Source organism: Hakea prostrata, chromosome 2 (genome assembly GCF_041222555.1).
Source record: "Hakea prostrata isolate BN-2017 chromosome 2, UWA_Hpros_2, whole genome shotgun sequence".
In the NCBI taxonomy this organism is placed as follows: domain Eukaryota; kingdom Viridiplantae; phylum Streptophyta; class Magnoliopsida; order Proteales; family Proteaceae; genus Hakea; species Hakea prostrata.
In genome coordinates this window covers 55033315-55610030 of record NC_142601.1, presented here as the reverse complement: position 1 = coordinate 55610030, position 576716 = coordinate 55033315, and the positions used below count along the sequence as shown (strand labels likewise).

The window sequence follows — 576716 nt, the reverse complement described above, 5'->3', positions numbered from 1 at the left end:
ACAGGCTTCTATTTAGGATGAGGACAAATAGCAGAGCAGGATTCGGGTGCAGCTTGCTTTATAGGAGCTGTTCTTTCTAGGTCTGGTTTCAAGGAGTTTAGATGGCTGGGAGGGGTTTGTAACTTTGTAGTGTGCCTTGAGGCGCTTTATTCTACATTCATTTTCTTTTGAACTTTGCCTGTATCTTCTTCACTATATTAATGATTTCAGTCTATCTGTTGCCAAACCAAAGAGAGGGGGGGGGCTTTTAAAACAGCAAGCTTTACAGAACAATGCATGGAAATTGGTCATACTGCAAAACTTGAGGGAGCATCGAATATTTGGAAAGTCAAATCCTTCACATTAAGCTGTCCGTGAAGATTAGGAAATGTCTCTCCCCTTGACATGCATATGTGAACCTGTGATGAGGAAGGAAAATAAAATTCAGAAAAATAATTTCAATAATCCAATCTAACCAATATATGTCCCATACAGAAATGTTATTTCTAAGCTGATAGTCAACACAATTAACAAAGTAACAAACCAATAAAGAACTGATAAATTCAAGGAGCAACTTTGTGTCTATGTATAAACAGCCTTTGACACTACCATATAGTCGAATTTTCTCAGCCTTCATTTGATATTTTTGTTCAACTACTTTGATTAATTGCATTACAACCATGCAAGGATAACTGGTATCTTTTAAGATTCGTAAGGATATAAATGACATAAGAAATCATTCAATGGTCAAGATTACCAACAATACACAACATAAATAGAAGCATATAACCCCAGTAACAACATACTTATGGACCAAGAATCCAGGATATATAACTATATAGTTATAAATTTTAGAGCAAATTGCACTGACACCCCACTTTATGTTTGAAAAACACAGACACCCCATTCATTAAACACAGTAGTCCATTCTGTTAGTGAAACCATTAATCCACCATTTATTTATTTTTTAATTCCAAAAATGCCCTTACCAATATCTGAGGAGAAAAAAATAGGCCATTAGATGGTTAACACATGTTCTATTTTCTCCTCTGCTTCACCCTCTCCACCTTCGGCTCCAATTATCTCCGCCATCTCCGCCGCTATTCTTCTCCTCCTTACCGTCCTTCCTTTCTCACTCCTGCTTCGGTCGATAATGCCACCTCCTTTGGTCACCATCATATCCTCCTCACACCTCTGTAAGACTTTCTTTTTGCTCTTGTTTCTTCCCTTTCTAACAGTTTTTGCTTCATTTAATTACCCCTAATTTACTCTTTTTCTCCTTTCTTGTGTTTTTCAAACAGTGATGAAATCGAAGTGAAGGAGAATGCAAGTGCGAATGGAGTTTTCCGTGTTCCAATTAGGTTTCTGCAACTATTCTGTTCGGATATTTTCTTATTTCATTTTTGCTTAATTTGATTTTTTCTTTTTCTTTTTCATTGTAGAGGGAGTGAGGGAGGGAATTTAGGACGTGATATATGGGCTTCCACCCTCCCCACCTTTCACAAATTCTTCTTTCTCCTCGTAGTACACAGTTGGGTGGAGGAACTAGTGACCCACCAACAGCACTAGCATGTCCATCTGACCCAGTTCCAACGCCCATCATTCATCCACGGTGCCCAAGTAGAGCTTGTTGTGATCAAAGCCATTCTCAGATTTCTCGATCCCCCTGAGGAACGGAGACCAATAGACTAAGATGTTGACGTTGTGAGAAGGGAAATGCTAGCGCCGGAACTTGTTGTCTTCGCCGCTGCCACACACAAGATCCGGGGAGAAAGCCGAAGAGACAAGGCACATGAGAGACTCCAACTGGTTCCTAGCCATGGAGTCACCGAAGGCAACATGTTTGTTCCGAACAAGGGAGAGGAAGATGGAAGGTTCGAACTTGGGCAACTTGCATTGCTTGGGTTTCCACCTCCAAAATAGATAGTCCTAATTGTCTGGGCGACCTTGGTTGAGGCAATTTTGGCCATCCTTGATGGTCCTACAACTGCTGCCCCAAAGGTGGAGAGGGTGAAGTAGCCGAGTGAGGAAAGAGAATAGATTGGGGATGAAAGCTTGGCTTTAGTGTAGGAAGAATAATGAGCATAGGATTAGAATAGAACACGTGTCAACAATCTAATGGCCCTTTTTTTTCTCCTCAGATTTTGGTAAGGGTATTTTTGGAATTTTAAAAAAAAAACAGTGGATTAATGGTTTCACTAACAAAATGGACTAGGACTACTGTGTTTAATGAATGGGGTGTTTGTGTTTTTCAAACATAAAGTGGGGTGTCAGTGCTTTAAAGCCTCCATTTTGGAGTGCCAATGCAATTTGCTTCTAAATTTTATAACATTATGCATGGATTTTATATATATATATATATATATATAAATTTTAAATAAATAAAAAATAATAAAATTAAAATTAAAAAAAAAAAATTATGCATTGATACAAGTGCATAAAAAAGAGTAAATTAAGAAGAAAACACACACATAAAGGAAGGGAATCATCAAAATACTTGGATGAGTTGAAAATTTGGAAGCACAAAACTGTATTTAATCATCAGCACATAGTTAAGTGAACTTTACAAAATTTCACTTTACAGAGTAAAATTAGATCATTTTTCCTCTTCCAAATAAGGCATGTTCAATGGTAAAAAGTGAAACAGTAAAGGTAGTTATTTTATGTAGTGATAGCTAGTTTATGCCATACCATGTTATTACATTCATCCCAACCATTAAGTACAAAACAAGCTATTTTAAAAGCATTTCCATTTCAAAAAATTAAGAAAACTGATATTTTAATATCAAAAAGATGTATGCCATATGATCCATTTGCCTCTTGCCTTACATAGCTGATTGTGAGAGGCTGGATCACCTACCCCTGTCCCCCCCCCCCCCCCCAAAAAAAAAAAACCATAAGAGGAAAGTGGGGGAGGGGGAAGAAGAAAATAAAAAACTAGGTGTGAATGATTTGGATATTTCACCAAAAGAAATACAGTAATAACTTATATTCTTTTTCTTTCTTTGTATTTTTGGTTGTGCATGTGTTGGGGGTTTTTTCCCCATTCTTTTGCCCCCCTTTTTTTTTTTTTTTTTTTTGGGGGGGGGGGGGGGGGGGGGAGAGAGAAAAAAAAGCAAAAAAGAATCAGATTGAAGTTAGAAAGCACCTCACCACTGGCTCTCCCTTGAGTCCACATGATAGGTATTTCTAAAATCCTTTCAAAGAGCTGCATGGGAAAGAGAAATGAAGTTGAACTGTCTATTAGATGAAAGAAGAGAAGTGGTAATACCTTGAATTCTTCAACTTTGTTTTTTATATATTTATGACAAAAAATTTGACTAAATACGTACCGGCACAAAGAGGTTTATAATCTTTAAATTAGCATGCCACTTCTGCTCAATGATGTCAACAAACACATCTGCGGATAACGAGCCACCATCTTCAGGTTCTGTATTTGTTCTCCAGGTCTTACAGGCCCCACTTAGTTGTACATGCACACGGCCATAGTGATTTTGAAATTTTACGTGTCCAGAGACATTGTCCATCTCTCTATAAGAGTGCATAAAACACATGAAAATAAAATAAAAATTTATCCTTAGTGTAAAATTCCATCCATCATGCAAAAATCAACAATTATGCATTAGTAGGATGCTTTCCATAAAAAATAAATCAAACACAACCAATATATTAAAAATATTCTTCCCAAAATCTAAGGCTAGAAGAAGCACTGGAACATTCACAAAAGCCTTTTTTTATATAAATTCATAGACTAATAAAGGAGAATAGATTATAACTCACAAGCAACTGTTACAGGATAAAAGACCATATTGAAGGAATAAAGCAGCAGCTTATCAAAGAGGCACTAGATACTTGAAATGAATAAAACAGCTTTGTATGAGGGATCAACTGGAGTATTGTTTGCTGGATTTTACCTTTTGAACAATTGCAACACCGGATTAATAATAAATGAATTATTCTAGAACAGTAAGCACATGCACAAGAACAGGGCAATCAATTCATTTTTTTATATTGAAAAGAAAGTCAGGGATTTCATCCAGTCATTAAGAAATAATTTCTGATGTTGAACACAGGCAGATTGGAACAAGGACCAAATCAAACCAGAATTGAAGGCCTGCCCAAACCAGCCAGCTAGCCCAACTAGAAGGTCCCCCTGCCACAGCTATCCTGAACAATCAAATTGGACTGCTGCAATAACACAAAGCATGTACAAAAGATGCAAAAATACTGTTCACCAGAGCAATGCCACAGCCTCATATTTGATTTAGTTGGAATATTCCCAGAAGATCTATGCATGAAGGGGCGGGCCTTGGCACAACGGTTGGTGGACCACAGTTGTAGCCTGAGGTCAAGGTATCTAAACAGCCTCCCAGCAAAAATTGTTGGGGTATGACTGCAGGGAAAATTGCCTCCCCCCCCCCCCCCAAAAAAAAAAAAAAACTCTGCTTGTGCGAAAGCCTTTGGCACAAGGTTTCCCCTTCTTTAATTTGCATTGGTGGTTGATCTATAAAGCCTAGTTTCTCAATTCAGTTTAGCTTCTAAATTAGATAGTTCGTACTTAGTTCCTGCATATTTGTTGAGAAGATCCATTCCTCACCAAAGCAGTCTTTAATTTTCAGAATAGGTAGTTTCTACTTTGTAAGGCTTTGGCCCAGCTATAAAAAGCCCTTTAAATGGATAGAAATTAACACTTTGGGACCATATTGCCATTGCTTACAGAGTAAATCAAAGTTCAACAGCTGAGACAACTGTGGGTGAGAGACCCAGGATTGAGAGAGCCCACCTCCTTACCCCCTCTCTCTTCTCTCTCCTCTCTTCTCTTTCAAACCACTTGAATTCCAACTATTGCTGCCAGTGTGAAGCTTTAATTTCTTACTGCTAATACAACCTTTGAAGATCTAAATCATCGTATCGCAAGGGTTGTTGCTGTGCACAGTTTTCCAGCAACTTCAAGCCACAAGACCTCTGCAACCTCAACTCTGTTTTAACTGAATCCTGGAGGACATAACTTAGACATCAAGGCCTCTCTTGATCCCAATGTTGGCCTGTTCTGCTAGCTGGATTGTTCCACAGCCATCTATTGTCATATCTTCAATCCTGCCCATCAGGCTCTCCATATTTGCTGCATATTATCATCTCCAGAGGGCATACACTTGATCCTTGTTTGGAATCCCAACTGGCATTTGTTTGCAAGATCTCATCTAACCTTCTAGTTTGATTTGCTTCTATTATTGATGACCTGCTGCAACAACTAACGATCCTACCACAGCATCGTGCTTAGCTAAAACTCTTGAACATTAATTTCATCACAAGGAGGAAGTTTCTATCCTGCTCTGTGAGAATATAAGTTGACCATGATGAAAAAGAAAGTCAAGGATGTAAGTTGAGCACGATCAAAAAGAAAGTGAGGGATTTTAGTAAAGGACAGAATATGAGGATATGCAGGGGTGGGGAGGGAAGATTCACCTAGCATCTCCTTTCGAGAACTAAGCGAACTTGTCTGGAAAATAGGGAATAAGCAAAGGCCTTTCTTTTGGACATCGGATTGTAATACAAAAGCACATGGTATTCTACGAGGGACAGTCTTTCATTTTATTTTATTTTCCCTACACTGAAGAGTCTAATTGATTCAAACATAACCATTCAAATATGATGTAGCATCAATTCAAAAAGGGCCAAATAAACCAAGATATTTAATGAAACTACCTCAATGGGACATAAGGGTTATGCTTAGGATAATTGGCTATGGTGTATAGAATGCTTAGTGTAAATTTGTTATGGTGGGCAATATGATTGAAATCAGAGCCAAAAGTGAAATGTGGCAGATCTAAGAATGTGCTGATCCAAAGGTTGTCTAAACCAGGCCTTCCAAATGGTTCAAAATGGTGGACCATGAAAGGGCTCGTTTGGCCAAGGACTGCCTGTTTCTGTATGTTCCCAACTTCCCATATCCATTGTGCATTCTTCATGATGACAGGACAAATAGTTATAACTTTACCTTCCAGATAGAGGCACACTAAATAAGAATATGGAATGCCAGTTTCCCAAGCACCAGTTCCCGTCTTTTTGGAGAAACAGTTCAACTACACCCCTAGGAAGGCTCTGGGCACTAAATTCAAGATTCACTTTCATACCCATCTAATAATAAAGGGCAAAATAAAAGCACCCCACAGCAAAACCAGATTAATGTGATTCAACCGCTTGCTCTGCCCAATTTATAGCCACTGTTAGTTTTGGTGTCATATATGTTGTAGACTTATGATGTGTTTGGGGTTCAAACCCTCTCTACAAAGGCAAAAAGTAAGTTAAAAATAAACAAATACAGGAGATTAGTTGACCAAAGATTGACCAAAGGCTTATGAATCATGATCAAACATTTTTTGATTGAGTCACCAACTTCATCAACAATATTTTGATCAAATTCTGTCAATAGCCGTCAGACCCGTTAGTGCTTTGACTTTTTTTTGGATGAATAAAGTGCTTTGGCTTGCAGGAAAGGCAAATTAGAATCAATCTTAAAATCAAAAAAACATCAACTTTATGCACCTTAAGGTTATAAACATAACAGAATCTCACCTGGGCTCCTGGTCACCATATGCTAACAACATCAATGATCCCTGTGTAAAATAAACAGAATCCAATGTAACCGGAAGCATCTTCTCAACACCTTCTGTCTGTACTTCATCTACCCCTTCAGTGAGTTCAGCAACAAGATCTTCAACCTTTAGACCAATGCCTGACCTCAGTTTCTGAACAGGACTGACCAAATAATCAGATAACAGTTCTCCAACAGCTCTAGAGAAAGATGGTAAACCTGATTTCAAGCCCAAGTACCAGATGGGAATTGAATGATTAATAGCCACCGATGGATCAAGTTTTTTGAGACTTGCACCTTCGGATGTATGATCTATGCTGCGGCCCAGGGATTCTTCTTGAAAAGACTCCATCGTCTGGTTCTGTAATCTACTGGAACTGACTCTGGAATTGAAGTGACTATCCTGATCATGAATTCCATCTAATTTCTCAATGTTTACATTGCCCTTGTCGGTTTGCTTCTTCCCATTCAGCGGAATTTTTTCAAAAGGTGCACTTACTGTACTGAGATTCCCCCCATTCATAAGGAAAGGTAGTCGCGCAAAACTGAAGCCACTATCATTTTTGACACCACTCTGTTTGTTCACTTTAAGATGCCGAAATCCTGAATTACCTTCATATCCAAAGCTATTAGTCATGTTCTCTACTAATTCCCCCTTCACACTGCCTGTGGAGAATCCAGATGCATTTTGTGAGGTTTCATGCCTGGCAATCTTCTCCTCTCCACAATCAGGTTTGGCATAATGATCATCATATCCCCTATATTTGGCATTACTAGCCTTGGTTGCATCATGAGTATACTCACCTTCCACAACAAGAGACTTGACTGAAGGTCGCACTACTTGCGAAGGCTCACTGAACTTCCCACCACCTCGACCTTCGAAATATGCAAGCGCAGCTACTGCACTTCGCTCAAGATTTCTCCTTTTGATAGCATTACCAGCTTCAGAGATATCTCTGCCACGAGCCTTTCTTTTGAATCTGTCTTTTATAGGTGATATCATTCTAGACCAGAACTTTAGGCTGGTACTATGATTTTCCACACCAAATGATTTTTCTAGATCTGCATGCTTCAAACCAAACTCAATACCTGCGTCCATGCAATGGTGATCCCTCCAGTGCATTCGCTCATCCGTGCAAACAAAGGACTCGGGGGTGGCCATATCATTAAGATGGTCTGGATCCTCCTTGGGAAAATCAACTTCTGAGGAACTAGACCATTGCCGCGGAACGATGTAGCCAGTCTCTGCAGCTTTTCTTGCTGCCTCATCCCTTTCTCTGGACCAGCGAGCTGCAGCTTCCTCTCTAGCAAGCCTCCGGGTTTTCATACGAAAATCAATCCCTTCTTCAGTTGAGGAATGCCTCTGCAAAGCACCTTCGGCTGAAGGAATACCTAACCAAGAGAAATCCTCTTTTTGCACAATAAGAATATTTGGCTGAGATAAAACTGCATCTATCACAATCTTTCCCCTCTTCAAGCTAGCAAAAGGACGGACACGAAGTTTCATAGAGGGGACCTCACCACAGGAGAACTCTTCATGATGAGGCCCAATTAAGCATGAATCTAAGGTAATGCCCAAAGGTGAAATGCTGCGAACCTTACCGAAAACAAGCTCACGCTGCAAATATTCACTGAGTACTGAACAAACAGATGGCAGAAACCTGGCTTCAATAAGACTCCTCGCTTTCACCTGTCCATACCAAACCAATAGCCCTAATGCAGATATTACAGCAAAGAAAACCGAGCACCTAATAAAAAGCAAGCCCTCCTTCCACAAAGGATCCAAAGATCTAATCATAGCCTTACTTTGGCAGAAAATGTCGCAATTGAAGTTCAGCTTCAACCCATTTTTCAATCCAAAGTTGCTTGACAAAAACCCAGTTTGTTTCCCACTAAAATCAGGAAACCAAAACCCTCGGTGCCCACCATAACTCTGCTTTGCACAATAGAACTTGGGAAAAGCATGTGTCCGCAACCTCCTTCTATCCACATAAGTGAAACTAACATTGTTTTTCTGATTTGGGACATTTCGGAGTGGGAAGCCGATAAATGGGCTATGGAGATGTTCAATGCTCATTGTATTGTTCCACTGCTTTCTGACTCCGGAATGCACGCATCTGCCAGGGACCAAGAAGCAGCTCTCAGTCCCTTAAAATTCCAGTATATCACTGGAAGTCTGGACATTCAAAACCTGTTCACCATGAGAGGCGTATACCAATTTCAAATGTCCATATTTTAATGAAATTAGGTACTACAATCAGAAATAAAGAAATGAAACAGGAGGGGAACAAAAACATCGGCCATTCAGAAATTCTTCGTGCGTATACGACAAATTAACTGTCCTACCAAACTACTGAAACCCCACTAACTGGACGGAATTCCGAACAATTTCAAAATAATTTGACAAAACCTGCTACAAAGGTCACCATATAATCCAATAGAACTCATAAAGAATAAACAAGACTAACAGGAATTCCTTTCCAATTATAGTTGAAACCCAGAAGACGTGGATTCTAAAGTTATCTGAGTACGAATTCCGGAATACATACATAAACGTCTAAAATCTCTGTTAGAATAGAGATATGCAAGCATGAAAGCGACATGGAATCGTTTTGCTCGATGGTAGAGAAAAGGAAGAAAATGAAGATTCGGAGTTTCGAATCCAAGATTTCAACTAACCTTTTCGATCGAGTACCTTGAAAGAAAAAGAGTATCGGTGAGCAAATTTTCCTTTCGAACAAATGAAACGTCCGAGTTTATAGCTAGCTTCAGTCCCTGAACGCCATCTTCCATAAACTCGTTTGCTGAATGGACAAACGCAGGAAAAAGCTGATGAGCCTTGAAAGGGATTCTTGCTTCTTCATCTCATAGAATTTGGTCCGAATCAGCAAAAGAGAATCAGAGAACTGAGGAAGCGCGAAATAAATTACGCCTTTATCGGAATGACTAAAATACCCTTGGCCCCACTGAATCTGTGGAGAGCTTTTTTTTTTTTACTATTTATTTTTTACGTGAACTCCCTCCGTTCCAATTGGAAACTCAATACACCAACTCAAACCCAGAGAGGTGGTTCAGTTGGCAAAGTCCAATGCTTCCACATGGAAGAGTTCAAATCCCGTCGGGCAAAACCCTGCTTATATTAATTATATGAAAAGTGCCTTGAATTTTCTCTATCTAGTGTTTAAATGTCTCAAACAATTTAAATCTTACAGAGCCTTTCCATGTTTGAACTGAGTTTTAATTAAAATCGTAGGAAAATAAATTATATGACCCCTCCATTTCAATTGGAAAAAGGAAAACATTTCTTGTGCATATTTTTGTCTATCTAGTGTTTAAATTCATTTAGTGACCAATTGTTTAATGAAAATGTCGAGGTTAAAAAAATTTAATGGAAAAAATTTTAAAAAAAAATTTATATGTGGTTCATATGGGGCTCAACTGTGCACAGCAGCAGGACATTTTCGTACCTAAATGAGTTTTATATATTAAAGCCGTTAATTTTAAAATTTTAAAAATTCAATACCTCCCTTGGGATATTTTGTTCTTCTCAACCGATCATTTGGATATTTATATATATATATGTATTTATTTTGTTTTCTCAATCAATCATTTGGTATATATATGCACTATTGTGCACAGCATAAACTTGTGCACAATAGATGATATTTTCTCGAAAAAAATATACAATTTTCATAAATAAAAAAAAATATCAAGTTGTAGGGTTTAATGGTTAAGAGAATGAGTAAATAATATTTCTTAAATTTAAGAGTATGTCTTCTGATGTGGCACCCCTTTATTAAGCTACTCATATCATTTTAAGTGAGATTTTGCTAAGAAAACTTAAACTATGGTTGTGGGACTTAAATAGATTATATGTTTTTTTTTTTTTTTCTTTCTTTCCTTCTTTCATTTAGCATAGTTCCTACATTTTTAACTTACCCTTCTTTCTCGTAAAATAAATGATTTATTAAAAATCAAATATTGACATATATGCGACACCAACAATGCACTTATATGCCAAATAAATGGCTAAAAAACTTAAAAATTAAAAAAATATTGAGAATTTTTTTTTTAATTCAAAATTAAATCTTTAATCACGGCCTTCTACATTGAATAAAAGTATTCCGTTGTGCACAACAGAGAGATGTATATTTCAAATAATCTAACTTTATAACCATGTACGGATGTACCAACCCTTATATCTGTATAACCAAAATCCACAAATCTATAGGCTGCGTTTGTTTGCAAAGGTGGGGTGGGAAAAAAAACATGTGGGTCCCATGTGTAGTGGGGTGAGGGAGAAGTAAAGGAACTGAAAGAATTTTGTGGAAAAGTGATAGGGTGGATCCCACTTTTTAGTTTTCCCAACTTTTCCACAAAGTCTCACCAAATATGTGAGGTTTTAAAATGGCATGGGATGGGAAAGTTTGGCTGCCACATTAGCAGACGAAGTCTCCCACTTTCCCACCCCAAGCAACCAAACAATCTACCATTTTGGGATTTAAAGGAAAAGTAAAAAATCTACATTTTTTTCAAGAATTTTCCCACCCCACCTTTATTCCAGCAAACAAACGCAGCCATAGGGTTTGGCTTAATTGGCAGAAAACCAACACAAAAGATGTTTACTCATCACTTAACCCCATTATTCCGACCCGGGGGTCAATGCGTTGGTTGAGTCAAGCTTGTTTTGGTTCTGAAAGCACCCCCCTCCTTTTGGGGGTTTTGGGGGGGGGGGGGGGGGGGGGGGTGGGCGGGGGCCCGGGGGGGGGGGGGGGGGGGGGGGGGGGGGGGGGGGGGGGGGGGGGGGGGGGGGGGTTCCCACTCCCCCTTGTGGGTTTTGGGGGGGGGGTGGCGGGGTTGGGTTCCCCCCCCCCCCCCCCCCCCTTTTCTTTTTTTTTTGGGGGTTTTTTTTTTTTTTTTTTTTTCTCTTTTTTCCCCCCCCACTTTTTTCCAATCCAAACACGAACTCTTAGCAAAGTTTTTGGTTTAAGCTCAAGACAAATTTAATTAGCTTGATCATGTTTGTTTTCTGTTTGGACCAATGCTTTGGGTTCAGATTAAAGAGGTTTTGAGACCATTAAGAACCCATCTCAGCCCATTTCAAAATAAATTACATTTTGGGCTTGTGCCTTGGGCTTTGGGCCATAATATACAAAACAAAAATGTCCATGTATAATTAAAAAGACTAATTTACTCACTCAACATGTATTGGAATTAAGATCTCTAATTACTCTATTTATTTCAGTTTTTTTTCTTTTCTTGGGGGGGGGAAACCGCACATTCACAAAAATCACGTGTCGAAAGTTTTTTGGGATGAATCCACAAATTTCATTCCACAACCAAACATTTAATTTTAAAAATCAGACCCATAGATTAAAATCCAGAGGATTGGAATTAAGATCTCTAATTACTCTATTTATTTCAGTTTTTTTTTTTTGAACTAAGGTTCATTCGAGCCAGCTTTTACGCACTTGACTATATCCTTAGAGGGGGAGACACCGACACCGTCCTCAAGGGTCGAGTCCACGACGTTTCCACTGAGATGCACGAAAATCGAAGGTGCATATAAAAACTCATTTATATATTTATTTAATTTAAAATGAACAATAATACATGCAAATAGAGGCTATTAATAACCCATTAAGGACACGGTCATTATCAGAATCCTTATCTAGATTTGAGAACGTCAGAATGGAGTCTCTTTCAAGTTTCTAGTGCTTATGGTCAACAAGAACAAAACATCACTCATCTTAATCAGAAAAAGACATATTATTAATTAATTAATTAAATGAATATCAACATCTATGATGTCGTCCTCACTCCTCAAGCTCTTAATTAAACCCTAGAAGGTTTCCTAGAAGGTCTTAGATCTTTAGTGCCTGAGGAACAAAACACCACTTAACACTTAACCAATGACTTTAGGCTCTCAATTGTTCTACTTGCTTAAGAAAATGACAAAGCTTGACAGAAAACCACAATATATATATATAATATAAAATTGTTATATCATCGATTAATTAACAAAGTTAAAATACCATTCATGGTGTTTATAGAAGAAAAAATGTTTAAAAAATTTTTGTTTGGATTTCTAAACAAAAATGTTTGTCATAGCTTCCATAAACAAGGCTTCCAAAGCAAAGTGAGCCTGTGCTTAAGTGAGGCTGAGATGGGTATTCCGTTTTTGAAGCACAAGAAACGTTGCTACTGTGGTGGCTTCAAGGGCAATTATCAATGCCTAAAACCTAAACAATCGTGTGTGTGATTTCAAGAGAACACTTGGTAGGTTATAAAATGGGTCCTAAGTTATACAAAGGGGTTCAACAATTATAATATCACACTACTATATACAAACTAAAATTTTGGTATACTCTGTCATTGGGCTAAAACCGGTTTTGCTTTGGTCCTACGCTCATCGGATGGTTGCTGTGTGGTCAAATTTAAAATCCCGACCATTGTTTACGCAAACAAGTGGTCAGGACTTTAAACTCAATTACTTGGCCACCATCCAACGACCGCAGGACAGTCCTGCACATTAATTATGCAAGACTTAAGCAATTCCTGAATAAAACACCCCACTTAACCTAAAAAAATGCATCTTTCTACTCGATTTCCTTCGAAAAATTACATTTCTTACAAAATACTCCTTAACAGGTATACCTCCACTAGTATTGTCTTCATATTATTCGGTTACGTGACCTTTGTTTATCATATATTGCCCTCCTATGACCTAGGCGCTCCGTATTATAAAAATTATTACTATATGTTTGTATTACATTGTGTTATCATATCCAGTATGTTCTCACGCTTCTATTGAATGAACTTTGATTCTCATGCATTCCTACGTTCTTATGATCTAGTTGGGTTTGTATTATACATATTTATCTCACGTTATTATTTTGTGGGTTTCTCTATTAGTCTACAAAATTGAACTTCACCTGAGAAAGGGGAAGGGAATACATAAAAAATGTATTGTTTTTTTTGTCTTCTTTTTATTGTTCAAACTTCTGATATAATTAAACTTGCTAAAATAAGAAACTGATTAGAACTGAAAAAAGACAATAATAATTCATAAAGAATAAAACTTGACTAAGCTATAATACAAAAAGACAACAATACTTATTTATAACAAATTATTTCCTCTCCAAATGAAATTGACATGAGCTAGTATATTGAATTGTTAGAAAATGATACATTTTATAGTTCTATCAGATTAAAGAACTCTTTCAGTTATGAATATAAACAAAGTAATCAATTGGTTAGATACTTGTTGAATTTAAGAAGTAAAGCCAATGAATGATTAAGGCTCTTTTTGGTATCAATTCACATTCTCTATTATGCCTATTTAAAATAAATAAGTACAAGAATTCATTTTTGGTCAAGAATGAAAAATGGTTTGGTGAATTTTATCGAAAATAAATTATGAAATGGAAAATAAGTTTGGTGTCAAGATAAAAAATTGTTAAAAATGATAGTAAACAAGTGAGAAAAGAAGGAAAAAGTATGGTTGTTATAAAAGAATGTGTATTGACTTTTTACCCTCATCTTACTTATAGAACTTTGTAAACTTACACAAATGAGATAATGTTCTCATCATAATCCATAATGGCAAAGTTCATTTGGATTTTGGGGTTTTTCTATTATTTTAAATAAAAATAAAATTCAGAATAGATGCCAAATAATTTAAAATAATGAAAATTTCTGATAATTGACAATGATAATTGATACCAAAAATAGCCTAAACTAATTACACTGATTAAGAGACAGATTCTAATATTTTGAAATGAATAAATTTCATTTTATTTTTTTATTCTTAAGATCCTAGATCCCTCATGTACAATTTTTTCCTATATGTAGGTCCTACATGCTTTCGAAGAAGTTGATAAATTCAAGCCCATCACTTCCAGCATTACAGTTTGTCCTTACTTCAAAGGTCAGAAGTCAAAAAAAAAGAGAATTATTTTATCATGTCATTTCAATAGATGAGACATCAACCATATCTTCTTCCTATCTTTCTATCCTAATGCATGATGGAAGTTAAAACTTAAATTACTTCTAGCATATACTTTTTCGTTTTTGGTTGCTTATTATATGAGGAGAAGAAGACAGCAAGCTCACATTTTGCTTTTTATTTTAATTCCTACATATTCTCACTGTCAATTTACTGTATAGTTAAGAAGAAAGAGTTGAAATCTTTTGTCTATCAAGATAAGTGTATATGTTATTTTCATATCTTTCACTATATATTAAGAATAAAATTATTTTTAAATCATGATAATGTAAGAATATTTCTATCCAATATCGCATAGATAGACTAAAAACACCTTAATATGATAATGATACAAGATGATGATGAACATATTTTATAGGATTCATTATAGACAAAGCGCAGCGGAATATCTTCTTTATGTCTCTCATTATGAACGAATTTGAGGTGGAAGTTGATTCTATGATCAACTTAATGTTGGATTTTATCCTCTAAACTCCTCCCTGTTGACTGGCTTGATGGTATATCTCTTTTGACTAAGCAGATGCCAACTGTAAGAATATTTCTATCCAATATCGCATAAATCGACTAAAAACATCTTAATATGATAATGACACAAAATGATAATGAACATACATTTATAGGATTCATTGGAGACAAAGCGCAGCGGAATATCTTCTTTATGTCTCCCACTAGAAACGAACTTGAGGTGGAAGTTGATTCTATGATCAACTTGATGTTGGATCTTCTCCTCTAAACTCATCCCTATTCACTGGCTTGATGGTATATCTTTTCTGACTAAACAGATGTGATTATAATTAAGGTTAGAGGAGGGACCTAGCATCATTTATATAGGCAAATCCATTAGATCTACCATTAAGATCTAACGGTCTCTATTAGCCCACGCTAGCCACTCCATATAAGAATTTTAGTAACCATATATTATCCATATCAAACCAATAAGAAACCAAATTAAAGTGTAACACAATCGATAAAGCCCTTCTTATACGGAATATTTAATTAATATCCTAACAAATAATACAAATCAAAAGCAAAACCACTTATTGGGCCCTTTTTTAATGTTATAGTAAACAAAAAATTAGTATGATAGATATTTTTATCCGTTGAGATAAAAGACCAACTCGATTACGCAAAGCAAAACCTGTATACAAGTCTATATGTCATAAACAAAACCCACTTGCAAATTTCTTTTAGTTTTTTATTTATTTATAGCATGAGTGTGCTAGAGAACATTCAAGTCAAAGTTGAAACCCATTTTGTTATTTCATATGACCTTTCCCTCCTTAAAAAACTAATTCACATCCCATAGTTAAAATTAATGTTAATCATGATAAAGACTAGTCAAGGTATCAATAATTATAACAAAATACAAAATAGACACGATATAGCCAACTTTAGCCGTCTTTGAACACCCTTTAATATGAAGGATACAATAATAATTTCATAAAGAATACAATTTGATTAGAATCACGTTATAGTACATAAAAGCAACGATAATTATTCATATTGAACATGAATTCCTCTACAAAGAAGACTGGTGGACATAGGATAAATTTATTATTTTAAACTTATATATTAAATTGTTAAAGAATAATACATTCTATAATTTTATTAGAGTAGATAACTCTTTTAGTGTAAATATACAAGTCGTGATTCCCAATGTAATCAATTGATTATACTTGTTGAATTTAAGAAGTAAAGCCAATAACATTATATTATATTATAAAAAAAGGCAAGAAAAAATTCCATAATTTGAAAGAAGGAAAAACCCTTTTGTTTTATTTTTAATGAAAATAAATGATCTTTTCCTATATGTAGGTCCTACATGCTGCTTTCCAAGATGATAAATTTAAAAAGCCTATCTCTTCAAGCATTATACTTTGTTCTTACTTTCAAAGTTAGAAAAAAAATAAAAAAATTAGCATATCATTTCAATATGTGAGTCATCGTCCAAATCTTTTCCTACCTTTCTTATCCTATAAGTGAAATTTTAAATTAATTTTTTATTAATAAGGGTACATTTTTCCGATTAAGTTGGAAGTCTCACCTTATATTTATATTATATATAAAAAAATCTACATCTGATGATGTAGTCAAAAGTGCGTAAAAAAAAAAGAGTACTAATTGTATTTTTAAATAAAAAAAAGTACTAATTGTATTTTTCTTACTCATGAGGAGAAGATTTTTTAATTTATTTATATTTAATCAGTATATACTAAGAAGATAACCCGCTTCTGAATTATAATAAGTAATATTAGAGGTGAATCACGACCTTTTTCTTAATGCGTGGTGAAAAATGTAAGAAGAGTGCATATCTCCATCCGTCAAGATAGAAAATTAGAGTCGGTTACAAAAAGCAAAATCATAAACGATTCCAAAAGTCATAAAGCCCATTGTAATTTTTTATTTTTCGACATTAGTGTGCTAGAAAATATCGCAACAAATCATAAACAATTCCAGAAGTCATAAACAAAACCCACTGCAAATTCCTATTAATTTTTTATTTTTGGAATGAGTGTACTAGAGAAAACCACAGCTCAAACCTGAAACCCCTTTTTGTTATTTCTTATGTTCTTCCCTCGTAAAACTGTTTCTCATTCTATAATTTAAAATTAATATTAGCCAAATCAAATCTAAATAAATAAATATTACAATATGTTGCATAGAATTTATTTTGAGCGAGCACGCATCAACAATTTGACCTCAATCACGTAGACTTCTTCTAGCCGTCCGTTACGAATCTAACCTGACGACTTATAAAGTCTTCACCATAGATCTGATCAATTCCGATCAAAGCATACGCCGGAACACATCACCTTATCTTATGAGTTTTGAACAAGTCATCATCCACGTGGCAATGAAAAAAAATCCAAAAATAGATGGCCACGTCATGAGAAGCATGCGGATCTCGTCACCGTAACACGTGAGTCAAGATACGTGTGCAGTGACAGCATGACCGATTTGGTTCTCAAAGCCATATTCTTATCTGACACTGGACGATTTGACCCTCTTTATCCGTGATTTTACCCCCAAATCAAGGCAGATTATGAGAAAACTGTCTTTTTTGGAGACCGTCGGATGGGAATCTCTTTATTTTTTTTTCTAAATTAAAGACAGAACAGCCGCCGATATCCCTATTAGCCCACCGCCTTCTAGAACCTTTTTCATATTCCCATAGCTTTCTTCTCCACAGGGCTATTAATTCGTCCTTTTCTACAATTAATGGATGCTGAGATTTATAAATTTGAGTGAAACCCTTTATCGATCATATTAAATTTCTTTCTTCTACATTTGCATTCTCGCTTGCTTACTTTCAATTCTGTGCGTTCTTCTGGTGACTAAACGTAACGATGGAGTTAATTCCTTGTCTTCCCGACGAAATCGTTCGCGAGTGTTTAATCAGAGTTCCTTACAGAGGATTCTCTAGGGTTTCAGCCGTTTGCAAAGGTTGGAAAGAAGAGATCGAATCCCTACAGTTTCAGCAGCAGAGGAAAGCAAATGGCTTGAATCAACCGATCGTTGTGTTCACGCAAGCTGAATCAACTGGAGAAGATTACGGAGGAGCTAACAAGTATTCTATCCCACCTTCTTATCGGTTCACGCTCTATGAACCGTTTTCAACTACCTGGACTAAGCTACGGCCGCTACCTGATTTTTCCGACGGTTTGCCGTTTTTCTGTCAGTTCGCCGGTGTCGGCCGGAAATTAGTGGTGGTCGGCGGATGGAATACCCAAACTTGGGTGGTTTCCAAAGCTGTTTTCGTTTACGATTTCGTCTCCGGCAGATGGCACCGAGGTGCGGAGATGCCAGGTTCACCACGTTCGTTCTTTGCATGTGCATCCGATTCCGATCGAACGGTTTTCGTTGCCGGTGGCCATGATGACGGAAAGAATGCCTTGAGGTCTGCAATGGCGTATGACGTGGCTAAAGACGAGTGGGTCCAACTCCCCGATATGGCACAACAGAGAGACGAATGTAAGGGAGTTTTCCACGGTGGCAAGTTCCACGTCATCGGTGGGTATTCGACGGAAATGCAAGGTCGGTTTATGAAGAGTGCAGAGGCATTCGATGTTGTCACGTTGCAGTGGGACCAGGTGCAGGAGGACATGCTGGAAGCCGGAACCTGCCCGAGGATCTGTACGGCATCTGACGTGGACAAATTCTACTGCTGTCATGATGGGCATGTCAAGGTTTCACAAGGAAATGGTTCGTGGCAAGCAGTGGCGGAGCTGCCACCAGATGTACGTGTCAGCCCATACCTGGTGACGTGGCCGGGAAAGTTATTGGTGTTGGGATCGGCTTTCCATTGTGGGCGCTACGTGGCGTATGTGTTGGACTTGCAACGTTACACGTGGACACCAGTGGAAGCTCCTCAGGAATATACGGGTCCTGTTCAGGGAGGATGTTGCTTGGAGATCTGAGAGGAGGAGAGAATTGCAATTCTGAAAGTTCAAAAGAGCCTAATGTTAATTTTCTTCTTCTTCTTTTTCTTCCTCTCATTATTAATGTTTTTTGAATTTTGATGTTTCAAAGGCAAACGAGAGTGTAGATATTAACTTCTTAATATTTTTCTTATAAAAGAAAAAAATATTACATCATAAGATAAGATTTATATTATCTTATATTTTTCATTTGAGACCTAGATGATTTATTTCATCCCCTGTACATTCCTCAATAGAAAGCTTTCCTTTATTTTTCCCTGTATCTATAAAGTGTAAGAGAGAGGATTCAAGAGACTTCTTCATGAAGTATGTCTCTTCTTTTCATGAAGAATGTCTCTGCTTTAGAAGAAAATGATTCAAATTCAAATTGAGTGCAAGAATCATTTATCTATTTTATTTTTAATTAGGCATCATCAACACAAGAGTTGATGTGTTGAAGGCATCAACTGTTAACGGAAACAAACCATATTGGGATAATATACTACATGACGAAGATTTACAGTATGAACATAAAACATAACATAATCAAAGGACAAGCATAAAAATAAAATATTCATATTCAAACATATTCAAAGTTATAATAATCAAATTATCAATAATGATTATAGTCAACAAAGAATTTAAAGTTAAATCATCATCAAACATTTATCAAGTCTGATTTGGCCAAAATCACCCTGAGCCCTGTCAATCCATTTGAATCAACCTGAATCAGAATCGGATCAGCTGATTCAAATCCGATTGTACAATCCAAGTTGGATTCCTCAAACCATGGTTCCCTCCCTTCCCATGATTTTATTTCCTTGGGGTGGGGTGGGGTCGTCATGGAGGGTTGAGATATGATGATGGTTGGCAAGAATTCTATGCAAAATTTCCTTGGTCCTTAGTCTTGATTGTAACATTCACTATAGTTTGGTTGGCAGCGATAGACTTGGAAGGGTTATGGCTTTTCGATTATCACTGTTGAAAATTGACCATGGGTCTCACTAACTTGACATGCCTTCTCAACTACTAACCTAGATTTTGTTTGTATAACATCCCCACGGAAAAGGTGCATATCTTCATGAGTTTAAAATATCCTCTGTTTTCTTATAAAAAAAAGTTATATATCCTTTGTTTTTTTTTTTGGTAAGAAACAGATTCATTAAAATAAACAAAAGGACAAACAACACCTAGACAACTTGATTACAAAAATCAAGAAGCCAGGGAGAGGAAATAGGCCAAACCGTCTTGTTTGCCAAAGACACGGCCATCCTGGCTAGGGAATGAGCACCTGAGTTAGCTTCCCTAGAAATAGATTTAACCACAAAATCCATCCGAAGAGAGCAAATGTATTGAATGTCTTCAATGAGTGGGCCCACTTTCAGAAGTGGGAGGATTTCCTGATTAACCATGCGAGCAAGAGACAAACTGTCTGTCTCAACAATCACCTCGCTAAAGCCACATTCCATCACAGCTAACAAACCTTCTAAAACAGCGGTGGCTTCGCCCACCAAAACTGAATGAGACTGACATGGGATTGACAGAGCTAGCAGAGGGGCACCTGTAGAATCACGAACAATGCAACCACAACCCCCACGAGATTCTTTGGAAAGCCAAGAAAAATCACAGTTCAATTTCAGCAGAGGGAAGGTTCAGTGCTGACATCTTAGTCTACTTGCAGAAGGCACTAGCGAATAGTTGATTTGAGCATTAGTAAACTCTGTATGAGCCTTCAGAGCTTTTTCCACAACTATACTTGGGTCCCAATTATTTCCCCTAAAAAACAATTCATTGCGTGCAAGTCAGATGGACCAACAAACCATAAATGCCAAACCCAACAAATCATCCTCTACCGAACGATTAGAGAGAGTAATTAACCGCCACCCATTAAGTATGGCTGGTAAGCTTGCTAGTTGATTGCCCCTAATAACTGCATCCAAATTACATCCAAACCAGATAGCTCTCACATATGGACAATCAAAAAGCATATGATCAGTTGTTTCACTCTCACACCCACATCTTTTACACCCAGGGTCCACCATGATTTGTCGCCTAAGGAGATTATCTGCAGTAGGGATACCTTGATTTGCTGCTTTCCAAATGAAAGTTTTAACCTTTGGTAGGCATTTACTTTTCCATATGGTCATCCATCCCTGAGAATTAATTTGTGTCCAAGAATGCTGTCTGGATGATGATGCTTCAAGACTCATTTGGTCATCCCTTTGATTGGTCAAAAGATGATAAGAACTTTTAACTGAGAAATGACTATTCTTTGATCCACCCCATATTAATTTATCTCTAGAAAAGAATCTCCTTAATCTGATATTCAAAATCGCTTGCACTTCTCTTGGAGAGAATAATTGATTAAGTAGACCATGATTCCAGGTAGGTTCTCCAGTAATTATCAGATCTTAGACCCTAGATACCTCCACTCCAAAAGGCTTTTGAGATTGAATTTTAAAGCCAGGTAAGCTAGGAATCCATCTAAACTTCCATATATCAATATTAGCATTTATTTGTATATAAGAAATGAAAAAGTACATCAAAAGAATACTGTTACAAAATCTGCCGATAGCTAGAAAACCTATAAGAAACGCTTATGGGGGTTTGTTTTTTGTCAAACATTGTGTAACCATTACCATTTACCACCAATCCATTCAAAGATCATGCTCATCAAAAAGATGAGAAAAAAGTTCAATTACTTGATTCCCACGAATCCTAAAAAGGGTTTGAACCATTTCATCAATAGACTTTTCTCCTATATATGATGCTTAACAAGTCATCAAAAACTTAGATATGATATTGTATGGTAAAAGTATATCAAACGACCAAGCCAAGAGGTATAGACTTTTCTCCTAAGCATGCTGGAGAAGCATGACCCTCTACCTGGAAACCTAACTCATACCATAACGTCTTATCGTTCTCTACCACTACCATATGATATCCATTACAAAGAGTTGACATAGGAAAGTCTTGAAAGAGAGCGAAATTGAGGAACCCATAAATACATTAATTTTTTTTTTTTTTTTATTTTTAGTTACAAAACTGGGTCAAAAGACCCAAAAAACAATACAAATCAAACTAGAGCACAACTCTTGAGACAATCCTCTCTAAGGATGTCTATCATTTCCTGCGGGGGATCATTGAAAAAGACCAGATCATCTCTTCTAATTAGCCACCTCTTAGACAACCAATCAGCAGCCTTGTTATTTTGACGCCTCACATGACTAAATCTAACATGGCCTCGAGAAGCATATAGGCTTCGAATTTCAACAATTAATCTTCCCATCGATCCTTGCTCGTTAACTTCTGGTTCCAGTAACCTTATGGCATTCAGCGAGTCTGATTCTATTTGGAGTGGCCATGCTCCCATATCCAACGCTATCTTTACCCCTTCTTTGATTGCGCGCAGTTCCGCCTCTACTACATTAATTGATTGATAGATACTACTACTAATAAACATATTATGACTTAATACTTTGAGTTTAAAGACTATGACAATTCTAAGTCGGAAACTGTGTCTTGTAATTAAAAGCGTTTACATACGTTCAGGAAATTCCAGAGTATTGAAAATGAGGGCTGCCCTTTTGTGGATAGGCTTACACAAGTGAGAGGTGGAGATGATGCTGAGTCTCAATCTATCAAATTCAGGTTCAAAGTCAATCTACAACGTTACACACGCCCATTTTGTTCTTATAGAGCACTTCTTCAGAGATCATGTGTGTGAATAGGTGATCAACAAAAAAACGAAAATATTTTCTGACTTGTACTAGCACATTCTAATTTCAGGAATTCAGTAGAAGTTCATCTATCCAAACGAATGCTTTTGAATTTAAAATTTGTGTAGATAATTTCTTCGCAGCTCAATTCGTTAGCCCTGGGTTTGGTTCGTGGGATGAAAAAGACAGCAAAAACTATATAGGTGAAACCTACTAATAGCAAAAAGTCTGAATCACCACCACATATGAGAACTCTTAAGTTTAAAAAGTATGTTTTCACACTTTTTCGAAACGGACGATCGCTATCAAGATCTCGACCACCGTTCGCAGCACAATGCTACGCAGCATTGAAGTCGAACTCCATTCTCTCCTAATGCCTCTCAACTACACAACTGGGGTGGTATTCACGTGAAACACATTGGGGTCCAACTTTAGTCCGCATCCAAAAGTAGGTCCTACCACTATTATGTGGTTGAAAGATGTTAGCCCCTAACAAGAAGGTGATCAAGACACAAGAAACCAGAAAGACAGCGGGGGCAAAAATTGTGAAAAATATTTGAAAATTTAATCCCACTTTTAAAATTTCCCTATATTTCCTACAAAATCCAATTAAAAATGTAAGATATAGGACAAGGATAAAAAAAACAGTGTCACATCAGCAATTTTCCTATTGCTATTAAACCAAATTTTGTTGAAAATTTTACTTTTCCCTCCCCAGTAAAGATTCTTCAAACCACAGTACCAACCTCTGCTTCATCCAGTCAAGAGCTCTGCACCAATCCGGACCATGAGAGATAACTGACACTGGTGAATCATGGCATTGGCAACACATAGAGGAAGAGGAATTTTTCTTTCCCACATTTTAAAACGCGCCTTCTACCTAGAAGAAGTGCTTTTATCCAAGAAATAAAACCGCAAATACTAAGGCTGCATTTGTTTGCAAAGGTGAGGTGGAAAAAAAATGTGGGTCCCATGTGTAGTGGAGTGAGGGAAAAAAAATAAAAGAATTTTGTGAAAAAAGTGATGGTGGTGGGTCCCACTTTTTACTTTTTCCAACTTTCCCACAAAGTCCCACCAAATATGTGAGGTTTTAAAATGGCTTGGGGTGGGAAAGTTGAGCTGCCACATCAGCATACAAGTTCACACTTTCCCACCCCAAGCAACCAAGCCTAACTAAACATGCTAGGAATTGTGTATATATACTACATTACTACTCTTTGGATGAAAAACCACACAGTACCCAGATGACAGCAATTCAGCAAGCTACAGCTTCAAGATATTTATTGCTACACATTTCTAGGTTTCAAAAATATCCAACCCTTATCAGAGAAATAAGTTTTAACGGGCACGAAAAGAATACAAGAATTAGAATAAATCAGAAGAGAACATCCTAATTGTCAAATTAAAGTAACATCCAAAAAAAAGATGTTTAATAAAGAAAAATGTCTGAATCAATGTCACATAACCCCTGGGTGTTGGCAAGATCTAAAAAGCCAAAACGGATGCTTTCCATGTAATACCAATTTGCTATACTGTCAAGCTATCTGATGTTTATTGAGCATTCAGCGAATGAACCAAGGCAAACATACCCATGCTTACCGCACTGGCTGTTGGTTGTAGTGACTCTTTTCCTTCTTCTTTGCTGCAGCAAGCTTTGCACTCCTGGCAGCAGCCTCAATTGCGGCAGCCCTGCCTGCAGCATCCATCTCTTTGTTAGATTTTTTCTTCTTAGCAGACACTACCTTCTTTAGACGCTCTTTTACATCAATGGCCGACGCATCCTCTTCTGCATTTTTGGTCTTAGCAGTTTCTTCTGCCATACCATTCTCTGAACCATTAGGCTGGTCCCGTTGTTCTTTGACCTCCTTGGAGGACTTATCCTTCTTTTTCTTCTTCTTCGCATTCTTGCTCTCTGAAGGAGCACCCTCCTTTTTCTCAACATGTCCATTGAGTTCCTCAGTTTTCTTCTCATGCATGTTACCTGCATATGCACATAACACAATATCTCTTCACTGTTGAACGAACATGAAGTCTAGGACATGCAACATAAGTAAATTTGGAATGATCACTTTTCCAATTGTAACTCTCTCTGAATGCATCAGAGTAGACATGATAATGATGAATCCTATACTTGTTTTGGCACCAAAAATACTCACAGAATAGGTCCATCTCAAGAAAGTACTAGTTTATGATTTACTAAGCAACTAAGCAAGCAAATCATGCACACATAGGGTACAAGATCAGAATTACCATGGGATTCATCTACCAAAGTGGTCCCTTTGTTGGTCACTGCAAACTCAGCCAAGACAGCTTCCAGTTCTGCAAGCTCCTTTTTCTTGAGTTCCTTCTTTGACAGTTGCCTTTCTGTATCCTTTGGTGGCAAAGAAGCCTGAGAGGGCTTCTTCAGAAATGGCTCCGGTGGCACTGGAACTTCAGGTTCATGTTCATGCTCTTCCTCAATTTCATCATCACCTTCATCAAGACCATCCTCTTCACTTTCACTTTCCTGGAAACATGAAAAAATACCAGTTCAATCATCTGTAAATTACCAAGCAGAATTCTCAAGAGGAGGGGGGGGGGGGAATCTTTCCAAATTTATTTTAAAAGCATTACGACCATTTTAGAGAAGCGAAGACTAAGCTTAAAAACATTACTCCATGAGAAAAACTCCACTGAATTTGGGCACCAACCAAAATGCCACATGCCCCATGGATGCAAAAAAAACCTTCTTAGGTAAAGGGTGCCAGATCTGAGCACACCATGTAGTAAGGTAATCGATATAATATTGCATCAGAAGGGACAATAAAGAAGAATAAATAAAGCCAACATATCAGTTGGGCTACATCAATGATCACCTCTAAAGCCCATATTTATTTGCATTTATGATGGGTGATTTAACCAAAGACATTCAAGATGAAGTTCCTCAGAAACTGCCCAAGAAAAAAGACTCTTATAAACAGTCCACGGGCTCTACACTATATCTCAACGTCTCAACCATTCCATTCTATCCAAACTATCTCCAATAGTGGAGAATTATATCATCTATAAAGAGAAATAAAGGACTCCTATAAATAAGACAATTCTCTAACTAGGAAACTACTTCAAACAAGGAAACTAAATATCCTAAATAATAGCTTCAGAAACAAAGAGAGCGGGCGGGCGGTGGGGGGGGGGGGGCTGTGGAAGAAAAAAGATATTATTTCCCAAATAACATAAATTCCTAGAATCCTACAAAACTCTAAAATTAAAATCAGGAACTGGCTTATCTCCATCTTAATACGCAAACAGGTTTGGGTTGACCCAAGGTAGGTACCTGCACCAATCCTCCTAGTGCTGAAGAAACTTGACCTAAAGTTTTGTCAACACAACAATTTTGATGGAGCATTGCACAATGCATCTCACAATCAACTGTCACGATCTTTGATGGCATTAAACAAAAACTCTTTAATGGGAATCTTATCAGCAATTTCACAACTGAAATCAGAGAGTCAATCAATCCTTCCACTACCATTCACTTTAAGTTGATTATCATTTTCATTGTCGATCTCTGATCTGCGATTTGAAGCACCTATCATGCTTGACATCTCATCATCAAAGCTGGTATTATAGTTGGCAAGCTCCCAACAAAAATGTCTTCAAAAGTAAAAAATTTAAAACTTCCATCTCTAATGTTAAGGAGTAAATCTTATTAACCAACCTCCATGATGTAGCGGGTTTATGATAACACAATGGCAGAACCGTAACGCATGAACTGCAAACTAAAGAAAATAAAAGAAGTCAAGTATAACGTATTGGTAACGTATTGGTGGTGAGGACTAAACTTGGAAGATAGTAAGAAGAAAGACATTAGAAGATGAATATAGGGAAGGGAAATTTAAGATTAAAAAGAGAATCCCATAAAAAATGAAGTAGGAAGAGAGAGGTGAAAGTTGGGAAAGAGGAGAAGAGACCTCTTCAGTTGGACACAGAGCCAGCAAAAGGAAAAAGAATTTGCAAGTCACAACATGGCAAAAGTGGAGTTCAATTTCAAACAAGACTTCAACTCCTACAAGGGGTTACAAAATGCAAGAAGTTGAAGCAGCTTCGACTAAGATATGCAATTTTTATTTATTTTTCTTTTTGGAGGGGGGTGGACTGTTCGACCGGTTTACAGGGTGATGATGAAAGCAGTCGGGAGAGTTGTTGCTGGGGTTAAAGGAAGCAGTCGGGTTGGGATTTGGTGTGTATCACAAGGGTGGATCAAGTTTTCACTGGAGGAATGCAGCAGGTGCTGTGGTAACCACAAGGATTGGGAGTTATGTGGAATCAAAGGGTACATGGTGTTCAATTAAGAATCAAAGTGGGACCATCTTTTGGGATGGCAAAACCCTGGAAGAAAGGTTCAAACAACATCACTGTGTGAAAAGGGATGGGAGTTGAGAGGACAGTGAGGTTGTGATTGGGGCTGCTGTCAGAACTGATTGGGTTAGGGAGAAACCCTGAACCCCTTCCCCCCCCCCCCCCCCCAAAAAAAAAAAAAAGAAAAGGGAGAAAAAGGTCACTGCTGTTGGTTGTACACAAAGGAGTCACGGTAATGAACAAGAACAAGGTGAGGTAAAATGATAGAGAAGGAAATAGAGATGCTAATGGGGTAATGGGGGAAGAGATGGACTTTTCATGTCTGATACCAAATTGGGGGAGCGGAAATCGCTGCAAAAATTGCACAATCAGAAAAAGCATGCAGGCATCCAGGAGGGTGGGGAGAGAAGACTTGCACCCAGCCCACTACTCATACCACAAAAACTGTTCCATTCTATTCAATCCATCGGACCATCGCCAATGATGGGGATTTACATCATCTACAAAGCTTCATAAGAGACTCCCATAAAAGAAATACTATTATTAGGAAACTAAATATCCTAGTAGCAAACTTCTAAAATACACACAATAAGACGAAGCAAAACAACATTTTCGCAAATAAAATAAATTCTTAATATCCAACTAGGAGCTTATACCTAATGCACAATGCTCCATCCATTGTGTGTCAGGAGACAGGGTCATCATGTACACAGCCTTGCCGCTGCTGTAGGAAAGAGGCTGTTCCCAGATAAATTGAGCATGCAACCACTTCACCACAACAGAGCAACCTTACCATCACACCAAGGCCAGCAACATAAATTCTTAAATTCCAAAAAACCGGTACATCTAATCTATATACTCAAGGCAATGTTCCCACATCAATTCCTCACCATGTCATGCAAAATGAGCAGTTTTTTTTTCTTAATAAAAGAAGATTCACTCTTCAACAATTTTGTTAAAATAATTATGCATTAATTAATCAAGATTAACAGACAAGAGTCCAACTGCAAAGGAAACACAACTGCCAAAATGGGGTGCCTTTTTAAGGCATATAGGGCAATCTGACATGCATAGAACTGGTATAGACCTGTTTGAAGGGTTCAAAAGTAGGGTATATTTGAGGGTGAAGTTCAGGTTCAGGAAGTGCCCTTGTTAAATGTTAGAAACAGAGGATGGTGGTTGATGGTATGAACTTGATATAGGCAAATGAAGTTAGATATGTGGATACACATCAACAAGGGCCGAGCTTTTGAAGATCCACCAAGACCACCACTTTGGATATGAAGGCTGAATCCACATCCCACCTGAGTAAACAGGGTATGCCCTTCAAGAGAAGATATCCTACTATTAAAATTCTGGCATGAGCTCCAGATAGATCATGGTCTGTATTAACGAATTATATAGCGATATGATGGAGGCTGAATGCCTCATGAGTCATGGCTACAAGAAAATTTAATTTAATTGAGCTTTGGACTCCCAACACCTAGAAACTCAACCCAGTAAACATTATAGGCATAAGAAATAAACCTTAAAAAAAATAAAAAAGAGAGGTACCAATAAGTCAATAACTATAGCCTAGGAACATGAAAAGTCACATGAAAGTTTCCTATGAAGAATTTAAGAGGACCTAGCGCTAAAAACTGAAATAATTGATACTATTCTAGTGCCATCAAGCAGGGCTAATAATTAACCGGAAAGCCGCAACTCCACATCATCAATTCTTGTAGCTTAATCATCTAATGTGCATTTTCCCCTAACCTCTGTTTTTTAAGTTGGACAACGATACTAATGCTAGCACCTTTAATGTCCAAGGTTGAGTTATTCCTAACCATGTTTAAGTAAAATCAGTAGCCTCTTAACAATAAAAGAAAATTTACTTTACAATGATTCAGCATGGATTCGTTAACCCTAATCCTCCTGTGCAGCCATTTTCCCCAAAGCTCATTTTTCCTTTTAGTTTTGAATGACAACCAAAAAGGAAAGGGGGGGGGGGCTTAATTTTACTATGTTGTATATCATTTCACAGCTTCTGTAGACTTTTAGCTGCTCCAAATTCTGATATCACCGTAGGAGGCAGTCAATGGATCAAGCCTAACATCCATAAAACAGATTTAGCAACCATGAGATAGGTAGCAGCACCATTAAGGAACAATGTGGATAGAACATTTCAAGAATTGAAAAAGCAATGAGGGAACAAGAGTACATCTCAGACGGACCACAGACAATGTCAGCGCCTTTTTCAAGTAGACCAAATAAGGATCGTTTGATGTCCAGGAGCTTTCATGAATGGAAATTCAAATTGGTTATAAAAAAAACGTCTCCACTACAGTTCATCCACCTTCAGATAGGTTTTTATAATTTATCATTTCTAAAATGTGCGAAGCAAGGCCACCAGGTTAAGTCAAACAAAATAAAGAGTTAATAAGAAAGTCAATGAGAAAAAAACTTTTTGCAATAAAAAAATGGCATTTCTTACCTACATCCATATAGATGTTAATTGATTTAATTCTAATTGCAGTAAACGCACTTGTATAAATTAACTTAAAGACGAAGACGATCACATCCTTTTGCAACCATAACGGTTACTCTACCACCATAAACTTCAACAAAAGAAAAAGGAGCAAGAGAAAAAGAAGACAAACTAGCATAAAAATCACCTGTAGTCATCTAATGTTAATCAGGGAAAAAGATTTCAAAGCCAACCTAGCTTCCGACCAGCCAGAAATCGAAATTTGGAGAAACCTGGTATTCTTAGGGTAAAACTGGACATGTGATGGGCAGTTCAAAAGACTCAAAACTGGTCAAAGATACTGAAACTAGGTTGGTTGAAAATGGGTAATTGGTCAAAACTTGCTTTCTTTTTAGGTCGAAACTAATAAAATTTCTAAGATATTGTCCACCCTTGAGGAATCCAGTAGAAACTTGGCAGTACTTGAACTCCCGTAAGTTTAAACTGCGTATTGTTTCCAAGATGTCAATTAATTAAAGATTTTCTTACGTGAACCACTAATTGTTCTGAACCAGCAATACACAGAAGAAATCCAAGAGGACAGTGAGCCAAAAAAAATTTATTTGGGTTTTTTGACTCCGAGGTCTAATTGAAGTTCAACTTCATGAGTGCGACTCCTCCCGTTCTCCCTGTAACTAACAAGGATAAAAGAAATCTGAGAGAGAGAAAAGTTCTACCAAGTATGACTTGAATTAGAATGATAACAAATAAATGGTAATAATCAAAGAAATCAGGTGGAAAATACGAAATATCGTCGGAATTGTTAAATATGGAAGGCAGTGATAAAATGCCACAGTTCTAGTCAAGTGCCCTGAGTACTTTTGAGTACCATATATACAAAGATCATGCACCATTTATGACTACTGCATTCATCATTACAGACACAGGATTAGACTTCCCTCAAATTGGACCACAGACAATATCACAATGTATAAAAAGAAGAAAGAATGAAATTTCGCGTGAAAACCTACTCATCTATGTTTGCAGTAACATGCGTAAACCAAAGAGAAAATACAAAGGTACCACATTGTAAGCAATATGATATAAAGTCCAGATCAACAAGTAGGACTTAATAATAACAATAAATATAAATAAATAAGGAAGAAGAAGAAGAATACACTGGCAACAATTTTAACAAAAATATAAACTACTTACTGAATGAAGAAAAAATGAATACATTATAAAGGAAACAACAGAACATCAAAACCTCTACGCAACCAATGCACCCCTCCGGAACAAAAAAGAGATGCAAATCTTTAAAGCATAAGTAAAATAAAATTATTAAAACATACTTCTAATAGGGTAGAACTCTCCTTATTCTGCGATTGCTCCGACGTGCCCCAGACAGTTTGAGGTGGAGCAGTTGTTGCATAATAATCGTCGTCGTCGTCGTCATCAACGTCAGCCCAGGATTTCACGGTAAGCGGAGTGGGCTGCCAGAAAACCTGTTGCTCCGGTTCCTTAGCTTGGCCTTTTGAAGATCCCTTGCTCTTTGACGATCCATGCTCCTTCTCTGATTTCTTCTTTCTACGTAAGGTATCGAGAGCGGCAAAAACATTAGTATTGTTTCCTCCAACGTGGCCATCGTCCCTTCTGCTTCCACCTCCAAACATTTCTATCGAGATCTCAGATAAGCCACAGTTGTGAACAATGGTATCGGCAAACTAAGGTGTCCAAACGCCGCAGTTTCAGCCGAAGATAGGAGAACTCAAATTGCAGCGTCAAAAATTAGTTACTCGAAACTGAACGAGAAGACGAAAAACTCGTCGAGAGATTAAATTTCTCTGAAAAATATCAGGGTTTGAAAAAAAGAAAGAAAAAAAATTAAGATCAACAGTCAAATACTCGAAGCTGCTTCTAATTTGCCGAATAAAATTTTTTTTTAAATGACTAGATTAGGATAAACTAGGTCTCTATAGTTTCAACGAAAAATAAAAAGGGGAAAAACAATAGTTTACTAAAGATTAGGCTTCCAGATCAGTACACGGGACAATATAAAGATATAGATTAATGAAACTCGCAATCTCTCTAACTGTTCAGTGATTTCGCGAATAAATCAGAGTTCTAAGACCGTTCCAAAGTTCATAGTAAGTTAATTCGAGAAAATTGTGAGAAAAGTATGGTTGGTTTATGGACAAAAGAAAATCGAAGGAGAACAGGGGAAGGAAAAAAAAATGTGGGTAGAACGGAGAGATCAATTCAAGATGATGTGAAGAAAAGTGAAAACTCATACAGAAACAGTGCCAATGCTTTTGAATGAGTAGAGTTCTGGAAGAAAACAACGCCCCAGGTATCGATTTAGGGTTTGGAAACGTCCGAGATTGAGAAGGGGTCCTCGTTTTTCGTCACTGAAGAGGATTATAAGGCCATTAGATAACGCAGGTGACGAACACGAAATAGGTGTTTTATACCCACGCTCTGGGGCGTGGGGAGAGTTATAATGAAACTGACGAAATCACCTCTTGTGTTTCTTCCCCTCCCTCGCTCACACAATAATTTACTTTATCGATGAAATTTAACGAGTTTTTTCGGGTTTAAGAATCCTTGTCAAGGCAACCTGAATCTTCAGATGGATAGGGTCCAACCTTGGTGGGCCGGGTTTAAAATCTCTAGAAATATGGAAAAACCAAAACTAGCCTAGGGTATTCATAATGGAGGCCATTTTGTTGAGTTTTTTTTTTTTTTTTTGAAATATGACTTTATTCAGATAACTAAAGAAAGTACAGACACAACTGCATGAACACACAAGTTCGAACCGAACCAAGGAGAGGAAAGTGACCAAACTGTCGTACATGCAATAGACAAGGTCATCCAGGCTAAGGGTTGGGTCAAGCTCAAAGAACCCTTAGAAGAAAGACGATAACAACTACAGCAGTAAAAAAATACAACACGCCTCAAGGGCGGACATACAACACCCTCATAGAGGGACATACAACATGCCTCAAGGGCGGACACTCAACGTGTGTTCTTTAGGTCATTGGATTAATTACAATTCAACAGTGTAATAGACCTTTATAGGAGAGTACAATTAACTATAGAACTTACTTGAGGTATTGGAGTCATTACCCAAATATGGTTTGGATATTTGAGTTATACTCAACGTATGTTATTTAGGTCATTGAATTAACTACGATCCAACGGTGTAATAGACATTTATAAGATAGTACAATTAACTATAGAATTTAGTGTTGTTCTATAAATATTAGCTTAGTGGGTTTCTGCGTCTCGATTTGTTTGCTATGCTTACCTTTTTTTTGTCATTTCTTAAGGCTGCGTTTGTTTGCAAAGTGAGGTGGAAAGATATGGGTGGGAGAAAGAAAAAAAACATGTGAGCCCTATGTGTAATGGGGTGAGGAAAAATGAAAAGAAATAAAAGGAAAGTTCAAAAAAATATTAATTGTAGGTCCCACATTTTCTCTCCCACACTTTTCACCAAATCCGATATATTTTGTGGGGTTTTGAAAATGTTTGGGATGAAAAAGTTGGATTGCCAACTTATCACAAGTTTCTTTAATTTAAGAAAATTTGTCTTTAACTTTTCCACCATACAAACAATTAAATATAATTTTAGGATTTAAAGAATAAGTAAGAAAATTTTATTTTTTTAAATAATTTTCCACCCTTACCTAAGATGCTACTTTGATAACCTTACCCGCGATTGAAATTGCCTCGAAATCCAACGGCCAACATGAAAGCATTGACCGATTGTCGCAAGATTTGGTCTAGATTTCAAAGTCAAGATCAAAATTTCACAAATTCTCATCGGCTGCTATGCAAAGCATGACCGTGAATCAAGGTTATCTGGAGAATCAATAAATCTCTCATGGCTGCGAGCAACAGACCCTTGTAGAGAGCTAATAATTCAGCTACAAGAACTTAAACAATGGCCGATGCATTTGGCAAAACCCCTTTATAAATCCCTACGTGATCTCAAACTAATCCTTCAATTTGGGCATTGCTTCAATTAGCATTCAGAGCTGCATGCATCAACATTCACCTTCACGACCCCAATAGAAGGAGGCCTCCCTCCACCTTACTTTTCCTTTACCAGCAAAGGATTTAGCGACCACAATCCTATCAGAAGACCGTGCCTCCATTAATACAATAATTAAATTCTTCTCTACCCTCAAATTCACCGGTTCGACTCGTAATTAATCATTTTGGCTCGACTCCCAATTATATTATTATTAATCAAAATAGCAATCATTGGATTAGATTACCTCACATCTACAATTCTCACATAAGAAGGTGACCTGTCCTCTAGATTCGTCACTGATACGTTATTGATCATGACGATGGAAGGTTAGGAAACTAGGAAAGAGACCAAAAATATTCTGGAGGCGGTGAGTCACTGATTTTGTATGGTTGGCTAAACGAGTCAATTAATATCCATTCTTTTGGTCATTCCACTTTGAGGCTTGAGCATTACAGTACAAAAAAGAGATCTCCAGAGGCAACGACAACTCCAGAAGGTTCAGAACTACCTAGATTTTTTTGCCCATAAAGGCAGTGGGGGCGTTCCTTTATGGGCGTCTGGGCCAGAAGATCAAACACGTTCGTTCCTTATTCATGGTTTGTGGTATCTATGTAGTGTAAATCATATATTGCAAAGTCATGGATGAACATAGATTGATAGACTCTTAGTGCTGCACAATTAAGGTTAAAATTTGACCACTTTACCTGTAAAAAAAAGGTATATATATATATATATATACAAAATAAGTGATCGAGATTTCAACCTCAAATATTTAGTTCATTTGTGGCCTACGAAGTACTGAAGTTAAATCCCATGGATAATGTGGCACCTAACCGTTCAGGTAAAGGGAAAGCTGGTTGATGTGGTGTTAAATATTAAAGGGTAGACGGTAAAACTAAGAAATTTGTTATTCGTAAAGTATTATTGTTTTAGGTACGGTTGTCTTCCATTTTACAAGTAGCAATGAAAACCCTAATCACCTCCAACATCCAACTTTCACAAAAATATGGCTATTTTCCTCCACAATATAGCGCTATCTCTATCCCTATAAGGTCAAAGTTCTCGTTTCAATGGCATGTTTCTTATGTCTATATGATACAATTATTCTCCTTAACCGCATGATTTATTTTTCTTTTACTTGGTAGGTCCTCACACAACACTTTTTTTTTTTTTTGTAACGTCACAACACAACCTTGTGAGTCATTACTTTAAATATGCCATGGAGAGTTTATTTTGGCATTATTTTTTTCCTTGTACTTGGTAGGTCCTCACTCTTCACACAATCTCCATGATTCACAACTTTCAATGTGTTATGGAGAGTGTATTTTCAGTGCTTTTGTAATTGTTCCACTACCATTTCCTTAATCATCGCCAACTTGAACCACGTGTCGGACTACAGCTAGTGAGAATAAAAATGCATCTTAGTCAACTTGAATCAACCTTTTTCCATTAGTTTGTCATTTGTGCACATAATTTTTCACTCATCATTGCTCAATACTTGAATAAAAATTAAGGGATGTAAAGATTGCATGGTAAGTATTTAATGAAATTACTAAAAGTAATATTATTTTGTGTTATTTAGTGTTTTATATTTTGACCTTTTCCACTCTATGTAGAAGTAAAGAAAGGTGTTCCACAAATGACTGAGATAAGCCAATGCATAATTGTTCTAGTGTGAAACTAACATTTTTTAGTAAAGAGTTTATTTGCTAGGCATATTAATATTTCCATCCCACTTAAACCCCTTTATAATAAAAAAATAAATAATAATAAATAAAAAAAATGAAAAATGAAAAGACAAGACTGAGATAAAATCATTTTTGTTGTCGACTTGTTATTATTTTATCAAATTAATAATTTTTTTTATTTGTTATTTTCCATTGCTACGACGTCAGTGAAACTTGAAGAGGGAGGAAGGGAAGGTTTTTCATCCAAAGAGAAAGAGGAGGAGAAAAAAAAAAAGACGAAGAGGGAAGAAGGGGGGCTGAGGAGACCCTCGTGCACACCAGGAAAACAATTTAAGGGATCGGTGAGGCGAATCGAGCTTAGAAGAAGAATTAAAGCCAAAGGCAGATCAATTTCAAGAGGAACAATCAAAGTTCAATTTTGGTCCCGATACTCACCCGATCAGGGGAAGCCGGAGGGAAAATCGGAGATTTAGAGATGTCGATCACTTTATCTTCATCGTCAAGAAGAAGAAACATTAAATTGCAGAAGGACAAACTTATGTACAGAAACCATGATTCTTTTCTTTGTTTCGTCTTCCTTCTGTTTTTTTATCCCCGAACATCAACCATAACTGCTTATGATATCAAACAAAATTGAGTATTTTTCGAATTACACTTTACCCTAGGTATTTCGCCAATCAACTTGTTTTCCTTTCTGTATGTACGAACAAATGAAGGAGGATGGATGATATATCATCAAGAGATCGGTCACCGTAATCATAATGCTCGTACTAGCGTATAAAAGACTTGAATTGAGTAACTGCTCCACAACCAATCAATTTCGAAAGCTTTTGAATTTTCAACTCAGATTTCTGCGCTATTCGATGATTTGAATTGCTTTCATCTCAAATCGAGCTCTTCTATGACCTCGATCGCCGATGGATCAATCTCGGTCTCCTTCAATTGAACTGGCGGATCGACAAAAAGGAAGTTATAGATCGAAAACCCAAAATCAATCATCGGATAGAGAGTGGGCGCGCCAACACAAGAGCATACAGACGCAACGCCGCAGAATATAAAGTCGTGTCTTCTGCCGCTTCACCATCGTAAGACATCGTTTCCTGAAACCTGTTTCCTTGCAGCAACACTCACGCTTAGCCTGTAGCGGCTGACGATTTGAAGAAGAAGAAGAAGAAGAAGAAGGGATGTAACAGGGGGCCTTGACCATGGCCATGGCCATGACACTTTGACAGAAATGAGTGATTAAATTTCCTTTTGTTTTGTCTACAACCAGAAGATTGCTGCAATTTGATGGAGAAATCAATCCTTTTATACACAAGTCTTGTCCGTTGAAGAATGAACTGGTTTATTGTTGATTCACAATGGAAAGGAATGGTGGTGGTCCCTTCTTTGACAAATTATGCCTTTCTGGTTTTAATGAAGGTTATTTAAGTCAATTGACATTTACTCGGAGAATCTCTTCTTGTGACACTTGTCGCTCTCTGGCACAGTGTTATGAGAATACTCGGAACAGCCAAATTTTTTTCATTTGGTAGAAGGAATAGTCAAAGTGGTTAGTCTGATGACAGCCATTTTCTACTGTTTTATTTAGTTCTCTTTACTACCGTTTAAATTTATGATAATTTGATTTATAAATAAATGTTTTGACATCATTTAGGATTTTTTTTATTAAATAAATTGGTTTAAATGTAAATTAGTATTAATAAATAAATCAAGGGTTTTCTTTTATAATTTAACATTAATGGACATGTGTATATTTACTATTTAATTGGATATAAAATGGTAAGATTATTAAAAATTATAATTAAACCTCAGGAAAAGTATGAATTTACGATTTCTTTATTAAGAGGTGTTAATCATTACCAACTGAACAATCTTCTGATGTTAATTATAATAAAACCTTACGTTTTTCCTTTTCCAATCTCTACATCACTCTCATTTCTATTTGAATAACATCTTATGGATACATAAAAAGGTAATCCAAATGAATAAAGGTATATCGTTGAACTTATTTATTGTTATAAGTTATAATATGTATAGTAGTAATCAAACAATTTTTTTTTTTGTGTATGATGGCTGTTCGGGCTACTCTTTTTTCTTTCTTGGTGTGGGTAGGATAAAAACAACTGTTTATATCAACTCTTCCCTGTATATATTTACTCTATATTTCTTGATGAGTCTTTTACAAACCACTGGTGGTGGTGGTCTCGAAAGTTTGGTAATTTTATGTTTTAGTACAAAATTTCCATTATCCTTTGTATTTTTAGTAAGGCTATGCTAACGGGGCTAGTGCTTGCGCTTGTAGTTCACTAGAGATCTTGTTTCTTAACTCCCATATTGAAACCGCAAACATGAAACCACCAGTAGTAAGTAGATGAACAAAATCAGAACACACGATCAAAGCTCGCATCAACCACAGTTTCTTTTTTCCTTTTTTATTTTTTTTTTTTTATTTTTAACCATAAGCTGCAAACAGTGAAACAGAGAAAATAGATGGAAAAGAGAGAAGCAATGAGGACAATGTAAAGGAAAACACAGATAGTGAAAGGAGAGAAAAATAGAGGTGGAGAGAGGCAGATAGCCTCAAGGCGAAGGGAGGCGGAAGAGAAAGAGAGAGAGGCGGAGAGCCTCAGTTTGAGGTGAAAATGCGGCGGAAAAGACGAGGAGAGAAGGAGAAAAGCGGAGAAAAGAGGCTAAGATTGAAAACTGGATGGAGAGGGCTCTCCACCTCCTGAAATGGCGCTAGGGCTTTAGGGCTTTTTCACTTCAACTAGAGAGAAGCAGAAGAGAGAGAGATATGTATATCATACTCATTATGCTTTTCTAATTTTGTGGTTGTCACAACCAGTATTTTAATGGTTTATTGGGCTCTACCCATCTCTTAGTTTTTTTTTTTATTTTTTCATTTTGTTTGGTGTTTTTGTTTGTATTTCCTCTCAAGCTTATAAATGAAATGTTGAATTTTTTACCCAAAAAAAATGCATACGTAGGTTGAACTTGAATTTTTTTTCTTTTTCCCCCAAGGAGTTGTTACATGTGTGGGGGAGGGGCGAATATTACTTATATATGCTACCAGCTGGGGTTTGAACCCGGATAAAGTGGAATGTGAAGTTCTTAACTATTCCACTAACCTTCCATTTTCTGAATTCAAAAGTTCAAATATTGTGTAACAGAAAGTGCTTCCTAGCAACAAAAAGGAAAATTATATAGATTCTCTTTTCTATTCTTTTTTTACCAAACTTTATGATGATGATGTATATATATATATATATATATATTTTATAGAAAATTGAATCTTGTATGAAAGAAAAACACAAACGTATGAAACTTTTTAAATGGTCAAAGTAGTGATGTACAGAGGCCAAGAAAAGAAAAGAAGGGGGATAAGAAGAAATAAAATAACAGTGATTGGCGGTAGCAAATGAGAGTCCGGATCAGTGATCCCGACCGAGAGCACTTTGTGCTCCTCAAAGCTTCCTGACCACAAAAACCAGTGGGGCCCACGGTAAAAAACACTTTTTAAAAAAAATAATAATAAAAAAACTTTTTCACAATAGGACCCACTGATTTTTGTGGTCGGAAGCCATGGGGGAACACTCTCCCCCGACGGGGAGAAGATTCGGATTCAGCAAATGACACTAGCTAATCTGCCACAAAGTTTTTTTTTTTCTTCTAAAGGTATGATGGAAAACGACTTAGTTAAACTTTAGCATCAATGTGCTGTTATCACTTAATGGTATTGGAGATCCCTCACTTAATGGTATTTGAGATCCTCCACGGAGCCACTTTACTCATCTATATTATTTAATAATAATATAATGAAATCTGCGTTTCTGGGTTTCGGTTTTGGGATAAATTCTAAGCATTTCTAGGTTTTGTGGGTTAAAAAGTGCAACCCATGCCTAAAATATGTTAAAATAGCGCAACATTGCCACGTAGCTCCTCATGTCAAGATCCTATGTTCTGTTCCCACGTTTTTTTGATTTTTGATTTTTCTTTGGCCGACCTCTCAGGTTTGAGATAAGGCCACCCCATGAGTCATGAGCGCCACCAAGAGAATCCAATTCCTATCAAGTCTTGTCTTTGCTCTTTGGTTCTCTTCAGTTTCAAAGTTTTCCACTTGCATGTCAAATGGTTGGTTCCATTTTTTTTTAGCCTATAGTGATCAATGTGATATTATTTCTATCTACAAAATTAATATGATATTATTATTAGAAAAAAAGCTCTTTTTTTTTTTTTTCCTTTTAAGTGTATCAATTTGCGATTCCAACCATTAAAATCTAAATAAACTGGTCCATTACAACTCGAATGAGTTCTAATCAAATGTTAATGGATTGTATTTGGGCTGAAGGGGACAAAGTTGAAACGATTTGGGCTAGTTCGGATTAACTTGTATGCGATTTGTGAGCCCATTAGGTCTAGTTATATTAAATCCGCTAATTTTATATATTTATTTATTTATTTATTTTGGAGTGGTCTTAGTTTTCTACTAAGATATAATTTTAAATGTATGTTTTTTTTTATTCAATAGCATCCACAAATATGAAACACCCATATGTTCAATTTTGAGCTTTAGTTCTCTAATATATTTTAAATTTAACTTACGCCAAATGCCATCAAAATGCCTTTTGCTTCAAATGTTTTATATTTTCTATTCAAAATTTATTGTTGAGAATGAATAACAATATTTTACGATTATTTCAAAATTGTCTCAACCTGAATCCAAAATTGTTGGCCAACCATACTGATGAACACATTTATGTGTGAAATCTTAGGGCATAAAGCATGCATTTTATACACTTATAGTGGAGTTACCTTGGGTTTTATGTTGTTTTTGAAGATTTTAGGAATTTTCAAGATTTAAGCAAATATTTAGGATTTTGGGCTTGAATCATGCTATTTTACACGTCAAGAAGTCCATTCAAATTCTCTAATGCGAAAATGGGCCTAATCTTGAGCATGATGGGCTAGAGATGTGTGATTATGGGCCAACTCTTAAATATTGATGAGATAAAGAAGGTAAATTTGATCTACGGTTGCGATTTTAAATCAAATCTACAGAGATATTATTGAGAGAGTCCAAATGGAAAAGAGTCCTTGCATACCTCAATATCGTATCTCCTATCTTGGATTTAATTAAAGAAAGAAAAAGAGGAAAAATAATTATATTCAGAAAGAAAAAGAGGAAAAATCTCGTGTTTGAATGCCTCTGTCCAGTTTTTTTTTTTTTGAAGGGGCTTGATTAAATAAAGAAAAAAAGAAAAATTCTTCGATAATTTCTTATCATTAGCATCATCCCGAACAAAAGCAGAAAAAGCTAACGGAAAAGCATCTGCAGCTAGATGGATTTATTGGGAGGAGAGCTTCACGACTACTTAAACCTCAAATCCAACGGTGGAATTATGTATATGATCTCTCTAAGTCGGCGCAATTACTACGTCAAAACCCTAATTGGCTGAGTCAAATAGAAACCTTGAGTTTTATTCAAATTCAGCCGTGCTTCATATCTCATATAAACTCTATAAAAGGATAGCATATTCCATAAAAAAGAGAGTGTCTTAGAGCTTAGTATAAGCATTATTTCTTCTCTCGTTAGTTTATTTAGGTTTTCTCTAGTTTTCTTTGCTTGCATTAGTGAGATTTAAATTTCTAGATTCAATGTTTAGGTTTAATATTTTTATGTAATGCAATTCAAGTTCAAGCTTCAAGCTTCAAGTTTCAATTTTTTTAAATTCGTTTTTCTCTGGGTCTAGCAATTGCAGATTTATATCATTCTAGATCTATATCTGGTTGTTAGGGTTGGTTGAGATTTGAATCGTTTGTTCAATTCTCAAGTAAGTAATATTCTTTATTAATTTTTTCTCCTCCCTCCATTCCCGCTTCTATCTACCCCTCCATATTCTTAATTTAAGATTTACTTTCAGCATTATTTATTGTTCTCCCTTCCCCTGGATCCATGATCAGAGATACTTACAGTCGTGCCTCTCTTTGGTTATGGTTTCATTTTCCTTTTATTGTTTTGTTATCTACTTTCTGCCTATTCATTCATCATCTCGGACCACATAACCGGAGCAAGCCTACAGTCCTGCCTCTGCTTCTGGTGATGGGTGGTGTTGCATCTGCATTAAGCTATGAACTAAATTTTACTGATTGCTTTAACATACTAATTGGTTTTATTTTTTTTCCTTTTTATTTTGATTGTTCACATTTTTTTTTCTGTATTTTATTTATGCATTTATTGTGTTTAATTTATTTTTTGTTTCAATTCGATTACATTAGACGTATAGATTAGGATCGTTTATTTTAATTAATTAGTTAACAAAAATTGAATCATTCCATTATCGCATTACTATTAAGAAGTTGAATTATAAGTGGCATATCTCCTTGAGATCGACTCGTTAGCTACACGATACCGTGCACTTGCGGTTACTTTTAAATTTCACAGACACATATCAAATTAAAATCAAATCAAAATTGTTATTTTGCAAATGAGCTGTGTTTGTGTTTGGTGGTTTTTCAATTTGAAACCATTAAGCCCAAACCAAAACTGCCCTAAATTGCACCGTTGAACAGTTAATTAAATACAAAATACTATATAAGGTCCAATGTAGAATATGTGGATATAGTTACATTAATGCCCCCATGCTATATAAGGGAGCTCAAAGGTTGAGAGGCATTCGATAGGGGTCGTATTGACATTTTTGTTGGTAAGAAAACCTTTTTATTTATGGCATCCCCTAGTAATAGCATGTAATGATAAGTTGACAACAACAGAGAAGAACCATTGTTTATCCTTGTGGAAAGAGAAAGGTCACTTGAAAATTGAGGTACAAAATTGCAGTGCAAAATTAAATGAAGTAGTAGTAGCGAATCCTAGTCTCATAGGCCCCGTATTCCAAATACGAGCCACCCATGGAAAAGCAAAAAATTTGAGATGCCATTTGGTTTCTCATAATCATTGCAAAAGGACAAAAATATTTTTTTTCTAAAGATAAAATATATAAAAAATTAAGTTTTTTCTTTTGAAATTAATAATTATTGAAGATAGTAAGAGAGAGACAATTTGAGTGTGAGTATGAAAGAATACAGAAAATAATAATCACATTAATTTATAAGAATTAATAAATAGCTTTATATAGAAACATAGTCATTCTTCATAGTATTCTTAGAGTTCTTCTCTGTATGGTTCTCAGAGTATTGTGGTTGTGGTGTTAGGACTCTAGTATTTTAGATTACGTAAAATATTGATTAGGAGTTTGTACCAATTAGTATCTCTTTTGGGTTACCTAGTGTATTTGTGAATACAAATTGTAAAGTTATTCTTATATGTAATAACTGGTGTTTGATTAGTCGTGAGACTTCTAACATCAGTAGAACTCTTTGAAGTTTGATCAGCTGTGGAATTTTTAACAGCAATAGAACTCTTGAAAATTTGATCATCTGTGAAACTTCTAACAGCAGTGAAACTCTTTGAAGTAACCCTAACCACATATGCTTGAGATAAAGTGATTGCTAGGATGTTAGTTGATTTTTAAGATATGTCCTTAATATTTTTATAGTTATACATTGTCCTAATATTCGTGTCATTTGTCGAGTCTAATTTCAATAACAAATGTTTGATTTGTTGGGATTTAAAAGTATAAATTTCCATAGCTTTGGTATGTGATGAGATCTCTGCCAAGTTTGGTTATAATTTCCTCCAGATATGGAATTGGTAGTTTGTTTATCAAACCAGATAGCTTGCAAGTTGACTTCAGAGTCTTCAGTTGTCTTGATTCCTTAAATGATACACATCACCTGTGCTTCTAGTAGAGTTCTATTTTGTAAGTGTCATTTGGTAAGAGTCTGGAATTTATACTCCATAAAAGTTTCATCCTCCATTTGATGCAATTCATAAATTCATTGTGTATCCTTGTACACATTAAAGTTGGTAAGCACAAGTATTTAGAGATGAGATGTTGACAAATATGATGCTCATTTTATTCGTGGTTGATCCTCCATATTGTTGGTTATTGATGGTGGATGTAGTTTCAAATCCCGTATCCATTTATTTATGACTATAGGATTTGGTTCCTTCTTGTTATGGATTGTAGAATTCCTTCCAATCTATATGGAGTTGCAAGTTATCACGAAGATAGAGAAAAACCATATCTTAGATTCTTTATCCAAACAATTATTACTTAGTAAAGAGCTGCATAATTCCAAGGCTGAATCATGAGAAAGATATTATGTCCTTTGCTCAAGTGGTCTTGCTGTCTAGATTCTCTTCCTCTAATTATACGGAAGGAATAGGTGCGATGTTGATTCATCATCGTTACAACATAGCTGACATGGTGCTTCATGTTGTCCATTTGGAACAAACCATATCGACTCCTGTATTTAGTAGACACAAAAAAAAAGTGTTTAAACTTGGGAATAATTGGGATATATTGGTAATTTCCACCAATGCGCTAGGTTATTTGTAGATTAATGGTTTTGTAATTTGAGCAAGAAGAAGATCGAATATTATACCAAGATGATACAAAAGTCACTATAAGACTAACACTTATTAGTCAAAATGTCGTGGGTATGAATATGATTCTACCTAACGGTATGGTATGTAATAACCCCCATCCCCAATACAAATCGCTTTCCAAAAAAAAAAAGGAGAGGCGGGGGGGGGGAGACAGAAGTTGAAGAAAGGTGATACAAAAGCTCGAACATATACCCTAGTTTTTTTTGTTGTGTCAAATATACACTAGTATTTAGAAGTCTCTAGAAGAGCATTTTATATTTGAGTAGGGTTTTTAATTTTCAAAATAAAGTAAATTTCTTTCATGGCGTCTGCTTTGAGCTTAAAAGGTCAAAGTAAGGCCTTATTTAGGATTGCAGTTCTTATAAATTCTAGGTCCTGTTGAAGTGGGTTGACAGGAATTCCTCTTATTAGTTCAGAGTTGGGCTAGAAAATTCTTAGATATCCCTGTTTAAGAATTTAGAAAGAAATAACATTGAACTTATTGCAAATACACCTTTGAACGACAAACAAGGACATGAAGTAGATGGTCAAGATCGCAAAGGACATAAATAGACTATTGGAAAGTCTTTAAGTGAGGTTTTGGAAGGAATAAGAAGAGTACCTAGATATTGCTTGCATAAATGGATCAATAACATAAATTGTTTATAAAACAAATTATATCTCTTGAAACATACAATACAAATGATAGATGCAATATACCATATATTTTTGTGTATTCAAACACATCCACACATATATATTTGAGATGATAGACTATTTTATATTTTCTAAATCTTCAAATATTAAAATTACAAAATAATTATGAAAAAATTTTAGCAATAGAGTTTTATCGGAGAAGAAAGTCAACTCTATTTATTTTGTAAATTTCCTATATTCTTAGGAAAATTAAACTGTTCTAGGGCAGTATTTCCCTGAAAAGATAACACCTGTATTACTTTAATAAGTTTTTTTTTTTTTTTTTTTGGAAATTTTTATGTTGGTAAATTGAAAATAATAATACTATTCCATACTAAAATGTGTTTCGTTCCGTTCAGGCTTCGGGAACTACCAAGAGAATTTGCGAATTGTTGATAAATAATTATTTATGGGAAGACGATCCGTTACCTTAATGAAGAAGGTAACGAGTTCGTTGTTGATACACGAATTACAGTTTTCGGTGATTCAGATTTCCCCGCCATGGATCTTGATTTGGGGATCATATAACAAGAGTCTCTGACGATGACGAAGAACATGAGCAACAGACCTCCAAAGGAGTTGCTCGACCTCGATTCGCTTCTCCAGGCCAGCAGCGATGATGAAGGCAATGACCTCCATCTTCGAACAGTCGATGAAATTCTTAACGATTCTGATTCTTCGTCTTCTACTTCTTCCCCTTCATCTCCATCTTCCTTCAACAGTGCTGTTCTTCGACGCAGGCTTTTCTCTGATATTTCCTCCGAGAAGAATTCAATTTCTATCGCTAAAGACGACAAGCCTTCTCACGAGGAAGACGACGTTTCGGTAAGTAGTCATGAAGCTGATACCTTATCGGTTTCGAGAAATTCCACTGTGCAGCAAGTCCCAAAATCTCCAGAATCGGAAACCGTTAGGTCAGTGGAGGTACCTAAGATCACCCCTCTGGGTAGGAGGAAGCCTGGGGAATTACTTGCTAATTCCTCCTCAGGGCGTAATAGTAATGGTAGTGCAACTCGCCCCTTCCCTTCATTGTTCGGAGGAGTCAAATCCAACCCCAAGCCCGGAGCTGCTCTTGCAGCTGCTGCTGCGGCTTCACGCTCCATCCCAACTCCTCATGCTGCTGCTATCAAGTCGAGAAGAGCTAGCAGTGGCATTCTCGAGACGGTTCTACAGACGGAACCCCAACAATTGGATCTTCCTGGTGGTGATTCCGGGATGGGATTAGATGAAAGTCTCGATTTTGACATGTCAGCTCATTCAATGTACGATGTTTCAAATGGTGATGGATCTGGAGCTGCACAGTTGGATGAAAAATTCATTCAGCGAGGTGAGGGAGTTGAAGGGTTTCAGTCTTCTATGGAAGAAACGGTGACTGCAGAAGGAGAGGTTGTAGAAACCTCGCATGGGATCGATGAAGCTTGTCCTGTTGGAGAGACGCCAGTGGAGTTGCAGCATGATGCTGAAGAAAATTTATCTAATTCAAATTCATCGAGTTTTACTGCCTCTTTTGAACCCCGGATCACTTCTTCCCCTGGGGAGGTCGAAGCTTCTAAACTTGAAGAGGAGCCTACTTCTGGTCCTGTAAATGTTAACCAACTAAACATTACATATGCTGAAGAGGGTAGTGCTCATACTCTGGAGGTTGATGTTGGTCCTTCATCTTATTATACTGAGAAAGATATTCCTTCTTCCCCAAGGTACAAAGTAAGCAAACTTCAGGAAGATGTGATGTATTCAGAATTCGAGATTGAGAAGAACATATCAGCTTACACTAAACATAGAGAAGTAGTTATGGCTGCGGAGGAAACCAGCTCCAGAAGTGACATGACTGAGTTTGTTGAAGACGGAGATTTTCACTTCGAGAACAAGAAGGGGACCAAAAGGACTGGAAAGAAATCACGGTCATCTAAGAAGCCACTGGAATTGGCTGAAGAACTTGAGAATAAACATGCATCTTCTGGTTTGCACTGGGAAGAGGGTGCTGCTGCGCAGCCAATGAGACTTGAAGGCATCCGAAGGGGTCCACCTGCTGTTGGATATTTGCAAATTGACCTCAATAATGCAATTACCCGAGCCATTCAATCACAAGTATTCAAGCGTGAACATGGTTCCCCACAAGTCCTGGCTGTTCATGCCAACTTCATTGCAGTGGGCATGTCAAAGGGGTTCGTCATTGTTGTGCCTAGTAAATATTCTCCTCATACTACAGATAATATGGATGCTAAGGTTACCCTTTGTTCCCTTATATTTCCTCTTTTTTTTTACTGGTAATTCATACTGCATTGTTGTTTAAAATCTTTGCAGTTATTCTCTTTGATGAATATATGATATTGTTGACATTAAAAATAAAAGACTCGTTGTTGTGAGAGAAGTGTAAAGAGTTATGTAGCGGTCAGACATAAAGCTTCCCAACTCCTAAAACAAAAAGGCTACCAGGAAAAACCCAAATACTAACTCCCAAAGAGGATCTCAACCTCCAAATACAATACTAGGCTCGAGGTGGTTTGCCATTGGAACTGCCAATCTCTCCATTGGAATGAGATATTCTCTGAAAAACCCGAGGGATTAAATCTCATACGGTGAGAGGAAGTAACTCCCCATGGCTCCTAATCCAATTGCCCGAACTCCCTCTACTCTGTGTGTGTTTTTTTTTTTTTTTATTTTTTATATAAATTTATTTTTTAAGGATGGAGACCTCCAAACACAATAGAAAATATGTATGTTTCTTTAATATAATTTTTATTTTTATTTTATGTATATCTCGTGATCATCATAGCAGACCTTGAAGATGTGTTTTATCATCATCAAAGCCATACGGAAGCTCTTTGGAGTTGGCTGCCTGTATAAATTTTGGTTATCAGTTTCTAACTTCCTATCGAAAGTTGCTGTTAAAGCATACTGCTGTGACTGTGACATTTGTTTGTCGTTGTTACTGTGGTGGGGAGTGTCCATGTTTAGTTGCATGATAGTTTCTGGTCATATTTTGGTTTCCTTGGAATCTGGCTTACACTCTTAGTACGTTTCCTACTAATAGTCAAATCCCTTCATTTTATAAATATTGGGGATGGTTGCTACAAATGGGAGAATCCGAATCCTGTCCTTATTCGTTGTTTCTTATTCTCCTATTGTTTCTCTTTCTCTCTCTCATGGTTGTCTTCTTCTTCTTCTTCTTCACATGTTCTAGTTATTGAGGTTTTGCCACAGAAAAAAGAAAGACATACACCCTTACAAACTATTGGACGGTGTTAGAAAACAAGCATTAAATAATCAAAACAGCAGCTGAACTTGAACAAAGAAAAGATGTAGAATAAGGTACCATTAGTAAATATCCCAAGTGTATATACTTCAACAGACGGAACATAGCATCTTGTCATTAAATTTATAGAACTCAAGCATCATGCTGAGGACAACAGTGTTTTATTAAATGAAAGTTCATTAACAGTGTAGGTCTACTTAACTGATGAAAGCACAAAGATTGTTGAATGATATTAAGTGTCTGATACTCATGTGCTAGCAATCCAGCAGTCGTATGAAGTGGCATCATAGGTGTGACAGAAGATGCACCATTCAAAAAGAATAACCCCCCAATAAGCCTCTATTGACTTGGGCAGACTCGTTTGCTGCTTATTCTCATATCGTCTCCCTGAACCTCAAGGGAGTGCTCCTTGCATAACAAAGTCAAATGGTAGAAGAAGATTGTTTTTTTGGGGGAGGGGGGAATGAATAAGAATTTCATTACCAAAAGACCCCAAGAAGGGGAGAAGGAAGAATGTACAAGAAGAGAAGAAAAAGCAAAGGCAACAACACCACCTGAACGTACGAGGGACCAAAACTGGGCTATTACTGACTAGCCAGTAATAAAGGAGAAATAACACTCAACCTATTCCTTGGGGTATCTAATACTGGCAGATGGGGGAGCATTTGGAGTTTAACAGAAACATTGAAGCAGATGGCTTTCTAAGTAGGGAGCTGGAGTTGGAGATCCATCTCCTAGGGTTCCGTCCCCACCAAATGTGAGAAGTTGTAGCACCAACCACCAACTTACTAACCAAATCACAAATAGATGTCCTTGGGAGGGATCTCAAAAGCCAAGACCATTTTCTATTAAACCCAAAGGAGTGTCTAGGCTGCCAAATGGAAGCTGTGGCTTTTCCCCAAATAGAGCGGAAGAATGGGTAGGAAAAAAAAGATGGTTAACATCTTCGGGGATATTAAGGATGCATTTGGAGTTGACAAAGAGATACTTGTGGATGAGAAAGGATTGGGTAGGGAGGCAAAGGTTAAAAGTTTGCCACACAGTGAGATAATGGTGAGTTATGTGGCCCTTGAACCAAACCAGAGGGTTCCAGATAACGGTGAGAATCTCAGCCCTGTGTCTGGGTAGCCTACATAATTGGGACCCCATAGAGTAAATGGATGACTGTTGAATTGCCCAAAAAAAATAATTTTCAGCTTTCATGGTGTTAGCCAAGAGTGAAAATAAGTGGCAGATGGACAGGGGAGTGGCTGGAAGGGTTTTTGAATTGATGCCTAGTGAGCCACTTATGATAATGATTTCTACAGTCTGTCAGTAATGACTCAGTATACCTCTAGAATATCTCACACATTTTCATATTATTTGCTTCCCATGTTGTCCAGTATACTATTTTTATCAAGTTCTTCTATATGAATTTATGAACTACAGGTTCTTTCCTCTCCTATGATAGGGATAAACACCAAATGTCTTATGTACTCACACATGTGCCCATACATGGGAGATTTGAAAAAAAAAGCTATTGTTTTATCCTTTTGTCTGTTATTGGCTGGTTGAAAATTAATGTTGTACTTTAATTGCTACCACTTACCTGGCTGGTTTCTCTTAAACATATTTTTATATTCTCCAGATGTTGATATTTGGTTCTCAAGGTGACAAGTCTCTTTCTCCGGTAACTTCCATGTGCTTTAATCATTTGGGAGACCTGCTTTTAGTAGGATATGGTGATGGCCATGTGGCAGTTTGGGATGTCCAAAGGGAAGTGGCAATGAAAGTAATTAGCGGTGTGCATTCAGCACCAGTGGTCCATACTTTCTTTCTAGGGCAAGATTCTCAAGTTACACGGCAGTTCAAAATAGTTACTGGTGATTCTAAAGGGCTTCTTCAGTTGCATGCTTTTTCAGTGGTACCCTTGATTAATAGGGTTACCATCAAAACACAGGTTTAGAACCTTATCTTGAGTAATTCTATGTCAGATCACTACTTGTTTTGCAGTTACCAACTTGTTTTCTCATGATATGATGATTTTTTGTTTTGTCGCTTGGAAAAGTGTATTCTTGATGGGCAAAAAACAGATATTGTACTTGCTGCTTCTCCTCTTCTGATTGATGATTCTTTTGGGGGTTCTGTGACATCTTCTTCTGGAAATGCTGTGGCTTCAAGCAATGGTATTGGTAGCATGGTGGGTGGTGTCGTTGGAGGTGTTGTTGGAGGAGATGCTGGCTGGAAACTCTTTAGTGAAGGGTCTTCTTTGGTTGATGAAGGTGTGGTCGTATTTGTCACACATCAAAAGGCTCTGGTGGTAAGGATTACTTAGAGGATTGTGCAAAATAAAGATTGGGATAAGGTTGTACATGCTGCAGTGTTTAAACTGCTCTTACACTCTCACCTCCTTGACCATGTGAGACCCCTTGTATATGAATTGTGAGGCACCCTCTCCTGTGCACCCACTGGGTTGGCATGGAATTTATTGGGAGATCGCATGTAGATCCCTCCCATGAAGATATATCCCTTTATCTTGTTATTTTCTGTCCGTTCTTCATTTTAGTAAGTTGACGATGCCTCTTTGCCTTTAATATAGGTTAGACTTAGTCCTGCTTTGTACGTCTATGCACAGTTGTATAGACCTGATGGTGTCCGAGAAGGTTCCATGCCTTACACTGCATGGAAATACATGAAACAGCCCCGTGCTTCATCTCCTGGTAAGATAAAGTTACTTAATGCCCCAAAAGAGTACTTTCTTTGTAATGATATGATCTTGTGGCAGAAGATGTTCCTGGAGAGATATTGGAAAGAGCTTCGTTGCTTGCGATTGCATGGGATAGGAAAATCCAAATATGGAAGCTGGTTAAGTCAGAGATGAAAGTATACAAGGAATGGACTCTTGATAGTACTGCAATTGGTGTGCAGTGGTTGGATGATCAGGTGCCAGATGAATTTTGCTCTTCATTTTCTTCTTTACCTAGATTGTTGTTGCTTGTAGTTGGTATTTTGTTGTTCCACTTACTATTGCAATTTATCGAAGCATGAAAAGCTGCTGCCACCCCTGTATGCAAAAACTGATGATCATCGTGTAAAATTATTTCAGATGTTGGTAGTTCTCACGTTGAGAGGGCAACTCTGTTTGTTTGCAAAGGAAGGGACTGAGCTTCACCGAACGAGTTTTGCTGTAGATGATTCTAGAGGAGATGATCTTGTAACATATCATACTTGCTTTACAAATGTCTTTGGGAACCCTGAGAAGGCTTATCATAATTGTGTATCTGTACGAGGTGCTTCAATATACATTCTTGGGCCTATGCGTCTTGTGGTTTCTCGTCTTCTCCCATGGAAGGAGCGTATTCAGGTTTTGCGCAGGGCAGGTGACTGGATGGGTGCGCTGGACATGGCAATGAGGCTCTATGATGGTCAAGCACATGGTGTTATTGATCTCCCTCGAACCCCAGATGCGATACGAGAAATCATAATGCCTTACTTGGTAGAATTGCTTTTATCCTATGTTGATGAAGTTTTTTCTTATATTTCTGTTGCATTCTGCAACCAACTTGGAAAGGTTGAAGAAGTGGATGAAACAGACAGTAAAAGTGGTTCTGTCCATTCAGAGATGGATGAGCAATTTGCCCGCGTTGGTGGAGTTGCAGTAGAATTTTGTGTCCATATCAAAAGGACTGACATCCTATTTGATGACATTTTCTCCAAATTTGTGGCTGTTCAACATGGAGGTATTTTCTTTTGTTAGTGTGGACTTGTAATTTCTGCGTCTGATATGCAGTATAACCATAATAGATGTATAGAAGCCTTAGTGTCATTTGGATAATACTTGCAGTTGGTGTTTATATATCTTCGTATGTTTGTCCTTTCTGTTACTGGAAAAAAGAAGACAGTAGAAGGAAAAAAGGAGGATAAGTTCTGAGTCTTTTGAACTTTTATCACATCATGTTTGGCACTGATCTGACCTATTCTGGATAGTCTGGTTGATTCTAGAGCTGAGTTTCTAGCCAAAGACAGCTTGGAGGGTGTTTTTTTTTTTTTTTGGGGGGGGGGGGGGTTGCAGATCCTTTTATAATCTCATTCTCTCTCTTATTTTTGAATCTTTGATAAGGTAAAGCAAAGCACAAAGGCCTGAACCAGGGAAAAAAATGAGGAGAGGGACAAGTTAGTTTTTTTTTTTTTTTTGTTCTTCTTCTTCTTCCTAGAAGGCACAATGTCCACTATGAAATCATCACCAAGATGGTTGAGCCCTTTGGTAGTGTGAGAACTTCTTTTGCTGTGAAGAGGGGGTGAAGGAGTTTCTGAATCAGACGTGTTACCAAAATAGCCAGCAACCGGGGCTGCATCCGAGGTGGGGGAGATAGTGGTAGAATCAGGCATAGAAGAGGGGCAGGGGGTCTGGACCAAAGGAGGGGAGAGAGGAGAAGGGATTGAAGAGGAAAGAGAAGGGAGAGAAGGGCGAGTGACATGAGGAGGAATGGGAGGGACGGAGTAAGTGGGAGGGGGTTGGGCTGGGGGGGGGGGGGATGAGGCCTGGAGATGGGCTGGGCTAGAGGAGGAGGGACGATGGGAAATTGGGGGGGGGGATTAGGCCAAGAGGAGAGAGGGTCGGATCTCCACCATTTTGCCCTGTAAAGTATAATAAATTTCAAACTAACATTTTCTGTTTCATTGTTTAATTCTTCTGAAAATTCTATTGCAGTAGTATTACAAATACTTTGGGAACAACCTTTTTTGTCACCAGGTACATTCTTGGAGCTTTTGGAGCCATACATATTGAAGGATATGCTTGGGTTTCTGCCCCCTGAGGTACTTTCTGATGAGTCATGAATTTGGTTTTCTTGTTGAACTTGATATTCGTAACATAGTTTCCTTCTACCTAGTTTTTTAATGATTTCTCTAATAGATAATGCAAGCTCTGGTAGAGCATTACAGCAGCAAAGGATGGTTGCAACGTGTTGAGCAGTGCGTGCTTCACATGGACATTTCTTCCTTGGATTTCAATCAGGTTGTTTTTGTCATGTAGCTTTATGTTCTTGGTCTATAATGCACATGAACAGTCCTTAATGAATTTGGTGAATACTAATTTCTAGGAATTGCATACTGGTGGTATTTATCTGATGTATATGGTCCTATAATTTTGATTAAATTTGTAGGTGGTCAAGCTGTGCCGGGAGCATGGGTTATATGGTGCCCTTATATATCTTTTCAACAGAGGTTTAGATGATTTTCGGGCACCTTTAGAGGAACTCTTGATGGTTGTGAGAAATAGCCAGATGGATAGTGCGGTTGCTATAGGGTATGCTGCTTTAACCTACAGCATAGATGCTGCAAATAAAGATTATTGTGATTTATTTATCTATCTGCCCTTTTTTCAGTTGGGGGTGGGGTGGGGTGGGGTGGGGAGGGGGAGAGCTGGTGTTTCTGGTATTCTGTGAATAATGGTAAAATGTTGTATGATGTATTTATCATTGATTTTTAAAATAGTAGTGCAAGTGCCTGAGTGATGCAGATCTAGCACAAAAAACAGCCTATTTTCCTTTTGAAAATCAACCTAAGATTGATAGAGATGGGTGTTAGACCTTTGTTTAATATGTTTGTGTGGTCATGGGCCTATCCTATGGGCCCAAAAGTTCAGCATCCAGGTCAAGCACGAAAATAGGTTAGTTTATTAGTGTTTTTTGGGTGTATAGTTTAGTTTATTAGTTTAATTGGTTTAATTAATTTAAATCCTGCCCAACTTAAATTATTAGGGCAGAATAGTCTTTTTCTTATCTTATATTTCAGCTTTAAGAGTCTAAGTCAGTCAGTTTCTGTTTCCCTAATTTAAATTAGTTTCCAAGTCCTAATTTCAATAGGACTTTGTATATAAGACTATAAATGACCCCCGATTAGATTAGAGAACAGCTTTTCTATGAATGAAAATGAGCATCATCCCTTTGAGCATTTTTGTGTCAATTAGAGTGAGGAAACAAGCATTAAGAATTCTGGTTCTGTCAATTAGCTTGAAGATCCAGACCTTGGGAAGGTTCTAGGTGAAATCAAGCCTAGACACCTGTGACTAGTTGAGGATTGGAGTTCAACCTTCAACTGAGTATTCCATCCACAAGGCTCCATCCAGGTATTTAGCTGCTTTCACTCCATTCTCCTTCTCATATCCATGGTGGGAGATCTCGCCACTCAAAAAAAGCGAGATCTCGGTCGAGATCTACCAAAATTTTGGCGTAATCTCGGTGGGTTTTAGGGTCTCGTTTGGGCTGAAACTTGGTATTTAGCCTATTTAAGGCCTTTTGAACACATTTGTGGCCTTAGATTTGTGAGAAAATAACCCTAAGTATGTCTTCTAAGTCGACTAAGTATGTCTTCTAAGTCGACCCCCTATGTGTAAAATCGAAATTCTGTGAAATGCAAGGTTAGACAACATGTAATGTAAAGATATCAAGTAATTCAAGTTATCAACTATCAAGTATCAAATACATTAACATTACACATCAAGTATTCAAGTGATCAAACTATTAAAGAACTTAAATGTCTTCAAAATTACGACCATAGGAAGTTTTAGACTTTTAGTAAGTCATAAATCATAATCCATAAGTTTACAATCACAACTCACAAGTCATAAGACTGACAAGAGTACAAGAGTAACAAGATTACAACTTACAAAATTACAACTTACAACTTACAAGACTCCAAGACAATAAGACTATAAGAGTATCACTCAACATTTTGCATCAACTGATTCCGAACGTTGACCACATGACTCCCAAGTCAACCCATCACTGTAGTATGTCCCTTATCGGTTTATATGGAACTGATATGTCTCAATGTCAGAATACTGGAGAAATAGCACTCTGGGATAACCGTCAATCGTGGATGGGTGAAAGTGCCATTTATGTTGTTGTTCATATTGCTATTGAGTATGTGGGTAGGGGTTTCTAAACCACTTAGTTAACAACCCACCTTCACTCTCATATGTGTACTCTCCAGGTGCATGGTCTTGAGGAATAGCATGATCTCCATAAGAAGAATACCCAGTGTAATCTAACCCGGTGCTTTGATCCTCGTATAGGTACCCCAATGACTGCCAACTGTTCAAACTTTGTTGTTGTGAATCACTGTGACCATGATTTAGGCTCATGCTTCCCATGTTCAATTCAAGATCCTGCATGCTCGCATCATCATTTGTTTGCCCCTGGTTTGATCTGCTCTTCCTACTCCTAGTATAAGTCCGAGAGATAGGGGAACTGTGGCTCGCATTTGTCGGATGACTCGGACCTGGTGGAGGTGACTCCCTTTGTTGACCCTGACTTCCACCAGCAACACCACCAGCCTGACTGCCTCCATGACACGATGGCTGACTTGGGCCACTTGGCCCTTTGGTATCATCGGCATCATCTGAACTCCCACTACTAGATGTCACCGCAGTTGTTTCAAGTTGACCAGGTGGCTCCACAAATGGTACAGTTGGTCCTTTTGTTGCTACAGCAGCCGAACCCTCATCAGAAGACATGTGCTCAACCACAACATTTGGGCCCATAGCAGCAGCAATGGTAGGATCCGGCTGCCCTCTTGGCCCATCCAGCATTGGCCCACCTCGATCCCTAACCCACTGATATATGACATCATCTTCCTCATCTTCTGCGGGGGGTTCGTGGAATATATCAGTCAACTCAATTGGTTTGCGATTTTCGTCAGCTATATCATCTTGTATGTGCCCTACTCTTAATCTCATGTTGTAATACACATACACTAAGTCCTCGAGCCTCTTACTCCCTAATCTATTTCGTACCTTACTATGGATGAGCGAGAAGGTGCTCCAGTTCCTCTTGCAACCAAAGGATGAGCAAGTCTGTGAGAGTATTTTAATTGCTAAGTCCCTGAGATTTGGCGCACTAGTTCCATATAGCACCCACTAGTTAGCTGCATAACAAAAAATAAGAATGCATTAGGCAAGTAAATCTTAATATTTATATAACTTATCAGTTATCATTTACAGATGTTGAAGTATATACACTTGGGCTATTTACTGTTCACGACACTATTCACGTGAACAGTAACTTTGTTTGTACTGTTTACGTGAACAGTGTTATGCTATTGATGTTATTATACTTTCAATTTCTAATGTTGGAGTCTTGCTACATAAGTTTTGGGAGTTTTTAGAAAGCATAGTTTCTATTTTCAGAACTTTCTATTTTAGGAGCTAGGAAGTTACTAAAGTTGTAATTTTTTTTTTTCCTTTTTCTAGAGGACAATTACTTGTCTCTCAAGTTGTATTAGATTCATTAGAAGCTATAAATAAAAGGGCTCTGTGATTCTAGACTCTTAAGCAAGAATCACAGGCCTCTTCTACTGGTTTTTCATCTCTCTTCTCTCTTTTCTTTGTTCTAGTTCAGCTGTTGTTTTGATTATTTAATGCTTGTTTTCTAACAACAGAGTTATAGACTTAATGACTTATAGTAATGGACTATTTACCAGGATCATTTTTTTGCCTAGTTGCAACCGCATAGGGCTTTCCAAAACTCCCAGAGGCATCCCTGAACTCCCTGATCCGTACACCAATTCTTCAATTATTGTATTATGTATATGCTTAATGCACTAATGCAAGAAGTTGAAGAAACAATTGAATAAATTCTCACCTCTCCATTAATTGTCCCCTGCATGACGGGATTTGACACAAGCTTCTCCATCACATCTTGCACCGCACTCATCAACCTTACATTAAGCCCCAGATCATTCTTGTAATGATACTTTGGGTTGAGGTAGTAAGCTTGCATTGTGGAAATAAAAAATTTGGTTAGTGATTTGGTTGTTTACTTGTTTATAAATTATAAGTTATAACTTATAACAAATTAAGAATGTAAATTAAAGTATACAACAAAAACTTAAAAGACTTAAAAAGTGACTCACCAGCCAAGTGCAAAGGATGCATCAAGTGCATCTCCCATCTATCATCAATGATCCTCTCGTAGGATTTGAAGGAGCTAGGGGCAACAGCTCTAACCAACTCTTTCATTTGCTGGAGGGCAGCATATATGTGGGGCATTGTGGACTTCTTCTCTGAATCCACCATCCTTAAAACAAAACAAACACAATAGGCTCTATAATGCCCACTATCCTATTCAACTACCTCCAAAAGGAATCATCATCAATGGTTTTTTGGACTAGTACTGCATCAGGATGGCTAGATCTACTCCAATTAAACCACTCCTCACTTGCAAATGTGTGCCGTAGACCCGCCACTTTCTTCTGGAAGCTTTTCAGAGCTACATAGTTGGTGGCGAATATAGTCAATCCAGGTCTGACTAGATCACCCTTACAGTGCTTCCTCATCATCTTCAGCACATAACCATGGTTATAAATAAAATTACTTACCCTTCTAACCTTGTCAACCACAACATTGATCGACTTTCTTTTCCCCAAGTCCTTCAACATAAAATTAATCAAATGCGCTGCACATGGTGTCCAAAAGAGGTGGATCTTGCTGCTCTTCTTCTTCATCAACATTTCACCAACTTTTTTGAAGTTAGCACCGTTATGTGTGACAATTTGGATAACATTCTTTGGCCCTACCTCGATGACCACCTCCCTAAGAAGCTTGTAAAGGTAGTCAGCATCTTTGATTTTATCTAAGGCATCCACTGACTTAAGAAAGGATGTCTTTCCATTGTAGCTCAACATGAAATTAATGATGGGCTGTTTAGTAGAACCAGTCCATCCATCAGCCATCATAGTAACACCATATGTACTCCATTTTTCCTTTAATGGACCAATATATTCCTCCACCTCCTGCTTTACCTTTGGTAAATATTTATTCATTACTTCCCAAGCTGTTGGGCCTTTAACCCCTACACCTGCCCTAGCAACTGCATTGATCATCCCCTGATAGTATGATGTTTTGGCTACATTGGCTGCAATGTTGTTGTAGAGCATGAATTTGCTGATTACCAACCTAGCTTCCTCCTCCCTACTGCCTTCTTTACCTCCAACAAACATATATGGAATGCTTCTTTGATAGATGTCTTGATGCTTGAAAAGAGAGGGGTCTTGGTCAAATGTGGCATCATAATGTCTAGTCTTCCTCCTCCTTTCGGTCCTCTCACTTCCATGAAAACCATGTCTAGGTGGCATGGATGCCCCTAACCCCGAACCACCTGCTCCTCTTGTCTGTTCATATTGCCTCAAATTCTCAAAATGTGTGGACTGACTACTAGCTTCCATTGCAGCCTTCATCTGTCTCCACTCGGCCTGTGACTCACTCCCATAACCCTCCTCCTCTCCTCATCGTCATCTAACTCCTCATCAACATCAACAAAAGGTCTAGCCAGCACTGTATCCTCAAATTCCCTTTGCTTTTGTGCCATGTCCTCCTTTTTTTGTCTCCCTCCCTTTAAAGTTGCTACAATTGCTTTTTGCACTTCATAAGGAACCTTGGGACACTTGGAAACATCTTTGTAGCCACCAGCCAAATGTTGCTTTAACTTTGGTTGAACCACTAGAATTCAAGGTCTTGAGGCAATACTTGCATCAGGATTTTTTCTTGTTGGTAGTCAGTGGATCTCCATGTTGCCAAACAATGTCTTGAGTCTCACTACCAGTGCTGCCACTCCCACTAGTTGCCATTTAAGATACAAGTATACAACACTGAAATACATACATGAATGTTCCCAAATAATCACTTGAATAATTTTTAGATAAATAAAAACATGTAAAAACAATTTATAAAACAACAAAACACACACACTTTGTTCTAAGATAACATATATACAATGCTCAAATAAACATGTTTGTATTTTTAGAATAAACTACATAATATGAGCATCATTTAAAAAAAAAGATAAAATTTTTAATAAAATATTATTTTTTATAAAACCAATTTATAAATCAACAAAACACACTTTGTTCTAGGATAACATATATACAATGCTCAAACAGACATGTTTGTATTTTAAAAATAAACTACATAATATAAGCGTCATTAAAAAAAAAAGATAAAATTTTAATAAAATATTATTTTTCATAATTATTTTATTTAAATAAAAAATAAATACAGCAAGCATGATAAATCAAATATGAATACATGGGATTGTAGCCCTCTCAATGTAGTTTAACATAAGTGATAATCACATTCATATCATAAGTATTTTTTTATAATTTACAAATTTTTAGATAATATATTTTTTAAATACAAAAATTTTTAAAAAAATTAATAACAACAAATTAAATTTGTTTCCATGAAAGTGTAGATCAAAGCTTGATCATCAACATATATTTATACTACACTCACACACCCATTGTAGAACCTTCTATTTGAAAAAAATTCAAAGTTGGGGGAAAATCTTACCTTTGTTGAAGATCACTTGAAATAGGCTTGAATGATGATAATCTGCTGTTGTAGATGTGTTGATGATATTTAGAAGTTGAATCCTCAACAAATTCCGGTCAAAATCGACTTTTCCAACGAAAAATACACTTGCAGCGAGAGCGAGGCTTGAGAGAGGCGAGATATGCCTCTCTCGAGCAAGACAGGGGGTTTTAGAACCCCCTAAAGAGGTGGTCCAACCACCTTTGGTGAGATCTTGCCGAGATATTGGCGAGATCTCGCCATCATGTCGAGATCTCCCATCTCTCCACTCTCGTCTTTCTATCTAAGGATAGCGAGATATCTCGAGAGATCTCCCACCTTGCATATCACCTTTTTTATTTTTTTTCCTTTATTATTTTGAATTTTTGGAGTTCAGAACACCCATCAAGGTCAGGTCTATGCCAATCTAATCGTTAGATCTATTCTATGCTTTAGTTAAAACATCCCCCCAATTATAGTGCCCTAGGTCCCAGCATGGTCCCATTTTGACCATCCAATTTCAAGATATCAATATTTATTTTTGTACTTCCCAAACCCCCTCCCAAAACAAGAACCTTCATATCTTCTAATTTAACCATCCAAATCCAACAAAACTCGGAAAATCGTATCCCTTTGTTACCTACATGCCCTCCAAGTTTCAATCCATTCTGGTATCTATATGCTCTGGTTCCCCATCTGAAGAAATTTACCCCATAAATCCCATGGGATGGGCTATGTATCCTTCAGGTCATAAATATCATTTAAGAGAATTTGATTTTTAATCATGAAGCCCTAACTTAACATCCCCCCCCCCCGGTAGAAATCATCCTATCACAGCCCATATCACAAAGAACCCCCCAGTATCCCATACCCAAAATTTCGAGAAGCCGTTTCCTGGTCCAATATGAGTTGATACGCTTAGAAGATCTTGGAAGAAGTAGCCGTCATTATATTGGAAGAAATAGGCTTTTATTTGCTTCCCTTTTACCGACTGTTTTTTGGGTCCAAATAATTTACCAAAGAAAATATGTCATGGATTTTTATCCTGGTCCGAATGGCTCCAAATTTTCTTCATTATGTTGCATTTTAAAGGCTTTGTCATGCATACAGTGAAAACATCTTGTTTGTTGTTTCTTCATACTGAAATTTTTTGGTTTGCTGTGGATTTTGGAAACAGATATCGGATGCTTGTTTATCTGAAGTATTGCTTTTCGGGACTTGCTTTTCCTCCAGGTATGTGCTAGGTTGTTGTTGGAACTTATGCAGCGAGGTAATTATAAATTATTATGTTTGTCTTGATATTAACTTTCCGAATATCAAATGAAATATGACATCACTGGATCCTTTTAACATGGCTACTGTTATTTTATCAATCTTAATATTAAGTTACTGGATGAGGAATGAAGTATGAGGGCACTGGATTCCTTTTAAGTACACCTGATCTACTGTACTAGCAAGTAGCAACATCTTCATACACCTAATTTATTGTTTCCGATTTGATGGGGTACGCCTTTTAAGTGTTTGACCTCATTATTACAGGCTTATGGCGTAGGCTGGCCATATGATATAGTTCCACTTGATGCAGAAGTCCCTATCCGACAATTGGCATCACATTGTCCCCTCATTAATTGTATCAGATCCAGCTGCAGTAAGCCACCATGATGAGCTTAGCTCCTCAACCCTGTACATGTGCAAGTTGTGCTCCACAGTCCATGCTAGGAGGATCTAGGCCATCCAAAAGTTTGGTGGATTATCAGCTGGCTTGGCAGAATGTTGGTCTCTGATAAATCATCTAGCATAGAGATTCTGCCCGTGCAGAATTCAAGATTTACAAATTAGATTGACTTAATGGAAAGCTCACTTGCTCACAAGTCACAACCTCTGCGGCAGTTGAGTGATCCATTAGTGGGAGGAGATCTGACTCCATGCAAACAACCCGAGGCACTTGACCTTGGATTGTCAACTTTGGATGAGTTCCCCCCCCCCCCCCCCCCCAAAAAAAAAAAAAAACTAAAACCAATAGCAAGGGCAGGTCCCACTTAGCCACGTGTGACCCCTATTGAGAATCCCTTCAGACTTTGGCAATGATTTGTCACCACCTTGCCTGTGTTTAATACAGAATTAATATGCCTCTCTCTCTCTCTCTATATATATATATATGTGTGTGTGTGTGTGTGTGTGTATATTGGGGGTGATATGTAGTCTTGTATATAAGTCTTGTGCAGAGAACAGCAAAGTCAATTTCTGCCACTAGAGATGCTTCCTTACCATTCGTATAATCTGAGATCTCACCGTGTCCCCTAAATTGGTGCATTAGGAAAATTACTGGCCTTCTGTTATTAAGTGGTAATTGATTTCTGAACACAGTCCATGATGAGTTCTGCAAATTCTCAAAGGTCACTTGCTAAATGGTTATATGAGCTGATATTCCACAATACCTCTTCCTGATGTAGTTGGATGAGATGAGATGATATGAAACTAGAATTAAATCGTTTAATGCCCCCTTAATTTCCCTGTTTTTCTTTTTTAGATTAAACATCTTAGAACTTTCTCTTTGCCGCATTCTTCATTCATGGAAGCATCTTAGAACTCTTTAGAAGTACTTAACCATCATTTGTCTTGCAGGTCACGGCACCATTCCTTCTACCCGTTTAACTTCACTTAGGGTAGAACTTGTGCAGTTTCTGCTAGAGGATGCTAATACCCCCAATTTACAAGTTTCATCTACCATCAAATCATCCCCTGGAGGCTTTCCAAACCTGTACCATCTCTTATTGTTGGATACTGAAGCTACTTTGGAAGTACTGAGTTGTGCATTTCTGCAACAAGAAATTCAGAAATCTGACCATTCGTTGCATGGCTTGGTGAATAGTGATGCAAATGATGGCATCAAGGATAATGAGGACATCAATGGCGAGATGGAAAATCCAAATATGATGGTCCAGAATATCATAAGCACCCTTGTTTGTATTCTTGATCTGGAAAAATCTGAGGTGGGAAGGTTCTCTAGCATAGATGATACTGTGTCCCAAGAAATATGGCCTTCAAAGAAAGACACGGGCTATTTACTAGAGTTTATTGCTTATTTTGTAGCTTGTAAAAGAGCTACTGTGTCAAAAAATGTACTGAATCATATTTTTGAGTACTTGACCTTTGATGATAATAGCTCACCAGGTGTTCCTGGTCAAAAAACTGAAATTTCCAAAAGAAGAGAAAAGCAGGTGCTTGCCCTTCTAAAAGTGCTACCAGAAACAGACTGGAGTTCATTGTTTGTGTTACATCTCTGTGAGAAGGCCCAATTTTACCAGGTAACTTTTGCAATGTGGTTGTTTTTCCCATTCCTTCTACAGTCTCTGAAAGCTTGAATTTTACTTTTTGTTGAAGGCCTTTGTGCTCTTTAGGTTTTTGGTGCATGAAATTTCTCTACAATCACTAGCATCTATTGATTATATGTACCAATCTACAGGTTTGTGGCTTAATACATGCTAGCAGGGGTCAGTATCTTGCAGCCTTAGATAGCTATATGAAAGATGTAGATGAACCTGTCCATGCCTTCTCCTTTCTCAATTCCACATTGCTACAGTTGGGGGAAACTGAATCTGCTGATTTCCGGTCAGCAGTCATTTCTCGAATTCCTGAGCTGGTTAACTTAAGCAGGTGAAGCTGTAAATGATTTATAAGTTACTACAGTTCTTTTTTTTTTTGGTTAAATTGTTCCAACAATCGTTTACTCTATCTTGACTTTGTTTTGATAGCTAAACACTTTTATTATATCCATTTGTAGAGAGGCCACTTTCTTTTTGGTCATTGACCATTTCAACAAAGAAAGCCATCAAATCCTTTCTGGACTCCGCTCTCACCCGAAAAGCCTTTTCCTTTATTTAAAGACAACTGTTGATGTTCATTTGTCTGGCACACTTGATTTTTCTTCTTTGGAGAAAGTTGGTCATCTGGATCTCCCAAATGGAAGAAGGATGAAGGATCAGTCAAGTGAAGTTGAGGCATATTTCGCGAGGATCTCCGAATTCCCAAAGCTTCTACGCCAAGATCCTATTAATGTAACTGATGAAATTATTGAACTTTATCTTGAGGTGAGCACTTCCACCATTGGGGCATATTATCCACACTATTGTAGAATCACTTGTTTCTTTCAAAGGGTTCCCTTCTTTTTCTTTCCCGTTGTCATTATTTGTTATTTTTTTCACTTCCCTAGTACTTGTCTGTGGCTTCCAGCTTGTTTTTAATTGGACTCCTTATGCTATTGCTGCTGCTCTTTTTTTTTTTTGGGGGGGGGGGGGGGGGTGTATAACTTCAAAGTTAATGATTTTTTGAACTTATTTTTAATATAAGTCCTTAGTCCACTTGCTTATTAAAATGTCTCTTTGATTACCTGCCTGCTTCAACATTTTGTTGTAGGATTGAGGTATCCTGACCTACTTGAGGTAATAGTTGATATGCCAATTCTAATGGAAATCTTATCAAATATGTGATGGACAGATTGATGGCAAATTTTCTTTGATATATATATAAGTAGGGGTTCTCTTAAGTTTATAGGTGAAAACAATTGCTGTATCTTGTGCTTGGGAACATGTATTGGATGTAAGTTGGAGAAGAAACAAATAGAGAAAGAAATTTATTGAGATATAGATGACTAGGTGTAGTGACACTGGAGAATTAGGGAAGGTGAAGGATTGCAAGATAGAGTTGAATACGGATAATATAAGTTGAATCAAGAAAGAAAGCAGAAAAGAATGATAAGAGAAGAATATGTGGTCAAGTTCAATTTTAATGGTTTTTCTTCAGGAAATTCAGGTATTGCAGGGTAGGGTGAGTAATAAGATCTTCCAAGGGGGTCTATTCTGTGGACTTAATAGGGGTGAGGGATTCATCAAGGTTTGATATCCTATCTTTGTTTGGGTTGAAGTTTTCCATTTGTTCTATTTGGGGAATGTGAAATACTGAATAGAAAGTACGAGGTAAATTTTTTCATATCATTTAGTGTATTAGACTTTCACTAGTGAATTCCTTCCTTCCATTGGGAACCCAGGATGGCAAATGATTGGCAAGTCTTATGGCTTCACAGGGGTTTTGAGGGTGAGATGGTGTAATGGGACTTCCTTTGCTTAAATGACAGCCTAGAGGATTGCTGACAGTGTAGCTTTTCTTTTTCTTTTCCCCCTTTTTTCCAGCTAATTGGATTTGGGGCCATTTAGTGGACATGCCGTGGCACAATGGTAAAACCGTAAAAGTTGTGCTATTGCAACCTGTTGATTGTTGGTTCAAACTTTGCAGCAGCCTCTCCATCAAAGCAGGGGGAATGGCCGTGTACATTTGCCTTTTCCACACCCCGCAGCTGTGGGGCCTTATTTACTGGGCTGCTCTTTGCATTTGGGGCCATTCGGTCAGTCATTCGAATTAGTAGTTTTTTCTAAAGAAAAACAAGTGAAAGACAGGAAAGAGAAAAAAGAAGAGGAGGTATGCTATCTTCGTGTTGTCTTATTACACTACGGAGATGGTGTTATTGTAGTTATAATTGTATTGTGGATTCTAGTGGTCTTCCGGAAATGTTGAATATTGTCAAGCAATTCATGTAACCAGGCCTAAACAGCCCCCCAAAAGGCCCAAGCCCATCCGAGAGCAAGAGGCAACTCCGCAGGGGGTGGGGTTTGAATCTGACCAGGGTAGAATGGTCATTTTCCACCCCTGGATCGAGTCTTACATAGTGGGTCTAGTCCAATTTTATTTTGGGAAATTAATTCTGTTTTTAATTCTATTTTTGAAGTCCCAGTTAGTGAGTTTAATTAGGTATTTGATTGTTAGTGGGTGAGGATAGGGTTCCCTAATTTTAGGAACCTTATCTTAATAGTATTTTTATGTAAGGCAAGTCCTATTTTAGTAAGTATCTGGATCCCAATTAGGTAGGGATTCATTATTTGAGTCTAGTGAAGTTTAGGGGGCTATAAATAGCCTAGTTTTCACTGGAAGCTTTCAGTTTTGATCACTGAATAAAGAGAATTTGAGAATTGGCTTTGGTAAAGTCGTGTGATCCCCTTGGGTACCCTGCGGCTGGTTTGTGTGGCTTTGTTCTTCAAGTTTGAGATCTCCATTGTCATCTTCAAGCTTCCTTCTGCAAATTCCAGCAGGTTCTCTCACACATAAGTTAATAAGCTTTCTAGCCCTTCCCCTGCAGTTTCAGTCCATCCCTACCCTGTTCCTCACCACCGTGACCTTCACCCCCTTCCCCCTTTCCCCGTATTACAGCAAGCTTCCCTCCCCATTCGACCTTCATTCCTAGCCCCTTTGAACCCTATTTTTCCTTCCCTAGTGTCGTGCTAACCCTTAAGAGAACATCCCTAGCAGCTACTGCCCAATCTGCCTAACTTTACAGTTTTCTGAAAATCTGCAATTCATCCTCCCCAATTGAGTGCTGCAAAATTTTACCTAACCCTAGCTCAACCTAGTTCAGACCTAAAACCCCATTGCCAGCCTTCGTTTGGATCCCAAATCCACCCTGAAACCCTGCAGCTTGATCAAATTTCCTTGCTGGACTTTCCTGGGCTAACCCTAATTTTGGGGGATTACCTAGAAACCCTAACCTTGGACCTCGGGTTTCATCAAGAAGTTACATAGTGGTGCAATGACTACATTGCTCAATGTCAAATGGCTTAATTGTTGATTTATGAGGCCATGACTTTTGTTAAGTCGCTGTTTACGTGAGGTTTCTGCACAGATAAAACTTTGTCAATAATTCAGAAATTTTTTGGTTTTTAGGGATCGATTATCTTGAATCTAGATCAATATAAAAATGATTCTTGCCTCTTGGCTTGGCTATTTATTCAGGTAACATATAGTTCAGCTTGGAAATGTGAAATCTTTCAAAATCTCAGCAAGAAATACAAAAAACCCCAAATCGGCAAAAATTTAAAATTCAAACCACCTACTTTTAAATACTTGAATTACTCTTGACTGATTTTTGTCCATTTTGTTGAACAATTTAAAGAAATTTGAATCCCAAATCGGAGTCATCTGCTGGCTGGTTGTCTTGGAGATAATAGTGGTCCATCATATAATCATGCCATACATAATGGATATATGAGACATCGAGATTGTCGAGGAGATGATTTTGTTTCCATGCATCTTCTATGCCGATCAAGCAATCTGGAATGCTATTGAGATTAGTGTTGTTGAATTTGGCCATACTGAACTGTAATTGGAGCCATTCTTCATGTTCATCTACCCAAGAGAGATAGAGATCGTAGTCCATTGTTGCATAAACAAAATGGCTAGCATGATAGGCGAAGTAATGATTTGTGTCAGGTTGGACATGTTCAACAAAATGAGGATGAATATGGTCGGGGTCACGATGAAATACAATAATTGCATATTCATTGGTTTGGGATTGAAAGAAAGTGAGCCATTGTTTGAGAGGCTGGAATTCAGCAAGAAGCCGGGCTAGGTATCTTTGACGAGGAGTAGGAGGATGAAACCAATGAGGAGTGATTATAATGAAGAATATTAGGAGGTCGGTTGCAATGATCAATATAGTGGACAATGGCCTGGGTAGGGAAACAAAGGGCTATTTTATGGACAACAAAAAGGTTCTTGAAGAACACATAATATTCTTTTTTAGAAGTCCAGAACTGGTCAATGATGAATAGGGTAAGGTATGAATAGGATGGATGGCATTTAAACCATGTGTAGGCCATACCATACTTAGAGACCATGATTGCCAGGGTATCCTAGTAAGTGGTTCTGCACCGATTGATAATGGTGTGACAAGAGATGCCACTGTAAATTGGTGGGGGTAGATTTGAGAGGTGTTGTGGATCAATATTCTCTTCAGAGTCTGGATCACCAGGTGGAGGATCCTGAGGTGGTCTTGAGGAGAAAGCTCTTGGGGTAAATGGGAAACAAAGAGGAAGGATGGTCTAGATTTTTTTTTTTTTTTGGGGTGGGGGGGGGGTGTTGCAAAGGCCTGGATAAAAAGTCTGCTAGCACAACTTTGATATGCTTGACTATGAATGACCACTTTGCTAAACCATCTTGCCCATCGAAGTAGTTGTGAATCAAGAAGCATTTTGGGCTTGAATTGAAGCATGCTGGGGAAAGCCGTCATATCCATTTCGATCTGGAATGTCTGGTCAATGAGATGAATTGAAACTTTTCTTTATGGCTGAGACTGGTGAGGAATTGTGAGGAATGTCTGAAGTAGTTGTTTGCTTTTTGTTTTGAGGGAAGTGTTGGTGTTTTGAATGTTTAGTATTGTAGATTTGGGTGGTTTGATTCTTGATCTCTCTTGTTTTAGATAGACATCTAGATGAGAGAGATCCTGTCACAGATGGCATCCTGTGAATAAATTACCCATAATTATTGTAAACCAACTCGGGATCACCAAATCTTTCTGAGTATGCAAGAAGGTTGGGTTTCACAAAACAGATGTCCTTTCAATCAATTCACCTTAATTTCCTAAATCCACTCTGGATCGCCATAAACCTTCGTTCCACTGAAATTAACTTGGGAGTTTTCAAAAGATGTCAAATTTATGCAGAAGGAAAAATGTTTTGGAGTGTTAAAAAAATGACTCTCAAGAAAATAATATAAATAAATCTGTTCCTACTGATTCATGGTGCTCATAACATCTGAACTACTGCTCGAGGATGCAATTTCAGCTAGCTAGGGCCTAGGCTAACCTGAAGGAAGAGAGAGACTGCTGGGGAGAAGCAACTGCTCTAGAACCAGAAAACAGAAAGCCAAGGTATATTCTGCAAAATTGCTTTAAAAACTGACAAAGTAAGAAGAGAAGCAGCCGTAGTCTCTATCATCAAATCGATGCTACTAGTTTTTTATGAGGGGCAAAGCAAGGTTTCTACATAGGATGGTTAAATAGTCTTTTCAAGGCTTATCATCCAGTTAAAGTATGAAAAAGGCTGTCCAATTAATGTAATTGTATACAAGCTGCAAATCCGTACCACTTCACTCTATTGTTGTCAGCATAGAACAAAATTTGGTCAAAACTTTTTTCCCATTTTGGGAACCTCGAAACAAAAAACTAGGGGACTGAAAAAAATCCCAAGTTTCGATTGAAACCGACTAAATTTCGTCGAAACCTAGTCAACCCTGCCGAACCAACTGGTTCATGAGAACAAAAATTCCAAAATTTTGTGGGAAACATGGAAAATTTCATGGAAACTTGGGACTTTTTCCTGCAAGTTTCATAGCTTTCCCAAATTTAATTATTATTATATTTTTATTTCTTTCATGTTTCCCCAAATACTATGACAAATACCCCTTCCATCAGGACTTTCCCAACCAATTTGCGTATTCCCTTAGACTAGTTGTCTTAGGCATGTTGATGACCAGACTTATAATTTTGCAGTTGTTGATTACCTTGACAACCATAGCCATAAAATGTCATGGGATGTCTATGTTCTTTGGTTAGAGGAGAGGATGTTACATGCATAGTACTACTCAGCTCATACAGGATGGATCCACCGAGGCACTCCTCTTGGCACTAAGTTGTACTTTCCTTTTATTGTCAGTTACTTTGTATTTGATGTTTTGAAGTTATGTATATTGAATGACATATCTACATTGATATTTTTAGCAAAATGCAGCCAATGTGTTCTTTATACTCCAATTAGCTTAAATGCAGAGTCCCACCCTAAAATACTCCCTAAAACCTATCGAAACTTGCACAAAAAACTCCTAGTTTCCTCAAAATTTTCCAATTTCCCACCTAGGTTTCCCATTTTCACTTGGTCGAAACTTGAGTTTCCTTGGAATTTTTTTTCTATACTTGTCTTGCACGAGCAAATCAGAAGGTTGTCTTAGGATGAATGTGGTCCCTTAGCATTCCTCAATAATTAACTTGTCTGGACTCTTAAAATTAAACCTTAACCTGCCAAATTTTATTTTTTTAGTAAAAATGCTGAAGATCTTTTCGGATTCTCTTTTGCATGACATTTGCATATTTCGTTGCTACTGGAAAAATACCAATATAACTAATGTGTCCTGAGGATACTGTTAAAGCTTGCCCATGCAAAAAACTGTGTTCCTGTAGTAACTTTAACATATTTAATCTATACTTCTGCTGAGGTGTGGTGTAACAAACTATTGTATCTGACTTGTCATTGACAGCTGCTGTGCCAGTATGAGCGCAATTCAGTTCTCAAGTTCTTGGAAACTTTTGAAAGCTATAGAGTGGAGCATTGTCTACGCTTATGCCAGGAATATGGTGTTATAGACGCAGCTGCCTTCTTGTTGGAAAGAGTGGGTGATGTTGGTAATGCTTTGTCGCTTACTTTGTCTGGCATCAATGAAAAATTCATCATGCTTAATGCTGCTGTTGAAAGGATATTATCCGATGTACCTTCAAGTGGCTTTACTGAGGTGGAGCTTCTCCACTCATTTAGAAGGGTGAAGGAGGTATGTCTTATGCTTCTACACATATTACATCTATATTTGGTAGTCATCTGAATTCGTATGGACCTTCCTGTTTTGCAGGTGGATGTTATACTTGATATATTGCGTTCGTCTATCGGATTATGCCAGCGGAACACCCATCGCTTAGACATTGAAGAGTCAGAATCCCTCTGGTTCCAGCTTCTTGACTCGTAAGTTTGGTATCCATTTGAATTTTGTTTTCAATTGGCAATGCCATGGTAATGTAACTGATTTCCGTCCCAGCACAGCTCAGCCTCTAAGCATTCTCATCTGTGGCATGCGGGAGGTTTCTTAGTAGTTTGAAGGCACAGCCTGTTAGGAACCCCACTACAGCAAGGTTTAACTTCCTCTAAGGCTTGCTCTCAGTTAGTATTGGAAAGGAATTGATCAGTCCAGAACAAAGCAAAACGGAAACTACAAATTAAAGTGTAACAGAAACCAAGTTAACCACCCTGGCTATAAGAGGCCAGTACTCTCCTGCAAGTCTCCTTGCCTAAACCCAATACAATACTTCGATATCCTCCCTCATCCTCTCTCCTGACAATAAAACACTCACCAATGACTAACCCCTAACTGATTCTGCAACTGAATGAATATTTAATCTTAACTGCCCCTGTTTCGCTTCTCCTAGAGTAGACTTGAGTAACTGGGGGCCTAACACAGCCATACAGGATTTACAATTTACCTACATTATTTTGACAAATCATTTTGTTCCTATAATTGCATACAAATGGTGGATCTCCTCACCCTTTTAATTATATCATGATGCTTCCCAGAGCCATTGGCTTCTCAGACTAGAGCAAGTTGTAGAATTGATTGGTTGCTGAGAAATTTTAGGTACATCCTTACAACTCATGATTGGGGCAGTTGAGGGTCCATTCTGAACTACAATAGTAGAGACCAGATACTTGTCTCTATCCCTGTACAAATGGCTCAAGCTATACGATGATTCTGTAAAAGATCCATTAAATACGGAGGCTGATATAGTGTATCAGTTTTATGAAATGGAGCCAAAAGAAGAGCAGAGAACCAGAGATGAAGGAGCAAGAGTGAAGAAGAGAAGGAAGAGGGGGAGTTATATGAGGTGCAGCTCTCCTCATGCAGCTGCTTTATAGGAGACCCAGATTTAAGAAACTTCCTAAACCTGGTTACATGCAAAGTAGAAACTAGTCATATTGCTTGATACTCAAGCTACAAAGTTTTTTTTTTTGTTATAAATAAAAAAAAAAGAAGCAAAGACAAAAAAAGGAAAGATCTTGGAGAGGTGTCCCACGGTACACAAAGATTTTGTACCCTTCTTTACATAGCATCGTTAACACTCCCCTCAAGCTAAAGTATACAAATCTCCCATGCCCAGCTTGCAACAACCAAGCTGCTCTTAAAGGTGGGGCCGAACAAGGGCTTGATAAAGAGATCACCAAGCTGCTCTCCAGATGGAACAAAATGAGTGACAATCTTCTTTTTGAGGTCAACGTCTCTAACAAAATGGCAATCAACCTCGATGTGCCTGGTACGCTCATGAAACACGGGATTACTAGCAATGTTTCCATAGTTGGGTTGTAGGAAACCCTAGCTCAAGAAGAAAAAGATAGCACCAACATTAACTCAGTAGTGGTGTGAGCTATCGCTCAATATTCAGCTTCAGTGCTTGGCTGAGCAATAGTAGTTTGTTTCTTGCTCCACAAAGTGACAAGATTACCTCCAACAAAAGTACTATCCCAGTATGAGAACTTTCACCGTCGTCCTCAGTCCAGCCAGCATTGGAGTATTTCCTACTATGTCAACATGTTGGTGGGGACTGGGGACAATGGAGACCTGTCACCATCAGCCTCAGTCTAGTCAGCATTGGAGTGTATCCTTTTCTAATGTCAACATGTTGGTGGAGATGATAAATCAGTCCCTTGCCAAGAGCTCCTTTGAGATGCTGGCATACTGCAATATATGACAAACTGCTTTCCGACGAACTTTCTTGGGAGAGTGCATAAGTTGACTCACTGCTCTAACAGAAGGAGAGAAGGTTTTTGTAACACTAAGGTAAATAAGGTTGCCAACTAAGCTTCTGTAGCAGTGAGGATCATTGGAATCTTTAGTTTAAACGGAGCTGAAACTTTTGGCAAGGATCCTAGGTGTGTCAATACGTTTAGGAGTAAGAAGACTTGTTCCAATTAAGAGATCCAGCATACACCCTTTCTTTGAGACAAGTTAATCCCTGTGTTGCTGTGGAGTACCTCAATGCCAAGAAATTACCTGAGATGACTCAAGTCCATTTAGAATTGTCAATGAAGGTAGCGTTTTACTGTAGCAACTCCAGTAGAATCATTTCAAAAGATAATGATGTCATCAACGAACACTTTTTGCAAGTATGACCACCTTGGAGCCTTGATGGTGAGTAGCATTAAGAGAAACCACAGCAGGTGACAATGGAGCTAAACTTGCCAAACCATTCAACTACAGACTATTTCAACTGATAAATAGCTTTATGAAGTTTCCATACCTTACTAGATGTTCCCCCTTGAGCAACAAACCCCGGAGGTTGCTCCATATAAACCTCCTCTTGAAGATCACTGTAGAGCAGGGCATGTTTGACATCTAGTAAACAAGTGGCCAATCCAGATTGATGGCTAAAGATATAAAAACTCGAACAGGATTCGGCCATGCAACAGGGGAGGAAGTCTCAAAGTAGTCAATACCCAATGCTTGAGTATAACCCTTAGCAACCAGATGTGCCTCAAGATGTTCAACAGATCCATCTGGAAGATATTTAACAGCTCCTACACCCAACAGCAGTGAACCAGATCCTTGTCAGGAGTCAAATTGACAATGGACCGTGTATTACAGGATAACAAAGCATCCTCTGAACCCAAGTTTCGGTGAGGTTGGATGCTTTTTCTTCTTCTTTCTCTTTCCTCCTTTATCCCCAAAACTGGACTTCTTGACCGGAGATTTCGTTCGGCAGAGCAATTTTGCGCCCAGGGTGAGAGAGGGCCCAATGATGGGATTTAGGGGCAGCAATGGCAGACAATGAGGAATAAAAAAGAGTGATGTAAAGATGGGATATGCATATCAATATATAATTACTAATAGGATATTGAGGTGAAGGCTTTAGGGTGCGTTAGTGTGTACCTTTTCGAATGGCAATCAGTAAGGAGGATCTGAACAATCAGTAGGCAGATCAGCAGGATCCCTGTCAGGAGCTGGCTGGGTTGTCACTGCCTTCATTGGCACACCCTTACAGGTGCAGGAGGTGCCAGTGGCGAACTGCTAGAGGGATTTTTTTTTTGGGGGTATCTTTAGAGATGGTGACATCAACACTGACAAGTGACAATCAGAAACAGGTAATGGGGTAAAAACATTGGTGACCCAAGAAAAATACACTCAACAACCCTAAGTGAAAGTTTGTGATGTAAGCACGAAATTCCCCATGGCCGAAACCCTAATTTGGGTCCCAAGGCCCAACCCAAGTGGCGCAACCAGGGGCTGGCTGAAACCCCTTTGGGGCAATTTGGTCATTTCCCTTCATATTTAGTTAATTTTTTTTATTAACTTTGTGAGTCAAATCTGTTTTTAATTCCTTGTTTGAGTCAGTTAAGTGAAGTCTAGTTAGAGTGGGAGTGCCATTAGGAATCTATTTTAAATTGTGTTGCCTTGTGGATAATTAGGTATTTTATTGCAAAATTAAGTTTCGTTTATTTGTGGGTGATGTTTAATTAGTTGTAAGAGGGATCCTAGTCTATAAAGGTTTCCCCAATTGAGTCAGTCTTTATTTCCCAGTTAGAGTCTTGGTCCTGCCCCTCCATCTAAAAGGTATAAATAGCCTACCCCATTCATTGTAAACTTAAGCTGAATTGAATAAAGAATCTGAATTTGAGGGAAAAGGATTGTGGCCTTCTTGGGGAGCGCCACTGTTGAGTTTTGAGAGTGTATTCTAATTCCAGCATCTTCCTTCCAATCTCCAGTATCAATTTAACAGTCCAGCACATCCACTAGCCCCCACCCCCTTTCCTGCTCTCTCACTCGCAGTCATCCCCAACCACTTCCCAACCCTGTGATACCCCCAGCAGCCCCTCCCACCTCTCTGAACTCCTCCCTCACCCCTGCGGCAACCCCTCTCCCTTCTTTCTCCCATTCAGCCCCTCCCCCTTTCCCTTCTTTCTTGCGGCATATTTGAATACAGAAAAAGAAAAGGAAAGCAAATAGAAAAGAAAAAGGAAAGAGAGAAGAAAATAAAGAAAGGAGAAAGATCAAGAAAGATTGCACAAGTACTCTACCCAAGAATCCCAGTTACCTCAAACCCTTCCAGTAGGGATTTGTTAAAACCCTGACTACCCCATATCAATCCATTTACTTCTGTTAAACCAATCTTACCCAAACCCCTCCCAAGAGCTCCAAGAAAACTACTCAAGATCAACCCAAATCTTCCCTAATCCGTCCCCTACCCAATCACTGACTTCCTAGGTCTCTCTAAACACACCCCATAATTCTCTGTTACAACCTGTAGGATTTGTTAAAACCTTAACATCCCAAAACCTATCCATAACAAAACTTGCCCGTCTCTAGCTATCTCTAAGTAAACGCTTATTGATCCCATATCCATCCCATCTTGATATGATAATTACTTTGCAGGTTCTCAAGAGGATTAATTCTGGGCTAACCGGCTAACCTCAATTCTAGGGAAAACAGTCAAAAAAACTCCAACCCTAGAATTTGGTTGCACCAATTTGTCAAGTCAGGTGTAAAACATGAACAAAGCAAGCCCACCCAAACACACAAGGAGTGACAGAAAACAAAGTAAGTGTTAGGATGTAGGACAGCAAAGGGACTTGATTATCTAGTACAAAGGCGAGTATATGATTAATGAGAAAACATGCAGTCAAAATGGCATCACATAAAAAAAGTTTTTGAACATGTGTATGTAACATAATAATAGATATAGTGATACCTACAAGATGCCTATTTTTACATTCAGCCACCCCATTTTGTTGATGGGTGTATGAACAACTTGTCTGATGCAAAATATCTGTGGAAAGACAGAAGGCGGAGATCTTCTGTGTCTGAACATATTCAAGTGCATTATCAAAGCAAGAAACCTTAATAGAAGCATTAAATTGGGTTTTTATTTCATTTTTATAATTCTGAAAAATGGAAACAAACTCTGGCTGATCCTTCAACAAATATGCCCAAGTCATACGAGAATGGTCATCAATGAAGCTAACAAAGTAATTAAAACCAAATAATTTTCTTGCACAAGGACCCTAAAGGCCACTGATGAAAAAAGAGATGAACTACACGAATTAATATGAGCATGAAACAAAGACCTGTGATGTTTTCCCAGTTCACATGCTTCACATTGCAAGATGGAGATGGACCGGCAGCTTGGAACAATGAGTTGAAGCTTGTCCAAGGAAGGGTGTCCAAGGCAATAGTGCCACTGCAATGGAGTCATAACAGTAGAGGCAGCAGTTACAGTAGATGGACCAGCCCCATTTAAGTAATACAATCTTGACTATTCAAGCCCTCATCAATCGTCCTATCGAGCTGCAGATCCTGGGAAACACAGAAGGAAAAAAATGGTAATTGACCAATGAAGTTTTTTGGTAAGTTGACTATCTGATAACAAGCTCAAGGGAAGTTTAGGAACATAATGAACAGGAAACAGATGCATGGAGTTAGTAGGAAATACCACACTCTGACTTGTAGTGTTGGTAGAAGAACCATTGGCAAGAATAGCTGGAGATGAATTAGAAAACTAGATAGAATGGAAAACAAATTAGACTTACCTAGGGTTATATGGTACTGGTAGGATGCACCAGAGTTACTAATCAAAGGAGTGGAGGTGGTTGTAGTGAAGGCAGAGTTACCTGTGTGGGTTACGGTTGTATAGGAGGATGAGTGTATGGTGGCTTCAAGCTGTTGGAGGTGTTTCAAAGGACATGCATAGTCATCATGAGAGGCATGAGACCCAATGGACGTACCTCTTGATGGAGAGTAGTGGTGTCAACTGAAGTAGAGTCACTGATAGGATCAATAAAGCTAATATTGACCAACTCATGAGCCCAATCTGGTTTTCCATGTTTCGTCCCACGTGTCTACAGTGGGATTTGGTCTGCTGCAAAATGTGTTTTGACAAGCAGATCTATCAAAAGTTTGTTGTCATCAGAGTTAAAACCAATGTCCCACACCCACTACCATGAGTTTGTCCACGACCTCTATTAAACCCTCTACCATGATCAACTATAAATGCTGAAGTTTCCTTGGAGACACCTATAATGGGCTCTTTTGGCTACAAGCAACCAAATGATTCAGCCTGGAAGAGGGACTGTTTCTCTAGTAAGTAACTGGCTTTTAAAATCAGGTTTAGGAGGATCATCTTTAATATTTTAATTTCTATTTGGCATGAATGTAGGCCTTAACAACTTGAGACTATAGAAGATAGTTCAAAGTTCCTTTTAACTTAATAGTGGCACTCTGCTAATCTGAACGTTAGTGTATCACCAGGGGGCTTAGTTTCAGCCTGAGCACACAGGAAAAAGAAGCAGAAGCAGCAAACCACTAACAGTAGCAAGCAGTTCGAAAACATCAGTAGCAATAATAACAAGCAGCAATGGCATACCAGTCCAACAAACAGAGAAGAAAGCAGGGGTACAAGTTGTATCAATATAGTGTATTAGATTCCCAATATGTGAGGGAAAACAAATAAGGAAAGATGTGAAGTGGAGAGGAATCAACAGTACTCTAAAAAAGCCACAAAACAAAGAATAGCCAACTCCATATGATGATTTTACAGAAGAAGATCAAGCCATCACCTAGGCACTAAATCTGGATTAAAGGCTGCATCTGATGTGAGAAATATGTTAACAAATTTCGGCTTCATCTAATGAACTAATCGGCTACAACTTGGCATTGAAAATTCTGAAGATTCACAACCCAGAATGGGTACAACTGACCATCATAAGTAAGAAACGGATGTAGATTAGACTTGGAAGACTTTGTGCTTTACAATCACTTTTCTGAGCACAATCAGGTAAGTGGAAGGGCAGCAACCTGCTGCTGTAGGTAAGGGGGAGGGGGGGGGATTTTTTTAGAGAGACTCTCAAAACAGCAGCCAAGGGAGATTGAGTCTTTTAATGGTGATCTTTAATGCTCTGAACCATGTCAATTTTATAAAACCAGAGCCCAAAGAAGAGCAAAGAAACAGACTGGTGAGTGAAGACGAGGAGGGAGAGTTGCCTGGAATGCAGCCTTCCCTGTCATGCTGCTTGCTTTATTAATAGAGGAGATCCAGATTTAGGAAGTTGGTTACATGCAAAATAGAAACTAATAGTATTGCTTGGTACTCATGTTACAAAGTTAAAAGAAGAGAATGAAAAAGAAAGACATTGGAGATATCCAACGATACAGAACTGTGTACCCTTCTTTACATAGTCATCATTAACATTGTCAATTAAGTGTTTTCAATTTGATCCATCTTGGGTCTTCATAAAAGAATAAAAAATAGGAAAAAATCTTAGTTGTAGCAAACCAGCCATCCCCACGTCCCCCATAATAAATCTACTTTTCTTTGGACATATCCAAATACATATATAAACATATCTACCTGCCTGTGGCAAAAGGACAAGGTGGAAGGCATTAAGATACTGGGAGAGGATGTTATCATAAAGTGTAGGTGTCGTCCATTGCATAAATTTTGACAAATTAAAGCAATTGAAGTTGTTTTTATTCTCAAGGCATGTTTTATACTTTTACTAGGCTGAACCTCCTAATGTAATGAATGCAGTCTCGTGTGTTAGTTCATTACCTAGCATCCACATCAATATCATCTACATGGCCACACATTTGCTTCTATTCCTCAATACTTCCATGTCTATGTTAATTCATAGTCCCACACTCTTGTAATAATAATAATCTAATTGCTGCACAGGTTTTGTGGTCCTTTAAAAGATTCTTGTGATGATAAAATAGTTCCTGAAGGAATTCCTACTGGCATGTTAGCACCACCGCTGATTGGCATGCAAGAGGATAAAGAGGTTTCGAACAATTGGAAGATCTCAAAATCCAAAAGGAGTGCTCATATTTTACGAAGAGTGTTTTCTCAGTTCATCAGGATGATTGTTGATGGAATGATTGGATATGTGCGTCTTCCAAGAATCATGGCTAAACTCCTTTCAGATAATGGTAGCCAGGAGTTTGGTGATTTTAAACTGACAATTTTGGGAATGCTGGGCACATACAATTTTGAGAGGAGAATTCTGGTATTTCTCTTCTTTTCTTTTCATTTGTATGGTTGATTCAACTTATGCATTCTAAACTCTGCTTATAGGTCTCCTTAAGTTTTGGCACGTAACTGCGTCATATTTTATTAGTGCAGCCATAAATGATTCTCATATTTCAGGTTTATGTAGATATTGCTGTGATCTCCTTTTCTTTTAAGGATGAATGAAGCCCATAACTGTCTTGATATTACTCGTGGACTGACTTGGATTGTCTTTTTGTTTTACAAAGTTTATTTTAAGGATTTTTGTTTTGCACTATGTTTGCCATTTATACATCCAGAAAGTTGAGGAGCAAAATGTGCTCTGGTTACCTTACTTGTCCCTTCGTCTTCGCATTTTTGTCTACTATAATTGTTCAGTAGCTAGTAGGAAGTTTGGACACAATAATGATTGGTGAATCTGTATGGACATGGCTAAATGGTGTTGTCATCATAATAATGATTTGTGCACTTTGTTGTGTCAGGACACAGCCAAATCCTTGATTGAGGATGATTCATTCTATACCATGAGTCTGCTTAAAAAAGCGGCGTCCCATGGATATGCCCCGCTCAGTCTCATTTGCTGTATGTGCAGTGGCCTTCTTACCAAGGAAAAATGTGATTCAAGCATTCGAGTTTTCAGTTGTGGTCATGCAAGCCACCTCCATTGTGAAATTCAGGGAAACAGTGCATTGAATAGGGGTTCCTTGGTTGGGTGCCCTGTTTGTACACCAGAGAAGAAGATCGAGAGATCCAGAAGTAAATCAGTCCTTTCAGATAGTGGGCTTGTTGGTAATCATTTATTGAGGAATCAGCAAGTACAAAAGACTCACACACACAACTCACACGAGCCTGAGGGATTGGAGAAGCCTTATGGGCTTCAGCAAATTTCTCGGGTATGTTAGTTTCTGGTGTACTTTCTTCCCGATAGTTCACTAGTATGTGTATACATTTTTTTCTAATTACTTCTGAACTTTGATGCTGCAGTTTGAAATTTTGAGTAATCTTCAGACAGCCCAGAAGTCTCTCCAAATAGAAAACCTGCCTCCGTTGAAACTTGCACCACCTGCTATCTATCATGAGAAGGTACCAAAGGGAACTCATGTTTTGACTGGAGAAACTAGTAGCACTCCAGCAAAAGGTGAAAAACCAAGAAAGAATAAGCAACCGAGAGAGCTGAAGCCAAAAGGATCATCAATTCGGTTCCCCTTGAAATCTAGTATATTTGGTGAGTGATTATCCTTCCTAAATCAAAATGTTTTGTTGGTCTGAAGATCAACCCTGACATATTTGGTATGCTTTTTTTTACAGGTAACGAGAAGACGAGAAAGTTTTAACACAGGTGTAAAGATTTGACCACTATACTTGAATAATTAATGGGGCTTGTATCTCCATGCCAATTCCTTTTATTCTTCCTTTTCTTTCTTGTAGGGGGCTGGGTTTACATAAATTAGTTGTTAGTTATAGCTGTCCTATAATTATGCTGTACAAAATTGAGAGCAAACGGAGTTGTAGAAAGATGAGAATCGAGTAGTTGTATCAAATGAATTTTCTTTACACAGTTTTGTAAAACAGTTTTCTCATATATGAATGGTACTTCTGTGTCATGATTTTAAAATCTCGTGTAAGCACTAATTGAAAGCTAAAACGAGTACTGGAGAATCACCATAATTATACAGTAATTTTAAGATGCAACTAGAATTTTCACAGGGTTAACTCAAATTGGCATTCAGTTTATCAAACAATTCCCAAAACGGTACACCTTTTCCCTCTTCTAATAGTTGACATTTTGCCAAAACGGTACACCTTTTCCCAAAGGGTTACTTGTAGTGGGTAATGACCGGCACCTCTTATCGTGGGTACACCTTTATGTTTTGGTAAAAATCTCTCTTGTGCCACCCCCTATAATTCCTATCAAGAATTGTGACACGTGACAATTAATTATCCAAGGGACAAAATTAGACCCAATTAGGAACTGAATCTTATAAATTCCTAAAATGCCAATAGAGGGTTACTAAAATGGTTAGTAATCTGATTTCTCAGTAGATAGGTTGTAGGTAACTTGATTTCTCAGTAGAGAGGTTGTAGGTTCAACCCTTTCTGCTCTATCCCCAATTTCTTTGTATGAAAAAGTGTCTTTGTACCCAAAAAGATTTTTCCTAAAATTAGGAGAAATTTAGGAATTCATTAGATTCACTTGGGAGAAAATTCCTAAAGAAAAGAGGATTAACAAAATTGGGAAAAAATTTAGGAATTTATTATATTCAATTCTTAGTTGAGTTAACTATCACATGTCACAATTAACTACCACATGGATTCACATGTCACAATCCTAGATAGGAATTACAGGAATTATTATAGGGGGTGGGAATTGTAGAGGGTGTGACCCATTGTATTCCTATCAAGTACAGTCCTGTTCTCTCCAAGCTTCCCCAAACCTTTTCGCTTGGGTTCATAGTTGTCAAGGCGTCGCCTCGGCGTTTGGGCTCCTTCGGAGCGCCTCAAATTGGCATCGCCTTATTTTTAAGCAATAAGGCGTCCGCTTTTTTTTCTTTCTTTTTTAAATCACGAGAAAGATGCCTAATCGAAGACATATCGAAATGCTTATTAGATTCCGATTGTAAAGTATCTATTGTTTGAACCTATATGCACATGTATAATGACGCTACATGTGATCAAATGTTAAAATAAAAATAAAAACAAACAAAATTGAAAGAGAATAAGTTCTTGACTCAAGTCTCACACTCTCACTCTCACTCTAATACCTAATCTCTTTCTCTCTTCCTCTCTTCTTCTCTTCCATTCCCGGAGCGATACTCCGGCAAGCAGTGGCCAGTGACAAGCAACTTCTTCTCTTCCTTTCTTCTTGCGACTTTTTATTTAGGACCTATTATGCGTGGTTTGTAGTATGTTGGATGACTTGAGGTAGTCTGATATTAATTTTTTTATTGTATAAGATATGATAGATTTAGAGTGAATGAGATGTACACTAAAAATTTCACTTAAAACGCCTCAACCGCCTCAAAAGCGCCTCGGAGGGCGCCTCGTCAACTCATCGCCTCAATTAGCTTAAACCACCTTGCATCGCCTCATCGCCGTGACAACTATGCTTGGGTTTTGGCTGCTCTTGAAAATCATAAAAACTAGAGTTGCAATCTCCCTTGGATCTGGAATTTGGATCTGTTTCAACTCAATTAACAATTGATTCAAATAGCTCAGTTGCATGACTCTGAATCCATGAATCTTTTCGGAAGAAAACCAACACAAAAATCTTCAGTATTAGATTCAATCTATTCCAACATCCAAGTGTTCTGTAAATATGGGTCATTTTCTTCAACAATGGATCAGGGATCATTTTTCCAACATCCAAGTGTTCTGTGAATATGGGTCATTTTCTTCAACAATGGATCAGGGATCATTCTTCCAACATCCAAAATCTTTTCTCGAGTGAAATCAGGGGTACTGTCAATGTTGATCACTCCTCCACACAAAACCAACCCCAAACACTCAAGAATTTCGAGCTTTTACAGGATAAGAACCTGATGGCTCTGCCAACTAGTGTGGGTGGATCACCTCACAGAGAGAGAAGTCAGGAATAAGAGCCTACATTGAATTAGTCAATTCTTGTTCAGGCTTCTCAGATGAACCCACTGCCGTTGAGTTCAAAGACTCAAACGCTTCTTAAAGGACAACCTGCATCCTAGCTCATAAAGGTGACAAAGGTTAATAAACTAGGTTGATAAGATGACAAAGAAGTAGTCCAGCCAAGCACACGATAGGATATCATTATTTCTTGTATGTTGTAAGCAGCCAAAAACCAACCACCACCAAGCCTTCTTGCTGCTTAGAAGCCACTTTTTATTCCAGCCACTGAAGATAGAGATTCTCCAACAGAGCTTCATCACAACATTTCCCTATGTTGTGGCAGCATGTAAGAGGCTTAAGCCCTCTTATTATAACGTCAACCAACAGTTAAGAACCATCTTAAGGGTATCTTCCATATAGATTCAGTAATGATGATGTGATAGATGTCACAGAGAGTTGAGAGGAATCTTTTCATGTACTTTCATTATCCCTGACACTCCTTCCTCCTAAAACATGGTGGACCATCCACCAATTAAACCTGTTTTTGGTACCTCTCCTCATAGTCTGTAATCAGCTTTGGACTTGATCTAGTATTGTAATTGAAAGACTCAAAGAACAGCAGTTAAAACAAAATTCAAATCAAAGAATAATTCAGGATAGACGTAGGACAAAGGGTATTCAGATCGGGGGAGAGATTTCAAAACAGCAATAGGAGAAAACAACTTATACCAAATCAGGTATGAAATTTGATGCAGATTCTCAAATAGGCATGAAACAGAACCAGAAATCAACAAGTAAACAGTAACCTAGATAAGGGGTGAAACACAACCAGAAATCAACTAGTAAACAGTAACCTAGATCCGGGGTTAAACAATCATTAACCAGGTAATTTTGCAAACAGAAAATTAGGTTTAAAACAGACATTTAACTCAATTAGTATTTAAGTGAAAGGAATAAAAGAGAATTGGTTCAAGCATGAATCAGAATGTCAATGAAGAAAAGTGTAGAATCAGAGAGCTATAATAAATCGATATCAGCAATTCAGAATATGCTGAAATTCAAATTGAGTTCATGAATTGTTCCAGAATATTAGGCCTTAACATGCGATGATTCTAACTGTTGGATTGCTTAATCTCAAAAAACATGTAACGAGAAAATTCAAGTATGAATAAGAATTCGCAGAAAACTCAAGGTCTGAACTGAACTTGTTAATGGAAGAAACAAAAAACAATTATACAATAAATCAAATGGAATAAAAGCAGCCAAAGAAGATGAACATGAGGATGACCCACCCGGGCTTTTCACTGCAAAGTGTCAATAGGATCAAACATCTTTCCTAGATACATAAGGAATTTCTTGATCAAACATAAGATCTTCAATGAAAAGAAAAGAAGCAGCAGCAGCAGCAGCTGTATTTACCAATTTCATGTACAATACTGGCATCCCTTGACCATAGTTTGAGGTCTCAGTGAGATCTTACTAAATATTTTGATATTTAAACTAATAAATTGAAACCAGCCACACGAGCCACGACGGTGTCCCGCCGCCGTCAGCCCCCCACCCCGGCCCCCGCGGGGGCGGGGGCGCCCCCCCCCCCCTTTGCCCCTCCTTTGAACAGGAATTGTTTTTAATTTACCAGAATAAATGACAAAATCAGAAATTTCTTGAGTATATTTCACATTGCTTTTCAACCCACTTCTCATAATCTTGGAGTAGTTGATCAATAAGAAGTGGAACAAGTTTATCCACCATATCATTGCAACTGAATGATGTCCATGTGGTGAAACTAATAAAACCAGTAACATAAGCTCTATAGAAACCCATCCATAAAATAGAAGCACACTTATCTTCAGTTCAGGACAGTTTTGGATATATGATATAGCACAATGAAAACTCAGACAGCTATAATTTAATATCAATATCCTTGCTTCAGATTAAAAAAACCCCAATAGCAGGTCATGGAATACGAATGATGGTTTTACTACAGAAATTCTACAAACAGATACAACTGTAAGCCTCTATGGTAAAAGTATTATCTTTCCATAGAGAAAAAAGGGGAAAGGAAATACCAGAAACTAGGCCAGCAGAAAAATTGCAGATTTCATGAAACCTAACAACTAAATTCCCATTCCTATTTTAAATGTAAATAGTATAAGTTACATCAAATTTCCAGCATTCTCAATTAGAGATATTGGAATCGACATAAATAAGCTGTTATATTTTGGTGGATAGAAGAGCAAGATGTACAAGTTTGTTCACCAAAATCTTAGGTGGACTGTTCTCTCTCAGTTGGAGCAGAAGATCACCCATACGGTTGAAGCAAAGTACGATCAATCATATTAAGCTTACCCTAGAGGTCAGCATGAGTATCATTCTGATTGGTTATGGATGGTTTTTATTATTATCAAAATTTCAAGTGTAATAGTCTGACTAAAATGGAGGTGAAATTAAAGTAACAAGTGCGTATCTCCACAGTTATATTTCACCAAAATTAGTTAAGTTTCAGGCCCCAAAAAAAAAAAAGAATATTGTTTATATGAAAAGATGCAAGACTTTTTACAAATATCAACATTATCCACCTCTAAACACCCAAAACATGCAAAAAGGAACCATTCTGGAAAATTATACTCCAAAAAATTCAAAGGGTCCTTCCAAAATTCTGTGAGAACTTAAATGTTTCACCATATTTCAGCTTCTAACATCAGTAACAAAATGAAGCAAGGTATTTATGCATCAAAGTCGAAGAGATTTGTGGTTTTCCTTTTTTTTTTTAATTCAAAGAATCATGTTAAAAACATCAATAACTGCTGGAACTATTTATGATTCTGAGTATATTCATAGACCAAAAGAGGGAAATTTTTGGAAACCCAAAGTCCTCCCCCCCCCCCGGGGCCCCAAGAAAGAAAAGAAACAAACACTCACATTTTGGTATCTTGAATTATAAGTACATTATCTACTTTTAGTTTCTCAAAAAGATCATTAAATTTTAATAAACTAAAAGAATTCAGAACATTAGAGTTTAATATTGGTCGGCAGTAAACTAAAAGATAATACAAATTTAATTATTTTCTCTACCACATATGTCCATGCAGTAAAGGAAAACATTTAATGGTTCCATAATTATAATGACAATCCTACTCGGGCATGTAAGCTAAATTTATATTGACAACCACTTTCTCCAAGACAGACAAGATTGATGGATATCCTCCTGCCGATGAATCTTCTATCTACTATCTTCTAACATCCACCATGTCATTATTTAAAAATATATCCACTAAGGTATCCACTTTTGTTATAGTTATCCAACTCTTCAGCTTTTATACCCTACCATCTAGTCTTTTGAATGCAAGCTATGTTAACTGTACTTCTCCTCATAATATCTATCAATTCTAGACTTCTACCTGTTAAGATTCGATAGTCCAAGATGTTAGTATAATCCTATGTTTTTGGATAAGGTTTTCTACCCACACTCGTCCATGGAATCCTTGTATACTTGTCATTGCAACCAAACACCATTTCTTGTGTTTATATTGTACTGAAATTCTTTAATTACAATTGGCTTCAGTGCACATGTTCAATCCACACTATAGAACACATTAATGGTGTAGATAGAGGAACTAAAAATGTATCTACAAATGCAACCTATTTCAACTACAGGTTAGCTCACACATGGCACAAACTAGAAAGGAATTTGAAAAGCACAGTCCTCTCCTTTAAGTAATGCCAATTAGAATGTGCATATGTACAGTTTTCAACAGTCTAAATACCAATAAGGTCACCACATTCTGGAAGATACTCTGGTGAAACCCTCCTCCAGCCCCTCGCCCAACCTTTAATGTAATTATTTATTGCCAGAAGGAAAATGGATAACAATGCCTCAATTAAGAGAATGGTCTCAAACTATACACCCAAATAATGATAACACCTGCAGAGTAACAGGAAAAGGCACCATGCCTGGTCAAAAGGGTCATCCAAAAAATCAGACAGCTTAACACTAGGGCTATAACCAGAAGTTAACATTATGAGTTCATCAATACATCTTTACATCAACAAAATGCATTTTGAATTCTAACAGTTAAAAAACTATGAGACAATGTTTTCACTATAAATGAATGTGCACACACTATACAGTTGCAAGTATCGAAAAATATAAACCAAAATATAGATCAGAGAAGTTAACAGAATCACAACAAATCAATGAAGGTTTGACAAAGCAAAATTAATCAAGCAAGCAATGTTATCTTCTTTAATAAAATTATGTTCCATCTATATATTACTTTTCTTTTTCAATTTCTTCCAATAAAATTTCTGTGCATTAATAGTTTCGATTGAAGACATTGTAACATGTAAACTGATGAAACAGTTCCAATTGAGATAAGTCAGTAACTATAACTTTCAGTACCTGATTAAACAGAAAAATATTACAACAACAGGAGTTTGTAGTTGAATTTTCTCAGAGCGATAGGACAATATTCCATTCTCAAGCAGCATGTGGGAAAAAAACAATGGAGCTGGATCTTCTTCCACCAAAGCCTAATCCTAGTTCATGGAAGTCACATGAGGAGCTAGTGGTTATCCATTTGCTCCAACTGGCATTGTTTGATAACTGGAGTTTCACTCTTCTATCTTATTTCCTTCTTAAAGCCATACTCTTCCTCTTCTGACTCAAAGCAAAACGCCTTGCCATAGCAGTGTTGTAGAATCTCCTCATGTGCTCTGATAGTCTATGAATAGCTTGGAGATCACCAACCAGTGAAAGCTGCTTCATAAACAAGTCAAACTTCTGATATGGCAATTTCATTCCCTTGTTCACCACTTCCTCCAAGAGAGAGCAGGCATCTTCACTTCTCCCACAACCAAACAGGCCTTCAATCATCACACAGTATGTATCAGTATTCTGTAAGCAGCCTCTCTTATCCATCTCCTGCCAAGTCTCAAATACTCCATCTGTGTCACTGATCTCAAAAAACATCGTGATCAGCATATTGAAAGTATGCACACTAGGCACACACCCTACTTCAATCATTCTTCTATAAAGTACGAGTGCCTCATCTGCTTTCCTAAGGTCACAAAGGACTTTGAGGAAGCAATTGTAAGTAACAATATCAGGTGGATAGCCTTTCTGTCCCATCTCTTCCAAGACTCTGTAGGTTTCCTCTATTTTTCCCACCGAACACATCCCTTCTATCAGATCTTTGTAGGTTGTAACATCTGGAAGGGAACCACTATCCCACATGTCCGCTAGAAGTTTAAAGCATTCCTCAATCCTGTCACTCTGAGCAAGGGCCACAATCATGATGATGTAAGTCTTTGCAGTGGGAGAAGACATGGTTGAACCTTTTGTTCTCATGAAATCAAATAAAGCAGCTGCCTCTGACACCATTCCAGCTTTGCAGAATGTATCAATGGCAGTGGTATAAGTAAAATTATCTGGAGTAAGCCCAAGATCAATCATTTCCTCTAATACCCTCATTCCTCTTGTTGGGTTTCTCACTCTGCACCATCCAAAAAACAGAATATTGTATGTGTTCGCATCTGGCCTAACCTTGCTCTTAATTTTCATAAACATGGCTTCGGCTTCCTCAACCAGACTACACTTGCACAATGCATCCAATAACAAGTTGAAGGCATTAGTTTCTGGTTGAGTCTTCACTCTTATCCTCTTCTTCTTTGTAAATTTCTGAAGATGAGTCAGATGTTTTTCTGTGTAATTTCTTAAGATGGTGAGAAGAGCTTCAATAGGGACCGAATTCCTCTCCTTTCTCTTCATGTAATCCAGCATATCACAAACGATTCTGAACTGTTTTACCTTGTATTTCGTACTGGAAAGTATATCAAAAATCTCATTGTATGTTTGAGGTTGATGAAAATAGTCTTCTTGATGGCCTGCCCACATAAAGAATCTGAATGCTATCTTCTCCTCAAAATGAAGCCTGCGGAGGATCTCATCAACCAGTGCAGTTGTAAGTTTTACGCCCGACTGGTCAAGAGCCTTCTCCATGCTTCTATCAACACTAGAATTCTCTATTATAATATTGTACAATATATGAGAATCACGGGCTATCCTTTCATCCTGAATATTAGTCCTACAACCACTAATGCTTTGATCTACTGAGAGAACCTCTGAACAAAATGAGCACGAACCAACCTGGAAAACAGTAAGTGGATTTGATAGGGATGCAAGTAAACCAAGATTTCTACCAGACCTGCAACTCGAAAACGACAATGAAGGTCCTGGAAGAGGTGAATGAGGAAAAGCCCCGATTGCAGGAATCACTGGAGACTGGTAATATTGCAGCGAAGGTACATATACAAACCCATAAGAAGAACAAAATCGATATGTAGACATTAAAAGATGCGATTTTGAACATTGAAGAACACCAAAATTTAGAGCTTGAGTCGACCGATGCGGTGACACAGAAGCAGTTGAATTTCTTACGGAAGTGTAACAGCAAATCCATGAATGCCATACATGAAGATTCGAACACAAAGATTTCCTCACAGCAGGAACAATCAGAACAAGAGCCATGGGCATACCGGAATTCCAGGGGATCCCAAAACGATTAAAAGATATCCGTTCGGAAGCTCATCAGAAGCATAGCAACTCTTCACTAGGCATTGACAAAGAATAGGGTGTTCTTGAAATTCTACTAAAATTACAATAATACAAAAATTCGGTTCTTTCGGGTAACGAAAAACCTTCGAGGAAAGAGTGAGTTCGAGAAGAAGGCTTTGATAATGGAAAACTAAACCAAAAGAAACTCTTTCCTTTAAATTCTCCAGAGCTCACTCCGGCTGTATTCCGCCCAACTGCAGGATGAGAAAATCAAAATGAAAATAGAAAGAAATTATAAAATTAAAAAAAAAAATTCGTTTAATGGTTAAAATTTGTCAAAACAACTAGGATTAGTAATTTAGAGACAGTAATAATAAGTAACCTTTTATAACTAATAAAATTATTTATTTTTAATTTTTGTTATTTAAGTCTTTAATTAAGATTAATTATAGGTGAAGCCTCTGCAGCAGATGACCATAGAGTACAGAAGCATACCAATGAAGGTTGGCAAAATATAATGGTACATGTTTCTCTTTTGGGTAAAAAAAAAAAGAAGGGAAAAATGAAATTTTGAGCCTCAATGGATCAGGTTTTTTCACCAGGTGGTTGCTTTTACACGTTCCTTGCATGGATAAGAATTTAGGATATAATGAAGCTAAAGAAAGATCCACATGAGGATAGTGTATAAATTATTTCACCTCCACCACCCTATGATCAGGAGGTCTTAACCTTTGCCAGCTTTGAGATATAACGTTTCACTTGATCATATTGTGGAGAGAATGATGATGATTTTTAATGGTAAATGATCGTATAGTGGAGAGAATGAAGATGACTTTTAATGTTACCTTCAACGGAAGGGTGTTTGGATTCAATGACATTAATGTGTAATTCTCAGCTGCAAATGGTGAGGATCAAAACTTGTGGTCGAGTTTCTATCTCGACCACTTGTTTTGCATTTTTTTGTTCACTTTTTGAACTACACCAATTATAACAAAAAAATTGCAAAACGGATGGTCGAGATTAACCACAACTTTGAATCCCCACCATAGGCAGCTCAGTGCTACGCATTGATTACGCTAGTACTGAACCACGACCCCAAGGAAAGGTTGGATTCTAAAGAGAGGTATTGCTTTGCTATGAATTAGAACTACCTGATTACCACACAAAAAAAAAAAAAAAACCTACCTTGTGACTTCACCGAGCACCTTGATGCACTTGCTGGAGTCATCATTCATGAAATTCTTTTGCCGTTGCACTTTGATAATACATGCAGAAATATCAGTCCAGATGATCTTGACTACTTGAAGCTTCTACAGAAGTTGAGGAATGGAAATTGTTTCTGAATGGATTGATGTTGACCGATATGGTCTTGGATACCCTCACCTGATGAATCAGTTGTCAAGGACATGTTCTCCAGAGTTCATCTGATACACAAATTCCTCCATGAGAGAGGCTTGGTGACTCACAATGGAAACCTAGGAGCTATTTTAATGCAGCAACAAGAGCCATCCATGCAATGACTCGCTTTCCTTAAAACGTAATTCGCCCTCACACCAAGGTGCTATGAGGTATTGCGAACCGTCTCCCAGGATACAAAGAAACCCAACTTCGAGTTGAATCTCTTGAGTTTTGCTGAGCACTCGCAAAACTTAAGAACAGAGAAGACTTCAGGATTTTCTCTCTTGTACAGCTGTTGTGAAGCTAGATGTATATATAGGCATTGAGGTGCCTCTACTGAACAGTTCATGACTCTGTTCATATAGATGCACCTCTCTGTAGGGATACGAATGCTGACGTTCAGATATGAGCCGTCGGATCGTTCGGCCGCACGATCTAACGGTCCATATTGAACCATCAAAACAATATTTATGGATCTACTTCCATCGCCCTAGATCTACCGTCCTCACTCATACACTGCACACACACTGGCGTGTCTCATTATTATAAGTTAGAGTTAATAGGTGGTACCTATTAATTAACCTGGATTCTGACACCTCGGTTTCCAATATGGGACTATATAATAATACACTTTCCTAAAATAATTAAAGGAAAGTTTTCCGCACTTACAGATCCAATAAAATGAAACATATTTTATTATATTAAAAATAATACAACAATGACCATACCTTTCTCCCATCTTTTTCTGATTGAGTGCAAGCTATTCACGTTTCTTCTCTGGTGTTCTTTGTTGGCCTTACCCAAACAGCAACTAATGTAGCTCACCGTCTGACCAGGAAGCTACCACCATGGATAGTGACAGTGGCCAAAATCTAAAACTTGGCTTCTTACCATGTCAGGTGGGATGTTTCATGACATGACCTCCGAATTCCAACAATTAAAATTTTCTACCAGACACAATGGCACAAGTCGAATAAACATACATAAAACAAAATTTTAAAATAATAAAGGGAAAACCGAACCAAATGACCCTCTTTTATCTTTGGGTTCATGTGTCCTCCCTCTACTCTAGTGAGTGAGGTTGGGGGCAGTGGGTTGATGGATGTACTGCTCCATCAATGTGAAAGTCTTAATCAAACCAAACTCGAATTTTATTTATTTCTCTTGATAGAAATCTCTTCAGACTGTTTTATTGGTATAAACACAGTACAAACGTAGAACAAAATTCAGTGACGACTTGGTCCACTATGAAATCACACACTCAGTTCCTCAACTTGCGGGCTCAACGGCTCAAATATAGCATCTACTTCCTTTGGGTTCACTTCCTCCAAACTTGATGGGTTCCACTTTGGATTCTGCAAAGGCAATAAACAACATCAAGGAAATCTGTCCCTGCCACTGGGGCAAGAATGGAAAATGTGTAATCCATACACCTAAAGCAGATGACTCGAAGAATAATATTAAGAAAAAGGCTAATTCATGCACATAATGTCAGTAGTCAACCATCAATATCCTCACACATAACAAAATAAAATTTTGATGCATCCAACTGTACAGTTTAGATTGTTGACAAGCACAAGGCAGTCACAATATATGCTACATATTCCTGTCCAGTTCAAAGTTAGACTTGCACTGACAACAGCAACTTTTGAGCACAATACTAACATGAATCCAACTTGGACCACATCCCATGCAAAACTATATAGGTGATGTATAAGCAAAAGACCCCATGCCCCCCCCCCCCCCCCCCAAAAAAAAAAAACTCGTGCCTCCTCTCTTCTGGTACCCACCTTATAAGAAAAAAAAATTTGGGGGGGGGGGGGGGGAGGGGGAGGAGGGTAGGGGGGGAAGGGGGCATGATAAAAAAGGAAAAATAGGAAAAACATTTTAAAATCCAGATTGAAAGCTAAGAAGTTTTCCTGTATAAGGACTCAACCAAATCTACTTCGTCTCAATGATTTAATATCTAGGTTTTATCCTCCTCCGTTTTGGAATTCTGTCCACTACATGAAGACCCCTCAGTCATTCAACCTATTTATTGTACAGATCAAGCACATGCACTACTTGAATACACGGGATCAACTAGTTTCCTCTGTGTAGAAGTGCCCTTGTCCTGGTTGGAGATATTCTTGTACCAGATAGTCATACTGTTGCTGCATTTGGGGCTTCTAGGATCTCTGCAGTCTGCACCACCCTAGGATTCCTCAGAACTAATACCAAACATGGAGTCACCCTTTCCTATTCCAGTTTATGATTTTGTATGCTTCCTACATAGTTTCAAATTCATGTCCACCAATGGCCAGAAACACCTGAGATTTTTCCTCTTCCAGCTGTACCCTCAAGTTTCAGATGCTGAAATGCATGTCCATACTGCCAGGCACTATGAGTCAACTGCTTCTGTGTTCCAATAGCAACAATTTTTAGATGCTGATGATGTGATTCTTAAACTAACAGAGAGTTGGATCAGTTGTGCAAGCCAACCAGAATCAGTTATAAATGTCAAAGGGAATACATTGTATACAGAATTTGTGCTACTAATCAAATAATTGAAAGTTTGGTACATATGGCAAAAGTTCATGATTTAACTGGCTTCCAAAGCCTCTACTACCAGAACTTTTAGATATTAAAGTAGGCACAGTAATGGATTCATAGTCAGACAGGTTTAAGTCAGTAAATTAGATCTTTGACATCCTTATGATAAATCACAAAAAGGGAGAAAAATAAAGTAAGTAAACCTGGTCCTTGTCAACCAAAACTGCCCGAACACCTTCAGCAAAATCATCTCGAAGTGCAGACCTTAAAGCAATACGGTATTCAGCTTTCATCACCCCACTTAACTGGAGAGGACAAATTGCAGAGGGAACATAAGGGTGCAAGTCTCAAATACATATGACTTGAAAATGAACCCATCAATAAATTGTAGTGAAGTCAAAGCAGAAAAAGAGGAACTCACGTTGCACAATTCATTGTCCTTTCTCCCGTATGCAGATGCAACTGTAGAAAAATGCTTCTGCGTTAAACAAAGAGAAAAAGGAGCTCCTTTTCGAAGCCCTAAAAGTGCTTCATTAGCCCATTCTGCCACTGCAAAAAAGGACAGAAAATGAATGGGATGACAGTAAATCAGCATGAAGGATGCATGGTGTAACAATTGCCAAACCAGGAACCACAATTTTCACCGTCACCTAAAATCCAAAAAATTATGATAAAATCAAACATTAAAATGTCAAGGCATAAACTAAAACACTTATACATGGTGGTGGTGAGACATTCTGAACATCCCCCCACCCCCATCTTCTTTCTTTCAATCAGTGTTCCACATCAGCCTTTCAACAGCAATTTCTAATTGCTTAGACCTCCATTAAAAGGATTGAAGAAGATATAAACTCTGTCCATTCTCCCTCCCTCGTAAGATAATGCTATGGTGCAATCGAGATTCTTATCCTTTGAAAAGCAAAGGATATTTAATTTAATTAATTAATAAACAATTTTTCAGCCATAATTGACAAAGAATATAGAAAACCCAACAGGTAAGTGATGCATAAGAAACCAAATTTACACAACTCTAGCAATTTCTGATGAAGAAATCAGAAACAATTTTCCATAACAGAACCTCAGTAACTTAGTAGCTAATGAGGTGTGCCATGAATGAGCAGGTCGCGTACCCATAGGTTCCGTACTCTGTCGATGTTTCTCAAGCTCCTCAATTATCTGAATTACTGACTTATCTGCAGCAAATGAAGAAACTATCTGTGGTAACAGCGACTTCAATTGGGCCTCTGAATCAGGCTCCTTGCTGTATTTGGGCAGAAGTGCCTTGACATCTTTGTCGGGATCATCAGAGCTGTGTGCAGAACAGATATTTGATCAACAAAAATTAAATGACAGTAACTAATAGGATATATTAGACCATTATATTAGTAAGATTTTTTTTAAGAATGTTGAGCCATGCAAGTAGGAGAGCCCAACATTAAGTTGTGCTATTGCAAGCTGCAACCTTCAGGTTATGGGTTTGAAACATTGAAACAGCCTCTGCAGAAAGCAGGAGTGCTGAGTACATTTGTCCTTCCTAGACCCTGCTGTAGTCAGAACCTTGTGCACTGGATGCTCTCTTTTCTAAGGCCATGCAAATAATTCATTACAGAAGTACAAAGGGACTACAACGCACAGATTTTACTACCACAAAAATGGGCCACATGATTGAGAATTACAAGGTTAATGCAAGAAGATCCTCCTTCAGAGAACCCAAACTTCCAGATGGCACATAATGAGTACCAAGACCTATGTATATTGCATCAGCAGGAGAAGAAATCCTTTTTCCAGTCAACCCAAGATAAGCACCTGCGACAGAATCAACATATCAAAGTCAAGTAACACAATGAAAATAAATAAACAAAATAAAATGATGGGGAAATATAAGATCCTCATAGAGGAAGACATAACTGATAGGCCCTCAGAAACAAAAAATACAAGCAAAAATTGAAAAGGCATACCAACTGATCCTCCTCCTGGACTCTGTGCAGCTATGTATGCAAATCCAACATCTGGGAACAAGCCAATTCCATTTTCTGGCATGGCAAGAAGTGTCCTCTAAAGCAAATCCACCAAAATATAATAATAAATGCAAGGTCCAGATTCCAGTAAAATTTGAGTCATCAGACAAGATAATTCACAACAGTACCATTTGAATGATCACTGCATGGAAAGCAAATATACCTCAGTAACAATACGGTAGCAACCATGGCCAGATAAACCAATTCCGAAACCCATAGTTACACCATCCATGAAGGAAATATATGGCTTCTTGTACCCAGCAATTTTGCATATGAGAGAATATTCTGCAGTAAATACCTGCCAGGTAACTCAATCACTCGGTCAACAGTATAAACTTCAGTACATATGAAGACAACATAATGTGAATGTTTGAAGCTACAATATGCACAACTGCATATAAAACAAAAATAAAATTAAAGCAATGCATATTATCCAAGCTGTATGACAACATTGTCAGTCATAAGCCTGAACAGAGTATCCACCACACATTAAATAAGTGCTGTAAAATGAAAATAATTTCTGATGTTAATATTCCCATACTAGTTATATAGTAAATGCCAGTTCCATAACTGGTATTTGGTTCAGTTCCCGGGAGATGCTCGTGATCCGAACTTAACCGAATCCTGCCTCAATTTTGAAATTTGGTGCTCAAACCAAGCATGTTTGATTCCATTTTGGTTCATGCATAGCTCTCTCTTTTTTTCCCTTATTTTTCCTCTCTTCTTTTTTTTTTTTTTTTTTTTTTTTTGGGGGGGGGGGGAGTGGCTGGGTTTCAGTTCAAAGTGTCAGTACCAGTTCTGGAATCAGAACATAAACAAAGGCACCCCAGAGTTAGACTTGCATTGGTCAAATTAGTCCACTCTGCTAGCGTTTTCCATTAATCACCATTTGAGTTATTTTAATATCAAAACTACCCCTGATTATAGATGAGATGACCATATGACCCCTACCCTACTCTGTGTTGTCTTCTTCCTCTCCATTCATTATGTAAAAACCTGATCTGCCACTGAAAGCCAAAACAACCCTAGCTGTGAAATACAGTAGCTGAGTCGCTCCATTTGTTTGATGTGTATATTTCTGATTTTTTTGGTCCTGGTTCCACAAAACCTTAATCTTTCTACCTCTCACAATTTGAGGGCGTCGCTACTGCATCAAGAGATAATCTAATGGATTGTCTCGGTTTCACTCACCAGAAATACGAAAAAGTAAAATGTTCTTTGGTTCATCACTCAAGCAGAGAAATTCAGAATTGGGAGGGAGAAACTTAAACCCAAAGCAATAGTGGAACAAGATTCCTTATGGAAAAGGAGAGAGTAGAAAAGACAATGTGGGTTGAGACATCAGTCGAATTCTAACCAAAACGAATCGTAATGGTAACTCAGGAAAAGAAATCCTATGATTTATTGCTGAAGGTTCTGATTTTTGTTTCCCTCTGTTTCTTTTCTTGCTGTATCATCTTCTTCAAGATTCAGAGAAGTAAATCATTATTTTTTTTTCTTTGCTGTATGATCTTCTTCAAGTGTCCAGAAAATTGAAAACCACTTTGCAGAAAATTTTAAGAACTAATGATACAATAGAAAAATAGACGAGTTAATCTCTTTTCTAAGTTTGCTTTCTTTGCAACCCGCAAAATAATGTGTTGTTGAATCCTAAGAGATTAGATTCCCCAATATGGATTTGCATTCATTTTGGTTTAGATTATTCATTCCACATGGTGTCAGGGGTTTTAGTTTGTTGAAAGAAACGATTGTGGTAGAATGGCTTCTTGATCCATGATCTCAAGCCCTCTATTTATAATTAAGTGAAAAGTAGACTATTACAAGGAATAGAAATTTACATGAATGCAAACTCTAATTTAACTCCTATACAAACTCTTATTAGACTCCTAATAGAATCCAACACTCCCCCTCAAGTTGAGGCATAGATATTAGTCATGCCCAACTTGCCTACAATAGGAAAAAAATCTCTTTCTTTCAAACCCTTAGTGAAAACATCTGCTACTTGGTCTCCAGATCTTACAAAAGGCATGCAGATAAGCCCTTGTTCCAACTTTCCTTTGACAAAAAACCTGTCAATTTCAATGTGCTTAGTTTGATCATGTTGCACTGGATTATTAGCAATACTAATAGCAGACTTGTTGTCACAGTATAACATCATAGGGTTTGGAACTTGGACTCCAATATCTTGAGCAAGCCTTTCAACCATAGTAGCTCACAAACTCCACGAACCATAGCTCTATATTCAGCTTCGGTACTAGATAAAGCTACCACATTCTGTTTCTTACTTCTCCAAGTAACTAGATTACCTCCAACAAAGGTACAGTAACCTGAAATTGACTTCCTGTCTGGAGATCCAGCCCAGTCTGCATCAGTGTATGCTTCTACTTTTAGATTATCGGTGGGTGATAGAAGTATTCCTTTTCCAGGAGTTCCCTTCAAATATTGTAGTATTCTGGTAACAGCATTCATATGAGCTAAATATGAATCATGCATGAATTGGCTCACTATCCCTACAGCATAAGCGATGTCTGGCCTGGTGTGGGACAAGTAAATAAGCTTCCCTACCAGCCTTTGGTATCTTCCTTTGTCCACTGGTTCTCCCTCTTTTTCTTTAAGTTTAGCTCCAGCTTCAATAGGGGTATCAACTGGTTTACACCCCAACATTCCCACTTCTGATAATAGATCTAGGACATACTTTCTTTGGGATAGGAATATACCTTTATTTGATCGAGCCACCTCAATCCCTAAGAAATACTGTAACTTCCCTAGATCTTTAATTTCAAACTCTCTGCCAAGAAAGTCTTTCAACTTTTGAATTTCTTCACCATCATTCCCTGTGATGACAATATCGTCTACATAAACAATGAGAAGTGTGATGTTAGTACCTGACTTCTTGACAAATAGTGTATGATCAGCATTGCTTTGCTTGTACCAAATAGAAGTCATTGCCTTCAGAAGGCGTCCAAACCAGCATTTAGGAGACTGTTTTAACCCATATATTGACCTCTTCAACCGACAGACTTTCCCTGCAGTATTGTCATCGGAAAAACCATGTGGGATTTCCATATAGACCTCTTCTGCTAAATCTCCATGTAAGAAGGCATTCTTTACGTCTAGTTGGTGCAAGTTCCAGTGTTTGTTCACAGCTACAGACAACAAAACTCTTACAGTATTTAGTTTCGCAACAGGGGCAAAGGTCTCCTGATAATCAATCCCATAGGTTTGGGTAAACCCCTTTGCAACTAGTCTAGCTTTCAACTTGTTGACTGATCCATCCATATTTTGTTTAACCACAAATACCCATTTGCAGCCCACTGGTTTTTTTCCTGGAGGAAGTGTAATCAGCTCCCAAGTGTCATTTTTCTTCATTGCCTGCAGCTCCTCTACCATAGCTTCCTTCCATTTCTTATTAGCATAGGCTTCTTGCAAACTTTTAGGAACAGATACAGATGACAAAGAGGATATAAAAGCATGGTAGGAGTCAGACAAAGAGTTATAAGAAACATATTTAGCTATGGGATGTTGAGTACAAGATCTGACCCCTTTTCTAACAGCAATAGGAAGATTGGAAGAAGATACCTCGGTAGAATCCGATTCGGAGTAGGAGACTGAAGTGGTAACGTATCACCTTTCTCCACCTGCTTTAGCCAGTTGTATTTCTTCCTCTGATAAGTTTTCACCTCCTTATTCTGGTCAATCTGGTTTTGAAAGACCCCAACAGTGTTTCTCACAGGAGTGGTCTCCCCCTGGCTAGGTTCTTCACATGGTTCAGAAAACGAAGGGGGTGGATTAGAGTCATCAGTTATACTGGCCGAAGTCTCCCCCTGGTCAGGAAACTCTTCTGGGACTCTAAAGTTGTGTTGGTCTATGACAGGAAGATCTAGAGTCGGAAAGAACACCTCTCCTCTAGGACTCTCCCCCTGGAGAGGTGTATAGTAAGGGCAAAACTCATGAAAAATTACATCCATGGATACAATGGTTTTCCTGGAAGGAGAATAACATTTGTACCCTTTCTGAGTAGCAGAATACCCCAAAAATATGCAACGTAGGCCGCGGGGAGCCAGCTTACTCTGGTGGGCTGTGATTCTGGCATAGCACACGCATCCAAAAACCTTTGGGGGAACAACAAAAGAAGAGGCTCCCTGAAGAATCTCATTAGGACATTTAAAACCAAGTATCCTACTGGGCATCCTATTCAGAAGGTAAGAAGCAGTGACTATAGCATCACTCCAGTACTGGTCAGGTACATTCATAGCAATCATAATAGAACGGGCTATCTCTAAGAGATGTCGATTCTTCCTTTAGGCCACTCCATTTTGGGCAGCCGTATCAACGCAACTGGTCTGATGTATTATGCCAGAGTCAGAGAGATATCTTTGAAATTCACCATCAATATACTCGGTGCCATTGTCACTGCGAAGGATCTTTACAGTGGCATTGAACTGAGTTTTAATCATCTTATGAAAATCACGAAAACATCGGAAACCTCATTTTTTTGTTTTAAAAGATAAATCCATGTAGAATGAGAGTGACAATCAATAAAAGTAACAAAGTACCTATGGCCAGTAATAGATACACGTCGGCAGGGACCCCACACATTAGTATGAATTAGCATAAAAGGAATAGGCCTTCTATTATGAAGAGAAGGTAAATAAGTAGAACGAGTCTGCTTTGCAAAAATGCAGGCTTCGCAAAAAAAATTATCCTCATTATAAGAAGAAACCAAATCAGGAAATATTTTCTTAAGAGTTCCTAAAGGGGGGTGACCTAGCCTACGGTGCCACTGATGAAGGTCTGATTTTACCGAATGGACCGGATTAGAAGATGTAGTCAAAGCAGACGCAGATTCTCCAATCGGCTCAAGCAAATAAAGTCCATTGTCTAGTTTACCACGTCCAATCTCCTTCCCCGTGACCAGATCCTGGAGGACACAGTAAGATGGGAAAAAAGTCACTTTACAATTCAAGTCATGTGTAAGACTACTGATAGAGAGCAAGTTACTAGAGAAAGAGGGACATGTAAAACTTTAGACAAAGAAAGTGATGGAGAATGCTGAACGGTTCCTTTTCCAGCAATAGAAGAATATGAGCCATCAGCGATTCGAACTTTATCCTTTCCAGAAGTTGGAGAATATTGTAAGAAAGAAGAAGATAAACCTGTCATATGATCTGTGGCTCCTATATCAATGATCCAAGGAGTAGAAACTGAAGAAGTTTGAAAGCTTGTAAAAGTTTTACCTGATATAGCAAGGCAGGAGTTGGTATGGGTAGTAGAGGAAGCAGTGGTCGAGGCTGTACCGTCAATAGTTATCATGTTGACAAAATTATCTGCAGTTCTTCAGTCTTCAACATTTCGAAGTAACTGAAATGTCGCAGAATAGAATAGCCAAACCACCCAAATGATAGAATTCAAAAAATACTTATAAAGAATACCATTTTTTTTCTTTTCTGATTCTGATTCTGATTCTGATTCTGATTTTGATGCTGATTCTGATTCTGATTCTGATTCTGAGGATATGGAAAATCACAAACAAGTCCCTGAAAGTTTGTAAATATACAAACCTAACCCTCAAACATAGTAGTTACGTTTTATGTTTTTCTTTTTATTTTGGTTGGGCTGATTGAAACAGAAACCATAAATACAGCAGTAGTCTTCACTCTTCAGGAGTCTCTTTCAGCGGAAGTTGCAGAAGCTCCGGCAGTAGAAGTAGCAATAGCAAGAGCAACGGCAGCGGAAGTTGCAGAAGAAGCAGCGGTAACCGATTATAATCTATGATTCTTATCGCAAAAAGCAGCAGCAGCAACAGGAATTCTTGTCGCGAGAAGCAACAGGAAGCGTGGTTCTTCTTCTCTTCTTCTTTCCTTTTTTTTTTTTTTTTTTTCTGATCTTCGAGGTGGAACTGAAACGATAGTGCAGCGGTGCAATGGGTTCGAAAAGGGAAAAAAATTCTGCCAAACGATGGTTGCAGAATTATGGTTTGAAGAATTGATTTCTGCGATGGTTGCAGAATTAGGTTGTAGAAGAACAAGAAAAAACTGCGAAGGGTTTTGGTGAAAAAATATAATCTGCTATGGGGTTTATGGGTTTGAAGAAAGAAAAAAATAGAAGAAGATCATAATCGAACTTAGGCTCTGATGCCATGTTGAAAGAAACGATTGTGGTAGAATGGCTTCTTGATCCATGATCTCAAGCCCTCTATTTATAATTAAGTGAAAAGTAGACTATTACAAGGAATAGAAGTTTATTGAATGCAAACTCTAATTTAACTCCTATACAAACTCTTATTAGACTCCTAATAGAATCCAACATAGTCTTAGAAATCAAAAATGGCAACTGGGGAGGGGAAAGAAGGAGAGAAAAAAAAGATGAAAAGGAGGAAGATGGCTGCCAAGAACTGGAATCAAACCCCTCTTTCATCAATCCCTTTCTTTTCATTTTATAAATCTAGATATAACTTTTACTTCCTTTAAGTCTTTTCATCTTTAGTCCTCACCCCTATAGAAGGGTATAGTGGTCTTTTAAAACTCTAGTACTAACAGAAAAGGGGTCAGCTGTCTATTAAAACAGGTTGTCAATACATCAAGGCTTCTGTTATCGGGTGTCATTGCAATTTGCTCTCTAAGAAGGGCAAACCCGTTGCCGGAGGCTTCCACACAAGTCGAGTCCCGCCCTGGGGAGGAAGGGGGCAGGTTTTTTATGCAGCCTTACCCCAGCAATTTGCTCTATACAAATAATAATTAAATTGGAAAGAGTAAGTAGCACAATGAGCTGCTGGTTGCGTATCTCAATAATGATTGAATTAATAAAATGCTCTGGAGAAAGAAATAAGACTTCCTCCAGAAGCATGATGCCTCCTCCCTCTCCGATTTCTAGGCCTGTAAACGGATCGGATTCGGCTCGGATACACCACTATCCGAATGTGAATCCGATAAGGAAATCTGATATCCGAATTCGATCCGATAACCGGCGGATATTTTTTAAGGGTATCCGAATTCGAATCCGTGACTCTATCGGATATCCGTTTATTATCCGATCCGCAAAACTATCCGATTGTTGTGCCATTTTATGAGTTCCGGTGACTGCGATTGGAGAACCTGAGTTTCGGTAAAGTGGTGAAGATCATCCGCTTTGAGGGCTGACCCATCAAGCACAGCCAGACTATCGTCGGCCATTTTCGATGTGTTCAAAGAGCATCTAACAGAAGGAAGATCGCCGGCTTTGAGATCACCCAACAAACACAGTCAGACCACCACCGTCGGCCATTTAAGATGATTCAAAGACAGCCACAGCCAAGTTCTCACCGGCGCCGTAAGATGCACAAGAGCCCATGAAACGGGAGAACAGTAAGGGTTTGATTAGAATCACCAATATAGGAACCTGAAGATGCAAAGCCAAGTTCTTACCGCTGCCGTAAGCAGGTAAGCTGGTTGCTGTTACTTGCCGGCTGCTCCTGGTTGACGGGAAGAGCTGAAACATGAGGTTTAACCATTTTGATTTTTTGAGCAACGCCGTCTAGATTGTTCCCAAGCCAAAAAAGCTAAAAGGAGAAGAAAAGAGAGACGGCAAGTCTGCAGCCCACACAAGTCTCCTTAAACAGCGTTTCTGGCTTTCTGCTAGTGGTTATCTTGAAACTTTATTTTTTAAAACTTTTTAAAATTCAGCCATTGATGCTCGTGAAGTCACTCGAGATTATCCAAAAATATCAATTTTTTAATTTAAGTTATTTATTGATGTGACAAGTGATTGTCGGTAATGGTTATGATGAATATTTGTTTTTAAAAACACAGCCCTTAGATGCTCATGAAGTCAGTCGACCTTATCGAAAAATATTAATTTTTAAATTTAAGTCATTTAATGATGTGAAAAGTGATTGTATACAAAACTTTTAAAATGCGTGAAGAAATTGGTAGGAACTTTTCGCAATTCAAAATCATCTTTATTAATTAAACTCATCAAAATACATTTTTTATTATAAACGGATAATATACTATCCGGATAATATCCGGTCCGTTTAGTAAATATCCGAATCCGAATCCGTTTAGTAATCGGACGGATACGGATATTTTCCGGTAAGAAAAAATTCGGATTCGGACACTCTTAAACGAATACGAACACAAATTCAGAGGCGGATTTCGGTTATCCATTTACAGGTCTAGGCGATTTCCGCCCTATCTCTCTTTGTAGTCTCCTCTACAAGTTCATCTCTAAAGTCCTAGTGAATAGGCTCAAAAAGGTTATGCCTTATCTTGTGAGTTCGAATCAATCTGCTTTTATCTTTGGTCGTAGCATTGCGGACAATATCCTCCTTTGTGCGGAAATTGTCCATGGATTAGATAGATCCTCCCATTCTCCGGCCACCATTCTCAAGGTTGATCTCCATAAAGCCTTTGACTCTATTCGCTGGGACTTTATCAGTAATATTCTCTCCTCCATGGGCTTCCCTTGTCCCTTCATCCACTGGATAGAGATTTGTATCTCCACTCCCCGTTTCTCCATTATCACTAATGGGTCCCCGGTCGGATTTTTTCTTCTCGTGTTGGCATCCTTCAATGCAGCCCTCTCTCCCCCTACCTCTTCTCGTTGGCTTTGGAGGCTCTCTCTTATAGTCTCCAAACCAATACTGATCAGCTCCTCATCTCTCCCATTCCCAAACGTAAATCCCTAAATCTTACCCATCTCGTTTTTGCTAATGATCTTATGATCTTCTCAAAAGCTGATCACTTGTCCATCTCTTCCATCCTCTCGGCCCTCCTCCTCTTTGAATCTCTCTCAGGGCTTCGGGTAAACCTTGATAAATCTACCCTCTTTCTCTCGAGAGTCTCTGACCATTTGTGAGCCTCTCTTCTTCAGCTCTCGGGGTTCAAGCCTAGCTCCTTTCCCATCACCTACCTTGGCCTTCCTCTCATTCCTGGTAGGCTAACTCACCATCATTGTCTCCCCATGCTTGATCATATCCGTAAAAAACTCCAACTTTGGAAAGGCAAGCTCCTCTCCTTTGCCGGTAGAGTGGTGCTCATGCGCTCAGTCCTTTAATCCTCCTATCTCTACTGGCGCGGTATCTTCTCTATTTCAAAATCCATGGTCCAAGCTATGGAATCCCTTTTCTCTATTTTCCTCTGGAAAGGTTCATTCACTCTATTGGTTGGTCGACCATCTGTCGTCCTACCTCTGAAGGTGGCCTTGGAATTTGTCGGATCTCTGATGTTAACATGGCCTACCTTCTTAAGCTTATTTGGAAAATTGCTTCAAAGCAAGACTCCATCAGGGTCAACTAGGTCTACTCTCATCTTCTCCAATCAGATTCCATTTGGACTGTCCCCATGCCCTCCAACCCTTCATGGGTGTGGAGGAAAAATCCCTTATTGTGTGCCCGGCGCTCCCTCAGCTATCTCAATCTCTGTCTCCAATGGTTCTTCAACATCCTTTTGGCTCGACCCATGGCATCCGATGGGTGTTCTCTTTTCCCTTTTTGACCCTTGCTTTGTTTATGACACCTGCATCCCCAAGTCCACCCTTTGTCCGCCTTCATTTCTGATGGTTTTTGGTCCCCTGCTCCCCTCCCCATTCTCACACAGGTATGGGACTCGCTCCCCCCACTCCAGCCCTCCCCGTGACATTACCATTTGGCTTCCTTTGCCTACCAAAACCTTCTCCACCTCTTCATTTTGGAACCTCCTCCGTGATCACAACCCCAAACCCCCTTGCCCCCCCCCCTAGTTTGGTTCAAAGGGCACATCCTCCATCATTCCCTTACTCTTTGGAAGGCTCTTAACCTTGCCCTCCCCACCCAATCCTTCCTCATTGGCCATCATATCCCTGTTAACCCAAACTTAATCCATTGTTGGAATGGTTCAGAAGACATTGATCACCTTTCCTTTTCTTGCCATTTCTCGAGATCTATCTGGGAAAAGGCCCTATCTTCCATCTGGCCCATCCGAGGCATTCTTTTGGCTTCCCTAGTGTTTGGTCTTAGATTCTGAGAAACTTTTCCGGTTCTTCCATTAGAAACGTAAGATTTCTTCATTGTCTCCTTTCCCAAAACCAAGAAACCAAACTCAAGTTTGTTGGTATTTGAATTTCAGTAATATTCCACCACCCAAAACATCATTCAACCTCCACTATGACCCCTACACTCACTTGACATAACCCAGCATCAACTTAAGGTTCTACTAAACCCTAACCTTAGCTTTTGACCTAATCTAACTTACAAGTTTATAGCAGATACCGGTTACTAACTTCTAGTTAGACACATCCAATCTAGGGCTACAATATTTAGCTACTAAAAATAACACTACTCCAATACACGGCAAAGTAGTAGACACCCAATAACAACTTCAAGCAGTCATACAACCGTGTAATAGAGAACACATATATAAAACAGGATGCTATGAGAAGACCTTCTGCACAAGAGGAGTAGTTTTATCCTTCTGAATTTCGGCAGCGACCCCCTTTATATCCATTCCTGCATTGATCATGAAGAAGTCACCTTCAAACTTCAACAACTACCCAAAAAGACAAATCCTATTAATACAATACAGTTTGAAAGGAAAATAAATGAACAAGTAATGGGGAAATGAAAGAAATGATTAAAGAAGCCAGTAGTCGCGAAAATTAGCTGATTGCTTTTTTTTATGTTACCTGCAGAAAATGCACGCGATGAACTGCCCTCCACCAGTACACACTTGACTTTAGGATCGGCTTCCCATTCTTCCAGGTAATTTTTGTACTTCACATCCATATCTGCGGAAGGAATTCAGCAACACGTCAACATAACCACACCAGTAATCACTAAATGAAAGTATATTATAACTAACAATGACACATCTGACATTATAGCTCCGTAAAATACTCGCTGCAATATCTACTTCATAGTCCATACACAAATTTCCACCGTTTCTCTTTAAAAGTTTCAGTTTATAACGTATAAAAGCTAAATAACAAAAACAAGGAGAACCAGAATTTTAGCGAAATAGATGCGGGAAAAAATTGTCAACTGTCTGATATCATTTACTAAATTTCATGAATCCTGACAAGGACAAAAACATCAGAGCATTTGTAAACCGTCTTGAAAAGGGAGAACAATTTTAAGTTCAGGTGAATCAAGTTTAGAGTAACCATAACATCTATGTTTAACTTCCATGAATAAAACTTCAATTACATCTACTGCAACTCACATTTAAAGGGAACACACAAAAATAATAATAACGAATGAAAGAAATCGAGAGGTGTCAGGATATACCTAAATTCATGGCATTGAGAGCTTTGGGACGGTCGAGGGTGATGACTGCGACTCCATTATTGAAAACGTTTCCCTTCACGAATTCTTCACCACCAGCCATGATCGCAAAGGTTCGTCGAGAATCGGTGGCTTTAATTCTATTTAAGAGATTCGAATTGCACACGCACTGAGCTTGTGATAGAGGATTTGATCTGGTAATCGGACTAGCTGACCAGATATAAGATTTCGATATTCTGAGAAGTGTGGAGTGAGAGAGTGTAATCCGCATGTTAAATGCTGCCACAGAGAGCGAGAGAGTCCGAACAATTTTAATCGAAAAGTCAAAATAACACTTGCCTTTCCCCTTATCTTGCAACCGCTGCGCTCCATTTTACTAAGAAAAAAAAGGCTACCCTTCTTTTATTTATTACTTTTTCTTTTTCCTTTGACGGTGAACCAGGTGATTATTTGATGAAACGAATGACTTGGGGAGTTCATCATGAGTCCGGATCCTCGTCCCGTCGGGGGAGTACAGACTGCTCCCCGACCGCTTCAACCACACAAATACGTGGGGTCCACAGGTGAAAAACACTTTTTTGAAGAAAAAAATTAAAAAATTCTAATTTTTACCTGCGGGCCCCACGTGTTTGTGTGGTTGGGAAGCCGTTTGGGAGCAGTCTGTGCTCCCCCAAAAGGATGAGGATCCAGACTCGTTCATCACGGGCTCAACTTCAGTGCTAGTGTGCAGCACACCAACACGATGCTATAAACAATCGAGATTTCGACTATTGATTTTCAAAAAACGTTAAAGTATATTTTTTGAAAATGAACGTTCGTTGCTGTAGGTATCATGTAGCATCCAAGCAAAATCCCGTTCATCACAAGGTCCATTATACCTTACCTAAGGTGGATGTTGTCCCTCCATCTCCATTGCCTTGCCTAAAATGTTATAACATGTAGAATGTTTTTTTTGCCGCAATAGATATATTCTTTATGTCCCAAATGATGTACTCTTTATAACCCATCGAAGATTTTACTAGACCAAAAAGCATCAGTAAAAACTTAGTAGTTGTACCGACAAGGGTGAGGAGAGTTAGGGTGAGAATATCTACTTATTGACTGTTAGTAAAAATTTAGTTACCATTCATCTTATTTTTTGTACTAATATAGCTTTATTCATAGGGCAAAACAGACACATAAGTGTTACAAAGAGGGAAATTGCTTGGGTGCTGCGTAATTAATGAACTGCACCTGCAGCAAAAGGGAAATTGCTTGGGTGCTGCGTAATTAATGAACTGCACCTGCAGCAAAAGTCGAGATTTCAATCTCGACCGTCTATTTTCAAAAAGTATGTTTTCATACTTTTGATAAACGGACGGTCCAGATTGAAATCTCGGTCGATATATCGACATCGACAAATCACAGCATAGTGCTACATTAATTACACACCACTGATTGTCAATGCAGGGTTGGTAGAGTGGTAAGATCCATACTTCTCAGTGGATAGGTCATGGGTTCGACTCTTGCGGACGACAAGCATCCCCTTGAGGATGTAATCAAGGTGCGCGCAAGCTGGCCAGAATGAACCTCAGATACCAAAAAGAAAATTACACATCAGCACTGAAGTCGAACGCCACAAAGAGCCACTACCTATAGAGTGGGTCAGCACTGAAGTTGAGCGCCACAAAGAGCCACTATCTATAGAGTGGGAGAAGGCCAACTCGTTGAGCACCCTCATTAACAAGCCTTTCCTAGCTAGACTCTTGGCGATTGCGTTAATAGTTATGTACATATGCTGCATCACAGTAGAATAAAAAATTACTCTATTTTTTTTGGTAGAAACCATCACAATGTTGTTGGGTATGTATACAATTGGCGATTGCGTTAATAGTTATGTACATATGCTGCATCACAGTAGAATAAAAAATTACTCTTTTTTTTTTGGTAGAAACCATCACAATGTTGTTAGGTATGTATACAAGGGGTGAACTTGATATCTTCTATCACAGGTAAAATAAATGTGGGGGGTAGGAGAGACTCAGATAAATAATTCACAAGTAGTTGGCAATCTGTTTCTACCTCCGCAAACTCATAGTCATTTGCTATAGCTTCAAGCATCCTTGCACGCATGGCCTCGGCTTCCCCCTCAATCACAGAAGATAAAGATTTGGGAATGGATGATGCCACAAGTGGTTTTCCTTCCCAGTTTCTAATGATGATTCCTAACACCAACTGAGGTAATGCATCTGGCACTAAAAGCTCACTCTAAATTTTGGTTGGCAACCAACATGGAAAAATCCAAGGCCTACAACCAAAGCTAGTACCGAAATAGAGGTAAGACCGGAGTGGAAGACACCAATTCACCATTTCATCAAGGTGAACACATATGCATCTTGGCAACAAAAAACAAGAAAGGGTGGACATAATCATGGTATTATAGAACTCATGGAAGCTCGCCTGCATCACAATGAATATGACTAGTCACCCATTTACTCAAAACCTTCAATTCGTCAATAAATGACATTCCAACTTGTAATTTGATTCATAAGTATAATAAATATTAATATTAATAACATTAATTGAAATGTAATAATTACTATTAATTTATTATATTACCAAAATCTTGATACATTTATACTTACCAATAATAAAAACACAACACAAAAAATACGGTTATATTACCGTTCCCTTAAATACCCTTAGCTGTTCAATCAATTAGACCTTTAAATCACTAAACATTAATAAATGACCTCCCAAATTGTAATCTTTCAGTCATAACTATAATAATAATTAGTATTAATGGTCAAACATTAATTAAAATGTAATAGTTCAATCCACACGACTTTTAAATCATTAATATTCATAAATGATATCCCAAAAAGTAATTATCCATTAATACATGTAATTTATATTAATGGATAACATTAATTGAAATGTAATAATGACTATTAATATGATCATATTACCTTTTTAGGCCTGTTTGGTTACATGAATCCAGAGATTTGACTGAGAATTATACCCGTTTGGTTGTAAAAATCTCTAGATTCATGAAATCTAGAGATTCACCTTTTTACACTAAAAACGTGAATCTGTAGATTTATGGGTAAGAGGTGAAATCCAAAGATTTAAAAAAAAGCTATACATTTCCACATTCACAAACACGCCGATCAAATAGTTTTTTAGGATGAATCCACAGATTTCATTCCACAACCAAACATCTAATTTTCAAAATTATAACTCCATAGATTTGAAATCTCTAGATATTTGAAATCTCCAGACTCATGTAACCAAACAGGCCAGTATTCTCAAATATTTGTAATAATGATGTCATTAATATTAGGGTAATTTCATTTGCATGATTGCATCCCTTGACATTTGATCAAATTCATTTTTAGTTTAAAAAATAAAAATAAATAAATACTTTACATTTGTCTCTCGGATGATATCTATGAAAATTAATTAAGACATATCATATTTTTATGATCAAAATACTCTAGTAATTTTTTATTTCATTCTATTCTTCTACTACCATTTGATGCTTACATGCATTAACAAGTAGATCCAACGGTAGATATTAAAAAAGCATGATAATTATATAAAAATATCTCCTGAGGATATAATCGTGGTACGCCCAAGCTGGCCCAGATGAACCTCATATCCAAAAAAAAGAAAAAGTTAATATTAATAACATTATTAAAATATAATAATTACTATTAATTGATCATCGAAATCATGATTTATTGAAATGTAATAATTATTATTAATTGATCATATTACCAAAATCGTGATATATTTATATTTAATAATAATAAAAGCACAAACTCAAAGAGCATGGTTATATTACCATTCCCTTAATTTGTTCAATTAATTAAACTTTTAAGTCACTAAATCTTAATTAATGACGTCCCAAATTGTAATCTTTTGGTCATAAATACAATAATAATTAGTATTAATGATAACATTAATTGAAATGTAATAATTCCCATTAATATGATCAGAATTCCTAAAATACACTCAAATATTTATAATAATTATTTCATTATTATTAAGGTAATTTCATTTGGATCCTTTAAGATTAGGTCAAAGTCATTTTTAGTACCAAAAAAATTAAAAAAAATTATACTTTACGTTTGCATCCCCGGTGATATCAAGGACATATACCCCCACAATTTTTTAGCTTCATTCTATTCAATTGCTACCATTAGATGCTTAAATGTATCTAAATATATATTTTTTTACATTTTTAGATTTTAGTTTTGAATTTATAATTTCAACTCCCTCACCGAAATCTCTTTAAATGCATACCCTGGTTTTTTAACCCTTATCATTGAATCCTCTTAGTGATATATTGCAAGCATCTAATAGCAACACTTGAATAAATTAAATAAATAAATTATAAAGGTAATTTGGTCATAAAAATAATAATATATCTTTAATTTTTTTTTTTTTTTTTTGATAAAAAAAGGAGGCAAATGTAAAGTTTCATTTTTGTTGGACTGAAAGTTATTTTGACCAGAGCTCAAGGGTTCGAATGAAAAATAAGGTTTCTCGTGAATCTCAACATGGTTTTGTTGGGATTTAGGGCAAACCAACACAAGCTTGGACTAAGGGTATCAATTGCGTACCAAAACTGTTTAACCGTATCGAACCGCACAGTCTAATATCGCACGGTTCAAAATTCAGTGAGGTACGGTACTGGTTTCATGTACTCATACTGTTGATATGTACCGAATTGGTATTGTACCAAATTAAATGATATAAATGTAATTGTACAATTAAACTACTTTACCTTTACTTTATCCTTATTTCCCTGTTCCAGTCTTTAATTTCGTCCTTCATTCGTCTTCTTTGACTCTGCGAGAGTAATGAGAGGCAGAGTGCCAGAGCCAAAAGAGAGAGTTTTACTTACAACTTACTTCTCATTTTTCTTGCCATCTAAATCTACACAGAAGATTTGCAGTCAACTAATAGATTTCTTCTTCTCTGTTGACGTCTTGACGAGTTCGATCGTCAATGGTTACAGGTAAACGATCGTTCATTTTGTATTAAGTTTTCAATCATTAATTAAATTCACATGGGATAGTTTGTTTTGTTGCTTACCACTTCATGTCAATCTTAAGCATGATAAAGGAATAATCAGCCTACGCGATCGTTCTTCTTTCAATGCTTCTATCAGAACTTGGAGAGATTTACATTTATAAGTTTTTGTTAATTAGGTTTACTTGATTTGTCTTTGATAATTATATTGTTTTTTAATTTTTAATTTTAATCTTTGATAATATCATATTTATCGATTGTTTGATCGCAATTTCATTAGGATCTTAATGAAATAATAATAAAAGTGGCATTGATTCGTTCGTATTAAAATTGTACCGTACTAGATATCGTGTTTAAACGTTTTCTTGCACCGATTTAATACCAAAACCATACCGTTTTTGCAAATACAAAATTGTACGTGTAATTTTTGTACGATACTGTTCTTTTTTTTTGTATTCAAAGTTGGTATTGTACCGATTGACACCCTTAGCTTAGACTAACAAAGCCAAACCCCCTCCCCATCATATATGCTTGCATTTATATTGATGTGGTGCATGAAAAAAAAAACCATACCTTTTCTGATTTGTCTAGACACATGCTTAGGATGACTATAGTATAATCCTATGATTCTTGATAGATCAAATGTAACAATTTGTTTACAAAAGAGATTTAAAATTTGTGCTTGTATGCGTAATTTAGTATAAAGTGTATATAATTAATATAATTTATTTTAAGGTTGTTGGATAAACTAAAAATAATAATTAAGTTATAATATAAGAAACAACAGTTATTATCACTGGATTTATTTTTATTCGTCTGGTATTATTTATTTATAAAAGCCGGTTTCATGAAATGTTTATAAGGGATATCTGATGTTTCATTTTTCGACAATATATAGATCCCTGTATTTGTAATCAATTATATATAATACCGTTGAAAAAAAACCAGTAACAAATGCATGTTAAGTAATGCGGCATTTGTAAATGATATTTTTAGGAATAGTAAATATAATTGATTGCAAATACATGAAATCTATACATTTATATATTCTTTAAGGAGTTATCAGTTGTTTCACTTGAAAAGTTATTGGGCTTGTTTGGTTACTTGAGTCTGGATATTTCAAATTTATGGAGGTATGGTTCTTAAATTTAAGTGTTTGGTTAGTCTGATATTGAATTTTGTAAGGGCTTGTTTGGTTACATGAGTCTGGAAATTTCAAATATCTAGAGATTTCAAATCTATGGACTCATAATTTATAAAATTAAATGTTTGGTTGTGGAATGAAATTTGTGGATTCATCTTAAAAAACTATTTGATCGACGTGATTTTTGTGAATGTGCAAATGTATAGCTTTTTTGAAATCTCTAGATTTCACCTGAAATCTACAAATTGTTTTTGACAACCAAACGGGTATAATTTTTTACAACCAACGGGTATTCATGAATCATGAATCTAGAATTTGAAATCTCTGGATTCAAGTAACCAAACAGGCCCTAAATTCATCTTGAAAAAACATCTATGGAGGCATGGTTCAAATGTTAACGTTTTTATAGTAGATGTGAAATCTCTGGTTTCACCTTAGAGTCTTAGACCCATAAATCGACTTATTTATGTTTTTAGTGTAAAAAAGTGAATTCCATAGGTTTCATGAATCTAAGAATTCATACAACCAAACGGGTTTAAATCTCCATTTATGAATCTAGAGATTTCAAATCTCTGGATTCATGTAACCAAACATGCTCTTAAGGTGACTAGGACCCCAAAGCAAATAGTGAAATACTATAATATCCCTCTTTCCCGCTGATCTGTTGTTTGCTGTAACTACTTGCAGTTTCACATACACGTGGCCTTGGCGCGTCTCGGCGGTTCGTGCTTTTTTTCAAAATCAAGAAGGTTTATTCGAAAATTAGAATAGACAGTAGGGCCTTTACGTAACTTCAGAGATGGAAAATGCGTTCAGACATATTTTTGGTATTTCACAGTGGCTTGTCAGGTCGCAAAACTAGGCCTCGTCTTAGTATTACATTTGAATCTCTACCGTCCATCTTATCCACTTTAATATGTTTGCCGTACAGATCGTCATTGTTTGGCCCAAATGTTTTGAAATCTATTGATGCAGTTATGTTGTCCGTGGTGATAATAGAATCTGAACCGTTAGAAATGAATCTCATAGTTTTAAATATCTCCGTAGTTGTTGTACTAGAGATTTTTGTTTTATTATTATTTTTTTAATTTTTTCCCGTTTGATTTTCAGTTTTTTCCCCCTTTCTAACTGCTAGCTCCGAAACCCTAAAATCGAAGAAACCCTAACTCGTCGCTTCTCTCACGGTGAAAAAGAAATTCAGGAAAGAAGACGGATCATGCCGATTTGTAATATAGAAAAGGTAGGACTCAGAGAGGGGATCTTTGATATCTGTAAACGTATTTCTCGATCGGAGTTGCAGATTTTGTTTTATTTCGCTTTTGGTTCAGGTACGGGTGCCGTTGGCTCTACAGGGCACGGATTAATTTCGTTGCACTTCCTGTTCAGATTTTGCTAGAAGTCGAATTTCAATCTATTTACACGCTTTTAGGATTTCATTTTGGTGTTAATCTGATATATTGTGTTATAATTCCATTTCCAGATCTGATGCTAGGGTTCGGAACAATGAAACATGTATGATGGAAGATGAAAATTGGGGGTTTCAGTTTCCCCTATTGTCAATTGAGTGTTTGTAGATGGAAAACAGCTTAGCAGAAACTGATGTCTCCGAGATTTCAAAAAAACCGAGATCTTTGGATCTTCAAAGCCTATATGTTGACAAGTCCAGGAACTCATTGGAAGAGGCCGAAGATAGGGTCCTAAAGAGGAAAAGGAAGTCTTCATCAGAAACTAAGGAGTTAAACCTGGGACGTGGGAAGAGGAAAAGGAAGAGTAGGAAGGAGGTATCTCTTCGTAGTTTTGAACCTGCTGACAAGAAGAGTAGAAAGAGTTCAAATGCAGTAAATGGCAGTGGTTTGAGTTTGGGATCACCCGCGTTTCAGAAATCGCCACTGAAGTTAAGTCAGTTTGTTTTACATAAAAAATATCAGGGGAAGCAAAAGAATGATCATTCCCCTAGAGGCGGGAATCTACAAAATTTGAGTGATTTTAGCTTTATTTCTGCCAGTTTGGATGATAAAATCCCAAAGCGTCCTAGAGGTTTGTCAAGGCGAAAGAAGTTTCAGAGTAAGCATGTATCAGAGCAGGTGGGAACTTCCATTAACAAAGTTAGCTCTGATGCTGGGATAGTTAAGTTTATTAGTGATCCTGTCACCAAACAAAAGAAGGCTTCTGATGATTTCAAGGAGAATAGTTATTGTAGGAATAAATTAACTAGACGATTGAAGCCTAAAGATGAAGGCTCAGGCAGGCATAAAGATGATTCAACCTCAAAAACTGTTCATAGGAACCAAAGAAAGAGGCGAAAATCAGCATCCAGGAAGCAAAATTATGCTGATGAGACTGAGATGTTAGTTAGCCTCAAAGATATGCAAGAAGATGATGAGGAGAATCTTGAACAAAATGCTGCAAGGATGCTCTCATCTAGATTTGATCCTAGCTGTACTGGTTTTACTGGAATTGACAATGCCTTGTCCGCTTCTCACTCTAACAAGGGTTCGTATCTTTCCCCATCATTTCATCTCAAACTTGTGATTCCTTCGATGTATAATATAACTGGTATTGCTTCCACTTCTTCTGATGCTGCAGGTAGAGTTTTGCGACCTAGGAGACAACACAAGGAAAAGGGTTTTGTGAGGAAAAGGCGCCACTTCTATGAGATATTTTCCACAGATTTGGATGCCTACTGGGTTCTTAACCGGAGGATCAAAGTATTTTGGCCTTTGGATCAGAGTTGGTATTTTGGCCTTCTTACTGATTATGATCCTGAAAGGAAGTTGCATCATGTTAAATATGATGACCGGGATGAAGAATGGATTAATCTCCAAAATGAAAGATTCAAACTCTTGCTACTTACCAGTGAAGTTCCTGGTAAGTCTGGCTCAGAAATATCACAGCAGGGTGGTAAAAACACCGAAGACCTTGATGAAGATGTTGACGTTGAGGATGATAACTGTACAGGTAGTTTTATGGACTCGGAACCCCTCATCTCATGGTTTGCGCGATCTACTCATCGAGTAAAGTCTTCAACACTTGATAGTATGAAAAAGCAGAAAGCATCATCTCAGGTTAAAAAATCTGTGCCACAAACGTTTTTTGATGATCATCCTCCACGAAGATGTTTGGGAGTAGATTCATCTAGATCAGATGCAGATAAATCACATGGTAAATCTGTGCTGGAAGATAGTTCTCCTCAAGGTGAGGTTTTGGAAAAGTTGACGATGGCAAGCCCTGCATGCCTCAGCTATAGAAAACCACCGTTTGTTTATTTCAGGAGGCGTTTTTGCAAAAGAGGGCAGAGATTGGGTAATTATCTTCAGGAGAGTTCAGGTTGCAGGAGTTTAACTGTTTCTGTTCCATTTCTTGCCTCAGTTGTTGACCAGGTAGGGGGTTTGGAAGTGTCCAATGTTACTCTTGAAAGGTCTGGTCAGAAAGCATTCACAGACTTGGACAGGGAGACTTCATTGTGGTTTGGTGAGAGTGGCTTGTTGAAATCAACGTTTCAGCTGATCAGATCATCACAAGGGAAATTGAAGATCAACTTTCCACATCATCGTTGTTTCCATAATCATGTATTCAGTGCTGAATCTTCTTGGCTTTATCCTGCTCTGCTGCTCCTTCACTTTGGTACGGTGGTGCTTTTGTGGCCCAATATTCAGCTGGAGATGCTTTTTGTTGATAATGTTGTTGGGTTGAGATTTATGTTGTTTGAGGGATGCTTGATTCAGGCAGTAGCTTTTATTTGTTTGGTTCTCAGTGTGTTCCACCAGCCTGATGAACATGGAAGGTTGGTGGATCTACAGTTACCAGTTACTTCAATCAGGTTTAAACTCTCAGGATTTCACAATGTTGGAAAGAAGTTTGTCTTCATGGTTTTCAACTTCTTGGAGGTAAAAAATTCGAAGTGGTTGTACCTAGATTGTAAGCTGAAGGAGCACTGTTCAGTCACCAAGCAGCTACCTCTTGTTGAATGCACATACGATAATGTTAAGGTCTTTCAAAGTGGCTATGGTAGATTAGTTCCTCTTGTTCTTGAGGAGCCCATCTTGCACGAGGTACCTTTTTGTTCCTACTATTTTACATTGTTTTTTGATAAGTGATCCTTAAGACTATCTTTTTGTTCCTTCGCTGTTCTATTAACTTTAAATTTATGTAATCTTATTTGATAATTTCATCTTCCTCAAGAAGATAATATTGTTTGAGGTCTTTCATTCTCCCAAAGTATAAAACCAAGAAACAAAGTGTTTTTGAATTTTTTTGAGTGCCCCTATTTAATATTCTCCTATTGTCAATCTTTATCAATGAGTACTAACCACAAAACTTTCCCTTTATCAAGTAGGGCAAACTTTAGAGGCTAACATTGCAGAAAGGGTTTCATTTAGTGCTCAATCTTCTTCTTTATCCTCGCCCCCCCCCCCCCCCGGCGCGGGCGCACGGGGAATTGAAAGAGTAGAAAGCCTTAAAGTTGGGGGTTGTGATAGAGAGCTGGTTAGGATGGAAAGGAAAGCCTTCAAGCATTTAGAGTTGAGTTGCAGGGGAGGAGGAGAACACATAAGAAGGAAAGAAGAAGGGTGCACACAGCCACAAAGTTTTTTCAGGTCATGACTTAATCCATCAATTCAATAAGTGCATGATGATGGGGGATTATATCATATATAAACCAAACTAAAAGACTCCTGGAATAAGAGTAGCTTTCTTAGTAGGAGGACACTTTTAAATATGGAAATTAATAGAATTAGAAACCAAATATCATGCACTCTTAATTTCTAAAGTAAATGGAATAAAATGAAACAAATACATTGTTTAGGTTACTAGTGCTAGTGCCACTTTCAAAATGCATGACCCATAAGTAGAGGCACATATGTGTCATGTGCACTAGTTGGGTTTGTTTTGCCTATGTGTTTATTTTCTTTTGCTTAAATACTAGTTAATTTAGGCTAAGATTAGTATGGTTTTCTTTTATTATCTTTTCCTTTGTTGACGTAACTTGTTTTGGAAAGTCTCCATCCTTTAGGCTGTAAGGTTATTTCCTATTTATATGAATAGTGGGAGGCAGAGACTCCTTATGGGTATTACTTTTTCTTCTTCCTCTTCTCTTGCATGCTATGTCTAGTTTACTAAGTACAACTTTTTCACATGGTATTAAGGCACTGCAAACTAGTAATTGATCCAACCTTTTAAAACTGTCTTGAGAGTGTTCCCCAAGGAAGATCTGTAGCTTTGCAGCAGTTTTGTTCTGCCTATTCTTTGATCGTTTGTGATCCTCTTATGAGTTAGACATCATATCAAGGTATGACAGATTATCATAAAGTCCATGTATCTACAGAACAATGCTTTCGTATTGTTTTTTGGGCAGTCCTTCCAGAATTTTGAAAATCAAGCTATCTGTGATGGGTGTCGGATCCACCAAAGATAATCCTTCTCTCAACTGAATTTGTAATAGCAGTGAGTAGGGTCGAATCAGCAGAGATTGGTGAAGATTTATTCCTTGATAAAAATTGGGGGGTTTTGAATCAAGAAACTAAATAATGAATAAAACGAATAAATGAATGCAGTAGTTAACAAGAAAATCAGAATAATAAAAACTTTCAATCAAGATTTAATTTAAGTATTGATTCTCTCAATTGATCATTGACTTAAAAATAAAATCTTTAATTTTGGGTAGATTGGTTATGGTCATTGAGGATCAGTTCTCTAACAACCAATCTTTCCCTACTTTCTTGATAACCTTCGGATCCGTCCTTTGAGTTATTCCCTAATTAATATACATAACATTCGGATTTGTCCTTTGAGTTATGTCTATTAATTGCATTAAATATAAAAGACCCAATCTCTAGTCAGTAAACCCGAAAAAGCCTTGTTAATTTAAAATAGGACATACATTCTCATAGCAAACTCTCTAGGGCATTGATTACCCATTCAAGGATGCTATTTGTCACTTATATGAGAATAATAAATAATTATTTTAATTGACTAAGTATTGTATTAATCATCAAACAATAGATCTCTTGTCTAAGGATTAATCCAATAACAAAATAAACATGGAAAATGCATAAATACCTGAAAATCAAAGAAAACTAATTACCCGAAGTCTCACAATTGTCGAAAATCAAACTTCTATTAATCTTGATCGAAAGATGGAATTAGCTAGACATGGAAAAGAAGAATAAAGAAACAAAAATAGAAAACATTGTGCCGTTCTTCCTCAGAATTGTAGCTTCCTCTTGTTGTAGCTTGTGATTCAATCTCTGAAAATGTGTTCCTTCTTATAGAGGATTCCTACCAATTTTGCATTCTTTCCAATTTTGTCATTTCCATTGTTCGCTTTAGCAATGCAATTCTTCCCAATTCAGTTGTTTCCTTTCTTTCTCCTTGCCCATTTGATTGTTTCCATTTTCCTCCTTGCCAATGCAATAGTTTCTAATTTAGTCACTTTCCAATTCAGCTTCTTCCTTAGATGTCCGATTGCAAGAGAGAACGAAATCTTTGAATTAAGATAGTACATGAAAATCCTTTTGATTTGGACAAAATCAAATCTCTAGCTTTGAACATAATCAAATCCTCCATCTTTATTTATTTGGGCTGGTTCTTTGATTTGATTTAAAAATGTGACGATATGGTTTTAACCATTATTTTTATGGATTTAATATCCAAACGCTATAATCTGTCCATATCCAAATAAAACAACCAATTAGTCTCATTAAAATACAAAGGATTTGATATAATATTAATGCAATTAAGTGACCTATCAATCTGCTACCCAATCTGATGTCTCTTATTTTTTGAGGAACATTTGTATCGCTGGAGGGAGACCCGATTCAAATTTTGCTTTGGTTTGGTGGCTTGATTAATTACTTCTGGTTTTCTCCACACATTTAGGTTTTTTGAAACCTATAGCTGGCTTCACAGTGACTAGTCTGATTATTTGCTCAGCTTGTTCTTTTGGGGTCCCATCCACCCTCTAGATACTAGCTTTGCTTGCCTTATCAGACCCTTCCAGCCTACTGTTTTTAAGTTCTGCAAAATCACGTATTTAGTGCTGCAAGGTCTTTATTTTGAGTTTTCTCTACATCTACTTTAGTATTCTTTGCCCAAGAAAGATGTAGCATTCTTTGTTGGTGACTGTTGATATTTCATCTCTTGTTATTCTGGTTGACCATTAGTTGGGTTGACCAGGACAGGAGATTGCAAATGAAATCCCAAAGTTTCATGGGGTTTGGATTCATGAGAAAGTCCCAACTGGGTATCATATTTCTGGTTCTGCTCCTGGCTTTGTTCCTATGATTAATATCTCGGTTTTGAAACTGGTTTTGGCCAGCCAGAAACCAAGATATGGCTGAGATAAGTTGAAATCAGAGAATTTTTGGGTTAAAACTCAGAATGTAATGGGCTTGCAAAACTGGTAGGAGCCATTGAAACTGGTTGGAAACTACCCAAACTTGTTGAAACTGTTGAAATCAGGTTGGTTAGAATTGATCATAACTTGACATTTATTGGTCAAAATAAAAAAATATTGGTCAAAACTACCAATATTTTTGAGGTATTATTGAACTTGTTGAGACCTTGGACATTTATAATAACCCATGGTCTCATCTTGGTTTCTTGGGGAATTGATATTTAACCGAAATTTTGGCCAATCTCAGTTGAAACTTGAACCATGCTTTACACCCTTTTGGAGTCATGATTATGAAGAACACCTCAAGGCCTTGAATTTGCTTTTGAGGTCAGCTTCCCAGTTACGAAAAAAATCCATAACCTTTTAACTTTCCTTTTGTCTTTGATCCATCTGCCTTAATTCCTGAATATTTATCCTCTTGCAAGTCGCCTTCACCCATGTCTGGTTTTGTTTTTGTTATTTGAGTTGCATTAAATTGCCTAATTTGCCATTCCCTTATTTATCTACACAATAGCCCCTTGGAAATTTTGGTTAGTTACCACATTGGCATTACTTCCTTCTGCTTATGTTTTACCTTTCTTGGATGAATCTTTAATTGTTTCCAATTTTGGGACTACAAGGGGATTGATGGGTTAATTATAAATTTGCCATTATCTTGATTTGGGATCTTATTTGTTATTGATGTGGAGTTGGTTGAAGATAAATCTATTGGGGTCTTATATGCTGATGCTTTTGCTTATGAGATTTGTTTAGTGTTTGTTGTTTGAGATGCTGATTATTTTTTAACATTTGTTCCTGCGTGATGTTGCATGTGAGGTCAATATTGAAGATTTATTCTCTTTAACTACTCGAGACTATTATTTGCAGATGATCTACACCAACGATATCTACCTATTTGGTTTGCAGTAACCATATTGCCTATTTAGTCTGCAACAACTTCCAATTTGGTCTACAGTCACCCATGTTTGTAGTGACTAGTAACCCGTATTAGCTTTTTGGTCTAGAGGAACAACTATTGATTTGGTCAAGAATAACTCATGCTGCCTATTTGGTTTGCAGTACCTATACTTCCTATTCATTTGGAGGATTTAGTATGAGGCTCTATCTTTGCCTTTGGTTGAGCAGAATCTACCTGCATTAGGAAGAGCTTACATGTGGTGTTGTGGACATCGGAGCTATGCTTTTATCTTTCATTGTGGAGATTACGGAGTACTACCAGCCTCTCATGATGTGCGTGGATCTCAATGAGGAACCGGAAACCAAATACTCCATCTGGATCCAGACTAAATAATCTGATGAAAATAAATATGATTTAAGTTGTAGATCTGAAATTGGCTTTGTAATTCGGTTTGGGTCGGATTTGGATCTAGCCATAGAACTAATGGTGCCAACTAAATACTTTTAGTGGATTTGGATCAGCCAAAATAAGCCAAACGAAATAAATGTGGTTTAAGTCCTGGATCTGAAATTGGGTTTATAGTTTGGTATGGATTGAATTTGGATCTAGCTATAGAACTGATATTTCTAACCAATTTGCTGCTTTAATATATTGAATTTTGTGGTTTCAGGACCATTTTGGGTGGTTTCTTATGGAAAAGCAAACAAAGACGTGGAAAAGCATTGTCTTCTACTTGAAGTAGTTGCTTGATTGAAAAAATTCAAATTTTCGTTAATTGATTATTATGATCTCAAAATTTTGTTGTGGGCTTGAGAGTTGAGAGTTGAGACCCATCAAATATGAATCATGCTTCGGAGCATTTATCTTGTCTCTTAGAGTATAATAACCGAATGAAAACCAAGCAGTGTAATCGTGACCCCCTTTGGCCCTGCTCTGGGCGCTCCTATTGGTTCACTTGAGATTGGCAATGGATCTTGAGATCCTTCTTTGGCTCCCCTATTTGTGATCTTGTTGGTAAGTTGGTTTTTTGAGTGATCATTCATCACCTTTGGCAGGAATGAAATTCCGAGAGATGGACCTCCAACTCTAGGCCTTTGGACTCAATTTGGCAAGACATCTACTTTGATATCTCCTCCAATTTTCAGTTGATCCCTACTCCTTGGTTGTTGATTCCCCGAGGATCAGGCTCATTGTTGTTACCTGGGTCTAGCTTCTTCTTTCAACGTACTTCTTAAAGGCTGTTCTCCCCTTCCCTCCTTCCCCTTTTGTACAGTCTCTCTTTTCTGCCCTTCGGGGTTTTTTCATAATGATATTTTATTTATAAAAAATAAAAAAAAAACCTGCACAATAATTGAATTCAAACTAGATAGTGTAACCAAATAAGAACCGAATACAAGACTCGTATTGTAACCAGATCCTCACCAAACTGACACCAGGAATGGGTAGGATGTTCCATTCTAGAATTGATTTAGTACATGATTTGGATCTGGATCCCACTTCAACTGCATGGAACTGAACCAGCTTTGAACTGGATACCCGGTTTTTGGAACCATTGGACACCCATCTTACTATTTAAGTGATGTAGCTCTTGGAGATGATGCGCTTTTCTGGAAATGACTACTTATTGCTTCTGCCATTCAGATATTGCTGTTACTGCTATCTTGTGGCTAAGCTTCTCGCACTAGCTCCTGTCAGTTGTCAATCGGCTTGTTCGTTATATAGATTGTTTGCTGAAGTTGTAGATGATTATCGCTTCCCTGAAATTCTCTCAGTGTTTTAGTGGCATTTGTTATTGCCACTTATGCTCAAGATTGATGTGATTATTAATATTCGTTCTTGTTGTTCCATGCTAGAAGTGTTGACATCATACTCCAGCTTTAGGGTGAATGTTAAGCTTGTTGTGGTACTTACCACCTTAGGGATACATGAGCATTTGTACCGTGAGAGTGAATGTGTGTCGTAACTATTTAAGTAGTTCTCTTTCTGTGTTTATTTCCTTTTACTCAAGGACTAGTTACCATAGCTAGATTAGTGTGATTTTCTTTTTATTAATATAATGACTTTGAGAAGTCTCCACTTCCTTTATGATGCCAGATTGCCTATGTACTGTGAGAGGCTGAGACTTCTTAAATGGAATAACATCTTGCTCTCCAAGTGATTTTTAATTTATTTAGTGCAATTTTGTCTAAGATTATTATTTTCTCAAATAGCCTAAATCCCTGAAATTCTGCTAGACCCATGAGTCTGATTGCACTTGATTCATTTTGTTCTGGATACCTGGTGGCCGACCTATCTGCATCAACTCTCCCAGTTTTGAGAAAAAGTTGGCCACGAGTTTTGTAAAATGGGAGTATTAACACCATTCAATTGGAATCCACAACATTGAATTTTGATCCAATGACAATCCAATCTCTCAGGGTCAACTATCACGATTTGCTGATGGTCCTTAGCAAAGGACTTCTCTCCAATTGGCATTTGAGCATGTGATTGTGCCACTGAAATCGAACCATTGATTGATTCTTCATTTGCCATTTTGGTCGGACAATGCACATCAGCTTGGTTATTGCTTATATTCACAATTCATTCTACATCTTATTCATTTTCTGACAATTGCATCATGCTTGACATGGTATTCTGCACATTGTGAATATTGTCAAGCTGCTAGAATTGTTTTCAAATTAGAAAGTTTTGTTTGCATCTTACGGAACCTATCACTAATCAAAAGAAGTAAACCATATTGATCATTATCCAATATGTAGTGAGTGTACGATAACAATGACATAATTGTAAGTAAAAATGGACATATTGAGGATTGCAAAAGCTGTACTATCGGTATTCAAATAGAATGAGAAAGAGTTGAGTGATTGGTAAAACGTATGTGAGGGGGAAAACTTGGTAACAAGTGGAAAAAATTTTAGATGGGGAATAAAATAGAAGGGAGAGACAGTTTTGGAAAGGAAGAGAACTGAATAGGTATCATTGGATAGGGTTCACGATAAATGAGACTAGGAAGGAGATCTAGGTATAAAAATAAAGGAAGTAGCCTATAAAGGGATAATACTTGGGGAGGGTATAATAGGATAATGTGTTTTCCAAAAAGAAATTTGACCTTGTTGGTAGAAATTGGGTTGTATTTGACTAGAGTAGGCAAGAATGGTGATGGAAGACTTGTACTCCTGCAGCGAATTCCTTGTCAACAACAGTGTGAAGGGGATAAAAAGCAGCAGTGGGAACCATGGTTTGAGGTCTTGTGAGATCTTGATGAGATCTTGGTTTTTCGAGGCCTCGAGTCGAGATTAGGTGTGAAACCACAGAAATACCAAAACTCGACTGAGATCTTGGTTGAGTTGAGATCTTGGTCCCAAAACATGCCTTTTATGCACAATCTCGTCGAGTCTAGATGAGATTCCTTATCTTGTCCCGATTCTTCTCGGTGCTTCCAGTCTCCTCTCGGCACAACTGTTTCCTCTATCAGTTTTTGCCAGATTTTTGGCTGGAAACTTCCTTGTGACGCTTCTAAGGAAGTCCTTAGCTCATCTACAGCACTTCCCTTGATTGATTTCATTTCACCTTGTTCTTATGTTGCTTCTATTGTATTATTGAGACTGCTGATGTTGTATTGTTCTATTGAGTATTGAACTATTGTTATGGATGGAGCTCTGATCAATTTAAGTAATTTGATGTATCTTATCACTTGGTTTTCATTTATATTAATTAATGGTTATGTATTTCATGTTTCTTAAGATTGCTTGTTCATTCCTTCAGCATTTCAGTTTCGAACTTAGGGTTGAGTTGGAACTTGTATGTAGGCTTCTTTTCTCACAAATCTAGGACCACCAGTGTGTTTGGATGGCGTGAAAATGGTTGAGTGATAGCTTCTAGTCCAACATTACCCTTAATACCCCTCTAGATGGGCCCTCTAGTTCACTTGAGTTGGCCCCAATTTTTTACCATATCTCGGCCAAATCTCATGAGATCTCGATTTTCTGGCTGACTAAGATCAGCCTTGAGCCTGAGATCTCTTACCATGGTGTGGACCTGTTGCTGAAATGAACAGTGGGATCTTTCTAAAAAAGAAACTGCTTTAGTGTTCTGCTTAGGAAACTGAGATGGATGGGATAGAGGGGTTTGTAGGTGGGAGTCAGGATGGTGGGGATGGGTCTCTCTCTTTTTTAATTTATTTTTGCTTTTATTTTCTTCCTTTTTTAGATTTGGGCAGGGTTCACAAAAGGCAAACAATGGGAAGGGTTGGGAGGACCCCATGAAGGGAAGTATACTATAACTTAGGAGAGGCTGGTTGCGCTTTTTTCAGCAGATGGATAGGGGCGTGTGGTGACGTCATTTTTTCCCTTCTTTTTTTCACTGCTGCCTATTGTATGACAGTAGTAGAATATGGAAGAGAAAATGGGGAAGAGAATAAAAGGAATTGATGGTGAGGAGATGGATCCTTCCGCTTGATGCCAAGTTGATGGAGGCTGTTTGGGTGGGAGCAAAGCCTTGTAGAAATCAGAGTTGCAGGAGAGGAAAAGAATGCATAAGAAGGTGGGAAATATGGGTGCTAACGTGCACACGCAGACACTGCCATGTAGGCTTTCAGACCATAAATTCAATTCATTCTACTCAATTCATTCTACTCAACATGTGTCTAATGATGTGGGAATGCATTGTATCTAAATGAAATTAAGAGACTCCTAGAAAAAGATTTACTCTCTAACTAGGATGCTAACTCAAAATACGAAACTTAAAAAGGATTTGAAACGAAATATCCTACACAGCTGATATCTAAAATAAATAGAATAGAGTAAAACAAATATATCTTCCCAACTAGGAGTTGCACGTGCACCAATCCAAGACAAGCTCCATGAGAACTGCTTGAGGTGGTCATGTCTAACGTAGTACCATGGATGCATTGGATAGGAAGAATGACTAGATTCAGTTCGGTTGTGCTAACAATCAGGGCAGACCAAAAATGACTATTGGCGTCGTGGTAAGCATAGTTGTCAAAGCATTTGCCTAGGTGACTAAACTGCCTTGTTTTGAACCACTTAATTGATGTGCTTTTTTTTTACTGCTTTGTCGCCTTGTGCGCCTTATTGCCGCCTAGACGTTGGAAGCAACCACTTTTTTGACATTTTGTACATAATATTTTTTAAATCAAAATCTATAAATATAAATTCAATAGTTAGTCATTTAGGAATGGAGGCCCAACCTACAAAGGAACTCCGAGGCCCAAAGTAACACAGGACCTCTACAGGCTCCAAGGAGCGGGACCCTGTGTCTGTCAACAACAAAATGTGAAGCATGAGCCATACTCAACATCGTGAATCAATGAATTATTAAATGGAGAATGACTTGGACCGGAATAATGAGATTTATTTTTTTGGAATGTGATTATTGAATGTTTATTTAGCTTATTGTAGAAAATAGTTGTATTGAAAAATTTTCACCTAATTGCTTTGATCGCCTTATAGCTGCCTAGGTGCTGCTTTGTCAACTAATCTCCTAGGCGGAGCTCCAATGGCGCCTTGCTGACTTGACAACCATGGTGGTAAGAAACGATATGCTCATGGTAGGGCTTGATCCTAGTATGACCATGTTGTCTAGAGGACAAATACCTGTTTAGCCTACAGATTGTGTAGGGGCGTGTTGGATGCTGATTTGACTATTATTTTTTTATCTGCTTGTACTTTTTCTCTTACCTTTTTCTTTCTTTTACCTCCCTTTTTATAGATCCATGTAGCCGGCCTCATTTAGTTGGTAGTAAGGTTATGTTTGTTGTATTATTTGCCCAAATAACATAAATTTCTAAAATTCTCTAGAGCTATGGCTCAAACCGGACTGGGTTCATCTTGGTCAGTACCTGGTTGGTTTGGGCCCAAGGCAGCATATATTCATAACTTTTTGGATGGATGGAATAATAAAGTAGGAGTGAATAAATCATAAAACATCATCATTTCTTTGCAATTTGAACTCTTATAGTTTGCCTGCATTAAATCAAAATTATTATCCTCTTTTTTTTTTTTTTTTTTTAATTAAGTTGCAACATTGTGTTTTTAACTTTTGTTTTGGCAATCCAAGCAGGGTTCACACAGAAAATCTGGGCAGGAAATTATGCACATGGGACTGTCCAAGGAATCAGTTTGTATTAATACGAGTTGTCCATCTTCAGATTTTAATGAGAGGCACTGGAAACTTCCTCCTTTTGTTCTTTCTTTTTCTGCTGCACCTTCATTCTTTCTTAGCCTTCATCTGAAGCTGCTTATGGATAAAAGTGTAGCTTCTATGAGTTTCCAGAGCCACAATTCAATGTCCTTACTAGAGGGTCCAGAAAATGGTAGTGGAGTGGGTAATGATTGCTGTTCTGTTGAGGATTTATCTGAACAAGTTCAAGAAGCTACCCTTGAAAATGATGTTGCTGTGAGTGATGCAGCTGGTTCAACATGGTTGTCTTGTGATAATCCCAAGGTAGCGACTGATGCCCTCTGTATGAGCAATGTAGATGGAACTTCTGTAGGCCCACAAGGTTCAGGCAGGGAAATTGATGGCATTGTGCTACTGCAAAGTTGTCCACCCCAACATTCAGTTTCTCAGCATTCAATAGAGAAATCATGGCCTTCTGTTTCTGGAAATCATACTTCTCCAGACAGGTCTGATTCTGGCTACTTTTCTCGTTTGAATGGTGTCAGTGTTCAGGTTCAACCTCATAGTCAAATTGATAGTCAGGCATGCAATGAGGGGACACCAAATGGCCAACATCCTTCATGTGATTTACCCTGTAACATGAATGATATTGGCAACTCAGAAAATACTGTGCCCAGAAGTGTGTGGCAGCGGAATAGACATCTTCTGGGTTCTTGGTCATATGATCGCCCAAAGATCTGGTTCGAAGAAGGCTCAGATTTTGTCTGTAATGGCTTTGGGAGTGGTTCTAGAAAACCGAGAACTCAGGTCTCATATGTATCACCTCTTGGGGGCTATGACTTAAAGCCTAGAACCCAGCTCCGGAGAGGGCGTCCTCACAAAAGAATTAGGAATGGTAATGAAAAGATGGCAACGGATGGTTCTAGAAGTCCTCAGCGACACACAGAGTTATCATGTGAAGCAAATCTTCTGATTACCGCGGCGGACAGGGGTTGGAGAGAATGTGGGGCACGTATTGTGCTAGAGTTTGTTGATCACAAGGACTGGAGGCTCCTGGTAAAAGTTTCTGGTGTTACGAAGTACTCATTTAAGGCACACCAGTTTCTTCAGCCTGGAACCACAAATCGCTACACACATGTCATGATGTGGAAAGGAGGAAAGGATTGGACATTGGAATTTCCTGACAGGAGTCAGTGGACCCTTTTTAGGGGGATACATGAAGAGTGTTACAATCGGAACATTCGAGCTGCTACTGTTAAAAATATACCAATCCCTGGGGTTCGTGTAATTGAGGGCGATGAGGATCTTTCAGTGCAAACACCATTTGTTCGCAGTTTGCCAAAGTATTTTCGGCAGGTTGAGAATGATGTGGAAATGGCCCTGAATCCATCACGGATTCTGTATGATATGGATAGTGATGATGAGGACTGGATTTCAAGATATAATGCTGCTTCTGGTATTGATGGGACATAACGTGCTGGGTATTTCTGAAGAGATGTTTGAGAGGATGATGGACATGTTTGAGAAAGCTGCACATTCTCTGCAACATGACGACTTCACAACGGGCGAAATGGAGGAGCTAATGGTTGGATTTGGCCCGAGTAGTGTAATTGAAGCAATTCATGAACATTGGCTGCAGAAAAGACGAAGGAAGGGGATGCCTTTGATCCGACAATTCCAGGTAATTTCTACTGACCTGTTTGGCATCATAATTCCTTTTCTTTTGATATTATGATTATGATTGCTTGCTCCATTCTCAAATTGTACTTGCTTTGTTTCATTGTGTTCTGTTCTGAGTATTTCTGAGGCTAGTGAGAAGACTCAGAACAGCTTGCTTGACTCCAAATCTTCAATAAGATGCATAAGACTATTGGTTTCCTTGGCATGTATAGTGGAAATATTTGTAGTTCAGTCCATGTAGATTATTGTATAACTGCATAATACGAAATGCCCATAGAGATTCATTACCCATTAGCTTTTAGTGTGAAAGGTTGAACTATTTACTATTCTAAGACCACTCTGGTGTTTGTTCATTATGTTGGGCTAGAAAATGTTTGTAAGGTTCTGATGTTGAGATATCCGTTATTTCAACTAAAGGAAATTATTGTAGTTTGATGTCAATGGATTTTAACAAGTTTCCCCCCCTGCCCAGAGGGGCTCTGGTAGACCTGAAAACCTGTAGAAGCAGCTTTTGCTTCTGTTTCCATTTCCTAATTTGTTTTTGCAATCCATATCTTTTTTTTTTTGTTAATGTTTTTGCAATTCATATCAGATATACTATCATGTCAATTATGTCAAAAGGTAGAAATATGTTTTTTCAAAATTACATCATGCATCTTTAAATTGTTTGAAGATGGATTGAGCAATTTGACTGGTAGCTGCTGCAGTCAAAATTTTAATTATTTGATCATTACCTTGTGATTTAATGAGTAGCTATAGCCAAAACTTTAATTTTGCTCATTACCTTATTTGTGGATATATTTTATACTGAAAGATAAACCAATAACCAGTTGAAACACAATGCTTCTAGATAAATTCTATCAGTGACTCAGTGTACCTCTTTTTTTGTGTTTGTTGTTTTTTTTTTTGGGTTCTGGGGGGGGGGGGGGGGGAACAGCTAGCATTAGGGTTAAGTAGGAGTCCTAATAAGGATGCATGCACCTAGCTATAGCCAAAATTTTAATTTTGCTCATTACCTTATTCGTCGATATATTTTATAATGAAAGATAAACCAATTACCAGTTGAAACACAATGCTTCTAGATAAATTCTATCAGTGTACCTCTTTTTTTGTTTTTTTTTTTGGGGTGTTTTTTTTTTTTGGGAGGGGGGTTGGAACAGCTGGCATTAGGGTTAAGTAGGAGTCCTACTAAGGATGAACACACCTAGACTGCTAATACTAATTACAAACTCACAGTGCCCCCCAGAAAAGAAAAAATTGACTCTAGTCAAGCTGGAGTATACTAATCACCAATTTGGAGCTTGAAACAACACTTGAAAAAGCAAGTTTGAACAGAGGCCTGGTAAACATGTACCTGCAGACAAAACAAATAGAATATCAATCATCTTTCTACTGACATTGCATTCCTCACAAAATGACACTCACCTTCTGTCTGATCCTTTCTTAATGCATTGGGTTACTAGAAAATTCAATTGGATTCAACTACTTAATGACCACAAATAAAGAATCTTCTAAACTAATAACTAATTGCCAACTAAATTGCCTAGGACCACAAGAAAATAACAAAGTAAAAACAAGAATTATCTAGAAGGAATCTTGCAACTTGATTTCAACTAAGACTTCCACCAAGACTATGACTCTTAATTATAACTCATAGAATACTAATCCAAATTGAAAAAAAAGGGGATAGATCCATGACCCTTGGATCAAGGGGTTCCAATTAGACCCCTTTAGAGCGCTAAAAGGGCTTGGAAAATGACTGAAATACCCCTTGATATTTGGCCAGCTTTGGATTGTGCCTTTGGTGTCTGGGTTTTGGGCCCGATTATAGGGGGCGCGTAACCCTGGTAACATCAACCCTAATCCCCCTTCTTCCCCCTTAATTTCTATTTTTTTTTAAATACCTACATTACAGGTCCATTTGAAACACTTCCAGCAGCAAAAATTGATTAAATTGGTTACTGTTTCACCCATTTATTCCCCTCTAAACAGCACCCTTGCTCGAATCTTCCTTTTTGACCTTCTCCACCAAAACGCTGACCTCCTGTCCATAACCTCCATTAAGCCTGCAATTTTTGTTTTATAAATTATGTCCATCAGAATAACTCCCAACATAAAGGGATTTACCCCCATCAATCGGCGCTTCATTCACTCAATTGTTCAGCTCAAAGTAGTGTCTATAAACCGTTGATGCTTGATGCCTAAAATCTCTAGACTGCCTAAATTTTAGGGTTCACATACCCACCATCTGAATTGATCCAAATTGGATCTAAATCACATTCCAACAATCATCCATCCTAAGGTCCTTAACCAGAACAAACCCCCCCTCTTTAGTCAACAAAACGATGTTTTGCTGGTTCTATTTTGAGATCATGGAAGAAGTTTTTGTCAGTTGATTCTAATGAACTGAGGCCATATCAGCCAGACTTTTGGTGTGGATCCAAAAGGATATCAACTACTTTAGAAGAAAGCATATTAGTTTTACTGAAATGCTAAAAAGATACAAGAGGACACCTAAGTCCATCTGAAAATGTTGATGTAAATAAGATTTGACCTTTATAATCCCAGAGTGGTATAGAGTAATGGATGAATCACTCATGAAAGCCTTTAATGGTATGTTCCAGAAGCTTTCTAATGATAGGCGTGACAAGCTTTAGAGAAGCTCTGGCTGACATTGCAGAGATGATGCCATGGATGGAAGCAGAGAAAAAGGTAGGGATGTTGGAATTGAATGAGCAATTGCAATCCCTTGTGGACCCTAATCCCACTAAGGTTAGCAATGTGGCCCCTGAGCAGAACCAATACCAGGTTGATTCCCAGATTTTTGTTCCAACTGTGAATGGCAATGGAAACAACAAATATAGGAATGCTAATAATGTTAGGGATGCATATGATGGTGATGATCATGATAGAGGTGAACCTAGAGGTGGCAATGACTGAGAGGACAGGAATGCCCAGGGTACAAAAGTCAGATATGACAATTCTATTGCAGAACAAATACAGAGACAGGTAAGCAAGAACTTGAACTAGGACTCTTACAAACCAACAAATTCTTGAGGCATACATGAAGTCCTCTATCACTGGAGATAACGACAAGTTGGCAACTAGCCAAGGTGATCAGATTTGGCACCTTTTTGGGCTTATCTTCCTCAGTATATGTCTAGGGTTTTATTGTATAGGTTATGGGCTTTGATCCCATAGGCTTAAGTTGTAATGGGCCTCTTTGAATGGCCCAAATAGGGGCAATAATTTAAGTAAGTGGCACAGGAATTATAGGCTAATTAGTTGGTTTATTTCATACTTCAGAGTTTGAACTTGTTCAGTGTTGGTTCAAATTGAGTGAGTTATTGGGTAAATTTAAGTTCGTTATAATAGCCTTTTTAGATTGTAATTAAGGTCCCTTATACACTCCCACACAAATAGCTGAAGTTCTGTTATGTTTTAAATAGAGTTGGTTTTTCCTTGTATACTCCCACACATATATCATATTGTTATAATGTGAAGAATTGCTTAGAAAAGTATCTGATTCATAGACCCCTATAGGGTATATAGTTACAACCTAGTTAAGTCCTATATTAAGTCCTATATTAAGTAGGAAAAGGAGATGTAAAATGAATACAAATAAAAAACTAACTCTAGACTTATTAGGAAACATAATCATATTCTAATTAGAAAATCTCAGTCCATGTTTTCAACACTCCCCCTCAAGTTTGAGCATAGATATTTATCATGCCTAACTTACTCATAATGTAATTGAATACCTCCATGCTCAAGTTCTTTGTGAGCACATCAGCCCGCTGTTTGTTTGAAGTAACAAAGTTGAGGATTACCCCAGCCTCAACCTAATCTTTAATGAAATGTTTGTCAATCTCCACATGCTTAGTCCTACCATGTTGTACTGGGTTATGAGCTATGCTGATCGTTGACTTACTAAGTATAACTGTATAAGGAACCTCCAAATCTGTCACAATCTCCTGAAGCAGCCTTTTAAGCCATAGTACCTCACAAATGCCTTGAGCAATCGCCCTAAACTCAGCCGTGGCACGTGATCGTGCAACCACATCTTGTTTCTTGCTTCTTCAAGTCACAAGATTACCTCTTATATACACACAATACCCTGAGGTAGACCTCATATCATCTAGACATCCTGCCCAGTCTACATCTGTATATGCCTCAATCCTCAAATGTTCATGAGCTAAAATTAAAATCCCTTTTCCTAGAGTAGCCTTCAAGTATCTCAAGATCCGATATATTGCATCAGGGATTATGCATATACTGGCTAACAAGACTAATTGCAAATATGATGTCGGGTCTAGTGTGAGATAGATCAACTTTCCCACTAATTTTTTATACCTTATCTTGTCAAATGGTTCTCCTTCCTTTGCCTTCAAGTGTAGGTTAGGCTCAATAGGAGTCTCAATAGGCTTACATCCTAGCATCCTAGTTTCCTCAAAAAGATCTAATGTATACTTCCTCTGGGATAGAGATACACTGCTAGTAGAATATGCCAACTCTAAACCTAGGAAATATGAGATTTCCGATGTCTTTGATCTCAAAATTGATTCCCAAAAAAGTTTTCAATGCTGAAATCTCATCCTCACTACTGCCTGTGATCAATATCATCCACATATACTAAAAGTATAGTAGTGTGGAAACCGTCTCTTTTAATAAACAAAGTGTGGTCTGCATTGCTTTGCATATAGCCATTAGATATCTTTGCCTTATGGAACCTTCCAAACCACACTCTTGGAGATTGTTTCAACCCATATAAAGCCCTCTTTAACTTGCACACTTTCCTATAAGCCTCGGTAGTAGAATACCCAGTTGGTACATCCATATATACCTCTTCTTAGAGTTCTCCATGCAAAAAGGCATTCTTCACATCTAACTGTTGTAAACTCCACCCTTTATTAATTGCATATGAAATAATAGTATGAACTGTGTTAATCTTGACAACAGGGGCAAATGTCTCCTGATAGTCAACGCCATAAGTCTGAGTGAAGCCTTTGGTCCGGCCTCATCTACATTGTGCTTGATCACAAACACCCATTTGCACTCGATAGTTTGCTTTCCTGTGGGCAAAGTCACCAAGTCCCACGTTTTGTTTTTCTCCAGAGCTTGCATTTCTTCATCCATAGCTTCCTTCTAGTTTGAGTGAGATAATGCCTCCTGTTAAGTGTTAGGAACAGAAGTAGAGGACAAAGAGGAAATAAAACTTTGAAATTCTGGGGATAGGGACTGATATGAAACATAATTGGAAATAGGATGTTTGGTGCAAGCTCGAGGCTGCTTTCTTAATGCAATTGGTAAGTCCAAAGTAGGATTAGAAGAAGGGTCAAAGACAGACTCCACCAGCTGTTCTTGTCCGGTCACTCCATCTTCCAAAGGAGGATCATCTGCAGGAATATAAGGAGAAATATCAAAAGGAGGAATCAACACTGGAACCTCTTCACTGAAACTCTCCCCCTGAAGAGGTGTAGGGGAAAATAAGGAATCTGTTCCTGGAACACAACATCCATAGAGATCTAACTTTCCATGAACATGGTGGTTTCGGACAAAGGCAACATATCCAAAAACCTTAAATGGTACTGTAAAGGCTGCTGTCCCTAAAAGAACCTCAAGGGGAGAGCGTTGGTCTAAGACTTGGGAAGACATTCGTTTAATTAGATATGTCGTAGCAAAAACGATGTTACCCCAAAACCAAAGAGGCACATGCATAGTAAACATGAGGGAACATGTTGCCTCAAGTAGATGTCAATTCTTGCGTTCGGCGACCCCATTTTGAGGTGAAGTGCCGACACAACTAATTTGGTGTATGATGCCATGGTTTGCTAAGTAGGAAGAGAATGCTTCACCAAAGTACTTAGTTCCTTTATCCGTACGAAGGATTTTGACTGTCGCCCCAAAATGAGTCTTAATCATATTATGAAAATTTTGAAAACACGAGAAAACGTAACTTTTTTTGTGAAGTAAGTAAACCTATGTGGTCTTAGTGCAACAATCAATAAAGGTAACAAACCATATATGATCATATATAGATACGGTCCGAGGACCCCACACATCGAGTGAATGACTTGAAAAAGAGATTTTACTACGATTATCTGAAATAGGGTAAACATGTCTGGTTTGTTTGGCCACAATACATGCCTCACAATAAAAATCATTTAAATTACATCTTTTAATTAGATCAGGAAATAACTTGGACAAAATAGGTAAAGGAACGTGCCAAGACGACTATGCCACTGTAATAAGGTAAAAAGTGCAAGAGAGGTGGAACTAGAAACCGTAGAAATAGCTGATGGGGAGCCATCCATTAAGTAGAGCCCCCCTTTCTGTCTACTACTGCCAATCGTAAGCCCTGCTTCCAGGTCTTAAAACACATAATGAGAAGGAAAAAAAATTATTTTGCAGTTCATATCACAAGTGAGGCTATTAATAGATAAGAGATTATCTGAAAATTTAGGAACATGTAAGACATTAGATAAGGTAAGAAAGACGAACATATAATAGATCATTTCCTAGAGATAGGGGAGAGAGACCCATCAGCCGTTCGAATATCCTGAACTAAAGGAACAGATGAATAAGTATGAAACAAATTAGATGAGCCTATCATATGGTTGGTTGCCCCAGAGTCGATTACCCAGGAGGGATAAGTCAAATTGACATTGTGACAACCGAAAATACTTGTAGGGTATTGTGGATCAACAGATGGAACAATGACAGAGGCTATACTTGCATTGGAAGTCGGTACTAGAGAAGATGAGTCAAGCAAGGTTATTAAAGTGGCAAAGCGATTGAGGCTCTGCCTTGGCGATTAAGCGACCAAGCGGCGCTTAGGCGGCAATAAAGCAACCAAAGCGGTTTAGTCAATATTTTTAATATAACTATTTTTTAATACAAATGCTTTTTATAATAAACTAAAGGACTAAACAAACATTCAACAATCACATTCATAAAATTAAAAATAAAAAAAATTCAAGAATCACAATTATGAAAAATTATCCAAAAAAAGATTAAAAACATAACTTTATCTCATCAAACATCATAAGATTCATAACAATAATTATGTAGTATGTACTATATTAGTAATTAATGTGAAAAATGAAAATGAAAGTAGTAATTTTACATTCTTACTTACATCTATGATAGTGTGACGCCAAATAAGTGTCTTTACTCTTGTGCATAGATCAGTAATCAAAATTGATGTATCCATTTTTCCCTTTTTTTAACCAAATAGTGCCGACATGATAAATTAATAGATCTCATTATTCCGATTTCCAAGTCATTGTTTATTTAATGATTCATTGATTATCAATGTTGAATATAGCTCATGCTTCACATTCTGTTGACAGCACTTTGGGCCTTGGAGTTCATTTGTAAATTGGTCCTCGATTCCAAAATGGCTCACTGATTTAAATTTATATACGGCATTGTATAATTAATTATGATTAAAAAAAGAAAAAATAATATGCACAAATTACAAAATGTAAAAAAAGCGGTTACTTTAGCATTTAGGCGGCAATATGGTGCAAAAGGCGGCAAAACGGTAGTGTCTAAAAAAAAAGCGGCAAGAAATCAGCCCGTTAGTTAAGCGGCAACAATTTAAGCGGTTCAAAAACCGCTTTGCTGCCTAGGCGGCCACTTAGGCGCACCTAGGCCGACGCTTTGATAACAATGGAGTCAAGTCTGGACATCAACTGGCGAAGTTGCTGGAGCTCATTTTTTTGTGAGGAAAGAGGTGTTGGAGTACCCAGGGTGTCAGAATTGGCTTGATTTGCAGATGCTTGATTGCTGCCCTTGGTTCCATTCCTACCTCCTCCATGGGAATTTGGTAGACGTCTATGCAACTTCAAACATTTGTCCTTTGTATGATGCTCTTTTCCACAATACTCGCACTTTACTGGAGGGTGAAAATCATTAGAACTAGATTTATTATTGCCATAACCAACCACTAATGCATATCTATCAGATGTGTGAATGTGTACCATAGCTGTCCTTCGACTGTCCTCTGTATCTTCCATGGCATAGGCTTGGGCTAGTGAAGGGAAATGCTCCTTTGAAAGGATCTGTGCGTGAATTTTATCAAATTCTATATTTATCTTGCCAAAAAATCATAAACTCTCTGTTTATCTTCCTATTGTTGATAGACAATAGCATCTTCAACATTCTTTGGTGTAAATTTCTGATAGAAATCTAGTCTCTAGTAATATCCCTGAAGTGTGTTATAGTACTGAGAAAGAGTAAGGTCCTTCTGCTGTAACTGGTTGATTTTTCGTCTAATTCCAAAGCACTTTGCATCATTGCCTACTCTGGAGTATGTATCTTTAGCAACTTTCCAAATAGTTGCTGCATCAGCAAGGAGGAGATAACTCTTTGATGTGCTTGATTCAATGGAGTTGATGAGAAAACCCATGACCGAACATTCATCTGTATATCACTTGGAAAGTTGCAGACCAGGTTTGGGAGGTTTGGTAGAAATTCCATCAAGATGGCCAGTAAGACCATGAGCACCAACAACAAGGAAATTCAACAAGACCATCTAAGATAATTTGTCCCATTAAGTTTTACAATGGTCATCTGAAGCGGAGAAAACTCACGATCCCTATGAATGGAAGGCATGGGAGACTCTTCAGATGTACCAGACAAGGGAGATATGGGATCAGCCATCGCAAGAAGAAATCACTCAAATTGACTGTGACTATTTGAATTTACATAAAGCTCCCTAAAAGTTTTAGAATTTACCCAAAGGCCCCTGAAAGTTTTTGAAATTATGAAAAAAAATCCTTGGAATTATTCGAATTTGCGAAAGAATTTGCAAAACAGCCCTAGAACTATTCGAATTTACAAAAGACAGCCCCCTGTGAACCGAAGGAAATTAAATTCCAGAATGTTTGCTGCATGTGTTATAAAGGTTCAGAAACCGCCTCATACACTCTTCAGCTCACGTGGTTTCAAGTTTTGGCTTCTTGTCAGGAGGAGAAGATGCCACTGATTTCAAAAAAATGCAGAAGTTTCGCCTTGAGAAGTGTCGCCTAAAAACTCAGGTGGCTGACCTTAAACTAGAGGAGAAACTCTTTATTGATAGAGAAAGGCAAACTAGGGGCGGAGATCATTAGCAATAGTCATGAGACACAATACTTGAGGAAAGAAAAACAGAGAGGCTGCTGGAATGGGTCCAGGGAGCTGCAGCAGCTGCAGTGGGGAATCAAGAGAAAGAAGGTTTCTCTAGTTCCCTCTTTCTTCCGTAATCGAAATTAGGCTCTTGATACCATGTTGTAATGTGAAGAATTGTTCAGAAAAGTATCTGATTCATAGACCCTGATAGGGGATTATATAGTTACAACCTAGTTAAGTTTTATACCAAGTAGGAAAAGGAAATGTAAAAGAAATAGAAATAGAAAACTAACTCGAGACTTATTAGGAAATAGAATCCTATTCTAATTAGAAAACCTCAGTCCATGTTTTCAACACATATAGAATTCTAGGTGAGTCATCTCCTAGTGCTAAATCCTAGCCTTGTAGGAGCCTAGGAGGTACATTCAGATTAGCTATCTTTTCTTTCCTGTTATAGTTTTATTTTTGTTTTTGGAGACCCTTATTTATATGGATTCAGCCATACCATTCAAATCCATCCCACACCCTTTGCACATGGTGACCTTGTTCTTGACAAGAGCACGCATCAATTTACTGTCCAAGTCGAAATTTTTTACTCTGTTGAATTTTTGCATCCCCAAGAAACCCAACTTTCAAAGTTAGATTGTCGTCAATCTAAACATCAGCTTTGCCTATAATTGGTAGTAATTTGTTTCAGGTCAGTCAGACCACAACATAGTTGTCTAGGCGTTGTGCGTTCAAAAGGTGTTAAAGAGCTTCTGCTAAGTAGTGCCTAAGCGTTTTAAAGTGACTTTCATTAGAAAAACAAGTAATAATTGAAAAACAACTGAAATGAAAACAATGATGCCAAATTATAAACACATGCCAACAATGATTTCCAAATTTCCCCTTCTTCTTTCAACCAAAAAAGAAGGGTTGGGGAAGAGGGATTTTTATTTGCAGCAGCTGCTGCTGGCAACTGTGGACGGCTCTGATCACGCCACATCAGTTGAAAATCAAAGGCCGGGGGGGGCATACTTGTAAAATACTAATTTTTTCACATTTTAAGGGTTTAAAGTTTCCTAATTTACAAGACGAGGTCCCTCATATACCCACTACCAAAATCCCTCTCTCATTCTTCTCAAGCTCTTCTTTTTGTCCGGAAACAGAAAAGACCGAACGGCCGTAATCAATTTTTGCAGATTACTTCCCAAAAACGATGTATTTGCCGCTCTTCTTCTTCTAATGCTTCAAGCCTCGATTGAACATAGTGAAGTCCAACTGGATTTAGCTTCATAACTAAGGTTCCTTCAAGTATGGACCAGCTTGTTTCTCCATAAACTTCATCAGAAACTCCAGGTATCAATCTCCTGTTACAATAGCCATTCCTATCTTCATTAATGTCACCTGCATCTAACAATGGGCAGCTTTTGAGAGAAGAAGAGGAACTTCAACTCAGTTCCTCAATGATGGAGAATCAAGATCGAACTCTGAAGAGAATATTTCCTCTGCTTAGTTTAATGGGTTTTCGTTTCAATCCATGAATTATTACTTATTTATTTGAAAAGCAAAGTATTTGATCTTTCTCTACCTGCCGATGCTATCCAAGCCACTGATGTTATCAAACTAATCCCCATCTATGATTTAAATATTGAACAGTTTATAGAAGGTACATACTATGCTCCTTATATTGCTTTTATTCAGTTCTTTCTTGAATCGGTTCTCTAATCATTGGTTTAGCCGGAAATACATCATTTTTGGGGAGTAATCTGCAGAAATTGATCATTGCTGATTTCTTCTGTTTCCGGACAAAGAAGAAGAGAATGAGAGAGGGATTTGGGTATATGAGGGACCTCGTTTTGTAAATTAGGAAACTTTAAACCCTTAAAATGCAAAAAGAAAAATTGGTATTTACAGAAATTGATCAGTGCCGTCCGCAGCTGCTGCTGCAAATTAAAATCCGGGGAAGAGGTGAAGATGACATGAGGTATCCAAAAAAGGAACAAAAATAAGTAAATGGGAAAGGAAAATTCTTTTTTTTTGGCCGGGGTGTGGGGGGGGGGGGGGGAAGTGCAGCAGTGGGAAAAGTAAGATAAAAAACATAAGCCTATTTAAAGGCATTATTAGAAGGATAGCAGCAGGACATCGCAGCATGGGAAGCATGTCACCCCTCCCGGGGGGGGGGGGGCACTAAAAACAAAGAAGAAAAGAGAATGGACCAAGGAACCACTGTCGGTAGTAGATAAAAAAGAAAAAATAGTAATTAGCAACTTTATTACTTTACTAGAGCCCCTAAGTATCTAGGGGAAGAGAAACACTAGAAAAGAAGTCAGAAAGTTCGTGGGAGCCAGAATAAGCCTGTTGTCACTGCTGCAACTCCCAGGTCTCAGTTTCTCCTTCTCTTGGTGACCTGACTCTTGATTTCTTTTCTGATTTTTTATTAATTTAATCCGTTGACTTGAATTTGGTTTAGGAAATATAGGATTGGTCCTGTGTTTCTCAGCATTAAAACTTCTCATAAACCTACTGACAGAAAGTAAATTAATGGTACACTTAGAAATTAAAAAAACTAAAACAAACGACAAATAGATTTTAAAAACAAAGTGGACTGCTTTGGCCCTAGGCATACCAAGGCAATGACTTACTAAATAAAGCACATGCTTTCCTTTTTTTTTTTTTGTCAAAAAAGAAAAAGAAAAAGTGTACCACTGCTTTCTCCATCTTATTCTGCTTTACCGCCTAGGTGGCCTCAATAACCCTGTTTCTTGGCTACCACATCAAGTTGGGAATTCTCCTCTAAATTTCTGTGAGTTCAAGAAACCAATTTGTACCTGACCAGCTGGCTTCAAAGTCAATAAAAGATTGTCTTATTTCTTCTACATACATCCCATAATTCTTGGGTTTTATCTGACCACCAGTATCCTCATGTGAGATATACCTCCATCTCTACAACAACAACAACAACAACAACAATAAGCCTTGTCCTAACTAAATGGGGTCGGCTACATGGATTCTTGTCCTCCAATCAGTTCTGTTCAAGGCCATGCTAGATACAAGGCCTAAGCTATACATATCCTTTCTCACCACTTCTCCTAAGGTTATCTTAGGTCTACCCCTAGCTCTTCTAATTCCTTCAATATGGATTATATCACTTCTCCGAACAGGAGCATTTATAGGTCTCCGTTGAATGTGGCCGTGCCACCTCAAACGACTTTCTCTAAGCTTATCACTTATGGGAGCAACTCCCAAACCAACTCTAATATGATCGTTTCTTATCTTATCCATCCTAGTTTTGCCACTCATCCATCTTAGCATTCTCATTTCTGCTACACTGAGTTTATCTATATGATTCTTTTTAACAGCCCAACACTCTGCACCGTACATCAGAGCTGGTCGAACAACGGTAATATAAAATTTTCCTTTAAGCTTTAATGGAATACGTTGATCACATAAGACCCCGGACGCACCTCTCCACTTCATCCACCCTATTTTAATTCTTTGGGAAACCCCATCCTCTAAATCACCTCTTTTACTTATTATGAACCTAGGTACCTAAAACAATCACTCTGAGGAATCTCTTTATCGTCAAGTATACCACCTCATCATCTGCCCGATCATGACTAAAGTTACAAACTAGATATTCTGTCTTCGATCTATTAAGTTTAAAGCCTTTTGATTCCAAAGCTACTCTCCATGATTCTAATTTGGTATTAATCCCCACTTAGGTCTCATCAATCAACACAATATCATCCGCAAAAAGCATACACCAGGGGACCTCATCTTGAATGTCTTTGGTTAATTCATCCATTACCAGTGCAAATAGATATGGGCTTAAAGTTGACCCTTGATTTAGCCCAACTGTTATCGGGAATTCATTACTTTGTCCCCCCACTATTCTAACACTAGTCACCGAACTATCATACATATCCTTAACTATATCTACATATTTATTTGCAACATTTCTTTTCTCTAGTACTTGCCAAATTAACGCTCTAGGGACTCTATCATAAGCTTTTTCTAGGTCAATAAATACCATATGAAGGTCTTTCCTACATTCTCTATACCTTTCTATAAGTCTCCTAATTAAGTAAATAGCCTCCGTTGTAGATCTTCCCGGCATAAACCCAAATTGGTTCTCCGTAACTGTAGTTAAGTGTCTCAAACGGGTTTCAATTATTCTCTCCCATAATTTCATCGTATGACTCATCAATTTAATGCCTCTATAGTTATTACAACTTTGAATATCTCCTTTATTTTTGTAAATTGGAACCACAACACTTCTCCTCCAATCATCTGGCATTTTCCCTGTGCTCATAATCTTATTAAACAACTTAGTCAACCAAACTAGTCCATGGGCTCCTAAGCTCTTCCATACTTCAATTGGGATTTCATCAGGACCTTGTGTCTTGCCGAGTTTCATCCTCCTTAAAGTTTCTTTTACTTCGGACATCGAAATTCTACGAATATAAGTTCGGACACTGGTGCCTTGGTGAAAAGTGTAATCGTCCGAAACATAAGTGCTTGAAGAATGCTCATTTAGTAAACTAGAGAAATATGTTTCCCATTTTTTCTTAATATCCTCCTCACAAACTAATACTTTACCATCTCCATTTTTAATACATCTAACATGGTCAAGATCTCTACTCTTCCTATCCCTCATCTTAGTTATAAATAGATTTTCCCCCTTCCTTTGTGTCCAACTTATTGTATAACTCTTCATACTTCCTTTCCCTTGCTTTTTCCTGCAATTTTCTTAGCTTCATTTCTATCCAACTTATACCTTTGAAGATCCTCAACATCCTTAGTTCTTTGCCATGTCTTAAAACTAGATTTTTTATTCCTAATGGCAACTTGAACCTCACTATCCCACCACCACGTCTCTCTATAAGAATGGATCTTTCCTTTTGATTCACCTAGAACATCTTCAGCCACCTTCTTAATACACATAGCCATCTCATTCCACATTGCATTGGCATCCCCTTTTAAAATCCCATTTTCCTTGTTTGACTACTTCATTAACGAAGGATTTTGAGTACTCTCCTTTCAAATTCCACCATCTTATTCTGGGATAGTTTACCTTGGACATTTTATGTGTTCTTGGGACTAAGCACATATCCAAGACCACAAGTCTATATTGTGCAGTTAAGCTTTCCCCCGGTATCACCTTGCAATCCTTGCATAACAATCTATCATTCCTTCTAGTTAGGAAGAAATCTATTTGGCTTCTATGCTGTCCACTTTTGAAAGTAATTGAATGTTCCTCTCTCTTTTTGAAGTAAGTATTTATAATAGATAGATCAAAAGCAGTAGCAAAATCCAAAATTGAAATCCCCTCCTCATTCCTTTCTCCAAAACCATATCCTCCATGAACACTCTCATATCCTCTTTGATCTTTTCCAATATGTCCATTTAAATCACCTCCTATGATAATCTTTTCTCCTTGACGAATTCCTTGCATTAATCCATCTATATTTTCCCAAAATTCTAGCTTTAGACTTTCATCTAATCTTACTTGAGGTGCATATGCACAAATTATATTTACGAACTCTTTCTCCATTACAAGCTTGATAGCAATAATCCTATCACCCACTCTTTTAACATCCACTACATCATTTTTTAAATCTTTATCCACTATTATACCCACTCCATTTTTATTTGTTTTATCCCAGTATACCAAAGTTTAAAGTCATGCAACTCTTTGGCTTTTTTACCCCTCCATCTAGTCTTTTGAATGCAGGCTACATTAATCCTTCTTCTCCTCATAACATCTATCAATTCTAAGCTCTTACCAGTTAGAGATCCTATGTTCCAAGATGCCAATCTAATCCTACGCTTATGGACTAGCTTCTTTACCCGCACCCGTCCACGGCGCGAGAACCCTTGCCTACTTATCACCGCATCCGGGCGCCGATGCGACGCGTCGCTTATAGGGGACGCCCTAGCTAACCCTTGCCCACTTATCACTACACCCGGGCCATAGTGTAGCGGGTCGCTTCTTTTGTTGGGGAACGCCCTAGCATAGCTTTTATCATATAAGGTCGAATCCATGAAAAAAGGTTTGGCTAGATTTTTTCCGGTGCCGGCTGCTGACCTGACGCACCAACCATCCCACTTTACCCGGGCTTGGGACCGGCAGCAAAACACTGGCGGAGTTAGATATACCCCATCTCTACCCTGCAAAAATGATGGAGTCTTACACAACAACCATCAACAGGCCAGGGGCCTAACACAGCTATCTGATTTAATTAAAGGCATCTTAGTATCTCATCCTGTGGTCCCACTCCATCACATATTGGTTTTATATCAACCACCCCAAATGAGAATGAACAAGATTCATATCCAAACATCCTAGATTGAAACCGACCCTTTTTCCACCCAATTTGAGTTGGTTCTGGTTAGAGATCTTGGCATTGATCCTCAATCCAATTGAGGCTAATGTCATGCTGATCTGGGGATGGCCATTGTCTCCCTATTCTGCCCCTATTTTCTAGATTTAGCATCATACATGAATACTAAATGGAACTATTATTTCTGAATCTCAACCTACCTTAAGAACAGAACTTTACCTGAGTTCCTTCCAATCTGACCATCAGATTTTTCTCAGTGAGATTTCTTCTTATTCTGGGATTCAGAAATCTGATTGTCATTGGTATTGTTTAGCTAACTAAACCATTATTAATTTAATACCTTAGTGTTCTTGCCAGGATTCCCCATTTCTCAATTCTTATTTGTACTCTGCACAAATCTGGATGATCTTGCTGAAAGATTCCAGTGGTGCTGCTTCGGTTCATTTAATGAGGATGTGAACAGCTAGATGATTGGACTTTTCTGATTCACATTTTTTCCGTGAAATGAAACATTTTTTGATATTGATTTGGAGGCATCAGCATCATGTTGACTTTTCTTGGCTAAAGAGACCAATTTATTGGTAGAAGGTGCTCTGGACAAGTGGAATAGAGGAACCCATGAATGAGGCATGATGGAACTCTTCCATACATAGGTCATTGTGTGTGAGAGTCCTATTCTCCGCTTATGTTTTCCTAAACTGAATAATAGCTGCTACTCACCAGAATATTCTCGTCTTGATATTGATATTATTGTTTTGCTTTCTATTCTTCCCCCTATCTTTGTTCCCCTTTCTATGCTGAGTGATCGTCATGTAAACCTTCTTGGCCTTTGATTTTGCTGCAGCCTCCTTTGTGGGAAAGGTACCAGCAGCAAATGAAAGATTGGGAATTGGGAGTTAACAAAGGCAACAACTTCCCCAGTGGATGCAAGGATAAGGCTATGGTTGAGAAGCCACCCATGTTTGCATTTTGTTTGAGACCACGGGGCTTGGAAGTACCTAACAAGGGTCCTAAACATAGGTCACAGAGGAAGTTCACCACGAGTTGGTGGCACAGCAATGCTTTCTCAAGAGATCAGGATGGTGTCCAGGTTTTTGGTAAATTCCTTTTCCGTTGCCCATATATTTTTTAAATATATCTGATATAATCTCTTATCTGTATTTTGTTAATCTGTACCAGGAAGAAAAGTAAATCGGTACATGTCTGGGGAGGACACATCTCTTGTTGCTGGTCATAACCAGGAACCAGCTGATGCTTCCACCTGGCTTCGGACATCTACAAGGGTATTATCACCACGAGATGCAGTTAGCACGAGTTATCTTTCAGTGAATGGTGATGGTGCTGAGAGGAATCAGTATTCAAAATTGAATGGTAAGAACTCGAAGAAAGTTGGAACATTTTTATTCCCCAATGATTCACAGGTGCCAGCTGTCCCGTCCAACCAGAGAGTTTCAAGCAGGAGAAATGAGGCATGCCGGTGGAACATGGGCTTACCTGGGTGGCCTAGCCAGAGACAGTGCCAACCAGAAAGTTCCCAGAGGCAGAGAGTTGAACTGTTAGGTGGTTCAGGTCTTGATGAGTTTAGGCTGAGGGATGCATCAGGTGCAGCTACACATGCATCCAACATGGCTAAGCTAAAGTGGGAAAAAGCTCAGAGATTGGTTTACAAGGCGGATCTTGCCATTCAGAAGGCTGTGGCTGCCCTAATGACTGCCGAGGCTATAAAAGCAGCTGAGGAAGAATCTGTTAAAGATGGGTAGAAGTCCCCAATCGAAATTCGAAGCTGCAATGATGGGTTCAGAAAGCCAATTGAGGCATATCAGCTGTTCAAAGCTGGAGGCTTGTTATCCAATGAGATTGGCATTGACCATGAAGGCTACTATCTTGCAGGTTCTAAGACTGCTGTTGAATCTAGAAGTTTGAGGTGGTGACTGCTGGATAGAGGTCACCACTAGGAAGAAGTTTTAAGGTGGTTGACTGATGGAGAGGGGTCACCATTAGGACAGTTTTGATGATCTTTAACTGGTTCACCTTCGAAGCGTTTGGCGAAGGGATAGAAGGGGGTTTTGGGGGGGGGGGGGGTTGTAGAGTTTTGGTTGCTTATCCTTTGTACAGAATTTTTGACCTTTTTGCTTGCATATCCTCTCAATTCCTCATCTTAGTCTGGTATTTGCCTGTGATGCAGCGACTGGCCTAAATATTACCATGCTGTTGGATTTACAAAACAGTTTTTTAAGTGTGGTGTGGTGCCGGTCGTGCTCCTGTTGTGCATCAATTTATATTATATACACCGGAGTAGGTTATTTGTCAGAAACTGAGCAACTGATTTGTTCAGAATTAGAAAAAGAAGCTGTAAGTGTTCACCTGTATAACATGTTTCCAGTGATTGTAGATCATATATATCATTCTTATGCCTTTTCGGCATTTGATTTTTATCTTTGTAATTCCATTTGGGGTAAAAGAGCAGTTTGCATCTCTTACAAGCTCAGAGCTTGCCAGGTCACTCTCTTATGTTGAAACAGATGTACATCAATCAAGAAAGCTTCTTCTTGTTTACCCTTGTTATTTTCTTATGCTGGTATGGTTTTCATGACCAATTCAGAATTGGTCACTCATGGACAATTAATTGACTGTACACTCGTGGTAACCAGCCTCGTTGGCTTACCTCCAAGAAAAGACGAGAACTTCAGCTCCTATTTGATTTCCATGCACTTGAAAAAGGCATCTGCAAGTTTCTTATACATTTGTTGCTTCATGTACATCTTCCCTGCCTTCTTTCTCCCATTAATTCCCATCTGTTCCCTCATTGTTGAGTTTTCAAGCAACAATTGGATATTCTGAGCAAGGACTTGAGGGCCTTGATCCCCGATAGGATGTAGAAGACCTGTTACCTTGTGATCCACAATCTCTTTTGTACCCCCAGCATCAGTTCCAAGAACCTGCTCGCAGAGAAAAGAATATTAATGATCAATGTGGATACCATTTGAAAATGAATAGCTCAGATAGAATCCAATTCCGGTCGCTAAATCCTATTTTTAGCTTTTTAGAATCTTGAATGGGTAGATCTGATTGATTGATAAAGACAACTGAAAATTATGTCAACCATTATCGGTTCCATACAATAATGAGTTCTTGACTTAATATCAACTCAGTGATTAATGAAAGGAAAATTCTGTCTCCTACTACAAGATGAGGTTCTTTCTACTGACAGATTTTGTTATGGCTTCCCTTAATTGGAGCGTTTTCTGATGAATCATCTTATGCTCAGCACAACTTTCTTACAACCGCGGCAAATGAATGACATTCCTATTCTCAGTGGGTTAAGAATGAGCTAAATTACTTAAGAAAAAATAGACAAGCTTATAGGATAGAAATACCGGAAGGCCAAATGCCATTGCTTCAATTGTCACTCTTCCAAAGGTCTCTCCAAGCCCCTGTACACAAGTTGACGAACACCTGAATATTTACTCAGACGAACTTATAAGAACTGAGGATATTAAAAATCATGGAAGAGGACAATGGGACATGGAACATAGATAAATACCTTAAGATTTTATATTCCGTTCAACCAAACTATATATACTTTCGCTTTAAAATTTAACATTTCCTCCTCTCACAGAGCTGCAAAATTTATTTTCAGTTTTCGAAAATTAACAAGAAAAATCTACAGACATTGCAGGACGGTATATGACATGTCCCCAGTATGCTCTTCTCAAAATAATTTGGAAGTGCACTGTCAGTTAGTTATTATTAAAATAAACACATTTCAAGTAGATATGTGAGACTACAGGATTTACCCTCATTGAAAAAAAGGTGCTACCCAAAAGGAAAGTAAGTAAGCTTATGGTCATTTTCCCCCTCACCAGCCTCAGTTCCAACAATGTTTTCCCTCCAGATAAAAGATCAATCTACCTTTTATGAAGTTAGATTTGCATTATCCATGTTTTATCTAATCTTAGTTAATATATCTCTAAGGTTGGATATCATTAGTTATTTAACTACACCCTTCAATCTGAAACAAAAACCGATGATGATTATGAAAACAACAATGCATCTCATGTACTCAAGATAAGAAAGGATTTTCGAACTCGCTATATATATATATATACACACACACACACCAAGTGAGCAGAGACTGAAGAAGACATGATCACCTGGGAGTTTATAACGTAAACATCTGCTGCAGCATAGAGAGAGGCAATGCGTGTAGTTGCTGGAGTCCATAGCACTGACTTTGACAGGTTTGCGTGTTGAGACAGGAATTTGAGCATACCTTTAACATAAGGCACTTTGTTACTCTTGGCTCCAACAGAACCAAACAAAACTTTAAGATTCTGCTTTTTAGTTTTCACTGCCTTGGACAAAAGTTTCCTCGTGTCTTTCTGCCCAGTTTCCTTTAAAATTGGAGTTGATTTGCCAGAGCTGAATAATCCATTTGAGTATTTGCTACTCTGATGCTTATTTTGAAATAAAGCCCTTGAACGTTTCTTTATAGGCAAGGAAGAATTGTTTTGGCCCATTTTGATCGTGTATCAGTGTGTCCTGGCTGTACCAGAGAAAGGCCTACTCCAACCACCAATCTGACTGATTCAAGGAGCAAGAGTTGGCCCTTTCCAGGATGGATGCTACTAAGAGACATCACGAGCATATCATTATCTGTTAATCCCATCCCCTTTCTAACCGCATTTCTTAGCAGCTGCCTTTTCTCCACCATCTTGTCAAACCCAAATGATGGTGTGTTCAGGGAGCAAGGAAGGCCTGCCACAAAGGCTAGTTCATCATTTACAGAAAGTGGAACCAAAGCAAGCTGAGACTTCAGTTTAATGGCTTCTTCCTCACACCATGCTTGCCATTGTCTAGACTGTGATTCAGAAAGAAAAATCAACATTTTTACTTGATTGAGCATTAGCTTTGAAAGGTCAAAGTACTCCCTCCGATTCTCCATGATCCACCAAACAACTTGATTTGATCCAGCAGGAAATTGTGTGAGGTATTGCTCTGAAACAAAATGTGAGATTTAAGTTCAGGTTAAATCAGAATAAACCAGACAAAAGAATAAGGATATCATCTTACTCTTTGGTTCCATCTGATTGGATGTATAATTTTACTTGAACAGAATATTCTAAGAAGAGAACACCGATTGCAGTACAGAAAAAAAAACTTTGTACAAACACAGGCAATTGAATTCCAGACTTCTGCTTCCAACATGAAGTATAAATTGTTACGAGAAATAAAGTCTCAAGTATGGTTTTGATTACTTTACCTGAAAAAAATGTATGGTTTTGATTACTAAGGACTTAAAAAGATTCATGCTCTTTGCATGCTTCAAAGACTGTAAACTACGGTATCTAACTGAATCAATATAAACACCCTGTGGGGGGGGGGGGGAAGGAAGGGGATCACATTTGAAGCAGATCAAATGCTTACTATAAAGAAAAACAGAAGGATAGACCCAGCAACAACCTTGATAGATAGAAAAAACCATAATCAAGATTTTGGAAATTGGAATGCAACTATAGCTACTTAATAATGAGCCATAAGAAATATTAGCATCTGTACATGTGAATAACCAAGGCTTAACATTGTGATGTGGGATATCATGATATCGCATCAAGGTTTGGAGAGCCATATAGGACAATACCATTCAGCAGCAGGCACGCCTTCCATGATGAAGAACAAGATGAAGATGATATATGCTAACCAACAAATTAAAGGCAGCAATTTAAGAATGAGCTGCATCACAAAGTATAGTCAAAGTGTTGAGGATGTCAGTCTAGGGATTGTATAGAGCATAAGATCCACAACTAGTTATGCAAACAGTAAGGCATTGTGATATAAGAAAGTGATAGTAAGTGTTCTGGGGGTTTAAGAATAGCTTCTTCTACACAAATTCTTTTTAAAATCTGAAATTGGTTGATAGCAGTCATATCAACTTGCCCCTTCCATGACTTGATAGATAAATTTCCAGGGCAAGAAAATGTTAATCATGGGGTCATCATAAAATTTAGATTCCCATTCAATTTGGTACTGCAAATAGCATCGCATATCAACAAAGTAATTTTGGTATCAAGAATGGAGATTACAGAGAAACACATTGCAACATGTAATTTAAGTAAAGGTGAGAAACGGTGGTTAGAAAGGGATTTCTCACTGATCCACACCGCACAGACAGCAGATCCTGCAATGATAAGATCCGCTCTCATAGCAGTTTTGTAGCTCAACTCTGCTTTGTCCTCAAGCACTCTGATCCTTCGCTTAGCAAGCTCTGCCATCAATCCACCTTTCTTATTAAGAACCACACAAGACACCGTAGCTCCACAGCTCATAAGCTCCGTGGCCAATTCCATCATTGTAAGTGGAGCTCCTGTCATCGAAAGCTCATGGAATATCAACACAAATTTTTTAGACCAGACGAGCTGTATCAATGATCCCTTCCGATCACAGGTACTTCTTCGCTTTTCAGGGCTCCATTTCAATATCCTATCCTCTGTCAACTCAAAAGGACCAACTAACAAACCGTAAGAAGTACTTCTTCTAGGAATTTCCACTTCCCACTCTTCCAAGCTGCTGTTTCGTCTTTCTATAACACCCTTTTGTCTTCCTCGTGTCTTACTTTTCCTTCTTTGGGACGGAAGCTGATCTCCATTTTTGACCAAAGATAAATCCAATCTTTTAAGCTGTGATACATTTTCTACTTCTTTATTCTCAGTAGAAGCATTTTCAACTGCAGGGGAATCTCTGTTTGTAATCAATTGTGTTTGATGATTATCTTCATTTTTGCCACCATGAGCCCATCCGGACTGAATACGAAACCCTAGATAAGCCCAGAGAGCTATTAAGAATAAACAAAACAACAATTGGTTACTTGAGACCCGCCGCAAACACCTTCCACTGCTTCGAGCTTCTTTTCGAGGGGTTCGACTTGAATGCGATCTTCTAAACGAAGGAGAACCCTTAGGAGTTGTTCTCCCTGAAAACGTAGATTTCAAGTTACCGCTTTGACGCAGAGATTTCTGCCTAACGACATTTCCTTGAAAATCTTTGTAGTCACTACTTTCTTCCATTTGCTATTTGCACTTATAAAAAGAAGAAATCTGAATAACCAAAATCTTATCCAATTCAAAAAATTCTGAATAAGTAACAAAGAATTGAATTGTTGCAGACCAAAGCAAAAATTTTGGATTACAGTTTACAGACATATCTGAATCATGAAATCAAGCAATCTTTCACATCCTTGAATACAGGAACACATCAAATTCAAGAAAGAACAACGAATTCACTGCAAAGCACAAAGATCTAAGAAGTATTCCTGAGCTGAGTTGACAATTGACGAATCCAACAGTAACGGAAAAGTCAACCAGAGCTACTCACTCTAAGTTTCTTCACGATCAGTTACACAACCAGAGCTTTTCTTTCATCCTGATTGAAGAAAACTGAAGAGATTATAGAAATCCTAACAACAATTAAGTAGACGATGATGCGAGAAAACTAAGCTCTCTCGGACACACATTGAAATTCAGAGAGAGTTTTCTTGTTCGAGTCAGGAAGGAACGAGGCCTTCTTTGAACGGATAAACAAGCAACGAGTTTTCAAGATTTTAAAAAATGGCCTCGCACGTACGACTAACTGCCCCAGGGGATTTGTTTCCGTGTTCATTCGATTGGAACACCGGACTTCAAATCGAAATGAATCTACTTTGATACCGATCGGACGGTGGCAAGAGCAGCACTTCTATTTAAAAAGAGGTAGGATTGTCACTCCTAACGGAAACACTCTGTGCTTCCTTGACGGCTGTTGACTACAAATTACTCGGGTCCACAGGATTAGGTGATGGGATTTTTTTAAAACTTTTTTTATTATTTTTTACTTGTGAGCTTGTTGTTAAGTCGTCAAAGAACATAGAGTGCTACCTATCAAGGGAAATGATAGACACTCAACCACTACTTGATTCTCTAAATTGTGGTGGCAACACGAATATCCTTTAAATTCCTCCTTTAAAAGCTAATTAAGTGGTGCAAAATACCCAATGGGCAAGTTGGGTCACATGAATTTGGATTCACCAACCTTGGGAAGGGAGTGGAAAAGGGTAATGCCCAATGTAGATTCAACAATCTTAAGGGTGGCTTAGTTGGTAAAACACCAACACTTCCGAGTAAGAGATCAGAGTTTGAATCTCCATAAGGTGGCTTATATTTTTTTTTGGTAAATTGGGTGGCTTATATTATGTAATAAATAATACCCCATCCCCAATATATAAAATTGTTTATTAAAATAATACATAAATAAATAAATGTGGGTAATTTTTGTTAGTCAAGTAACTAATATACCTTGAACAAGTAAAATGACTAAAATACCCTCATATCAGTTTCCTTCCATTTGCTGTGTCTTCAGTAAAAAACTTCTTCTTCTCCTCATTGGAAACCCCACCACCGTCGGGTTAATGGTTTTTTGGGCTTACAGGGTTTAGAGTGTATTAAGGTTCATATGGGTTGTAGTGGCGAGGGAGAGTGGGGGTTACATGCAGAGGATACATGCAGGGGTTTTAATAGCTATCGCCAGAGTTGGAGGAGGAGGAAGCTATAGTGGATGTTGTTTGTAGAAGGTTCTCTTCATATAGTGGTGGTCGCCGGTGATGGTGGGGTTTCCGGTGAAGAGAAGAAGAAGTTGTGGAGAAGAAGCTTGTGTGCAAACACAACAAATGGGAGGGAAACTAATATGAGGGCATTTTAGTCATTTTATTCATACATGTGTATATTGGTCACTTGACCAATAAAAGTAATGATCAAACCTTTGACCACTTACAGTAAGTAACGTGGACTTACACAAAAACCTAAAGGTAAGCGCCATATAATTTTGTCCACCTAAGTGAGCAATCAAGAATTATAGGTGAATGGTAATAGATTGTAGATGGAGGTGAATCTTCTCAACATAAAGATGCTGTTGGTGAGGAGTTGGGACTCACTAATACAGTTCGGGGGTAGTTGTTACAAAAATCCAATACAGTTCACTGATGTGATTGCTGGGAAGCAATTGCAATTCGAGGGGGATTACTAGAGGCAGCTACAAAATGGGGAGTCCGGATCAGCGACCCGTACGTGGAGCACAAAGTGCTCCCCCCACGCTTCCTGACCACACACATCAGTGGGGCCCACGATGAAAAACACTTTTTGAAAAAAATAAAAAAAAGTTTTTTTTTCACCACTGGGACCCACTGATGTTTGTGGTCAGGAAGCCATGGGGGAGCATAGAGTGCTCCCTCGACGGGGAAAAGATCCGGATTCCAAAATGGGTACGTATCCAATGTTCAAATTAAATTTCATACGTTTCCAATTTTGATCTCTGTTTCTTAGATCAAGGGTGTAACCGAGTCTTTTACCTTATTAAATTTCATACGTTTCCACCCAAAAACAGAAAAAAAGTATTGTACGATAGATGAGGGATTGACAAGAGTTCACACTTAAAAATGATGCACAAATATGACAGATTGAGCTAAAACAGAGACTATTTTTTTTTTTTTTTTTTTGGTAAACAAAAGAGGGAATGTAGTAGCGGTGACCAAGCACCCCCCGCTACGCAATGTTCGGACTTTTTATTGAGTGTGACTTATGCAAGCATTAGGTTTGTGCATTACCAACGCAAGCACTGGGTCCGTCAGCGAAGCCCCACCAAAGGCCTAATAATAGTCCATAGAAGCCGGTAGCACTCATGTCCAGGCCAAAGAGCACACAACTGTCCAATGTAAGAAATAGAGGAGCAGAGGGGATTCGAACCTGGGACATGAGGTTTACCAAACCACTTGGGAATGAGCTTAAGATCACTAGACCACCACCCCCGGTGGTAAAACAGGTACCATTCTGCTACTGATTGCTTCTAGATATTTTGTTCTGATGACTCGTATGTTTAGTGGGCTACATTTTTTTGGACCTTAGAAAATATGGCATCAAAATCCATTCTTCAGGCCATATTCCTAGCGATGACTGAAATTACTCCAAATTATCATGGATACCTATATCATATTTTGAATTACTCAAAAAAAAAAAAAAAAAACAAAACCAAACTTCTATCATATTTGATACACGATTGAAGGATTTCACCCTTCTGAGTGAAACAAAGTAGAACAGAACCATACTTAGGACAATCGAAACCATGATATCTAAGGCAAACCCTAACAAAACCCTACACAACCAACGAATTCCAGCCCTGACACAAGCCTACCATACTATCTATCTCTCTACTGTGTTTTCACTTGTGCCATTACAGGTTTTGAGGTTTTTAACATCAGAATCCAACCACAAGACCCTATCAAGAACATCTAGGAACAGCTGATGGGCTGTAAGATGAGGGAAATGGCCATCGACTTCCATGATTTCCAAGGTCGTCTCCCCTTTTATCTTCTTCTGCATGTAGTGTGCAACAGAGACAGGAACAATAACATCGTTGCTGGTCTGAATAATGGTGCATGGAACGACAACTTTCTCAAGAACGTCTCTCTGGTCACTGAAGAAGATGGTTTTGGCTACTGATACTGCCACTTCAGGCTTCATTCTTCCCAACAATCTTCCAAACTTGTCCACAGATGCACTGTCTCTTGCATCCACCGCAAGCCCAGCGAAGCTTGATGCCCAGGTTTCGAAGTTGGATTCCATGCTTAATATTAGTTGCTCCACATCTGATTTCTCAAACCCTCCTTCATAGCCTTCTGCGTTCAAGTACCTGCAAATTATATCCACACAACTTTGTTCAAGTAAGAAATCAAAGCCGTCCAGATTGATCCCGATGGAACAAACACCAACAAATCACGAATAGAAACAAATCCAAGATGACAAGAACACAGATTTAACGTGGTGGTCCAGACACTAATGTGCTTTTCCCTTCATTCTTCCCAAAGCCCCGAAGCCAAAAATCCTGAGTCTCACATGTATACGTATATAGATTTCAATAGGTAAACAAGTTGGGTCAATCCCTTTGCTTCCATTATAGATCTCCTAAATTGAGTCATTTTGAGCACTTATCAAAATATGTTGGTATAGGTCCATCTTCGAAGTTGAACACAAAAATTTCGGTCACATGCTGGCCATTTGGTCCCAATTTTCTGCTGCTCTGCTTAGCTGGTTTCAACTCGGAACAGGGACCACACCAGCAATGGCACTTGACCGACAGGCCAAATACAAGTACCAAAACTAGAGTCCGACGCTTTGGGCTAGGGAGGGTGTTTCTAGCTACATGTAACCAAGGTTCGACATGTCGGCCCGTGTCGGACCCTGGCGACACGGCTACTCGAGCGACATGTCGCCAAAATCGGGCGATATAGACACGAGCAATGATGCATGTAACTCGGCAGATTAAACAAACCAGTTATGTATTGTACCTTTCAAGGTCGAACTAAACGAACCAGTACTGAAAGCGAGACGTACAGTTCTCCGGCTGAACCGATCGGACCGGCTAGACGCTCTTAGGAATATGTATTGATTTACTTTTGCATGTCTTAAATCTAATGCATCCCTGGACAAAAGATTGCTCGTATCCTGAGGGTTGACAAGTGATGGCTGACAAAACAGGTTCAGCCGTTCAGGTTCGTACGGTAACATATATGATGTGATGATACCTAAAAGCCTCTCAAGCCTGAATCGCCCTAGCTAGAAATACCTGGTGGTCCGATGATCTAGATCAGATCTGATGGCTCATATGATGGTCAAAGCAAAACCAATCTACGTACACCGTCCATTTAACATACACAAGAAAATCTTGATAACCGACAAGAAGAAGAAGAAGATGGAGAGAATATACCTGGGAGAAGCTACGAGGAGGATAAGCTTCTTGAAGAGATCTGATCTTTTAATGGAGGCAATGCATCCGATCATACCGGACATGGAATGACCAATAAACACAGAAGAAGTGAGGTTCATCTCGTCCATGAGAGAAATGAGGTCGTTGGCGAAAGCATCAAACGAAGAATACTTTTCAGGATCGAAGAGGGTCAAATCATTCACAGAACCTGCAAAGCTCCAATCGAAGACCAACACACGATAACGCTGAGCCAAGTTTGTAAGGATTTTATCCCAAACTGACTGATCTCCTCCATACCCATGAGCTAGAACCACAGATTCCTTCCCTGAACCAAATATTTTTGCGTTCATGGAAGCTGAGAGACTCATCTTCTTCTCCACCATGATCACTGCTATCTTGAACAGAATAAGAACACCAACGGTGAGAAAACAGCAGACCTCAGAACTTTTCCTTCTTTCTGTTTTGGTAACACCTTCAGAAGTTCTCCCGCAAGTGTTATTCTGCTCGGTTCATCAACCAGCTTAATTTCCTATATATATAGGAGAAGAATATGGACCATTAGAGCTTCCATAAATTGTCAGTTAAGACAGTCTCAATGTCTCACGCTTCATGGTGAGATTACCACAATTACCCTTTTGTGGAAATAACTTTACAATTTGTAAGTGGAGCAATTTTATGTTTTTTTGGGTAAGAATCACAGCACGAGTACAGGCCTCAACCATGGGATGAGAATTGGTCAATCTGTCAATGGCAAAATTGACAAGATCTTTCAAATCCTTGCCTGTTGGGAATCCAAATTCTTTGCGTTCAAGATAGAAAGTCCATCTGCTGGATGCCCTGTCCATGCTATCAAGACGGACATCCAATGTTATTTTGGTGTTCAACAGGTATTTTTTTTGGATTTCCACAATTCAATGCTTCAATTGTATTTTGAATATTATGCAGAAACATGAATCTTACAGTTGAATGACTTTAATAGTACAATATGTAGTATTTTTAAGTACTTTCAGCATTAACTTCGTTTTAATCTAAGTTTATTCTCATAAAAAAAAATACGAACACCCTCAAAATGCAGAAAATCTCTCAATTCATCTACTAGACTATTAAATACTATTAAAATATATTTAAAACAAACAAATTTAAGTAAAGAAAATAAATGTAAAACATCATCTAAGAGGGAGGAGTATTGGCTTCACACCCCCATAGTTACTTGAGATATTTTCAGTCCTCAACTTTTTATTGTCTTTTTCAGCCATTTTCTTGCTAGTTTGACTAAATAACCCTAAATTACACCTTGGCTTCCGAAATTAGTGGAAAGCTCTTTTGCATTATCCTCCTGGACTTCTTTACATGAAGGTCTAACCCTAGAAAAGCCTTTCCTAACCTTTTTGGGTATTCATTGAATTGACATTTTTAATCATTGCATTGGTAGATTTAGAACTCGCTCACAGAAGCTAAGGATCCCCACTAAGGGTACTTTAGTCAATAGAGTTAAAAGCGAAGTCATCCATGCGAGAGCTATTAAGGAAGGGGTAAAATTGGAAATATCATGGGGGAGGAAAGGGGGTTTATGACATGTGTCATGTCGTTTATTGGACAGAGTTAATTAAGCACACAAAGGTAGTAGGGACGCTTATGTCCTTATAACGAAGATAAGTCCAAGAACCACCTTTTTCTCCTCATTTAATTGTTGTGGGTCCCACCACGTTGTCTCTATAAAACGACAGGTTGCTCATGTCAATATCCTCCTTATACCCCAGATACGAGTTATAATGATAGAAAGCTTTAGTGGGTGAGGTGGTATATGAGCGTTTAGAAAAGATAATCAAATGATTAATCAAAATCACATTTAAGATTAAAGGTTTTTTCCTTTTCTTTTTTCTTTTATGGTCATAAACAAATTTATTCAGAAAGGTTGCTTTACATATACATGCCATGGATTAGTCAATGCAGGATAAGTAAAGTGGTAAGATTCATACTTTTCAATGAATAAATCATGGGTTCGACCTTTGAGGACGACAAAGCTCGATTTGAGGATGTAATCAAAGTGCGCCCAAGTTAGCCCAGATGAACTTCAGACACCAAAAAAAAAAACCCATAGGTTATTAATTGGTGAAACAAATGAGAATTCCACACAAGGAATTGTTTATCATTAGCATTCCCTTAAATACAAAGGAAAGGCTAAATCCTCAGTTAGGTAAGATTAGGTCAAGATAAATGCATAACCCTAATCTTAATTCAATGCGTTTTAAATTCGAGTCATCCTTTGGGCCATAATTGTGTGTTTAGGCCGTATTTCGGCTTAGTTAGAGTGGTTAATTTGAGTATAGACTGTCAATGCCAAACTTGTATTCAAGTTAGATTTATGTTTATTCAATGAAAGCAACATCCGAGTCTCATTTGACTTAAAAAATTTATGCATAAACCTTTTTCGTTTTTCGTTTTTCTTTTTATGGTTGAACGTTTTCTACAACATTATTAGTAAGTTTCCCAAAAAGTTAACTCAACATAAACAATTGGTCGAGATCAAAACCTATCTTTCCCAATTATGATGCATACTTGCATGTAAACACAATTGGGTGTGAATGACCTGCATATGGAGACAATTGTATACCTTGACTCCTCTCCTTGGACAGATCTCTACGTGATTGAATCTTATAACTCATTGAAAACTCATTTGAAGATCTATTTAAAAGAGGAGCAAAATATACAGAGCTCGTACCTTGTCTGTAATAAATTTAAAAAGTTGAAGATCAATGACTAGCAGCAAAGATAAGGATGGTGGTCCAGAAAAGCTAGTAAGGCCCCTTCAATTAAACCATGACCAACAGGAAACCATAGAATAACTAAAAACAACACCATAATAAATTCCTAAATCTTCTGGTTTTGTAAAAAACGCGTCACAGAGACCATTCTAAATTTTGTTGTTGGTAATGTTTCAAGCGTACCCATCAATTCTAACATGATTCTTCAGAACCCAGAAAGGTCACAGAAGCTAATGGATGAGCTAGCTCTTCGTCCCAACTAATATCAAGCAATGAAACCACCAAAGGAGTTGAGGTCCCCCCAAGATTCAAACCTTACATCTGAAACACAAAACACCTTTATAATAAGAAGACGAAAAGAAAGCTGCAATCTAGCCTGTTAGGTTTGCAGCTTTTGGTAATTATGAATGGGCCAGCAGCAATTCAATTCCTTGAAGGAAAAAAGTTCCCAGCTTAGCACGCTACCACGAAATACAAATACAGCCTTTTCATACATGCTATTGATAAGGACTTGTTCTTGCTTCAAACACTCTTTTTTGCTTTTTTGCTTTAAATGTTGCAAGTATCTAGAGAGTCTCCATGCAGTGAATCTATCACTTCATTAAGATTCAATGAGAACCAGCGGAAACTGATGAAAACATAAAGAGTGGCCCAAGCCAAGTTGTTAAGTTGTATCTTGGCATTTATTCGTACTGCTCATTTTCAACAGCTAGAAAAGGATGTCGTCAATCTTGATGGATCATGAGGGACACAACTCTATGGGCGAGACTTAAATGTTGTGCATTAAATGCGCAGCATCAGCTCTCAAAAGTCAAGATTGAAATCTCGACCGTACGTCTTGCAGGAAATTGAAAGTAAGACGGACAGTTGAGATTTCGATCTCGATAGTTAACAACTCAGTTCTACGTAATTAATGCACAACATTGAAGTTGAACAACAACTCTATCCCCAATAAAGGACTAAAAAAAATGAGAAGTTTATTCATATTTTGTTAACCTTTGTCACATGGTATGATAACTAATTGGTAGAGTATTAACTATATATGTATTAGCCCGACAACTATACATACTAGAATCAGGGTAGAAAGCTTAGGGGAATGAAGGGTGGGGGTTGTGGGGGGAGAATGGTGTGGAGGGACACAGGCGCAGAGTTACCTAGGGCCAGGGTAGTGTGGTGCCCCTCCCCCTTCTCAATATTTCCAAAGAATCCCTATGACCCTCTTTTCATAGGTGGAGTATAAACATTCCCCCTCCCCTCGCCTTAGAAAATGTTGATGATTAAGATAATGGATAGAAAGTTTATCGTGTTGTTCTTGTTTCTAGATGTAAAATATTGTTCTGTCCCTAGAAAAACAAGAAAACTGAGACCTCCTCGGTGTTATTATTCTTACATAAAGAAACTACTATCACCTTGCTAGACTACATACACAAAATCATTCTACTTTCACACACACCCAAAAAAAAAATTTGAAGAACGTTTAGCATGAAAAGCTGAAGTTAGGATTTATCCTTTAACCAAAAAAAAAAAAAATTAGGATTTATCCGTGGGTCCAGAATTCCACAGACGAAGAAATCCTTTAAAAAGAATTGGACCAATTGGTCCAAAAAGGCGGTTTGCCGGAAGTCGGTCGGAAGAGCCGTGCTGATTTGTAATTAGAGGTGTGAGAGTGATTTATTTAAACGGAAGGACAAAATGGACTTTTGACTTCGTAAAGTCACTCACGACTCTTGGATTGGATTGGAACCTTTCAAGTTTCACCAAACCATAAACAGAGAGATACAAGAAAGACAAAAGAGATTCGGTATCTGTCAGCGACAGAAGATTCTGATCTAACGGCTTTGTCTTTGAATGGTCGGGTAGTTGGTTATCAAGAAAAGCCAACTTTTGGCATTTTTGTACACAAAGTCATAAGATGTACTAAACAACTAGGCAATTTGCTTAAAGATACTAATTATTACCAATAAAACTGAGATTGAATTCGACTGAAACCAATTCAAACCAAACTTCAGGCTTGATGGTTAGGTGTTAGGTTTGGATTTGAAGCAATAGTAGATTGAAATAAAAAATAAAAAAATAGAGAGATAACACTAGGGTTGCAAGTTTCGCCCCTGATTTGCCCTAAACCTGCTTTGAGCCCATATAGAGCTTGGGCTCAAGATTTTGGCCCTGAGGGCAGATTAGGGTATTCTGACCCTGACTAGGGCCAAAGGCGAGACTGAGATTACTTTTTGAACTGTCGGGCCTATTCCAATTCGTCCTTCATTTTTTGCATTTACACTAGTCCTGATTTAGCCTTGATCCTAATCCTAATTTTGACCCTGATGTTTGATCTCAATGAATTAGGAACAGAGGGTAAAGATAAGACCAATTAAGGATATAGGGACAAGGCCAAGTATAGGGTCAATTAGGGTTAGGGTTGGGGATAGGGCCAATCAAGGTAAGGGACCGGACCAATCAAAGCGGGAATGGGCTTAGCTTGGCCTTTTAGGGCTTAGGGTCAAGGATAATAATCTTTAGCCTTGAATTAAGATCAAGGCAAAAATTGGCTTAGGTTATAGTATATATGGCTGGGCTTGGGATTGCTTTTCAAAAGCCCAGCCCAGCTTGATCCTGTTGCAGCCCTAATAACACATTCACCTTGAAGATTGCATAATTAGAAATCAAACTAGCTAAATGGAGTAAATTTTTCGTTTACATTTTTGTTACGAACAATGTGGGGGAAATGTAAATAGGACAGACTTGAATACTGCGCATTCCTATTGCAATACAATGTGCAGTAGTGAAGTTGAACTCAAGGTAACTGGGCTTGAATACCCTCTTTCTTGACCACCCCACCCCCACCCAAAAAGGGCAAAAAAAAGGCAACTCTTTGTCCGACCTTTTATTGTGTTCCTTTATTATGGCCACCTATATTTCACCTAAGATTTCGGCACATTTATTGGATGAAAAGTTATAAAAAGAGAAAGATATGTAAATCTCTCTCTCTCTCTAACATTATCCTGAGGATTAAAAAGTGACGTGCTGTTCTTGCTTTTTTTAAAGGTACTGTTGGTTTTTTTTGACAAAAAAGAGAAAAAAGAGGTACTGCTGGTTTGAAGGATTTTTAATAAGGTGGGGTAAAAAAAAATTAGAAAATGTAATTTTTGGTTCAATGGAACGTTATTTCTCAAATTAATAATGTGACATTCTATTTTTTTTTTTTTACCCTATGTTTTGCCACACATATTTTTTACTAAGATTTTGTGAAAAATAAAAAATAATTAATAAAAATGGGATCTACATTTTCAACTGATCTGCTATCCCCTATAATTCCCTTACTTCTACTTAGACCTGTAAATGGATAGTCGAAATCCGCCTCCGAATTCGCATTCGTTTTCGTTTAAGGGTATCTGTATCCGAAAAATATCCGTATCCGTCCGCTAAGCAACCGGATTCGGATTCGGATAATTGCTTATCGGATCGAATAATATCCAGATAATTTTTTATCCGGATAGAGTAAAGTATTTAACATTTTACCTTTAAAAATAGATGATAATCATATTCGGATACCGGTAATAGGATTAGGATACCGGTATTCAGTAATCGGAAATTAAAAATTTATAAATAATGTATGTAAAAAATGTGACAATTATCAATTAATAATCGGATATTTTATCGGATCGGATTATTATCTGATATCCGATAAAGTTTTGGATTCGGATGCCTTCTCTAAATTTTTGCCGGATTCGGATAGCAGATTTGCTATTCGGATTCATATACTGGTGTATCCGAGCCAAATCCGGTCCGTTTACAGGCCTACTTCTACTGCATATCAAAGCGTGCTCTCTCTTGCTATTGCAAGCGCTTGAGAAAGCTTGGTATAGCCGAAGCCAATTTTGCATAAGTGGGGCTTTTCTAGCTTAGGTAGGTTTAAGGTTATGACCATGAGGCCCAAATAGGTCCAACTCAGATTTGGTTGAAGGCTCTAGTCCAGGTTCAGTTGTTTGTGTCCATATATATGATGATGAGATCAACTTTAAAGAGTAGGTGTATTCACATCAATTGCGCCCTTGAACTTTCATTTCTTTATATGCTTAAGGGCATGTTTGGTTACGTGAGTCTGGAGATTTCAAATATCTAGAGATTTCAAATTTATAAATTTCAAATCTATGGAGTCATAATTTATAAAATTAACTGTTTGGTTACCCGAATATGTGGAATGAAATTTGTGGATTCATCTATGATTTTTGTCAATGTGCAAAATGTTTAGTGTTTTATAGTAGGGATGAAATCTTCTCAATTTCACCTCATACCCATAAATCTACATATTCACGTTTTTAGTGTAAAAAGATGAATCTCTAGATTTCATGTATAAATTTTGCATTCATGAACCCAGAGATTTCAAATCATACATATAATCAAACTGGCCCTAAACGCATTATTAAATTGGTGTGCATGAAAAAAAATCCTTGAATAAGAGAAGTATAAGGAACAACAATAACAACTATGCCCTTGCGAACCATTTCTTTATATTAAAGAGCCGGTAGACTTCATTCATCCTAGGGTTGCAATAGCCATATATCAATGCATTGTACGTGATTAAAATGGGCTCCACACCCTTCTAAATCATTAAACAAAAGACCTCGTGAGCTTCTTCTTTACAAAGAGCAGCAACCAATGTATTTAAGGCAACCGCATCCGGTGAAATTTCTTCTTCCAACATCTGATGGAACAATTGGTTGGCCTCCTTCCATTGGCTTGAAACGCATAGACCATGAATTAGACTATATTTGTAATTAGATCAGGGTTTTAGGACAATTACTTTTATGGAGATAAAATTGTAATTATATGGGGATTAGAGTTATAGGTTCTTTATAAATAATCTCTAGTGGAATAACCTAGTTGAATGGATCAATTCTTGCAAGGGATTACAGAACACATCCCGGTGATAGGGATTAGGACAAGCAAAGGGGTAAAACTTTGTGAGATATGAGAATAGTGTGAGGTTTTCTAGAAATAATGAAACTTATTTTCCCTCTAGTGTGAAATTTCTTGAAAATAGTCAAACTTCTTTTCCCTCTAGTGGACGTAGGCAGGATTTTACTTTAAATTTCTCGTGTGTGTTTTACTTGCGTTCTTTTTCGTTCTTGTTTGCGCATCCGTATACCCAACATCGAGGTATTGCAAGTGAAGTGATTTGGCACCACATCTTCTCGAAGCATTATATTGAACAGGGCATGTGCTTCCTCTAATCTCACTCCTTTGCAGAGACCATCTATCAGTTAAGGTTAACATCTGATTCTAGGATTCGTCATTTCATCAAATAGGGTTGCAGTTTCTTTTCATAGCCCAAGATCACGAAGAACATCAAACAATTAGGTGAGATTCCTTTGCCCTCCATTTCTATGATGAGGTTCAAGGCCTTGTTTACCAACCCCTCTTTTATTTTTTTTTTTTCTTTTTTTTGTGGGAAATAAAGACTTTATGTATTTAACTGAAATCCTCGCGGGATCTTACACATTAAAGAGTCAAAAGAGAAAAATCCAAGATAAAAATGGGGTGGGGAGAAGTGGTACATGAAGCAATCCTGTGAAAGGGTTGTTGCTTTTGCAAGTTCATCGGCTACAAAATTTGCTTCACGAGGTATGTAGTAAAAGGAACATTTTGTAAAGGACGCGACGAGCCTGAAGATATCTAAAATTAGGTGAGAGACTTTCTAGCTGGTACAGGATGTTGGATACATAAGAGATAGAACAAGCGATTGGTTGTCACTTTCCACTTGGATATGGGAGATCTGGAAGTCGATGATGAGGCTGAGGCCTCATTGAATTGCTTGTGCATCAGCTATAAGAGAGTCTTGACAGCCTATGCCTTGCCCAAAAGCAAATACCACCTGATGAGATGAGTCATGTGCGAGTCCACCAATTCCTAAGTGTGTTGGATTAGTGGTGTAGTTTTACTAGAGAGATGAAGAGGGAGGGAGGGGCGAACTCATGGATCGCTTGTTGTAAATGCATGACATTCTGATGCTTTAGGGGCTGGGAAGAGTGGGTCACCGAAATATAATATCACTAAAGAGCCCAAAGGGCAATAAGGGTGCAAAAGGTCTGTTGTCTATGAGGGGAAGAGCAAGTGGATTAGGGTGACAAAGACTTGAAGTTAGAGGTCGAAAGGACGTGTGGGGATGAGGGGATCCCATCAATAAAGATTAAGAGAATGCCATAGGTGGTTGGAAAAAAGAAAAAGGGCATAGGGTAAAGAGATGATGTGCCGAAAAAATGTCATGTCCCCAAAGTCTACAATGGGATGGGACATTACAGCCTCTTGCAAGGAACAGATCTGCCGTTTAGCAATAAAGTAAGCCAATGAGGAGGACATTAATTTATGAGGATGTGTTTCTAGTTGTCATGAATGCACTAGCCTTGCCAACAAATAGGAGAAGACCCCCTCTATGATCTTGAAGACTCCATCATCACTCCTCTAATAAAGCATAAATGGTTTTTTCTTTTTTCTTTTTTTTTAGGGAAAAAAAAATCAAGTGTTCGTGCCTCTAAAATCTCTGGTAGAAGTTTTACTGGGCTAATCTGATAAAGAAAGATGGGCTTGGATCATGAGACAAAATTATAGCTGGAAGTCATCTAATTCAGTAACTGGAGACCAATATTCATAGAGCTAAATAATGTTAAAAAAACTGTAATTTTTCTTGGCCAAAAAAAAAAAAACTTAATTTGTTTTCCCCCTAAAAATCTGGGTTAGAGGAAAGTAACAACCACGAGACTCTGACACAAAGCCAAGGGCTTAATACACCACAGCCTCACGAATTGTGCTAGGCATCTGTTATATACAAGGAGTGGGGAAAACTAAAACTGATCTCACCGTTCCACCTTGACTGACTCCCTAGACGATGTCACTGTTCTTTCTTGACTACTCAATCTTGATATTCATGACCTGTATTTCAAAGCAATTATTTATGGCACAAATAACTGACAAGAAGAATGCAGAACTCACTAGCACTAGCCCACCTGACCTGATATCTTGTTGCCAATCTGATGTTGTAAATACCAGTTCAAATCTGATGAGATCTATGGGGAAGAAACCATATGCAAAGGGACGACACCAATCCCTAACTCCATAAAAGAAATTCTGCTCAAAAGGGTGACTCACTCTCTCTCTCTCTCCTCACATTGGGATGGTAGAGGATTATGCTCCCCTCACACTCCTTCACACACCCCCCCCCCCCCCCCAAAGAAAACACACAAAAAATATGGAAAGACATTTCTACCTCTATATTTTGTGTAGGAGAGGGACTGACACATGAAAACAATAGTATAGGTCACTGCTGGAAAGAGAGCCACTTGCCAAACAAGGAAAGGAGAAAGCTTCTGACAAAACCAAATGTACCATATGCCTTCTAACATGAATTTCTTTTCCCCTCTCCCACCATCCCTGATGATGTTGGCTTCATGTGGCTGATCTCATTTCCAACATTGCTATTGAAATAGCATGAGAGATTTACCCCCACCCCTTCTCCATATTGGTAGATCATGGAATCCCTCACATTAAAAGACCACCCCATTCCACTGCCACTCTGGAATGCTAAAACAAAATCAGAGATGCTCTACACGAATTATATAATACTTCCATAAGATAGAAATTTGTTGCATAACTAAGAACAAATTAGAAAAACAAGCAAGGTTACAGTACAGTCTATTATTTATGTAGCACACATAATCTTCTAAGTACCTTTGTTTATACATAGAGTTGCTGCTTGGTCTTATCAATAAACATAAGAAATGGAGGCTCTGCAAAAAATAAAAGAAAGTAAAGGTCATCAAGACTCTGCAAGTTGTGTGCAGACTAATTCCTAGGATGCAAAATAAAGAAACTGGTCTTTAGACTAAAACTTAAATTATATTTATAGGTAATTTGTAGGCTATACAAGTACCTAATAACTAATACAGAGGATAAAAGATAAGTCATGCATATACAAACTTCATCAGAAATGGAAGATTTTAATCCTCATCTTTATACAAATAAATCAACTGGATTGAGCAAATATGGTCAAGCAATAAGCAGAGATATGATCTGACACTAATTTTTTTGAAAGAAACTGCAATAAAATAATGCCACCACCTAGATATTTCCATCTGGTAAAAGAATAAACAGCTTTGATGTTTAACTTTAAGGCAACACAAGTCCAAAGAATGAATAACTCTAGGATTGAGCAGAAACATGGACAAAGCATGGTTGATTGTAACAAATCTAAGATGGGGTATGACTGATTATAATAAATGGACACTAGTTGTAGGACCAATTTAATCCAGAAATAAAGGTTTCGTTTGTATTTGGGGTGTAAAATGATTAATTGAATGTCAAGTCTTCTACAACTACTTTTATTTATTACAAATATGATCAAGCCTGCTATGTACCTCTAATTGGTTTCGGAGCACCACTTAAACATAGATAGAACTTCCAGTGACAAACTGAATGCATCCTATCTACATGTTAAGTATATTAATGATTTAACAAGCTATAACCCAAAAACAAAAAAGTTGAATTCATAACAAAACTCAGTTCCTTTTATTCCTCTTTTATGCATTTCCTCTATTCTCCCACCTTGAAAATAGAAAATAAAAAGTGGAAGAGAATGTATAAGCCTCCATCTCTAAATTTGGAAATAGAAAACAGTAAATGGAAGAGAAGTTCCTTGTTTAGCTTTATACACCTCTATCATTAAATTCAACCGTTATAGGACACTCTCATCAACCTGATTGTAATTTGCGTCTGAGTCCTGTATGCCTAATAACATAATATGCTTCATCAACAAGATGCCTTTGGTGGATATGTTTACCAAAAATAAAGAAATTTTGACAACGAGAGAGGAAGAGAAGGGGGTGGATCGGGAAATAAAAAATAGGTAAATACACACATACATGTCATTTCTTCCCATTGCAAGAAATAATACAGGTGGTTGATGGTTAAAAAACACATAACTAAACTAATCCACACATGTTTAAAAAACATACAATCAGTGAATAACTATAAAGACAGAGTGTAAAATTAGTAAAACAGAACATAAGAATTGAGGAAACATGATGCCATCATATAAATTACTAAACATAAAGCCACAAACTAATCCAAATTCATCAAGTGACTTCAAGAACCCACATCACAAAACCTCTTCTAAGATATAGAAAATACAAAGAGTACGATTTAATCAAGCAACTTATAACCAGAATGAAATCTGAAATAACATTTAAGGAAAAAGATCGGGCATTAAAGTTAAGGAAAAACGATGAACATAAAAAACATCATGTAACGATAAAGCATAAAAAAGAAAAGGATCAAACAAGAATGATAGTTCATCAACATGTTAGTAACAAGATCACAATTATTTTAGTCAACAATTAGTAACACAGGCATCAAATCAAAAGGGAAAGGGAAAAAATAAATTATACAAATCGATGGAAAGGACTTACGATTCAAGACGACGAACGCTGACCCTCACAGGCAGGGCTCTCGTCAAAATTCTTGGAAGGGTACTTAGCAGTGACCATTCCAACTTCGAATACCAAGTTCTCACCACTGGAACGAATTCCTGTAATAGACCACCACTTAAAGAAAGCACGAACACTGATCCCGTCAAGCTCTGCGATCCGACCTTCAAGGAGCTTCCCAGTGATCCTCTTCGAGTAAGTAGCGAGGTAGTTATCCGGAGGGAGAGTAACTTGACAGTGATCGCCAAGTTTCACGGTGAAATCACCGGAAGTTTGGTTGAGTGAGTAATCGAAGACGTTCGTTGGAAGCAGTCCAACTGGGAACCCATACCTCGTCAGTTGCTCGTGTGCCGCCGACAACGTTGGTTTAGGGTTAGGGTTTTGAGATGCGTTTGCAGTCGCTAGAACAAACAGAATTCCGATCGAAACGAAGAAAAGAGAAGTAGCTGCCATTTTTCCCCTTCTGGTTCCTGGTTTGGGTTTCTTCTGAAGAATCTCTCTTTCCAATTATTGTGACCCGAGAAAGTGTGAGTCGTCGTTTACAAGCATCTTGGTGAGTTTGATCCTTTATTCCTTTTCTTGCTAAAACAACGATTAGCGATAACAGAAACGAAATTTTAAATCTGATTGGCCACGAATCCGAAATGCATGGTTATAGTTTGACCTAACTTTTGATTATACCTGTCAAAATTAAATTGTGGTTTTTAAAGATACCTAAAAAGGAAAAAGTATATGAGAAAATTAGACCCAATCGTATGGTTTGAGATTTAGGTCAAGAATTCAAAGTTAGAACCAATCCAATCCTAGTACAACCCTAGTTATATTTTTATTATAAAACCACGTGTGTTCACTTTATTTCCTTCAACGTATATTCAAGTTTGAAATGGAAGTCAAGATTTCAATCTCAACCATTCATTTTGTAAAAAAAAATTTATTTTTTTATTTTTATATTTTAAGGATACAAGGTTCATCCGAGCCAGTTTGTGCACACCACGACTACATCCTTAGGAAACTTTTATATAATTAATATAGAAGACAAGGTTTAAAGTATCGGTATCGAGTATCGTATCGGTCAAATGATTTTAAGAGATGTATCATCCTATATCGAGTATTGTATCACTCTGGCTAATGTATTTTAGTATAATTCAATGGAAAGACGTATCGAGATGTATCGTATTAGTTGGGTCAAATATGGATATGTATCAACTAGTATCGTAGGGTATCATGAGATACTTTAAACCTTGATAGAAGGGGTTTCGCCCCTAGCCCCAAGAAGATTCGAACTCTGACCTCCTATGTAGAAGTGTTGGTATTTTATACTCATATGAAACGAGCAGAAATTGAATTCTCGATGTTAATTTCGATTTTGACCATATACTATGCAGTACTACACATTAATTACGCAACACCCACGCAAGACCCAAAAACATAACTTTTTCCTTTAACAATGTTGTCCCTTCAAATGAAATAACATCTGTTTAAACTTTAGAATAACCCATTTGATAATCAAAGTGGATTCCAACTCCAAAGCAACTAGTGGGAAATGGGTTAATTGGAGAGGTGGAATTTCATTGTAAATGCAATATAGTATAGCACTATTAGCAGTGACCCATGCACCCTTGAGTCTGCTGCACCACACCATCCAATGCAATTTCAAACCAGATAAACTATTTTATCACAGAGATGATCAGCCACTATAATCACATAAAAATAAGAAAATGTAAATGGTTAGTAGATTATAGACAAGTACAGACAGAAAAGAGAAAATGGAAGACCATGGATTTATGGATTTGTTCATTAAATTCCTACAGCCATGTCGCCCATTTACATGTCATGAGCATCAAAAGAAGAGAAAACAAATTCACAATGGAAAATCAGAAACCACTTCATTTGTTTTTTTCTTGTTTGATTGTGTTTTCTGGCTCAAAAGATGTCCATAGCTCTGCAGTTTTCACCTTTGAAACACTCTCCAAAACTTCAAATGGAAGAATATCACCTATCACTACCACCTTCTTGCTTTCCAAGTCTATTTGAAAAGAAGTAACTCCTGTGGAGTTACACAGACAGGTTAGCCACGTCACTACATATACACCAAGGAATGAAATTGTTGAATACTCCAAAGAGGGAGAGAAAAATTTATAACAAGCAAAATTTTCTGATTGTTGGCATTAGATTTCAGAGAAGGGTTCATAATTTACAGGTGAAGAGAAATATGTGATAAGGATTAAACATGAGCATATGCTATATTTCACATACCCTCCATCTTGGAGATGTGTTTCTGAACTTTTCTTGCACAACCATTGCAATGCATTGAAACCCTTAATACAACTGTCTGCAGCAATCCACCAAAAGAAAGTTAGAAGGATCACTCATCAGTACAGGACATGTAGCTGTCTCAAAACATATAGATAGTCACATACCTTGGGCTTCAAGTGAAAAGCCAAAGACTGATTCCGATTAACGAAATCCTTCAGTTGCACAACCTGTTTTTCACTTGGAATGAGTGAGCTTCTCTCAGAATCATCTTCACTGTCCAAGGAGTTTATACAAAAGCAGGATGAGTTTGAGCCAGGAGAGACACAGAGACAATCCAAAAACCACCCCAATCTCTGCTTCCCCATCTGTCTGCTAATGGCTTATCCACAAATTGTCCACACTTAAAAACCCACAACTAGCAAAAAACCAGCTTCTATGATTTCTCTGTGTTGTCTCTGACAGAGGGAGAGGGAGAGAGAGAGAGAGGGAAGGGTGCTAGAAGTCAAATTAAATTATTGGGAAATCTGAAAGCAGAACAGCAACCAATATGACTATAGAAGACTTGAGAGCCTTGGAGCAGGTTGGTTGATGAAAAGAATTCAAAGCTCAATTCTCGAGGAGATCAACCACTCAAGGTGGAACAAAAAAAAGGCACTGTAAAATAGTTATAGATGTGACAATCCAATTGGGTAACCAAACCAGAGACTGCCAAAAACAGAGCAACTCAAACATCAAACCTGGTCAGACCCCTTTAGAAAAGATGACGAAGATCTACTGGGTTTGCAAGTTCAGTGCAAAAGGATATCTCTGAGGCCCATTTGAGCACCAACATTCAAAACGTAAGAACCACACAGATACCAGAAATTCCAGAGATATCTTAATCACCGAAGAATATAGGTCTTAAGCTTTTAGGAAGTGGGAGATATTTATTATATAGAAGGTGTATGGGACTTTTTTTTTTGGTAACCCCTATAATGACTTAGCTGATAGCAACATTAGATTGTCTGGTTTTAAAAAATGCAAAGAAATTAGATGACCACCCATAAGCACTATTTTAAGGTTGGGTTCTGTAGTATCTAATCCAAATGAACTTTTTTGGGTAGAAAAATCCAAATGAACCTTACAATAAGGAATCTAGAAACATGGAGTGAATTTAAAGAAATTGGGTATGTGCTAATGATCAATAATGCATGTCTTGTATTTCGTCATTTGTATTAGTGGGTTGATTAAGAATTCATACGGTCCCAAAACTCTTTTGAAAAATTAATTTTTTGCTACTAATTTATAGGGAGGTATAAGTACAAGTACAAACAATGGGAATCTTATTCTCCATTGATGATCAAATAAATCTCACCAACACATCATTGTTCATTTGGATTTTCACTATTTCTTCCATCATTCTAAGTTCTCAAATTTTCAAGATTTTGTTTTTGAAGGTTCATTTGCAGATAAGGTCTTGGAAGATAATGGAGAGTAGAAGCAACATTGTTTTCACAGGACTTGTCGTTTTGCCTTGATTTAATGGTTGAGGTATTGGGTAATTCTTAAATAATTGAGGCTATTAGGTGTTGATGGGAGCTTCTTTTATATCAATCAACAGAGAAAAGAAGAAAAAAGAAACAAGAAACAAGAGAAAAAGAGAAGAATCATTGAGAGATTGAAAATTTTCATTTTTCTTTTCAGGTTGGTCCACGTGTGAACAGTGAAAGAAGTAATATATGGTGCTCTTTCATGTTAGGCACGTGTGAGTCACATGATTATTGCCAACGAATAACACGTGTAGTAGGGTTGGAAGTGTTTGAGAAGCGCTGAGTTGGTCCCGACCAAGCAAGCTAAACCAGGCTTGCAAACCATACCTTAGAATGGATACATATGACATTATAACGTGCAATCCATTAGGTTCTATCAAAAAGACACTGAAACATTTAAATTTTGCTTGGTTTTGAACATCACTAGTTCCATTTTTGTCTAATAATTATTTTATAGGGGTGGGGGGCTGAAGTTGTTTTTTTTTATACAATGGTAAGTCTCTTGATTGCTTAATTTTCATGAGGGTAAATTAGACGTTGCGTATTCCTTACGGCTATAACATATTATGAGGAGGGGTCTCAATCAAACTAACACTCTTAGTCATAAAAGAACCAAAATGTCTTTCTGATTATTTAAATATAAATATAAACCATACAATTAATGTTGAATGACCAATTATCTCTTTTTAAACCATGTATTAACACACTATATTAAATAACTTAATAGGCACTTTCTCTTTGCTTTTGAATGATATAAATAACTTGGGAGGCAGTTTAGTCTAGCATCCACACGTAATATATTAAATTAAGAAGACCCAACATTAGTTTATGATCCACTAAAGAAACCCGCACGTAAAAAAAACTCTATTTTATATAGCTAATCAGATATTTTAAGATGAATTATTGTTGTGATAAAGATCTGTTGTTAACAATAAACTAATCTACTTATAAAATAAATCCTCTTTCACATGATTATAGAAATCATCCGAATGCTAACGTGACAATTCCATATATATATATATGATACTGATACAATCACCTTTTAAGGAAAAGAATTGAGAAAGCAATGGAACAACCTTAAGGGTTGCTTTGACACATGAAATGAGAAGGATCCGTAGTCACATTCATTATGGAAATCCTGCACTTCAAAATTATTAACCACCATCGGGTGTGGTGAACTTCAGTGTTTCGGGTTCAATCCCAAATGGTTTGGTAAACCTCATGGTCTCAGTTTTGTGTGCTCTTTGGCATGGGCATGAGTGCTACCGGCTTCTGTGGACTATACTAGGCCTCCGGTGGGGCTCCGCTGACGGGGCCAGTACTTGCGCTGGTAGTGCACAGGGCTAATGCTTGCATAGGTCGCACTCGATAAAAAGTCCGAACATTGCGTAGCGGGGGGCGCTAGGTCGCCGCTGCTGCATCCCCTCTTTTGTTTACCCCAAAAAAAAAAAAAATTTTATTAACCCAATCTCACATTCATTAATCCATCAGGATCATCTTTAATCCTGTAAGGTATTATATCTGAATCCACCATAATATAATTTGATATGAATATGGTTGTACCACCATCCGATTGAGAAGAATCGATCAAAATAAATTAAGTAGGTCAATCTGAAGTCCAGACCAGTACGAACAAATGAACGGCATCAATCAAAACAGATTAAAAACACCAGATAAATCTAAACCAACACCACTCAATTAATGCAATAACTCTGATTCAACACCTTTACTCAATCTGGTTCAACATTGCAAGTTGCAACTGCCATTCAAACAAAACAGCAACCATAAATTGCGTTTGGCAAAGAGCCTTATTTAGTTTACATTCTGGATTGTATCGGTTGCTTCACAAATCCCAGCACAACAGCATAGGACAATTTTAAATAAAAATATGTGTTTCAACGGTCACATATGAAGAGTGGTCAACAATATCAAGTGGAGAAAAGGACGAATGTAAAACATATCCAACAATGGTTAATCTCCATGGATCAACAAGAATCACAAAAGCTTGACGGGAAAGCCTAATAATTTCATAATTTCACCGAGCAACAACTGCAATCCCTTTTCTTTTCCTTTTTGGTCTTTTTCACTCCCTTTATATCAGTCTTGAAGAAGCTCACTATCATTTCTCACAAGCTTCACACACACAAAATGAAAACCAAGAAGCCAAAGAACCTGGGGAAAAAACCAGTGGAACCAGCAAGGAATATGGTTAACCATGTCCGAATTTCACTACAAGGATATATGCTAATTAAGGCTTGTCACACATCTTACCGCACATTTCAACAACAAATACTACCCGTCAAGCTGCAATGCTCTTCTGAAATCAACCGCAGCATGAACAGGCGTTAATAACTGCAAAAAGGAAAAGACAGAAAAGTTAGTTTTTGCACTACATGGGTACTAAAGCAGATGGGTCATTAACAAATCCCCATAAAATGTATAAGAAACCTCGACTTCTAAGAAGCCAGATAATTTAAGTAAAAATGAGATTGAAAATTTTAAGGATTTACCTAGCCTACTAATGTATGATGTATCAATCAAAATGAGAAGCGCTTGGCCATGGGTATTCACGAGGATTCCAAAATAGACCCCATGATCAGAACGCTAATAGTGGTAGGTAATAGATTCTCCAGAGGAAGCAAAAACGAACACACACACACACACCCACCCCCCCCCCCCCAAAAAAAAAAATAATAATAATAATAATGGTCCTCAACTCAGTAATTTTAATGTAAAACTATTATATATAATCACGTCATTCTCACCTCTTTTTAGACAAACGTCACAAACCCAATAGCCTAAATATCAAGATAATGCATTTGAGAACTGAAAGAAATGGATATTTGGACACTAACCTACAAAATCACTGCATTAGTGAACCATCAGGCAAAAAGCATCACTGCATCAAATAGGCTACTTAAAAAATCAAATCAAGTAGGAAGCATGTCGGAGAGATGAACTTGAGCAGAGAGAACTTTCCGGAGGAGCATCTGAAGAGGAGATGGATCAAATTCAGAGGAGTAATAAGAAGATCAAGCGAGGGAGACAAAAGAGGAAAGGAGTTCAGCCGAAGGCGACCATGCCATGAAGATCCTACGCCGACATGGTGTCTAGGGGACCGGACGCAAGATCTCTTGACCAGGCATCATTGGATGAAGAGGAGGATAGTTTTGATATTGAAGGCTTCTATTTGGGAGGCTCTTCAGACTGGGAGACTGATGATGAAGAGGAGGAAGAAAGATCTGACTGATGATGATGAGTTCTGTCCCACCATCAATGTCTCTCGGAGGCAGAGAGACTAAGAAGACCATGGAGGCGATCACTGATCATCAAATTCGTCAGAAAATCTATTGGATTTAAGTTATTGTCCAGGAGACTTCAGCAACTTCACAAACCGAGCAGGACTCTTGGCATTGATAGATATTGGCTGCGATTATTACATAGCAAAATTAGGTTTACTGCTAATCTGACTACAGAAAGGTGATTACGGAGGGGCCCTGGATAATTGTTGGTCTCTATCATTCAGTCCATAAGTGGGAACCTGACTTTCATCCCATGAGCGGTGAATTGAGGAAGTTGATGGTCTCAGTGAGGTTCCCAGGAGTGTCCATTGAAAATTTTGACGGAAGATTCCTCACTAATCTGGGAGGAAGCATAGGCAGAGTCAGAAAGGTGGATTCCACAACAGAGCATGCGACAAGGGGCAGGTGTCGCAAAGGGGTGTGTGGAGATTGACTTTAAAAAATACCTTTGGTGTCCAAATCCCTGCATCTTCTTTGTTATGGATGTGGTTGGTTTGCAATCAAAAAGAGAACTGTTGATGTGAAAACAGATTGATCCCCCTGGTAGAAACCTAAAATAGACCCCAAGCCCATGCAAGCAAGCTGGCTGAACCCTGGTTTTTTTTTACAGCGGTATTTATTTTTGGCATTTTTAGCCCTATTTCATTGCTGAATCTAATTCCAAAATTCTGGTAGAGTTATTTTAAATTCCTCATTTGAGTTGTGATTATGTTGGTTTCCTAAGTTAAGTTGTGGATAAGATTAGACTCTTTTTACAAGAAGAGTTCCAATCTTTTAGGAGTTTGTTTTTTATTGGAATTTGTCTTTATCAGTGGCTGTGATTCACTTAGCTAATGAGTCTTTTCTTTAAAGAGGACTCTTATAGATAAGTTAGTCTTTTATCTCAAGAAGAATTTTCTAATTTAGGTGGGTGTTAATTAATTATAAAAGGGTATCTTAACTTATAAAGGAAACCCTAGTTAAGTTGGTCTCTAAGTCTTAGTTGAGTCAAGATAGTCTCTCCCAGTTTGAATTATATTCTTTCTTTTAAACCCTAGTTAAGTTGGTCTCTAAATCTTAGTTGAGTCAAGAGAGCCTCTCCCAGATTGAGTTATGTTCTTTCTTTTTTATGTAAGGCTATAAATAAGCCAGCCTATGATTGTCTACATTGAATAAAGAGTGAATATTGCTTGTGGGAAGCAAGTCATGATTCTCTTCAAGAGGGCCTAGGCGGATTTGTAGCTTCTTTATTCAAGTGCAGCAACCTCTCTTCAACAAATCAGCAGCTCTCTCAAATCTCCAGCAGTTAAACAAGTATACACAGCCCAGCGCCTTCCCCTGCATCCTACCTCCATCACACCCCTTCCCCACCTTCCCTACACCCCTCACAAGTCACCGTGCCCTTCCGGTGTTCTGCACAAGAACTCCCACCCCCTTCCCCTGCGGCTGCCATCCCAGTCCCCTCTCCCCCCCCCCACGACCTTTCTAGCACTCTCCCCACCCCTTGAGATAGCCCCCACCACCCTCTCTCGGACTCTCTTTCCCTCCCCTCTCTGACTTGTGGCAACATTAGAGCAGAAAAAAGAAAAGAAAACAGAAAGAAAAGAAAGAGAAAAAGAAGAGAAGTTGCCCAAGATCTTCAATTCCTTGAATTGATTTCCCACTAAAGTCTTCCTAATTTTCCCCTTCAACCCATGTCCAACATAAAAGCCCTTCTCAAACCCAATTTCCCTTCCATCCAATAATATTTTGGATATCCCAAAATTCATTCCTTAGAGATTTTTGTTAGACCTTAACAAACCTTAGGATCCCAATTGTGTTTATTCACCTTCCTTCCCATTCCCATCTGCCCATAGGTTCCCCAAAAATTATTAGATTATTTGTTGGAAGATTCTAGGCAAATCCTTAATTCTAGGGAATATTTCCAAGAAACCTTAACCCTAAAATCGGATTCACACCAACTGTACTTTGTACAAGGAGCCTAATTCAGATGAATCATTACCACCTGCAACTGAAAATCCATTACAAAGGGAGGAAACAACAAGGAACAGCAGTGAGAGGTGGCGCCAGCAGATGCCTACTGTCTATGGATGATCACACGAAAACCAAAATATCAGAAAGATCCTCACCATGGACCCGTGAGTGGTGCTGGCAGGGCAAATACGCAGATGGATGGAGGAAATTTGCTTCATGACGGAAATGGAAATCAAGAATCCCTACAGTTTCAGCCTCTCGACTTGATGTGCTGAGAATGGAAAATAATGAAGAGGATAGGGTAGTGGGGAGGGAGGGAAAATTCATAGCAGTCAAATGGAAGCAAGTCACCCTTTCCATGCTAGTCAGATGGATTTAAATGCTAGAAATCCAAGGGAGGAGGATTTTATGGAAGTTGGAGGCAATAACGAGCCAATTGTGGAATTTTCATGAATGCTCAATCTTTGGGATTGCCAATGAGGATGCTTTCCACTATGCTGGATGACGTGGAACACGCCAAGAGTGCAATAGATGCTTTGGGAAACAACAGTAATCAACGGATACAACTTTATGTGAATCCTATTTCAGGTGAAGAAAATATTAACCCATATCTAATGATGGAAGATTCCTTTTTATTGGACTTAGAAAAGAGGTTTAACGAAGACGAGTATCATAGGAGAAGCAGAGCCACCCAATTCGAATACCCCAGATCGGAATTGAATGGAAGCTGAGACGCTGGGGAATGGTAGGCAAAATCGTCCCTTGTGGGGACATTATGGAGATGGATGAAGACTGTTAATGCTCTTCTTCTGTGTTTTTATAAGGTTTTTTGCTGGAATTGTAAGGGTGCTAGCAGTAAAGCCTTTTCTGCCACCCTAAAGCACTAAAAAAAGGAGTACATGCCAGTTTGCTTTATTATTTTGGAGCCTGGAATCAGTGATCATAAGGCGGACAGAGTGATCAAGTAAATTAAAGGTGCGGCTTATTTGAAAAGCGATGCTTCTGGGATGGTGGGTGGTATTTGGTGCATTTTTCTGAATGAAAGTTGGTAACTGCTGTCTTCTTCAAACTCATAGTCAATTCCTGCTTCTTGACTCAAAGGATACCCTTGGCAACAACTGGATTCCGGTGGCAGTGTATGCGAGCCCTCAGAAGACCAATCAAAAGGTGCTTTGGGAGGGGATTTGCATGAGGCTGGGGGTTACTTCCATGGGATGTGGCTCCTAGTTGGAGATCTTAATGTATTGCAGATGGCTCTGTAGCTCACAGAGGAGCTCTAGTCTCTGTCAGAAAAGGCATGAATTTCAGAGATAATGTCGATCAGTGCAATCTGATGGACTTGGGTTTTAATTGGTCCCAATTTTCTTGGGAGTGGTCCATTATGGAACGGTTACAGTCGTATTTTCAGGAGACTGGACCATGGCCTTTGCTCTGTGGATTGGTGGATTCTTTTCCCAATTGCTTTGGTGAGTGTCATCCCTAGATTAAAATCTGACCATCCTCCTCTACTGGTTGAGTTGTGCCCTTGTCGAGTTCCTTTCCAGCAGCGACCTTTTAGAATGGAAGCAATGTGGTTGACATATAGATTTCCATAAAGTGACCAAGGAGAACTTGGATAAAATTTGAAGCTTCCTGATGCTTTGCATAACCTGACAGAGTGGAATAAAAAGTGCTTTGTCCGGATAGAAGCTTCTAAAAAAGGATTAAATGCTAGATTGGGTGGGATTCAGCATAAGTTGGCCATCTAGATTGACCTTGAGAAGGCCTATGATAGATTGAGGTGGGATTTCATTGAGAATTCTCTTCAGGCAGCTGGAGTTCCTTCTAGATTGGTGGAAGTTATCATGCTTCATATTACTTCCCCCAAGTTGAGTGCTCTTTGGAATGGTGAAGTTACAGAAAGTTTTAATTCGTCTAGGGGACCCCTTCTCCACTTACATCTTTGTTTTATGCAAGGTAAGGTTCACCCATTTTGTGCAGGATGAAGTGTACAATGGTGCTTGGAAGCCTATCAAGATGGGTAAAAGAGGACCAAATATTTCTCACTTGATGTTCAATGACAACGTTATCCTCATCGCCGAAGCCTCTTCTTCTCAAATGGAAGTCACCCTTAACTACTTGAGGAAGTTTTGTGATGCTTCGGGAGCAAGGTTAATGTGGAAAAATCCAGAATTTATTTTCAGAAAATGTGAATAGATCTCAAGTGAACTGATGATTTTGGCAATTATTTGGGAGTCCTTTTTGGGGAAGAAGATCAAAGTAGAGGGAAATACCATTACATCATCTCTCAAGTCAAGGAATGGCCGTCGCAGTGGAAAGTTAATTCTTTGTCCCTCAAGTGAAGAATAACACTAGCCAAGTCAGTAGTTATGTCTATGCCTTACTACTCTATGCAAACCAGCCTTTTACCTAAGGGAATCTTAAATGAAGTGGAAATATTAGCTCGGTCTTTCATTTACGGGGATTCTCCCACTCAAAAGAAGATGCACCTAGTTAACCGGAAATGTTTTTTGCCATTCTAAAAGGGAGGAGGAATGGGTTTCAGGAATCTATCGTTAATAAATGAAGCTTTTTTGATGAAGTTGGTCTAAAGATTCATGTATCAAGACTCCCTATGGGCAAAGTTGCCTATTGCCAAATATGTTTCGGTCCGCAAGGGAGCTCCTTTTCAGTGGGTGGTATGGAATCTCCATTATGGAAAGAAATGTGTAAGGTAACCCCCAAGGTCTTGGAGAACTGCAAGGTTATTATTGGTCATGGAAGATTTGCAATGTTTCAATGGGATCATTGGCTTGAACCGAACTTGGCAATTGATGAACTCGACAATACACCAAAGCCTAAAAGTATGGCTCTAGATTCTTTGAGAAGTTATGTGAATAGCAATGGAGAATGAGATTCGCCTAAGGTTGGTGGATTTTTAAACCACAATGCGATGAGGAAGCTAGAGGCTATACATCCTCCTCGGCTGAATGATGGGAGGGATTTGATCATTTGGTCTCATTCACTTAATGGTATTTTCTCCATCAAATCCGCTTATAAGTCTCTTCTTGGCACTGTATCAAATCCTTCAAAGGCAAGTTCAATGGAAGATATTGGACCTTGGTTTGGAGGCGTAAAGTCCCCCTACATATCTGCAACTTTCTATAGTTGGTTAGCTTGAACAGAACTTTAACGAAAATTCAAGATGGAGCTGCAGGATAATAAGTTGTGCACTTGTCTGTTTAAACAAAAGGGAGGACACACTTCATGTTCTTTGAGACTGTTGATACACCCAACGTAGAAGATCTCGCTCGCTCGCCACCTTGAAAAACCGAGATCTCGACCATCTCGGAGAGATCTCGATCGATATATACAATTTTTTGCGTCAACTCGGTGGCCCATCTCGATGGGTTTTAGGGTCCTAATTGGGTTAAAACTTGGTATTTAGCCTATTTAAGGCCTTTGAACACATTGGTGGCCTTGGATTTGTCAGAAAACAACCCTAAGTACGACTTTTAAGTACCCATAGTGTGAAACCGAAATGTGGTAGGATTAGGGAATGCAAGGTTATACAACATGTAGTATAGAACCTTTAAGGCATATAAATGAAAAGCAAGTGTATCAAATGCATCAAATAACCTAAATGTCATCAAAATTCCATTCATATGAGTATCACAATCTCAATTTTCAAGAATTGAATAATAAATTATACAACCATCAGAAGTTCTATATAAGTCATTAAATCATAAGTTCATAAGACATGCAGAGAGAATGATTGATCTTCCTTTGATGTTGTTGATGTGCCAAGAGTAGTTGCAAGTAAAAATCCAGCCGAAATCCACCAAAAAAAGGCAAAAATTGAGAGTTCCAGCGAGATCCAGGGTGAGATATGGTGAGATATGGCCAGATATGGCGAGATGTAGCGAGATATGGCGAGATATGGCAAGATATAGCAAGATATGGTGAGATATGGCGAGATATAGCGAGATATGGCGAGATCTCGAGCAATCCCAACTCTCTGCTCTCGACCTCCATCTTGTCTCGCTTCTTTGAAAAAGCAAGATATCTCACGAGATCTCCCACCATGGATACACCAAGTGTATTTGGTGGCAGTTAGTTCCAATGGAGAGTCAATGTAGGTTTATAATTGCTTTGGAGATGAATGGCTAGCCTCTAAGATCTGTGGGGATTCGAACTAGCCAAAGAGATTCTCTTGTGTTCTTTATTTGCTTTGAAGTTGACGAAACCAAGAAACCCAAGAAGAAGACTTCCCTCACCTTGGCAAAGGGAGAGTTCTAATTGATGATTATTGCTCTATGGTCGCTGAGGCTTCGGATCCTTGCAGGCTGATTCCGTCAAGGAAGAAGAATTTTGGTGGCTTGGACAAATGGAAACCTCCACGGGAAGTGGAGTTCAATGTAATGTTGATGCCTCATTTGGTGGAAGGGGAGGCACCTAGGTGGGGAAGTAGTTTGGGATAGGGAAGGTACTTATGGTGGTGGCTTCGCCAAATGAGTTCAGGCTCGGTAGGTACTCGAAGCTGAACTTCTAGCAATTAAGGAGCTAGGCTGGCCATGGATTCTAGGACTTGGCCGTTGCAGATTGAATCTGATTTATCGAAGGCTGTGCCCCTGTTGGAGCCCAGTCCTCGTGCTTAACAAACAGTGGTGAATCTCATGGAGGACACATGCACCCTTGAAGGAGTTGGTGGGCACATAAGATTCAACCTTGTGGGCAGAGAAGCAACTAACGCTGCTGACTGAATGTTGACTGTTGAGGGTGAAGTTTAATGCTGAGATTCCCTCAGTGTTCTTTCCGGATCTCCCTCTTGATTTGAAGGAGATCCTCCAGGCAAGATTTGGTGTCCTCTTCTGAGTAGCTTTTTGGTTTTGCAGTCTTTTAACCCTGTTAATGTAAACACCCCCCCCCCCCTTCCCAAAAAAAAAATTCAAATCGAGTTGCTAAAGATCCACACTTCTGGAAATCTCAAGGCTCAAGGTGTACATAGAAATGAGAAAGATTTAACTCCTTTTGGAAAATTTTCACTTCAAAATTCTAAGCCCACAAGGGTACAAGAAGACCATCTGGTGAACTTGAATACCATATTTGCAGTTTAAAGCACAGAAACACAGTCCTCCTTTTCTTTTCTTTTCAATAGAAATTTGAACAAATAACAAACTAGGTTTTTCTTTTGTATGCATCATTCACAGTAATTTCCTGTCCACAGTTCACAATTTCCTAAAAATTTTAGTCAACATAAATAAAAGCACCTCAGCAGCAGTATACCCCTCCCCTTCTTACCTACTCTAGCAGATCTCGGGTTTGCGCTTCCTATCATACATGCATTTAGGCAACCCTCTCCCTCGATGCCCCTAAATCCCTAATGGCCCTCAACAGGATTGCATATACATATGTCTAATAAACAAAAGCAGGAGAATGGTGGTAGAAGCTTAAAACTGTCACCTACCTAGCATATCTGACAACAAATAGCTCCCCAAATTGCTCGGAGCAAAAGCTGGAGATCACAAAAGGCCAGGATAAGGCCTGAAACACCAAAATGTTAAAATTAACTGAAGGTCATTACCAAATTCATGCAACTAATTTTTCCCGAAAAGAGTAGCAACTGCTGACCTTAGGTGTTATTCAAATAAACTCAATCTTATGTATATACTTCACTGGCCAAAGTTCATCTCCGAGTATCTGCAGATTGCAACCATATTATTCAGAATCAGAAATGAGATCAAATTGAATAAAAGTTCAAAAAGAAAGAAAAAAAAAAATTCAAAAAAAAAATCATTAGTTAATTCTAGATGTTTAAAGGATAAAAGTGTCTGTATTTCTTTAAGAGGTAAAGCATTTCAATATACCTACGAGGCTTGTTTTGACGTTGCCCAAACTCATCATTTACAAGTTCTGCGAGAGAAAAAGCATTTAGTCAAAATCAAAAAACCATGCCCCAAAAGGAAAAGAAAAAATTAGAGCTCCATCAAAAGCAAGGCAACTTGAATGTCCAAATGCGTTACCGGGTCCTTGAGGATTCTTCCACGCAGTATTAGGCTTATCTGGACCTGCCTCTTTGCTGCACAGAATTTAACAATAAGGAAAATTCCCAAATTTTGCAAAATAGAACAATAGACAAGCCAGATAGTTCAAGGCAGAAAATGAAATGATGAAGGGATGGGGAGGAAGCTATCAGAAGAAAGACCAGCTGAAAGACAGAAAATAAAAGAGCATACTACAACAAAGACCATAAATAGTTAAATACTATAAAAATTTGTAGAAAAAATAATTAGACCAAAGAACAGAATCCTAAGAGGCTCTTAGTCAAGAACCAGTACAAACACCTTGCACAGTTCTTTATTCCTGGGCAATGGTTGACACATTGTTCTGATATATTTTCTTTTAACATTCGTAATTTAGTCAACTCAGAGCTATTCTAGTAGACATCTAGTGCCACATTATCTGTTATCAAGTTTTCAAAGACAAAACATGTTAAATTGAAAAATACAAGAAACCTGAAATTTGAGTGATGGTTGAAACTTGAAAGTAAAGGAACTGATACTAACCCAGACGGACCCAACGAAGATGTCTGCCCTGATGGACGAGCACAATAACCACCATCAAGAGCAAAATAAGGAGAACAATATGTAGCTCCCAAAGCTCCTGCAGCACCAGCCAAGACCGGCATCCTGGATAAAAAGACATAGAAGTCCATTACCTTCAGCATTATAAAATGAAAATGTTATTAAACTTGCAAGAAAAATAGCATATTTAGCCTACAGGAAACAAAATACATTAGTTACCAATAGTCATCTATTAAAACAGCAGCAAGAATATATGCTTTCTGATCAGAAACAAAACTATGTTAACCTAAACTATGAGGATGATCTTCTTCTTCTATAGAACATTCATAGTGACACACACCAGGGTGGAGTGGTAGAGAGAGAGAGAGAGAGAGAGAGTTATTTACATACCATGTCATCTCAGAATTCCCAAACCCAAGTTGTGGCTGAGCAACATATCCAGGAAGTGCCATACCAACAGCAGGGACTCCAAGGCCACCAGGATGCTGACTTCCAAATTGCATAACTGCATAACCAACATCTAAGTGTTAATAACAACAGAATTACATTTGATTAACTCAGATAAAACACAGTGACATTCAACAGTTAATCAACTCATGATACATGCTATAGAAACACATAAAAAGGTCACAAAAACACTTGCTGCGCAATGCTCATATTTATGCAGGACCTATCAACAGGTGCAACCCATTGTGAGCATAAGCTACACCCACCAAGAGTTGGACATGAAAAATCAAATTTATGGAAAAATTACCAGGCAAAAGTGCTGCAGTGCCAGGGAATCTTTGATCACCTTGAACAACGCCCATTGCCCCAGTGGTTCCAATAACCTGAGCACCATTGTACATAAAAGACCCTCTTCCACTGCCTTGGACATTGCCTTTCTCTTTTCCAACTAAAGCAGTTTTGGACTTGCTTGGGCCTGAAGGAGACTCTGATTCTCCAAGTTCAGGAGAATTCCTGGATGAAGTTTTAGGTGGAGAAGGGGTTTGAAGTCCACTACTTGGACATTGACCCAGCTGCTGAGAAGCTAGCAAAGGTTGGACTGGAATTTGAACAGGCCTTGGCTGAACAGAAGAGGGTTGTGCAGAGACCCCATTAACTTGGTTAAGAGATGTGGTTGGATGATAACTAATCTGCGCTGGGATAGCTACACCCCTTCCCTGGGCCCTGGGCTGAAGAGACTGAGCCATAATAATGGGCGAGGTTCCAGAAGCCTGCTGCAGGTTGCTAGATGGCTTCCCAGTTACTGTACAAACTGACTCATCAATATAAAGCCTGCCAAAACCAATAGGATCTGCCACATTTTTCCCTCGGAGCAATGGATTGGAGTGGGGTTTAGAATACTTATCCTCCATTCCAGAAGGAGAAAGGATCCTACTGGCATTTCCAGATGGTAAATCGCTTTTCTGTGGGACAGAGATGTCGTGACTGGACGAGCCAGATGGATAAAATGGAGGAGAAGCAGAATTCAAGCTTGAGGCAAAAACATTTTTCCTGGGAGGAACTGTATCTGATTGTACATTTGATGTGTTTGCTGGTACTCTCCCTGAACTAGCATCTGAAGTTGTCTCAACTGCTTTCCCAGATCTTTTAAAAAAAAAAAAACAAAAAAATAAATGTCAAGACATGATCTGAGGAAGAGAGGACATCTAGAGATGGAGTAACAAAGCATTAGTAGTTTGAAGTTTTGACTCACTGTTTGTTTTGATTCATTGGAGGTTCCATGTTGCTCTTTGCAGGAGGTTCATACTTTCTGGGCCCTCTCCCTCTTACCGTCTTAGAAGTACGGTTTTGATTGCTACTGTTGTCATAACTTCTAGACTTGCTCCCTCTACCAAATCCCTGGTCCATACCTCGGTGCTTCCCACGACCTCGGAAGTGGCCTTTAGGTTTTCCCCTCACCTAAACATACAAAACAAGTGAGGAATAATTGCCACAAAACTAAACAGCCAAATAAAAGTCCAATGCAGTATGTAAACTACTTAAGTGAAAAACTATTTGATTCTGATCAAAATTGAAACAAAATAATAGCAGTGGGAAGGATGGAAGACCTCAGCAAAATTAGTGGGTTCAGAAGGCAAAAACATGGCTGCAATTTAGAGGAGTTGGCTTAGAATGTTTATCATTTCTGATGAGAAAAGCAGAGTGGGGGGAGGAATGCCTCTCAGCCTCCAATAAATTAAGCCTTGAATGTTCCTAACCAACTATCCTGGTTGGATCCACTTTTTTGCTTTAGAAAACTGACTTTTGGAAGCCTATAAGTCAGGATCCAATAAGCTTACCCGATAAAATGTGATCTTACAATTCCATCAAATTTAGGAAACCAAGATCTGTTTCATGCGGGATAATAATGCACTTTCCCAGCCCCCCCCAACCAGAAAAAGATTAGGTCGGAAACAAAGAGCCATCACTTATAGACAGTGTCAATGAAAATACTGACATGTTCAGAGCGTGTTTCTTGCGAAGTCATCTCTTCGAACTTATCATGCCCCCACTTCTGATCATCTTTTGATTCCCACAACTTCCGTCCACCAGGAGCACGCCTGAATGCAATAAAAGAAATAAATTAAGAGATCATGCATTCCCTCCCTTCAGTTAAAGAAGCATTTTACACAGAAAGCCAAAAGTTAGGTCCTCTTTGGTTACAAATATAATGATATGAAATACAGTATCTAAGTGGTAGTCATTACCAAAATATGCATTTCATTTTTGTTTAAGTTTTCTTCACTTTGTTTCACTCTTATCCAAACAACACCTAAGTTTGGGAAACCTCCGAACTCATAAGTGAGCGGATAAAATCATACTACTACTATAAAAGCATGAAGTCGAAAATGGCTATGTTTCTATTTCCTTAAAAGTCCTTAATCATTTGATTTGCATACAAAAATAAATAATACCCAAAACTGTAACTTTATTTCACAATATAATAACAACCAATATTAATTGCAATTCCATTTTCAAAAATACATAATCTCTTGATAATCATTTTCTTTCTTCTATGTAAATTAATTTTTGTACTACTTAATGTTTTTTCATTTCTTATCATTTTGTTTAGTTTAACTAGTTAGTTACTCTCTCCCCTCCTCTCAAATTATAGGAGATAAGTTACTATGCACACTACTACAAAGAAGAAACAATAAATATCTAATTTTTTAATCAAAATTAGAATATCAATAAACACTAAAAAGTCTATTTATGAGATTAACCTAATACCACATCAATTCCAGTGCAACTTTACTTCACAATTGCAAAATTGTAACTTTTATTCAGCTAATTCGGATATAACAACACTTCAAAACTTATAGTTCATAATAAAATGAACATGTCAAGAACCACTTAATATGTGTACATTGAAATATATAAAATTTTATAATTGAAGGTTTTGGATAATCATTCAACTCAACATGTCAAGAACCACTTAATATGTACATTGAAATATATGAAATTTTATAATTGAAGGTTTTGGATAATCATTCAACTCATTAAAAATAAATAGTCTTAAAATAAATAGTCTTAAGTTAGTTCATATTGTTATGAAATTAGAAATCAAATTACCTGAGATTTTCTTCTTATATGTTAGCAATATTTCAATTGCCTCCAGCTAGTAGTATTTCAATTGTCTCTAGTATCTCAAACTTATTCTAAAAATGATTGGATAATTATTCAACTCATTAAAAATAAATAGTCTTAAGTTAGTTCATATTGTTATGAATTTAGAAAACAAAATTTACCTGAGATTTTCTTCTTATATGTTAGTAGTATTTCAATTGCCTCCAGTTAGTAGTATTTCAATTGCCTCTAGTATATCAAACTTATTCTTTAAAAAAAGATAAATATAAAATCATTGTATCAAAATATAACTAAACACATAGAATAACTAGAGATAGCCACAAAAATTCCAATTATCCATGCGGATTTTGTTTATTAGCCTTAATCATGCATATTGCATTTCTAAATAAAAATGAGTAAATTTAAAGACACCCCACGACAATTGGAAAAAAGCATTGACACCCCCAAAAATATATCAAATTAGCAGTGACATCCTAGAATGCCTCTTAAATTTTCACAATGGTAACCTCTGTTAGCAAATGCCGTTAAGTCATGGTTAGATAATTTCACAATTCCTATATCACCCTTACTCTGTTGTGACTTTACAATGTTAACCCTGAAAAATATTGACTCCTAATTTTCATATTATTTCTTCCTCCATAAATTCCTTCTTCTTCCTCAATTTTCCATTCTATAGTATAAAATATACAATAATACAACTAACGGTGTATTCGTCATCTTTTTAACTAATTATCCTTCTAACGGAAAAGGAGGTGATTGTCAATTTGACATACTTTTGGGGTATCTACGCTTTTTGCAAATTATCTTGGGGTGTCCCTGAAATTTTTCCAACAAAAAAGAATGCATAATGTAAAACAAAATAGTTCTAAATCACGAGGAAAAAATAAATGAAGTAATCTTAAAATGCTTCACTCAATTAGTATTTATAATAAACATCACAATTTTAAACACCTCTTTGTGTTCGCTTGATTCACTTGTTTCACTACTTCACATTACATAGTTTGAAATATTATTTGCTTTCATAATACATCCAACAAATAGAGTATTATGAGATCTATTAGTAATTTTCAACATAAATGTAAAAACTAATTAATTACCATGTCTTTTCTATAGAATTTAATTTCCATGCCATATATGTGAGATATATTACTCCCCAACTTTGTTTGATCTTTTTTCTATACCCTCATATTTGGTTACTCGTGCATCTGCACGTGGAAGTTTACTGTTATCAACATATATGTTTTCAAAGCCTAAAAAAAGCATCGAATCTATACCAAAAGTTTGAGAAATCTTTGCTCCTCTGATACGATAAATGCAAGTTATAGCACAGTGCATTATTGTCGGAAGTTTATTAGTAGTTCCCTCTCCATCTCTCTTCAATGTTATTGATTCATTCGGATTTAACCCTTTAAAGAAATCCATTCTACACTACCCCTCCTGTTGGGTTAACAACAATTCTCATATATAACATTAGATTGGGCATGCCATCATTCTTATAAAATTATGGTCTAATGGATATAGAATTGATTCAAATGCTTCTATCAATTGCCCATTAAAAGGCTTTTTCATGCTATGCCCCAAACACGCTAAGATAATCAATTATTTCTCATTAGTCTATCTTACAAGAAAACTTTTGCTCCACATCATTCAACTAATGATGAAATTGTTGATAAGTAATTCAAACTAGAATACTGAGGGTGGAGCTTTGAATAACAATTAAATTGCTTCATTGTGACCAAATGTGAGTCAACTGATTCATAAACCTCTCCATGAATCAGCAGTTAAGGCTGTGTACATTATGACCATTCTCAGACATTACAATATACTTTTCTTTTACGTTTAAGATGATACATTGCTGTTCAGAACCTCGTAATCCAAAAAAATATGAAAAGGACAAATATGTCATATAAAAAAAAAAGATATGCATAAGACATTAATTCAGAATTCAAGAATCACTAATAGATGACTGGATTGGTTTGGTTCAAATAAAAGCTCAAACCATAACTCGGTCCAAAAGATATTTCAGATGAGGTCTCATGAACAAGACAAATCTTATACAATGATACTTGGGACCCAATCTGAAGTTCCTACATATCTTGCAATTCCATGGAGTCCAGACTTCCTGCAAAGTGGGGCTTAGTTGGAGTCTCATCTTTTTTGTCATTAAAGTGATGTAATTGGCTTTGATTAATGACTCTATCAGTCCAGTCAAGATTTCAGTAGTTTTCTTTTATCTTATTTAGTTTCACTGTCTACCTGAGATACACATAGATATGTATGGAGAGTTCGAGCTGCTATTAGTCATCATTGACTTTAGGATGTTTAAGTCAATAACTTCTAGTTTATTTTTTCATCTTCATATGAGGTTAGTTAATTCTTCTAACTACATGTAATGCTTAACAGCCCCCACGATTTGATGGATGGATTGGTTTTTCCTTAGTTTGGACGTTGGATTGAGATGGCACCCTCCTCCCATGTTTCTCTGTATTCCTTCTCTCTCCACTCAATCTTCTCCTCATCCTCGCAATTCCATTTCTTATCATTACAATTCCTAGCTCCCTTTCATTCTATCTCAAAAGAAAACCAACCAAAACGGATCAGTGATTTGATATACATCAATCACACTCTAAATTTCAGGGAACACCATTTATTTTTATCAATGTGTGGCCTACTTCATACAGAAACTATCAAATCTTGTATTCACTCTCCCCTTCAGATGCTTAAAATGATCCCCATTCGTCCACTGAACTGCTTAGGGTAATATATTCATCTTCAAAAAAAAAAAAAAAAAGATAATGTTGCCAATAATGATTGTCAAACTGTAGTGATCGACTTGTAGTTGTGACATCTCTCCCTCAAAACCATAAAGCGTTATTTTATTTTATTTTTATATAAAGAAGAATCCGAGTATACAATGAATACCTGTGTCGACCGCCGCCATTGTCTCTGAAACGGTCATCGTGCATGTAAAAAGCACCAGCAGTCGGCACAGCGAATGGCTCGTTCTCCTTCTTCTCCTCTTCCGCCTGATTATGATTGTTATCGTGATACTCGCTTGGCTCACGGTATGTAACACCACCAGAACCCGGCGCTGCGACTTGAACGTCGAAATCGCCTCCATCGACATCAGCTCTCCCCTCGAATTCCCTTTCTTCCTCCTCTGCTTCTTCTTCTTCTTCTTCTTCTTCTTCTTCTTCCTCTTCCACATCCTCCTCCTCCTCCTCCTCCGCATTTTCCTCTTCTTCTACCTCATATTCTTCTTCATCATCATACGCAGGTGCTCCGCCTTCATCCTCCGATTCACCATCCGAACCGATACCAGGCATTGTGTCCTTCCTCAGAGGCTTCTTACTCTCATCTTCATCTTCTTCCTCGTCATCGCTAGCTTCCCTCCTACGTATAGCCAAGGTCCGCATCACCTCTTCTGGATCGCTCTCATAATCCCCTTCTTCCTCACCTTCGATCGCCATCAACTCTTCAATTAACCAAAAGAAAATCTCAAATCCAATCGAACAGAACAATACCCCTACAAAATATACGAACCCTATACAAACTCACTGCTTGAAAGAATCCAATCTGAAGAGACTGAGAACAAATTTAAAAACCTAAACCGATCGGAATCCAATTTGAAGATGGATTTCAATGCGATTCGGCTTTCGCTTTTCCCTTCAACCAAAACCCTTAGAACAAAACAAGCCTTGTTCAACGAATAATTTGGCGAGTTAAGATTTTTTTTTGCTCTTTCATCATCAAACGGAAATAAGTTTTTTGTCCACGTGGAATCGAACTTCCATGAAAAGTAACGCAGAGTCTATGGATGGATTATCACTAAATATAGGGGTAGTTACGGAATTTGCCAGAAACACCGGGAAAGTGGGAAACCAAGCGCAGGACGGAAATGATAGCCTTCCTGAGTTGTTGCTGAATCATTCACTGACACGTGGGCTTTTGTCTTTGAAATTAAGACGTGGGCTTAGTGCGAGCAGTGCTTCAGGCGGGCTTTAGTAATGAGAGGTGAAGCCTACCTAATGTTTAAATAATAAAGCGTAAAGATGTAATAAAAGGCGCCAACGCAAAGGTGGAAAAGTGTAAGGATGCGAACCCTTTAACCGTATCGAATCGCGCAGTCTAAAACCGCACTGTATCATACCGTTCAAAATTTGGTACGTACCGTAATCGACACCAAATTTCTTCAGTACAGTTCGATTTTAGGTGCTCATACCGTCGATACGTACCGAAACCGTACCGAATTGGTATCGTACAAAATTAAGAGATATAAATTGTAATTTTACAATTAAAACACTTGACATTTTCCCTATCCCTAATTCCCTATTTTAGTTTTTCGTTTCATCATTCAATTCTCTTCTTAGATTTACTTGTTTTGTCTCTATTAATTAGATTTATTTGTTTTATCTATGTTAATTTAATATTATATCATTGATTGATCACAATTTCATTAGGATCTTAATAAACTAATAACAAAAGTGGTATAACTGTATAAGTCATTTGTACAAAAATTGTACAGTACTAAATACCGTGTTTAAACCGTTTTCCCGTACTGATTTAATACCGAAATCATACCAAACCATTTTTGTAAATACCGATTCTGTACCGTACCGTTTAAATTCAGTACGGTACGGTGCTGATTTTCAGTATTCAAAGTTGGTACAGCACCGAAACCGTACCGATTGACACCCTTGACTCTAGTGGTTGAAACCAACACTAACATGAAGAGGTTCCAAAATATCCTAATTTTGTCAGCTTAATATAACCGCTTTGTATCCAACAAAATAAATAAATAAATAAAAGTAGTAAAAGGTTCCAAAAAATAAGAAAATTGAAATTTAAGAAAAAACAGACTTATAAAACGTTCGCAGTTTTATCTAATTATGTTTTTACTTCAAAAAATGTAGCCCTAAGTGCTTCTTTTCTTTTCTTTTTTTGCTTTGCCTCATAGGGTTTGGTGCTACTTGAGTCCTTCAATTGGAATACTCGACCGATGTCCATCCAAAGGAAGCAAGGGTCATGCTTTCATGGCGTGTGGTAAGATACATGATTTAGTTATATATGAGAAAGTTTTTTTTCCCTTTTGGAGCTGAGGTGTTTTCAATATATAAACTTATACATAGAGCCAATGATGACTTAATAAAGCGTTTAAAGGCCCAACCTCCATAGAATAGATCTTGGGTTCGCACCCATTCGGCAGCATTAATGCTTCCTTGAGGATTTAATCGTGGTAAGCACAAATTGGCCCAATCTTAAGGAAATTCAAATTTTTAGTCTTTTACTTATGAGGTATTAGTTTTTCTTTAAATTTATTGCATGAAAAGTGTTGATTAAGTTGATGTTGGAATCAATATATGATTTAGTTATAAATGAGAAAATGGATTGAGTTGGGGTTGCAGTCAATAGTCATGTTGAACGAGAGCTTTAGACGTTCAATAATGGAGAAGTGGGGACAGCTCCATGCCATTCATATAGTAGAGGTCCCACCTAAGTATTATGCATGGTAAGGATGATTTTTCATCCCATTTCTAATTGCCTTCCATTTGAATTGTTTTCACTTGATCTCCTCCTTGCATTTTATCACTCTCCTAGTTTGACTTTTTTGATTTTTGTAATTTGCAATCTTTTCTATGTTTTATTTGTATACGTTGTACCTTTTATTTTTCCATTTGTGGTAGTTTTTTTTTTTTTTTTCATAATGTGGGATGTAGGCTGAAAATTCTCTTATGTAAAATCACCCAATTATTTCCCTCTAATAATTTAGATAGTCGTGGACCCTTGGAGGTGAGACCCCACCACATTAATGTTGTAGAGATGTTCGCCTCCCTCCTTCAAGGTCAGTGGAATCAAACTTGGGGGTATATTTGTCAATGCAGGGTTGGTAGGGTGGTAAGATCTATACTTCTTAATGGAGAGGTTATGGGTTCGACCCTTGCGACGACAAGCATCCCCCCTGAAGATGTAATAAAGGTGCGTGCAAGCTGGTCCAGATGAACCTCAAATAGCAAAAAATTAAAAAAATATATTTTGAGGGTATTTTGGCAATGTTTCCGTTATGAGATATCAATTTGTATGCAAAACTATTTTTTAATATTTTTGTGCTAAAATACAATTATTTGCTTAGAAATGCATGTCTGGAATTATATTATGAAAATATTAAAATAAGTTGGTGTTTGATGAACTCGTTAAAAGGTTTCAATCTTAACCAAATTTATCACTTTCGTTTATGTTATTTGATAAAAAAAAAAAATTAATATTACGCAAAAGATGTTATTCAAACCACTTTTCTAACTGATCCGTTTTTAAATAACAAAAAAACAAATCATTTTAACAAACGCCTCTAACCAGTTATTCCGTTCCCAAAAAACAGAAGAATGCCAAAAACATTTTCTAATAACGTTACCAAACGCACCTCAATAGAGCAAGTTCAATGGGCTCAGTACGTGGGCCAAGTCTTTTATGTTATGGGGCCCTTTTGGATATCAATTTCATCATGCATTTGGCTTTGGGCTTTAATTCTAAAATAGTGACGGATTGACATTTTTCCCTAATGTAATTAGGATTTAGGGTTTAGGGTTTAATCAACGCCTTATCCAAAAAAGTTTCCCAACCATGTGTTTTCTTGTTTAAATTAATATTATTTTGAAATTATAGTTGAAAAACATAAATCGAACGAGGGTAGGCACTCAAATGAAGTCAACATTTTAAATAAGGGGGGTGTTAAGATTGAATCATAAAACATCATTGTCAAATAGACCTGGGGTGTTTATACACGAGTCATGATAGACTCAACTAGCTTAATTACTTTTAACAACATTGCAAGATCAATTTACTCGGTAGTTAAATCGAAAAAAAAAGAAAATCATATTACGAAACAATAAAAGTCATAGACAAAATCTCTCAACTCCTTGATGTTGTTTCTCCAAATGTATTGTTGTGTGTTATTTATTTTAAAATTGAAACCATTTTTTGTATTTATTTTTTTATTATATAGATATTTATTGTATTATTTAAATAAATAAAAAATAATGAGAAGATATACATGAACTTGCATTTGCAACGTAGTAGCTCGACGGTTTGGCCGCTTTCCACTCCGTGGCTGACATCTTCAGCCTTAGCTTCAGCTCTGTCTTAATAAAATTTGTTTACCAAAAAAAAAAAAAAGTTTGATATGCATGTGAAGTGAAGGTCTATTGTTAATAAATACGAACAATACACTGTGCTAAGAGTCTCTTGTTTGCTATTTTATTTTTTTTGTTTGGAGTAGAACTAAGAGCCTCGTGTCATACAACTGACATTTGCAATAAAATCAATTGATTTCTTTTTTTTTTTAACATTATTTTTTCATCAATTTTATAGTCAACCAAATGACTTGACAACAATAATTTCACTTTACCCCATTTGCAATCAATCAAATAACATAAAAGAAAAAATAGAATCAATTTCACTTTCACTCACTTCCCTTTCTCATTTCTTCTGCAATAAATCAATGGATCAATTGTATTTCCTATAAATGCATCCACAACTTTATATTTTTGAATTATAAAAACAAATATAAATAAATTCCAATAAATGAGGAATCACCTTTATTATTTATATAGATCCTTACACAATCACAGGTTTAGAATTTATCATAATGAAAAAGAGGACTACGTTGCATGCGTTGTCAACCAAATAGATAGATGTAATGTTCTTTGCCACTAAAGGTGAAGAAAGAATCTCTTTATTAAAGTGACTTGATATTATAATAAAATGATGCTAAGAACAATTTGAGTGTGATGGATGAATTTTAGATTTTAGGGCTTCTGTTTGGCAATTGGTGAACTGTACAATTTTGCTTTGGAAAGTACTATAGCAAATAAAGGAATTTGAAAGGCTTTAATGGGTTTTGAACCAAAATCAATAACCTAATTGCAATTCTTTAAAAAATGACAAATACATCCAAGAACGAAAATGACCTTCCCATGATCACAAAATTTGTTTTTAATGCAAAAATAAATAGCAGATTGAAAAACATCCTCTATATATAGACACCAAGTTTCATTTTGTTAGAATCATTTCTACTCATAATTTATTGTGGTCCCATAGTCTTACACCATTCCATGAGGACATTATGATGGTTGAGATATCAATATGTTGGGCGGTCCAACTTTACTTGGTTTTGGGCTCAACACAAGGGACCCACCCATCCAGTTAGATCGAAGCTTTCATTATGACAATTTCTGTTTACCATCGTATAAGTATTTCCAAGATTTAACAACTTTGATTTTACTAATTTTATAATCATAATCGTTGGATCTTGAAAAAATTATATATTTCATTAAAAATCATATAGTTATCTCCTACGTGACTACCAACACAAACTCAAATGTGGGACTCAAATTGGATAATAATTTTTATTTTGATATTTTTGTATAAATAATAAACTTAACATTGATATCAAAGTCAATTGATACCTATAAAATTAATTTGTTTATGTTTTTGTCTTGTTGGGGTTTAAATGTGTCCAAGTTTGTAAAAAAAAAAAAAACCCAAGTTTAATTAAGAAAAAAAACCAAATTAATTAGTTCTTGTCGTTCTATTTATGGTGGCTTTATTTTTAAGCATCCAATAACTTCGGAACTACTTAACTATCAAAATTATATGATAATTTATTCTTCTTCTTCTTATTATTTTTTAATTAATATTTTGAACGTGTAAGATCAGTGGTCGAAGTAAGAATTGACCCTCCAGTAAAATAATGTGATTAAATGATTGTTCGATGGATTTAAGAACTTGAACCGGTCTTGGTTTGGTTAGGGTTGAATCAAATTCCATCAAAATCCTTCAGACAAAACCAAATCATTAAAGAACATCCGATCCGGTTTGAAATTCGGTCCTCTTTCTTACCCGACCGAACCGGAACAATGCAAATGCAAACCTTGTTAAATGTAAAACCGCATCAAAATCGGGAGACAAATTAAGAGCAAACTTATGTAGTTAATACGTCATTAATTACGCAAAAAAGTCACGATTAAATGGAGGTTAGACAAAAAGCATATGCGATAATGATACGTGGAACGTGGGACCCATGTACGGGTCCTAAACCTGTCATGTGTTTTTTCGATGTTAATAATATAGTATTGCAATTTTCAATTATTCTCTTTTTTTGGTTGGGTAAAATAATTTGCAATTGTTCTCACTGCCCATAAAAACTGAATAAATTCCAATGGGCCCACCAAGAGGTTTGTTCGATAGATCTAATCTGAGAATTGGGTCCCAAGACCACTTACTTCGCCGGCCCATTACCACCGTCCATTACAGTTGGGTTACTCATTTAATTTAATTCAAATTACGTGTTTAATAAGAGGTGGACACGTGGGTGATAAGTAGCTGATGGGTATTACAGTCAATTCGTTCTAGAATGTCGGCGAACGAGAGGTTGAGTTTCTGACGGCGAACAGGATTTGAATTTCTCTTGGTACGGTTTGGTACTGCAATGATTGGTCAAGATTCAATAAGAGCCTTACATCTTACAGATGCTCTTATCTACCGTCAGATTGGCATGTCTCTACACGATGAATACATGAATCCAAACTGATTCTTTGCTAACGTCGAAAGATGCCCACTTACGCGGAGCGTCTTTTATTTTATCAACGAACGACTGCAGGCTTTTTCGGTTAAATATAAATAAATAAAGTAATGTAAATCTTACTTGGGGTACTTATGTAATTTAGGTAGTCAATTATTCCTGATTTTCCTTCATCTCCTTCTCCGGACAGGCAAAAGCCGGTATTGTAACCGGTAAAACCGGCGAAGTTTTCGCGGTGAGTCGCGAAGAAATGAGTGTTTCCTCTCACTGCTGCGTCGTTTTCCTTCGTTCTCTCTCCTCCGTTTAGGAAAATAGAATATAGATTTTCTGTATAGACCATCGATCTCAAACCCTAAAAAATCTCAAAAATACCTGTAATTCATGCATTTGGTGGATCTTCGTTGCTGTTCGTCATTTCTTTTGGAGGATTTCTTCAGCTTCAGCTAGATATCAGGGGTTGAATTGCTTACGAATCAGGTCTCAGCTGAGTCTTTTTCTACCCTATGACTTCATTAATTTAATTCGTCGCTTCTGGTATCTACGCGCTATATCTTCGGATCGGCCCTTAAATCTATGAGTTCGATGTGGATTTGCACTTTTGAGTTGAATTTTCGTCTAAACTACTAAAATCCGTGTTAATTTTGTTGTTTTTGTTGATGTTGTGGATTTTGATATCCAAAGAGGCATGTTCATTTGAAGATTCTTCTTGTTTCGCTTATTCTCTGCTCATTTTTTGGGGGCTTTAAATATTATCAGGTAGAATTTGAGGAATCTCTGGAAAAATGGCAAGTCGGTTGAAGGAAGACGAGAAAAATGAGAAGATCATACGGGGTCTCCTGAAACTTCCTGCGAATAGGAGATGTATCAACTGTAACAGTTTGGTATGCATTATCAATATCTGCTTCTTTCTTTTGTTGTTCCTTATATTCTTTTCTTAATTCTTAATTTTGGTTTTCGGGAAAGAGATCTACAGTCAAAGTGAAGCCTACATGCAATGTATTACAAATTCCGTTGGTATTTTATGTATTAAATTTAACTTAACGAATTAAGAAGGAGAAGGTGAGGTAATCAGGAGTCGGGACAGCAAGAATATCGGAGCTTTTGAAATACGGAAAGTTTCTGTAATCAATAATACCTTTACCCTCCTCAGGCATTTGACACTAATTGTGACGATGGTCAAATTTTGGTTGGTTTGGTGTTCTTTTGTTGGGTGGGGAAGGAAGAAGACATTTCTGCAACTTATAAAGGCTGGAGAGAACGATTACCTCGATGTTTTCCTGTTACTTCTGTTTATGGTGGCATACTTGATTTCGAGGGTCAATGTTTAAGCAGTCCTGGGTTCAGTATTCAGTTGAAGAATTATTTAGCTAGTGCTCATCATAACTTGAAAAGCCACCTTGGGGTGTAGTACTCTTGCTTTAATAATTCTTTTAATTTTTTGCTACTCAGGGACCTCAATATGTTTGCACCAACTTCTGGACATTTGTTTGTACAACCTGTGGTGGAATACAGTAAGTGCTTTAATCATCTGTATGCAACAAAGCGTTGGTTATTATCTTTCTCTTTCTGTTATATTTTCAACATTTTTCGTAATGTAATTGGGCATCTAGTGTGTTATGAGTAATGACATTCTGTTCGAGATTGTAAGCATGAGAAATTATTGCTGTTCAGGGGCAGAAAATCTTGATAAATAGGGCAACTACATTCAATTATTAATTTTAAGGAGAACCTGGTCTGAAGCAGTAGGCCACAAAATAGATAATCTCCCCGTATAAGATAAAGTTGGCAAACTACCCTAAAGTGATGAATTATGTCCTTTCTGACATGCCCCTGCACTACTGTTGCCTGTCTGACCAGAAAATCCTTTCTGTAGTTTTGATTTCCTATTTACGAATGGTTGTTGTGCTGACTAACTTTTATTATCTGTGTTGGAAAACAATTACAGTCGGGAATTCACGCACCGTGTAAAATCAGTATCAATGGCTAAATTTACTTCACAAGAAGTTAGTGCTCTTCAAGGAGGGGGAAATGAGGTACAGTAGAGAACATATTGAAAGATTGATTTGGTTCCCCCTGCCCCTTCTTTTGGATTGCTAATCCTAAATATGACAGGATGTTGATCCTTAAGTAATTATCCGTATCTCTCGTTTTCTGAATTTAATTTCTTTTGGGGGTTCTCACAGTGTGCTAGGGAAATTTACTTCAAAGAATGGGATTCTCAGCGTCATTCCCAACCAGATGGCAGGTTATTACGTTGTCATTATTTTTATTATTTTTGCATTGTCAGCAATAGATGAAATTCTGATTTGAAGTTTCACTTCCAGTAATGTTGAGAGACTCAGGGACTTCATTAAGCATGTTTATGTGGATAGAAGATATACTGGTGATCGAAATATTGACAAGCCTCCTAGGGTGAAAATGGTAAGCCGAGTTCAGCCTCTCCTTTTCCGTAAATAATGTAAACAGACAACTTTAAGTAAAGTACATGAATGATGAGTATGTTATGAGCCTTCCCAAAGCCCACAGTGGTGGTAGACTTGTTCATTGTGATTGCACCTCCTTTCCCCCCACCAAAAGAAGAAAAAAAGAGAGAGGATGGAACCAACTCCATTTTTGTACTTCTGTTTGTAAGTTTGAGCTCATGGTTGAGGCTTTTTCCCCTACCTGTTTGGTCTGAAACTTGTGAGGTTCTACTGCATGGACTCACCAGTGTTTACTTGTGACAAATTGTGGTGGATACCAACTGTCATGAAGAATTATTATGAATACCTTAAAGTTTTATTTATAAGATGTCCTTAGTATATTATTGGCTTGGTCATTCTGATGATAACCCAGAAAATGGTCTTGATTGGCTGCTATATCCAACAAATTTAGTGTTTCTGGTAATTAATGTGGTCATGATGTAAGCAGTTGAAACTTCTGAACTTTTCATTCATCAACTGTTGCTTTGTGCAATCAGCAGGGTGATAGGGAGGATTCTATTGAAAACAGAAGGTTTGACACATATCGTGGGGGTTCTCGTAGTCCACCTTATGAGGATGCTTATGAGCGTCGAAATGAAAGACATGCTTCTGGTGGTAGAAGTGATGACAGAAACTTCAGATACAGTAATGATGAAAGGAGAAGTCCTGGATATGATCAGCAAAGTCAAAGGCAAGCCAAGAGAAGTCCTGCTCGTTTTGAAGTGGTTGATGATAGGTTTCGAGATGATAGGCCTCCAAATGGCCGGCGATTTGAAGACCGCAGGTCCTCTGATGGAGATTCCAGGCTGGAGAGCAAGTCACCGAACCATCAAAAGGACTTAGATGCATCCAGTCCTCCAATGGTACGTCCTGTCAGAGATATCTTGGGGGAGGATGTTCCTCCTCTTCGGGTTGGTGAACCTCCTAAAGAAAATAATAAGAAGGCTGTGGATGGCTCAGCACATACGCAGGTGAAGTTCTTCTGAATGTGAAATTTGACTTGTTGCTGCTACCATTTCCTTGGCCAGAAAAAACACAGTTTGACACAAATAATATAGTTGGATGTTCTTCACCAGTTCTATTGTTCTTGTAGTAAATATTGGTTTTCATGAAAGTGCAGATGCATAAAATTCAGGGATACTGAGATAGTGTGCCTTTGCATGAAGTCCACATTTCGTTTTGTCTTTTAGATAAGATGGCTACTGTTGTAATTTCTTGTTGTGTTTGCATAAAATCTAGCTTTCCTCATAATCATGATAATCTGAGACCCTAGTTGCTTATCCATTTAGCTTGATCTGAGGTCTCTTTAAAAGTTTGCATTATGTGAAAATCACGAATAATCTGATCTTAAGCATAATGGGCTGGTTCGGCAAGGTCTGTGTGCCAACACCCCCCCTTCCTGTTTCGCTTTGGAGTTTATTGATTCTGAGATATTTTGTGAATAACTAAATAGACTCCTCTTTTGTTATTCAACTTGCTTAGACTATTAGACTTGATTAAGCAGTGAGACCCTGATTTTTGCACAGTTAAAACTGCCTGGTGGTGTGTATTGATAGTGGCAATGTTTTCACATTTGACAGACATATGACCTAGGTGTATTCTTAATTGGTATTGACTAGCCTGATTTTGGTTTATGATTAGCTTGCTGGATTTATTTTCTCTAGAAGTTTTGAAATAAATGTCACAGACTTGGGTACATGCTTTCCTTCTCATGATCAAGTTTTCCTTTGCTGGAAGGCGAGATTCAGTTGCTTAGTTTTTCTATGTTTTTGAAATTTAAAAGCTGTGTTCTGCTCTTGTTTCAATCTCCAGTCTTGTTTCAGAAACAGTAAACTGTGGATGTTCTCCAAAGATTGGTATGATAATTTACCTGAAATGAATAACATGACACGGCAATTTTTTCACCAGTAAAAGTGAAGGAGAAATGATATAAAATGCATAGAGTATGCAATGAATTTTTCGATTCCCTAATGGTCTTGTGGAGTATTTAAACCAGTTCTTTTTCAGTTAATCTAATGTATCATTAACTTTTTGGGCCAAAAGAAATTGTTGCATGCTAGGCACCCCCCTAGTATTCAGTAGGCAACTTGATTCTCTGTGAAGGACGAATTGTAAACCACCCTCCGTTTACACTGTTTGCTGGAGGACAGATTGGATTCGTCCGTCACTTGACATTGCAAGAATAAAGAAAGGCAGATAGAAGACAGATGAAAGATGTGATTGGTGATTTGCAGGCTGGTTGATCTACATTTTGGCCTTATGGGAGATCCCTAAGCTCCTAAATCGGGGTGGTAGCAAAGGTTTCAATAGTAGAAAAAGGGTTGAAGAGGTTGCTCTTTAGCTGAACAAGGTGTGTGGGGCTTTATCCCTCTGGCTTTGAAGTGTCATGCAGGAAAGCCTTGTAGTATTTTAACCAATTAGTCTTTGAGGTGTATGATTCATTGGTTGAGGGGAGGGTTCTGTGGAATGTGTTTATTTTCAGGTTTTGTTTGGGATTTTGAATGAGATGTTTTGGCAACTACCATGGGCTTGCTTGCAGTATCTCTTAGTTCCTACACTAATGCCATTTTACTGGTCACTGGATTTGAACTGATTGTAAATCTTCTTCCTGCTCTAACTCTCTATGTATCTCACCATTCTTGTTGCATCTTCTTTTTCTCTTTTGCTTCTTTAGAAGAATGAGATTTTTTGGCAACTACCATGGGCCTGCTTGCAGGATCTCTTAGTTCCTACACCAATGCCAATTTACTGGTCACTGGATTGAACTGATTGTAAATCTTCTTCCTGTTCTAATGCTCTATGTATCACACCATTCTTGTTGCATCTTCTTTTTCTCTTTTGCTTCTTTTACTTTGTTCCCTGGAAATTGTGGGCTGAGCTATTCAGATAGTCAAACTCCAACAGCAATAGAAGCTATCCTGGAGTCCTTTGTAGCACCTCTTTTCTGCTTACAAGGAAACCGTTAAACCTGCCTGTATTTATTGTTCAGGTCCTAGGGAAACCCCGGTTACATGTGGCCCCCACATGTATTTTGTAATGCCTCCCTTGGGTGGACTTGAATGTAGGACCCCGTGAATGAGGCAAATCATCCTAAACCAAGAAAGCAAACCCACCGGGGGAGGGGTTGTTATTTTATGTACCACTTAGGAGTTGCCTGGTTATCCTGGATCTTGTGGGCTGAAATTATTGTATGCTTAATCTGAGAATTTGATTTTCTTGGGCTTTATTTTTGAATTGAAAGTTTATTTAACCTTCTAAGGGTTCTTATTGCTGAGAACTGCATCTTCCAGCAGCTTGGTGTCCCTTGATGGAAAACCTGTGGAATCCCAAAATTTATATTCTATAGCACCTCTTTGCTGCTTACGAGGAAACTGCTAAACCTGCGTGGATTTATGGTTCAGGTCCCATGGAAACCCGGGTTACATGAGGCCCCCCCACATGTTTTGTAATGCCTCACTTGGGTGGACATGAACCTAGGACCCTGTGATCGAAACAAATCATTTAAACCAGGAAAGCAAACTACCCGGGGGGGGGGGGGTGTTATTTTATGTACCACTTAGGAGTTGCCTGGTTATCCTAGATCTTGTGGGCTGAAATTATTGTATGCTCGATCTGAGAATTTGATTTTCTTGGGCTTTATTATTGTGTTGAAAATTTATTTAACCTTCTAAGGGTTCTTACTGCAGAGAACTGCATCTTCCAGTAGCTTGGGGTCCCTTGATGGAAATCCTGTGGAACCCAAAATTTATATTCTGTAGCACCTCTTTTCTGCCTACAAGGAAACCGTTAAACCTGCCTAGACTTATGGTTCAGGTCCTAGGGAAACCGTGGTTACATGAGGCCCCCCACAGATGTTTTGTAAGGGTGGACCTGATCCTAGGACCCTGTGATCAAAGCAAATCATCCTAAACCAGGAAAGCAAACCCACTAGGGGGGGGGGTTAGTTTATGTACCGCTTAGGAGTTGCCTGGTTATCCTGGATCTTGTGGGCTGAAATTATTGTATGCTGGATCTAAGATTTTTGTGTTTCTTGGGCTTTATTATTGAATTGAAAGTTTAATTAACCCTTAAAGGGTTCTTACCGCAGAGAACTGCATCTTCCAGTAGCTTGGGGTCCCTTGATGGAAATCCGGTGGAACCCAAAAAGGAGATTTCTGGAAGCTTGATTGACTTCGATGCTGATCCTGCACCCCCTGTGGTTTCTGATGCACCACAAGCACAACCAACGCCAGCACCTGCAATTCAGTCAGCTCCACAGTCTGCAACCAGTTCATACCCTGACAACAACAATTGGGCTTCTTTTGCTTTTGGTACACAAGAAAAGGTATCTCAGGGTCCTTCAAATGTGAACACACTGGAATCTGTATTATCACAGTTGTCAGCTCCAGCAGCACCGCCTGTAAGCAATATGTCATCATTGCCTGTTAGTACTGGTTTTCCAGCAGCTGTACCTGTAAGCAATATCTCAATGTCCCCACCTAGTGTGGGTCTCACAGCTGCTACTCTAGGCATCTCATCATCACATGGTCATGGTGCTCCAGTGGTTGCACCAGCAGGTAACATATCAGTGTTTCCTGTCAGTGGCAGTGCTCCAATGGCTGCACATGGAGGCATGACATTCAATAGTGGTGATACCCTTGTAAAGGCTTCTGATGGGGGCATATGGGCAAATGGGCAGCAGCTTCAGCATTCTTTATTTACAAGCTCTGAAAGTCAATCTGCTGCACATCAGGCCAGTCGCCCAGCTGGCGGGTTTCTAAATAATCAAGTAAGAATGTTGCTTCTTTCTAATGTTATAGTAACCATCATGTCTTCTACAATAACATTAGTTTTATAAGTGGGGAAAGGGTTTTCTTTATGGATCACATGGAAGGCTGATGTGGCCATTCATGCTGCTGTATTGATAGGAGATGGTAGGATATTTGATGACTTGATGACTGTTCTGCCAAAACTTTAATTGGATCTTTCCTCTTGGATTGTTCATTCCCGAGAAATCTATTTCAATTTTGTTAATTTTTTTTGGGGCAACTTCTATTAATGTGGCAAGCCTTAATTGGGCTAAAAAGATGCGGGGCTATCTGTGTCCAAAATTCAACCACCGAGTGAGTTGCCTCGTAGCATTTCTCTGACCCAGATAGAGAGGCTTTCCCTAGGTGACCACTTGCAGAATCTGTGCTACTATTGATGTTGTTCCAGTTTGTGGTGTAAGTTGTTGGCTGAAACACATTTTTGCCTCCCTGCAGCTTACTTCAGCTAATGGAGCTCCAAATAACCAAGTAAGACATGTGCCAACTAGGTTTTTTTTCTTAGTTTATTTATTTTAAATTCTTCTCTCTGTTGTTATTTGTTACTATAGTGTCTTTTGGTCATAGATCTTGTATAAGCTGTATGCTGATGTAGTTTTATGCTGCAGCTCACTCCTTCAGTCAGTGGAAATCCAACTCAGGTAAGACTCATGACGTTGCCTTTTCTATTATTGTTGCTTGTTTTGTACCATTGGAGGTTGCTGAGTAACTTCATTCATTATGGGTATATCCATGCTGCAGCTCACTCCTTCAGTCAGTGAAGCTTCAAATAATCAAGTAAGAAACTTGACATGATTTGGTCTTTTTCGATTTTTATTGCTGTCATTATTGTGGTGGTTGTAATTTAAACTGTTGGTTTTGACAACCCCCCCCCCCCCCCCAAAACCCCCTTTTTAATAGCAATTGGGATATGCCATTGCACAAAATGTGCCTGGAACTGTGAGTACTCCAACACCTCAACCAACTCAATCAAAGCCTGTCCAAGATGCCAGTTCTGGAGTTCCATTACAACCTGCTCCTGTGGAAGCAAAACCTACTGGAAGAAAAGAGCTGCCACAGGTAGAGAGTTATCTTTTATGTTCTTTGGTTTTTGTTAGTCATAATTTTCTTTAAATTTGATATAATGACGCTAATTTCTTGCAGGACCTTTTCACTTCAACCTATTCATCAATCCCTACACTTCAAGGCTGGCAAACTCGTCCACATCATGGAATGGGATTTGGCATGCAATACCCTACTGCTATGGTATTTGATATTCAGATTGATTATTGTGTAAATAGTTGATTTTGTGTGATATCTGCACAACGATATTGTTTAGTTACTAATTTGAAATGTGGAATAATCTTTGACAGCCGATAGCAGCCTTTCCCAATTCAGCAAAATCAAGTAACCCGTTTGACCTCAGTACCGAGCCAAGTTTAGGTCAAGCTTCAGTGGTATGTCTTCAATGGTGTTCTGGGAATTTCTTTACTTGTTTGGAAAATGAACTAAGTTTTGTAGGCTGTTAATTTGATTGTGTTTGAAGGCGTGAATCAAGAAATCTTGTACAGATCTTTTGATAGGTTTTTTGTATTTTCACTTTATGATGCTTTTTAATTTTCCTGTCATAGGTTTTAGGATGCCATATAACAATTATATATATTTTTTAAGTGGAATGTCATATTAGCTTTGGAAAACCCTGACTAGCTGCCTACCATCATTGGAAAGGAAACAATGCTTAATAAGGCATTCAGATCAGTGGACTGTGTTCTGTAGAATCTCAGCCATCATAGAAATTCATTCATTATTTGAAGTCTTGGGGCTTCTCTAGGACCTTGGATATGATTAAAGAAGTCTGGATTTTATTTACCTTTCATGAACCACTGAGACAGGTCTCTCACCATTAGTTTCAAGTCCTTTTAGAAGGAAAATAAAATGGAGATAAGAACTAGAGAAGTGAGCAAAGACACTCATAGATTAGGACTGGTATCAAGTATGGGTTTGAATAGAGTTGAGTCATATGTGCCTGAGGCCCCGAAGCCCTTGTACTTGGATTTGTACGGTCTGACCCCTCATGTCCATGTCAAAGTTTTTGGTGTCCAACACTCACACCCTAATAACATAGAGCATCAGCTTGTGGGGTAGCTCTCAGCTGGTTGCTTTTCCAGTTTTGTCTATATAAATTTATGCACTTTTAATTGATCAGGGGAAGTTGAAAATTATATTTGGTGGAATTATTTGATGCATTTAAGCCCCTTAATCCTGAATATATTTTGAGGAAGAGAAATTATTTAGGTTTTCATATTATCTTTTACTTCTGTAGTTTCCTTCGATGGCATCAATGCAAGGAGCACTTCCAAACATGGTGAGACCTACAAACTTATTGCGTACTGCCAGTGTCGGTAATGTACCAGCACAATGGATGCATCCACAATCCCCATCTTATGCTTCAACTGTTCAACCGCAATCACCATCTTATGCGTCAGCCCTGCAACCTCAGTCACCGTCTTATGCGTCAGCCCTGCAACCTCAGTCACCGTCTTATGCATCTGCCTTGCGTCCTCAGTCACAATCTTATGCCTCTGCCCTGCCTCCAAGTAAAATGCCAACTCCTGTCTTTCTATTTTGTTTAACCCCACCCCATCTCTTTTTGTTCTTTTCATTTTTTTCCAATTCTCCTCCCGTGACACTTTTCCTTGCATTTGGTTTAATAATGACAGGTGCATACATGGGTCAACAGGCATCCAGCAATATGCTTCCCTTTGGGTATTTTCTTCAGCATTGTTATTCTATTTCCATAAATAAAATGATAAATTTCGCTAATAATGTTACCTTCAAGGCTTAACAATTCTTTGAATGATAATTGAGCTTCTTGCATGCAAAATGAAATGTTGTATATGCTTCTTGAAACATGAACATGCTAATGCTTGTGAGTACATGTGTGCATAGACATGTGCACCTGCCGAAGCAAATAGGGACTGCCCAAGATAATAATAGAATGGTTAAAGATACAGGGAGGGGCTAAAAGATTTTGGAACAAGGACTGTCGAGGGCTTCTTATTCAAGGGATGGATAAGGTAGAAATGTTGGTGGAGCTGGGTGAATTCCTTAGGTTTCACGTGGTCAAAATAATTTCATCCATTAAGGATAGAAGATAAAAAGCAAACGCAGAAAAGGTGATGCAGGAAAAGAACATGTTTATCACCAACTCTGATGAAACTCGCTGCTGATGTGTGGGGATCTCATTTTAGTTTTTGGGTAGGACTGGAGTTTTTTGAATAATTGTCGTTTTATGATAGAATTGAATGGGAGAGGAAAGTGGGAGCTGCCTATTTCCTCTTCTTTTGGGTGTTTTTTCTTGTCTGTTAATTACAGAGGCAAGTATGAAGTTTTAAGATGTATATGCTTAAGAAAATGTGGATTTGAAGAGAAAGAAAGGTATGAACTCAAGTCGGGGAACAGCCTCTTTGCTAACCGCTGGGGGGGTGGGGTATGGCTACATAAATTTTGATCTCTCCTGGAACCCAAAGGTATTGGGAGCCCTGTGGACTAGGTATGCCATTTTCTATACATATATAGCCTCTCAAGTTAACTATGGATCCTTTTCCTCTTTTCCCACTCCCAGGGATGCAGATACACACTGGATAAATCTCACTTTAATACTGACATTCTTTGAACACCTGATCTCTGCATTATAGGTGTAAGTGAAGCGCACCATTGTAGTTCAGAAAACCTTTTTGCCTAGATAAAAATCAATTTCCTGTTTGATAAAAAAACAACAGTTTACTGAAACCCGTGCTTTCTGCGAGGTCATAGTAACAGGTAATGGCAAATAAAATGTAAGAGTGGTGTGGTTAAACTTTCCTGCATTTTTTCTTATGTGATGTCCAACTTCAAGTAAGATCTGAAAATGATCACCTCACTGCCGTCACCTGCAAGTGATTCATCTGATAAATTTCTTGAGCCCAAGAAGTGGCTGAGGGTTGGTTTGCAAGGTGAATTACCACTTATATATTAGCCATCAGACTTTTTTCCCTTGTGAGTTGGTCAGTGTGTTCACTTACTTGCCCATGGGAGAAGCAACTGTTGAGTTGAGCTAGCTGGCTCACCCAAGGTTGATGTAATCACTATGGTTAGTTTTTAGGAATGACGGATACTGATTTTATACTTTAGAAGAAAAAAAGTTGATTATTAATGAGTAGTCTTTCCATGCGATCCCCATATAAAATTTATTCTTTCTGTTTGTTGTTGCAGTCACCAAGGAGCTGGGGGTGCTGGTAATGACGGAGCTGCTTTTGGGAACTTGAGTATGGATCAGCACCTTGCTGGCAGATATTCACTGCCTGCAACACCAAATTCTTTTTCTTCTGTTGGAGGAAATCCATTTGGATAGACATAAAAGACAGAGGGTTCTTGATGCCATTTAGAAAGCAGCATCTTGCTGTTGCAACCTTATTCACTTGGAAAGTTTTGATTTGTTCTGATTGAAGAACAACTTAAATGTTTGAGAATGGGAGTGGTATTGTCATGCATCTCTGAACAGTAAAAGGTTTAATATTTAGCAAGGCCACGCATTAAGATGAAGGTGAAGAATAGAAGAGCAGAGAAGAGAGGGAAAGATTGTCCAGAAAAGCAATGTGGTGGTTGGCATTTCTATGTGGGGACACCAGTTTACTATTATTTTTTTTAGTTTGTGTTTTATGTAAATCTAGTTATTATTTGATAATACGTTCCGTCAGGTGTTTGTATGTTTGCCGCTATGGCGATTGTATTTTATTTGCTTATTGCCCGTCAGGTTTTGTACTTCACAATCCCAATTTTTCTCTCCCCAGGCTTCCAAGAAATATGGAAAAATTAGGCCGGTTTCGCCATTTCTTCCGCAGTCACCCCTGTAACATTGTGTTCTTTGAGTCCTGTAAGATTTTTGGTAGTGTTTTGGAGTTTCCATTGCTGATGAAACAAATCTACAAATATGGTTTTGATGTTTGTTGGTGATTGTAGTGTTTCTGGCCTGTGTGCATCAAATGAAATTATGTCTTCCATTAGAACTGGCTGTAATTTGAATAATGAAGAAACTCATTGTGCCATTTATTCATTTTATTTATTTATTTTTTGGGGTGGCATGAAATTGAGTTGTATCTGCAGTAATTTACACGGCTGGATGATATTGTTGGCAAGAGTAATGTCAACTGCAAGTGTTGGCTATAAAAGAAAAAAAACTGTCTTAAATTGTATTTCATCTGAATGCTTCATGTTTTGGTGTTTCTCTTCGATGTATATTATTATGAGCCACCGCATAATTGTTCAGTATATGTGAGGGAAAAAAATCTCTCATGGTTCAGTAGACGTAGGGTGATGGAAAAAAGAAAAAGAAGAAAAAAAACCCTCATCAAAACACGACGCTTTGAAGCCATTTCCAAGTGAGCCATTTCCAAGTCATCACTAAACATACCGGACCAAGCAGAATAAATCTTCATAGAGAAATAACATAACCAGGAGAACAGTCCATGGAATATGAAAACTAAGGGAAAAGAGGATATTAAAAATGGTCAAAAAAAAAAAAAAACCCATTGATGAGATCTGAAACCCAATAAACCAAATGGATTGTGGATGCAAAAAATTTCTGTTGAGAAACTCACCCACCACAGCCAGGTGTGCGATCCGGGTTGAACACCGGATTAGTCAAGGCAAAGCCTTGGAAACCGGATTTGGCATCCAAATAAAAAATAAAAAAATAAACCAAATGGATTGTTGTACAAGTCCACTCAGGAACTAAATAAGCATATTCCAATTCCTAGCGTTTTTCTGCTGGTGCACTTTTTAAGTCACAGTGATGTACCCTCCATTTCTGGAGAATATATCACAATGCAGCAAATATAATTAGATGAAATCAAAATGGAAAGGAAGAAAAAGCTCATTTAGGTCCCAAACTCATGGAGATTGTAAGGATGTCAGAACTCCATTAGTTGCCTTCGTCTTCTTGGGCATTTTGAAGGGCTTAGGTAAGTCTTCTTTGCTTCCATGGTGGCTTTGTTTTGTGCAGTACCTGACTAATATGACCGTTTCAAGTATCTTTATGAACTAGTTTATTTGCCAAAATGTTCTTGTGCCAAGTAAAACTTCCTCCGAAGATATAATCCAATTACCAGCTATCTGATAGAACGTGGTTCTTCCAATGCCTGTGTGATTGCATTGCATGCTCAACACATGTTTTCACTTAGTAACCCACTGACAATCTAATAATATATGGAATAGTTTTCTTTCACTCTGCTGTTTTATATAAATTCAAAATGAGTCATGCATACATTTACAGACTTCACACTTATTACCAGTACCATTCCTGAATCTCAGGAAAACAACTGAGATCAGTTTTCTACCATGACCTGCTAGTAGCACTCAGAAACGGGTGGACAAAGCAAATAAACGCAAGAATATTAAGAAAGAAAAGTCATGAAAAGAGAAACATAAACAGGAAAAGAAAAAAAAGGAGGAGAGATTTAAGTGAGAAGGGGCATGAGAAATAACCTGAGAAAAGGATAAAATCTATGAGTGGAGCAGATAATGAAAGGTAACAGTCACACAATAAACAGAGATTCGTACACCTTTATTAATAGACCACAACAGAGGTTTAGACAGTAGAATCCAGAAAGGAGCAGAAAATGAAAGGAACAGTCACAATAGAGAGAAAAATTTGTGAACCTTTATTAATAGACCACAAATGAGGTTTAGACAGCTTCGGTTTCGAATTTGGGTCAAGTCAGTTCCACCACAGACACAATGGCATCAACCAGAGTCCCCTCACAGTTGATTGCATCTAAAAAAATGTTTGATTAGTTCAGTAGTGAACACTAGCTCACTGCATATCCATGTCAATATCTCAATTAGTTGTCATAGGTTACAGTGCACTGAATCAACAATACGTGACTTAGAAACACTCACAGGAAGTTTGGGCCTCAACTTCCTTATGAAAACCAACATAGGACTATAAGGAATCTAACCCACTTATGTACAATAAAGGCGGAGAGAGGAATCTATCATGCATTAGGATCATAGAAAATTCTCAAGTGTATAACAGATAAGATTCCCAACTCAAGTAACTTGGCAGAATCTGTAAACATCAATTTCAGCATCAATAACTAGTCACGTGTAAGCACAAATTAACTTCTGTTGAGCCGGCCAGAGTCTGGTGCAAGCATCTGGTTCTTTACAGGTACAAGAAGGTGGGAGGCATTTCTTGACAGCCTCGAGGAATTGAGTATAGGTGCTTATTTGATTTGACTTTTCTGTACATCAGATAAATCTGTGTGAAGAAATAAAGAATTATAATGACATATTTTCTTACAATTCAAGTGTTTTCCATTGTCCGTCTGTTCTTCCATATCAGTGGGGCAACCAGCATCCATACTGCAGAAGATCAGATCTTTTTTTAGTTAGAATATTGGGTTCCACAATAATAACATCTGCAATTAATTGTCTTGATAAAATGGGCGTCGAATAAAAAGATATGAGTTTCAAATTTTAACATGAACCATGGAGACATATGGGGATGTAAATGACTAGAGAAAATTTGTCCTTAACAGAGTTCATGTGGATTTTCATAGAAGTGGCTAGGCAACCCATTTAACTAATTCTACCTAGTGGCATTGGGCAGACATAGGTAGACCTCAGCATGTCCTACCTGAATGTCAAGTTTCAAACTGAAATGGGTAAGAGATGCTGAGGTCTACCTATACACAGAATCCATGGATATGCATGGGAATGTAAGAGATCAAATTTTAAGTCTGAAATTGATCTAGACCAATCCCACCATAGCCAATTGATCTAGACCAATCCCACCACAGCCAATTGTCAGGATTTCCATGTGGCACGTCTAGATGACTTCCAGCAATTGTTTAAGTGATATCTAGTATTCAATAAAATGAAATTCAGATTTGAGCTTGGATCACGGGTTGCGGTATGACTAAGCTGACAGGAGTTCAGCAGTATATATTTGGTTTGATTGAGTTCCTTCACAATTCCTATGCATGGTGATCTCTAGGAAAATCATGTTTGAAAAGTTGTCATGTGCTTACAGTAAACACAAACTGCTAGCCATTCATTGACAATTCTGACCCATGTACTGGTCCAACCTACATCAATCGTCCACCTGCAAAATTTAAAAATTGTTCAGTATGTTTCAAATGGGGGGAAGGTCTATCTTGGAATTTTTATATATGGGGATCATTAAAGCAAACATTGTAAAAGTTCAAAAGTTGTATGTGGAAGGAAATGCCTAACATGGTGGATCCAAGATCTAAAGGATCTAACACCAATGTTATAGGTTACAGTCAGCTGATAAAGTATATTTAGATTGTTCAAAGTTGGTTAAAAACATCCCCTGTGTCTTAGAGGTCAATGACAAATCTGGACACGGTTTTAACCCATACTTATTGTTACAATTATGTAATGGTATGAGCCGTTCCTTATTTCTGGGACCCACCAAAGTCTGATTGATGTTAGCACTGCAAGGTTCATGAACAAGATCCTTTGGTTTAATATATTTTGAGCTCATAAGATGTGAAATGGTAGAAGAATGACAACAGAATAGGCTATTCAATCCTATTTGGCTCATGCCAATGTTTCTGCATCTGTCCCATTCCCACCTCATTGAGACACCACTATGCTGTAAGCAGAGGTTTAAAGAAATTTGATACGTGAGATATGCTCACTCATGATGAATACTCCAGGTAAATTCAGTCCTCATTCAACCAACAACCCTCCTTACCTTGCTATTGTATTTGGATTAAAATCAAGTTTTGAAACTTTGAGATGATCTAATAAACTGGAAACAAAACAATGGTATCACAAAGCATTCAACTTTCAGTAAATAACACATTAGAAGCAGCTACAACTGGATGAGAAATTAACTGAAATATGGATGCTTACTTTTTCATGGTGTGATGAGCATTCCAACTAATCAACAACATAGCAAAATACATGGCTCCCGTTGCAAAAACAAAATGGAAGAATGCGTAGCCATATGGAACATCGTCTTCAGCTTCTGTTTCATCCTTCCTGAACTGCACCCATTTTTTGTAAGACACAGTTTGGGTGGAATTTGTTATCAGCTAAAAAGTAGTTCAATGGGCGGGATTAACCTGGAAAGATTTTGAATCTATGCCTGTTGAAAATGTTGCTATTACCATTGCAATTAGAGCAATAATAAAACTCTGCACAGTATGGAATTCAATTATCAGACTATGACAGCAAGGAAAAATGCATGGCTGGACCTTGAAAAATGTGAATGAAGGCTCATGCAACTATGAAATTGGCCTGCACAGTCAAGGCCTTTGCCCTGTGAAGCAAGTAAGCTATAGTTTCTGACTCTAATTGATGGATCATGAGTATCTTTTCCAGTTCCCAACTATTTGGGATTGGCTACCCACATCCATTTCTAGCAGTCCAATTAAATCAGTCATGAGAATTGACTGTGATAACTATAGAAGAGGAATTCCTTTAACTGAAAAGGCCTGGAAGAGAAAGATGCTTTTTGTTCTATTAATTTTCTTTTATGCAGAAAATACCACCAATCACTTTAAAAGATCTAACATATTAATTTGTTTAAAACATTTGAGCAGATTGAAATATTACTATGATTGTAAGCCAGTCAGCCCTTGTTGCTACTTCTGAACTCTTGTTGCAATTCTCTGTGGGCGGTTCACTGTTGACAGGGCAAGAACTAGAGATTAAAACTGAATTACAGCTAACACAACAGAGAAATAATAAAAAAAATTGTGCGAAATATTTCTACCTGTTAATATCACCATAAAACTAAAAGCTCATGAATAAGATGCCATGCAGGAATCTGAATGGAAATCTTTTTGAAGAAAGACAAAGTGAAAAAGCATGGAGAAACTCAACTATTGGACGTTTTCTTGTATCAGGATTCCAGTTCTCTCTCTATTCCAACCCTCCCCCCCCCCCCCCCCAAAAAAAAACACACACACACACGTGCACATAATATGAAATTATTTCAGAAATTGTTTAATAATACCTCCTAATGGCACACCAGCAAATGAAGACAACGTAAAGCCCCATAAGGCCAGGAGTCAAGAAGCCAGCATTTACCTGTTCTAACAAGAAGCTAGCAATTGTTTAAAACAATGTGAGACAAAAAAAAATAGGTGGAAACTAATATATTAAATGGAATACTCTAACTTACTTTTGGATGGATAGAGACACAGGTCATCAGTTGCAGCAGTATGAGTGTCCAAGTGATGAAGAAGATGTTAGCTAGGCAAGATAGCTGACTTGCATACCATATGTACATCAGGATGATCCCCACGAAGCAAAAAACATAAGCAGCACTTGACAGCAATATCACATGGATGCGGCTGCAGTTGATTTTTCAAGTGGATTAGTATTGATTAGAGATGTGTAACAAAAGATTGATCTTCATTGTCATTTTCTCTGGGGTGTCTAAATGCATTTTGGACACCGATATGGGTTAATACTGTTGGACTCTTCATGGATTTTGGTAGGACCTACTGGATATTGATTACCTACTGGAATCTAATCATCATGGATAAATGGCTATCTCTGCACGTCAAGTCTTCAGGATTACAAACAGAAATATGTCCATGCCTTTGTTATGAAGCATCAAGTTTCTGTTGAATTGCAAGTTAAATATCTTAATGCCAGGAAAAAAACATGTGACTTTTTTTCTTTTTTTGGGTCAATGCTACCCATTTGCCAAATGGGATTTCAACTACCAAATACAAGAGATTTCTAACCCCTATTGAGGGATGGGAGGGGAAGTGAGGGGGTGCCTAATGGCACAAATGTGAAACAATGGTGTTTCTTCCACAACCTCACTGGGGAAATGCACTCAAGTGGCATGCCAACAACCGCGCAGCTGTTCTCAAAGAACTCAGATAACACCGAAACGTTTCTAAGATTTCATTTCTATACAAGTCTATAAAAGGCATATATTTCAAAGATTGCTATTCATGGGCAGAATTACTGGGTCTCCATTGGTCGCAAGTAAAAGAGAAGAAAATTAGACCAATTCTGAAAAACAAGATGAACTTTTGTAAGTATGATGTAAAGCTGCCTTTAACTCTTACTAAATATGACAATCATACTCTCAACCGAAATTTTTATTCTAGTTCCATGCTAATATTTGGTGTTGAAAGAACATTACCATCTGTCTGCATTTTTCTCTGAGTGGCAGCAGTCAGTCAGCCATTTTATGAAACTGATCACACTAATGAGTTGAATCAGGAGGAAGACCCTAATAATAATTTGAGAAAAATTAGAAGAACTGCCTAACAATAAATTTTATGAAATTTCTTCAGTTTCCATGAGAGTTGGTTTTCTAGACCTTTTTTTTTTTTTTTTTTTTGGGGGGGGGGGGGGGGTAGTAGTGGGCATGGGCGTGGGTGGGGAACAAGAGTTATTGGATTTGGAAGAATAGAAGCAAGAACAAGAGGAAAGTCTGCATTTACCCGGCGCCAAAATGTGCAATCTCACCTGCAAGAGAACTATTGCTTTAGCAATTGCTATAGACTAACCCGTTAACAGGGGAAATATAAACACAACAACAGATATAGGATGATGGACAGGCATAATTACACTAACCATAGAGCTCAATAAATGATGAGGGAACAAAAAATGGAAGCACTAGCAATGCAATCCACATAACAATCTTGGCAGACCACCAACTAGAATGCCATGTATCTCTACGCTCATTCAACTTGGATGCGCCAGCTGTTGAAAGACACATTATGAAATAGAACGTCTGCTCAAAAACTTAAGGATCACTCAGAGAAACAGAATTGAAGAAATCACCAACAAGCAAGGGGATTAGTTGTAGAAAAGCTGTAATTTTCAGTTTGGACTGAAACACTTGCTGTCTTACAAATACAGACAAGGGTAAGCTGGTCAACAAAATTGGATGGGGGGAAAGAGCCACAGGACATTAGGGTCCAATAAGTGAGTAAATTTAGTCTCCAATACATTGTTGCATGACTGTTTTACTTTGTTGTCGAGGCATCTTACAGTTCAAGGTTGACTAAATAGAACGGTTTTGAAGCTCAGATTCATTCTCCCCTGAGATGGAGTTACAGTCCAGTCAAAAGAATGGTCCTCACCAGGCCAAGTCCAGTACTCAACAATTGTAACTCCCAAACTAAAAACTCTTGCAATTGTCTGATGATACTCTATTGTACTTGAAAGGTTCAAAGCAAAAGAAATCTTAAGTAACTTAATTAGAAGCCTTTCAGTTGATACTGAAAAAGGTTTCTTCAGTACTCATTTTCAGTTCTGTAAACTAAGCGCATTTAAATATCGGCTTCAAACCGACAAAAATGGCTGATCCAGGTCTGGGAGAGAACCTTTTTTTCAAATTTTTGTAGTTTTCTGGGAAAAAAACAGGGTGTGGGAACTCGACCTCCAAATTTACTTCTAGTGGCATTTTGCAGATTTGGAATTTCTGTCAAATATAGTGGTACTTGACATGTTTTCCATATTGAATTTTCATAACGGCTTACGAATCTTTCCTACTTCATTGAGAGGATACAAAACAGCCCATGCTAATCCGCAGAACACCTTCGGTACCCAAGCAGAAGCGACCACCTTGGCATCCTTTTAGTCCTGCACGCAGACAAAACCATACGGGTTCAATAATCAAGGCTCCAGTTACTGCACTGGTTTGATGTTCCAGATAGTCCAAAGATTGCGCGAGAAACTTCTTGCAAAGACAAGGAATAAAGAAAGAAATTATTGATTTCTTACTCTCCATCTCCGTCAAGACGCTTTGACCGTAATCTCTTATCCCCCATGCCAGCAAGTTCGTGAGCAGAAAAATTAGACCATATACATACCGGGCCATCCAAGGATTGGGTCCCATGCAGAATTGGCTGCAACAAGAGTCCTCGATGAACTCATTGAACCTCTCGCTAGTACTACTGCTGCTTCTGCTGTCCATTTCGTTTATTTGTTTCTTCCTCTCGTCCTCTGTACTGGTAATGCTGTTTTATAAAGAGCCATGAACAGAACTAATATCTCATTCTAACTTTAACCCAAGAGTACTTTTATCTGCAACTGAGTATAAGAGGAAAAACTAGAAGTTGTTACAAATTTCACACGTTCCATATGAATTCACACAACCGTTTATTCTAAGGCAATAACCAATTGCAGAAATTTCAGTAATCTCTAATAATAGAAGAACCAGAGAAAGCATTTAGAGATCACACCATTCAAGAAATCATCCAACACAACGTCGAGATCCGTGCGATGCACGACAACATCAGAGAGCCATCACAGAACATGTGTGCAGCCTATACGTGTAAAACCGAACGATTTAGACGGTTTAAGTTGCATCTCAATCGATTGATGGGTCCGACAAGTTGAATCAAGGGATATGAAAGATACAATTTTTAAATCATGGCCCTACCCAGGAGATCGCTTTTATTGAACCTGATACCTAACTGCATATACTGATTGACATACGGATCAAGTATTTAACTACTACCAGGTGGTAGAGTACGTGAAGAATGGGAAAAGAGAGCTTTTCAGATCCTTGTGGAAGGGTACAAGCATCAGGAGTAGAAGAGTACAAGCATCAGGATTAGAAACTCACCAATGAGTAAAGCGATGAGAAGGTCTTGCTTGCTTCACCTTCAAGCCCCCACCCAGACTCCTTTCTCTCCCTTCAAGATATTTAAACTTTATTTTTCTTTAAGTGACTGAAGTACCCCTCCCATTGTAGTTTCTACGCTAAAACTCCAATTGAGCGAGATGCAGGAACATTAGTGGTCATTGATTCTCGGCTATTTGCTTACTGATTTTGCTTTTTCTGTTAACACTCACTTTATTCTAGCCAGTTCAATCCTAACCTCAAATCCAGCCCGTGAAGTTGATGTGATCTCGAGTAATGCTTATCTGAATCTTACAAATTTGAAATATGATGAACCAAAAATCTAAGGCAAAGCTCTTACTTCGCTTCCAAAATCTAAACAAGAAAAAGAATAATTATTCGCAGAGAACTCTAAGGGATTCAACATCTATCTAAAGTCCATTTCCTTATACTAGAGCTCCAGATACAGAGAAACTAAATGCTGAACAAGCAAAAGAAGAAAAAGAGAAGGCTAGACATCGATTTAAACTCGAAATAGTAATGGAAAATGCAATTAAAGAATATGGAAGACTCTTCCTGTAGAGACGTACCTGCAAGTGGTTAGCTTGAACGCTTCAATCTTCAGATCTATAAATGAACAGAGACTGATTCATCGCAAAGTTCTTCGATGATCTATAATGGCAAAACCTGAAGCTGAAATAGACAGAAAAGAGAATAGATAGATTGTTTAGAACGACTTTTCTATCCCTTTCTTTTTCTCTTGATTTGATTTCTATAACGAAACAACCACTTTTGGAAAATATTTATATATTTTTCTTCTCTTCTCTTTTCCCGCCGTTAGCTTTTCGGTTCCGCTCCAACTTCAAGAACTTGGACTAATGTCTAATGGAGTAAATGGAAATTGATCTTCTTCTTCTGGGAGCATCTTTATTACCGTATCGTGAAAGGAATAAAAACCAATTGCTTTTAATCTCCTGAAATCATCATCGCTTGTACGCTTTTAAGTTACAAAAATACCCCTCATCCAAGCAAAAGACAAAGATAACCCAAAAATGGTATTACTTTATCACATCATCACCGTCTGATCTTATCTTGATAAAGCTAGGGTGGGATTCATCTGGTGGGACCGGATACCGGCTATGATGGTGTAACGGTTGTTTCACAACAAAGTCAAATATCTAATCATTGTGTTAAAGTCTTAAGTAGCATAATTATTTCCTTTCGCCCTATTGTTCATAAACTAATTATGCGATTAATTATGGAGGCCTCATGCGGTTAGAGACACTTAAGACAGTTAATTTTGTAGCTCCTGAAATTGACAGCTGAATTAATTTAACCTTTGAAGCTCAGTAACCAAAGGAAAATGGGCCGTGGATCTGTTATTATAGTGTATTTATTACAGTTACAAGCCCAGAAAAAAGGTTATAATTAAAAGGCCCATTCTTTTTATATGAATCACTAGGCTATGGCCCACTTTAATATTTTCTTTTAATTATACGGGCCCACATGTGAGCCTATGTGGAAGTGAAGAATCTAGAGTGGAAAAGCTATAAGTGGAGGTGTGAAGCACTACATGGCTCATGGTAGTGTGCTTCAGTTTGAGCTTGTATGTGCGCTAGTGCAGTGGCACTAACAGATCTAACAGTGGGTGTTTCTTCTTTAGAAAATGGTTAGTATCTTATAGACGTACCTTAGGGTCTATTAAGTATTACCATTTTGCTGATAGAGTCAGAGCACGTAGTGGGGCCCTTGGAGGATGTTTTGTGACTCAGCATAGGACAGGCAACAACACTCATCATTCTTTTTTTTTTTTTTTTTTTTTTTTTTTTTTGGGTAATCAGCATATTTATTGAGGTGACAACACTAAGAGAATGAATTAGAAAGATTCACCGCTTCAATCAAAGGGTTCAACTTCAATGCATGCTGCGTGTTTAATGCACAACATTTAAGTCTGTCCCTCAATCTAGAGAGTTGAGATAGTAAATGTATAGCATTCAAGTTTACCCCGCAATCTAAGGAGTGGAGATGGGTTGTTCAATCATTTCTACACTAAACTGAACCCTCCAGATTAGGTGGTCAACCACCACCGGGGGTGGTGGTCTAGTGGTCACAAGCTCACTCTCAAGTGGTTTGATAAACCTCATGTTCCATGTTCAAATCCCCTCTGCTACTTTGTTTCTCTGCATTGGACAGTTGTGTGTTCTTTGGCCTAGGCATGAGTCATACCGGCTTCTATGGACTATACTAGGCCTCCGGTGGGGCTCCGTTATTACATCCCCTCTTTTATTTACAAAAAAAAAAAAGATTAGGTGGTCAGCCACATGGTGAGATTTCTTCGCCTCATCCATAGGGCATTTTATAGCAAATAGACATGTTATGATAATGAGATATACATACCTCACAATATGTAGTGAGCCCTAGACATCTTTGATTTATTCTGCTCAATCAAAGCTCTGCATATGTCTAGAGCCTTCTTAGTGCTGTGCACATACTGACTTGTCTGTCGGAGGTGGCCTCCCAAGCACTCATTTTCTACTGCTTTTGCTTTGCAAGCCCTTAATGGCTTGTAGGTGATTTAGTCATATTCAAAATCAACAGATCAATACATTTAATATTGTACCAAATTCATACTCATACCATGAATGACTACTGGATGGAAATGGGAAAAGAGTTTATAATTGGTAGTACAGATCTAAGAATACAATGATTAATCAACTTTAAAGTTGGGATTATATGCCTTAACTTGTCTTGTTGTGAATTTTAAGATATTTTTCTCTTGGAGACTTTCGTGGACATCTTTTGAAGCATTGGAGTGATTAGCGTGAGATAAGAGGTTACATTTCACTTTGGTCTATTTAAAGTTAAGCATGTTATCAAGCAAGTAACATGCTTGTTTTATTAATAATTGGATGTTGGAACTTGAAGGTATAGTTTAGCGAAAAGTGAAGGGGTGAACAAAAGATAAAAAAGCGTGTGAAACAATGCTCTTTCGTTCTTTGGTAGATTGTAACTGTGCTTGATAATCAAATATCCTAAAGTGCAAGTCATAATCACATTTCACTTTAGAAAATATGAGGTGTGCTTTTTGACTATAATCCACTTTAAAAGTGTTAATCCCTAGTTACCTACTCTTCAAATGAAAAATGGACAAGGATTAATATGTTAAATAGAATATAATTGTTGTCTACATCTCATTGTTATGGTCATTATCAATGTCATCAATCATCCAAGCATGTTAAATAATCGGGATCCGTTATTCATCGGGAGGGATCGGGGTAAAAGGGTAAATTCTCTCCGTATATTTGGGATCCTTTACCTGCAAGGTTGCAAAGTAGAAGATTTTACTTCTCTCACACCCCTTCAGGATGGGGTCCACTCATAATTTATCTTTTGCAATAGAAATATGTGAAGGGAACACAATCCTCTACCCACAAAGGTAACGATCCTAACTCTAGATTTATACCCTCCACTCTTTCATGGATAGAAGATTTGAACTTGCATATTAAGGCCTTTCAATAGGCTCTTACAAGCCCAAAAGGGATGGAACACAAATATATCATGGAATGGGAACAGGAATTTTATCAGGTTCACTCAATTCCCTTTCATGAAGGATTGTGCCATGTGGCATTAAGTCCCAATGGTTATCCAACAGATTGAGAGTTGAAATTAAATTCAAATTTATGGGTGAGTAATAATAATACATAATTTAGTTTTAAATTGGATTACCAACCTGGATAACCATTGGATTACTTAAATGCCACATGTGTAAAACCATTAGTTTATTCGTGGGCCAGAAAACACTTGAGGCCCAACTTGAGAGTTCATTTCCCCGATGAGGACTGTCCATTAGTCCCATCCAAAGATTGAGGTTACATTAGCCCAGTAATAAATGCTCTTCAGTAGGTCCTCAATTTTTGGATGTGACTAATGGACAAGTGTAAAGTCTAGTTTATTCGTGGGCCAGAAAACACTTGAGGCCCAACTTGAGATTTTGATGACTTGGGCTCATCCAAAATTTACAACCCAGTAAGCTCTTCAGTAGCCTCGGGTTTGAAGTTGGAACATGTGAATTTGTTCATGGGCCGGAAAACAATTGAGGCCCAACTTGTGAGTTGGGCTTATCCAAAATTCAACAGTAAAATGTCCCCAAGCCTCACCAAGAAAGAAATTCAGTACTGGGTTAAGGTTCTGCACCTATAAAAGCAAGCCTCAAAGGGTTCATAAGATCAAACACATTGACCTGAGAGCTATAGGAAATAGAAATCAGGAGAGGTTGAGATGGAGAGAAGAAACAGTGGAAAGGCAGTTCTAGTGCTGATGATGGTGATGGTTTTGGGGTTCCTGACAACAGAGACCTCAGCAGGTTTCAGCAGTTGCTATGGCCCATGTTTTATTATGTGTATGTTGAACCCAAATGAGACTGTTTGCACTTGTACCTTACGTTGCCTGAAGGACTGCTTGATCCCTTCTACTTCTTCAATGGCTTCATCCCTTCACAATGTTACTTCCTCTTCTCCACTCACTGAGCAATACTGTAACCTTGGTTGTGCTCTATCTTCCTGTGCCTCTCTCAGCACCAGAAAGAACCCAGGTAATATATATGTATCTCTATCTCTCTGTCTCTATATCTCTCTGCATAAACTGAAATGTATGGAATTCATTTGCAGGTGTGAAAGAAGTGGGAAGTTGTGTAAGCTCTTGCTCCCAGATTTGCACCAAGAAAAACTAGGACCCAAGTGGCTATTTTTCTTTCTTGCTTTCATTCCACTGCAACTGTATCTGATTTGTTCTGTGTTTTCTGATAAAGATGGTATCTGAATGTAATCTGCCTCGTTCAAATAATTGCATTTACATTTTCTACAGCACTGTATCAGTAAGCCGGCTTTAACAGACACTCCATTAAAATGTTCCATTAACGAGTGTGATGTGATGATCGAGTGCTTCAAAAGAGAGAGAGAGATCACGGGTAGCTAACATTAAAGTGGGACCACCATTAACATGATTTTCCTAGTAGTTCACGAGTCAATAGACGACAACCCGTGAGTGAAGTACCAGCTCAAGTTGACCAGAGGAATTATTAGTAAATGTGGAATGGCTGTAACGCTGTTATTTTATTCCATATTTGAAAAGATTGGAGTGAGTCAGGAATCGTTGGACAGGCACATGTGTGCTTTAATTCTCAGTTATAAGTTGTTGCCCAGAATGATGTCTTTCATAAGAATTCAGTTTCTCCAGGCACCATTCCGACACTGAACCATCAAAGATTAGGAAGTTTCGCGTTGTACTATTCCACCATGAATTCATCCATCTTGAACTTCAAAGAAAGATGTAGAGAGCATTTCCCTAGTAACTTATGCAAGTAAACCTCATACATCATGTATGGGAAATAGACTTGCATTCAATTTGAGATCTCAGTTTCCTTATCCTTTCACTCTCAATCAACAAACAGGAATAATCACAATATCAGCAGCCAAAACAGATATCTCACTCTGTTCCCATTTCCAATAGCCAAATTCAGCAAGGGCGAGCAGCTTCTGTTGCTCTTAATGCCCTTGCAGAGATCAAGACAGATGGACTCACAGCTTCAGAGTTACAATATTAAAGGAATGATTTTCTCCTCTCTTTTTTTGGGTAAACCAGATTCTTATTGAACGTAAGAAACTCTCAGGATCCAAGTTTCGGAGAAATGCCAATCTGTTACATGCCAGGGACAGACAGGGCTTTACAAGATGAGTATTCGCGACCGGATTCGCATCTCTACAAATACCACAGAAAGAAAGGTTTAAGAACAATCTTTCCAGTGCCAAATATACTCCAGAATGCTGAGAATTTCAAGGGAGAGTCTACCAAAATGAAGCAATGATACAATCATCAAAACATGGTTTCATATTCTTAATCCTAAACAAACTCCCAGAATCCTAACCAAGCCAACTGTGGGGACGATTACAGTCAATATGATGCTTAAAAGACTGCTATTGACATTTCACATCTCTGGTTATGTAAATGATGTTTTAAGATGCATAAACGAGTGACAAATAACTTGCTCATAGTATAGCTGTTACCACTCAGCATTCTCAGCTTTGAGCATAATAAAAGCCGTTTTTGGAATATGTTCACCTCAGAAATTGTTCACTTGGCTTATGATCTTTAGCCTTTAGAAAGCTTTGAGGATGACAATTCTGTACATAAAAAGCAATAGCTAGAAAATGAGGTTCAGGATAATTTAGCCAACCAGGAAGAACCTGCAGGACACATTTTACCAATTTCTGTGTTCTTTCTCCTCCATTTTTTCCACTGCATTGAGTGAAAAGAATAATCAGGGAACCCCCTCTGTCGCCATGATATAGCTAATGGGTTTCTAGAAGTTTAAAGGGATGGGGTTTCAGAAATCTGGATATTCACCAAAACCACAGTAAAATTAAAACCAGAATGAAGTAGAAATCCAAGAATCAGCATGGATGACCATTCTAAACATTCTAGTTGAAGGTCAGAACACCACTGAAGAATAACCCCCCAAAATCTGGATCAATTCTAGTGGACATCTGATGATATACCATATGCTGGTACAGAGAAGAGTAATCAAGACCAGTGTATTCAGTTAACTTCAGGAAGTAATAGAGAACTGATTGATAAACATCAAAGTAACAGTCAATAGAAATATAATAAATAAAAAATGCGAAACGGAGGAATTCAGAAAATTTCACTCTGAGATGATTCCAAGAAATCAGTATAGAAACCAGATTAAAGACTTCAGTTTACTGATCAACACACATCAGATTAGGAAAGATGCATCAAAGCAGGAACATGGTTCAATCCAATTCAATGATAAAATATTAACAGAAAATAAAAGCTTCAAAAAATTAACATGGACCAATTGATGAACAAGGATGAAGAAGGGTGTACAGGATTTAAACCAAGCTTCTCATTTGTATTTAGAATGGAATACCATTGCCTTTCCTAAGCATCTCACTAAGGGTTGTGCAGCATCTCAAAGAAGTTATTGCAAATCACATAGAACAGATGGCAGAGAGCCAATCATATTCAATTAGTAAAGTTGCCAAGAGGCGGTCAGGGATTGGGGGTTTATTGAGCTTTAATGTTAATATAGAGTTGCTTATGACTAACAAGAATGGACACAGAAAAGCTCAAGGCCAAATTAGAACCAATCCTATGCTACATAATAAGAAGAAACCAAGATAGAACATAAGAAGGTCCTCTTAGTTACGGAGAACTTCTATACTAAAACTTCACAAAATCAGAAAAACATATAACTAGAATGTATAACCGTTGTAACAACCATTACAAGGAAACTAATTTATAAACAATAAACCCCTATTGACCCCACGATGGGTGAACCAGTGCTACTTAGTTTGTACCAGAAAATCTGGCCTCCACCAGAACCTCTGATCCACATCAGAAGGCTGTAACCTAGACATAATTGTCAACTACAAAGCCAGCTTCAATTCTCAACCACAAGATCTAGACTGAAATTACTAGGCTTCTGGAAAATCCTCTCCTGCCTCAAATGCTAACTTCTTGAGAGACCGCCGGGGGGGGGGGGTGAATTTAAAAAAAAATCAAATCTGTTATCATTAGCACTCATAAAAAATCTCTCTATATGCTAAATTGCATTTGACCATGAAATAGCATCCTCGTCTCCTATCACTTTGGACAAAGGACTAGCTTGCTTCTTCTTAGCAAGGCCTTGCTCTTCACAAGGCACAAGAACATTCTTCTTTGAGAGCAGGCAAGCTAAGGCATCCAAAACCTGTAAAAATCATACATACAAGTTCAAAGAGTAGAAAAAGCTTTATATGCATCAACAACTGGACTACAAGAAGACTATCTTTTAGTGTCAAGTAAACGAATAACTTGACCTAAGTTCTTTTCTAATCCGGGAAAAAATAAATAAATAAATAATTTGACCTTGAAACTTCCAGAAAGGCTCCCAGAGACTCCGCTCACAAACTAATAATGTCACTTTGATTAACTTTGTCTAAGCGTGTCAAATGTTAAAAACATTTTTAAAATCCCTGCAGTTACTCAAATAAGGACACTTCTAATGCATCAAAACTTAACGATGTTGATAAATTCAAAACCAAATTGTATCTGACTATTAAGCATTCTCATATAATATGAAACTTCCCCCAATATCTGACGACCATCTGATGAACACTGAAGCTGCCTAAAGAACACATAGCCGTAGCAGCAACCATGACATGTTTCATTCTACATATTTGGAGCCACACAAATTATAAAGCATCTATCTCGAACATGAACTAGAATCAAGAGAATCCTAGTAGTACCGACATCTAGCATAAAACCATCAAACAGAAAATTCTCAAGAATAAAGAAGCACAAGCTAGAAAACTCCACCAAGCTTTTACAGACTGAATGACATTAATGCAATCTAAAAATCCAGATGGATCTCAGTCAGTCAATGATCAAAATATGTGACAAGATATGAAGTAATGGAAATAACTGAGCTGTCAGGGAAAAGAATCAGATTGATGGAACGAAAAAGGACAAAGAATGTGATTGATTGTCTTAGGAAGAGGAAATGAGAAAAGATGTGGAAGAGGAGATGAGAAAATAACAGAACAGAGGAGTAGGAAAGAAAAAGGTTCAAAATACCAATTTTGTATGACAACTCAGCAACCAAGCCATATTTATTTGCTCAAAGCATCTTTAATTGATGGATAGTGTATCAAATATATATGACATTTTTAAGATTCCTAAACTGACTCAAATAAATTATAATACACTTATACACTCAATAATGTAAATAAATTAAAAACCAAAAACTCTATCTGAGTACTAAGTATTCTAATATAAATCAAAGACTATTCCCCTACCAACTTCATTTCTACATTAATGAATTATATTCATCAAATGACATCTTCCCCCCCCCCCCCCAAAAAAAAAAAAAAAAAAAAAAGAAGCCCAGATATAAGTGTCCAAAGCTTAACTTCAGTCCTTGGACTGCCACCAGCACTTTACAGGCCTCCATGCAAGATTAATGTTGAGTCCAACTCAATCAATTCCCTCACTGTTGAGAAAACCTTGCTCTTGAGTTTCGTAACAGTGGGAATAAAAACACTTAAGCCAGCTCTTTCAACCTGTTGCCTGTAATCCAAACAAACTCCAGAATATGGAACATCAATGCCTCATCTATGTATTAAAACATGTGGAGAATAACAAATTCCACACGTAGAACATCGATCACTGCAGTGAGTCTGCCATTGCTTCTCCTACAATAATTATCATGTGCTTCTTTACTAGTTCTTGTTATTGCATCAGAGCGGTGTTCATCCTATGCTGCCTCTTTCAACTCCTCTTATGTGTATTCCTAGTTGTCCCGACTCATTTGGGTTTTGAGCATACTTTGTCATATAGTCCTCGTAAATGAAACTTTTGCAGCAGATGGGAAACCTTTGGCAACAAATTTACAATCTATCCCCAATAACTGCTCAGGCATCGACTAGAGAAGAATCAATTCTAGGTTTATTGATAATCTATCAACTTCCTTTCATAGTACCCTACCCCAGAAACCGAATCCCTGCTGCCTCCTCAGAAGAGAGATGCCCTAAACCATAGTTCGAAGGTGGCATACCTGCCTGACTTACATCATACTATGCTAATCTCATAATCATACTATTAACAGTTTTTGGAATTGTCAATGTCCAACACAGGATACAGAAACTCATGTCAAGGTCAAACACACTTTGTGCTTCCAAAAACTTGCCGTCCATTCTAAAAGTGCATTCAAATGAATCAAGCATTTGCAATACGCATCATCCCAATATTGAGAAATTGTCACTTCAGCAATAACATCATCCTATGACACAAATGACCTCATTGTTATTTGATAACACACCACAGACCACAAGCTGAATTGCCACTATGCTCGTCGTCTATGAATGAACTAGCAGCCTTTTTTTCTGAGGTTGGGGGCAAACAGACTATGGTCTTGAAAACAAATGTATCCATGTCTAGGTCTCTGATACCAACTAATGCAATCTTAAAATTCAGATTACAGATCTATATGCAGGCAGACCCAATGATATAATACCGATCAGATCTGAGACTGAGAAACAAATCATGTTATGCTGTTAGGGAAGAAATCAGCATGAAGGAAAGGAAAAGGAAGAGAAGAGGAGAGAAGACATCAGGTTTGGAATACCAACCCCATACTCAATGTTCAACAGCACCAAACTCTTAAAACAACTCATACTGTTGACACAAATCTTCTCTAATTGATGGGCCATATATTACAAAAGTAAAGACCTAAAATTCTTAATTGACTTGTAATAATCAACTAAAACTAAACAGTAACTACCAACGATTCTGATCTAACTCAAACACTCAACTACTGAGTACTAACTTTATCCTGACTTAATGGACTTAGAAATTAGGCCCATAGCCCATTACCATTGAATATAATTACCTAAAGGATAACTTCAGCACCTTGGTCAGCCACAAAAAAGTTTAAGGCCTTTCAGGCTTATGGGATTAATGTCTAATGCAAATGCATAACATCTACCCATTGGCCTTCATTGCATTTATCCAAACTTTTCAACTAACTACCGCGGCTGTCAGACCTGAATACCAAGTTGCCAAACATCTGTTACCGCTCTCTTATTTCCATTCCATGGAGAAGCTTCAACCTGTGAAATTCCCTCTTACCACATACAATAAAGCAAATCTGATTTTCAGTGACATTTTTTACACCTATCAATTTCCAACTTCCCATTTTAGACTGAAGTCTGCAAGGCATTATCCAATCTTCTTCTCCTATGTCCAGACATTATTGGTTGAGTTGGAGCAAACCTTGTCCAGTAGTTCTATTTATTTACATTATATGTGGGCATGCCATCAACGCAATTAGGAAATACACTAGTCATAAACATTTATCAAATTACAAAAAAGGCTTGGAAAGCCAACCCTGCATCTTGCTTTCATCAGCAATGCTGCAGACTACCCACTCACCGTGCACAACATATTGTCCTTCCTGAAGATGCTAATGTTGGTCAAAAACCCAATACTCAAGGAAGCAACCAGAATTAACCACAAGTTTAGTTTTTTTAACTGAAAAGAAAGCAGAAGAAACGAGATTATAGATGTGTCTAACAGACCAAGGTCTTTAGGGGTACTTTGCACCAACTCCAACATGCAAAACAACCAAAATGGTCACTTGCACAAGTGGAAGGTAGTATGCAGGCATGGCGGTTAATAAGAAAATGTGAATTTCTTACTAATATTGAAGGCTCTTTATGTTATCCACAAATAGGCAATACAGAGTTCTGAATTGTTTTGATTACTCAAGAGCACGTGAGGTCCCTGATTCTCCTCACTTGCTCCTGCAACAATTCCACATGACACAGAAATAGTGTCACTTAAAAAGAATGTTCTCAAGATTAGAGATACACCAACCCAAGGAAATGCAGGCGCCAAGCAGCAATATCTAATATCAAGTCCAAGAATGAATATCGACAATCCACAATCTATCCTCATGATCCAACAGTGGTTTGGACATAAGACGAACAGCTGAAACAATTCTAGGCACACTATTCTCTTTATAAATGGTATATAGGAAGCAGGAAAACCATCAATCATTTGAATGGATATGCAGTAAGCTGCACTGGACCACTTAAGCCAAAACAATATCCTCCATACCTAACTTGTAAAAAAGTTATATGATATATCAAAAAATTCACATAACTCCTCCATCTTTGCTGCCTAATGAATCAATGCCCCATCAATGGGAAATCTTGGTTTTAGCACTCATTCTAATTTGAACTTGACCTAACTCACCAATCTTGGAATTTCCAAATGAAGTCCTCATACCATCACTAAACAGCCATGAATAGACTGATCAATTAACAGCACTAGTAGTGAAACAGGAAACCCTATCTCCCACAAAAAGCAACCAGTTGATAATTGGTATAATTAATAAAGTATTTCTTAATTCAACACTGCACATTTGGCGGCATCAGAACTTCCAAAACAAGTGATCTCCCTTAATCTCCTTGATGTGGACTGTGGAGATCATCTTTTCAACATGGTTGTTTATGGTCACATGGACATCCCTTAAGTTTTCTAACTTAAAATTTGAACTAAACAGGCTAGGCCCATTCAAAGTTTATGATCATTGATAAAATATTTCATTCAACAGGCCTGACTACCTATGTGAGGACTGCCCCATAAATGCATAAAATCAATTTAAAAATTTAAAAGAGAACAGAACGATATTAAGACGGGGGTGCTGAAATTACAGCAAAGCTCACGTTTCGTAAGATAAAAAAAATCATCTGCCAATCCATAACCTGAAACAACTTCGAAGTAAGCACAAGCCTAATGCTTGCCGCTACACTGCAGCATCACACTGTAGTAGTTTCTGGTAAGGAAAAAGACACGTCTTCTATAAAAATAATTTCAAGCATTAAAATTAAGTAGTCAACATTTTGAAGCCGCAACTTACACAGTTCAACTACAAATGTAAATCAACAAAAGATGGAACATTCTGACCAATCTGATGGAAGATTTTGACCAAGACTTAACTGCAGCCAAAGGACAACCAGTTTGAATAGGACTCTATAAATTCTTAACTGCATAAGACCTGATAAACTACTAATACATAAACAAAAAGTAAGAGGATTTCCGCAGCTATTACCCAGATTGCGGTTTTACACAATAACTCAACTTTCTCTGAGCATTACATCAGCACTTAATCATCCGAAGCCTTAGGAGAATTCTCTGGTGTCTTCAGGACTGAAGTCTTCTTACATGTGCGCACCATAACTACTCCACGGAACTCTTCCAAAATGGAACCATCCTTGAACTTCAATGCAAATGTAGAAAGCCCTTCCTTGCATTCTCCTGTGCTATTTATGCAAGCAAAAGTGATGCCCTTCTTGTCCATATTTGTGAATTTCATGTCAGGGTAGAGACTTGCATTCAAGATCAACCTCAAGTTTCCCCTAGCTCGCATAACAAGTCTGGACTTTTCAGTTCCAGTTGTTGAGACATTAACTTTGAGTTCTCCTTTTCCTCGTTCCTTCCACCCTCCATCAAGATACTCAAACAACACAGCATCAGCAGAAAAAACAGCCTTCTCATTCTCTTCCCCCGTCTCAACCTGCACCTCCGGCAAGGAAGGACCACCTCCCTCACTCTTAGCAACACCGGATTCACCTCCAGTTGTAAAGACAGAAGAGCTCCCATTGTTAGAGCTACCAAAACTGAAGGATGTGTAAGGAGATGGTTTGTCATTCTTAAGCCCAAATAGAGGCCCAGAATGAGAGCCAAAACCAACTCCAGGGCCATCTTTTGGAATTGAGCCGAAGGAGAACGACGAACTGGAAAATCCAGTACCAACAATACCTGTAAAGGCGTTTTGGTTACTTGACAGTTGTTGAAATGAATTCAGAGAAGAAGCTGTATTTGGTTGGCCATTCTCTTCCTTGGGTACCTCCTCAGTTTCATCAACAACTTCCTTCTCCTCACCACTCTCATGTTTACTTACTTCATCAACAGGTTTACTTGCTTCCTCATCTGAACCACTTTTCTTCTCATCAGTATCAGATTTGGCCTTTGGCTCATCAATCCTGTTCTCTGACTGTTTATCATTCTGATCCTGTTTTGGCTCAGTTATTTCAAGTCCCTTTTCAGTTACTGTACCCACATCACTTATTCCCTCGGATCCTTCTGAAACTTTTTGCTCAACAGGATGTGCTTCGGGGATAACCTCAGTTGGCTTTGTACCAGATTCTGTAGAAGGAACTAACTGGATAGCAGCAAAAGGGTTGGAAGAGGCAGGAGCTGGATGTTGTTGACGGCGAACCTTCACAATTCTTCTGGCTGCCAACACTTCATCACTGGCCCTCTTGAATGTTCCAGACTCTAGCTCAGGCGACTCGTCCTCATCATCAAGACCAGGATTATCTCGAGAGAGCTCTCTCCCAGCAACCCTCTTTTTTGAAGGAGGCATTGCATTTTCTGAGTCACCCATTGATAATTGAATACTAAAACCAAAGCAAGAGCAGTTTCTTTATCAATCAATCCCAAGAAAAGTTACCACCTGGAAGGAAAATCCATACTTCAGCTGTCATTACTGACCAAATTTAATGAGAACAAATTCAAAAACAATCAAATGTTTGTTTGCCTAATTTGCAATCCAGCTTGTTGATAGCCCAGTCCTTGAAACCGACGACCATCATCAAAGATAGGAATGAAAAGACTAATTTAAATGTGATATGGTGATTGAGCACTACAGAACTGAGTCAATTGGCTGCGGTTCCCTTACAGTGAAGAGACATCTGTGCACAGTAATCTCATTCAAAATTACTGACTTACAAATTATAAATTTATTCTTAACACATCAAGACTCTTCCCATGTCATTTTTCATTCCCATGTCCTTTTACAATGACATCAAGAAACTCCAGGAACTAACCACATAGAATCCCATGCTACCCATAGTGGAGTGGATCACACACGATTGGTTTCTGGAGAGTGTTGGACGTTCGAGGACATGATCTAGATTCAAGAAAAATAGCATCCTAACATTCCAAAACGAAGCATATTTGTCGAACCTGAATTTCCAAATAAGACTAAAATAAAATACCTTAAAATGATTTTCAGCTAGGGTTTTGTGTCGAAGAACGTGGGGGGAGGGGTGGGAAAACTTTCAAACCAAAGAGTACCAAACTTCGGACAATAAAGCAGGAAATCTGAGTTTACACAAAGAACTCTAAAATGACAAGACAGATTTATGACTGCTCACTTGTTCACTGGAGTTCGAATCGAGAAAATTTAATAAATAACAACTGAGTTCTTGACCATGAACTTAAAACACCTCAATACACAATCAACAAATAGAAAGAAAAAAAAACAAAGCGGGAAGGGAGCCAATAAATTACAATAGATGCAAGAAACCGAAATAAGTCCAACACTGATAAAACCTGATAAAAGAGTTGCAGCGGCAGCAGAACCACAAGAAACAGTTTCACACAAATGGTTATCTTTTTCTGGTTGATGTAAGTGGTGAAGAATAGTTGGGCAAAAAAAAAAAAAGTAGTGAAGAATAGAAGTGCAGAAAACCAAACCCAGAAAAGAGAAAATAAAAATTTAAAAAAAAAAATCAAAATCAAAATCAAGACAGAGCAAAACAATTAAGAGAAACTGCTCTTTCAGACGAGAAATATCATATTGGCTTAAGCATGCGTCTTTGGTCTCCCCAGTTCATAATTAAGACCGCTAATAAACCCTTCGAGAGGAATATGCTCAAAGCTTCAACTATTTTTCATTAGTTCCAACACAATTCCTGAAGTTTGCAGAGTTATTGGTTTTAGCCTTTGGAATTTATTAAAGAACATTGCGTAGGAGAACGAGCTTACCTGTGATTCTTCTTTTCTTCTACCTTCGAGCTTTTCCTTTCTGGAAAATTTTGGAATTAGCTGAGCTACTGCATTCGTCTCTCGTTCTGGTAAAGTGAACCCTAGGGTTTCGTTGAGGTTGACTGGAGTGGGCTGGACTGGAGTGGGGTGGGTTGGGCTGGGCTTTTAAAATCAAGAGTGGTTACGCTTGTTGGAAGTGTTCGATTGATGAATCGATCGGGATCCGTTTGAAAATGGGTCAATCCTACGGTCAACTTTGGTACTGCCGTACATGGTCTAACATTGAAAAAAATCGATCAACATCGGTTGAATCTCATAACTACCGGACGATTCCAGCCGATTCTAACCTAGTGATAGTTTGATGCACTTTTTTTTTTTTTTTAATAAAAGAAAAGTAACATTAGAAATGATTACTGAGAGCACTTACAACTAGGAACTTTATATCGATTTTGCCAAAATTCGGTGATATCAATAAGGGGCTAACCGAAAAGGGCCCCGAAATGGATATCTCGCCTTTTCTCGCCGAACTGGCGATATCTCGCCGAAATGTTGGCGATATTTCTCCATATCTCTATAACCGATGAAGAGGAAAACCCAACAATCAGTTTCCATTGTCTGGTTTTAGAAGATCAAACTGCTCAGCCAAGGAACGGTGGGCAAGGTAGAAATCTTCAACCATGGATATCAGCTCCGGTCGCTTCTTGTAGTATATTTCCGCTCTTTGTGTAAAGGAGTCTGCGTCTTCCTCGATCAATTCAAGCATCGCCTCCGTCTTATGGTGACAAATATAGATATTGATCAATGATACTAGATACTGTTCTATTACAGTCATCCGGCTGATTAGCTGCTATATTTGCATACTTTTTAAAATAAGTCTACCTAGGTATATTTCCTATGAGTATGGATTACATCCCTGATGTCTGGGTTGGGAAGGGGAACAATATCTTCCCTTCACGCTTCGCAACCACATAATAGTAACGGGACTCACTTGTAAATAATGTGGAGTTGAATAATGAAACCACACAAAAAAATGGTCAAATGTTTTTTTTTTTTTTTATAATAAATAAAATGACTAATATTACTTGACAGCAACAAATACGTAGACTACTAGTGTCTAATACAGTTAATCATTTATTGTGTTCTACAAATGATTTAGATGCTAGATAGGTGGACCATTGTTGGAGTGTGGTATATCTATACCCACAGAGTTTAATAACATTGATACAAGTAGTTAGTTGTCCAAAAATGAGACAAAGACTAATGGCCAACTTGTGTGTTTCGGCGGCAAAACTATATCAAACACTTTATCTTCGTTGCACCAAATCTCATATAGTTGAATGTTCGAAAGTTGGGCTTGATCTATTATGTCGCATAAACCAAACAAAAACTCATAATGAGATCTCCCTTCCCTAATCCTCCTGTGCTAACATAATTTAATTGTCCTTCTCAAAATGTTCCACACCCCATCATGTGCTATTTAATTATGAGTTATGTACCCGTGCACACATCATAACTCGTAAGTGACTCAAATTAGTCATAGTTTTACAAAAGCAAGTATGTGGTTTATAACTCCTTACTTGTGTCATGTTGTGTGTGATTTATGATGTTTCTTGTGTTTTGAGTTTTAGATCTTTGATCCAATTTGAAATGTTATTTAAAACTCGTGTGGGGTTTGAGGATTGCTTATTATAAAATTTATTGTTCCGTTTTTTCCAAACAAAATAACATGTAATTATAAGGACAAACATTAGCCATTGTTTGGATGGTTTGTTAATACCAAGATATGGGATGAAAGATTGACAAAGATCATTGATAGATATATGCGTGAGTCCTTCCATTTAAAGTCATAGGAGGTCGACTGCCCAAATCCTCTTAGTTCATTCACAATAAATAAGTATTATATGCCAAAGGGACTCCGTACAAATTTCACAAAGCTCGCGTGTTGAGGGTATAGATGTCCATAGAGCGAGTACTACCTTGACTGTCCTGCATTTATAAGACACTAAAAGAAAATATTAAATTTGGAGTGTAAGGGTAAATTCCAAAAATACCCCCACCATGTGGTGGGAGTATAATATTTAACACATGAAAAGATGGCCAAATGGATCTCAATGATTGGACAAAAATATGAGACCTCTTGGGATGCTTCATCTGGGAATGAGTGAGATAACAATTTCGTTTAGACTCGAGAGCATGTGCCACATATTAAAGAAGTGTTGCACCTTGTGGGTGAGATCAAATTCAATAGTCTCCCAATATTTTTGAAAAAATCGAATCATGGAGGTAATCGATACCGAGAGCCTTGGTGCCTTTTTATTTAGAAAACGGTGTTTATAATTTATTCAACAAAGAAGGGGGAGCAAAAAGTAAAATTATTTGAAACTGATATGCAAGGAGGAGTATTAGAGAGATACTCATCAGGGGAGATGGGGGACGATGAAGAGAACAGAGTAGAAAAATGAGAACATATCTCATAATGAATTTAGGGTTCCTCAATCAACCAATTTCCGACTCTATCTTTGAGTTTGATAATGATATTTTCCCATTTCCTTTGAGTGGTGGAAGCATGAAAATCTAGGTGTTTATGATCTCCATCTTAAAACCAAAGGACCATAGATCTCTAATACCAAATTTTTTTCTTTAGCTAAAAAAGTTTTGTCAATTTATTTCCTAAGGAGGTTTATGTTTTTTGTTGACATTCCTCGAAGAATTGGGAAAATCTGGCAATTTCCATATAAGCATGTAATTTAGCCCTTGTGTTTTGATCTAATAATAGTAGGTGTCATATAAAAAATTATTTATAAAATTTACTAGAGCTTGGATGAAAGAAAAATAAAATTGCAACAGCAGATCTGAATTGACACGTGGAAGTCCGATGCAGTGGCAATTACGTAAATAAATCAAAATCTTGAACATTTTCGTAGCTACATTGCAAATTGTGAACGGACCAATTTTCCGCAACATTTTCTCCGTTTCATCATTCACAGTTTATATTTCTACAAAAACAAAAAAATTCCTACCCAGTTTCACTTGTTCGTCGCATAAGCATTTTACAAACGGGGAGGTCTCCTCAATACGGAAGCGAAGCCTCTCGCTGGCTGTCTCGCTCTCTTCTTAATCTCTACTTGTTGTGAGCATTATTAGCGAAGGCTTATCAATTGCAGTTCTATAATCTGATCTCTTCACCATCGATATTTCCTGGATCTGTAGGGCTGGTGGTTCTCGATCTCTGATTGCCGTAGCTAATTTTCGGTTAAAGATCTCTTATCGTTGTTTCAGCCGCAATAATGGTAGCATTCGTCGCTCTCATTGTCTTTTTACTTGTTATAGTTGGATATTGCTTAGATCTGGAGAAAATTTAAATCGATCTGTCGTAGGCAATTCAGTTGATGCTTAGGTGCTTGCATGATTTACGTGCTTGTTGGAATTGATATGAATTGGATTTTTATTGTTTTCATGCTGGACTTGGCATCAGCTTGGGTTATAAATCTTCTTCCTAAAAGATCTGTTTTTTAAATGAGAACTGATAACTTTTCCTCTTCGTTTATTTTAATTGCTTGCGTGCTGTGTTGCTGCTGCAGCCTCTGAGACTCGAAATTAAGGTATTGAATTTTCGCTGCTTCTTGATTGTCGCATAAATATTTTTATTAATTTTTGCTCATTTATTTGCTGAATATACTGCTGACGATGAACTCTGCATCAGAGGAAACTTGCGCAAAGATCAGAAAGAGTAAAATCCGTGGATCTACATCCAACTGAACCATGGTAAAAATAATTATCGTGTGAAATATTATCACATTATCTTTATATCTGGATTTATTCAAGCCCGTCACTAGTTTTGAGTGAGGGTATAGTATAAACTTCTGTCGGAATTTGGTTTGCTAAAGTATAACCTGCATTGAATTATTTCCCCAGGATTCTCACAAGTCTTTATTCGGGATCTGTATGCATCTGGAATTATCAGACCCAGGTAAGGAACTTATCTTCTATGCAATTTCTCCTCTCTATGTTTGAACATACAGTTAGTTAGTCCCAGATGCTGCTTAAACTTATACATGGTTTATAGCATTCAACATTTGGAGTTTTTCCAGTGTGCTTAAATCCAGTACTCACCGTAGCCTCAGTATGCTTGATGCACTGAGGCCATTCTCTGAATCAGCTCCCATTTAGAAGTATAGATAGCAAGCCAGGTAGATGACATACCCGGGGGGGGGTCTACAATGGTTATTCAGAACAGTCATTGGATATAGAATGAGTGAGGACACACAGGATCCAATCCCAATTTGTTTGTAGGGAATTTAATGGCATATTTTTCACATTACTCCGATATATAAGAGGGGTGCAACTTGCAAGTGAGGGAGCCATTGTGATATACATATACTATTGTCTAAACAAACTCAATGCATATTTTATTTTGTGGAATCCTCTGGATTAAGTTGTTTTAGACTTTTGGTATTGTTAGTATATTTTATGGAAAAGACTTATATTGGTAAAGGGCAAATCCATGATCATGGACCATCTGTCAGCCCCACACTTAGATGTGTATGTTTGATCGGTCCGTTTGCCTTGTGACTTGCCAATGGTTGTCAAAGTTTCTTGGCCCAAGGCAGAATTTGGCTTTCATATTTAAAAACTCTTCCAAGACTATTTTATGGTGATGCAGTATTCAGTTGGCAGTTAGTAGAGAAGAAGAGAATTTGCCAGCCATTTGGTCTAGTCCAGATTTGAACTGGTTCAAAGGTCCTCTGTGGACCCTGCAATTCAGTTCTGGTTCACCCTAGGAATCAGCAACATGGGGTCCATTTAGGAGTGTAACTTCTTAATTTGATATTAGGTTTCCAGGCTTTGCTTATTCGTTTGGACTTGATCTGCTGATTTCTGGATATCAAGGATAAGAGTTTGATGGGACCTGTCATCAACATTTAAGTAGGCTGGAATCCAGTCCTATTTTCAGACTTCTTTGACATAAAATAATTTAAGTTTCTTGGTGAGTTCATGTTTCTATGTCAGTTCAGGATTGGTTTGGGCTTCTTCTTTTTTAAGTCCTTTTATATAAGGGGCTGCATATATGCCCAGGAGTTTATGGAGGTAGAGAGACCGTGGTCTCATGCTTACCCTTGGGTATTCCATAGTGTTGTTTCTGCTGATTCAGGAATGGAATGTTGTGAATAGTTTTTTTACTCAGGGTTTGCCTGGTCAAGAAGATTTCTAATTATAATAGTTCTCGTGGAAAAGGTCAGAATTTTGTAACATGTGATTCTGTAGTCTGTTTTGTTGCTATTTCTATTCAGAAATTTAGTAGGAATATTGATTTCCAATCCGGTTGAATTAATCTCTATTGATTTTTCCCTTGAATGCCGTGTTCAGACTCTGTTTAAAGTTCAACATTTCGCAATTGATATTAGAATTCTGGTTCAATTCTATTTTCCCAAATCTGGTTTCTGAATCTACTTTCTATTTCTGTTTTCAATTTTAGCTTTAGTATCTAACTATTGTACTTCCTAAGTTTCCTGGTTTCTAAATCTGAGTCACTTAGCCTTGCACTTAAGAATATTGGCAGCTACTGGTTCTGGTTTCTAGTTTCTATTTTTCTGTCTGGGTTCTTGTACCCTGCTAAAAGTAGGATTGTTTACTACATGTAAATCTGGCAATTGGAATACTGTCCAACTTGGTATGGTATTAGTAATCTCAATTGCTTCTGATTGCAAGCTTCAAAGCTGATAAATTTGTTGTTTGGGGTGACTGGTACATCTTTTCCAATCCCTTAATAAGTTGTTCTCTGTTCCCAGATTTGAATTCCGTGAGCCCTTTAGCTAAACTAGGGCTCCATTCTTTCTCCTTGATGAATTAATGACTTGCCCCATGTTTCAACCCCCTCCAATCAGTCTTTGTTAAGCTATTTAATCTCTCCCATCCTGATCTAATGGTTTCTTCTCCGTCTGATTCTGGCTGAGTTGAGGTTTTATAGACCCTAATATTAGTTGATCCAGAATAACCCAGTATATGGTCAGTATACGGGAAGATCATTGTCTTGAGTCTGAATTCTCTTAAGGGAGGTGTGATAAATTCCAATAAGATGTTATGAGATTGCAGGTTTTGTAGTTCTGATTATGTAGGATTTTCACAATACTTTCTTTCTCGCAGAGTGGATTTTGAAGGTGGTTTTCTTAAATTCTAAATTGAGAATGGGGTCTTGGACTCTTGGTGATGTTTATGTGGATATTGAGGGCTTCATTGGTGGAATTCTTTTTCTTTCTTTCTGATTACGTTTCTATGTTGCTGGTAGCTAGATATGGGCCTGTTGGGTAAAGTTTTGTCTGCATTGATCATCCTGTGCAACTCAGGTTCATGTAAATTGTTCCAAGATTCAACTTCAATATAGGGTTTCCCTTGGTTTTTCAGCAGAATTAGCTTGCATAGAAGATGTCACATGTTAGTCACCTGCATTTTTGAAAGTTGGGCATGTGGTTTGAAGTTCTCTGTAAAATTCACTGCTTGCCAATATCCCGTCTTGGATTAAAAATTGTTAATAGCTTTCCTAGGTTATATTTTATGGTGAGGAAAAGTGGACATCCCAGAAGTAGGATGGACAAGTAGACTTCAGGAACCGATAAATGAGCCAAAGCCTTTTGAAAGAAGATTTCTAAAGGTTGCTTTCCTTAAAACGTCCTTCTTTTATGATAAGACAGGCATTTAAATAACTTGATATGTGCTAGCGCTAAGGAAATAATTGAATGGTAGTTGAGAAACCTAAACATCAATACTGCATAGAAGATTGAGAAAGCCCCAGAAAAAAAATTGATTGGATTATTTCTCTGGCTAATTTTGTACTGTCAATACTGTCAATGGATGCCTATACCACCCCAAACTGTAATAGAAATCTAGCGATGGAAATACTAATTGGAGATTTTGCCCTTGCCATATTAAATGACTAGAATATAAAGCCACTAAGCCAGAACGTAAAGTAATCCCAGATTATTGTCGCTTAGATACCCTTGAATTTGAAATGTCAGTTTGTCGGGATTTTGATCAACCTTTATGTAAGTTAAGTAGTCTGAATAAAGGCCATAAGATACCAAATTTAATACTTGCAGGCTGCAGACATGGATTATTAACATTCTAAAAGAAGTAGACATTTCCATTTATGCACTTCTGAAACCCATCCATAATGTCACCTGATGCATTGCCTTTTTTTTCCTAATCATATCATTTTGACCAAGTGTTGCTTGGCTGTTAGGATAACATATTCTTTTTACTGTACTAATATAAAACTTGCCAATTCTTATCCAGACTATGGCAAAATCTTTTGAGGTCACTGAGTTGCCGGGTAACTTATTCATTTCATACTTCCTCTCTTTATTTCTTCTTTCCTTATTCTTGCAGTTGCTTATTTCCTCTTACATAAAATCATACATTTGCAGTTCGATCGGCAAAATTTATAGCACGCAAGCAGTGGGTTGTTGTAGGAGCCGATGACATGTTCATTCGTGTATATAATTATAATACAATGGACAAGGTCAGAGTGTTTGAAGCACACACGGATTATATCAGGTGTGTTGCAGTCCATCCAACGCTTCCCTATGTGTTATCATCATCTGATGACATGCTTATAAAGCTCTGGGATTGGGAGAAAGGCTGGATGTGCACTCAAATTTTTGAGGGCCACTCTCATTATGTGATGCAAGTGACATTTAATCCCAAAGATACCAACACTTTTGCTAGTGCTTCCCTTGATCGGACTATAAAGGTTTGGCTTGGACTTTCTTGTGAACGTCTTATGTTAATTTTTTTTTTCCACCTATCAATTTCTGTCATTCCATGTTGTATGATAATCTCATTTTGTGTTCAGATATGGAATATAGGCTCCCCTGACCCAAATTTTACATTGGATGCCCATTTGAAAGGAGTAAATTGCGTTGATTACTTCACTGGTGGTGACAAGCCATATCTGATTACTGGTTCTGATGATCATACTGCTAAGGTTGGAAAGCCAATTATTCTTTTCAAATAATGTCTCTCTCTCTCTCTCGCTGTCTCTTTAAATGCTTGAATCCAGTTTTGACAATTCCTGCCATCAATTTTATTGAAACAGGTATGGGACTACCAAACTAAAAGTTGTGTCCAAACACTAGAAGGTCATACACACAATGTTTCTTCCGTTTGTTTCCATCCCGAACTTCCCATAATAATTACAGGCTCTGAGGATGGCACTGTTCGTATATGGCATGCTACCACTTATAGGTACATTCGTTAATATTGGCAATGTGTAATCCTGATGCTATGATTGATTATGTGGAAGTTTTGCATCTCCTTAACTGTCTCATATGTGTTAAGTTTTTTATGCTAGCTTGTTTGTTATTCTAAGTTCAGTAGATCTTCTGTATCTGAAAATTTTCTAGTTTTTGAATTGTTAAAGCTGGATGGTTCAGGTTCATCCAACCTTCTTATTTTCTCTTTTTTGTTTGTTTGTTTTGGGTGACATTAGCTCATTCCATTATATAACTTGTTAAGACCTGCCTTCCATATTCTTGTATGCTTTTTTAATTTGCTGAAATTTACGTCATGTGTTCCCTTCTCTTATATTTGTGTAGTTTTGGCTTTCATCTTCTTTCACTGTAACTTATTCAGTTCTAGCATTGGCTCTCAGGCACTGCAGGCCTCATCAAATGAGGTCTGATGCCCTGCCTTGGAGATACATGCAGAGTACTGACCTAATAGGGTCTATCGTATCATTTCTTCAATTGGTGGACATAATTCTAACTTTTGTCTCTCTCCCCCTCCCCTTCCCCTTTGGATGACTTTGGTTCTTGATGAGCTTAAGTCTCCAATAGGGATTTAATGGCCTCGTAGCTGCATTAGCTGAGGCTCCTGTCTTTGTCTTTTCACCCCTGTACACTGTACAGTTCTGCCATCTGGCTGTCTGAAGTTTAGGCTATAAAATGTTTTGCCATGTGGAAGGACTCCCAAATCTGAACTGATTTACTGATGATGACTTTTAAATCACAGGCTTGAGAACACATTGAATTATGGTCTTGAGCGAGTATGGGCTGTAGGATACTTGAAAAGTTCACGTCGGTGAGTGTTTTTAATCTGTCCAATTTTTGTTATGTATATATATTTCAAAGTCTAAATGTGAATAGCAGTATGTTTAGCTCACTGAAACTTTGTTTGTGCCCGAAGTATGGACCCATTTTCTGGAATTTATTTAGGTTTCATGTTTCCCTACAGTTTAGTAACATTTCTTGTCACCACTGCCTCACTTAATATCTACAGGGTTGTGATTGGATATGACGAAGGAACTATTATGATAAAAATTGGTCGAGAAGAGCCAGTTGCAAGTATGGATAGTGGTGGTAAAATTATTTGGGCTAAGCATAATGAGATCCAGACTGTGAACATTAAGAGTGTTGGTGCAGATTTTGAGGTTTGAACTCTTGCATCCACTATTCTCCTTGTTGTGTAACTTGAGATCGAAAGTTGGAGGAACTTTCTCCTTTCTTGATGGATGATTACATCAACGTGTTTTGTATTTTTCAGGTGACAGATGGTGAACGGTTGCCTTTGGCTGTGAAGGAGTTGGGGACCTGTGATATGTACCCTCAGGTATGTTGGGGCTATCCCTGCCTAATGCAATTTGTAACTGAAACACCACTATTTCTTGATCTCCTTTCCTAGCAGTGTAGAAACCCCCTCAACCCTCAGCCAAAAAAGCTAAAAAAGGAGTTCCTGGTTTTTCTTTTTGTGGGAACTGAACTATCATGGAGTGTTCCATTGGTTTGATTTTGGCTTTGCAAATCCTTTTAAAGAGTACAGTATTCTAGTGCTTAAGAGTCTTTTTGCAGATCTACTCTTTTGTCAATGCAGTGTGTCAATAACTGGAATACACCAGTTGACAAATGTCAGTTAAGTTGGCATTTCTTTATTGGGTCACTGATGTCACTATCACCTGCGAACAGTGACATTTAAAATTGTGTTCACTTGTGATGTGTAAGAATGGATGGATCCGCATCATATAGGATCCTTATTCTTCATTCATCAATATTTAACTCCAACAACCAGGTGAATGTGCCTTTAAGTGAATCCGAAGTGTCAAAAGTTACAGAAATGCAACTAGATTCCGTTTTCCATAACAGTGAAATTGCATTTCTGTAATTTTGAGATACTTATACCAGCTTTTAAACTGCTTCCCACTCTTTTTCAGACTGAAATTTGGCTGGTGAGTTGGTTTAGGTCCTTGTCAAATGGACCCACCCACATCTGTCCATGTGTGCCACATGGTAAGTGGGTGCCAAATGTTAGATTTCTCATCTTCTTTTTGGAGTTGTTTTCCCACCCTTTCTCTGTAGACAACTCTCTTCTGTGTAATTGGTCTTGTTCCAGATTCCCAATCTTCAATAGTAGTTTAACTTGTCATAAAAAGAGCCTTCCATCAATATATGCAATCAATAGTGCAAAATAAGTATTACTAAGAAATTCTTACTTGAAACTTGGGATTTTTAGTTTTAATTATGGAAGGAGCCTCTCTGTGAAAGCAGGGGTAAGGCTACATACATCATGATATGCCCAGATCCCACATTGGTGGAAGGCTGGAAGCATTGTGCACTGGATGCAGCCCCCTTTTTACATGATGAAATACTTGAGTGCAAAAATCAAGTTGACACTTTTGCAGATTGTCACTGGGGCAATGTTGTGTCTTATGATAAGTTCAAGTGCTTATCTTTTGGCACTTTTGCAGTGTCCTTAGTGTTGAGATAAACTTATTAAATGTTAAAGCAGGTTGACATTTTTTTGATAAAAAAATTTCTAATCCATTTTCTTTTGTATTGCAATTTTGCATTCAGAGCTTAAAGCACAATCCAAATGGGAGGTTCGTTGTTGTTTGTGGTGATGGCGAGTATATCATTTATACTGCTCTTGCCTGGAGAAATAGATCATTTGGATCAGCTCTGGAATTTGTTTGGTCATCAGAAGGGGAATATGCTGTTAGAGAGAGTACATCAAAGATTAAGATATTTAGTAAAAATTTCCAGGTTTGAATCTTACTTTAGCCTTCAATTTCTTGAACGTTATTCAAAATTCTGTGCAAGCAGCTGGCTGTTCATTTCTTACTTTTGGAATCTGCACAGAGGACACACTTTTCTTTTCTTGCATTGTCAAGATGTGCTTGATGTGGATTCTGTTTATGCTGCTGAATACTTCATGTTATTATCTAGAGAAAGAGAAGACTGCAGCATAAGCTGAATCTCATATTTTGGCCTGGATACTATACTGAGAAAATATCAACCTCGCCTGTGTTGGTTTATTGAGGCTGATGTGTCAGAGACTGGTGCATGTTCATGGCCTTGATGTGCATGGTAGAATGCACTGTCTAACATCTCCCACTATTATTTTGGTTATACAAAACTTTGTACCAGTTGACAAAGCAAGTTCATTGGGCAAATCAACAAGTTTGGCCAGCATGAGGCTTGACCTGGCCATTTTAGATGCCAGGTCTGTCTGCTGGGTCTCATAACATTGTATCTATCTGACTTGACTTTCATTGTTGTTATTTGGTGTTAATACTTGGTACTTTATTTTTAGTTTAGGAGCTATGATTTTTTTAATTAATTAATTAATTAATTATTTTTGGTCTAAGTGTAGCAAAAATGAGGATGCTAAGATGGATGAGTGGCAAAATTAGGAAGAAAAAGTTAAGGAAACCATCATACTAGAGCTGATCTCGGAGTAGCTGTGAGCTTGTGATAAATGATAAGCTACAAGAAAGTTGACTGAAGTGGCATGGTCACGTTTAGAGGAGGCCCTTAAATGCCTCTATACGGAGAACTGATTTTGTCTATATTGAAGGAACTAGAAATAGGGGCAGACCCTAAGATAGCCTTAGAAGAATTGGTGAGAAATGATATGCATAGCTTAGGCCTTGTATCTAGTGAGACCTCAAACAGAGTTGATTGGAAGGCAAGAATCCATGTAGCTAGCCCCATTTAGTTGGGACAAGGCTTGTTGTTGTTGTCACATTATGTTTTGGGCTGTGTTTGGTAACACTAATGGAGCTTCTTCTTCTTCTTTTTTATTTTGTTCCCTGGAAAAATAAAAAAATAAAAGAATAAAAAATTGATAAATGCAACAGCCACAATTGACTTGCAAGTCAACCTCAGAATATTGACTGATAGAATTTATCAATTTTGTGGTTGTTGCAAGTCAACTTCTTTTTTATTTTGTTCCCTAGATTATGTACTATGTTTTTTTTTTTTTTGGATGAATAAATAATATATTAAAGCAACAGGCAGATCAACAGGAGAAATACAATGCGGGAATGAGAAAGAGGGAGGGGGGGGGGAAGAGCAAGGAGCTCAAGAAGAGGGGGAGAGAGTGCAACTGAGGCCCCAAAAACTAACAATTAACCTATTTATGGGGTTGTCGGCAACAGGGGAATGGGGAAGGGAGAGCAATCTAGAAGAAACATCAACGAAGATGGCTTTCCAAATCAAATCTAAGGAGCGAGATTTGGGAGACCATCTTTGTAGGTTGCGCTCCCACCAAATGTGATGGATGGCGGCACTGAAGACTAACTTGCCAAGGCGATCGCAAATGGAGTTACCAGCAAAGTTCCTAGAGATCCAAGACCAATCACGAACAAACCCGTATGAGCGTCTCGAGCGGGGCCAAATGGATGCAAGACTCTATCCCAAAGGGGGCCGGGAGAAGGGGCGGGAGAAGAAAAGGTGGTCAATGTCCTCAGAATCACTCCAGCAAAGGGTACAACTAGGGTTGGTGGGGATGTGACGGCTAATGAGGAAAGATTGGGTAGGGAGGGCAAGGTTAATAGCTCTCCAAAGGGTGAGAGAATGGCGTGGGATGTGACCTTTGAACCAAACCAAATCGAAGTCTCTTTGATTATGTACTATGGTTATTTCTCCATATCCATTCAATTCAGTTCATGGCTTGCTGTCCCCACCCCACCCAACCCCAACCCAAAAAGGAAAAAAAGAAAAAAGTAAAACCAAAACTTACTGGGTTATTTCCTGACTTATCATAGGTTTCCTGCCTAAACTCTGAAACACTTGGCATGGGTTGTCTCTTTTACTATTTTTTCCACCTTCTCAGAGATCGATAATGAGCCTTGGGATTCCGTTTAATGAATTGGTTTTCTCTTTTAGATAGTTGTATGTATTGACTGAGTGATGTGTTAAACCCCACTAGTCATGGACTCACGGGTGAGTTTGGGGATGATTCAGCCATGACTATTGGTTCAAGCCACTGTGGCGGCAGCCAAATTGCAAATGGGGCTGTTACAACTGTGTCATGCCTGGAATCCATGTCTAGAAAGTTTTTGTTCGCATGACTGTGTGAGAGCACGATTCCCATTGTACCTTTCTGTTCTTATCCAAATTTCAAGTGGAATTTGGAAGAATTGCCTGAAAGGCTGTGACCGACTGATGCTTCTCCAAATTCTGAATCATGATTCGGTTCTGTTCACAGGAAGGAATTTGGGGAAGAGACAATTTCTTCATGTACCACTTGCACAAAATGTGACACTTGATAATTTTGGACCATTTAAGAGACAATTTCTTCATGTACCACTCGCACTAAATGTGACACTGGATAATTTTGGACCATTTTTGTAAATACTAGTCTGATATTGGCATACCAAACTATATCTCATTCTATACTCTATTATGTATAATGCCTAACAAATGATGTTTAGTTTTTGAAAATGGCTTTCATTAATGACTTTTGTCAAATTAAGAGACCATCAAGATCCAGTGTCCAGGATCTGCGATAAACTGCTAATCTTGTGTAGGTCAAATTAGGGGTTTTTGGTCAAATCTAGGGTTATGCTTGGCATAGTGGTTGATGGTGGGGTTAGGATATGTTGATGTAGGGGTGTCTATTAATGAAGGTTTAAAGTGTCATCGAAATTGTTAAATTTGAAAAAACAACAAATTAGGGTTTTGTTCCATGGTTTCTGAAAAGAGAATCCAGGAGGAATCTAGGGTTTCTTAGGTCAGATTAGGCCACAGTTAAAATCGAACTTCCCAATGGATGTGTGGAAGATGCGACCCAAGTATGAAGGTAAACTGATGGTTGGTTCAGGCTGCAAGGCAACCGGGCTTTCCTTATGGGCAGGGCTTATGTTGTCAAAGTTCGAGGTTTCATGGATGGCTAGAAGTAAAGTTATGATGGGTTCACAGTGTTAGAAGGTAGGAGAAAGTATAGGGTTTCAGACAAACCAGGCGCCAAGGTGTGACTTGGAATGAGTAGAGAAGATGAAGGCTGTTGGCTGTATTCCAAATAAGATTCAGTAGCTTGAAGTTGCAGCCTAGAAGTTGCAACTGCAGAAACTTGAAGAAAGGGAGTTCAAGATCCAATTTAGAAAACCCAAATTATCTGGCAAATTGTGATTTTGATTCTTCATCCACCAAGAATTGATTGATTTTCTTGAACAGGAGAATTAGTCTTTAGATATGTTAGTAATGATCTTGAACCAACTGAGAGGATAGTCTTCTAGGGATTGAGTAGGTCTGATGGGAAAGCATGAAGAGTTTGATAGAGGGGATGGTGAAGCTGAATACCTCTTAGGCTCTTACAAGGCTAAGCAATACTCAAGAATCCAATCTTATACATCTTTGTTAGGCTCAACTGAGCAATATATATAATGGCCGACATAGCTTTCAAATTCAAACTAGGATTCAGTAGAGCAGGAACTAGGACCCATACTTGAACTGGGATCACTGACTGGACTTACTGTCAAGTGTCAAGTCCTAGCCAGATTAGGGCTGTGAAAATAGAACTTTGAGCAAAGACTAAGTAAGATCGTGAAGAGCCTAACCTATGCCAATGATTTTGGCTTACATTGAATGGTGCTGGTGTTGGGAGGAATCCCTACACCTGAGGTTGTTCTTAGGCAGCAAAATGCATCACAATTTCATCATTAATTCCCAACCCCTATTGCTTTAGTTGAAAAACCCAATTCACAACCTTTTAGTAAAAGTTTAAAAACCCTTTGTCCTTCTAATCAAAGGGTCAGATCTCCTTGCTGAGATTGTCTTGTCATATTGGTGAAGAAAGACTTTCTCCTTATTTGTGGACTTCTATGAAAAAAATAATAATAAAGAAGAGAAGCTTCTTATTTCTTTGTAGCTTGCTGTCCATTGGAATCACTGACCTTGTGGACCAGCCTACCTAGCAAGGGCTGGGGGTTATTACTTCTAACTTGGTTCATTTATGATATTCAATTGGTGACAGCTGTTGGTCATTCAAATTGAGAATAATCTATTGATTAGAAAGCGTTGTAAACTTGTACATAACATGATAGTCCTATTCAGTCTGGCTCCAAATCATGTGTCTTTGTGAGAAAAAGGAGGATGTGAAAAATTATTTGAAGATGGGGACGTGTCTGAAAACAAACCTCAAACGTACAAATCTCGATGCTATGCCAAGCCATGGCTCTTTGACCAAAGTACCCTGGTTTCACATATCTTAGGCAAAATTGATCTTTGTTTAGTTATGTACATATCATAGAATATGAGTTGGTTGCATATCTCATTGTGATTTTGCTAATTCCAGTTTGTCGGTACTAGCTTCATTTTATTCTACTAGTAATGATACACATGCATATGCACGTGTAGTGCGTCCAGGATTGATTTTTTTTTTTTGTTGTAAAATTTAAAATTTCTATGCTTTTTTTCTTTGAGTTGAATTCAAGTCTAAAACCTATATGTTTTCATAGCAATGACGCAAATAATTTTCTATTAAAAAAAACTACACAAATAGTTTATTCAATCTTATAACTCTCGTTTGTTTTTGGCTTACATTTTTGGATATTATTTTTGATGACTTAAGGTTTAGTAGTTTTAGAAGGTGGGGTGTTTTGGGAGTGAATGTATCTTTGTGGGTGTTTTACTACTTTTGTGGGTGTGTCCGTGTATATGTTAATTTACGATTATAGAATTTCAACTATCAATGGAAATTTAAATCTCGTTTAGAATTTCAACTATCAATTTTATTATATCTAATCATAATCATTTAATTTTATTTTTAATCCCTAAACTTTCAATCAGTTTCCATTCTTATTATAGCATTTTAATTTTAGTTTTATTAGTTGGATGTTTAAATATGTTTAAATTTTTGCCATTAATATTATTATTTCTAATCATGTCATTGATTTTTTAAATTAATTTATGATAAATCACGATTTGGGGTTTTGTCGCCGTTTGTTACTGTTTGGAAATTTAATCTCGTTTAGTTATTTGGCATTACATTTTTGGATATTCTTTTGGATGCTTAATGTTTAGTGTTTTAGAGGGTGGGGTGTTTTGGGGTGATGTATCTGCTTTAGTGGGTGTTTTAACTACTTTTAGTGGGTAGTGTACGTAGTATTGTTAATTTACAATTATAGGTTTCAACTATCATGGAAATTTATCTCGTTTGATTTCAACTATCAATTTTATTATATCTAATCATAATCATTTTATTTTATTTTTGAATCCCTAAACTTTCTCATAAAGTTTCCATTCCTATTAATAGCAATTTTAATTTTAAGTTTTATTAGTTGAATGTTTAAATATGTTTAAATTTTTGCCATTAATGTTATTATTTATAATCATGATCATTGATTTTTTTAAATTAATTTATGATAAATCACGATTTGGGGTTTTGTCAGCACATTTAGTTAACTGTTTGGAAATTTAAATCTCGTTTATTTATTTGGCAAATTACATTTTTGGATATTCTTTTTTGATGACTTTTAAGGTTTAGTAGTTTTAGAAGGTAAGGGTGTTTTGGGAAGTGATGTGCCATCCTCCTCGTTCGTGCTTTATATGTGTTGATATTCAAATTAGCATATCAAATTTATTACTTGTATATTTGGTTTCCTGGATTCAGTTTAACTTTGGTGATATTTTCAGGAAAAGAAAAGTATACGTCCGACATTTTCTGCTGAGCGTATTTTTGGGGGAACTTTACTAGCGATGTGCTCCAATGACTTTATCTGCTTTTATGATTGGGCTGAATGTAGGCTGCTTCGTAGAATCGATGTGAATGTCAAAGTGAGAATCAATGTTGCTGAGATTGCCCACTTAGTTTATCATTGGTTTTTCTATAATGGAATTGATGTTTTTCTTCTTTTGTTCTTCTGATAATTCCAGAATCTATATTGGGCTGATAGTGGAGATCTAGTGGCAATTGCCAGTGATACTTCATTTTATATCCTTAAGTACAATGTAAGAATGCCAGAGATACTTCATTTAACATTACCAAGTTCTGATTTTTCTTAGCACTTCCACTCCCCACCCCCCACCTTTAATTCCCCCAGACAGAGAAAAAGGGAATAGAAAAGAAAAGGAGGATGGATATATTTTCTTCTCTACTAAGGTTTCTCTTCTGTGATTAATGTTGTGATGGGGTTGGATCTCTTTTCATGAATTTATGTAGAATTGGTCTTTCACTTTGGGGTTTGTAACCTGTATTTTCTTTACTGAATTCTGTTACTTAATGTGGCAGCGAGATATTGTGTCATCTTATTTAGATGGTGGGAGAGCAGTAGATGAGCAGGGTGTTGAAGATGCTTTTGAGCTTCTCCATGAAACAAATGAGCGTGTCAGGACAGGAATATGGGTTGGGGACTGTTTCATTTACAACAATTCTTCTTGGCGGCTTAATTACTGTGTTGGTGGCGAGGTATACTGTGTACATGGACTTTGTATTTGCAAAGACCTTTTTGCTAAGTCTTCTTTCAGTTTGTTTAATAAAGATTTTGTAATTTTTTATTTCATGAGTAGCTTGCTGTTGTCTTGATACTTATTTATGATGATTCAGGTTACAACCATGTTTCACTTGGATCGACCCATGTACTTGTTGGGCTATCTTGCTAGTCAAAGTCGGGTGTATCTTATAGATAAAGAATTCAAGTGAGTCTGCTGGGTTGCTGGTCTTCTTCCATTGCTAACTATTGTTATGTTTGTTTCTTCTCTTATCATTTATGTTCTCGACATGTAGTGTTATGGGATACACCTTGCTTCTTAGTATGATTGAGTACAAGACTCTTGTGATGCGTGGAGACCTGGAACGGGCAAATGAGGTCCTGCCCTCTATTCCGAAGGAGCACTATAATAGGTATAATTCATACCCTATTAGTTTATTGTTTATTTTTGTTGTAAAAAATGTTGAAAGACTAAAGTTGTCATCATTTCCTTCATATAATATGTACATCTTTTCTATGAAGTATTTGTGACAGTGCTCAAGAGGATGTGGGAAAAATCATTTTCTTCATTTTTTTTTATTGCAACATGTTTGTTTCTTATCCCTCCATCAAGAAAAATATTTATTTCCTTTCATGAATCAAGGATCCTTAAACTTTTCTGGTGCCTTAGACCTGAAAAGAGTTGCTTTTGATGCAGTGTGGCTCGTTTCTTGGAATCACGAGGTATGCTAGAGGAGGCACTAGAAGTAGCTACAGATCCTAATTACAGATTTGATCTGGCCATCCAACTTGGAAGACTAGAAGATGCAAAGGTATGGTTCTGTTTATGGTATGTAACTGGCAGATAGGCCATTATTAGAGTTCAAAAGTTGTTCAGGCAATTCTCTTCTTTCACCAAAATACCTTCTTGTAATCATTCCTTTTTGTTTTTTGAAGACAAATTTATTCTTTTGCAGGCAATTGCCACAGAAGTACAGAGTGAATCCAAATGGAAGCAGTTGGGAGAATTAGCAATGTCTAGTGGAAAGGTATTATAAACCCAAGGATAGTTCCTAGGCAATTTTATCTCACTGACACTACCTTCATAGTTCAGAGAGAAGTATTCATATTTGTGTAAACAAGCCCAAGTTTTCTGGAAAGTTAAGTTTAAAATTGATATCCAATGTTGCTCTGTGGTAACTGTTAAATGGCCGAGTGATGTGTTCTCTGAAACTACAGAAATTCTCTTTCCTTCTGTGGGTTTGAATGTTCTCCCCTCCCTATCAAAGGCTGTATCAGATAGGAAGGAAGGGCAGGTAGCCGTGGCCATGGCCTTTAAAACTATCCAGTTTATGAATAAGATAGTTCTGTTGGAAGAGTGTGTTTTAACCATTATGGATTCATTCAACCTCGTTCTTATCTTGCTTCTCTTGCTTTCTAAAATGTAATAGCCCCTTCTACAGATTGTATTGCATCCAATGTGGGTGTACAATTAAAGGGAATAGTTTTGAATGTTTGTTAATTGTTGGCTTCCTTGCTGCAGTTAGAAATGGCAGAAGAATGCTTGCAGCGTGCAATGGATTTGAGTGGGTTGCTGCTTCTCTACTCTGCTCTTGGAGATGCTGAAGGAATCTCAAAGCTTGCGTCTCTTGCTAAAGAACAAGGAAAGAATAATGTTTCATTTCTCTGTTTATTTATGTTAGGAAAATTGGAAGAGTGCCTCCAACTATTAATAGAGAGGTAAAGTCAGTGAACCCTTCATATATGTCTGGAGTCGTGATCTTCCATAGTTGACACTCTTCCGGGCATTCTCTTTGGCAGCAACCGGATACCTGAAGCTGCTTTGATGGCCCGTTCTTACCTACCAAGCAAGGTCTCAGATATTGTTGCAATTTGGAGAAATGACCTCAACAAGGTAAATTTCTTTTGTTTCATTTATTTTCTCTTTATTATGGTTCAATCTGATTACCTTGCCAAAGGTGGTCTTACATTTGAATTCTGCTCCATTGATGCAATTATTTTGCCTGTTGTACAGATTAACCAAAAAGCTGCAGAGTCTTTGGCAGATCCCCAAGAGTACCCTAATCTATTTGAGGACTGGCAGGTTGCTCTTGCCGTCGAATCTAAGGTTGCAGAGGGAAGGTAGAATCACTCAACTTTGTGATGGGGAATGTAGCTCAATGATATCAACTTTGGCTGTTTGTCACTTTAAGATGATAATTGAATAACGTTGAAGAGAGTGAAGTGGCTTTAGTTTTCTTGCTACTACGTTGTGTCTCATTTTTGTTTATTTTGTTGCATTTCAATATTACCATTCTATTAGCGGCATTTACCCTCCTGCGGAAGAATACTTGAGCTACGCCGAGAAATCAAATGCCAATCTTGTGGAAGCTTTCAAAAGCATGCAAATTGATAGAGAGGAAGAGGTACCATTGGAAAATGGAGACACTGATGCTGGTCATGAGGTATAGTATGCTCACATAATCCTTATAATCACTTTCACAGCAGCTAATATTCATTTTATATTGTGTTTTTAGGTGGATGTACCTGTTTAAGTTATATCTCAATTGTGGAACTTTTTAATTTTCTGTTTAAAGTCAGTTTATGCATATTGGCTAAAATTATTTTGATTGGTTTTCGCAGTAGTAGTCAAAACTTGACATATTTCCATCCTTCCCTGTCACTGAATGCTGCTAGGTAAATTCTGCTGCTGTGCTTTTTCCCTAGTAATCAGAAGTGGCCTAGCTGAAACTAATACCCTTCTAAGCATTCCTAATTTGTGATGTTGACCATATTTTGTGCTCCATGAGAACCTCAAGTATAAAATTCCTTTGTCAGCAATATCCATACCCAGGTCTTGGTTGCTGTGAAGAGTTCTAAGCTGGTAGAAGCCCTTGTGGAAGGAAATTGGTTAAGCCTTTTTTGACTGGAGAAACTGGAGTTCAAATGGTCAGACAATAAATTTAGGCCATTTGGCTGTGGATTTGTGTGCAATCTCACAAATTGGTTTTCACAAACACTCAGAAATCTCAAAGTTAACTCTAGGTCAATAAAAGGTCAACCTTTTCAGATGAAGGTTAAACTTTGTTAAATCCTTTTGATCAATAATAGCATCCGCAGAATATGAAGAGTTAATGGTCAATTAAATTGAGGATGACTAAGAAATTTCAACTCAGAGTGGGAAGCTGGGGAGAACTGTGAACAGTAACGATCTGAAATTAAATCAAACCAGACCAATAGTATTGCCTCAACACCATCAAGGTTCTACCCTTAGTAGGTGCTATTAAAGCCCCTAATAGAGTTCCAAGCTAGTGGTTGGATCAGAACTAACATTGGATTAAGAACTCGAACTCAAGGCCCAACTTGTTGAGCTCCTGCCCACTGCCCAGTAATGGTTGAGGTCTGGAATATGTGCATTTGTATGTAGCACCTGCTTTTTGTTGGCTACTTCATTTTATGAAATGCTTTTGTGTGTTTCTTCTTTTTTTCCCCCTCCTGTCGTTGGATTTGTTATGTAATTACTTTTCAGTTACCTACATTCATTGTTCATTTCAGGTGGAAGAAGAGAATGGAGAAAATGGCCAAGAAGAGGCCATCGAAGTGGATGCAGATTCGACAGATGGAGCTGTCCTTGTTAATGGAAACGAGGCTGACGAAGAGTGGGGTAGGAATAATGAAGGAACTCCGTCAGCCTAAAAGCAATTGGTTGGGCAAGTGTGAAAATCCAATTTTTGTTCTGGTGATTAATTGTTTTTTCTCCCTATAATGTGCCCTTTGATATGGATCCTATTTCCACCCATCATTATCATTATATTTATTATAATTATTATAATTATAAATCTTTATCTTTTAATTTTTAATAGCTGCTATTTTATTTTTTGGGGCTTGTGTACAATGGGTTGCTCCCATCTATTCTTGTGGCGTCCACCCTTTCGAGAAGAAAATCCGTGGCCTCTTTGTGTACTCTCTAATATCATCACCACCTATGCTACTATGTTTACCAAAAAAAAAAAAACCCTATGCTACTATGCCTAATATTTATTTTAGAAATATTTCTGTACAGTTTAGAAACCATCAGATGTACCTTGAGCTGAATGCCATGGTGAAATTTCTGGTCTATTTAAATCGCTATTTTTATTATTATTATTATTTTATTTAATTTTTTGTGGGGGGGGGGGGGGTCTGGAGGTGCTGGGTTTTGTTGGACAGAGGTCATGTGTCCAATATATCTGGGAAGAAACTTTAGGCTCAAATTATCAAGCTGAATCCCATGGTGAAATTTCTGCTCTTTCTAGATCTTTAATTCCTTTTTCCTTTTTTTTTTTTTTGGGGGGGGGGAGTTTTGTGAGAAGGCATATGCCCAATCTATCTGGGCAGAAACTTTAGCTCAAATTTTCTTCTCCTTTTTTTTTTTTTTAAATAAAAAATATTGTCGAGCTGGATTTATTTCCCATGTTTTGTTTGGGCAGCTGTCCCCAGCTTTAGCTATCAATGGATTAGAAGATGAATTCCTTCACCCTGAGTTACATGTGCAATTGTAGTTTCTATGTGCTTCATGTTACTCTCTATTAGTGGATCATGGTTCATTGAAGGTATTCCTTGAGCTATTTGTCTTTGATTAAAATACACAGTGTGTTAAAATTTCCATTTCTGCAGTTAATTTTGCTGCTATAGAGTCCCTGCATCAGATCCTGACTTGTGGTGTCATTATGATTTATGCCTTCCCTCTTAATGTTTGCACAAGGAATTTAAAAGGAGTGGGCTTCAAGGGGTAGGAGGATTTTAGAATTCATGTCCATTGGACCTTTTCTATCGGAAGTCCAATGAATTTATTATCAATATTTGATGGTTATCACATTTATTGTGCTTCAAGTAGGAGAATTTTAGAATTCATTTCTTACTTGGTGACTCTTTAGGCTTACTAATTCAGATGATCTTTGATGATAAACTTACTTTAATTGATTTTAACCATATCACTCTTTGGTGTTTTTCTTTTCCTTAAGAACTATTTTGGACTTGTTGATGGTGCTTTCTGATTTTCTCATGAAAAGAAGTCTTATGATATGATAGTTTCATTGGTGCTGATGGACCTGATTGGTTGTTCTTTTGATTACATGGCAGTGCTTACGCCACGTCACTAGGTCCAATGAAGACAGCCGGTTCCAGCTCTTATACACCCTATTTTGAAGGTAAAGGAAGGTTCCAGTCCACTGATTGACTTCATTTTCAGTTATATTTCATAAGTTATTTACAGTCTTTGGTTATCAGTGCAGTGGAAGAGTTTTTAGTTCCTGTGTATCATTTTGAGCTTGTTTGGTGCTTAGGCTTTACCTCATTATTCATCTGTGGAAATTTCTAGCTCAAAATATTTCCTGTTTTATTAATCCCTGAGATAAGATCGTATTCCCAGTATTCTGGTTAAATAAAGAGCAGTTTTTGTTGGGGGTGTTTTAAGGAGGTGGTGGTTCTATGATCTGATCTCCTGGGCATATTGATTTCCTAGGTTAAGGGCGGCCATTATTGCTTGTTCCTGAGAGATCCTATAGTCTTAGAAAATATTCAGCTGCCTATAGTCTTAGAAAATATTCAGCTGTGATATTGGAATTGTTGCAGCTACTGACACATGGAGACTGTGATGGAATTGACCTACCATATTTCACGATTCCCCAGAGTCTTATTTTTCATTTCATTTGTACGGCTTTATTCTTGTTGAACTGATATTTGGTTCAGAATGTACAATTTCTTCTTCCTCATTACAGGATCTCAAGGAGATTCTGGAAACAGAAATCCCTAAGGGCCTGTTTGGTTACATGAGTCTGGAGATTTCAAATATCTAGAGATTTGAAATCTATAGATTTCAAATCTATGGAGTTATAATTTATAAAATTAGATGTTTGGTTGTGGAATGAAATCTGTGGATTCATCCTTAAAAATTATTTGATCGACGTGATTTTTGTGAATGTGCAAATGTATAGCTTTTTGAAATCTCTGGATTTCACCCTTACAAAAATCTGCGATTCCGTTTTGTGTGGGATCTCAGATTTCATGATCTAGAATTTTACCCAAACGGGTATTTTCAGATTCATGAATCTAGAGATTTCAAATCTCTGGATTCATGTAACCAAACAGGCCCTAAACAAATTATGTTTCAATTCACTAATTATTGAGAAAATTTTAAGCACTGGATTGAGTTTCAGTGATACAACTGATCACTCATCTGGTAAAGGTAAAAGGCCCCTTCCTCATGGCAGAAAATGGAACCCTAGGTGGCACGATATATTCATAAACACAGTAAATATTTTGGAAGACAGAATTAAGAGAATTTAGAATAAAAACAGAATTAGACATTGATTTGTTATTTATATTGCTAGATATTAGTAATAATTAATAAAACATTAGTTTGTTGTTCTTTTCAGTGCCTGGTGAAGTACAGAGCTTCAATATTTGCCAGCAGTACTTGGGTCAGTCTATTTAATAGAAGACCTATATTCATCCCAATGACCAAACTTTAGTCCAAAGTATTTGATTCAATTGTTTAGTAAGATTGCCAAAATGGCATCAATGGACTTGAATATAGAGTAAGAATGGCAGCTTTTGTACTAACGAGATGCTTACCTGGTTGTCTTATCACGTGGACTGGCCACATGTACTGCCATGTTGCAGATAACGAACCCTTAAAGGATCCATGAATGAAAGACGTTCTAACTCTTTTGTGTCATGGAACTTACAGTGCCATTGTTAAAACTGATAGCATGCCGTTATACTAGATATTTTGCTGAGGTTTATTGTGAATGAATCTGATTCTTAGTTCTTCCTGATCCTCCTTCAGGACCATCAACTATTTGTATCATTTTCATGGGAACCTCTAATTTTTGTTCTCTTTTTTTTTTTGGGGGGGGGTGGGGGTGGGGTGGTTATAGCTAAACTATTTGAATTAATTGTAAACTGTTTGCTTGAATTTCTGGGTCCTATTCTGAGGTTAATTTGAAGATTGCCATCTGATTTTGGGTGGTATCCTACTGGGGCATTGCTTTTGATTCTTCTGCTTGAGCTAGTAGTGGGTTCCCCCTCAACATGAGAGAACTTTTTCAAGTGGGGGTTGTTGGAAGAATGGAACTCTGGGCGATTATGTGCTGGAATGTACCTGATCTAACGTTTCCCACTTGGTGTGCGTCGGTGGAGTAATTTGCTTCCTTCTGTCGTACCAAATCACCTTTGAGATGGCTGTTGACTGGTGATGTCTCCAAGGAGGTCTATGTTGGTTGGCTGTAAAAGAAAGAGAATCACTAAAAGAGAAAGCACGATGGGTTGTCATCTTCTTCTAAAGGAAAAGCTTTGAGGAGCCCTGTTAAGCATGAAAAGTGTTTTTGAGTTGGTGGCAAAAGATGTCTTTCTGACTCCATTCATTGTTCTATTTCCTTCTTATTCTTAATTGCAATATGATATAAAGGTGTTTTCTAGTTGCAGCTATTTGACATGAAAATGTTCTTATCTCAGCATCTTGTTACCTTTGCAGGTATTACCCTCAGCAGAGAGGCCGGGAACTGGTTGTTTTCGGGTTTTGGCGTAGAGTGGTGTGGTGTATTTGTGGAGCCCATGGAATTTTTCGTCATAGCCAAATACAGATTGTTATGTAATCGGTTTCCCAACTTCAATTGGTTTAGTGGCATATGTTACTTGGAAGCTTTCCTTAATGTACCATTGTGAGTTACAGTAGAAGAGTTGTGTTAGAAATGATTTCTTCAGGTTCCACCCTTCTTCCCCATAATATATTTTTTCTCTTAATGTCATTCTTCTCTTTCTCATCATGCCAATCAGTTAGATCATTTCCAAATACAAGAGCAGGCAGGATTTTTGCTGAAAGAAGAAAGAAGAATGAGAAATGGCTAAATGGAGAAGTTGGGAAAATTATTAAATATGAACTTGGGTTGTTAAAACTTTGGGTATGACATATGACAAAATGTCTACCAAAAAAAAAACATATGACAAAATGAGCTGGCTTTCTCAGTGTAGGGTTTGGTTGAGTAATGGTGTAATGGTTATGAGATTCAAGGCTGAGCATTGGATCTCTTTCACTCTCTCCCTTTTTTTTTTTTTTCAATTAAATTTCTGCAGGGATTCTTCAATACTGTGGGGGCAGGAGTTGGAGATAGGGTCTGGGTTCAAACTTCCAATGATTTACAGAACTGTTCTCACTTGCCGACAATTGATTCAAATAAAAGATAAAACTAGTGCTACCCTTTCATATAGGTAATCATATGATTTGGAGTTTGATTATGTGGGCACCAAAACTAACATAACATCTGGTGTCATTTGATCCATGTGGTCCCTTCTCCCAGATCATTCATCTTTTGTGACTTCTGAAAAGCAAAACAGTTTTGTCTGGTCGCCAGTGAAGTGATTGCACAGCACCCATTCCCCCTCACACATGAATGGTCTTATTGCTCTGTTGATGTTACTTTCTGTAATTTTTTTTTTCGTTTAAAGAATCGTTTTTAAGTCTATTTCGTGACCTAGAGAAAAGCTATGAGCCAAAAAAAAAAAAAAAAAAAAAAAACTCTATGCACAAGCATTATAATTGGCTTTAAATGGAGTGGTATGTCATGCGAAGGAAAGTGACTATAGCACCAGCAGGTTTACAAACAACGCTTTCTCCCCTTTTCCATTTTAATCTTGTTGTCTTCTAACCACATTGTTTTGTTGGTTTCTTTTGTGCTGGACTTGTTTTAAGTTATAAGTTAGATTCTATTATGAATGCTGAAATGAGCCCATAATGTATGTAACTTTCAAACCTTCTGATAGGGACAACTCAAACAAAGGGCTTTAATTGTATGTGTGGCTCACGTCTCTGAAAATCCTTAATTTCTTCTTTCACTACAGAACACTGGGAAATCCAAAACCCTCAGAAAAGTTCAACCATTGAAGTCTTCCCATCACTATTTATTACTACCACTACCACTATTACTTTCTCCACTTAAAAACAAAAAGGTTACTTTCTATCAAGTCATGAAAAATCTCACCAGTCACCAATCCAAACTGTCCTCCTTAGTTGCTGGTCACTTTTGGTTATAGTGAAGCATCAAGCACTACTTTCACTTTATCAAAAATTTAAAAAGAAAACAAAAAAAATTCCCTACCTGTTTGAAATTAGAAAAAAGGAGTTTTAAGTGGCAAGGGGAGAACAAGATGAGTAACAAGACATCATGGTGTTTTGGTGATCATGTACTCTCATGACCATGGCTAAATGGAATGGCTTTATGGATAGGTGATACCTATGGAAGGACAGTTAGGTTCTTCAAATGGTGAGTTGAATAAGAACACAGCTATGGGACAGGTAGAAATTTAATGTTCATTGCTTATATGTGAAGTATAATCCGGTTCCAAGGGTGATACGTGATAACTTTAAGATTCAATAACTGTGATTAAAAGGGTAGGAGAGATTACATTCGATTGCAACGTGTCATCATGCGAGAACCACGAGAAAAATACTTACATGACAGTAAGAAATAACAAAATACTTACATGGTAAGTATAACCTTTAACAGATATATTCATAGTCCATAGACAACAAAAAGCTGAGAATTAGTACTTAGCTTAGCTTGTTTGAGGTGGGTTTGTAGTTGTGCATAATCTCTTTATTTCGAGTTTGAAGTTTCTTAGTACTCTTCTAGTAGTAGTATTCTATGATCCTCTAACCACAAACCTCTTAAGAAAAAAAGAAGAAAATTACTATGGAGTGTGTGTTAGGTTAATACATATTGATATGCAGCAAGTAAATGATTGAATTTGAAGTATGAATTTAAATTGTGATGATAAAACAATGTCATCTATGAATATTTATTTGGAATTGGTTGCCAACTTTTCATGTTGAATAAACCATGTTGATCCATTATATATATATACATTTCTTAAGTGAGATTTAGAATTATAAGAACTCATAATTATTACCGGTCAACCTACATTAAAATGTCATCAAACTCCAACTACTACAGAGAGATGGGGGGGGGTTGGGATGCACATTTTTCTTTTATTTTGCGAACTTTTGAGAAGTTATAATAATTATGACAATATCATTATTGTTACTTTTGGTCAACCTGCATTATATATCCACATGAAATTTTTATGTGGGACAAAGTAATGTGGAAAGAAAGAAGGGGGTTAGAGCATTTTGTGAAGATGCTCTAGGATGTTTCCTCTGTGATTTTATTAAAGACTTAATTTGCACAATGTGTCGATGATGATGATGAGGATCACCCAATGTATTTGCAGTATAATTATTGTTGTGGAGGATATGTAATCCGAGAATCTCCCTCGGGAGGAAACACACACCCACTTGGGTAGGTGGATATCACCCCCTTGGGAGGAGTTGAAGAACTCCCTTGGGAGGAAACACACACCCACTTAGGTAGATGGATATCAACTCCTCGGGAGGAGTTGAAGAACCCCTTGGGAGGAAACACACACCCACTCGGGTAGTTGGATAACACATTCCCCAAGGGATCCATCCATACTTGAGATAGGCTTGTGAAGTAAGAGGATGCTCAATGCTAAGTCCAAGAGTAACGTTTTCAATGACCAAATCAAAAGGGCCAGTTAGAGATAACCACTCATTATGCCCACTCTGAAATGTGGGGAAGTGGATAATTGAGTAACGGCTCCATTAATCCCACTAAGAGAAGAACGTGCTTCTTAAGGCAACTCGCTCACTCTTCAACTAAATAGGCGAAATTGATAGAAATGCCGCCTCCAGGTAACCCCTATATAACCTCCGTCCTAAGATGGACAAGATATGAGATTCATCTTACTATTAGTCTCTATGCTTTGAGAACCTTCCCAAGGCCTTCTATTGTTGTCTAGACTAACTTGCGCATTAGAGGCGGTCTCCTGACCAATACAAGGTCGGGCCGCTCTAATTTTCTTTGTGAGTGCAGGCATCACACTTAACCCTAGATCCTCCGATGCTCGGACTAAGCTCTTCCCAATGAGATTTAACCAATTTCTTTTTGGCTAACATAAAGAAGGTCTAGATACAACAATTATCATGGAGTCGAATTCTCAAATCCTAGATCTTATGATGCTCGGACTCATACTGTCGTCACTGCAATGAATTTAACCTATGTTTTACTTGTACATAATATCAAGATTTTTAAGTTTTATCAAGTATACCATATAAAAAACTTTTATACACAAACTGGACATGATTCCGTTTCCGACAATATACAAAAGCAATCATTTACATGGCTTTTGCCATACTTTGAATAGAAACTTTCAAACAAAGCATACATTTGATGCCTTCAAATATTCTCCAGCACAGAATGAAGGAAAGCTAACAGTTTAAAGCTGCATTATTTGTTTGTTGATGACAACAAGTTTTTGCAACTAATAAAACTTAAAAAAGAGAAGTGTGGTTATGAGGTTTTGAATATCAATCAATATAAGGTTGGTCAAGCAAAGCATCTTTTCTCAATTATTCAATGGTATTATTTTGTTTGTAACTTTTTTTTTGGTTACATTCACACATTATAGTGCAATATATTTGAAGCTTGTGATTTTTTTCTTAAAGGAGTAGCGTATTCTTCATAAAAGCGCAATATATTTATAGTAAGAATCATTTGAGCCGAACCAAATGGAACCCGAATCCAAATCCGAACACGAGCCTAAGGCAATTGCATACTGAAACGCCCCTGCAACGAGCGCAATCTAGTCCACACAGTAGTCACTTCTGAGATTTAGTAATGACAATTAGAAATATGTTTAGATTTAATATTTTCTTTATAATAAAGAGGTCGTAGTTTCGACTCTTGCTAATGTATATTAATATTCCTTCCCCGGCTTAATAAGCCCCGTTGTACCTTAAAAAAAACGCGTAAAAAAAAACGCGTTTAGGTTTAATATTATCTTTATAATAATATTCCATCGATGGAAAATACTAAAATACCCTTTTGTGGTGACGCGGCGAGGAAGTTTGTCGTGGTCACGGGAACGCTCTGTGTATGTATCACAAAATCCCTTTGGCACCGACGATCCAGCCGTGCAGGACATGACTCCCTGGGCCCCACTCACATGCTCCCTCGGCTGTCGCTTTCTCTACCTAGCTAGTATGGGATTATTTATTTTATACACAGAGAGACAGCCACGTGGGACCCACTTTTTCAAATTAATTCTCTCAACAACATTATTATATCACCATCATGCATCACATCATCAGCATTCCATGCATGTCGTGACAACCCATCCATACACATCAAGACAAACCGTTACAAAGTACGGTTAGGAAAAGATGGGTATGAAGTTAATCCAGGAGTCGAACACTTAACGGTTAGTTACCAAAAAGTATACTTCTCTAATTACCAAAACACCCTTCTCTCGAAAACCCAGACGAATTTCCGCCGGTTCTGGATTTTGAAAATTTAAAATTCGTTAAAAAGATTTGAAATCCAGGTAAGGGTAGAATGGTAAAACAACTAGAAGTTAGTGGCGCTGCACCTACTTGTCAAAGTCGTGGGAACTGATCTCTTCCCTCGCGATACCAACGCGACAAATAGCCGCCGGAATCCACTCCCTGGTCCCGACCACCGCCGCCGACTATTTTTATGCCCTAAAAACGTGTGGGGTTGGAAGGAGTTTTTATTCCAAACCAATAAAATAAATAAAAACTAATAAATAATAATAATAAATAATAAAATCGACTTCAAGAAAGAGAGAGAGAATAAGAGGCGACCAAAGAGGAGCAGCTGAAGAAGGAAGAATCTTGTGGTTCTTAGCTGTGATTTAGCTGTACGTTGATAGCTTCATCACTTTCCAAAATGTGTCTCGCTTAGAAAAAACCCGTCTCTGCTCTCTCTGCTCTCTCCATTACTTGTACTGTTTTGATCTCATTCTTTGCATTTGCAATCTGGAGGTGAAGAACAGTTCTAAGAACGCGAAGAAACCTTCAGATGTTCAGTAGTGTGAGATGAAGAAGAAGAGTAGTCATCTCTACTTGCATCTGCATTTGTGTTCTTCGCTGTTCTTCCTTTTGTTTGCTGCTTCTTACTCTTTAGCTGAACCAGATGCGTTCATTTCTAGCAATGGCGGCCTTACGGACGCCGAAGCTATGTATATCAGGCAGAGGCAGCTCTTGTATTACAGGGATGAGTTTGGTGACAGAGGAGAGAAGGTAACTGTGGATCCTTCTCTCGCTTTTGAGAATCCCAGACTCAGGAACGCTTACATTGCCTTGCAAGCTTGGAAGGAAGCTATACTCTCCGATCCTCAGAATCTGACTGCAGATTGGGTTGGATCTAATGTTTGCAACTATACTGGTGTTTACTGTTCTCAAGCGCTTGATAATCCACGGATCCGAACGGTAGCTGGCATTGATCTCAACCACGGTGATATTGCTGGTTACCTTCCGGAGGAGCTAGGGTTGCTCACAGATCTGGCATTGTTCCATATCAACTCCAATCGGTTTTGTGGGACTGTGCCTCACAAGTTCATAAACCTGAAGCTTCTTTACGAGCTGGATCTGAGTAACAATCGGTTCGCCGGCAAGTTTCCCCAGGTAGTTCTAAGATTGCCGTCGCTCAAGTATCTCGATCTGAGATTTAATGAGTTCGAAGGTGGAGTCCCTAGTGAGCTCTTTGATAAAGATTTTGATGCCATTTTTCTCAATGACAACCGCTTCCATTTCAATCTGCCGGATAATTTTGGTAACTCTCCGGTTTCTGTGATTGTTCTTGCAAACAATAATTTCCACGGCTGTCTTCCTGCCAGCTTGGGAAATATGACCAACCTGAATGAGATTATTTTGCTGAATAATGGATTAAATTCGTGTGTGCCTTCGGAGATCGGGTTGTTGAAGAATTTGACAGTGTTTGATGTGAGCTTCAATAAGCTCATGGGGCCATTGCCTGATGCAATTGGGAACATGGTGAGTTTGGAACAACTCGATGTGGCACACAACATGCTTTCGGGAACGATTCCTACGAGTATCTGTTCGCTTCCCAATTTACAGAACTTCACATACTCGTATAACTTTTTCACAGGCGAGTCTCCATCTTGTTTAACTCTTCCTCACTTTGACGACCGAAGGAATTGTTTACCGGCAAGGCCGAACCAGAGGTCGGCGGCGCAATGTAAGATGTTCTTGTCTCGTCAGGTGCATTGTAGTGCTTTCAGATGTACCCGTTTCAGGCCTTCTAAGCCTTCACCTTCACCTTCACCTCCCCTACCCGTGCCATCCCCACCTGTTGTGACGTTACCCCCCGGTTTTCTCCCCTCCGCCGGTTTTCACGCCTCCGTCGCGCTCGCTACCACCGCCACCTGTATTCTCTTCACCTCCACCACCTGTTATATCCTCGCCCCCTCCACCGCCGCCGGTTTTCTTTCCACCAGCACCAGTTCAATCTTCTCCGCCCCCACCTATATATTCTCCACCGTCCCCACCTCCACCACCTCCTCCATCCCCACTACTACCGTCCCAATCCCCACCACCACCGTCCCCATCGCCTCCCCCCCCCATCCCCACCACCACCGTCTCCATCGCCACCTCCACCATCCCTAACACCATCTTCCCCGTCACCACCTCCACCATCCCTAACACCAACTTCCCCGTCCCCTCCTCCACCATCTCTAACACCACCGTCCCCGTCACCACCTCCACCATCCCTAACGCCCCCGTCCCCGTCCCCGTCCCCTCCTCCACCATCTCTAACACCACCGTCCCCGTCACCACCTCCACCATCCCTAACGCCCCCGTCCCCGTCCCCGTCACCACCTCCCCCGTCTCTAACTCCCTCACCACCTTACTGTGTTCGATCACCACCTCCACCACCGCCACCTCCAGTTTACTGTGCTCGTTCTCCACCGCCGCCATGTGTTCGGTCTCCGCCTCCTCCACCTCCCAATTCCCCACCACCGCCACCGGTTTCTTCTTCTTCGCCACCACCTCCCCCGCCAAATTCACCACCTCCACCATCTTCGCCACCTCCTCCACCACCTTCGCCGCCCCCTCCCCCTTCACTACCACCACCACCTGTATATTCACCTCCGCCAAACTCACCCCCTCCACCACCTCCCTCATATTACTATTCCTCGCCGCCGCCGCCTCCGCCACAAGCACCCCCGCCATGCATAGAACCGCCGCCGCCTCCGCCTCCGCCACAATCGCCCCCGCCATGCATAGAACCGCCGCCGCCTCCGCCACAAGCACCCCCGCCATGCATAGAACCGCCGCCGCCTCCGCCACAATCACCACCGCCATGCATAGAGCCACCGCTCCCCCCACCACCTCCATGCATAGAACCACCTCCTCCGTCTTGTGAAGAGGATGAACCACCGGCACCCTCGCCGTCTCCAATTTACTAATCACCGCCACCCACTGTTTATGCAAGCTCGCCAACTCCGACGCCGGTACCCATCGTTGAGATTTGATGTTCTTTCTCCTCTGTCACCTCCTTTCTATTCATTCTTTTGAAAAATTTCCTCTCCTTGAAAGAAAGAAAAGCAATGTTTCAGTCTTCTTGGCTGTTATTAGATTCTTCATCTTTTACTTGTTCTCTGCACCCATTTGCTATTGCTGTTTCGGGAAAAAAATGAAGAACAGAATTCCTGCAATCATGGATGAGTTCTGGCAACATTTGCAATGTATTGAAGAAATTACATTTGTTGGGAAGAAGAGAACACGAGATTGAGAAGCGGGAAAAAGGAGGAAGTCTCTCCGTATATTTGATTGTTATGGGCTCTGCATTGTGAATAAATTGCAAGGGAGAGATTTAGGTTTCAGGGAAATGTATGTATAGGGTTGAGATTCGTGAAAGAAAAGGATAAACAGGGTCCGGAAGGCAGTAGTGCTTCTGCTCCTCTGCTGCTGCTTCGTGGGGTTTTTTCATGGTCGTCTTTCTTTTTTCCTTCTTTCTTGGGTTCTTTTCTTAATTTTATTACACTCATTTATTTTCGATTTTGAAATTTATAGTATAATGAACATTTTCAGTTACTGATATTCAATTTAAACCATTACCTGTATTTCCAGTTTTTTCTTCGATCTTGTGTTCGTTCAACAGAGTTGAGATTGGAAAAAGGGATCCATCAGTTATACCTTCTTTCGTGTTTTTGTTATCGTTCTACTCTGTGAACAGTTCCATGTGAAATAACACTGCACAACTCGGTTCTTCTGAAATAAAAGGCGGAAGTGGGAGAGGAGCGTGAAGCATTGAACCACCCCCCAAGTTTCTGATGAAACTGTTCTGGAAGAGAAGAATCTGTGGTGGGAAAAGGTTCCGAAGATATGGTAAGAGAGTCTCAAAAGCTGAAAAGTTTCCAGGATTTCCAGCAAGTTCCTATTGGACCAGCCGACCAGGTCCCTAAAAGTTGAGCGGAGCAATGTGATCCTGTAATCATGGATCAATGTTTTCCTGCTTGTTCACTGGTGAGAGAACGCACCACTCAGGTAGAATTCCCCGCTAAGTTTTCCTCGATATGAGATTCTCTTCAGTTTTTCAGTACTGAAGCTTCTGGGTAGACTCATTTCCTTCCCCCATTTTGGTCCGCATGAAATAAACTCTGACCCTTCTCGCTCAGTGCCGGCCATGGAAAGCTTCTTCTCTTCCAGCTTTCCTTGTCTGCTTTTCCTTTATTGAAGGAATTGGTCAACCCACTAAACCTCGGCAGATTTTTCCTTTTTCCCCTCATGCTATGCTATGCTTTGCTTTCTAGACCTTAATTCCTCTGACCAACCTCATTGATTGTGATTGAGGAGGAACCCACGTTCCTGTCCACTTCTTTACAAGGAGGTGCTGATAATGCTGCCATGGGCCATTATTCATCCATTCCGTTTGAGGATTGGAGACAACAGCGTGCACCATAATAAATACGATCTATTGTATCCCACTCCATCTTTTCAGTTTTGGTAGATGCAATGCGAGAAATAAATAAAAGCGACAAATTAATCCATCTCTTAATGTTTCACGTTTTTTTCTCTCTTTCGTTTTTTGGTTAATGTAACCTGAAACTAAGGCTGCGTTTGTTTGCAAAGAAGGGTCGGAAAAAAAAAATGTGGGTCCCATGTATAGTGGGATGAGGGAGAAGAAAATGAAAGAAAAGAATTTTGTGGAAAAGTGATAATGGTGAATCCTCACTTTTTACTTTTCCCAACTTTTTGGGACAGAGTCCCACATGTGGGGCTTTTAAAATAACTTGGGGTGGAAAAGTTGAACTGCCACATTAGCAGACATTTCCTTGTAATCAAGGAAATTTGTCTTTCACTTTCCCACCCCAACAACCAAATAATTTACCATTTTGGGATTTAAAGGAAAAGTAAGAAATCTGCACTCTTTTCAAGAATTTTTCCACCCCTTTTTCCACCCTACCTTTATTCCAGCAAACAAACGCAGCCTAGATTTGATTTCTGTTAAGTCATTCGCGTCCGTGTTCAATGTATTTAACCCTCGAAACCCTCCTGTAGTTAGAGGGTTGTTGCCAATTTTGCCAACTGTTTTATCTGATCCAACACAGAATGTATATTGGAACTTGGAACCAAACAAGCCCTTTCATCCCAATTCCCCAATATAAATAACCTGATCAGATCAAGAGATAAGTTTATCTAATCTGATGAATCTTGAGCACATGAGATTTTGTTGAGCCCGAAAGAAGCGAACATAGGGATCTCTCCTCGACGCACCAACCAAGAGCCAAAGTCATCAGCGTCTATGCTTTGATTCCTCAATTCATCTTAATGTCATATGGACAATTATTATTATTTTTTCTTTTTGTGAGCTCTCAACATCTAATGCCTTCCTTGATAGAAGATCTGCTACAATATTGGATCACCTAGACATATGCTGAATTCTACACTCAAGAAATTGTAAACTCAATTCTTGATCTCAATAATTGAATATCGAGGATGATAGGCAAAATGAAAATGGGGTGGGGGGGGGGGGGGGGTTGAGCGATCCTCTGTATGTAACACATCAACCCTAAATGCCAATGCCTCAGCCTCCATTGCAGATGAACACAAGACATGTATGGATTTGGCCAATCTAGGCATGCCGTCCAGACTCCAAATAGTTATACCCAATCCTCCTAACTTCACTTTTCGTCCCGAATAGGTCATCTGGACACCTAAGGAAATGCAAACCATGGATGTAAGCCGATTAATCAAACTCAAATCAACTATAATAGAATGCTAGTTGATTGTGTGCAAGAAATAAGGATCAATTCAGATTTCTGAAGTATAGACTGATTGTTCGAAATCATGTATTTTTTTTATGTACCATAAAGGTGGACTTTCTTCTTAAATATTCGACCAAAGAATCAAAGGAGAGCACAATCCTCCACATGTAGGGGTAGAGGATCCCAACCAAGAAGTTTACTCTTTCATTTCATGCCATACCAATGGTAGTGTGTGAAATGGTATAATCCATATATAGCCCATACAACAACAACAACAACAATAAGCCTTTTCCCAACTAAATGGGGTCGGCTACATGGATTCTTGCCCTCCAATCAGTTCTGTTCAAGGCCATGCTAGATACAGGCCTAAGCTATACATATCCTTTCTCACCACTTCGGTCCTAAGGTCTTTCTCTTTGCGGTCCTCGGACGGTGCCGTTATCAATACAATAGAATGCTAGTTGATTGTGTGCAAAAAATAAGGATCAATTCGATTTCTTAAGAATAGACTGATTGTTTGAAATCACGTATTTTTTTTTATGTACCATAAAGGTGGACTTCCTTCTTAAATATGTGACCAAAGAATCTAAGGAGAGCCCAATCCTCCACATGTAGGGGTAGAGGATCCCAACCAAGGGAGGCACACCGAGCGTTACTCTTCCAGTTCCTGCCATACCAATGGTATTATATCACTTCTCCGAACAATCCATATATAGCCCATAACCTACATAAATAGGATTAAAGCATTCGTGGGAGCAGAATAGTACATCTGTCACCACTGTATCTCTGAGGCCTCCTTTGGCCTCCATCAAAGGACCACCATGTAAAGACCCCAGCGTGCAAAGATCAGTTTACCTGAAATTTACTCATCAAAGCAAGCTTTCCTATTAAATTTTCTTTCTTGATTTGGGTAATCTCGTGAACACAAGGAGTCACTGTTGCGAAAAGGTATTTCTGCTAAATTATACATTTAATGATCCTCTTACTGATATAAACTTGTCCTTGTCTACTTGCCTTCTTTAATGAAACTTTTATGGATGGATTGGTGCTAGGAAATGGACCCTTCACCAGTAAACACTCACATGGGCTGTTAGAGTGTCCTTATCATCACAGATTTCAGATTTTAGTGTAGCCAAGTTGACTTGATTAACTTAGTTTAGTGACAGTTGATCAAAGCAAAAGCATTTGTAAGTATTAAATGTGAGATTGATATCATCAAGATACCATATAAGAACAAACAAATCCCTACCAAATCCTCAATCATATGTAAGCTCTCTCGTCTCTTCACATTGGTGCTTCATCGTAGACACAATTAAACAATGGCTGTCTGGTGAAGATTTTGTTCCTTTTTTTAACTCTAGCAAGAAAAGATTGTTTTATGGGCTTCTTTACCTTACATTCACGCAAACCATCGAAATCTTTTGCTCAATCTGTCATTCCTATGCATAGCTTCGAGAATCAGGATCCCATCGCCAATCAAATTTGCAGTCAATTTCTCACCCACCTCTGAATCAGATTCCAGAACAAGATCCATTCATCCCAGTTCCAGGTTCTTTAAAACCTGTTCTCATAAACCTCCAACGTCACAATGATTGAGCTGATCATCTGCCTTGAAAAAACTTCAATTTCTACAGGTGGATTTTGTAGGCCACTCCAATAATGAGAAACTTGTAATTTGCTTCACAAATAATGCGTATGAGCACCCTCACATCACATGGCCAGCGATGGAGAGGATCTTATTTAGCATTGCTGGATTTGTGCCAGTGATCTACTAAGCATCTTCCGTAGAGGATCTTGCCTGTACCAGAAGACGAAAACACTCCAAAGTGTAGAAGAACACCTTTTAAACATGATCAGATCTCTAACTTCTCTTTTGAAGATCAATGGAGCATTCTGACTACCTGTGAAAACAATCCCAGGTGTTAAAGCCTCGGTGCTCAGCCATAACCTGTCAGCTAGATATCTGAAAAGAATTTAAATATGGAGTTATCCACCTAGATAAAAGGTTTTCTTCACCCTTGAAGAGAATTAAGCCATTGAGTGTGTCATGTACCCATTCCCATTGCTGTACAAAATTCAAAATGTCCTTCACATTATTTCAGGAGTCGCAAAAACAACCAGAATCCATGTATTAAGAGATTACCCCTTCAACATGGACGAATGAAAATTCAATCCTTGAAACATTCAACACTATCTCAGGACATCAATCAAAACCCAATAGAATCTCTTACGTGGAAAATCCTCTCTCAAGCAACATAACTCAGTTGCAGTACAGCAATTAGTAGTAACTAACAATCGAATCAGTTTCTTTTAAGATCACAAGAATTGGTTAATGCCAGCTTCGACAACTCTTCACTCAAATTACATATTCCTCATTAACATGGTTCATCAAATACCTGCAAAGAGCAATAAAATGCATAACAAGGAAATATTCAGTAAACGAAACCGCCAAAATGATTCTCCCATGGCTCAGTCACAACTCGTCAGGCATCCATGTGAACTCACTGCAAACACACCATTTAAGCTGCCAGTCAATAGTGAAGTTTCACAGCTCAGGCATGAGACATCATGATCCATGCTTTCCATTACGCCTCCTATGTCTTCGCAAGTCAAGGAAGCACTGATATGCTCATGCAATGAATGAGCCATCTAATTCTGTTACTACAGGTTATCCTTGTTAAATAAATGAGGAGCATATTTGCACACTCAGGCATGGGCATAGGTTCTCATGTTTTCATACTTTCCGTCAAGCCTCCAAAGCCAATTGGCAAGAAGTTGAGGAAGCACTGATATATTCATGCCAAACTGCAACCAACAAACCAATCTCATCACTCTGTTAATAATACAGCTAATCCTTGAGAAATACATATGGAGAATGAGCATATGCAGACAGACTGACAGAGATCACATGTTGCAAGCCCTGAGCATATCTAAGAAGAAATTTCAAGAGTAATATACCTTGAAGACAAATGGGACAAGAGATGATTCTTCACATAAATGACTGAAATTTTGACTCCATCTCAGCAATACTAGTTGGTCATAATTTTCCACATTTCTGCACCACAAGCTCTTCCTGTAAGACCTTGGGGGATTTTGGGAGGTCAATACTGGAGAAGATGGATTTGAAACCAAGTTCTGAAGTACCAAAATGAACCAACTCAGTCATATAGTTGATTTCTGCACCACAAGCTCTTTCAGTACGAACTTGGGATTTTTGGGAGGTCAATGCTGGTGAAGATGGACTTCAAAGTTCTGAGTTAACAAAATGAACCAGCTCAGTCCCTACTTGGTTAACTTATATTCAGCAGAAAGCCCAGTAAATGGCCATTATTTGGATTCTTATATGATTATCTGCCACTATCGGATCACCCCTTTCAAGTAGAGCCTCGGTACTGTAACAGAAACAGAAATAGATGTAATCAGGACTTGGAGGTGACACCACTGTTGGATGAAAGATACCAGGTGTAATCTAATAAAACCTTACTTACTAAGTGCGAAATCTAGGCATTCAACAAATCAACTCTTTTCTCATTGAACCGGGTGTCAGTTTGGTCCCGACACTGCATTCAGATTCCTGCATAACAGTTTAGATGGAATATCATCCAGAGACAATTCAGTAATTTCATTGAGAATCAAACAGAAATTCCAGAAGCAGTTAATACCTATTGCTTCCACAGCCAGCAACAGAACGGCTATTCTTTAAAATGGTTTATTCAAAACCTCAGACATCCAAGTAGCAGTCATACCAATTCACTGGAGACGTGGTGTAGGCAAGAGATTGTCAGCAATCTGAATATTTGGATCAAGAAGAGGTAAAGGCTGGAGCAAGCCACTATTTGACAAGTCTTCCAATCCTTTAATGTCCTGCTGCAGGCGTGTCGCATGTAAAATGGCATGATCAAGAACTATAGGGTCATCCGGAGGATTCTGCAGAAGTGTCAACAGTGCCTGCCGATAAGTCTGGGCAGCCAATGATGGCCTTGCAACCTGGCGATTTCTACACAGGATGCCTACCTTGATTACATGCTTACACATATTCCCCAACCTCGACCATTGGCAATCACACATGGCAAATTCTGAACCTGGATTCCAGATTGTATACGCCAGAGTCCTGTCTGACTGAGAAATTACCTTCACAAGGCGTAAGTCTTCCACATCCAATATCACATCAATATCTTGAATATTCAATGCCCGATACCAGGAATTATTAGAGAAGAACTCCTCCTTCAGGTTTCTGAAACACCCAGTTTCTTCAGAATATTGACCAAACCAATACAAGGAGTGGATTTCAGTTGTCAAAAGGTGGACCAGCCAATCAACTCTATGCCAGGTGCCACCATGTAAATCATTGAACAGGTTGGACTTTAACCTCAAGTGATAAGCCTCAATGGCAGCACATGGCTCTTGATTTGCCACAGGGAGAGTCCTCACACTATTCACCCACAAATCTGCAGGCAAAGTAGCAGATGTTAACATATGTACCACTTTGTATAGCGGTGGTACAAATTATTTGTGTCACAGTAGTATGTGCATGGGATTTTAGCTCAATTCAGTAGATTGGTTATAACTAGGATTAGGAAGTTTCTGCTTGTTTCTATTTTTATCTAATACCTTATATAACTGACTGGTTATCTCTATGTAATTGATGCTTGGGACTGCCAAAGTACGATTTTCTCTGCTTGTATTTGTCAGTCTCGGTTTCTCTCTGATAGGACCCTCTCAAGCTTGTCCTGAGTCCTACCGAAACCTTACTGACAGCAATGGATATTATCATTCATGGCAACAGATTCAATACAGACAGCAACAAAATATAACCCTGTTCATTTATCCTTTACTTCTAACAGACAAACAGGAGATAACACCAGAAAGCTATGAACTCAGATTGACATATCAGCAGGATAATATTGAAGTAACAATTGATTTCATTAAGCAACTCTGATATAGATATAGCTGCTGAATACAGACTATGATTCTAATAACTGATAAAGACTACTGAAATTAAACAAACCAAATCGAAACTCAGATAAACAAAAGCAACACCATGGCTAGGCCATTCCCCAGAGGTTTCCCTCTCCTCAAGCACTTGCTTGCCTCTTTCCTCTCCTCCCCTCAGCAAGCTCCTCCCCCCTTCTCTTAATCCTGCTCTCTCTAACAAACTTCCACTGTCCCCCAATCTTTCACTGCCACCTGGCAGCTCCTCAGCCAGCTTTCGGTTATGGGTGTTGCCCAATAGAATCATGCCACATGTCCCCTGCTGATAGGTCTGCCTCTCTGCTCTTTGCTGCTGCTGATCCCCTGCTTCTCTTCTTATTCTTCCTTTGGTAGCCGTGGATATTAGGGGCTTATCACTCTCCATCTTCTTCCTTGCATTCAATTTCCTAATTTTATTGGTTATTTAACTCTTTCAGCAGGCATTAGAATATATAACATTTAATTGTTATTCAAAAAGTGCAGCATGCTGATTATTAAAAAAATATTTGGTTGGGCAATATGACACTACATTTCCAACATGCCAGGTTTAATTCTCCACATTATTTTGTTTTTCTCCACATGTGAAGTTATCACAACTATGGTAGAGGATCTCGCTCGAGAGCGAGATCTCACCACCTTGAAAAACCGAGATCTTGACCATCTCGGCAAGATCTCAGTCGAGATAAACAATTTTTTGGTGTCAACTCGGTGGCCCATTTTTGTGGGTTTTAGGATTCCAATTGGGTTGAAACTTGGTATTTAGTCTATTTAAGGTATTTTAAACACGTTGATGGCCTTGAATTTGTCAGAAAACAACCCTAAGTATGATTTCTAAGTTTACCCATAGTGTGAAACTGAAATGTTGTAGGATTAGAGAATCCAAGGTTATACAACATGTAATATAGAACCTTTAAGGCATATAAATGAAAAGCAAGTGTATTAAATGCATCAAATAACCTAAATGTTATCAAAATTCCATCCATATGAGTATTACAATCTCAATTTTCAAGAATAGAATAATAAAATTATATAACCACAAGCAAAGAATGATTGATCATCCTTCGATGTTGTAGATGTGCTTAGAGTCAAGTGAAAATTCAGCCGAAATCCACAAAAAATTGTGAAAATTGAAAGTTCCAATGAGATCTAGGGCAAGATAAGGAGAGATCTCAAGCGAGATATCCCAACTCTCTACTCTCAACCTCCATCTCATCTCACTTCTTTGAAAAAGCGAAATCTCGCCAAGATTTCCCACCATGATCACAATTCAATTATGCTTCCAAAACAACCATTTATGTTATAAACACTTATGCAAACAAGTCACCCATAACTTTATTGGCAAGTCAATGCAAAGGAATTATTATTTCAGTTATCTAATATCAAAAGAATGAAGCTTGGTATATTCTTTCATTATGCATAACCATGGTCTCACATTCCCTATCATCATCCCCAGCACTATTCAAACTCTAAGGTAAGCAATATGGACACTAATCTCCCAATTTATCTAGTGAACTTAATATACCATTGGGCTGTGTTTATTTGCTAGAATAAAGGTGGGGAGGGAAAATTCTTGAAAAAGTAAACTTTTCCTTTAAATCCTAAAAATGTAGTTTGTTTGGTTGCTTGGGGTGGGAAAGTCAGAGACAAGTTTTCTTAAATTAAGGAAACTTGTTTGGTGAGGTGGTAAGCCAACTTTCCCACCCCAAGCCTTTTCAAAACCCCACAAAATGTGAAAAGTAGGACCCACAATTAACATTTTTCCACAAAATCCCTTCCTTTCCTTCTCCCTCACCCCACTACACATGGGGCCCACATGTTCTTTTTTCCCACCCCACCTTTGCAAACAAACGCAGCCTTATAGCTCTTTGGAAATTAGTTGATCCATGTCCAACGTAAAACATCAGCTTCTGCACAGTGCCATGAGTGTGTACATATATTCCTTAAGGTTACATAGTCATTAGTAAAGCATTCTAAGTAGGGACCAGCATCATATATGAAAAGACAAAGTAGAAGAAAACTGAATAATTACCCATCCTTGGTAGCCATCGGTCTTTAAAATAGTCCATAAAAGCACTTTGGTCAACAAAAACTTGCATAAATTCTTCTATTGCTTCCACAACACTTGGCCCATTCCTTGTGGAATATAAAATCCGGCCTAGGTGCTTAAACATCTCCCTTTGCACATCAAAGTGGAAGCATTTCTTCAGAAGGCTTCTCATCCAAGCTCTACGAACATGCCAGATACATAATAGGACCCGGCACTGGAAAGCATCTCTGGGTGCAGGAAGTATGTGCTAGCATTTTTAGTCTATTAGAATCAAAAGCAGGCCCAAGATTGAACCAAAGAACATGCTGAATAAGTACCTTATTATAGAAATATCAAGAGATGGATCATCCATCAGAAAAGCACTGGGGTTCCATCTGTGGTCCTTGGTTCGTACTCTTTCAACAATAGGCCCCATCCATCGATGGATATCTTGACTGTCAGAACTAGAACTAATGACCCATGCAACCGGAATAGCATTTTGGCATGAGTCAAAAACTAGTAAAGTACACAATGGGTACTGTTTACAGGACAACAAGAGGGGGAACAGGAAAGCACATATAGTTAGTTCACAATCGGGCCATCACTATCAAAATTATAGATGGGGAAGGAGGGAAAAAAAAAAAAAGAGGAAGAAGAAGAAGAAGAAAAGATAAAAACCTCGGGATGAACTTCATTCTTCCTTAACCCAAAAAAAAAAAAATTCCTATTCCAAAAGAGCAGCCCAAAGGCAATGGCCTACTGGGTGGTTAAACTGGCTACAAAGTTAAACAATACACAAGTTGTGCTATTAAGAGCTGCACAGAGAGTCTTGTGAAGACATTGATTTCAACTAGGATTTTTTTCCTTTTTCCTCTTTTTTTTTTTTTTGGGGGGGGGGGGGGGGGGGGGAGGGGATGAATATTTCAACTAGGACGTCAATAGGATAAGGAAGCCTGAAACTTAAACATGTGAAAGAAATAAAACTACCAAAAAGTGAGTCCATATACCCTGAGCCTTTTCAAGCCAAAATTTGAGTCACAGGCCACATAACTGTTATGACCATAATGGATCATCTGCTGCAACTGCCACTCAGACTGAATCCCTAAAATGAATGATTCTGTAGGAGAGAGCTCTTGGAAGAGGAAAACAAGCTTTTGGTGGCGTTGCACCCACATGCGTACACTAGATAGGTCATTTGCATGTAATTCATAAGTTGAATGCCGAATCACCCTTTCAATGTTGCGAACATCATTTCGAGTTAGAAAATCATCACGGCTGCAAGGCCCACCATGCTTTTCTACTTCCTCCGTGTGATGCTGGATGATGTCATCCAAAGATATTCCAACATAAATCATAGACATGATTTTCTGACGTAATTCCTCTGAAATCCGAGGAGCATACATAGCTCGAGTCCCCACAGCATCCGTGTCAAGTATTCCATGACAAGGAGCACCTGTCTTATCAACATGGTTTCGCTGATTGTAAATGATGAGGGCAAGGAGAGGGCGAGTATACAAGCGCTTCACAGTGAAGTGGCAGAGGCAGCCTCTCATCATATGACGCCTTCCAGGCCTGCTGCCTTTCCCTGATGCTGGCTTATTGTTTGAGCTATCGCAAATACCAGACTCACTATCTCTGTAATCTTCAGGACCATAAGAACACCAGTATCTACAGAATATCATCAAAAGTAACAGTCACCAAGATGTACCTGGAAAACAAATCACACTGAAAGATCAATCACTTGTGAAGCATACAGTGTGTATTCAAGATAGCCATCAACCCTTGGCTTGCTAACACTCCCTTCAGATCGCTTTCTTCTTGACTCTATGCGAAAACTTGCAGGGCATTCAGCATTAGTTGATTCACCTTTGACGAAGTCATCAACTCTAGCAAAAGGGATCAAGGCAATATCATCGCCACCTTGACGACCACCTTCTATTTTTACCCAGTTTATTTGAGCAGCAGAGAACTCCGCATAAGGTGGATCTTGCACTGGAAGGTTAAGAATGTCCCCCATTCTTGGCATCTGATAAGAAAGCAATAACACAAATATGTGAAAATCCATATAAAATAAAAATAAAAAAATCAAAGAAAGCAAATTAACATGGTTCAGGTCAGTTGCTCTAACTAATGCAGGACTGGTTTGGGTTGGTTCAGTTCAGATCTGAGTTTTTTTTATTCAAAATGCGGTCCCATCAATTAGCTGATGAGGTTCAATGAGCCAGTCTTATCTAGTCAAATGGTGATTTAGGGATTTATTTTCTTTCTTCTTATTTATTCATCAATTATCAGGAAAAGATCGGTAAGTTATTGACCCACATATGCAGGAGTTTCCCCTTTTATCATGCTCATTATTTTTTCTTTGTCATCCTAATACAACAGGCTCGAAAATAGGGACTTCCCAAACTAGATAAGATTTTTTCCTTCTTTTTTTGTTTTTTTTTTAATTATTACTAGAATAGTTAAGGATGTTTAGGAACGCTCCTAAATAGCTTTCACATGATGATGTTTTAGTTTAAATTAACCTTTTTTTTAAAACCCCTATTAGCACATTGTAAAGGCTGACAGTTCCCACAGTTTTTTAATAATGAAATGAATTAGTTTATCTTGGTTAGGGAGGTTGTTGTCTCCTTTTCTTCTTTCTTCTTACTGTTCATGGATGCTTCTCCACTTCCTGCAAGAGCCCCCTTATCTTCTTTCTTCTTCTCTTTCATAAGCCCACCATAGGAGGTCCTTCTTTTGATCCACATCAACTTGTGAAGCTACTTCATGGAGGTTGTTCAACCAATCCATCTCGTCTATTATCATTATAATCCACACAATTCAAAAAAATCTGCAAACAGGACTTCATGGTCTCCAAAGAAGGCTTCTTGATCTCATGACAACTTGTCAAAAGACTGTTGAAAATATTGACTTTTTCTGTGATGAAATGTCAAGCATGATGAAAGGCTTCAGAGCACAAAAACTAAATGATGATCAAGATGAAGTAAACAGTTCAATCAAGATTGAAGCTGAGGACATCCTTTTGGCTCGACCCTTGGCATCCGATGGGCATTCTCTTTAACCACTTTGGTCCCCATACGGTCTATAACTCCCGAATCCCCAAATCCACCCCCCTTGTCGGCCTTCATCTCAAATGGCTCCTGGAACCCTAACCCCCTGCCCATTCTCACACAGGTTTGGGAATCTCTCCCTCCCCTTTCTCACTCCCCTCTGCGACCTCACCATTTGGCTACCTTCCCCCACCAAAATCTTTTCCACCTCCTCGGCCTGGAACCTTGTTAGACCCCATAGCCCAAAACCCCCCTGGCCCCCTTGGTTTGGTTCAAATGCCACATTCCCTATCACTCCCTTACCCTTTGGAGAGCCATAAACCTTGCCCTACCCACCCAATCCTTCCTCTCTAGCCACCACATCCCTATTAACCAAAATTGCATCCTCTGTTGGTCTGGTTTGGAAACCCTTGAGCACCTTTTCTTTTTTTGTCCTTTCTCCAGATCTATCTGGGGAAAAGCCCTTTCCTCTATAAGGCCCCGTTCAAGACGCTCATTTGGATTTGGGCGAGACTGGTCTTGAATTTTGAGAAACTTTTCAAGATCTCCCATTTGAGACCGGATCGATAAGCTAGTGTTCTGTGCATTGGTCCACCACCTTTGGTGGGAGCATAATACTAGGAGATGGACTTCCAAATTCCGCTCTGTAGACAGGATTTGGAATGCCATCTATTTTGAGGTTTCTTCCAGGCTGGTAGCAATTCCCCACCCCCTGTCAATGATACCCCAAGGAACAGGCTCTTTGTTGTCTCCTGGGGACTTAGTTCTACTTTTCGATCTTCTGCTTAAAGACCTTGTACTTGTTCCCTTTCTTTAATATATTTCTATATTCATCCAGAAAAGAAAAAAAAGAAGATTGAAGCTGAGGAATTTATTGACAAAAGATTGAAGATGAGAAGCCCCTTGATGAGATTTCAATTGAACAAATATCATTTGCATTGTTTGTCAAGGGGTCATAATGGTTAATCATGAGATGAACAAAAATGATCACCCCATCAAAGCCAATGACTGTGGATGTCGATCAAGGGGCACTGATCCTCTACTGCTACAAAACTCAAGTGCAAGTTTTTACTTTTCTAACAATGAAAATTGCAAGACTAGTTTACTGGTTAAATGAACCAGCATTATCTAGTATAATCATGAAATGAATGGATATGTATATAGGACATTTTTTTTTTCTTTTATGGAGAAACAATGGTGTCAGACTGCGTATGTAAGCTAGCAGCCTAGCTCCTCCTTCTGAATGTCTCTCTATCATTCTGCAATAGGAGGCAGACATGTCATTTCATAGGATGAAGAAGAGAAACACACAGGGGTACCTACGTATGATAAGCAGTGGACCATGAGCTTAAACCCATCTTTTTATTTATCATTCAATGTTATAATAAGTTTAGTAAGTTACTGGCAATTAGGAAGCTTCCCCTAGTGAATGTTGTAAGTTCCCTTTTTGCATTGATATTTATGTTTTCTTTTATAGTATAATGTAATTGGCTGGAAGATAGGGATTTAATTTCCATACAAGACAAGAGTTGTTTTCTAATAGAATGCTTAGAACACTCCTACACAGCCTGCATCTGGAGGTGCTTAATTTTAAAGTATACTCTTATAACCTCCCCTCACTAACATTTTTTAAAGGAAAAACAAAGAGAGAAGCTCTCTTTCCAGCCTTAAGGGCTGTAACAACCCTCTGGAGACAGCCACAACCCAAACTACAGAATACAAGATACCGACCTTCAACAAAATATTCTAAAACTATGTGCTAATCATCAACCACCATAATAAATTGTTCCTAGACCATGTCTAAATTCTCAGTAGCCGCACTCATTAACATGTATATTGGAATATACCTCCTCAACTACATTCAACTTTTTAGTACTCAAATTCCTCTAACCACAACAGCTGGTGCAACCACACCAAAAAAAAAAGAAAAGAAGAAGGAAGTTTCACACAACGTATTTCAATAGATCCACCTAACCAGTTAAAAGTGTAATTCAAGTAAATTTGAATTTTTGGCAAGTGCACTGTTCAAAAAAATTAGCTTAAAAGTTCAGTACAGTACTCACCCTCGCTTTATTAGCTTCAAATCAACAACCTTCAGTTGATAACCAAAATCGGATATCACTTTTCTTTTCAGTGAAAGGGAAATTTTCATCCATTGTTAACAACAAAATGCACATATAGAGAACCAACTAAATAACAAAGTGAGCAAGCATACATACAAAACTAATTAACCCAATACGAGACTGCTGCAATCACAAATTTTAAACAGGCGAAGAGTACCTTTGTTTCATTGGTCTTCATGCTTCCTTTACTTGAAGAGACTTTATCCCAGATGTATGAGTAACACAAAAAATCGAATCAAAGATCTGTTCAACAGAAGAAGAAAAAAGGGAATTGAAAACATGAAAAAGAAAACTTATAGCGAACCCTAGGTTACACTGATCAATTAACCACACTTTCTGTAGGGAAAGAACATCAAAATGCAAAGGAAGAAAAATTGAAGTAAAGCAGTAATTCAAGAAATTCGATAAAAGCATGGATAGGTATATTTACTACCCTGGATCGAGGGTTTCGAACCTGCCTTCAGTAGAGTTTCACCACTTCTCCGGTGAACGAAACAGGGTTCCCTTCCCAGGATTTTACGTTACAACCGATTCAATCGTTGAAATACCCTCTGGGTCCATTAACTAAAGTTTCGGCCCAATTTCTTCGGTTTAATTGGGCCTACAAAAATTTAAAGCCCACTATTGAAGCTAAGTGGTTGAGCCAATTGCTGTTTGGGCTTTCATGTTCTCTTTGCGTTCTTCTTTTTTTTTTTTTTTGGAAAGGTAGCTTAGCTTATTACTATGGGGTGGGAACTAAATTACTTAATGTACACCGCCGAGTGGGTACGACCCCAGGACCTCCCCATAGGAGGGCTGGTCTTTAACCGCTTTACTAACCCATCATTGGCAATTTGTGTTCTCTTCTTTCTTTTATGAGAAATTCAATGCCACCCCGAGTTAGTTATTCAATTTATCAAACTGCCTTATTATAACATCGTTAGCTTCATTTAATTTTTACTTATTTATTTTTAATATTACCTCCAATTCCTAATTTTGAAAAATACTATCCATGACAAATATCTCTCAAAATTTTATAAAAATTTATGGGAAGGTGGTGGCTAGACGGCCGTGTAAATTGCTTGGCTGAACTGTTCTAGAAATCCTATCATTAAATTTGGTAGGACTATATCGTCCATCATAAATGATTCATATTTAATTCAATACATTTAATGGTAGGTTTTATTTACAAAGCCATTCAACCATATTTTATGCCAAAATTTATAATTGGAAGAGCAAGAAGTCGTTTGAAAAAACAAGTTGAACATGGAATTTTCGTTCAAGGTTATTCTTTTTCTTTTAAAATATTTAACTTGTTTACATCAGCACTTATGTATGATTTTTTATTAGATTAATAGGCTTGGTTCTACCATGTAACAACTATGAAGATTGTTGGGAAATGCCATGTCAGCATTTGTCACATCGGCCTTCAATCAGTTTTGATGATGACAAACACAATATATTAAGATTCCCTTAAGTTGTGTATTATCAAGCTCATCACTTAAGGATACTCAATCTCAAGTCAAGTCAAGCTATCTTGGACTAAGAACCAAAGTCAAGATGAGTATTAAGATCGTTGCACATAATCAAGTCAAAGTCAAAGTCAAAGATCAAAACTTAGGTTGAATTCAAGCTTAGGACACTCTCGCATACACGCATATGTAAATTCATGTCACTAGACTGACCTAGGACATGTTAGTAAGGTGTAAGAGGCTTAGGGTTGACCAAAAAGTCCAAGAATCCAAGCCAAGTCCAAGCCCCAAATGTAATTCAGCAATTGTGCACCAGACGGTCGACCGTCTAGTTTCATCTTACTGTGTTTTAATCACAGTAGGCCAGACGGAATTCCATCTGGGCTACTTAAGCCAAACGGTCAACCGTCTAGCCCTGACTTAATTTAAACGGCTAATTTTGTCGAGACGGACGACCGTCTGACAGACAAAAGACCGTCCAGAGTAAAATTTCACTGAAATTTTACATCCGTTGGGAGGTTGGGACAAACAATTGTGGGACTTCTTTATAAGCCCAACCACCCCCATTTGAGGGGTTTAACCTTGTCAACAAAGCTATTACTCCCTCTTAAGTAAAAAAGCAACTACACAAGTGATCTTGCATTGATTACTAGTTTTTCAACTCCACCCAACTTTGAAGATCATTCAAAAGTTATTAAACAAACTTCTTGAAGTCAAACTTGGAGTTATTGAAGGCTATGGGGACTTCTCATTGATGCATTGCCTTTATTGAAATATCCATTCTTTGCATCACACTCACACAAGGGGTAAAGTGTTAAACTCCTTGTTAGGTAATATCCATCACTTCTCATACTTGTATTGATTGTTAAATTCTAATCTAGATTGATTAGGATTTGCATTGGGTGCTCTTGCCCTATTTGATTAACAAAGATTGTAAAAGGTAATCTTGCCCCAGGACAAAGAGTGTAAGGGTTTGATTCTCTACCCATTGTATTGAAAGAGATTCATTAATGGAATACTCTCTTGAGGCCAAGAGAGGAGTGGACGTAGACTTATAAAGTCGAACCACTATAAATTATTGTATTGTAATTGCTTGATAGTATCCAATTTCATTTAAATTTTCAATTTACTTTGAAATTGCAATTAAATCGATAATTTGGGATAATCTGCTAGATACAACCTAATCACCCCCTCTAGGTTGTATTAACAAAGACTATATCTATATTTTAAGGTTACTACAGGGTTAGGTTGTTTTGATTAGATTAATCGATCTTTGACCTTGATCTTGAACTTGATATCTAGCAACAGAACAATAAACAAATCCATACAATTAACCTATAATTGACAAATGCAAATAGGCTCTTTCCCTAATGTTATGATTAGCAACACGAACAATATGACCATTGAATATGAATTTCAATAGGATTGGATGAATATTCCAACATTAGGCTCTTCATACCATTTTTATTTTTTTGGGTTGGGTACTAGATGTATTACATGCATCGAGATGACATTGTAATTACATGTGTTTCCTAGTATAAGATAAGATGTCAAAACCTAGCCCCAACCGTCAATGTCAACACAAAATAGTTGAATTCAACCAAAACAATCCTTATCATATTAGTTTGGATTAGTCGATACTAGAATTAGCCGAAAACGAGACCATACAAAACCAATAAGATATAACTTTAATCTGTTTGAATATAATTGGATGCGGCAGATATAGCTCTTCAGTCCAACAATCACCACCATGCAAAGAGACTCTTCCCCTAACATCATGGATGGCAATATGAACAACATCTTTCTTGAATTTCAACAAGATTAGATGAATACATTAACTTTAGGCTTTTCCCCTAATTTTATGTCTTCTTTGTGTTGGGCTTTGCATGTAATTACATGTACCCTGATAACAATATAATTGTGTGTATGTATTATTTGTAGAGAGAATAGTCATACGTCAAGGAAGACATAGACCAAGAAGCTCAAAGCCAATATGAATTGGTGATAATGGGCTAGCTTATGTGTTCCACAAGCTACCAGATGTGCTAGACACTTCTTTTCCCTTTTTACAATCAACAACTAATCTTCTTTGCTCAAATCATGACATAAACACTTCACTGCAAAAAAAAAAAAAATATATATATATATAAATAAAAATATATATATATATATATATATATATATATATATATATATATATTTGAGAGTTGCAGGGTGTCCACCTAAGTGGATCTATAATTCCTAGCTACCCACTTAAATAGCCTAAACTGCATGGCGCACACTTTGCACTTTTTATAAAATTGCTAGTTACCCGCCCTTAATTTTGTTGTTAGTTTGAAACTAAAATGACTAATTTTCCCATAATGTATTGGCAGTATAATTTTTGTTTTTTTTTTTATATTTAAGGATTTTAAGTTTCTAAATTTACAGAAAGAAGCCCTTGACTCCTCGATTTCAAAGGTTCGGTGAGGGAACGAAGGGACAAGAAGTCGAGAACTCTACCAGCCGGGTAAGGTGGCCGTCGATCGATGAATTGAGAAAGATAGGACCCAGGATTCCATTTCATTTTTTGGTAAAAATGGGACAGGAACAAATGGGAAGTGTGTCCCCGTTCTATTCTTTTTTTTGTTCAGATGAAACGGTAGTGAGCAATCGATAAGAGAGTAAGGGATGTTAGCACTCTGATCCTAGTATTCCTCGCTTCAGTTGGTTCAGGAAGCTTTGGCATCGGGAAGCATTTAGCAAGAGCAAAGCGATAGCTTTGCGTTGTCTTTTTTGGAAGACCTACTTTCTCCCACGTGCCATTGTCGGAAATTGTTGCCCCTCAATGCTGAAAAAGTAAAGCGGGCGCCCCGCAATTTTTTTTTATCAATGATTGTTTGATTATTTTGATAGGCAAAGTGAATTGAAGTGCTTTTGTCAAATATATATTCTTTTTGTAACAATTGATTTTATACATTGAGGATTGGAGTATTACATAATATAAGGTGGAACTTCGCCCCTACCGTGAACATATTCGAACTCTGACCTCTAACTTGGATAAACAAGTCTTTCCAAGTTACAAAAATGATTCAAACCCAAAATCAATTGATAAAAACTACAAAAACAATTCCCAATAAATACAGTAGGTTGCTAATACATCTTTTTCCCTAGCTGCTAACCAAAATAAAATTTTCATTGACTAAACCTATGCTTCCTCCCTTAATTATCATGCAATCTTAGGATCATCAACTTCTATAAATCAACATCATCATCCTCAGTTATATAACTCTTGCTATCCACACCAGTTGACTCCTTAAGCATGAACTTGGATGCCTCAGTTGCTGCCTCAACTGTTAGAAACACAGATTCCTTCCCAATGGTATCAATGAATTTGGATACTATTAACTTGTCCATCACTGCTAGCCTAGGGTTTACCAGTACCAACTACACACCAAACAAAAGAAGGGGGAACAAAATTTCCCTGTTAATTAATTAAAGAACTTTTATAGATCGCAACCAATTTAGAAACCAGAGAGAGATAACTTACTGTGATTCCTTTCTTTGCAATTTCCCTTGTTACTTCAGTTAACATTTCAATGCCAGTCATGTCAATAGCTGTGACTCCTATAGATTATGTAACCACAAGAAGTAACTCAGAATTACCAATTTAATTAGGGATAAACAAACAACAAAATGAGCTAGCTAATAAGTTATAAGCTTAATTTATTACCTCCAATATCTAGTATAAGACGCTCAAGAGCATGGCTTCCTTCTGCGTTATTTACTTGAAGTTCATCTTCAATCCACATTGTGATCCTAGTTAAAGCACTTAAAATTGTCACTAAAAACTTAAAAAGGAATTTTATTAACCTAATGCATCAAATAATGAATTAAATTTCCTAGCTAGAAGTTAACTAAAAACTTACTTTTCTCTGATATAAGAAGAATTGGCAAAGTAAATAGGAGATCCCACTTGTAGAATTATAGTGCCAGGGATCCCAACTGCAATAGGGTATTGCTCTATATCTCGAAAGATAGTTGAGCTTGGAATCTTCCCAAGCTTAGCTGTACCAGGTCTGGCTACATATAGAAGTGCTCTAACTATTGCAATTGCTACCTGCAATAAAGTGAAGAACAGTTTTTATCATCGAGAGATATTATTAGAAAACCCTAATTAATAGTAGGAGAAGATAGATCCTCACAGATAACATGAGGCCAACATCCATGCTGATGAAGGTAACACCTAAGAAGGCGGCCATACAGATGCAGAAATCGAATTTGTCAACCTTCAAAAGGCGATAAACAGTTTTGTACTTAATGAGCCCGAACATTGCAGACATGATGATAGCGGAGAGAGCCACGAGAGGGGTGTAGCTAAAGAGAGGAGCCAAGAATAATAGAGTAAGCATCATACACAGAGACATCACCACATTTGACATTTGAGTCCTACATCCTGCATTGTAATTGACCGCAGTTTTCGAAAATGGCCCTGCAAATTAGAAGATCATAACATGTAAGAGACCATGAATACTATGTTATGTGTCAAATAGGGCCTAATTTAGTGTATTAGCATTAGATGAGCCAACCTAAACCTAGTACGGGATATGTTAAAGGGCTTGACTTAACATGTTTCATTAGCTTTGGTGCTTTTGGTACATTAATAACAAGTATCTAAGATAGTTAGAAAGCAAGTGAATTAATTGATGAAGCCTAATACCTGTGGTCAAGTAGCAAGAAGTGAGAGAACCAACAATGTTCATGATCCCAAAAGCTATCATCTCTTTGTTTCCATCTATTTGGTAGCTCTTCATTACGGCAAAACTCCTTCCTATCGCTATACCTTCCTGTGTGGAAGAAAATGAAGGTGTCGAGGAAAAATATAGATCCGATTGATTAGAAATTAAATATTAAAGATGCATGCAAGAATCTAATCATTCTTAGGAGTCTTACCGACATAGCCACAATGCCTGTGATAATCCCAGCTTTCAAAACTGTAGGAAGATACTTAGAATTGAAGTTTAATTGTTGAAGAGATACAGGATTTAATCCTTTACTCAACTCACCCACCTGCCAGACACCAACGCGTAGAACCATTATTCCAGTCATCATAATTAGAACCATTTCTACATAGAATGCTATTATCGTCAACTCATGCGCAACATCATAGTTTTTAATTTTAGGCCCCTTTAATTTCCCCTAAAAAAATAAACTTTTATCCTTTCTTATCTCTTGAAATTTCCCAAATTGTTCTTGATTCTATCTCTTTAATAGGTTATCTCGATTTTTATTTTTCTTTCTTCCTATCTTATGGAATCCTACTTTATCTTTATGAAAAGCATGGAGTTTTCACTTTTAAATTTCCCTCCAAATCTCTTTCTTGTCAGGATTCATAATGTCCTATAATTTTTATATGTAAGGTCAAAATTAGAATTCAATTAAGAATTGAATCTAATAAATTTCTAAAATTAATTTTTAAATTCTTATTTTGTTTCAATTACTGTTATATTTCTTCTAAATCTGGATCTTTTCAGTTTGGCATTGTCTTTCGTGATCGTCCGATCAAAGGCTGAAAGAGAATCAGTCTGTTTAGAAATCATTGAAACGAAATCAACTGTTTCTAAATGGCATGATTCCTTTCCATTCAACAATTATAATTAAATCAAATCCGCAGATAGTACGAGAAAACAATGCTAGACTGAAAAGATCTGAACCCAGTTCTTCTTGGAGTTTGCTTTTTGTAACCGTGATTGGTAAGTTTTAGTCGCTTTCAATCTAATATGAATTGGGAGGGAGAAAAAAAGTATCAAAAGTTAACCGTTTGAATGCCATGTCCACGAACGAAGTAAGCGAACACACAGCCCACAACTATCACCACCATTGGAGATATTGCTGATACCCAGAACAGTTGTGGTTTCCTCTTCGCCTGCAAAAATCAATTATTCTACTTCTCAGAAAAAAATGATTGAAATTATGGAATCATCATATAAAACTGATTAAGAGAAAAGCTCACCATTTTCTTGGTAACTAGGAGAAATAGAAGAAAACAGATTCCAATAACCGAACTCTCCCATCTCCACTGCAAAGAAATATAGAACTGAGTTCATCAATACAGATGGTTCAAATTTTGATTTTTATGGTTGTTATTATTATAGAATTGAGAGAACCACGGACCTGCTTCGTTTGGCTGAAGACTGATTTCATAACAGAGATTACATCGGTTTTAGTCGTGAAATGCTTCAAACCAAGTATTCCCTTGAATTGTTGCATAATTATGAGTACTGCCGTTCCTCCCATAAATCCGACAATGGTTGAATGGGACATGAAATCAACCAGAATTCCTAATCTGCAAAATCAAAAACGGTTCGACGGAAGCAGTTAGAGCGAATTACAGAAATTTAAAACTTCCATATATATAGTCTCTGTTGTTTTTGAAGAGAGTCCGAACCTGAAAATCCCTAAAGCCAACTCAAAAACTCCGGTGACAAAAGCAGCCGTAAATATCAATCCAAGGTACAATGCAGGTTCTTTCGTAGGAGAAGCCACCTCTCCAAGAGTTGCAGCCAGGATCAACGACGAAGCAGCAACGGTTCCTACAGCCAAATCCTTTGAACTACCGAAAAAGGCATAGATCAAAGGAGGCACGAAACTCGAATCTACAACCAAAACAAAATCGTAACCGATCATCGGTAAATGCTTCCGATCGAGATCTGGAGAAGAAGAAGAAGAGTAAGTGTAACTTACAGAGGCCAATAACAGGAGGAATTTCAGCGAGTTTAGCATAGCTGATTCCTTGAGGAATGGCAAGACTGGCAATGGTGATTCCGGCAAGAATATCGTAACGAAGGAGTCCGAGGTTGTACTTCGGAAGCCATTGGAAGACAGGAATGAAGTATTGGATCGCTAACTTCACTCGACGATACGTGCGAGATTCGTTTTTGAATTGCCGGAAGGGATCGTCAGGGAAGAACGTCTCCTTCAGATCAGATTTGAATGCAGAGAAAAAGTTTCTTGGCGTTTCGAAGTTCACCCTTTGGGTCACAACTTCGTCATTCTGGTCACGAGATTGGGTCATGGATAAAGATCGAGAAACTGAGAAAATCAGAAAGAAATTAGAAAGAGGTTTGTAATTCACTCGTGGTGGAGAGTCATTATATAGAGCACAGCCACACTTGAATCCATGATTCAATCTCTTCACTAAGAGGTGTCAAGATTATCATCAATAGAACAACCTTCAATGGTGATCTGTACCTATTATCCAACTCACACAATTAAAACTACTTGTGGAGAAATTTTAGGAACTTTGTTGAACATTAAAAGAAAACTTTTTCAAAAAAAGTAAAAAAGAAGAAGCCAAGTGTCACAATCTTAACTTTGTATTACAGAAAATTACAGAAAAGGCAATTTGATCAAACGGTACTTAACAGCGAGATCTTGCTAGGGTAGTGTCTTGGATGGTAGCTATGTGAATTTTGTTAAATTTTAGTCGCTCAAAATACCATCTGCATTGCGACCATTCGACAGTGGACACTACAGGTAGGGGTGTAAACAGACCGGATTCAGATCGGATAGTGGTATATCCATATCTGCATCCTATTATATTCGGACGGTTCGGATATTCCTTCGGTTCTCGACCGATCGTTCGGATGATATCGGTTTTTTTCTTGTAGATTCTTCTAATGGGCCGACTTGATTGATCGTTTTCACTCCGTTGCATCATTACCTTTTTATTTGTGGGACTTGTTTGATTTGATTTGCATTTTGGTAGATATTTTGTGAATCTGAAAATAGTCCTATCATAGATAAATTTATAAAAATAAGAATAATATTTATGTAACTTATCGGATAATTTTATGGACGGATAATATCGGTAGAGGGGTATCCTTCCGCATCCTATTTTCGGCGGTTCGGATCCCCTCGGATGCGGATGCGATTCACGTTTCGGTTTCCATTTCCCCCTCTCGGCCCCTCGGTGCCCATCTCCGTCTACATTGCGACCATCCGCTTGGACACTACAGGCACAACCACATCAGCAGCACCATCATACCATCTACATTGCAACCATTCGACAGTGGACATTACAGGCACAACCACATTAGTAGCACCATCGTAATAAAGAAAATCTACATGTAAAGATTTAGGTTGACACGTTAAACATATCACTAATAAAAGAAAATTCTAGTCAAACACTCTGAGTTGACATTTCTATCTATTAGACCTTTGCTGACATCAACATTCTTGGACATGGCATTTTCCTATATTAATTAGATAAAAAGCGCCTGAGGATGTAGGGGGTGGAGGGCCGGTGGGCGCGTGAAACCAAAAAAAAAAGAGACGAAAAAATTTTAGTGGTCAAAATTGTATAATTTTTTTTTAAAGAATACTATTATTTATTTTCATGCTTGGAGACCATTCTTTATTTGAAAATAAGTAATAAATTCATTTTTAAAATATTTCTTAATTGAACTTATAATCTGAAAATTGTTATAAATAATATTGATTATGAATATCTATCATTTATAAGAAATAATATCAAAATATATAATTTCTAATTAAAGACTTCATCCACTTCAACATACAATCTTAGTGATTTACATTTTCATTCTATGCACCTTTCAATCTTTCATCATGGACATAAATGTATCATTCCATACCAAATGCATCCTATTGTGTGAAATAATCAATTTTAATATTACATATTGTATGTTCTTGTATGATTGATATTTCTATATTAGAGAAAATGCATACAACTCAATCGAAGAATTCGATTCATCTTGTCCTAATTTTCTTTCTTGATTTTAATATTTTTTTTTAATTTTATAACAAATATTTCATTTGCAAGCAATGACACAAGGTAGGAGAGCAAGGTAGAGAAGGTTTGCAATTAAGGGTGGGGGTGGAGGAGGTTTTCACCAGGACCAGATAGAACATGTTCTTCACAAAAGTCGTTTCACTTTTCTCACTGGCTCGTTCTTCATTTTAACAAACACATACCATCCGTTCTTCTGTTTTTCAAGAATAAAAGAGCACTAAAACTGTGTACCAGAAAAGAAGAAGAAAAGAAGAAAAAAAGAAGAAGCGACAACTATTTTCTGCATTCTCAGTGTTCTGTTACAAACGGAATTCTTGTTTGTGGGTATTCATCAATTAGTCTCATAGAAGGCTTACTTTTAGTATGCTGTGGGTTTTAATCTAGTAAGCTTATCTCTAACTTGACAAAATACCCAAAAAAGAAAGAAGAAAAAAAAAAGAAGTAGTGATTGTTAGTTGGATTGAAGAGTGGCAATACTATATATAATTGTATTTGGATGGATTATGGTAATATCTTATCAGTTTTCAAACAGTTCAATTAGAACCGAATTATTTAAATAGTTCACTTTATGGAGAGATATACATTTGATGAAGACTGAGTTCTAAAATTTGGCATACGATGAATCCGATATGACTCGAAGTAATGTGATCCCAATTCTTTACTCGAATAATCTCATCTAACAATGGTGATGTGATACCATAAATGAACTTTTTGCATGGATTGTTCATTTTTTGGTAAAAAATATGTGATAAAAGCTCTATCTTTACCATGTGTTGAGAAAGCTCTAATTAAGTAATTTTAACAGCTAAAGTTTGAATTTTCCTTTTTCCTTTTCAGCACTAGGTTGGTCTTGAAAAATATCCTTGACAAACTAGTTGAAAACAATCCCCCAATTTAGGGGTTTCAAAACCTAACATGAATTGACAAAAATTATAGAAACCAGACCAAACGAATTGATTTCCATTGAAATGACTTTGGATTGGGGAATACATGCTTGAAACCAAACCAAAACTAACTTAACCTAAAGCTATAACAAGTAAAAAATCGGATTAAATTCAAAATCAAACTTGATATGAATGTAACTAATTTAAACCTCATTAAAAATCCTCTTTTTTTTTAATTGGAAGAATAATTTATCCATTGCACTCCTAGGACTTGCATGTTTCTCCAATTATCATTTGTACCTTTGGTTCTTCAATTATAGCTTGAGGGTTAAGAGTATTGAAATAATCTCTCAACAATTATTGGGGTAAAATTGCACGGAAAAATTGCCTTCTCAAACTCTACTTGCACAGAAACCTTTGGCACCATAATCGTACAAATTTGACTCAAACATCTCTTTCTTTTTTTCTTTTTTTTTGGTTCAAAGGGGCTTTATTAAGCCGGGTGATGGGAAATTAATATGTCTCAAAGTGAGTCGAACCCATGACCTCTTCACTAAGAGGTGTTGGTTTCAAACATTAGAACAGTTCTGCGTTGGTTGACTTAAACATCTAGAGAAGCTCAAGTTTGACAAAGAGATACTAAACCCCCCCCCCCCCACCACCAAACCCCCAACCCAAAAAAAAAAAAAAAGTTTGACAAAGAGATGGATCACCTTAGCCCATCAAGGCCCACACTAATAACTCAGTCAATACAAAAGTAGTAGGCCCAGAGTCCGAAGAGCTTAATATTTCTCATTGATCCGACTAGCCCAGACCACTTAGCTTTCTCCCAAACTTGGCCCAATTATAAACACTGAAACGACTATTGTCAGATTAGGGTGACGTCAGACTTGGACTTAGTTAAGAGAACTTATCATTGTGATCAGGGGCGGAATAAGGATTTAGCATGAGGGGGGTCAAATAGTGGTGAATTTTACGTCTTAATTTCTACGAATTTGTCAAATACCCTAAAAGCTAACTATTGACAATGACCTTTCTACTCATTGTTTTTACTATTAAAGATTTTCTTCCCTTAGGAGAGGGGAGGGGGCAAGTGCTGATATTTCACATATAAAAAGAAGGCCAACAGATAATCACAAAGAATTGTAATAAATTGAGTGGGGCCATGGCCCGTGGTGCTAGGGAAAGCTCCCACCCCGACTGTCATATCATTTTAAATAGCCCCTTTGGGTTGCCACCCTATCTTTTATGGCCAAAACAAAAAAACAACGATGATGACAACTTTTTGTTACTTGTCGTACATGTATCTATTGTGCAACATCCAAAAGATAACATGCGGATCCATATGGATCCAATGGTTGTGATCTTCCTGCCCTTTTAATCAAAGTCGTTGAATCCATATATATAAAAGTCACACAAAAAGTACCCATCAACAACAAACAAAAGACTCAACAACGACAATAGTTCAATTTTCCCCAAATCATATCAGCTTGGAAAATGGCATTCTCTTAGAAAAGAAAAACTCATGTTTCTTCCACTTTGAAAGCATTCTACACGTTGTTGTTGAGAAGAAAAATGGTTCTTTATCATAAATTCATGATTATATATTCTCTAGCCAGTAATTTCTAAGGTCAATGGCCCTCTTGTACTTGTGGGTCTGCAAAACTTTGAGCTCTAAATATATCCATTAACCCAGCATGTCAACTTCCCTTAGTGCTGGCCTTTCAGATGTTCAGTTCACCATATGTATATACTTCATCATCCACCACGTGGCAGACCATGGATAGGTCCAAGTCATCATCTTCCTCAAAAGTGCATTTGCCTTCCAACCATTTCCTTGGGGTTTGACTTGGGTGGAATTCCACTTCAATGGGATATACACCAAGGTAGCTCAATTTCACTGTGGCTCAATAGGCTCAGACACTGGTTTTTGGCCATCAAGACCCATAATGGGCCTAGCTGCTACTTAGCTATGCCCACTAAGTACTCTTAGCTTCGAGCTTTGAAAGAGACCTCCAATATTTGGGTGGATTCAGTAACAAAATCAATTATCGATAAAATATTTTTGATACACGGTCATCATGAGACCAGGCATTGAGGGCCTATAGGCACAAGAGATGGGAAGAAAGAGAAGACATGAAGAGAGAGTTTCAAACCTAACAAATTTCCACAAAAGGGTGACGAAATGTATAATTACTTGTACAAATCTTTCCATTTTCCAATTCGATCTGATCCATTCGTTCATAGAGCTATTTGCTTCGATCGCAGACATTTATGGAACACCCCTAATAAATGTGCAAATAGTCAATTTTGAAAGAACTCATTGTCAACCCAGATATGAATCTATCTGATTCAAAAGAGAAGAAGCAAAGAACTTGCATCAATATCTCAATTTCAATTCAAATATGAGTTTGATTCATACAAAAATACATATCAAGGAGGATAAAAACATTCCTTTCTTCTATTGAAAAAGCAAGAGATCATCACCATGTAGCTTTTGCATCAATGTGGGAATTATCTATCACCCTTCCTTGGCTTGGTAAACTAATTAATTAATAATAATAATATAGGAACTTAAACTGGGTTTACCGTTTACCTTAAAATTGGTCTGGTTCCATTAAGCCTTATCATAACAAAACAAAACAAACCAACCAGGTGGCACTCCTCTCAATGAGATGAGATGAGCAACGAGGATGGTGTCACTTTGCTGTTCGTTTGTTTCCAAGGAAAGTGTAAATCGAACCCACCCAACGACCCAAGCAAGTAAGAAAGAAACTTGAGTTTGGGTAAAGAATGATTTCCATTTGAAGAAGCACTTGTATCCAATCACTCCATCTCTTCCAAGAACGAAAGAAAGAAAGGACACGTGGACGTGGTTGCTCCGAATAGAGCTGGTCAACAATTAATCGCCGTTCGTCCCAAGGGAAAGAATTGTGCTGGAATATCCATATTTTTTTAGTAAAAAGAAAATAGAGAAAATAGAAAAGGAAAGGTAGGCGTGGACGAGGTCCAAAGTGGGTCCCAGAGAAAGCAAGTAGTGGATGAATCTGGACCATCCAATGTGGGTACGACGACGTTGGTCTCTTTTTAACTGCTTTAACTCCTTAGAATAGGCATTTGGACGGTGATGTAAGAAGCATCTTCCACTCGCCGCGTATAGAGACGGAGAGATCTTCTTCTTCTGGGAAAAAGAATTAAAGAAGGATAAGGACTTGCCTCAGGCGTCCAACCACAGTCAATCAGATTCTCTCTCTCCCGCCTTCTTCCATTGGGCCCCACCAATACCTTCTTATTCATCTCGCGAGAATTTCAATTAAAAGGAATTTCTTTTTCATTGGTATGTACGGCCAATGAGATTAGACATAACAGTATCAAAATTTGTATAGTAAAAAAGATAAACTTTTATTTGTGGGGAGGACATGCGATTGAAATAGTGATGACCTAACTTTATCTCTCACACCCTTATTTAATATAGACATTTTAGGTTAACATGTTATCAAGTGAATTGTGAAACAAAAATTTGGATGCAGAGTGCACTCGAGTGGAGAGGATCTAGACTCCCTATGTAAATGAGTAAATTCAAACCCTGCATATCCTCTCCACCCAACTGCCCATTCTCCTATACCTCCATCTTCACAGTTGGGCCTGCTCGTGTGCAATGAACAGGGTTATGTCAGCCCAATTGTGAGCAGGGGAGACTGGGCAGACAATCTGCTCGAATGGAGAGGATGTACCTAATAAACTTATGTTAGCCCAACTATGAGTATGTTAGTCATTGGCGGGTTAATAAAGCGATTAAAGGCCCAACCTCCCACAAGGAGGTCTTGGGTTTGCACCCATTCGGCAATATTAATATTCTCATTCCCATCCCAATATATTAGAAGTTTTTAATCCGAGAAAAAAAAAAAAACTATGAGTGTGGGAGGATGTACCCTAATAAATGCATATAAGTGTGGGAGGATGAGTAATCAGTCTACCTGAGTGGAGAAGATCTATAATCAAATCCAAAGTCGTCTTATCCCCCGCCCCATTCTCATTCCCTACGCTTATTATTGGTCCTAATCCTTATGATTCTTTTGATACTGATAAAAATAATAAATTCATTAATTCATTAATTCATTATAAATAAAAAAAACACTTTTACTTGTAAGAACATGGGATTTTTTTGTTTTTTTTTCAAAAAATTTTATTTCATCTCCTTTAGGCCATGATGAAGGTATATATAAATAACAATCCCACCCTACCTATGAAGTTACATTTCAAGAAAAAAAAAAATTGGGTATATACTCACGTTTGTCTCAAGTACATCATTTGGGGTAGAGTTTGGATTCGTACCTCAAAGAAAAAGGAGAAACAACTCCACACCACACATAAGGTAGAAGCTCATCTAAGTTTGAGTGATTATGATCCCTTATGGCATCGGACGACATGACTTTGCCCTTGTTAAGTACTGATATGTATAACTATGATTATGCATATCGTTAAGCAATTTCACTCGACTTAAACTGGTCTTGTTTCTTCTTTGACTTTTTACGATGAATGATATTGAAACCAAGGAACAATATATCCGCGAATTTCACCGAAATTTCAGCAAAATTCGCCCAGTTCGCCAACGGGCGAAATAAAAAATCCATCGAAATCAATATTTTCAAAATTTCACCGGAAAATCGACCCGGTGAAATTCAAAACCCCTTTTCTTTTTCTTTTTTTCTTTTTTCTTTTGTTGACGATCTTCTTAGCTTTACTCTCCTGTGCTCTGAGAGTCTGAGGTGGGTTGCGAGGACCGTAGGAGTCCTATTTATTTTCTTCAAAACCCCTTTTATCTTCATCACTGTCGGATCGTTGAAGGAAAAGACAAACAATAGAAGCCGTTGCTATTTTCGCCGGAAAGAAAGAGAAAGAAAAAAAAACAAAAGATGAGCAGTACCAGCCGTTGCTATTTTCATCGGAAAGGAAAAGAAGAAGAAGAAAGAAAGAGAAAGAAAGAAAAGAAAAAAAAACAGAAGACGAGCATACCAGCTGCTTGACACAGCCCAATTTATCATAGGCCCAATGGTATAAATCATGGCCACCATGCACCCACTAGAAACCTTGGGCTCCTTCCCCTCTGGGCGACTCTCCTGTTCTTTCTCTGATTCCCTGTTCTGCCCACTTTTCTTCCTTGTTCTGCCTTGTCATCCCCTTCTTGTTCCTCCTCCCTTTGGGGTTCTTTTCCTCGTGTGTCTCTTCTCTCGTTCTCTTGGCTCTCTTTCTTTTCTCTCTCTCCTGGTTTTGGCTCTTGTGCGTGTGCTGTCCCCGTTCTTGTCTCTGCCGTGCTTTGTTTCCTTCGTTGGGTGTTCGCTGTGGCCTCCGTCCCTTCTGGTCGGCTTGGGGGCCCCCCCCGTGCGCGGGCGGTCGTTTCCTTGGGCCCGTCTCGCGGTGTTCTCGGGCCGCCTTGCTTGGGCCCGTCTCTCCGTGCGCTCGGTTCCTTTGGGTGCTCTCCCCTGGCCCCCCGCTTGTGCTCTTCCCCGTGTGGTCCCGGTGGCTCGTGTCGGTTGTGGTCCGTCGCCCGTGGGGTGTGTGCGTGCCCGGGTGGGTGCCGCCTGGCTTCGGGCTGCTCGGGGTTGCCTTCCTTGGCCTGGCGGTTTTGGGCTCGTCGTGGGCGTCTCCGTCCCGTGCAACTCTCCTCCCGCCGCGCTCTTGGTGGAGCGTCCGACTCGTCGTGCCCTCCTGGGCTTTGGGCTTCTTTTATCCGGAGTCTGCTTCTTGGCCCGGCATCGGGCTCCCGGGTCTTCGGACTCGTGGGTTCTCCACTCTGTTGGGGTCCGTTGCCGGGGCTTCTCTTCGCTTCTGGTGGGCTCTTGGGCCTCGCGCTCCGTCGGGTGTCGTCTTGCTCGGCTTGCGGCTGGGTCCTTTGGTTTCGGCGTCTGGCCGGGCTTCGGTGGGGGGGGTCGGCCCCCCGGGCCCTTCTCTTCCGGGGGGTGCGCTTCCGCCCGCGTGCTTCCTTTGTGTGGACCACTTGGGCTGGGTTGCCCCGGGGCCCTGTGCCTCTTGGTTGGTGGGGGCGCCTGGGTCGTTGCGCGGCTTGGTGCCTTGGCCGGACGCTCCTCTTGCCGGGGTTGTGTCGTGGGTGCGTATCCGGCTGGCGGGCCTGGTTGTCGGGGCCCCCTTTGTCTCCGGGGGCGCGTTTGGGGCTCCGGCGGGGGGCCTTCTCCTCGGCCGCCCTTCGGGGTTGCCGGGTCGGTGCTTGGGCTTGGGCCCGTGGCTTGTCGGTCGTGCTGGCGCTCGCTTGGTGCTTGGCTGGTTCTTGCCGGGTCGGTCGTCCTTGCCTTCTTACGGTGTGCTTTGGGGGGAGCCCTTGTTGGTCCCCGTCGGGACTGGGGGCCGCTTCTTTCGGCCATGCTTGGGGGCCGGGGCGTCCCTTTGGCGCCTCTTGGGCGGGGTGTCCCGGCGCCGGCCGGGGGTCGGACTCTGGGGTTCGGCGTGTGCCCCCGGTTGCCGCCTCCCGGCGGGGTTGGTGTGGCTGTCTCTTGCGCCCGGTGGGTGGCCCGGTGCCCCCCTTTGCGGGGTTGGTCTGGTGGTTCTCCCCCTTCGTCCTTGCGGGTGCCGGCTGTCCGTCGGTTGGGCCCGTTCGTCTGGGGTGGGTGTTTCTTCCCTGCCTCCCACCGCTTATCCTCCTGTCTTCCATGCGTTGTTGAGCCTTCCGGGTGCGGAGGTCCTAGTCGTGGGTTTCTCGGGCACCTACAGCTCCTCCTTGCGGGGCGGCTTTGGCGGTCGTTGCCCGTGGGGTGCCTCCGTCGGGTTTTGGTGGTGGGGGTTGCCGGCGGCGTTGGGCCGCGCTTGTGGCGTTCTGACTTGGGGTTCCCGTGCACGCGGGCTCCGGTGGTGGGGGTGCCGCCCTTTATCATAGGCCCTGGTTTTTCATGGGCCCCTGGGCTGCCCCTTGTCCTTGGGCTCCTTGCCCCTTCTGGGGGAGATTCTGGTCTCATCCTGTTCTTGTCTCTGTTCCCTGTTCTGCCCCTGTTTCTTACCTTGTTCTGCCTTGTCTCCCCTTCTTGTTCCTCCTCCCTTATGGGGGGTTCTTGTCGCTCGTGTGTCTCGTTCTCTCGGTTCTCTTGGCTCTGCTTTCTTTCTCTCTCTCCTGGTTTTGGCTGCTTGTGCGTGTGCTGTGCCGCCGTTGGCTGTCTCTGGCCGTGTTTCGCCGGAAAGGAAAAGAAGAAGAAGAAGAGAGAGAGAGAGAGAGAGAGAGAGAGAGAGAGAGAGAGAGAGAGAGAGAAAAAAACAAGGTGATGCACGCAACCCCAAAGAGAAGATAGGGTTGCGTGAATGGCTGGATGAAGACTGAAGAGTATTACTGTATTAGTGTATATTGTGTATTACTATGCAAGGCATTAATTGAGGGTTTTGGCTGTATTAATGTATATTGTGTATTACTATGCAAGGCATTAATTGAGGGTTTTGGGCTGCGTGAAATCTGATGTAAATGAGATTAGTGTTCACGTGCATAGAGAAAAGTTTTACCTTTTCTATTATCCGATATTTCAACGAAAAATTTCATGGGATGTCTATGTTCGTTGGTTGGAGGAGAAAATGTTACAGGCATAGTACTACTTGGCTCACAAGATAGATCCACCGAGGCATTCCGTTTGGCATTAAGTTGTACTTTCCTTTTATTGTTAGTTACTTTGTATTTGATGTTTTGAAATTATACATTATATATTGAATGTTATGTACTTAAGTAGATAAGTTTATTGTGTACTTCTCGAACAATTCTACATTGATGTTATGTAATTTAAATGACATATCTACATCAATTTTTTTAGCAAAATACAGTTAATGTGTTCTTTATATTCTAATTAGCTTATATGCAAAGTCTCACCCTGAAATGCTCCCTAAAACCTGTAGAAACTTTATATCAAAACCTGCACAAAAAAATCCTAAGTTTCCTCGAAAATTTTCAGTTTCCCACCTAGGCTTTCCATTTTCACCTAGTTGAAACTTGAGTTTTCCTCGAATTTTTTTCTATGATTCTCAATAATGGGTGCTGATAGGACAGAAAAGAGTCTTATACATTGAAAATAATGCATCATATGATCAAGGTTTAAAGTATCTCACGATACCATACGATACTAGCCGATACGTATCTTTATTTGACCCAACCTATACGATACATCTCGATACGTCTCTCCATTAAATTACACTAAAATATATTAGCCAGAGCGATACAATACTTGATACAGGACGATACGTCTCTTAAAATCACCTGACCGATGCGATACTCGATACCGATACTTTAAACCTTGCATATGATAAGGAGTTAGACACAAAATAGACTATATTCCCTTTATTTATAAGATTGGATTTTCATGGTAAATCAAAATATAAAAATGGAGATATAATTATCAAGTAATCGATCATGTGGCATCAACATGGAATTATATAAAGAAATTGATAATCCTAAAAGCAACCCTAATTATATTATCATCAAGTACATTGTTGAAAGTCTCCTACCAAATTATAGCACTAATCGTTTGATTATTGTTAGAGATAAACTTAGGATATCTTTATTATTATTGGTTAGCAATTAACAATAGAAGAAAAGATGCTAAAGCTAGCAAAGGTTGAGAGAGTTCATAGACCATGCAATGATACAAATAACAAATCCAATCTACTCTATTTATATCTTACCTAAGTAAATTGATTTGTCTGTTTTTTTTTTCAATATCGTTCTTTCAAATAAGCTTTAGGTTGTTTTCTTAATTGTGTTCACTTCTCTAATTAATTTATCCTGATGATTTTTCAACCACAAATGACTACCTAACCACCTAGGTGCTATGAAGTTAACCTGATCAAACAACTCCAATGTTTGTCTATTTATTGCAAGTTTATGCTTTTTATGAGATCCAAATAGAGATTTCTGCAAGTTGAACTTAAATGACTAAGTACTGCTTTAATTTAAATAGACATACTAACTAAATGGGAAATGGCTTTCCTCTAGAAATATTGGGTCTCCATTGAATGCATGAAAATGATGGATCTATTTCATCTCAAGAACTGGTTTCAGGTAATTTGATTCACTCCAAAACTCTGATCTATCTAATCTATTTCATCTCAAGAACTGGTTTCAGGTAATTTGATTCACTCCAAAACTAGGGTTTGAGGCATGTTTGGACTGATTTTTTATTTTTTTTGTTCTCCTCCTCTAAACTCATGAAATTTACAAGCAGACAACAAGAACTCCAATACAACAAGATCCAGGGTTAAGGCATGTTTGGGCTGATTCTGACCGATTTGAGTTCCAGGGCTTTGATTAAATTCTGACCCATTTTGAAGGATCCCGTATTGTTATGGGATTACTATACATACACCATTAATCACCAATAAACATCAAAATTAACAACCACAAAGTAGCTAGAATGAAACACAGCAGTTTCTGGATCGATGCATGCAGTTTCATTCCATCTTGGTTGCTGAGAGAAAAATAAAATAAAAATAGAAGAAGAGGTAATTAAGCTTGGATCAGATCAGAGATCAGTATTAGTCATCATCCACCTAAGGAGAGAGTATAGTGGAAAATGATGCTCAAACCATTATTAGAACCCCTTTCATGAATATTGATTTCAGAATCTATATGCTTATTTAGTGGAAGTGCACTCCACCTAGCTAGGGACCCAGGTATTAGCAAGACTAAACCATTTTATCCCACCAAAAAGTTCTCTTCTTAAGCTATTCTTTTTCTCATTCTCTTCCCATTTGCCCACTTCTACAGCCTTTGGATCTTTTTAAACAAATTATTGGCAAGAAGTATCTAATCTGGGTTTTTCTTTTTCTATCTATTATTGGTCTCCAAACTGAGAGAGAGAGATAGAGAAGCAGAGAACCTGTACCTACCCATTAAGAGATATATAAGGCAGTAGCTAGCAGACAGTCCAACATTAATTTTGTTGCTTGAGGGTCTGGATTAGCCAGCTGAAGTAGGTTTTATATGACCAACCCTAGTTTAGCTAGTTTGGTTCAATGGAAATAGCATCAGCAAGAAGGCTGGTCAAACCTGGTAGATATATAGAACAATCAAAATATATTTTAATGGCTTCATTTTGGTATAAAGAAGAAACCAATGGCTATTGTGTTGTATCATCAACATGAAACATCTTCCCTTCTATCCTTCTATACTTGACTGATTCAAAACCACAGAGAGAGAGAGAGAGAGACCTGTACCTACCAGGAACCTTGGAATGTTTAATGCATGCACAAAATGAGTGGAAACAATTATCAAGGTTGATGAGTTCGAATCTTGGGAATCGCGAACTGATTGGAACTGGTCTTTCAAGTTTTTCTATCAAGGTTGGAACTTCTTTAGACAAATTAAATTTGAACCCCTTACTGAACAATCAGTCTAATATATTGCAGTGAGAAAGTTTTACCACCCTTTAATCTATTTAGCATCAGAATCTGATAGAATCTTGGGAAATTTAATTCTAACCACTCAAACATGGCACTAAAATGACATTTAACAACAAAAAAACTCCCTCTTGCATGTAAAGATTTTTTTTCTTTTCCATTTTCTAATCCAAATCCTATGGGCTATGTATGTTTAAGATTGAGTTTCTCAAGGGTATGTATCTTGAATTAGGTATTTGAAACTTAAGAAGATGAGAATTATGGCTCGATAGAGATTTGGTTCGGTTCAATCCGAATTGGACCAGTGAGTTTTAAATGGTTCAGGTTAATAAGAATTTAATTTCATCTTTTTCCTTCACTCTTTGTATTGGTTTTACCTGCAAAACAATTACCCTAAAAGCTTGCATTCTGTCCCTCACTCAAAAATCTGAAATAGAAATCTGATTGGATGGAAGGAATCTTTTTGTTCATGTAATGCAAGCAAAAGAGCACACGCTAATATAAAATGATTGGTCCTGATTGATTCCCACCACATTTCCAGATATGAAGGCAGTGAAATTCAACCCTTCAAATAAAACCAAGGATTTTATTCTGTTTAGGGTCTCAAACCCTTAAAAAAAACACCTTCAAGTCCTCGTTCTTCTCATACATTGCAACTAGAATGATCAAGAAACATTTAATCAGTGCATTCTCAAAACATTCTGTTAGATCAGATGGCTAGAATTAATACAACAGTAGAAATCAGAGAATCTCTCTAAGTGTGTTTTGTAGGGCCCATAGGAATGAATATTGTTCTTTTTCTATTAATTAAAAATGTTTCGTATCTTAAGCTCCAACTGGAAAAGTGTCTTCACATCCAACATTGCTCGATCTTTACTCGTCTCTCTGGTCCTGAGACTATTGACTTCTTATGGTAATTTCAATTTCTCATTCTCCGATAAATCTTTTAGAAACGTTCATACAGTCATGAAAAAGGTGGACTTTCTTTCTCTGCTCCTCTTTGTGTCTCTGTGTGTGTGTGAGAGTCTATAAATATGAACCACTTTGTATTTTGATCTTCGAATCTCCCCCTTTGAAGCTCTAAACTACTCTAGTTTCTTTGGGTTTCCAAACCAGTCTCTGAACCACCTAAGTTGTTTCTTCAACAAGTTTGGGTGGCTCTGAGAGAGAGAAATGGGTGTCAACTCCAATAGAGTTGCAGGGCAGGAAACCACTTTGAAAATCCAGACTGATTCTTTGCCACCATTAGAAGTACACAGAGTGTGTTTGCCACCCAACACTTCTGGTTGTGAAAGGCTTAGACATAGGCTTTCGGAGATTTTCTTCCCAGATGATCCTCTTTATAGGCTCAAAAACCAGAGTCGCTTGAGGAAATTCATTCTGTCTCTTCAGTATCTCTTTCCCATATTTCAGTGGGGACCAACTTACAATCTCAGCCTTCTTAAGTCTGATGTTATCTCTGGACTCACCATTGCCAGTTTGGCAATTCCACAGGTAACCATGAAAGCTGAAACCTTCTGCTCTGTTTATCTCATGTTCTTGGTTTCAGTAACAGAGTCTGGTTTTTTGGTTCTGGAATTTGAACTAAAAGGAAATGTTTGAGGAAAATTTTCTCATGGGTCTGTTTTCTAAGAAAATGGGGGAAAAGAAGAAGCAGGATTTCTTAGGGGAGCTGAATTTGTTTTATCTTTCATGTAGGGAATTAGTTATGCAAAGCTTGCAAATTTGCCTCCCATAATCGGGCTTTGTAAGTTCTCTGTTCTGATTCAACAATGGATAACAAATACTCAATAAACTTATTTAATCCTTTCTTCTCATCTTCCCTTAATGGATTTTTTTTTTTTGCAGACTCCAGCTTTGTTCCACCATTGATCTATGCTATCCTTGGGAGTTCCAAACATCTTGCTGTAGGACCAGTGTCAATAGCATCCCTTGTCATGGGCTCAATGCTTGAAGAGGCAGTTGCTCATGCTGCAGATCCAGTTCTCTATCTTCAGCTGGCCTTCACTGCCACCTTCTTTGCTGGACTATTTCAGGCTTCTCTTGGACTGCTTAGGTATGAACTATTCATACTCTTCTTCTCTTTCCAGACCACCTAAACATGAATCATGTGCCTCCTTGCTTTGATTAATTACAGGTTAGGTTTCATTGTCGATTTCCTCTCCAAAGCTACCCTGATTGGGTTCATGGCTGGGGCAGCAATTATAGTATCCCTGCAACAACTGAAAGGGTTGCTTGGAATCGCTCACTTCACAAGCAAGATGCAAATTGTTCCTGTGATATCATCTGTTCTACATCACAGACAAGAGGTAAGCAATAAAACCCAAAATCTCACACAAACATACACAATAAAGAAAGTTCCACCTTCAGTGAATCAATTACTTTAATTTGCAGTGGTCATGGCAAACCATAGTGATGGGCATGTGTTTCTTGATCTTTCTATTGGCAACAAGACATATTGTGAGTTTTTACTATCACCTTTCAAGTAAAGATGTTTCCTATTTTCCATATATTTCAAAGTTCCTCGGTTTTGTTAACAAAATTTTATGATTTTTGTTTCCTCTCCCTTTGGTTAAATATCAGAGCTTGAGGAATCCCAAGCTTTTCTGGGTCTCTGCAGCAGCTCCGTTAACGTCGGTTATTGTGTCAACTGTTTTGGTTTTCGTCATCAGAGAGAAAGTTATTGATCACATCGCCATAGTAAGAAATTTCTTTCTATTTTACTTAACAGGAGAAAGCTTTTCTCAGAGAATTATATGGTAGCCAGTTGATTCTCACTTTCTGGCTTCTGCTTATCTCCCAGATTGGACATTTACCGGAAGGTCTAAACCCACCTTCAGCAAACATGCTCTACTTTAATGGACCTTTCCTTTCTGTTGCTATTAAAACAGGGATCATAACTGGAATCTTATCCCTCACTGTGAGTTCTACAAACCAGATCTCTTTTTGTTTTGAAGTAATGATTTCCACTTATTTGCCTTTCTAACTTAAGTTTTCATCTATATATATTGTCATTTCATAGGAGGGAATTGCAGTCGGAAGGACCTTTGCTTCCCTAAAAAATTACCAAGTTGATGGGAATAAAGAAATGATGGCAATTGGCATGATGAACATGGCTGGTTCTTGCTCCTCATGCTATGTTACTAGTGGTGAGTTACTCATCTGGATTACTTGATTCATTCAATGAAAAAACTACTGACATGATTCATAACTCTTATTTGCTTGAATGTCCATCAGGATCCTTCTCTCGCTCTGCTGTAAATTATAATGCTGGAGCCCAAACAGTAGTTTCAAACTTAATAATGGCGGCAACCGTGCTAGTGACACTACTGTTCCTGATGCCTCTGTTCAAGTATACTCCGAATCTAGTGTTGGCAGCGATAATTATAACAGCCGTTATCGGGTTAATCGACTACCGAAGTGCATTCAAATTGTGGAAGGTTGACAAGCTTGATTTCTTGTCTTGTCTCTGTGCTTTCTTTGGTGTTCTCTTCCTCTCTGTCCAGACTGGTCTAGCCATTGCTGTAAGCTTCTTTTCCTTCTCTTGGTCATGCATTCACCCCTTCATAATAGCATCTATTCCCCCCTCTTGACCTGCATGAAGTGCTCTATGTAACACATCTCTTTAGCATGTCTTACCAATGACACTCACACACATAGGCAACATCAATGGAAGGTTTAACATGAAAGATGTTTTTTTCATTGTTGGGTACTTAGATCAATGTGCCAAAAGCTCTGAAACTGATGGAACGTGTGTAAGTCAAGTCCTTTAACTTATTTCATATCAAGCTAGCCCAATCTATAGTGTATGTACAGCAGAGTGGAGCCCATTGGGCAAAAAAAAAATATTCACCCATAAAGCATGCCTGAAAAAAGGTGCTAAAATTATTAAATTGGCCCGTTTGGCCCAGTACTTAAAAGGCCCCTTTAAAAGATTCTATTCGCACTCCAAAGTCAAACTGGGCCAACCCATAGGAGATGGTGGGGAATACTGATGACCTGGTTTTTTAGTATGAAAAAAAAATTTGATGGGTTCGATCGGAATCTAACAAAATGGCCGGAAAATTTCAGATCGGAATATCAATCTTCAAGATTTTGTTGCATGTGACGAGGCCAAACACAGTTCTTTTGGGGAACATTCCGGGGACACAAATCTACCAAAATCTAAGCCGTTATGGAGAAGCTAAGAGAGTTCCTTGCTTCCTCATCCTTGGAATCGAATCGCCCATCTACTTTGCAAATTCTAATTACCTCCAAGAAAGGTTTGTTTTCGCATTTTAAGATTTATATTCACAAGGACCAAAGAGCAAACTCGGCCATTGACTGGGTGACTCAGTGATCCAAACTGGGTCTCACACCCCCAGAATAAAGATCCGGATCAGGCTTGGCTAATTCTTATCTGGGTTAGAATCAGTCTTGAATCGGCATCAAATTACCTTAACCCAGGTTTTGGTCAAGTATAGGCTGAAATCGGGACTTGTCTTGACCGATTCCAATCCAGAGTTTGCTGATCTCAAATATATAACCATGGTGTCATGGAAAGTCTTTCTTTGGTTAATATTTTGCCCTGAATTCAGCTTATTTGTTGTTTGGCAGAATATTAAGATGGATTAGAGAAGAGGAAGAAAGAATCCAGGCAAACAACGATTACTCTATCAAGTACTTAATTTTGGACATGACCGGTAAGTTGGGTTCATTTATTTATTTACTCTCTATATATCATCTAAAGGTTTTACATCGCTAACACAAAACCGTTATCTGTTGCTCAGCTGTGACAGCCATTGATACAAGTGGTATTGATGCACTGAGTGAACTCAAAAAGATGCTGGAGAAACGGTCAATTAAGGTAGAGTTGTCTATCTAATGCATGTATAGAAGCCCAAGAAAAAGAATTACTTCAAAATCTCATTACCAGTTTCTTTACTGACTTTGAATTTCTGGGCTCCTCTTGTAGCTTGTGTTGGCAAATCCTGTTGCAGAAGTAATGGAAAAGCTCCACAAATCTACCAGCATAGAGTCATTTGGAATGGACGCGCTGTATCTGACTGTTGGGGAAGCTGTTTCTGCCATATCTCTGTCGCTGTTTAAGGGTCAGCCATGAATGCCTAGCAGCCTCTCACCATGAACACTATAATTATTTGTCAAATGTTGGAGACCTTATATAACTAGTGTAGAATTATATGCTATCCTAAAAGAGGAATTTACTTTTTTTTAGTTTTTCCCCCACTTTTCCCCCTAAATATGGGATAAAAATGTATTAATAAAATTAAGAATCCCGTTGAGCTCTTATAACAAGAGGTTTTGATGTATTTGGAGCCCAGATTAATCTTTATTACTGTTACCGTGTTATTACAGAGAATACTCAGCTAGTCTTACCGTAACCCTCCCTGTTTATATTAACAGAAGATAAGAATACAAACTACGGAATCCTTATTGTATTGGCACTATATTACATGTAGGTTCTTAACAGCTTAAGTCATAATCAAGAAATCAAGCAAAAGAAATAAAACAAACCATACCTACAATAGACAAAAATATTGGTCAAGAACTGGCAACTTTAACACTTCCCTCAAGTTAGAGCATATCTACTCCCACTCATGCCCAAAACTTAGGGCATCATCGAGGAAACACTCTTCTGAATCAAATTTTTGACAAGCAAATAAGTGAATAACCCAGCTTGAAAGTCAATAAAAAGAGTAGAAACTGAATTCTCCACGCTTCATCATGCTTAAAACAACAATCAGCATCATATACTTGGTTTGCTACATTGCAAATTTAACTACAAGCAATGTATGTATATATATATATATATAGACTTACTAATTGGAAAACCAAGCTCCTGAGATAAAGCCTTTATTACCAAACTCAGTTTCATTATGAGCTGTGACCCTATGTTTAGCACTACACCAAGCTACTGTTGCATTTTTGTTGCTTTGCCAGGTAATAATGATCCCACCGGTTAATGTACACTATCCAATAGTGGATCTCCGCAAAACCATCAACACCAACCCAGTCAGCATCAGAATAACCAATTATATAGTGAAGACCATGACGATGACAAGACCAACTGACATTTGGATCACCCTTAAGATACATCAGGATACAGTATGCTACCTTCCAACGGGTTTGCTTAGGCTTTTCCATAAAACAAGGGTTGCCAGATTTAGTAGTATAACAGAACTATCCAAAGAATTCTCTTCATCACAAGCCTCAACCTCCAAATGAGGATCCATGGTAATATCAATAGATTTACAGCCAAGTGTAACAATCTCAAATAAAAAGACCGAAAATATATTTCCTCTGAGACATATAACACCCTACAGTAACAAATTACATCAGCGCTCAGAAAATATCGGAGAACTCCCAAGTCCTCCATTTGGAATGTCATAGCAGATAAGCTCACAAGGTTTAAACACCAAATAAATCATTACCTGAATAATGATGTCATCAATGAAATCACTCTAAAACCCCAAGAATGGAAAAGCACACAATGGACAAATAGCCTTAGGAAACTCACAAGTCACAACTAGAAACAACCTCACTAAATTCATCAAACAAACAAGGTTGTTGCAGACCACAAATCAGCATTGCTTGAAAGGGACCTCAAAGGACAATAGACCTCAAGGAAGGAAACCCTAGTTTACGTTCATATTTGAACAGATCTCAAAACACATTATGCAACACAGGGTGTTGAGACCACAAACCAGCATACTTGAAAGGGAGCTCAGAGGACAACCACTGGTTAGTCCCGCTCTGAAACCATGTAAAGGAAGCAAAGATGGGAAGAACAGCAAGCTGTGTATAAGAAGTCGAAAAGATGAAGGATAAGAATAAGAATTTGAGGCTGTACGAGACAGTTAGGAGTTTTAAGGAGTTTATTTATACTTACAGAAGCACATTAGCTAATGAAGGACCACTTATGTGTATGAAGATGTTAAGTGTAAAACAACTCAAGTTCTATAGTGGGCCACAAGAAAGAAATGTAATAAATTCATACTGTTACAGTGTACACAGCCTTACCCCTGCTTTTTCAGAGAGGTTGTATCCAGACTTGAGACTGTGACACTTGGTCACAATGGAGAAACCTTCACCATTGCCCTCTTTTCAAAAGCTGTCACTGTCCATGTGAATGACAAGGTTATCCTGCAGTATATCACTTTGGGAAAAAGACAGCAAGCAAAAAAGTGAGGTCACAATATATTTCACCTACTCAGTGACAACAAGATGCAAACATATTAGTATGCATTTTAGCTTTATATGATGTAAATTGAAGACAAACTTGGATTGCAGGTACCGCCTTTTATCAATGAGAAAAGTTTATGACTCAAAACAGTCCCAACAAATTACAACTATAAGGAACACCAAATTGTGAGTGACTTGACCCCTTCTACTTCACCAAAAATAATAAACATCACAAGGTATGGTGAAGTGTCACCAAGTTGCTCAATAACACCACACATAAGTAATTGCCTTAACATCAAGGCATTGAAAAGCAGCTGGGTGGATGGAACAATAAAAGAAGAATTTCACTACACATTCCATCCCAATCAGTAATGGATCAGGTACCGTTGATAGGCAACATAAAAGTAGCTGCAAACCAACAATAGGCAATAATCTTGGTCTATAACCAGCAACTTTAACAGTAACAACACAAAAATTATATATATATATATAAAGAGCACTGCAACAGTGAGTGATCATTGGTGAACACAAAAAAATACCAAATGCCTACCCCTAATTGAGCTCAAAAGCTGTTCCAGCTAAACAATGTGCCACCAATTATCTGTACTACATCTTCAGACGACTATAAATGATTTCTTCATTCATTTGGTAAATAAAACCCACCATTCTCAAATTAGATAAGCTTGTCCCAGTCTGGTATTAGAATGGGGCAAAAAGGGGAAAGGCAGTCTGAATACAAATTAATTGTTACTTGAAAAGCAAATTACCATTACAAATTTCGTATTTCCCTATTTCAGAAAGCCTCTTCCACAAAGCGGTTCTGTTTTCCCATATTGTTTGACTTGTATTCTCATATCACTGACCAGCATGGTCAATGGAACATAAAGCTCATCTCTAAGCATGCTTTGGAAGTTGATGCAACCATGGCTATTCTAGAAATCTAGTTCTCCATGGACAATCAACCAGAAAAAGGTAAACATTCACTCACTTGAATGATATCGCGTAATGGGAATTTGCTCACGTTTTATACACAGCCGTTCACCAAGCAAGGCCATTACTGCAAGACCAGTACCACTTACAACCCACCAAGTAATTGAGTATGGCCAACCTCCATAAAGTATGCAAACAAAGAGATGGACAATATAGAGAGTGGCAGCAAAATCTATGCACTTTTTAGCTCTCTCAACCAAATGAAACAAATAAAACGCCCTGTCCAGAACAAAACTGCAAGTTAGTAGGTACCAGAAATTATGGCACAAAATAAAGCAATAAAATAAGAAAGGAGAGATAAGCAGCATCAAGTTAAAGTCCCTTGCATCCAACGGAGGAAGAAGGCAGCAGCAGCAGCAGCAGCAACTTGCAAACAATTACATTAATTATATTGAATTCAATAGATGCCCACTTGCCCCTATTAAGACCTTATATAAAAGACTCAAAATAGACTCCTGAACTCCAATACAGAAAAAACGAAAGGCCTAATCCAATCCTTAACCTATTAGGAAAAATGTATGTACTATAAAACTTAAATAGACTCAAAACGAACTCTTAATCCAGCCACGGTAAAAACTTAAACAAAGACAACAGAAAAAGAATACTCCCTAAGCCTACAAGAGAATATCTTAAAATAACTTATTCGGACCACTGATTAAAACAGAAGAGGATCTACTCTTTCAATATTAAAATATAAAGATAAACTAAATATATGAGCTAGTTCTGTACTCAACCAAATCAACCCTACTTCAGCCCTTAAAAGTGATCTATTGCATGGGAAACTGATAGGCCCCTAATAACCTAGGTGTAAAAACGTAGAAATAAGCAGGGCAAGACAGCAGTAGCAGCAGCTGGTGTAGGGGAGAATACAGCAACACTCGCAACAAGGGAAAGGGAGAGGACAAATGGCAATCCCTTATTGAACAGTAACCACCACTCTGCTATGGGCAGAGGAGCAGAAACCACAGTCCAGGTGGCAGAGGAACATTGGATAGGAGCATAACAGTTTGTTAGAGTTTGTTACGGAGGCTGAAGAGAGGGGGGAAGATATAAGCAGGAGAGAGAGGGATGAAGGGGGGAGGGAGAAAAGAAGGAAGCAAGCGAGTGCTTGGGGAGAGGGAAACCTCTGGGGAATGGCATAGCTATGGTGCTGTTCTTGTTTTTTTGAGTTTTTATTAATCTCAGCAGTCCTTATCAGTTAGTAGAATTACAGTTTGTATTCAGGAGTTATATCCGATCAGTGTTGTTTAATGAAGATGACTGTTAAGTCAATATTGTCCTGCTGATATATGTTTCTGAGTTCAGTAGCTTGCTAGTGATAATTCCTATTTGTTTGTTAGAAGTAAAGGATCAATGGGGGTTTAGTGAGGGTCTTATCAGAAACCCATAGGATCAGAGGCCTAACATGCTAGAACCTAACCTAGACTTATTCCCGAAGGAAGAAGCCCAATCTGGTGATGAATCTGCATCACATGTGACATCACCTGCGTGCTGCTGCATTCATGATGGAACAGAAAATCTCTTCACACCAATCAGTACTGCTGTTGCTCATCAGGGACAAGGAAGGCCCTCTATACACATGCAGCTGTAGCTGCAGCTGTTTCTATTACCCTGCAAAGTGCTATCACCATTGAAGGACTTAAAGTCAACCACCTCCCCCCTCCCAACCCCACAACAAAAAATCAACAGTGATATTTGGAGGGTTGATTAAATCCTCCAAGAGCCCAATCGATCCAACTGGATTAAACTGCAGCACTTACCTTACAATTCGAGGTCAGCCTTCTGTTTTGTTGTTTACCATCAACTTCTAATTTACTTATGTTATTGATGATGTATGGCAAGTTGGCAACTATTAACGATCCTAATGTACACTGGTTCTTTGTGAGCTACTTCTGAATTAAGTTAGGGTTTTGAAACCAAAAACACTGATCCTAAGGATTATATTATGTATTTCACTATTTCTCTGGTTCGCTCGTGCTTATTAATTTGAGATGTCATCATTCTCTTCTATCTAATTTGAGTTCCATTGATCTATTTGGGATTTTATTTATGTCTTTCTTGTTCTTTGAATATTTAAATTTGAACCTGAAGGGGCTTTAGACCTATTCTGGTTCTTGTCTAACAGTGTAGGCAAACTTTTTACCAGTTTATTAGCCTCTTCAGCTGGTTGGTTCTTTAGTTATTGTGTTCAGTATTTCTGTCTTATTGTTCTCTAAATCAAGGTCAATGCAATTTAGCCAACATGTTAGTCAAATGTATTAGGACTGATATTGCTTGTGCATCACGCACAAAATCAACATATCTAAGGACTTCAATAGGTGCATGTTGAAGTGAGGTTCAATATTAGATGGGGGAAATTAAAGAAAAGGAAATACCCAGACATGGATAAAAAGGGCAATATACACCTAAACCAATCAAGTATCCAACAAAAGGAAATCAACATATATAGAAATCAAGCAGGCTCTAGCATATTACAAGTTAGGTGGTACCAAGAACCCACATCTCACTCTACTTCATGAAAGTTGAAGCCCAAAAACAATATGTTGCATGGAGAAATAAGCCCCTCAGCCCAATTCAGATGCGTATAAAAAACAAAACAAACCCAAAAAAAATCAACTTACGAGGATGGTGGAACTAGGACAACATGCATCATTTAGTCCAAGGATCAAATGGTAATTAGAAGAAAAAAAACCTCTGCCAATTCAGATGCGTATAAAACCAAGACAAAACCAAAATAAAAGGAAAAAAATCAACTTATAAGGGCAGTGGAACTAGGACAACGTGGATCGTTCAGTCCAAAATGATCAACTGGAAATTAGAACGTTGGAACTGGACAACCAAACCACTAATTAATGCAATCTCAAAATTCAGATTATGCATCTTAAATGTAAACAGGCCCAATAATCGGTGGTAAAATTTGAATTACAGAAGCAACTCTGTTGTTAAGGGAAGAAATCAGATGAATGGAAAAGAACCAAAAAGAGAAAAGATCAATTTGCATTTTTAAGGAAACAATTTGCCTGCACAACTCTACAGCATCAAAACTCTTAGAAAATTCTACCCCCCCCCCCCCCCAAAAAAAAGGCTCATTTATTCTACGCAAATCATCTCTAATCGATGAGGGTTTGTATGGCACATATAAATACCTTCTAATTGACTCATAAAAAATATCCCTGATCATTCTAATACACTCAATAAAGCAAGTAAACTCAAGATAGAACTCTAACAAACTATTAAAATCTTAATCTAACTCAGCCACTAAACCACTAAGCCCATGTGTTAAGTATCCTCATTTTATGAGTTCACAAATTAGGTTCACCATGCAACAAAAGTTCCCAGCCTATAATATAACTAGTCGAAGTCAATCTCAGCCCATCGGACTGCCACCAGAACCTTAGGGGTCTCCCACGCTTGGATATATACCTCCATACAGGATTAATGTCTAATGCAACTGCACTATCAAATATCAATCCCAAATCATTGGTGATGAACAATGCCGTATTCCTTTCTTCAAATTCTATAGGAGGCACTACAACTGGCAAGTCTTCTTTTTCTTTTTTTTGTATTTCAGTATTGTATTGCTTGCTGATTTTTGGATTGGGTTTCTACTATGATAGGATTGCTCCTTCCTCTACATCAACTACACTAACATTTTAAATTTTTAACAGAAACCCGCAAAGTTTGCCTATCAAATTCAGCTACAGTCAACAATCAAGAAGCCAAGTTCCATCAAGTTTAAAATTACGGGAAATGGTACAAAATGAATAATCCGCAAAATTTTAAGATCAGTAAGAAAAGCACCATATACTTGAGCATTAGCACTTATTGTAGCTGCAAAAATCTAGAGCAATTTCTACCCACAATAATGATGACAACACAAAAAATGATTGAGTAAAATTAACAAATAACGACATCAAATTTAAAACCCTCCCCCACCCCCTTAAGAAAAATGCAACTTGTACAATATTTCCAATTCTTATGTGCTTTACATCGACACCTAATGTAACATCTCACCATCCTATTGACTCTATACAACTCCTAATGTTACTTGACTCAGAAACATAAACAGTGGCTCTTAGTTAAACAGTAGATCCCTCAAAAGCCAACAGCCACAGGTGCTACAGTTGAGCCCAAAATCCAATTCCTAATTCTAACAGTCAGCAATAGATAGAAGTCATATTCAGGTGTGATTACCCAAGCATCTAACTCAATTTCATTTAGAAAAAAAAATTCAACTCAAGTTAGTAACTTGCTGAACGTGCTCACTAACACTTGACTCTACAATACCCACGATGGTATGCACACGAGTAAACATGATCAAGTGAAATCCCATGGAAAAGAAAAAAAAAAAACAAAAATGGTATCACTTTGACGAAGAAACTGCATGCACCAAAATAATCGTTGCTATATTAAAATGAGATGGAATTCAGCAAAACAAAACCATTTGTATATGAAAAAACAAATAAAAGAAAAACATATACCAAAAGAAGTAAGAGATCCTTACCCGGCAAACGCGCTGAGTAGAAACGAAAAAATGATACACCAACCAGTTACCGTGGAAATGGTGAGAGTAGAGTAATCAAAGAAATAAATAAGGCTCATCCGTGATACCCGAGTCCCAACAAGAAGGAAAATGAATAGTCCCAAAGTGACATAATACAAACATTGAAGGCACACAATCTGGGAAAGAATAAGCCAGGGATCCCATACAGTCGCCCCATAGAACATGACTTTATCTCCTTTCGATTACAGAATTCGTCAAACAAACATCCAAGCCCTCACAGCTCCAGAAATGTTTCGATCTGAAACCTGAGGTCAGTCTCAAATCCCTTCACGCCTTATAATCGGTATAAAACCTAAACGCAAAGCGTAGCTCGACTATTCAACGAATGCAACAACTCAAAATCAATCAGCGCCTAACCTCTTACTGAAACCTCAGTTCAAAATCGACATTGTTTTCTGATCTTTGTCCACAAGAATCCGGTTTCAAATTCAACCTAATTTGCCTACCATTATTATCAATAATCTGAATTCAAACTCTCAAAAACGCAACATTCACCTGTGTATCGAAACGACGAACGAATGAACAAAATCCAACAAATCAGCAACTACCCACTGCATTTCATCAAACCAAGAGGAGGATCCATCAGCGTAACTGGCAACAGAACCTCCACAAATCTAGAGTCTCAGATCTGCCATATCCAAGTTGAACCCAATTTTGGGAATCACAGTCAACAAATCTTCACAGTTGGACCCTTCAAGCCTTCTTGCTTTTTAGGTTCCAGGTATTCCATTCATCTAACCCAATCTAAGATAAAAATTTAAAAAAAAAAAAAAGCTTAAACAGATACCGAATGCGGAGGTAGAAATACTGAAATAGAGCTGCACATTTTCCAGTGGGAACTTCGAAGGAAATATTCTCAAAATAAAGCGGTTAAAGCCTCGATCTCGCACGGAAAGTCTTGAGGTGGCACCATTCCGCGGCATTTTCTTTGTCAGTGACGGAAACACCCTTCCTTAGTTCCGTAATGCCTGGATAACCCCAACACCTTTATTTTCAGATCAGACATCAAAATCGGAATCGGTATCGCGATTCGCGCGGCAGGGATCAAAGGATGATTGCAGGCGCCACGCGATCTTAAAGCCGGGTTGATTTGCGAGTCAGTTTAGTCGAGTAAGAAATAATGGGGAAAATTAGGTGATTAATTACTTTTAGATTTTATTACCAATTTACCACGACCCCAAAAAAAAAAAAAAACTACTTTAGGTTCCGTACTTCCATCATACTATCCTATCATCATACTATCATCATACTATCTTATCATATCATACTACTATATAAAAGGAAAACCTCCAACACTTGTGGCACATATTTTTTTAGATCAAAATACCCCTCCTAAATAGACATCAACCTTCTCAAAAAACCCGGTATCAAACAACCGCACCCCTTAAAAATCATACATTCTCTAACAGTCACATACCTTTTCGACAGCACCCCTTAAAAATCATACCTTCTCTAACAGTCACATACATTTTCGACATTAATCGTATCTTTCCAAACCCCCATGCACCCGTTCCTGCTTAACGAACAGGCTAAGCAGCCCAAACGTTGCCTCCAAAACTACCACAAGGAACCCCACGTAGGAAGCCCAAGCGACACCCCCACAGAAGGCTTTGGTGGAGAGCCCAACGTGCCAACTACGCAAGAGTTGATCATAGGGCGCCTTCTAGCCAAGAGAAGAATAGAATCATAGGGCGCCCATTCTATGTGCTTGAGACTACAAAATTCATCTTGGTTTGGAGTACATGAGAAGACAGTGAGAATTATAGTCTTTTAATGGGATACACACATGCTTCGTGCGTTAGTTTCAGTCCATCTCTGTCACTGTGTTCTTATAGTAGAGGCAATGAACTTAGTTATCGCTCTTCATGCACAGGATTTCGTCACCATTTTTCTTCAAAGATTTCTTTTACCAGTAGAGGTTTCATGGAATTTCGCCGTAGAAAGATTCTCTACTCTCTGGAGGAGCATATGGGAAGCAACAAATTAATTGGGCTTCGGGCTTCAAGCGAGCAAATGCATTCGTCTCCCGATAACCAAAGAATTATTGTTGCCTCTGCGGTAACGGTGGTTTTAGCTATTGCGAACTGCGTTCTTTACAAGCTTGCCCTGGTTCCTTGAAGCAGTATCTTTTCTTCCTCGCTCAGGTCACGACTTTTGGGTAATTGGATTGATTCTTACTCTTTTTTGGATTGATTCTTATTTATGTTTCGTTCAATATTGCTTGCTTTATTGGTGGGTTTTGTAATGTAAATTCACAGGTATGTGGCAACTTATTTCTCTATCCTCTTAGCAAGATATCGTGCTGGGAATGTGACTGATGAAATGCTAGCAGTCCCCAAGAGCCGTTTCATGGCCACTGGAATTTTAGAAGCACTTGGAGTTACTGCTGGGATGTCTTCCGGAGGTATGTTCAACTTGTTATCTTATTACTCTTCCATTAATGTGCTCGGTGGCCATTCTAAAGGGAAATCACAACAAAATAAATTAAGAATTGTGCAGATACAAACATCCGAAAGTATGTCAGTGGGTTCTTTTATTTGATTCTCATAATCCCTTGTAACATTCGTTAAAAGTTTTTCAGTCTAGGTTTTGATAATTATTCCATTAACGTGAATTTTAGGCCATATATTAGAATCAGTTCCATATTCATCCATGATGAGGTTCTTTATTTGTCTCCCCATGTTTACGCTGCTTCAGATTTCAGTATAGATGTTGCTAACTGTTTATGCTTATTGGGACCTGAAAATCAATCCCAATTTCCTTCCCAAGAAGCTGTTCTTTGCGAAGAAGGTTAAGACTGAACATTATGACTGTCCTTCCCCAGTCCTGCGCAGGGTACAACCTTTGTTGCGCATAAGCACACGACTAACTGATATGTGCAAATATTTTGCCTTTCTTACAGGCTTGAATTGAGTTCCAGAAATCCAGAATTTTTTTAATAGGAAACAGAGCATGGTGTATTTATGACAAAGAAAGTAGCCATAAACTACATTTTATTCTGAAGGACCTGAACTGTCCTAAACTCTTTATTGCAGCAATGCTTCCAGGACCCGCTATTCCTATTTTAAATCAGGTAATCTCATCAGTAAAATTAAGTGCAAGTCAGCAAAGGTTTCAATTTGTTTATGGCTATTTATTAGCCTTATATATTATGCCTGATCAATTCTTTTCAAAAACTTATTGTTTATCACATGCCATTGAATAAGTGATCTGTTGCTTGTGGGCCGTGACTTGTAGGGATCTTGATTTCCATTAAAGCATTAAATTAAATATGGGAACTTATTTTATCTAATTGCAGCCATCGGTTTAGCTTGTAAGTCTTAGATTTAACTGAGTCATGATGGGGTTAGGGAGCGTGGCCATGCATCTTTATGACAAGCTCTACAATGAACAGGCTAAGCAGCCCAAACGTCGCCTCCAAAACTCCCAAAACGAACCCCACGTAGGAAGCCCAAGCGACACCCCTACAGAAGGCTTTTTAGGTTTTATATGGTGACTTAGGTGGGTTTAAACATGATGATTGTGAACTCACTTTTTATTCTTGCTAATCCTTCTTTTTCTAGACTAGCGACTCCAATCTTTAGCTTCATGTGATTGATTTTTTAGCCTAAAACAAAAGCATGACAAGGAATATTTGGAATTTGTGGAATTATTTCTCATCTTGGCAGTTCAATTATTCCTTAGTTTTGCAGTAATTTATTTGTTGCCACTATTGGGTCCTTGATTTATGGCGGGAGGTAATAGATGATTCATAATCCCCAACAAATTGCGATGTTCATCTTCATCGATTACAAGGCATCTTACTGTCGTCGACTTCTCTTATTCTCCTAAAGCCACTCCCTAATTCAGTTTCTATTCCTTTTTACGTCCTAACCTATTTTGTTTTCATGTTGTTGCATGTTGGTAGATATTCATGTATGTTCTTATATATTCTTGATGGAATCCAAAGTAAATGTTAGGTAATAAAATAAAATGATATTCTTTTTTTGAATAAAGAAAATAAAATGATATTTAGTCTAATTGTTTTCTCATCTGTATTTCCAATATATACAAGTGCATTGCACGTGCAGATTTTGGCTAGTGTATAAAAATAACCCGGCAACGTTTTAATTTACAAAATGAGCTAAATTGAGTTTGAATTTGTAAAATTATTCTAAACTTTTTTTTTTTTTTTTTGGGTATGAAACTCTTCTTTATTCAAGGAACCGAAACAAACACATGGGGATGTTCACAAAGTCATCCAGCTACGGAGTGGTATTAGGCCATGATGTTGAGCTCGGAATCAACAAAATCACATTTGCTATTTATCGGCCACACCATTGGCCATTCTAGGAATATAAGTAAAACTACAACTCACAAAATGAGATGCCAAGGAGAGAATGTTAGAAATCAGTAATTGTGTAGATAGACGATGGAGGACCAGTCTTGGTAGTATTTCTCAATAGTAAAATCAGTTCCTTGTTTATAAGGATGCCAATAGCGTGACAAGTCACTTAGCTTCGTGATATTATTATGTCCATGTACGACAATTTGGTCGAACACCACCCTGTGGTTCGATGAATTAGTCCATGTCGATATGTAAATTCATGAATATCAATATTTTTCAGAGGAGAGGTCGTGACTTTGACTTTTACGGGGCAACATATTAATTAAAGTCTCCCCATGAAAATGTAGTTTTTTTTTTTTAAGTACAAACGCGTTTTAATTACATATGCCGCCCACCTCTCCATATGTATAGGTGGGCACAAGCTGACCCTAATGAATGAACGCTTGTTTAACAGGATGAGAACCACTTAATGATAAGATTTGAGGAGACTCTTATCAACATGTTAGTGGAGAAACTATTCCTACAGATTCGCGATGATTATCAATTGACGAAAGTTAATCATTACATTAATATTAATCGTAATTATCTAGACAATTATCTTTTAAAATGACTCGATATTATAAAAATATTTTGCGGTCTATAATTCACTCGGACCCGTTAGTCATCTACACGTCATGTCGCTTTGTCCAAAAACGAAGGTTTGTCAGCACCGTCCAAAGTAATATCAAATACGTGTCAGCCCAATAGCGATATCCTTGTCTAATCGCAAATCACCAAAGTAGATTAATGATAGAAGATATTTTTTACCGGAAATGATTCAATGGGGTCGGCTCTATAAAGAATATATAAATGGTTGGTGATTAAATGCGTGATCTGGTTGAATCTCTTGGTAAATTCAATCATATATTCCAATCAGACGGAGAAATGATACACAAGAGTGTACTATACCATAGTGTAGTTATTCATCGTTCCAAAAATACCGATTTCCAAATTTCAAAGATTCTGAATATGTGTTGTCTATTACGGGTCTACATTTACTACTGTAGACCCAAGGTCTATCCAATCACCCTATAAATATAGATTTTGTGATCTTTCTCACGCGTATACTCGGCATCCGTTACGAAACACATCTGTGTTGTGTTACGTGTAACGTGTTACGTTCCATATTTCTCTCCTCGAACGCTCCTCGCCTCTAGAATTATCTGGAAGTGCATCGACCTTTATATAAAAGGGCTTTATTTGAATTTCGTTCGTGATCGTACTGATAAGACACGGAAGGTGAAACAGAGGTTTCGATTCAATTTCCGAGGCTGCACTCGTTCATTTTTCTGTTAATTATCGTTATCGGCTCGGCGGTTGCATCTCTCTGAAGATTGAAAGTTCGTTTTTCTTGTAGAAGTTCGTTAAATTTATAGATTCTGAAACCGGATTATTGTTTGCTGTCAATAATCTCTCTAAAATCTTATAAAGTTTTAGGTACTTAGATTACCAAATTGTAGATCTTGAGCTTTTATGTGAAGCTTCAGAATCTGCAAGCTTTTTGGTGGTAAGTAAAGGATTTAGGGTTTCAGGGAGAAATTTCATTATCTAGGTCCTCCCCTACAACGTCTTGTTAGGTTATTCGATTTATGTTAGTTTAGCTTTCGGTTAAAATTTCGTTTGGTGTCTTCTAAGCTATTTATTCTGGCAATATTTTGTTAATCTGCTATTTATAGATTTTAAACAAAAGCACAGTGCAGTAGTTAATGCTATGACATGTTTCTTCAGGGAAGGATGGATGTGGCTGATGAGTAGTGGGGATAAAAAAAATTTTGCTGATAATTACATTTTGCGTGCATGATTGGTTTGTTCACTTGAATGCTCTCTGTTCTTGGATCAATTCTGTTTGTTGCTTCTTGTTTCTTGCATGAATGAAATTGTTGTGTTTTTATGTGTGATAGGATAGCCTCTAGTCTTCTTGTGTATTTGGGTTCTTGTATGGATCCATTAATGCTGAAAGTCTGGTGCATCTTGTAAGGAACAATTTTGCTAATTTGCAGTTTATTAGGCACTGTAGGCTTAGTTCTGGGTTTACGCTTTATTAAACTGTTTAGGAAAGTTGGAAAACCTGGATGCTTTTGTTAGGGGTTGTTCAACATTTAGTTGGGGGCATGAGAAGCTCACAACGATCTATGCAACTACAAGTTACACCTTGAAGGTGAATAAACTATTAGACTATTAGTGGCAAAGTGTCAGGTTTTCATTATCCTCAGTGAGCATGACACCGGCCCACAGGTTGCCCTTAATGTCTCTAGACAAGTTAGTTTGTTTAGCTCTGAAAGATGGTAATAACTATCTAGAATTTTCATGAAAGCTTTAGTGCTTTGGGAAATTTTGCATTTTTTTTTTTTGACTAATTAGTATATATTTGATTCTATACTTGTCTTTAAAATGATTTCCTATCCGTCTTCATAGAAGTTTTGCAATTCAGTTTCAGGGAACTGTACTTTGAGAAGGAAGAAAAAGAAACTGGAGAGAGAGAATAAGACGTGGGACTGTGGGAGTAACAGACTTTTTAATGGGAGAAGTATCTATTAGTACCAATATGAATTCTGAACAATGTGCACTTGGGATGTTTAGAGCTGATAAGTTGAACAAGAAGATGATTAAGAATCCTTCTTAGGAACCTGTTATGGTACTTCTAATTGTTTCCCACCTGATATCTTGGGAGAACAGGGATGATCCGGTGATGTCATAGGTGAAGCAAGGTAGATCATAGCTTTGTTTCGCCTGAACTTCATAGTTACTAACCTGGACCTGAACAGTTATACCTTAATATGAAGTTCATGATTGCAGGATTTATAGAATACAAGTTTCTCCTCTTATTTTCTTTTTTTTCCCCATAGGCTTCTTTTACGTTGGAAGTGAACAATGGCATAGGAATCAGGAACTTTTCATGCAGGTTTATCTATCACAAGTTGCAGGCATTCTGAGGCTATTGTATGAGAGCGAGGAGGGTGCTGTTAAGGTTTCTAATAGGGCTAGTTTTATGACTTACCTAGTCTTACTATGTTTTGTGGGTTTGTTGCAACATTCCCTGATGGTGTATGAAGTGAAAATCAATTCAAGCCACTCTGTAGTAGAACTTCCTTATTAGGGGAAGGGATACCTAACGGTGGATGCTAATGGAAGTTAAGCATGTTGGTCAGGTTTCATTGACCAGCAAAGTGTCTGCAGAACTGCAACGTGAGGTAGGCTTGTCCTTGGTGGACAATTGGAGCAAAATACTTCTCCCGACCCTTGCACTTACTTTTTCCGCTTTTTTTTTTTTTTTTTTTTTTTGGGTTCCCTCGTTTGTGCTTGATTTCCTTGTCTATTGCTTTTACCAGAGGCTCGGCTGGACCTGTTGCTGGTGCAAAAATTTGTTCATTATGGCTTCTGGACTGCCTCGAGCAATCAATTGATAATGATTACTAGTGGTTTCTGTTCACTTGTGGAGACTTTGGAGTTCCTCAGCTCTGCACAAGAAATATTGTGTGGGGTTCTGATAGCTCTGCATGTTCTGGTGAATACTCCCGTTGGAGTTGTGCCGATTGCAGATATTCAACATTGCTTGGATTGTGTTCTTGCTGATTTCAATTGGTCTGCAGCACTATGAGAGAAAGCAACAATATCTTTCCGTGTTTGACTGGTTTGATCTGGTGACTTTGTCTGTCAAATTGTTGAATGATTGCACTAAATGCATTTCTTCATGCAGGTGTTTGTAGTTTGTTGCCTGCTTCCAGTATTCATACTCACTTGATGGGTGAAATTTTGGTAAAACATCCCCAATCTCTTGAGATTGATGGGATGGAAACAGTTAAGGATAACAGACACATGGAAGCAGATGCTTCTGACGCATGTCCACAGCAGTCCATTGGAGAATGTATTCTTAGAGAAGAGGAAAGAGATAGTGTGAAAAGAAACACAACAGAAAGAGGGTTTATGGAACATGGGTATGTTCCGGTGAACTTTATGTATGAAACAAGTGTCTTTATATTCAAGTTTTTCTCCTCAAATGAAATTTCATAATTTGGATAGTTGAGTTCTGACTTTCTGTTTCACAGATGTCCGCATTACCGGCGGAGGTGTCGCATCAGAGCTCCATGCTGCAATGAGATATTTGATTGTCGCCATTGCCACAATGAGTCAATGGTAAGGGTCCAAGTTTGTTTTGTTTCTCTACCCTTAACATAAGCAATTATCTTTAGAGAACATGGTCCTGTACTCTTGTTTGAGATTGTTTCTTGAACATTTATTATAAGAATGTAGATATGTATTTAGCATGATTGTATTTTCTACTTTTTAATGCATTTCTAGATATAAAAAAAATATATATTGTATTATACTGGTCAATATGCACTGATATAATGCACTCAATACATGTTGAGTTACTCAGATAGTAGTGAACATTAATACATATTGAGATGTATCGGCATATATGGCTCGATACGTATCGGCACTACTGATATAAGGCCTTCAGCTTCTTTTTTAACTGGAATCTCAACATAATTAACCAGACATGTAAAAACCACCCAGACCCCCTAAATTTGAATTTCACGTTTAAAACCGTGGGGCTTCCAATCAAAATTTGAAAACAATTCAAGTAGTGGTAGACATCATCCTTTGCATCAGCAAAAAGGTGAAACCAAAGAATGAAGGGGATTTCATAAGAAGTATAGTTTTCTTTTAATTATTTTTTGTTTGAATTATATGTTTTTAATTATTTTTTCTTCTTCTTTCTGTGAATCTATTTGTTTAAGTTAAACTTAGCTACTGAATGCATGCTACTGAATGCATTAAAGTTGTAACATCTGTAGGTTTGTGCTCAAATCCTTGAATTCAAAATTGTAAATATCTTCCTTAAAACCTCTTCTCCTTTTCCATTTTATTTTTATATGGGTGAATAAAAATGTATTATAAACAACCCAAAAGGGAGAAATATAGGCTAGAAGAAGAGGGGAGGGGGTGGTGGTAACCAATCTAGGCTAGATGTGGCGAGGAGGTTTCCACAAGAATGTATCGACCCACCAGGTAACAACAATGAGTTTGTTCCTTGGGGAAACTAACAGCAGGTTTAGGCAAGGAATGAGAGCTTGGACTAGATGTCCCTGCAGATGGCCTTCCAAATCTGGTCAGGGGATCTAGTCTTGAAGTTCTATCTATGAAGGTTCTCCCCAGCCCAATGCGAGTAACACCCACACACACCAAATATCAAATTCTCCGCTTTATTGTTTATGCATAATTGATTTCATATTGCTTGTTTACATTGTTTTGGGTTCCGAAAACAGAAAAGGAAAAGCCACACACGCAAACAAGTTCACATACATGCAAAAAAACTAATATGAAGTTAACTGGCTGTGGTTTATTTTGTGGTCTGCAACTGTGTGCATGCCTCTCTCTCTTTCTTAGTTGTGAGAATATTGAATGTTCAATTGTTTTTTACTTATATTTGGTGTGCAGAATAGCATTAGTGTTGATAGTATTCACAGACATGACCTCCCTCGACATCAAGTGGAGCAGGTAGGTCCTATCCCGTTATCAATATTCTCTCTGATTCTTTTCTTGATTTTTCTGTTTATAATTTTATTTGGTGACTTAATGTTCCTCTTCTTTTCTAGGTCATATGTTCACTGTGTGGCACCGAACAAGAGGTGAGTTTTTAACATGGATTTTACCAAAACACGACCAATGATGAATAATGCCTCTTAAAAGGAGAATCCATAGCCTGTACCGTAGTAATGTTATATAACATTTAGAAATCATGTTGATATCCCAGTGCTGTTTGAGTTGATGGGGATTTCCGGGTCCAATGCTAGACCAGGACATTCTAATGATGGATTGTTGGGACCCAGTTCTATTTTTTATGAATGTTCATTTAAGCCTAGGGCAGGGTTTGGCTGAGCCCATGTAAGAGAGTTCAATTCACCTCTTAGTTGTTTTGAGACTTCTGGGAAAAATGTGGTTTCTTCATCACCTCGTGGCTGATGCCCGTTTATCCTTTCCCCAGCTCCATAAATCCCTGTTCCTCAAGTTTGGAGATTAAGAAAAACTAGGTCATACTTCAAGCACTTGAGGTTTCCCGAGTCATTGACACGCCAAATGCGGTTGAGTCCTTACCAGAATCTTCGTCAAGACGGATATAGGGGACCATGTCTAACTAGGTTTAACAGGCTCATACTGTGAATCTCCCATTCCTGCTCATTTGGCTGGGCCTTCTGAGAATTGAGGGTACCCATCAGCTCATTGTGTCTGTTCAACTTTTGTTGAAATGATAAAGCATCCACAACTAGTGCTCATTGCTGACATAATCTCTACTCGTTCTCTCTTCCCTGAAAATAAGTGAATGTAAAGGAAAAAGAAGAGGAAAGGCTTACTCTTTTTCTATCATATGTTTGCTACTATGGCCAGGTCCAGCAATTTTGTATCAATTGTGGTGTTTGCATGGGGAAGTACTTCTGTGGTATTTGCAAGTTATTCGACGATGATGTGAGTATCAAACTTATCCTCCTCTCTCTATACGCTAAACCTAGTTGTGTCTGTATTTGAACTTTCCTGTTTTGCACTTTTGCTAAGTTGCAGACATCAAAGAACCAGTTCCACTGCATTGGCTGTGGTATTTGCAGGTGTGGTGTTCTGCTTTGTTATATTTCCATTTCCCTTTTTTTTTTTTTGGGTTTAGTAGTTGTTTGTTTATCTGATCAATATTTGGAATATTTCGTTGATCCATTACTGATAAACATTATGCCTGGTTTTAGAATTGGTGGGCAGGAGAATTTCTTCCACTGCTATCAATGTGGTAAGTGTTAGGTGTTTGGTATCTTATAATTTCACACTTTTAGTGTTGTTGTACTCTTTTGGTGCCCCCTCAATGAAGAAAAATAACTGAAGTTTTATGATGAAGGTTGCTGTTACTCTATTCTTCTGAAGAACAGTCATCCATGTGTGGAAGGTGCAATGCATCACGACTGTCCCGTTTGTTTTGAGGTGGGATATGTTATATGCATTTTCCTGTCCGCAAAGGTCTATTTGTGTTTTCGGTTTTGAGGGCTCACTCAATGATGAAAACTCATTGGCCATGTTATTTTGCAGTATCTATTTGACTCCAGAACTAATGTGATTGCTTTACCTTGTGGACATACTATTCATGAGCACTGCTTTGAGGAAATGCAGCAGCACTTGCAGTAAGTAATTGTTCTATGTTGCAAGTCTATTTCTTTCGTTTTGCTTTGTATAGTGTTTATCGATATATTTACTCTGATAAGCACGACAGATTCGTTTGCCCCCTCTGCTCCAAGTCAGTATGTGACATGTCCAAAGTATGGGAGAAACTAGACATGGAGATTGCGGCTATGCCTATGCCTGAATCTTACAACAACAAAATGGTTTGATTTCTCTCGACCTTGTATTTTTGGTTGTTTCCTATCCATTTGAGCTATTACAGCGTCAATGTGCCTGATTTATTTGTGTTTTTAACAGGTCTGGATCCTGTGCAATGACTGTGGAGCTACTTCACAAGTGCAGTTCCATGTCGTGGCTCAGAAATGCCTTAATTGCAAGTCTTACAACACTAGGCAGATTAGGGGAACCACGTCGACAGCATCCTCAGAGCAGTGTCACGAGTGATCGAAGTGGGTTGTCTGCATGGAAGAATTTGGTGGAATTTTAACTCCTGTGGGTGAAAACCCACTTTGAATGACCCGCAAAAAGGAAAGGGAATGGTGTCAACTGCAACTCATTGTAATTCTCAGGTTCCCCGCCCCACTTCTTTCTAGACGAGTTCCTGGTAGTTATTTCCTTGTAACGATGCTTCAAATGCGATCTCCAGTTTGGTTCTATTGAAGAAATCTATCGTTCAACCTTAAGTTGGTTTTCGAGGCTGGCCAGCTTTGTTCCCTTCTGCCTATATTTTGTAATCCATTGGGAATTGTGTGAGGTTGCCTTCTGTGCCCCTGGTGATTCAGTTCAGATGGTCTTGTTTTTCAAGTTTTTGGCTTTATGCTTTTACGTTTTTTATGAACCAAAAGCTTTCATTTCTAAAATCCAAGCAAACGAGCACCTCATCTTGCTTCACACAAAGTAAGGGGATTCTTGGTCGATGCCATTGACAGGGTCATGCTGAAGGGCGCTTGATCTTATTAGGCATCTTTGCAGTTCTCTTTTTCGTTCACACTGTTTTAGCTGCATAGGTTTAAGAGAGAAAACAGACCACTCCTGCATTGAATGGATGGTTTGTAAACAGGTTAGTGCCGATTTAAAGTTGAGAGGTACTCTGGTCTGGAGGGCACCAACCGTGAGGTGAGATTGGATTTACCATATCTATATCATCTGAGAAAAAGGTGATTTACTGTATTGAAAAGCAGGGTTGTGGATGGATGATGGAAATTTGCTTGGTTTAATGGATTCCTCTTCTGTAATTTCATTTAGGGAAAGGAATTACAGAGGATGTGGATATGGCATATGGCAGAATCCGTTGATTTATTTATCAAATTGAGTTCTCTCGATTTGATCTATCATCTTATTTATGTAATTTTTCACTTGAGTCTTTTCCATTTTCATGGGAGTATTCTTATTGGAAGCACTGCATGTCTGCATGCTCCTTTCAAAATCAAAATCTTAAGGGTCACACTAAAATAAATTCATGTAAAATCTAAAAAAAAGACCAAAAATGCTTTCAATTAAAAAAAATTACAAATAAAAAAAAAATAAAACCCTTGTGTGATATTTTATCAATGTATGGTGATATTAAAAAATTAATTTGACTTTCACAGATAACTGGGTATCTTCTCAAAACGATATGAAGTGTGACAAGAGAATTTATGAAGTTTTGATTTTGGGATTAGTATACCATGTTTTCAAAGAAAACGGAGGAAACTTGTATAATTTTTTATTTTTTATTTTTTAGATAATAGGATTATAATTCTAGACCAAAACCAAACTTTGCCGATGCAAGCCAATTTAGAGGTCTCCCGTTACTACCATCTTTTTTGTTTTTTTACTGACTTATTCTGTCCAAAATCAAATCTTTCTGCACTTAAATAATTCGATTAAAATCTAATTTTTTTAATATATAAATAAATTTATTTTTTAAAAAAAGACCAAAAATCCTTTCAATTAAAAATGGTAATACAACTTGTATGCATTTATCAATATATTAATGTGCTCTTTAAAATTAATCTGACTTCAACAAATGAGGTATCTACTCAAACGATACGATTACATTTCTCAACCTCTACATTTCCATGATGTGATTTCCATAAGGGAAGCATCAACAATTTTTTACTTTTAAGCCTATGATTATGTTATTCTAGACCAAAGCTTTGCCATTCAAGTAAAGTTGAGACTATTACCAGTGCAATTGAGTGTATTCTCCTCCCTAAACTACTTCTTTTTTAATTATCGTTCAAGTGGACCATTTTTAGATATTTCTAGTGATTTTTAGTATTAATTGGATGATACATTACTTCTATCCTCCACTTGTGCTTCTTGTAATTTCTTTCATGTTTGTCGGGATGCCAATGGTTTGACATATTCCCTAGCTAGGAAGGCTCTGTCTATTCCGAGTAAGATAGTATGGTCGTTATTCGATCCCTGATTGTGTAGTGTGTTGCCAACTGGGTGGTTTTCTCGATAGTTCATTTGTTTTCTAATAAAATATCTATTTACCAAAAAAAATAAAAAAAATAGTAAAATTGAGACTATTATCAGTGCATTTGAGACCATGTTTTAATATTCTTCTATCAATTAACAAATAACAAAGACCGCATAGCGCAGTGGATTAGCGCGTTTGACTTCGGATCAAAAGGTCACTCAGGTTCCTACTCCCACTGTGGTCTATATATTTTTTCATTTTATTTTATTTTTTTTCTCTCTCTGGTGTCATGATCCAAACTGGAACAAACATACACCTTAGGTGACTATTTGGTGCACCTTGGGAAAGGGCTAATTCATTTTTGGGAGCTCAGACTCCATTTTGATGCAAATCCTTAAACAAAGTACCTTTGACCCTCCTCTAAATATGTGTTGTAAGAACAAATGTATTTGCAGATTCCTCAACAACGTTTCAACAATGTTGTTCTGCAATGATTGATCCAGTTCATAGAGTTTTTCACCTTTCAACGGTGATGTCGTGGACCGAAGTAGGTCAAAAAGGTGTGGAAAGGATGGAGGATGAACCATGATCTCCTTGGACTTTATGCCTCCACAAGGAGGGTGCCACACACTGTGCTCTCTCGGACATACAACTAGTTTCCCTCATAGTTATGTAAGATGTTCAGTTTGGATTTCCCCATCTTGGCAAACTTTAGAAAGCTGATGATATATTTGCCCTAAAAACAGGGCTGATAGTATAGGAGGATACCACAAAAGGAATATGAAAAGCACAATTAAAACAACAAAACTTAATGGCCTGGCTTATTAAGAAAAATCTTATTAAGGAGAGAAATAAAAAACACGGAAGCAAACATTCATAAAGCACAATGAAAATACTCATTTGGCACAAGAATTTCCGTGGTTTACTGCGATTTTTTTTTTTTTTGTTTGGATCTGAGGTTCATCTGGCCAACTTACGCGTAGCTCGACTACATCTTCAGATTGAGCTTTTTATAATTAATATAGACGAGACTTTGCCCCTGCCCCAAGAAAATTCAAACCCTAACCTCTTATGTGGAACGTTGGTCTTTTACCAATTCAGCCACTCCTCAGAATTCAGTTATCTTCACTATTCACCATCAAGCATCGGTTGATTTTCATTATTTATGAGGAAGACAAAGAGAAGATATATGTAAACTCAGCTTCATGGTTAGATTTATTGAAACCTCCATTAATGTCTACATTGTTTTTAAATTTAAGAATTCCTTTTAAAAGTTTAAACTAACCTTGAAAAATATGCAAATAATGATCACTCATTTTAAAAACAAAATACAGCAGAGTTGGAGAATTCTGTGGTTGTAATTAGTGGATACAGTGAGACGTTACTATCAAAAAAATTAAAAAATAAAATGAGGTAACATAAAAATAACGATTAAATACAAAAAATATTCAACGTTAGAGATTTAATCTACCAAAACAAGTATTTGATTTTCATAACCGTACTGCTAATCAATTCTAACAGCCGTCTAACTACATTTTTTTATATTTAAAATAAGATAGAAAGAAAACCCTGACCCCACAACCAAAAAAAATAAGAAATAAATACTTTTTTTTTTTGGTAATAACAAATAAATAAACTGATGACATATATTTTTCTTTTTGAGATGAAAAAGTGTATTCTCTCTCCCTCTCCCCTCATTATGCTTTATTTTCCTTCTGATATTCTAAGATCGGAAAGTCTGATGGGAATCTGGGTTTGCAAAAAGCATACAATGATAAACTGGTAATAATGTAATAAAATATTTTTCTCTATTAATTGGCTTTGGTAAGATTTTTCTCTATTAACGAAAATTGGTATTTTTTCTCAAATGATGCTTTATTTTACTTCTGAAATTCCCAGATCGGAGAAGCACCGATGGAAATTTGGGCCTATGGATCTGAGCTTAGGTAATGATTTCCCAGCCATATCTTGAAAAGACTTGTGCAACTCTTGAGAATCTTAAAATTGGTGCTGAAAGATGACTGACTAGTGACAGCTCTTTCACTCGTTCAGGAATATAGATTAGATAAGGCACTAATTTTAAGCTGAATGTGGCAAACATCAAATGTGTGATCTTTTCAATTGCTTGAATACAGAGTTTGTCTACACTTTTCACAGACAAGAGTTTTAAAACAGATCAGCCCTCTTATGATGACAACATCTCCAGCATCATTGCAGTAAATCTAAGAACTAAGATGGAATGGATTGGAATAGATCTCCAGGGGGGGATGTAGAAATGTGTGGAACAATATCTAGTAAGCACATAGAAGCTCATGCAATTCAGAAAGGTTGCTATCTGGCAGGCATGAGTGCTTTACATCATGGCTCACTGGTAACTGAAAGAAGTTGAGTTGTGGGGTTATGGAATAATTCTCAGTTTGATTCTACTTTCTATAGGAGGAAAAGGAGTATTACAGTGTTCCCGATCCTCTTGCTTGCAGCACAACTCTAGATTTTTTTTTTGGTACTACACTGGAACTCTAGATTAAGCATAGGCTGTTTGAAAATTTAAATTCATGTAAGTGTTTTTGATAATTGCAGGAAACTTGAGAGCCTTTTACAGAGCAGTTTCTCAAACATAAGCCGAAATGAATTCTCATGGATGAAAAGTGAAAACTACAAGTGCCTATTCCAGGAGAGGTGCAGGACAACCAAGTACGGAAATAAGGGTATATTTACATAACAAATAAGTATGATCCAATCAAATTACTCTAATAGCTCCAAAATATGCACTTGGATCATATTTTAATTTTTAAGCAACAACACCCAAAAGAAGTAACAAGCTTACCAAAACCATTACCATGCACCTTAAACCAAAGATTGTGTTAGTGTTGTTTTACTGAGAAACTTGGGGTCCTAGATAATAAATGCAGATGTTGCCAGCTTCTGCTGAAGTCCAGAGTGATGAGAGGGTGTAGGCTGGGTGTGAACAAGGATGAAAAGATAATGAATCATAAAGTAACCTATAATCTGATAGCATAAATGGTGTTAGTATAAAAATTTACAGCTGTGATACTGCAATTTACACTCCATCACCACTAAGCGATGCAGAGGATGTCCAGACTCCAGACCCATCACAAGCTCGTCTTCACAAGGAAAAGGATAAATGCTAACAAGAAGTATCATATGATAGTGAATGCAGTTCATCGTTAAATACAAGATAAATTTAAGATCCCATACTGGTATAAAGGGTCTGTCAACATGGTGATTGTCGCACTACAACAGAAGACATGGCTCAGGCCAATGAAATACAGATTCTCATTTTCAAACAATAATCCCATTGTTCTTGTTAATGCACGACAAACATAATGGGAAGCACATACTTTTCAAGCTTCAAAGAAATCATCAAATCACATACCAAATACTTTTCAAGCTTCAAGACATTTAGGGAAATCATCAAATCACATAGATTATAACAGAAGTAGCTTACAGAAGACGAACTCAGAAGCTGAATTTAAGGCTCTCACAGTTGGATTACATCCAGTTTATATGGAATGGGGATCCAAAAGCAAAGAGGCAGTGGTCGGTATGATAGAAAAGAAAAAGAATGGCATCCCATGTTACATTCTGCAACAGGGGAATACAGGCATACTAAGAAGGTATTCAATAGAGATTATCTCATTGTATGCGTTGATGAACTGTGCAGCATATTACCTGGGTAGCTCAGCTGCAAGGGAAATGACTTCAGAACCAATACAGAGATGGCCTGCCCCTATACAGCAAGACTTAGATATGGATGCAGCTGCTAAGGCCACGGAACAGATGGGGAGATTAATGGATTCATTAGTTTGACCATTCCAAATGCAGTAAGCACTATGACACTGGTCAGTAACTGTAATTGATAAGTTGCTGATTATAAATTCTTCTCCCCTCTTCTCTCTTCTCTCTTTTAGTTAAATAAACAGACCTTTTAGCCAAAAAACTGAAGTAGCTTAGATTCATCATGAACTTCTCAAGTTATAGGCTTATACAACATCTCTTGCCAAGAGAAAATAGAAACAGGAAAGGTGGGGAGCCAGATCATCGACTTCTACCCTACCCAATCAAAATTATAAATCTCATCATACATCAATGCCCCAATTATCAGGGGGAAAACTAGTGTCCGCAGTCCTTAACCAGACAAAACCATGAAAGCTGAAACACAATCACAGGAAACAAATTAATGTACACGACGATCATCCATGGCTGCTAAACGCTTCACATAGACAGCTCTTGGTAGACGGATGATCAAATGGTTTACCTTTGCCGTGACTCTTCAATCATGGACCTGTTGGTAGGGGAATTATCTTCAATGCCATTAGATAGCTAAAACCATACCCTCAAGAAATATTCCTTCAGGGTGGCTGGATCCAGGAGAGTTTTCAAAGGAATTATCGACAGTTTTCTCCATTTCCTCCTCGACCAAAATTTCCTGGGAGCGGCAACTGCTACTGCAAAATGCTTTTTCACCTCTGCACAGTATAATGTGAAGCTACAATCAATATCTATTTGCCCATTCATCCAATATCAATGGTTCTGATTAATAAGGCTAGTTAAGACACAGGACCCAGAAAAACAAGCAAAAGCAAAAACAAAAACAAAAATAAAACAGAGATTTTTGAACAAACCTGTATATGTAGATATCTTTCCCCTGTTCCAGATTCTTCTTGCAAGCATAACAATAGCTCAAGAAATTACCAGACGGATACAGAACAGAACCATCCGAGCATTTGACTTCTGGGGACAATTCCATTACTCTGTCTTCTTTCTCAGAACTAGTCAACTCACTGTCGTGACATTCTAAAATGCAGTCACCAAAAATGTGAGTTTTTCTCGGATTTGGACCATGAGAAATTACACATGTATAGTCCTCAGATGACTCTATTTCACGCGCAGATAGAGACCCAATAAGTCCATCTCTGGAACCAAAGGAGACAGGGAGCGAACTGGGTTTCATGGCCAAAGAATTGTCAAAATTTGAGCCTCCATTGGTTACAGAAGGCGAATTAACTTGGGGAGTTTTCTTATCAACCCTAAAATCTTCAGAATTCAAATTGGTATTAATGTATGCTACGGAATCCAGAGACGCTGCAGAGCGATCACTATCGAACAACCAAGACCGCACTTCTCCTATAGGCTTAGGTTCCAATTGGGTTTCTCCGACCCCAAATACATTCTCCGAGATGTCCAGGTGCAGACGGGGAGAATCAACTTGGGAATTTGGAGAAACCGAATGGAGCTTGGGGAGGCTAGAATCAAACAGATGTTTTGAGGAAGAAGGGCTTCTGAGCTGCGCTCCAAACAAAATGTTCTTACTCTCCGATGTTTTAGGACCCTTAGACGATGGTTTGACTTCATCTTTGAGAGAATCTACAATGCCAAGGCCGACCTTAATGCAATCCCAGCTTTTTTGAGGCCCATCAGGGCTTGCTCTGGGAGACCTAAACGGATTGGCTAGGTTTGCGAAAACCTTGTAATCCAAAGGAGAAGTAGGGCTACTAGCAGAATCAGAATCTAATAAACTCTTCGCGTTGAACCCTACAAACAAACCAGGGACGCTGAAGAAAGAACCACTTTTGAGCTTCTGCCCCAGAACATCGCGACTCTCTGAGGCAGCATCCGACATTAGATGGCCCTTGTATTGATCTTTCTGAGTTGATCGGCTCCTTTTCCTCAACATTTTCAAATCTCAGCTCCCTCGGAATAAACACCTCTGACTGCATTGAAAAAATAGGGGAACTTGAAATTAATAAAATGAAGGGGAAAAAAGTATGATCAAGGCCCAAAAGAGAGCACCACTAAGAAGAACAAGAAAAGAGGGGAAATCGGCATCGATCATTTGTTCAAAGCCTCAAATCGGCCATATAAGAAACATCAACAGGAAACGCTATGAAACCCCACAAGGACACTGATGATCAGGAATCGAAATTTAATAAAACCCAAATGGACAAGCTCCCACAATGCAGGCAAAAACAGCTAAAGATCGTTGAAACCGTATTTGAGATCACATTCCTCTTCAGATTTCGATCAAAAATTGAATACAAGACCAAGGACATAGATCATCGCAACACATCACAGTATAAGAAGAAGTAGCACAGTAAACAATGGACCTTGAGGACTGAACAATTTACTGTTAAAGCTAATAATCTAAATATCAGACACATTTGAAAATATGAACTGAGGAAAACCCCGGAAAAATGCACCGACGAGGTTCATAGAATCATGAAATAAGAAATACCCAGATGACAAAACTCTGGTATACATCCGATGAGAAACTATGAATCATTCAGAAAATGCATTCAAGGCTGAAAGAAACATCAACCGAAGACACAAAAATATCCAAACTAAATCTCTTTTTCCAATTTTCACATCCACAAGTCCAAATCCAAAGAAGAACCCATTCTCCAAGAACAGACGTCATGACATATGAAGCAAAGGAGCAAGAAAGAAACGGAAAACCCACCTCGTTTTCTTCTCTGAAAACTTCTCAGATGAGAGCTGGGTACTCCAAATGGAGTAAAACTATATATCGACTAAGTTGTGAAACTTGTGTAGTACACCACTGTACTCTGTTCCTTGCTGCAATCTATTTACTTTACCCTTTTCTCTTTCTTCCTCTCTCTGACACATTCATCAAAATCAGCGAACCATTTCTCACCAGTAAAAAAAAAAAAAAAATACTTCTCAGCTTCTACAGTTCTACTCTCAATATCTACCATATACCACATGATTGACAAAAAAATACGTATTTCACACGGAAAATACGTATTCATCTGTCCTGCATGAAATTTAAAAATATAAAAGTATTTCTCTCTGCATCTATTTGGATTATTTTTTTGGGGTTTAGTTGAAACTATAATTAAAGAAAAAGAGTATTTCTTCCCAATTTGAAGAAGGTCGGCAGGACAAGTAACAAAGCTGACTGAAATCTTTAAAAATAACTGAATAACGTCCATAGCTACTTATTTATGGCTTTTTTTTTGGCCAAAGCTCTCCAATTATCTCACTCGCGACTCACGAGTTGGACAACTTGAAATGATAGAAATACCCTCGTTTTTGGCAGAGTTGCATCACCTATTCGTTTTCCCATGCTTTTACACCACATATAGTGGTGGGCCCACCTGCAAAATATTGAAAAATATTGAAAACAATATTTAAAGGGCATGTTTGGTTACATGAGTCTGGAGATTTCAAATCTATGGAATTATAATTTATAAAATTAGATGTTTGGTTATGGAATGAAATCTGTGAATTCTTTCTAAAAAACTCTTTGATCGACGTTATTTTTGTGAATGTGTAAATGTGTAGTTTTTTTTTAAATCTCTGGATTTCACCCCTTACCCATAAATCTGCATATTCACGTTTTTAGTGTAAAAATGTGAATCTCTAGATTTCATGAATCTAGAGATTTTTACAACCAAACGGGTATAATTCTCAGATTTCATGAATCGAGAGATTTGAAATCTCTGGATTCATGTAACCAAACAGGCCCTAAGGTAAAAATTTCAGCAAATTCCTGACTTCACTTCAGTTCGGAGGAGTATCAAACCAAACAATTTGGTCCTTCAGATAGAAATCTAGTTGAGATTCGATCTCAACTATCGAAATTCAATGGTCAAGATTTCGGATCTGACAAACCGAAATCTTACTTGATCGTCTTGCACATGATTGAAGCAATTTCGATAAATCCACCATTTATTGTATGGTTCAAAAGCGTCTATGGGAGTCTTAGTGATAGGATTTTGTAGAATATTGATGATCACCTGATTGTCCGATTCTACCTTAATGTGAGCTAGTTTGAAGTCCCTAGCCCATATCATTGCCTCCAAATCATTGCTTATCGAATGGCTAAGGCTTCCATTCATATCATTGCTCTCTAACCTTACACTAATGCAATTAAATGATGATTTAGTATGTATTGTATTTTCAAATTTCCAAACTACCTTCCTTTACATTCAAATCCAATTAGACTAAATAAGAGGAGAGAATGAAGAGCAATGTGATTGATTTTTAAGTTTTTTTTTTTTTTTTGTGAACTCATGTATGAACAATTGAATTTTTCTGGACTAGAGAAAGAAGTCTAAAATCATTCGTAATAGAGATTTTAGCTTGAAAACCATAAGAAAACAAATGTATTACATTAGCAAATTTTTTTGTGATGAAAAATTGATGAACGAAAAAAGGGAAGTAAATGATTATAGATTTTTTTTTTTAAATTTCAATTCAAGTGGTGATTTTGTTTTCAACGTATTTTTCTCAATAACATTTTTTACAACCTTTACTAAATTCAAATATTTAATAAATTTTTTTTAATCATGAAAAGATAGATAAAGAAATGATAAATATTATTTATCCTCACTCTTAGTTAATTAAATGGTTGTCTAGCAATTGGAAGAGAGACGGCTTTCAAGCCCCGAGCACACCTAGGGGGTTGTCCGGTTGTCCGTTGTGTTTTTTGGGTTTTGCCCGTCAAAGGTACTTAAGCTTCCTTTAGTTGAATGATATTACTTGCCTGACAAAGACATCAAACACTTTCATTTCGTTAATTTTTTCAATTAGATTTAATTTTTAAAATTAACTATTCCTCTAAAACCCTAAACTAACATTAATTGAACAAATATTTCAATTTAAATCCAAAATTATCCTTAATTATCATAGTAATTAAAACCTTAAATTACTCAAATAATTTGAGGTAATTGAGGGGTAATTTGAGGTTTAAACTTAAGCATATTTTAATTAAGGATAGTTTGGGTTTTAAATAAATATTTACAATAAAAGTATAATTTAATTGAAAAAAATAAATAAATGAGGTGTTTGATACTTTGTTAAGTAAAAAAAAGAGAGGTGTTACCAACGGGGTTGGTCCAAATGGTAAGCAGCTTCGTTCGCTTAAGCAATGTTCCGGTATCGAATCTTTGTGGATGTAAAAAATTCCCGCTCGGAGACTCACCCACCACAGCCAGGTGTGCGACGCGGGTCGAACACCGGTTTATAAAAAACCGGGGTTGACAAACCAAAAAAAAAGAGAGATGTTTGATGGAATTCTATTGGGTTCTCTTTAGATAAAGAACATATATCTATCGGTTATATTTGATACTTGATGTGGGATTTAGAAGAATTTTTTTTTATATTTATTCTTAATCTTTGGATGTGACTACTAGAGATGTGTCCATCATCCAAAGAATATTGATAGTTCATTTATTTTACTGTTTTTGATACATTTGTTAGGTAAAAAATTTAGCAATATTATCAAACACCGATTGTGAAGATATTATTTATTGGTCTTAAAAATATTCGAAATCTTCACCCCATATCATGAAATGTTGATCAATATAAATTAAACTAAATCCCTTTATGTTATGGAAAGACATTTTACCTTATTATGGAACATATGAACTTTTTTTTTTTGGTAAGCAGCACTTCATTCATATAACTAAAAGAAGTACAAATATAATTGCATGAGAACACAAGGTTTGAAACGAACCAATGAGCGGACAAGGACAAACTGTCGTATATGCAATAGACAGGGTTAGCCAGGGTAAAGGTTGGATCAAGCCCAAAATGGATCACGTCCACAAAACCCTAAGAACAGAAATACCAATAAAGCACTAACACCCACATAGGGGGACAAACAACACGCTTTAAGGGTGGACACATAACTCCTATAGTTGTAGCGATGGTAGCAGCGAAAATGCGGATCGGATCCTGCCATCCGGCTCTGCCGTATATGCGTATCTATTAAGCTCGCAGAAACATACGCAGAAACATATAAACTTAAAAGGAGAGAAAATAAACAACGGCGATGGCATCATGGTAATTTCAACTCTTGAATTCTCTTGTCCATATGAGAGTTTTTTTTTTCACTATTAAATTCTAACTCATTGGGATTGAGGGATTTTTATTCCTTACTCTTCCCAGACAACTAACGGAGTCTTAACGATACGTAAACGGTACTGGAATATCCGTTAATTGATCAGAATGCGCGTCAGTTGATTTAATTAACGCCATTATTTTATCGTCGAATTATTTCCTCTCTCTTATTATTTTTTTTCCAAAGAATTTATCCCCACTCGTGTGCCAGAGTTAAAAATTAGTGAATTTCCTTTTATTGCAGCTTTTATTTTTGTCGTTTTACGTGACTCAGCCTCTACGATTTCGGGCAGCAGCATACGGATGAAAAGTCACATATGAGACAATCTAGTGATTAAACATTTAAACCCAAGATTCTTAATGGACGGTAAAAAAGATTTTGACACCTATATCATTTAATAGAAACAGATAATAATTTTTGAAGTTTTCCAGTCCAAATGAAATCATGCGTTAATGTTTTTGGTTTATGTTTTTTGTTTTTGTCGTAAAAGAAAATTAAAACTAACTGAAGGAATTTAAGAGCTTTTTTGTTAATTAGTGGGTAGAAATTTGCAAATAAAGTCTAAATTGCATTGTTGTTGTGGAAACGTCAAGATTGATTGGAGTATATGTATAATACTATAATGCATTTAAGGAGAGAGGTAATAATTTCATTGCATAATAACAAGACGTCATCAAATAACAATCGTTTTTTTTTGGAGAAAGATAGCTTTATATTAAAAATTTTAAAAATGAAGATTTACAGACGATATAATTTTTTCCCATTAGCATCATTCCTGACTTAATATATCGCACAAGAGTTCACTTCACCGTTCACGCACAATATATTCAAAAAAAATGCAACAAAGTCCCCATCCAGCTCAAAAATTTGTTGCACAAGATCTACTACATACCATGGAACCCGATAAATCTTTTGTATCATCTTAATAGTTGACTCATAATCGGATTGTATTTGGACTTTGTTGTGCCCAAAATTCAAGTTTTCAGCAGGCAAACAATAATTGCTTTAAACTCAGCATGAAGGATGTTAAGGCTGAGCATACCACATGCTATGGCAAAGATTGGATTGCCAGTGTTGTCACGTCCAAGTATCCCATAGCCTGTATGGCTTCCAATTTGAAAACCATAACAATTGTTTTTCCCATAATACATGAAAATTGACAAATTAGATTTGTGGAATTTTACTATTTGTGAGACAATATTAGTGGTAATCTCTTTTCACATGGATTGGATTTGTTTACTTTCTTTTTATTTTTTATTTTGATTAAGTCAAATTTTATATCAAAATTTTCTCTTCAAGTAAAAGATTTTAGGCAATGATTCTTTTATTCACAAAGACAACACCGATCGGTGGTGGGTGTAAGTTTCTAACATATTGGCATCAAGAGGAGCATAATCTTATTGATGGATTAACTGTACATTGATTCATTATAAAGTAATTACCCTTATCCAATTAGTAAGTTGATTAGACATGTATAAATTTTTTTAATAATGTTATCGAAAAATATTTATTTAAAGAATAAAAAACTATTTTAAAAGGGAATATTTCATAAGTGATGTCAATCATCAAATCATTATTATTCCTCATTAATCATGCACCATAATTTTATAGACGTCTAAAATATATTCAATTTGCGACTTTTTTGTCTAAAATGACAAAAATGACAAGCTCATTCCCTAGCCTCATGGCAACCATCAACCCCTTGCCCTCATATTATTTATTTCACAATAAAATACAATAATGTTTATTTTCATAAATTAAGAAGATATTATTGTGATAATATTTTAATAAAAAAAAAACCCAATAGGATAAATGCAAGTGTGGATTGATGGCATTTTATTCTAAGGAAATACATATATATTATTAAGTTGCTTATGCTTTTGTTAGTCGCTTCTTAAATGTACTAGACATATTTCTTTCTACTTTATTAAAAATTTTAAACTAGTCATTGATATATTCAATAAATATAATTATATTTTACACATATACATCATTATTTTGTATAATATTAACTAAAACTTGAATATCAAGAACATTTTTTGGTATTTTATTTGCATAGCACATGTAAATCCTTGAGGATGACAATCAAATCTTCCAAATTTTGAGAAGTCAAAGATTCTTATAATTTCTTGGGTTTTAAACTTTTGAAGGGATCTTACAAGTTTTTATCGTTTATTGCAAACAATTTATAAATTTTCACATTTCACTAGCTCCTCAGAGTATCTCCTTCCAATGACATTCTCTCTATAATCTTTTATTATTTTTTATTTTGTATTCTCTAGAATTTTCACAATCTTAAATTTATATTTACAGAAATACATGAAAATAAATAAACATTTTCACTTTATCCTATTAGAAGTTACAAACAAAGATTAAAAAAAAAAAAACATATTTTTTAAAACAACGAGAAAGAATGAGCCTTACTTATTGTCATTTCTTTTGTATTGTCAATCTTTTGTCTCTTCTGCACAGTTTATTCAATCTAATTTATTTGTCTCCTTTAAGACTACCTAGGGACAGTTATGTAAAATCAAAGTTCGAAGATCATACGATCAGTTTCTGAAAATTGGAATCTGATATATTAAAGGTGGTTGCAAGCTTAATCTCTAATTTTAATAATATTATCCATATAAATTAAATATTTGCAGTTTCCAATTTTCACTATAATTTATTTAAATGCGTTTGGTCTGCCATCTTTAGTCCAATTAATGGACAATACCATCGCCCCAGGAATACTAAATAAGACAATTTATAATTTTTATGACTAAATTACCCGTGGTAAAAATAAAAAGAGTTGGATATTACAGATTTTAATTTGCTCAGATTTTTGTCACATCATCTATTTTGGATTGAACGGTTGAGATTCCAAAATGATGGAGTTAAATGTAAATATAAAATTTTATTTTTAAGTTTTTAAATTTATAAAATTATACCCTCTGAATAGAAGATGATGAACCTTGATCAGACTCATCAGAGTGAGTTGGGCATCACCCATCTTCATTTCGCTTTGAGTATCTCCAGATTCACTAGTGATCGCCTTCCTCCGTAAACCCAAAATACACCCACATAGGGGATCGATAATTCCACCACTATATTTTCTTGACATGCAATAGATGCCGCAGAATGCGGACAGAATGATCCTCCCAAAAACCTATAACGCAAGGACACTAATCTGAAGTTGGAAGAAAAAAAAAAGATTTAAGATTAAAACGTTAAAGCTCCAGCAGCAATATCATGCTTTTATCGTACCTGTCAATCCCAAAAAATAAGAACTTGTACCCAAAGTAAACAGTTGATCTCTAGGGTTGTGAAGAAGAACAAAATTTCAGACAACCTAAAGAAGAGCTAGATATTTGGATCGAAGAAACTGATCTCACAGATTCATAAACAAATATTGATAAGAAACCCATTAAAGATTCAGCATTAGTAACAATGGAATGAGTAAAAGAAAAAACCCAAGTAAAACCCTAGGAGTGACAAATAAAGAAACAAAATTCAGAAAAGGGGGTAAGGGGATTAGGTGGAATAAACAGAAGAGGAAACCATATCAGAAAACAAACCATAAGAATCGAGGATGGGCGAGGATATTAGATGGAACCAGAAAAGATTAAGCCAAACACTTTGCGAAAGAGAAATCTCCTTCTCCAACTAAGAGTATTTGATGAGACGAACAGTAGCCTTTAACCCATATTTTTTCTTCCGCCATTGTTTCCCTCCCTCCCCTACTGCTTTACTCCTGATGAGACAAAGATTTAACGGGAAATTTAGAATCTCTGCTTGAGAGATCGAGGGTATAATTTGTAAATTTAAAATTTTAAAAATAAATATTGTAAAATAAGAACTTTATATTTACATTTAACCCCATCATTTTGGAATCTTAATAGTTGGATTAAATGTGAGGGTATTTTGGTCATACAAATCATAATTTGTCCTTAATTGATCTTATTGGATATCTCAGGGGAGGCAGATGCAAAGTGTTCATTTATTTGGACTAAAAATGACATGGATTAAACCTCAGGGGGTCCAAATGAAAATTACCCTTTATTTAAATGCGTTTGCTGCCTCACGAATTACGAAAAATACCATAGCAGGAATTAAATAAAATTTATATTATTTTATGGAAGTATACTTACAATTTACTTTTGTGATCTCAAGGAAGTGGATGGGGCACTAATCTGTGCACCCATAGATTACACAAATGGATTACCAAAACAATGAAACACTGTAGCATCATAAGGGCCGTCAGATTAGGAGTTGGGATCAAACGGATCCATAGTTGTAGATGTAGAGAATACAAACTCATGGAAAAAAATAAAAACTGATTGAGCGGAGGCTCAGTATTTAAAACAGTATATACCAGTGGTCCCAGTTGAGATATGGTACGAACGCTGTCACATCAATATGATATGTTATGATACGTATTTTGGACGGTTGGATTATTCAATGAATCCGTGAGAAGTGGGCCCTAGCGTATCATTCAATACATGATACGACACATTACGTAAGGATGGTATTACACGTGGCAAACATGCATTGCAGATGGGTTACTACAAAAAGAACCATCTTGGGGAGCTGAAAACACAAAGTGGTTGGTTTTCTTTGCAAAGATCGATCAATGTTTGACGTTTTTTCGATGAGACAATAAGAGTGGAATCCATGTGGAAGGATATCCAAACTTGTGGAGATACTCACTGCAGTGTTGGTAAAGTTGTAAGATTAATACTTTTTAGTGGAGAGGTCATGGGTCTGATTCTTGCAGACGATAAATCTCCTCTTCTGAGGATGTAATCGAGGGTACGTGTAAGTGGCCCGAATGAACCTTAGATACTAAATATGATATTACAAGATATAATTCTACAACTTATAGATCCGAATGAACCGGATTCACGTCCTTTGTAATTCCTTTCCCTACAATTCCTGTAATTCCCTTATAGGATTGTGCCACGTGGAATTTAAGTAATCCAAAGGTTATCCAACAAACTAGAGTTTAAATAAAATTCAAATTTATGGGTGGGTTTAAATAAAATTCAAATTTAGTTTAAATTGGATAACCTTTGGATTACTTAAATTCCACATGGCATAATCCTATGAGGGAACTACATGGAATTGTAAAGAAAGAAATTACAGAGGATGTGAATCCCGAATGAACCTCATATACCAAATAGGATATTACAATATAGAATTCTACAACCTATTGACACTTTTTACCCAAAAAAAAAAAAAAACAACTTATTGACACTTATGAAAGATTCTAGCTAGGAGAAAAATCAAATACAAGTAAAGTATTGCATGTATAAAATACTTATCTCTCCTTATATAATGTTATCATTTGAATAAAAAAAATCTGGATCAATAGGCTAAGTTGGCAATGACCAATGAAAAAATCACTAATTTTGATTCTAGTTGGTGATATATATAAAAGCACGCTTAAAAAAAAAAAAAAAAATCCAGATAGCTCCCACTACGAATATCTTTCACAAACTTTAGTATTTGATTCGAGTGCTTACTACCAACCGTTAGATCAATAGGGGTTAGGTCCCATTGAACCTGGCCTAGATTATGCAAAATATAATAATAACTATTTAAAAAGTGCAACTTGGGTTGGGCTCCACCAGAATCTGACCAACTAAATCTCAAATTATTAATGGGCTAATAACATTTCGGGTTGAGTTGGGTTCTGGCTGAACCAGACCATTGAATTGTTTTTAGGGGAAAAAGACCATTGAAATTTTCCGACTAAAGAAGTGCAAGAATCATACACACCGCATCTCTGGTCCGGTTCAATATTAACAGTCAACAATACTATGTGTATATTATGATCCAATCTCCAAATCGAGATGAAATGTAATTTTATTACCCATCAATATTACCACCAAATTTTATTTGAAGTATGAAAAAGTTTTGGTTCGACCAATTTCACGGTCCACCCTGTCCCAAGAACCAAAAAAATAAAACCCGACAAGAATGATTCGTTGCTACATAAATTGGTATTTGAAAGTGGAGACTTCTTTGTCGGCTATCATGGCTTTTCATTCTTCCTAGAAGTAATAAATCACAACCTAATACATTTTGGGAGCCTCACAACCTCAGACAAGGTGACAAGGCTGGACTATGGGTCCAGATTTTACATCTAATCTACTAAAATCCAAAGTCCAATTATAAACCCACATTTAGGTTTTACATAATAATCGACTAAAGGGACCAAAACCATTTGCTTCATAATGATGTTTAGTTTTTGAACTGATATGAGAAAGGTGATTCTCCATGATAGTTTATTGCTGCTATTATTTAGTGCAAAAGCTTATGCCCTGTGACCAGGACACCTAGTCCTCTAGTTTTAGTTTATTCTTCCCCTTTCCGGCCTTTCCTTCCTCCAGTTCTGAGATTTCTTAGTGTCTAAAAATACAGAATCAAGTTCCTAACCCAAACACCCACCCCTTCGAAAAGGAAAAGTTAAATAACATAAAATAAAAAACATCCTTTTACCCCCACCCCCCCAAAAAAAAAAAAAAAAAAAATCCCAATCGATCTTGAATTGGTCATAGAATCGATGCTATGGTGTTGATCAGTATATCAAATCCTAATTCTTGAAACCCTGGTGGTTTTAGGTCACATACTTTCATATCTGGTGAACATATAATCACATACTTTTTACCCAAGGATATATAACAGATACCACTTCCTCATCTATGAGGAAAGAATCAAAATCAAAATATGTTGAAATTTCACTAATGGAATTTTCACATTATAGATTATGAATATTCTAATGAAGAATATACATACTATACTGTGATACGTCACATATGCAAATTCACGCGGTTGGATAGGAGGACATCATAAGATAGTAACATGTCAAATTTGAGATAATTAGATCTACAAATCATCATGTATAATAAATTTACGTTTGCACAAGTACAAGGCCAACAAGGACTAGTGTGGAAGTATTACCAGGAAAGTGACATATATATTAAAAATGAGCAGAGCAATTATTTTGCATGATGTTTTGTTTAGACATATGCTACAAGCAACCTAATGGGGATCTTTTTCCTAATTCTCCTTAGAATACTTAGTATTCAATTATTTAAGAAAACTTAGTCTGTCCTAAAAAAAAAAAAAAAAACCTTACTTAGGCAAACAAATCCAATTATGGTGAGACTTCCATTTCACCAAAATTTGGGCACCAGTTGAGCTATGATTCAAAAAGTTGGTGTAATTTTGGATTTCTGCTCCTAATATTCATTGTTTTCCTATTTAATTCTGTGGTTTTCTAATTCTGATATTAGTTCACATTAGGCTTAAGATCAAGATGTCAAAACTTGTTTAAGATGATGTGGACAATCTGCACTTAAAAAGAATGCAGAAAACACGTCAAATTTTAGACCCACCACTACTGTAGGCCCCACAGACCACAGACTAACTTTTAGTTTTATTATTCGTTTATTTTTCTGTCAATTTGATTCGGAGTTTCATCCCCTAAAAACATCTCCCCTCATAAGGCAGTGTATAAAGCATTTGATCGAAGAAAAATTTTATTCGATTTTCTAACCTTTTTACTTTGATAATGTACAGTCATTGTAATATAGCATTAACAAAAGCAATCTATTAAGCATATAATTAAAGCTCTAAAACTATTTTTCACTCATTAAATAAAAACAAGCATTTAAGTTAATATCTAATTTTTATTGTTTCACTTTCACTATGTTTTGCCTGCATTCGATTTGGGTGTTTATAATGGCATCTAAGCATTATCTGTGGGGACCATAGACTACGAACACCTCACCTCAGAATTAAATCAGTTTGGTTTTGATTTGTCAGTTTAAAATAATGGGTTGGTTTAAAATGTAATGATTCTATTGAATGTAAATCAAAATTATTAGTTGGTTTCAGTTTTTCAAACCAAAACCAATTAAAATTCGGAACAACTTTGTCGGTTTTAAACTGATTTTCCTTTTACAGCCTCTTTCCACCAGAGGTGCAAAATGGCTGACATCCCCTCCTTCCCATACAAACAGGCATCAATGCTGAGAAACTGAAATTTCAGCATCTGTTGGAAACCCATCAAGTTTGACAGAAACAGAAATGGAGACACTCTATCAATCACTCTCGTTATCTTCAAGTTCTCCTTGATAAAGACATTTGAATAATCAATTAGTTGGTCAGTTTAATTAAAATGATCAACCAAGATTCGAAGAGGGTTATGGCGTACACATCAACCCTTCCTTCACGTAGAGACTGTATCCAGAGGTTCACTTATTTACTAAGTTACAAAAACTAAAACAGAACCAATTATTAATCTGAAAAAAAACCTAAAATTAACCTGATTATCAATAATTGGATTCAGATTCTCAAGGCTGTGTCATTCTATGGTTTCAAACGTATAAAATAAGCAAGTCGTTGTCACTTGCTTAAAACCGGATAGCCCCCGAACTCCAAATTACGTTTGTGACATCAAGAGTTAGCCAAGATTAGGATTATTTTGTCAGCTTTCTGCATTTTTTACAAATTTTTTGTGAAGATTGAAACTTTAATGTTGACATAACCCATTTTATAAGAACCTAATATTCCTTCCACAAGGAGAGAGATCTGGGGGTTTCAGAGTTGATTACCAAAAAAAAGAGAGAAAAAGGAATATAATATTTTGCTTAGAATTGTAATAAAAATCAGTCAAGAATTCAGTGCCTTAGAATACAAAGTTTTAAATAACTTGAAGACGACTTTAGTGAGGTCATACGAAAGTGACATGGTGAACAAGGAATCTTGAAGTTAGACAGCTCAGGTAGCGCTGCCTAGAACGGCTCCTTATGTTCAGCTACAAGCAAGCAACTCAGCAGAATTGCAGCTAAAGGAAGCCCTATTACATTCAGGTATCTCTCCCTATTCTAGGTTGAGAAATCTCATGCTTAAATTAATATCAATTACTAGTAGAGTATCTTTGTAATCTTGTATAGATGTATGTGTTAGATTAGTGTAAACAATACTCGTTGATGGACGAATGGTTTGAGGTTTGAAGCTTTTGCATTATCCCTATAAAAACAGCTGAAACAAGAAAAATCTTCCCAACTAAAAAGTGTAGGCCTTTAGGGGAATCTACTTCTTGCCACCAAGAAAGACACAAACAAAATATAGAAAGCAGAATTTGCTTTCAAAGCCTTACATGATAGTGTCAGTATCAAGGCATGCCATGTTTTCTAATCAATTATCAAGCACAACATGAAATAGAAATGAAAGAGAGTGGTTGAAATGAAAGCTCAAAATTATCCTATCAAATGGTTAGCCAAACTATACTTTCTGCTCTTTTTTTTCTTCTTGGGGGAAGGAATATTTAATTTACTACACATTGAATAATGTATAATTTGTAGTAAACAATCTTAAAAGGTACTCTATAGCCGTTCATAGTGTAGGCCTAGGCTCAAGACCGCACTTCAATAAGCTAGACTAGCGCTAGCAGTAGCCAGTAATTTATTAGTACTGGTAGGTTGGGTGGGTTAGAGCGGTAGCCCAAGCTTGGCTTTCTGATTGAAATTGAGAATTTGAGATGGCAAAACAAGGGTAATTGACTAACGGAATTTTATCAGGTCTATTTCTAACCCAAAAAAAAAAAAAAAACTATCCACTTTCCTTTGGATGAAGGAAAGTCTCCTAATAGTCATATCCAAAAATTAAGATTAAATTAAAATATATATTGTTTATCTTTTAAATCTTAACTTAACCTTTGGATGAATTGACGAAAATGAAATAAGAATGCCGCCAAACTCAGGTGTTCTGAAGTTGGGCTTTTTCTTCTGTCCAACAGAATGGTGGGCCTGCGGGGATTGGCTGCCTGATGGGCAGGGAGAAGAGGATGTCTCGGCCAAGCCAAATGTGTGGGAGGGGACTCGAACTTTGAGCACAACTCTAAGGCCCAGCTTTAACAAGCAAAGCATACACAACAAATAATGGAAAAAAGAAAAAGAGAGAGAGAGAGAGGATTCTATCAAGAGAATAAGGAAAAAAAGCAGAGGAGAGAAAAAAAGAAAAGAAAAACAACCTAGGTTCAAGTCATATTATCTGTTTCAGTTTTATGATATTTACAGCTCTGGATGATTTTACATGAAATGATTTTAGTAGGTGAATGCAGTGAGAGAGATAAAAGGCATGGAGGGGATACGTCTGTTCTTAAATTCTCAGTGCCATTATGAAAAAAAATTCTGGGTTCAATACCAAGGTTCAGTGCACCTATTTAGCTGATCTAGGCACGGAATCGGCAATCCCCTTTATCTAGAAATTCTGAATGGTTAATATCCCAGTTTCCAGTGTATCACTAGCCTGAAAAAGATAAAATGTGGTACCTGCAAAAGATTGACAAAAGGCTGGCTCCATGCTAATATTCCTCCCCTGATGATGTAAAACAACCGGGAACATGAGAACTTAGATCAGCAATAATACCATCTTGCAATAACTGATAAGAGCTCAATGCTTGTTGCTCAATGAACCAAGATCACAGAGAACAATAAGAAAAAAAAATTCAATAACCATATAACTAAGGGAATGGAAGTCTCAACTGAATAAAAGATCACTACCAGGCAACTTAAGGTTCATTTTATGTAAAAGTATAAAAAATTGAGTGGCAGTCAATGAAGGAAAATTATGCAGGCATATGTTGAAGATCAAAACAAAATTGGATAATTATCCCGAACAACCTTAAGTATTAAGGGGTTGATTATTGTGGGTTTAGGTTTTGATTTCCCATTTTCCACTTCTATTCCATCAGTTCTGGGTCCTCTACTACAATGTTCTTCCGTCCAAACATGCTTTATGGTGATACTGAAAATTGCAGAACCAAACCACCCTGGTAATGTAAAACCTATACTTTGGTTTAATGCTCTCTTCTCATAATGCAGATAACACAAGGAACACAAAGGCAATCATCCTCACAGTATTCTCCTACTCAAACAACTTTTTGGTGTTAAACAACAGAAAATGCCCGGTTCTATGGTCAACAAGAAGATGTGCAGCAATTATGTATATTGTTAAAAGATACGGAGGCATTATTCTTGGTAAAGGATTTAAAAGGACCAATGGAACAAATTTTTTCTATACAATACTGCTGGGTAACCTTAGCAAAAAAGATCTGACTTGAGGGCTTTTGTTTTGTTTTGTTTTGTTTTGTTTTTTTTTTTTGTTTTGTTTTGTTTTTTTGTTTTTTTTTTTTTGGGGGGGGGGGGGTGTTCAAAGTGAACTAAAACTATGGAATAATTTAAAATGAAGAGGATAATAAATAATTTTCTTTGCGGCTGGATGCAATAAAAACCTAATTATGCACCAGCAACTGCTTTACAGGAATACAGTAGCAAATCAGTGCACTACCAGCATTTTTTAACTGGCACTGATGTCTTGCTCAGAAAGTCAGTTATTGAAGTAGTCATATTCAGCTAATGAATGGGCTAGACTTTCATGGAGTAATTTTAATTGCTTTGCTGTTGTCAGGTTGGTTATAGGGGCATATTTACATATGAGCAATGAATGCAAAGGCAGTGTACAGATGCATGTAAATCTGAAACATAAACATGTAAAATAGCTTTTCCCTACACATAGATAGCATAATTCTTCATGAGTTTGCTTTTGTTAACTTGATGAAGCATGATCAACTTAAAGGAAGGGAATTATTTCTTAAATGTGTCCTAAGAAAAATATATCAAGATGAAGCATGATCAACTTAAAGGAAGGGAATTATTTCTTAAATGTGTCCTAAGAAAAATATATCAAGATGAAGCATGATCAACTTAAAGGAAGGGAATTATTTCTTAAATGTGTCCTTAGAAAAATATATCAAGTTTGCGGAGTAAAAATTCGGCAAACAAACAGCTGAGGTTCTCACGGGAGTTATTTGGTGATGTTAGGACTTAGGATGACCTGTTCAATTTAAAATAGAGGGGGTGGGGGACGAAATGACTTCTGCAGGTAACTGCAATTAAATTGAATCTTCTAACAGACTATGTACAGTAACAGTGGATCAAATATTGAAATGCATGAAACAGAACAGTTCTGCTGCATGTCTACAAGGACTCGAAGGTAATTATATTATCCTTGAAGCACACAAATATTTAGTTAAAAGAGTGAATCAATAATGGAAAGCAGGAAACCTTACAAACCTAGCCGTTGTTGAGCATTTCCAAAACAGAGTAGGCAGCTTTCTGGAAACTTTCTTTATCTTCCTCCAAGACTTTACTCTTCTCCATGGCTGATTGCTTAGTGTTCTCTATTTCTTCCATGATTCCTGATGAGCAATCATCTATTTCCCTGATAAAATTCATTGAGAATAAGTAAGAAAGACAAATGGGAGAAGAAAAAAAAAGGACTGAGATATCAGAAATTGCCTAGGTACACTAGGGGGACTCAAAGAACAATGCATATCTACCAGAATTTGGAAAAGACAAAATGCTAAGAAAGAAGTGAGAGTGACATTGGGGTTTGTTGCATCTGAGAAAGGATAATAGGGAAGGACACAGGGCTGAGCCTTTCCATGTTCACAATCAATCTTTTTTTGAAACAACTGGCTTGAAAAATTAATCCCATGCAGTGTCATTTGGCTGATAAAAGTGGATTGTTGGACGCCAAATAGGAAGTAGCTTACTGTGTCATTTTTAGCATATTCGCCATTGTTGCTTGCACCAGTTGTGAGACATCTGAATATCTTGAAAGAAGGAAGTTTTGTTAAGGCGAGGAGTGATGGTGGGGACAAGAAACATAAAATAGCATTGCAAGACTAAGAAGTCTTTATCAGGATCATGCCACAGCTACAACTGGATTATTCATTATAACCACAAATCCATGACTAATCTTAATTTAATGAAATTACTCAAAACCATTAAAAGTAAGAATAGTGGGCTTTCAGTTCTACAAAATATTCTCACATAATAATTCTTGCTATCACACAGTCCCGAAGATCAAGTTTAAGAACGACCATATCCACTTAGCACAATAACATAATAAAAAACAAGAATAAATCATTGTATTCAAGTAATTTAATAATAAAATCAAGAAAAGATCTCAGAAGGATCACAAAAGAATATCATAGTGCGAAAATGCAACATACCAATCTAAAGATAACTGTAGAGTATAGCGGGAAATATACCCCAAACAAATGCAAAAGGTAGATCGAAAATCTAAAAATCTAAAGCTATTACAAATAAAATAAAATTCTATAAGAACAAGAGCTAAAGCTATTATTTCTTTCCATTTTTGGGAATCGGTTGTAATATTCTTTTTAGTTTGAGCTACTTTTCCGCTGGCTATTGTAGAATGATTTTCCGCTACACTCTACATTTGATTTATTTTATTGGTATCATTTTCTGCACTCTGATTATATTGTAAATTCTCTTTGAATCTTATCTTGATTATTCTTTTATAATAGTTAAACATTGATTTAGTCTTGTTCTTGATTGTATTATTGTAAATGTGGGAGATTGATTTCCTCAAACTGATCTTTGGGAAACAAACAATAAAAGAACAAACAAAATGACAACGACAAATATACAGGTATGCTCACAGAGGCATGCGCACTGTCACCAAATCTGCAACTACATAATTTTGCGGCACTCCAAAACTTTTCAGCTTTTTTGTATTTGATGCTCCAACAACACAAAGTGCCTTTCTATTCCATGCTTCTGATCTACTATGGATTTGAGGACTTGTTTATAGATGGTGCTATATTTATTATACATACAGAAAAATAAATTGAGATGACTTATATATGGTTTGGAGAAGCTTTTTGATGTAAATGCAGAGTTCATACTTATTAGACAAATTATGCATGTAAAACATAAATTGAAGGGCTAAGGGAAGGTAAAAGAGGAAAAGAGAGAAGGAAATCTGAAATCTGAAATTCTCACCAACATGGATTATTCTACAACCTTCAGCAAACTGAACCAATCAAATATACTGGATCATGTGATCAAAATGAATTTGAATTGCAATCATGTAGACTGCATCAAGAGGAGATCCGTCGTCTAAATTAAGCTTATTTTTGCTCACTATTTCAAGGTGGACGCTAAAGAAAACCTTGTCATGAAATAATCTGTCCACATGTGGTGTTTTGACACAAATGCGGCCGAGGAACCCTCATATTCAGAGAGGTGGTGACTCTTGGGGAAAATGTATTAAGGCACTCATGTGCTTATACATTGGCCACATGTATTAACGAAAATGAAATAAAGCTCATTCTGATGGAAAGTGAAAACCTAAAAGTCCAAACGAAGTAAAAGCGAGCAAATTATAGTTTTAGTAGAATCAAGTTCTCATGGAGTGACGGATTTCCCGAATTGAATTTAGAACAGATAAATCCTTAAAAAATAAAAATAAATTCAAGCATTGGAAATCTTCGTACAAGTTTTCAAATATCAGAGAATATTATTACATTTTATGTTCATTTCGAACTTAAGACAAAACAAAAACAAATCTTCGAGCATAAGAAATCTAATACCACTTGAATCGAAAACCTAACAATCCATACAAGATCAAAAATTCTTGCCGAGATCTATAAGGAAAGAAAGAAAAAAACTCAGAGAGCATTTGATAGGATTTCATTTTTCAGATCTTCGAAAGAAAAGATCATTTCCATCGATTTTCCTTTTTCCTCGTTGAAAAGCAAAATCTGTGCGCCACCTTACCAAAGGAGCAACGATCGATCTAAATTTGAATTATGAAACCAAAATAAAATAAACTTGAAACAGAAAGAAAGAAAGAAAAAAGAAAAAGGACAGGATAATAAGAAATAAAATTCAGAAAAAACAAACTTGACGATGCTTATGAAGAAACTGATCGTACCAAAAATTAGGTTTGAAAGCTGCGAATCAGATTCCGGAGGAGGAAGTGCAGGAACTTCTGAAGGAGACGAAGCTGCTACAACTATTGCTTTTGAGGATTCCATTACACTTGTTATCAGAAACTGGTCAGTCTCCAAGAAGTTACTCATATTTATAACTGGTATTTGGGCGGGAACGGCCGTTATGAGAGTAGCGAGTCGAGTCGTTTTGAAACCAATTCACCTTTCAAAATCGGAATCGAAAATCGGTCGGATCGGTCAATTCGTATTGTAATTGATAGGGCTACAATGGTGCATTGAATCCTAGCCCTTCCCTTAAAATGTTCATGGATAGCCTAAACCCAGAACCTGATGAGCCTAAAATCCTTGAACCTAACCTAAATCTTGATTGCACCAAAGAGGAAAAAAAAAAAAAAAAAACCCTAAATCTCGACGAGATTGACCTTGAGAAAATTGTTACTCATTAGGAGATCAGGTATAAGCATTAATCAATAATATGACATGGGCAAGCTAATAGCACTGCCCTTGCATTGTAATTTATAATATATTTCTATAAGTATTAACCAAGTTGTGGATATTATAGCAAGAAGGGCCCTATTTTTATTTTTATCCAAAAGCCACTCATGAGTGCTCTATTTGTTGTAGGAAAGATAGTTTTGCCTCATTTTGGCTCCAGTAGCTTTGTAACCTTGAGTCTTTGTCTTCCTTTGAATGAAAGCTTAGTTACTAAAAAAAAAAAAAAAAAAAAAAAAAAAAAAAAAAAATCTAAAAAAATTAACAGACTATTTCACAAAAAAAAAAAAACTCGATTAAACCAAAATCAAGGTCAATATTAAAGTTAAAAAATTACGAGTATGTAAGACAAAATTAGACGTCACCAAACACTCGACTTGGGCCTGAAGAATTTACACATTAACTCACCTTCATGCCTAGGACTCCCACACATTTGAACCATCGGGGCCAACCTTTATACCTTTGTTGAGGTGTAGATAATTCCTACAAAATTGTATCAACTTCTAGCTGATCTTGATCAATTCCATCAGCCCCAACGTTACTCACAAGGTTTTAGGGGAAATTACATTGTTAAGCACTTCTGGTTTCCTCTTACATTACTGTGCATATATTATCTGGTCTAACAAAAGTAACCAAAAACAATATAGAATTACAGAACACAAAATAGTATTCTTTCATTTTCCCCCCTGACGCTTTTATCTTAGCAGGGCCATATATTTTAAGTTTTAACCATACAGATCACTCTACCAGGTTATTTCAGTTAATTTTTATTGCTCAACAAGAAGTCTTTATATATAAAAAATGCAAGTAGTCTCAATTCAACAGGTGAGATTTGAAAACTCGTGTATGAAAATTTCACCGCACCACCGTTCGGTTATGTAGACAGGTGGATTCAACATTTAAAAACCTAGTTGGATCCTCCACCCTTTTGTTTCCCTCGCATCCCTCACCTTATACTTAAAAGAGGAGATCCCACACAAAAATCCTAGTTGTAATTTTTCACACGCAGAATCTGAAACACCTCTCACTTGAGTTGATGTTTTTTCACTACACATTATGTGTAACCCATCCATATAAGATCTATTGGGGTTTCACATCTGAATTATTTGATCAAATGCAAATGTGAACCTTACACAATGTGTGATAAAAAAATGTCAGGAGAACACGAAGTGCTGGGTCAACACAATGCCCCAAACTCCTCCGATACACAATGACAGACGATTGTGTTCCCTTCACACCCTTCACTATATATTTAAGAAGGCCTGCCTCCAGTTCCTTGTCAATGCTCAAAGGCAAACCTCTTAAGCGTATAATTCGACAGGTGTAGGTGAAGCACAATCCCCTTCCCCAGTGGATAGAAGATCTAGATCACCCCAGAGCTTTTTCTTTTGGGTGAAAAGAAACACCCTGAAGTTTCTTGTCAACCTGCACTTGGATGAGTCGTTGATAGTCGAGACAGCAAAGACGAAATATTCAATATTCCCATACTAGAACATCATTCCAGAGGCAACTTAAACAGTCTGCGTTTAAAGAATAGTAATGAAAACTCAAAAACAAAATTGACTATTCCAAAACACCCTTAGGTGGACTTGCATCAACTTGTCTTCTATTACAGATGTGCATGAGCCAACCCTCATATATGTTTTGCAACAGCTTAACTATACAGCATATAAAGAATACAGTTTTCTCTCTACAAAAGATCTAGTAGGTCACAACAGTATTGAAATTGCTTCGCATCAGCAGATTCTTGATCTCATCACATCTCACTTATCATCCGGCTCATCGCGGTCTCTAGACAAAGCCCAGTCTGAGTGCTGAAACATCCATTATCAGAGAGGCCTTCAGATATCCAAGAAAACAATAATTGACATAGGGATGTTCCTTCTTGTAGTTCAATTGTATAACACTGTGTCATAAACTGAATGTAGATAACCTTCAGGTTCAGCTCAGCTTTATGAAGGAACCAGCACTTTCCAAACTCAAAATCTTTACATCGATTAGAATAGTTTGTAAAGGGGAAAAAGAAAAGAAAACGAAAAACCAGAGTCCTACTGCAACAGATCTGGCTGATTAACCTAAAGTGAAAATTTCTAACTGAAAGCTGCTTCAGAGTTAAACTTAGTACAATTGGTCAACTGAAAATATGAAAATGGAGAGTGAAAGAGAGAGAGAGAGAGAGAGAGAGAGAGAGAGAGAGAGAGAGAGAGAGAGAGAGAGAGGGGGGGGGGGGGGGGGGGGGGAGGGAGGGGGGGGCAGGGTGTGCTGAGGAAAAAGAAGGAAAAAAAAAAACTGGCTGGATATGTCAACACCCCTCCCTTTCTGTAGTCAGCACTTGAGGAAACCAACCCCATCTGTGATTCCACACACGACACATCATGTCTTTAGCCCTCATCTGCATTGTGATTTTCACGGCATCAGATACTAAAATCAAACAATCACAGATATCTCAGTCATTATCCAGAAATTTCCGTCCTGATCGAAGATACTCGGGTGTAAATATACATCCACGCAATCTCATTTTTCATTTTACCAAGCATCTGTTGGTTTCTGCGACTGCTTATACTTAACCGCCTGAAGGAAGTAAAAGAATTTTTTCCACACTGAACTGATTTTCTCCTACGCATTTTAATGCCCACGTAATACACTGGCATAATATGCAGCACAACATCTAAGGTGTTTTATTTTCAGTTATGATCAGCTTTGCTTCATGACTAGCCCATCATACACTCCAGAAGTGATTGCAGTTTGCCACTTCACATGTATTGAGCCAACCACTGCTTGCACATATCAAGTACAGGGAGAGAATTTGCATGTGATGCCTGCAAAAATCACAACAGAATTAGAAGATTACTTGTTTAAGAAACAAAGGATAGTTAAATCAGAGGACTAACATAACACTAAGCTTAACAGTCTCTGATACAACTGCAAACACTACGGTGATGCAGCAACATACTAAGTGCAAAGTTTTGAAGCAAACTAAGTTGTGCAGTTTGGGTCTCTTGAACAAAACCAATGTCTTTTAAAGATGAAAATGTCTGATAAAGTCATTTTGTTACCTTAAAATTTAAGTGCAGCTCAAAATCTGAGTTACCATGAAACAACCAAGTTTATTTATTTTTTATTCTTTTATTTTTGTAGTTTTGCATAAGTTATTGAGGCACAAATCAATTTCAACGGAGTACTGACTCTGTGTAGCAGTATTTTGACAGGACTTACTCTTCTTAGTTGTTTTTTGTAGGTTAAGAAAAATAAATCTCTAAATGTATCTAAATGAATAAGGATAAAAAAGGAGAACACATGCAGCCTTGGCAAAAAGAGTCTGTCGAGAGCATAAAGAACCTGATGTGCTACATATTGAACATCTGCCACACTACCACTTCGAGAGGCAATTTGGAAAGCACTTTTAAGACGGCCACATACCACACAGGCTAGAACTCTCCTGCAAGCAAAATTTTAGATCAGTCGTTGAAAACTAAAAATGGTACATATATGATTGGGAAATGAGAAGGGATAAATTTCACTTGGACCCCCCTAAGGTTTGACCCAAGTCACTTTTGATACAAAAGAAGTGACATTTTACATTTGCCTACCCTATGGTATCCAAAAAAGACTAATTAAGGATACATTGCTAGTAACCAAACGGTTCCCATTATACCCTTTTGATTTCTTTTCTTCCACCTTACCAAAACTAATATTACCAAAAAGAAAAAGAAAAAAAAAAGTTTTTAACAAAAAGTTGAAAAAATAATATTATGATTAACTTCAATAATTCAGTCAAAAGTATTTTATTCTATGAAATAATACTTTTTAACCTCTCGATAGTTAAACTTGGGCACTACCACCATCATCTAAAAGAACTGCTAGACTTGTGCAACTAATTGGATGCTTTTTAAGGAATGAAATATTTTCTTAAAAAAATTCCAAATTTGAACATTGATCCGCATTGTTACACGCTGATTTTAAATTAAATCTTTGTATAACTTTCTACATGGTATTAAATTAATGTAATGATGGAATAAGATATTATCTTAACCAAATTATAGAATTTAGTCATAATTATTATTTTTTTCAACCTTTTGGATTAGTTTTATAGTTACCATTTATAGAAAGGAAGTCAAAAAGGTATAATGATATTTTGGTCATAAATATGACTAGACTAATGGAAACTGTTTGCACATTAACGGTGTCTTTAGTTGGTCTTTTTTGGATATCATCGGGGAGGAAAATGGAAATGCCAATTTTTTTGGATCAAAGGGGACTTAGGTCAAACCTTAAGGGGTCCAAATGAATATTACCCAATAAATTATACCTAGAACTTTGAGTTCTTTCTTTTTAGTTTAGATACCTTGGGCAATGAAAAACTGAAAAATTGACATCAGTACTGACCTAGGTAGTAGGTACTACTGCTGGCTGCTAATTAACATGTTTTTGAGACAGTCAGCAAGTTCTTTTTCTTTTTTGCATAAATATTAATGGAAATTACTGAGAAAAAAGTACAGATCTAGAATTACCTATGGCTGCTAATCAACATGTCTATGAGACGATCGGGGCGTTCCTTGTGTTTATTTGCATATACATTTATGGCTGCACCCAACACCTAAATCAACACAGAAGCGAATGTTGTAAAGCTTGATTAACAAACATATAGGGTCAAAATGAAAACCATTTAATGCATTATAAGAAACTGAGGAAGAAAAGTAAGAACTCATACAGAATATTAAGATAATAATTTTTACTTGCAACTCTAAATACATGTCCAATGTTAGATAAACAATTGTGAAATTTGAAAAGAGTGTTTCTAGCAGCTGAGAAATAAGTTTGGTTATACCAAGTAAATGAAACAGCACTTAAATGTTTCATATCCTGCAAGTGATAACTCATAACTGATCTTGAAATTTCATTTTCCAAATCCAAGATACAAGGCTAAGAAGGATCCTGTTTATTTACTTATTTAAAAGTATATTACTATTTTTTGAGGGGTGACATTCACAGTATGTGTTCAAGAGAAAGGAGTCAAGAGAACATACCTACAAAGATATGAGAATGCCAAAGGGGGAAAAACACTAAATCAGTAAAAATTTCTAAATCATCTGACCTGGCATGTGGAGGAAAACATTAAAACAAGCAGAAGCTCTAGGATCAACATTTACTGTTAAATATTTAATTCCATGGGAAGTTCAGAAGGATCAGTTCAGAGGAGATGCAGCTCTGATATTCCGAGCTTTCAATAATTTAGGAGTTGGGAGGTGGGTCCATCATGAATTCACAGGGACTTTTTGGATAACCACATGCATTTCTTCTGCTGGTCGTGGCTATTTGGTATGCAGGTCATCCATCTGGCACGAAGGAAAGCAAGCAGTGCTAAATACCAGCTTTCTTTGGGATCAGTGCATCAATTATATATATTGGAGAAGCTTTGTGACAATGGGAGCAACCAGCAAAAAGCAGCTGCAAAGACCAATGCACCAATTGCGGTATAGTAGAGTTGTAATTCACTAGTTATTCCAGATGCTTGCCAAATCTTTTTTTTTTTTTAAAAAAAAAAAGAAAAAAAGAAAAAAAAGAAAAACCAGAGATTATTTGTACTCCTCAGAAACCTCCATCCACATCCCCATTCAATATACGTATATATATATATATACACACACACACACCCTGAAGGGAAGAACAAAGAAAGAGCTTGCAAGGGAAAAAGAGAGGGGGGGGGGGGGGAGCTAATCAAGCCTGGCAGTATACAAAAGAGAGATTCTAAGCCTCAAGTAACAACAATGTGCTTGTTCTTTGGGGTATCAACAAGAGGTTTGAGAGGCAGAAGAACGAGTTTGGAGGAAATGTCTTTACAAATGGCTCCCAAAACCTGATTCAGGGATTTTGATTTGGCATTCCATCTCCCAAGGTTTATGTTCCATCCAAATGTGGGAGATGCAAGCGCCAAGCATAAGTTTCCCTGTGATGTTGGCAATCGTAGATCCCTCCAAAGTGGAGGCAATCCAGCAGCTCTCAGTAGCAAATGGTTGGGGAAGTCTAGATCTAGGTCAGAAGGAAGAGAGGGCAAGAAGCCAAATGGGTTTAGAGAAACGGCAGGCAAAGAAGAGACGGGTATAGATTCAACAGTGCAAAAGATGCTGGAAGGGTTGACTTGGATATCATGATGGAGTAGCATGGACTAGGTGGGAAGGCATTGGGAGTAGGTTCTCCAAATAGTGAAGGCTTGTGATGTAACCCAGGGTATGGGTTAACCTTAAAGAGAACCATCAAATAAATGGGCTAATAAAAGGCTAGGGATTTGTTTTAAGAAGATAGGAAACTTATGGATATCGTATGGGATGGTTTTGGTAACGAAAATGGGTAATTTATTGTGTATCTTGGTTTTGAGAGGTTTAGGGTTTTAACAAAATGAGGATGGGCAGGAGGTTTTGAAATTACTAGGGTTGGGGTACCCAAAGATCCTATGGGATGAACTAGGGTTGATAGGAAAAGGAATGGAAAAGGTTAATATGGGAAGCGTTTGAGAGATATTAGGGCTTTAACAAACCCAAATGGGAAGGAAGAACAAGGATCAATGGAATGGGGACAGGAAGGGTGTGGAAAGCTTGCAGTTGGGGAAAAGGGGATTGGGAGCTTGCCGTTAGAGAGGAAGGGGTTCTTGCTGGATTCTTTCAAGAATCTTGATTCTCTCTCTCTCTCTCTCTCTCTATCTCTCTTTTAAGTTTTTTCCCCCCCTTTTTTTGTCCCCCCCCCCTTCCCTCCTGTTTTCAGATCTACTGCAACAGTCAGGGAGGGCGGGAAAGAAAAAGGACAAGGGGAGGGAAAGGTCTGCTGCAAGAAAGAGAAGAAGGGGGGAGGGTTTTCTTGCTGTTGCAGGGTTGGGGAACGGCTGGGAAGGTTGCAATGGCAGGAGGAGGTGTTGCCGATGGGTAGGGGAGGTGTTGGGGAGAGATGGGAGGGGGCTGGTTGCACTTACAGCTTGTGGAATGCTGCCATGAGTTGAAGAACTTTCTGGAAATTCAGATTGCTTGACTCAAACCTTCAGCCCAGACTGTGAGATGTCTTCCATGATTCCCAGCTCAATTTTATTATTCTCCAACTAAATTTTACAAGGAGATATGGGGGCTATATATAACCTCACCCGAAAAAACTTGGACTTAGACTAAAAATTAAAAACCTACTTGGACTCAACCACAAAATAAGGAAGATTCAAGATACTTGTAAAACTCTAATTACTTGCCAAACTAACTAGGACCACAAAAAATATCAAAACAGGACAAACATTATCTAGAAGGGATCTTGTAACTAGATTCCAACTAGGACCCTGAAATACCCTGACTTTTGACTCAACCAATTGAAGAAAACAAAATAGATTTAGAATCCTCAAGAGGTAAGGAATCTAACTAGACTAAGGACATCCCCGGGAGAGGCATGGAAAATGACCAAAATACCTCTAAGGCAATTTGGCCAACCCTTGCTGCCGCATGCTCAAGGGGCTGTCTTGGGCCATGGGCCTTCTTCCGGTGGTCCTTTTTTTTTTTTGGGGGGGGGGGCATGTAGGGCATTGGGCTTGGTAACATCAGCTTGAAGCGGAATGTGACCTTCGAACTAAACAAGTTTACCCTAGGGGAATAAAGGGGAGGGGGCGAATGTGATTCCAAGAGGCTTGGAAAAGGTTGAGTTCCTATAGGGGGGCTATGAGAGCTGATCCTAGGAGGGGAGAAGGGGAGAGGAGAAGAAAGGAGAGGCCAAATAGGGTAAAGTTCATGGGGTTAAGGGGAAGGGAGGGACCAGGACCCAGAGTTTATGTAGTGGAAGAGATAGCAAAACTCAGTATGCTTGAGGTGTAGACTGCCCAAGCTCCTACCACATGGTAACAGATACTAAGACGGTGTCAGGGGTCCAACCAGAAGGAGATAGAAGAGCCACCTGTCTTTTTAAGAACATAGCAGAAATGGTTAAAGGGTAGAGAGAGAGAGAGAGAGAGAGAGAGAGAGAGAGAGGAGATTTCACAAGGTCCAGGAAGGATTGGAAGGGAATCATTCTTAAGGAGCTTGGAGTCAACCCAATTAACCTAGATGGAGCTTTCTTTGTTAGAAATCCTCCAAATGAGTTTACGGAGACCAGCACTACTGAAATCTCTGATTTTTGGGTGTCTAGCTTACCTGTGGATTTAGGCTTACAAACAAAGGAGTAGCTGATTGGGTGGAGGTATCTAGGATTGTTGACCCTCCCAAAGCTACAAAAGAGGGATTCCATAGTGTGAATTGTAGTATTAAGAAGGGCAAAGACTCCACACTAGTAGATGCAGGAGGATTGGAGGACCATTTATTAGCACAAGTCTACCCCCATAAGACAAAAGCTTGCCTTTCCAGAGTTGGAGTTCAAACAAATCGTCTCTTTAACTTCTTTAACCTCATTAAATAAACTCATAGTTCTATTAAAAAACCACATGAGATTTCAATCTAGAAACATAAAAAGCTATCATTTCAACACAATTAATAGTTTTACAATAGCTGACCTGTTTAACCTATTCGAAAGTTCCATAACAGAATCTGTTCCAAAAATACTTCTTACCAAACAAAAGAACTAGTATAAACAAATACTTCCACACTTCACAATTTGGAAACAAATAGTAACAGTCTATTATTTCCTTCACCACTCACAAAAATAGATTAGTAGTGATGTTAATTCCAATAATTATAAAAACTAAAACCCTAAGTAATTATAACGGTTAGGGTACTTTAAACTATTTGTTTGGGTAGCAGTTTGAGCAAACTAGTCATACCAAACCAGCCTGAAACCGATCAAATTTTTAACCCTAGGCCCATACCCCGTCCAATAAGCCTCGGTTTGGTTTGATTTGGGCTTTAACAGGCTGGTTTGGTTCGGTCCAAAAATTGACACCATAGACCTAGGGAGAGGAGGAAATCAGGTGGAGGTCATTGTTGGATTGGATACTTTGGGACATGACATCCAAAGCAATGGAAAAGGTAGAGGGAAAGAGGACAACCTTGATAATTGGGAGAGAAGAAGCCAGTAGAGGAGTCATTGACAAGGGCAGAGTAGGTGAGTGTGAAACTGCAGCTAAGGATCCAGGGTTTTTTTTTTTTTTTTTTTGTTTGGGGGGGGGGGGATATGTAAGGTTAAGGACATCTTTCAGGAAGTCTCACCGGAGAGAATCAAAAGCTTTATGCGTGTCAATCTTGAGGGGTAGCGGGGGATTGTGTTTTTGATCAAAGCCCTTCACAATCTCAAGACAGAGAAGGAAGTTTTGCATGAGATGCTTCTTCCGGAGATGAAGGCATATTTATTAGAACTGACTAGAAGAAGGATAATGAGCTGAAGGTGGTCCGATAGGATTTTGGCGATGAACTTGTAGAGGATGTTACACAAAGATGGACTTGAAATCGGCCCCTAGTAGTTTTTTTTTTTTTTTTTGGGGGGGGGGGGGCAGGGTGAGGACATAAAGGTTTGATAGACGGACGGGAGCTAGCTAAAATTGAGGAAGAAACTTTGAAGGCTTTTGCTAAGTCTTATTTGATGGTATCTTAGCAAGAGAAGAATCCTATACTAAATTCATAAGGAGTTTGTCTGCAGGAAAAGTGGGAAAGCTAGGTTTTGTAGCAAGACTATTTGGAGAGAGAGAGGGAATAATGCACATGGTGGGAGATCTCGCGAGATATCTCGCTATTTTGGGATACCGGGACGAGAGGAGAGACGAGATTTGAGATATGGGAGATCTCGCCACGAGATCTTGCCATCTAGCGAGATCTCGCCATCTTGCGTTGAACCACCTAGTTCAGGGGGTTTTAAAATCCCCTATCTCGCTCGAGAGAGGCATATCTCGCCTCTCTCTAGTTGCAACCCTCCAAACTTGCCGGACACTTGATTTTTGGTCAGAATTTGTTGGGGATTCAACTTCTAAACATCCTTAACACATCTACAACATTAGATTATCATCATTTAAATTATTTCAACTAGATCTTCAACAAAGGTAAGATTTTCCCCAAAATTTGAATTTTTTCAAATAGAATGTTCTATAATGGGTGTGTGAATCTAGTATAAATATATGCTGATCTACTTGCTTTGATCTACACTTTTATGGAAACAAATTTATGGATTGTGAACTTATGGATTATGATTTATGACTTACTAAAACTCTAAAACTTCTTTTGGTTGTAAAATTTTGGAAACATTTAAGTTCTTTGATAGTTTGATGTGTAATGTATTTGATATTTGATAGTTGATAACTTGAATTACTTGATATCTCTACATTACATGTTGTCTAACCTTGCATTTCATAGCATTTTGGTTTTACACATAGGGTCGACTTAGAAGACATACTTAGGGTTATTTTCTCACAAATCTAAGGCCACCAGTGTATTCAAAAGGCCTTAAATAGGCTAAATACCAAGTTTCAGCCCAATTGAGGCCCTACAACTCAATGAGATGGGCCACCGAGTTTATGCCATAAATTTTGTATATCTCGACCGAGATCTCGCCATCTCAATCGAGATCTTGGTATTTTGAAGTGGTGAGATCTCTCACCATGATCATGCAAATGGGTTAAGCAAATTTGACCGTATTCCATTTGAGATCAGGTGGCTGGTTAGGCCTTTATAGAGGGTCCGTTTTCTTGATTTGTGGGATTTGGCTTGTAATGCTGCTGCTGGGAAGCTCATATTTATAGTGATGAGAGCCTAGCACTCCCTTTGGCTCTCCTTTTTATGAAGACAACATAAGCCTTATCCCAACTAAGTGGGGATGGTCATGGATCTTTGCATATCAATCAGATGTACAAGGCCTAAGCCATGCATACCTTTCTTCTTAACTTCTCCTCAGGTTATCTTAGGTCTGTCCCAAGCTCTTTTAGTTCATTCAATCTGGATTAAATCACTCTTCCATAGAGGGGCATTTAAAAGCCTCCATTGGACATGACCGTGCCACCTCGAATGACTTTATCATAGTGCACCATTTAACGAAGCTACTCCTTACCAGCTCTAACATGGCCATTTCTTATTTTGTCCTTCCTAGTTTTACAACTCATCCATCACAACATCTTCATTTTTGCTACAAAGAAATTATTTGTATGATGCTTTTTAACAACAAACATGATAGATCATAGCTGGTCATACCATAGTCATATACAATTATCCTTGGAAAAAGTACTTAAGGAATGCATCAATCAAACAAAATCATGGATCCACCTCTCTACTTCATCCATCTATTTTATTTCTCTAGGAAACACAGTCCTCTATATCACCTTCTTTGTTATGACTGAGCCAACGTACCTAAAATAATTTTGTGGAATCCCTTTTTCGTCAAGTTCTACCACATCATTCCATCCATGTATGTCCAAAGTTACACACTAGATATCCATCTTTGTTTTACTTAGTTTAAAATATTGACTCCAAAGTTGATTTCTATATCTCTAACTTGACACTAAACCCTGCTTGTGTCTCATGTACTAAAACAATGTCATCAGCAAAAAGCATATACCAAGGAACCTAATCTTGAATGCCTCTAGTTAAATCATCAACTTTATACGTGCTAAGTAAGGGCTTAAGCTGATCCTTGATGTAACTAAATTGTAAAAAGGGTTTGGCTGGGTTTTTTCCGGTGCCAGCTGCTAACCTGAGGTGCCAACTCTCCTCCTTTACCTAGGCTTGGGACTAGCAGCAAACACTGGCGGAGTTTCACAGCTGATGTAACTCATTGTAATTAGGAATTTCACCACCTTGGCCCCCTACCGTTCTTACACTTGTCACTGAACCATTCTACATTACCCCTAACTATGTCCAAATATTTACTTGAAACATTCCTCCTCCTTCAATACTTGCCAAATTAACTCTCTAGGGACTTTTCTAGGTCAAGAAAGACCATATGAAGATCCTTCTTACTCTAGTCCTTGCTTGATATATTATATTCACTCCAAAAAAGAAGTTTAGAAGCACTGTAACCACACCAGATATTTCATTCAATAAATGAAAACATCATCTTCAATAATTCCTATTTTCATTACCCGCTTCTCTTCTTTTTGTGTTCCCCTTCCTAATGAAGTTCCCATCAACCACTTAAAGGTTAAAGGTTTGCTAGAAAAATACATTAAATAAACAATACCTGGTCCCAATCATCATCATTGACTGTGCCTTTAATATTCCTCAAAAAGTCTGTTAGTTGACCACCCTTCTTTCTCTCTGCAAGTGATGCTCCAACAGCAGCATATATATCAACAGCTGCAAGCATAAAACATAGGTTGAGAAAAAGCAATTGAAGAGTAGGATGAGGAAACAGTACAAAACAGCATTAAATCCTAAAAATTAAAAGAAAAAGAAAAGGTGAGAGAAAAAATCTGCAATAAATGGATGTAAAACTGAAAAAGCTCATGATAAGTCTATACCAGAAAGAGCGAATTCATATATTACTTGGAAAGCCAAGTCAAAATTCTTCTCAGCAAGAGTCTCTGCAATCTCACACCTTCTCCTGCAGAGCAATTAGAGAATGAAAACACAAATAGAAGTCCTGGAGATCTTAACCCATAATAAGAAAACGCTCCTATGCTCCAATGTGGTTTAGCCTTTCTATTTCTCTTTGCTAAGTAAATTATTTTTTTACACTGTGCCCTCATCCCCCCACAACAAGGGGGAAAAAATGGAAGACAGAGGAAAGAAAAGGATCAATCTCTCCTAAGGTAAATTAATTCCAAAACTACACTCATGGAGAAAAAACTTATTTTTAAAATAAAAAAAGAACTGGGAATATGGATTGACAGAACACAAGGGAATACAAACCTGAAAGTTTCAGGGTCATTGGGATTTCCAAAAAGTGAATGTTTCCATTGGGGTCCATCGGTATCATTGAAGGATCTCACTACATCAACCTACACAGTTTTTGGCAATGTTAGGAAACAGTTAGCAGTATATTACTCTTTCAAGCAAGTCAAAATGTCCTCATGGTTGGGTACAAAGTACAAACACAGGAAAGAAAATGGAAAAAGCAGGCAATCTAGACGTTCTCATCTTTACTCTTCACATTTTCAGTGACACACCAAAAAAGGGGAAAAATTGCTAATGCAGAAATCAACGAAGTCATTTCTTCCAGTGGAATATAGCGATATAATCATGTTCAGAGAGACAAAGTGTTGCATAATGAGAAATGGACTCAAGCAATTTGAAAAAGACATCATGATGGTCAACCATTAATAGATGTCAAAAGGTTGGAAAATGAAGCACAGTAGGGCAAGTCCAAACACATCCCTATTGGGTCCTCATGGGTTAAGTTATTAATCAGCATAAACCAGGGCCAATTCTGGCCATCAGTTCAGCTTATGCGATCGAGTTAATCAGGCTCGCAGGTTCAGCTGTATTATGTCAAAGATATCCATTGAGCAGCATGTTTAGAAAAGTTCTGTGAGTTTCCTTGACCCATTCTGACCAACATTTGGAGATAAATCAGCATACAGTTGCAGCCTTCCATGAAGGTTAACTTTCTCGATGATTTGGTAGATTTTTTGTGGGTCCAAATGAGCTACTGTGATGAGAGATTTAGGGTGGTGGTGTTTTTTTTTTTGATTTTGCATTGAACTACTGCAACCTCTTGGTTGTGGGTTCAAAACTTTGGAAACAGTCTTTCCTGCAAAGCAGAGGGTAATGCTGCATATGCTTCCTCTCCCAGACCTACAATTGCACTGATGCTCCCCCCATCCCCCCTTTTTCTAATATTCTTTGCATTTAGAAGATTGTGGAAGATCTTTGTGAGCCCAATTGAGCCAGCTTGTGTGGAATTCTTTTCTTAGAATATCTTGATGGGAAAATTTCTCTATCTTTCCTATACTTGTTCTTTATTTACTCTTACCCCCTGTCAAAAGTATCACCTCTGATTCCCTCCCCCCACCCCCCCCAATGGGTTAAGTTATTAATCAGCATAAACCAGGGCCAATTCTGGCCATCGGATCAGCTTATGCGATCGAGTTAATCAGGCTCGCAGGTTCAGCTGTATTATGTCAAAGATATCCATTGAGCAGCATGTTTAGAAAAGCTCTGTGAGTTTTCTTGATCCATTCTGATCAACATTTGGAGATAAATCAGCATATAGTTGCAGCCTTCCATGAAGGTTAACTTTCTTGACGGTTTGGTAGATTTTTTGGGTGTCCAAACGAGCTACTGGGCTGAGAGATTTAGGGTGGTGGTGTTTTTTTTTGATTTTGCATTGAACTACTGCAACCTCTTGGTTGTGGGTTCAAAACTTCGGAAACAGTCTTTCCAGCAAAGCAGAGGGTAATGCTGCATATGCTTCCTCTCCCAGACCTACAATTGCACTGATGCTCCAGATTGTGGAAAATCTTTGTGAGCCCAATTGAGCCAGCTTGTGTGGAATTCTTTTCTTAGAATATCTTGATGGGAAAATTTCTCTATCTTTCCTATACTTGTTCTTTATTTACTCTTACCCCCTGTCAAAAGTATCACCTCTGATTCCCTCCCCCCCAAAAAAAAAACCAAAAAAAAAAAAAAAAAAAAAAAAAAAAAAAAAAGGAGAAGAAGAAAGAAGTAAACTATTATCTCTCCTTCTCCCTTGATATTTCAAGATGGCCAAATTACTCTTTATTTTTACCCCTTTAATCAGTTAAGTTTTCTCCCTTCCTTTCATCCTCTTATACATGAATCCAGTACATGTGATTAGGTACTCTTATTCCCCCCCCCCCCTTTTCCCCTTCCCCTCTTTTGTAGGAAATTAAAATGTTTTAATGTTTTAATTTCTCCTTTGATGTCTTATTAAAATGGAGAAATAAAAAAATTACATTAATATGTTTAGTGGATTGATAAAAGATGGAGGAAGAAAAATTTAATGAGAAAAAAAAATTATGGATTCTTATAAAAAGGGAGTAAGGACAAAAAAAACTTTTATAAAAGAAGAAGAAAGAAAATTTAGAAAATAAAAGTAATGCATCAAGGGCAATGGTTCCTACAAAAAAGGGAGAAAAGGGAGGGGGGGGGGGGGAGGGCAAAGAAAGAGAGAAAAAAAATCAACATGATTCAAGGGGTAAAAATAAAGGTTAATTTTGCCATTTTGAATTATCAAGGGAAAAGCTGAGGTAATAGTTCACTTTCTCTAGGGAATGACGGGTGAAACTTTAAACAGGGGAGTAAGAGTAAACAGAGGTAGTTTCTTTCTTTTCTAATCTCATGCCTCCGGCTTCCCTTCCTTCCCGCACCCCTCTCCCTCCCAACCTCATCAATAAATTCATTGATCCTTCTTCCGCCACTTCTCTCTGTGCCATCCCAACATCGGAAGAGATTCTCCTTGCCATTCGATCCCATAAGCACAACAAGGTCCCGGGTCCTGATGGCTTCAGTATGGGTTTTTTCCTTGTCTCCTGGGATTTCATTGAGAATGATCTTGTTCAGGCTGTTTGAAGCTTCTTTTTCAACCCTTCTCAGTTATCCTACATCAATCAAACCTTCCTTTGCCTCATCCCAAAGAAGTAAGGGGCCTCCTCTCTCTCCGATTTTTGCCCTATTTCCCTCTGTAACCTCCTCTACAAATACATCTCTAAGATCCTAGCGAATAGGCTAAAAAAGGCTCTTCCCTCCCTTGTGAGCTTGAATCAATCTGCCTTCATCTCAGGGTGGAGTATTGCAGACAACATCCTTCTTTGCGTGAAAATTGTCCGTGGTTTTGATAGTTCCGCCCACTCCCTAGCTGCTCTTCTAAAGGTAGATCTTCACAAAGCTTTTGATTCCATTTGCTGGGACTTCATTAGTGATGTCCTCTCTTCCATGGGCTTCCCTCTCCCTTTTATTCACTAGATCAATATTTGCATATTTTTGCCCTGCTTCTCCATCATCACCAACGGCTCTCCTGCGGACTTCTTCTCTTCCCATGTTGGCATCTGCCAAGGCTGCCCCCTCTCCCCCTACCTCTTTTCCCTAGCTCTAGAGGTCCTCTCTTGCATTCTCCAATCCAAAATTGACCATCATCTCATCTCTCCAATTCCCATATGCAAATCCATCAACCTCACCCATCTTGCTTTCGCCAATGATCTCATGATCTTCTCCAAAGCAGATCACCAATCTATCTCCTCCATTCTCTTGGCCCTTTCGCTCTTTGAATCCCTCTCTGGCCTCCGTTTCAACCTCGATAAGTCCATCATCTTTCTCTCCGGTGTCCCAGCTCAGCTTCTAACCTCTCTCCCCCTCATTCCCGATAGACTAACCCGTCACCACTGCCTCCCCATGCTTGATCATATCCGCAAGAAGCTTCAACTTTGGAAGGGCAAGCTTCTATCCTTTGCCAGTAGAGTAGTTCTTATTTGCTCTATCCTTTAATCTTCGTATCTTTACTGGTGTGGTATCTTCTCCATCCCCAATCCACCATCCATGCTATAGAATCCTTGTTCTGTGCCTCCTTTGGAAAGGGCGGGAAGCCCCTCGTTTTCTCCACCCTATCTGTTGGTCAACTATCAATCGCCCAACTTCTGAAGGAGACCTGGGTATCCACTGGATTTTTTATGTTAACCTAGCATGTCTCTTTAAACTCATTTGGAAAATTGCCTCAAAGCATGACTCCATTTGGGTTTAATTGGGTCCATTCCTACCGCCTCTGAGCAGATTCTTTTTGGATGGTTCCCATGCCCACTAATCCTTCGTGGATCTGGAGGAAACTCCTCTCTCTGTCCCCTAGCTCTTTCTACTATTTTTACCACCATTTCCTCTGGCATCTCCACCTCATTCTGGGTCGATCAGTGGCACCTGTTGGGCATTCTCTATAACCACTTTGGGCCCCAAAATGTCTCTGTCTCCCGTATCCCAAAAAACACTCCCTTGTCAGCCTTCGTCCCCAATGGTTCCTGGAACCCTTCCCCCCTCCCCCTTCTCATTCAGGTTTGGGATTCTCTTCCCCCTCTCGCTAGTTCCCTTCATGAACTCACAGTTTGGCTCCCATCTCCCACCAAAACCTTCTCCACCATCTCTGCATGGAATCTTCTCTGAGCCCATAACCCTAAACCCCCTTGGGTCCCTTTGGTCTGGTTCAAAGGTTTCATTCCTCGCCATTCCCTTACCCTTTGGAGAGCCCTCAACCATGGCCTTCCCACCCAATCCTTCCTTATTAGCCACCATATCTCAGTAAATCCCAACTACATCCTTTGTTGGAACGGCCTAGAAAACCTTGAGCACCTTTTCTTCTCTATCCCCTTCTCTAGATCCATCAAGAGAAAAGCCTTAGCCTCCATCTAGCCTTTTGAGAAGTTCCTTTGGATTTGCTCGTTGATTGGTCTTGGATTGTGAAAAACTTTTCAGGCTCTTCCATTTGTGATCGGATTGGTCAGCTAGTTTTCTGTGCCTTTATTCATCATCTTGGGAGATGGACATCCAAATCTCGCTTTTCAGACATGATTCGGAATGCCATATATTTTGATGTTTCTTCAAGATTGTCAGCTCTCCCCCACCCCCTGTTGAGGATACCCCAAGGAATAGTTTCATTGTTGTCTCCTGGGGTCTTAGCTCTTCTTTTCGGTCTTCCTCTTAAAGACCTTGTATTATAATTATTTATTAACCCAAAAAAAAAAAAAAGAGTAAACAGAGGGTAAGTACACAGAAATAAAATTTCCTATCCTAGTTTTTAATGTTCAGTTTATCTTGCTTCAAAAGCTAAGTTTCTTCGCTGAGAAAGACAATTCCTGTAGAAGGCAGGCATAATAAGAGTCTAGGGTGTGAGATCCATTTCATATCCCTTATGTCTTCTTCTTCCTAGTAAGATCTATTCACCGGTCATATATTTTCTGAGCTTTATACCGCAGCCTACCGCTGCAAGTTGAGTCTAGAAATAATAATTAGTATTGAATGCCCCTACAATTAAATAAATATTTTCCTATTAGTAGACGAGATTAAGACTAATTGGAGAAGTCATAACTGACCAGTTATCTTGCTGAACCCTTTAAAGCCCAGATTATTGAAGATAGCCCAAAGAAATCCCTACTTTAGAGGATAGACAAAGGGAAACCTAATTGACTATGCTTTGGTCCTGTTCGAAGATCTGGTTCATAAGATTCCAGAAATCTCCTTATAGATCCCTCAATCCAAGTTCTGACATATCTCAGGGATGAGCCATCGACTTGGCCAGAGAATTTAAAGGCTAATACCTTCCCTGCTGATCAGTGTTGCTATATTTCTCAAACAGTAGTCCATTCTCAGATTTGAGTCCTAAATCCCAACTCCTGCCTGCAATAGGTGATCTACTGTTGATGTTTATTATTTCCTTTAGGCTGGGGTTATCAAGACCTTTGTCAATTATTACAAGGACAATTTGATCTACTGGTACCTATGGTGATATGTAATACTGCTATATAATCTGAAAAAAGTAGCAATTTGGGGTTGTACATGCAATACTACCTGGGTAAGGTTACCATATACCTAGCTGTACATTAAAATATGAAACGGAGAAATTTGGGTTGAGGTTGTATAGTAAGGTGGTATTTGAGGTGGTTTCTAAGATCATCAGCCCGACCCTGAATCCAAATTTCAACAGGACCTTTGCTTGACTGGGTTTTGATCTGATTAACTGCACCCCACCACTTCTAGCTACTTTAGGCAATTCATGCCACAAAAACCACCATAGCTGGGATCAATGGATAGAATGAAGTTACAACAGAATATATTAATGCTAATAGCACCTTTCCTAATATCAGAAGCAAAAACTTAATAATTCACAACAAAATCCAGCTAAGCCAATGCTAAATTTATAGCATATGTAAACTAGATATCTAAGATGTCAAAATTCCTGATTCAGGCTTCCACATTGAAAGTTCCAATTTCGAAACCTTGTCTTATTCTGGTTTCTTTAATATGGATGAGATATAACTTAATAGAACTGGATTTTGGATGGAAGATTCTTACTAAAACCTCCCCAAACCACGCTGGACAAATATTTCTACTTCTAAAAGGAAATTATACAGCTCTTAGCTACCCTTTAATCAGCAGTCGGTACTCAGACAATACCAGACTAATAAAATTGAATGTACTGAAGTTATATTATCCATGGTCTATTTCAATGTGCTTATACCAACGTGTGAGGCCCAGGAACTGAATAAGGCCAATTGCTGAGGAATACATTAAGAAGTTCCAGAAAGCGTTGGAAAGATTGCCACATTTTTGTTTGACATGGTTTATGGTTTACAAAGTTGTCATGGTGCCAAAGCGATCTAAGGTGTTTAAGGGCAGTTGAAGTGCCTAGGCTCTAATGCGCTTGCCAAAATACAAAACGCTTCCCCCCCCCCCCCAAAAAAAAAAAAAAAAAAAAAAAAAGTTGGCTTCCTTCCTAACATAGATACATCAGACGTGGGGTTTAACCTTTTTATCTTTTTTTTTTCTATTTCTTTGGAATTTTATTGGCCTCAAATAGGGGATATTTTCTTATTTAAGATTAATATCTACAGTAAATGAAATATTAGATATAAATACAATTTCTTAACTGATATTTGGCATAAGTAAATGCCAGATTTTGGTACCATACCAATTAATATAGTGCAATGGGCTCTACAATAAGGCAGCAACTGTCTAGGCCCCTGTAAATCAGCCTGGATGCTAAGGCGAAGCCTTGACAACTACAACAGCCTACACCATTATAGTTCTTCAGAATAATTGGTCATACATCAGCAAGAAAATGAACACATGTTTTGTCGATAAAAGTCAACTGGATATTTTATCAGTCTTACACGAGGTATTGATGCAGGAGAGTATCAAACATGATCAAAATTACAAAGATTTTGCCATTAGTCTAAACGACGGTGCAACAAAAGCTTCTGAAAGCATATATCTCTAAGAAGATACCATACTTGGATTGCAACACGTGCAGATAGCTTGACAAGTCCCTCCTCGGAGAGCTTTTCAAAGGCACTTTTTCCTCTGACTCCCTTTGAGATAAGCTTTGTTGCATCCCCTGCTTTCTGTCGTGCTGACAATCCTTCTTCAAAATGCAACTGCACCATGGTAAAGATATCCTAAGCAAAAGCAACAGATACACTGATGTACTAAAAACAAGAGATCACAAGCTTATGAAGCTCTGGTACATTGCTTCTTTCCACTGACCAAGCACAAGTCAGTTAACCCAGGAAAAAGCATGCTAGCCAAGCAACAACATTAAGTAGAAGTGCCTCATACTATCTCCCAACACCCCCAAAATAAGAAAAAAAAAGAGCAAGAGTATTTTCATCATGGATCAAGTACTAGAATAAATATTTCATGATTATGTTAGTTTTTCTATGTAGATTACTGACAAACTTTAATCCAACAGACGAGGAAAATAAATTTTGGTCTTGGCTCAGTGGCTCCATAGTCTTTCATACACACACTTGCATCTTTAGTTCAACAGCAGTTTCCACAATAAGAATCAAAAAAGTAGTCACAGAACTTGAGAAAAGAGACCGAAACTACATTATCCGAACAATAGTACATACAAAAAATAATAATGTAGCCAAACTGTCCACAGCTCTAAATTATGTGAAAACTGTATGTTTCCACACAAATACCATCAATATCAACAAACAAGGGCATGCTTTCACCTATCCCCCCAAAAGAATAGAGAGGTACTTACTTTTGCATGCTCCAAATGTTTTATGGCTTCATCTTGGAAAGAAGAGTTCATAAATAGCTGAATACAACAGAGTCCGGCAGCAACATGATCCTTCTTGATTACCTGTAGCAAAAAGTTATGGTTAAGAACTCAACAGAAGGGGGGAAAAGCACTCACAACCCGCCCTGCCCACCACCCCCAAAAAAAAAAAAAAAAAAAAAAAAAAAAAAAAAAAAAAAAAAAAAAAAAGAAAAGAAAAGAAAAAGAAAAAGAAAAAGATAAAGAAAGAAGAAGCAGCCGAAAATATGATGATGGTAGCCGTGGTCTATATATCCTGAAACTGGAGATAAAAATGTCTGGCCATGTCAACAATAGAGTGAAAATAAGAGGAGTATAAACCAGACATTATAAAAGGATGATGTTTTTCATTTTTAACTGTCGCTTCTAGCAGAACTATTGAATAAGAAGACTCTGTGATCAGTTTGGAAAACCTGATTTTGTGAAGAAACGAATTAGCCCATATACAGTACAGAGGGCTCCCAGTTTGGAAAACCTGATTTTGAGAAGTTGTAAATAGACTAGCTTATAATCTGGCAAAACACTATCTAAAACAAGGGCAGTGGATAAAGTCAACCAAAACCAAAGGGGAAAAATGTAGGTTTACTTGCAAAATGGCTATGGAAGTTTCTAGATTAGATGCATGGTAATCATATGGTCTGTTAATCCTATCTAAAATTTATCTGGTGCCTCACAAAGATCTGATCAATTCTAGGCATCTCTAAATGTCTCCGTATCAGACAAACTAAAAGCTGGCACACATTTTTCTCTCCCCTGGATGAATACCTCAATCTAAATACCAAAAGGAAAAAAAGGGGGGGGGGGTAAAAACAAGAGCCAATTACAAGGCCCTGCCAAGAAGGGCTTAGGCCTGCAAAAGAGAAAAGAGAGGTGGGGAGGGGGAAAACGCAACAAGAAACTCTAACCAGGGTCCAAATCCAGTGACATAGGGCATGACCTTTGATTTCCAATTTTCCATACCCAATGGCAAGATTGCCATGCTATAGGGCAAACAGTAGGCAATGTAAGGCTGGGATTTGGAATCATGGATACTAGAACCACAACAGCAGAAAAATTGACATGCATCATTTAGATGCTTGCAGAAATGAAATGATTTTTTTCTCCAGATGAAAATATGTGCAAGCATGCACATGCACATGTACATTCAGAAGGTCCACAAAAATCATTTCTCTATCACACATTTTCATCACAAGAATCAAGAACTTTCTGATGCCTTAATAAGATCAGAAACAAGCAACTTCTCTTTTTATATAAGACCCTGACTTGTTTCTATATAGAAGCCTCACAAAAAGAAGGGGGTAACATTTATGCACCTGGAACTTGTAAAGATAATTGAAATGCTTATGAGTTTCACAGTAGGCACATATACGGGCAACGGAAGAAGCTATATGTTGGTTCACTGCCACATCCAGTGCTTCACCAGAAGACAATCTCGTTGAAATGACAAGTTCCAAAACAGGCATGGCATCATAACCAATGCATAAATCACATAAATCATCAATTGTCCCGTAATCAGTTGCCAGAGGATCTGGCCTTTGAGGAGATGAAGATGGGGCAACAGAAACAAGTGAGGAGGGTTGAGGAGGTGGAGGGACACCATCAGGAGGAAAGAACAACAAGCAAGCATCATTGTAGCGACCATGTCTGAACATAAAACCAAGCAGATGTTGACGTGTATGCTGCAAAAGGCATAAATCTATTAAAAGAATTCATCAGAAAATTTTTTATAAACAGTTTACCATCTACATGAAGCACCAGGATGAATATCCATGAGGAGACATTAATTATAGAAGGATGTAAACCACAGTGGCTATAAACCCACAAATTCTGAGTAATCACGCAGTCCAACCAAACACCCCCCACTCCAAAATAATAATAATAATAATACTGGAGAAGAGCACCCTGCGGGGGGGGGAGGATGCTTGGAAGCACTTACGAATTTCCAACAAATGCTTATTATGCAGCACCAGTAATAAAGTTGACTGTCCAGTCAGTGGTTAGTGGCCATTATGTGTTCAAATGCAAGAACTGGCTATGGAATGTGCAAGTGTACAAATCAATATGAAGTTTTGTTGAAGATATGACCAATATATTATTCAAGTATTTGAGCAGAAATTTAAACCATGGCAAGATCATTCCAACTTACTTCTTGCAAATAAATAACACACTCATTGTAACGAATTGGGTCCAGGTTGCTGCGAGGGCCATCATCAAAATCTAAAGCAGATGACATGGACTGGCTGTTTGAAGATTCTAGAGATCGTCTGGACCTCTCAGAACGGGGAAAAGTAGATGGCATGTATAGAACATTAAGGTATGAGTCAGCAGATAAGGAGTCATCTAAGATTGTTGGAGCACTTTTAGCCAGATGTTCATACCTGCAGTAGAATTTTGTGTTGTCATTCCCTGTAGCATTAGAGATATTTGTTGTATCTTTTAGTTACAAATTTCTTGCTACCACATAACCTTTCTATAGCACAAAATCTACAACAAGAACCAATAAAACTATAAAAAATTACAACCAAGCACAATACAACAGAACTATACCAATCCAAAATAGACAAGATCACTACAAGAACCAAATCTTTCCATGGCCAGCTGATCCTTGCCATTCCAGTTGTTTTACTGTTTGTTTTTGCATCACATCATTCCTCACCTTTCAATGGTATTCATTGCCCAGTTCCTAGTGGTAAGAATCAACCTTTCTTCACCTTTTAATTTATGATACAATTCCTACGTTTCCCATAAACATATTCATTTCTAATTAATTTTGTCATTAAAAATACAAAGAAGTTGGCAACCTAGGCTATAGCTTTCTCTCTCTCATATTACCCCCCCGCGCGTATAGGTTATTATGTTGTGTTTTTCACCCTTTTCAATTCCATAGTTCATATTATGTTAGCATAGGGGGTATATATGTAGTTTCCCTTATGTGATTGGGACACTGGGTGAACATGTATTTTCCCTTATGTAGTTCCTATTATGTTAGCATTGGTTTGAGAATCGTGTTACAAGTTCTCCACTTCTTTTACTTCTCTTTGAAACCCTAGTTTACAAAGGAATTCCACGGAAAAAGGCTACCATGTGAAGATTTTCAAGAAATCATGAGGAAACTCTTAGATGAAGACTACTGAAGCACCAAGAAGATGAGGCTGTTTGGAGCCCAAATCAGAACAAGCAGAGCTACAACTAGCTTTGAACTTGATAAAGGTTTCTCTCTCTCTCTCTCTCTCTCTCTCTCACACACACACACACACACACACACAATCAGCATCCGTTGGAGGTGGGAAGGACACCTCCAAATCCCCCATGGTCTTGATTTACTTAAGGCAGGAGTTGCTGGAGCAGAACTCATTTATCCATGAATTGAGGTAGGGGCATGAATAAAAACATATTTGTTTCTCTTCTGAGAATTCTACATCATTAAGCATTTAAGCTAACACAAGCTTCCCTTAATTTTCAGAGCCAACTATGGTATTTGCCTACTGAAACATACTTCTAAAACCAAAAGAGAAAAAGCACAAGCTCGCTGACATCTTGAAAAACTCAGGCTGGTTGAGACTTGAGACAGCGATTCATTATAATTTTGAACTCTGCTCCTTCTAGAATGCAAATTTATGGGCAGAATGGCATGCCTTCTTCAAGTATGAACCACATGAAATATTTCTTCTACTAAACATTTTTGCCAATCAGTTTGTTATTTTCAGTCTTTTAGGCATAAATGCCAAGTGAATTTATGAATTATGATACAATATTTCATGTCTAATCTGCTGTCAGTCACTCTTTTCAAAGTTTCCGGACTAGAGTGTTAGATATCAAAATAAAAAGCTGCAGTATTACAAATATCACCTATTTGCTAGTCAACATGCATCACAGTGCTCTAGTCTTCCAGCAATTTCTTCTTTATAAAATTCTTGTCAGTAATTTGTCAAGTTGATCCCACCAACACCTTTGAATTTCCAGAATGCCTATCGGCTTACTGAGTTACGTCGTCCCTCCTACCTACTTACATGTTATTGGGATTCCATCAAGAAAGCCTTTTGTTCTTAATAACATTAAACTTTTAGTGACTAGTGCTTTTAACATACAAGGAAAATACAGTTCTCGGTTTCAAAGAACTCCAGATCTTCCCACCAGGACTCAGCTGAAACATCGCTAGTGGATTTGGCATGCAGAAAAGTATGGGTATAATGACCCCATACACCATCTCTAACAAGATTTAAAGCTTCAGCTTTTGTGGCCATATTTCTCGAGAACCACAGACATGCTGAGGGCAATAGGTAATGGAGAGCCTGGTTCCCAAAGTTGGGCCTATCCTATAGGCCCAACCTAAGATTTTAGGAACAGGGCTACCATGGACAGAACTTCAAGTATAGACGGCAACTGAATCCACCCAGCTTGGTCCCCCAGGCCATAGAAACCACAGCAAGGAAGCTCAATATCTATTCAGAGAACAAAGAACAAGGAAATTGGTACAAGATGGTTAGTAAGCTGGTTTAACTCTTACATGGAACGGACAGCTGAAACCTCAACTGGGGGCCCTCCTTCTATTGTATTGACAATCTCCAGAATAACAACCACAGGATCTTCCTTGTATAATTGAAGAGCTTGCCTGGACATCATGAAAGCTCATTAGTCATGTGCCACCTGGGTTTTAGTATCTTTAGTGAAACTTTCAATTTGCAATGGTTGGTCTATAAGTTCACTTCCACATTAAACGCATTGACAATTATAAAAGCATCGCCAACATACTTAAATTTCACACGTGCTTGAGCATAGTGTTCCATTCGAAGTAAAGCATGTCCCCATGCACTCCATACAGGGAAAGCAGAAATCTGAGACTCAAAACAGTTTCATGGATATGTATTAACTATTAATAACCAAATAGGATGCAAAAAATATGGGAACTAAGAAAGTAACATGCAGTATTAAATGCCTCCACATGGATGATACCTTGCACTTTTTGCAAGTATAGACAGCCATGCTGTACCGTTCATCTTCAATAAGCCTATCACGAAGACGTTCAGACGACTCTTTATCTGCAATATCATCAAGAGAAGCAACAATGCCAGAACCCAGAAGGCTTTGAAGCAGCTCGGCACGTCCAAGCCAGATTTCTGCTTGTGACAGAACATCTGACACTTCATCAGTAGTTTGACTACCAAAACTTGAGCTGCCAGCATCTGAAGATGCATCATCGGCATCCCTACTTCTGTCCAAATTGCTCGGCAGGTCACTGCTGCCAGCAAGTTTTTTCAGCAGGGATCTAGCATCAATCAATGCCTGCAGAAGCAAAACGGAGTAGTACATACAATCTCCAATAATTAATTTTTATAGATAACAAAGCTTTAGTTGAGTAAAATTCACGTTCTATATGTACAGAATCAGCCATCACCATGACCGATGAACCCTTGAACCATGAAGAAAGACCAAGGTTCTTTCTTTCTCTCCTCTTTTTTTGTTTGTTTGTTTGTTTGTTTGTTTTTTTTTTTTGGGTCCTGTACTGCAAACAAGCAGCTCAGATCTCAAAAGTAAATAAAATTGGAGTATCTTTATTAATTGCTAAGGAAGTTACCTGTACAAAAGTTTCTGTTGCATGATATGCTCGCCCCAAAGTTTCCATAGATGCCTTCAAGGGCAACTGTTGAGAGCTCAACACATTCTTCATCTGAGCAACACACAAGTCCAGAGCACCTTTGGCAGATACTGACTCATCAGAGCACAAAGAAAGCAGAACCTAGCAATTAAGAGATAACTGCAAACTCAGCAGATCCAGGGCAGCACTTTCTGAAGCAAATATTAAATGTGTGCTACCTATCATTTGTATTTTCCAGTATGAACAATGCAAAGTGAAATAAATACTATATTATTCATTATTGGTATCTACATCAGTTCAAACACATATTGTTGAGAGTTGTGCAGAGTTAGTGCACAAGCTCCAATTCTGCTGCCTTGGTGCACAAGCCTTGGAGCACATGCTACAGTAGTTTCTATTTTGGTGTGTTACATTAGTTTCTATTTTTGGTGTAGGAGTCTTGGTGCACAAGGTTTAGGAGAGTTAAATTACATAGTTTTTATTTTCCGAACTTTACTTTTCTGTACTTTCTTTTTTGGACAGATTTTTAGGAGTTAGAAGATGAGAAGATTCTGTCCATAAGTTGTACTTTTTCTTTCCTTTTTCAGAGGACAAGTTTCTTGTCTTTGAAGTTATATTATGACAATTAAAGCCTATAAATAGAGACAGCCTTCGATTTTAGGAGTTTTACCCGGAATCGCAGCTCTTGCTGCTAGTTCTTCTCCCATCTTCTTCTTCTTCTTCTCACCTACTCACCTGTTCTCTTCAGCTACTGTTTAGGTTCTCAAGAGCTTGATATCTAACATAGTATCATAGCTTTTTTAATCTAAACAGTGCTGTCTCCATTGCTTTCTTCTGAAGTTCTTTTTTGCTCCAGTTTTTATTGGTCCGCAGCCACCTACTGCTGCACTTAATTACTGTTAGCTCAAATGTTAATCTAAGTTGAACTTTTATACCTTTTATGCTCTACATATCCCAGAACTTGATCGGATTCTTCTAAACCTCTGTTTCTGCATTTCTGCAGATCTATTCCTCTATTTTCTAGTTCTGCAATTACCCATTCAGTTCTACACTGCAGAATTTCTTTTCTTATTTTCTTTCAAGTTCTGGGCTGCTAGATTGTGACCTCTACCCATTGAACAAATTTTGGTCGAATCATGCGAAATTTCGTCGCATTTTTGGAATGCCGAAACGAAACTCAAGGGGACCCAAAAAAAGCCCCAGGTTTCGATCGAAATTATCGAAATTTTGACCTTGGGTTGAAACCTGGTTGAACTAGACTGGACCAGCTGGGGAAATGTGGGAAACTTTGACTGTTTTGATTGAAACTATAGAAGTTTTGACCAAAACTCAAACCTGGGTTAAATAGTCAAGTGAATCGTTCATTTTTATAAAAAGTCCTCTTTTTCGATCGAAACCTAGAGTTTCAATTGTGAAAACATGGCAGCTGCAGGGAGTTTCCACTCCGTTTTCCCACCATTTTCGAGCTGTTTTTCATGATTTTGCATCATTTCGACCACTTTTGAGCACTCCTTTGTTGATTTTGGCCCTTCTTGGTGGATTATTTCACATTTTTCAAGCTTTGTTGCAAGGTAACCTAAGTTTCCCCTATTTTTTGATTTTTTCCTTTCTTTCATGGTCAAATGGTGTTGGAAAGTTTTGAAATTTACTATTATGGTATCTAATAGGTAGATTAACAAGTGAAAAAAATTGTTGGATTTGATTGTTGTAGTGTTCTAATATTTTTTTATATTTGCTTCATGCTTAAAGCATATTGGATTGAGTTGATATTGCTATGTGTTGTCTCTAATAAGTAGAATTACATATGTAATTCATTGAATCTGATTTTTGAAGTGTTTTACTATGTTTTCTGATTTTTCTTGTATTTAATAATAATTACAAAAACTATTTTTAATTAGGAACAAAAACTTCAAAATGTTTATGAATACCTTACTTTACATATGTAATTGATTAAATCTGTTTTTTGAAGTGTTTTACTATGTTTTCTGATTTTTCTTGTATTTAATACTTATTATAAAAATATTTTAATTATAAAAAAATATTTTTAATTAGGAACAAAAATTTCAAAATGTTTATGAATACCTTACTTTACATATGTAATTGATTGAATCTGTTTTTTGAAGTGTTTTACTATGTTTTCTGATTTTTCTTGTATTTAATAATTATTATGAAACCTATTTTAATAATTTAATTGTAAAAAAATATTTTTAATTAGGAACAAAAACTTCAAAATGTTAATGAATACCTTAGTTTACACTTTACAAGTAATGTGTGACTGTTTATTTAGACTTTAGTACCTTTAGGCTAAAATTAAAGTGTTGGGTTTCTATTTTAACGGTGATTATTATGTATGTTTGTATCAGGATTCAGGATTCAGGCACAAACTTTTGAGTTAGAGACTCAAAAAAATGATGTAAGATATAGTTTGGTAGCATGGTAGGCCTCTGACGAATGATAGGAAGAAGTCAGAGTGTGAATATTGTTTGAAAAAGATTGGATCAAGTGGGGCCACTTGACTAAAGATCCATTTAGCGGGAGGGGACCGCAATGTGGTTGGATGCCACAATGTCCCCTATGAAGTTAAAATGGCAATGACAAAATATGTGACAGAAGGGCAAGAGAAGATGGCACAAAAGAAAGCAAAGAGGGATTAGTTCTAGGCAGCATGCCTAGAGGAGGTGGGAGAGCAAAATGTGGACCCAGATCCAGGTGATGCATCATCCTCAGAGGCAGAGATGGAGAGAGTACTCAGGATGAGTAGGGAGTCTCATAGACTTGATGAGATTAGGAGGACACAAGAGGGCCATGGGTGCAGGGTCATCTAGAGATCTGGATGTTGAGAGGGCAAGCGGAGGCAACTCCAGTATGAGGAGGAGCAAGAGTGTCAAAGAGTCAGTTCCATTACATTGGGCCCCACTATCACGACTTAGTGCCACATCTGTTGCACCTAGACCTAGTGCCACATCTGCTGCTTCTAGACCCATTGTGTTAAATCTTGATGTGCAGATACCACACACTGATCCTGACATGTTTGTGAGGCCACAGACAAAACAGAAGAAATTAAAGCATATGTGGGGTAATGTGAAGAAGATGGGGATGGCCTTTTCTAAGTGGGCATTATATCACAGTGTTCCTGCAAATGCTGCACAAGGACCTTAGTATAAGGCAATGGTGGATGAGATCAGTGGGGCTTGACATGGGGTGGTTGGGCCAACCCCATATGAGATATATAATGTATATCTCCCATGGCATAAGGTAGACTTGAAGGCCTACATTGATGGTCTTAAGCTGATGTGGAGGCACTATCAGGTGACAGTGATGTGTGATGGTTGGATTGGTCCCACTAGATAGTCTATCATCAATTTTATATTGAATTGTGATGGGAGGACGATGTTCCTCAAGTCTGTTGATGCATCCCGGTTACAAGAAGGATGCAAAATACATATATGGGTTGCTGAAGAGTGTGGTGAAAGAGGTAGGAGTTGAGCACGTGGTGTAGATTGTGACTGATAATGGCTCCAATTTCAAGAAGGCTGGGATGAAGTTGATGAAGAATCCCCGCTATAGGCTCTTCTGGACTCCTTGTGTGGCACATTGTATTGATTTGATGTTGAAAGACATGGGGCAAGTCAAATTTGTGAAGAACGTTGTTTAGCGGGATCAAAATGTGACCACATTCGTAAATAACCATGGATATGTTAAGGAGGAAATGTGGTGGTGACTTGGTGAGGCCTGGGGTCACAAGATTTGCTACAAATTGGATTGCCTTGAAGAGTTTTGAGAAGAAGAAAACCCAATTACGTGCGATGTTTACATCTGAAGAGTGGTTTGATTGGCCCCAATCAGATTCACTACCAGGGAGAGCAGCACGGGCTACTATATCCAATGATCCTTCTGGGAAATCTAAAAGTTGTTGTGAAGCTTCTAGACCCTGTGGTGACAGTCTTGAAGTTGGTAGATCAACAAAGGAAACCAACTTTACCACATATATGGGCTGCAGTGGAGATGATGAAGGAGATGGTTAGGAAAGTATATCCTTAGGGCAACCAAAATTCCTTGATATCATCCAGGAGAGGTGGGAAAGGCAATTGAAACATCCATTGCATTTGGCTCGTGAGTTAAAAGTTATTAAAATTTTCAAGTTATTACTTAAATACTTAATTGTCAATAACTTAATACTTATTATGTAGTTTCTTACCATCTCATTTGTTGGCTTGTTTGATAGTTTATTATTTGAATCCCATGTACCACTACAGTAAAGAACTTGGGATGAGGGCAGATTTGATCCCGATAGTCCATCAAGTAGTGGAAGGGTTGGAACCGGATCTGGCAAAACAAGCATTAATTAATAATGAGGTAAGATTGTGAGTTGTGACTTGTGAGATGACTAGTAGTCTAGTACTTAAAGATAAATACTTGTTTTTTTATACTAAATTTGTAATTATTTATTGCAATTAAAGGCTTTTAGAGATGCTACTGGTAGCTTCGGTCGCTCAGTGGCTATTCATACTAGGGAGAACATCACTCCTGGTTAGTCACTTAGTCTAAGTCTTAGATACTCAATTTGAGTTTTTGACACAATTTATTTTTACTGTTATTAATTTGGCTGGTTATGTTTCTTGCAGCTGAGTGGTGGCTGCAATATGGGTTAGACTCGGAGTACTTGATTAACATTGTAGTTAGAGTGCTCTCCCAGACATCTTCTACCACCGGCTGCGAGCGTAAGTGGAGCACATTTAATCTAATACATTCTAAGAGGCGGAACCGTTTCGGGGTGAAGCGGCTAGAGGATCTTGTATATGTTCACTATAATATGAGGTTGAGAGAGGAGCACATTAAGTTAGGTCAAGAGTGAGGTAATGGGGACATGATTAAGTTGGCTGATATCTTGCCATGGATGATGATGAGGAGGACCCCCTATTTGAGTGGGTCAGAGAGCCACTGTTGGATGCGGCGGGAGGTCGACCCAGTAGTCAAATTGCACAAGAGATGAGAGCTAACGTGGATGAGTTCTTGGCCATAGATGGGAGAGTGGACATCGCCACATCGAGCCTAATCATCCCTTTGTACCACACTCCGGTGCATCCAGTGTCAGTGAGGATAATATTGCGTGGTCATGATGATGATGATGATGTTACTCAACCACTCGCTAGTCAAGCACAGGATGATGACAATGAAGATGATGATGATGATGATGATGATGATGATGATGATGGGGCTTGCTGATCAAGATTTAGCTGAACCACAAGAGAGACCACCACCACCACCACCACTAGAGCCGATAGTGACCCAGTTGAGAGTCAGGGATGGGGAGGGCTTTTGAGGTTCACGGGGGAGACTCAGTTCACCCACGCTACCCAGGATGTCGACCACGATGCAGGTCGTACTTCCATTTACAGCCGGAAGGGGAAAGGGAAAGGGAAGCAACATAGACATGGGTATGAGGATGACACTTCATCGTAAGGGTCTTACCATCCCACTGACACGAATAGCTTGGCAGGTTCCATGGGATCTATAAGTCTATATGAGTCAAGAGGCTCCACAGCTGGATACTAGATACCGACAACAACAGATCCCCACTCGTATTAGAGTGGTATGGAGAGTGTTGCATTCTCTTCTGGGGCTTACAGTAATGCATCTTATGGTTAGGGTTTCCTCAGGATTATGGGAGCCATAGACTAGTAGAATAGACTAGGATGTATTATCCAACGTCTAACGGGAGGACAATATATGTGCACAAGGGTGCAACTTATATGGATGCTAACTTAGGGGCACACACGTTTGTGGAGAAGATCTTCGGCGTGCAACCCCAACCCCAACCCTTTGAGGCTGAATTAGGACTTCCCTATCCGTATTGTGTATTCCCTCATATTGGATATCTTATGCATGTTGACGACCAAACCTATAGAGCTGCAGTTGACGATTACCTCGACAACCATAGGCATCACATGTCATGGGATGTCTATGTCCGTTGGTCAGAGGAGAGGACGTCATAGGCACATTATTACTCAAGTTACAGGATGGATCCATCGAGGCACTCCTCTTGGCATTGACTTAGTGAGTTGTACTTCCCATTTTATTTTTATTGCTAGTTACAATGTATTTGAATTTTGATGTTTCGAGTTTATTTGATGTTTTGAATTGAACTTAGAAGTTAGAAGTCATATATTGAATGTTATGTACTCAAGCATAGTTAAGTTTATTGTGTACTTCTCAGACAACTCTACATTAATGTTATGTACTTTGAATGACATATCTACATTGATTTTTTTTTTTTTAGCAAAATGCATGTGTCAATGTGTTCTTTACACTCTAATTAGCTTAAATGCAGAATCCCCCCAAAATACTCTCTAAAATCTGTCAAAACTTGTACGAAAAAGTCCTCGGTTTCCACCTAAGTTTCCCATTTTCACAAGATCGAACTTTGAGTTTACCTCGAATTTTTTACTATGCCTCTACCTCTACATATTATATCTTTAATTATCAATGACTCAACTATGAGTATTGCCATATAACAAAATTCGGTCAAAGTTTATGATCCTATTTTGGGAACTTTGAAACAAAAAACTAGGGGACCAAAATAAGTCCCAAGTTTTGATCAAAACCGTCGAAATTTCATCTAAACTTGTCAAAACTTGGTTCAACCTAGTTGGACCAGCTGGTTCATGAGGAAGGAAAAAAAAAACCCCCCAAATTCTTGGGAAACACGGGAAATTTCGTGGAAACTTGAGATCTTTTCTTGCAAGTTTCATAGCTTTCAAAAATTTTCAAATTTTTTGTTTCTTTCATGTTTCCCCATATAACATGACAAATACCCCCTCAATCATGACTTCTCTATCCAAATTGCATATTCCCTCAGAGTGGTTATCTTAGGCATGTTGATGACAAGACTTATAAAGTTGTAGTTGTAAATTACCTTGACAATTATAGGCATAAAATGTCATGGGATGTCTATGTTCGTTGGTTGGAGGAGACGATGTTACACGTATAGTACTACTCAGCTCACAGGATGGATCGATCGAGGCACTCCTCTTGGCACTGAGTTGTACTTTCCTTTTATTGTCCGTTACTTTGCATTTGATGTTTTGAAGTTAGAAATTATAATGTTATGTACTTAAGTAGTTAAGTTTATAGTGTACGTCTTGGACAACTCTACATTGATGTTATGTACATTGAATGACATATCTACATTGACTTTTTTAGCAAAATGCATGTGTCAACGTGTTTTTTATACTCCAGTTAGCTTAAATGCAGAGTCCCACCCTAAAATAATTCCTAAAACAAGTCAAAACTTGCACGAAAAAGTCCTAAGTTTCCTCGAAATTTCTCAGTTTCCCACCTAGGTTTCCCATTTTTACCCGGTCAAAACTTGAGTTTCCCTCGAATTTTTGTCCTATGAGTATTGCTGACTGAAAAGGGCCTTAAGGTGATTATGTGAATGTTCAAATTACCTCCATCAAGCTCAAAGGTGGTTTGAATTATTTGCGTTGGTCCCAAGCTGTTCGTGTCTATATCCTTGCTAATTGCTAAAAGTAAAGTTAAATTCACCGAGTATGAACCTCTTGCCGAGACTGATAAATCCTACTCTAGTTGGACCCAAGATGATGCAATCATCAAAATTTGGATGTGGAATAGCATGTAACCAAACATAGCAGCCAATGTTATGTTTTACAAGACTGCCTAGGGGCTGGTCAGAACCAGATCACAGACGGATACCCGTGGTTGTAAACTCGCGCTGTCCCTCCCGGTTGGGGGTGGGGTGCCGTTTCAAACTTTGCCTCCCCTTCCTGTTTTCAGTTCCCTTTTCTTCCCCCCTTTTTTTTGCTCGTTGGTCTGTTGCGTTGCGTAAGAGAATATGGGATGATTTGTAATAAAGCTTTTCACAGGCTAAAAATATGACTTGAATTTATAGTATTTATGAAAAATTATTTTAGTTTCAGCAGGCTGATAAATCTCTGCAGGATTATTATGATTCCTTGAAGGGCACGGTGGAGAAGTTGAATGTTTTTCAACCCCTCACTATAGATATAGAGAAGATTAAGGCGCAATGGAATGAAGTTTTTGTATCTAAATTTCTTGCAGGATTGAACCCTAAACTGAAATCTTTCAAAGGACATCTCCTAGCTGGTGAGCATGTCCCCAACCATAGTGAAGCATATTCTAGACTTCAACGGATTGCCTTGCCTGAAAATAGTTCTAAAGGAGAAAGTTCTGCCTTTACTACTTCTTGTGGAAAGGGCCGTTGTCGTGGCTCAGGGGGAGTTAGTAGATCTTCTGGAGGTTGTGGTGTTCTGTAGTCTAATAAGGCCTCTCGCTTATGTACTCATTGTGCTACAACTAGGAATTTGGTAGAAGCTTATGGGGCCAAGCATGGAAAGCCAAAATGGGCCGAGGAACTTGCCAATGATGTTGTATCTGATTTTGGTACTAAAACAATAACGACTGAAGATAATGTTTTTGGATCTTCTTTGGGGAACTGTCTAAGACTATACGAGATGATGTACGCTAAATCCTTTGCCGTCTACAAAATATTGAGACCATTGGTTCCACATCCATTGGTACTTCTGCTGCCACTCTCTCTCATGGAGGTATCGCAACACTTCTCCCTTCTACATCCCCTTGGATCATCAATTTAGGGACTTCTTCCCACATGACTGGTAAGTCATCTCTTTTTAGTTCTTTTTCTAAATCTATTACTAAGAATTCTGTTGTTATAGTTAATTGGACTTCCACACCTATTTTAGGCTCTGAAAGTGCTTCTCTGACACCTTCCCTTAATTTGTCATCAGTACTCCATGTTGCTAACTATCCTTTTAATTTTTCATCTGTTAGCCAGTTAACTAAAGCCTTGAATTGTTCTGTAACTTTTACTCCAAATTCTTGTGTTTTCGAGGATTTTCACACGAGGAAGACAATTGGTGGAGGGTGTGAAAGGAACGAACTCTACCATCTAGACTATGCTGCCCCAATTGCAGCTCCCTTTGATGATGACGTAGATGCTCTCTAGTGGCATTGTCGTCTAGGCCATCTTTCCTTAGTTGGGCTAAATTTTTTTATTTTCGTCTTTTAAGTCTATGTCTAGGTTAAATTGCAAGATGTGTGAGTTGGGGAAGCATCATTGTGGCACCCTATCCTCCACACTCTGTCCCTCGTGGTGAGTTTTTGTTTTCTCTAGTTCATTCTGATACTTGGGGTCCTTACAAAGTTAGTAACAAGCATGGTTTTTGGTATTTTGTCACTTTTGTGGATTATTCTTCTCATCTGACATGGTTATATCTTTTAAAGGATCAGATTGAGTTCTTTCCTATATTCAAAAATTTTATTCATGAAATAAAGACTCAATTTTCTCTTCCTGTCAAAATCTTTAGATCTTATAATGCTTTAGAATATGTGCAAAATGATATCTAACTTTTCTTATTCTCTTGGGATGATTCATCAAACCAGTTGTTCATTCACTCCTCAACAAAATGGGGTGGCTGAATGCAAGAATCGTCACCTTTTGGAGGTTGTAAGAGGTCTCTTAATTCAGGTGAATGTACCCAAGAGTCGCTGGGATGAGGCTGTTTTGACTGTAGGAGCTTTGATTAATCAAATGCCTATGGCTTTACTTTCAGACAATCTCTGTTTTCAATTGTTTTTCTGAATATTGTGGATAAACTCTCCCTAGTCTGTTAAATGTATCTTTCTTGGGTACTCCCGTACTCAAAAAGGTTTTCGATGCTATGATCCTATTCATCGGAAACAGTTTGTGAGTGCTGATGTGACCTTTTTTTAAAATACCCCTTATTACTCTAGTCCATCTGTGTCTAATAAAAACCTTATTTTGAATGATGCTCCTCCCATTTCATCTTTGGTTCCTTCAAGCGTTCGTGCCCCTTTACATGTTTATCAATGGAGGCGTAAGTTGGTGAAGCGTATTATGAATAATATAGTTACTCATGCTGATGTTGGCAGTTCTCCTCCAAAGGAGGTTAAGGCTAGTCCCACAGAAGTTCCATCTTCATTCTCTCCACTAACATATTTTTCTAATGGAGATCCTACTCTGACTTTGGATGACTTACCAACTGCCTGGAGGAAAGGTACATGTCCTTGTACTTTACGTTCTAACATTGTTTATCCTATTTCTAATTATGTATATGTTTCTCACCTACCCCCCAACTTTCGTCATCTTGCCATTTTCCTATCTGCCATTCATGTTCCAACCGATCATGATGAGGCCCTTAAAATCCTGGCTGGAAAGCCACCATAGATGTGGAAATGGATGCTTTACAGTCTTGTCATACATGGTCTTTGAATGACTTAACCCCTAGAAAAGATGTGGTCTATCGTCAGTGGGTGTATACTGTTAAGTATCATTCTGATGTTACTGTTGAACGGCTCAAGGCTCACTTGGTGGCCAAGGGCTATGCACAAACATATGGTTTGGACTATTGTGAAATTTTTCTCCAGTGGCTAAACTCAATTTAGTTTGTGTGTTGATTTCTTTAGCTGTGAATTATGATTGGCCTCTCCTTCAACTTGATATAAAAAATGCCCTTTTGTATAATGATCTCAATGAAGAGGATCATATGGAGCGACCTCCAGGGTATGTTGCTCGGGGGGAGCACAATGCTCGTGTTTGTAAGCTCCATAAAGCAATATATGGACTCAAATAGTCTCCATGGGCTTGGTTTGACAAGTTTAGCAAGACTATAGAAACTTTTGGATTTCTAGTGCCATTCTTACCCGTTCTACTTTTGTTAGATGACAGGATGGCAATGTTGTCATTATGGTAGTTTAAGTTGATGTATTATTCTTTCAGGCAGTGATGTAGGGGCTATTAGCACAGTCAAGGCACACTTACAAAAATATTTCCAGAGCAAAGACTTGGGTAATTTACAACATTTCCTAGGAATTGAGGTAATTCGCGGTAAGAAAAGAGTTAAATTGTCACAAAGGAAATATTGGATCTTTTGACAAAAACTGGCATGCTTGCCTCTAAACCTACCGACATTCCCATGGATCCTCATTTAAAGTTGGGGCTGGATGATGGTGACTTGTTGGATGATGTCCATCGTCACAGGTTCCTTATTGGAAAGCTTACTTATCTCATGGTTACTCGTCTTGATATTTCCTATTCTATAGGTGTGTTGAGTCAGTTTATGCAGTCTTATCTTAAGAGTGCGCTTGTTAAAGGGCTTATTTATTGGTCACATTGGACTACGGATTTGGTTGTCTTTTCTAATGCAGATTAGGCAGGATCTGCAGCTGATCACCGGTCTATTACAGGTTATTGTACCTTCCTCAACCAAAATCTTGTGACTTGGAGGAGTAAGAAGCAATCTACTGTTGCCCGGTCTAGCGCTGAAGCTGAATATAGAGCTATGACCCACACAACTGCCAAATTAATGTGGCTTTGTTCCTTGTTGGAGGAGATGGGGTTTCCAATCTCTGCCCTTATGAAGATGTTCTGTGATAATCAAGCTGCTTCTTATATTGCCAGCAACTAGCGTTCCATGAGAGGATGAAGTGTATAGAGGTGCCCTGTCACTTTGTTCATGATGTAGTCAAGAAGAGTATTCTCGAGACTCCCTTTGTGGGTTCTGCCGATCACCTAGCTGACTTGTTCACTAAGGCTCTCTTCAGACCTAGTTTTAAGTTTATCTGTTGTAAGCTAGGCATTGGAGACTTGTATGCTCCAGCTTGAAGGGGAGTGTTGAGAGTTGTGTATAGTTAGTGTGCAAGCTCCAAGGCTGCTGCCTTGATGCACAAACCTTGGAGCACATGCTACAGTAGTTTCTATTTTGGTGTGTTACATACGTGTCTATTTTTGGTGGAGGACTCCTGGTGCACAAGGTTTAGGAGAGTTATATACATAGTTTCTATTTTCACTTTTTCAGAACTTTCCTTTGCTGTACTTTCATTTTTGGACAGATTTTTAGGAGTTAGAAGATGAGAAGATTCTGTCCATAAGTAGTACATTTTATTCCTTTTTCAGAGGACAAGTTTTTTGTCTCTCAAGTTGTATTATGGCACTTAAAATCTATAAATGAAGACAGCCTGCAATTCTAGGAATTTTAACCAGAATCGCAGGTTCTTGCTGCTGGTTCTTCTCCCATCTTTTTCTTCTTCTTCTCACCTGTTCTCTTCATTGATTCAGCTATACTGTTTAGGTTCTCAAGAGCTTGATTTATAACACATATATTAAGAGATTCATTTTGACCTTTCAACAACAAATTTTAAGAAACCCCTTTTATGGTTGTTTAGTTGTTATTGAGTTCTTATCAAGCATATGTAACAATGCTAAAGAAAGACAAAAATGCATTACTGAGAAAGCATGTATACTGAAGACTAGAATCTGAATATTACTCAATCAAAATATTGTGCAGTTTTGGGGGGTATATCTAGATTTAGATATATATATGTACATATATCTGTATGTATATTTATAGGTATATATATAGAGGAGTGAGAGAGAGAGAGAGAGAGAGAGAGAGAGAGAGAGAGAGAGAGAGAGAAAGATATTTTTCTCTAGAAATTTTAAACATTTAACAAACAACAACCAATAGAAAGATAGTTTTCTCTAGAAAAAGAAAAATTCAGAAGTGAGGCATCAATAGCAGGACATTCCTTAAGACATATACAGGGTAAAATATAAAAGTTATACAGACATGTTTGTATTGGTAATAGAACGTCACTTTCATAATCTTTATATGCAAGATAGTCAACACGCATACTGCAAAGTAGTGACCTAAGTATACTAGTGTTAGTTTTACCTCCAATTCAAATACAGAGGTACTTCAAATAAGACATCAGTAGCAGGACATTCCTTAAACATATACAACCATACAAGGTAAAAAATAAAAGCTGTACAGACATGTTTGTAATGGTAATAGGAATCACTTTTGCAATTTGTATATGCAAGATATTCAACATGCATATTGCATGGTAGTGGTCTATGTAGAGTAATATCTATTGATCTCCTATTCAAGTACAAAGGTACTTTTACTTATTGTACATGCTCTATCACAAGTATGTCATCTCTCAATCCATAGCCTGATTTCCCAACATACCTTGAAAAGAATTATATCCGGTGCACTTTCATACCGGTGAGATGAGCGGACTGAATAATCCTTGTGTGTGTCACCTGTGAGCATCCATTCCTCAGCAATCGAAACCGAGGGGAGCCGTTCTTGCCCATCTGCAGAATATATTGGAAGGCGATCTTCCTGTATACCAGCCATTGCCTCCCAAGCAACTCTTTCAGATGGTGTTAATCCTGAGCTTTTTCTCTTTCTGTAAACTTCTTTTGGGGCTGCCTTGTTTCCATTGTCACGTGCAGTCCAAGAGAAAGCTCTCCGAGCCTCTTTTTGCAAGTTACTGAGGCTGTTGCTAAAATTGGACCTAGACGGCAGGCCTATTTTTGCTTTCTGCTTTGGTCTTGGACCTGACACAGTTATCCGTTGTTCCCTTGAAGAAGAGCTAGCACTGACTACAATAGCTTTAGCAGCATAAGTAAGAATTAAGTTGTTGTCTCTCAGCGAAGGGAATTCTTTCAAGATCTGCCACCACCCCAGAAAACAAAGAATGCAAGGATAGTCATGGATGTGGATAACAGCTAGAAAGGAAAGTAATAATGCTTAGGTGTACATAAAGATAATTATTTTCATTTCTTTGTAGGTGAGGTCAGAAAAGGTGACTGATGGCCTAGGCTATCACTATGTTTTCTCTAGTAAACTAGTAAGTGAAAAAGGGAAAGGAATTTGGCTGTGGTGAAGAGGGCCTAAGTCAGCTAATGATCTGAAAGGTCCTTAAAATTAGTAGGAATAATACCAGAGCTGCAGATTCCAGTTGTTTCCTCATGAGAAGAACTTCCAGAATCAGATGCGGGTGTTCATGCAGAGAAGAACATCGTTGTTGCCATGGCAATGGCAAGGCAGCTAAAACGCGAAGGCCCAAGGCCCAAGATTGAAGACGGGATAACTCAATATCAGAAAGATTTCCACCCCACCGCTTCAAGAAAAAGTGAACCTTCACAAAACAAAAGAAACAATATTACAGAAAGACCATGATATTCATAAATTGACTCAACATCTAAGTCGGGGAAAAAAAGGATACCAGAAGTTGCTTTGACCGCAAGTTTGGCAACAGCTGCATTGCACCCATTGCAACCGGTAGAGCATCATCAGGGTCACGTAGAGAAGCAAGAAATCGTGAAGCTTCCGCGGGACCTCCACCATTAAGAGGGTCGGCAGTGAGAAGCTTCACAAGTTGTCTTCCTTGGAGTTCTCTTCGCAGATCTATAGATAAGTTTGCACTTTCAGCTACTTCTAAAGCAGCAGAAACAGCTCCTTTGCCAGCTAGCCTAAGTGCCAGACCTTCAGGATCTTCTTTACATTCAGCTTCTACCTGATAAAATGCATGCCCATTATTCTTTCTTTATATATATATATATATATCTTTTTTTTTTTTGGGTGGGGGGTTGGGATGGGGTGGAAGGGGGGGGGGGGGGGCAGACTTGAGAAACAATTGTTCACCTCTTACATTAAACATAAAATGAGAATGAAAACTTGAAGTACATGTCAGCAGCATTTCAGTGTAGCAAACATGGTGCAATATAGTTCTTATTAAATTAAAAAAGGAGAGAAAAATAAGGACCTCTTGCCAGCTATTATAATGGTCATCTGCAGCTAAAATATGGCTATACTTCAGCAAAGCTTGCCTCTTCTGCATGACCTGATAAATACAATGAAGAACATCAGTAAGGCAATCAAAAAACTCAGTCAATGAAAATATGGCGACAACAGAAGTAACAACTAGTACTGCACAAGCATCAGTTTGACAATATCATGCTAAAAAGTTATGAGCATTGGGAATATTTAACTCTCTATGCAAGATGATGATTATCTGTGACGCAGAGAAAAGAATGTATTGGTGTAGGAGAAAGAAACAGGCCCCTACTTGAGGCCCAGTGAATTTAGTTATAATAAGCACACTTAAGCTCACACTTAGGTCCATATTCTGGTTATAAGTTAAGCCCATCACAGGACATCACTTAAGCCAAATATAGGCCATGGTCAGTACTAGTTTTAAGGCCCATATCCTGTCCCCCAGTAGGCCATCCGCTGGAGAGTTTTTGGAAATCTTGTGGTCCCATCTGGGAAATGGTTATTCTTATAGTTCCTTTCCTTTTTGGTTGTAGGCACTAGAAGTTTCTGTTTTGACTGTAGGCTACTTGGTAGCCAAAGGCATCTATTTAATTTGCTTGCAGTTTCTGTTTATGATTGCAGGAAACATTCCCACAATTTTGATAACCAATGTGATCTTTTCTCATGAAGAGACAGCTTGTATGGTGTGAAATAGCAGCAAGCCATAAAACAAAGGTGGGGAATCCTTGGAATGGTGGGTGGTGAAACCAGACCAACTAGAATCCCTTCTTTCTCTCCTTCCAATTATCCTTACTGTATTTTCTACACCACACAAGTAGATTATACTGTGGGAGGTCCTTTACTGTTATTAGGGATCAAGGATTGAAATTTGAGGAGTTTTACATCTGGCGGCTTAGCATATTTCAAGTTCCTCAGAGCAATCTTATGTTGTCTGGTCCATCACAATTTAATGCTACTATTTGGTTTCTAGTAAGTAATCAATGCTGCATTTTTAACTTCCTATTTTCTGTTATGTCCTTTTGTTTCTTAAAGCTTGAATTGTTCTGTTTCTGTCAAGTGATTATCATGTTATCTTAATCAAACTTTACTAACTTGTCACAAGGATCCATAAACAAGCATATTTCTCATCTTTTGTGGAGCTGAAGCAAATATGAACTGAAGTAGATACCTCATTCTTAATTGGATCATTTTCAGGCAAGTGACAGCTGCACATTAATAGAACATCCATAGAAGCATCTAGTTCCCATCTGTGTAGATACCTGCAACAGAAATTCATAAGCTTAGCAGTACAAAGAGTACAGAAAGCAGGGATTTTCCAAGATTTTGCAAACTACTGTTACTAGATGACTACAGAGAGAGATGACAAAGAAGAATACAAATAAAGGGAATGTATGAGCTACTCCCACTACAAACCAGAAAGCTCAAAACTATTTGCTTCCTGGTTTGTTACCTCTGGTAGAGACTATATAGTGAGGGGTTGAAAAACATTAAACTCCTGCATCATGCCCTCCAAGGAATCGTAATAATTCTACAGAGATTTCTCAGCCTGCTGAAACTGAAATAATTTTTCATAAATACTATAAATCCAAGTCATATTTTTAGCCTGTGAAGAGCTTTCTTACAACTCATCCCATATTCTCTTGGCAGTCTTGTGGAACATAACATTGGCTGCTATGTTTGGTTCCATGCTATTCCACATCCAAATTTTGATGATTGCATCATCTTGGGTCCAACTAGAGTAGGATTTATCAGTCTCGGCGAGAGGTTCAGACTTAGTGAATTTAAATTTACTTTCAGCAACTTGCAAGGATATAGACACGAACAGCTTGGGACCAATGCAAATAATTCAAACCACCTTTGAGCTTGATGGAGGTAATTTAAACATTCACATGATTACCTTGAGGCCCTTTTCAGTCAGCAGTACTCATAGTTGAGTCATTGATAATTAAAGATATAATATGTAGAGGTAGAGCCGTAGAGTGTACTCCCCATTGCTTGGATGCTGTTTGCTTTGTTTGTTAAGGATGTCCACATCATGACTGGGTCTGGATACAAAACTGGTGGTCCTGGAGAAGCTACAGCAAACAGCTTGGGTAGTACCTACCCTATTATGGATCCATTTGATAACCGCAATACTCGAATATCTCTTGTGAAGTTGGGCAACACCAACTACACGGATCAGGCTTATTTTGAGAAGTTATCCCCGCTAAGTATGGGGAAGTTAGGATACATCACTGGTTTTATCAAAACCCCAGTGACAATTTACCAAACATATCTTAAATAAGACTGAGAACTCCACATATCGTAAGTGCACAGCAGAGGCTAAGGAGTAAGGAAAGGGAAGAAGAGAACCAGGATTGAAAAAGAAGAACAAGAAGAGTGTGTTAGGTCTTCAACTCCCGCTTCACATGCTAGTAACTTATACAGGAAAGAAATAGAATTGCAACTATGTCTTTGCAAGAAATAATATCCTCCCACAAACATATGTCCCACAAGATATTTCAACGTTTCCTTCATTTTTCTCTTCCTTTGCTTTTATTTTTTTGCACAAGGCACGAACTATAGTCAGACTTAACGAGGATTCCAACCTTCCCTCTGCAGATTGTCTAGCATTTATGGCCATAGTAGAAGATCTTGCTCTCGACAGAGATCTCGCCACCTTGAAAAAGAGAGATCTCGACCATCTTGGTGAGATCTCGGTCGAGATATACAACTTTTTGGCGTCAACTTAGTGGCCCATCTCTGTCGCCACGATTGGATAGAAACTTGGTATTTAGCTTATTTAAGGCCTTTTGAACACGTTGGTGGCCTTGGATTTGTTAGAAACAACCCTATGTCTGATTTTTAAGTCTACCCATAGTGTGAAACCGAAATGTAGTAGGATTAGGGAATGCAATGTTATACAACATGTAATATAGAACCTTTAAGGCATAATGAAAAGCAAGTATATCAAATGCATCAACTAACTTAAATGTTATCAAAATTCCATCCATATGAGTATCACAATCTAATTTTTAAGAATAAAATAATTATACAACCATTAGAAGTTCTATATAAGTCATTAAATCATAAATTCATAAGAAAAGTAGAGAATGATTGATCTTCCTTGTTGTAGATGTGCTAAGAGTAGTTGCAAGTGAAAATTCAGCCAAATTCCACAAAAAAATGTAAAAATTGAGAGTTCTAGCGAGATCCAGGGCGAGATATGGCAAGATCTCGAGCGAGATATCCCAACTCACTGCTCTCGCCCTCCATCTCGTCTCGCCAAGCTGAAAAAACGAGATATCTCGCGAGACCTCGGCGAGATCTCGCAAGATCTCCCACCATGTTTATGGCACCATGATATGGGTTGGTGGCAGATCTCACACATGAGACCCTGGCTGTTGCACACCACGGGCTGACAAATGAATAAATGAACAAAAGATCCTTCCCTACTAGGCGATGATGCATTAAATAAACTACTGCACAACATAGGGGAATTATTCAGTGTAACAATAACGAATTTTTTCACTGAAATTTACATACTTGAGAGCGAGTCTAGCAGCCAGCTGTTTGTCTTTTAGCCGCAAACAATACTGCCAACTAGAATTATACACACCATAACCTTGCAAATGTGCAGAGACTGAGACGCTCTCCTCCCCACGTTCAATGAGTAATTGAAGTAAACTATCAGAGGCCCCATTACGTAAGCAGCGATCAGAAAGAGCAAGAGCATCCATCAATTTTCCTTCATTGACCAGTCTGTCAAAAAAGACCATAACACCATTAAAACCTCTTAATTGAACATAAAAAATTGCAAAACAGCCTGAGTAAAACTCAGATTGATTAGGGTCCCGGAGGTTGAAACAGGCAGGAAATGTATTAATTCCAAAATTCATTGGTCTTCCCTATGGCATGGGGAAGCCACCCAATGATTGAGCAATAGTATTATAGTATCTTACTCATGACATACACTAGTAAAGAGCTCGGATTTTTTACACTCACTGATGTTTCTTTTTTTTTCTGAGATTCAGAAGGATTCACAAAAACGAAATGAATTGCTTTGCCTCGACAAATATATTCCTCCCAACATCCAAAAAGGAGGAGACAGGGATTGTCCAGCAATGCAATGGACACTCATTAGTTTCCCTACTGCAACCAGGGAAATAGGAAATTATTCCGATGATCAGGAGTAAAGGGAAGAGGTCTTTTCTGTGACTCACAACAAAAGAGATAAGGGTCTGGGCCATCACAGAACATGTAGATTGCTCCTCCAACTAACCAGGAAAGGAGGATGATAGTCATGATTCATGCTGTTCAGTCAACTCACCGGGACCCACAACTGTCAACAAACCTATTAAGATTACAGTGACTACATTGTATTCCCGGAGGATTTTGAGTATGCCACAAAAATATGACTAGTGAGGGTTTGCTTGTTAGATCAATAATACCAGAGAAGGTACTAATTTACTTGTAGTGTGTCATAATTTCACAAACATCTCCTTCAGAAGAATTTACAGGATTCTCAGCAACAAAATGAAGGCTGCTTCATGGATTATCAGAGCCATTGTTGACCCCTTGAATCATAACCATCTTAAATATTTCTATTAATTTTGAAATAATCATATGCTGGACATTAATGTTATATTAAAAATATTGCATGAACATTAAGATGGAAAATGCTGGATGGAGTCATCAAATTATGCTAGTAATACTGCAACGGTCTTGTTGTCTTGTCCATAGCATAATATAATGGTCCACTACCATTTTGTGCTCAAATATTATATTAGTCCACTCTATTTGTAGGATCTTGTTAACTGATGAAATCAGCAGATTATGTTTCACTTAATTTCTGAGCCACGCTTGTCAAAGTTTACCTTTGTACAATTCCATCAAATGTGGTGGCTTTGTTGTTGATGAGGCTGACATCATTGTGGGTGGTATTGTTCTAAGAAGGAGGATGAACATTTATGCTTTTATTAATAACATTTTTATGTAGTGTCTTGACTCAATTTCCAACCAAGGTTAAACAAGTTCCACTAACATCAATGGAGCTTATATAGGCTTTAGGTCAAAATTGACAAAAAAATTGGTCAAAACATGTCCAATTGGGTCAAAAGCATGGAAAATTTTATAAGTATCCATATCAAGGTTGTCAAGGTGGCAAGGCGACCAAAGCGATTGGGGCTCCGCCTAGGCGAATAGGCGACAAAGCGGGCAAGGAGGCAATAAGGAAACCAAAGCGGTCGGGTCAAAATTTTTCAATACAAATATTTTTTAATATAACTACTTTCTATAATAAGCTAAACGAACATTCAATAGTCACATTCATCCAAAAAAGAAAGCATTCAAGAATCATACTTATGAAATAATCCAAAAAAAAATACAAACATAAGTTCATCTCATTAAGCATCATAACAGTGAATATGTACTAACAGGACCAACATGATAAATTAATAGATCTTATTATTCCGATTTCCAAGTCACTGCCCATTTAATGATTCATTAGTTCTCGATGTTGAGTATGGCTCATGCTTCACGTTCTGTTGCCGATGGACACGGCGGGCCTCAGAGTTCCTTTGCAATTTGGGCCTTGATTCCGAAATGACTAAGCTATTAAAAATTTATATACTACTTTGTAGAATAAATTTTGATTAAAAAAAAAAAAAAAGAAGTTAAAAGAAAAAAGTATTATGCACAAAATGTAAAAAAAGCGGTTGATTTAGCATCTAGGTGGCAATGGGACATAGAAGGCGAACAAAGCGATAGCGCTTAGGCAAAAAAGCGGCAACAACATAGCGTATCAATTATATGGTTTAAAACAAGGCGGTTGAAAAACTGCCTTGCCGCCTAGGCGGACGATTTGGCAACACTGATCCATATATCAACTCAAATCATTTTGGATCCAAGATCTCTCAATGGTCTTGATAGGTTTCGATCAAGGTCTCATTCCACAGCTACCAATCACAAATTAGTTGAAAAAAATTCACAGTGACTAGCGAGATTCTCTAGGCATAGGATTCCCATCTCTACACAGAGATTATTTTGATGAAATGAGGCCCAACAATTAATGATTAATGCATCATTGCATTTCAAAAAGCAAACCATCCAGCGTGTTTCATCTCATATCCCCATTCTATTTCCTCCAACACAATTGTTATTAAAAATTTTACATAACATCTAACCTTTTTCTAGAATTGTTCACGTTTGAGAATTGTGCATGGTCCAAGGCTGCTGCCTTGGTTTACTAGCCTTGGACAGCCTTGGTTTGCTCATGAGTTGCCTACTTTTCTTTTCTTGGAAAAGGTTCCTTAGTGATCAAGGTTTAGGAGAATTAGAAAGTGTAGTTTCTATATTCAGCATAGTTTCTATTTTCAAGTTCTTTCTAATTTCATATACTTTCCTTCTTGGTTCTCTCTATAAAGGATAGATTCATGAGTCCGTGAGATGCATTTTTCTTTCCTTTTTTAGAGGGCAAGATTGGCTTGCTTCTCAAGTTGTAATCTAAACTTTTGAGTTCTATAAATAAGAGGCTACGATTCTAGGAGTCCTTTGCTAGAATCACAGGCCCTTGCTGCTCTGATTTTTCCTCATCTTCTCTTCCTTTCTTCTTCTCTTCATCTTCTCTGTTCTCTTCATTAGTTCAGCTACTGTTTAGATTAATGAAGGCTTGATTTCTATCAGTTCAAATCATTACGGTGCCTTTTCTGGATGATTTTTACTCTGACTTTAGATGACCTAGTAATAGTATAGCAGTATTGTTGACCAAACAAACGTTTCAACTAAGTGCAGATTACCAAAGCTTTACCATGCCAAGCAAAAAGTCTGCATCAACTGCACACTGATATATAACTTTTGTAGCATGAAAGAGCATATAGTACAATTAGCATTTGACATTTCATAGTGGACTAGCTATTCCAGGACATATTGTTCTAACCTACACATTACACTACATAGTACCAACATAAGCAGTAGATAAAGAAAACAGGATGATAATCATGGAACAAATTTTGGTCAAAACCTGGCAAAATTTATGGTTAACAATGTAGGATATGAATTCTATCTTTTTGAACTCTGTATTTGTTGTTAACTAATTACATCTATAAACTAGTAGGGATATGAATTCTATATTTTCAATGACTCTTTATAAAAAATAGCTAATTCATTATGTTTAAAACCCTTTAAATACAATGTATACAAAAAAATTGACCCAAAAAGTTTTTTATACGAAAAATCAGGTGAAAAAAACACCTGAAATGGAGCTGAAACCAGCGGTAAGAAATTCCAGGGAAAATTCCCTGGTTTCAGCCAGGTTTCCCAAAACTTAGGTCAGATCTAGTTTCTGGCTGGCTGAAACAGGCCTCGAAACTGAGATTCTGAACCTTGTCATTAATCTGCAAGCGTTAAAGTGGCAGAATATAAAGACAATTAAAAACAATGTAATACCTTTCTACAGCTTTTTCATAGGGCCCCTCATTCTCCCAATCAAAAGAGAGGAAAACTGTTGAATCAGATTTGGCATGCTCAGTCTCCGTGAAATCCTGCCAAGACTCAGAAGCCGCATTGCCTTTAAACTCCAGCCCCATTGTAGAAGTGTTACTGCTAACAATGTCATCAGATTCTGACTCGGTATCACTTCCAAGTTCACGTAATCGCTTAAAAGAAGTCTTTATCTCAGGCCTCGTGTTGCCATCTTCAGTAGTTCGCACAGCTGTCATAGCAGACTCAGATACTCTATGAAGATTTGTCTGCATTTGTATCCATCGATTCAACGTTGGGAACCTGTTCAACAAATCAATGAATGAAACTAGACAAACAACATGTCGAGGGTTTCCAGGTGTGACAGTTAAGGTCAATCTGTACCCATGAGTCTCCGACACTACAAATACATTTGTTCCAGTAATCCAGGCTGAACGGCTACTCCTATTCTGAAGATGCTCTAAAAAACACCCTAAAACAACTAGAGATCCCAACAATACTCGACAGTAATGTTGATTTTCCTCTTTCCTGAAGACAAACAGAGGTCTATAGACTAGAATCTTGGAGGTTCCCTAATAGAACAGGCTAGCTGAATAATCCTGAAACAGTCAACAAGACCTAATTCTGCTGTGAACTTGACTGCTCACAAGGTAACCAATTGGGCCACCACCACAGTAATGGGGCAATGTCCATTGCACATCAGGTTTGGGATCCTGCTTCCCATATAACAAAAATAAAAATGCATTCAATATTCTAGGTAAGTAGTACTTCATTACTTTTACCTCTCTGATTGATCCAAAGCAAACTCATAGAACATTCGGTCAGCATCATGTGCATGCACCGATCCACCATTCAAGGAACTAGATACACATGAATCATTTCCACTGTACAACATGCTACTGCCAAAAACACATGCTAAAACAGCCCTCACAGGAGACAACTTAGCCAAATGTCTCACTATATCAAGTTGCAAAGGATAAAGAGCATTTCCAGGCGAAACTGATGAAGGGACGTATGAACTAGGCTTTGCTTCTTTAGAAGAGTGAAAAAATGCTTTATTTTGCAGGCTCGAGTTTGAATAGGTAGGAAGCACAGGGATGCATGCCCAACCATGACCAGATCGTGGAGGATAAACTGGAGGCACACATGCTGATATAACTTCATGCACAAAATCAGCACCCATTATATCTGCTACCTTCCCAGCTGCATCAGTGCTGCCTCGTTCAAACACCAGCCGAGTTAAAAGCTGAAAAATGATCATTAGGCCATCTGGTAAATACATACGCCTAGCAAATACTTATGTAACAAATGCAGCCATACACACAAGAAGGATAAGGAAATATGATTATAGCAGTACTAAAGAAATTACACATATAAAAGACATAGTCATGATTTCCACAATCAACATGCTGTCAGGAATTACCATGTTCATCATCCACAGGGCCACATCAGTATCAGATACCAAACATCTCACATCCTTCTTCCATAGCCAAAGAGAGACTTATTTGGAAATGCATGCTAAAACTCATTTATACCAAAATGTACCAAAAATATATTAATATCAGAGATGCTACCTCGACTGATATAATATCTTTCAACCACAGTAAATAAACACCCAAAGTAAAACGAGCCAATTTGGTGCTTGATGTACATCGTGGGACCTTGATGACAAGGAAGGGAAAGGGATAGTTGGTCCATTTGTTTGCTTGATGGACCAGGAGGTGAGTTTCATAATTGGCTGCTTTAAAGCCATTGATATTGGATGTTAACATAGTTCAGGGGAAAACCTTCCCCAAGAGCACTAGGCAACTGGGAAAAAGGGCAGACTGGGGGACTGGTGTGGGGAGGGGGCTGAGTGGTGGTGGCACCACCCAATGGGAGGACGGAAATGAAATAGACTTCCCATAAAAGTGCTTTTCAGAGGTTGTAGCATTCTTATATTTGAACCTCTTTCACTTGCTTTATTTCCTTTGCGCTCATTCTCTATAATTACAAGCAGAAAAACATTAACAAGTTACGTTCAACTAACAGAGAAGAAAAAATATCTTCCTTGACATCTCAGCAACACAACACCACCACTGTCCCTCCCCTCGAAATAGTGGCCTGTTTCAGTAATATAAGTTTTGACAATCGAACAAAAGGTGAAGGTTAGCTAACAAATGTCCATCTCTCAAAACTAAAAAATCTATGTATTACACTTTCTATTCCCCCTCGTTCATGTTTCTATGCATTTTAGTGTGCTGAACTCCTTAATCAAAGATAATAACAGTAAGGAAAGAAAGCACCTCAAATTGCATAAAATTATAAAAGTATCTGTCCAACAAACAAAGCATCAGCACAGGCAAAGTGGGCCAAGGCAGCAAGCGCGTGACCTAGGCTAGGGTGCCCCTGGGTGTGTTGGGAACCGGGGGGGTGAATTTGGATAGCTTGTATTTCACTAAATTATCTTCCGAGAAGGAGAAAGAAAGTATCAAATTATTGATACATGCTCATTCTAGAAATTTCCATACATCCCAAAATCTCTGAGAAGGCAATTGCTAAAATAAGCAATTTGGTGTAGCCATAAGCTCTCAATTTACAACACACTTATTTATATGTTGGCTTCCTCACATTAGGTCAGCACTAATGTATTATATGATATAGTATTGATAAATCATGGTTCAAGATGCTGATCTCAAGGCCCATCTTACCAACTCAGAAAAGAGAGTTGGCTTGAGATCTCATCGAGTTGATGGAGTTTTTTTCTCTTTACTCAAGGCTCTAACTTGAGGGGCAATAGGGGTCATCTGAGGCTGAAACTTCCTGTCCAACCTATTTCATCTGTTCTGAATGCACAGGTGACCTCAAATTTATGAACATAATAGTGTAAACGTGAGTTGCAGTTCAGATGAAACCACAATGTTGAAGAAAAAACTTAAGATGACCTACTGGACACATCATATACTCAGACATTAATGCTCAAGTTCAAAATTTAAACAAAAATACATTACACTTGGTCACAGTTCAAACGATAACCTAATCATCAAAGTAACCACCTCGAGAATCGAGAGTTCAGACTCGATGCACTAAGAACATTGTCTTTTCTCACGCATCATCTAGTCTTGCTAAACAGAAAAAGAGAGATGTATCATTAGATCTCAGCGAAATCTCAAGAGTTCCCCTTATCTTCTTACGACAAAAACAATAGATAGTACTGATGTATAGGTTGCCCAGGTGGGGTCCATGTCAACTGGTCAACACCTTGGATTGCCCTGACAGTGATGGTCACAATTACAGTAATATTTCATGCAATGAACAACAAAGTTTTAGCTCGCCATGTTTGCATCTGGAAGTTCTAAAAATGTTCTCAGATTAAAAACCGAGAAGAGATAAGAAAAATGAGCAAGAGTAAACTAGAAGATGTTCCACATAACACTAGTTAAAGTTATAATATATCCTCAATCAAAATTAATCAGAAAACTTTTAGCACCCCAAAAGAAACAGCTGCTTCCCCACAAATGATAAGTTTGTGATCAGAAATTCCAAAGTGCAGGGGGAAAAGAAGTCTACTGGAAAATCCATAAGTCCATACAATCAACATAATAATGATAAAAACTTACCTCTTTAGGCCATTCATAAACAAGCGAGAAGAAGTTGAAATCATGAGTTGTGTCAATCCCATCAACTATCTCACCAATTGTTGCAATGTAGAGAATAAATGCTGAAAGATATGTAACCGGCTTGGAACTTAGGGGACCAAAGAATCGTTTTCCAGTATCTTTCATATCATAAGAAACAGAGTGCACACTAGTTTCTCCAGCTGCAGACCTAGAGGATTTTGGTTTGGTTGCTTTTAGTCCAAGCCCAAATACACCATCTCGGTCAAGAACTGAAATGAGATTCTGATCAGCATTGGGGATTTCTCCTTTAACGAAATTTGTATCCATGTCCTCATCAGCAAGAGCTCTTGCAAGGTTATGAAGTTTCCCTGAGATTTTAGACAGGGATACCATAAATCTTGGAAAAATTAGGCATCAGCAAAAATTAGCTCTCGACATAAATAAAAAATGAAAAAAATAAAAGTGTCTATATACTTTGAGGTTTGGAATGCTAGATTTGGAATGCCATCTACTTTGAGGTTTCTTCTAGATTGGTAGCTATCCCCCACCCCCCGGTCAATGATACCCCAAGGAACAGGATCATTGTTGTCTCCTGGGGTCTTAGTTCTTCTTTCCGGTCTTCTTCTTAAAGACCTTGTATTCCCTTTTGCTTTTATATAATTATTTATTCATCCAAAAAAAAAAAAAGAATCCAAAAAAAAAGTACCACTCAAAAATTGTCGCTTCCCCATGTGAGCATCCTCAATCATCTGATGTAGTATACCAAGAGTGCGTTGTCTTTGTCCTTGGCGGTTAGACTCCCTTGACGAAGAAAGTATAGTTTCTCCTGAAAAAATTGCTTGAAGGGTAGGAGGATTTTCCTGAACAGAAGTGCACAAACATAAGTAAGAGGAAGATGGAGATTGCCTAGCAGCTTTACAAGAAGATGGAAATGAACACATTTCACATGGCAAACAAACTACGGATAAGATTGTAAGCATAAAAAAGATGTTGGCACTCTAAAGTTGCAACCAGAATGCAATAACAAAGATCTGAAGGTTCACATAAACGATTAAACAGAGACCTTATTGTAGTGCCAAGACTGGAAAACTATGATAGCATTAGCTCATATGCATAAATCATGAATTACAACCTAGCACACTAGTGAACTCCTGAAAGAACTCTGGTAGAAATCAGGATTGGTTCAAATCAGAATCAGCAAAGGCTGGTCCTGATTCTAGCAGATCCAAATTAGCCAATCCTCTTCACATAGGTTTAGGCATAATGGAGCTAATTCTTACTCATTTCACACTGATCCTGACTAATTCAATCCAGAATGGAATCAGATGGAACACCCAAATCTGGGTTTTTTATGAACAACTTCACCATAAAAAAGTTGTGGACCCACCCCCACCATCTCCTCCCCCTCCCCCTTCCCCCAGGCCCAAAAAAAGTCAAAAAATAAAAAACGAGTTTTTAACCCTGTTTCATTACTCGACAAGCATTACAGTATAGAAGTCTAAGATCTGGGCTGTAATTCCACATGATTAGTATTTACTATTAAAACAGTATTATTAAGCAGATAACATTATCTACTATATCTTAGCTAATAACAATAATACTAAGTAGATGGGTCTTCATCAACATCTAGTCATGGTTAACTTAACTGTTTTATTGTCAAACCCAAGCCCACACGCCAATAATGCTATGAAATAGGCCACCAAGCTTCCCTTGTGGCTTATTCAGCTAGTCACCTTATCCTCCTATATCTGACTGTCACAATGACCAAAATCTCACTCCACATTGTACATACGAGCACCTTAGATTCCTTTATTGCTTTGTTGGTGTCACCTAACATCTGGCCCCATCCAACACGTTAGGTCGCTTAGAGCGTTAGACTTCAATTGCTATGCTAACATGGCAGCCTGTTCTGAAAAGTTATGCCCAAACTGAAACACCCTTCTTGCCTAGAATAGAAACTCAGTAAAAATTTAATGAAGCTTCCACATGTCACCAAATGTGGTGATGTTTACATTTAATGACCATACCTATACAAGGGTAGGCCCATGAGGTAGAGGACCTCAAATCTCATCAAATTTCAACCAGAAATGAGCAAGGGGGGACTACGTCAGATCCAAAATTTCAAAATTTGCAAAACTGCCCGAAAAGGGTAGTGAGTATAAACATTGAAATGGCATCAATGTTAATTGAATCATTCCTCTACTTGTTTAAGACTGAAAATAACACCGATTAGATAGCTTCCCATGGTTATCAAAGCGTCCGCCTAGGTGGCAAAGTGGTTTTTGAACCGCTTAAATTGTTGTCGCTTAACTAACAGGCTGATTTCTTGCCGCTTTTTTACTAGGCACTGTCGCTTTGCTGCCTTTTACGCCATATTGCTGCCTAAATGCTAAAGCAACTGCTTTTTTTACATTTTGTAATTTGTGCATATTATTTTTTATTTTTTAATCATAATTTATTCTACAATGCCGTATATAAATTTAAATATGTGAGCCATATTCAATCTCTCTTTGCCTTCGTATTACTAGTGCCTATGAGACTCGTATACCTAAGACTGCCACCCTTGATTCCTTCATATCCCTCGGGGCCTAGTCCCCTCTCCCCCCATCCCAATATCTCGCTTGTTTGGAACTCTCTCCTGCCCATCCACAACCTGTCCTGTGATACCACCATTTGGTCCCCTTCGCCTTCCTTTTCCACTTCCTCCGCTTGGAACCTTATCCACTCCCCCCATCCCCTTGTTCCCTGGTCCCATTTGGTTTGGTTCAAAGGTCACATTCCCCATCGTTCCGTCACCCTTTGGAGAGCCCTCAACCTTGCCCTCCCTACCCATTCCTTCCTCATTAGTTGCCACATCCCTACCAACCCTTGCTACATCCATGGAAAAAAATTCAATCGAAATGGTCGAAATTTCGACCGAAATGCCTGCAAAATTCCAAATCGAAACGAAATATAGGTATAGGCACGAAATGATACCTGCGTAAGTTATAAAATACCCAGTTTCGACATATCGAAGGCATTTCGACCTACCGAGCCATATCGCCAGAGCCATTTTGAGCTGTGTTTGAATTTTTTGTTGATTTCTCTTGTTTTCATCCCCTTCTACACCTAATTTCTAGTATTCCATTTCCATCAAACACTTGATTTGCTCCTCCATTTGTGCATTTTCTCAAATCTTGCAAGGTGAGTAACCAACTTCCTCATTTTTTTATTTTTGTTTCATTTGTGCCTTAAATCATGTTAGATTGCTTCCAAATTTATATATCTTTACTTTAGAGTGTTGATCTATGAATTTGTAGTGTCAAAATTATTTTTTGATTCTTCCTACTATTTTTTGATTTTTCTGTTATTAAAAATTATTTACTAAATTATGTATATTGCTAAAAATGTATATGTATAGTACATGTATAAGCTTCAAATGAATGTATGTGAGAGTTGAGACACCATATTGCTGTGATGGTGTTGAATTAATTTTTTTTCTGTTAATTATGTAATTTTACTGTATTTAATAAAAATATATTTAAATAATTAAAAAATATTTAAATATTAAAAAACTAATTAATTTATGTTTTAAATTTTAAAATAGAGGAGTATTAGTGGAAGCATGTATGCAATTTTTGGAGCATGTTGTGGATATTTTTAAGATAGTTTGTGTGTATTTTATATATTTTAAAATTATTTATATATTAAAAAATACTTATATAGTTATACATATATTTTTTTATATTTAAAAATAGGAGGTTATTATTAGAAGCATGTATGTCATTTTTGGAGCATATTGTGGAGCTTTTCAAGATTCTTAGTGTGTGTTTCTTGTATCAAGCACTCTCTTTTAAAGATGTTAGACATAGCTTGGGAACATGGGAGGCCACTGACAACTGACAGGAGGAAGAGCGAGTGTAATTATTGTAAGAAACAAATAGGAGGAGGTGGGGCCACTAGATTGAAGATGCATCTAGCTGGTGCCAACAGGGATGTAACAGGTTGCCCAAAGGTGCCCGTAGAGGTCAAGAGGGCAATGGCCTCATATATTACTAGTACAAAGCAAAAGAGGAAAGAGAAGAGAACACGGAAGGATGAGTTCGAGGATGCCTGCTTAGATGACCTTCCAAATCCTGAGGGTTATGGTAGGGATGAGCCAGGAGACAATGACCCTGATTCAGAGGCCGATCAGCTAAGGAGGGCGATGATGATGAGTAAGGAGCAACAGAGGATTGATGACATGAGGAGGCAACAGAGGGGTCTGGGTTGTGGGTCCTCTAGAGAGCCAGTAGGTATGGGAGGCACAGGTGACTCCTAAGTCCCTATGAGGAGGTCTCAGAGTGTGAGGCAGGAGGCTCCTATCCCACGGGCCCCTACAAGGGGTCGAGCTTCCTCAGCACATCCTACAGATCCGGATCTTGAGATTTTTCGCAATGATCCGGCCCTATTTGCGAGGCCTGAGCATAAACAGAGAAAGTTGAAGCACTTATGGGGGAGTGTGAAGGAGAAAGTGGGGATGGCTTTCTCCAAATGGGCGCATTACCATAGTGTTCCAGCACATACAACCCAAGGGCCCTACTACAGAGATATGATTAAGCAGATAGGCAGGGCTGGGAGTGGTGTACGAGGCCCCACTCCATATGAGATATATCATGTGTATTTGCCTAAGCATAAAGAGGACATAAATGAGTACATTAAGGGATTAAAGCCCATGTGGAATCATTATGGAGTGACTCTGATGGCTGATGGTTGGACTGGTCCCACTAGACAGTCCATCATCAATTTCATGTTGAATTGTGATGGGAGGACAATGTTCCTCAAGTCAGTAGATGCATCTGGTGAGAAGAAGGATGCAAAATACATTTACAAGTTATTGAAGCAAGTGGTGAAGGAGGTTGGAATGGAAAATGTGGTTCATATTGTGACTGATAATGGCTCCAACTACAAGAAAGCTGGGTTGAAGATGCAGGAGAACTCCAGGTATATAAACATATAGTATTAATTTTCATTTGTAAATACATATATTTACATTACACATATACATGTACACTTTATAACTTTGTATTGATGGCTTGATGGATGGACAAATATAGGCTCTTTTGGACTCCTTGTGCTGCTCACTACATTGACTTAATGTTGAAGGAGATTGGAAAGGTCAAGTTGGTGAAGAATACCGTGGAGCAAGCTCGACATGTTAGCACCTTCATATATAACCACACCTATGCATTAAGGATGATGAGGGACAAGTGTCAGGGTGAGTTAGTGAGGCCAAGCATAACCAGATTTGCTACTAATTGGATAGTACTGCAGAGCTTTGAGAGTAGGAAGACTGGCCTTAGGAGTATGTTTGCATCAGAGGAATGGTTTAACTGGGAGGGTTCTTCATCGGTGGGAGGAAGGAGAGCACAGTTGACCATCCTCGATGAGACTTTCTGGCACAATGTGAGGATAGTGGTGAAGATGTTTGAGCCTGTGGTGAATGTGTTGAGGATGGTAGATCAGCAGAGAAAACCTACTCTACCACACATATTTGCTGCAGTAGATAGGATGAAGTAGCAAGTTGCTCAAGTCCACCCACACGGCAACAAGAAAGTCCTTCAAATCATTGACAGTAGATGGGAGTCTATGTTGCAACATCCACTGCATAAGGCTAGTGAGTTGTTAAGTCTAGTATTTAATTTAATTTTCATTATATTATCACACTATTAAGCATTAAATATTCCCTTTTATGACATACTTTTTCTTCCACAGCATACTATTTAAATCCCAAGTACCATTACAAGGACAATCTTGGGATGAGACAAGATTTGATGGATGTTGTCCAAACTGTAGTGGAGAAATTTGAACCGGATACAGATAAACAAGCAATCATCCTTATGGAGGTGAGATAGTGATTTGAATCGTTTGATATTCACGATTCGTAGTTTTATACTAAGTCATTAACCTAATAACTAGTTATTGTTTTTTCTCTTTATATATTAGATAAAGGCTTTTAAGGATGCCACTGGGAGCTTCGGTCGTGCTATGGCTGTATCGGGACGGGAAACCGCCCCTGCGGGTAAGTTCATTCATTTATTTCATTATACATTTAATTATTATATTTTATCTTTAATTTAGTTATTTAAGTAATAAAATGACTTGGAGTCTATGTTTGTTGTAGCTGAGTGGTGGTTGCAATTTGGACGTGACTCACACCACTTGAATGTGATTGCAAGCAAAGTGCTCTCCCAGACATGTTCTGCCACTGGTTGTGAGCGGAATTGGAGCACCTTCAGCCTCATTCACTCGAAGAGCCGCAACCGATTGGGTGTAAAGCGTCTAGAGGATCTTGTCTACCTACACTATAATATGAGATTGAGAGAGGATCATATTAGACAGCGGATGGATAGAGAGAGCACCAATATCGAGTTGGCCGACATATTTGAGATGGATGATGATGATAACCCAGTAGTTAACTGGATCAGGGACAGTGGAGACGGATTGCTGGATGAGGAGGGAGGTCTTTCCAATAGACAGTTGCCAGAGGAGATGGGGGCTGATGTGGTGGACTCATGGCCCGGGAGGGAAGGCCACATGCAGAGCCCGCCCGTCCCTCCGTGCCACACCCTAGTGCATCCACCCAGAGTGAGGATTTGATTCTCTGGTCCGACACTGAGGATGAGGTGACTCAGGCCTCTCGGTGATGATGACGATGGTGGTGATGATGATGATGGCGGTGATGATGGAGGGGATGAAGAGGGTGTTGGACCTCGTGATCAGGATTCAGCTGATCCTAGGGACAGACCACCACCACCACGTGAGAGTCAAGGGTGGGGAGGACGACCACCGAGATTCACAGGCGAGAGTCAGTTCACCCACGCGACATAGGATTTAGACCATACTGGAACTGCATCTCGAGGCAAAAATGTTTCCTCTACATATTCGAGGAAGGGGAAGGGGAGACAGCACGGCTGGAGCACAGAGGACACGCCATCATATGGGTCCTACCGTCCATCCAATGCCGAGAGCTTGGTGGGTCCTCTGAGATCGATGAGCATTGATGATGCTAGAGACTCCTCCACCTCCAGAGGATCCAGATGGCATAGGCCTGCAGAGTCCTCATATGATACTGCTGTGGAGAGTATTGGTTCTACCTAGTCGACTTATGGTTATGGACCATGGTGTCCCTCCTGGCTATCAGATTCAGGGTCAGGCCAGTCAGCCACAAGTGGAGCCTTATGGTTATGGAGCGGCTTATGGAGCTTATGGTGTCCCTCCCACTGTCGATTATCGGAGTCAGCCACCGGGACCTTATCAGTATCCTTATCCTTCTCTTGAGAGCCAGGGGCTAGGGTGCTATTTCATTTGTTGAGCAGATCTTCCACACTATTACACAGCCACAAGGCCCACCACCACCAGTTCCTTTGGAGATTCACAACTTCCCACCGTTAGGAAATCTTATGCATGTGGATGAGGCCACATACAGAGATGCAGTTTTTGACTATGTCCAAAACTATCTGGGCCGGGGGCAAACATCATGGGAGTTATATTGTCATTTGTATGGGGTGTAGACGGAAGAGGGAGACCTTGCGGCTTGAACATAATAGACTTGTAAGTAATAACATTCCCGCTTCTTCTCTGATTCATGTACTATATACTTGGAATGTTGGATGTTACATTTTCAGTAGTTTTTTAGTAAACTAGCAGTTTTATAGTGTTTATTATGCTTGAAATAGCTAGTATGTAAAAATCCAAATCAATTTGAGTGCATTTGAGGCTCGAAATTGAGTTTTCAAGAATTAGGAAAAAGTATCCAGTTTCGGTCGAAATTTCGACCTTTTTCAAGGTCAAAATGTTCATATCGATTGAAATTTTTTCCTTGGTTGCATCCTTTGTTGGAATGGTTCAGAGGACATTTACCACCTTTTCTTCTCTTGTCCTTTCACCCGCCTTATTTGGGATAGAGCCCTTGCATCCATTTGGCCTCGTTCTAGATGCTCACACGGGTTTGTTCGTGATTGGTCTTGGATCTCGAGGAATTTTGCCGGTCACTCCATCTGCGATCGCCTTGGCAAGCTAGTCTTTAGTGCCGCCATCCATCACACTTGGTGGGAGCGCAACCTTAGAAGATGGACTTCCAAATCTCGATCCTTAGACTTGATTTGGAAAGCCATCTACTTTGATGTTTCTTCTAGATTGTTATCCCTACTCCATCCCCCTGTTGCCAACAATCCCAAAAATAGGTTAATTGTTAGTTCCTAGGGTCTTAGTTGCTCTCTCACCCCCCCCCTCTTGAGTTCCATGCTCCTCCCTCTTTCCTAGTTCCTTTGTAATCTTCCTTGTTGTGTTGTTTGTCACTTTTAATATATTATTTATTCATCCAAAAAAAACATTTAATAATCAATGAATTATTAAATAAACAATGACTTGGAAATCGGAATAATGAGATCTATTAATTTATCATGTCGACACTGTTTGGTTAAAAAAAGGGAAAAATGGATAAATCAATTCTGATTATTGATCTATGCACAAGAGTACAAGACACTTATTTGGCGTCACATTATCATTGAGGTAAGTAAGAATGTAAAATTACTACTTTCATTTTCATTTTTCACATTGATTACTGATATAGTACATACTACATAATTATTGTTATGAATCTTATGATGCTTGATGAGATGAAATTATGTTTTATTCTTTTTTTGGATAATTTTTCATAATTGTGATTCTTGAATGTTTTTTTATTTTTATTTTTATGAATGTGATTGTTGAATGTTTGTTTAGTACTTTTGTTTATTATAAAAAGTATTTGTATTAAAAAGTAGTTTAATAGTAGTTATATTAAAAATATTTACTAAATCACTTTGGTCGCTTTATTGCCACCTAATCGCCAAAGACGGAGCCCCAATCGCTTTGGTCGCTTTAATAACCATGTAGCTTCCTGATCATCCATCAGATGGATCCTCCTTGCCTTCCCATATTCGAAAGGTAACATCCTTCAGCTGCCTAGTGAATTTCCCTGTGCTTATTGCACAATGTTCCACCAAGAGGGAATCAGGGAACCTTTTTCCAGAATCCCAAGACCATTAGGTTGAACTTTTCCTTCGGTTCCATCCAGCTCAGGAGAAGAAAAGTTACAACGAGGACCAAACAACTCAGAAAGAGGGAAGTAAATCAAAGATCTCATCACCTCATGTGAAAAGAATTAGTTTTCAGAGGTCATTTAAGCAATTATTCGTTGAAAAACATTTATAAAGGTGGAGCTTGATTGAAATAAGATTGTTGAGATTTCCGCAAGTTATGGAAATGCTGCCTTGGTGCGCAAGTCTTGGAATGGCTGTCTTGGTGCACAAGTTTTGAAAAATCAGAGTTTCTATTTTGGTCACTTTCTATTTCAATTGCTTTCTATTTTGGTTATTTTCTAATTTTCTTATTGCTTGGATGACAAGTAATCTCCTTAGGATAATTTCCTTTTTGGTAGATTTGGGAGATCTCATGCAATATGTAATTTTCCTTTTTTTTGTCGGAACTCAGTTTAGGAAAGTTTTCCTAACTAAAATTTGATTTTACATTATAAATAAAATACCAGGGGAGCATGACAGAAGATCTCGCTCTTGAGCGAGATCTCGCTACCATGAAATACCGAGATCTCGACCATCTTGGCGAGATCTCGGTCAAGATATGCCATTTTTTGGGCGTCAACTTGGTAGCCCATCTCGGTGGGTTTTAGGGTCCTAATTGGGCTAAAACTTGGTATTTAGCTATTTAAGGCCTTTTGAACACACTAGTGGCCTTGGATTTGTAAGAAAACAGCCATAAATATGATTTCTAAGTCTACCCATATTGTGAAACTGAAATGCTGTAGGATTAGAGAATGCAAGGTTATATAACATGTAATATAAAATCATTAAGGCATATAAATAAAATGGCAAGTGTATCAAATACATCAAATAACTTACATGTCATCAAGATTCCATCCATATAAGTATTACAATCTTGACTTTCGAGAATAGAACCATTAGAAGTTCTATATAAGTCACTAACGCATAAGTTCATAAGACAAGTAGAGAATGATTGAGCTTCCTTTGATGTTGTAGATGTGCTAAAAGTAGTTGCAAGTGAAAATTTGGCTGAAATCCGAAAAAAATGGGACAAAAATTAAGAGTTCAACGAGATATGGCAAGATCTGGGGCGAGATATAGCGAGATATGGCAAGATCTCGAGGATATCCCATTTGGCAGATTTTAATCTCGATCTCGTCTTGGTTTATGAAAAAACCGAGATATCTCGCAAGGTCTCGACGAGATCTCCCACCATGCAGGGGAGAGCCAACGTACACATGCAAGCTCCCTCCCCCTTCTCTTATTTTTCATCTTCTTCATTCTTCTTCTTTCTAAGTTTCCTTTCAGTCCCTAGGCTGATTACAGGTGCTGATATTCTAACATGACATCAGAGCAGGTTTAATCAGCCTAGGGATTGCTTCTTCTCTTGCAATGTTCTCAGTTTTTTTTCCCTTCTTTCTACCTAGTGCGCAGCCACCCTTTGCTGCATTAATGATATTTTAGATCATTCTTCAAATAAAAGCATGAACTGATCTTCTTTTTGCTACAATCGAAGACCCCAGAGGAGCTACCAAGTTACCAATTATTACCACTGCACAGCCTATTTTCTGAATATGACTGATCTGAATGGAAAAAAGAAAAGAGAAAAGATAGAGAGAGAGAGAGAGAGAGAGAGAGAGAGAGAGAGAGAGAGAGAGACACAGTTAACTGTTCTTCTTTCTCTCTCACAACTGTGAAGGATTCTGCACTCATGTTTTTTCAGATAAATTGATTTATTTCTGGTTTTACAATTACTACAACTTGCTTGTGTTCTCTTCTCTTGGCTCCCTGGTTTATGATATTCATTGGATTACTTGCTTAAAGATCTGTTTGGATGCCTGATTTATTGTCATTATTACTGCTGTCCTATTACTTACTCTGCTGCTCTAGATGGATGAACCCTATTTACCGGAATCAACCTCAGCCCCTTATTCTTCTTGTAAACAGAGGTTTGAATTGGGTCTTCTTTGCTGCTTCCCATTGTTACCTAACAACCAGAATCGGCTGCAAGGCATTATTTTCTAGTACATAGAAAAGATATTATTTATACTCCTGTTTGATCCACTTATATTGCTGCTGCCCCTGTTTTATTGAGTCTTAATGCCCTGGAGAAAAGAAAAAAATCTGTTGATATTGTATTGCTACCCTATTGCTGCCATTGTTTGTTTCGGGTGATACAATTCCTTTGAAAATTTTATTTACATGGTATTGCTGTCCTACTTACCTGAATCGACTGCAGCCCTGTTTTCCCTACTTCTTTGTCTACTAGAATTGACTTCAATGGTGTTATTCTTCTGGTAGATGGAATATATCATTAGTTTTGCAGTAATTTCGAGTTAGTTTGCTACTTTTTGGATCTCTGGGAAATACTACTGGTTATCAGCTCTTTCTCTGATACTGGCTGATGCTTCCCTTACTGCAAAGTGGTTTAATATTGTCATGTTATGAGTACTATTTTTGCTACTATCTCATTTGGGTTGAAGCTAGTGGTTTAGACTTTTCTACTGTAATAACTTAAAGTTCTTGCACCTACATTCATCAAGTAACATGGTTCCCTCAAGTATGTAGTTCCTTAGTACAGACTTTGAGATATTGGCAATTTGTCATTATAATTTATCCACACGTAATGCTACACGTGAGGGGGAGATGTCTTTCGAAGAGTATTATTTGTGGAGACTTTTATCCTAATATGGTATTCTATTGCAACACCTACCTACTTGGTTTGTAGTAATCTATAGTTCTATACTATCTTTACCTACCTACTTGGTCTGTAGTAACTCACACTACCTTACCTACTTGGTCTGTAGTAACCTATACTGCCTTTTACCTACCTACTTGGTCCACAGTAACCTATATTGCATTTTACTTACCTATTTGGTCCGCAGTAACCAATATTATCTTTTACCTATGCACAGTCCACAATAACCAATACTACTTTTTACCTACCTACTTAGTCCACAGTAACCAATACTGTCTTTTACATACCCATACCTTTGCCTACTACTTGGCCTTCTTGAAAGAGGTTATGTGTGGCCGTTGGAGCTACAACTTTTATCTATTAGTGTGGAGATTCCTCCCTATAACTGGCATTATTTGAATAGTGCCTTTTATGCTGCTATAATATGGATCATTGATTGTAATCATTATTGGATGGTTCATTCAACATGAAGAATTACAGATTTTTTTTTTATTATTATTTTTTTAAGATGATGTTGATTATGTCCAGGGTGGAATTCTCCAAGCGTTTATCAACATTTGCTATTGCTACTTGTGTTCAAGATGATGAAGCTTTAATATATGTTCCTGTTATTTCAAGACTGGTGCTGCCTTTCAGTTTATTCCTATTTGTCCAAGCTGGATCTTTCTTGGTGTATACTCTAGCTTGAGGGGGAGTGTTGAGATTTGCACAAATTATGGAGTGCCTTGGTGTGCAAGTTCTTGCAATTGTTGTCTTGGTGCACAAGTTTTGAAAATCAAAGTTTCTCTTTTGATCACTTTCTACTTCAATTGCTTTCTATTTTGGTTATTTTCTAATTTTCTTAGCTTGGATGACAAGTAATCTCCTTAGGATAGTTTCCTTTTTGGTAGATTCCATGCAATATTTATTTTCCTTCTTTTCTGTAACTCAGTTTAGGAAAGTTTTCCTAACTGAAATTTGATTTTACATTACAAATAAAGTACCAGGGAGAGCCAACATACACATGCAAGCTCTCTAGCCCTTCTCTTCTTTATCTTTTTCTTCATTCTTCTTCAATTCTTCGTCTTCTTTCTAAGTTTCCTTAAATTCCCTAGGCTAATTACCAGTGCTGAAATTCTAACAAAGATAATTCACAATCATAAGTACAACTGACTATTACAGAAACTAGCACTTGATACTGACTTGTTCCAATATTTCATGCAGACGTCTAAGTACACGCCTTGTAACTGAAATTATTGCCACTTCTTGAATCTGATCCCAGTAAGTTGAACCAGCCTTTGGCGAACCTCCCGGATAGATCTCAGATAACATAACTTGAGCCTGCATATGAAATAATTCAATGCAACATTCAAACACTTAAAATACATGCAAAACATAGCACCAAATATGAAGACATGCACAGACAAACTGTTAGCAGTGAAAATAACGAACTTGTAATTTTATGAACTTAATTGAAAACCTAAATTTGAGAAACTATGGTAATTATATGCATCAAGGGGAAAACAATTGACTAAAGAAACAAGTAATCACAAGATTAAATCACCAGATAGAGTGGAACGAATATATCACAAAACATGGATAAAGATCAATAACAGTGTCAACTATCAGTATGTCCTTGTGAAAGCATAAATAGAAACTCCAGATTTTCCAAGAAAATGCACAAGAACTAATTTTGCATTACATAAGCACTGTATTTCCTTTATGATTCCATTTACCCTGAATCACCCCCACCCCTTTTTTAAGCACTGTATTTGGCCCAACCCAGCTTCTCCTGGACCCCATCCCACCCCTTAACTGTTCCTAACCCCAGCCCAACCCATCCAATCTGGTTTGCACTCTACACATTTCAAACTACCCCTTACCTAACCGACACAACCCACTTCCTGGTAACCTTGCCTCTGAAAGGTCGCACCCCCTTCCCCCTGATTCGTGTTTCCCCTTCTGGTGAGGTCTCTCCACACCAACCTCGGCAACCCTAACCATCTGTTCCATTACTAAATCTCTTCCTCTGGCAACATCCAATGGCGCCATTCTTCTCCCAGGAAAGGTATAAAAGCCTCCAACACCCCCACCCCCACCCCCCATAAAAAAAAGGGAGCAGCTTTCTTCTTGCAAAACCACCTTTCTCCCATGTGAGAAAAATTAATCTTTCCATTCCATTAATTCCATCATCGCAAGAGCTCCAAATATTGACTTCCAAGTTCCAACACCAATTAAAAGCATGTAATAAGGTTCAGATATGTCATTCTATAAGGGAATAACACCAAGACATCAAGGACCATTTCAGCAAGGGAAGTTGGATGAAGCTGATGTTGCAGACAAAATGCCACAAGCAAACACTTGTGCTATCAAGGACCGTCGTAGCCAGGGAAGTTGGACACAGCTGATGTTTCAGATCCTGTCATCCATATCCAAGGCTGCTGAAAGAGTCATGGCTAGCGGAAAGAAGCTAGCTATGTTTATTTTTTACCTGGGTTGAATATGTGGAACTAGGACAGAGAGATTTGATCAAATTGGCATAGACATTCCAATGCAAGTCGGAAGCAAAGTTTCACAAGACAAGAAGTGGGGAAAGCTTGAAGATTCAAAATAGGAAGCCACTGTTCCTCTTAGAATTTTCGTTTTTTGCTTGCTTGCTAGCTACAAAAAGGCTCCTGATGGCCAAGAGAGAGAGATTCAAGGGTAGGAAAATGTTCTATAATACTTCGAAACATTGTGGTCTTAAGATATAGTTTTTGTGATAGAGGCATGCCAAACTCGGCAACTAAAATATTTACGAATCATACACACTAATGATTATGCATAAAATAAAGGACATTTTAAAGACATGTGCCATCTAGTCTTGACACCTTAAGTCCAAAGGCTTTCTGGTAAAACACATAGGCATATTCTTACTGAAACATTCTCGAAAGCAGCATCAGATAAAAAATTACAACCAGAGAATGGAGCTGACATTTTTCTTGCGATAATAGGACAGAAGAATGGAGGTAACCCTCAAATCACAAACTAGCAAAGCACCATTTCTTACCCGATCCAGAAGCCGCTTGGACATATTGACAGACCTTGAAGAATTTGCAGCAACATCAATAAAAAGAAGAATCTGAAAGTAGAAACAAATGCAAACACATAGTTATGGTTATTTCCCATCCATCCAATTACATAGTTTGATTCCATAAATAAAATGGGAAAAAGGAGGAAAAAATATTGAGAACACTTACCGCAGCTAGAGGACCTAACTGAGAACGCAAGGATGAAAAATCTAATTCTTGTTCAGCACTCGAAGTTCCATCAGCAACACGAGAGACTGCATCTTCCACCTAAAAAGCATATTGGATAAGAGGCTGTGAACTAATACAGACAAAACACCCTAAAATGGACACAGCAACAGGGTTTGATTAACGTCATACAAAAAAAGGAAAACAATAATTTATTTGGTAGTAAAAAAAGATGGTGGAGAACTAGAGATCCAAACCCTATTCTTGAAACTGCAAAATAATACTCAAATGCATTTTACACTGCAGCAACATGCCAACAACTTGATAAATAAAAAGAAAAACATACTTCGATTTCCACTGGCCATCATAGTTGCCAAAGTGACCCAAGGCATTCGAGGGTTACCTAGGGTGACAAGGTGTCCACCATGTCTTGCCTAGACACCCTAGACACATTATGTCTAAGTGTAACATAGCGCCGAAAATTTTACATAATTATAACCATACGTACATAATTGGGGTGGGTCTTCAGTGTTGTAAGTCAAGAGTTCAAGTAAGAAAGGTAGTTTGTCTGTCAGGATGCTTTATTATTTTAGTCCCACATCAGGTATTATTGTATTCTTCCTTGCATTCTACTATTATAAATAAAGAGGCCTGCTATTTCACAAAGACACAAGCCAGGATTCAATTCTTTCAACATGGTATCTGAGCGATCTCTGATCCATCACCGAGCATCATCCTCGTCTCTCTCAATTGCTGAGCACAATGGAAAAAAAGGGGAGGTTCATTGCAGAAAACTCATCTCTGCCTTTTTTTCGTCTTCTCCTCTGCGTCATCCCAATCGTCTTCTACCACTTTCAACAACCACCAACAGGCATCCCAGATTTTTTTCAAGGATTGTCCAGCAACCTTTGACTCTTTCTTCTTCCTCCATCTCTGCAACCTTGCACTGCATGCAACTTTTTTCTTCCACCTCGACTTTTTCTTCTTCCGCCATCTTTGCAACCTTGCATTGCCTGCAACTTTTGCCAAGTCCTTTCAACCAGTAACCTACAACTAGAAAAACCAACCTTTGAAGCCTACTAGACAGCCAACCTTTGCTAGAGCTATTCAATGCCTTCATCCTTTGAACAAAATTCTTCGTCGATTGCAACCCATCGAACCATATTCTTCATTGCTCGAAAAATCCTTTGCTAGATCCTTCGAACCATCTTCTTTCTCTCTCCTATGAAACTAACCCATCGACCATTTTTCTCTCCCTTCTTCATCGCCAAATTTCCTGGAACTAACCCATCTCCTTTGTTTTTCAAAAATCGCAATTGAACTATTTCAGAACCATCGAGCCCAGCCACTGAACCTGGTACCATCGAATCATTGGACCAACCCATAACTATTACTTCTTTTCTCTCCATTGAATGGCACCGTATATGCATACTATATGATAAGTGATTTGTTATAGTTCCCATGATGGCCGATCCAATTACACCCAACTTCTCTAGTATATCTGATGATTTTCCCGTTTCATCTATTCCTTGGGATCGTGAGTTTTCTCTGCTTCAAATGACTACTTCAAAACTGAATGGGGCCAATTATCTACGGTGGTCTCGTTATGTTTCTCTTACAGTTGGTGCTCATGGTCTTACTAGCCATCTTGATGGAACCTCTATCAAGCCTTTTTTTTTGGGTCTGTAATATACAAAGTGGACAAATGAGTGTTTGGTTATGGGATTTCTTTTTAATTCCTTTGAACCAAGCATAATAGAGAGCTATCTTCTTCTTCCCGATGCTGCTACCATTTGGAAGGTCGCTCATCATACATATTCCAAAGTAGGTAATGATGCACAATGTTTTGAGATTAGAAGGAAGATCCATCAATTGCAACAGAAGGACCTTACTCTCTCTCTCTTTCTGTATTATAATAAACTTAGAGGGTACTATTAGACACTTGATTTCTATGGGAAATTTACACCAACCAATGTTATGGATGTTGCCGCTTAATAGAACTGGGAGGACAAGCTTCGAGTTTATGATTTTATGGCAGGTTTAAACATAGAGTATGATCAGATTCAGGCACACATTCTTTCCCAGGAGCATTTTCCTTCTCTAGAGCAAGTCTATGCCATGGTTGAAATAGAAGACAGTCAACGACAGCTATAGTGCATACACAGACTCTAGATAGGTCCGCATTAGCTGCTGGTTTTGGCAATAATAAGCCTAGTTCTAATGACTTTTGGCGACCTGTGAAGTGCGAATATTGTGGGAAAGAACACCAAACAAAGAAGAAGTGTTGGAAGTTACATGGACATCCAACAAGTTCCCAAAAAGGGGGGGGGGGGGAGGAGCTCTACTTATTGGACGGCCCTCCATTAGCACTTTCTACGGTCTCTACATCATCCTCTTATGCGTTAGTGTCCTTATTGTAGTGGCATAATCATCTTGGCTACATTCCTTTACCAGTTTTATCTTGACTATTTACTAACTTAGTTAAAAGATGTAACTTAAATGATTTTCGATGCAATGCTTGTACTTTGACCAAGCAAACTAGACATGTTTATCCCATTTCTGATAATAGAAGTGAAGTTCCATTTTGAGTTTTTCATTCTAATGTGTGGGGTCCCTCTCGAACTGTGTTTATATCTGGCCATAGATGGTTTTTACATTCATTGATTGTTGCACTAGGACTAAATGGGTATTGGGCTAAATAGGTATTGGGTATGTATTTTACACCAACAAAGTGATTTGTTTTCCTGTTTTCAAAATTTCCATAATATTGTTAAGACCCAGTTTGGGGCTATCATAAAAATACTTAGGACTGATAACGGGATTGAATACTCGGGTGGGGCCTTTCCCTCTTATTTGGCTGATCATGGAATTATACATCAGACTAGTTATGTCGATACTCCACCTCAAAATGGAGTTGTTGAATGCAAGAATTGACATCTCTTTGAGGTGGCACGATCTCTTATGGTCACTATGCATATGCCCCCTCAGTTTTGGGGTGATGCGGTTTAAACCACCACCTATCTGATTAATAGGATGCCTTCCCGCTGGCCTCTTGAAGTTCTTTTAGGGACAACCAACTTTACAATTCCTCCTACGGTTTTTGGGTGTGTTGCCTTTGTCTGAAACCATCATAGTCATGGTAAGTTAGAACCCCATAGGTTACGGTGTATATTCCTAGATTACCCTCCTACACAAAAGGGGTATAAGTATTAATATCTTGGCTCTCGTCGGTTTTTTGTTTCTATGGATGTTGTCTTTCATGAACAAGTTCCTTTCTTTTCCCCTACTCTTCTTTAAGGGGAGAGTGTTAGTGAAGACACTCTGGTGTTTCTTGAGATTCCTTTTGAGGTTCCTATTGTCGAGTCTCCTCTGGGCAGATTCTTCTTCGAAGATGGAGTGACTGGACAGGAATATCTAGCGGCTGATGTGTAGGGGGAGACTAGACCTCCTCTAAAGACCTATCAAAGTAAGTAGAAATTTCCCCCTTCTGAGCCACACTAGTTAGAAGCACAGGCTCCTAGTCCTGAAGAATCCGCTCCTCCTAGTGAGCATCTCTCTGATCTTAATTTACCTATTGCATTGAGAAAGCAACCACGTACTTGCACTAAACACCCTATTTCGAATCATGCATCATATCAATCCCTATCCCCAGAATTTCAAAGTTTTATTTTCTCTTTGTCCTCCACCTTTATTCCCAACTCATGGCAGGAGGCAATGTCTCACTCAAACTGAAAGAAAGTTATAGATGAGGAAATGCAAGCCTGGGGGGGAGAGACATGGGGCTTGTGTCTTTGCCTACAAGGAAAGAGATTGTTGGGTGCAAAGGGGTGTTCGTAATAAAACACAAAGCAAATGGAACCATCAGGAGATATAGGGCAAGACTGGTAGCCAAGGCCTTCACTTAGACCTATGGCATTGACTAATAGGAGACGGTTGTCCCTATTGCCTAGATAACCACAATCCAGGTTGTTCTCTCATCTGCTGTGAATCAAGGATGGAATCTTCAACAATTGGATGTGAAGTGCTTTTCCTACATGGAGAGCTTCAAGAAGAAGTGTATATGGATGTGCCTCCAGGCTATTCTAGTCCAAAGACTCATGGGAAAGTGTGCAGATTAAGGAGAGCCTTGTATGGACTAAAGCAGTCTCTTAGGGCATGGTTTGGAAGATTTCACAATGCTATGATCTCCTGTGGCTACAACCAGAGTAATGTAGACCATAGCTTAGGTACTTTCTCAGGTTAAAGCTAGCCCATTCTGCTAATGTACTCTCTCCCCCTCTCTCTCTCTGAGAAACTACACCTTGGACTTATGAGAAGAGACTGGGTTGTTTGGATGTAGACTTGTAGTTGAGCCCAGTCAACACTTTAAGGCACAGGAAGGAGAACCAGTTGACAAAACTAGCTATCAAAAACTTGTTGGGAAGTTGATTTATTTGTCACACACTACACCAGACATTACTTTTTGTAGTTAGCCTTGTCAATCAATACATGCATGATCCTTACTCTTCACATCTTCATGCAGTGTATCGCATCTTGAGGTAGTTAGAGGCATCTCCAGGAAAAGATATCCTAATTTCTTCTCATGGGCATCTTAAAGTTGAAGCATGCACAAATGCAGATTGAGCAGGATGTCTAGATGACAGGAGATCTACCTTTGGTTATTGTTCTTATGTGGGGGGTAACTTGGTGTCACGGAGTAAAAAACATGTCGTAGTTGCACGGTTTAGTGCTGAAGAAAAAATTTAGAGCTTTCGCTCAAGCATTTGCGATGTATTATGGTTGAAGGGCCTTCTTCAGGAACTAGGGGGAGATCTAGAAGAACCTATAAGGTTGTATTCTAACAGCAAGTCAGTCATCAGTATAGCCCATAATCCAATCCAGCATGAAAGGACTAAACATGTACAGATTGATAGGCACTTCATCAAGGAAAAGGTTGAGTCGGAGCTGGTTCAGATTTCTTTTGTCACATCTGATAATCAGCGTGCTGATGTGTTCACAAAGAGTTTGAGTGTCAAGTTGTTCAGTAGCATTGTTACCAAATTGGGCATGATAGACATCTATGCACCAACTTGAGGGGGAGCCTTGTAAGTCAAGAGTTTAAGTGAGAAGGGTACTTTTGTCTGTTAGGATGCTTTATTATTTTAGTTCCACATTGGGTATTATTGTATTCTTCCTTGCATTCTACTAGTATAAATAAAAGGCCTGCTATGTCACAAAGACACAAATCAGGATTCAACTCTTTCAACGTCATGCAACAGTAAAGGTCGCTCCGTTTTGACCAAGTAGTAACGGTTTGAGTCTAGGAACAACCTCTTCAAGGTAAGGCTATGATGCATAGTGGAAGGAGACTCGTGCATTGGTTATAAACTTTGGGGGGGGGGGGGGGAATATATCATAACTCAATATGACTTACATATGCAAGGTATTCCTAATCTAAGAACACTGTATGCTAAACAAAGTATAGGAACAATTGAAGGAAAATAATAATAATAATAATAATAATAATAATAATAATAATAAACATAAATAAATGTAGACACATGGCTGTCAACAGGGTTGAAAAAGTCATCTCGACCAGGTTGACAATATCTAGATCTTGACAAATTTGTGCTTCTTTATTCAGTTGGGATAGTGTTCTAGAGGGCAAATGGGAATAGTTGAATCCAAAACATTAAGGAAGCATGTCTTACTTACTACTTATTCTGATATTCAACTTATAAAACTTACAAAATAAAAATAAAAATAATTTGGTATCATGGTTTTGCATCCTCTGTTGGCAACAAATATGAAGTTGCATATTCTACACCTTGTTTGAGTGCTATGAGGTAACTATGCAATACATATATAAAGAGACATAACATTAATAACTTAAGAAAGTTAAAGACTTGAAATTTCTCCTACAAACCATAAGATACAATGAAGTGTTCGGAATACTACAAAAGCCACAAACATGTTACCACCCTAGGTCAACAATATCATACAATTAGTCTGTAACTGCATAATAAGAAGGTCAAGATTCTTGAAATATTTGAGATTTTCAACTGAGATTCTTGCAATATTTGAATTTTTTTATCAATTAATTCAAAAATGTGCACCTTGTGTCTTGAATATCATCTAGTCTTGAGAAGGTTGAGATTCACAAGTTCTCCGAGACCTTGCTGAGTTTCTGAACTATGTTAACAAGGCATGCAATCAATAAGTAGATCTTTCAATATCTTGGTTACTGGTCCTTAATTAAATCTCTTCAACCAAAAGCTGCATCGGAGTCATACATGAGCAGGTGAACTGGTGTTAGATGAAGTTGAGGGTCGGATAACCAGACTGCTTGCAGACAAGAGATGCAGTCAATGATTGCATGGCAGCAGAGGAAAGAATTCACTCAATGATTCAACTGATAGTTCATCTCATGGCCACATTACTTTGAAGCATAGAACAAAAATCGGTCGAAACTTGCGAAATTTCCACCTAAATTTCCCATTTTGGGAACCTTTAAACGAAAAACTAGGGGACCGAAAAAAATCCCAAGTTTCGATAGAAACCATCAAAATTTCATCGAAACTTGTCGAAACCTTGAAGCCTGTCGAAAATTGTCGAAACCTGGTTCAACCCAGCTGGTTCATGAGAAAAAAAAAATTCCCAAATTTCGTGGGAAACATGGGAAATTTCGTGGAAACCTGAGATTTTTTCCTGCAAGTTTCATAACTTCCACAAATTTTCAATATTTTTGTTTCTTTCATGTTTCCCTAAATACCACGACAAATACCCCCTCCATCAGGACTTCCCTATCCAAATTATATATTCCCTCAAACTAGTTATCTTAGGCATGTTAATGACCAGACTTATAAAGTTGCAGTTGTTGATTACCTTGACAACTATAGGCATAAAATGTCATGAGATGTCTATGTTCGTTGGTTGGAGGAGAGGATTTTATAGGTATAGTACTACTCAGCTCACAGGATGAATCTACGGAGGAACTCCTCTTGGCACTGGGTTGTACTTTCCTTTTATTGTCAATTACTTTGTATTTGATGTTTTGAAGTTAAAAATTATATATTGAATCTTATGTACTTAAGTAGTTAAAGTCTATAGTGTACTTCTCGGACAACTCTACATTGATGTTATGCACATTGAATGACATATCTACATTGACTTTTTTAGCAAAATGCATGTGCCAATTTGTTCTTTATACACTAATTAGCTTAAATGCAGAGTCCCACCCTAAAATACTCTCTAAAAGCTTTCTAAACTTGCAAAAAAAAGTCTTAAGTTTCCTTGAAATTTCTCAGTTTCCCACCTAGATTTCCCATTTTCACCTAGTCAAAACTTGAGTTTCCCTCGAATTTTTTTCTATGTTGTGAAGACATTCACAGACCTTCCCCAAGGGACCCAACAAAAACCCTTCATGACAGTGATGATTTGCAGTCTTACACAAGGAGAATGGCCAAATGATGCAAGATCTTAGGCTAGAGCTCATCAGATTCATGGGGGGAGTTATTTCAATCATGCTGCTACACGGGATCAGATTGCAGTGCATGGCTACACTTAAGGTCACACAGGGAGTTCCGAACTAAGGAGAAGGCATCCAGGATAAGCACGGTATCGATCTATTCTGGCACGTTGGAAGCCGAAAGTTCAGGCAAGCATAGAGGATTTGGGCATTGGCACGCACCATCCTTCACAAGATAGAGCCCAAACTATCACATCATGGTGATAGTTGCCTTGAGACCATTGATTCAGCTGATGAGTATGATGGATACCTTGGTGGACAGGGACCATCCTACAAAATCACCAGCTCTATATTTGGAGGGAATGGTGAATATAAGCATGGCTTCAGTGGATCTTCTAGTTTACCCTCCAGCACTGAGCACATGGGTGGGTCAGATGGTGGGTCATCATTGATTTGAAACCTGTTGTTTTGGTCCTACGAAATGTGCCAGCACCACTCAATTTCAGTCTGAATAAACAATCCCTAAGGATGGGATACCATTGATGCATTGATGATGGGACTTATAGATGGGCAATAATGGATCATTCAGCTGGAACTGGGTGGTGAGTGTTGTACGCTGGCATTTTCCTAACCTGATGTATATTTGATTGTCTTGACTTTGGTTACGTATCTACATTCAACAGCTAAATTATATATATGCTAGAGTAGAACAGTATTGAGCAATAAATAACTTGAGTCCAAACCACAAGCATAATTTTAAGTGATCTTATGTAAAACTAATTCATGACATAGGCATAAAATGTCAACAATAGGTAGCGCCAAAAAATATATAAAATAAATACCTACAATTTCCAGGCCCCAAAACCTAGATTTTCAGTTTGGCCCAAAAATATAGCATGTTTGGAGATCTCAGTTTCAGCCAATATTTAAACCGGCCACAGTACCAAGATTTGGAACCTTGAACACGAGTTATTAAGCTCTAATGTAAAGCATAAGCAGCTGGGCACATTGTTGATGCCTCCAAATGAAATGACAATGAAGCAAATTCAGTTGATAGAACAACCCAATACAGCCACAAACCAAAAACATGTCCATGGAGTCATGGACTTTGGTTTGGTAGAAAAGAACATGGTGGCATTGCCTAATATTAATCATCAACGACTCAGTAATACATGGACCAAACAAACGACCTGACAAGAAAAGCACATTATACAGAAGTGGGGCAATCTCGGTGACAATCAACTTAGCAAGTATGGATAACACGTGATGTGAAGAAATACAAAAAAAAAAATCGTCTACCAGAGGAAAGATCCAAGTAAGAATGGAGAAACAAGTTTGGACCATACCAATGCTTTTCTAAAAGCACCATCTACCCATTCAGCAAGTTCAAGTGTTGCTTTATCTTCTGGAGGTAAGGAAAACCGATGAACTGCCTCCTCCCCAATATCATATTTTGCTCTTTGCATGCAACTGCAAAACAATCAAGCACCAAAAGTGGTCAAACCTTAGCAGCAGATATAATCAGAAAAAAAAAATTTTGAAACTGGAATCAGGCACAATCTCCTCTGAAGAGCTGTATAACCGAATCAGCGTCAGACAGACCAACTATACCAGGTCAAATCAGTGCAGCTGGTCTCTAGAAGGACCAAAAAGAAACCAAAACACTGTTCACATAAAAAGTAGTGTGAACAGTGTTGTAACCTTTTTTTGGCCATGAAGGAATATTATTTAATGATTTTGTGGGTCCCAAGAAGAGATCATGTGAAGATCCTTTTGAAAGACTAAAGACTTTATTTAGAAGTTCCTAAATATGTTATTTCCTTAGTTTCCATTTTTGTGCTGATGATCTTAGCTAAGTAACTCAGCAAGTAGTTTCCATTTTCTATTTTGAAAGTTTCCATTTATTTATTCATGCATGTGACTGAATTATAAAGCCTAGTACTTTCGAATTCTATAGAGTTTCTTCATTTGAATGAGAAATAGTCAGAGAGCATAGCAGTCAAGGCGACAAGGCAAGGCGATAAGAGGACAATGAAAACCAAGGCGACACCAAGAAAAGCAACAAGGCGAAACCAAGATGCTGTGACCCAAAGAAGGGCTAGGAAGCCTAGGCCATGCTTAGGCAACGTTGACAACTGTGTGAGAGAGTTAAGTCTCAGCAGCATAGCAGCCTTTTAATTGTCTTATAGGTGATGCATTCTATTTGGGGGGGGGGGGAAAATATGACTGTTTTTTGTGTTTGAGGGGGGGGGGGGGGGTGTGTGTGTGTGTGTGTGCGTGCTTCTCTTCTTTCTCCCCCTTCTTTTTTTGGGTTTCCCCCTCCCCCCTCTTCCCCATTCTCTACCCCGGAATGCCCGCATGCGCCTATTGTCAGGTGAGCATCATAAATTTAGGTGCTTTGGTCAAGCTGGGCACCTTGGTTGCCTAGGCAGGTGCCTTGGACACTTACTCACCTAAGTGGTGTGACTGGTGTCACCTTGCGTTAGTCCTCTCCAGCACCTTGGTTCACTGGGGCAGCTTGACAACTATATATGCACGTGTTCAACTAAATCATGTATGTTCTACACAACCAGATGCATTATTCACAAAATAGTTATGTTCCAGACTGAGGGGTTTAAGACTATACGTTACATAGATGAGGGAATCAATATCGGATAGTTAAATCCCCTTGTAAGAGAGAGAGAGAGAGAGAGACAGAGAAGGTTCCACATAGCCAACATGTTTGTCCTCTATTCATAACATCAACTTTCATGTGTTTTTCCCCTTCATTTATTATTATTATTATTATTTTGGACAATAAAAAATATAATTACCATCTCATGGAAAAGACAGAAAAAATGGGGGGGGGGGGGGGGGGAGGGTGCAAATTAGGCAGGTAATAGCAATATGCTTTTTACTTGAGGTCTTCTGAGAAGAAAAACGAGGAAGCATTTCAAGCCTAGGTGAGACATAAAAAACAAAAAAGGGGTAAAAACTGGTACCCAAGAAGTAGAGTTGCAGGGCAATTATCTTATGCAGCCTTACCCCAGTAACTTTTGCTAAGAGGCTTCCAAAATCAAGTCTACAGCATTAGAATCGGAGGTCCATCTCCTGAGGCTCCTATCCTTCCAAAGCTGCTCGAAGCACAAGCACACCAGTGATATAACATGTAGAGCTGACAGCCAAGGATCTGAGACCCCAAACCATTTTGGGCAAAACATTGAATTCTGTGTCTCAACCATGCAGCTTTTTTTCTTTTGAAAGGAGGATCCCTTAGGTCTTAACAAGTAAATCTACGGGAGGTCCCCACACCTATGTCGCATGTTTCTTGAAATATGTAGCAAAAAATGGTACACAATACCCATTTCACCAAAGAACACTAGAAATTCATCACCCCTCTCCAAGAGAAGGTTCAGTATTTTTCGTAGTTCCTCCAAAGCATAGTTCAAGAACTCACTGGAACTTCACTAATTTGCCAATTTCAACATGTCTAAAAGAAATAAAAGGTAAATTATGCGGATCAAGTCATCAAGCACAAAATTGCCCTGTTTTCCTTTGAAATCAACCTAGGGATATAGGTGGTGGGTCTTTGTTTAATATGTTTGAGTGGACATGGGCCTATTCTATGGGCCCAAAAGTTTAGTGTCTAGGTCAGGTACAAAAATAGGTTAGTTTAGTAGTTTAATTGGTCTAATTCTGTGAATTTTGGCCAACTTAAGTTATAAGGGTAGATGTTAGATAGAGTAATCCATAAGTCTAGTATTTGTATTCTTAGGGTTATAAATACCCTTGTACATACCTTTTACAGAATATATGAAATACCATTTTCTACATTCTCTACATGGTGTAGTCTTTTCTCATGTTTTGTTTCAGCCTTAAGTGTCTAAGTCAGTCAGTTTTTATTTTCCAAGTTTAAATCAGTTTCCAAGTCCTAATTTCAGCAGCACTTCTCATTTAAGGCTATAAATAGCCCTCATCGATTAGATTAGAGAACAGATCTGAATATTGAATGACAGCTTCCCTTCGACCACTTTGTGTATATGGATAGTCAATGATTCTGTCGACTAGTTTGAAGATCCAAGCATTAGGAGTTTTGGTTCTATCAATTAGTTTGAAGATCCAAACCTTAGGAAGGTTCTAGTTGAAATCAAGCCTATACACCTACACTTGGTTGAAGACTAAAGTTCAACCTTCATTCTCCATCTGAGTGTTCCATCCTCAAGGCTCCATCCAGGTATCTAGCAGCCTAGACTCCATTCCCCTTCCCCCATCACATCTTTTTCTATTTGCCTAGAAGTTTTCGTCGTGTTTTCAGGACACCCAAAATTCAAGGTCAGATCTATGCCAATAAAACCATTAGATCTACCCCAAACTTAAGGTACATCATCCTCCCAACCCTACTGACCTTAGATTCTAGTTTGACCCCATTGTAACCATCCAATTTCAAGATATAAATGTTTTCATAAATTTTCATAATTCCTAAAGCCCCCTAACCAAGAGTCATCATCTCTTCTAACTTAACCATCCAGACCTAGCTAAACTTGGGGATCATCTTCCTATACAATTACCCACATCTCTTCCACGTTTGGTCATATTCTCAAGAATCTACCCTTTCCAATATCCCGAGAACCTAACCAATCCCACCATTCTAAATTTCTCCAAAACTAGCCCCCATTATCCTCGGTACTACTCCATACCAATTAACCAAGAGGTTACTACCAAATCCATCATTACTAGAAAAATCATCCTCAAACCCCATATCCGCTAATAATTGCCATATCCACTATAACCAAAATTTCAAGAAGCCCTTTCTTGGTCGCATATGAGTTGGTTCTCTTAAAAGATCTAGGAAGAAGTGGCCTCATTAAATTGGGGCTGCATCAGTAAAACTCAGAATCAGCACTTTTCTGAGGAAATCTTAGTCATTTCTGTTGTGTATTCATTGCGGATAAAAATGGACTATTTCCGCAGAACCCAGATGAAATTTCAGTCACTCACCCCAAAAACCAACACCTCCCCCCCCCCACCCCAAAACTAAAAAGAGGAAAAAATGCCTGGCAGAAAATGAACTGTTCAGCAGTTATCACCAATTCTGGTAAATCTTGCCAATTTCAATCTAATGGTAATGGCCAACCAAAAAAGGCAAACCTAGGGCCAAAGGCTTCCGCACAAGTAGAGTCCAGGAAAATAATTTTCCTAAATAGCTTTACCCCGACAATTTTCACTCAAAGGCTGTCTCAATCATGGTGGGAGATCTCGCCGAGATCTCGCTATCTGAAGATAGTGAGACGAGATGAGAGTCGAGAGGTAAGCGATGGGAGATCTCGCCAAAGGTGGTCCAACCACCTCTTTAGGGGATTTTAAAACCCCCTGTCTCGCTCGAGAGAGGCATATCTCGCCGCTCTCGAGCCCCTCTCTCGCTGCAAGTTGGTTTTTCACCGGAAAAGTTGATTTTTTGCCGGAATTTGTTGGGGATTCAACTTCTAAACATTCTCAACACATCTACAACCGCAGATTATCATCATTCAAGCCTATTTCAACTAGATCTTCAATAAAGGTAAGATTTTTCCCCAAATTTGAATTTTTTCAAATAGAATGTTCTACAATGGGTGTGGGAATGTAGTATAAATATATGTTGATCTACTAGCTTAGATATACATTTTCATGGATACAAAATCTAATTTTTTGTAATTAAATTTGTTTTTTAATTTTCGTATTTAAAAAATATATTATCTAAAAAATTAAAATTATAAATTATAAAAAAAAATATTCATGATATGAATGTGATTATCACTTATGTTAAACTACATTAAGAGGACTACAATTCCATGTATTCATATTTTGATTATCATGCTTGCTGTATTTATTTTTTTTTTTTATTTAAATAATTAAATAAAATAATTATGAAAAATTATATTTAATTAAAAAATTATCTTTTTTTTTTTAAATGATGTTTATATTATGTAGTTTATTTTAAAAATACAAACATGTCTGTTTAAGCCTTGTATATATGTTATTTTAGAACAAAGTGTGTGTTTTGTTGTTTTATAAATTATTTTACATAAAATAATTATAAAAAATAATATTTTATTAAAAATTTTATCTTTTTTTTTCTAAATGATGCTCATATTATGTAGTTTATTTTAAAAATACAAACATGTTTATTTGAGCATTGTATATATTTTATCTTAGAACAAAGTGTGTGTTTTGTTGTTTTATAAATTGTTTTTACATGTTTTTATTTATCTAAAAATTATTCTAATGATTTTTTGGAAACATTCATGTATGTATTTTAGTGTTGTACATTTGTATCTTAAATGGCAACTAATGGGAATGGCGGCACTGGTAGTGGGACTCAGGACATTGCTTGGCAACATGAGGCAATGCCACCTAGACATAGTTTTCATGGAAGTGAGAGGATCGAAAGGAGGAGGAAGACTAGACATTATGATGCCACATTTGACCAAGACCCCTCCCTCTTCAAGCATCAAGACATCTATCAAAGAAGCATTCCATATATGTTTGCTGGAGGTAAAGAAGGCAGTAGGGAGGAGGAAGCTAAGTTGGCAATCAGCAAATTCATGTTCTACAACAACATTGCAGCCAATGTAGCCAAAACACCATACTATCAGGGGATGATCAACGCAATTGCTAGGGCAAGTGTAGGGGTTAAAGGCCCAACATCTTGGGAAGCAATGAATAAATATTTACCGAAGGTAAAGCAGGAGGTGGAGGATTACATTGGTTCATTGAAGGAAAAATGTACTACATATGGTGTTACTGTGATGGCTGATGGATGGACTGGTCCTACTAGATAGTCCATCATTAATTTCAAGTTAAGCTGCAATGGAAAGACATCCTCCCTTAAGTCAATGGATGCCTCAGATAAAACCAAAGATGCTAACTACCTTTACAAGCTTCTTAGGCAAGTGGTCCTCGAGGTAGGGCTAAAGAATGTTGTCCAAATTGTCACAAATAACGGTGCTAACTTCAAAAAAGTTGGTGAAATGTTGATGAAGAAGAAGAGCAGCAGGATCCACCTCTTTTGGACACCATGTGTAGCACATTTGATTGATCTTATGTTGAAGGACTTGGGAAAAGAAAGTCAATCAATGTTGTAGTTGACAGGGCTAGAAGGGTATGTAATTTTATTTATAACCATGCTTATGTGCTGAAGATGATGAGGAATCACTGTAAGGGTGATCTAGTCAGACTTGGATTGACTAGACTTGTCACCAACTATGTAGCTCTGAAAAGCTTCCAGAAGAAAGTGGTGGGTCTACGGCACATGTTTGCAAGTGAGGAGTGCTTTAATTGGCGTGGATATAACCATCCTGATGCAGTACTAGTCCAACAAACCATTGCTGATGATTCCTTTTGGAGGCAACTAAATAGGACAGTGGGCATTTTACAGCCTATTGTGTTTGTTTTAAGGATGGTGGATTCGGAGAAGAAGCCCACAATGCCCCATATATATGCTGCCCTCCAGCAAATGTAAAGAGTTGGTTAGAGATGCTGGCCCTGGCTCCTTCAAATCCTACGAGAGGATCATCGATGATAGATGGAAGACGCACTTGATGCATCCTTTGCACTTGACTGGTGAGTCACTTTTAAGTCTTTAAGTTTTTTTTTGCATACTTTAATTTACATTGTTAATAACTTATAACTTATAACTTATAATTTATAAACAAGTAAACAACCAAATCACTAACCAAAATTTTTATTTCCACAATACAAGCTTACCACCTCAACCCAAAGTACCATTACAAGAATGATCTAGGGCTTAATGTAAAGTTGATGAATGCGGTGCAAGACGTGGTGGAGAAGCTTGTGTCAAATCCCGTCATGCAGGGGACAATTAATGGAGAGGTGAGAACTTATTCAATCGTTTTTTCAACTTCTTGCATTAGTGCATCTGTGACATATACATGATACAATAGTAAAAGTACAATAATTGAAGAATTGGTGTACAAATCAGGGAGTTCAGGGATGCCCCTCTAGGAGTTTTGGAAAGCCTTCTGCAGTTGCAACTAGGCAAAAAAATGATCCTGATAAATAGTCCATCACTATAAGTCTATAACTTTGTAAGTGATAACTGAGAAGTTATATAAATATTAAGATTTACTTGCCTAATGCATTCTTATATTTGGTTATGCAGCTGACTGGTGGGTGCTATATGGAACTAGTACGCCAAATCTCAGGGTCATAGCAATTAAAGTGCTCTCACGACTTGCTCATCCTCTAGTTGCAAGAGGAACTAGAGGACCTTCTCGCTCATCCATAGTAAGGTACGGAACAGATTGGGGAGTAAGAGGCTCGAGGACTTAGTGTATGTGCATTACAACATGAGATTGAGAGTAGGGCACATATAAGATGATATAGATGACAAAAATTGGGAACCAATTGAGTTGACTGATATATCCCACGAGCCCCCCCGCAGAAGATGAGGAAGATGATGTCATATATCAGTGGGTTAGGGATTGAGGTGGCCGAGTGCTGGATGGGCCAGGAGGGCAACCAGATCCTACCATTGCTGCTGATATGGGCCCAGATGTTGTGGCTAAGCTCGTATCTTCTAATGAGATTCAGGCTGTTGCAGCAGCATTAGTAGGACCAAGTGTACCATTTGTGGAGCCACCTGGTCATTTTGAAACAACTACGGTGACATATAGTAGTGGGAGTTCAGATTATGCAAATGATACCAGGGGGCCAAGTGGCCCAAGTCAGCCATCAAGTCATGGAGGCAGTCAGGCTGGTGGTGTTGCTGATGGAAGTCAAGGTCAACAAAGGGAGTCACCTCCACCAAGTCCGAGTCATCCGACATATGCGAGCCACAGTTCCCCCATCTCTCAGACTTATACTAGGAGTAAGAGGAGCATATCAAACTAGGGGCAAAAGAATGATGATGCGAGCATGCAACATCTTGAATTGAACATGGGAAGCATGAGCCTAGATCATGGTCACAGTGATTCACAACAGCAAAGTTTGGACAGATGGCAGTCATTGGGGTACCTATACGGGATCACAACACCGGTCGGATTACTCGGGTATTCTTTTTATGGAGATCATGCTATTCCTCAAGACCCTGCACCTGGAGAGTATGGGAGTGAAGGTGGGTTGTTAACTGAGTGGTTTAGAAACCCCTACCCATATAATCAACAACAACATGAACAACAACAACATCAATGGCTCTTTCACCCACTCACGATTGACGCTTATCCCAGAGTGCTATTCCTCCAATATTCTGACATGGAGACATATCAGTTCCATATAAACCGATATGTGACATACTATAGTGATGGGATGACTTGGGAGTCATATGTGACCACCGTTCAAAACCGTTGATGCCAGAATGCTTGAGTGATACTCTTATAGTCTTATTGTCTTGTAGTCTTGTAAGTTGTAAGTTGTAAGTTGTAACTTTGTAAGTTGTAAATTGTAATCTTGTTACTCTTGTACTCTTGTAACTTGTGAATTGTGATTGTGAACGTATGGATTATGATTTATGACTTACTAAAAGTCTAAAACTTCTTATGGTTGTAAAATTATGAAGACATTTAAGTTCTTTGATAGTTTGATCATTTGATGTGTAATGTTAATGTATTTGATACTTAATAGTTGATAACTAGAATTACATGATATCTCTACATTACATGTTGTATAACCTTGCATTTCATAGAATTTCGATTTTACACATAGGGTCGACTATGAAGACATACTTAGGGTTATTTTCTCACAACACCAATGTGTTCAAAAGGCCTTAAATAGGCTAAATACCAAGTTTCAGCCCAACCGAGCCCCTAAACCCCACCGAGATTACGCCAAAATTTTGGTAGATCTCGACCGAGATCTCGCCATCTTGGTCAAGGTCTCACTTTTTTTGAGTGGTGAGATCTTGCTCGAGAGCGAGATCTCCCACCATGGTCTCAATACCTTGACCTTAGGCTACAAACGTGGTCCGTAAACCATTGCACCAAGGCCTGCCCCTACTGAAATGGCCTACCAAAATGAACTTTAAGCACAAAATCCAAAAATAAACCCCATAAGTGCCTCTCCATGGCCACTACCCTCAATGCATTGAAGAACACCAAAGTACCAAACCAAAAAAGGGGGGGAAATAATAGTTTTCATGCATTAAGCCCTTCAAGTCCCAAAGAAAAAGAAAAAAATACTATGCAAGCATGATGAACGGTATAATGGATTGACATATGGGATCCTAGAAAGGACTGCTTTAGCTAACCAGCCTAGCCTAATGCAACACTCTTATGCAAGTAGCTCTCCATTCAATACAGAAATCTTTGTTCAACATGTTCCAGCAATGGTTCTTAAACTGACAGTTTATTGAACTGACAATGAGTGACATTAGCAAGGGCTAGAGAAGCCTAGTCACCTTGCTTGGAGTCCCCTTGGTTTTCGTTGCCCTCTGTCGCCTTGACAACCATGGCAAGGGCAGATATTTATAAAAAATAAAAAAGAAAGTACTCTCAAGTCTCAACAAGCCTCTTTAGAACCTATTCCAATTGTTATTGTTTTCCAAAGTTGATTTTAAATCCAAGAATTAAGTCGAAGAGCAAAATATTGTGTCTAATCTGTTCGACATAAGATAGTCAGTAGCTGGAGACTTAACATGTTTGCAGCCTCAACCAAGAGTCACTCAAAAAAATCATTGACCATTTAACTTACAGATATTTCTTAGTACATGTCCAACAATAATGACCAAAAAGTTTGTTATAGAACCAATAAAACAGGCATTCCGCTCATCATTGCTGCCCAAAGTCGGAAATGAAAGTAAAGTAGAAACATGTGCCTACAAATCTCAGTAATATGCTTCACATATAAAATTTAGAACACCGAATTGAACAATCTATATTAAGTAAACAACAAATAAGAACCCAAAGATGGGATACAAAATAAATCATTTGAAATTTTTAAATTGTCATCAAACTCACAGGTTCAACAATTTAGACGGAGCAGCACGTAATATAGTCAATGCTTCCTTCCAACTCCACTGTCGTTCAGATAATGGAAGAAGACGTTGCAAAATTGACAAACGCCATTCACAATCTTCAATGAAACGCTTGGCATTTGAAACTCTCCACTCTAAGGCTTCTATGCCGCTACTACTTATACTGCTGTTCGACAAGAGCTCCTGTTCAAATCCATCTGATGGCAAATTGTGATGTAATATATCTAGAAGCAACCCCATAAAAGATATGACCATCTTGTTCCCTCTTTCACATGCAGTGAGATAGACTTGGTCTGAAGTCGACATATAGGGCAACTCAGAAGAGCTCCCAGTCAAGGCACAATGTGTGAAGTCAAATGCTATGTCATCCACATGTAAAAGTGAGATGATAATGCTTACTAAGAATATCTGCATCAATTTAAAGGCTTCACCATCAGTTACATGAACAAAAATGGGTAACACAATGCATGTATAGGGTGTTTTCTGCATGATGGACGCTCTCACTTCCAAACATAGATACACAACATGATATATATTCATGGCAGGGTCCGAAAAGATGAAATCATCTAAATCATATTATCATACATTACAAGAAATGAACATGTAGCACTAGGACAACGCAAGAACCAATGCTTTTTCATAAGATATAAATTAACATTGAAAAACTATGTGAGGAGGAAAAAGCACCTTTCAGTACAGCATAAAAGAGCAAGAGGAGAAGAAGAAAGCATAGCTATACAACCCTTTGCTGATTTTCACAAGTCACATACATTAATGCTAAGGTAAAAAATATACCATACCACAAAGAGGAAAAAAATGGCATCCCAAACAAACTGACTAACAATCATGAAAATCACAATATCGACAAAATTTATACTCATTAAACCGATTCTAATCTCTTACATTAATTAAAAATTCAAAAGAGAAAAAATAAATACCACAACCTGAAAACCAATCAATAAATTGTTCATAATTCTTTGACAAAATTTAGAGTGCAGCACCTTGGTCTTGTTCAAAAGGTGAACCGACTAAGCTTTCAAGCGACGCCCAAATCATGCAAAACAGAGAAGTTCTATCCTAATAAAGTTCTCTTTGGTGCAGTCTAAATCTATGATTACTTGACCTATAAAAAAAATAGATGTATTTGGTATGATTTATGATTATGACCCCTGTTTCTCATTAAAATAAATTGATTTGAACTTAAATTCATAAATAGATCAAGGACTATTTATGAACATAAACTGTTAAATTTTGTTTATGAGAGCACCATTTATGAACATGTGTAAAACTACTAATTTAAGTAGGGGTAGAATGGTAAAACTACCAACTATTAGAACAAAACCTTGCTTTTTTTCTTTCTCTCCAACCTCCACATTGCTCAGATCTCCATTTTAACAATATTTTAGGGATGTCACAACTTGCCTAAACCAATAAAAGTAAGCCAAACCAATTCAGCCAGTATATAATTTAAAAGGTAAATCAAAACCAAACTAATGATACATTATATAATACCACCCAATGGTACCAAACTTATTTCTTGTTACATAATATATTATGTCTAGTAGTAAGTTAGTAACGAAACAAAAACTGTTCGTCGCTCATAACCCATTATCATAATTGAATATGATGGACTGTTTATGCCAAAGAGGGCCTAAAAACAACGTAAAAAATTTGTGACAGAAATAACTTCATCTTTTAATAGCCCTAATCCACTTAGTGATTTAATCCCCTATGATCAGACTGTTATACAGCTTCTCCATTAGGACAAGCTTGCTGCTAGTTTGATCACAGCTGACAGAAGCAGACCTGATCTATCCTCCCAGATTTCAGTTGACTATCAGGGATTTTATCCAATCAATCTAGCCAGATTTGTTACAGAAGTAATCCTCTGAACTTCCTTCCTTGGATATGTATCTAATTGGACAAGCCCTGATGACTTACTAGTTTTAATACCACATTGTAACAATATTAGAACATAGAAACCAGTAACATACAAGGGAAAGAGAGAAGATGAATCTGCCAAAGAGACTGCAGAATGGTATGTCGAATAGTCCATCTCAGAGTTAACATGTAATCCTTCAAATACAAATTGACAATGTGAGTGCATGTGATAGATGCATGGAAGTTAAAAAAGGGGGAGATTTTATGGACAATAATAAGAATGCCCATGAGATATGGAGCAAACTACAGGAGAGTTAAGAAGAGCAATCAATATAAATAAGATGTGTGTAACAGAGATGAGGATATCTAGATGGATGTGTGCCAAGACCAAGCGAGATAAAGTAAAGAATGCATGTGTTAGGACTGAATCGGGAGTTACACCAATCCAGGACAAGCTCCATAAAAGCCGATTGAGGTGGTACAGCATGTCCAGCAACAAGGATGACCAGATTCAGTTTGATGAAACTAAAAGAGGTGGAGCAGACAAAAATGAAAAGCGGAGAAGTGGTAAGAAAGGATATGCAGGAGGTCAGGATTGATGCTCATATGACTGTGAATGGAGTTGTCTAGAGGACAAAGACCCGTGTTGCTGAAACCTGATGCTTATATGACAGTGAAAAATAATTGGTCGGAGGACAAAGACTCATTTCCCAACCCCTTCAAGGGCAGATGTTTTGAACATACTTCTATAACTACAGCTTGGACTACATTCCCTTACATAGTATCCTTCCTACTTTCTTGCAATCTGCTGGATTGTCAAAGAAAATGAAGAACTCATGGTGGGAGATTTCGCGAGATCTTGCAAGATATCTCGCTATCTTGAGATAGCGAGACGAGAGGAGAGATGAGATCTAAGAGACGGGAGATCTCGCGTCCAACCACCTGATTTAGGGGGTTTTAAAATCCCCTATCTCGCTCGAGAGAGGCATATCTCGCCGAGAGAGGCATATCTCGCCTCTGTCTCACCTCTCTCTTGCTGCAACCCTCCAAACTTCCCAGAAACTTGATTTTTGGCCAGAAATTGTTGGGGATTCAACTTCTAAATATCCTTAACACATCTACAACATCAGATTATCATCATTCAAGCCTATTTCAACTAGATCTTCAACAAAGGTAAGATTGTCCCCCAAATTTGAATTTTTTCAAATAGAATGTTCTACAATGGGTGTGTGAGTCTAGTATAAATATATGTTGATCTACTAGTATAAACCCAAGAGATGTAGTCTTGTAATCTTGTTACTCTTGTGATTGTGAACTTATGGATTATGATTTATGACTTTCTAAAAGTCTAAAACTTCTTATGGTTGTAAAATTTTAAAGACATTTAAGTTATTTGATAGTTTAATGTGTAATGTATTTGATACTTGATGGGTGATAACTTGAATTACTTGATATCTCTACATTACATGTTGTCTAACCTTACATTTCACAGTATTTCGATTTGACACATAGAGTCGACTTAGAAGACATACTTAGGGTTATTTTCTCAAAAATCTAAGGCCACCAGTGTGTTCAAAAGGCCTTAAATAGGCCAAATACCAAGTTTCAGCCCAACCGGGGCCCTAAAACCCACCAAGATGGGACACCGAGTTTACGCCAGAAATTTGTTATATCTCGACCAAGATCTCGCCATCTCGATCGAGATCTCGCTATTTTGAAGTGGCCAGATCTCGCTCGAGAGCGAGATCTCCCACCATGTTAAGAACTTGAACACTTCACTCAATCAAGGCCTACCCAACAAGGAGACCCTGGTCCTCAACTCAATCAAATTTATTAATCACTCAAATTGAGAATTACAATGCAAGAATAGGTTATTTATAGCATGAAAATAAAAGACTCTAACTAGGGTTGGGAATCCCTGATAGATAAGGTTCCCAACTCTAGACCACTACACTAAAAAAGGAATCAAATTACTACAAGACCACAACCCTAGGATTGGAATCTTCCTAAAACACTTTTAAGTTATCTTTAAAAACACATACTAATTAGATAACTTAGAACTCAAGCAACATCTTTAAATCAAAATGGACTCTCTAAACAAACCAAACTGAACTCAAATCGGGAACTTAAAATAAAATCAAACTTGCAAACTAGGAAGTGATTCCAGCTCTCAAAAAGGGTGCAAAATGCACAAAATACTCCTCAAAAGGCAGCTTAGGGTGGCTTCTTGCAGCCATCCTAGGGGTCCCACTTGAAGTTCTGGCGGGGGTCTCTGTGTTCACATCACATAAGATACTGGTATTCACGGGAAGGAACTTGTTTAAGGGCATCAATTCTCAAACTCATCCGGCTATGAAGATGGTGACCTTTTTTTCCACCGCTTCTAGTTGTCTTCTTAGTGGATCATAATTTCTTCAAACAGATCATTGCCTCTCATGTCTGTTTATTTACCCATAAAGAGTGCACTTCCATATTATTTTATTAAACAAGATGAGAATTCAACCTAATACATTTGTCTGCACCTACATGTTTCTTCCATCTCCTCGTATCAAAAGTAGATGCAAGTCAATCATTCTGTTAAAGTCAACTGACAACACTCACATATGCATTTGCACTAGCATATATAAAAGCACATATTTATACATAACCCATCTTAGTGCTTCTTTCTTTGGCTAATATCAGGTATACCTGAGCATATAACCAAAAATATCAGAAAGAACAAGGCAGTTACAATGGGGGAAAAATAAGCAAGCATTTACAGTAAACCAGTATTCTGAGGTACTAACATTTTCCACAGAATTCTATTGTTAAGCCACTAACCTTACGTGCAATATTATTGATGGCTTCAAGATGGCTCTGCAAGTCTTTCAAATAGCAGAATGCCATAGAGTGATGGTTTTCAGTTTCATCGACCATACTCCTTTCTATAGCTCCCAAAGCTAGCACAGCAGATTCCAGGCCATAGCGCATGTGCATCAGTTCAATATCCTGCATTCTACCAAAATATACATACATAGAGAATATAGATCAACACATGGAAAATAATAAAGGTGTCAATTAACATGAAGGTTGAGCTTCAGATAACCAAACAGTGTGTAAATTAGCTACTGATTTACTAAAGCAATCACTAGGCATTATATATGGTTGACAAGATTCAGGGGAAAAACAGGTCACAAGTAAAAACATCATCCAATTGACATAACATCCATATTTGTCACACAAACTATAAGGCAGATGTTCCAATAGATGCAACTACAAACCCCATGATGCAGCAATTACAAAGGGACATCCTCATAGTAAATGAAAGCATCAACTTGCCACACACAGAGCCAAACTTTTCAATGAAAATTGTAGCTTCATCATAACTTGCAATGTTTTACAAATTGGTTGGAAAAGTGAACTTGAGCATGAAGCTAAAAGCTAAAACTTTGAACCCAGAATTTTAGGTTTGAAATAGGAGCCAAAAATTTGATAAGATAAATAACTTTCTTGATAATAGAGAGAATAATAGAAGCATATCACAAGTTCACCTCTTCCAAGCAGCTGTTGTTGACGCAATAGGCTGCATGCTAATTAGCTCGATAGCATCTTTGAACTTCATTCCAGGAACTACATCAAACAAGACCTACAACAGAGAGGGGCAGGGGGAGGAAGAAAACAGAAACGTAGTAAGACCAGTATAACATAGTACTAATAATCCTACTGTATATGTTACTAGTATGAAATTCATCTTCAAGAGACACTGCTTTAATGAGAATCAACCTCCAAAGTTAGGAGCAAAAATTTCTCTAGCATAACTTAACAATATGGCTGTATAATGATGAGCACATTTATGTGTGAAATCTTAGGGCATAAAGCATGCATTTTATACACTTAGAGTGGAGTTACCTTGGGTTTTATGTTGTTTTTGCAGATTTTAGGACTTTTCAAGATTTAAGCAAATATTTGGAGTTTTGGGCTTGAATCATGCTATTTTACACGTCAAGAAGTCCATTCAAATTCTCAAATGCGAAAATGGGCCTGATCTGGAGCATGATGGGCTAGAGATGTGTGATTATGGGCCAACTCCGAAAAAAATGAAGAGATAAAGAAGGCAAATTTGATCTACGGCTGAGATTTTAAATCAAATCTACAGAGATATTATTGAGAGAGTCCAAATGGAAAAGAGTCCTTGCATACCTCAATATCTTATCTCCTATCTTGGATTTAATTAAAGAAAGAAAAAGAGGAAAAATCCCGTTTTTGAATGCCTCTGTCCAGTTTCGATCAAACCCTTCATCGAACGGTCATCCGATGTCCGATCGTGCTGATTTTTGGAGGAGAGCTTCACGACTACTTAAACCTCAAATCCAACGGTGGAATTATGCATCTGATCTCTCTAAGTCGGTGCGATTACTACGTCAAAACCCTAATTGGTTGAGTCAGATAGAAACCCTGAGTTTTATTCAAATTCAGCCATGCTTCATATCTCATGTAAACTCTATAAAAGGAGAGGATACTCCATCAAAGGAGAACGTGTTCTAGAGCTTAGTAAAAGCATTCTTTCTTCTCTCTTCAGTTTATTTAGGTTTTCTCTAGTTTTCTTTGCTTGCATTAGTGAGATTTAAATTTCTAGATTCAATGTTTAGGTTTAATTTTTTTATGTAATGCAATTCAAGTTCAAGCTTCAAGTTCAAGTTTCAATTTTTTTAGATTCGTTTTTCTCTGGATCTAGCAATTGCGATTTAGATCATTCTAGATCTAGATCTGGTTGTTAGGGTTGGTTGAGATTCGAATCGTTTGTTCAATTCGCAAGTAAGTAACCTTCTTTATTAATCTTCTCTCCTCCCTCCATTCCCGCTTCTATCTACCCCTCCATATTCTTAATTTAGGATTTACTTTCAGAATTATTTATTGTTCTCCCTTCCCCTGGATCCTTGATCAGAGATGCCTCCAGTCGTGCCTCTCTTTGGTTAAGGCTTCCTTTTCCTTTTATTGCTTTGTTTATTGCTTTGTTATTTACTTTCTGTTATTTACTTTCTGCCTATTCATTCATCATCTCGGACCACATAACCGGAGCAAGCCTACAGTCGTGCCTCTGGCTTCTGGTGACGGGTGGTGTTGCATCTGCATTTTAGCTATGAACTAAATTTTACTGACTGCTTTAACATACTAACTGGTTTTACTTTTTTTTTTCTCTTTTTTTTTTATTGTTCGCATTTTTTTCCCCTGTCTTTCATTTATGCATTGATTGTGTTTAATTTATTTTTCGTTTCAATTCGATTGCATTAGACGTATAGGATCGTTTAGTTTAGTTAATTAGTTAAAAAAAAATTGAATCATTCCACTCTCGCATTACTATTAAGAAGTTGAATTATAAGTGGCATATCTCCTTGAGATCGACCCGTTAGCTACACGATACCGTGCGCTTGCGGTTACTTTTAAAATTTCAAAAAACATATAACATTGGTCTGTGGACAAGAAAACATTAACCTTCACATCACTCACCTCTCTCTTCCAAATAACTCAAAAAGAAACCAGAACCTGTAACTGTATCAAACAGAGCCCTATATTCTACAAACTTCTATTAATAACTTGACACACACAACTGCTAGAATCCTAGAAGAAATAATACAATCAGAAAACAAAAATGAAACTTGATCACAAGAGAAAACTATCGAACTGGCCTGGTGTTGTAGTAAGTAGTAACCAATAAAAGTTTACCGTTTTCTGATTGGCCACAAATAAAGTTACATTAATAAAGGAAGAATGCAAGCAAAATCAGGATCCGGCAAGCCTCTGCCACCTCCAAATTTTGCATTTCGAAAAAATAAGAATAAAATTCTGGCCAACTACGTTCCTCGATCTTGTGCAGGCCCTCACAAAAGCAAGATCTCAACTCGATACCTCACAAAGAGATCTTGAAACCTGCATTAGTGACATCTTGGAAGTCAGAAGCACTTTATACTTTTACTTGCGGTTTATCGAAGAGCATGAAGCCTTCTAACGATTTCTTTAAGCATTGTGTGACTATCAACATTGTTGGAAACAGGAAGACCAGCATATTTTGGGAGTGAGACATGGTGCACTGTGATCCCCATATGACAATGGCTCAAAAATCCAGAATAAAAGGATTCAATCAGGCCAGTAGGAAGATCTCTGCTAAGTCTTTTCTTGATGCTTTCAAGGTGCCAGGTATGCCAAATTTTGATTCTAGGATGACTTGGCAGAAAACCACTCACCAGGTTTTTGTTTGGGCTGCTGCCAAAAACAACATCCCTAAAGTCCTTAACAAATTCATCACCTAATTTCTTGATTTTGTGATATGAGTACATAGGTAGAATTATCTATAATAGTTATATTTATGTTGCCCCAAACGTACATTTGTAACTTGCATGGTTCAAGATCTAGTGAGATATCGCCAAGATCCCACTTGATATCTTTGTGAGGTATCGAGTTGAGATCTTGCTTTTGTGAGCCTCAAGACGAGACGTAAGGCAAGTCTCACGAAATGCAAAATCTCAACCACAATCTTGATTGAGTCAAGCTCTCTGTTCGAGACCTTGGTCCACCCATTGTTTTGAATTCCTTTTTTCGAGTGAGGCAAGTTAAGCTTAACTGCACAACATAGAATTGTGGTCTTGGATATCTGCTTAGTCCCAAGAACACATAAAAGGTCCAAGGTAAACTATCCCAAAATAAGATGGTGGAATTTGAAAGGAGAGTGCTTGAAATCCTTCGTTAATGAAATAGTCAAACAAGGAAATGGGATTTTAAAGGGGATACCAATGCAATGTGGAATGAGATGGCTATGTGTATTAAGAAGGTGGCTAAAGATGTCGTAGGTGAATCAAAAGGAAAGCTCCATTCTTATAGAGAGACGTGGTGGTGGGATAGTGAGGTTCAAGCTACCATTAGGAATAAAAAAGGTAGTTTTAAGACATGGCAAAGAACTAAGGATGTTGAGGATCTTCAAAGGTATACGTTGGATAGAAATGAAGCTAAGAAAATTGCGGGAAAAGCAAGGGAAAAGAAGTATGATGAGTTGTACAATAAGTTGGGCACGAAGGAAGGGGAAAAATCTATTTATAAGATAGCTAAGATGAGGGATAGGAAGAGTAGAGATCTTGACCATGTTAGATGATTTAAAAATGGAGATGGTAAAGTATTAGTTTGTGAAGAGGACATTAAGAAAAGATGAGAAACCTATTTCTCTAGTTTACTAAATGAGCATTCTTCAAGCACTTATGTTTCGGACGATTAAACCTTTCACCAAGGCACCAATGTCCGAACTTATATACGTAGAATTTCGATGTCCGAAGTAAAAGAAGCTTTAAGGAGGATGAAACTCGGCAAGAAACAAGATCCTGATGAAATCCTAATTGAAGTTTGGAAGAGCTTAGGAACCCATGGACTAGTTGGGTTGACTAAGTTGTTTAATAAGATTATGAGCACAGGGAAAATGCCAGAGGAGAAGCGTCGTGGTTCCAATTTACAAAAATAAAGGAGATATTCAAAGTTGTAATAACTATAAGGGCATTAAATTGATGAGCCATACGATGAAATTATGGGAGAGAATAATTGAAACCCGTTTGAAACATTTAGCTACAGTTACGAAGAACCAATTTGGGTTTATGCCGGAAAGATCTACAACGAAGGCTATTTACCTAATTAGGAGACTTATAGAAAGGTATAGAGAATGTAGGAAAGACCTTCATATGGTATTTATTGACCTACAAAAAGCTTATGATAGAGTCCCTAGAGCGTTAATTTGGTAAGTACTAGAGAAAAGAAATGTTGCAAGTAAATATGTAGATATAGTTAAAGATATGTATGGTGGTTCAGTGACTAGTGTTAAAACAGTGGGGAGACAAAGTAATGAATTCCAATAACAGTTGGGCTACATCAAGGGTCAACTTTAAGCACATATCTATTTGCATTGGTAATGGATGAATTAACCAAAGACATTCAAGATGAGGTCCCCTGGTGTATGCTTTTTGCGGATGATATTGTGTTGATTGATGAGACCCAAGTGGGGATTAATACCAAATTAGAATCATGGAGAGTAGCTTTGGAATCAAAAGGCTTTAAACTTAGTAGATCGAAGACAGAATACCTAGTATGTAACTTTAGTCATGATCGGGGAGATGATGAGGTGGTGATACTTGACGATAAAGAGATTCCTCAGAGTGATTGTTTTAGGTACCTAGGTTCAATCATAAGTAAAAGAGGTGATTTAGAGGATGAGGTTTCCCAAAGAATTAAAATAGGGTGGATGAAGTGGAGAGGTGCGTCCGGGGTCTTATGTGATCGGCGTATTCCATTAAAGCTTAAAGGAAAATTTTATAGGACCGTTGTTCGACCAGCTATGATGTACGATGCAGAGTGTTAGGCTGCTAAAAAGAATCATATAGATAAACTCAATGTAGCAAAAATGAGGATGCTAAGATGGATGAGTGACAAAACTAAGATGGATAAGATAAGAAATGATCATATTAGAGTTGGTCTAGGAGTTGCTCCCATAAGTGATAAGCTTCGAGAAAGTCGTTTGAGGTGGCACGGCCACGTTCAATCGAGACCTATAAATGCCCCTGTACGGAGAAGTGATATAATTCATATTGAAGGAACTAGAAGAGCTAGGGGTAGACCTAAGCTAACCTTAAGAGAAGTGGTGAAAAAGGATATGTATAACTTAGGCCTTGTATCTAGCATGGCCTCAAACAGAATTGATTGGAGGGCAAGAATCCATGTAGCCGACCCCATTTAGTTGGGACAAAGCTTATTGTTGTTGTTGTTTTCGAGTGAGGCAGATTGAGATCTCACCTCCCAACTCGCCAAGAGCATAGAAACCTCATTTTTTGCCTAATTGATGTCAAATCTTAACCTCATGGTGGGAGATTTCTCGCTATCTTGGGATAGCGAGACGAGAGGAGAGACGAGATCTGAGAGATGGGAGATCTCGCCACGAGATCTTGCCATCTTTGGTCCAACCACCTGATTTAGGGGATTTAAAAACCCCACTATCTCACTCGAGAGCGAGATCTCCCACCATTCTTGACCTGTAGCAAGGTTTAACACATACACATCAAGAGAGGAAGATCAAACAAGGTCATCAAGGAGTTCTTCAACCAAGGCCACAGCACCTATTCATGGCCCAAGCCTAAACCACAAAGAAAATCCCGAGGCCCAAAATGATACAAGGCCTCTACAGGCCCAGCCAATCAACTGAAACTTTTCAAAATTACCAAAATACCCGTGTACTTGGATGAATTTTCCTAGTTGCCGATTGGGCCGTAGGATACTAGTAAGCCCCTTAGGCCTTTCTAAGGTGGTCCTGGATATGGTTTACAGCACTGAGTGTGGGACCATCCTAAACAAGGCAAAAGGAGACTAGAGAGGTAGAAAGCCATATTTCTCTCATGTGCAAAAAGGTTGCAGCTGCTGTCCACAGTGCTCCAAGGATGCTATATTTATTGGTCTAGAATTTTTAGGCTGCCTGGAAATGCGATAAAGAAACTAGAGTCCATCTTCTCAAAGTTCCTCAACAAGACCCCCTCTAGAAAGGAAGATGCATTTTCAAACAAAAGGAGGGCAGCTTAGGGATTCATCGCATAGAGGATTTGAACATAGCAGGCATCTAAGACAGCCATGGTGGATTGCTTCCAAGAGAGGAGAGAGACTGGATTTTGGGATTTATTTCAGTATATTTTATTTTAGTTTTGTTTCCTATCTGAGTGTAATACCTAGTGGATATCTATAAATAATAAGGCCAAGTGTTGGAGAGCCCCACAAACTAATGCGAGGCCTCTTTGGTTGTCAGAGACTTCTTCTCTTTTTCTTCCTTCCTCAGTTCTTCTTTCTGTATCAGAGCTTTGGTAATAAAAGCTCCTAAGAAAAGTGATTGTTAGTATTACTACACAAAAGTCCCACAACACCTGAAGATCTCGTGAAGCTGTTTTGAGGTTCTTTTCTTTTTTTCGCTTGAGGGTAGGCAGCACCATACATTGTGTTCAGGTTTGGATGCTTTGATGAGATAAGAAGTTATTAAAACTCATCTTTATTTGTTGAAGAACTATTTCCACGAAATCTGCTCCTTCTGGTTGAAGGTTAGTAATTACTATCTTTCTAAAATTTTTTAGATTAGTAGGATCATGAGAATATTCTGCCATTTTTTCTGTGAAACCTCTGCTCTACTTTTGGAAGATTATATGCTTATTCTCTGCTTATTATAAGCACCTTTTAAAGACCAGAAGCTGTGTGGTGTTTGAGTCACCGGTTGAAGTTTGTACTGCTGAATCTCTGTTCTGGTTGGGGTTAAAACTGCTGAATCTCATTGTCTGTTATTCTCTGGTTCAACTTTTTCGGGCTGAAGTTGCTTGCACAAAATATATACGTTCTCCTCTAATGGCCAAAACTAAAGATGAGAACAAAACTACCATAACAGAAGTAGTATCTTCTTCCTCTCGTTGCCTCACTGAACACAAGCTTGAAAGGGCAGCAATCTTCTACCAATCGCTGAAAACTGTGAGGATTGTAATTATCCGAAGGGGACAGCATGATCACTTGACCAGAATATCTGCTCCTGGTGATCCTAGATGGGAGATTGTTGATGCCCACACCTTGGGGCAGATGTTAAATTCTACAGACAGCCACATTGTGGACCTTGTTGCACATATTGATATTTGATACAGTTAAAAGAATTGTGGGATTACTTTAATATTTTGCATGCAGGAAAAATAACCTTTCCCAGATTTAAGAGTTATCACTGGAGTCCTGCAAAGTTGATCAGAGGGGCCATCCTTTGACCCACACTTTGGTGGTTTTAAGTGGATGTATGAGGAAATCAGTTCCATAGATAGTCACTTCAGTAAACTTCTAATTTACCTTGTGAGCCATGTCAGTTTCGGAAGCCTCACCATGCGAGCAAATCAACCTCATGTCAATAAAATGTCTAACAAACCTTTTCATTTGGTTCATTCTGATGTTTCTAACTTGGGTTTTTAGTATTTTGTTAAATTTGAGAACGACTATTTCAGAGTCAATATGGATATGTATAATGAAACATCATTCAAAGTCATTTGATATATTTTATGGTTTTATTGCAGAAATTCATAATCATTTTAGTGTTATGGGTAGGATTCTTTGTAGCGATAATGCAGAGTATATCTCGAATCCATTTAATTCCTTCATGTATTCTTATGGCATCCTTCACCAGTCCTATACAGCTTACACCCCACAATAGAATGGTGCAGAAAATAGGAAGAATCACCATCTGATGGAAGTTACTCATTCTTTATTGTTTGAGATGAAGGTACCCAAAGCCATTGGGCTGATGCAGTTTCGGCAGCTTGGTATTTCATTAATCACATGCCCTCTTCCATATAAAAAGGAGGAATTCCATATTCTTTGTTCTTACTGTCAACACCCATTTTGTCTTACCACCTCATGTTTGGAAGTGTGTAGTCTAACTCGACTTGATATTGCTTTCCCAGTCAATGTCGTGACTCAATTTCTGTCTGCTCCTCAGCCATCTCATCTGGTCTGTCTGCTCCTCAGCCATCTCTTCTGGATGTTGTTTTACGAAGAATCAGCTCTTGGACGTGGACTTTACAAGGATCATGGTCATAGGAGAGTTGAAGGTTTTTAAAATGCAAATTGCGCTAGAACACCAATTGATAGAAGATCCACCAATCATGGGCTATTGTACTTTGATTGGCAATACCTTCTATATTGAAAAAGTAAAAAAACAGAAAATTTGTGGCTAAATTAAATGCAGAATCTGAGTGCAGTTGTGGCACATCACTTGTGAGTCAATGTGGATTAGGCAACCGTTGAAAGAGCTTCGCTTTGGTGACGATTTATCCATCTAATGTGGCGTGATACCTAGGTGGCTATTCAAATAGCAACCAATCCTGTGTTTCATGAATGTAGGAAGCATATAGAAATTGACTGTCACTTTGTTAATGAGAAGTTATAAAGATTAATTTCTCCAAGACAAGTCCATATTAGAGAGGAATTGGCCGATTTTTTTTTTTTTTTTTTATGAATAAATAATTATATTAAAGAACGAAAGCAAAGAACAAGGTCTCTAGAAAAAGACCGAAAAGAAGAACTAAGACCCGAGAAGACAACAATAAGCATGTTCCATGGGGCGGCCAATAAGGAAGGATTGGGTGGGAAGGGCGAGGTTAAGGGCTCTTCGAGGGTTAGGGAGTGACGGGGAATGTGATTTTTGAACCAAACCAATGGGGGCCAGGGGGGTTTAGGCCTTTAGGGCTATGGGATCTGAGAAGGTTCCAGGCTGATGAGGTGGAGAAGGGTTTGTTGGGAGAAGTTAACCAAATGGTGAGGTCGCAAGGGGAGCTAGAGAGGGAAGGAAGAGATTCCCAAACCTGTGTGAGAATGGGAAGGGGGACAAGGATCTAGGATCCATTAGAGATGAAGGCTGCCAAGGGGGTGGATTTGGGGATGCAAGTGTTATAGACAGTGCGGGGGCCTAACTGGTTAAAGAGAATGTCCATCTGATGCCACGGGTCAAGCCAGAAGGAAGCGGAGGAGCCAGAAGAGATGGAAGTAGAAATAGCCGAGATGGCACGGGGACGTAACACGAGAATTTTCCTCCAAACCCATGAAGGGTTGGAGGGCATAGGAACAATCCAAAAGGAGTCTGACCGGAGAAGAAAATAGTAGACCCACCTAACCCAAATAGAGTCATGTTTTGGGGCAATTTTCCAGATGAGTTTGAGAAGGCAGACTAAGTTAACATCAGTGATCCGGCGGATGCCAAGGCCACCTTCAGAGGTAGGGCAACAGATGGAGGACCAACTAAGCGGGTGGATGAAGCATGAGCATGGTTATCAAAGCATCCGCCTAGGCGGCAAAGCGGTTTTTGAACCGCTTAAATTGTGATCGCTTAACTAATAGGCTGATTTCTTGCCGCTTTTTTGCTTAGGCACTACCGCTTTGCCGCCTTTTGCGCCATATTGCCGCCTAGATGCTAAAGCAGCCTTTTTTTTACATTTTGTAATTTGTGCATATTATTTTTTCTTTTTTTTAATCATAACTTATTCTACAATGCCGTATATAAATTTAATTATGTGAGCAATTTCAGAATCGAAGCCCAAAGTGCCTGTCGACAACAGAATGTGAAGCATGAGCCATATTCAATGATTACTGACATAGTACATACTACTTTTCTTTCATTTTCATTTTTCACATTGATTACTGATATAGTACATACTACATAATTATTGTTATGAATCTTATGATGCTTGATGAGATGAAGTTATGTTTTTATTCTTTTTTTGGATAATTTTTCATAATTGTGATTCTTGAATGTTTTTTTTATTTTATTTTTATGAATGTGATTGTTGAATGTTTGTTTTGTACTTTAGTTTATTATAAAAAGCATTTGTATTAAAAAGTAGTTTAAAAGTAGTTATATTAAAAATATTAACTAAACCGCTTTGGTTGCTTTATTGCCGCCTAAGCGCCACTTAGTCGCCTAATCGCCAAGACGGTGTCCCAATCGCTTTGGTCGCTTTGCCGCTTTAATAAGCATGAGCACGAGGCTTCCTGCCCTTTCCAAAGGAAGGCACAAAATAAAGATTCCATCACAAGGATGGTGGACTTGGGAATGGAGAAGATTTCGCACCAATAGAGATAGGAGGACTGGAGCACAAAGTGGATGAGAGCGACTCGCCCGGCAAAGGGTAAAAGCTTACTCTTCCAAAGTTGCAATTTCTTGCATATGTTGTCAAGCATTGGAAGGCAGTGGTGACGAGTGAACCGACCGGGAATGAGCGGGAGGCTAAGATAGACCACGGGAAAGGAGCCTGGCGAGAAACCCGACAGCTCGAGAAGAGAGGCACGAAGCTGCTTAGGGATACCAAAGAGGAAGATGGTGGATTTGCCGAAATTGACCGGAAGGCCAGAGAGGGATTCAAATTGCAAGAGAACAGAGAAGATGGAGGATATGGACAAATGATCCGCTTTAGAGAAGATAATGAGATCATCAGCAAAAGCAAGATGGGTAAGATTTATGGATTTGCACTTGGGAATGGGGGAAATGAGGAATTGATCAGTTTTCGATTAAAGGATACGGGAAAGGACTTCCAAGGCTAAAGAGAAAAGGTAGGGAGATAGGGGTCAACCTTGGCCGATTTATTTACAAAGCCCTTAGGTGCTGCAAGAGTTGATTAAAATTTTTACAAGCTGGGCACATTTAACTTCAATGCCAAACTTTCACGGGGGGTTAGGGTTAGTCTTTAAGAAAAAGGGCCTTGAGTTAACACTAGGTGCTAATTTGAGACTGGGTTTTGGGGTTTATTTCAGCATATTTTACTTCATTTTTGCTTCCTATTCTAAGGGTAATACCTGCTGGATATTTATAAATAATTAGGTTAAGTTTTGGAGAGCATCACAAGCTAATGTGAGGCCTCCCTGGCTTTTAGCAACTTCTTCTCTACTTAATCTTCTTCCGCCTCCCTCTTTTTCTTCTATCTATTTACATAGAAGAATGCATTCAGTGTATTTTCTCTCCATATACAACCATCCACTTGATTGGAACAGTAGTAACATAGGATAAATGAGATAATTGTCCAGAGGACTTATGTAATGTTGCCCTAGGTCATTTTTTTGTCTTTGAACCTCCTAGAACTCATCATTATTATAAATAAAAGTAGACTGGCATCACATTAGCACGGGTCACATTCCCCATCCCACCATCATTTATATTTAGCCAATTACAACCACAAATCCAAAAACTAAGGCCCACCCAAACCTACACCAGAACCTGGCCCAATTATCATGCCTACATTGGCTTTATATCAACCCCTATGACTGCCAGCCACCATGGCTTGTCTCCCTACTGCAATGGCATCACCACTAATATCCCCTACCCCCAATTCTCCACTTTTTGACCCCTAGTTTCCCACTCCCTCCCCCCCCCAACCCAAAAAATAAAATAGAACTTAGGGTCCACTTGTAGTGCTCTGTTCAACCAAGCCACTGTGCCCTCCTCCGAAGCCTCCCTCTATGCACATACATTTGTTGGAAGCTCAAAAGTAGCTCACTGCCCAAAAGGGTTACTGGATGGTGAGGCTTCTCTCTGGTTCAACTCCCTGCTTTACCACCACTGGAAGTCAATCAACATCCAAGCTCTCCCTCACAAAAAAATGGAGATTACAAGCAAAAATAGAGATTTGACTAGGCCAACTTTAGACCAGACCTACATTAGCTAACACTAAAAAACTAACAGACCAAGTGCACAAAACTCCCATCACCATGTGATGGGGATGGTCAGAATATACACAGCCTCACAGGTGCATTAGAAAGGCAGTTTCCGACTCAAACTTATGACCACTTGGTCACAATAAAGCAACCTAAACATTGCACATTAAGCTATTCCTACACCCGCTGATATATCCTAGCACCCCTTTCCTATCCATTTATTTCTATATTATTATTAGCAGTATACATTTCATATGTCAGAGGTTACCAATGAAAAGCAAAAATGTCTGTTATAGATAATGCCAGAATACTTAAAATTTAAACTCCAAAACAAACCTAGAAGGAAAAACAGGCTAAAACAGAAGAAGGAAAAAAAAAAAAAAGTGAATATTTAAGAAACAAATAAATTTTTGACATAGATATAGCAACATATTTAGAATTGACTGGGATCAGAAAAAATGATATGTAAGGTTACAAAAATCTAATCATATGCAAGTATATCATATTCATAATTATATTTTTAAAAAAAATGGACTCTCACCCGCAAAGGTGTCTGGACGGCGAGTCGTTCTAGAACAAAATTTTCAACAAAAGGGTCTGAACTAACATCCTCATTTTCATTTGCTGAAAATTCCTTTACTGAAAACAGTAATGAAGACTTTGAATCCCACGGTCGACCAGAATTCACACAAGCAACAAAAGAAGCAAGATCCAGGCGATAACAAAGAATATCACAAAGATGTTCCACGCAAGATATCTGTCAAAAGCAATTTTTCAGTGATTAACAACTGTTTCTCCTAAGTGACAACAGCAAATAGGATATGACGCAATGGTAACCAAACAGTTTCTTTTTTTTTTTTTTCTTTTTTTGAGTTCTACTTTTTATAGAAATCAATTACCTCATCTGATTGTTTTCCATAAAAAGAAAACTCTTCCAGCCTTAATTCCTGTGATTTACTTCTCCACAATAGTTGCATCATTTTCTTCCGGACAAGTGTCTTTCCAGATAATAGATCCCAACCCATGGCAGCTACCAGGGGTTGAAGAAGAGGATAAAGTGAAAGAATCTGTCATTAATGACAACAAATCCTCATTAAAAAAAAAATCAAATTAGCAATAACAAGAAGCCAATTTATAATTTTTCTTAAGGAAAAAAAAAAGGAAAGGGAAATTCTTAGACTTTTGAGTAGCACAGGGACAGGAAATTGCCATCAAATTTACACAAATAATATCACATACGTTGCTAACTTCTTGAAGCTGTTCCCTCTTCAAAGCAGATAGTGCAGTATCTACGATACACTCCAGTATATGTAATCCAGAGACACGAGCATAGTGATACATGTCTCTCATGCAAGAACTGATCGCCATCATACGCTTTGAAGTTCTGTCATCTTCATCCACATCACGTTCCAATTCTACAAAATACTTAAGAAGACACCCAAGAGGAGGTGGGATCCAATTGGTATCAGAAGCTCTGGATTTCTCTACTTCTTCAGCAAGCAACTCATCTTGAGTGACCTATGGAGGAGTAACATCAACACCAATTGATTTCCCATTCAAATACAACTTATCCGAAGTAGACAACAGTTCACATTAAGTTTAAAATGACTAGAAAATTCAAATTCACAAGAAAAAGTAGTATTAAATTATTTCTGTCTCGTTTATTAGATCAACATTTTTCTGTATTTTGCCGATCTGCCACCACATAACAGGTAAACCCCAATTAACAACAAACCAAACATTTTAAATTATTTTAGCCTCTCTGACCAACATAAGCTGTTTCCCCAGTATTTTTTATCAATAATTAATGAAAAAGTCATATTTTAAGTTATCAATTAAGTACTGAGGTAATATTGCAAAGCTAATAAAAAGACCAAGCCAGTGATTATCTTTGCAATGTAGCAGCAAAATGGACATCAACCAGAAAAGTGAAATTGGGGGGGGAAGAAAAATAACCCACCCTATGTTCCACTGGATCTGTAGTACCTGCATGGATGCATCTCTTTGCTTTCCTTGTCAATGGCCCCCCGCAGATTTCTTCTCCTTGCAGTAGCGTGCCACTTCACCCTTCCTCTTTTCTCCTTAGCCCTTGAAGTCTGGTCTACAAGCATCCAATAATCCAAGCCACAACAGATCAAACTCTGATCTCTCCCTTCCCAAGTCCCTCAATATTTTGCTTTCGTTGTTGTAATCTCTATTCAAATTAGCTATCCCTCTTCACATGATCAATCTCTACAAAGAACATCAACACCAACATCCCCCTCCCCCAACCAAATTTATTATTGAGGGTAGATTTGTCTTATTAGGATCTTCTATTTTTCCTTGTAATATTCCCATACTGGGAAGATTTGATTTGTTCTATTTTTGGAAAGCTAATATTATAAATAAAGACCCTGCTGCAAGTCAAGATTTTCACAATTCTTTCAACACTTAATAACTTTTGCATGAAGCGGAATCTTAGGAGATGGACCTCCAACTCAATGCCTCTTCAAAAGATCTGGGACTCCATTCCTTCTGCCATTGAAGCCAAGTTTTTCCTCTTTTTCCTCCACTTCTATCGTGTTATGACCTGAGGTCTTCCCATTTCCCTCCTCTAGGGTCTAGGCAACCCTCTCTTCTCTTTGAGGGTTTGGCCTTTTGTATTTGGTCATTCTCTTCCTTCTCTGGGACCTCTGTATTCCTTCTTCTTCAGCAAAGAAATTCTTTATTCAACCAAAAATTTGGCGAACAGCAGTGGACCATTTACACCATCTTTGCTTCCATTTTTCCTTCTTTCTCTCTCAAATTAGATCCACAGGCTTAACTTAATTCTTCTTCTTCTTCTGTGAAGATTTTGATCTCACTTGTCCAGCGACATGAAATCAAGGATCTAACAACCTATTGCGATCTCTTCTTGCTTCTGCGACAGTAGAGATGGCACATCCCACATTAGATTCCTATGTGTACTGGTCCAAATGAACTCTGCACTAATGGTTTTAGAGGGAACATTTAAGTCCTATGGTGATAGACATAGTACCAAGAAGTTTCAGTTGTATAGTTAGAACAAAGCATATTTTTGTTTAAAAGAAAAATGATATCCTAGCCAAGTGACAAAAATCTAGAACCAAGCATCATATGCTCTTCACACATATATAGAGTAGGAAAGCCTAACAGCTAAGAGAGCTGACTGTCAGTACATCGATTGGACGCCAAGTGTGTGCTTGTATCACGTTCTTATGCATGATGACTGGAAGAGAAGTATAAGGTGTAGCAGAGGAAAAGAAATGTTGTAACAAGATTTCACTTTTTCTTGAACCAACATTTTCCTAGTTTTAACTTTTAAGGAACACATTTCTCTGCATTAACTGTTCCAAACCAGGAAACAACCTGACCACACATATGTAGGCGTTTTTAAGTAACCAACACATTCTGCAACGATATGAGGAATATCTATTTGCAAATTGCAGCATGTGATGATACAACATTTTTTATAAACAACAACGAAACCAGTTTAATTAAAATTATGATGATAATTTGTACAGAAGATGGACACTTCACAAAAGCAGAAGAATAAATCCAGTGTCTCTTGAAAAATTTATCTTCCCATGTGAATAAGAGATTACATATGCTGAACCCATTAAGCAAACCAAATCTCAAACCTAGTGTTAAATGCATAGCATATAGTATTCCTAGTGTACAAACAGTTCAACCTAAGCCCAAATATTACCAATAGATAGCCAATTAAAACAGCAGCAGTTGACCAAGAGTTTCACCACCTGAATTATCTGGACGAGTTTTGTGCAATTTGAAGCAAGTGCTTCCCCAAATACCAGCAACATTTTTTCCCTTACAGCATGCCAAGCATCTCCGAAACCATTTCTTCTAGACCAAATAGCCTTGATCAGTACTTGTAAAGCCATCCTAGGAAAACATATTACAACAGCTAATTAGAAACCCTGGAGGAGCACCTTTCAATAGGCAACAAGTTAACAAGGGTTTCTCTTTCTAGGAAAACAAGTAAATAAAGTATAAAAATACAATATATAAGCTGTAGAGTATGATTCTATTTACCATGCACAATGAAACCACATCAGATTATGGCCAAAAATGATGCATATGACCATTCACCAAGCCACCTAACTAAGCACATGCAAGAATCATAAAGAAGATTCCTTTGCAATTTCCCTTCAAAATGACTACTCTCTTTAAAAATAGTTCAAAATCTTATTGAGATCTTGAAAATATCGACCTTCCCAAGGATGAAGGCTGATAGGTATTCACTAAAAAGAGTTCCCACCACTTTCTGTAACAATGTATGATAATCTTTGTTATAATCTTATATAACAAGTTACACAAAGCAATCAGTCTGTACCCTACAAGAGCACCCACATCTCCTCTTTCGGGATTAGACTAACAAAGTTGCATTGATGGAACCAGGCATTACTGACAGTTCAAAGAACTAAAGGACAGCCTCTGAAAGGTCCTCCCCTATCAAATCCCAAGAAGACTTATAGAAACTAGCACCAAATCCATATGGCCCAAGGGCATTTGAGACCTTCACTACTTTTTGAAATTCCTCCCTCGTGATGGGCATGGTCTGACCTCAGTCTCGACAGGGATCTTAGTCCCTTAAAAAATCCCCGGTCAACTCGACTTAAAGATGGTCTAATGATGTAACAAGACCACTGGCCAAGCAAGGGGCTGTCCAAACCCTCAAAACTTCAGAAAAGTATAATGGTCTTTTCCCCCATCCCCTTTGAATACCAAAAGGGTCCAGTAAATTCCTTGATTTTTTAGAATCCTAAATCTACTTTTTGTTCTTCAATTGGATTGGTGGTTAGAGACCTTGTGTAAGTTGGAGTCCCAGTTGGAATCCAATTTTCAAGTAGCATTCCTTCTCGAAATTAGTTATTATTTTGCAAGTTGTTTTTTATTTAGGAGATCTTTGGAATACTCCTTTCTAGTTTGTTCTCAAGTTGTTGAGTTGTAAAGGGAATCATATCCGAAGTGTATTCCCTAGTTTGAGTCCAATTATTTCCTAGATTGAGTATAGATCCACTCACGTGTAAGGCTATATAAAGCCCCCACCTCATTGTAAGCAATTCAGTTGAAGATTAAATAAGATTTCAAAGACTGGGAGTCACAGAAGCCTAGCCCACGACCTGGGTTTGAGTGTTGAGAGTGTTTTCTACAATTTCAGCATTGTTTTTCATCTTCTTCAAGCCTGCACCAGCCCTAGAGTACTCTTCAACGCGCCTACTATCTCCTCAACCCTTAACCCACAACCTCATCCCTCTATGGACCAGCATCCCCACCACCTACCCTACCTTCGACCAAACCTTTACCCTAACCATGAGTACTAAACACATTAGGAGACCTAAATTTACTTGGAAAAAGTCTGCAATTGCAGATTGTTAAAAACAGAATATTTCTCTTAAGTTTTCAGACCTAATCATATCCTAAACATAACCTAGACCTTCCCCTTCAATACCCAAGGCTTGGGGGTTAACCTCACCCTGGCCACAGGATTCTCAGAGTGTTTTAAGTTCAGTTTTACTGCTGCTCATTAATATTCTGACCTGGACAGTAAGGACCCATTCCTAAGTGATCTATTGAGAAGTTAATTGAAAGATTGGCTGCTGTACCTTAATCTCAGAAATTGACAGTAGGGTTATCAACCTAAACCCCTGCTGTCCTTCGACTTTTGACCCCACACAGCAAGGTATTCTACCTTAAAGTGTCTACTGCATTCTTTGAGAGATCCTATTTCTGGCCCTAGAATCCAAGGTTACATCATCCAATGGGTTGGTCTGATCCATGATTGAACCAGACTACATAAACTAAACCTGTCTCTTAGATGAGTACTAAAGCTCATTCTATTAGCCAAAAAAATAAGAGGGAGAGAACGACTGAGGGCAAGAGAAAGAGAAGAGGAGCTAGAGGAGGGAATCATAGACTAGTAGGAACAACTTCAAACCTCAAAAATGGAGACTGAACATAGGCATGCAAGCTGAACTAACGGATTTAGAATTGAACACACTTGAGGGGATTTTCAGCTAGATTTGAACTCAGACCTAAGGTAAGACTTGAATCTGTACGAGACTAGGATCTTGAACTCATAGACAGACTGCAAATGTAGTAACTGAGTTAGTTTAATGAATTTAAGACGGATATGGTTAAATCTGAGTTTCAAAACAAAATGTAAGGAAGGTAGGTTTGAAACGCTATTTTTGACAGACTGAACCCCGTCGAGTATTTGGATCATAACTTTGTCACCATTATTTTAAATTGTATGATCTTGGTATCATTTTAAAGAGGACTTGAAGAGCTACAGATGTTGTGAAATAGGAAATTTCCAAATTCGAAGAGGATCTGGCTCAAAACCCCAATTCAAACAGGACCAAACGGAGTTTGGGGTTGTCAGGACAGCAATGAGCCACAGGCTGTTCTTAGCTGCTGCGCCTATTCTGGTTCCATCTGCCGGTTTTGCAGGGCAGCCTACTGCTTTGCATCAGCCACTTTTGATTTCCATGGATCCAAATGGCCATGATATGCACCATTTAACCTAGTTTATGATTTCCTATCAACCCCACAATGAATGTTTAAATTAATGGCACCTGTTTGACATCTTAAATTGAATGAAAATGGGGTTGGCTATTAAGACCAGGGACCTTAATGTAACCTTACTCTTTTTGAAGGTACGCATTTTAGACCTTACGGAATGAAATTAAATGTCCTGAGGAGGGGTGCTAAGTGCAAACAAGAAAGGGGTGGACTGACACTCGACCTTGGAAACAAAAAAGGCTGAACAAGATAAGGTTGGTTAAGTAATACATATTAACCTACGTTATGCATGATTGTGATGCTCTTAATGTTCTTTTAATGAACATGTTGACATGAGAGTTAACATGATCATGGTCTAAGATTGGAATTGTTGTCATATTTACATGTTTGTTTTGATAATGATGCCATGGTATAAATTAGGATCATTCTTCCATGCGTAATTACTTCTCAATGAACCATTTTACCGAGGACATACGGATTATACTTTACACACAAAAGAGAATGGTTCATGATTGAAATTGAAAACTAAAAATGTTAAAAGATAGACAAGAATGAATGAAAAATATTGTGTTAACAAGCATAGCTTTTGTAAGCCCTGGTACAGTGGTACCTCGTGCACCCAAATGGGAAGGCGTGAAGCAAGACTGGAAAGTGGGAAGATATGGTCTAGGCCAATTTAGCTATCTATGAGGGATATTAAGCCTTGTGCCAAGAGACTGAAATTGGAAACCCAATATAGGAACCATTAGGACTAAGACTGAAGCCACTTGTGTGGTTTAGAATGGTGTATCCTCTCTACAAGTGGAGCTTAAGTCTAAGACTAAAGAAGGAATGGAAGTAAATGAATTGAAAAGAAAAACTGTTACGACAATAGACTAAAAGAAAGTTTTTATTTTAAAGAAAAATGGAATGAGTTACGTGTTCAACGTACAATGTTGCTTGCATAGTTGTTCATGTTGCTTATTGGGCTTGTGAAGCTCATTATTTTTAATGTCAACAGATGCCCAAGACCAAGTGGGGTTGATAGGAAGGTGATGGTTTCTTGTTTAGTCCAGTAGAATGTAAAGCTTATCCTTTGATGTATGTATATATCTAGTTCTAAGAAACTACAACGATAGTTATAGTTTGAGCTGGGAGAATTTAACACTTTTGTATATACTAAGGAAGAGTAGGACATGTGCCATCAATTAAGGTGTTTTAAATTTCCTCCTTTTTACCCATGCTTTTGTATTTTTATTATGATAATCTTGTGATAGGTTTGACAGGTAAGGTGAACTGTCACGTGCCCTAGTAGGCATTTGTTAATGTGGGTTCCGCCTAGCCCTAGAAACTAGGGTCATAACACACCTTGCTTCAAGATTAGCTTTAAATTAGTAGATCTTTGATGTAGATGAGCTAAACAACTTGTTGATGCAGCCTAGGTAGAGATCTAACCATAACACCAAAACTAGCAAAAGGGGAAGGAGTGTTGAGATAAAGATATCTCAACTTGTCTCCACCAAGATGGAGTACTTATAAGTTTATAACAACTAGTTAAGCTAAGATCTCGATTTTGATAAAAACTCCGACCAAAATACCAAAACCAGCAAAAGAGAAAGGACTGTCAAGACAAGTCAAGATCAAGATATCTCAACTCGTCTTGACCAAGATGGGGTACTTAACAAAACTGGGTTGAACCGATATCTCAAGTCAAACGAGATCACGACCGAGATATTGTATTTTTGGGTATTGACTCAAATAGCATAATATCTCGTTTCAAGGTCTTAAAGAGAATGAGATCCCACAAGACCTCGAACTATGGTGATGGGCACTTGTAACCAGCACTATTGATCATCTAATAGGACCCCTTTCATAGGTATACTAGGTGGACAACTTCCCCATCCTCTACATCTACTCCAAAAATTTAGTGGACAAATCCATTTGTGTGATGCCCCACATCTCATTATATTATTATTTTAATATTGTGTCGGTATGCCCTGGTACCTTAGATTAATAGTGATGTTTGGATCCTTAGTCTATAACTAGGTCAAAATGTGTTTTCAACCACACGCAATGACCATAGTAATTTTCTACACTCGAAGGGACTAACCAGTTAACCTCGAAGTAGACTAAACAGATGGACCACAAGGTGGGCCCACAACTCTCCAACTAAGGCCCATTATTCTAATTATGATTTTACTACATAAGGATATTATATGTGTGTTGACCAATGGTTTAGATGATGACATGTGGCAAGAAAAGAAAGTAGAAGACAATAAAAACTTGTTGAAACATGAAGAAGAATGTAAAAGATTGTAGAACCCTGAAGAATAAAGAAGAAGAGTGTAGAAACTTGAAGGTGAAATTGGAAGAAAGTAGAGACTTGTAGAAAGAAGGAAGAAGCTTAAAGAAAGTGGTAGAAGCTTGAAGAAATTATTATTTTATCAATTTTCCATCCTTATAAATAGATATACCTCCCCATTTGTAAGGAAAATTTTCTAATATAAATTATAGAGTGGGAGGTGCATGGATAGAAATTTGCTAAGAAAAAGAGGAGCAGAAAGAGAGAGAGAGAGAGAGAAAGAGAAATAAAGAGAAAGGAAAGGAGTTTGTTTGGGAAAGGAGGAAGAGAGGATTATAACGGTAATTCATGAACAACAGTGTTCGGTTTAAGAGACAGGAACAAATAGGAGTATTTGTGAGTATTATGATTCAATCCATGTTATGTACAATTTTATGATATCTCCATATTTGTGAGTATTATGATTCAATTCATGCTATATACAATTTTACCACATTTTTAGCTATGATGAATTGTTTGAAAGATTTATGCATTTTGATGCATATGACATATACAGTAATATTTTATTGAATAATCAATTGTTTCAGCATACGATTATTCTATGCATGATTTATATGCATGCAAGTGTTTTACAATTTTTGTTATGATTTTTAAACCAGTGGATTTCTTTAATTATGGATTTATCCATTTTATTCATTATTCTTGCATTTTTAATGACTAAATGAAAAGTTCAATAAAATTCAAGATTGAAATTGAATAAAAGATATCGTGCTAAAGAGCACTGCCCTTGTAAGTCCTGTTAGGCATTGTGCCCAGAGTTAAGGTGGGAAGATTTAGTCTATGCCAATCATAATAGACTATGAGGTGTACATGGCCTTGCGCCCAAATAATGAAACCACTTTGATGGTGTAGCCACTTCGGTGGTCTAAAGAGATGTACATCCTCCATGGTTCTGCTTAGGCTTATGACTGTAATGAAAGAGAAAGAGAAAAGAGAATATTTGAAAAAGATTGAATAATTTATTTTTAATAATGTTTTCTAGACATAAATTATGAGATTGAAAATTTTATGGCACATGCATTGACATGTATTTGAAAAAGTTCAAAGACGGAATATTTCTATTTTAAAAATATGCATGTCATGTTTTATTCCCGTAAGTAGCATGATTGTTTTATATATTCACTGGGCTAGTTTAGCTCATAACCCATTATCATTAAAGACAGGCAGCCAAAGGACAAAGGTAAAAGCATAGTGATCCAAAAGCAGAACTGAGAACCAAGGTCTCTTTTGATTATGCTAGCTACTTGAGTTCATCAGGAACAATTACAATAAAGTATGTATTTTAAAGGTTTGTATAAGATAGTAAATGTTCAGTTTAGTAGTTGGCATGGTTTTGGAACACAGATGATTGTACTTAAAATAAATATAATTAGAGTTGTAGTTGCCATCAGATGATCTATTCTTTTGAGTTTTTACTCTCTCTCAATAGATTAATGTTTTCGTTGTGGTTGTTATGATAACTTAATTGTGTTATTAAGAAAGAGTAAGCTGCCATGTCACCCAATAAGATTTAGGTGCCAAAGTAATTGTCATGTCACCCAATAAGGTTTAGGTGCCATGGGCCCCACCTGGCCCTAGTAGTTGAGGGTGTGACAATTTGCCTCCACCTTGATATCCTTAGGGTCATCCAAAGACACCCATGCTGATCTCTAATCTCCAATGTGGTTCATATTCTATTTGCAATGAACTGTCTCATGAAGAAGGCATTATTCCCATCTCCAAGTTGTCGCCATTGTACCATGTACTTTTCTCTAAGAAATCTCTCCTCCACTTGAAGTACTGCCCATAACTTCCTTTTATCTTCCTTTACTTCTTCAACAGCCTATCATCTAGAGTACATGCCAACAAGCGATTGGGTGTGATGCAACCCAGCCTCTGCCTCCTTTAGTGCATGATGTACACCTCCAACATTGTTTATATCCCATTCACACACTTCCTTCTTAACACTTATCAGCAAAGCCTATAAGAGGATTCAGCCTGTCATTGATGGGAACCTCTGAACCTATCCAGACTACTTCTTTATAATATAACTTGGAGGTCCTTGCTTGGAAAAACTTAAAAGGTTTAGGGCCTGAATTGTAGTCTTCCAATAATTTCAGCAGAGTGCGGCAATAATTCATCAAAACAGGTCCTAACAAAAACTGCTATTGACACCGTTACTATGTCCAGCCAATGGGCCAACCATTGTTGACAAGTACCCTGTCTAGTCTAGAGCAGATTCTGCACTCCCCTCTGATAGAACTCTAGGATTTCAAATCCACTCCCCACCCCAAAAAAAAGAAGCAGGTGGTAAATAGAGAAACCATAATCACAGACAATCTTATCACACTAGATTCCCCCACATTCGCTAGGTAAAGTAGACTGTAGTTTACATCGAAAGTACTGTTTTACAAGTTATTCTGAAACAAAGGAAATCTTTGAACGGCTTGGTCCACTGCAAGATCAAGAATGGATGAAGCAAAGAATCCAAGATCACTACGCAACAAATTTGTCTCAACAAGCAGCAAAACGGATCCAATTTCACGCAATACAATAAACAAACTGGGAAGAGGGAGGACTCCGTGATGAAGTAAGAACATTCTCTTCTCTTTCAAAGTAACAAGTAACAACCTAGGTCATGTCATTAATTTGGACTCTTATCGTTTTTGGCCTAAACTTGTACATAATTTTATGGGAAGTATCTTTGAATAGCTATAAAACATATTTCTGAGAAGAACCATGGTAGAATATAACATAATATCCCCGAAATGAAAAAACTTACTGATACTCGAGCTCCTGTAGTCCATAACCTAGATTAAGGAAACGAAGATGAGAAATTGCCTTGTTCTCGTCATCCTCTGTGGCGCACTGTTTCACGGAATCCAAATGCACTAATTGAACATTCTTCTGTATCGAAGTCAGAGCTCTTAGTTCCTCCTCCGTAGAATCAACGTCCACCTTCTCTTCAGTGCACACACTAATCGCCAAACCCGAATCATATGGATCAGACCAATGGATTTGTTTCTGAATATTCCAGCACATTGCATCAAAAATCTCTTCCTGGTCAATGATTAATTTCCTAACGCCATGTAGTTCTTCCTCTTCAAATGAAACAACAAAATCAGAAGGACCAATGTCATCACCAACTATATCAGCCTGCAGTCGCCGCAAGCCTAACTTCGAAAACTGGTCTAGAGATTTTACCGTATCAACTAAAGAAGCAGCTGAGTCCTTGGAGATCCCTCCTTCTATAAGTTTCTCGATCGAAACATCTTTCCGAAGAGTTTCCAAATTTACTAATCCACGAACGCTCTCCGACAGCTTAGAAGATACGAGCTGTACCAGCAAAAGAAATTCAACCTTCAACCGCAATATCTCTGGGTGAAGGTTCCAGGTCGCTGATACGTCATCGAATTCGAGCAACTCGATGGCTGATAGCCATGTTAGCAGAGAGGGAGAGTCGCAAGTGCTGGACCAGAGTATGCCATCGATTCTCGCTCCTTGAGCAACAACTGTTTGAAGGATTGATATTGCAAGCTCAGGCTTTCGCTTTCGCAAGCTTAGCAAGGATGCCCTGAAAGCTTCGAACTGTGCAAGGAATAGATGATTGACAGTTACTCTTGAGAGCAACTCGATCTCTTTCTCCATGGCTGAAACCATCGATACGCAAAGGCTAAATCCTGCACATTTGAACTCCTCGTCGTTTGTCTTTCTGCTTCGGTTGTTTCTTTCTCAACCTCAACCGCCTTGAAATGTCGCGCTCCCGTAATTAAGTTGTTTTAGGAACTGTTTGGGACGATACCAAAATATAAATGTAAAATGAAGCATTTTCCTTCTTCTTTTTTCGGTCATCATTTTTTATTATTTCATTAAGTGGAATTCATTTTATATTTTTCTTTATCCTTTTCAATTTTTTCTAGTAAAATTTATATGCCCATTTTAAGTCACCGAAATGAATGATGATGGTACACGATAATTTTTTTTTTTTTTTAATTAGAGAGAGAAGGTTAGCAGGCTTCAACCACTAGTGGTAGGTGAATAAGGATGGTTGATGATGAGTCAGCATTTAAAGTTTAAAGCCTATGATTGAAATGATAAGAGAACAAGTAGAGGAATTTATAATCAGGGATTTTTTTTCTGTCAATAAAAAATTTATATTGAACTCCAGAAAAACTTTAAAAATAGAAAAAATTAGAGTTCACCAAGAAAGGTGGATAGAATTTCCGATTTAGGCTTCCGAAAACCCCTTCTTCATAATCATGCTTTGTTGGCAAAGGTAGTATGGAGGCTGATACAAAGCCTTGGGTCCTTATGGGCAAGATTTATGAAGGCAATTTACTTCCCATCAATGGATTTTATGCAAGCAAAATTCGAAAATAGACCCTCTTATGCATGGAAGAGTATTATAGTGGGTTGAGAAGTGCTTGAGGCTGGTCTTTTATGAGAGGTGAGGGGGATTGGACAGAAGATTAATATTTGGGACAAAAAGTGGTTTCCTTCACATGAAGATTACAGGGTGACAACAGTGAAACCACTTGGTTGTCAAGTTAAATTGGTGGCTGACTTGATATATGAAAACAATAAAGAGTGGGATCTCTGGAAAATCAATCAAATATTGAATGAGAGAGATCGGACTGCTGTGAGCAAAATCAAATTAAGCATAAACCACAATGAAGACAAGCTAATTTGAGGACCTTCGCAAAATGGGGTTTATTCAACTAAATCTGCATACCATATATTAGTTAACAACAGAGACAAAGCTCAAACTATGGGAGCTTCCTCTACTGTTCTACCAAAAAACAAAAAAAGAACTTCTCCTCTATAGTAAATAAGTGGGATGCATTTCCCAAATGTGTGTGTGGAAGTTAATTTGGAGTGTGGCTTCAGTCCCAAAAATGAAATCCTTTTTATGGAGATTATGTACGGAAGGTACGACAACGTGTAAAAATCTATTGAAGGGGCAAGTCCAAATTGACTCCTCTATAGAGAATGTGGAGCAGCCATAGAAAACCTCAGATCATATCATATTGGGCTACAACTTTGCAAAAGCAGTCTAGTTTGGAAGCTCACTATCTTACTTAGCCCCATCTAATCAAAATCCCTCCATCAGTAGTTGATTGGACTCTCTTTGCAAAATGGAGTTTCCCTCTAAGGTAATGAAGAAAGAAATCATTAGCCTTTGTGTGTACATTTGTTGGCATATATGGATTTCAAGAAATGACCAAATTTTTGGCACAAAGGCTTGGCACCTGAAAGAAGTGTTTGAAAGAGCTCAAAAAATGTGGGCAGAATTTTGGGCACTTGTTAAGGTTTGTAATCAACTGAAGAGTAGACACAATCCTTTTCCATCTCACCAAGTGAATGATAGACGAAATTCTGATGATCGAAATGCATGGGTTGTCTTCCGTGATGCAGCGTTTTCCCCTAAAGACAATAGTGGTGGCATCGGCTTTACAATTCAAAATTATGAAGGTGAAGCGGTGGTCTCTGTATTTGAACAAATATCTTATGAAGAGGCATTAATCGGTGAAACTTTGGCAATTAGATCAACGTTTCTTGAGTGAAGCCACCGTGGTTTTAAAAGGATACGAGTGTTCTCAGATTGTGAAGTGGCAGTCGGTCTTATTGTATCTCAGGACCCTCACCCTCCATCGCCAATATCTGGGATCTTGTTTGATATAGGAATCCTTAAGGAGTAGGTTGAATATTGTAATTTTGGACATATTTATAGGGTGCTAAATGGCTCAGCCCATTCCCTAGCCAGGAGGCGCTCACTTGTTCTTATAGGACTGAGTGGCCACATTCCTCTCTTGATTCCCAAGATGACTCTTCTGTACTTTCTGGGCCTCAGCCCCTTCTTCAATGGTCATTTTCATTACCAAAAAATTAAAAAGAATTGTCACCAGACATGAGAAAGTCTAAAGTAACTATTACATATACTACGAGGTACCTTCAACATTTAGCCAATCTAAGCTATCAAAAAATAATATAAAAAGTTTTCTATTCCAAAAAACAAAATATAATGCAGAATCATTACTTAGTGCTGCATTTTTATGGTAATATTTTTTTTTTGGTTTTTGGTAGAACATTTTTATGGCAAGGCCATGGTATAAAAATTTCGTGCAATTCCTATAATATAATTTATGCCTCTTTATGACCAACAAATAAAAGATTTTTGTAAGAATTTTAATATTTTAATGTTTCATTAAAAACAAAAAACATATGAGAACTATGAGGGAATGTGATCCTCTAGCCGGTTTTACATGGCTACTCTAAATGTTTTTGCACATGCTACAATTACATCTACTAGTTAGGCAATATTCTAGGTTTTAATTCTTCTCCTAAAGAAAAAAAAAAGAAAAATTACATGAAACATTAGAATTTGATGAACAGAAAAGAGATGTAATACTAGTTTTAAAAAAATTATTATATAATTGTAAGACCAAAAATAAGAAGGATGTATAAAATAAAACGTTAAAATTATAAAATAGTACATACACATAATAATTGGAGAAAGAAAATGATGTGGAGACGATGAGAGGTACAAATACAAAATATAAAAAGTGAATTGAAAGCCTCAAAAGTTCATATAAATGACTGATGCCTCATAATATGAGGTTAAGAGTTTGAATTTCCATATAGCCAAGTGTAAACATTTGCCTTGTATGTAAATTATATAAAACAACTATTACTAGAAGATCTAGTCAAAGTGCGCATGTAAGTTGGTCCAAAAAGTGAATTGAAGAGTACTTCTGATACAAGATGGTGCAATAGATTGCTTTGAACAATGCTCTAAGGATGATTTATAAATCAAATAAGTTATCAAAGTCAAATACAACCTAATTTTTTTTCTTATGTGAAGTATATGAAAGCACTTGGCAAAATTCATGATAACTTGAAATTAAATTAAACTGATTGACAAATGATTATCCCTAGCCAATTACATTTAGATGGGATCATTCTAAGTTGAGTTGAATTCCGTGGTTCTAAGTTTGTATTGTCTCATTGGTTAGAACAATTATGTTACAAGGCTTAGCACAATCTTAGCTAGTCTTTTCTGACCTGCTAATGATCATTCACTCTAGATCACGTGTAGGGTTTTACTTTTATCCAAAAAAAATCACTAATAGGGTAGATTTTTTTTCCTACTAATACTGATAAATACAAAATTAGAGTCGAATGTAGAATGGAATCTCTATGCCAATGGGATCCTGGAGGGGGAAAGGGACCTTGCTTGGGTCCTTCGCCATAAATGCGCAGGACCATCAAGCCACCGGGCGTGGGCGCGTCGCCCGGCACGCCGCCCCGCCGCCCGGGGAAAAGCCATTATAGTATGTACTCATTTTGAGGAAAAAGTAGATAAATACATAATACAAATATACCGTCATTCTCCCAAATTTATGGGAGAGTTTACCGTCCACTCAATGATGGTAAGCCATGCCCATCCACATGAAGTCAAAAATGAACTTTTCATGTTATACAGAGATTCTTGGTAAAGGAATACTCCCTTAACCATCAATTAAGGAAAACTCAACTAGATATACGAGTTGTAAACTTTGAGAATTTTGTTCCTTGTCTTACTATCATTTCGGCTTTTGAGTTTCTCAAAATTTTCAATTTTATCTTTGAGCAAACTCTTTATTTTTGGGTAATTTTTTGAGCAGGGTTCCAACTTCCAAGTTCCAACCCCCTTTGTTTCCTGCTTCCAAAAACTAGAAATTTTGGTCCAAAACCGTTTGAGAAACATGATTCGTTTCTGGTTCTTTTGGGAAATAAAAATAAATAAATAAAATTATACCTATTTGTGTCATTATGCAACTTTGAATTTCTTGAAACAAGTTGGGAGTAACACCCACCACCCGCCCTTCACCCCAACCGCCCAAAAAAAAAAAACACCAGGCACAGAGTTGAAGCAGATTTATGATGATCATTCTCCATCTAAACATAAATATAGAATTTTCACAATGGTTAAAGCTTTAAGCCTTAAAGACGATTCTAGAAGTAATTAGTTTCATAAAATGCGTTTAAAAGTTTCATTTTGCTACAACTTCAGCTTACCAATTTAAATGACGAAATTGTCCACTACCAGACTACGAATGTTAACAGAAGCCATGCCTATATAAAAACACAACAGTATTTACACGGAACCTGTCAGCAGTCGGCAAGAGATACTATATACAAACAGTGACTCAGGGAATGGATCAGCCGGTCATCATCTACTCATGAACCCCAGTCTTTCAACCACCCTTAAATGGACATTCACCTTTGATGGCTTGAATGCCAGTTCAATTCATTTTTTTGCCTCTCCCTCTTTCGAATGCTTCATGATGGTTCCATGTAACTTTTTTCAGTTAGGGAGATGACACGAGGTCTTCATCTCATGCCACAAGCAAAGCAACGTGTCAGAGGCATCATCACTATTTAAACAACTTCCTCTCTTCTTTGAGACTGCTAACAGGGTTTTCAGCCATTCTTCATGTAGAGTAGAAAATTCTGATCTCTGTTCGCTTGTCCTGAAATTGTCTGCAATCAACTCCTTTAATCCATGGCTAGCTCTTGAGGCAACTTCAACCACATGCTTAGGTATCCCAGCCATTAGTGCCACTTGCAGCCCATAGCTCTCAGGACAGGCTCCTAAAGCAAGCCGATACAGAAAAACCAGTTCTTGGTCACCATCGAAGGAGCCTCCCCCTTTTGGCTTGAATGAGCAAGCCATGTGTTGTATTGTGACACGCGGATGAGAAGCAAATTCCTTTGTGAGAGGGTGGTAGTGTGTGGCAAACAGAAGACGGCAGTGAACCTTCTCAACAAGATGACGGAATACCTGAAACAATTATTCAAGATATAGGCCTTAGACATGTTCAGGAAGAGAAGTCTTCCAGAAAAATCCTAATAATCCATCTTCCGGGGAAAAGAAAAATTCAATTTATCCTCCATGTGTATTAAGGATCACATGGTTGTACTCTTTTAATGAAACGCTTTAACCAAGAGTTGCCACACTGTACATGGTCTTTTGTCCTAACTGACCATGAATCGCTGTGTACATTTATCACAAATCAAGAATGCGAAAAGATACAGATAATTCGATTATAACTTCTGCCAACTAAAAGAGGTATACCTAATAGAAATATTTTCATTTCATATAAAGCAAATCCGTAATTGTTAAACAAGCCCACTGTCATGGCTTTACCAGTCTTCCAGTCAGCTTCACAACTGAAGATGACAAAAGAGACTCTTTATTGATTTACTGTTATGATTAGCATAGGCGGAAACTAACCTGACCATTAACCCAAATCTTAATATCCCTGAATGACAGCCCAAACCTCCACTCCCGATATATTATCGCTGGAGCAAGGACCACATGAAATAACCAATGCTCCAGTCAACAACCACCACCATCAACAATCGAGATAAAGATCTATTGTTAATAGCAAATCATTCATGTGCCTTCCTAATTCAACCACCATGATTTGCAATCAATTTGACTGGAAGACAAAAGTAGAAGAAGAGAAGCAACAAAGCAGGGCACGTATAGCTCATAGTTTCAACAACTAAGAGCTAAAAATGAGTTCCACCAACCATCTTGATGGATATTGTTAAGAAATGAGCTATGGTTAATCATGATGGTGAAGTGTCCTTTTGGTGATATTTTTGGTCTTCTTTAGTTTACTAGTTGGACCCCTTAGGTTGATAGTTGTGTGTGCATGTCTGGTAGCCTACTCAAGACTCTGATTCTATATTTTACATAGCCTCCTACGTATTGGACAATTTTGTCCTGAGAATCACATCAATTCCTCTCTCCCATTGGGCATCCTTTCTCCTGAAAATGGTGCCACATCATCCAGATGGTCTCGCTTCCCCTTGGACTCTCCTCCAACAAGATTGAGAGTTGAGACCTTATCAATATTTGGATCAACCACAACTCCAAATGCACCGCTGAGGATGCAACTGCAGATTTGCTATTGTTAATCGTGTAACTCGAGGAGGGAATGTTCCAGTCAAGAATTATATTCTTCCTATTCAACATTTTACTATTATTATGAAAAACTTTTTTTAATCTTGGTTCATGCAAAAATTAGGAATCTGCAGTTTTATCCTCGGTGGAATATTCTAATCAACAATCCCTATTATTCCTAATTGTTTTATTGTAATTAGGATAATTCTAGCTTCTAGTAGTTATGATTCCTAGTAGAATTAGGAATCTGAAAAGGGCAATCCAGAGCCAAAAGCTTCTGCATAAGCAGAGTCTGGGGGCAATTTTCCAATGCACCTTTACCCAGCAATTTTTGCTGAGAGGTTGGTTTGATGCCTTGACCTCAGGCTACAACTAGGCCCCACTGACCATTGTGCCATTTAAGTTTAAAAAGACACATTGGGTGGAGTTGTTGCATATCATATTCTGTCTTTTATTAGTTCTTCTTTCTTTCCTATTTATTTTCTTCTCTTATTTGATTCTCTGGTTTCCCAAGGTTGGCGGAGTCACAGCCATATTCAGGATCTCACCACTGCAAAAATCCAAGCCAGCAAAATATAAAATCTAAAACCAGTCAAATGCAGAAAGCAACGAATTTAGTTAAGAAAGCCAAATTCATGACCAAACCAGATAAAATCTTCATGAAAAAGTTTCAAGCTTCACAATCAGAAACGAATAAAACCTAGCAGATAAGGATTGAAGATGAACTTATAGAAACAAAATGGGGCAGCAAGTGTGTGCGACATGTTGCATTCTATAGTCATCTTGCCTGTGCACATCTCTGCAACATACAAACACACTAACTTGTGTGCCAAAACAGAGAGAGAGGTTCAACAACTCAAAAGAAAGAAAGGAGAAACGACAGTATGCCTGTGCTGCAGCAGATGCCATAGGTACATGGTCCCTACCAGGTCTCTCTGCCATTCATCACCCAACAGTTTTGGCCAAGGTGAAGTTGTAGTTGGAAACAAAAATAAAAGAAGTGGGACAAAATGTCATAGAACACAGCAAGGTGAAAAAAACACTGTTTCCAAAAAATTTTGACATCTTTATTTTGAGTAATATGGTTATGCAAAAGATTGAGTTAATCCCGCACACCCCTCAAAAGAATTGCCCATTTGAATACAACCAAATATGACTAAAGAAATTAGCTATTGACTGTCTCAGACTCTAAAACCTGGAGGCATGGGTCCCCTAGATCAGTCATCAGAGTTTGCTTTCAAACGAAATTGGTCAAATATATTTTGGGTGAAAAGGAAAAAATAAGAGTGGAGTGGGAACTGAATGTGAACCTATTCAGTTTCCACACAATCTCATGGATGCATAGATGATGTTATGGACCTTCGTATACTTGGACCACTGCATTATTTGAAAACAACGACCATTATGAATAACAAAAGTTCACGGAGGAAAATACACTGCATCAGAATGAAACAACAGTTCACAAGATTGACTCACTCATAGCATACGCAATGCATATCCATCAAGCATCAGAAATGAAATAACAGTTCAATAGATTGACTCACAGCATACGCAATGGCATATCCATCAAATGTGCTCGTCCCTCGGCCGAGTTCATCAAGAATAACCAGAGAATCTTGAGTGGAATTTTGAAGAACTGATGCTGTTTCTGTGCATTCAATGAAAAACGTGCCTGCGGAAGTAATTGCCAACATTTCAACATCCAAACTTAAAATGCATTTTGAGGAAAGAAGTACAAACCTAATGTTCTTGACCTCAACTAAAGGAAGTCAGACTTCTACTTACACTGAAACCTAGAACTTGATAACTTTAGTTAGGTTTCAGAGAAATGTTTTTTTAAAGTGGACCAGAGGTTGGTTCACTCTGGCCTGGCATTTGCTAAACTAGCAGTCTGACCATCTGGTCTGACTGTAATGGTAAAGTCAGTAGGCTTTGAAAGAAAGTAAATAAGTATTGTATGCGTTATATAATAGTGAATACAAAATAAAAGCTAATGTCGGTACCGCCAATGCAGCTAACTTGCTGTGCAACAAGCTTGAGGTTCAATTTCACCATTTGTGTACAGTGCACCCATTCTAAATTTTACCCCATACAGATAATAATGTTAAGATGTCAAACCTGACTGAGCCAGATGTCCCATTGACCAGCCAATGGTTTTCCATAACCTCAAAACACAGGCAAGTACACTTTTCAAAAACTTGCAATTGACAGCTGAACACTGAAGTCACAGGTAATGACCTGTGTGCTAGGAGGGAACATCATATGATAGACTTCATCCAAGATGTCATGATCCAAATTAAAGATAGACCTGTGACAAATTTGGTACTTGGGGCACATTCTTTTTCAAATTCAATCCCTACAACTTTCATGGTGCAAACCAGAAAATCTAAAAACAGAAACTGAAGGTTTGACATATTTACCACTCTGGTGATGTGGCAGCATGACCTGAACCATTACCCTAAAACAATGAATTATTATTCCCAAACAAGCAGTGATCATCTGAATATTTAGAAGCAGAGTCCCAGCAGATTATTTGACCACAGCTTATATCAGTATTAATTTCAGTACACCCACTGATTGTTGATACAACCAACAACTATACCATTATCAAGTACACATCTCTCCAATTCAATCAAAAATAATTCTGATTTCTACTCTAGAAATGTTGGGGAAGTAGATGGTTGTTTGTATGAACCATATCATAAGAACTTCATCAGGTGCCATATGATGTGTCACTGTTAGTCCCAATGGATGCAAGCATGAAACAAAAAATTTATGATTAAATACGAAGAACTTACTTTCGCCTGTCATGATCCTATCAGTGGCACCAAGTCGTGTGAAAATAATGTCCACAGGAGAAAGAATAAGCATCTTGCATGGCACATAACAGCCCAACTGCAGCCAGAAACAGAAGAAGATGAAAAAGAATTATGTATTAAGATATTAACGAAGCTATTACTCTGTAAAAAGAAATTTTCAACTGATAATACATGAATAGATTGAGTTGATGACTCCCAACCAAAGCTCAAATATGAATCCTTTTAGGTCGAGAATTTACAAATTACAATTTCACTCAAATTTATTCCAGTGAAAATTATGCTTTAGCTATTTCGAGCATGCCCTAAAAACAGAAGTGCTTTAGGTTCTAGAAGTCAAACAAACCTGAGCAAGTATGACAGCCAGACATGTGGCACGCATCAGAGTTGACTTCCCACCCATATTTGGTCCTGTCAATAGCAAAGCATGGGGATGATAGCCAGTTGCATCCTCACCAAGGTGTATGTCATTGGAAACAACTGTACCCCCATTTTCTCCAAAAGCATATGGATGCCATAACCCTTCAACTTTAAGTAGTGGTCCTCCAATCTCTTGGCAACCAACTAAGGACCTGCTGGCATTAGCAAGTACAAAAGTAGGTCTGCACATAAGGCCACATGAAGAATTTGCAGTTATTGTGAAGGAGCGCATAACATCAATATAGTCCAATGCATGGATTACTTGAGACCATTGAGTTGCTCTTTCAATGAACAACTCAGTCAGAATCGACAGTGTTTCAGCATCTGAATCTCCCACTTCATGGTCCTAGAAGCCAGGTAAACAGAAGAATCAAGCCCAAGTCATAACTGATGTAAGCACTAAGCAACTTGTGTAAAGATTCAAAGAAGAAAGTTAACTGGAAAAGTAATTAAAACCAAGACCATAATATAAGTTATTTAAGAACCATATAACTCTTCCAAGTTCTGCTATCTCCACATCACTCAAAGAAGGTAATTTAATTTATCAAAAAGGACAGCAAAAGAACAGCGAATCTGGTCAGTCTTTTGTAACAAAGAACAACACCTAGATGATAGCCCCATGAATCTCTCATAATATGCCTTTTGTAGGAATTTCTAGCAAGAAAATGTACCCAAGTTGAAAACCTTGAAAGTATGGTGAAACAATTGAAAACAAATGTGAGCACATAAAAATCAAACAGCATTAAATTAGAGATAGATGATAAGATCCTAATATTGCTACATACTATGAAATGGATAAAGACATAACACATTCCCCTCAATCAGAAAACAGTCCTGATGTAGTTACGTGTACATGGTTGGATCGGCATGATCAGGCCCAGAAACCCATACCAAAACAAACCACAACCTAACCAGTCATATACTTTCCAGGAGAATAAAAAATTATAAACACCCCAAAGGGAACAAGGAAGAATATAGAAAGAAGAGGGAAAGGGGAGAGAGGAAGGGGGAACTATGAGGCAAAGCTAGCCAGGGAGGCAAATCAAACTTGCCTAGCTGAACAAGTAATCCAATATCAAGACCCCAGTAACAACAAATGTGCTTGTTTCTCGGGGAATCAACTAGAGTTTTCTTGGGGAGGGAAGCAAGCTTGAGTTGACATCCCTATAGATCGCCTTCCAAATCTGGTCAATGGATCTGGATTTGAAAGTCCATCTATGGAGATTGTGCTCCATCCGTATGTGTGAGATACATGTGCCAAAGACAAGCTTAGCAGTCCTATCAGCAATTGAAGGGCCAAAAAAAGCAGAGGTGAGCCAATGACACTCATGGTCAAAGGAGAGGGGCCACCTAGATCTATACCACTTAGAACCAATTGCAAGGTGCCAAATATGTTAAGAGGTGGGGCAGGCAAAGAAGAGGTGGTGTATAGCTTCCTCCTTAGGGCAGAAGGTGCAAGAGGGGTTAGCTAGGATGGAGCAACAGGTGAGGAAGGATTGGGTGGGGAGATAGAGGAAGAGGGCTCTCCAAGTTGGTGAAGGCTTAACAAGGGATGTGCTTTTGAACCAGACTAGGTTGGACCAAGTGACTTTGGGAGAGGGGGAACGGATGTGGTGCCAAGCCAAGGAAGTAGTGAAGATACCATTTATGGCAGGTAGCCAAAGGAGTTTATCTCAGGAAGGGCCAAGGGGAGCCAGTGGAAGAAGGAGACCAGCCATTTGGTATAAGGTTAGTAGAGAATTTAGGTTATTTTGTGATCAAAGTATCATTAGTAGTAGTCTCCATGTTCTACTTCTGTTTAAGGTTGAGATTAGAAATTTTTACTTTTATATATGCTAGGGGAATTCAAGGAAATAGACAGTTACATAAGTGATAAAGTTTTAGACTTTTACCTAATGAACTGTGACCAAATTATATTAAATTTAAGTTTGCAACTGTATCTGCAATGTGGGTATATAAATAGTAGATGTAATCACTCACTTGAGCCATGAATTTATAAATTGAATTTTGAGTTTTAATTAGTGCTGCCAGTATTTCTTATCGTCTTTTCATTTTTCTTCTCCCACGAGTATATTTTCTCATTCAACCTGATCTCCAACAGCAGCAAGTTGAATTATCCCAAACCCCAAGTCTTCTTTGTCTAATCTTTTTAACCTCTAAATTCCAGATTTCTTTATTTCCCCTATTTGTTAAAGTTTTCCTTAAACCCTAGCCATTAGAACCTAACCCAGCACAAACTAACCATTAGAATCAATTCGAAATCCATCCCATAACCCATACCTATGATCCCCTTCTTCCAATCAAGAGTATACATCAAAATACCATCTAAAAAACAAGGTTATTAGCCCCTTTCTTGAAATTTCATACTCCCCAAATAACCAAATTTCAGACTTAGATATACACCAATATGACCATTAGAATGGTCACTTAAGAAATCATCCCTACATACTACTTCCTAAGTTTTCTCCAAGTTTCAACCTATATCTATTGTATGTCGAAGTCCGAACAATAAAAATCCATCAAGTACAAGTAGATCAGAGATATCATTTATAATACTGCAACGGAAACTATAGTTATCTATAATCAAAAGTATTTCAAGTTCACCACTACTCTGTTACATGGTTAAGCCACAGTAAAATTGTATGTTTCACCAAAAATTGTATCCAAACATCACATCCATAACCTAAGTATCAAAATATGATAGTAAACTACTAACTATATCTCCATCACCAAAATTTATCTCTGCCACTAGTGCTCTACTTCAAAAAACTATACCCTTACCCTTTATTCTTCCCACGCAGTCAGAGTCAGTACTGAACTTGTAAATGATCTACAAAAAATGCTTACATCTGTAGGGTGAGCTCAACTAGCTTTATGAGAAAGAATACAATCCAGTCACGCTAATGAATATACACCTCTATATTGTGCAAATCCTAGATGACATGCTACTATGATGGCTAGGAATCTGTATTACTATGTCTAAATTCTAATAATACTGCATCCATGATGCATGGCTATATAAATTAAAAACATTGCCATGTTTTTTTTCTTCTAAATTCTAATAATACTGCATCCATGATGCATGGCTATATAAATTAAAAACATTGTCATGTTATTCTCTGACTTCAATAACCTTTCTTTGTTATTTAATGTCTTTGCTATGCCTGTGATTCTGACTTTGCTTTATCTGTTGTTTACTTTATATGTGCTGCAAGTGGTCTGCCATTTAACATGTACGGAAGATACTCAGAACTATACCATGGGGATCTGGGAACCTAAATCGAGAACTAGCGAGATTTCACAAGATATTCAAATGTCAAGACTAGATGTAGCGCAGAATAAAATAATCTCTAACTCGGTCAAGATCTTAGTCAAGTCACCAGGATCTTGGTTTGACCAGATTTCGAACCAACTTGACCCTAAAAAATGATACAATCTCTTCAAGCCAGATATCTCACCCCAAACTCCATCAAGTTCCTGCATATTGCTGTTGTACGCTTGTACGCAAAGTTCTTCAAGCTTATGGTAGGTTTCACCGCAAAATTCATCAAAAATGCCCCTGCAAACGATTGCTACTACAAATGATTCGTAGAGATTCTTGGCCTATTATAAACTGAACTGAAATAACCTAAAAACATAGCAAAAACCTGTTTTGAGTCCAGCTGATGTGCCAGCCGAGTGGTAGGTCACCAGCTCACCTACACTCTTCTTTCAAGCTATTTTGGTAAACCTGTGAACTGGCAGGTTCTCATCGACCAGCAAACTCTGCCAATGATGCCTTGTGAAGGTTTTTTCCAGCTTTTGGCTGCTATTTCGGCCGCAAGTTCTTCATCCAATATCCATTTGACTCGATTCTTTATGTTAAAAGTAGAAAATGAAATTACCTACGTCTATCATATTTTGGATCTTTCTAAATAATGATTCTAAGGTCTTCAAAAGTACCCCTCAAGTAAAGTTTTAATTATAAGTGATACAATTTCAATTATTGTTGCACTTACACAGCCATCAACACACTCTATATGGTCTTTGCTACACTGAATCCATGAATATACTTGAAAATAACATTCATCTTGCCTTGAAAGATCAATCTGCTGGGCAATCTTGTTCCAAATTCTGCCAAAGCAAAGGCCCTTATGCCTGTTAGATAATCAACTTAATATGGTACACTTTTCTTGCGATTGGATGTTACAGAATTAATCCTGCTGAGAGAACCCAATTAAAAACCATTGCTAACCTGTTATTATAGTCCTCTGCTTTAATGAATTTCTCGGTTTTGTTAGTTGATTATTAAGTTAATGGCTGGGTGCACCCACTACATACATGGTTCAAGAACTTGGTTTTGGTGGCCAACTTGGTGGTCCAAAAGACCAAGTTGCAACGAGATCTTGGTGTGTTGGTAGATTTGGGTGGGAAGCATAAAACTACAATAAGATTCCAACGATATATCAGACATTACCAATATTAACTAGCAGGACATCTTGTAACAGAATCACAAAAAAAATAAGAGATATTACCAATACCAAGGTTATGAGTTGGGAATGTGATGCAATAGCCTTAGCCTAGAGGAGTCACACAATCTACCTTAGAAACCCAAACCAAGGGCCAGGCCTGGACCAACTTTCTAGTTACAGAAAGCGTTGGAATTAGTAACATTAGTATTAGTTTATTTCAAGTACCATAGTTGCTTGGGTAGTACATAGAAATATCCTTGTCAGCATTAGCATAGTATGGTAGTTCCCTATTTCAGCTAGCTTTTATATTAGAAAAGTTTCTATTTTTATGCTAGGCTTATTACCTATTTGTTCCTGCAACCAGAGGAGGAACTCTCGGTTTTGAGTTTTGAATATTGAAGTTTGCTGCTGAAGCTGTACGCATGATCATGTGAATCTAGTTTTCCTGTTCCCCATTCTTCTTCCTATTCTCCTAATTCTCTCTGTGAAAGCCCAACATAACGACTTCTTCTAAGATATACACAAGAATCATATCCTAAATTTTCAAATTGATCCATGATCGCACAGAAAAGTTCCCTCGTCTAGAACAGATTCAGGTTACCACTGAATGACTTTATCAAGAGGTTAAAAAACAGACAACCTCCTGAGGAAATGTTACCATGAGAGTCTAAAAGCTATACCAAACGAGGGAATAAAGTGAGAAAAGAAAGAGAAAGAGGGTCATATAGCATGGAGAGGACACCTCAATCATCAGTAGTGCTTCCATTACATATGAAAAAATGCATTATAATGTCAATACTGCCTTGCTTCTCCTGGCTAATCGTAAATCTAAAACTTAATCTCCATAACTCTTATGGTTGATAGTTAATATTTAACAGAACTAACAGTCTAACACAATTATGACAGTATTGCCCCACAGTTCTCAACACTCCGCCTCAAGTGGAATGTAAACAGCACCCGAATGCAGCCTGGAAGGCTGGAACAACTATTAACTAAAGCACTACAAAACAAGGGGTTTAATGAAGAGACACCCACTTGATCATTAGAACTGACAAAGGGAGTTGAAACCATAATCCTCATAATAGCATTAACATATGTGGCAAGTGCCAACCAGCTTCAAAGTCCGCCATAAGCTATTTAGCTTAGTATGATGGACCACCAACCCCCGTTCCTTTGACAAGTTGGAGACCCATCTACTTTGGAGTCGGCTTTAAGCTTCATAGGTTACCCCACTATAATGTTTTCAACCCCCAAGGAACAAACTCATTGTTGTTTCCTGGTTTTCATTATACTTGCCGCTGGCCTCTGCCACTCCCTCTTGATGATTAGGGGTGGCTCATCTTTTTCCGCCAAAGTTGACCTCCAATACAAGGTTTAAATTAATGGTATTGAGTAAGCTCACTTAAAGAGATGTATTGTATCTGAAATACATATCTTATACTACATATATGCATGGAAAAGGTCAAGATACACGTGTAAGTACACTTTTGGTACAACAAACAATATAAATAAGTAGTATATAAGAAGTATCATGCATAAACATTAAAATGTAGAACAAGCACACGAGAGAAGAAACTAAGACTGATTTGAGTACAACTCCTTGCAAATGATCACCTTTGCTGGATCCTGGATCAACTAAAGTATCTACCTAAATCTATCAATACCTATTACCTAGCCAAAAAAGTAGGCTTAGAAACCATGATTTAAACACAACGGTCAAATTTTTCATAAACTTCCCTTAATTTCTTCCAATCTTTGATCTCAAAGATGAATAGTCGGACAGTCACATGGACCATTAATGACCGTTTGTTTCAAAATGTGCCAGGGCCCATGTGATCATTCGATTATGTTTCTGAGATAAAGATTAAAGGAGAAATTCATATTCACCCAAAAAAATGTAGGTTTAAGAAAACTCAATCTTTTTAAATCATGGCCATTAGTACTATTTTTTGATACACATCGATAGATCAATGAAAAAACTAAGTTGATGCATCTATTCAAATCGATGAAAGTCTCAGGTCTTGTTATATGTTATTCTGCCTTTGTGTTTATGAAGGAAACACATTACATATTGCTCATTTAAAATGTTTAGTTGGTCCAACCGTCCATAAGAGTGATTTTCCATGTGGATCTGTAGTGTACAATGTATCCCTAAAATCACCCATGATGCAATACCTAATGCTGGTACTTCAAACCTAGGCTTAGGTGGGGGAAGGACTTGTAAATCTTCTAACTCCAATAAACATTTGCTTCAAGGGCAACACAAAAAACCCCAAGGATATAGTAACCATAAGGCAGTATATGCCAGACCTACTGTCAGGTTATAAACAGGGAATATACCTTCTTCAGCTATGGTTATAGTCTTACAGAGATGAAAGAACTTCCTGATGCCATTTACAGAGATTTAAAGGATTCTTTTATTTACATGAAGAAAGAGAGTGCTTAAAGGCAAATTTAAACAATCCTTTTCCACAATGCATGCAGGAGAAGCCAAAGTATTGTCCCAGTGACAATGAAATCATACCTGGTATTTTGGAAAGTCATTGTCTACAGAGGCTTCTAATTGAGTAAGAAGTTCATCAAGCTCATTAGCACCAAATAATAACGGAAGGTTCAGGATTTTTGATAACGCAGGAAATCCAAGCTTTTCTTTGTTGAAAATGGTTAACAAGTCCATTCCAATTCGAAGTCCTTTAATAAGAGATCCAAATGCCTTCACCTGTATGACCCCAAGGTAACATATATTAACAACTATAAAATAAGAATCAGCTATCCTTGTTTGAACTAGCTTAACGTTCAAACCTCTGAAATATTAGATTCTATGATAAACATAACATCACAAGACATCCCATTCAGCTTCTAAGTAATGCATATTACATTTTTTTTTAGGTCAAAATACATATTACTTAGATAAAAGATAAGATAATACAACAAAATCAAACCCCTGAAATATTTGAATCTATGGTAATCATAACTTTACAAGACATTTCATTCAGCTCCCAAGTAATACATATTACTTTTTCCTTTTGGGTCAAAATACAAATTACTCAGATAAAAGTTAAGGTAATACAAACAAAATCCAATCATATGATTGGAGTAGTAAAATTCAGTATACATCCCAGTTAGTTTAACAGAAGATGAAATTTTTTAACCTAAAAGAGAAAGAACAATGTGCATTAGGAAACGGGCACACTAGCATTAATTTCTTTTTTCTTTTTTTTGTCTGAATGACACCTCTATATGTGTATTTAGAAGTTGGCACCTTCACTCTATACCAATGGTCATATTTCCAAAAGCTTTTAACATGGTTTTTTCAATGAGGATAAATCTGTCATTTGATATAATGCATAGTTGCATTAATGACTTTTGACCTTTTGAAAAAGCCTCCTTTTTACCCCTCCCCTTGCATTAAATAGCTTTTTTGTAAAAAAAGGTTACAAATTTTGAACACCTTAAACAGGGGACAAAAAAGTGAGGTTACAAAATTTTGAACAACTTAGGGGGTGTCAATAAGAAAATCCTTCTTTTAAGACATAAGCAGCATTACAGCCTGGATATTCAAGGTCAATGCTTGCAAGAGGAACCACATGATGACATTATGATTAAGGCTGCCCAAGAGTCTCAACCTTTATCACTTGAATGTGTTCAGGAAACTTAAAATTAAATCTGAGTAGAATTTGTAAAGAGTTTAAGATTCAGAAAACCAAGTGGGACCCTTTATTCACTAGACAATGAAATAGAAACCATCCTTCTTCTTTTTGTCAGAATATAGGAAATAAGATTAGCAAAGACATGAACTTTTTACCTGCCAAAGTAATAAATTAAAAGAAAATTAAAGAAACAAAATGCAGAAGGAAAAAACAAGAAGACCTTAACATGAATATTCTAGAAAAGAGAGCTCTATGAAACAGCATGAACCAGCCAGCAAAACTGGGTTATTCTGACTCCACCTTCTTGGATTTTTATAAGGTTACCAAATTCTTTCAATTTGAGCATTCAATCTGGTTTTCAAACTGTGGCAGAAATAAGAGAAATCTTAATGGATATAACAAAAATTACAAAAGAAGAAGACTAATCCATGCCAAAATTATAAAAATGTATTGTTACTCTGAAAAACTTAATCATGACATACTCGCTGCTTCAATATTTTTCTCCCAATCATGGGAAATGAAGTTGAAACTGATGACTTAACAGTAGCCTTAACCCGTCCAAGTAGCCTCTCGAGGTCGGGAAGCTTGCGCAGATACTGAGCCATGACAGATGGTATTTCAGAATTTTTCATCAATTCCTCGACCACATTAAGCCTATCGTTGATTTCATGAACCTCCTTTAGTGGATGACAGATCCAGTTTCTTAAAAGCCGCTTACCAGATGATGTAATACAGCTATCAAGATATTTGTATAATGTACCTGACATCAAGCAACATAAACCTTGTTAAAACTAAATAGATATATTAAACTTATTATTTTCTCATGTGAAGGGAAGTTAGCTTTCAAAACAGGATTTGTTTACACTTACCTGATGAACTACCATCACCATTATTGCTAAATATCTCAAGATTTACGAGTGTCTGACCGTCCATCCTAAGACAACCTCTATAAACTTGGTAACATAGAATATCTCCATTGTTTAAAGCATCATCTAGCTGTTATTAACTGGAAAGGGTCAGCATAATATTCTTAATAAACAGAGAGTACAACCACACTCTTAATCAAAGAATGAGATAAGCTTACCATCAACCTAGATAAATGACTAACAAGTCCACCAAGGGCACAAATAACAGGATCATTGTTTCTAATGCCATCAAGTACGTGCTCCCAATGATTAGAAGACCCTCTAAAGTAGCCTTTGGACTGGATGAGCTTTCTGACTTCAGATGCATCCGCAAAACCCACAACTGACAATGATTGTGACATAACAGTACCTGCCAAAAAAAAAAACAACTCAAAGACTTAGGAAAGGGGATTCATGCTCAGCACCCAACCCGATCCACAATTCTTCAAATAGGAAGGGGGGGTTTGGTCAATTTGATCTATGGTTGTCTCCATAGCACAGCTATATGAATATAACCCTTGGCCATAATTATAAATGAATTCTTGAACATTGTCATTAAATAGTTCAGGGAGTGGAAATATGCAGCGGTCATTTAGTGAAAGTAAACCACAAATGGAAATACAAATGCATGACCATCCCAAAGTGGGTGTCAGTGTGCACGTGTAGACCAGTCTCATGCCAGCTAAGTAAATGAAATGAAAATTATCAGAACTACCAAGTCATGAGAAAGACAGTAAGTACTGAGATATCCCTGAACACTAGAATTCAAGCAATTTCACAACAACCCCTCTCCCAAATAAATGGGGTAGGCTACATGGATCCTTGCCTTCCAAAATTCAAGCAATTTTGAACAATGAAAAAGAAAGACATAAGGTCTCTGTATTCAATCTGAGTTAAAAATGGTACCTCAAGTAATAATAAGCAGTAACACTATCCTTGTAACTCAAAGTCTGAAATGACTAAAAGAATTTACAACAGTTCCCAGCTTTAGGGGATAATATGAATTTATGCATGTCTAAGAGATTCTAGACTAATGTCTCAGTCTATAACTACTTTATTTATCTATAGATTACGATTTTTTCACTGACTGAGAATGATTTAATTAAAAGAGTGAGGGAGAACCAAAGAAAAGCCTCCCTGTAAGGTCTTTGGAGAGATTTTTTATATTAAAGAAACATCGACTGAGTACATATTCCTTTAAGCACGCCATCAGTTGACTTAGAATACAATGATAAATATGTTACACCATACACCTTGAACAGTTGGAATGATTAGTTTGAATAACCACCTGATGAAGAATATTTTTTGAGTGCTTTGTGAGCTTCCTTGGAAAGCCCTGCAATCACAATAATACAGTCATGAAGACAAGTGCATGGACATTTCAAAAAAAATTCACCCAGAAGGGAACAGACAAAAGCTTTACCTCTACTTTCATATATAACTTCCTTAGGGGAAACCTGCAAGAATAAAAAAATGTAAAAGATGAGATCTTATTATAATTATCAATTCTGCACATTTAACAACTTCCAACTAGCCAAACAGAAGGCAAGAACTTACTTGCATCAATAAAGCTCCTAAAGCAGCACAAGAACCATCATCACATATGGAACCAACCCAAAATTTTAAAGCAGCACAGTCAGCAAATGCAAATCCATATACCCTTGAACCATTCTCACTGTCGCCCTAAACACAGAATAGAATGCATTAAAGTTCACGGGATACAATGCATGTATAATCCTTACTGCCACTGAGAAAAGGAAATGAATTTGGCATCAGTATAAAAACCACATAATTTACCCACTGATAGCTAATGAATCAAATGGAGACAACAAATATTTTCCAATATGAAACAAGCTTTATTAACAAAACTATACCAAAAGCAGCTCAGCTAGTCATATTGATGGAACTCAGTCCTCTACACACCAAGCAAGACTCCTGACCCAACAAGAGGATCGAATATATTGGATGACAGCAAGTAAAACCACTCATTAACAGCAGCAATAATGCAGCATTAGGCACAAGTATAAGGCCACCAACATAGTGAATTGAAGCTATGATTAAGCCTTGAGACAATATTAGAAATTAGTAACCAGAAACCACACAAGAGAGATAGGAAGAAGAGTGGAGAGACTGAGGATGATAGGAACCTTCAATTCACTATGGAATTCAACAGCAAAACAGAGAAAAATCACAAAGATAGCTGGTTTTAATGTTGTCAGTCACCCCCAACACCTCTTTTACTAAGGGAGTGGAGCCCTCAGCCAAAGGCTGCTCCAAACTCATTCACATAACAATCCATACCCCCTCCTCTCAATTCTCCCATATTTATTAGCCCCCAACTAACCCTAACATACTCTCTATCTCCTCCACATGGCACCATCCTAGGGCCCTAATACTACCGGCCCCTCGAAATTCACCTTGTCCTCAAGGTGAAGGAAAATTATGAACTGGGTCTTCACATGTTTGCCACATAACCAGGCTAACTCAGCATGTTTTAGAACAAACCACCTTGAAAACCAACAAAATTGGCATCCACATGACTTCAAGCAACCCATATGAAGAAAAACCTTGTGAGCTTCAGCAGATGGAAAGTACACACCCGGAATAGCCATCGGAAATTGGTCTAGCTGAAAACCAATATCGTTAGGATCCATGTAGAACATAAAACTTTCAAGGCTGAGTTTTGCATCAATATAGGAATCAAAGATCCGCAGCAGGTTGGTTGTAGTGATCTCCATATGGTCATTCGCAACCATTTCCCCTAAAATATTGAAAATGATCCCTTTATTTCTTCAAACATGCATAGGAAGTGAGATGCCGTAAAGACCTCAGCACTAGAGTTTATGGGCTGAGTCTCCTTCATTAGTCCCTGTAATAAAAGTTTCTTTAGGTACTTGATAACTCTATGAAATAGAGTTAAGATTGGTAACTTTATACTTGAGATGGCTTGATTTAGGAGTATTTTATCTTTGTTTTAGTGTTAGTATTCATTAGATGTTGTCTTATTGAGTCTTAACATGTTGCATCTTGAATAGGTCATTATTGTCACTCTTACATGAATTTCCCTTCAGATTAATGGATGAATTTGATTAATCCTCTTTCTCTTGAAAAATGTAGGTGAAGATCCATAATAGAAGAAGAATATGCATGTCCTCTAACTTTGTTGTAGAGTTTGCTGCAGCAATACGGAGCAGAATATTCTTAGATCCAATTCAAGTGGAAATGACCAAAAAGGGCTAACTTAATGGACTTTCTTCTTGTCATTCCATGAAAGATCTCAGCCGTTGATATCAAAAGAAAATGTTCTAATCCTACAAACCACTTTTAACCTAGCACTTTTGGGGGGAAAGAAGGGTACAAAGGAGGCAAAAACGTGAAAGGCAAAGGAAAAGAGGAAAAAAGGAGAAAGAGGAGAGAGGGATGGAGCTGAATTCGTGGGAGAGCTGCTGGAGAAGAAGGATTGATGGAGAAGAAGGACTGATGGAGGAGAAGGCTGGAGCTCTTGTGGAAGCATTGAAGCTCTTAGTTTCTTTTCCATTTTATAACTCTATCTTCTTATCTTCTAGCTTAATGATAACTATATCTATCTCTTTGTATTTGATTTCTGTTATGGGCTAAACTTGTGTTGTGTTAGGATGATAGTAGTACCTAAACTTGAATTTTAAGATGTAACTATCATGTGTTCTTTAGTTTTATTGCAATAAAATTTATTGTCAATGAATTCAGCATGTTATATTGATTAATTTCGGTTCTTGAATGATCTTTCATGAACGATTGTTATGATTTTGTTAACTGGAAAGTTAATGCAGTCTAGATGTTTGTTGAATTGTGTGAGTTAGCATAATCTTTAATTAGTTTGTGTTAATTAGTAGGTTGGGTAGGAATACCCAATTACCTCACATTGCCATGATTGGGATTGGGTTTAAATTGCATTCATATTTCAATTATTCATAGGAATATGCAGATGTTGAATTAGGATGCTAAGCATATGTGTATTGGAAAATACCATTATGCTACTTCATTCCAAGTTCTTGATATATTTTGGGTTATAATATTACTTTAGTATTTGCATTAGAAAATTCAGGGGAAGGGAAACTTGATTCCCAACACTCTTTTCACTCACTAAGTTCCTTCTATTGCTCAATCTCCATTTTAGTTCTTTAGTTTAATTACCTGTTATTTGATTATTTAGTTAGTCAATCACAAATCAATCTTGTTAATCTTGTTTAATTTAGTTTTACTTTTACATTGAAAGTTAATGATAGAATTCTCCGTGGGATCGATACTCTACTTATCATTTATTACTTGATTGCAACACGTGCACTTGCGTAACATCTTGGTACACAAGCAACAAGTTTTTGGCACCGTTGCCGAGGAATTTTGTCATTAATAATTAGTGTGGAAGTAAGTTGCGAACCTACAACTTCCCTATCACGCCTAAACCTGCGACTTCCAGGATCGCCATCTCCTCCGCCATCCACCATCGACTTTGCTTCTAGCGCCTTCTCTCTTTCACCATTGATCCATTGCCATCACCATCAACATCGACATCGTCCTTCACCATCGCCTCCGCCAGGTAAACCGTAAACCTTATAATTCTCGATTTAAGCCAGGCCCAAGGATGATGCTTCTAAAATCCCATTAAGCCCATCACCTGGACCAAACCAGACCAAACCTCCTTTAAAACCATATTTTGTCCTCCAAATCTACAGTTTGAAATCCTATTTTGTTTCAAGGGTTCATATTTTTCAGAGTTTATTTGTAATCTTTTCATAGTTTTAGCCCAAAAAAAAAGGAAATATGTTTTTTTTTTTTATCATATCATTCCATAGAATTGTTTGGGTTGTTCGGCTATTGCATTTTGCGACGTTTCTGTTACGTCGAAAGGGTGACACAGAAGAACTGCAGATAATTTTATCAACATGACAACTATTGATGGTATTCCTACTCCCACTGGCTCCGAACATTACCCCACTCTTCATCTTCTTTCGGTAAGATTTGATGGAACAAATTATTTGATTTGGTCCCAATCTGCTTACCTAACTCTTGCCGGAAGACGACTTGTTGGACACATTACGGGCACCACTATCAAACCTACTACCACAGGCGTTTCACAGGATAAATGGATCTCGAATGACTCTCTTATTATGTCATTTCTTTTGAATTCCATGAATCCAAATATTGCACGTGGATACCTATTACTTGATACTACCGCCCAAATTTGGAAGGTTACTACTAAAACATATGGACAGATGAGGAATGATGCACAGGTTTATGAGCTACAAAAGAAGCTTCATAAGACTACCCAAAAGGAACTAACTGTGGCCCAATATTATGCTGAGTTGCAAACTTGCAATCTCTTTGGAAAGAGTTGGATCATATGGGGATTATCACCCCACTAATCCAAATGATGTGACTACTTATAGGAAGCACATTGATAAGATTCGGGTATATGACTTTTGGGCAGGTTTGAATGTGGAGTATAATCAAATCAGAGTGCAAGTATTAAGTCGTTCTCCCTTTCCTACACTAGAACAATCTTATGCCCTTGTTCAATGTGAGGAAAGCCGTCGATTAACCATGCTTCATGCTCCTATTGTGGAGAAATCAGCCTTACAATCTATTAGCACTAAATCTGATTCAATTAAGGAGATTGTCAAGTGTGAGCACTGTCATAAACCATATTATACCAAGGCCAATTGTTGGAAGCTCCATGGGAAGCCTGCTGATTTTGAGCAAAAAAGAGCACAAAGAAGAGGAAAACCAAAAGCTCATATTTATGAGACAGTTTCGACAACACCTTCTACAGACATTGGTTTTTCACAGGAGGAGTTAGCTACTCTGCGATGTATTCTACAGTCTTCTACTGTCGGTACAGCCTCTACCATTACTTCCTCGACTACCCATTCCAACTCCTACATTGCTACTTCAGGTAAAACTTTTACAAGCTTCCAAGTTTCTTCAATTTCTACTCCTTGGATCATTGATATAGGAGCCACAGATCATATGACAGGTTTATCCTCTTTTTTCTTACAACATTCTCCAACTTCTGGAAAATGATAAAGTTCGAATTGCTGATGGCTCCTATTCTTCCATTGTTGGAAAAGGGACCATTTAGCATTCTCCATCACTTTCTTTGTCTAACATTTTATATGTTCCCTCTTTCTCTACTAACTTGCTCTCTATCAGTAGTCTTACACATGACTTAAATTGTAAAGTGACTTTTTCCCATCTTATTGTGTCTTCAAAGATCTGAGTCACAGGGAAGGAGATTGAACGTGGTAAACTAGACAAAGGACTTTATTTGCTCGAGCCAATTGGAGGATGTACTTCTACTCAAACTACATCTTTTAATCAGGTCCATTCGGTAATATCAGACTTCATCAATGGCACCATAGGCTAGGTCACCCCCATCTAGGAACTCTTAAGAAAGTATTTCCTAACTTGGTTTCTTCTTGTAAAGAGGATGATTTTTTTTGTGAAGCCTGCATTTTTGCGAAGCAGACTCATTCTACTTATTTACCTTCTCTTCATAATAGAAAATCTATTCCTTTTGTGCTAATTCATACTGATGTGTGGGGCCCATGCCAACGTGTCTATTACTGGCCATAGGTACTTTGTTACTTTTACTGATTGTCACACTCATTCTACATGGATTTATCTTTTAAAACAAAAAAACTGAGGTTTTCCGATGTTTTCGTGATTTTCATAATATAATTAAAACTCAGTTCAATGCCACTGTGAAGATCCTTCGCAGTGACAATGGCACAGAGTATATTGAAGTTGAATTTCAAAGATATCTCTTTGACTTTGGCATAATAAACCAAACCAGTTGTGTCGATACGGCTGCCCAGAATGGGGTTGCCGAAAGGAAAAATCGGCATCTTTTAGAGATAGCCCATTCAATTATGATTGCTATAAATGTACTTGACCAATACTGGAGTGATGCTATACTAACTGCTTCTTACCTTATGAATAGGATGCCCAGTAGGATATTTGGTTTTAAATGTCCTAATGAGATTCTCCAGGGAGCCTCTTTTTTTATTATTCCCCCAAAGATTTTTTGATGTGTGTGTTATGCTAGAATTACAGCCCACTAGAGTAAGCTGGCTCCCCGCAGCCTACGTTGCATATTTTTAGGGTATTTTGCTACTCAGAAAGGGTACAAATGTCATCATCCTCCTTCCAGGAAAACCATTGTATCCATGGATGTAATTTTTAATAAGTCTTGCCTTTACTATACACCTCTCCAAGGGGAGAGTCCTAAAGGAGAGGTGTTCTTTCCAACTCTAGATCTTCCTATCACACACCAACACAACTTAAGAGTTGAAGAAAAGTTTCTTGACCAAGGGGAGACTTCGGCCAGTATACTTGAGGACTCTAATCCTCCCCCTTCGTTTTCTGAACCATGTGAAGAACCTAGCCAGGGGGAGACTACTCCTGTGAGGCACACTATTGAGGTCTTTCAAAACCAAATTGACCAGAATAAGGAGATGCAGACTTATCAGAGGAAGAATTACAACTGGCTAAAGCAGGTGGAGAAAGGTGACACATTACCACTTTAGTATCCTGCTCCAGAATCAGATTCTACTGTTCCCTTGAGGTATCTTCTTCTAATCTTCCTATTGCTATGAGAAAAGGAGTCAAATCTTGTACTCAACATCCCATGGCTAAATATGTCTCTTATGACTCTTTGTCGAGTCTTACCGTGCTTTTATATCCTCTTTATCATCTATATCTATTCCTAAAAGTTGGCAGGAAGCCTATGCTGATAAGAGATGGAAGGCAACTATGGTAGAGGAAATGCAAGCAATGAAGAAAAATGATACTTGGGAGCTGGTTACACTTCCTCCAGGAAAAAAACCAATGGGCTGCAAATGGGTGTTTGTGATTAAACAAAATATGGATGGATCAATCAACAAGTTGAAGGCTAGACTAGTTGCAAAGGGGTTTACCCAAACCTATGGGATTGATTATAAGGAGACTTTTGCCCCTGTTGCGAACTAAACACTATCAGAGTTCTGTTGTCTGTAGCTGTGAACAAAGACTGAAAATTGCACCAACTAGATGTAAAGAATGCCTTCTTACATGGGAAGTTAGCTGAAGAAATCTATATGAAACTCCCACATGGTTTCTCCAATGACATTACTGCAGGGAAAGTTTGTCGGTTGAAGAGGTCGATTTATGGGTTAAACAGTCTCCTAGATGTTGGTTTGGACGCCTCCTAAGGCAATGACTTCTATTGGTACAAGCAAAGCAATGCTGATCATACACTATTTGTCAAGAAATCGGGTACTAACATCACACTTCTCATTGTTTATGTAGACGATATTGTCATCACAGGGAATGATGGTGAAGAAATTCAAAGGTTGAAGGACTTTCTTGGCAGAGAGTTTGAGATTAAAGATCTAGGGAAGTTACCGTACTTCTTAGGGATTGAGGTAGCTCGATCAAAGAAGGGTATATTCCTATCTCAAAGAAAGTATGTCCTAGATTTATTATCTAAGTGGGAATGTTGGGGTGTAAAGCAGTTGATACCCCTATTGAAGCTAGAGCTAAACTTAAAGAAAAAGAGGGAAAACCAGTGGACAAAGGAAGATACCAAAGGCTGGTAGGGAAGCTTATTTACTTGTCCCACACCAGGCCAGACATTGCTTATGTCGTGGGGATAGTGATCAAATTCATGCATGATCCATATTTAGCTCATATGAAGGTTGTTACAAGAATACTACAGTATTTGAAGGGAACTCTTGGAAAAGGAATACTTTTGTCACCCACTGATAATCTAAAATTATAAGCATACACCGATGCAAACTGGGCTGGATCTCCAGAACAGAAGTCAATTTCAGGTTATTATACCTTTGTTGGAGGTAATCTAGTTATTTGGAGAAGTAAGAAACAGAATGTGGTAACTTTATCTAGTACCGAAGATGAATATAGAGCTATGGTTCATGGAGTTTGTGAGCTATTATGGTTGAAAGGCTTGCTGCAAGATATTGGAGTCCAAGTTCCAAACCCTATGATGTTATACTGTGACAACAAGGCTGCTATTAGTATTGCTAATAATTCAATGCAACATGATCGAACTAAGCACATTGAAATTGACAAATTTTTTTGCCAAAGGAAAACTGGAACAAGAGCTTATCGGCATGCCTTTTGTGAGGTCTAGACACCAAATGGCAGATTTTTTCACTAAGAGTTTGAAAGAAAGAGATTTCCTTCCTATTGTGGGCAAGTTGGGCATGACTAATATCTATGTCTCAACTTGAGGGGGAGTGTTGGATTCTACTAGGAGTTAAATTAGAGTTTGTGTTCATGTAAATTTCTATTTCTTGTTACCCAAGTAAGGGTATTTACGTATAATAGTGTTGTTTCCACTTTATTATAAATATAAGACTTGAGATCATATTGATCAATTGAGCCATTCTACCAATATCGTGTTTCTCAACAGTTTCCTTGTAGTTTATCTAGACTAAGTTTGATTTGAATTCCTTAGGGATCAAGTCTCAACAATTTCCTAGTAAGAGACTTTCTAGATACTTTCTAGCTTTGTAACTGATGCATCAAAATAAATATTTAAAAATAAGCAGCTCGTGTTGCTAGATGGTTGTTCTAAAAAGGCTGATTGTCACTCAGTTCGTTTTTTACTGGCCGACAGTTGACTGATTTATTTATAAGCCCCTCTCTCATCCTGCATTCTAGGAATGTTTGTTCAAGTTGGGCACGGGTGATCTGTATGCTCCAGCTTGGGGAGTTATATTACTGTAGTTGGTCCTATAGAGTATCATGTGTACCAAAACCACTCCTATATTCAGTCAGTATCACGCAACTCAATGGTGGGGAGTCATTTCCATCCTGAAAGTCCTTGGTGGAGTTAATTTCATCTATTTCTAGGTAGTTTCCTAGTCTAAGTTGACTTTAGTCCATCTCTGGCTGACTCATTCCAAAAAAAAGAGAATTACTCTTTTCAGTTTCCAAGGGACCATGTCTGCCAAGAAATCAGAAGCTTACACTGCTCACTTTCTTAACATGTCATTGCACCAAAGCCAAATGAAACAGAGAGGTAGTAACAAGGACAAAGGAATTAACAAATAGTTGGACAAAACCTAAAAGGTAAGGGAATCACCAGTGATGGAGTTAATACAGAAGAAAATCCAAGCTGACAAGAGACAGGAAATCATCATGGACATTCTACAGCAGATATTCTCATACAATTATTCATGAAATAATAACCAAAATACCAAATGCTAACCACCCAACCTCCCACGCAAAAGGAGGGCTGGTGCTGGGGGAAGAATGTGTACTTCAATAAATGTAAACCATATTAGCAACCTTTCACAAAGTCAGAATTGGTGTATGCACTCAACAAACAGAAGTACATACCTCTTTTAAAGCAAGCAAATGGACAGCATCAGGCCCAATGTTGCCATCAATTGTTGTCGACGGAGTAATTACATTTACTAACTTCCTTTGGATCACCTGAAAATCAGTCATCAGTAATCAGAACAGGGGGCTTGAAATTTAGTCTGTTCAAACAACCAAAAGAAAAATCAATTAGTTAACTAAATTTCTGCTCAAAATAATTATATACAATTTAATGTAGTACTGTATTTGAAAGATCAAAACAGTAGCCAAATAGGACCTTTTCACAGAGACAATTGCAAATTTGATGACTTAAGGTACTAAAATTCAGATATAATGAGCTGAACCGTGGTACAAGTTTGTTTAACACTACTGTCTTAACGTTCTTATGGTGGTTATTTTCCCGTCTCGATTGGATAGAACACCAACCTACCTTGATCAAACACAAGGGTTCTCCAAAGAAGAGGAATGCTAGCAAGCAATTTGATTTCAATTCATCAGTTGTTTTTTCACCACTTACATAAGTCTCTTTATATAGCATTCTAAAGAGACATAAATATTAATGGCAACATCCAACCACTAGCTAACACCACCTACCTATTAATGACTCAACTACTACCTAACTCTTGACAAAGGAGAACTCTTTTGACAATGAGTTCTCTTATTTTCAAACTAAAGCCCCTTTTATTGATTTTCTAAAAACTAGACTTAGGCTTAGGTCTAGGCTATGAAGTTCAACATATGTAGGCTAACTTTAACCCACTAAAACAGCCCTAGCCCATAAAAGCCATGGGCTGGTTCAGGTGACAACTTTAGGCCTTTGATGGGCCTAACCCAATGGGCTTCTTCTTTCGTAAATATGTCTTCAATTCTGCATCACAATTCTTTTGGAGAATAAAACTTTCATAACCAAAATCCCAGAGGGGAAAATAGGGAGCAGGGAATACACAGGGAAAAAGAGAGAGAGAGAGGGAGGGATGGAGAAGCTATACAAGCTACTAGCCCTAGGAGACAAAGCTTGAAGACTGCAAATGAGAAGAATCTAAGCCCCAGAAAACAACAATGGAACTGTCCATTGGGGAATCAAAAGACAAACCAAATGAGGCCTAGAGGTAACATCAAAGAAGATGGCTTTCCAAATCAAGTCAATAGACAAAGAGTTGGACGTCCATCTTCAAAGATTTCACCGTCAAACTATGAGAGACTTCAGCCCCAAACACAACCATGCCAACAATATCATAGGTAGAGCCACCTGAAAAGGACATACCAGCCAAAACCACTTCTGAGTGAAGGATAGGGGATGCCTACTACAGGAACCTAAGGCTTTCTTCTAAATAGCAGATGCTAGGGGGCAACAAAAGAAGAGGTGATCGATGTCCTCACACCATTCCAAACAAAAGGATACAAGAACAGGAGGCATGAATGTGGAGGAATGATTTGATGGGAAGCAAAAGTTAAGGGAAGATTCATTGAAACAGTGATGAGAACTATGGGATTTGAACCATACTTATTTGTGAAAAGGGATAGAGGGACCATGAGTTCTAACAAAATTCTAGGCAAAGCTAGAGCAAACTACATTGGCAAGAAGTGGACTAAAATGACTTTATCTAAACGGGAGAGCGGGAGAGCGGGAGAGCGGGAGAGCGGGAGAGCGGGAGAGCGGGAGAGCGGGAGAGCGGGAGATGCCTGGAGAGTCCCAAGGAAGGACAGAGAGGAGACCAAGAGCAATGGAAGATGAGGGAGGAGAGAGTAGGTATTTAGGAATGCTACCAGAGTAGACCAAATGAGCACCTAAGATGTCATAAAGGACTCCTGAGGGCTGCCAAGGATCAAGCCAAAGGGAGGTCAAGGTCTTATTAGCGATTCCCAAGGAGGTGGGACTAAGGGCTAATGGACGAAGGATAAGGACTTTCCACTATACCCAGGACGGGTCTACAAGCTATGAAGCAACCCAGTGGATCATTTTTAGGAGATAGAAGTAGAACAAATTGACCCAAGTTGAGTCCTGCATGGTGGAAATCTTTTGAATAAGCTTGAGGGCTACAATATTACGATCATAAAAAAGGCAAACCCAGTGTTGAAGGCTTCCACACAAGCAGAGTGTCCCTGGGGCAATTTTCCTACGCAGCCTTACCCCGGTAATTTTTGCTATGAGGCTGTCTCGATTATGCTACAATGACATACACTACAAAATTCCAAGGCTTCCTTCCAATATGGAAACATAGGTGACTGCCCATCTAGTCAGGTCGAAGAATTTGAAGACTACCATGTGGTAGCAATCACTTGGGTGGACTGTCAAATTAATCCATCCCCTGCTCCCTTCTGAAAAACAGGATTAAACATTTACACCGGAAGGATACACTGAAAATTTGCTGAAATATCGTAAGTTCTGCTTGAAATTTACGAGAAACATTCAAATGTCTTCACAAACAAAAATCAAAGAAAGCTTAAAAGCAAAACATTTCAATGCCTAGCTTCACAGTGCGTCAAAAAGCTTATATAAGGTACTTTTTACCCCAAAATTTTGGACCAATTTTAACACCTATTGTCCGTTAACAATCTTTCAATAATACCATGCTGAAGAATAATATATATAATGATCATTAAGGAAGATACAAATTCAACTCTCTTTCCCATAGTTGTCAAAGCGGCCGCCTAAGCACCAAAGCGGTTTTTCAACCGCTTTGTTTTGAACTACTTAATTGACGTCCAATCTGCAAAGGAACTCCAAGGCCCAAAGTGACATAGAACCTATTTTTTGCTCCGTGAGCGGGAACCCCCGTGCCCGTTGGCAATAGAATGTGAAGCATAAGCCATACTCAACATCAAGAATCAATGAATCAGTAAATGCCTAGGCGAATGCTTTGACAACCATGGTTTGATGAGATGAACTTATGTTTGCATTCTTTTTCTGAATAATTTTTCATAATTAGGATTCTTGAATGCTTTTTTTTTTTGAATGTGACTATTGAATATTTGTTTAGCTTATTATAGAAAGTAGTTGTATTGAAAAGTAGTTATATTGAAGGAAAAAAATTGACCCAACCGCTTTGGTCGCCTTATTGCCGCTTTACCTCCTAATTACGCTTTGGTAGCCTTGCCGCTTTGGCAACTATGCTCTTTCCCTGACTTACCATGTGGTAGCAGTCACTTGATAATTGCCATACCAAAAAAAGAAAAGAGGACTAATTTTCCCAATATCTCAACTTAAACACCATCTCTGATCCTTAGAGCACTTCTGTGATGGAACCCCAATTTCATTTATAGACATGAAATCTCTAAAACTTCCATCATCAATTTTCACAACAAGTTGGCTTCAACATCTCAAACGTTAGTTTAAAATATCATTTGTCTGGTAAAACATTTATGATCACTTCATGCTTATATGTCAATTCCAGCTCTTATCAACCAATAGAAAGGAGAATATTTGTCCAGAACAACCATAATTTACAAGTTACAAGAAATTTTAACAGCAAACCACAAAGTTAAACTATAGGCAGAAATTACTATAGCAACATTTGTTTCCAATCATGACCCAGCCTCAGAGATTAGCACTAAGTAACTAATTTTTGGAAGAAAAAAAATTGATAATAATTATTGTGGAAAAGTCTGAATGTCTCAAGGCCACTTGACTACTTACAGAAGTTGCTCCCCTAGCCTTCGCTTGATCAGATGTCTCTGTTTGTTCCATCCGTCCAACTTTATACCTTCACATAGTAAGAAAGGATACAAAATCAAATCAATGACTCATACAAAAGAAATAGGATCCATTGTGATGGTTCAGACGGCCATTATACAAACATCATATGATTTAAGAAGGTATTTCAGTTCCACTGGATGGATTTCAGGAAAATGTCATGTGTTGCTCATAATTGAGGGCCTTGTCAACAAGAAATAAAAAGTCCAGGATAGTCTGGAATATATCCAAACAATGCCTCATGAGGAAAATTTCCTAGCCCAGATACAACAGCAAGATTATCTTAGTACTTAGGACATGATTCCAGCAGCAAATTTTGCACCACATATCAAGAAATCAATCTGTGCTAGTAGAATGTTTAGATCTGACAAATATGCCAATTAAGCAAAGAAGCTCAAAAGAAAACAAGTATAAACCATAGAATTCCACCCAGGCACCCACTGAAAACCAGCTCATCCAATTTACTCCATTAAAAAGAAGCACAATCCATCGTACATTATCATATGTATTTTTGAAAATGAAAAGCATATCATTTAATAGCCATGGTCATATTGGGTGTATGTAGCCCTAAGAAAATTATACCAAACATAAATGCTATCAACCTCAAGAACATCCAATACAGGGAGCATAGATTTGCATAGAGGCCTTTTAATGGCTTGATTAATCAAAATAGGGAGTAAGGGAATAAAGGGATATGGGAGGAGTCTAGCCAATAAATCAGCAAAGGAAAAAAAGATTTGTACAAAAAACACCAGATTGTAGCATAAGTATAGGTTAATTTAGTTACCTGATTAGAGAGAAAGACAAAGATTTGAATTCATATAACTAAAAATCAACAATAGAGAGAAAAGCAAGAGAAAAAGACACAGAGACAGAAAATAGAGATTGCATCAACTTGCTAACGCAAGAAAAATAGTGATCGTATGGTTCTTCTCAGGGGCAACATGCAACTAAGAAACAACCATCCTAGCAGTATGTCAAATGAAACAAGGCCCACTTACCCACGAACAACAAGTTTCTGAACAGCATCATCAATTCCACTTTCAGAAATACCAACCTGAGAAAAATGAGATGCTACTGAATACAAATAAATCCTTATCGGTCCAATGAATTACTCAGACAGTTTCTTTAAGGACCACAAATATTAGATCTGAACCTTACCTGCTTACATTTACCGACGCCACTGAACGTCATTTTCCAATCAAGCTCCTTATGACCAATTTCAGCATCTAGTTCGTAAAGCTCATAGAATTTCCCCTAGTTGTGAAGGGATAACATCAGGTAGAGGAATTTATTAGAAAGAAACCACAAAAAATGGGGTAAAATAAAATAATAGTAACAATAAAATCATTACTGACATATGAACTAAGTAGATAGATATAAAAGATACATGGGAAACTGAACCTGGAAGAATAGTAACGCAGGAAACTTAATGTGGATCAAGGCCTCAAGGTGTTTCAAGTCCAAGTACCTTTAGGTTGTCAATTTGGCCTACCACATCACCTTCTCCATTGAAGCACAGCCACTCCATCAAGGTTGGTATAGTTACAGATCATCCCCATCCCCCCAAAGCCCTTTTTCTGGGTGAATCATCTCAACCCCTTTCTCTTCCTTATTTTGACATTATTTATTCAAGAAGACAACCCATGAATTCATCCCTAAAACTGCAACCAACCATAAGAATTGACTCTTCTTTTAGAAACCCCTCTCTCTTAGGTTACCCCCCACTCGCCCCCACCCACCCACCCCCCCCCAAAAAAAAATAGTCCCAGTTTTCCTCAAGTACCACCTACTTTTTAGCATTCCCCCATTGAACACCAAATTCGACCAAACCTTCATTAATACCTATGGTCCATACTCCCAAAAAGCCACATCCCCAGAACAGCATGAAAATCCCATTACCTATTTTCAAAACCATCTCAATGTTCCTCTCATACATGTCAAAAAAAAAAAAAAAAAGAGTTGTTGTTATAGCTGCACTTTAATCATCATAATTGCAGTCAAGTCTAAATCCAAAACAGCACAACATTTCAAACCTGAAAGCCAGTATCTTAATCTTAACCAAAGTAAAGGCTTAAAAGAAATTTTCTAGCTACATCAGACCAAAAGCAATGTTACCATGAGACAGAGATTAAATCAGATGGCAAGTTGAACTAACCACTTTAAAGAAAAGAACAACATCCATATACTGACATTTCACACTCCAGTACTGTTTTTGAGATGCTGTCATCTTTTTCAATGTATCAGGTGGTATGTATAGAGTCCTCTTGTCATAAAGAGCATCACCAGGCCTTCTTCCATTTGCATCTCTTATCAAAGAAGGGTCAAGCCATTCAAATTTACTTGCAATTGTTTCCAATGCATCTCCAGAACAGTGGTTTATAGCTCTTGAATCTTCAAGTAACTTTGATCTTTTGCCAAAACTTGACAAGGAAGATCCCCTCTTTTCGTCTGAGTTAGAATAATCCTCTTGAATTCGCTTCAAACGGGGAACAAGAGGTCGAATACCTGGTGTTTCTGGCCCTAAATCATCGGGATGACTTTCCATTCGTAAATGGTCACCTTGATCATTGATGTCATTAGAATTACAAGCACTGTCCTTTAAGGAATTCCTGGTGAATGTTTTGTGATGAGACAATAGCTTCTTGTCACTGAAAATAGTAGATGTCATGAAACCATTAGAGGAAACACCAGCAGCTTGGCCCCTACAAAATTGTCTCCAAGATGAAATGTGATACATCCAAAACTAAAACGACCATGTGCTAAAACAACTAACACTAATGCAGACATCAGTAACCAATGAATCCACACGGTTGATATACATTTTACATGCAAACAAATTAAGTTATCTAAGTATGCGGCGTTAACCATACATGGTCGTTGAGTCATGAGAATACATCGCACAGCTGACAACCGATTTCTTTGCTAGCATCCAGTAAGTTAAATTTAACACTATATAGTTTCACGATATTGCATATTCCATAATTATAGTAGTCTATGACACTATAGCCATCCAGCTCAAAAGGAAACGATTTTTTTTTTCTGGACACTTTAATTTTCTGCAAATGATTCCACTCATCCCATGGATATCATTGATGGAGAAATAATCATGCCAGTATGAGTGATTTTATATAACCCCGCAGTTTCAGATCAAATGAACATATGACCTGCATGTGAACTGCATCTACAAGAGCTACCAAAATAGTCACAACGGCTTCAGAAAACCTTACAGCAAGCAATAACCTAATCCAGATAGTTTGATTTAAAGTTTTAGCAAAAAAATAACAAACCTTCTACAAGAGCTGTCTGGTTGGTCGGCCTTCACAAACTTGTGCATAATACTGTGAAACAGCGAAGACTTGTTGTCATCGTTCGCCGAAAAACTAGACGGGAGAACCTGACGCGGCAGCTTTTCCGGAGGAGTATCTGTTCCTCTAATTTCAGACGAAGGATCATTAACCGATGGATGAGCAGTTTGTTGTTCTGTGACGACTGATTTCTGCTTCCTTTGTTCATCCGGCGACTGAGATTGACGCCGACTAGCTAACGTATCGGCGTCTGAGGAAACACCGGAGCTCTGCTGGTCTTCAGATGAGGATTTCTGGAAGAAGGATAGTATGGATCTCTGGCGCTGCATTTCGATTAAAGCGAAAAAACACAATGAAGAGCAACAGAAGTGCCAATAGAGCGAGAAATCACTCTGTATATTGGCTCATCTGGCTAAGAATGTTAGAGGGATTTGGCGCCACTTTTCTCCGCTTTGGATTTTGGAGCGTACAAAGACATAAGTGCCCTTATTCAGTTGCTGTTTTACAGATTGAATCCATTTGGTCGGCGTCTTGGTGCTAGAATTTGAAGAGTCGGGAACCTGGAACTCGAAAAGTACCCAAAGCTGGTCGAAATGCGATGTGACAGCACTAGTCTTGGAAAACAACGTAGGCCCATATTGTTTACATGGCCCATTTCGTAGAGGACCCAATCCAATTACGAATCTTCACCTTACCATCACAGGCCCATCACAGACCCAAAGGCTAAAAAGCAAAGCAACATCTGGAGGAAACTTCGAGAACCAAATCCAAAAACAGTGAGGGACCGAACATTCCAGAGAACTCACTCTTCTATATATTTCCATTTTACACCTGAGAGAAATCGTCTTTCTTTTGTGCGGTTGATCATTTTGCATTTCTGATTAGCCATCAACAATGCCGAGCAGATACCCAGGAGCTGTGTCACAGGACTGGGAACCAGTTGTTCTACACAAATCCAAGCCGAAGGCGCAGGCGCTGCGAGATCCAAAAGCCGTAAACCAGGCTCTCCGTGTGGGTGCTGAGGTTCAAACGATAAAGAAGTCCGACGGAGGTTCAAATAAGAAATCACCGGCAATAGCTGTGAACGCCAGAAAACTGGACGAAGAAACGGAACCGGCGGCGTTGAACAAAGTTGGGGCCGAAGTAAGGCACGCGATACAGAAGGCACGTCTGGCTAAGAAGATGAGTCAGGCAGATCTAGCAAAGCAGATTAACGAGAAGCTGCAACTGGTTCAGGAATACGAGAACGGGAAAGCTGTTCCTAATCAGGCTGTGTTAGCGAAGATGGAAAGAGTTCTGGGAGTCAAGCTCAGAGGGAACGGTGGGAAGAATAAATGAGAGTCATAGGTGTGAAGCTGTCGTCTCTTTTCCGTTTTCTTGTTGGCCTTGTAAATCCTTTTTTCCCTTTTAGTTTTCTGATGTTGAGGTCGGACTGGATGAATTGGATTTGGTGGACAAAATTCTGAGTTTGTATTGTAAGAAATCTGTATAAATAAAGGAGAATGATGATCTATTCCTGATGATAGTGAACTGTCGCAGTGTTGGAACCTTAAAACAAATTAAATTCCGTCGTACACTTGGTCCGCTGGAAAATCGTCTCATGCATGATGAATTGTAGATGCTATTAGTTCTCATAGATGGTTATAACATTTAGGCATAAAAATTGGATTTTTTTTTTTGTGAGAATAATCCGTTTATTGAAAAGTTTGATAATTAGGAAGAGCTGACGTAAGTTTTTTAAAAAATAATATTAGTTTTTTTAAGTTTCAGCTCGAGTGCTGTTTTGTAGAACAGTTTTATCATTTTCTAAGAATTATCATTATCAAAGCTACTTTGGCACTTTCAGGGCTGCTTCGACGATCTGCATTTAGTTCATTTTGTTTATACTCGAGAAAGCCCTAGATACGCTGCAATAATAGCATCTGTTCCAATTCGGGACAGAACAATTTCAGTTTTGGACTAGTTAACATTCACAATCAGAAACAAATTTACCTTGATGCGAAAAGCTGCATCCTGTCGAGATGGTGAAAATCACTTCATCTCTCTCCTCTCTTTTTTGGCTAATTTTTTTAACTTAGGGTTTCATTTGGCGTTTGATGTGATTAACAGGCCTGAGAAGGGGGAAAAGGGTGAGAACAAAAATTTAGGAATTTTAAGGAGGAGCATGAATAAAATGGGATTGAGATTTGACTATTAGAAATATGGTTTTTCTCTTGTATTTTTTACTTTTTTATATCGTTGTATTGTTGTTTTATTGAAGTGCAAGTTTAGATTGGGAGAGTGTGTTATTCTCAAATTTTATACCATTTTGGAGATTGAATTAATGTAATTTCTTCTTGTAGTTTTCGAGATTGAATTAATGTTATTTTAAATATTTTGGGTTAATGAATCATTTTAAGTATGTAGGTTGTTTTTTTCTCTTTTATTATTATTATAGATATTTGTTGTTATTTAATTTGTAGTTATCCTTATTTTATTTGGACAAGGTTCTTGGTTATCTTCTTATTTGTTTGGTGATTTGCATAAGATTCTTGTTTATCTTTCTATTGTTTGAGTGATTTATTAATTATTTGGTTTCATGGATTGGTTGGTACATATTCTCTCATGGTTTCCACTACAAGACTTAGAAAGAGATGCAGTATTGAGACTTGAGAGAGAAAATAATAAAATAAATTAAAATAAAAAATGTCACACCAAAGGAATTGGATCGAATCTACTTACTTGCAGAAGTAACCGAAGTGGGCCTTAAAACTGGGAAAGCGGCCAAATGAACATTTTATTCTGATGTGGACTAATGGTAAAATTTTAGGAAAATTAAGTGGTTAGCTATTTTTAGGTTTCTCTTTAAAAAAATAGTCACTCATTGTTTCAATTTATAAAATTAGCTAAAACTATGGTTCCTCGTGTCGGGATATATTGCCAACACGGGGCAAAAAATTGACACCAAATTAACCAAAAGTCGGCGATATATCGCCGAGAAGGTCGAGATTGGTGAGTTTGTTTAAGAAGGAAGGGATTTCGCTGCAGAGATTAGTGTAACTGAGCCTTACCATTGTGAGGTACTTGAGATTTGTGATGGTGGAAGGAATGTTTCCGGTGAGGTTTGTAATGTGTCGGAAAACGAGGGTGTTGAGAATCTTTAGATATGCAAGGTCTCCGACGGCATCTAGAATTTGGCCGGAGATGTTTGCTTGGAAGATGTTAAGTTGGATGATGCGATTGGTGTTGGAATTGCATTCCACATCATACCAATCGTAGCAATCTGTGCCGGTGACCCATGAAGCCAAGTGGTATGGGTTGTTAAATGCTTCCTTGATCTTCATGAGTGTTGTGTAGTCGTCTTTGTTGCAGCGAATAGTTGTGGCTAGAGATCAAGAAGAAGAAGAAGGTGTTGGGACTTGGGAAGAAGCATATAAGGAGAGTCAGGAAGAAGGTGATCACTCTGGTTTCCATGGTTTAGGGTTCTTTCTTGAAGTGGTGGAGATTGAATGGTGAGGAATTGAGAGTTGTGAGCTTCTGAATTTATAGAGAAGACAAAGATGGTGATGATGGGGTCGAATTAACTAAAAGTCGGGCGACTTTTGGTGACATGTCGAACCATGGCTAAAAATGAGTTTGCATTTACAAAACTAGTCAAAATAGTTTTTTTTCACCTCTTTGGATATGTTTATCCCTAAAATTAATCATATCAGTAGAAGGATGAAAATATCCAAAGAGTATAAAAAATAATGACTTTACCTTTTGGACAAAATGATGATTTATCCGCTCAATGTGATCAGTTTTAGGGGTAAAAATGTGGGGGAAAAAATGTGAAAAATCAATGTTTTGGCTAGTTTTATAAATACAAATTCAATTTTAGCTAATTTTGTAAAATGAAACATTGAGTGACTATTTTTGTAAGAGAAAATCTAAAAGAAGTTAATCACGTAATTTTCCCTAAAATTTTATTCTGATAATAGAGTCATATGTCAGAGTTTGAGTTTTGAAACCTCTCAAGCAAGGTTCGGTGGTTTAACTCGAAATAATGAAGGGAAAATAATTTATGTTTTGCTAAGGTTTTTTTTTTTTTTTTTTTGGTAGAAAGGTCTATATATTAACGCGTGACCCACCAAGCATCCTTACAAAATCAAACCCGGATCTACTCCTCCCCCTTCCCCTTCCAAGTATTTGGATTCTAGAGAATTCACCACATCCCCTGTTTTGATTCCCTGTCATTCCTTTGGTCCTTCTCGCCTCCCCTCGTTCCCCCTTCCCTTCCTCTGGCCACTACCTTCTCTTGCCCATCTCGCCCTCGCAGTCCTCGCCCCCTTTGGGTTTTCCATCCTCCCGCCCCCCCTTCCACCCTCCTTGCTGCTCCCATTTTTTCCCCGCCCATCTTCCAACTTCGGCGTTCTTGCTTGGTCCCCCTCTTTCTCCCTGCCTCCATTCTCTTTCTCCCCACCCTCGACCTTGTTCCCTTCCCGTCTTTCGGCTTTCCTTCTCCTTGTTCGATTTCTTCTCTCTTTTCTCCTCTGCATCTCTTCCATTTGTCGCATCTCATCAAAGTTCCCGGGATCACCTCTCTTCTCCTGGGTTCTTGTTCCGCTCCCTCTCTTGATCACTTTCTTCTTTTGGGCTCCTCCCCCGTCCCTGCCCCTCTCCATCATGTTTTTTTTTGGGCCCTCTTCCATATTTTTGCTTTGATGGTCCTCCTGGGGGTTCTCTTTGGTCTCCTTGATCCCCTCCCCGTGGACTCCCCCCTTTTATCACATTTTGGGTTTGGTGAAGTATTTGTAGTTTGTCTCTACTTTTCTCTTGTGCATGCCTAGGTACTCCCTTATGTTTGTTTAATTCCTAAATCAACCCTCCATTGATCAATTTAGACCCATCTCTGTGCTGTTATCGTTGATGCAACTGTTATTGCTCTGCTGGGATTCTAGATGGATTATCGTGCCTCAATCCTTTTGTTCCCTGATATTTCGATAATGTTCTAGTGGCTCTGAGTGCTTTCATTATATCAGATAAGAGAGGGAATTTGCCCTTAATTGGATATGGGGCTTTGTAGTCCGAATGACTTTGTCGGGACTTTATCTGTGGATTCTTGATCTGGGTGTCTCTAGTGATGTCTTGTATCAAGTCGGTCTCTTACAATGTGTTAGTTAATGGAGCTGCCGGGGATCCATTGAACCCACGAGGGGCATTAGACAAGGAGATCCAATATCCCCGCTATTTTTGTCCCTGCTGCACGAGCATTAAATGCTTGTCTTCAAAGCGCCCTTCATGAAAATCTTATCTCTGGTTTGAGAGTCGAAAAGGAGACCAACCCAATTTCTCATCTATTATTTGCAGATGATACTGTGTTGTTTTCAGAGGTCAACTTACAGGAGTTCCAGAATATCAAAGCATGTCTTGACCTCTATTGTGCTGCTAGTGGCCAACAAATAAATCAACAGAAGTCATCTATATACTTCAGCCCTAACACTGCTCCTAGGTTCAAAAGATGGCTTTCAAGAATTGTGAAGATTCCTTATGGAGGTCCACCAAAAAAGTATTTGGGCCTCCCTTCGGAGTTTCAAGCTTCAAAGAAGGAGAGCTTTCGAGAAATACAAGAAAGGACAAGTAAGAGAATGCAGCGGGGTTCAATTAGCGGTTGAAGCATTTTTTTGATAGAAAGCTTCCAAAGGAAGGCTTCCAGAAAGCTCTGCTTTTAGCTAAAGAAAATTATTGAGAATTTATTGTAAATACTGTACGATCACTTATAAGGTATCCATGGTTTATTCAGATTAAAATAAAATTATTGGGAAGTTATTGTAGAAGACTTTGCCTCAACAGGTGTGCACAATTTTCTATTGCTATTGCTTACGTTTTTGAAAACCTTACTTTAAAGCCTTCATTATTGGTTGGTTTTCCTAGGGGAGGTCTTGAGCTTGCATTCATTCGGCAATTAATTGTATAAAAGCTCCTTGAGGATGTAATTGTGGTGCACGTAAGCTGGCCCGGATGAACCTCATATAAAAAATAAAAAAAATGTTGTCTTTAAGGTTATTGATACACTCGTCTACCAAGAGTTCTTTGCACCCCACATCCAATATAAAATAACCTCCAACTAAAAGATGAGATAGTTTTTCTAGTCGTAACCAAAAGTTATAGCACAACACTTAGACAAATTCAAGGGAATTTTTTTTTAACAATAATTAATAAATAATATAAGTGTGATGAATGTCTTTATTGTACACCACATGCAAAAAAGGGATTGGGTTTATATAGACCCAAACCATACTTTACACATTTTGAGATTATCAAGGCAATGAAATTGGGTCATTGAATCACAATGACCCGCTCCCTCACAAGGGGGGAGAATCACTTCCCTACTAATGGAGAATCAATGGGCTTATTCCTTATCCACTAATGGGAATAAACCACCTTACTTAATTTCCCTGGAGAATTAACTCTCATATTGGCCTATTTTGTATGAATTGTATTTAATCTATTCAATAACCTTAACTCCACTCATGGTAATGGCCATAAATGGTCATAAAGTTGGAATAAGAATTAAATATCACTAGTTAGAATTTGAGTAAATTCCACCATGTAAGTAAATCTACTTCATCACCATGATCAAGATCTTTAAGACTCATGATCAATGTCATGAAAAGCCTCATAACCAAAGCCATGAAGGACCTTCTTTACTTATGAGTGTTTCATTACCACTCTTATCTTATGGGTCCCACATACTAACAAAATAATTAACATATAAAAAATACAAAAATTAATTTAAAAATTAATATATATTTTAATAAAAAAACCTAACAATACTGTCAGACTTGCATGAATATTGGAGGCAATCCCCTGACCTATCGCAAGTCTAGCCAGCGGTCAACACTACTCTTTTGTAGATCGGGCAGCGTAGATATATTCTAGACGCAACACAAGCAAAAATTCTGCTGTGTAATTTCCGCGGCCACAGGCGTTTAACCAAACAAGACCTTACCCATTCACTCTTCCCGCCAGCCTCAAACATTATGTAATGCCAAGGAAGAACCCAATAGCCAACCAAACCGACGCATTAGACACTTACGCAACCAATTGAGTTCTTTTTCCATTTCAGGAAGGAAACTCCAATATAAACAAGAAATCATCAATTTGTTAAACGAGGGGAACTCCATCCCTACTTGCGAACGTTAACCTTAATATATAGTTACCTTCTTAGAGATTCGAGAAGCCACTAGCTATGAAAAGAATAAAGAGTATCATACGTAAGAAGACCTCGAGCTGATCAACCAGTGTCACGATACCCTTCCAGCCCTTCCGTAACTCTTTCACCCTCCAACCTTATATACTGCTCAGGTTGCATACTCCTAAGCACCACTGAACCCACCACTCCATAACTGAATTGATATCCACTCACTCACAGCAGTCTATAGATCTACCACACACAAGCTTGTGAAGAAGTTTGAAGTTTCCCTCTCGAATAGGTAACATGGATATATTGGACAACAGATGGGATACTCAGCCCTGGTATTTGTAAATTTAACATGTATTCACTAGCTGAAAAGTGTATAAGAAACACAAAACTGTCTTTCTTCTCTTAATCCCTCTTAAAAACCGGATTCTGGAGATGCGTTGCAACTTGCAATAACCACCAATGATTCTCGACACCGGTTGTTAGTATAAATTCAGACATGATAACTATCATTTCAGAAGTATGGAATCCCATGTCATTGACCTCAGCCTCATCCCTATCGAGACTCACGAACTGAAAAATAGATACAAAGCATGCCTATCTTTGACCAAGATGAATCACAAAACAGCTGCGCTTGAGCATCACTTTTAAGAACTCTCTGACTTCTCAGTTTCCATTGGCTCAGGAGCAGCTGGTGGTGCATCACTAGTGTCTCCTTTGTTTTCGCAACCAGTTTCACCACTATGGGATTGTGGTTCGTTGCTCTGGGATGACGGTGAAGGTGAAGGTGTATCAGTCGGAGTTGATGGCTTTGCTGGCTTAGGTTTCATCATGATGGGCCTGCAGAACCTGTCCAGGAAGAACCACAGAAAAAGGTTAGCAAGCATCCATAATCGACCGAATTGAAGGGACATAACTTGAGAAGAAAATTACCTATCAACTGCTTCTGCTTTCCTTTTCAGATCAGCTGTTAGCAGAACAGGGGGGGAATACTTTGGGAGGCTTTGCTGTTGCTGCAACTTTTCTTTTAACCATGCCTCTGCTTCGCAACACTCATTTACCACCTACCAGGTGTCAAAGGGTGAACATTATCAGAATGCAGGCTATCAAGGATGTCAGATTGCTGGCATTTAGATGAACAAAGAAATTGAGAAAAAGGCCGAAGGGACTCTTCACCTTCTGTTTCTCAGCTACATCGATATGATCAAACTTAGGATCATTCGAGAAAGCTGCCTCTCTGAAACTGTTGATGCAATAGGTAAGTTTCTCAATAGTTGGTCCTCTCTCTAAGTTTTCCTTGTAACGCTCTTCAATGGGATCACCTTGCTGTTAATCCATTGAACCATATCAGAAGATACAACAATCACTGCTGCCAATTCAACTGCACGTAACAAAAGCAAATTTCCTACCTTCTTGAGCTCCTCCAGCTTAGCAATATACACACCCTTCGTTTCATCCTCACCATCTTCGTACAACCAATCCTCAACATCCTGCAGCTTTGCAATAAATTCGTCCCTCTCTGGAGCAGTCACAAATTCTTGATATTTGTCATTCAGCTGGAATATCAAAGAAAAAGAACTCATCAACTAAACAATTATATATGCCACTTTTGGGTGCAATATGATTCTCTCTATCACGTTTTCATAGATCTACCTTATTTCTCATGTCATATACATAAGCCTCCACTGCATTCTTCCTTTCCTTTGTTTCCTCCATCACTCGGTCCTGAAGCGCCATTTCAAACTCTTTCTCCACTGCTTTTTGCAGATCTACATGCAGCGTTGCCCCATAAACTAATTCAGTGACTGGGACATTTGTCTTCTTTACCTTCGTTTTTGGAACCTCAACCTGGAGCGAAATAAATTAAATAATATTCATACAGCAAGACATAGCTCAGTGCAGATTCGGGAAATAATATCTGAAGCATAACCAAACTCTATTCAACCACGCAAAGTAACAGAACTACATCAGATTTATCACATACGTATTCGATTCAAGGTAGATGACAAGGACAATTCCAGTGCAGCAATGTTGGGTGAAAACTTGAGCAAAGGTAGTAAGCCCATGAATCACCAAAACTATACAAACGTAACGAGCTACTTACTCTTCTGACCTTCCCTATGTAATTACTACTGAAATTAGTTAGAAGGATCAATATCCTCCTTCCTACTTAACTCCAAACATCAATTTTCAACATCCCACCCCCACTCCCCGCCCAAAATAAAATTAATAATAAAATAAAGCCTTAAGTAATTGCTTTAGGCACAAAAAGACTTGTCACTGATCGACTTCTAAAACCACCACACAGCAGAATTCAGGATTTGAATTTAAAACTGTTCTCTTGTGCATTGATCTATCCAAATTCCTGCAGGCCTCATAAAAAGGCATCATAGTAAATAAGCTCGTTCTGAGGGTGAGAACTTCGTACTTCCCTGTGGAATTTCCATCCTTAACCCTTCAGAAACCAAAATATTTCAACATTTTGCTACAAAATTTGGAATGTTGCAGTGAAAATCTTAAATCCAAAAGGCAATAAATAAATAAATAAAAGAGAGAGAAAGGTGCAAAAAGACATAATGGGCGCATTATGTTGGTGGCAGAATTAAAGTGGCCAACAGCTCAACATTTAACAAGGATCAGTTTGAAATTTCACTGATTCAAGTAAATTACAAAAAGTTAGCTAAATAGAACCGACTTTCACAACATATGAACTCCCCTATACTTAGCATCGGATTTCATTCCAACTCATGTCATTGCTGAATTATTTTGAGAAACTTTCCACGCCAAAAATTTAAAGTCAAACTGGGACAGCAATAAACAACTAAAGATTCCTAGTATCAACCATCTGATGGACAACCCATCTCAGCCATTTCCACATGTCCACTGTCAAGCTATAGATGTCTGCACTACCCATCCAGAGAAACCACAAACCAACCATAGTTATTAGGGCAAATTACATATAGACCCCTTGGATTTACAATCAATTACATCTACTTCCTCTAAAAAAAATCAATTACAAATGCCCCCTTGCCGTTTAAGAATTGGGTTAAGTGATAATTTCACCACCAAATAAAAATTCAAAATGCCAGTTTTACCCTTCAAGCATTTCTCATAATGGCAATTTTAACTCAAATATTAAATGACTAAAATGCCCTCAAAAATTACTAAAGAAGTGGGAGAAAGGATTTCCTCTTCACCCATCTCTTTTCTTAACCCTGCCGGAAATCATCCACAAGCCCCACCCTACTAGAAATTTGTTTACATGGCGGTGGTTTCCAGTAAAGGGCGGGGTTGGTGGGTGACTTCTAGCAGGGTTAAGGAGAGATATGGGTGAAGAGGAAATCCCTTTACCCACTTCTTTAGTAATTTTTTAGGGCATTTTAGTCATTTAATATTGGAGTTAAAATTGCTTTTATGAGAAATGCCTAAACAAATTAGGGTAAAATTGGCCCTTTGAATTTTTTATTTAGTGGTGCTTAACCAAATTCTTAACAGCAAGGGTCATTGTAAATTGTAATTGATTTTTTCTCAGAAGTAGTAGATGTAATTATTTGCAAATCCAAGGAGTCTAATAGTCTATATGCAATTTGCCCTATTTATTAAACAATTATGTAGCTAATCAACCAAAGGAAGCACAACCAGACTTACAGCTGATGATCACCATAAATGTCCCATCATATACAGATGATATTAGCCACTCTTTTTAAGGTTCAGATTTAATTGTTAACTGTACATCCAGACTAGGTTCTAAACTGATCCTAGTGAAGCAGACTTTTGGGGTGGGGTGGGGGGAAGAAAAGGAAAAAGAACAAAATTAAAAAAGACACTTAATAGGAAAAGAATAACCAACCTTTAAATCTGCTTCCATCTGCAGGGGCTTATCCCCAGACCCAGGCGCACCATTTTCAACGGCACATGCATCAGTGCTACCTTTTGCATCTTGCATATCTGAATCATTTTTGCCTGCACCAGCAGGTGCGCCATCAGCAGAAGCCTCGTCAGTTTCCATCTTTGTAGTGGTATCCTTCACTGGTTCCTTTGTAACTGGAACTTCCACATCTTCTTCCTCTAGAAGCTGAAACAAAGATAAGCATATGGAATGATGTACCGAATGGTAGTAGAACATAGCCACTACTATGTCCAGAACTTAGTACCAATGAACGCAAGTTAAATTAAGTTACTATTACACCCCGCACTTACTGTAGCAGACTCCAGGGAAACAATGCCATGCAGATTCAAGCGAACTTTCACTTTCATTTTAGCACGTTCACCTTTTGCACATTGGAATGGACCAATCTGAACACATTCAGAATGCACGTGAGAAGATATGTTGCTCACATACAGAACTTAAGTCTATAAATGAAGCCCGTTAGCAGTTCAATTACCGTGTAAGTGCTGATGTTTGCCGGTGCCTGCAATTCACTCACATCAGCATATTGGACATCAACAGAAAATGTTCCTGATCTATAAAATGTCAAGGCCTTCACACTTGGAATTGGATTTCCCTTGGGGAAGACTATGGTGCTTTGCTGATGATCATTGGCACCATTTTGTGAATCAGGTGCAGAACCTTTCCATGACAAGGCAATTGGGAATGGAAACCACTCATTTACCTGGAGATAAAAGCACAGTGACTAAACAAGATTGAAATAGATTGATGTGCCAGTACAATGTCCATACAAGCTTTGCTTAAGAACAAAAATGTCTTCTCGAGAGGTGCAAATGACAAAAATGCTTTGCCTTATTGAAAAGTGACAATTGGAATAAATCAATTCATAACCACTAGTAATCTCTGATAAAACCAACAATTAAAAATCATCACCAAGAAATTGAAACAATATATGAATCCTATAGCAATAGCAAAAAAAGGGATAAAATACTTGACTAGACAAACATTTTGGTAGTTTGACATTATTTGAAATCAGACCATCTATTGGAAAAAGACCTGAAGGCTTCATAAAGGGACATACTGCACACAGACTGATTTAGCAACACATGGGTGTATACTTGTAAAAGCTACATAAGGAACATGATGCAAATACAGCCCTGTTAAGACTTGCTTTCCTGGGTATAAGCCTAAGGTTGGGCCATCATCTGGATGGGGCCTTCTGTTCCATTGGTCTACTTTATAATGGGCCTTCCATATGGGCCTAACACGTGTACCAACAAAGCACACGAAGTACAGCCTACTAAATTGGTCTATTTATATCTTGATTTACTTTACAGGTCACTTAAAAGTCACATGACTTAATAGCTAGTTAGGATTAGACTTCCATTTGTTTTAAAAGTCTGTTTCTTTACTACCAAAATATAGCAGTCTGTGCTAAGTTAGTTAGGGATATTTTAATTTATTTATGAGTTAAAGTTGTACTTTTGTTTTCTCAGGTTCCGTTATACCTAGGAATTCTACATTTAAGACTTAATATATAATTAGCCCTATATAAATCATATTGTGGAAGAACAGAATTTAAAACCTAAGTAAATGATTTCTGCATTGAGCAAACTTGGCTACTGCATCCTCTAGGACAGGTATTTTTTTGGTGTTTAAAATCTAGACAATCCAGTTGCTGGTGTTTCATTCAAGGTAGCTGATTGTGCTTGGAATTTGATGTTCAAATGCTGGTTTCCCTGGTGTTTAAACTCTAGAAGCAATGTGGGTGCCAGACACTTGAAACCCTAGTTCCTTTTTTAAAGGTGAACCACTAGTGCAAATTGCAGCATACGCCCCAAACCCCCCCCCCCAAACACACATACCCAAAAAAAAAATCTTTCACCTTTAATTTCTTTTTTTGCTTCTTTTTCATTTTTTAAATTCATTTTCTGGGTGGGGAGACCCATTCATGGGGATCCTACAACAAAAATCCACCACTAGAATCTATTCAAATTCAACCCACGGCATTCCCATTTCATAACCTACACTTAATCTACCTTGCTGCCCCATCTAGCCACCAAAAACCCTAATTCCTGTTCAAGTAAGTTGCTGTGTTGAAAACCTGCAGCTATCTTCTAGAAGAATTACAAATGGTGTTTTGCCCAGCCCGATCAAACCTCTTCTTCCCCTTGGGACCATATCATTCCCATATCCTCCAAACAAAATCATTTGACTCTGGTTATGAGTTTCACATTTAAGCAAACCCTAACCCTAATTTTTAAAATTCGAGTTTAGTTCTTATTGGACCCCGAGTGAACTAGCTCCACATTGATCACCTATCTGTTTATCTTCCTATATCAAACATAGATTGGGATATTTGGGAAATTTACCATCAACTGATTTTCAATTATGACGCTTTCGCACATTGACATACTGAAATGACTGCCATAATTAGTAAAGCAAGAGCAATTCGTACAAAACTATCAATCTAAAACTACATTAGAATGTCTAAGTGCAGCACACAAGGCCCAGCATGACTGGGGATTTCACACAAGACCAACATTTTAATCAATATTATAATAGCTTATCTGAAGATAACAGCCACTGGTTGCCAAGTAGCATGCATTCCCATCTCAAATTGTTAGAGAATGAGTTAGAAACAATTTGAAAAGCAGTACCATATTAGACATCATTACTATGGGCTGTTCAGGGGAAGGTTTGAATGACAGGCATAAAGAATGTTTCACTTATATCCAACAAATAGCTATCTTTAGAGATAGAAAAACCCTCACCAAATCACCCTCCCAACTCCAATTGCCATGTCATTCTACTTAAAGAATCATGGTAGACACATGCGAACAATATCCACTCCAGCACACCTATGTTAAACTGATGACAAGATCTCTTCATCCATTTCCTCCTCACTGAAAAGTACCCCGTCTAATCCCTGAATCTCCAATCATTGTTGGAAAATCAACTGTTCCTCTGCTTCCCAACAAAAGGTTTCCATCATCCCACCCACCAAGCATTTCCGACACACCCTACCCTGGCAGGCAACTAAAAGTGCATAGAAAGGACCTTTCACCAGCATTCTCAATTTCTCAAACACCTGAATTCTTTTACAGTCCTTTCTAAACTTTGAAAAAAGGTTATAAATAGGAAAGTCAGTTAAATTGTTATATGTTCGCAAGAATTAGAATTATTAAGTGCTTGCAAAACCATCTCCAACTTGCAGTTATGTTAATGAAGAAGCTCAACACAAATTGGACAAAATGAATCCAATAAAGAGAAATATATTACCTGGAACTCCCGCACTTTGAATGTTGGACTGAGGATCGCACATTCAAGTGCACAACCTCGGGCTACACATTCACTGGCATTCATCGTACGCCGTGGCTCCTTCCCAAAGAATTCACTCAATATTTTAATAACTGCTGGAACACGGGACCCTGAACCAACGACTTCTACTGCATGGACATTGTCAACAGTTATTCCAGAATCAGCAAGGGCCTTTTGTAAGGGTACCTTTACACGCTCGAAAATTGGAACACACAACTGCTCGAACTCTTCCCTTTTGATGAAGCCTCTGACATCCTTTTCATCCATTAAGCACTCAATGTTCAGTGGTGCCTCAGGATTTGCACTGAGAACCTTCTTCAGCTTCTCAAGAGCGACGCGCAGCCTAAGGCAAGCCCGTGCATTTTGGTAAACATCTATTTTGTACTCCTCCTTGAACTTTGCTGCAAAGTGCTGGAAGAGAGCTTCATCAAAATCTCTACCTCCAAGAGATCTGTCGAATGCATGTGCCAGGACCTTCAGCTGGCCTCTCTTGAAGCCCGCGATGCACACTTGCATGCTTGCGTGGCCAATGTCAACAAATGCTACATTTAATTGGTCGTTTTCAGGCAAATCTGTCTTGTATATTCCATAAGCCAAGGCCGTGGCTGTGGTTTCATGCATCAGACGTAAAGGACGCAAACCAGCTATTATAGCGGCATCCAAAACAGCTCTCCTCTGAAGATCCGTAAAATACACTGGAATTCCAATACAACAGTCCGCTACTGCAGCATTTAGATTCTTCTCAGCTATGCTCTTCAGATTTGACAATATCATCCCCAAAAGCTGCGTCGGCGTAAAGACCCTTGTCTCTCCAAGGTATCGAGCATGAATTAATGGATAACCATCCGGCCCTTCCGCAACGGCAAAAGGTAAGGATTTAATATCACGTTGAAGCTCCGGATCAGAGAATTGCCTACCGATCAAACGCTTTATCTGAGAGATTGAGTTTTTAGGGTTCATCATCGTGGAAGCAGCTCCAGCGGTTCCAATGAAACGCTGCTTCTCACCGAAACACACGATAGCAGGGGTTTCCCGTTTTGATTCATCGTTAAGAACAACGTCAATGCCTCGTTGCCGAGCAACAGCAACAATGCAGCTTTCATTACCCAAATCAAAACCGACAACGCTCATTTTCGCCGGAATAGAACCAGTCCGTTTGACAAATTGGTCACTCGAGCCAATTCAGCGATCTAAAGAGCAGTTTCAAAAGAGGAATCAGTCACAATCTAAAACCACAGAAAAACATGAAAAACTTCGTGGTTCAAGTAAAATTGATACATCAAAACAAAATGAATAAATGTAAATCAATTTAAGTAAAAACATCGACGTTCTTGAGCAACCAATAAACCTGATCCGATCCGATTACAAAGCCACACCGGCTCTATTGACGAAGCAGGAACGAAAGAATCAGACACTAGATGAACACTTCGAAGTTTGGACTGATCAAAAACGATTAAATTTCAAAGTAGCTCAAAATTTGACAGATCTGCTAAGCTGAAACCAATCATAGCAAATGCAAAATTCAGGGACCTTACCTCTAAGGCTTCGCGGGAATTTTGTATGTTTTGGAAAAAACAGATATTAGTGTGGAGAGTAGCTCACGTACGACTCGGTGAGGTCAGTATTAGGGCTCCCTTCTTCTAGAATCCTCCAAAATTATTCCATCGGTGTACCTTGTTGTTAACTCTAACAAAATTCCACCTAACGCTCAAGAGAACCCTAGAAGGTTGCACATTAGCTCGGTGACTCTAGATGAGCCAAACAAAAAAGTTAGCTCGGTGACTCTAGATGGGCTATCTTTAAAGATGGTTATTAGATATTAGGGCGTGTCAAGGAACATGAACATTGATCATAAATCTACGAGTTCTACCGTTGATTTGGTTGCCATGTCATGTTCCCGTGTTTATGATTTTTCTGACGGTAGGGACATTCTGAAGTTAGTCTGTTTTGATTTACGAAGCGGTTTTGTCGATATTATCGAGTGGGCCCAGTCCAGCTTTCCACCGTTAGGTTGTGCTGAGAAGAATCTAGTAGGCATGACATGCCCTTTGAACGGTCAAAAGGATAAGGCAAATGGAACCTGAAGCGAACCGACTGATTTCGTCCAGAAGCTTCTTGTCCTTTCTTAGTTCCATTAGTAGCAATCGATCTCTACCCAAAACAAAAAAAGAAAAAGTAGCAATGATAAATTGTCTAATTTAACATAGTGTGACGCATAAGCGCGCATATTCGAATCTCTCGTGTTCATCCGCGTGATCGCGTGACGATCTCTGCTGGGGGGCCATACATGCAGTATTTCAAAATGTTTTGTCTAAGAAGTTTTTTTTTTCTTTCGTTTTTGATAATCAAAATTTCAATAATAGATGGGGGCAGAAAATAAACTAAACATAAACTCACTAACCAATCATAAAAACATTGCTAACAATTCGGGCCCTAAACTAAGTGGGCCTCCCATGCTAGATGATCCGCTAACACAGTTAGATCTTCTAAAAATATAAATGAGCTTAAAGCCCAAAAGTCTACTATTTATAAATTTGATGTCTTTCAATTACATATAGTATAAAAGTAGGGGTAAGATTGTTTCGGATAAGAAACTCACTAAAAGCTGAGAGTCCGCTTCTATCTCCATTAATTCAAAGCCATTAGCTATAGTTTCTACCATCCCTGCTTGCATGGCCTCGGCCTCCTCTTCGATCACAAATGAAAATGATTTGGGTATGGATGCTGCCACTAGTTGCTTTCCATCACAATCTCTAATGATAATCCCCATGCCTCATTTATTTGTTTTCTTTTGCCAAAATGCATGGGTATTCACCTTCACAAAATGGTGATTTTGATGCTTCCATTCCATTCCTTCCTCTACAATGTTTCTATGTTCAATCATGGCACTTTGATTCACCTTCTTTACCAATGACCAATATTTTGAGTGTGCTTGGATCACCATTTGCATTACTTCACATGGTGAATTCAATGATTTGTCAATTACCCTTGAATTTTGTGCTTTCCACAATGACCATAAGATTAATATATATATATATATATATATATATAATCAAAAATGTTCACTTTTTATTCTTTCTTTTTATCAACTATTTGTAAATCTACCAAAGTCTTTATCTAATCAACCAATGTGATGAATTCTCTTTGAGAGCTTATCCATGATAATGGACTACAAAACCACGCTGATTTAGCAATTTCACAATGGGGAAGAGTATGAGTAAATGGTTTTTTCCTCCAGATCCACTTTCATTTCCCTCTTGTTTAGTTCATTGGAGATGGCTAAACTGCCATTACATGCTCTCTATGAGAAGTTCTTCACTTTGAGAAGAGTTTTACACTCTCAAATATCCATCCAATTTGTTGAGTTCATCTCTTCCCAATTATGCACCTTTGAAGATGATGGAGTTATTTCTTCTCATTTTTCTTTGATTTTTTCAAGCAATCTATAGGCTGTTTTGACAGAAAATGTACCATCAGTGCTAGCACCCCATACTTGAATGTTTTGGGACGGAAATAGAGCTAATGGTATGCTAAGTATACAATAAGATTTATGCTATGTCGTTTTTTTGGATACAAGGTGCATTTATATTATACTAGTTAGTAAATGCACGTCGTTTTCTAATGTGTTTTTTCTGGATAAAATTATACTTTAATTGTTTCTCTTTGCACCTTCTTACTTGTCACTCCTTGGTCACGTAGTGCTATTTATTTAGGCAATGTGGCAATGCATTCTTATTCCATAGCCCAAAAAATTTAATTAAAATATTTTTTTATATTTATTTTTTGTATAAATGATCATTTGGGAACCTAAATAACCAACTGAACATCTATTCTATTTTTAAGTAAGGTAATAATACAAAAATTATCAATCATAAAATGATGACTACAATGAGTGATTAAATATACTACCATGTGTAAGTTTTGGATTGACTGAACATAGTTTATTAATAACTTTTACAGTATCCATAAAAGAAAATAAACCAATATAACCTACAAAACCCTTAGTTCAAGATTAATAGAACAATAAATGAAAAGAGAATTGCAAAAAAATAATTATTATTATAATAATCGTGATGCAACATCATTAATTATTATAATCGTGATGCAACATCAATTAAAGATTCACAAACAAAAAAGACAAAATATTATCATATAACACATAATTGCAAATATCTACATCAAAGTCTTTAGAATAATGAATGGAATTGCATCAAGATAAGATAGATTTAAAAATTCACACTCCAAAAATTATTTCACAATACCTAGCTTTACACCTATTTTTAATAACACATAAAAGACTAAACATTTCAAGGAAAATAATACATTAATAGAGTTAGAAAGTGGAGTGGACAAGCCTTGGCACAATTCTCAAGTTGTGCTATTGCAAAATGTTAATTTTGGGGGTCCAAGACTTTGAAACTTGCAGAGGATAAAACAACATACCTTCGTCCACTCCTAAACCTTGCAGTAGTAGGAGCCTAATGCACTAATTCACTATTCTAAAGGAGAGTGGACATTTGAAAGTCGTAACTTAATATATATCATAAGTATCAGGTTTATGACTAATAATAAGATAGATGTAATATATTTATGAATATTGTTTTAACACTCAATGTATATGAAAACTCATGTCATGATAACTAGTGATTCACATCATACCAAAGTGTTAAAAATCACCATGATTTATAGACTAATGAAAAGAAAATGCACTAAAACCATGGTACAAAGTGTCAGCAATATATCGCCCTGTCGTTGGGGGCAACACGACCCCCCCCAGCGACACGACATATACCAAATGTCAACGATATATCTCCGAAAAAACGCCGATTTATTGTGAAAAGTCGTTTTTTTGTGATATATCGTCAAATTCACCATATTTAACATAATTTCATTCGATTTTTGCCAAAGTTACGTAAGACCTCTATAGGCTCCAGGGGCTTTGCCCCCACACCCCAGCCGGGGCAGCCTCCCCAGACCCCCGCCCGCTGACCCCGTGTTCATCGACAACAAAATGTAAAGCATTAATTATATTCAACATAATTGTATAATGAATCGTAGGCTTTAATACTTATCTCCACCAATTGTGTATTTGTGTTTTCATTACATGTTTACATTAGTTTATATGAGTTTTCCAAACTTTCAGTTTTGTCCGCATATAGCTTGGCATGTGCCAATCATAAACTTTAGATTAGTGCCTCTTTATAAATTCAAGATTTAGAGAGTTTGAAAATGTGCAACATGTTAATATACTCACGAGCACTCTTTGATGGTGCATTTAGAATTATAGAAACACTACTCTCTTTAAGGGAACCCAATCATCAATGTGGTAAATAATGCATATTTTGTACACTCAGGTAGCAGAAATTTAGCAACTCTATATGGCTTCAGTTGTGTTACATGTATCACATCATGCTTACATTAAATAAAATGATGTATTTTTTTGCATATGTAGATGGAGCATGGGACAAGCAAACACAAAAAGGGAACCGTAATGCTATCTTATATGACTAAATTCGGAACTTCATTGTTGCTCAAGCAAAATTATGCAAAGGTTTTTCTGTTGCTGCACTGGAATTGGAAGCGGTGAGGGATGGATTGTTGTTGGCACGCACCATGCAAGTCTATGGCTTCTACTTTATTCCCATAGTCAAATGGTGATTCATACTTTAAATGGTCAAAACTGGTCTTTTGACTGGGTAAGTTCTGGGTATAATTTTGGAAATTTGTAAGCTTAGCTCTAATTTTTCTTTTGTGGAATTTAGATACATTAGCGGAGAATACAATATGTTGGCTGAATATCTCGCCTGAGGGGCCAAACAGTTTGATTTGCACAGAATTTAGTGGACTTACCACCTCTATTTTTTGTATATTTTTTTTTTTGTTGTGTAAGACCTCTATGTTTTTGTACCACTTTACTTGCCTTTTGGTGAATTAGTCATTGAGAGTTTAAACTAAACATTTTATCAATTGGCGTAAAAAAAAGGTAACCAATTTTATTTACATTTGGTTGAAACTACTCAATTCAGATCAGTTTTGGGTTTAAATTTTGTCATCATATAACCTCGACGATTTGGCGGCATCTAAGCAACTGAACTATTTAAGAGTGTTTATCTTTTGAGTTTTTTAACTGTTAACTACTTAAATGGGGAGACCAGCAAATATTTGATCTCCCCATTTAAGTAAGAAAAATTACTAGTGACTCACTTTCAGTCAAATTAAATATTATTCATTACCCACTAAAACCCTTATTATATTAAGGCGTGTTTGGTTATATGAATATGAAGATTTAAATATCTAGAGATTTCAACTTTATAGATTTTTGTAAATGCGCAAATATTTAGCGTTTTTATAGTGCACCATTACCCATAAATCTAGATTCACGTAACCAAACAAGCCCTTAGTGAATTTAAAATTTGAAAGTTGAATGACAATTATGCCTCTTAATAATGTGTAATGATCACAATGCCCCCATCCCTCTCTCACACTATCATTCTCCTACTCAACCCTTAGTATAGCAACATTTTCATTAAACATTAAAAGGGCATTATGGTCATTACGTCTCATTAAGATCATAATTCATAATTCTCATCCAACTTTTGAAATTTGAAATTACTAATAGAAATCAAGTTAATAACGAATAATATTTCAAAATAATACTACTCACATGTGGAGGCAGCTTGGACCCAGGAATATAATCCACAATCATTATCACAAAGTGTTAGAAGAAAGGCAAAGTGGGAAAGAACAACGGAATATAATCTACAATCATTATCACGAAGTGTTAGAAGAAAGGCAAAGTGGGAAAGACCAACGGAAGGGTGGCTAAAATGCAATGTAGATGCTGCAGTTGGTAAATAAGATTTCAATCAAATTGGAGGGTTTTTTCGCAACTCAAAAGGGGTGTATTTGGGAGGTTTTGTGCATAGAATCCCCAAGATAAGTGTTCTCGAAACTGAGCTCCATGCTAGTTGTGTAGGCATATGCTATGTAGTAGAAAGAAATATGCTACCTGTTTACATGGAGTATGACTCTTCACAAGCAATCGATTGTTTGAAATTGAGTGCTCAAAATCAAAGAAGGATGACAAGGATTATTGTGGGATTCGAGAGTTGGTAGATTTACATGGAAATATCATCATTACTCATACTAATAGAGAAGCAAATATGGTTGCCGATTGGATGGCGAAGAGAACAACTACTCTTCTACATTGGAGTCTCCTACGCATTTCTTTTAGGAACCCCCTCAAGGTATAGAGGAGTTCCTTCAGGTGGATCGTTTGACCAATTCTCTTTAAATTGATTTGGGTTTTTTAACCCCGTTTATGTATAAAAAAGAAAAAAAAAAAAAAGAATAATATTTCATTTTACTGAAAGTGGATCACTATTAATTTTTTCACTTAAGTGCATAGACCTAAGTTTTACCCTAGCTAAAAATCTCTTTCACTTAAGTGCAGACCTAAGTTTTACCCTGGATCTCACCGAAAAAAAAAAAAAAAATCTGGATAAAAACGCTTTTTTTTTCTTCTTGGTAAAAGCTATTTGAGTTTATTTATTTATTATTTTTTTAAGAACTACTTGAGAGTTTTTTTTTTTTGTTGGTTTGATAAGAACATTTGAGAGCGAAGAAGGTGAAAAGCTAATGTGACAGTACAATTTCAGCCAATGTGCTCGGTAAGACGGTAACGGGTCAAAAAGAGGACGACAGACACGAGATGATCCAGGAATCAAGTAAGCATCCCTAGGGCTGGGAGGTTAAACCGGTTGAAAATTTAGGCGGGAAGATTTTCGTTTATATCAAACGTCACTTCTATCGTTTATCTCCGTTTCTCCGAACTCTGGAGATACGAGAAATTTCCTATTTTCTTTTTCATCTGGGGTTTCCGTTTTCATCCAACCTCTCATCTCATGCATTGCGTTACCTGCTAACTTTTCTTGCTGCAACAGAGGAAGGACGACTTTGTTTTGCTGTTGCGTATTGAGGTATCGAACAATGGCGAAAACGCGCGGGAGGGAGAGGCCAGCTGTTATTTTAAACGCTGAAGAAGAAAGTCTTTCGGATGGAAAACCACCCATGGATTCGCTCTTGCAATCATCGGAATCACAACCTGCTCGTCTTCGTCTTAGGGAACGATGGGAACTGGCTGCTGTTCTTAACTTCTTACATGCAAGATCACCATCTTTTTCTTCCTTGTTCTTCTACTCCTCTTCATCTCCCACCAGTTTATTGAATTAGAGTATGCTTTCTCTATTAATGACTCTATAGTGGGTTTTTCGTATCCAATGTTGGCTTGATCGTTTTGAACAGGTTTTCCGGCCCATTCTTCAGAGCAAGTTGAAGTTTCCAGCTGAAGAAATCGAGACTGCCCTCATTACGCCCAATGACACTCTCGCTTGCCTTCACATTTTACTCTTGAAGGTTTGTTGCCATGTTTCTTTACTCTGTATTTTTGTTATCGAGACATTGCTCCTGTCCATAAATACTGTGTGGTATGACATCTAAATTTTGTAGGGGATACCACCCGTCAGAAAAAGTTCGAATGAACCTGATGTTTGGGTTAAAGAACTATGTAAGAAACTTGACGTGTGGTGGTCAACGGTAGGTAATTTTAAGGCATTGCTGCTTCTGCAAAACCTAGGTTGGATTCATAATCCCCAGGGCGAGTCAATGGGGGCTATTTGTTTAACTAGAGCAGTATTTTGGTGTAGGTGGCTGAGGGAGGCTCTCCACTTCCTTTATCCCATGGGTATGCAAAAATCACATCTCATGTTAGGTGGTGTTCACCCCCTCCTTTTCTTTTTAAATATAGTCCTTGAGAAAGAAAATTTTGTTTGTTGTTGGTGATGATTGTGCAGAGAAGTGATATCCAAATACAAGGAAATTGATCCAACTGTCCGTCTGGTGATCTTGAAAGTGCTCTGTGAAATTCGTCTAATTGTGAGTTTTAACATACCCCCTCAAAAAGAAAAAAGAAAAAAAAATCGATTTCTTCCTTTTGTTTTTATTTTTCTGAGTAAGATTTGATTTACATGCATGTTTCTCTTTCTAGATGATCTAATATGTCCTTGTGTTCCTCAATTCTTGCTTTTCTTTTATTTAAAATATTAATTTTTAGGGTAGTTATATCACTCCCATACACTTTCATGCTAATTTCTCAAACTCTCCTCCCAAAAGTTTCGTCTTTCATTCCCCCAATAAAGTACTCTTACATCTTCTCACTTGCTTTTTGGCCAAATTACCCTATTGGTAATCGATCTATGAGTTGCATAATTTGTGTATAACTCATTTATCTTCTTGTCTTGCATCTATGGAATGCAAACTCCACCTCTATAGTGAGTCTGTGACTATGACATCCCAGTGTAAGAGTTTTCCCTCTTTCTGATATCGTCAACTTGATTGTAATGTCATTAGTTTTTCACCCATGGTCCATTTTATATATTGTTTCAGAGCATTTGATAAATTTATGGACTCATTGTCTGTCATTCTTCCTGCATATATTAATTTGGATCCGAGCTCCTATATTGGAATTATGTCATTTGGCAAATAGGTTTGCAGTGGGAGGATTAATATTGTCATCAAGCATACCCCTTGGATTTCTATGTGGGTGTTGATAATTGTGGGTTTAGGTTATTATGTCTGAGATATCTTGGTTCCTGTTTTGTTTTGTTCATTGCTTCATGGCACATTGGTTATTCATCCCAGTTGAGTTTGCATAGACTTGATGTCACAAGGGCATTAAAATCAAACATTTACTTTTTAGGGCTATAAAATGTCCTGTAGTGGTAACCTGCAACCAAACCAGCACTGGCTTCTATATCTCAAATGCACAGGAAACAAGATGAAAGAAGGAACCTGGTCCTCCTCCAGATCCATCAAATTCATTGAGAATATCCGCCAAATATTCGATCCTGTTTATAGTTTATACATTTCCAGATTCTGGGCAAAACTCAGATATTAATTGAGACAAGCATACCAACTTAAAAGTAATCCTTACAAATTTAAAGTTGCAATGGCGGGGAAATGATGAATGAGAACTCTCAACCTACCTTTCTTAGTTTGAAAATCAGGTGGGAGGAAGAAGTTTTTTATGCCTTTTTTCCTTTGTTCGGAGACCCCAACATTACACATTAAAACCAAAGCCCCATTTTGTCTTATTATTGGTTCCTTCCTACTCAAAGGCGGATTAAAATTTTCGTCGTTCAGTAAAATCTCCAAAATAGAGTATCCATTCCATGACTTCAGGGTTTGCAGAGACTTGGTGCAGTTGCCATTTCAACCAAGCCTATATATGTTAGGAAATCGGAATGATGGGTTGTGATGAGGTAGTTAGAGGCTTGCAGTAGGGGGTGGAGCATTCCATTGAGAGGAAGACACGAAGAGATAAAAATATGAGAGTTGAGCATGATTGAAAAGGGGGGGGACCTGCAACTGATAATGGCGGTTAATAACAGGGGAAATTTGGCCTTTTTGAAAAATCAAGGAGAAGAAGATGTAAGAGTTTATGTTGTTGGGGGAACTCAGAGGTGAAACTTTTGTCAAGGGACTTTGAGTAATTAGGATGCATAAATACTGGGGAGTGGTAGAAATTTAACAATATCATCTTTTGTTTATTGCTACTGTGAAAAAAATGAAAACAATTTTGTTTATTTGCAGCAAAATGATATATTGACTCATATTAACAATGAACTGAAAGATGGAAGACAACTTTCTACATTCCGTAAAGATAGAATTGGTGGCGATGAAAATGGAACTAGCTACTGGTAATCTTTTGGATATTTACTTTTAGATCCTTTTGGTGGTGGTTATCTTTTATTTTTTCTGATTAAGCTTCGTATTCTTTATAGGTATGATGGGGATTCAGTTATTGGTCATAGGTTATATAGGGAAGTGAGTATCATCGGACACAACCAAAGCTTGAGGGAGAAGGGACACTTAGCACCTCCAGCAACTGGTTTTCAGTGGGAGACACTGGCAACCAATCTCGAGGAATTTCGTGAAATATCAGTGAGGCAACTCTTTTCTCTTCATTCCTCTCCCCCTCCAAGGTTGCTATTTTTGGCTTTCCTGAGTGCTTGTTATGCATTTTTTCTTGCATTGGCAGGATAAGCTTTCTTCTAGTGAAGTTGTGGTGGAATCTAATGTTGGGAAGATTGTTGAAAAAGAAATTTTACCTGTTTTAGAAAAAATTCAAAAGGTTAGCTGTTAGCATCATTGTTGCCAAGTGGGAATTGACACTTCCCCTTGGCATCAAAGGCTGTGAACTTGCTTGTTCTTTCTTATCATATTCATTTTGCTAACATAATGGATTTATTTTTCGGACTTATTTATTCTGCCTTGTAACAGAAGAAAGAAAGGACACTGAAGCGGCTACATGAGAAATCAATGCCTCAGAGTGGTCTTTGTAGTTCTTTAAGAATGATGAATACACGCACCTGTCGTGTTCGTAGACCTGTCAGTTACACATTTGGTATGGTGCAACTTATTTTATTTGTTTTAAATATATTGCATGATCTGGTTGGAAGCTTGATGAATGATTCTTGACCTCAAAGGGTTTAAGCTTGAATTTTGCAGTTTTTTGTTCTGTTTATTCTCCGTATGCCTTTTCTATATACCTTACCATCGATATTATGTGTGTGTGGCTCTTCCAAATTGAGGTGGAAGTGATAGGTGCCACAGGATTGTGTGTAATATTTTGGGGTGAGTCCTATCAACCCAAATCTTAGGGATACAAGTCCTGTACAGAGTTAAGCAGCTAATTTCTTTTGGTGTTTATTGTTTGTTTCCAAAGAATTGGAGGACATTAGCATAAATGATCATGTAGAAGATTGAGAATGAAGATCTGTTTGGCTGAATCTGATTTGTGGAAAAGAGATAATCTTGAAGATTGTGGCTGGAGTATCCTATTAGATTTAGTACTACTTTAGTTTATATTTTCTGTTTGTTCTTTTGTTCTATTTGTTATTAGATACTAGTTGCTACTGGATAGCGATTTAGGAATTGTTTTGTTTCTGTTTTTTATTTTTGCATGTACGACTTTGTAGAATAGCATTTAGATCTTCTTTCTCGAAGAGTTGCACTTTCAGGGTTAATTCCGATAGTAATACAAAAAATGATTAGAGTGTGATGTAGGTCACAATTCCGTACGTACCTATAAGAACAAGCGCTAACCAGCGCGGCAAGGATGTGGGATGCAAGTACTGTTGATGCAGCCTGGTCTGATGATCTGATGATATGGCGTGTTTTTATTGGTTGAATACTTCAATGGATCATCAAGTTAGGCACTCTTCCAAATAGAAGCATGAACAAAAGGGCAAACCTGGTGCCAAAGGCTTCTGCACAAGCATAGTTTGGGTGGGGGGCAATTTTCCGACGCTGCCTAACCCAAACAATTTTTGTTGCGAGCATAGAAGAAAATTCGATAATTTCGGTCGAAATGTCTGCATATTTAAAAAACGAAACGAAATTCCAATTATTTTGGAAGAGTTACAGATGATCACTGATGGAGGTTTCGACCATTTCAATAGTCCAACTTCTTTTTCCTCAGTTTTTGTTGATTTTTATCCCATTTTCATCTAATTTCCACAACTCCTTTGCCTTCAAGCACCCCTCTCCAAACACCTCCTAAGCCACAAAAGCTACAAAGGAAACTCCGACAGCAATAGAATGTGAAACATGAGCCATACCCAACAGTTCCAAACTTCCCCTTTTTTTATTTTTGTTTTGTTCATGCCTTAAATGATCTTGTATTGTTTTGGAACTAATATATGTTTAGCTTAGGACTATGATGATTGTGTTTTGTTAAACTTATTTTTTTATTATTTGCTACCATTTTTTAATTTTTTGATTTTAATAATTATTTTCTAAAATTATGTATTTTTCTTTTATTTATATATCATATACAGGCTTTAACTTAATATATGTAAGACACCATCACTTGATCTAGTTGGTCATTTTATTTTGTTGATTTTTATATATGTAACCATTGTACCAAACAATTCATGTATGCTGATGATTCTATACATGTATGCAATACAGTTTGTACTTGTTGGTCATTTTATTTCGTTGATTTTTATATATGTAACCATTGTACCAAACAATTCATGTATGCCTGTATGCAATACAGTTTGTACTTGTCGGAACCAATCATTTGTTAGTATACTTGAATGATAAATTTTCAATATTTTTTTTTGTTGGCAAAATACTAGTTCCATTGTGTTTATTATGCTTTAAATTGGTAAGAGCAATAAATCAGATGAAATGGATGTCATATAAGGCCCGAAACCTATGGTTGAAATTTAAAAACAAAATCATATGTTTCGACCGAAAATATTTCAGCCTTTTATTGGGTTGAAATCTTGGTTTCGGCCAAAATTTTTTCCTTGGTTGTGAGGCTGTTTCATGCCTTGAAATCAGGGTTACAACTGTGGTCCACCCACCATTGCGCCAAATAGAAGCATGAATGGAGAAGAAGCATGAACATGAATGGAGAAGAAAAAGGAGCAAAATACTGTTCACAGTGAACAGTGTCACAGCTAATATTTGCCTCGTTTAGAAATGATTTTTAGAAGATGTTGTGGACTTATCAAATGGGAAGAGATTCTATCCTAACGCTTGCATGATTTAATTTCTATTTTCATCTATTTTCAGTTTTAGAAAATGTATGTTGTACTTTATTTTACTCCAATAGAATCTTGGTGATTTTTTTATTTCAGTTTATTACTAGTTTAGGAGTTTCTGCTTTTAGTAGCTTAGCTTTAATCTAATAGTTTTTACTTTTGAGATTTTCTTTTTCTGCTACAGCTTTAGCTAAGCAAAATAGGCTTGTTATTGAATAGAAAAAATGGAGACTTGAAGAAATTCAATTTGTTGCATGGTAGCCTCAGTTATGCAGTGAAATCCATGTTCAACAGCTGAGATAGCGCGTCCCTTGCCATCTTTTTTTCTTTTTATCCTTCTTGTTTCATATATAAAAAAGCAACAATCATAGCTCTAGTTATTTAATTTTCTTAATTATTATATTTATTATGATAGCAGTCGATCTTCAATTGGGTTCTTTGCTTTGAGGTCGACTATTAGTGTCTCCAGAAAATACCAGTTCTTTTTTTTTTTCTTCCAGAAATTCGAACCTTCATAGTTCAACTTGAGTTCTCCAGTGGGTCTTCCTAGGGATCTCTTAGAGCATTAAATTCCTAAAATTTGAAACTTTGAGGTCTGACTTTTTTGTCATAAGCCTGTGCTGGTCTTGGACTGTTTATTCTGCTCCTTCAAGTCCATCAGAATGCACAGAGAGGGGACTTGATTTTGGACAGTGTGAAGTATTCCTGCTCCTTCACTGCGTTGCTTCAGCCTCTCTCAAGCCAATAGCCAAAAGGCCAGCATTCATCTCAATACAGCAAATAAGATAAACTAGTGAAACTAGCGAAAGTGAGGTGACTAAAACAAAAACTCCATGAAAATCAGCATGTTTTCTTGTCTGGACTTAAAAAAATGAGAAACCAAAGGAGGCACATGCTCTAATGCGCTTGACACTATTTTGTCCCTATTATTTCTTCTTTGATATGGTTGGAGAAAAGAAGAACAAAGGTTCATAACAATCAAATAAAAGGGATATGACCTTTTGAAGAAGGCTTGGTTGCAAGTTCATTTGGTAATCTTCAGAAGCTGTTGTGTAGGTAGTTTGGTGGAGGATCCTGTTGGAAAATATTGTGTGGAACTGAAATAGTAAGTTTTTATCTTGTGCGGTTGCTTATTTAAAAGTTGTTAGTTCCTTTGTTAGTAAGCAGGTATGCTACGTTGTAGTTGGTAGTTTGGATCTCTCACTAATTCACTATATCAGTCTGTTTCTTATTTGGTTGTAATGCTCACCTCAATTTATAAATTAGAAGGACTAAGGACTTTTGGGAATTAGTCATATAACCAATGTGATGAAGCCTAAGCGCTGTCTATAGGTGGTGAAGCCTACGGGCAATTTTTCTTTTTCCTTTTTTCTTCTCTTTCTATCCAATCTGATCAACATTCTAGCAGCTGACCACCCATTGTGGTCATCCACAAGGTGATGTCTAATCTTTGGTTTGTGCTAAACCCTAATTTTCATCTCTTTCTATTTCTCTTTGTTGTTATTGAAGGTCAAGATGGTAGTACTGGTACATGATGAGGACATCAAGAAGAGATGGGAAGTGTATTTCTCTAGCCCTCTAATGAATATTGTTCAGGTGTTTGTAACTCGGATAATAACACTATTTGTTAGCGCACCAGATTTTGAACATATATGGAGAATGATAATATTTGAAGTAAAAAAATGTTCTAAGGAGGATGAAAGTAGGCAAGGCACAAGGTCTTGATGAAATTCCAATTGAAGTATGGAAGAGCTGGCTAGCTTGGCTAAACAAGTTGTTTAATAAGATTATGAATACAAGGAAACGACCTGCCGAAAGGAGGAGAAGCATTGTGGTCTGAATTCACAAAAATAAAGGAGATATTCATAGTTGCAATAACTATAGAGGCATAAGATTGATGAGCCACACTATGAAATCACGGAAAACCAATTTGCTTCTATACTGGGAAGATCTATAATGGAAGTTATTTTCCTTATTAGGAGACTTATGGAAAGATATAGAGAGTATAATAAGATCTTCATTATGGTCTTTATTGACCTAGAAAAAGCTTATAATAGAGACCCTAAAGTGCTAGTTTTCTATTTGAGAAAAGGAATGTTTAAAGTATATGTGGACATAATTAAAGAATATGTATGATGGTCCAATGACAAGTGTAAGAATATTTGGAGGACAAGGTAGTGAATTCTTGATTACAGTTGTGGGCTATATCAAGGATTAGCTTTAAGCCCATATTATTTGCACTTATAATGGATGATTTAACTAAAGACACTCAAGTGAGGTTCCTTGGTGTATGTTTTTTTGCTGATGATATTGTTTTCGTAGGTGAGGCACGAGTAGGGATTGATAGAGCGAAGATGGAGTATCCAGTGTGTAACTTTGGTTGTCATTGGATGAATAATGAGCTGGTGAGACTAAGGTACAATATGTCAGCGATATATTGTTGTGTTGTTCCATGGCGATATGAAAGCTGGGTCGAAAACAAACTTTGCCGAAAGTAGCTGGAAATCCTTGGATTTTCTGGCGAACCGGTGTAAAAACCGCTGAAACTTCACATATATCTCTCTGCAACTCGCCCTCGTATTAGTATCTCTTCTTTGCATAAAAACCAAAACTACAGGTCCAGAAGTTGATCGAAACCATAGACCACCCCAATCTCCGGCCATAACAGGTTCTCTTCCACATCCGCCGTCACCGGCAAATCTAAGGCCTAATAATTGAAGATTGATTAAAATAGTGAAGAAGAAACTAGATAACCAAAAGCAAAATCTAGAACCAACCAACAAGAAAGGAGATAGAGAGAAGAGAGAGAAAGTTGAAGGCTTGGAATGAAAGAAGAATGGGCAGAGCAGTGAAACGAAGGATTCGTCGATTCGATCCTCTTTTGTCATTGTAATCCAAGTTTGACAAGCATGAAACATCAAAACTGCAACCGAAGATGTCGGCAAAATGTTGCCGACATTTCGGAGTTTCTGTGGTGTCGACAGCCACCGACACCCTTTGTGTTGGCAACATTTTGTACCTTGGGTGAGAGTGTGAGATTTGGTGAGAAGGAGATTCCATAAAGCGATAATTTAAGGTACCTTGGCTCAAATATAAATAATAATAAAAAAGTGATGTTGACGGTGATATTCCTAAGAACTAAATTGGGCGGATGAAGTGGAGAGTTATGTTTGAGGTCTTGTGTGATTGACGTATTCTTTTAGAGTTCAAAAGAAAATTCTATAGGACCACTGTACAACTAGCTATGATTTGTGATGCAAGAGTGTTGGGCTAATAAGAAACATCAAATAGTTAAAATCAATGTAGCAGAAATGAGGATGCTAAGATAAATGAGTGGAAAAATTAGGGAAGATAAAGTAAAGAACGATCATGTTGAAGCTAGACTTGGAGTAGCTCTAATAGATGACAAGCTACGACAAACTGGTGGCACAACCATGTTCAATTGAGGCCTTTAATGCCCCTTGGCAGAGAAGTGATTTAATCCAGATCAATCAAGTAATTAGAAGAACTAGGGACATACCTAAGATAACATGAAAAGAAGTGGAGAGAAAGGATATGCATAGTTTAGGCCTTTTATCTAGTATGGCCGAGCTGATTGGAAGGCAAAGATCCCTGTAGCTGACCCCACTTAATTGGGAAAAGGCGTATTGTTGTTCTTGTGATTGAAATTTCATTTTGCATAGAATAACTCTAAATTGAGTTGAGACTGAACTAAATGATAAATGAAACAAAACATATTGAAATACTTTGCTACAACGAAGAATCAGATGAATTTTGTCAATATCCTGACTCTTTTATATGTATAGAAATGTGAAATGAAAGATCCTTTTCCCAATTAGAAGTTTGTACAACATAATAGATTGGTGCCTTTGGAGAAATGGAAGTAGTATTTTCAACATTCCTTGAGCAAAGGGACATTATCAATAATAATAATAAAAAAAAAAAAAATTGAACAACATATACCATCTTCAACTTCGACTAAAGCTAAACTATGTTATTGCCTTCCCTTCCTCTTTCCTCCGAGATAGTATCATGAGTTACATTAGTTTTCCATTTTCTACACTTTCCATATTCAGACCTTAGATTTTTGCTCATCTAACCATTAGCTTTCTTTGATATTTTCATCATATAGAATCCCCCATTAGGTGATAAAGTCCTTGTTTATGTGAGAAGTTGATAGTTAAGTCAGAGTCCTAATTAGAATTAGAAAGTCATTTTGAGGTCAATTAGGTTTCCTAGTTTATGTCTTAGTTTGTTTCTTTTAGAGGCTATAAATAAAGCCTTGGTTCTCTGTAAACACAAGTTGAATTGATGAATAAATTTCTGTGTTTGGAGGAAACAATCGTGGGCTTCCTTGGGACAGCCACGGTGGATTTGAGAGTTCATCTTATTCAATTTCAGTATTCTTCTCGAAGTATAGCTGCCATGAACCATTCCCAAGTAAGTGATCATAATCCCCATTCCAATCCTTAGCCTTCCCTCTTCTTCCTCCATCCATCGCCTATTTTTATTTTCTTGAATTTTTAGACTTTTTTGGAGACCCAAATTTCAAGGTTAGATCAACACCAATCTAACCGTTAAATCTATCCCAAACTTAAAGCCTCATCCCTCGAACTCGTAGTTCCCAATTTGAACCCATTCTAGTCGTACAGTTTCAAGTATAATTATTTTCCAAGTTTCAGCCAATTCTGACACCTATAGACCAAGCTTTCATCTCAAGGAATTTATCCCATCTCTGCCACAATATGGGTTTCATATCTTTGACATATTTGATCATAAAATGCTCTAACCCTTTCCCCTAGGAAAGCATCCCTTGCCAACCCCTATCACAAAGGAACCCCATATCCCAATTCCTCTCAAACCCTATAATTTCAAAGCCATAGTGATAAAATTACTCATGGCCAACCCATTCGTTTCAACTGTAGGTGTTCTAAACCCTAATTGACTGCTGATTCTATTGAGGATGATCCTGGAGTTAGCCTAAATCTTGGGCAGCATTCCTACAAGCTAAACCCTAGAATTTGGTTCACATCACTGCAATTCTTGCTTTTGTAGGTTTTTTTAAGGTTACTTTGTTAATTGTGCTTGGGACAGACCGTCGTTAACATCCCAGAAATTGACAAAAACACAAATCTGCACATTCTTCTTTTTCATTTGCACGGCCTTTGCCACCAATCTGGATATTTCTCAGTTTGAACTTAATGGAAAGATGCACACACTCCTAAAAGGGTGTACTTACTGGCTTTCAGCCTCTAGGATGTGTGCAGTGTTGAGATAGAGGAGAGTTCTGGCCATACCTCACAATGGAATGAGAATAGCTTTTCTGTTCTTATGACATTGCCGGAACTCTTCTATGTATCGTATCCAAAAAACAGGGTGTTTTTGCCAATCCTCAGCAAAGCAGTTAAGCTACATATGGCAACCTTTTGATTCTGGGTTCCAAAACTTGGAGATAGTTTCTACTTTTCCTTAGCAGTTAAGCTGCTAAAGTGTGAAAATTTACCCCTTTCCAATCAGTTGCTGGAACCTTGTGCAATGAATATATCTATTGTAAGACTTTTGGATCTACTTTTTCCCTTCAGAATTTGCATGACAATGTGGTAAAAAATAGAATCAGCAATACATCTATGTGTTTTCAGTGGTTTCCCATAAAAAATTACAACTGGGGTTGTAACGCTTGTGCTCAGGTGTTTCTGATTTCCTTTTCATATATGAGTGTGTGTATTGTGACCATTGCAACTAACAATTCGTAACTGCAATTTTTCATGCCTTCTTCTGCCTCCCTTAAAACATAGAGAAATTGGCATGCTGTGTTCTCTTGCCTACAGCTAACCTAGACTCTAGGATATGCTAAACAGAGTTACAGAGAGGTTTCATTGGGTGTAGAAACTCAAAAAATATATATATTTTATAAATGGAAAAGGTGAGCTGTGTGAAGCTTATTATATATGGTATGAAACTGATCCTCTTTCAATCACTTATAGATACCATTTCTGTCTTTGAATTCAAACTTTGTAGGTTGATTACTCGAACACCCCATGATTGAAAAAACATTCCTACTTACTATTAAATGAAAATAAAGCTCCTCTCATCAGGATGCAACAGGTGGGTAGAAGTGCCATCATTGTCTGTTCTGTAATTTGACCTATCAGTCAATGATTTTAACATTCTATCTTCAAATAGAAGTATATTAGTAAAAAACATGAAGAGCAGGAATAGAGAGCAATTTTAGTTGTTCCATGCTTCTTTCGTTCGTTTTCCGTTTCTCATATTGACCCCCCCCCCCTCAATTAATTTCATCTTACTTTTCTGAAGAAGATTTCCTGACATTTGGTTTATCTGCAGATGACTTTGATAAATCTATTAACGAGGCCTTGGAGGTGTTAAAGTAAGAGCTGCTAACCTTTATTGCCCTTTCCATCTTAGTGTCCCTTAGCTTTTCAATTTACAAGCAGCCACTTGCATGGGCTTTTCTACTTTCTTTACCCTTTATTAGTTTGAGATTTCTTTTCATATATCCAAAAAAGAAAGTTTCCTTCCTTGTTATACCTTTTCCACTTGTCTCCATCAAATGTACATACTGTTAAGAAATTAACAGCTACCATCTTGAGTCCGTTGAGTAGGAATTTGGTTGCCCAAATTTGGGGGTTTCTTGGGATCTTGCCTTTCAACCCTTCCGAATGTATTGTAATCGTGATGCAGTTCTCATACGCTAGCAGTTTAAAAATCATCCTAATAGCATAGTTATTTTTATCTTTATTTGTGACCATTACCGTTTTGCTTAGCAGGTATCACTTATTTGGTATACCTTGCTCAAATAATAGGTATTTTTCATTTAGTAACAGATCTTGTAACTGATTGGGGAATTTAATTTTATGATCAGGGAAGATTCCAACAGCGAAGAAAAACATGAGCAGGAAAATGCTAGTGATACTGAAGGAAGTATCAGTGATGAGAGTCAGTTCATAGGAACCAGCAATGGTAGCTGTGACAATTATGATGATAATAATGGCAAGGACGGAGCTGTTGCTGGTGACAACTTAGGCACTTCTGAGAATGAAAGTAATGGCCCCGGAAATGGTGTGAAACAGAATTCTCAGAAACGAAATGGTTTGACTGCAGTTGTAGGATTACGCCGCAGTAAGAGAGTGGCTGGGACCAATGGTCCTGGCTTGATAATAAGAAACAACTCAGATGAGGAGAAGCAGTTGAGGCAGAGGCCTCCCTGTGACAGCAATTCTGAACCTCTTATTATTTCAGACTCTGAAGATGGAAACTTGTCCGAAGATCTGATTATGTAAGAATTGACTGTGGAGGTTGAAGAAGGTAATATTGATGCCTTTCAATTACCAAACTAAACAACCCACACCCAGCCATTACTTGGACTTTTTACCTTATTTATGTAATAGCTAGGGATACAGCTTACAATTTGAGATCGTCTGCTTATCTGTAAGGATGACAAAAGTTATATTGTAAATTTTCCTCTTAAATGTATGCCGTATAACATTCCTAGTCCATATTGACATTGCAGTTAGTTTTTGGGATGACACTGACTATTTCTTGTCATATTCATGTCTAAAGTTATGTGAGATGAGAGAAAGGAAGTATACAGCATCTAATGCACCCCAATATCTGGTGATTGCCTTGTGATGTTCTAGGTATTTACTTAACTTGGATCCCCAATGCACATTGGCTGCAACGAAGGGATTGTTCATAGGGATTGGTTCAATTGGCAGAAAACCAGAGACCAAAACTTTATAAGAGGTAAGAGTTCGTTTGATTTTTGGACTGTTGCATCCAAGGCTTCAACAGAGGAATTTTTAACATATGTATCTTTTTGTACCAATTCCATGTGTTTGCATGTTTCTGCTGAATAAATGCCTTTATTACCAAAAAAATAAAATGTATCCTTAATTCTATTGTCTTCAGAGCTCCATATGGCAATGGAATTCTTACCCGGGTATCTACATAGGATACCTCAGTACAAAGTTCTAATGTCAAAACAGCTTCATGTGTGCTTGTAACCTTATCTTTGCCAAGTGAACCTTGGAGGAAGGATGCGTATTTTTTGTCTCCAAGTTGAAATTATGTAATATCTTCAGGAAATAGCCTCTCGCCAAGGGGGGAGGATGATTAAGGCTTTGTGCATTATGACCCTCTTCAAAATTCGTTGTGGCAAGAGTCCTTGGCATTCCATGCACCCGTTGTCCTGTTGTTTTGAATTCCTTGATGCAAATCATTTTGTTCTGTTGGGAGTAGGACTAGGAGGGGTGTCCTTTCGGGGTTACAAGAGAACCTTAAGATGCTACACCAATTCAATAGAGGACCCACATATACGCCAAGGTGATCCAGACTCCAAACACACTTCTTGGAAAGCCAGTGAAGACTTGAAGTAACATAATACTATGAAGTATGAACAAAGATGCAATCAACCAAAGGCTCTGGAGCACTCCAAAGGGAGAGATGCCAATTTGGAAATAATTTATTCTTACCTTACCGTTTTCTCTGCAACATGAATTATGTCATATCAGATTCTTGTGAACAGTGCCCCCCCCCAAGGTCCGATCACCCCCACCAGATGTATAAGGCAAGGAGACCCCCTGTCTCGTGCTCTATTTGTCTTGTGTTCACAAGCGTTGAGTGTTATGCTAGCGGAGGTCAAGGAGGCCAGTATTATTTGTGGTATCAAGCTGAGAAGGAGAACTCAACCTCTCACTCACCTTCTGTCTGCAGATGATAGCATTATCTTTATGGAAGTAAAGGTGAAGGAGGTTCACAACCTTAGGGAATGCTTGAATTTTTATTGCAAACCCAGTGGTCAATGTGAATTTTCAGAAATCCAGTGTTACCTTCTCTCCTAGTATTCCTCCTAAGTTTTATAGGCGGTTTGCAAAGATACTGAAAATTCCTCTCGCATTAAGTCCTAAATAATACTTGGGTCTTCCTACAGAATTTGGTATATCAAAGGCTGAATTGATTAAGGAGATTAATGAGAAGGCAACTAGTAAGACGCGAGGTTGAGGAAGAGGCTTCCATCCAAAGCAGGCAAGGAAGTAATGATACTTCAAACTCCCGAAAGCTCATCATGAGAAGTCGAAACAAGCAATTACACAATTTTATTAGGGGGATAAGGAGGATAAATCTGCCATGTGTTGGGTTTCTTGGAATAGGATGTGCAAGGCCAAGGACAGAGGGGGATTAGGACTTCGAGATCCATCACTTCACACAAGGCTATGTTGGGGAGACTTGCTTGGTGGATCTGGTCAAAGCCAGAAGGGTACTGGTCAAAATTCTTTAAAGATATGCATTTTCTAAATTCAGATTTCCTAAATGCAACTATTGGTAACTAGCCTTCATGGGCTTGGAGGGGTATTATGATTGGTGGAGATGTGCTAAAGAGTAGCCTTTGGGGATAGTTGGCTTGGGAGAGAACATCAAGGTTCGGGAGGATGCTTGGATTGTTACAACCTGGAACTTCAAGGTACAACATAATTAATTTAAAGACCTCACAAGTATCACCATGGTGAATGAGCTAATAGATGCAAACTTTGAGACAATGGAAGACACAATTGATTCAACAGGTTTTCCATCCGGATGATGCTAGAGAGATTCTTAAAATTAAGCTGGGCTTGTTTAGAATGGATGATCATCAAGTATGGGGACCTACGAGCGAAATGGTATCCATACGACTAAGTCTTCTTCCCATCATCTCACCAACATAAAGGATCATAGAACTAAGGCCAACCTGGCAGCTCAAGTACTAACGCTATTGGGTCAAGCTCAATACTAACGCTACCTGGATGGTTTCAAAATGTGGATTGGGCCTTGTGATTAGAAATCATGTTGGGGTTTCATTGGTAGTTGTGTCCACCCCAACAAAGTTCTCTAAGATTATCGTAGGTGAGGCACTGGCCTTGAGAGGACTTCTCCTTTGTATTAGCGAAGGAATCAAATGTATTGAGGGAGACGTAGATAATCTAGGTTTAGTAAACACCACATTGGCTATCTTGGAGACTCCTAAGTGTATTGACCCTATTGTATGGGATATTAAATATCTAGCTTCTAGGATGTTGGATTGTAAGTTTGTTTATTCTTCTAGGGAGACTAACAACATTGCTGACTCCCTAGCCAGGAAGGCAATCTCCTTGCCGAGTAGGAAGGACTAGCTTGTTTCCACTGCTTGCCAAGATGTGTAACTTGGATTATCACGTCTCTTTGGTTTTGGAATGAAAGTTTGTTTACCAAAAAAAAAAAAGAATCAGTCCCTTTATACCTGTCCTATAACATTGAGTATGATAGCTGCTTATTTCTTTTTCCCTGGGGAAGGGGTTGCAAATTAGAGCTGCATCATCTTGTGAAATTATGATATGGTACTTTCTCTAATGTCAGAATACATGCTAGACCTAACATGTATCCCAACAATGCATACTTTATCAAATGAGAATTCCAAGAACACGTACTAAATACTCTCAGTCTTCATTTTGCCATTTTAGTTTCTTAGCTTCCTTTAAATATGAGACCTCACAAATGAGGCAATAGTGATACCAGTTGAGTAATATATTCTTTTGTTGCTTGATTGAAGCATACAAGGAGGGTGCAATTACCATTTTTGCTCAAAAATCCGTTAATCAGACCAGAAGAAAGAATTCTACTTTTTAATTACATTTTTGCTGAAGAATCCATTAATCAGACCAGAAGAAAGAATTCTACTTACTTTTTCAATTAGAGGACTCAAACAAATACAAAGACAATACAAGTTCTTCCTCAGAAAACCCCAGGAGGTGATGGTTGTTTTACTACAATCAATTTGATCTTACAAGGGAAAGGTTGCAACATTTCCATTCCCAATAAAATTTCCCAGGGATTGGCAAATATACTATTACAAAGTCATGAATTATCCTTTTAGACATGGGTAAGGATTAGTTGTCAAAGAGGGTCATTTCAGAGAAAATGCTGTGTAGGGTATTCATGCTCCTGCCCATTGTAATCATAGTACAATCTCTCCCCCTTTGGTATATCTCTGTTTGCTATCAATAAGACCCTGCACTCGCCATTGACATTGTACCTGACACACTTCAAATTTTGCTTCTTCTTGCCATTCCTGTTTCATAGGATTAGAGATTTACTTCTTTTGCAATTTCTTAAAAAAGGATTTTGTGCTTTCTTACAGTATACTTACGGGGTATGGTTGTTAATTCCATTGATGAAGCGAGCAATATTACCACGCTTATCAGGACATATAACAAGGCTTTGTGAAGGATCAGCAGCAGAGATAAGAGTCATCATGCTATCACCATCATCATTTTCACGATTTCTCAAGTAATCAACATCACCTGTATACTCTGTGATAATTGTGAAATCCTTTATATATCTGTCTGCCTCTACAGTAAACCTGTTCGATCAATTAAATTTAATGAATCCCACTATGAATATTTGAAGACTTCAGAGGTTAATTCATCTAAAAAAGTGAAAAGTGGATTTTTTGTGTGCTCACCCTTCTTGAGCATCAAAAACAACTATGAGGGGAGGCCATTCTCCTCTTTCCAGCATACTCTTGCAGAGGTTTAAGGTTTCAGTATCTTCCCGAGATAGAACCTGAAAACCAAATACTGTTTAACATTAACTGACGTTCTTCATTCTCTTTATTCTAGAGACACGTATTCACAAAGAGAAAAACATAGGAAGAAAACTGCTCAAATGTTTTAGCTTGGATCATGTTCAAGTTCAACTCTACTATGGAAGTTGTCAGAACTTCTGACAGATTCTTACTACGCTTTATTGAAGTCTATACATTTGCAAATTCTAAGAATGATACAGAAAATGTATCTCAGAAGATAATTTTTCTCATAAAAAAATGAAGTAAATTTTATTCCTGAAACTTAAGTTAAGTATGCAATTGCTTTTGATAAAAACTATAACAGCTTCCAATTCATTTCAGATCTAACACAACAGCTTTAGGCTAAAAATTTTGCAGTAAACCCTTATAGCTGTTTATGCTAAAGATGCTTCTCATGAGTACTGCTTGTATTTAGGCATTTACTTACACCAGGCATTGATTAATTGTTACGTGCTGTGAAATTAACACAAACCTATGCAGGAAGGAAAAAGAAAAGGATAAAACAATTGAACATACCCTAAGAACTGTTCCACAGATGAGTTCCAATATGACCAATATTGAGCTCATTCTATTAACTAGCTTTTCTTATTGTTTGAAATGTTTCTGGGTAATTCAGCATTAGTTGATTCATGAGAGCATCATTTTCCTTACCTGCATTCCTCCTTTTTCGATACATGGGCAGTTTGCCGACCTTGGTGCCATGCCAGGCATATAAGTAAGCTCGTTACTGAAATCTGTCCCGGTTGCCGTCAATGCTGTTGCCAAAGACGCCATCTGCTCCAACCTTCTTGCAGGGTCTTCACTGGGCTTGAACGGCAATAGCTTTCTCTTTTTCTTCGACACCACTAAAGTAGCCGCTCGTTTCCGTGTTCTCTGATTACCTAAATGCAATAACAAATACAAAATGAGCATAAATACCGATTAAATCTCTATAAGACCATAACACCCCTCCCCCAAAAGGAGGGAATCCATGGAAATCGATATATAGCACTTACCATTTTTGGATTTCTGTGTCAAATCTGACGACCTTTGAACTCGAAAGAAGTCGATAATTTTAGTTTGGATTAGAGGAAACTCTGCAACAATAGAACAAAGCAATCAAACTACTGGTCATAACAATAACATATGACCAAAATTCAATAACACCTTCACTCACTTTGGGGCTTCTTCTGTTTGGAACAAGGTGGGCAAAACCACTCCCCTTTTGGCACAGAAACCAGGATGGGTCGAAGGCAGAAGAGATGAAAACCTCGATCACATTTGTCACAGAGGAGAAGTTCGTCAGCCGCATCACCGGATCGGCATTCCTCGCAAATGGTGCCATCGAAATCTCGTTCCCCGTCACTGCTACTCTTTGGCGATAGAGGAAGGATGGGCTTCGGAGCTCGTGTTCTCCTCTTCAGGGACGTTACGGCGGCCATGAGCAAGAACTTGACTGTGGCTACAGAGATAGATGAGATCTGAGACTGTTTCGGCGCCCTGATTCCTTTCACCGTCTCCTTTTTAAACGGCACACTAAAATGTAATGGATGTTTTCGCGCGCTGGTTTGTTTCGCGGGAAATAGAAAATGTAATTTTGGCGCCATTTGGTGGTCCTTTGACTAGGATCTTACCTGGCCCATCATGGAATTTGAGCTCAATAAACGAAGCCCATTGTGGCCATAATTCTGAGTTGGACTACAGAGCAGGGCTCCTCCTCGTAAGCATAAAATACCATCTATGGGTGATTTAGTAACTTCGCTCATCCACCCTATTTGCCTGCATAAAATCATAAATGCATTGAAGACTTCTTCTTTTTTCCCTCACTGCGTTTTTTTGGGGGTGAAACTCAGTGCATGATTTTACTCTATGGTATTGAACAAATTACACATACACTCTTGTATTTATAAACAATTGAGTTTATACATCTTGAAATTTGTTATATTATAAACGTCCCAGGTGTCTAATGGCATTAGTTTTAAAATACTAAAATTTCATATTTACCCTTAATGAGTTTCCTTGAAAATTAAACACCCCCCTTTCTCTCTTTTTCCTTGAAAATAGATGCCTCTTGAGGGTAAAAGAGGTATAGTTTTTAATTTAAAATAAATATGCCATATTTGTATAGTCCATGCTATCAACCAACAAAAAAATAACTTCTTTTTTTTAACCCTTTGAAATCGTCACAGAAAAATATAGCCCATGCTATTCTTTTCGTCATACATCTATTGTCTATACTGTTATCACATAAAACAAGCAATGATTTACCAACGGAGGCTGGTCCAAGCAGTAAGCAACTTGATCCGCTTAAGCAAGGTTCCGATATCGAAACCTTGAGGAAAAATCCCCGCTGTGAGACTCACCCACCACAATCAGGTGTGCGACCCGGTCGAACACCAGATTAGTCAAGGCAAAGCCTTGGAACCGGAGTTGACAACCAAAAAAAAAAACAAGCAATGATTTTTTGCACTAACTTTTAAAATTATAAAATCTAAAAAACAGTGCAATAATTATAAAATCTAAAAATCATGTTTTTTGTGCTCGCTTTTTTATAATCGTCAAGGGGAAATCACGAAAAATGCATTTTCTCATGGATCCATAATTAGGGCCAATCATATATCTAAAAATATATAGAAAAAATAAAATAATAACAGTCATTGAAATGGAAGGAATTGAATATAAATATCGGTTATGCAAGCAAGCAGACACAGAGGAAACCATACAAGTAGCCTATCGGGTCCATGAGGAATCCTATAAGGCAAGTTTCACCAATCAACACCATTTTTTTTTCTTTTTTTCCTTTTTTTTTTTTTTTTTTTTTAATAAAAGGGGTGGGGGTGGGAGGTGGTGACTGGTGGTAAACTCACCAATATTTTATCTGTTAATGAGTAGAAAGAAAAACACAATTTAATTATCTGTTCAAAATACATCAATAACTAAACATACAGATGGGTAACTTTCACACGGCAACACGTACGCTGCTTCTAAATTTTCATAAGGTTAGCGTGAGATCACTAATATTTTGTGTCAGTCATTTTTATTTTTTATATAAAGATATTTTTTCTTGGTAACATTTGTCTGATATAGATGACGTATTATAAATTTATATATCATGTCTACCTTTAAAACATTAATTTTTATTTGTGGCCGCCTAGCAGCCAACGGACGAGATTCGACCACGTCATCAAACATATATTTAATAATTTAAATTTTAAAAACTAAATGGTATTATATGCAAATATGATTTTTTATTATTATTATTATTATTATTATTATTATTATTATTATTTCCTTTATACATTTGAAGGATTTCATAATTTATACATTTACAAACTCGACCCTTGATATGTAGTATAATCTAAACCCAGTGATAAACTCAACCTTTGGCTACAAATAAAAATCATAGTTTCTGCATGTTCTACTGATGCTTTATTGCAAATCTTCTTGGAACATCCAACATATAGCCAAGGTTCGACATGTTGGTGACTTTTGGCTAGGTGTTGACGGAAATTCAACCCATAATTTTGGATGAGGTATTTAGGGTCGTTTTTTGCTTAAATTTGATTATGTAGCCTAATTGAAACCAATAAATACATTGGGAACATTATTTTGGTCTAAAACATAATTTAATTCAAAGTTATTTATGGTACATGCCCTATTATATGCAGGCAAAATTGAAACATAAAAAACTAATGTAAACATGCAAAGAGAACACAAGTATACAACTATCAAGGAGAAGTACTAAAGTCTATAATTCATTATACAATTATGCTAAGCATGATTCATGCTTCACATTTTGTCGTTGGCGAACACGGGTCCCGTTCACTTTGGCAAAAATTGAATAAAAAATCGGTGAAAAATCGAATGAAATTATGCTAAATATTGTGAATTTGGGTATATATCGCTGAAAAATAATATTTTCACGATATATCGTTGATTTTTCGGCAATATATAGGAGATTTTTGGAAAAGTTGATGTTGCTCATTGTTTCTTGTCGCCTACCATTAACATGACAATATATTGCAAACACCTTATACCTATTATTACCTTGCATACACACTTGTTCATTCAATCAACTAGCTTTAGGGATTTGTCAAAGGTGGTGGTTGTGGTGGTGCTGGATGATGTCAATGAAATGAAGAGAACAGATATCCGAATAGCTGCCAATGACGTTATGGAAGGAAGATAAATGAGATCCAAATAGAAGTGTGGAAGAATAAGAGGTAAGCAAGGAGAATCGTTGATTGAGTCAAATAGGTTTAGGGATTTAACATAGATGGTGACGGTGGTGGTTGTGGTGGTGCTACCGTGCTAGTGATGTTATGGAAGGAAGAGATGGGAGATCTGAATGAAAGTGTAGAAGAAGAAGAGGTAGGCAAGGAAAATTGTTGATTAGGTCGGGTAGAATTAAGGAGAACGGTTGATTAAGTCGGGTAGATTTAGGGATTTGTTTTTTAAATTTAGAAAATAATAGATCTTTTTATTTTTGTTAATAAAAACCCCTTAAATATAAAATAACAATTTATTTACATTTATACCCTAGTTAAGTGTTAAACATCCATACCCTAGTTAACTGCCTTTAACACTGGTGGATGCTTTATTAAATATGTGGTGGAATATCGACTAAAACATAGTGTCTATTTTTGTATTGATGAATTTTGTAATGTCACTATTTCCAGTTCGCCTCCATTTTCTTTATGATTTGTAATTCTAACTTAAATTTTTGGTTCGTCAAAAATTTGTCCATCAACAAAAGGAAATAGTGGAGAGTTGGTTGGAAGGGATAATCCGAATATCACCTTGCGGGAGAATCAACAACAACAACACGGTTACACAACACCCCCGAAAAAAAAAAAAAAAATAAAAATATCGCGACACTAAAAAATCCATATCGGTGTTGGCAAGGTCAGCGTTACCGTCATAAATCGTGATTCCGATACGTCTAACCCTTTCTGATTGGTTTTGAAAATCTGATAGTCTTTTTTTTTTTTTTTTTGGTAACCGATAGTCTTTTCAATCCAAACGACAAATGGGATGGAAAATCTGAATTTTACCTTAATTTAGGGCCTGTTTGGTTACGAACCGAGATTTCAAATCTAATCATAATCGATCTTTGGTTGTAAATATATAGATTCATTCTTTCCTAACGGATCGGTTTGGGTGGGGGATTAAAAGCTTCTTTGCTATTCCAATTCCGTCGTCATGTTTTTGGATGAATCCCAATTTCTTCCCCCCTCATTTCTATTATCTCGTTTTCTGTTGTTCGTTTTCTCCGGCCTTAATTTAATTTTTTGAGCCCAAAATACCCTAATTTTTTTTTAAAAGAAAGGGTATGGCGTTGCAACTTGCAACATAAAACGGGGCTCGTCGTGGCGGGAAAAGTGTTTCTTGCAGGCTTCGAATTGGTCTTCTTGATTTGTATCTTCTTAGGGTTTGCGGAAGGCAAAAACATACTCCCAGTTGGGCACGCGTGGTTTCGAGCATCTTCTGATCGGAACAAAATGCCAACCTACAAGATCAGGGGGATCGATGTGGATTTCCCTTTCGAAGCATACGATTGCCAGTTAGTTTATATGGAGAAAGTAATCCAGTCGTTACAGGATGTAAGTTTCGAATGATTTCGTTCTTCATTTATTTTGTTTTTATTTTAGACTTTCAACTAATGAATGGCTGGTTACCTACCTCAATATCTATACGTTGATTTTACTCGGGAGATTTAGTGAGCCAAGTGTAAATTGCGTAGAATAGGTTCCAGTTTTTGTCGTTCATTCTGGATTTGGCGCTATTCAGTTGCATATATGCGTATCTTTTCCCTGTTTGGCTGCAAACCCTAATGTGTTTGTATCGATGGGTTAGAAATGCAACGCGTTATTGGAAAGTCCCACCGGAACAGGAAAGACACTGTGTCTTCTCTGCGCTACATTGGCTTGGAGGAAGAGTTTGGGTTCTTTCTCAACTGGAAAGAATGTGCGGAAAGCTCAGAATGCGGAAGACAAGCAGTCTGCTGTATCACAATCGCAATCTGGATCTGGAGATCTCCCTACTATAGTATACACTTCGCGCACCCACAGTCAGCTCCAGCAAGTAATTCAGGAGTTAAAAAGAACCAGTTACAGGTTAGGCATAGTTAATGGTTTTCAATATCTTTACTAAAAGTTCCTTGTGGGCCTTTTGTTTGCTGGTTATCTTTTTTTTTTTTGTTGGGTACGATGTTTGCTAGTTATCTAGGTGTAACAAAACGAGTGGTTTTCCATGGGGGTTTAGTTGTTACGTTAGATAATGGAAAGGGGTCTTAGGTCTTAAGCGGTAATGCATTTTCCAACAGAAAATGATGGAAAAGTTCTCCTTTTTGATGAATTTTTCTTTGAGTACTCCAGTAATTCATGCAGGTGTGCATATCTTCATACAGGCTCCGTTTACTTGCACAGTAAAACCTTGTGGAATCAAAAGATTTATAAAAAATAAATTTTCTTTTCTTTTTACTGGTTATCAGAAAGTTATCTTCTATGCAGCCTGGAATATATGGGGTCAAAACAAAATTTCCATCAACATTGAAATTAAAAAGGAAAAAAAGCATGAAAGGACTTAGAGAATTTATGAGATCAAGTGCCATTTTTGATAGGACCTTATTTCTTGAGGAATTTAACATGCAAACCTGGCCTTTTTTGTGCCTTTGTTTTCGTTTCCTTTTCACAATTGGACATTACTCCACAAGTTTGACTATGAATTCCCTTTCTGTTCCTCCCTCCCACCCACATCTAACTTAGGGTATGTCAAGTTATTCTCCTGAGTGTGCTGTTCTGTTTGTGACATTTTATCAAAATAATGGTTATTGTAGGCTGGTTGATGTACGGGGTATCTCTTGACGTGCATCTGTATTTTGCCACGTGGAAGGGTAATTGACAATTATAATATCAAAGAAAATTCTGGATTCGTTGCGTGGTAAATTTTCAGGCTTAGATTCAATTATACGCGCTCACCAGTAATGTCATCCCAATGCATCTTATTGGTATTCTGTGCATCTGATTGGTAGTCTTGAAGTTCCCATGCTTTTGTTTTGTAACTTGCAGACTCCATTTTGGCTAAAATTTAGCAAGTGAGTAGGGCACTTTAGTATCTTACCTGTCAATGAAAATTTCAACCCTATACTGTCTGCAATTGCTGATATTTGTGCTGACCTATATATACCCTCTAGATCTGTTCTAGTCCAAAATTTTTTTTTCCTGTATTTTTTAGTTTTAAGTAATTCACTAATCATAAGCTTGCAGGCCAAAAATGGTGGTATTGGGTTCTAGGGAGCAATTGTGCATTCACGATGAAGTGCGTGTTCTTCGCGGGAGAGCACAAACCAATGCTTGCCATGCCCTTTGTAGAGGCCGCAAAAAGCGCTGCACCCATTATACTCGTGTAGCAGGTATTTCTGCTTGACTGGTGTGTAGTTTGTGTTTGGGTTGTTTATGGAAATCTCTGCTTGTAGATTATATTTCATTTTTTTTTTGGGGGCGGGGGAATTTCCCTTGCCATTAAGAGGTAGATATTCTTTTTTAATTTTAAAATTTAAAATTTCTAAGCATCATAACTATTTTTAGGGATCATGTAGTCACTCTCTTTCTCTCTCTCTCTCTTACACACACAGGTCCTCTGTAATATAATTTATGCTAAACTTGGCTGATATAAAGAAGGATGAAACCTTGATGGAAAATGATAATTTGGTTATATGCATGACAATAAAAAGGCTTCTTTGGTGGGCAAAAATGGAATTGGATCCCAAATGAAGATTCTCATTCTTGGGGTGTGCAAATGCGCTATTTAAACTTGGTGAATAGTCGGAGTAGGACATGAACTACCCTCCAAGTGATTTGTTTGACTTGAAGGGACCTATTAATGGTGTAAATGGAGAACTAAAACCTATGGCTTTATTCCTTTTGCTGAGCTTTCTGATCAATTGTTCATTCCCAGGTAGACTGTCATATGCATAGAATATTTGAAATCCTTTTTGCTCCCATCTGAAGGAGATATTTGCAAGGCTTTTTACACATCAACGAGGCAGGACAAAATTTGAAAGAGTGTGGGACAGTGCGGAGAAAGTGCCTTGTGATTCCTCTAGCATTTTCTTTTAATAAAGTTGTCTTACTTGACTTACAAAATAAAAATTAACGTATTCATATTCTTGTTCAGTTGGAAGGGGTGGATATCTATAGAAATGGATGTGATGATCAACTGGGGCTGGGAATATAAGAAACAATCTCCTAAATGAAGCCATTTCTTTGTTTGATTGGAAGAGTTGGCAACTATTCTTTAAAAGATAAAAGTTTTTGCTTGGTTACCTACCTTTCGCAAACTATTCATGATGATTGCTTACTTGTTCGATGAAGGGAATTCCCATCCTCTTTGTCATCAGTGTGAATCTTCGCATTCAGTTTTTGGTTACGTTTTAGTCTTTCTTCATAATTGGATGCTTCATTTCATAGGGAACCTCAGTGGATTGGGCATTCAAGGTGTAAGGGCTCTTCTACCATATGATATTGGGGAATTACCAATGGTGTAATGGCATGCTTTTAGACTGACCTGGGGTTTTGTATTCCATTAATTTTTAGTTTCTTTTGGGGATTCTTCCTTTAGTGTATTTGTATTTTCGGGAATTCAGAGTACTTGGATGGCAAACCTTGAAGCCCACTGGGTATTTCTGCAGATGGGTAGCCTGTTGCGGTGATCACAGATTTCCTTCTGGTAAGAAGGGCATGTGGGTGTTATGTTGTTTCCTATGTAAAACACATCGGTATATTTCCAATCATTCTTACTGCTTATGTTACACAATAGTTAAAAGATCCTTTATATTTCTAGTCTAAATAGACAACTATATATCTTGGAAGTGCATATTCTGTTTGACATTTTCAATTTCAAAATATTTTATTTTATTATTTTTTGGGTAGATTACGTGAAGCATCACCCTAATCTTGGAGATGACCCTATTGACATTGAGGATTTGGTCAATATTGGAAGAACAGATGGGGCGTAAGTTCTCTCAGTGTCTGTATCTCTTTATTGTCAATACTTTCTCTTTGTTGCATGCCGGGTGAGGGTGATTAATTTAGACTCTGTTTGTTTTCTTTATTTGAATGAATCAATTTTCCTTGCAGGTGTCCTTATTATACTTCAAGAGAGCTCCACAAGATAGTTGACATTTTATTTGCTCCTTACAACTATCTGATAGATCGTAAGAACTGTAAAACCCTTAATCTTGAGTGGCATAACAGCATATTGATATTTGATGAAGCTCATAACTTGGTAAGCAATAATTCCTCAGTTTGGATCATGAAAAATGGGATCAATTCTCCATTCCATTGTTTTATTGTTTTCTTTTTCTTGTTGCTAATTTAACGAGAATATGCTGTGTAGATGTAAGTGTAGAAAATTGTGGAGACAAATAGACAATTATGATTCAACCTGAATTATTTTTTACGTGACTGTTCTATAATCTGGCTTTCCTTTCTCCTGCCAGTCTTGTATTCGATAAAGAAATTCAAGTGTGCAAGCGATTTGTTTTATTTGAATTTTATGCAGGACTTGTTCCTTGTCTTTGAATATGTGAAGTTTGGTGAACTTTAAATGATGGTTTGCTTACTTTGAAGTGTAGGAAAGCATATGTGCAGATGCAGCATCTTTTGACATGCCATCTGGCCTTCTATCTGCTTGCATTTCTGAAGCACAAAAATGCGTTGACCTTTCTATTGCAAAGAGAGCAGTTGAACAATCAAATGATAAATCTCTTAATCCAGATAATTTTGCTATTCTTAAAGGTAACTGAAGGGAGTCACATGTTTCATGTTGCCATATTTTTGCTGATAAACATGATATGAAACTTCATCTCCATTCAATGCTATCCTCTTGTATTGCAATGGGCTATGGGGTAGAGAGACTGGTTCTTTTTGTTTTCTGTGTAGAGCAGTACTAATGACCCTAATCCTTCTACATCTCTTTATCTTTACATTTATCTGAAAAACGGATTACTTAGTGCATGGTGGTGGCTCCAATAAAGGGTCTGGGGAGGGTCAAAACGTTTGCAGCACATCTGCACTTCACAGAGAAGTTGTTTCCCGCTTTACATTTCTTTGATGAATGATATATTTTTTGAAGGTTCTTTTTGCTTGAACAGATTGGGTACTACCGGGTACCATATTGAGAGGTTGAAGACCAGTTATTTATCTAACTTTTCTGCTATTCCATATTTACATAACATTCTCTTTATATTTTTGGTTGATTATTCCAGAAAATACCCCATTTAAGTGTTTGTTTCAAGTAGAGTCCATTGGTGAACATGACTCCTGCCATTGTAGGGTCTGGGGAGGGTTATGCAGTCTTACCCATTTTTGCAAAAAATTTGTTTTTAGAGACTCGAACTTGTGACCAGTTGGTCACAATGGAGCAACCTTACTAGCAGTCTGTTTCTCTTCACTAATTTGTTCTGAACTTCAAGACAATTATGGAATTGCCACATCCTCTTATTTGGTCTTCTCTTCATCTGAGTGGGTCATAGACTCACAGCAACCTGAAAACTAGGTTTAATAACTTAGGGCTGCATTATTACCTCTTCTCCTCTCCTTTCTTGGCCCCTGACAGTTGCTTGTTCTTTTCCTTGTCTGTTTTCCACGATTTCTACCATGGAATCTCTTCTTTTCTCATTGAATTCACTTTGTTTTTCCTTCAGGAACTGGTTTCTCTTTCTGTTCTAGTTATTTCTATTTGGCTCTTTTATATAACAATAGCCTATTACTTTCAAGTACTATTGGGATGTACTTTTCAAAGTCCCATAAAATTCTGTTCTTGTAATTTCTTTTCTTAAAATCCTAGTCAACCCTATATCTTCTCACATCGCCTTCCCCTGTAGTTTAGCTTTGCCCTAGCTGTCCTACTTCATTCTTACAATCCAAAATGTTCATGGAGGTAACCAAGGCTTTGCAATTGTAGAGATTGGGTGAAGGTTGGGCAATCTTCTTCCAGTTCCAAAATGGAGCCAGATATGATATGAGGAAAACAAATCCACTGTAGATGCTCACCAGTCCGCTAGCTTGATAATGGTCAACATAAATCTTATTTATTCTTCTGTCTATAGTCCAATATCTTCTAAATGAGGAACTTCCATCTGAAGCCAATTTGAGTTAGTATCAACTGCAGTAAAAGTTTATTGAGTCAGCAGGAAACTGTAGGAACAAATACTAAAGAAGGGAAAACAGAAAGAAAGCAAGGAAATCTCTTCTGAGAAATGCTAATGTGTTAAGTGCATTTTTCAAAAACTAAGTTGGATAGAGGTCTTGCTGAGCTGTTGCATTATTCTTTCCTGCGTTGAATCAAAGCCAATTTGGGTGGGAAGCATAAAATTTCAGTTAAATTATGAGTTCTGCCTAGATTTTGCCAAGGTACTACCAACTCAGGGGATCTTGTTTTGGGTTTCTAAAATCACAATGTATTCACAAGGTTTCCGTTCCAAGCACATCTAATAAGCACTGTAGTATGATATTGCTGTCACCATATAATTTTGGAAATTTGTGCTGTTCTGACCAATATAAGCAATAGATTCTGTAATCATGAATCCTTTTATATGCTTTGATGTACACGAGATGTGTTGACATGGGTGGGACCTCATTTACTAATCCCCGGCCTAAGCCTAACTGGTCTGACCTTCGCTCGAAATTCAAACCATATTTCTGCTTTTTTTAACCTATCCAACTTTGTCTGATCTGGAATCCTATTTAAGGGAGATGAAAAATAGATCTGAACCCTGGACCAATGGGTTGCAATTTACAGATTTATTAATATGTTCATGAAAGCTGCATTAGACTTTGTTGGTCAAGCCCAACCTGGATCCTCAACCGTTGACAGCCCCGGATGGCCTTTGCCCTGATTTCACTACCTAGGGTTGAGCCATGAGCTGGCAATCACAGCCCAATCCTGGAATTTCCAGGCAGGCTTCGGTTTGTTGGGCTTGTAGGGACAAGCAGCATTTATTTCGCATAAAATATCTTTTCTGTTTGTATAACTGAAGTTTATGATATTCAAGCGCAGGTATGGCATTTATATAGTATAAAAGGTCTCATCTGTATGTATACTTAATTTGTATGATATTGCAGTTAAATAGTATCACGTGATCAACATAAACAACTGGACTTCTTGTATGACAACTTTTCATATGCAACGGGGTAGGGACAAGAGAACTTTCTTTTGGGTTAGGTAACTTAGGTTTTCCTGTATGTGCAAATGCAATCAAGGTTTCTGTTGTCTCTGTTCCCTTCTTTAATAAGACATTGGGATGTTTTTGAGTTGTTTGTCATATTACTTAATGAGGTGTTGTGATATCGTTGCAGCCCTTCTGCTAAAGCTTGAGAAGCGAATTGCTGAAGTACCAATTGAATCAAAGGAGTTGGGTTTTACTCGACCAGGGCCTTATATTTATGAATTGCTTGCTGATCTGAATGTCAAATATGAAACTGCCAGTATGCTAATTGATACAATTGAAGTAGCTGCTTCGCTTCTTGAGGAAGGTCAGCTTAAACTGCTAGTATGGCAACATTGTAGACAAAAAATTTCCTGTTTTCCAGTTTTTTGGGAATTAATTTGCAAAAAATTGTATGGTGTCTGATCTTTTTTTTCCCGGTTGGGGGGGGGGTTGGTGGAGGGGAATGAAATACAAGAAGAAATGGAATACAGGCACAAAAACAGTAACTATGAAGTAGCCTTATCCCAAAAAAGGAGTCGGCTACATGGATCCTTTTTTGAAATGAACTGGGTTTTAAAAAACACATTTGGTGGTAATTGGAGAAACACAAGTCCCAGAACCTTGACGCTTGGCCACCAAACTTGAAAAACTCCCTGAACTCTTTCTTCATTCTGCAATATTGACTTCCCCTTCAAGATATCTATGGTTTTCAATTTTTCATGTTGTCATCACAATTTTTTGCAGTGACAAGCAGATACTTCTCTTACTGAAATTTGATTGACCTGATTTCAATTTAATTGTATCCCATTGTCAAACTAAAGTGGTTTTAAATTTAACAGGTGCCACTCACAACTCACAACTCACAAGCCAATGGTGGCCCTCAAAACAAAATCTCTCCATGTGAAACTCTAACTAGATGTAGTTCCGATGTTGTTGAATCTCACTTTCAAAGTTATTGGTTTAGACATTAGATTTATCACATTTCTAGGTTCCAGTCACAAATTACTTGTCTAAAAAGTGGAGCTATATAAGCATTTTTCTTGGTGTTAATACTTAATACAACATGTGGCTAGAACAGTAGTATGTGTTGGCCCTGTTGGGTCTAGGGTGACACTTTATGTAATTTGGAACATGCAAAAGATGCACTTATATTGACGTATGTACCATTACTCTGTATGCGTTTTCCTTGTGTACTATTAATGTGTATGCATTTTCCTGTTCTTTTTCAGTGGCCAAAATACTAATTTCTAGTTTTACCATAAAACATTTTTTTTTCGGTACAGAAATATTCCAAATGAACAAAAACACAAAATTGTTTTCTGACTTGAAGTAGTTGTGGAACACGGAAGTTAGCATAGAACCCTTTTTGTGTGGGTTTAGATGCTAACTTGTCATTGAACATTTCATATAGTTGCATCAGTTGAGTCTTATTAGAAGACGTTCTGGTGTTGTACTGTTTTGGCATGTTTAATCAAAATTTCTGCCATAGTAATAAATTTGATGATGATGCATATGAAAGTGCACGTTGTGTAAGTTCCACTTGTAAATATAACTGCAGATGGGGGGCCACAAAAGTCAAATGGCACAGTATGCAGGCTTGAAAGCATGGGCGACATTCTTTACACAATCTTTAGAGATGGGAGTAAAGATCATGCCAATTTCTATCAGGTAAGTTGGGTCACATAATGAATTTCTCTCTCTCTCTCTCTCTCTCTCTCTCTCTCTTCTCTTGTTGTTCATCATATTGGTTTATAACGATTTAGTTGTAACACCGAATATTTCTATATTTCTCATCTCCATGGCTGGCTTAAGGTTCATGTTCAGGAAGTAGAAGTGCATGCTATGGATGCCATTAGAGGTAGTTGTGACACACAATCTGAAGTTTTAATTGCCCGTTCCTCTAAACGGATGTGATTGATAAGATTTACTCATCCCTGCCTTCTTATTGTGTCTTTAATCTTTTCTTGTTTTTCATTGAATTTGATGTTTGTAGGCAAGGCGTCAAGGATTCTCAGTTGGTGGTGTTTCAATCCGGGAATGGCAATGGAGAGATTCTCCAAGCTAGGTGTTGGTTCCATCGTTTTGACATCTGGCACATTATCTCCACTTGATTCATTTGCGCAGGAGTTGAAGTTGTAGGTCACACATGAACATCACTTTCTCTCATGTGCGTGCACACACACATGCACATATCTATTGCTAAATTTGTGCTGTTTCTTACCATATTAGAGAATTTCCCATTCGGTTGGAGAATCCTCATGTTGTATCTTCGAATCAAATATGGGCTGGAGTAGTCTCTAATGGTCCATCTGGTTGCTTCTTCAACTCCTCCTATCGAAATCGTGATTCTCTAGACTACAAACAAGATCTTGGGAATGCTATTGGTATGTATCGACGGGGCCACGGGGTTACATTGTGGATATGTTCAATAATTGAGTTTGGGTTTCTTTTCTTTTAATTTTTTTTCCAGTGCTAATCCTTTATGAGTTTCTATTTTGCAGTAAATTTTGCTCGAATTATACCGGATGGACTACTTGTTTTTTTCCCATCATACTATCTCTTGGACCAGTTTATTGGGTGTTGGAAGACCATGGTAAGATATCAGCCATCGCTTTCTACCAGAAAAAAGAAAAAGAAAGATATCAACCATGACATAACCCTATCTAGTTGTGCTTCGTAGTTATATATAAAGAAATCTGGATGCATTTTTTTAGGGTAATACAAACTCTACAAACTCAAGCACAATCTGGGAAAGGATCTGCAGACACAAGCAACCCGTTGTAGAACCTAGGCAATCTTCACTTTTCCCTTCTGCTATTGAAGTAAGTGAAAAACATTCTGTACCAATCAATGGTCATGTTTTCATCACTTGATAGGCTTGCTGAAATAAGGTTCTCTTACAGGACTTTATGACTAAGCTGAAGGACAAATCTACTTCTGGAGCAGTATTTTTTGCTGTTTGCCGAGGGAAGGTAATGACCCAGAAACTTTTTAGCATCTGACAGACTTGCCCTGTGTTTCTTGAGATCAGAGTGCAAATAGTATCTAATGTATTTGGGAGCAAGATCATTGTGCATGTTCCATGTTGATAACTTTTTGGTTGCTTTGGCATTATGATAATTTACCTTCAAATATCACTGCCTTTGTCATCTGTTGGTTGCCAGGTAAGTGAAGGATTAGATTTTGCCGATCATGCTGGGAGAGCTGTTGTAATCACTGGTATACCATTTGCCATGAGGACTGATCCAAAGGTTTGTTTTTGAAACTTTTAATAGAAATACTGTAATATCGCTCTATTTGGATACTAGTAAAATTCTTGGCGCTTTTAATGTCCACATAATGTAACTAGTATTGGATATTTTCAGGGACCCTTTTTTTTTGTTTGTTTAGTATTTTGATTTACAATTCCTAAGCTGGCTGATGACTTGAAACAGTTACCATTAACGTTTAACATTATTAAATCCAGTGATTCATCCCAAAAAAGAGGAAAAAATCCAGTGAGAAGGGAGGCTTACTATATGTTTTCCTCATACCCAACTTTCTAAGCTTGGCTTAGTGAAATCATTGTTTTATTGGTTTATACTCTTGACATGCTGGTGATTAGGAAGTCGGGAAAATGGAGGGAGTGGAGGGATATTAAGGCAATATCTGGTATATTTTGTGTTTCAATTTAGATTTGATATCATGAAATGTCAACAAAAAATAGAATTTTTGTCAAGAAATTGAAACTTGTTTGGTTGCATGAATCTGAAATATTTCAAGAACAAGAAATCAATTTAGCAGTTCTATATTTGAGAATGCGTAAAAACAACAAGGTTTTTTCCCAACTAAATGGGCTCCTTGCCTTCCAATTAGCTCTATTTGAGGCCATACTAGATTCAAGGCCTAAGCTATGCATATCCTTTTTCACCACATTCCTTAAGGTTATCTTAGGTCTGCCCCTAGTTCTTCTAATATCTGTGATCTCGATAAATCGCTTCTCCACATGGGCATTCAAAGGCCTTTGTTGAACATGGCTGTGCCACCTCAATCAACTTTCTCGTAGCTTGTCATTTATCGGAGTGAATCCAAGTCCAACTCTAATATGATCATTCCTTTCCTTATCCTTATTAGCTTTCCCACTCATCCATCTTAGCATCCTCATTTTTGGTATATTGAGTTTATTTATATGATGCTTCTTAACAGCCCAACACTTTGCACCTTACATGATAGTTGGTTGTATGATGGTCCTATAGAATTTTCCTTTGAACTTTAAAGGAAACGTTGATCACAAAAGACCATAGACACTCTCCACTTCATCCACCGTTTTTATTCTTTGATAAACATTATCTTCTATATCACATTTTTTATTTATGATTGAGCCAAGGTACCTAAAATAATCGCTTTGTGGAATCTCTTTCTCATCAAGTCTCACCATCTAATTGTTTGTCCAATCACGACCAACGTTACACACTATATTTGAGAATAAATTCTCTATATTTCATTGGCAGAGGGTTGTGGTTGGGGCGCTGGTGCCAAGGTGGCTATCAGGAGTAGAAGAAGGGCAAAGTTCTTAGTTCTTACACAAAATTACTGCTTTGCCTGTAATGCAATCCATGTTCTAATTAAAGGGCTAGTGAAAATCAATTTCAACTTTTAAATTCATCCAGATCCGCTATTTCAGAGTTTTTATTCCATTTAACTTTTTTTTTTTTTTTGCTGAAATAATTTGCAGAAGGATAACCAACCAATTTCAAAATAGAAATAGAAATTACTATGTCAGGTTAAAATCTCCAGTTTTAGTTCTTGGGTCACAACAGTTGGCAAAATGCCACCCCGATACACAGTATATGCACTATCTATTGCATTTTCATTTTATAAATTCATAATTTAGCTACTGCTTCTCTGTAGATTCGTCTGAAACGTGAGTACTTGGATCAACAGGCCCAATCGCAAATGAATAAGTCTAAGGTAATGCTGATATTGTTACTCATGAATACGCTGGGTGAATAGGAAGAGGATAAAATTTCAGGGATGTATTTCTTTCTTTCTTTCTAAATCTTGATTTTATCTTTAGAATCCATGCATTCTTTGCTGAATTTGCAGGTTTTAACTGGGGAAGAGTGGTACAGACAACAGGCATCTCGGGCTGTGAATCAGGCTGTTGGCCGCGTCATTCGTCACAGCAATGATTATGGAGCAATTATCTTGTGTGATGAAAGGTTTTCTTCTATTTATTTCTACTGTTATAGTATGTGGAAACTCAATTGAAGTGAATTCCAAAAGTGATTATGATGCTGGTACTTTGCATTTACTGCCACTCTGTTGCTCAACTAAGTCCTGGATTTCGTTGTAGTTACTGTAAGATTTATGCATCTTTTCGTCTCCCCCTTTTCAACCAGGAAAAGTGGAGAAATTTTTCCTTAATTAAAAGGATTTCTTACTGGTGAGATATTCGTATATCCCCTGAATCATATACTGGAGTTACCAAAAGACTCAACTATTAACAGCATTAGGAGAAGACTAAGGGAGCCCCAGCTATTCTATCTATGCTGATGAGTTCTTTGCAAGTCGAAGTTGAATAATCAAATACCCATGAGATATTTTCACAAATTCATGGAGAAACTATGGAGCTGTCTTCAGAAAGTCATATTCATTTCCTTCAACAAATCCCAAGCTAGAGCATGTAATGAATTCCGTTACACACTGCCTTATCCAGTGAAGGCGACTAAATTAATAAGTTGTTGAATTACGGGCACCAGTGATATGCTCCTCAACAACCAAAGCAAGTATGAAAACAAATTTAATTGCTGTACCTTAATACAGAAAGGTGTGCCCTGTTGACTCGTTTTGGCATTTAAAAGAGATTGTCTGATATCAGAACCTTTAGGACCATTTCCATGTAAATGTAGCTACTCGTGCAAAAATTTCGTCTCCTGAACCGTCTAACGTCCTTTATCCTTCACTCTTTAATTCATCTACCTTCTTGGGTAGGGAGTGGGGAGCTACTTTGGAACTGACACCACAACCACAACTAGAGCTTTCTGTCTTTGTTCCCATCAGTACTTCATGACTGTATGAGAGTGCATAAAATTTTGAATGACTTAATTTTTTTATGATGTACGATGTACCAGATAAAATCTACTCATGACCTACCATCGCCGAGCCAGAAGATTAAGATCTGTGCATCTTGGCTTCTTGGTGTTGGCCATGGGGACATCCAGAAGGTTTCTCCTCCCCTGTTTTCGGGGTATACCCCACACTCGTGCACAAGGATGCTCGTCATCTTTTAAGAACCATTTAGAGCTATGATCATTGGAGTTTCTCTAGAAGGGATAGTCTCTGACATGTGATTGCTTCAGACTTTAGGACAGTTCTCTTCTCTTGATTCCCTTACATTACAGTTGCATTGGATAAATTCTTCTACCATTCAACTACAATTTGTGCATTTTCTTTCACATTATGTCATCTTTTCTTTGAACAGGTTCATGCAACCAGGTCGGCAAGGCGAATTGTCACTTTGGATTCGGCCATATGTCCAGGTGCACTAGTGTGTTTCGGTGTATTCTGTTTTTCCCGGTGTATTCTGTTTTTCCCCCCTTTCTATTCAACTCTACACTTATTTATGTTCTGCTCCTGCAGTGTTATTCTAATTTTGGTGATGTAGTCTTTACACTGACTCGGTTTTTCAGAGACAGAGGCAAACTTGATTTTAAAAAGTCAAATGCAGGCATTAGTTAAGTATCTTGACTATTTGCTAGCTAAGTTTGTATGTGATACCTCCTTTATATTTTATATGTTTACAGATCTTCACATTCTTTTCTCTGGAGTAACTTCAAACATGTGAAGGCCTTGGTGTGCTTCACTATTTCTATTAAGATCATAGGAAGCAATTATTTGCACCATTTTCTCATGGAACTGTAGGGATGGTGATGGAGAAAATTACAATGGGTTTTTAGTTGAAGCAGGCCTTGGGTTGGGTTACTCATATGCTGGGTCTTGGTCTAAAAGTTTCTATCCTAACGGGCCACTTTAATGGAACTAAAATTTGGGTTGGAGGTGAGAAAGTGGGATTTATCAGTTAAGTTCTGTTGTCTTAGAAAATCTTTTTCATTATTTTTTTTAGATTATAGGGCTTATCTCGGATTGCAGCCTTATCCCACTAAATGGGTTTGCTACATGGATCTGGGCCTTCCAATCAGTTTTGTTTGAGGTTACGCTAGATATAAGACCTAAGCCATGTGTATCTTTTGATAAAGAATCATAGCCAGGTGGGCTTTTTCTTAGGAATTGGCCTAGGGTTAGGTTATTTGTGAAATGGGCCATTGATGCTATGGTTTAACTTGTAATCTGCCAACTTAATGGACCCAAAGCACGAGTAAATAAGTTGAGTACGAAGCTCTACTACTTAGTTTTTCGAAATTGTTTTAGTTTAGTTCCATTGAATTGGTTGAACTTCTTGTTCAATCCAAGTTAGCATGTGACTAGTACATGACTAGTTAGTGGTAATCTGAATCCATTTTGCTTACCTAATTTCTTTTTGGATGAATAAATAAATTCATTATCAATAGGAGGGGAAGAAGGATGGGAGAGAGGATACAATGGCATACTAAAGGTCAAGCCCAAAACCAAAAGCTCCACAAATTTCGTCAAGATGAACATCCCATTTGAGTTCCTTAGTGGGCTGCAGTATGAAAATTCAAAATGTTGCAAGGCTACTTAATAATTTAGCATGTTTTGGATTATTAATGATGATGTTATTTATTTTGTTGGATCAAAAAAGAAAAGCAATCTATACTGCTGTTTGTTGATGTTTGGTGTAATTTGACAGGGGATGTGGAAAGGGTGAAGGTCAGCCTGCCTCAGGACAAATTCTTATGGGATAAGTCTTGTATTGATTTGGTAATGCTTTAATTTTACCCGATCATGCCTATTTTTTATGTTTATATTTCCTAATGCGAACATTCTAAAAGGAGAGGATTGATCAATCTTTTGTTTACAGACAACTTCAGCAGTCGGATATTGCTCTGAACAGCCATTATCTGCTGTACTTGCAGCCAGTAGAGGCAGCACCAGCAGCCAGTTAGGAGAAATTCTTCCTGCTAACCGCTCAACTCTTACTCCTTGCAAGCAAACTCATCCTATAGCCTTAGGATATTCAAGAGATCTTTCTTCTGGTGAGAAAAAGTTGTTGACTTCCAAGAAAAAAGATCAAAACTATCAAAACTGCAGAATAATTGATTTGACCACTAATTCTCAGTTGGATGGAAAACCTAGCACAGAAGAACTGGTGTCACGTTCCTCTTTAAAGAAACCTAAAATGATGAAAATAGATACTGCTGTAACTCAGTTTTCTGATAATTCTCATCTCCATGAGCGTCCATATGATGTCAAGACAGCACAATCAAACGATACTTCCATAAAATTAAAGAAAAATGAGAAATCATCTCAGCTGTCTGCAGATGGACCAACTGAAATTTTTACTTATGAAAGTAGTAGAAGCATGCAAAATTCTCATGCTGGTTTTGAAGTGATAGCTGATGATGACACAACGACACAGAAGATTGCTAAGTCTTCTCCTGCCAGGCATAAGGGTGGTCACTCTAGCACTGTCTCTTGTGCTGATGAAGAAAAGCAAGGATCTGATTTTCTGATTCAGGTGAATTGTTTTAACAGCTCATTGGCCTCATAAGTTTAATTCTTCCCTTTTCTGTATATAATTGTCCTTTTTCAGTTTGGGGGGAGGAGAAGGTTGTGTGTGTTGGTTTCAATTTTACTCGTCTCTGGCATTTCAGTCCAAGAGTCTGGGGATAGAAAGGCATGAAGTCCATGTCTTATTGTCCCGGAAGCTTAAAGAATGGCTTTACTGAAATTGTTAAACCATCTCCCTTGTGGATACTTCGGTTTTAGTGTATTTGTATTATGGTGTCTTGCTTCCCCCTTTAATTTTTACGTACTGTACATTTTTTTTTATTGTTTAACTATCTTAGCTTAGTTTTGAAATATAGCTTTGTAAGTCAAAGTCTATGTGACAGCCTGCTACTTCTAAATGGCCTACAGCTGGTTTGGTACTTTAGATATGCTCAAAATCTGCCACCTATGTTGGATTTTTTGTTTTATGGTTTTTTATTCTTTTGAGGAATTGATCAACTCTCTTGTGGCTCAGTTATTTTTGTGCTGGTACATTCAAATGATCATGGAATAGTATTCAGAAGAAAGGAACCTGTTTTAAATTTTTGTAAGAATTACAGGTTCAAGAAAAGCTTTCAGCAGTAGAATATAAAGAATTTGTGGGTTTTATGAAGGCTTTGAAGTCCAAAACAATGAAGATTAATCATGTACTGCAATCTATTGCAAGCCTATTTTCTGCTCCAGGGAGGTTTCTTCTTCTTGAAAGGTATTATAGGTTACTTCTCCAATTCTAGTTCACCATAAATCTCATACCCCTGATTCAGTGAACTTGATAATGTTGTTCTTTAACTCTAAGCATTAATTAAGACTTAAACATCGTTTATTACTTTTCATGATTTTGTATGATTACTGTCCTCTAGTCCCATCTTTGGCTTGTGCTAGGGCAAACATTCCTAGATAGGCCTGGTGATGAATTATATGAATTAGGCCCTTTAGGCTTTAGTGATCATATATAAACATTAAAAGTGCTTGCTTTCATCAACGTAGCCTTTCACATAGTTGATATGACATATCACCGGATATTTTACTCTACTTAATTGACAATTTTATCGAATGGTTGACATTTTAATTTTGAAAACCTTCTGGAACATGGCTGATTCTACAAATTGGCTCATTCAATGCCAACTGATCTGAAGCAACAACATTTTCTACTGTCATGGTGTAAATATTTAAAGAAGAATCCAATGAGATTTCAACTCCTTTATGAAAAAAACAGGTTGCTAACGACTCCCAATCAAATACTAGAGATGTCAGGTAATGGACATCAGGGACTTAACATTGCCTGGATCTATGATATCTCACCTCTCTCTCTCTCTCCCGAATTCATGTTTTCTAACTTATTCTTTCTTGCCTTCTTTCATTGATATACACTTGCTTTCCTCTCCTTGCTTGAGTTGATGAATATTCAAAACCTGAATACCATTATGAATATAGACCTCCCATCTGCAATTCCATTTCTTTGTCCTTTTTTGTCTATAACTCATCGAGATCTTGACCTGGTCGAGATGGAACTCATATGGAATATTGATTGAGTCTAACAAGATGTACATTGAGTTTTGCTTGAGGTCTCAAGACTCTCAACTAGGGTTCCTCAGATTCCATCTGGTTCTGAAACCCTGTCTTTGGACCCAAGGTCCTGTAACCAGCTTAGGGACAAAGAGAAGATCAGAAAGAAGGAGAAGCAGAACTATTGTAAGCCAAGAAGAGGGCCTGAGGTTAGATGATTTTCTCTCTATTCGCAGGCCTTGTTTTTTAACAATTAAAAAGCAGTGTAATGTCTATTCTGTCCCTGATTTAATGATGGCAGAATTACAACAATTAAGTAAGAGAAACAACCCTAAATTAATCAAGGTGTGAAGTCTCAGCGAGATTTTGCCTTTCGCTGGTTGCTGAAACCAGCGAATCGGCGATATCTCACCTGCACAATTCATCCAAAAGTTGAAAAATATGATAAAATAATAAGCCAATATTTTAATGTCTGTCATTTTTTCACCACTCTTACGTGTGTGGCTAGAAATGCCAAATGTCAACTCAATTGTTTCACCTGGGTGATGGAAGACAGCTACTCAGCTAGACAAGATGAGCCTTTTATCTCTTCTGATTATAAATTTATGAGACGACACGATGGCACAAGCACTTGTCTTCGTCAGTTCTTCAAAGCCAAGGATTTGGACCATAAGCTCAACACCGAGACGAGCTGCTTCAGGAACACAGAAGCTTTGTTAGGTCGATCCAACCGAAGAGGCAAAGAAGAACACGTAACACGAACGTAGTATATAGTAGCAGCAGATCTGGGTGGCGACCATTCTGTCTCCGGCGACATTTTGCAGGTTTGGCGGCGATTTTTGCCAATTTTTCGCAGGTCCGGCATCTTTCCAGTGATATGCTGCGATTTTTTGGCGATATTGATTAATCTTGTTTTTCGGTGGGTCTTTCAGTTTGCTACTCACCAAATTGGGCAAAATTCGCCAAAATGTTTTACCATGAAATTAATAAAGAAAAGAAACAAGACTACTATGCCATTTCCTGTCGCCTGTAGGACTAGTATGTGGTACACCATGGCTGCCCCAGCAAGACCCAAGGAAGGTGCAGGGTTGCTGCCAAGAACCCTGCAGCTCTGCCAGCAGCAAAGGAAATTTCTGCAAGCATGAAGGGTAATTTCGTAATTTTGGACAATCTTAGTCAAGCCCAGTTATGTCATGTTGAATTCAGAAATGTATTAGGAGCCTAGTCATACTCATATTTTGTTGTTTGAGTCAGTTTAGGTTGAGATAAGTAAGATCGTAATTGGAGTAGGAGTCCTTAATTAAATTAGAAGTTCTTTGTTTTGGTTTCAAAGTTGAGTACTAGTAAGAGTTGTTTTATAAAGGCTATAAATACATAGCGTATGCTTGTAAGTTGTAATAAACATAGTTTTGATGAATAAAAGTATTGAGAGGAGTTAAAGCATGGGATTTAAGATTCAGCCAGGGTTTGTGGCATTCCCCAGTGTAGGAAGGCATGCAGCTGCCTTGGTTTGATGTTTTTCTTCTGAAGGTCTTCATTCTTCATAACCTGAAGCTGTATGTACCCCGTTCTCCCTCCTAATCCCATTGCATGCTAGTCCCTTCTCCTTCTTCTAGCCTACGGCACCTTCTTTCCCCTTCTCCAAACCCCTCCACCAAATCCCACCCCCTTTTGGAATCATCACCCCCGCCCCTCTTTCAGCATTCGATCCCAACCCTAGTCCTAACCATCACTTAAAGACCCTAGAGAACTGAAGTCATAGTTCCTTTACACCCTAGATTTTTGAAATTTGATTCCGAAACCACAACTTTAAGGTTCAGATTTAGGATTTAATCAATTCTAACCCTCTACGCCATAACCAAACCCTAATTACCCTCTTTCCGAACCCTAAAACCTCTAAGCAACCCCTAAAATCCTAGCTGTAGGGTTTTGAGAAAAGCCTAGTTTTGCCTGTTGATTCATTGATTATTGATTGATTCTAAAAATTGGCCCTCGTCCTTTTGGGCTTCATCAACTTGAAGTCTTGCTATTGCTGGACTTCAATACTCCCCCTCAAGCTGGAGCATGCAAGTCATCCATGCTCAGCTTGTTACAATTAGAATGAAATCTAGAAGCCAATAGTCCCTTGGTAAAGATATCTGCTAACTGGTCAGATGAGAATACAAAGGGAGTGGTAGTCAGTTTCTAAATCACAAAATCTTTGACAAGGTGGCAATCCACCTCTATATGTTTGGTGTGCTCATGTAATATGGGATTGTGCACATATGGAATATGGGACTGTGTGCAATTTAGGTAGCTGATTGATTGTACATCTCATCTATTGGAGGATCTACTGAAAACCCAAATCCGGTGTTAATGATCCAAGCCACATTAGCTCAGCGGTAGTATGAGCCATGGCTTTGTACTCCACTTTTGCACTAGACCGTGTAATGGTAGTTTTCTTTTTACTTCGCTATGTTACTAAGTTTCCTTCAAAAAAAGTGCAATACCTGTAGTAAATCGTTAATCACTGAACCGTTGTTAGATAGTTTTATGTTGTATGCACAACTGGTGCTTATTCTCCCTCTGAGCAACATACCCTAGAGGCTATTTCATGTAAACCTCTTGAAGATCACTATATAGGAAGGCATGTAGTAAGGCCCAATTAAAGTTAATTGCATGAGAAATAATGAGCCGGACAAATTCAATCTGGCAATGGGAGAAAAGGTTTCCAAGTAATAAACATCATAAGTTTGAGTGTAGCCTTTGGCAACCAACTGAGCTTTGAGCCTCTTAATGGAGTTGTCAAATTGATAATTGATAGTGAACACCCAACGACTTCGAACCATGTCCTCTTCAGGAGGTAAATTAACTAAACTCCATATGTTTTTGGAGGTTAAAGCATCCATTTCCACATTCATGGCGGTCTCCTAGTCAGAGTTTGGATAGTCGCATAGTGATAAGTAGGGATAGTAAAAGTGGAAAGAGACACATTAATGTTATGCACATAAGGGGGAACGTGGGAAAAAGAAACAAAATGCTCAATAGGTAAACAACATTAGAATGTATTGTGCAAGAACATTTACTTTTACAAAGCGCCACATGTAAGTCATTAGGAGGCAAGGAGTAGGGGCTTCATTCGAGGAAGACTTTGGCATAGGCGGTGGTGGAGGAACTGTAGTTGGCGGATTTGTAGTGCTCGTCAGACGCTGATATACCTATTGAGAAGGGGAGATGGGGACAAGGATCAAGGATGGGATGGCGGGTGAAGGGGATGGAAGGGGGTTGTTTGGAGATTCCCTAGAGCAAAGGAAGTAGGTGTGACTTCAAAGGTCACATCTGCACTAACAAAGTGACTCTGTGGTAGGGTCATAGCACAAGTATCCCTTTTGTGTGCGTTTGTAACCTAAGAAAATACACTTGGTGGACCGGTTGGAAAGTTTGTCCGTGAGCAGATGTAGTTTATTGACAAAGCAAACACAACCAAACACTCTATGTAAGGTGGGAAAAGCAATAAAAAAGGGGGATTTGATGAAGAGCACATCTTGTTAATAATGTAACAAGCAGTCAAAACACCATCACGCCAATATTGTTTGGGAACATGCATATGGACCATTAAAGCCCACATTACTTCAAGGAGATGGCAGTTTTTCCGTTCAGCAACACGATTTCGTTGCTGGGTATAAGCATAGCTAGGTTGATGAGTTATCCCATTTTGACCACAAGAGAAAACAATATCATGTTAACATATTCCAAGGCATTGTTAGATGAAGATAAAAAAAACTTTAATAGAAAAAAAAAATTGAGTTTTAATTTCAATAACATAGTTGTTATGAAAAGCAGGGAAAAATCTGGTTTGCCTTTTAACAAATACAACCAAGTGAGACAAGAATAATCAAAGATTAGAGTGACTAAATATTGAAATCAGACCAATTAGTGACATGACAGGGACCCCAAAATTTCGAAATGAAGTAAAACAAATAATGATGAACTACAATTAAGAGAGCGAGGGGAATAAGAAACACAGAGGTATTTTCCTAGTTCACAAACTTCACAATTCAACCTAGACAAAAATTTAAATAAAGGAAATAATAATTGTAAACAAACAAGAGACACATGTCCTGGTGTACAATGCCACTAAAAGGGTGAAACTCCTCTGATAGAAACATCAACAATTCTGCATGTGGGGCAGTGTAATCTGCGTAGAATAGCCCATCCTTCTGATACCTGCGCTCAATTGTCCTCTTCGTGTGAAGGTCCCGAAAATTACATGATGTAAGGGTAAATGTTATTCAATAAGGGTTTTAGTTTGTTGTCTAACTGATAACAAGATAAACAGGAACTGATCAACATGCAACCCAGATGATAGGTTAAGGGGAGGAGTGACGACTTACTTGTCATGTGAGTGGAAACCCTGGAATCAATGATCCACAGGGAGGATGTGGAAGACGAGAAGGCATGAGTACTTGCATGGGATAAAGTGGCAGTGAACGTAGAAGTTCCATGTGAAGTTGACATGGATGCTTCAATATTCTATATGCGGTGCATAATTTGGCTTACATCATCAAGTAGACTTTTGGATTGATCTCCTGATGAAGTAGTTGGTGCAATATCGGTTGGGTGAACTATCTCAGAACGACCTTCAATTGCTGCATGATTAGCTAATTAATGAGCCCATTCAGGTTTCCCATGTTTTGCGCAACAAGGCTTCCAGCAGATCATGGGAGGTGGTGAATGCTGAATTGCTGCCTATGGGGGTAGTTAGTGGATTAATGCTTCCTGAAGAGACAAGGCGCTAGAGACGAGAGAAGCATCACTCTGAGTAGGTGACTTAATGTGTTTGAGTTCAAGATCTAGTCCAGCAAGAAATTTGGAAACAAATAATTTATTGTGCTGAGTCTCAAGTTTGTCAATGTTGGTGGTAGGGGGCTGAAAAATATGACTCTTCCATCATTCTCTTAAAGGAGCTGTAATAATCTTGTATGGGTTTGTTTACCTATTTACTGAAACTGAAAAAGCCTTCCATAATATCATGGATTTCAACTCTTTTTTTTTTTTTTTTTTTGTGAGAGAGAGAGAGAGAAGTATGTTTCCTTCAAGTCATCTCATATCGCCTTAGCAATAGAGTTTAAATGACATTGGCCACAATTGATGGCTCTATGCTATTCCATAACCATATCACCATAATGACATTATCTTTGGACCCCGCATCATAATTTTTGTCTTTAGTAGAGGGAGGTGCAGTCTCAGTGAACAGTAGTTTACCTTTGGCTAGCATGTAGACACAGACACCTTGCTTTGGGCCCATAGAAGGTAGTTAGAGCTGCCTTTAAGCTTTATTGAAGTTATCTGAATGTGAAGTTGTTTAGAGGAAAGTGTAGGTGCATTGTTTTATGTGGGTGCAGCAGCCTCAGCAGCCATTAGTACAATTCAGGAGTCAGGACCGAAAAGTGTAGAATCAGCAGTTGAAGTGTGCAAGTGCAGCAATAAAAAAACAGCAGTAACAGTAGGAAGAGTATCCTATTTACCAGAAGAAGAGGGGCTAAAGTTGATTCTGGTAAATAGGATAGCAGCAAAGACAAGTCAAGTTCCTATTTACCAGAAGAATGACAGGGTTTGATTGATTCTGGTAAGTAGTGCAGCAACAGAAGTAACCGCGGTAGTAAATCAACGCAGCAAACGGCAGGGGAATATCAAGGTTATATCCTATCTACCAGAAGAATAAAAGATTGTAGTCAATTCTAGTAGATAGGGCAGTAGTAGACTCAAGGTAGAAAAGACAGCATGTAGCCAGCGAGATGAATACTCTATCTCATCTAGTAGCAGTGATAAGACCCAACAGGGTATGTCATCGAGGTTACCAGTTGAAGCAGAACCAGAAACTTAATGCAGTCCAAAGAGCCAAACAAAGGCAACCGAGATCAAGGTGATTGGTACTAGATTGGCGCAAGTTCAATAGATCTTTGGTGGTGTCTGGGCAGGTTCGACTGGCTCTTCCTAATCCAATACTTTATGGATGTCTGGAGGCAGCATTAGCAGTAATGGCAGGTATGTAGATCATTTCATAAATTGAAGAAGGATCTAAAAACATAATTAATGCACTACAGGTAGTTGCCCACCAGGTAAAAAACTGAAGTTAGTTGTTCAACAAGAAGAGAAAGAATGTTTCCTCAAGCTGATCACAGGAGTTCTGGTATCATGTTTATACCCAATATCCTGTAACCATCTTAAGGACAGAGTGAAGCAAGAGAAGATCGGAGGAAGAGGAGAAGAAGAATATTGTAAGCCAAGAAGAGGGGCCTGTGATTAGATGGTTTTCCGTCTAACAGCAGGCCTTGTTTATAAGAATTAAAAAAACAAGGTAATGCCTATTCTGCCCTTGATTTAATGACAGCAGTGTTACTAAGAATTAAATAAGAGAAACAAACCCTTGATTATTAAAGAGAAAACAGGACAAATATGCTCTTTGCTGTCGGCTGTCGCTGCTAGGACTAGAAGTCATGCTATTGCTGGACTGCAACACCCCCAAAAAACACACACACACAGAGCGAGTAACTCTTTTGGTTCAGGTGAAAAAAAAGAAAGGTTTGCAGCTAAGGGATGAGACTAAACACTCTCCTTTCTTCCCCTGTGTGGCTTTTGGTAATGATTGTTTATTCACAACAACAAAGATTATAGTTTGGAATCATGTTTTTTTAAATTGGAAAGTACATAAATTCTTGGATTGATTGTTTCAGTTGTTAAGGCACCTACTGTTGAACTCTTGTTTTGCAAGTGACTTTGAGTGTATTTCCTGAAAAGATATACTTCATTGCTCTAGAGCCCTTTAACGATGCAGTTTGAATGATCAGAATAATCTATTGTTCAGATTGGATGGTTTATTTACCAGTAAAATGCTTTGGAAGATCTGTGTTCCCTGAATTGATATTGATGTTCTCAGTGGTCCAATTGCCCAGCCTGAGAATCCATTACAAGAGCTATATCTCTTCTTATTTCTGTCTTGTTAGTTTAAAGGTTAACTTTCATGGCTAACCAGTCCTCAGGAAAACAAATATAAGCTAGAAAGTTTCAGCTTATGAAGTAATTATGTTATGATTTTTCTTTTTCTCAGTGCTCATATTCCTTCTTGTAATGCATTTGGTTATGATCAAATGAAGATATGCATAAATTAATATAATTCCATCTCCATAAGATCTCATTCTGCGTGTTCACTTTTGACAGATTCAAGGATTATGTCCCTGAGAAGTATCGGCCAATTTATGAGCAGCATCTTAGAATTCATGAGGCAGCTAACAATGGATGTAAGAAATTATTGCCTTGTTATGAAGCTACCTTTTGTTCACATTAAGTTTCTCTTTGATTTGCTTTCTTTCTCTATTTTATGTCCCTCCTTTCTGTCCTCCTAGAATGTGTGGTTTCTGTATGTTCAGTTGTCAGGATAGCCCTATTCAGTCCATTGCCAAGTATACTGGATTATTTAGTTTGATAGTTTAAACAATCTGTGATATCTAAACATATACCTGAAATTAAATGATGGAAAGAGTACAGAGTATTCATAAAGCAACCATTTTTTTTATTTTTTATTGTTGTCAGGCAAAAAACTGGAGAAGACTTCAGTGATTAACCTTTTAGAACAGTGTATTTGTTGAAATAAGAAAAACGAAGTACCTCTATCATTCCCCAAGGGTAGCTGGTATAAAGCAAAAGACAGGTAGTTGTTGTCAGAAATGAGATTCAAGCTTTGTTACCTGGACACTTAATATACACCACTGGTACCTGTGTCAACGTGAACCCACAACCAGTATGGCTCTGAAGTATAGGAAGAAAATTGCACATCAACGATCTCTTCCCCCCCTTCCCCCTTGACTTATTGTAGTTGAGTCCTCACTTTATACCTGTAAACTGTATAGAGTGAGGGTAGTTCCCTCAGTATTTGATTACTATTCTTGTTATCCAGTAGTTTGTGTTTAAAGTTGATCCAGTAGAGTCATCTTAGTGTTGTATCTTCCTTTATATTTTGGTCTTATGTAATATACTCCTTACTGGGCTTTAACTGTAATGACCATGTAAATCTTTGGCCCATCGTAGGAGGAATACTGAATCCTACCATGGACTCTTGGGTTCTCTTCTCTCCATCAATATTGTCATCTCCCTCTGCTTCTTCTTTATAGTTTCTGATTTATTAGAGTTTTTGCTACAGTACCCTTTTCTGGACCTGTCCCCATAGGCCCACTTTATGGTTCAATACCTGTACCCTAACAATGTAGTGACAGTAGCGTAGGATTCAACTACATTAGTACCAAAACATTCTGTGCTTGGAAATATATTTGGTGAACTTACAACTGGACTCAACTTATTATGCTTTACCAGAATGCTAAATGGCATGGCATCAATCATTTCAATTTATCTGTTTGAGAGATGCTTAACTATATCTTGTTTTCTCCTCCCTGTCTTGCAGCGTAATTCATCTAGATTTGGGTAGCTTGGTGTTAGGAACTTCTTGGCAAAGTCTAAATGTAGGCTTGATTCAGGTATCTACTGTATTTTGCAGTTTTTAAGTGATCTGTTTACATAAAAGTTGCTTATATTATGTGGAGTGCCTTGTAGTGAATTGCTTGATGACATGATTGAATCTTGTGGTATTACGCACAGTAATCAGAATCTTCAAGCAGACAACCATCTTTTCAAGTTGGAAGCTATCCCAATGCGATTACATGAAAGGTGAAATTATGGTTTAATGTCTTTGGTGAAACCTGCCTTAATGTATTATGAGCTTGGGCCATAAATTTCATGGGACTCTGGAAGGCTGAAGTTTCTGTGGTGTCACCAATTTGGATGTTGCATTTGCTATAGTTGTCAAGGCATCAATGAGGCGTTCAAGTGCCGTGGCAACTAGGTGCCTTTGATGCCTCTCTTGCTCTATCGGTGTGACTTGAGTTTTGGCCTTATACAACACTTTGGATCGCCTAGGGGTTGTGACAATTACAACATTTAGTGAGAGGAACTGTAAATTGAAATATGATGGGGTGGTCACATGATTTGGCAGGCTGGGGGAATTTAATAGATATCCTGATGGGAAGATTAGGCATGCAGGGTGCAGGAGGCCTTCCTCTACGTTTATAGGCAACCTGAAATAAAGGACACATACAAGGACCTCAAGTATAATTGGATAGTGAAACTGGCAATGCTCTAAGTGTGGTGTTTCACAATGGATGTGAATGTTTTTGGGGTATTATGTTGGACAGACGATGCTGATCAACAATTGAGTTGGTCAAGGGTATGATAGGCAGACAGACACTGATGAAATCAACAATATAGACCGTGACAGGAAGATGAGATAGGCTAGGTTGTGGAACTATTACTTGTTTTTGGGTAAAAGGATTTATTACTTCCTCCACTTTTATGGGAAACAAAAAATAAGGGGGGTTCAAATGATCAAATCAACATCCTTTATTTTAACTGGATAAATTAAACGATTTGATACTACAGGTCTGGGTGCTTTGCATTGTGGAACATGAAGGTCGTATCATGGTGATGATGAAAATAATTTCAGCAGTCAATAATAATTTGTCGAGACCATCAGGTGAGCTGGTGCAGAAATTTGATAATCACTGTTAGCAGTTCGGAAGAATGATGAAAAAGATTGTTATTTCCATTAATGGCTAAGCTGAGCGCTGTTTCTCATTATATCTGAGGAATTTGGGTTTTCACATGAGCTTCTAATGGATATGGTAACGCACGGTTATGTCAGGCACCAGGAGATACGTGTCCAATGATGACGACTGGAGCAGCACAAATGTACAATAACTTCCAAGGTAATTAACTAATTACTCTTGCACACTGTTCTATCTGTCAACCGTGTAACATTTGAACGTAAGTATTTGAAACAAATGACTGAGATTTGAATGTGCCTCTCTAAAGAGCACATTGTTAAGTCGAACTGAAATTGAGAAGGTTAGTGCAAAGGATGGGTCAGCACAATATTAAGTGGACCACAGCTGTAGCCTAAGATCAACGTGCCAAAATAAGCCCGTAAATTTCCCTCTATACTTAGAAGCCATTGACACCCGGTTAGTACCTTGTGTAAGTTTTTTTTTTTTTTTGAAATTTTTTTCAAGTCAGATCAGAAATATCAGTGTAACTACTACGTTAAGCTGCTGATTAGCATATCTATGCACATGATTGACATCTGTCATTCTGTTGATCGTGTCTTTGTACAAACGTCGCCTAAATCAAATTGAGAATAGCCGTGTTGGTATGCCAAATGCCAATTCTATTTATTCTATAATATAAACCAGTTGCTAATACCAACTAATGTTTCAACTTTCCACATTTGAAATATGTTCAGCAACTATGTTGAATTAAATAACTAAATTATTTTTACCTTCATAACCCTTTCATAGGTTTCAATGAGTTTCAGATGACGATTATTTCTTAGACCGGGGGAGTTTGCCAGCGGTGGTTGGGTCGGGCATTGGGGTTTTTGTTTTCTTTTCAATTATAAATGTCTTTTTTCTTAGAAAGTTTTGTCTGTCCCACATCATCGGACCCCGGAGTTGCTGTGTTTTAAAGGTGCCCCTATTAAGAAGGCGGGTGGTGTGCGGGGGTCCCGCGCTGCGCGGAGTGGGGGGCTTGGGCTGCCCCCGGGGGGGCGCGCGGGGGGGGTGGTTACATATCCGACAAAATTTGAGAAGATTCAACAGTTAGATTTGGATAATCTAACCATTTTGAAGATAGATTCTTATCTCTACACAAGATTAGTTTGAACCACCAGATCGT

The 576716-nt window shown here is 37.9% G+C and overlaps 30 protein-coding genes and 2 pseudogenes across 51 annotated transcripts in view; 12 read left to right on the top strand and 20 right to left on the bottom strand.

Annotated features, from left to right (window-relative positions):
* EMB2410 (embryo defective 2410) overlaps positions 1-9469 on the bottom strand; it is a 46604-nt gene extending 37135 nt beyond the window's left edge. Inside the window, exons 1-5 of the mRNA XM_089145198.1 lie at positions 9270-9469; positions 6556-8691; positions 3312-3510; positions 3128-3187; positions 294-398 (exon numbers count right to left, since the gene is read on the bottom strand). Coding sequence (XP_089001324.1) covers positions 294-398; positions 3128-3187; positions 3312-3510; positions 6556-8691; positions 9270-9367 — 2598 coding nt within the window. The 5' untranslated portion in view covers positions 9368-9469. The remainder of the gene's footprint in view (positions 1-293; positions 399-3127; positions 3188-3311; positions 3511-6555; positions 8692-9269) is intronic.
* Positions 9470-17800: 8331 nt separating this feature from the next.
* Positions 17801-19447, top strand: LOC149025006 (F-box/kelch-repeat protein At1g80440-like). Its single transcript, XM_089143050.1, has one exon. It carries the CDS (start codon positions 17930-17932, stop codon positions 18998-19000), a length of 1071 nt encoding a protein of 356 aa, XP_088999176.1. The 5' UTR covers positions 17801-17929; the 3' UTR covers positions 19001-19447.
* A 4517-nt stretch (positions 19448-23964) lies between these two features.
* LOC149025005 (uncharacterized) lies at positions 23965-32035 on the bottom strand. Its single transcript, XM_089145197.1, has 3 exons — positions 30859-32035; positions 24970-25225; positions 23965-24700 (listed from the first exon to the last, which is right to left on the bottom strand). The coding sequence occupies exons 1-3, from the start codon at positions 31177-31179 to the stop codon at positions 24315-24317; spliced, it is 963 nt and encodes a 320-aa protein (XP_089001323.1). The 5' UTR covers positions 31180-32035; the 3' UTR covers positions 23965-24314.
* A 12739-nt stretch (positions 32036-44774) lies between these two features.
* SETH5 (transducin family protein / WD-40 repeat family protein) lies at positions 44775-79491 on the top strand. Of its 2 annotated transcripts, none has more exons than XM_089145196.1 (19): positions 44775-46646; positions 49304-49615; positions 49724-49975; positions 50255-50375; positions 50444-50598; positions 50762-51395; positions 52409-52473; positions 52571-52672; positions 52821-52963; positions 60183-60238; positions 61631-62313; positions 62472-62662; positions 62790-63096; positions 69143-69430; positions 69509-69618; positions 77367-77697; positions 78182-78592; positions 78684-78924; positions 79008-79491. In XM_089145196.1, the coding sequence occupies exons 1-19, from the start codon at positions 44964-44966 to the stop codon at positions 79031-79033; spliced, it is 6111 nt and encodes a 2036-aa protein (XP_089001322.1). In that variant the 5' UTR covers positions 44775-44963; the 3' UTR covers positions 79034-79491. The 2 variants fall into 2 exon arrangements, with proteins under 2 accessions (XP_089001322.1, XP_089001321.1); XM_089145195.1 differs by having other exon boundaries at positions 50441-50598.
* Positions 79492-84234: 4743 nt separating this feature from the next.
* LOC149025003 (Pentatricopeptide repeat (PPR) superfamily protein) lies at positions 84235-88097 on the bottom strand. The gene is made up of 2 exons (XM_089145194.1): positions 85684-88097; positions 84235-85206 (listed from the first exon to the last, which is right to left on the bottom strand). The coding sequence occupies exon 1, from the start codon at positions 87814-87816 to the stop codon at positions 85909-85911; it is 1908 nt and encodes a 635-aa protein (XP_089001320.1). The 5' UTR covers positions 87817-88097; the 3' UTR covers positions 84235-85206; positions 85684-85908.
* A 2273-nt stretch (positions 88098-90370) lies between these two features.
* Positions 90371-105377, bottom strand: LOC149025002 (ATP-dependent caseinolytic (Clp) protease/crotonase family protein). The gene is made up of 10 exons (XM_089145193.1): positions 105025-105377; positions 104424-104525; positions 104183-104247; positions 93949-94083; positions 93726-93822; positions 93444-93573; positions 92898-93076; positions 92189-92316; positions 91971-92072; positions 90371-90590 (listed from the first exon to the last, which is right to left on the bottom strand). The coding sequence occupies exons 1-10, from the start codon at positions 105290-105292 to the stop codon at positions 90489-90491; spliced, it is 1308 nt and encodes a 435-aa protein (XP_089001319.1). The 5' UTR covers positions 105293-105377; the 3' UTR covers positions 90371-90488.
* Positions 105378-112204: 6827 nt separating this feature from the next.
* On the top strand, positions 112205-145059 carry LOC149025001 (uncharacterized). The gene is given in 7 exon segments (XM_089145192.1): positions 112205-112512; positions 112665-113677; positions 113771-115236; positions 125557-127086; positions 127088-127297; positions 143581-143833; positions 143916-145059. Coding segments are annotated over 6 exon segments (4959 nt in total). The 5' UTR covers positions 112205-112512; positions 112665-112758; the 3' UTR covers positions 144497-145059.
* A 370-nt stretch (positions 145060-145429) lies between these two features.
* Positions 145430-150306, bottom strand: LOC149025000 (uncharacterized; annotated as a pseudogene). Its single transcript, XR_016171686.1, has 4 exons — positions 148888-150306; positions 146891-147734; positions 146114-146170; positions 145430-145675 (listed from the first exon to the last, which is right to left on the bottom strand). The product of XR_016171686.1 is annotated as an uncharacterized LOC149025000 (transcript).
* A 2429-nt stretch (positions 150307-152735) lies between these two features.
* LOC149024999 (putative strigolactone esterase DAD2) lies at positions 152736-155043 on the bottom strand. The gene is made up of 2 exons (XM_089145191.1): positions 154524-155043; positions 152736-153449 (listed from the first exon to the last, which is right to left on the bottom strand). The coding sequence occupies exons 1-2, from the start codon at positions 154904-154906 to the stop codon at positions 152960-152962; spliced, it is 873 nt and encodes a 290-aa protein (XP_089001317.1). The 5' UTR covers positions 154907-155043; the 3' UTR covers positions 152736-152959.
* A 9821-nt stretch (positions 155044-164864) lies between these two features.
* LOC149024998 (DUF538 family protein (Protein of unknown function, DUF538)) lies at positions 164865-167413 on the bottom strand. Its single transcript, XM_089145190.1, has 2 exons — positions 166747-167413; positions 164865-165069 (listed from the first exon to the last, which is right to left on the bottom strand). The coding sequence occupies exon 1, from the start codon at positions 167215-167217 to the stop codon at positions 166750-166752; it is 468 nt and encodes a 155-aa protein (XP_089001316.1). The 5' UTR covers positions 167218-167413; the 3' UTR covers positions 164865-165069; positions 166747-166749.
* A 1029-nt stretch (positions 167414-168442) lies between these two features.
* Positions 168443-169907, bottom strand: LOC149024997 (heavy metal-associated isoprenylated plant protein 36-like). The gene is made up of 3 exons (XM_089143049.1): positions 169185-169907; positions 169021-169096; positions 168443-168811 (listed from the first exon to the last, which is right to left on the bottom strand). Exons 1-3 carry the CDS (start codon positions 169383-169385, stop codon positions 168651-168653), a joined length of 438 nt encoding a protein of 145 aa, XP_088999175.1. The 5' UTR covers positions 169386-169907; the 3' UTR covers positions 168443-168650.
* Positions 169908-172075: 2168 nt separating this feature from the next.
* On the bottom strand, positions 172076-189705 carry LOC149024996 (protein MLN51 homolog). The gene is made up of 12 exons (XM_089145189.1): positions 188863-189705; positions 184811-184913; positions 184067-184272; positions 183122-183957; positions 182758-182872; positions 182350-182472; positions 181807-181862; positions 181651-181696; positions 181415-181483; positions 181251-181327; positions 172821-172901; positions 172076-172721 (listed from the first exon to the last, which is right to left on the bottom strand). The coding sequence occupies exons 1-9, from the start codon at positions 189408-189410 to the stop codon at positions 181456-181458; spliced, it is 2061 nt and encodes a 686-aa protein (XP_089001315.1). The 5' UTR covers positions 189411-189705; the 3' UTR covers positions 172076-172721; positions 172821-172901; positions 181251-181327; positions 181415-181455.
* Positions 189706-195706: 6001 nt separating this feature from the next.
* Positions 195707-207566, top strand: NIG (NSP (nuclear shuttle protein)-interacting GTPase). 2 transcript variants are annotated; one of them, XM_089145188.1, is made up of 17 exons: positions 195707-195994; positions 196274-196398; positions 196967-197028; positions 197463-197550; positions 197701-197762; positions 197842-197938; positions 198480-198950; positions 202067-202747; positions 203223-203255; positions 203393-203425; positions 203526-203561; positions 203685-203843; positions 203928-204029; positions 204137-204220; positions 205087-205360; positions 205484-205529; positions 207018-207566. In XM_089145188.1, the coding sequence occupies exons 2-17, from the start codon at positions 196300-196302 to the stop codon at positions 207154-207156; spliced, it is 2466 nt and encodes an 821-aa protein (XP_089001314.1). In that variant the 5' UTR covers positions 195707-195994; positions 196274-196299; the 3' UTR covers positions 207157-207566. The 2 variants fall into 2 exon arrangements, with proteins under 2 accessions (XP_089001314.1, XP_089001313.1); XM_089145187.1 differs by having other exon boundaries at positions 198477-198950.
* A 1716-nt stretch (positions 207567-209282) lies between these two features.
* LOC149024994 (uncharacterized) lies at positions 209283-217236 on the bottom strand. 4 transcript variants are annotated; one of them, XM_089145183.1, is made up of 13 exons: positions 216972-217236; positions 215538-215846; positions 215323-215396; positions 214383-214542; positions 214250-214274; positions 213946-214035; positions 212965-213136; positions 212797-212870; positions 212394-212463; positions 211901-211972; positions 211689-211822; positions 210836-210909; positions 209283-210167 (listed from the first exon to the last, which is right to left on the bottom strand). In XM_089145183.1, exons 2-13 carry the CDS (start codon positions 215728-215730, stop codon positions 210109-210111), a joined length of 1197 nt encoding a protein of 398 aa, XP_089001309.1. In that variant the 5' UTR covers positions 215731-215846; positions 216972-217236; the 3' UTR covers positions 209283-210108. The 4 variants fall into 4 exon arrangements, with proteins under 4 accessions (XP_089001309.1, XP_089001311.1, XP_089001312.1 ...); XM_089145185.1 differs by having other exon boundaries at positions 215538-215840; XM_089145186.1 differs by having other exon boundaries at positions 215538-215759.
* Positions 217237-220648: 3412 nt separating this feature from the next.
* LOC149024993 (thionin-like protein 2) lies at positions 220649-221276 on the top strand. The gene is made up of 2 exons (XM_089145182.1): positions 220649-220972; positions 221049-221276. The coding sequence occupies exons 1-2, from the start codon at positions 220660-220662 to the stop codon at positions 221108-221110; spliced, it is 375 nt and encodes a 124-aa protein (XP_089001308.1). The 5' UTR covers positions 220649-220659; the 3' UTR covers positions 221111-221276.
* Positions 221277-223948: 2672 nt separating this feature from the next.
* LOC149024992 (NUP50 (Nucleoporin 50 kDa) protein) lies at positions 223949-231899 on the bottom strand. 2 transcript variants are annotated; one of them, XR_016171685.1, is made up of 3 exons: positions 231778-231899; positions 229055-230461; positions 223949-224149 (listed from the first exon to the last, which is right to left on the bottom strand). XR_016171685.1 is itself a non-coding variant. In XM_089145181.1 (2 exons), the coding sequence occupies exon 2, from the start codon at positions 230390-230392 to the stop codon at positions 229109-229111; it is 1284 nt and encodes a 427-aa protein (XP_089001307.1). In that variant the 5' UTR covers positions 230393-230461; positions 231778-231899; the 3' UTR covers positions 228801-229108. The 2 variants fall into 2 exon arrangements, 1 of the variants encoding a protein (XP_089001307.1); XM_089145181.1 differs by lacking the exon at positions 223949-224149 and having other exon boundaries at positions 228801-230461.
* A 2836-nt stretch (positions 231900-234735) lies between these two features.
* Positions 234736-257265, top strand: LOC149024991 (coatomer subunit beta'-1). 3 transcript variants are annotated; one of them, XR_016171684.1, is made up of 27 exons: positions 234736-234907; positions 234988-235067; positions 235359-235379; positions 235481-235542; positions 235693-235747; positions 239068-239104; positions 239199-239524; positions 239627-239758; positions 239870-240018; positions 240784-240852; positions 241051-241201; positions 241315-241380; positions 242619-242807; positions 248685-248825; positions 248925-248999; positions 249280-249456; positions 249595-249686; positions 249775-249891; positions 250176-250290; positions 250435-250506; positions 251001-251197; positions 251279-251372; positions 251493-251599; positions 251781-251922; positions 253013-253196; positions 254579-254646; positions 256974-257265. XR_016171684.1 is itself a non-coding variant. In XM_089145180.1 (26 exons), the coding sequence occupies exons 1-25, from the start codon at positions 235065-235067 to the stop codon at positions 254596-254598; spliced, it is 2718 nt and encodes a 905-aa protein (XP_089001306.1). In that variant the 5' UTR covers positions 234736-235064; the 3' UTR covers positions 254599-254646; positions 256974-257265. The 3 variants fall into 3 exon arrangements, 1 of the variants encoding a protein (XP_089001306.1); XR_016171683.1 differs by having other exon boundaries at positions 234736-235067; positions 253013-253167; XM_089145180.1 differs by having other exon boundaries at positions 234736-235067; positions 253013-253121.
* Positions 257266-262155: 4890 nt separating this feature from the next.
* On the top strand, positions 262156-266360 carry LOC149024990 (uncharacterized; annotated as a pseudogene).
* Positions 266361-268520: 2160 nt separating this feature from the next.
* LOC149024989 (uncharacterized) lies at positions 268521-280288 on the bottom strand. 4 transcript variants are annotated; one of them, XM_089145177.1, is made up of 10 exons: positions 280214-280288; positions 279938-280023; positions 276359-276630; positions 275612-276272; positions 274943-275142; positions 274608-274852; positions 271270-272055; positions 271092-271181; positions 270566-270999; positions 268521-270412 (listed from the first exon to the last, which is right to left on the bottom strand). In XM_089145177.1, the coding sequence occupies exons 2-7, from the start codon at positions 279956-279958 to the stop codon at positions 271358-271360; spliced, it is 2097 nt and encodes a 698-aa protein (XP_089001303.1). In that variant the 5' UTR covers positions 279959-280023; positions 280214-280288; the 3' UTR covers positions 268521-270412; positions 270566-270999; positions 271092-271181; positions 271270-271357. The 4 variants fall into 4 exon arrangements, with proteins under 4 accessions (XP_089001303.1, XP_089001302.1, XP_089001304.1 ...); XM_089145176.1 differs by having other exon boundaries at positions 271096-271181; XM_089145178.1 differs by having other exon boundaries at positions 271096-271181; positions 280235-280287.
* A 4177-nt stretch (positions 280289-284465) lies between these two features.
* LOC149024988 (putative sulfate transporter 3.5) lies at positions 284466-288285 on the bottom strand. Its single transcript, XM_089143550.1, has 12 exons — positions 287955-288285; positions 287659-287866; positions 287385-287556; positions 287224-287289; positions 287029-287136; positions 286164-286280; positions 285931-286057; positions 285416-285702; positions 285140-285330; positions 284944-285029; positions 284761-284837; positions 284466-284657 (listed from the first exon to the last, which is right to left on the bottom strand). Exons 1-12 carry the CDS (start codon positions 288283-288285, stop codon positions 284466-284468), a joined length of 1962 nt encoding a protein of 653 aa, XP_088999676.1.
* A 14029-nt stretch (positions 288286-302314) lies between these two features.
* SULTR3;4 (sulfate transporter 3;4) lies at positions 302315-306651 on the top strand. Its single transcript, XM_089145173.1, has 13 exons — positions 302315-302780; positions 302985-303033; positions 303135-303342; positions 303424-303595; positions 303681-303746; positions 303870-303986; positions 304090-304206; positions 304309-304435; positions 304524-304810; positions 305358-305548; positions 305883-305968; positions 306056-306132; positions 306241-306651. Exons 1-13 carry the CDS (start codon positions 302460-302462, stop codon positions 306385-306387), a joined length of 1965 nt encoding a protein of 654 aa, XP_089001299.1. The 5' UTR covers positions 302315-302459; the 3' UTR covers positions 306388-306651.
* Positions 306652-307131: 480 nt separating this feature from the next.
* On the bottom strand, positions 307132-314869 carry LOC149024986 (uncharacterized). Its single transcript, XM_089145174.1, has 2 exons — positions 313963-314869; positions 307132-309677 (listed from the first exon to the last, which is right to left on the bottom strand). The coding sequence occupies exons 1-2, from the start codon at positions 314184-314186 to the stop codon at positions 309449-309451; spliced, it is 453 nt and encodes a 150-aa protein (XP_089001300.1). The 5' UTR covers positions 314187-314869; the 3' UTR covers positions 307132-309448.
* A 4600-nt stretch (positions 314870-319469) lies between these two features.
* On the top strand, positions 319470-326441 carry LOC149024985 (CHY-type/CTCHY-type/RING-type Zinc finger protein). 4 transcript variants are annotated; one of them, XM_089145170.1, is made up of 13 exons: positions 319470-321579; positions 321718-322019; positions 322086-322323; positions 322435-322522; positions 323831-323890; positions 323989-324021; positions 324779-324856; positions 324944-324993; positions 325126-325166; positions 325272-325354; positions 325460-325551; positions 325641-325752; positions 325847-326441. In XM_089145170.1, the coding sequence occupies exons 2-13, from the start codon at positions 321983-321985 to the stop codon at positions 325991-325993; spliced, it is 1059 nt and encodes a 352-aa protein (XP_089001296.1). In that variant the 5' UTR covers positions 319470-321579; positions 321718-321982; the 3' UTR covers positions 325994-326441. The 4 variants fall into 4 exon arrangements, with proteins under 4 accessions (XP_089001296.1, XP_089001298.1, XP_089001297.1 ...); XM_089145172.1 differs by lacking the exon at positions 321718-322019 and having other exon boundaries at positions 319470-319728; XM_089145171.1 differs by having other exon boundaries at positions 319470-322019; positions 324950-324993.
* A 3564-nt stretch (positions 326442-330005) lies between these two features.
* LOC149024984 (FCS-Like Zinc finger 10-like) lies at positions 330006-334570 on the bottom strand. The gene is made up of 3 exons (XM_089145168.1): positions 334441-334570; positions 332606-333694; positions 330006-332449 (listed from the first exon to the last, which is right to left on the bottom strand). Exons 2-3 carry the CDS (start codon positions 333655-333657, stop codon positions 332296-332298), a joined length of 1206 nt encoding a protein of 401 aa, XP_089001294.1. The 5' UTR covers positions 333658-333694; positions 334441-334570; the 3' UTR covers positions 330006-332295.
* Positions 334571-347974: 13404 nt separating this feature from the next.
* LOC149024983 (polyamine-modulated factor 1-binding protein) lies at positions 347975-352801 on the bottom strand. The gene is made up of 4 exons (XM_089143549.1): positions 352654-352801; positions 350462-350513; positions 349980-350127; positions 347975-348222 (listed from the first exon to the last, which is right to left on the bottom strand). Exons 1-3 carry the CDS (start codon positions 352799-352801, stop codon positions 349980-349982), a joined length of 348 nt encoding a protein of 115 aa, XP_088999675.1. The 3' UTR covers positions 347975-348222.
* A 2614-nt stretch (positions 352802-355415) lies between these two features.
* LOC149024982 (zinc finger FYVE domain protein) lies at positions 355416-468191 on the bottom strand. Of its 4 annotated transcripts, XM_089145166.1 has the most exons (37): positions 467628-467710; positions 467206-467524; positions 459316-459460; positions 456800-457078; positions 456460-456627; positions 456102-456317; positions 443881-443975; positions 443171-443345; positions 438453-438877; positions 428871-428994; positions 420081-420179; positions 419891-419962; positions 418045-418182; positions 405809-405962; positions 405103-405470; positions 402286-402749; positions 401471-401806; positions 397571-397786; positions 395214-395304; positions 394035-394112; positions 393495-393785; positions 393210-393407; positions 392450-392938; positions 379377-379538; positions 378755-379084; positions 378554-378636; positions 378309-378413; positions 375948-376179; positions 375115-375480; positions 373745-373846; positions 372987-373130; positions 365947-366035; positions 365556-365638; positions 365276-365391; positions 357676-357761; positions 356504-356603; positions 355416-355983 (listed from the first exon to the last, which is right to left on the bottom strand). In XM_089145166.1, exons 2-37 carry the CDS (start codon positions 467463-467465, stop codon positions 355918-355920), a joined length of 6945 nt encoding a protein of 2314 aa, XP_089001292.1. In that variant the 5' UTR covers positions 467466-467524; positions 467628-467710; the 3' UTR covers positions 355416-355917. The 4 variants fall into 4 exon arrangements, with proteins under 4 accessions (XP_089001292.1, XP_089001290.1, XP_089001291.1 ...); XM_089145164.1 differs by having other exon boundaries at positions 467206-468191; XM_089145165.1 differs by having other exon boundaries at positions 356504-356600; positions 467206-468191.
* A 4160-nt stretch (positions 468192-472351) lies between these two features.
* On the bottom strand, positions 472352-504690 carry MSH7 (MUTS homolog 7). 2 transcript variants are annotated; one of them, XM_089145160.1, is made up of 17 exons: positions 503970-504690; positions 502838-503384; positions 501841-501936; positions 501681-501736; positions 500623-500689; positions 497004-497099; positions 488178-488303; positions 488044-488077; positions 487909-487956; positions 486800-486990; positions 486585-486711; positions 486198-486475; positions 484590-484784; positions 477541-477960; positions 477177-477273; positions 475923-476050; positions 472352-473247 (listed from the first exon to the last, which is right to left on the bottom strand). In XM_089145160.1, exons 1-17 carry the CDS (start codon positions 504314-504316, stop codon positions 472771-472773), a joined length of 3330 nt encoding a protein of 1109 aa, XP_089001286.1. In that variant the 5' UTR covers positions 504317-504690; the 3' UTR covers positions 472352-472770. The 2 variants fall into 2 exon arrangements, with proteins under 2 accessions (XP_089001286.1, XP_089001287.1); XM_089145161.1 differs by having other exon boundaries at positions 502838-503330.
* Positions 504691-504793: 103 nt separating this feature from the next.
* On the top strand, positions 504794-505638 carry MBF1C (multiprotein bridging factor 1C). The gene has a single exon (XM_089145163.1). The coding sequence runs from the start codon at positions 504882-504884 to the stop codon at positions 505323-505325; it is 444 nt and encodes a 147-aa protein (XP_089001289.1). The 5' UTR covers positions 504794-504881; the 3' UTR covers positions 505326-505638.
* Positions 505639-511148: 5510 nt separating this feature from the next.
* Positions 511149-520135, bottom strand: LOC149024979 (heat shock 70 kDa protein 15-like). 2 transcript variants are annotated; one of them, XM_089145159.1, is made up of 11 exons: positions 519895-520135; positions 519708-519798; positions 518321-519549; positions 515535-515762; positions 515350-515445; positions 515000-515224; positions 512803-512997; positions 512559-512705; positions 512326-512475; positions 512083-512213; positions 511149-511998 (listed from the first exon to the last, which is right to left on the bottom strand). In XM_089145159.1, exons 3-11 carry the CDS (start codon positions 519488-519490, stop codon positions 511797-511799), a joined length of 2544 nt encoding a protein of 847 aa, XP_089001285.1. In that variant the 5' UTR covers positions 519491-519549; positions 519708-519798; positions 519895-520135; the 3' UTR covers positions 511149-511796. The 2 variants fall into 2 exon arrangements, with proteins under 2 accessions (XP_089001285.1, XP_089001284.1); XM_089145158.1 differs by lacking the exon at positions 519708-519798.
* A 5871-nt stretch (positions 520136-526006) lies between these two features.
* LOC149024978 (DDT domain-containing protein DDR4) lies at positions 526007-539591 on the top strand. Its single transcript, XM_089143048.1, has 12 exons — positions 526007-526086; positions 526303-526522; positions 526664-526774; positions 526868-526954; positions 527065-527102; positions 527212-527293; positions 529010-529116; positions 529201-529360; positions 529458-529550; positions 529700-529823; positions 538318-538360; positions 538856-539591. Exons 2-12 carry the CDS (start codon positions 526349-526351, stop codon positions 539271-539273), a joined length of 1437 nt encoding a protein of 478 aa, XP_088999174.1. The 5' UTR covers positions 526007-526086; positions 526303-526348; the 3' UTR covers positions 539274-539591.
* A 2819-nt stretch (positions 539592-542410) lies between these two features.
* Positions 542411-545054, bottom strand: ATXR6 (TRITHORAX-RELATED PROTEIN 6). The gene is made up of 6 exons (XM_089143047.1): positions 544746-545054; positions 544585-544665; positions 544241-544470; positions 543467-543567; positions 543152-543364; positions 542411-543073 (listed from the first exon to the last, which is right to left on the bottom strand). The coding sequence occupies exons 1-6, from the start codon at positions 545008-545010 to the stop codon at positions 542914-542916; spliced, it is 1050 nt and encodes a 349-aa protein (XP_088999173.1). The 5' UTR covers positions 545011-545054; the 3' UTR covers positions 542411-542913.
* A 3864-nt stretch (positions 545055-548918) lies between these two features.
* On the top strand, positions 548919-576016 carry LOC149024976 (RAD3-like DNA-binding helicase protein). Of its 2 annotated transcripts, XR_016171682.1 has the most exons (25): positions 548919-549171; positions 549425-549684; positions 550837-550982; positions 552502-552583; positions 552709-552856; positions 553206-553368; positions 555931-556107; positions 557341-557450; positions 557595-557640; positions 557776-557917; positions 558012-558166; positions 558284-558375; positions 558497-558604; positions 558686-558754; positions 558947-559033; positions 560673-560732; positions 560868-560983; positions 562246-562303; positions 562404-562497; positions 563593-563663; positions 563764-564420; positions 565013-565158; positions 573159-573238; positions 574396-574468; positions 574590-576016. XR_016171682.1 is itself a non-coding variant. In XM_089145157.1 (24 exons), the coding sequence occupies exons 1-24, from the start codon at positions 549070-549072 to the stop codon at positions 574398-574400; spliced, it is 3174 nt and encodes a 1057-aa protein (XP_089001283.1). In that variant the 5' UTR covers positions 548919-549069; the 3' UTR covers positions 574401-576016. The 2 variants fall into 2 exon arrangements, 1 of the variants encoding a protein (XP_089001283.1); XM_089145157.1 differs by having other exon boundaries at positions 574396-576016.
* The last annotated feature ends 700 nt before the right edge of the window (positions 576017-576716 follow it).

Bases quoted from the DNA above. Each gene is read 5' to 3' on its own strand.
- LOC149024988 (XM_089143550.1), bottom strand. From the start codon at position 288,285: ATGACCCAATCTCGTGACCAGAATGACGAAGTTGTGACCCAAAGGGTG. The intron at 285,331-285,415 runs GTGAGGATCTAT...ACTTTATTGCAG, and splicing joins ATGTTGGCCTCATGTTATCT to GTAGCAATTGCAATAGTTAG. The intron at 284,658-284,760 runs GTAAGTTATCTC...TTTGGTGTGTAG, and splicing joins TTGCAAAGAAAGGAATCACA to TTGGTACTGGTAAACCCTAG.
- LOC149025002 (XM_089145193.1), bottom strand. From the start codon at position 105,292: ATGCGGATTACACTCTCTCACTCCACACTTCTCAGAATATCGAAATCT. The intron at 94,084-104,182 runs GTCTTCTCATAG...GTTACCTGGCAG, and splicing joins CTACTCCTCTTGTGCAGAAG to GTATTTACTGCAGAATATTC. The intron at 90,591-91,970 runs GTTTACTTACTT...TTGCCTTTGCAG, and splicing joins TTTTGGTTGACAAGGACCAG to AATCCAAAGTGGAACCCATC.
- LOC149024997 (XM_089143049.1), bottom strand. From the start codon at position 169,385: ATGGGGAAGCAGAGATTGGGGTGGTTTTTGGATTGTCTCTGTGTCTCT. The intron at 169,097-169,184 runs GTATGTGACTAT...GGATTGCTGCAG, and splicing joins CTTTTCACTTGAAGCCCAAG to ACAGTTGTATTAAGGGTTTC. The intron at 168,812-169,020 runs GTATGTGAAATA...GTAACTCCACAG, and splicing joins ACACATCTCCAAGATGGAGG to GAGTTACTTCTTTTCAAATA.
- LOC149024985 (XM_089145170.1), top strand. From the start codon at position 321,983: ATGAGAGAAAGCAACAATATCTTTCCGTGTTTGACTG. The intron at 324,022-324,778 runs GTGAGTTTTTAA...TACTATGGCCAG, and splicing joins TGTGTGGCACCGAACAAGAG to GTCCAGCAATTTTGTATCAA. The intron at 325,552-325,640 runs GTAAGTAATTGT...TAAGCACGACAG, and splicing joins GAAATGCAGCAGCACTTGCA to ATTCGTTTGCCCCCTCTGCT.
- LOC149024983 (XM_089143549.1), bottom strand. From the start codon at position 352,801: ATGAGTAACTTCTTGGAGACTGACCAGTTTCTGATAACAAGTGTAATG. The intron at 350,514-352,653 runs GTACGATCAGTT...CAAGATATTCAG, and splicing joins GCTTTCAAACCTAATTTTTG to ATGTCTCACAACTGGTGCAA. The intron at 350,128-350,461 runs GTAAGCTACTTC...GAATTTTATCAG, and splicing joins AATATGCTAAAAATGACACA to GGAAATAGATGATTGCTCAT.
- LOC149024986 (XM_089145174.1), bottom strand. From the start codon at position 314,186: ATGTTCTATGGGGCGACTGTATGGGATCCCTGGCTTATTCTTTCCCAG. The intron at 309,678-313,962 runs GTAAGGATCTCT...TGTTCTGGACAG, and splicing joins CTACTCAGCGCGTTTGCCGG to GGCGTTTTATTTGTTTCATT.
- LOC149024994 (XM_089145183.1), bottom strand. From the start codon at position 215,730: ATGGACAGCAGAAGCAGCAGTAGTACTAGCGAGAGGTTCAATGAGTTC. The intron at 212,464-212,796 runs GTATTATTAAAC...CCCTGTCAACAG, and splicing joins TGCTGGTGTGCCATTAGGAG to TGAACCGCCCACAGAGAATT. The intron at 210,168-210,835 runs GTAAGCACATGA...GATCTTCTGCAG, and splicing joins GCTAGCAGTTTGTGTTTACT to TATGGATGCTGGTTGCCCCA.
- LOC149024976 (XM_089145157.1), top strand. From the start codon at position 549,070: ATGCCAACCTACAAGATCAGGGGGATCGATGTGGATTTCCCTTTCGAA. The intron at 558,755-558,946 runs GTAATGACCCAG...GTTGGTTGCCAG, and splicing joins TTGCTGTTTGCCGAGGGAAG to GTAAGTGAAGGATTAGATTT. The intron at 560,733-560,867 runs GTAATGCTGATA...CTGAATTTGCAG, and splicing joins CGCAAATGAATAAGTCTAAG to GTTTTAACTGGGGAAGAGTG.
- ATXR6 (XM_089143047.1), bottom strand. From the start codon at position 545,010: ATGGCCGCCGTAACGTCCCTGAAGAGGAGAACACGAGCTCCGAAGCCC. The intron at 544,666-544,745 runs GTGAGTGAAGGT...CTATTGTTGCAG, and splicing joins CAAACAGAAGAAGCCCCAAA to AGTTTCCTCTAATCCAAACT. The intron at 544,471-544,584 runs GTAAGTGCTATA...TATTGCATTTAG, and splicing joins GACACAGAAATCCAAAAATG to GTAATCAGAGAACACGGAAA.
- LOC149024992 (XM_089145181.1), bottom strand. From the start codon at position 230,392: ATGGGTGACTCAGAAAATGCAATGCCTCCTTCAAAAAAGAGGGTTGCT.
- LOC149024984 (XM_089145168.1), bottom strand. From the start codon at position 333,657: ATGTTGAGGAAAAGGAGCCGATCAACTCAGAAAGATCAATACAAGGGC. The intron at 332,450-332,605 runs GTTTGTTCAAAA...TATACTGTGCAG, and splicing joins AAAGATATCTACATATACAG to AGGTGAAAAAGCATTTTGCA.
- LOC149024999 (XM_089145191.1), bottom strand. From the start codon at position 154,906: ATGGTGGAGAAGAAGATGAGTCTCTCAGCTTCCATGAACGCAAAAATA. The intron at 153,450-154,523 runs GTATATTCTCTC...TATAATTTGCAG, and splicing joins CTCCTCGTAGCTTCTCCCAG to GTACTTGAACGCAGAAGGCT.
- LOC149025003 (XM_089145194.1), bottom strand. From the start codon at position 87,816: ATGCCCATGGCTCTTGTTCTGATTGTTCCTGCTGTGAGGAAATCTTTG.
- LOC149024978 (XM_089143048.1), top strand. From the start codon at position 526,349: ATGGCGAAAACGCGCGGGAGGGAGAGGCCAGCTGTTATTTTAAACGCT. The intron at 526,955-527,064 runs GTAGGTAATTTT...ATTTTGGTGTAG, and splicing joins TTGACGTGTGGTGGTCAACG to GTGGCTGAGGGAGGCTCTCC. The intron at 529,551-529,699 runs GTTAGCTGTTAG...GCCTTGTAACAG, and splicing joins TTTTAGAAAAAATTCAAAAG to AAGAAAGAAAGGACACTGAA.
- LOC149024989 (XM_089145177.1), bottom strand. From the start codon at position 279,958: ATGAAGACCAATGAAACAAAG. The intron at 276,631-279,937 runs GTACTCTTCGCC...CTTTCTTATCAG, and splicing joins TGAAGACCAATGAAACAAAG to ATGCCAAGAATGGGGGACAT. The intron at 275,143-275,611 runs GTATATGGACTC...TCCTGTAAACAG, and splicing joins TTGGCTTGAAAAGGCTCAGG to TACCCATTGTGTACTTTACT.
- LOC149025005 (XM_089145197.1), bottom strand. From the start codon at position 31,179: ATGTTTGGAGGTGGAAGCAGAAGGGACGATGGCCACGTTGGAGGAAAC. The intron at 25,226-30,858 runs GTATGTTTTAAT...TCATGTTTCCAG, and splicing joins AGAGTTCTACCCTATTAGAA to GAAAGTGAAAGTGAAGAGGA. The intron at 24,701-24,969 runs GTAATTCTGATC...GTGCATATGCAG, and splicing joins TTTGGTAGATGAATCCCATG to GTAACATGCATGAGAAGAAA.
- MSH7 (XM_089145160.1), bottom strand. From the start codon at position 504,316: ATGCAGCGCCAGAGATCCATACTATCCTTCTTCCAGAAATCCTCATCT. The intron at 501,937-502,837 runs GTTAGTTCAACT...CTTCACAACTAG, and splicing joins TTGTTCTTTTCTTTAAAGTG to GGGAAATTCTATGAGCTTTA. The intron at 486,476-486,584 runs GTAAGTGTAAAC...GCTTGATGTCAG, and splicing joins TGGTGATGGTAGTTCATCAG to GTACATTATACAAATATCTT.
- LOC149024998 (XM_089145190.1), bottom strand. From the start codon at position 167,217: ATGGCAGCTACTTCTCTTTTCTTCGTTTCGATCGGAATTCTGTTTGTT.
- LOC149024979 (XM_089145159.1), bottom strand. From the start codon at position 519,490: ATGAGCGTTGTCGGTTTTGATTTGGGTAATGAAAGCTGCATTGTTGCT. The intron at 515,446-515,534 runs GTAATTGAACTG...GAATGTGTTCAG, and splicing joins CAAACATCAGCACTTACACG to ATTGGTCCATTCCAATGTGC. The intron at 512,706-512,802 runs GTAGATCTATGA...TTGATATTCCAG, and splicing joins TATATGACATGAGAAATAAG to CTGAATGACAAATATCAAGA.
- LOC149024993 (XM_089145182.1), top strand. From the start codon at position 220,660: ATGGAGAGAAGAAACAGTGGAAAGGCAGTTCTAGTGCTGATGATGGTG. The intron at 220,973-221,048 runs GTAATATATATG...ATTCATTTGCAG, and splicing joins CAGCACCAGAAAGAACCCAG to GTGTGAAAGAAGTGGGAAGT.
- LOC149025006 (XM_089143050.1), top strand. From the start codon at position 17,930: ATGGAGTTAATTCCTTGTCTTCCCGACGAAATCGTTCGCGAGTGTTTA.
- MBF1C (XM_089145163.1), top strand. From the start codon at position 504,882: ATGCCGAGCAGATACCCAGGAGCTGTGTCACAGGACTGGGAACCAGTT.
- LOC149024996 (XM_089145189.1), bottom strand. From the start codon at position 189,410: ATGGCGATCGAAGGTGAGGAAGAAGGGGATTATGAGAGCGATCCAGAA. The intron at 183,958-184,066 runs GTGAGTCAAAAC...TTTTTTTAAAAG, and splicing joins CCAATGAATCAAAACAAACA to ATCTGGGAAAGCAGTTGAGA. The intron at 182,873-183,121 runs GTAATTTTTCCA...TTGGTTATGCAG, and splicing joins CACTGCAGCACTTTTGCCTG to TTATGCAATTTGGAAGTCAG.
- LOC149024982 (XM_089145164.1), bottom strand. From the start codon at position 468,083: ATGGTTTCAGCCATGGAGAAAGAGATCGAGTTGCTCTCAAGAGTAACT. The intron at 405,963-418,044 runs GTCAGTATCAAG...ACTTCTGTTCAG, and splicing joins TGCATGAAATATTGGAACAA to GAAAATCCTCCTACCCTTCA. The intron at 373,131-373,744 runs GTAAGTACCTCT...ACCATGGTGCAG, and splicing joins AACATTTGGAGCATGCAAAA to TTGCATTTTGAAGAAGGATT.
- LOC149024991 (XM_089145180.1), top strand. The intron at 248,826-248,924 runs GTGAGAATCAAT...TGATAATTCCAG, and splicing joins GAATCGATGTGAATGTCAAA to AATCTATATTGGGCTGATAG. The intron at 251,600-251,780 runs GTAGAATCACTC...CCATTCTATTAG, and splicing joins TCTAAGGTTGCAGAGGGAAG to CGGCATTTACCCTCCTGCGG.
- SETH5 (XM_089145195.1), top strand. From the start codon at position 44,964: ATGACGAAGAACATGAGCAACAGACCTCCAAAGGAGTTGCTCGACCTC. The intron at 50,599-50,761 runs GTGCCAGATGAA...AAATTATTTCAG, and splicing joins TGCAGTGGTTGGATGATCAG to ATGTTGGTAGTTCTCACGTT. The intron at 60,239-61,630 runs GTATGTGCTAGG...TTTGTCTTGCAG, and splicing joins GGGACTTGCTTTTCCTCCAG to GTCACGGCACCATTCCTTCT.
- NIG (XM_089145187.1), top strand. From the start codon at position 196,300: ATGGCAAGTCGGTTGAAGGAAGACGAGAAAAATGAGAAGATCATACGG. The intron at 202,748-203,222 runs GTAAGAATGTTG...GCCTCCCTGCAG, and splicing joins GCGGGTTTCTAAATAATCAA to CTTACTTCAGCTAATGGAGC. The intron at 204,030-204,136 runs GTATTTGATATT...AATCTTTGACAG, and splicing joins TGCAATACCCTACTGCTATG to CCGATAGCAGCCTTTCCCAA.